The sequence below is a fragment of the Lathamus discolor genome, chromosome 5 (assembly GCF_037157495.1).
Source record: "Lathamus discolor isolate bLatDis1 chromosome 5, bLatDis1.hap1, whole genome shotgun sequence".
Classification (NCBI taxonomy): domain Eukaryota; kingdom Metazoa; phylum Chordata; class Aves; order Psittaciformes; family Psittacidae; genus Lathamus; species Lathamus discolor.
This window is the reverse complement of record NC_088888.1, coordinates 110,261,211-110,697,311: the sequence shown is the minus strand read 5'-3', so window position 1 is coordinate 110,697,311 and position 436,101 is coordinate 110,261,211. Positions and strand designations below refer to the sequence as shown.

At 45.5% G+C, this 436,101-nt stretch overlaps 7 protein-coding genes and 2 long non-coding RNA genes across 26 annotated transcripts; 5 read left to right on the top strand and 4 right to left on the bottom strand.

Annotated features, from left to right (window-relative positions):
• Nucleotides 1-529: 529 nt before the first annotated feature.
• ZNF395 (zinc finger protein 395) lies at nt 530-15,519 on the top strand. Of its 3 annotated transcripts, none has more exons than XM_065681923.1 (10): nt 530-619; nt 5,664-5,922; nt 7,818-8,047; nt 8,422-8,534; nt 9,252-9,487; nt 9,605-9,705; nt 10,746-11,010; nt 11,782-11,874; nt 12,065-12,168; nt 12,352-15,519. In XM_065681923.1, exons 2-10 carry the CDS (start codon nt 5,674-5,676, stop codon nt 12,461-12,463), a joined length of 1,503 nt encoding a protein of 500 aa, XP_065537995.1. In that variant the 5' UTR covers nt 530-619; nt 5,664-5,673; the 3' UTR covers nt 12,464-15,519. The 3 variants fall into 3 exon arrangements, with proteins under 3 accessions (XP_065537995.1, XP_065537992.1, XP_065537994.1); XM_065681920.1 differs by lacking the exon at nt 530-619 and adding an exon at nt 887-1,008; XM_065681922.1 differs by lacking the exon at nt 530-619 and adding an exon at nt 1,196-1,332.
• Nucleotides 15,520-17,273: 1,754 nt separating this feature from the next.
• PNOC (prepronociceptin) lies at nt 17,274-26,507 on the bottom strand. The gene is made up of 4 exons (XM_065679227.1): nt 26,481-26,507; nt 22,582-22,718; nt 18,731-19,157; nt 17,274-17,487 (listed from the first exon to the last, which is right to left on the bottom strand). The coding sequence occupies exons 2-4, from the start codon at nt 22,699-22,701 to the stop codon at nt 17,438-17,440; spliced, it is 597 nt and encodes a 198-aa protein (XP_065535299.1). The 5' UTR covers nt 22,702-22,718; nt 26,481-26,507; the 3' UTR covers nt 17,274-17,437.
• Nucleotides 26,508-34,365: 7,858 nt separating this feature from the next.
• LOC136015673 (serine/threonine-protein kinase PDIK1L-like) lies at nt 34,366-47,785 on the top strand. 3 transcript variants are annotated; one of them, XM_065681917.1, is made up of 5 exons: nt 34,366-34,428; nt 36,078-36,701; nt 38,675-38,891; nt 40,865-41,114; nt 47,057-47,785. In XM_065681917.1, exons 2-4 carry the CDS (start codon nt 36,156-36,158, stop codon nt 41,095-41,097), a joined length of 996 nt encoding a protein of 331 aa, XP_065537989.1. In that variant the 5' UTR covers nt 34,366-34,428; nt 36,078-36,155; the 3' UTR covers nt 41,098-41,114; nt 47,057-47,785. The 3 variants fall into 3 exon arrangements, with proteins under 3 accessions (XP_065537989.1, XP_065537990.1, XP_065537991.1); XM_065681918.1 differs by lacking the exon at nt 34,366-34,428 and adding an exon at nt 35,145-35,200; XM_065681919.1 differs by lacking the exon at nt 34,366-34,428 and adding an exon at nt 35,664-35,718.
• Nucleotides 47,786-59,312: 11,527 nt separating this feature from the next.
• On the bottom strand, nt 59,313-156,250 carry ELP3 (elongator acetyltransferase complex subunit 3). 2 transcript variants are annotated; one of them, XM_065681916.1, is made up of 15 exons: nt 156,144-156,250; nt 154,732-154,831; nt 153,728-153,866; nt 152,572-152,642; nt 150,287-150,350; nt 148,343-148,411; nt 146,371-146,525; nt 125,855-126,016; nt 122,268-122,394; nt 103,076-103,269; nt 96,636-96,726; nt 92,116-92,181; nt 85,750-85,977; nt 82,789-82,870; nt 59,313-61,809 (listed from the first exon to the last, which is right to left on the bottom strand). In XM_065681916.1, the coding sequence occupies exons 1-15, from the start codon at nt 156,160-156,162 to the stop codon at nt 61,733-61,735; spliced, it is 1,644 nt and encodes a 547-aa protein (XP_065537988.1). In that variant the 5' UTR covers nt 156,163-156,250; the 3' UTR covers nt 59,313-61,732. The 2 variants fall into 2 exon arrangements, with proteins under 2 accessions (XP_065537988.1, XP_065537987.1); XM_065681915.1 differs by lacking the exon at nt 156,144-156,250 and adding an exon at nt 155,752-156,079.
• A 4,699-nt stretch (nt 156,251-160,949) lies between these two features.
• Nucleotides 160,950-199,773, bottom strand: FBXO16 (F-box protein 16). 2 transcript variants are annotated; one of them, XM_065681913.1, is made up of 8 exons: nt 199,726-199,773; nt 194,400-194,512; nt 188,034-188,069; nt 180,276-180,482; nt 178,847-179,011; nt 177,722-177,927; nt 170,719-170,824; nt 160,950-165,594 (listed from the first exon to the last, which is right to left on the bottom strand). In XM_065681913.1, exons 2-8 carry the CDS (start codon nt 194,493-194,495, stop codon nt 165,331-165,333), a joined length of 1,080 nt encoding a protein of 359 aa, XP_065537985.1. In that variant the 5' UTR covers nt 194,496-194,512; nt 199,726-199,773; the 3' UTR covers nt 160,950-165,330. The 2 variants fall into 2 exon arrangements, with proteins under 2 accessions (XP_065537985.1, XP_065537986.1); XM_065681914.1 differs by having other exon boundaries at nt 177,728-177,927.
• Nucleotides 199,774-199,980: 207 nt separating this feature from the next.
• Nucleotides 199,981-265,297, top strand: FZD3 (frizzled class receptor 3). The gene is made up of 7 exons (XM_065681911.1): nt 199,981-200,073; nt 205,240-205,754; nt 233,718-233,914; nt 235,476-236,493; nt 261,479-261,627; nt 263,512-263,745; nt 264,873-265,297. Exons 2-7 carry the CDS (start codon nt 205,506-205,508, stop codon nt 265,084-265,086), a joined length of 2,061 nt encoding a protein of 686 aa, XP_065537983.1. The 5' UTR covers nt 199,981-200,073; nt 205,240-205,505; the 3' UTR covers nt 265,087-265,297.
• A 14,661-nt stretch (nt 265,298-279,958) lies between these two features.
• On the bottom strand, nt 279,959-298,897 carry LOC136015667 (uncharacterized). 12 transcript variants are annotated; one of them, XR_010613287.1, is made up of 9 exons: nt 298,601-298,897; nt 296,547-296,632; nt 289,824-289,978; nt 287,599-287,653; nt 287,298-287,523; nt 285,827-285,921; nt 284,704-284,954; nt 282,629-282,770; nt 279,959-280,300 (listed from the first exon to the last, which is right to left on the bottom strand). It is a non-coding gene; the product is annotated as an uncharacterized LOC136015667 (long non-coding RNA). The 12 variants fall into 12 exon arrangements; XR_010613292.1 differs by lacking the exon at nt 279,959-280,300 and adding an exon at nt 290,476-290,719 and having other exon boundaries at nt 281,851-282,770; XR_010613296.1 differs by lacking the exon at nt 279,959-280,300 and having other exon boundaries at nt 281,851-282,770; nt 296,510-296,632.
• On the top strand, nt 297,672-342,715 carry LOC136015669 (uncharacterized). Its single transcript, XR_010613298.1, has 3 exons — nt 297,672-298,166; nt 321,236-321,311; nt 342,536-342,715. It is a non-coding gene; the product is annotated as an uncharacterized LOC136015669 (long non-coding RNA).
• Nucleotides 342,716-394,262: 51,547 nt separating this feature from the next.
• On the top strand, nt 394,263-428,347 carry EXTL3 (exostosin like glycosyltransferase 3). The gene is made up of 5 exons (XM_065681910.1): nt 394,263-396,655; nt 421,544-421,671; nt 424,627-424,771; nt 425,731-425,859; nt 427,767-428,347. Exons 1-5 carry the CDS (start codon nt 394,508-394,510, stop codon nt 427,974-427,976), a joined length of 2,760 nt encoding a protein of 919 aa, XP_065537982.1. The 5' UTR covers nt 394,263-394,507; the 3' UTR covers nt 427,977-428,347.
• The last annotated feature ends 7,754 nt before the right edge of the window (nt 428,348-436,101 follow it).

Genomic DNA, 436,101 nt, shown 5'->3' with positions numbered 1-436,101 from the left:
CTTATACAGACAAGACAGATTTCAGTTTTGAAACGAGTGGATGATAACCCCATCCTGTCCCAACAATTTACCTTGGACAACTGTAGTAAAAACCCAGCTGCATTCTGAATATTAGTTGGTGGTAAAAATACACTTCTTTTTGAAGCTGGCAATAGGCCCAGCATTTGTCTCTGCTGGCTGACACACACTGAAACAAATTGCCTTGCCTGTACCGAGGTTTTAAAGGTGAACAGGCTGGTTGTGAGCAGCCCTTGGACACAGGAAAGTGCTTTTTATCCCAGGAGGTACAAGTTGGTATTTGGCGGGGGGACAGGGCTCCCAAGTAAAGCCCAAAAGTGTGTTGGCCGCTGCCTTTGTCCATTAATTTTATAATGCGCTATAAATGAACAAGCAGCAAAAGAATTTTTGTCATGGGGAACGCAGAAGTCGAGGCTTTAGAGGAGCGGAGGGGCATTCAGCACCCGAAACAAACCTCAAAAGGAGCACTGACGGTATTAATTTAATTCTCCCTTACTGCTAAACAGACTTGGTGAGATCGGTGAAGCTGTCCCGACAGAAGAAAACCCTTCGAGGTTTAGTCTGCGGTCACGCAGTGCCGGGGACTGGAGTCGGGGTCATGGTAACGTCCCTTCCTAATTAAGAGACATTAGCCGTAGGTCCCGTTAAATGCAAACCGCGAGCCCCCGCCGCAGAGCTGCTGTAAACGGCGGAGCCCGGGGGGCAGTGGGGCCTCCACCTGCCCGCCGAGAGCCGGCCCGGAGGGAAGCCGGGAGGGGACAGGGGATGCGCCCACCGGCGCCCGCCTTCCCCCTGCGGCGGGCGAGCAGGCAATGCCGGCATCCCCCGGGCCGGGCTGGGGCTGGGTGGCGGGGGCGTGCATTTAAAGGGAGCCGCGGAGCCAATGCGCAGGAAGGGGCTGAGCATGTGGGGAGGTTGTTTACAACAGCCCGGCCCCGGGAGCTTTAACCCGGCCGGCGGCGAGGCGCGGAGCGGGGCTCCCCGGACGCTGTGAGTAGCGGCGTGGCGGTACTGGGTATCCCCTGCTCGGCTGGACACCCTCCTTCCCTCCCCCTCCTTGGACCCCTCCCGATATTGCCGGGGGAAAAAAAAAGGCGAAAAAAGGCCAAATAATAATAATAACAAAAACCCGCGCGCGGGAGCGGGGGTTCCCGCCTGGCCGGGCCCGGCCGCGCCTCCCCCGGCCCCGGCTCCTCCCCGCCCCGCCCGGCGGGGCTCCAGGCCGGGGCCGCCGCGTACGTGAGCCGGCTGCGGCGGGGACAGGGATTTCAAAACAAGCTGCGGCGGGGGAGGAGGGCGGGAGCCGCGCCGGAGGTAAGCGCCGAGCCGCGCCGGGCCCACTCCCCCAGTTCCCCTTCGGGGGGGTGCAGCCGGCTCTGCCACCCCCTCTCCGTGCCGGGTCTCTGCTGTCCGCCGGTGCGGCCAGCCCGCCGAGCCTTGTCCCGTGCATGCCTTCCCCTGTCCGGGGGCGGCCCGGTGCATGCCCACCCTGCCCGGTGTTTGTACCCCTCCCCCCTAACCGGCCCGGTGCATGCCCCGCCCCCCTGCCTGCCCGGTATGCCCCCCCCCAGCTCTTCCCCCTGCGTGCCCCCCGCCCGCCGCAGCCCTCCCCGCGCACACGTGCCCTGCCCGGTGCCGCCCTCCGCGGCAGGCCCGGGCATACGCCTCCTCCTCCCCTGCCTCTGGCCTTGCCATCTTCCCCACGTGCCCTGCCAGCCCGCACGGCCGCGGGCCCTGTACACGCAGGCACGCACACATGCCATGCATGCCCTGTCTTCTGCACGCTCGTCTCGGTCCCCAAGCGATGGTTTCAAGTCACACTCCGCCGGCACAGCTCCCAGAAAGCTGCAAACTCCCGCCCTTTCCTTCCTGGCTGCCCTCGCTGCCGGCACACACCGTCCCGCCAGTGCCTGGGGAAGTCGCTCTGCGTGCACCGGCGTTCCTGCCTGCACCATAAAAACCATTTTTAGGCAGGAGGGCGTTCTCCGAAAGCGTTTTCCTCTGGAATCCCCCGGCGTGGGTTAGGGTCGGGCAGCCCTTCCTGGTGCTGCCGGCGGGGATACGGTGCAGCCCGCGGTGACACGTCCGCGGGCGTAACCCAAGCCGTGAGCACTGAGGCGGGATTAGGAGGAAACTCTGGGAAAGCGCCTGTTTTGTATTAGTGTCTGTGAGGGTTAGGTCGCGGGTGGGTTTGGCTCTGTCTCGGGGTCAGTAGATCCTGTTACTTATTATTTTTAATAAAGGCCCAAGCTTTACAGACTGCTCCATGTGGATATCTTGTCACAAGTGCCAACAGGCGTGGGGCCGGAGTGTGGTTTATAAAGGGCTTTGGGACGTTTTGGGATGAGAAGTGGCTTTTTGGAAACCACAGGCTGCAAGAGAAGATGAAAACCTGGGGTTTATTATTGGTTATTGCAGCTTTTGGGATCTCTTACAGGGTGGACTTTGTGGTACAGGTTGCTGATCTGTGGCGTTGTGGTCTGCGGCAGAAGTTAGGCTGGATTTGAGGGAACCTGCTAGCACTTGTTCCTAAAAAAAAAAAAAAAAAAATGGGGTGTGCTGTAACTGTACATTCTTTGGAGAGGGGATTTGTGCTGGTGGTCCTGGTTTGTGCAGCACTGTGGGTGCATGAATTGCATTTCTCCCAGCAAACTCTGGACAAACAGCAAGCGGGGTGAATGCCAGGGCATCCTCCCCACTTTGTCATGGCCCCCTGACCTTCCCGCTTGCTAAATGAAACATTCCTCATTTGCCAAATAAGGCACTCGCTTTCCCAAAACCTCCGCCAAGGCTTTGCTGTGCTGGTGGCAGCAACACCAGTAGGCACAAGGGCTGACGTTTTCCCCCGGCAAGAGCTGGAAAAATGCCGTCCAAAATATACTCCCGGCATTGAAGCAAGAAATAATCTGGGATCTGTGCCGGCTCTGACCCCTGTGGCGCGTGATTGCTAACAGCTGGGAGGGTTTGCGGTGGCCACAGCAGCGTGGCCTCCCGACTCCGCCTGCATCGCTGATGCCCTCCCAGTTCTTGCTCTTCTTTCTTTGTGTTTTGGGGCATGGGTAGAGAGGGAAGAGGATTTTTTGCGTTAGTGTGTCACTCTCAGCCATGGGCTGTGTGTCGAAATGGGGTCCGGCATTCAAAGGTCTGCTGGAAGCAGATGTGGCTCATAGGTGGCTTTTGGGAGGGTTTTCTTCCCCCCTCCTTGCAAGCGCGCCTCTCTCCTCCTTCCCGCTCTCCCCCTTGGACTGGGGGAGGAAGGAAAGGGAAGGCAAAATAAAACCACGAAGGAAATGAGAAGCAGCTTCCCACCTTTGGCGTTGCCCTCCCCATATCTGGCCATTGGCCAAGTGCTGCGTTCAAACTGGTGTGCACTGACTGTTGGGGAGGCAGCAGAGATTCGGTGCTGTCTTCCATGCAGTGGTGGCACCGATGTTGCTGCATTGATGCTCTGAGCCCTCAGAGGGGCAGTTCCCAGTGCCTAGGATATCTGAGAGCGAGGGTTTAAGGTGATGTGGGAGAAAATGTGTGCTGGTGGTTAATGACCATGGAGGGGCTTTGCTGCAGCTTCACTCTGGGATTTGAGACAAACTGTCATGTCACCCTGTCAGCCCTTTTCGTCTCCTTTTGGATTGGAAAGTCTTGTATGGGCATGTAGATCTGAGAGCAGAGCTGCTTGGCCAGGTCACCCATGTTCATCACAAGACATGTACTGTGGGAAAACAAAAAAGACCTTATCAGACAGAGTGGTCCCAGGAACATCCCCCAGTGATGCCCATGTGCTGCAAAATATGGTGTATTCTCAGGCAGGGAGAGATGAGAGGGAAGCCCAGGGAGCAGCCCTGCTTGGCTGGCTGCTGCAGCCTCAGATCCTGTTCTGGTGGGAATATGGCAGCGGTGAAGTCCCTCTGCGCTGTGGGCTGGCAGCCCTGGCACGAGGTTCTCTCCACGGCACACCTCCATCCTTTTCACACCCTATCCCTCTTTCCCTGCTCTGTTCTTTTGGCTCCTAAATAGCTGTTAATTTTCAACTTGGGGACAGTGGGATTTTGGGGGAGGACAAAGAGAGCTGAGCTGAATAACATACAGTTATTCATACAACTGCTTGTAAAATCCTGGGTGTCCCTTGAAGTGGGACATGGTTTGGAGTAAGTAACCCTTCCTGGGATGGCTGGAGATGAAGAGGAGCAATGAGCTCCCCTTCTGTTGTCAGGAAACTTTTCTCATCCGAGACAGCCTGCAAGACAGTGCTGCGTAAACCAGAAAACCCCACCGTGTAAACACAAAATAATGTGGCATCTGCCGTTAAAATGCTGTTGCTTCGTGACAGTGACCCTGTGCAAGGAGGAGAGGGTCTGGGCACAAGTGCCTGGCAGTTTAGGGTTAATCCTTCTTCTTGCACAAGTAGCAGCTCCTCAGGCTTGGACTCCCAGTGTCCCAGGTTACTCTCCAAACAAGACACGCAACAGACACCCTCAGCCCCTGGTGGGTTGGGTGACGCTCATTCACAAACCCAGGGAGGGTGACAGAAGTGGTGGATTTGTTGTGGTACAAAAGCATGTGGCTTTTATGGTTCACCCCAAGATGCAGGGCTGCACCAAGCCTCTTGCCTCCTCTCCCTCCTCCCAGTCCCCAGGCACCGTCCCCTTTAGCCTTGCTGCTGTGTGCACCCTCGCTTCCTGTGCTCCTTGGTGTTGCAATGGAGGAGACACTGGGAGGAGGATGGGACAGAGGAGGACAGTGTGTGCTGCTGGGGCCATTGGATTTGTCAGGGCGGGATGAAACTGTCCCCAGGCCTGGGTGTCCCTTGCTTTTGGGGAAACCCGTAAACCCTTTTTTCTTCTAAAACAGCAGTAAAATCTACAGACACAAAGAAATAAGACAGGCTCTGTATAGGGTTGCTTGCAGAGATACACTAAGAGGAGAAAAATCTATGTCAGGGGAAAAAGGGGAGGAAAAATAGTTTACAGACTTACAGAGAGACAGTTTAGGATGAAAATGCTCCAAATTGTTCCTTTTCTAACAAAGCAGGGCAGGAGGATGCTCCTGTTTTGTTGCCAGATTGACCCTGGGAGGGCTGGGCATGAGCTCCAAGTGTGGAGAAACCTTTTTCAAAAGCACAAGAGCTCCAGAAAAGGGGGAAATGGGGATGCCATCTGAGAAAGGGCACTGCCTTTTGCTGCTGGAGGGCTTTTGTCCCCTTCTGGGGCATGGGCAGGGGAGATGCAGGATTGCGCTGGGCACAGGCCCAAGTCTAGAGGTCAAGGTTGAAGGGCACCGACAGTGGGTTTTAGTGTGATGGAAGGGAATAGCTGCGGTGGCCTCTGGAGTGTGTGCCAGTGTTGGCTCAAGAGGCTGTCCTGACTGTGTCCATGGGGTTTCCTTGGAGCTGGTTCGTTCCTTTTTTTTTTTTTTTTTGTTCTCCAGAGATATTTAGGAATGACCATAAAGACAAGAGCTGAGGGTGTGGGGTGGGATGTTCAGGCATGCTGCTGTCCCTGTGTCCCCGAGGGGTCTTGGCACATGGAAATGCTGGAGCAGCAGAGAGCTGCTTTCTCGGCTCCTAGGGTGGTGGTGGTGGGAAGACACTGGTTGAGCTTCATGGTCCTGCACTATAGGTAACATCCCCATGTCTTTCTCTTCTGCAGGGTGTCCAACATGGCGAGTGTGCTGTCCAGGCGTCTGGGGAAGCGCTCCCTGCTAGGCACCCGTGTCTCCACCCCTGGTGCCTTGGCCGATGGGGTTCTGGTGGCCACCCAGATCCCTGGCTTGCAGACTGACCTTGGCCGGGCATCTGCCTATGCAGTACCTCAAGAGGATGGATCCTGTACACTGTTAGCGGAGGAGAGCAGCCAGACACCCAGGCTTCCCAGCCCCAGCTGCCAGCAGCTCTGTGCTGGACAGCAAGTACGTACAGAGGCTCTTGGTGTCCTTGGCTGGTGGGATGTGTGAATTCCTGGGGCTCTCCAGATGCAGAGTGCGTTGGGGATCTGCCATTACTGAGAGTCATTAATAGGTGTTGGTCTTAGTGCTCATGTCCCTGGACATGCCTGGTGGATCTCTGCTTGAGCTGGTATGGGCCAAACTCATCTCTTCCTGGAGATGTCTCCAATCCTAGGCAACAGTGGGTCTCCAGAGAAGAGTGAGAAGACCTGATGCTTCCCTCCAGCATTCTCCAAATGTCTGAGGCAAAGGGAGATTGTTTCTGTACATTCAGTGACTCCCAGGGGATTTATCTTCTATGAGCGTGTTCTATCTCCCCATAACCCATGTTTACATCTGAAGGGAAGCGACAAGGAGCCCTCTTCTGCTGCAGGGTTGAGGGCTGATGGTATGGGATGTGTGGTGAAGAAGCTTAGGTAAGACTGAGGTGCAATGGCTTACCCAGAAAGAACATGTAGTCCTCCTAGATCCCAACACTGGTTGTGCCATGGGCTCCTCCTGAGGGCTGTGCCTTGGCCAGGATGCTGCCTAGGACAGGAAGCAGCACTCATTTTTGATCCCTCCAGAGCAGTTCTTGCTAATCGCTGGCCAAGCAACAGTTTTCAAGGAGAGCTGTGAGCTGCTGACATAGAGCCTGTTTCTTGCAAACTGCAAGCTGCTACCTTGCAAAACTGTAAAACATTTTGTGGGCAGAGCTCATGAAGTGGATTGTAAATAAGGTCCCTGTTTGGTTTTCTGGCTCCTCCTGCCCCATGTTCATTAACCACAGGACAGTGAGAGTTGTTCTCTCCTATGTGCTCCACTGTGGAGGTTTTTGTTTGCTTGCTTTGCTGCTGTGAATGGCATAAAAATAGTAATGGGGTACCTGTGCTGGTGGTTGTAAAGCTGAAAGGGATGTTGGCTGCTTGTGCTGTGTGTGGTTCATGGAGAAGTCTTGCTCGTTTTCAGAAAGCAAGGTCAGGGTCTTCTGTGTCTTGATCCTTGCACTGATCACCGTAATCTTGCTCTCACCGCAGGCAGCTTTTTCCACCATGGTGCTTCTGCTGGAGGTCCCACCTGAGATGGTCTCACGTGCTCCTCCCCAGTCAGGGTATGGGGGTGTGTGTCCATCCCATGTTGGCTGCTTGGTACAACACCCATGGCACTTCCATAAAGAGATATTCCTATAAATAGCCAGAGACACATGTAGTGTCTTTCAACCAGATACATTTCCACTAACAGAAATAGGTTCATGGGTGGTAGTGGTGGAAAACTGCCCATCAGGAGGAGTTCGGGACTCTGAAGAAGGGCATGAGGTGAAGTTTGCGCATGTCCTTCCGCTGCCTGAGTAGTTGAGACTGGAGGAGCCAAGGCATGCATTCAGGATCACTTCAGCCAGGAAACCTCTGTTCCCCTGGCCCCCTATGCCTTTTAATCTACGTACGTTGCCAGGGTGTGTAGTAATTGTGGGACTCCTTGCAGTAGGATGGCGTGAGAACAAAGCCAAAGCAGACAAATTCATTGGAGAAAAGTCCACCCAGGGTCACGACACTCAGGGGTGGTTGATACTGGCTCAGGAAATCCCTCAATTTGGGATGGCCAGTCAGGGAGATTGTGTCTGGGAAGAGCACCTCTGGTGGTGGTGGGGTTGCAATGAACCCTGGCCAGGCTTCTGGTTTCCTGTGAGAGCAGTCTGAAGTCCAAGCTCTTCATGACAGTCTCTGGCTTCATCCTGAAGCCTTCCGTGGCCCCTTCTGCTGGAGGAGGAAGAGGGGGAATTCTGCAGCAGGCAAAGGCTTGCTTGTGCTGTGGCAGGACATCCTCCAGCAGCAGCAGGGCAACAGGTGGCACCAGCAAACCGCCTCTCATGTCATTTTCAGGTCCTCATCACCTACAGTGGGCAGGAGTGCGCTGGCCTTGTGGAGCAGCACAACCCTCTGAGTGACAAGATGAAGGTGCTGCTGCCAGAGCAGGGCTTGCAGGCGCGCTGGAGGGTACAGGACACGGGGCCAGCCATGCTCCAGCCCCCTGCCCTGCCTGCAGCTGGTGGTCCCACCCCTGCTGATGCACTGCAGAGATCTGTGTCCAGCAACATCGATGTGCCCAAGAGGTTCGTGCCTTTGGCTAGTGGGATTTCACTCAGGTGGGAGAGGGGCTCTGGGCAGCTCTGGCAGTGCTCACGCTTGGTTTTATGCCAACAGAGCGAGTGGTGATGCTGAGGATATATCTGCCTTCCTAGCATGGGATTATCCAGAGCATGGTTAAATTTAGGATTAAGGGGATTTTAATTTTTTTTTCCTCCAAATGGGAAGAAAACATCCTTCCCAGTGACTTTAAAATGAGTCAGTCTATGGAGGGAGGCGGTGGGAGTGACCCTGTGCTGCTGCTGCAGGTTGGTGCCCTTTGGGTGCCCAGTGGGTCATACCTGGGCTGTTTCTCTGCATTTTCCTTGGCACATGTCACATCTCTCCCCTTTTGGTGCAGGAAAGCTGATGCTGCTGTGGAAATGGATGAGATGGTGGCAGCCATGGTGCTGACAAGCCTCTCCTGCAGCCCCGTGGTGCAGAGCCCTCCCGCTGGCGAGAGCGGCATCCCCCGTGAGTATGCTTTTAAAAATATACATATATATAAAAGAAAAAACATCTGAAAGAAAAGGAGATGGGGAGAAACATGCTGAGCCATTTGGATCTCAATGCTGTGGTTCTTGCTGGCTGCATTCATTCTTTATTCCTGTTGAAGAGTTGCCAGCACTGTGGTGGTGCTGGGCTGGAGGTGGCTGGGGAGCAGCACCGGGGTCATGGCAGAACGCACAGGTGTCATCACCAGTTGGGGCCGAGTAAGCTGTAATGCCTCTGCAGCATGGTGTGGGTAACCCTGCTCTCCACAGCCGTCCCAGGGGACCTGGGTGCCCCGTGCAGGAGTCCCACGCCAGGGAGCACCGCCCGGGCACTCCTTTTTTTAGAGGCAGTTTCATTCCCGAGGGGTCAAAAGCAGCCGGCGGGATAAAAATAGCTTCTTGGAGCCGTGGGAAATGTGCATGCCCTGGTGCTGGCTGCTTGCTGTGTGCTGGCTGTGCCCGCAGGATTGCACTGATGCCAGGGAGCACGGGGAGGGGAAGCAAGGGATAAACGATTAATAACTGGAAGCTGGCACTGAGAAAAAGTGCAAAGGCTTCACCTTGCCAGCTTTTAACAAAATAAATCATTTTAGGCAAACTGCTGTTGTGCGTGATCCAGGTTCAGGGCTGGTCTCTGCCCTGGGGGGCTGTTGTTTGGCCCTGAGCTGATGGTGGCACGTGTGTCCTCTCCTTGCAGCCTCACGGGCAGTGTGTGATCCATGGAAGGAGAGTGGTGATGTCTCGGATAGCGGCAGCAGCACCACCAGTGGGCACTGGAGTGGGGGCAGCGACATCTCTACCCCTTCACCCCCCCACCCCGCTGGCAGCCCCAAGTACTCCAGCGAGGGCCTGAGCTCTCCCCAGGTGGATGATGGCTTTGAGACCGACTCTGACCCCTTTCTCCTTGATGAACCTGCTCCACGCAAGAGAAAGGTACTGCTGCTGTGGCGGGGGGTCCCAGCACCAGTGGGGCAGCTCTAGCTGAGCCAGCATCCCGTAGAGAGGATGCTGCTACTGGGTAGGGAGTGACATAGGCTATCTCTCCACCAGAACTCTGTGAAGGTGATGTACAAGTGCCTCTGGCCGAGCTGTGGCAAGGTCCTGCGCTCCATCGTCGGCATCAAGCGGCACGTCAAGACCCAGCATCTCGGGTAAGGTGAAGATCTTCTTAATCCCTCGCTGACCACAGGTCCTGCTGCTGTGTAATTTGTAATTCCTGCAGCAAATATCCCCCGTGTCAGAGGTAGTGGCCTCTGTGCGCTGAGTTTGGCAGTTCTCATCCATGTTACAAGAGCCACTGTTGTATGTGTCCCCACCTTTAGGTAGCCCAGGGCTCTCGGGGAGGTGTGGGAGCCCCATTTGGGCTTTGGGACTACCCAGCTTGGGTGTGCATTTTTTTAGTAGGAGAGTTCAGGTCACTTGTGAACCCTGGGCAGATGCAGACAGGCACCAGCACCACTGGGTTTTGCAGGGGATGCCAGCCAGAAAGCTGTGCCTCCTGTGGCCATTGTGTCTGGCATGGGCACCCATGTGCTAGCATGGTGGCGGCTGCCTCTTTGGCATTTTGCTTTGGTTTGTCCTGATCTCTGAATTCCCCCAAAATACGAGGTGGTGAGGGTGTGGGGATCACTTTGCTGTGCTCCCCTACTGTAGGCCTGTGACACTTTGCACCACAACCTCAGTTTTCTCATGCTTTTGTCTATATTCTCCAGTGTGGTTTTTTTTCTCTCTCACCTTGCAAATATGAACACTCTGGGAAAGGCCAGGATAGAAGGGCTGCAATGCAGTGGGCAGCACTGGACTGCCATCCAGTGCCGGCTGGATAAACATGCTGGGAAAATAATCAAAAGGACTTCAGGGCTGTTTCATGCTGGGTCAGCTGCAGGGCTTCATCTGCAGCTGTGCTAAGTGAGCTCGATCAGGAATGAACGGGGTTTTCAGTGGTGCCTGGTCAATATGCCAGTTTTTTTTAAGGCCCAGAAAAAGGTATTGATCTTCCTTGGAAGTGTGAGGTGCTGCTGCAGAGGCACTGGCTGTTGCTGATCACAGCTGATTTGTTGTTCTGGAGTCTGAAGGTGGAGCTGCTTTGGCTGGGAAGGCAAGATCACTCTCCCTCCAGGAAGTCAGGGGCTGCTCACCTTAATGGAAACAGGGCTGCCTTTTCACTGATGCTTCCCTTTCTTCCCGGTAGGGACAGTGCAGACTCTGACCAGCGGAAGCAAGAGGAGGATTTCTACTACACTGAAGTGCAGGTGAAGGAAGAGCCAGCACCAGATGTGGCTGCCACCACCAGCCCCATATCCACATCTGCCCCCATCATCATCCAGCAAGCCCTGGCGAAGCCAGAGGCGCTGCTGGTGGAGCAACCAGTGCTGGAGCCCACCCTGGCCAGCAGTGCCCTAAGCCAGTCTGCCCCCAGCTCCTTCTGGCACATCCAGGCGGATCACGCCTACCAGGTGAGCTGGTGGCATCTCCTAGGGATGGGTCATCTCCTGAAATCTTGGCAAAGGGCAGGTCATGATCCTGGTTTTGCTGCAAGTCCCCGCTGCAGCAGGGACGTTTCATTGCCACTCCCACATTGCCACTTCCACATTGGAGGGGCTTTGGTGCCAGTGTAACAGCATCTGGAGCCTGCCTGCCCTTCAGCCCTTGAGCAACCAGCTTCATTAATGCCTGGTTGAGTGGTTTATGTGCTTCTGCCACAGCTCCTAGGCCAGGGTGAAGCTGCTGGCCTCTGCTCCCCTGCAGTTACCCCGTTCTGGTATGCAACACGCCCTTCTGCCAGCAGATAACCAGGGCTGGAATGCAGCCGTGCCGGATCCTGCACATCTCTGCTGCACACTTGTTACAGAGGGCACAAGCTTGGAGGCATAGGAAATCTGGGCATCTGGAGTGGTGGCCTTGTGGGCACCCTGGGCCAGTGGTCCTCATTGCAGGGGCTTCTTGAGAGCAGAACGCTATTCTGGGGCTGCCAGCTAGTGCAGGGACAAGGTATATAGAGTCCATAAGCTGCTGGTGTGATACTGTCCCAGGGAAAGGATGCAATGTTGCCTGTGTTAGCAGGATCTAGCACTGGAGGAGGGCTTGCATGGGGATTTCCATCCTGCCCCAGGGCTTGCAGTTTGTGGGTGCTCTAGGCTGGTCTTTGCAGGAACATGAATGCCTGTGGGCCACACACAGGAAGGGGGTGCCCTGAGGCAAATGCTGATCCCTCTTTTCCCCCACAGGCATTGCCCTCGATCCAAATTCCAGTGTCCCCTCACATCTTCACCAGCATCAGCTGGGCCACTGCCACCTCAACCCTCCCGTCCCTGTCACCGGTGAGTCCTGCATGTGTTTCCCTTTCATCCTTTTGGGGGGCAAGGTTGGGCTAGGAGATGAAGGGAGACCTTGTCTTTACTTTATTGCTCCCCACTTAAAGCATCTCCCATTGTCCTGTTGCAGCACTCGGTCTGCACAGCAGGGGGACTGCATCATTCTGCATGCCCTCTAACACCCGATTTCCCGCAGGTGCGGAGCCGGTCGCTCAGCTTCAGTGAACCGCAGCCACCAACGCCGATGCTCAAGTCCCACCTGATTGTCGCCTCGCCGCCTAGGGTGTCTATCGGCACCAGGTGAGGGTCCCTCTGGCCAGAGGGGAGCAGAGGTGGAGCCCATCAGCAAAGGGGTACTCTGCAGCTCTGCTGAGGTGTACTGGAGTGATGCTCAGCTGCTGTTCCAGAGCCTTACCCCTTCAATACATGAAAGTATCTACAACAAGTTGATAAATGTTATTTCTTGTTTTCCCCCTTTTGCAGGAAAGTTCGCGGTGAAGCCAAAAAGTGCCGTAAGGTTTATGGCATCGAGCACCGGGACCAGTGGTGCACGGCCTGCCGGTGGAAAAAAGCCTGCCAGCGCTTCCTGGACTGAGTGCAGCACCATGGTGCCGCATCCCTCCCCTGCTCCTACCTGGGAGCACTGAAGTCCCTCACTGCTGCAACCAGGGACCTTGGAGGTATCTCTTGCAACCCCAGAAGACGCCTCCAGAGCTGCCTGTAAATTCCTCCTCGTGTATATTGTACATCTGCTGGTTTGCTCTGTTTTTAAAAAACATTTTCCAACATTTTTCTTTTTTTTTTTTTAAACCTGGAGAATATCTCCCTTTGTACAGTAAAAGCTGGGGCTGGGAGGGAAGGAAGCTGGTTCCTCAGGGTTCATGGGAGATTGTAGGTGATTTGGGGACCAAAGACCTTCCTGCATTTCCCAGATCAGCCCTAAAATTTCCCAAACTGCCACAGCATGGCTGGGGTGAGGTGTCGAGGCAGCTTCCTGTGTTCTTTTACTACCTATAAAAGTGCAAATTTTTTGTACCCTTTAAGGGAAGGGGTCTGTAATGATTCTAGCTTTAAGAAAGAAAATGCCATTGGATTGCTGCAAGCCAGGTGGGAGCTTTCTCGGGACAGGGGTTGGAGGGTTCTTTCCCCACATGCATGTGATCTTCGCTTGGGTCACATCACACCTGTGGTTTGAGCCTACACATGCTTCCAGTCAGTTCCACTGACTGTTGTTTTTGGAGATCTCTTGAGAGGGCGGAAACACCCAAAACACTTTAAGCAGGAAAGCTATGAGACTTTTTAAGGCAAAACCTACATTTTAGGCTTTGTAAGTCTCTTTAGCTCCGTGACAAATCCAGGTTGTGGTGCTTGCTGTGTGTTTCAAAATGAGGTTGAGCATTTTTACTCTCTTTTAAATTAATGATTCCACCAGTAAAGGCAGCTGGGAGGACTGGGAAGGCCAAACACTTCAATATTGGTTTTAAATCCCATTGAGCCTTGGGGGAGTCAGTTTTCTGACTTCCATCCTTTAAAATGTGTATTTACTCAATCGAAATTGCTGGTGCTTTCTTGTCACTGTTGCTGCTGTCTCTGCTCCACCAGTAGCACTGGCAGGGCATCATGCTTGGTGTCAGGCTGGGGTGAAGATTCCCCTTCACCGGTTTTCTCCCCTCGCTGGGACTGGCAGCTGTTTGGATTTGTATTACTTTTTTGCTGTATTTTTGATAATCACAGTCTCTAACCTGCAGCCATTGAGCTGAGAGCGGTCCCTGCACTCAGTTTGAGCCTGGGTTTGTTTTAAGGACAGTGCCACAACCCAACTTTCCTTATAGAAGTGAATCAGGTGACTGGGAGAGTCTGGTATTTTTCCCGCGTCACCATGAGCCCTGCTGCTGAAGGGATCAGATGGGCAGGTGAAGTGGGTTGAGATCCATTTATATGTGTTCCTAGTGCTTGTTGATGTGTTGGGGTATTTTTTGTTGTTCATTTCTACTCCTGTACATGTAAACAGTGTCTCATCCTGCAGCCTGATCTCTCTGGTATCCAGCTGGCCAATGCAAAATATGGCCACTGGAAAACCAGAGGGAAACTCCCCAGGCAGGGAGTGACCCTGCGGGGTTCCATCCCTGGGTGTGTCTGGACACTCTGGCTCAAATCCCAGGAAGAGAAGTGGTTTTGGCGCTGCTTGTTCAGGCTCCCATCCTTGCTGGACTGCAGTGTTAGGAGTGAAATGTCAGAAAAAGCAATTCCCACTTCCATCGGCATGGGTGCCGAGCCTTTCAGGAAGGGCATTGGGATGTCGGGGTGCAGGGTTTTGGTGATGCTGGTGGCTCTCAAGAAGCAAGCTCATGCTTTGGGAAGTCCACACAGCACCTCGCTGTGTTACCGTATTTCAGATATTTTTAAAAATCGGGCTTGAAGCAGCAGCAGAAAAAAAAAAAAAAGGTGGATTTGTGCATTCCTCAGCCCACCTTTGCCTCCGCAACACAGAGAGATCAGGCAGGACCAGAGATTCTGTTCCTTGCTCCTTATGCCCTTTCTGCCCCAAATGAGATGGGGCAGAGCTGGGTCTCTAGCTACATTGGCCAAGCATGGCTCAGGTCCCACTGGTCCCAGCTCAATCACTCTGGGAACTGGCAAACCAAGCCATCGGGGTGCAGCACCGCCTCCTCCCATCGCACACCGCACTTCCTGCCCAGCAGCGGTGCTGACCTGGCATCGGAGAGTTGAAGCTTGGTGCCATTTTATCAGGGGTACAGGTACAGCTGCTTTTCAAAGGGCTGCTGCGGTACAGACGGAGCTGAGCAGTGTTGTCCCCACTGCTCACAGCGCTTTCCTGTTGTGTGTTTATTTTTAATGGAGAAACTGGTGCAGGGTGAGTTGGTTTTCATTTTTTTCCCCTTCTGGTTTGGGAGTATTTTGGAATTTTTACACTTTAAAACAGGAAAAACCTTCTCGTATTTTTGCAGAAGTGACAGCAGGCTTCCACCGGGATGGTCGGCAGTGGATATATATTTTTATATTTCCCCCCCTTAGTATTTCCATTCCCTTTTTTCTTTTTAACTTGCTTCCAGCCACCTCCCAACCGTTGGACTTTCCCTCCCAACACTTGAGTCTTGCTGTTCTCAAGAGAACTCCTCTTCAGCCCCAACCGCAACACCTAAATCCCATATGGAGAGTTTTCCCTCATCCCCGTGGCTGTCTCCCAAAGCGCGTATATGTATGTACATAAGAACCTCTTAATTGGGCACTAATTAGAGGCTGCTCCCCCTTGTCTGCTGGGATACACGGCTGGAGGGGTGGAGCTGGACCCCAGTCGGCAAAGCGAGTGTATTCAGTGCAGGGTGACACCACGTTGTCTCTGCTGCCATCAGTGGGGACTGCAGGGTACTGTCACAGGGGACCCTTGGCCTTGTGGCCGTGCCACTGGCCAAGTGGGGACGGTGCTGGGTTGAGTGAATTTTCTGTCATGTTGAAGCTTTTTTAGCTGTCTTCCGAGTATTATTTTTATTGTAAAAAAAAAAAAAAAAAAAAAAGCCCACAAAAGAAAAAAGAGGGGAAAAAAAAAAGTTAAAAAATAAAAATGTGAAATGTAATTTTTACAGCAGCAATATGAAATATATTTTATAAGAAATAAAAAAAGTTGCCTGATGCCTCGTTGGCTCTGTCTTGTCCTTGCAGCCCCAGTGTCAGTGGGTGCTCCTGTGTCCCCCAATACAGCAGTGGCAGCTCTTTCTGCGGCTGCGCTCAGCCTCAGCCTGAGAATTGTCTTGGCACAACCCTTCCTGGCACCACTAGATAGCAGTGTCTGCCCGCTCTCTGCAGCAGCAGGTGCTGCTCATCCTTCTCTTGTGCTTTTTTTCCCCTAAATACCCTAAATCCAGCAACTTTTGAACCTGATACATGCTAGACTCATGTGGGTGATGTGCAGGATGGGCTCAGCAGAGTCTCAGGGCCTTCTGATGTCAAGTTGAGAAGTTGCTTTTTCATGCAAAACCCCCTTGATAACTTGATTTTATTGGGGTTTTTTTAACGCGTGTGGAGGTGAAAAACGAATGGGAAAAGGGGAAATAAAGTGGAGAGAGGAAGGGACTGGGAGCTGTGGTGATGTCACTCTTCTCCCCAAATCTGGGGGCTTTTGAGAGCAAACCCCCCCGATTTCCAATTGGGCTGGGGACGCTGGGGGCTGTGGGTGCAAGTGCCCTCATTATCCCTATGGAAAAGGGTTGTGGGTGGAATGGAGCCAGATAGGAATTCCTTTTCTCTCTCTAAAAGCCTAAAATCCCTTTTTTCACCCCCAGTAACTCCCCAGTCCACCCTATTTTCGGTTAAGGGGCGTGTGTGTGACACCACCACTTTCCTAAGTGCCAATTCCACCATCCTGCTTTGCAAATAACACAAATGTAGCAAAATCTCCCTTTTTCCCCCCTCCTAAAACCAAATTATTCCACAGTGGAGCAGGATGATCCAGCATTCCCCATGTCTGGGAGAAACGGGGGCACAGCAGGGACCTGCTCCACAGGCATTGACGGTCGCCAGTCGGAATAGTATCGTAGAAACAGTAAACTAATTTATTAATCCTTTTGCTATGTACAAGTTTAATGGAGAAATCTTTGTATGAAACAATTAAAAAGAACAAGATCTTGGGATATTTTTTTTTCCATTTTTTTTTCTTTTCCATAGGGATTATTATATTCTATTTGTTCCGTACAAACAGTGAAGGGCAGCGCTCTGGGTGAGACCTGAGCGAAGTCATTCCCAAGATATGCTTTTATTGTCTTATTTTGTTTTAGGGGGGAGCAAATTAGGCAGGAGAACCTATTGGCTCCAACGATTCTCCTAGGAGCGACACGGAAAAACCGCATCCTGGCACGGAGACTGGGACACGATGCATGCCAAGGGGGGGACGTGAGGAGGACACGCGCACGGTTGGTGGTGCTGAGCAAAGAAGTCAACCCCAGAGGCTTTAAAAAGCAAGGAAAACACTTTTAAAAATGGGGGGAAATAAAAAAAATAGGGAAAAATGAAAAAAGCCCCAGACATTTACAGGTGCTTTCTGAGTGCAGGGGTTGGAGCTGGTCACTGCTGTGGTAGCCATCAGGTTGGATGTGCAGGGATGGAGCCCAATGGGATGTGACCCCTGGGCATCCCCCATCCGAAAAGATGAAAGCCTGTGGAAAGCAGTAAGCCCCAACTAGGGAATGCCACTTCCCACTGCTGGGAAGGCACCAGGCGTGTGAGATGGGATGATTTTCACTGGATCCAGGGTGGCTTTTTGACAGTGGCCAACGCAAAAAGGAAACAACCCAAAATCCAATTTTTTTTTTCAAAATTCACCTTTTTTCCTTATTTTGCTCAAATTCCCACCCGCTCCCCCGTGCTCTTCTCCCGCCCTCCCCGTGGCATCTCACTCCCGTCACCGGTGGAGGCCGAAATTCGTCAGGTTCCGGCTTAAATCTGGCTTTAGTGAGTGAAGAGCAAAGTGATTTTTCTGCCCGCATGCGAGTCTGAAGCGCTTTGGGGTCCGTCAGAGGGAGGATGGAGGCTGCTGGGGTGGACAGGAGCAGGGTTAGTTTTGCCTGTGCCTGGCGGAAGGTGCTGGGATGCGGTGCCGGAACGCTATAAAAAATAAAAAAAAATAGAGAAAGGAAAGGGAAAAACAAGGGGGAAAAATAAAAAAAAAAAAAAGAAAAAGAGGAAAAATAATAAAAAAAGAAAAGAAAAAAGAAAAAAAAAGGAGCTGAGCCTCATGGAGGGAGCAGGGGCTCCCCAGGGGCTGTGGGGTCAGGGGTACATCCCCTAATTTAGGGAGATGCCACCCAGGGGAGGGGAAAAAAGGAAAAAGAAACAAAAAAAAAGGGGAAAAAACTAAAATTCTCCCAAATTTGCAATTTGGAGAGATAGGGAAGGGGATGGGTCTTGGCAGCTGGAGTGGCAGGGGGCTGCGAGCACCCCAAGAGGGGTGGAGGGAACATACTGCTCCCAGGGGCAGGGGGTCAACCCACTGCTCAGTTTGGGATCATGGAGCTGGAGTGTTTGGGGAGGATTATTTAATATCTAAATGGAAGAGGCTCCACTTTAACTTATATTAATTTATTATTTTAATTTATATTTATTTTAATTTCTTATTTATTTTATTCTCATTTAAACCATTTAAAAAATTTTAAAAAATAAAAAAATGTATTTTAATTTTTTTCAGATTTAGTTCAATTTTCCACGTTTTTAAAATTTAGTTTATTTTTTATTTTTAAATATTTATTTTATTTTTTATTTTTTAATTTAACTGTGTTAACTATTTTAATTTTTCTTTTTTTGACATTTATTATTTTTTTATTTTTACAGTTTATTTTTCCACTCTAAAAAAGCAATTTCACTTTCTTCTTTAAAAAATTATTTATTCACACTGTAAAAATTCGGATTAGTTTTGAATTTTTAAAAGTTCTTTTAATTTTTCGATTTTAAATTTTATTTTAATTTTTCAATTACAATAAATCTGAACTCATTTTAGGGGATTTGTACATGCTTTGGAGGGGGGGTGCGGAACCACCCTTCGATCTGCTTGGTGTGGAGGACAACACCTTTGTGCCCATTCTCCCCCGCAGAGGAAAGCTGACAGCAAAGGACTTTTCCCCGCACACCCTCCGGATGCCGAGATGCCGACGGCCGCCCTCAGCATCCCTGGTCTCTAATTTGCCATTTCCAAATTAATTTGTTTGACTCCCTTTTTAATTTGCACCCATGGACATGAGGAGGAGAGGGGTAGAGGGTTGACTTTTTTGGCCATGGCGGACCTAGCCGGGCAGCGCGGGTCTCCTTTAGATCTCGTTGTGCTCGCTGATGCCACCGGCAATGTCGTACTCACTGGAGCGGGGTGACATGCCCAGGTACTGCTTCAGGAACTCGCTAAACCTCTTCTGGTTGTTCCACTTCCTCGCCGACTTGCGGACCCCGATGAAGCCCCCGTACCGCTTCTGCACCCCCTTGGCCATCGGTGCCGGCCACGAGCCACGTGTCCCACGTGGGAAACTGCCGAGTCGTCGGGAAATGTCCTCGGGGGGCTGCAGGAAGGCTCCTGGCTCCTCTCCGACACCTTCATCTTCGGCCTCCCGTCGCCGCAGCAGCTCGCTTACCTGCAGCGGGCTCACCGGCGCCGCTGCCACCGCGTCATGCCAGGGATCGCCAGCGTCCTGCAGGTCGCGGGGCCGCGGGGCGGGTCGGCCAGCGGCAGCGGCACACAGCTCCCAAGTGGCCCGTGGCACAGCTTCGCCTTCACACTCCAGGATGCAGACCTGCATGGGAAACACAGGGATAGGCATCAGATGGGGTTTGGTACACGGTGTGGTGAACCCTAATGCCAGGTGTTCTGGAATCCCCCCACTTCCAGCCTGTCCAGTGATGCAATGCAGTGGAAGACTCCCATGGATAGGTGCCGGCAGCTCATCAGCCCTTGCTTGTCCTCATTCAGTGACGTGCCCCATCCTAAATCCTGTTTCTGGGCTCCCAGTGGCAGTGGAGACACTGGAGAGCCATGGCAACGGCTCACCATTCCTCTCCAGATGCTCCAGTCCTTGCTGGATATGCTCCATACTTCCCAGTTGACATCCATGATCCCATTCCATCACCGCATGCTCCACACTGCTGGAACTTTAGCTGGGCACAAGGCCAGAAAATCACCCAGCGATGGGATGGCAGAGGTGGGAAGGGACCTCTAGCATTGCCTATGGGTTGTTCTTCCCCAGGGGTAGGACTTTGCTCTTCTTGTTGAATTTCGTGAGATTCTTATTAGCCCATTTCTTCAGCCTGGCAAGGTGCCTCTGGATGGCAGCACGACCCTGTGGTCCACAGTCTGCACCTCCCAGCTCTACATCATCTGGTACTTGCTGAGGGTGCATCTGCCACATCATCCCAGTCATTAACGAAGATGTCAAGGTCCTCCAGGTTTCAGGCCGCCTCACTGCCTGTTTATCCTGTGCTTCAGCAGCTTTTCTATGAGGATGTCATGGGAGACAATGTCAAAGTCTGATGAAAGCCAAGACAAGCTTTGTCTCACTGCAGAAAGCTGTCAGTTTGGTCAAGCACTGCTTCCCCTTCATAAATCCTTGCTGGCTACAACTGACGACCTCCTTGTCTTGCGTGTGTTCAGAAATGCGTTGTGGGATGATGTGCTCCACCACCTCCCCAACAGCGGAGGTGGGGCTGACCAGCCCATAGCTTCCCAAGTCCTCCTTCACGCCTTCCTCAAAGACATGTGACATCTGCCTTCTCCCAGCCCTCAGAAACCCACTCAAATCACCACATCCCTTCAAAAGTCATCAAGCCGCATTAAAAAGGTGCCCTTTGGCTTCTTCCATGTTTGTGTCTTATCCCTTTCTAAGAGGCCTCATGCACTGAGGCAGGCCATAGACCCGCCACTGCTGTGGGGTGATAGCCCCAGGTGGGCTGGTACCACTAATCCCAGCACCCAGGGGAAACCATCCAGGAGAAGAATGTAGAAGAACCAAACCAAAAAATACCCGAAGAAACCAGGGCTGGAGTGCCCAGAAGGAAAGGGTTGTCTTTGCTTGTGTTGGAGTGTCTCCATCCCAGTATTAGCTTCATGGTGGGCTCAATACCAGCTGGAGGAGCCCATGCTGACACACATCAGTGTGTCTTACTGCTACAGGCCATATCCAAGACCAGAACCTTTGCAAACTCTCCTCACCATGGGTTCATTAGCTTCGGCAAGAGGGAGGTGCTACAAGTCCCAGTGTGGTGTCCCAGGGCTGCAGTTCAAGCATGCGGCTTTCAGCAATTGGCTATTTCCACCCCTGAGGGCAGCCAGGCTCTTCAGACAAGCAGTGAGGTGGTGATAAGGGTCCGTGTGGACACACCAAGTGTATCCTGTGCTGAGCCAAGATCCTGTCCTGGGATCTCCAAGGCAATGGCAGCATCTGCAGCTGATGAACAGTGTCCTGGCAGTGGCCCACGTTGGAGACAAAAGGTTGATGGATCACACTCAGGTAGCAGCTCTGATGAGCATCAGCGGATAGGCTTCAAGAAGAATTACCGCAGGTGTCCTATCATCCATCCAAAAAGCAGCACCGTAAACATCCCAGGGTCTCTGACCGTTGTGTTGTGGTCTTAATTCACATGGAAATGGCTTCTGCCACCAGGCCAGCCCACAGAGTTTTGGGAATCCTCAGCAAACACTAGCCAACACTCCTCCATGCCCAGGGTTCAAACTACCTTGGGATGCTCCTTCCAACCTTCAGCTGGCATCAGTGGTGCCACCATCAGTTTACACCATCCTAGATGACTCTGGGGTACCAGGACGTAGATGATTCATCCGTACATTGAAGACCAGCTCCACCAGCTGTCCCTGTCCTTCCCTGGCAGCTGCGATGCTGGCGCAGACATGCCTGTAACTTCAGGGGGATCTCTTATTTCTACCCCTGAAGTATGGATCATCCACACCACTGGTGGGACTTCTTTGGAAGTTGCTATGGAAATGGTGGACAATTGCATCAAATCCCACCACGGCGTTTCTTCCAGCTCACACTGAGCCCTGAAAAAACCCAGGTTCCTCTGCTCCTGGTACAAACTACTCCCTTTGAGATACAGCCTTGTACTGACCCATGAGCCAGCAACCATCCCATCTCTTCTCCATCTTGCTGGCCAGGGAAAACAGGGAAAAATGCAGCTCCAGAAGCAGGACCAGGCAGGAAGGCAGGGGCTGCAGAGACACTGGTACCTTCAGACTGCAAAACAACACGCTGGGGCAAAACCAGAGCAATCACCCTCCGGAACATGGTGGCAGTGACATGGGAATGCAGAAGGATTTGCCTGCAAGGGAATGGCATTGGAGTGGCTCCAGCATCTCCACAGAGCCCTGGAACTCTCCGGTCCCTCATGGTTTTGCAGGGATATTTCCCAAGCCCTGGGGGCTTCCTGAGCTGCTGGCTCCTTTCAGGTGGATGTCTCAACCTGCTATGGTTTATCATTGCTTATAAATTGGTGAGCAGGCAGGGGGGAAGCGATGGATGATCCCTCAGGAGTGGAGGGAAAGCAGGAGGGAAAGAAATGCTGCTGGCCAGGGCACAGCCACGGCTCAGCAGAGGGGAAAAGAAAGGATTAGAGGCTGAAATAAAAAACCGAACAAAAATGCTCTTTAATGGCTCTTTCCATCCAATGTTGGAGGCAAATCAAGACAGTGAGAGGGTCTGCAGGGTGCTTGATGCCCAGCCCCCACAAACACTGTGGTTCAGCAGCCGTCTGCAAAGCTGGTCCCATCCTGATGGGGCTCAGAGGGAGATTTGGGTGGCTTCTTGGAGGATGGGGTGGGCATTGGCAGCAGTCTGGGCTTGGTATAGGTAGGGACAGTGATGCTGCAAGCCACGGGGCAGGAAAGCTGGGAATGCTCAGGGTCTTGGGACCTTCTTAGGACTCTCCTTGGGCCATTGCAGCCTTGTCCCCATCACTTCCCGAAGCTGATTTGGAGTCTGCGTCTTTCTGGATGGTGTCCCTGGGGGGTGCCCAAGGAGGAGGGGCAGTGACGGCACGTGGCACCTTCCCCGTGAGGTTTGGCACTAACCAGCAGCCACAATCCTCCCCAGACCCCAAACCCCAGCGCAGCACAGAGAGGAAGGTGCCCAGCCAGTGTAGGGGGATACAGGAGGCGCTACACCCCCGGCGCTGCCCACGGCAGGGGACAAGCCAGCGGGCAGAGGCACTTACGAGGACGTCGAAGCTGTCCCGGTAGAGGTGGCGGTCGCAGTGCAGGCAGTCCCCGCGGCAGTCGCCCCGCGCCCGGGCGAAGAGGCAGAGCAGCAGCAGGTCCCAGAGCACAGCCCTCATGGCGGCACCGGCAGCGGCTGCGGCGCGGGAGAGGGAGAACCCGTGAAGCCAGGACAGCACCGGCACCCCCGAGCCCCGCACCTGCACCGAAAAGTGCCGTCCTCAGCCCGTCCTCCCCCTCCCCAACCCAGACACGCGTGTTCCCGGTCTCCCGGTCAAAATTATCCTTTCAGGAAAGGAGCCCGGGTGCCTCCTCGTTCTCAAAAACAGATCCGGTGTGTCCCAGCTTCATTTTTTCCAGCCTATCTCATGGCATGCGTCCCGGACGGGGCTTATTTTAGCAGGGGGACGTGTTGGGGCAGCACGTCCCTGGCTGTCCCCTGAGCAGGGCGCTCCTTGTCTGAGCATCACTGGAGCTGGGTGAGGATGTCCCGCTCCGGTTTCCCCTCTGGGTTGTTTCTGTGGTGGTGCCACACCTTTCTCTGGAGGGTTCAGCCATTGCCGCTGGTAGGGATTGTTTGGGTCTGAGCCCACCCAGTGTGGAGCAGCAAAGCCAGCTCCCAAAGAACCCGCGTGTGTCCTGTCCGCCTTTGCCAACATCGGTGACAGGCAGCGATTAAGAGACATGATCAAGGTTGTGTGCTTCCCTCCCAGTTCCTGGAGATTTAGCCTGATGCATTCCCGTGGCCATCTGCAAGCAGGAAGGTTGGTCCTCCTGCTCCGCTCCGCACCCTCACGCCTCCAGCAAAAGGGAGCCTACATCCCCACGGTCCTTGGGAGCAGGTCCTGGCGCTGGTTTATAAGGTCTATAAACCAGCAAGGCAGGAGATGGAGGTGATGGAGAGGAGCAGGATAGGGGTGTGAAGGTTGGTGCTACCCTTGGTGGCACTGAGGTCCCACCACTGGAGCAGCACCCAGAAACCCCCACACTGGGATGCTCAGAGGTGAGGAAGACCTCAGTAACAGTGGCTTCTCAACCCGTGTGCTGCTCCAGCACCATTTCAGGCTGCTTTTGGGGGGACTTTAGCACCTGGGGATCCCCACTTCTTTCCCACTCTACCAAGGTGGGGAGGGCAGCCCAACTCTTTGCAGTGGAGGCAGAACACCCGGTGGGGTCCCCAGCCAGCACTGCAGTCACCTTTGGTCCCTGCCATCCAGGCAGTGACACAGAGCCTGGCAGCTCCCAGTTGCCGTTTGCTGGACAGTACAAGGGGAAGCTGATAAGAGCAAGGATTGAGGCTTAATCTTCATTGAGTCTCATTAAAACTGGCTGGCGGTATGAGTCAGAGGTGTGGCAGAGAGCTCCCAGGAGAGGGCAAGCCCCCTCCCTCCCCCCCCCCCCCCCCCAAAAATCACTCAGTTCCAAAATGGGGCTTGGCAGAGCCAGGGAGGGGGCTGCAACCCACCCCCCAGCGCTGTTCCTATGTCCCCATGAGACATCAAGTCCAGTGTCCTGGGCTAAGCAGGTCACATCTGGCTGCGGAGGAGGCTCTGAGATTATGGCTCGGCTTTTCTTCCCTGTTAATTGAAAGATGCTATCGGGCGAGTGGGATGCGGTACCCTGCCAGCATCACCGGCCCGGCCAGCAGTGGGAAAGAGGGAAACAACCCCCCTTCTGTGCATTGGTGTGTACCCCCCCAGATTAAACCAGCCCATTAAAAGGGAAGGACCAAGTGTGGTGGTGGGGTTTTCTTGCTTCTGCCTGTGGGGGTTTGGGGCAAGGGGGGTTGCACGTTATGGGGTGGTGACGGCACGAAGCCCTTCCTGAGTTTCACATTCACAGACCCATGTGAAAAAGAGGGATGCCTCTTTTTTCCCCCATTCTTCCCCCTTTTTTATTTTTTTGATCCCCCCCCCTTTTTACCATTCCCCCCCATTTTTTACTCATTTTCCCCCATTTATTCCTCATTTTCTTGCATTTTTTTTCCATTTCTTTGTATTTTGCTCCATCTTTTTGGGGGGAGAAACCAAACCTGGGCCCTATTTCTTAAGGGATTCACCAACCAGTCCCACTGCTTTCACTTCTTGGGGTGCCATCAACCCTGGCAAAGGCTGTGACAGCCCCGCTGTCATACCACCGCCACCTCCATGGCTCCTCGGACACTGAGGCTGCTCCTGGACACGAACCTTCCTCTTCCTCCCTGAAAACTAAACCTATCCATCCTGGGAGGGTGCGCCAGGATATAACCACTTCATCTCACAAAACAGCTTTGGGACCCCCCCACTGCTACAGGCTGCTCCGAGGGTGCATCCTCCGGAGTTTTCAAACCAGTGGAATTACCCTCATTAATATTTTGGGGGGAAAGAAAGAGGGTTTATTCAGAAATCCAGGCTGCAGTTCAGATAATGGCAAGGTCTGGTTATCTGTAGGGACAGGAGGCTTTTATTTATTGCTCCGGGTGGGATGATGTGGGAGATGCAGCCGTATGAAAGGGCTAATCTGGGGGGCAGCGGGAAAGATGTGGGACATGAATAACCCGAGGAGAGGAGGTGGAAGGGGAAGCAGGTGCTTGCTGAGATGGGTTTTATTCGCTTGATTTGATGTGATTTGGGGTAGGAGCTTGAGGGCAGTGCTGGGGAGCTGCTCCCTTCCCCTCTCCTGGCATTCTGCAGCCCCTTTTCCTATGGGAGATACTAACAGAAGGGATTATCCCAGCAGTAGGATCAACATCCTTCCCCAAACACCTTTGCAAGGGTTTAAATGTAGCGAAGCTCTTGCTTTTCCAGGTCAGGATCAGTCCCGCCACGTGAGGAGCACATTCAGGAGCTCCCCGCTTCCCACACCTGGAGCAAACCAGCCCAAATTCATGTTTTGCTTGCTAAATCCCACACTGCCCAAAGCCAAGGCCTGATCCAGAGGGCAAGAAAGATGTGAAGGGGCAGGATCCAGCCCCATTGGGAGCCAGCATTGAAGGAGTCAAAGCTTTTTCCAGCCGAAAAAGCACAATACTGTCCGACAGTGTCCCCCACTGGCACTGGCTAAAATACTTCCCCAGCTCCCCCAAACCCTGGCGATGCCGCTCGGCTTTGTGCAAGCAGCTTTTGGGGGGATTTTAGGGAGAATCGGTGAGATCTGAGGCCGGGGGCAGGGTTGGCCGCAGATGCCCAGCGCTCGCCAGAAAAAGAAGCATTTTCTTTTTATGAACCCCCTCAATCAGGTAATTGGCCATAATTGGCCAAAATTAGATGCCGCGGCGTGACTGTAAACACAGATGTGGGCTCAAGAGGCTGAGAAAGGCTGTTTAGAGGTAAAAAAGCTCAGGAAGAACATTTCTCCCTGCGCCCCCATGTCTCAGCCGTTCATTCCTGCTTTTCTGAGGGAGATTAAAAAAAATCAAAGCAACAAATAAACCGTTTTCCTCCTTTTTGTGCTTTTTCAAGAGGAAAAAAGGGATTGCTCGCCAGCCAGGCATCTCCCGGCGCATCCCGCGGTGGCCCCAGTGAAGTCCTGGCTGGGAAAGAAAGGGGCAGAAATATTGAATGGGGAAAGTCGTGGCACGGCAGCTCCCCAAAAAATCCCCTAAAAATCCTACTCATCCCAGAGGAACCCACCATCACCCCGTGGGCTTCCTCCTGGCTTCGGGCAGGTGGCCCGTGCCGACTCTTGTTGCATCCCTCCGGCTCCACTCCGGGTGATTTTGGGGCTGGATGGTAAAGCTGAAACTTTTCCTCTTGTGGGATAGGGGAGATGGATTTCTCTCTCTGGGGAGACATTTCATTTAACCCTTAGCAAGGAGGGGAGTACCTCTGGGTGAATTGGAGCTGGACAAACCATCCTCAGACAAAAAAATCCCCAGCCAAGTCCTCCCCAGGATGTAAAATAAAAGCGGATTTCCTACCTGCGGGTGTGCTGTCGGCTGCCGGCTCCTCTGATCTGTGACTTCTCCGGTGCCTGTGCCACGGTGGTATATATAGACAGTGTACACACGCATCCCCACACCTCCCTCCCCGAACACGTGCGTCGCTGAGCCCACCCCCGGGGGCTGCCAGCGGAGGGATGCGCCAGCCGGCAGCTGGGGACCAGGGATGTGCATCCTTCCCCTCCTCCTGCAGCCTTCACCCCTTCCTCCTCCTCCTGCAGCCTTCACCCCTTCTTCCTCCTCCTGCAGCCTTCACCCCTTCCTCCTCCTCCTCCTCCTCCCCAGATCTGGGGGCAGCCTCGAAGGAGGTGATGAATGCTGGCCTTGTGCTTATCCGAAGGTGTGGTGTGTCTGAGCAGCCCAGGGATGGTGGGGTTGGGATGGAGGCTGGGGGGGTGTAAAGCTGATGCTGCTTGGTGGCCCCTGTGTGCCCTGATCCAGACCCGGAGGGTTACAAGGATCTGAAGGCACCAGCAGCTGGGTAACCCCAGAAGGACACCCAAAATCACTGCTCGGCCCTTCCTATGGGGGTCTTTTCTCTCCCTCAGGCCCCAGAAAGAGGCAAAGGAGGGGTCTCCAACCCCGTTACCAACCCACTCTGCCACAGCTGCGGCAACACCGTGCGGCTACAGACCACGTCGTGCATCGATGGCAAGCGTGCGGGTGGGAATAATTGATTTCAGGCTCGGTGGATGATGGAGGGGGGGAGCAGAAAATTCCAACTTCGCATTTCACAGATGATGGAAACGCCCGGCAAGCCAGACACAGCCGCATGCCGGCACCTCGCGAGGTGGAGAGCTGGATTTGGCCATTCCAGCATCAGGGATAAATGCTGCCTTTGGTTTGGAAAGGCCAAATCTGTCTCGACCTTCAGTGGTTTCTCCTGCAAACCAGCATCACCCCATTTTTCTCCCCATTTAGGTGACCTGCAGCAATAATGCCTGTCCCTGCTGGTGCCGGCACTGAGCCAGGACCACCCCCCCCCCCCCCAAGCATCTTTCCCTGCCCCACCTTAGTAATTAAATAATAAATTCTGTCTCCATGCTGTGATCCTATCTTGGTAATTTCTTGTAATGACTCCCTAGGAAGGGCTGGAGATCGGAGCAAAACGCCTTTTTTGTTCAGATACAGCTATTAAATGGCTCACCCCCGGGTGAGACCTCGGACGTGCTGGTGCTTGGGCAGGCATAAAAAAATCTAGAAATTGATGAAAACAGCCAAAAGTGGTGAAACGGCATCATAGGAGTGGTTGGAGGGGACCTGCCCAGTGCTGGGGGCAAGATGTAAGCCTGGATTTGGGGTGTTTCAGTGGAAAATTAAGGCTGGTGAGCTATGCCATGCCAGTCCCATGGGCAACCAGGGGTGAAGCGGTTCCCCATCATGCTCCCAGGTGAGCGCTGGAGGTAGAGTCTCTGCTTTATCAAAGATATATATATATAATTGATACTTTTAACTTGAAATACCTATTTGATATATATATATATAGATATTGCTTCATCCCTCCTTAATCACTTGCTTTTTCATTAAGGCCATATTCCCTGCCTCTTACGCAAAGCCGAGCAGCAGCTGAGCCAGAGTGAGAAAGGCTTCGCGCTTCTTTTGTCCTTTCCTGGGGTAATTTCACAAGCTCTTGGTGCTGCTGCTCCCTCCGCAGCCCCCCCCAAATAGTAATTTCTCAGCATTTATTGAAGTGCCAAAGCCTTTTCTCCCCTAACCCGGCCAAATGGGGTTGCCTCCACATCTCCTTGTTTGAGCCATTGATAATGATGCTGTTGAGCTGGCAGGAGCAGGAGGCAGCAAATGACATCGGGTGACGTTGTTTACAGTCTTGCTAATTAACAAAGGGGTGGAGGGGGGTGATTGACAGCGGAGGTGCCCAAACCCAGCCTGCTAAGCAGGAGAAACACCCAGTTTTGCAGCGTTTCCAGGTCTTTCCAGGTCCAGCTAAACTCCCATCAGCAGTACAGGGGAGGGAATGGGTTTGGGATCTGGAGACAATTGACTCCCTGTAAAATCAGGATAAAATTAGGATTAATTTTCGGATTTTGGTTAGGTTTTGGGGCATTTCTGTTTCAAAGTTAGGTCCAACTGAGCGCTTTCCTCCGTGCTTTGGGGCAGGGGAGGGGAAGAACAGCTCTGGTGAGGCGGAGCAGGAGGATTCGAAGTGACAGGCAATTAGCAGCGAAAAGCAACGATCCTTTTCAGAAAGCGGACATAAAGCAGATGGGATCTGGCACAAGGGAAACATGGAGAGGATTCAAAAGCTGCCTGGAGGATGCAGGAGCTGGAAAACTCGGGAGCTGGGAAGTTTTGTTGTTCCCCAGGTCTCATGGATCTCCCCGCGGCTGGAGGGGCCAAGGACATACCCAAGCCTCCCGTGTTCACTTTTGGATGCTGCCGGATTATTTTCCTGATTAACTCCTGGTGTTTATAGGACAGCCATCCCCTCCATCAAGAAAAACATTCCCCTGAGCATCACCTCATTTCCTGGCCCCTGCTTGGGTACTGGTGCCCAGGAGGTGATTTTCCAGTAGCTTTTCAAGAATCAGACAACTGATGCCAGGGCCACATCCTGCTCACGGGCAGCCTCAGTGCGATGCTTTCATAAGACGAAGGAACAGTTTAAAAGGCCTCACTGCCCCAGTTTGGGGTTGATAAATGCCACAAGTGGGGTACAGACCAATGCTGCTGATTTACTCCTGTTGGCAATGACTGGGGGCTTTGAGTTCTGCCCTGGCAGGGTGAGGATGAGCGTGAGGAAGGTTCAAGCCATTTCTGCTCCCCAGCAAGCAGCTCAGGGCTGGGCAGGAGAGCGGGGCTGGCACACTGTGTCTCCTCACCAAGCTGGGGCTTGCACAGCCATTGAGCACTGCAGCCAGCTGAGTCCTGCTGGCTGGCAGGCAAGGACTTGCCAGGCACAATGGGAACCTGTTTGCATCCTCCACTCCTGATAAACCTTAACAGAGGCACCTGGATCTGGGCCATGTGTGGGGACCACTGGCAGCCCTGCTGAGGATGCTGAGGGTTGCCTGGAGACCTGCCTGCACTGAGCAGGAGGCAGATGCTCTGAGCAGGGGTGGGGAAAGTGAACCTCAAAATTGAATGCAAAGAGGGGGGTAATGTAGCTCTTTTTCAACAGGGGTGGCTGCCATGGTGGGTACCCTCTGGCTCCATCACTATAGAGGCAAAGGGTGCTGTGGGTGCTGTTGCAGCTGGGTCGCAGCTGATTCAATCGACTGGGTGGGAAAATAAACTGATTCTCTCTCAGGTTGGTCTTCCACCAGTTCAGTGAGTTGGATGAGCTTGTAAGGGATTTGATGGGCAGCAGGAGGATCTGGTGGGATAGAAACCCATGCAGATGCAGCTCTTCATGGGCAAAGCAGCACATTATCCTCTGCCTGGTTGCAATGTGGGCAACGATGACTTCACTGCAAGGTCTCCACCACAGTGTGGCTTAAATAAGGCTGGGGCCAGCAATAGATGAGTTGAGGGACTGGGGAAACGTTAAGGAAAAAAAACCAAACATGAAAGGAAGGGGAGAGCAATCCCTTCCCGCACTTTACATCAAGCAGGAAAGAAGCAAAGACGATATTCCTGCAACAGAGAGACTAGAGTGATTCAGCTTGAGGTGACACCTAGGAAGATCGTAATTTCTGCTTGCTGCCCTTCATCCCTGCTCCTGGGAAGGACCGATTTGGACACAGACGCTCCACTTTGCATTGGGAAAGGGAGGTATTACCCCCAAGGACCAAGGGATGTGGCTGCTTCTCTTCTTGGCACTGCCTCAAGGTTTAATCTTTGGAGATGCTGGAACCATGTCTGGATTGGTGCTGAGCACCATGATCTGCATCGACGTTGGCCCTACTTTGAGCAGGGCTGGGACTAGAGCCCGCTGGAGGTCCCATTCTGCCTTTCTGGGACTTTCTGCCCCAAGTGTGATGAAACACAGGGACTAAAAAGGGACCAGGAGGGCCTTTGTTTAAAGTAATAAAGACAGGGATATTTCATCCTTCTGCCTCTAGTGGCCACAGGAGTCACAGGACATGGCCATCTCCACCCATCTCCATCTCTGAGCTGCTCCCAGCGCTGATGGGGCAGCTCTTGGAAAGCTGGGGCAGCTGGGGAGCAGCTTTGACCCACAATAAGGTGATGGACTGGTGATGATCTTGGTGGCTTTTGAATGAATTTCTGGGTCCAAACTGCCCTGACCAGACCAGAAGTCCTCCACAGCAGCTGCTTTGCTTGCGGGTGGTTCTGGAGCTCCTACCTTTCCCCTGGTGCTGGTTTTTGGAGTCCTGTCACATCAGCCCTATACAAAGAACAAAGATAGGTGATGTCTTTTTTTGAAGCATCTCCAAATTTGCCATTCAAGGCAATTTTTGTGCCAGCATCCCAGACCACCCTCCTGGTTACCCCATGCTGGGACACACCATCCCCAAACATCCCTATGGCTCTACCCTCCTCAGCTCTGCTCTCGCACGGGCCGCATGGATGTTAGCTGCCACCACCATCACCACATGCCCACCTTGGCGTGAACCCACGAAGCAGAGCACAGCTTGACAACAGTCTGCAGCCTTCTCCAAGCAGAACCATGAATAGGTTCATCAAGAAATAAAACCGACAGAGATACTGCCAGCAACACAAGAGCTCAGCCTCAGCGAGCGGTGGGGGCTCGGTGGGGCCCTGCCAAGTATTTGTGTCATCTCGTTAGAAATTGCAGTTTTATTGAAAACCCGATTGTGCTCATTTAGCTGTCGCTCAAACCCTTCTGCAGCCACTTATTAGCGGTGGAGCAGGGAGCAATAAGACTTTGCTGAAGATCACCCATCCTTTCACAAATTACCTCTTACTGATGAATTAAGGCCGTTGAGACGACGGCGCCTGAAGGCTGAGAGAATATCTGAGTTTCAGAAGAAATGCCCTGAGCCATTATCCCTCTTTATTCATCACCCGTGAAGCCACATCTGGAGCGTTGCATGGGATGCTCGGCTCCGAGGAGCAACGCAGTGACCGGGAGGCCATGGGGATGGGTGGTGGGTGGAAGATGGGATGTCAGGGGAGCTGTTAAAAAGGCTGTGGAGCAATATTTTGTTCAAATGGAGGGGGGAAATGGTAGATCTGACCCCAAATATGCTCCAACATATGGTGTATGATCCCTTGTATGTCTCCTCCATAGTGCAAGCGAGGGATCCTGCTGGAGATGAGCTTGATTCTGGTGTGGGAAACTCACCTTATTAGCACCACAGGCTGATTTTTCAGGGAAAAGCTCTTGATTTTAGGCAAATCCCAAAACCACATTTCAGGGCAGAGAAAGAGCTTTGTAGGGAAAGGATTTTAACCCACGGCATGGGAAGTGTGGGCATGTCCATATAGACGTGCATGGGTTTGGGGCTCCAAACACAGCCTTGGGGCCAGCTGCAAAACCACTGTCCGAGGCTCTCCGCCTCCCAGAGCATCCAGGAGCAACGATGCTGTTACCTCTTGATTGCTATATTTATGTTCAGCCCCCGGGGCCAGCACGTGGAAGATGGGCAGGATGATGCTCCAACCATCTACTCAGCTCTTCCTCTGGGAACACAGCACCCCCTATCTCCTCGTTTTCCCAGGAAAAAAAAGAATCTTCCCTGGGGGAAAAAGTCTGCTCGGCTCAGCCCCGTCTGATGGATGGTGGCAGGGACGGGCTGGCGAGAAACCAGATTGAAACTGGTGACTCATTTCCCACCGGCGGCTATTTCAGGGGGGAAGAGCGGCCGTCCCCGCTCCTCCAACATCCATCAGGTGGTCGGAAAGTCCCCGCAGCCACCCCCAACACCCACCCCTCCGCCGCAGGGCGGACAAATGAGTTTTCACCCTGACTGGATCTTTTTCTTTCTGTTCTTGCATGCCCACCCCATGCCATCCTCTGCTGGACACGGGATGAGGATGCAGCTTCATCCCTGCTGGTACCCGGACCCGCTGTGTCCCCCTTGCTGTTGATGGTTGACATTTGGCTGCAATGGAGCAGCTTTCGCTGGGTGGGAGGGAGATAATTAGCGATCAGCTTCCCTAGGACATTGCCATAACTTATAGATACCACAATGTTATAGATGCTGACATGAAGCCGAAACCAACCCAGCATTACCAGCACACATGCCCTGTGGTGGTTTGGGGCAGGATGTGGGTTTCAAGGTGCCAGTGATCCTATGCAAGAGCAGAGGATGGCTCTGACCGCAAAGCACCGGCACACATCCATTGTCATGCAGTCCCAAACGCTCACGCTGCCCCCAGCCAGGCTCACGCCAAGGAAAAAGAGCTTGAAGTTTAATGAAACAGGATCAGCAATCAATAAAAAAAAATAACAATAAGGGATTTCTGTGCTCAGCAGCAACTAAATCTCTCCTTTCGCCCACCAGTCCTGCCCATCTGACTAGGCTTGCACCCTCTGCCTTCCCTATTGATCCCAGTGCAGGTCCCAGCATCCTCCCAGCAAGGAGCCTGGGCTGGTATCCACTAAACCACGAAGCATCAAAAAATAACCCCCAAACCCTAGCATTTAGGGCTTTGTGAAAGAAAAACTGCTACATCACTGTCGTCTTCAGCACATAAAACCTCTGAGTCACCAGAGGAATGTGCAATGCTTTTTAATAGAGACCAAACTGTCCCAGCAGGCCCAATGTTTAACATTCAGGGATTTTGATTTATTTTATTTTTATTAATTTAGATTGCTCCATTAAAATATCCGCCCCCCCCCCCCAACCCCCCAGCACCCCAACATGGGTGTGGAAGGGGAGAGGGGAAGGATGAGCTGTGAGTTCCTTGCTGTGGGACATTGCCATGGCTGAAGGATACTGATGTGATAATAAAGGAGTAAGAATCCAGCAGAAACAATTAAAACCCTCCCTGCCAGCCGGATAGGAAGGCGATGGGAGGCTATGGGATGGTACCTGACATCCTACTGGGCACTGGGCTCATCCTCCCCGTAGCATCCCCATAGGGAGGCAGGATTTGGGGCTGATGCGCCCCTGGGGGTGTGATACAGCATCTCTGGGTCTGGAGCTTATTTTTTAAGATGCAAGGGAACATTTCAGACCAACGCAGTGATTTTATTTCATATTGGGAGCACTGGCTGTTATTAAAACCAATATTGAGGGTATGCAACCGACACACAGGTTGGCCACAGGGGAAACCTCCCCAGCCTTGCTGACTAATGCCAGAAGACCGGGATGCTCCAGTTGTCAGGCTGAATCCCAGCTGCAGCCCCTGAATCCCCATCACTGTCCTCCAGGATGACATGTGGGACCAAGGTAGGTCTTTATTTGGTTGCCGTTCGCAATGCAAGTGCAATCAGGGTGGATGTTCCATGTGTTTTCTTGCTCCTGTTTTCTGGGATGTAGATGGTCCCAGCTGCTTCTTGCTGGTCCTTCTTCCCATCCCCATCAATGTTGAGGGTGTATTTAGGACACAGATCTCTCCAGCAGTTTAAACACACACCCCAAAGACACCTCTTAATATTGCATTTTAGTTTGGAAACACGGCCAGGAGGACAGTTGCACAGTTGCCTGGCTAAGGGGACGGAGCGACAGACAGACGGACGGACGGACAGAAGGTCACTGCCCTTCGCACCTCGCCCCTCGCAAGCATCAGCTCCAGCACCGCGGCACCGTGCGGAGATTTGGTCTCACCCGGCACCCATCATCCGCCGCAGAGTCTGCTGGGATTTGTAGTTCTCACGTGCTGCCACCCTCACGCAGGCGCATAACTTCTTTTCCCGGGCAGCTTGCGCGGGGGAAGGAGAAGCGTTCGCTGATTGGTTCGCTGGAGGCCCCACCTCCCTCTCTCTGACTTGTGATTGGTTCGACCGCGCCTCCCTCCTTCTGGTTGGTAGGCTGCTGGCAGTGGGTGGAGCCGCTTGGCGGCGCGGGAATTGCGGCTGCGGCTGGAGCCGGTGGTGAGGAGGATGGTGGCAGTGCGGATGGCTGGGGAATGGGAATGGGAATGGGAATGGGAATGGGAATGGGAATGGGAATGGGACCGGGACCTGAGGTAAGGAAGGAGCTGGGGGTGGGTGGGGAAGTGACCTGAGGTAGAGCAGCGGCCTGGGCTGACCACGGGGTCCTACTTGAGATGCTGGGAAGTGCTGGACCTGAGGGGATGGTGGAGGTGGGGGTGGGGGTGGGGAGTTAGGCAGGAAGTGGGGAAGAGCTGGGCGGGGGGGGGATGGGGAAAGGGCCTAAGGGGTGAAGGAACTGGGACTTGAGGGTGGGGAAAGGAATCTGAGGGGAGGGGAAGAGAGTTTAGGTGGGATGCTGGGAAGAGCTGGGCATGTGAGGCTGGTGGAGGCAGGGTATGGGGAAGGGCCTGGGGCAGAGTGGGGTGGGGAAGCAGCTGAGGTGAGGCAGGGGTGAATTTAGGTGAGGCAGTGGAGCTGGGCACAGTGTTGTGTCTGATTTCAGGGGGCGCGGCTGGGATACGGTGGGAATAGGTTTAGCGAAAGGGTTTGGGCTCTTCCCAAACCTACTTTGGAGAGGAGTCGGGGGGCTGAGCTCTGGGTAAAAGGATGAGAGATTAGAGAAGGGGGCACAGCAGGGGGATGGAGCTAGAGGAGGGATGGGGGGGAGAAGGAAGCTGGGGTTTGCTGGGAAGAGGGGGGTTATGTTACGGGAGCTGGACTGAAGGTTTGAGAAGAGAGAACTTCAGGAGAACTGAAAGCTTTGAAGCAGGTGGGATAGGGAGAAGGGGGAAGTGTTAAGGGGATTGGGGAAGGAACATGTGGGGCATGAAAGCAGAGAATGATTGATGTGTTATTAGGGAGCCAAACAGAATGGTGCTGAAGAGCACTGGCACAGGCACAGGGGTGAAATGAGAGGTTGAAAAGGGAGAGGATTACGGGGGGATAGGGGAGGAATTGAACAAGGGACCATGGGAATTGCAGTGGGAACCTGTAGTAGACAGTGATGTGATGAATGACCTGGGATGGGGGTCCTGGGAGCGGGACAGGGAACCTGTGGCAGAGGGGGAAGTGCAGTGTAAGGCTTGCAAAGGGATTGGAAGAGGGTGAGCTGGAAAGAGTGAGCATCAGGGCATGGACTGGTAGAAAATTGGTAGTTGAAGTGCAAGGACATGAGGTAGCCATTGATAGATAAATAAATTTACTGGAGCAGGAGTGAGAGTGAAAGATTTAGTGCCAAACTGGCACTTCTGGCTAACTTTATTTCTTCAAAAGTCAATTCTGGTAAAAGTAAGTTCAGTTGTTACCCAGGAGGTCTTGTCTTTCTTTCCTTGCCCTGCTTAGGAAGCGTGTCTACATAGTTCCTTTTCTTTCTTACTAAACTTTGTCCACTGTGGACAAATCGATGTCACTTCGTAGGTGGTTCTATCCCACTGTGCAGCCACAATTGTACTCTCTAATGTCTCAGAGTTACCATGGATATAGACTTTCTCTTAGAGCCCTGTTTTAGCTGTTGGTCCTCATGAAGTTGCGTCATAAAACAACGCATATACTGCTAGAATTGATACCACTTGGAAGTACTTGCAGTAAATGATTGGTAAGCTGCTTTGCTGGGGGAGTTTTAAGCTTTTTATCCCCTTCTCTTTCAGGGTTTTACTGCAGGTGACTGATTGCCATGAGTTCAAATATTTTCCTCTGATTTGCCGTTCACTGAGCTGAAGTGAGGGATGGCTGAGGAAGCCAAGTACAGCATCATACAAGAAGTGGGCCGAGGGAACTATGGGGTGGTTTATGAGGCCATCCTTAACCAAACTAGAAGCAAAGTAGCTGTAAAAAGGATACACTGTGATGTGCCTGAAAATGTAGAACTGGCTCTGCAGGAGTTCTGGGCCCTGCAGAGCATCCAGAGGCAACATGAAAATGTGATCCAGTTGGAGGAGTGTATCCTGCAGAATGGCCAAGTCTTTCAGCCCATTAGTCATCGTTACCGGAAATCAGACAGCCACTTGCTACTCATTGAGACCTGCCTGAAAGGACGGAGGTGCATGGATCCCAAATCAGCCTGCTTTCTGTGGTTTGTGATGGAGTTCTGTGATGGTGGCAACATGAATGAATACCTGCTGTCCCGCAGCCCTGATGCTCAGCTGAACAACAGCTTCATGCAGCAGCTCAGCAGTGCTGTGGCTTTCCTGCACAGAAACCAGATAGTGCATAGAGACCTGAAATCTGACAATATTCTGATTTCTCATAGACGTGGAAGTCCCATAGTAAAGGTAAGGGAATAAAACTTTGTTGTAATGAGCATATGCTTTACACAGCAGACCAATACAGGCAGGGTTGAGAGTACCCCTGAGGGGAAGGACCTGGCGGTACTGGTGAATGAAAGATTGGACATGAGCTGGCAGTGTGCGCTTGCAGCCCAGAAGGCCAGTCATATCGTAGGCTGCATCCAAAGAATTGTGACCAGCAGGTCGAAGGAGGTGATTCAGCCCCTCTGCTCTGTGAGTCCTGTCCTGTATTCAGTTCTGGGGCTCTCAGTACGGGAAAGATGTGGACCTGTTGCAGATGGCCCAGAGAAGGGCCACAAAAATTATCAGAGGGATGGAGCACTTCTCCTTTAAGGAATGGCTGAGGGAGTTGGGGTTGTTCAGCCTGGAAAAGACTCTAGGGAGACTGTATTGTGACCTTTCAGTTCTTAAAAAGGGCCTATAAGAAAGATTGCGATAGGACGAGGGGTGATGGTTTTAAACTGAAAGAGGAAGATTCAGGCTGGTTGAGGAAGAAATTTTTTACAGTGAGGGTTGTAAAACACTGGCACATGTTGCCCAGAGAGGTGGTAGATGCGCCATCCCTGGTGACATTCAAGGCCAGGCTGGATATGATTCTGAGCAACCTGATCTAGATGAAGCTGTCCCTGCTCATTGCAGGTGGGTTGGACAAGATGACCTTTGATGGTCCTTTCCAACCCAAACTATTCTGTGTTTTCACATGCATACATGTCATGGGATTCTGGGGAGGGACTCTTCATCAGGGACTGTAGTGACAGGACAAGGGGTAATGGGTTAAAACTTAAACAGGGGAAGTTTAGATTTGATATAAGAAATTCTTTTCTGTAAGGGTGGTGAGGCACTGGAATAGGCTGCCCAGGGAGGTTGTGAGTGCTCCATCCCTGGTGGTGTTCAAGGCCAGGTTGGATGAAGCCTTGGGTGAGATTGTTTAGTGTGAGGTGTCCCTGCCCATGGCAGTGGGGTTGGAACTAGACGATCTTGAGGTTGTTTCCAGTGGGCTTTTGATAAGTCTTGTGATACTTGTAATAAGCACAGTCAGAACATCTGATATCAGTTGTGGCCTTTTTTTTTTTTTAAGGAGTCTTGGAAGGAATAAAGGTCACAATCGTGTTTTTCTGTAACATCCTTCACCCACTGCTTATCTGTTGACAGGAGCAGTTCAAGGCTCTCAAGCTTCTGCATGTTAGATCATCAGAGAGATCATGATCTGTCCAAAATGAAGCAATGTTTTCTGTGCCCTTAAACTTTAAGAACATACTGCCCTGTTACAACAGTTAGCGCTTCCAATATTGCTTCCTCAAGAACATATTGATGTTCAGGGAAGGCAGGGAATGTCTTTGTGCTTCATATTGGTGCCCTGATTGAGATAAGCACTTTCTAGCTGTGCTTCTTGTAACAGTAGGTGAGAGGCTTTTCCAGCTCTACAAAAAGCTGGGAGCCAGCTTGCTCCTGAACTTGCAATCCCAAGAGTTCAAGTAGTTAGGACATAAAAAAGTAGGTTGGTGCATTCAGATAATTCATGTCTTGACTATTCAGATCAATAATGATGTTTGTACTTCGACTCGTAGAGCTGTCAAGGGACACTCAAATCAATGTCATCTTAATCACTGTGGATAATAATGGTAATGCGAGAGATTTGGTGCGCTCGCTGTGGAACAGTACGAGCTGCTTCTACCACAGGTGGTTTTCAAGGTATGTTAATGCCCAATTAGATGTAAGCAGAGTGAACTTGACAGAAAGATAATGATCAGATGCCTGGTTTGCCCATCTTAGGAAGGGGAGCAACCAACAAGAAAGGAGCTGGGAAGGGACAGCTAACAGGAAATAACCAGCTCTTGTTCACCAGTGTTTGCACCCACTATGCTGCAGTGGATTTTGGAGTGGAATTCACTGAGCTGCTGTTTGAAAACTCGGTGTTTGTGAATAACTGGTTTTCGTTTTCTTTACATGCATTACAGGTGGCAGATTTTGGTCTCAGCAAGGTGTGTCAGGAGAAAGGGAATGTGAACCAGCATCGTTTCTCTTCTGCATGTGGATCCAACTTCTACATGGCTCCAGAAGTATGGGAAGGTCACTACACTGCGAAGGCTGACATCTTTGCTCTTGGGATCATTTTCTGGGCTATGGTCGAGAGGATCACTTTCCGAGATGGGGATTCTGAGAAGGAATTGCTAGGTGAGGATCAGATCAGTGCTGTCGTGTTGTCACCGGAGGTTCTGGATCTGTAGGGATACTCTGAGAGGTGTTCTCCCAGGCATATTTACAAATGCTGTGGCATATATGCTTTGGATTTGCCTTTTTCCAGGAGTTTGCAGCCAGAAAACCCACAAGTCTGATTATTTTTTTTTTTTTTGGGGGGGGGAGGAGGTGGGTTTTTTGTTTTGTTTTCAAGAGAACTGCAAAGAAATCTTTTTCTTCTGCATGCATTGTTTTAACTTGGTTGCTTCTCATGCTGGGTTTCCAGGTCTTGGAGACATGTCACTAAAGCAGAGGGAATGCTTTTTCTATTTAGAAATCATTATTTTATTTGGAAGATTAAAAGATTTACAAATACTCTGGGGGATTTAAAGGCTGAGGGAAAGATCGCTTCTGGTTTCTCTGCTCTCAGGCATTCCTTACCCCAAGGAATGCTCTTCAAAAACGGATTTGGCCCTTGTTAATGCTAAAAAATCATAAAGGGAAAAAATACTTAGAGCTGTTGGTGAGGCATCTGTCTCACAGCTATATTCTTTATAGAGGATTTAGTATCTATATGCTTCCATTTGCTCAGAAATGCTTTTAATGCTCTTAAAACAAAAACTTTTATGGAATTGGGCTTGTGAGTTTGCTTATAGCCTTGACTTGGCATACCAAGGTATGGGATCACTTGGAGCACTGAAAGATTGTTCCAAAGAGCCAAATAATCAACTTGGAAATGATGTTTTGAAGAGCTTCATTGCCATCTGGCTGAGTTTCTTCACAGTTTAGAGATGCATGATCTTGCAGGGATGACTCCTTTGATGGCCTCCTTGCTCATTCCCTCCCTTCCCACTGCCGCCTCCTTCCTCCAAATCCCCCACAGAAATGCACGCTTGAAATACTTTGTACTAAATGATTTCAGAAAAGTATATTGCAGTGGAAAATCCATCTCAAGAGGAGAGAATGCCAATAATGCACATTAGCATAATAATTGAAGACATCTACCCAGGCTCTGAGATCATAGTATACCTGTCTGTCTGTCTTTTAAATGTTTAAATTCTTAAAAGGAATTTCCATGAGGAACTTTGAGAAGCTATTGTGCTTCTCCTGTATTTTTTTTTTCTATCTTCCAAGTAGGCTCAGTTCTAATTCTATTATTTGTTTCTTTTTAAAATGCCAAACACTGATAAATGTTTTAGCTCCTGCCTACAGAAACAAGCAAATGGTTGCAGCTGAGACCAAAGCATGAACAGATTTCATTAAAATAGCTCCCCGCCAAGTTGTGATAAGGAGTGTGTAAGACCAACCTTTTCTATGCACAGACAGGTTACTGCCTCTGAAACATTTATTCTTTGCTTGGTGCAGGGGCAGCACAGCTTGAGTGAGCAAAGCTCTTTCTACTGTCTGGTTTGGAAGCCAGTTAATCATTTTCAACAGCCAGTGAAATTTAGATTACCAGGAGCAAATTTACATTTCCCTTCCTTAATCTTGCTGAGGAGAAGTTGGCTAACGGTAAATGGCCTGTGCTGTCATTTGAATTGAAATTTGTTTGACTAACTGAGCAAATAAGTTTTGTGTTTAACTCTTTTCAAGTCACCTCAGCCAAGCATAGTCTCCCTCCCTCTTCTAGAGCTTCTCAGTCTGGTTGTAGGGAGTAAAATGGAAGCAGTTCATTTCAGCAGCCCATTTTTTCTGGTCTATATAACTGCTTGCTGAGCACACTGTGCTTAAACTTGCTCCCTGTGTTCCACATGGCTGCTCACACAGCCTTGTGCAACATCGTGATTACTATTTAAAAGTAAAAGCCTCTCCTGATAACAGCCTCTCCTAGTATTTGACTTGGCAGTTGTCTCTTAATAAGTGATAAGCCCTTAAGATGTATTGTTTTCCAGATTGTCTGTCCATCCTGCACTTGACAGTGTTTTGTGCACTTTTACTGTATGACCTGACTCCTTCCAACCTGTGTTTAGGAACTTACATCTGCCAAGGGAAGGAGCTTGTTCCTCTTGGAGAAGCATTGCTGGAGAACCCCAACATGAAATTACAGATTCCCCTGAAGAAGAAGTCCATGCCAGGTGATCTCTGCAAGCTCCTGCATGACATGCTGGCTTTTAACCCAAAGGAAAGGTTGGATGCCTTCCAACTAGAAGTCCGAATCAGGCAGATCTCCTACGGCAAAAAGCGCCAACGTTCTGTCTCGTAGAGATGAAGGACGTTCAGGTTAGTGTCTCTGCCAGGCTACTCTCTGTTTACTCTGAGCTTAAAGGGGATTTTCTGTTAGTGACCAAAGCCCTCTAAATCAAATGTAACATATGGCAGTTGTGAAAATTCAGAGATGGGAGTATGCAGTCAAACTAGAAGAAGAAAAGGCTTCAATAAGCATTTAGGAATAGGAATTTGTTTGAAGTGCTTCTAAAAAAGAAACTTTTGCTCCCTTAATAGTGTTTGTTCAGGGAATTGGCTGTGCTGTCTGGAATTGCCATCCTGTCCTTTACGCTAAACCTCATCTACTTCCACAAACGTGGGCAGGTTTCTGCCATCACTTCAGCATTTACCTCTGCTTGTTTGTTGCTTTTACAATAGATTTGCTAACTAAATAAAAGCTGAATTAGGCAAAGTTACTGAATATTTTGTGTTAGTGCATTTTAAATATGGCATTCCGGTATGAGAGTAACTGTCATTAAAGACAGATTTATTTTTTTAATGAAAGCACTTTTAATGCTCAGAGGGCATCAGAGCTGGATGCCCCAAATGTTCAAGGAGCTTCCTATCATTTTTGGCAGGTAAAGGCCTTGATAAATCATAGAATCATAGAATAGTTTGGGTTGGAAAGGACCTCAAGATCATCTAGTTCCAACCCCACTGCCATGGGCAGGGACACCTCACACTAAACCATCCCACACAAGGCTTCATCCAACCTGACCTTGAACACCGCCAGGGATGGAGCACTCACAACTTCCCTGGGCAACCCATTCCAGTGCCTCACCACCCTAACAGGAAAGAATTTCCTCCTTATATCCAATCTAAACTTCCCCTGTTAAAGTTTTAACCCGTTACCCCTTGTCCTGTCACTACAGTCCCTGACGAAGAGTCCCTCCCCAGCATCCCTATAGGCCCCCTTCAGATACTGGAAGGCTGCTATTAGGTCTCCACGCAGCCTTCTCTTCTCCAGGCTGAACAGCCCCAACTTTCTCAGCCTATCTTCATACGGGAGGTGCTCCAGTCCCCTGATCATCCTCGTGGCCCTCCTCTGGACTTGTTCCAGCAGTTCCATGTCCTTTTTATGTTGAGGACCCCAGAACTGCACACAATACTCCAGGTGAGGTCTCACAAGAGCAGAGTAGAGGGGCAGGATCACCTCCTTCGACCTGCCGGTCCCGCTCCTTTTGATGCAGCCCAGGATACGGTTGGCTTTCTGGGCTGTGAGCGCACACTGAAGCCGGCTCATGTTCATTTTCTCATCGACCAGCACCCCCAAGTCCTTCTCCACAGGGCCGCTCTAAATCTCTTCTCTGCCCAGTCTGTAGCTGTGCCTGGGATTGCTCCGACCCAGGTGTAGGACCTTGCACTTGTTGTGGTTGAACTTCATAAGGTTGGTATCGGCCCACCTTACAAGCGTGTCAAGGTCCCTCTGGATTGCATCCCTTCCCTCCAGCGTATCAACCGAACCACACAGCTTGGTGTCATCAGCAAACTTGCTGAGGGTGCACTCAATCCCACTGTCCATGTCAGCGACGAAGATGTTAAACAAGACCGGTCCCAACACTGATCCCTGAGGGACACCACTCGTTACCGGTCTCCAGCTGGACATCGAGCCATTGACCACAACTCTTTGTGTGCGGCCATCCAGACAGTTCTTTACCCACCGAGTGGTCCATCCATCAAATTGATATCTCTCCAATTTAGAGAGAAGGATATCATGTGGGACGGTGTCAAACCCTTTGCACAAGTCCAGGTAGATGACATCAACTGCTTTACCCTTATCCATCAATTCTGTAGCCCCATCATAGAAGGCCACCAAATTGGTCAGGCAGGATTTCCCCTTAGTGAAGCCATGCTGGCTGTCACCAAGCACCTTGTTGTTTTTCATGTGCCTTAGCATGCCATCCAGGAGAATGAGCTCCAAGATTTTACCAGGCACAGAGGTGAGACTGACTGGTCTGTAATTCCCCGGGTCTTCCATTTTCCCCTTCTTGAAAATGGGGGTTATATTTCCCTTTTTCCAGTCGTCGGGAACTTCACCTGACTGCCATGATTTTTCAAATACGATGGCCAGTGGCTTAGCAACTTCATTCGCCAGCTCCTTCAGGACCCGCGGATGGATTCCATCAGGTCCCATGGACTTGTGCACGTTCAGATTTTTAAGATGGTCTCGAACCAGATCCTCTCCTACAGTGGGCCCAAGGTCTTCATTCTCACAGCCCCTGCATCTACCTTCTAAGAACTGGGTGGTGCAGTCAGAGCCTTTGCCAGTGAAGACCGAGGCAAAGAAGTCGTTCAGAACCTCAGCCTTCTCCAAATCCTGTGTAGCCAGTTCTCCCGAAAGCTTCCTCAGGGGGCCTATTTTGTCCCTAGTCTGTTTTTTGTTTGCTACGTACCTGTAGAATCCCTTCCTGTTATCCTTCACATCCCTGGCTAGGTTTAATTCTAACTGGGCCTTATCCTTCCTAACCTGGTCCCTAGCTTCCCGGACAACATCCCTGTACTCTACCCAGGCCGCCTGTCCTTGCTTCCATTTTTTATAAGCCTCTTTTTTCCTTTGAATTTTCCTCAGCAGCTCCTTATCCATCCAAGGAGGTCTCCTGGCCCTCCTGCCGCACTTCCTTCTAGTTGGGATGCAGCACTCCTGAGCTTGTAGCAGGTGATCCTTGAATATCAGCCAACAGTCTTGGGCCCCCCTGCCCTCCAGGGCTATATCCCATGGAACCTTACTAAGCAGGCTCCTGAAGAGGCCAAAGTCTGCTCTTTTGAAGTCCAGGGCAGTGAGCTTGCTACACGCTCTTCTCACTGTCCTGGGGATCTCAAATTCGACCATCTCATGATCGCTGCATCCAAGGCTGCCCTGGAGTACCACATTCTCAACAAGCCCTTCCCTGTTGGTGAGCACAAGGTCAAGCATGGCACCTCTCCTTGTCGGCTCCTCTATTACTTGCAGGAGGAAGTTGTCTTCCACACAATCGAGGAACCTCCTTGTGCCGTGCAGTGCCATCGTTCCAACAGATGTCAGGGTGGTTGAAATCCCCCATGAGAACAAGGGCCTGTGAGCGTGAGGCTTTTCCTATCTGTCTGTAGAGTGCTTCATCCACAGGTTCTCCTTGGATGTCTAAGAAAAGGCTGGACTGGAAGTCTGGTGGCCTCGCCAAGTCCCACAGTGAGGCTGTTGATTTTATGTGCCCACTGAACATCCAGCATAAGATACAAGGCAGTCTGACATATTCTCTGTCTTTCAGTAGAGAAACAAAAACACAGAAGGGAGTTTCCAGGATTTTCAAGTCCTGTCTTCTGCTATCATGGGCTTCATGTTCTAGAATTTGACAAACGCATCATCAAAATAAAGGTTTTGTCTGACACTGTCATTGAGAGTGAGCATCTGGCTGTCCTTGTAGCTAAGGACATTGTCCTTTGCAACACAAATGCCTTTCTGATCTGTTTAATACTCTTGATCTTGTGACAGACTTGTCCTTTAGCTTAAAATGTTCTTTGTCCCGGGTGTTTGCCCATTCTGAACTATTTATAGAGAACAATTGTAACCTTAGCAGCATTTCTTCCTGCTCAAGGTTGGTTGGTTGGTTCCATTGAGGTTGGCTTCTCCATCTCCTCCAGTTACAAATAATTTCTGCACTTTAGGTGAGTCTCTTCAGGTCCTTGTAAAGTGCTAGGATTTACTATCCAGTCTGGAAATACTTTTCCTGATGTATTCCACGATAGCATCTCTCCTTTCATATCTGTCACTTAATCCTCTCGTAATTACTTTGTATCCTGAAGCCTTTTTTGACTTGAGTTGCTTCAAATAAATAACATTCTGGGTTAGAGCAGTTACTTTTGCTTGCAAATGCATGACCTTATGTTTTCTATTCCAAGTTTCATCCTGTCAGTTAGAAGAAGCAGTGAATGACTATTTCCTCATCCTTTCTGATAACTGTAATACCTCCAGCTTTGTGATCAGCACACTTCTAACTGTGCCAAGGCTGTTAGTTAAAACAGTAATTAAAGAAGTCTGTTGCCAGTGCCAATCTTGATAAAACTCCACTCTAGCCTCTTCATTTCCAAATTACCAGTTTCAGTTTCCCCTTGGGACAGGTTAACTGCCTTGACATCTTCCTTTTTGACTAATCCCAGTCTTCTCCTGACTATCTAATACTTCCTTGTGTGGTACATCAAATGCTTCACTAAAATCTCAATGGACAAGATCAACACTTCTTTTTATCTAGAAAAATCAGTTTTATAGCTGAAAATGCAAATCCTACCAGAGTAACTGAGTCAGTTCTGGGGACTCCTACCTGAAATGGGAGGCCTGGCATACTGTAATAGCAACAGTACCACTAGTTGGCAGGCCAGCTCTGAAGTGGTTAGCCTGCTCCAGAGGAATTTGCAAGGATAAAGAGAAAAAAAGGCTCTAGCAGCACAATGTCAGGCATGCTACTGTTATCTTTCCTTTTCATGTAAAACCATAATGGTAAATAGGTTTGCAGACTAGGCTCGGATGAAAAAACACCAGGCAGGACATATCCCTGAAAACCCTGTCTGTCTCAATCCTCTTCATTTATTGTATCCACCTGGTCTGGAAGAAGCTGGCTGAATACAGATTACGCTTGATTTTGGCATGGAATCGGAGTTGATGCAGCAGTGACTTGTGGCACAGTGCTTTGTGCCATGAGGTGCTGATGAATATGCTGTCAGCAGCTGTGTTAGCATGGACTGGAACGGACCCCAACCTGCCTTTTGAAAATGGGGTTGTCTTAAACTCTGATACATGGATGCTTCAGTCTATAAAACAGTCTGATTTTTGTATCGGACTTCGCTAATCTAAAATCAAGAGTAGGATGGAAACTGAGATTCTCTGATTCTTGCAATGCTAAACCTAGGAGCTTCAGTAGAAACTCTCCAATAGCAAGTTTGACTGAAACAGGAGTAACTTACTTTTCTGTAATTTTTATCATAAAATTGCTTTGTTATCATAGGGCAGTGAACTCTACAGTGTAGGGCAGCCAAACACCAAATCTCAGAACAGTGTGAAAAACATCTGAATGAGTTTTCTTTCATGAATTTAAAAACAAGGATAGGGATATAACCTGTGATTCAGGAAGTCCTTCAGTTTCACATTGCTCAGAATGACACAAAGCTGTGTTGTGCAGTTGACATGCTGCAGGGAAGGGATCTGCCATCCAGAGGGACCTGGACAGGCTGGAGAGGTGGGACAGTGCAAACATTGTGGAGTTCAACAAGGCCGAGTGCAAGGTCCTGCACATAGGCTGGGGCAATCCCAAGCACAAACACAGGCTGAGCAGAGACTGGATTGAGATCAGCCCTGAGGAGAAGGACTTGGGAGTGTCGGTCAATGACAAGCTCAACATGACCCAGCAGTGTGCACTTGAGCCCAGAAACCAACCGTGTCCTGGGCAATGTGAGAGACAGGCTGAGAGAACTGGGTTTGCTCAGCCTGGAGAAGAGAAGACTCCGGGGAGACCTTAGAGCAGCTTCCAGTGCCTAAAGGGGCCCACAAGAAAGCTGGAGAGGGGCTTTGACAAGGGCCTTTAGGGACAGGACAAGGGGGAATGACTTTAACCTGATAGAGGGGAGACTGAGACGAAATATGAGGAAGAAGCTTTTCCCTGTGAGGGTGGTGAGGCCCTGGCACAGGGTGCCCAGAGAAGCTGTGGCTGCTCCATCAAGGCCAGGTTGGATGGGGCTTGGAGCAACCAGGTCTAGTGGAAGGTGTCCCTGCCTGTGGCAGGGGTGTTGGGATTAGATGAGCTTTAAGATCCCTTCCAATCCAAACCATTCCCTGATTTTTTACTGAGTAAATCTTGCTTGTGTACCCACCCTAGTGTATGCTATCAGTGTCCCCAAGGCAGAGCAGTGGGCCAGGGGACCTCATATTTGGGCCAGTGCTCTTGCCAAGCTCTGTTTTATTTGCCAACTTTGGTGTGTTTCCTCTGCAGATATAATTTCCTGCTGCGATGTGGAGGCCTCGGAGACGGTGAATAACTCTGCCTTCCTTTGGAATGAGTGGGTCCATCAGAAGACTGTTGCTGGTGTCCAGTTTTCCCAAACGGTTATATTTAAATGGAAAGCAATTTTATTTATTTGTACAGTAATTTTAAGAGGAGAACTACAAAGGATCTATTTTTATCCAAACCTTCAGTATTTAATTCTACGTTCTTTTATGCAGCGAGTAGCACAGGTGAGAGCCTGGCTGAGGTGGTCTTGTCTGTGTGGCCACACTCAGCACAGTCCTAGAGCAGTTTCTCAACTTGCTCATTTTAAAGCAATCCTTGTGCAGCCTTTCACTGCTGTCCTGTGGCTGTGCTTTCAAAGGATGGCAAAGAAACATGTGGAAACTGCCTTGAAATGGGCTTCTCTGCCCCATTGCATACTGACTGCCTCTCCAGCCCTGGCTTCTCTTTGACGAGGCTGTGTCGCATGTCCTTGGCACGCAAGTTTGTCTTTAGGAGGTTTAATTGGAGCTTCTTTTTGCGTGTAATTCTTCACTCTGTGTTGCTTGGCCATGTAAGCGAGTGATGTCTGCTGAATGAGCTGGCAAAGTGTTCAGTGTCTGTTCTGCAAACTATGAGCAGAAACAAAAATGTATTTTCTTCACAGTAGCTTTTGAATATTCTTGCTTAGATTAACTAAAACGCTTTCTTAAAATAAATACAAAGAATGTTAAAGATGCCAACTCTTGATTAGAACATATGCGTCACTAACACTTAAAGTAGTTTAAGGAATCATGCTTCCTGCTGTGTTAGCTGCTTGTGCCAGCTGTTCTTACAAGGGGAATGAAAAGGACTGAACTGGAATCTTGGCAGGTAAATGAGGAGTCTAATTTACACCCTGTTTGAAAAATATTTTAATGTATCTGTAAACTACCACTGATCTTTGCTTTTCTCAAGGAGCTGAGAGCTCCTGGAACAGGTTCCTCCTGTTCTCTGCTGTTGTGTGGAGGTGAAATAGTGTCCTTCAGGGGTGGCTTCCTTTGGTAGGAAAGGAATGGGCTGCCAGAAGGCACATAGCTTTTGGGCTGAGCCCTCCACCATTGGGCTGAGCCATGGTGAGCCCTCCACCACTGATGTCACACAGAAGTCAGAAATGCATGTATTTATGTTAGAAATAGATTATAAATGTTTCCCCCCCTGTCTTACTCTACGATTGTGACTTGGAAGTATAGAAGATTAGTATTGTGTGTTATAAATGGGATTCATGGGAGGATCTTTCTTCTTGCCATGACTTTATCCAGAGGCTCCACTGGCCTTGCATGGGGAAGTGTAATACTTTACTACCTGCTCCTCTGGGCTGTAAAATATGTTTATCATGCACAAACCAGCATTAACTGACCTCTGTCCCCAGAAGAGGTAACAAATGGACTACCCATAAGAGTGGTCCCCGAAAAGCTGTTGTGGAACCATATAAAAAGCTAATTCAAATGGTTAAATTAAACTTGACTTTGAATTTAGGAAATCCCTAGTCTGATAGCGCTCTGGCAGATGAAGCATGTGCAGCAACGACAGACATGATCGCTTTGAAGCTCATTCAGCTCTTGACACCTCTGCGCAGACAGGGCAATGGTAACTAGAAATGATCTCAAAATGGGGTCTGGACCCTTTGTGGGACACAGTCACCCTGTTCTGGAGAGCACTTTTGTCTTCTTGCAGGAGACAGGTCTGGCTTTGCAGCTCTATACCTGTAGTAGAGCTCAGCCTTACCTAATTGCAGTTGTTGCCTTGATTTAAATTCATCTTGGAGTCCTGGGGAATCATAACTCAGGACTGTAGGCTGGGATTACCTGTCTGCAGCTTTCAGTTGGCAATACTCTTCTGCTTTGCAGTGCTGCTGCTCTGAAGTAAGGTTTCTTCATCCTTCCCTTCCTCATCCTTCAGCTGCTGCTACTCTGCTTTTTGCCACTTCCAAGCACACTGATGTTCTTCCAGGGCTCTTTAGTTCACCCAGCTCTATTTTTCTGGCCTACAGATAGGTCTGTCACACCTGTGCAACACATGAGGAAAACTGCAGGGCACAGAAATGGCCCTTTACTCTTTTTCTGCCTTGTTTTGCTGTGCTGAGTCTCCTCACAGCTGCTGGGTATGTTTAGCTAGTTCACCTATGCTCTAATCACTTGAAACTCTGTGCTTTATAAATTAATAAAATGCTGTGGGGTTTTACTAATGTGTTTTAAAAGTATGGTAATAGCGAGCATCTCTTCAGAATAGTGTGAAACTCCTCCTTTTCTTTAAGGTACCACAAGTTAGTAAGTCTTACTCTAATACCTAGAGAACTGGTAAATGGATGTCTGCAATGACAGCCTCTAATTTAAGTGACTGCTTCTTAGGGAAAGGGGCGTGAGGGAGAATCCTGGAGCTGCTGTGTGTAACGCTCTGAAAACAAGCTCAGTATTCAGCAGTGATCTAAAGGGTAAATGTAACGTCTGTAACCAGGAGAGGAACAGAACAACACAGATCCATGGTATTCTCCCATTTCAAAAGCTGTATGGAGCTCATTAATAATTATATAGCTGAGAAAAAAGAAAAATACAGAGGTTTGTCGGAGTCCTACAGTTTGGGAATGGGGGATGGGAACTTTGTTAAATTCTGGATGTTGAGGAGAAAGTGAACTCCTTATGGAGTGGATGCTCCCCTCATGATGTGAGCATTGAGGGGTGCCCAAGGGATGCCCAGGTTTCATGCAGCACACCATAGGTGAATTGCTGAACAACCTGATGAGCCACTCCCTGGTGGTAGAAGGGTCAGAGGCTTTAAGTCTCTGGGTGGTTACTGAACAGTGGTTTAGAGCAGCCCTTGGTTCATGGAATTCCTGAACTGCTGTTCTGCTGCTCATGGAGCTACTCTCTCTAGTGCTCTGTTTGAACACAGGGTTTTTTTCTTCCATCTCCTGGGGAGACGGTGATGCTGCTATCCTCTGTCTCACCCTAATGTGCTGAACCCTGAATGTTGCTGCCCATCACTCACTCCTGTCCTGGTGAAGTACCTGGGTCTGGGTGACAACTGCTGCTTTGGTAACTGGAGGAAGGTGTCTGCCAGCAGTAACTGCTTATGTGGATTCCCATCTGAAGAAGAGAACAGCGATGTCAAGTGCATCCCAGGGCGACAGGGATGCATGTGGGTGTCTTGGCATCTGGCTCTTAGGACTCTGACACTTGATTTTTTGGTAGAATCACAGAATGGTTTGGGTTGGAAGGGACCTTAAAGCTCATCCAGTTCCAACCCCTGCCACAGGCAGGGACACCTTCCACTAGACCAGGTTGCTCCAAGCCCCGTTCAACCTGGCCTTGAACACTGCCAGGGATGGGGCAGCCACAGCTTCTCTGGGCAGCCTGTGCCAGGGCCTCACCACCCTCACAGGGAATTTCTTCTTTATATCTCATCTCAGTCTCCCCTCTGTCAGTCTAAAGCCATCTGCCCTTGTCCTGTCCCTGCAGGCCCTTGTCAAAAGCCCCTTCCATTTTTCTCATTGGCCCTTTTAGGTATTGGAAGCTGCTCTAAGGTCTCCCTGGAGCCTTCTCTTCTCCAGGCTGAACAAGCCCAGCTCTCTCAGCCTGTCTCCACAGCAGAGCTGCTCCAGCCCTCAGAGCATCTTCGTGGCATCCTCTGGTTTCACTCCTACAGTTCCACATCCTTACGTTGGGCCCCCGACCTGGATGCAGGACTATGGGAGGGGTCTCACCAGAGCAGAGTAGAGGGGGAGAGTCCCCCCCCTCGACCTGCTGGCCATGGTCCTGGTGCAGACTAGCATAAGGCTGGTTTTCCCTAGGTCAAAGCATAGGCAGTGGTGACTAAAGACATAGCACCCTTTCTTTAACCTGAGGTCATAATCTCTCTAGAAGGAAAAGAACAGAGAGAGACGTGGCTCTTGTGATTCAGTTTTTTATTTCAAGCAAGCAAACAGTGAAGAATCTTCGTCCTGCTTTGGTGGGGAAAAGTTCTCCATTTTCTTTCTCTCCTCTGCAATGAGCCTTATGTGCGGCAGCGTGGTTTGTTAAAACAGCCTCTCCGTGCTGGAGCTGTCCATCGAGACCGGCAGTTAAACTGATTGCTTTGGATTAAGGATGCTTCAGACTAGTTAATGTTTTTCAATGGGACAAATAACATCACTCACATTGATGCAGGATCGCTGGGGGCTGGATTTATCCAGGGAACAATTAAACACTGGCTACCGTTCCCGGTCAGCGTCAGTCAATACTGCTCTATTTTTCTCTAAAATCAAGCGTTGCCTCCGAATCATTCACTAGCAGAATCCTCCATTAATCATAAACCCCAGCACATCTCCCCAGACAGCAGAAGGGCTTTTTTTACCCTCTGCCTGTTAAACACTGCACTGGGGCTGGTGGTCTTATGGCTGCTGGGAAGCATTTTTTGGGACTAAATGCATGCACAAGGTCTGTTAATCACAAAGACTAATGAAGGTGCTGGGGCCGCCTGTCACCCAGCAGTTATATGCAGGCAACTGATGCGCAAATGGGTGGCTGGAAGTACAGAGCATCCCGAGGGGTACAAGGCAGCCTGTTGGATTAAGTGTCTCCTCTCAGCAGGGGCTCAGGTTGAGATAAGGAGAGCAGATTTGCCAACCTCTTCTCCAGGATGAGGAGGAGGAAGGACGGGTGGTGTGGACCTTGGTTCCAGTGAGAGCTGCAGGCCATGGCATCGGTGCTCCCTGAGTCATCAGCCAGAAATGTTCCCTTTGTGAAGGGTTTGGAGGAAGGATTTCATTTCTGCATGGCTGGGGAGGTAAGAATGAAGTTACCACGGAATCACAGAGTCACAGAATGGTTTGGGTCGGAAGGGACCTTAAAGCTCATCCAGTTCCAACCCCCTGCCACAGGCAGGGACACCTTCCACTAGACCAGGTTGCTCCGGCCTGGCCTTGAACACTGCCAGGGATGGGCCAGCCACAGCTTCTCTGGGCACCCTGTGCCAGGGCCTCACCACCCTCACAGGGAACAACTTCTGCCTAAGAGCTCATCTCAGTCTCCCCTCTGTCAGGTTAAAGCCATTTCCCTTTGCCCTGTCCCTACAGGCCCCCTTTAGGCACTGGAAGCTGCTCTAAGGTCTCCCTGAGCCTTCCCCAGGCTGAACAAGCCCAGCTCTCTCAGCCTGTCTCCATAGCTGAGCTGCTCCAGCCCTCGGAGCATCTTTGTGGCCTCCTCTGGACTCACTCCAACAGCTCCACATCCTTATGTTGGGGTCCCAGAGCTGGACTCAGGACTGCAGGGGGGGTCTCACCAGAGCAGAGGAGGAGAATCCCCTCCCTTGACCTGCTGGTCACGCTGCTGGTGATGCAGCCCAGGACACGGTTGGTTTTGGGCTCAGGCGCACACTGCTGGGTCATGGGGAGCTTCTCACTGACCAACTCCCCAAGTCCTTCTCCTCAGGGCTGCTCTCAATCCAGTCTCTGCCCAGCCTGTGTTTGTGCTTGGGACTGCCCTCACCCAGGTGTAGGACCTTGCCCTTGGCCTTGTTGAGCTCCATGAGGTTTGCACTGCCCGTCTCCAGCCTGTCCAGGTCCCTCTGGAAGTTACTGGCTTGTGCAGGTGCAGAAGGACGGGAACCACTCCCGGACTGACTGAATCTAGGGAAATACTTCTGGAAAAAATAAAGGAAAGTGGGAGAACCTGCAGCTTAACCACTGACGATGGACACAGGCTGTGCGCTAACCAAAACAGGTCGCACTGGAGCACCCAGTTCACATTAGCTGCTTCCCCTCTCATCCTAAGCTTTGAACGTGTTGCTGCTGGTCCATTACGTAGCCGCTGCCTTCCCCCAGCAAAGGAGGCTGTTTCCCCAGTGCATAAACCCCGAACGCTGTGTTTGAATTCAGTTTGTTAAGCATGTTCCAGGTACTCTCGCAGGCGAGGTGTAAAGGCACCAGTGAGCCACTGCTGACGTTGCACAGGAGCATCATTGAGAGGGTTTGAGAAGGTAATGAGTTTGTGCAGTTCAAGCTGTCACTCCCTGTTGTTCTTTCAAGCTTTTTCATACACCCTTAATTGATTTTGCTGAGGCTTTTTTGAAGTCAGAAGCAGTGATTTGATCCCTTTTAAACTTCCTTAATTCTCAAAGAGCTACAGGATCAGAGAAATCTATGTGAAATTGTTTTAAATGGAAATAATGGACAGTCTGCTGGTATTACTCACACCTCCTCAGTGCTCCTGCTCGGCACAGCCTTGCGCTCACCCCCTTTCCAAAGGGCTGTGTGCACAACAGCCTGGAGTGCAAAGGAGATGCTTTTCCTGGGAAGAGGGAAGTTGGAAGCCACCATCCTGTCGTGTGCTGATGGCCTCACAGGGGTGTAAAGCCCGAAAGACATCACCCCTTGTCCTCTTGCAGGTTCCCCCGAGAGTTTGGGGTTTAAGTTTGTGAGAAAGAGGTTCTGCCCCTCTGCTCTGGTGAGACCCCCCTGCAGTCCTGAGTCCAGCTCTGGGGCCCCACCAAAGGGTGTGGGGCTGTTGGAGTGAGTCTAAAGGAAGCCACAAAGATGCTCCGGGGGCTGGAGCAGCTCTGCTATGGAGCCAGGCTGAGAGAGCTGGGCTTGTTCAGCCTGAGGAAAAGGCTGCAGGGAGACCTTAGAGCAGCTTCCAGTGCCTAAAGGGGCTGACAAGAAAGCTGCAGAGGGGCTTTTGACAAGGGTGAATGGCTTGAAACTGCCAGAGGGGAGATTTAGATGATATTTTAGGCAGTGAAAGCAGGTATCTACAGAGCAATTTGTACACATGGACTTGACACTTTGTTGGGGCTTTTTAACCTTTTTCCCTTAAGCCAGCACCAACTTCTGCTGCAGCCGTGTGCTGGGTGAACTGAGCTGTCAGCTGGTGACTGAGCAGTCTCAGCCTTTTGCTTACACTGTAGACTGAGGCTGAACCCACCACGTTTGCCTTTCTGCCCACAATTATAAAGAAATTGGAAGAGGGAGATTAAAAAAACCCCATAAATCCAAGTGTGCTGCAGCAAGTTGAGAGCCACCAAAGCGGGTCTGTGGTGCGGTGCAGGGCCCGGCAGCCTTCGGTAGCGGTGCTGGGGATGAAATCCCGCACAGCCCCCACGCCAGCCAGCTGAGACGGGGAAGGGACAAAAGGGGAAGCAGGCAGCGGCGTCGATAAATCAATGCCAAACCACTTCTTTCCCATTCGGAAAAGGACTCGAGGCGAGCCCAAAGGTTTCGTGCCGCTGTTCAGCCGAGGTCTGCGTGGTGCTGCTTCACCTGCACTCTGTTTTTCCGACCCCCCGACTCTGTATTCTCATTAAGCAGCGCTGATGAGCACAGCCGGATCGTGACTGCTCTATTTTTTAACATCAGGCTCCTCTCCGCCTCCTGCTTCTCTCGATTTAATTCTCTCCCTTTCCTCCAGACCCGCCGCAGAGTCCCCGGCACGATGCTTATTGCACCGGAGGCAGGAGGCGGCCCCTGCTGCCGCCGCACCGAGGATGGGAGCGGGGAAGGCAAACAAGAGCTGAGTGGCAGGAGGAGATTGATCCTTGAGAGCAGGCCGGCTCCCAGCGCTGCTGGCCGCACGGAGAGGGGACCCGGAGTCCTGGGGTGCTGCTGGGTTACTCACCCGTTTTGCTTTCTCTGTTTCCCTTTGGGTTCCTTTTTCCCCGTTCCCTTTTCCAATAACGAACACAGCTGCTGGGGTCTCACGGAGCAATGGAGCGAAGCACAGGACGCCGGTGTAGCTGGGCGCAGGATGTGCCGAACTAGGATCTGAAAACAGATATTCTTGTGTTCTCCCCAAACTGAGCAGCAACTAATCCGCAAAATGCATCCCCTTCAAATGCAGAGTCACTGAACGGTTTGGGTTGGAAGGGACCTTTAAAGCTCATCTTGTTCCAACCTCCTGCCATGTGCAGGGACACCTTCCCCTAGACAGGGCTGCTCAAACAGGGGCCTGTCAATCAGATGTAAAAATTACCAGTAAGATTAATGACAGCGGAGCAGCTGAGCTGCTCATACTCTGCTTCACCATGGTTATCTCAGTGTTGGAGTCTTCTTGGTTTACGGTTCAGTTCCTGTGATGGTGATGCTTCACCTTGGGCATCTTAGGCTTGAACACCTCAAATTTTTGAGGTATATCCCAGCTCCTCCTGTATTTCAAGCTTCCTGCTGCTGCTGCTGTTAGACTGTGGTGCTCCACCTTCTCCTGGATCCTCTTCTCCTGGAGCCACCTCTTCCACCCTGTAGGAGTGTCTAGAGTCCTTCAGCACCATGCTCTGCCAAAAGCCACTGGCACATCAGGTCCTGCGGCTCCCTAAAGAGACTGTTGAATCAATGTGCTCCTTGCGCCTGACCTGGGTTGCACATTCACAGCTACCCACATAGCTCTGAGGGACAGGAACCACTCCTGCCTGAAAAGCTACAGGCAGTGAGAGCAGGTATCGCACCAGGGCGACCAACAGGTAGCCTTGGGCAGCAAGGAGACCTGCTGGAGGTGTCCACAAGTGGGCTTGTGCTGGGGAGAGGGAACGGGGTTGTGCAGGTGCTGTGGTGGATCTGGGTTTTATTTTGCTGCAGAGGGTGATGTCCACCAGGTCCTCCAAGGCTGGGCACCAAAGCAGAGGGGCTCAAACATGCCTCAGCAGTGTAGGCACTGAATCGTTATGGTTGGAAAAGACTCTTTAAGATTAACCCAGCACTGCAAAGTCACCACTAAACCATGTCCCCAGGTCTGGACATCTAAATACCACTAGGGATGGCGACTCTGCCACTGCCCTGGGCAGCCTGTTCCACTGCTTGACAGCCCTTTGGGTGAAACGATGTTTTCATGGGTCTGATGCTGCCCCTGACAGGGTCCGAGAAGTCCCAGGTAGCAGCAGTCCCACACCCTCATCAGGGTTCTTCTCCCAGCAGCTCTCCTGGGCAAAGATGGGCTTATGCCCATGGCCATGTGGAAGCGAACCCCATCTCTGCAGCCCTTGTGCTTACAGCGAGAGGCGCGCTGAGCAGGCACATTTCTAATCGCTCCAGCACTACCAAGGCAGGGGCAGAAGATAATTTAAAAGCAATGAGGAAAAGGCATATAAATAGAAGAGAAATATCAAAGCTGGCAGAGCTGCTTTTCACGTCAGAAAGCACAAGACTACAGCAAGGAGATCATGGTGTGAGCCCTGGTGCTCTGGCCTCAGGCAAGTTATTACTGCTCGAGCTGCACCTGAGCTCCATGGCACCCACGTGCCACGTCTTGGCTGTGTCGAATCGCAGGCAGGCAGAGAACACCGGTGTCCCAGAAAGGGAGAGCGGGAGAAAGGCAACAGGCTAAAACTAATGCAGAGAAGGGCACGACTCACCTCTTCCTCCTCCTTCAAAGAATTTTAGCCTGGTCACCACTGTTTGCCCATGAAAGGAGAGAGCAGCCTCCATTAACAGCTTGCTTTCTTTATGCCTGCTTGCTTATTTTCCTCATGGGCTGTGAAGGACCTAGGCACAGGCAGAGGAACACCACCCGCGTTCCTGCTCTTGCTTGAAAGCATCACCCTCAAAGCCCCATTGCCTGCCTGAGGCTGCGATGGGTCACTGAGCACAAGGGATGCAGCACCAGCACTCGCTCCACAGCAGTGACCTGAATCCTTCCTCGGCACCATCCTGATCCAGAGCAAGGGAATTTGGGGCATTCCCAGCCCAGGTTGTATTTGCACAGGTGTGAGATCAGCCACAGCCCTCAGGCTGTTGGGGCTGATGAGCAAATTGCATTCTCTTGACTTTTTTCATCTTTTGAACAGTTGTGTAAGGCTGTGTCTGCTTAATCGACCCTGTGTCCTGGGTTCAGCAGGAGCAGTCATTTTCCTCCTTCTTAGTAGCTGGTGCAGAGCTGTGTTCTGACTTCAGGCCTGGGAACAGAGCTGATAACACAAATGTTTTACTCTGACCAAGGACTTTCTGAGCCTCATGCTCTGCCAGGGAGGAGGGGAGGCTGGGAGGAAGCAGAGACAGGAACAGGACACCTGACCCAAACTAGCCAAAGAGGTATTCCATACCACAGCACGTCAGGCCCAGGAGGTAACGGGGAGTTACCCGGAAGGGCAGGGACTGCAGGGTTGGAGGAGGTATTGGTTGGTGCTTGGCTGGGGGGAGTGGGGCGAGTTATTGGTCGGCTGGTGTTGAGGTGTTGTATTCTTTCCTCTTGTTATTTCCCTTATCATTATCATCATTGGTGGTAGCAGCAGTGATTTGTGTTATACCTTAGTTACTGGGCTGTTCTTATCTCAGCCTGCGGGAGTTGCATTCTTTCAGATTCTCCTCTCTGTCCCTCCTGGGGGGGGGGAGTGAGTGGGTGAAGGAGCTTTGTGGTTGGGTTTAAACCACGACACCCTGTTCCCATCCTGAAGGGAGAAGGAGCTGCAGCTCGTCAATGTGAACCACCCTGGGGTGTGTGTGGATTTTGGTGAGGGTTTTTTGGTGTTTCTTTTTGTGTTTTCCATCCAGGAGGCTTCAGTAAACTCTTCACTGATCTTCCACCAAGTCCTGTGTAAAAGAACCTGGGCTTGGCCACTTAAGGCAACGCTGTCTGCACTTACTCTACCTCAAATTGGAGGATGATTCATGACCACACAAGACAGACTCATTTCAGGGGCTGAAGTGCAAAGGCTCCTGGATTTCAAAGCCACTCTCCCTTTCACAGTTAATTACAGGATGCTCTTAGCTGATTTCCTACACGATAGCTCTGTAAGAACCATGTACCTGTACTGGAATGGATGCTGCTCTCATGGAGGAAAAAACCCAACCCAAACCCCAACGTAATAACCTAAAGTACAGGTAAGAACTCAGCTGTGCATCTGGATCCCTCCGTGCTCCCCAGTTTGTTATTTGGACACCCGGCTCCTCACTGTCACCCCATGTTAATGAGGCCTAGCTCAAGAAGTGGCCACAAAGCTTCAAACATCACTATGGGAAGGATCAAGGTAAGAAGGACATGGAGCTGATGGAGGGAGTCCAGAGGAGGCCACGAAGATGCCCGGAGGGCTGGAGCACCTCTGCTATGGAGACAGGCTGAGAGAGCTGGGCTTGTTCAGCCTGCAAGAGGCTCCAGGGAGACCTTAAGAGCAGCTTCCAGTGCCTAAAGGAGCTACAGGAAACCTGGAGAGGGGCTTTTGACAAGGGCCTGTAGGGACAGGACAAGGGGGAATGGCTTTAACCTGACAGAGGAGACTGAGATGAGCTCTTAGGCAGAAGTTTTTCCCTGTGAGGGTGGTGAGGCCCTGGCACAGGGTGCCCAGAGAAGCTGTGGCTGCCCCATCCCCGGCAGTGTTCAAGGCCAGGTTGGACGGGGCTTGGAGCAACCTGGTCTAGTGGAAGGCGTCCCTGCCCGTGGCAGGGGGCTGGAACTGAATGAACTTTAAGGTCCCTTCTGACCCAAACCATTCTGTAATTCTATGACCTGCACAGCCCCTCTCCTCCCGTAGGGTATTTGTGCCTCCCAGTTTTTGGCAGCTAAAGATGTCTGAAATCTTACCAGACTTGTTGGCTTTTTAAATGTTCCTGCCCACTGTACTTGAAACACAAGAAAGCATGAAATCCTGCAGGACAGCTTTAGAGGGAAGCATGGTTTTTGCTCTTCCCTCCTGGCAGCCAAACCACAGGCAGCAGCAGAACGAGCTGCAGGAAATGATCCTGCCTGAACTTATGTTCAGGCAAGCTTCCCTGAACTTACGCTCAGGCAACCGCAGACCCCATAAACCACAGTAAAGCCTCTGGAAAATCCACACTCACCTGCTCAGATGTCCCTCTCCCTGCCCCCCATAGGTGAATAACACATCCATGGTATTTTTAAACTTGGGCAGCCACTCAAAGGGCGAGAAGCTGCAGCTCAGGCTCCCAACCCAGGACCTCTCCTTAAACCAGCGCAGCTCTGGGGCCATCCCTGGCTGCCACATGAGGTTTGCTTATGCCATGGCCAGGAAGAGCCATGGCCTGAGACCCCATCCTGAAGCGCAGTGGTGTGCAGAGCAGCACCAGCCAGGACACATGCCAGGAACATGCATTGGAGGAACTCCCTGTCCCTGGCAGAAGCACTGGGGCTTGGAGAGAAGTACAAACCAGCCATTCATTTGGCTGCATTTATATCAAACGGACAAATCAATACACCACACTTCAAAACAGAGCTGAGCCTGTGCAGACAAGCCCAGAGAGTTTCACAGCAGCTGAGCAAGTGCAGCACGAAATCACCCCAGAAAGAACACACTAATGGGAAGCTACAAATACATCACCCCCCAAAACTGCTTTATTTCTTGATAAAGCTGTTCTCACACCCAAAACACATTGGCCTTAAAAAACAAGAAATAAACGTATCCGCTACATCCCAGATTTGCTGGAGGGCCACGCTTTCAGACGCACGGAAATGGTAAGCGTTTCCGGCCAGTACCTGGAAAAAAACTGGGCTGTCAGAGCTGGGAGCGTCAGAGTGATTCATAATTATGTCAGTGGCACCAGTACAACAAATTCTGTGGAAAATCTCAAGGATTCTGCACAGAAATTGCATCTCCTCTCCCCATGTCCCTGTCCATCTCCTCTCTTTGTACCATGTCAGAAGCTTAATGTGCCCCATTTACCAGTGTCTTGGAGGATGGAAAAAACCCAGCTCAACAAATCAAGAAGCATGAGCTTCCATCTCCCTTCTTTAAATCAAACCTCCGCACAGGGCAGGAGCCTCAAACACACTCAGGGCTCGGTACCAGCACGCTGCTCTGTGGTTTGTCACTCCCCAGCCCTTAAACAGGACACTGGCATTCACCTTCAAGAATAACACATTTATTACCAGGTATTTGGACTCTCCTTTTCCATACGTGTGCCGCTTGTGCGTCAGCAGCCGTCAGCACGGTTCTGGCCGCTGACCCTGCAAGCTGCGGGGCAGGCGCAGCAATAGATCATGGCGGCAGAATCGCATTCCCTGCGTGGCACCGCTGCCATGACAGCTTTCCTCCCTGAGCCCCTCCTCCTCTGGGTTAATCACGTGTGTCTGAGCACTCCTGACTGCAGAAGCTTCCAGAAGGCTCCTGACAGAGTCATTTATTAGAGCAGCACCCTAAATGTCAACTTGCTCTGCAAGGCGCTATGCTGGTTTTGATTGAAATACAATAAAAGAAGTGGATGAGGTCAGGGCTTCCGTTGTTGTTGTTACATCGAGCAGGCAGCCCCAGGCCCGCTGCTTTGGGAAAGCCTGAATCACGGGTGTCAAAGGACACTGCATGTCCTGGAACGTCCCCACCCCACCAAAGGGCTGTGGAGAGGGATGCAAAGTGCTGAGCTCTTCATCCAGGGTCACAGCTCACTCTGACAACCCGCCTCACTCTGCAAAAATAAGCTTTAATTCTGTCATTCCTGACAGAATTCCTGATGTCTGGAAAAGGCAACCATCTTCAAGGAGGACCAGGATCTGAGGAGCTACAGGGCAGGGAACTTCACCTCTTCGCTGGGAGAGCTGGGGCCCAAATGCCCCCCAAGGCCCTTTCCTGGTGTGGGATGGAGAGGGGAAGAGAGAGCTGGGAACAGCCAGGAGGGATCCCCCATGGACTGATCATGGCTGAGCAACCCTGCTGCCTGCTGTGATGAGATGATGGATGTTGTGCACTGTGACATTTCCAGAGCTTCTGACACTGATGCCACATGGCAACCTCATGCGCAACCTCAGCTATGGGCTGGAGAAGGGGTGGATCTGGAGCTGGAAATATAGGCTAACAAAATGAAGTGGAGACCACCAAGATGGTTGTGGCATTGGAGTACATGATGTGCAGGGAGAAGCTTGGAGACCAGAATCAGACTTCCCAGAAGCTCACAGCAACAGGCTGAGAGGCAACAGACAAGCTGAAACACTGCAAACTCCAATTAGGAAAAACTTCTTCAACATATGGGTGGTGGTCAAATATTGGAACACGGACCTAGATGCTGTGGACTCTCCAACCATCTCCATCGCTGGAGATACTCAAGCATTGCCACCCTGATCTAACTGGACCTGCTCTAGGGTTGAACTAGAGACAGCAGATCCCTTCTAACCTCAGTTACTCCATGGCTGTGTGTCACCACAGAGAGTCAGTTTAAGTTTTAATCTCAGTTCCTACAGCCAGCAAAGTGGCTTCTGATCCTCACAGTCTCCTACTGTAAGATGATCAAATGGCATCCCTTGGGATGGACAGAAAGCAGCCAAGCCCAGCATAAATGAATACACACAGAGAAAGAATTAATTCATGTTGCAGAATAGCCCACATGGTTTCGGGGCTGAATCATTAAAAACCCACTGACAGCATCACAGAAGTAACAGAAGTTTTTCCTCACTAGGCTGTTCAATAGTGTCCCCACATTCAGAGCTCTCAGCTCACCCATGCTCAGTCAGTCCTCTGCTGAAAGGCCTCAGAGCTCTCCAGAGGTATGGCAGGCTTACACACGTAATGACACAAGTGGAACATCCCCAGCCTCTCCTGGGGCAATGGGCAGAGCTCAGAACTGATCACCCAAGAAGAGATGTCCCATTTGCTGCCGTGGGCTCTGGCATACTCAAGTCCTTTGCAGTTGGCAGGCTTTGATTTTTAGCTTACGTCTGTCTTCTTGAGCTGCCTCTGCATGATGAGTCTTGTCTCCTCACCTCTCCTCCCAGCAGCTGGTCAGGGTGAGGACCTCCTGGGGCGTCAGTCCAGCTTTTTCACCATGTAAGGCCCTTCCAGCTCATAGCCAATCTTCCTGTAGTAGTTCCTTGTGCCAACACCTGTGAGGAGAGCAACAAAGAGGTTTAACTCAGTGCAATGCAAACAAGCTGGGGAAGCCAAGGCCTAGCAGGAAAGTCACTTCCATGGAGGGATGGTGCCGAAAGGCACTTGGCCTCTCCGAAGAGTCGGCACCACGGCTCCCTGTGCTGGAGCAGGGGTGTTTACTTGTTAGCATTTGGACTAATTATGGTGTTTTTAAGGGATGAAACACAGGAACACAGCTGTTTTAGCTGCCCTGAATCATGCATCCCATCCTTTGTCCTGAGAAAGGTTTTGAGCTGTGAGGGAGAGAGGAATCAACATGGGAACAACTGTGAAATGTGAGTTCAGAGTACCCTGGGTATAACAAAACCCAAAGACAGGCTCTTGAGAGGAGGCAGCGCAGCTGCAGGCATCATTACCAGGAACTGAAGGGCTCTAAACCCCAACAAGCTCTGTCCAACAGCTCCTAGAAATGAGCTCAGCTCCACTTCAGATAGACAAGTGCGCTCTGCAGCCACAATCTAATTTCCTCATTGAAAAGGCTGGCTCCGAACACCTCAGTTCTCCAACAGCCTCTTCCCTCTCCTTCCTCTCTTAATGAGATCCCACAGCATCCATGCCCAGGGTGAGCTCAGCCACACTGACCTAGGCTGCCTTTCCTGCAGCAGCATCCTGCGGCAGGACAAGTCCAGGACAGCAGCCTTCGCCCTCACCTTATCTAATTACTCACAGATGCAGACATTAGTCATCAAGGGAGGGAGGAGGAATTCAGCATCATGGCATCATTGTCAGTGCATCTGGTGAGCAGGGACAGAAGGACAGATAGGACACGGTTCTCCATCAAGAAAAGCAGCCCCTCTTCCTTCTAATCTCATCCCTCCAGCCAGTTCCTGGAAACTGCCGTGCTTGCAAATGGCTCTCCAGGAACTGAATAGGCTGCATCTCTTGTGCAGGGAGTGACCGGGTGCAGCTGGTAACCCCTTCCTGACCACTCACTGCTGCAGCAATTTACCCATTGCTGCTTTGACAAGATTTGTTTAAAATAGCCCTAATTATTTCCTGAATGCAAGCTACAATTGCTTCTGAGTGGCTTAAGCACCACAGTTCCAGGCAAGTCCCCATCCAACTTCCTAGAGAAGAATTATGTTAATTTAAAGTACCAAAAAGACACCTGAAACCCAGACATGAGATGTCCTTAGCATGACCAAGGTCAAGGGAGGTGATTCTCCTCCTCTGCTCTACTCTGGTGAGACCCCACCTTGCAGTGCTGTGTCCAGCTCTGAGGCCTCCAATGTAAGGAGGACATGGACAAGAGGGAATGTCTTTAAACTGACAAGAGGGGAGATTTAGGTTAAATATTACAAAGAAGTTTTTCCCTGTGAGAGTGGTGAGGCCCTGGCACAGGTTGCTCAGAGAAGCTGTGGCTGCCCCATCCCTGGCAGTGGTCAAGGCCAGGTTGGATGGGGCTCGGAGCAACCTGGTCTCGTGGGAGGTGTTCCAGTCTGTGAGTTTTAAGGTCCCTTTCAGCCCAAACCATTCTGTGGTTCTATGATGTCCTCCTGCCCCTCACTCCAGCTGAAGCTGGGAAGAAATTGAAAACCCACAAAGAACGGCAAACTGGGGAACACTTGGGCAAATTTACTTCAAAGTAGTTGCAAAGCCCCTGTGACATCGCAGCAGAGCACCATTCTCAACTAAAACTGGTGCCGTGGTTTAGTGTGAGATGTCCCTGCCCATGGCACGGGGGTTGGAACTAGATGATCTTAAGGTCCTTTCCAACACTACCTCTTCTATAATTCTGTGATTCTATGAAAAACATCCCAAGGGGATTTCAAATTCACTTAGACGCAGCTTGAACCTGAAGCCAAGTAAAAACCCAAGCGCACTGTGCACATGTCCACTTCCTTCTTTGTGAGCTTTTCCCAGGAGGGTTTGGATTTCTGACCTGGAGTAAATAAATTATCATCTTTAGCAGTATCTGGCCTAAAAAACGTCTTCTGGGTTGACAAGAAGAGATGCTGGGGGATGACATACGAATTTTGTCAGTAAAACAGTAAAGCCACCCATCCATGGCCCAGAACAACTTGGTTCCAAGGATTAGCGAAATCTAAAGCTGAAGAAGACCCCTCTTGAAGTTAAAGGACCACTGAGTACTTCGGCTGATGTTTTTAAAAACACCTTGATCAGAGTTATTTAACACTCCCCCTTTTTTCCCTAAAGCACTTGGGAAACATATGGATTTTAATGAAGGCAGGTTAGGTTGCGTCAGAGCATCCGAGAGTGCTGCCTCCATTAATCTCTGAGCTGTTAAGTGGCACTAGTTAAGTGCCAAGTCTTCCTCGTTTGAGGGCAATGGGTTCAATCCATTAACAAGAATGATGATGCAGTTGGCCAGCCCTGTGCCCCAGGGGTCCCACACTGTGGCACTTCGCAAAGCATCTTGGTCATCATCTCAGCCCTGCTTACGAGTAACTTCTTGCATAAAATTACTGCAACAGGAAAGTCTTCCATGAAGAGGAAGTCTCAAGCTGAGGGCTGCATGTAAAGATACAGCATGGTTTCCCTGCTACCCAGCTCTAACTTGGGATGTCTCGTGAGCTCCAGCGCGGCAGGAATGTTTTCTAGGCAAGAAGCTTTTGAAGCCAAAAGCTCTCCTCAAGACACCTGTGTTTGGTTTGTGTGGTGAGGTTTTGACAGCACAGGGGCTATAGGGATGGCTTCTGTCAGAAGCTGCCAGAAGCTTCCCCCATGTCCAACAGAGCCAACGCCAGCCGGCTCCAAGATGGACCCACCTCTGACCAAGGCTGAGCCCATCAGTGACTGTGGCAATGCCTCTCGGATAATGTATTTTAAAAGGGTAAAAAGTTACTGAGGAGGAGCAACTTCAGCCACAGAGAGGAGTGGGAACATGCGACAGGAACAGCCCTGCAGACCCAAGGTCAGTGAAGAAGGAGAGGAAGAGACACTCCAGGTGCTGAAGCAAAGATTACCCTGCAGCTCGTGGTACCGCCCATGGTGAGGCAAGCTGTGCCCCTGCTCATGGTTTCTCTGCCCATGGCAAGGAGTTGGAACTAGATGAGCTTCGAGGTTTCTTCTAACCCAACCCATTCTGTGGAAATGCCACAACGTAAGCACTGCTAAATGGAATAAAAGATTCGTAGGACACTAATAACTGCCTGTAACTCATGCAGAGGGAATCCATCCTCACAAACCTTTCTGTTGTGAGATTATCACAACTTTGTATGGATGAAAAGTCCAAAAAACCCGAAGTCACAAAACTACGCTGCTGGCTTGTGATCCCAAGCAGAATATCACCATGCAGTCCTAAAAAATCAGAGCAGCAGCTATTAAAACAATATGCTGTTTCATCTGCTCACAAGCCATTCTGCGGGTAAATGCTGAAGAAGACACTTTCATGCCCAGCATGCTCTCAATACTTGTCCATTAAGCATACCTGAAAGGAAGGGCTCAATGGCACTGGTTCTCTTCCCAAGGTTTTGCTGCTCTAATTTACAGCAAACATACCATAGAGCTGGTGGGACCTGTTCAGGCAGCTCTTCCCACTGCTCCAAGTCACGCTGCTGCTTTCCATTGGAAAGACACATCATCCAAGAAATACCACAAAAGAGGTATCACACAGGAGTGGACAAGTAAGGTCAAAAGCTGGCTCAAGAAGCCTTTTGAGTTTTCAAGCCCAAATTTGCTGCATTCCTCATTTTGGGTCTTTAAAATGGGGTTTTAAATTAGAAACATCCCATCTCAAGCTGTGCAGGAGAGCTTAGTCTGAACTCCGCAAAGCAGATTTCAACCAGCCACTTCCAGATTCACCAATGGTGATTTGGTTGAAGGGCAAGGGCTCTAATCACACTAGCCTGGATGGAAACCTGTGGCCAGGGGCCAGCTGAGGCTTTTTGGACATGTCCCTCATCGCAATCTTCAAATGACACAACCTCTGGCAACAGCTGCTGGTTTATTTAATTACCTTTTGTTCTCTTCTTTTGGAAGCACCCCAATAATGGTGAGGCCTACTGATAAAACCCCAAACCTGGCTGTGGACTGTAACACTTAAACCTCAGAATTAATTAAATACATTTTAAAAGTCTGCCTGTAGCAGGGGATGGAGAAAAGTGACCACAGTTTCAGGGTGAAACACTCTTCTAGCCCAGCAGGATGGCAGAAATCAGATTTCACTGCCCATGTGCAGCAAACCCCTGCCTGTGACCTTTTCCATGCAGAGCCCATAAATCTACCCTTCTGACTCAGCCCTGCCACACAGAAATACTGCGATGCAGCATCCGAGGCTGAGTATCCTCAAAGATTTCTCCACCACGGCTCACTAGTCCCAGAACTAAGTGAAAACGAGACATTTTTCAGGATCATTAAAGAACTACTAATAGTTCATAAAATTTCCATAGCAGAGACTTACTGAGGCACACGAGAGACTTATCTCTATGCAGGCCTCCACAGCTTTCTGCAGTGACTAAAATCTTTTCTGAAGATGCACAGCCAAGGCATATCATGTCTTGCAGCTTCCTTCCCCCTCAAAATACTTTTCAGAAGCAGTTAGCAGGGCCCTGTGTGCCGGGCAGTCAGCCTGAGTCAGCTGAACTTCCCAAACTGCTTTTATCTATTAACTTGTTGGCTGCAATTCTGGTGATAACGAAGCCTTTCCAGTTGTTTTTTTTTGGGGGAGTAACTACCTGGCTTGGTGCTTTGCCTGAGGAAGGGAGAGCCCTGGACTCTGTGCAGACACCCAGATCATCTGTAGGACCTCTGGCAAATAGGACTGTCCTTCAAGGGTGCTGAGAAAAGGATTTGTGACTAGTGCAGGCAACAGGAGAGGAAAGGGTGATGCTACATTCACCAAAGTGATATGGACTTCACCTGGAATGAGCAGTGAGTCTCAAGTTGGCTGCAGTGGTTTGGGATGGCCACAGCTTCCTCCCTTGGCTGCTCTGTTGCTGTGTGCACAGCCATGCCCTATGAGGGGAATGCTCTGCCACAGTTGGAATATAGTTTTGTGGTTTTGAAAAGGCACAGAGAAGGAAGCAACAAATGCTTCTGCAGTCACCCATAGTACTTCCACGGACATCAATAAAACTCAGCGATGGCAAAGAGCCAGGCAGAAAGCTGGAAGCTGCCGCTGCCACGGGACACACCATAAACATCTGTGTTTTCAACACAGCTAGAAAAGCGAAAAAAGAAAACAAGAGCTCTGAGAGAATCTGCTTGGCCTCCAAGTGTGCCTCCCATGATCAGACCAAGGCTGCCAAAGCATTAAGAGGACTTAAAGGCCATCATTCAGAAATCACAAAGTCACATTTTAAAGTCCTTCAAGATAGGGGTCGGGTGACTCGGAGCCTGACGTCAGTGGTGAGTGAGCAAACAGAACCCTCTTTTTACCATGGGTCTTGTTGGAGACTCAGGCTACTAAAAGAGAAGTTTTAGGAGATTTTTAATACTGCCTGTGTTGACCCCCACCAAGTCCAAGAAGAAACCTCACCAGCTGTCCAACAAGTGCCTTCTGAAACCCACTGCTATCCAAAACCTCAACTTTGTGCAGGACTTCAAAGCAAAGCCAACACTGACTGGAGCTTGGCAGCCACTTGGGCAAGTGTTCAGATCTAGCGTGGGAGCAGGCCCTTGCTCTTCCAGTTGGCAGAACCTGTTTATATGAGGAAGGGTCAAAACTAGTGTTCCAAGTCCATAACAGCAGTAGGAAAATAATGTTTTCTTGTCTCTTGTGTACTGGTTACTGACTGAAAAACCACACACCACATTTCTGTGCTGATGCATGAGTTAAGAATGTAAAGCAGATCCATCCACAACCTCCAATGAGTTTGCTTTGGCATTTACACTTTTCATAGTGCTGAATTTTACCTCCAGGAAAAACATGAGGCTGTCTCATGTGAATCCCTACCAACCAACCGCCGAGAACAGTAACGATGGGGAAAAGGCAAAGGACTGGAGATAACCAAAAAGCCTTATCGGCACTGAGGAAACAGGAAACAACAATATTCTTAACACTGCTGAGAAAACCTGGGCACGTCAGAGCACTCAGCAAAAAGTGATTAATTTAAGAAACCAAGGAACAATCCTTACATCTATCCCTGAAGCACAGCTTCTTGTTTTTTTTTTTAAGGATTAGATAATTGGCACTCATTTCCTGACAGTTCCTAAAGATACTGGGAGATAAAAATCCTCTGAAAATTACAAGGAGAGGCTTTTGGAAATGTTACCCAGTATCTTACAAATTATGATGCTCCCAATTTTCAAATTCATCTAGACAGAAAGCTCAGACTTGTTCACTTGTCTTTTAAAACAACAGATTCTGTGCAGAATTACTGAGCACTACCAGAACTCTGGCAGCCATCAGAAAACATAATCCAGGCAATGTGAACAGAAAACAGAAATATGTTTTGGGTTTTTTATAAAGATAAATGAAAATATTTTGATTTCATAAATCTGCTGTAAAATCAGAGCACTGGAAACTCTTTCTGAGGTTGTTTTGCACCCATAGGCACGTCGCAGTGCCAGGGTCTGAAGCACCAGGGTCTGAGAGAGACCCCCAACGTGTTTCAACAGTCTCTGAAGGGACTAAATGGCAGGATGGGAGAGTTCAGTGTTTCACAACCTCCTCCTGCTGCATCAACCACAAAGGGCTAATTAGTGCTGCAGTTAAAGATAGGTCTAAATCCCAGCTCCATATACTTACATGATTGTTAATATCGCTGCATGTGAAGCATTCCGTAATCGTTTCACTAGTAAGGGCTAAAGGAGTAGCAGAATCGAACCTACAAACAGCAACTGTGCCTGACCTGTATTTAGTCTGTGTGTGGCTGTTTGCTGGACCAGGAAGAGAAATCCACATGCGAAAGCCTCTGTTTTTTTCTCTCAAATGTAAGTTGTGTTTCCTTCCTGCCCAGATTGCTCCCCAGAGATTTCACATTACTGTTTTCACAACACCTCTGTCTAGCAGAGAGGGGCTGTCATCGCCCTGGCCCAGGAGAAGAGCCAAGATCCCAGCAGCTGGGCAATTCATCTGAAATCATAGAATCATAGAACACAAAGCAAGTCTGCGATAAAAAAGAGTTTTGAAGCCTGGGTCTCTCTCCATCAGCTCAGCAACTCACTTTGCTACTGCAAAACACCAATAGCCTTTTGGATTTGGAATCGGATTAGTTTTGAAGCCATGACCCACAAGATGAAAGCCCTGAATATTCCCAGCCTCCCCTGAAAATCCGATCCTTGTTCTGTTCAAATTCACTCCAGATTTACTGCAAACACAAAGAGATGCAGCCTCTGACAGAGCTGAGCCTTTCTCCAACTCATGGCCAGCTCCTGGGTTTGATAAATAAAAATGAAGGAAGAAACCACACTACATAAATAGCACAGGAGACCTTTAATTCTCCCCTTTGCAGCTTACTCTTTATACGCTACAGATTAACTTAACTCAGTTTTTATCTAGGATGGCTTGACATGGTCTATGACCTGACCAATTTGATAAAGATTTTCTTTACCTTTTAAATCTCCCACATGAAAGGCAGCATCCCTCATTTCTCATAGGATAATGGAATCACATAATCATTTGGGCTGGGGGGGACCTTGAAGCTCATCCAGTTCCAACCCTCCTGCCACAGGCAGGGACACCTTCCACTAGACCAGGTTGCTCCAAGCCCCATCCAACCTGGCCTTGACCACTGCCAGGGATGGGGCAGCCACAGCTTCTCTGGGCACCCTGTGCCAGGGCCTCACCACCCTCAGAGAAGAACTTCTGCCTAAGAGCTCATCTCAATCTCCCCTCTGTCAGGTTAAAGCCATTCCCCCTTATTCTGTCCCTACAGGCCTTTGTCAAAAGCCCCTCTCCAGCTTTCTTTTTGGCCACTTTAGGCACTAGAAGCTGCTATAAGGTGTCCCTGGAGCCTTCTCCAGGCTGAACGAGCCCAGCTCTCTCAGCCTGTCTCCATAGCAGAGCTGCTCCAGCCCTCCGGGCATCTTCGTGGCCTCCTTTGGACTCAATCCAACAGCTCCATGTCCTTCTTATGTTGGGGCCCCAGAGCTGGACACAGGAGTGCGGTGGGGGTTCTCACCAGAGTGGAGCAGAGGGAGAGAATCCCCTCCCTCAACCTGCTGGTCACACTGCTGGGTCATGTTGAGCTTGTCACTGACCAACAGCTTCAGTCCTTTCAAATAACCATCTCTTATCTAGCAAATGAGGTCCCCACATGCACTCCTGGTTCAGCCTGACCTCCCCCCATTCCCAGCTGCAGAGGGAGCCTCAGCAATTACTTTAGAGGAACCACCTCAACTTTAAAGGTTAACGTGATCTCTGATGAATCCTTCTGTAACAGAGCAGTGACACTGACTCACCAGCAATCTCAAGGGACATTTGGGGACACTGGCTTTGCAGGCCAGTTCTAATTTGCTGGGGTAGATTTGCCAAACACCAAAACCACTTTAACAGGGCAAATTTCTGCAGCGACACTAGAGGATGGGGGCCTGGTGTGCCTGACTGCTCTGCGGGGTATAGCCAAAACAGTCCCAACTCAGGAAAGGTTGTAAGGATTATGGTATCTTCACAGAATGATTTACTAAACTGCTTATGAAAGAAAGCAGATATACCATGTTTACTCCTATCCTGTCACATGCAGAATTCATGCACTCATGAAGATGCAGAGCTAACAAGGAAAACCACAGCAAAAGCTGTATAATATTAACTAATGGATCACACGGAGATTTTCGGATTCATTCTTAAGGCCAAATCTCAAACCCAATTCTGTCATCAGTAACTTTTTGCTTCCCCCTTTTTTTTTTTAATAAAACCAATTAAATTAATGGTAGAATTAAATAACTGATTTTACAGTATTCAGCTTTTGAGGTGCCTCTCAGCACACAGGAGATGTCCTGGCTAGAACTGATTTTTAAATGGCAAGTCTGCAGGTAAGACCCATCCTAGAGCTTCCAGATGGTGAGATTACATCTCATTGATCTCTTTACTGTAGAAGCAATATTTCATTAATGACTACACAGACCTGCCCAAAGGCAGCTGCACTGAAAGCATCTGCTGTCAGGAGAGAGGAAGCCACCACACCAACGCTGCATTTAACTGCAACAGATGAAGCCAGAGCTGACAAATCTTCTGATTCTAGACTAAGCAAAATTAAACATTTAAAAGCTAATACCATGACTTCTCTTACACTTTAACAAAGAGCTGCCATTGGTGTGGCTGCTGGGCCTTGAGAGAGAGAGGGACAATGAAATGTGTCTGCTATACAACCCCAGATTTGTGAAGTTAAGTGTTTGTGAGATTTTAGATCTACAGGCTACGGAATGTCTTGAGGCTTCTTCCAGAGATGGTTGCTGAAATATCCAACCCAGCTGGTAAGGTATTACTGAGAGACTGGGGGTTTAGGATGACTCACAGAACATGTGAGGCACTCATGATCGATTTTCTTTCCTATGGGCTATGAGATTTTAAACGCCAACAAAGAAACACTCAGCAATCCCAAGAGTGAGCCTACCAGCCATTAAACCAGCAGTGTCCCCATGCATCTGCTTCATCAGAGAATCACACAATGGCTCGGGCTGGAAGGCACCTTAAAGCTCATCCAGTTCCAACCCCCTGCCACAGGCAGGGACACCTTCCACTAGACCAGGTTGCTCCAAGTCCCATCCAACCTGGCCTTGAACACTGCCAGGGATGGGGCAGATACAGCTTCCCTGAGCAACCGGTGTCAGTGCCTTACCACCCTCATCATAAAAATACAGCACATGGCCTCAGGAATTTGTGCAAGTGTCCAGTGCAAGAAGACAGGAGGCAGAAACCAGCCTTTTCTTCTGAACTTTCCCCTCTCACTCATCAGAAAGAGATCATTAAGTGTTATAAATCTGACATCTCTGTATCAAAGAAGAACAACTTTAAAGGTTCCTACAGATCTACAGTTTAATAGTGCAGATTGCTACATCAGATGTTAATGACTTCTGGTGAGAAAAAGTAATGTGAGCAAACTGCAGAAAGACCCCAAGATCCCTGCCATGTGTTCCTGTAAGCAATAGGCATGCTCAGGAGCCTGCAGGTGATTATCATATGTTATTAATAAAAAAGCATCAAACACTAAAATAAATAAGTAAATAACTGTGATGATTAAAAAGAAGTACAAATGACTGAGCAGAGGAAAATCCTTCACAATCTCTTCTCAGTTTTGCATGTGCTTGTGTCAGCAAATCGCTGACAGGGCTCCCATAAGTTCGTGTGTTCATCTGGACCCAGCAGCAATGCAAGTGGAGAGGGTCACTCGAACATCAATTCTGTCTGCATCTTTGCAGTGCAAGGAGGCCCTGAAGAGGCTCCAGTGTGGCAAACAATGAATCAATACAGTGATCGTAAGTTAATACTAGTTACCGTCTCGCTTCCAAATTTTGCAGACAACACCCCTCACCTGCTGTGCAGAAATACTGTTCAGCTTAGTTCTGAACAGAGCACACAGTTAATGAGGACTGTGCATACTATGGGCCATTTTTCTCTGGCTCTTCCCCAGCTACTCGACTTTCTGATGATCTGACTAATGAAGCGGGCCCACGACTCTTGACATCACCTGATCCTCCATGCCTACCATTCAGAAATCCATCCTGCCTTCCCATCGCCACCTTCAGCCTCAGCGCACTCAGACGTGAAACATCCCTGGCCTGTGTCCATGTTAATTTTCTACTTGACAGAACACAAATAGAAGCCTGGTCTGGGGGAAAACTGATCATCTTGCCGCATAGTAATTAGCTTATAGGAAGGCATGGCAGCGGTGCCAGACCTCCACAGTGCCGTGATAAGGCTGCTACGTCACCAGGATGGAGGGAGGCTACGGTGAGATTTCGCTGCAGGGAGACATTAAACTACTGCTTTAGAAGATGAGGCGTGCTGGTGCGGATTTGGCTGCGATTCCAGACACCTCTCCGGTCTTGGGAGTAAATTATCAATGAGGCTCATTTAAAGGCGCCAAAATGCCTGCACTTGGAAGGAGAAAGGAAAGGGTGCTTATTAACGGACCTCAGTGCGTTCAGTTTGAACAGGGCAAGCACCTGTGACAGGGGAATTCAATCTCTTCCCCTACCTCCCCAAACAAGCATCTTCTGTGCAGAGATAAGGAGACAATCCTGTCGGTACAAGCCAAGCTAGTCTGCTTTTCTGATGCCAGCACAAACAGATAACGCTGACAGACGTCACAGCAGATACTGCAGCCGAAAAAAACCTCTTCCGTGCAAGAGCACTGTATTTATAGAGCTAGCTTTTAGCGTTTGAAAAGTAATTTGTGGTCTTACAGCACATAAATATTTGGTCTGTGCATTCCTGATCCCTGCCCTTGGAGTAGCCGGCAGCTTTACCCACAGTATCTCAGCTTTCAGATGCACTAAACAAAGGAGGTGGCTACCTGCTGCAACCAGCATGCTCATCAAGGACAAGCAGTAAGATGCCAACCTTTTAGGGACAACATGACAGCAGATTTAGAAAAGACAGTAGGAAGTTCTTCCCTGGGGGGTGGTGAGGCCCTGGCACAAATTGCCCAGAGAAGCTGCGGCTGCTCCATCCCTGGCAGTGTTCAAGGCCAGGTTGGACAGGGCTTGGAGCAACCTGGTCTAGTGGAAGGTGTCCCTGCCTGTGGCAGGGGGTTGGAACTGGATGAGCTTTAAGGTGCCTTCCAGCCCGAGCCATTGTGTGATTCTATGGGAATGGCGCTGTCCATCTCCTTTGGCAGCCAATTTAGGCTAAGTAGTTAGGGACAGAGACAGCTATCCAGTGTATGTTCAATTCCTCTGGGGTGAATAAAGAGAATACTCAGTGGTAGCCTCACCTTAGCTTCAGACAAGAATCCAGGCTATGGAGGTAAGATAAACCACTTTCTGTCACTGCTAAATGCCACTGATACTGAGACCACCAACCTTTCTATGTCCATAAAAAGTGAAGTTCGAGGCAGCTGCATATGCCAGCAGTGTAAACTTTAGAGGAAACTGGTTTTCACACACTGAGGACATGTGGAGGGTACATGGAGGCAGTGGTGGATAGTAAAACTAGGGTTTGGAGATGGTAACATCAAAAAATCCACACGTAAAGCCAGTGGCTATCCCTGGGACAGGAGGAGACATATCCTTTACAAGAAAAACCCAAACAAACTACAAGAACAGCGATGTTAAACGTGGAGTCAAAGCAAGATATTTTGGTGCCAGGACAGGATGTCAGTTTGGCACAACCCCAACGCTTCTCACAAAGAGGAGCGAGAGATTCGGGACTTGGCAAGGAGCTAGAAAAGTGTAACAGCCCAGTGTGTACTCAGAGCCAGGAGGAGTGCAGCGTAAAGCCAGGCTGCCTGGGTGTAGCAAGCTCTGACAAGTGGATGCCTCACACTGTTACTGCTAAGCTGTGTGTCAGCACAGACTGGTCAGAACTACTCAGGGATCAGCCAGTTGTGCTCCAAGTCTTCAATTTAGAGGCATGAAGGCCACAAAGCACATCCAGGAATGACAGCAGCAGTTGAGCAGATCCCCTTGGTGGCTCGGTGCTGGGCTGTGATGCTTTCTTCCTCCCTGGATGAGCATGTGGGCTCTGGCCAGTGGTGCTGGGCACTTCCAGGGGCACAAAGTCCTCACAAGTGTGAGGACTGTGTATGTACTGCTATGCACTCATTCACACTGTTCTGTCTCTGCAGACGTGCTGATTACAGCCTCTCTCCTGATTTCCTAGATTGCTACAATAGATGATGCACACATTAGAGCAACATAAATATCTGGGATGGGAACTCACCCAAAACTGCCCCTGCATACACATTATTTAAGTTCACAAAGATTACTTTAAAAGGAGGTAGGGAAGCATTTCTGCCATGTGTTTTTCAGCATTGTGTGTAACTACTGCACTTTAAAAGAGAAGGTTATCAGTCTTGTCATTTTACTGCTCAGGTGCTTCAAGTAACTGTAAAGCACTGACTCAAATGTCTCCAATCATTGTTATTGCCAAAGGTAACCACCCAAATCAGAGTCTGACACTGGAACAATTGAGTTGCAGGTTAGAGGAAACACAAAGGATTCATAATGCATGAATTTCTTTAAGAACATCCAGTCAGGAGCTTTATGCTTCTGTCTTTTAGGAGGGGGAGGACCCAGGACTTCCAGTATTTCAGAATTCGTTATGTTACATTTCACATACTCATCACTGGTGCTATATTAAAAAAACAGTTTAAAGTACTTGTTACAGGTTTAGGGTCAGAAGGGATTAATTATGGAATGTCAAGCAACAAAGTCCAAACAATAGCAATAGGAACCCTCAAGGAAAAAACAGGAAAGGCTTTAACAGAGGAATGTCCTCTATCTGTGTTTACCTAGATCAAAGGATTACTCGTCCCAAGCTCAAGATACAATGGTGGGGCAGTGCAATCGATCCCTATAAAGCTCATGGAAAAGGGATGGGGAGAGAAGTTTATCAGCTGTTGCAGGCAGGCAGACTGGCAAGACAGAAAAATCCCTCAAGGGCTATCGGATACAAAGGCACCCTCTCTGACTCTAGAAGTCCTTAGGCAACAAACAGCTGGAGGCTGAGATGATGTCTGCATGCTTACTGGATATTTGCTCCCTCCTGCAGACACCCGGCATTGGCAGTGTCAGAAATGACACACTGATCCGACCTGCTGCAGCCTACTCACATTCTTTGGGCAGAGGCAGAGTCTGAAGCAAATATGCTGCAAGCTGGGCTAAATGACAACAGGCACAAGGGCTGCATTGTATTTACATAGCAGGAGTAACTCCTAAAGGGGATCCTGGCAAGTGCTGACACCTACGGACTGCAAAATGTGGGGGACAGCCTCAAAAGGGAGCTAAAAAAAGTACCATCCCAAATGGAAAGAAATACAGGTCTGTAGGCCGAATGGTAGAAGAGGAGTGGAAGGGAAAGCTTCTTTAGGGACTGGAGTACCATCATCCTACCAAAAGGAGAGAAAACCCTGAATACAGAATTCAGACGTCAGCTACTGACAAAAAGGAAGAAGCAATTATAAATTCAGCAAGCTTACGAGCCATCCACTAACCTCAAACACCAAGGTTTCTTACATTTTCAGTGTCTGATGACTTTTAGACAACAGAGGAGTAACATATTTAAAATTATTTCAGTGTAATTTAGGTTTGGGGGCTTTTTTTTAAAGGGAAAAAAAGATGCAAATTCAAAGCAGGTACAACTGAAAGAAAAAAAGAGAGAACAAAACACCCACCACAGCACAAAACCAACAAAAGGCAAAGAAAACACACATGCAATTACAAATGCTGGAAAATGGAAAAACAGACATTTCAAATCAGACCTCCCCAGAGCTCTGAATAATGGAGTGATGCCTCCAGGGTCTACCATTCAGCTACCCAAGCCTGCATACTAATATACTACTCACATCAGAAGGGTAGAAAGGCACCACTCATGCAGAAAATTACCTTAAATGAGCAATGACTTCATGATAAAAAAGCCACTCACTTTTTTACTTTGCTGTTCGATCTGGGGGGGGGACGACGACACCGCCTTCCTACTGCTAAGGAGCAGGCAGCACACTTCTGTCTCTGTGCTTAAACCAAGAGGCAGGCCACAAAACCACCTTGTTATTGTGAATATTTAGTTCTGGTTGGTTTAGTCAAATGTCCAAAGATGAGACTGCATCTCTGGGGGGAAGCATGTACCTTAGCAATCTTAGTATCCGGGGTCCAACGCATGCAGGATCACTAGCATCCAAGCTTTAAACAGAGCTGAGAATCCACACAGTGGCAATACAAGAGGTATAACTACAGCATCACGCACAATAAGAAACCAGAGTACCTACGGCGGATATAATTTCCCATCCCACTGGTACCCTAATCACTCCATGTGCTGCCAGAATCCAAAATGCCCTTCCAACCTGGCTTGCAAATGCTCATCTTCCCTTACTAGTGCATTTGTCATTGACTCCAGAATTGATTAAATGCAGTTCTCCCACTGGTCCTCTTCAAATGAAGTGATATTTAACTAGACACACCACGAGGCAGCTGTGGTACAGCCTAGCTTGCCTTGTGCATCATTGCCCGGTTCATTGCCTGTGATGACTCCTGGGTGCCTGATGCAGGGGACCTCAGATTTTCCTTTGTTTGGAAGTAACCTTGCATGGTTTTAGGTACCATGATTGTAAGCAATAGTGACCCTGTTGAATCCTGCTGCATCTTTTCCCTTTTCTGTCCATAAATTAAACAACCCCAACAGAAAAGAGCCTTACGATGTTCAGAGGTTTAGCTGAACCAGCTTATAACAAGAACAGCAGGGAGAGTAAAATGCTTTGGGGAGAGTCTGCTGGGAAACTCACTTTTTTTTCTCTGGGAGCACAAATTAACATGCTCTGAAGAAGCACAGGAACTGATGGCATTCATGTGTGCAGTCCTGGTTTGAATGTGCTTTTAAAGGAAAAACCTCATTGTCTCATGAATACCTCTGCTTGTGACATAGGGAGAGGTCCTTACCCCGTTCTGGGTAGGGTGACTGCAGGCAATGAGGTGCAGAATGCTACCCACACTGCAGAAAGAGACTGGTAGACTAGGGAGGAGTGTAAAGTCTTTTCTATAACAGCCTGCAGAGACGAACAAAGCACACTGGAGATAAGCCTGCCTTAAGCCAGAAGTAATTCTCAGCTAAAGCAGCAGTTGAAAAGCTGGACTGCAAGTGTGCATCAAATCTGGGTTATAAACACAACAAAGTTGAAACCCACAACTCAACAAACTCTACACTCAAAGACCTGAGCTTTAAGCCCTTAGCCCCTCGTGCAGCCTTGAAAAGGAGTATTACCACATGCTGGCAGTGTAAGAACAATGCCAGTCAGAGAAGAAGATTCCCATGAAAGTAAATGGTATTTATTTTTAAATCCCTGCAAACTGCTATTGCTCACAGTTCTGATTCAATGCTATTTAAACTGCTGAGTATTACGAGTCACTAGGATGGAAATCACCTTTTCATCACTATTCTAACTTCTAAATACTTCCTACCTGACTTGATTTAAGAATTGGTGAGGTTTTTTAGTTGTTTGGGTCTTACAAACTTGGGAATAGTTTGGCTTGAGATGGGGGAAAGGGTTGCTGAGGAGGGAGGAAGCACTAACGAGATTTCCCCACACATTCAATGCCCACTCACTAGATTTGTGTGGGGTTTGTCTTACTAGCTCTTCCCCTGCCCCCTGTAAGGAAAGCTCTGGTGGGTGGAGACACAAAAGCCTTAATGAATCAAGACAGGTTCTCATTTTCCAAAACATGCTCAGCAGGGACAGATGCAAGACAGGTGGAAGTCTTTAGTCTGTACTATGCAGAAGTTAGGCCACACTAAATCTTTGTAAGATATCTTACGGTATATATATATATATACCAAAGCTTCCAACCAGAAAACGCTTGCAGAATGAAGGCTGTTGCAGAAATGCCCTTGCTTAAGGACAACAATATTCCTGTTTCCACCTGTGTCAAAATTCCAGTTAATATAGTATCAAGCCTGTTTTCAAAGCTGTTACATTATTAAACCTTTAAAACTGAAGTTCATTAAGAACTAGAGGATTGTACACAGCAGCTATTCCATAGCACCAATCCCCTACTACAGATTTATCCTTGGCTTCCTCCAAATCCCCCTAATTAATTTTTTTTCAAAGGCCATCAATCTAAAGCAGACAAACATCAGAGAGTCAATTCATTAACATTCCCGTATTTCCACTTATCTTGGGCCACTTCTTTTCTTATTAATAGCTACTAAGATTGGCATTTCTAAAAATAACCAACCAGCGCTGGAAGCAAAACTCCAGGGAGTCTTCCCGAGCTCCATCAATCCTTCAGCAGCATTTTGGAGTCTCGTCCTAAGATCTCCTGAGTACACCCTGGCAGTTGGCAATCTCCAAGGCAGCCCATGAATCAACATCCTATGAACTATGAGACGCTGATTACTCAATTTATTACTTCTAGGGTGACCAAAGGGCTGTTTACACGACGAAATTAGAATACTTCAGAGTACTGCCAAATGTGCCCTGAAACCTTACTTCTGATTTATGTGTTAGTTCAGTTTCTCTCGCCTTAATGTTCCTCGTTGCAGGTGAATTTAACACTTGTATGATGCATCAGATTTACTTTTAGAAAGTTCCAAATCTCCGTTTTCTCCCTAACTGCAAGAGGCAAAGGCAGGAGTAACACGGTTTCCTTAATACATGAGACAGTGTGCTCAAGCAGCACCAACAGACTGGTGTCGATGAGTCACCGATTTTCTCTCTCATGGAGACTATAGAAAGCAGGTGGTATTAGTTTTAATTTCTATTCATAGCCATGCGATTGTGGATTCCTGGCTGCTGCAGTATGCTTAGGAGAAAGATGTTGGGATCAGTCACCCCAATCTGATTATTATGGTCCTACTGATCTTAATCAGGAGACAATCATGAATTACTCACTTGTTTCCCATTTACATGTTTGCATCAAGTGATTTTACAGTACTGCCTGATAGAGAATGTAAAAATATGAACACTTCATGCTGAAATATGCCACTGACTCACTGCTGAGGGGGATGGAGTTTCAGCCCTTTTTGAAGCAAGAAACAGGCAACTGCAACACAGACACCTGACCTAACCAAGGGAATATCTTCATTTGCAGGCAAGTGAAATGATGTTTAATTAAGAATATTGACAAGGTTATACGTGGGGAGAGAGCAAGCAGAGCCAGAGGTGAAAAGATTACGCCTCAAGTCCTTCGGGGAGTCTGGACAAAGGGAAAATTTGCTCTGGCAGATAACATGCTCTGCCATAGAGGAAAGATGTTTCTAATGAGTGAGGCTCTAATGGACATACCCTGAGATGACAGGAAATGTTGAATACTACCTTGATCAGGATGGGCAGCAAATCAGGTGGACAGGAGTGAGGCGTTTCCAATGTAACCTCACTAAAAGCAGATTAGTCATGAGGTGGCTTGCTTTCTTCCTCCCTTTCTCTCTCTTTCTTTCCCTTCCTTCCTCCCTCCCTCCCTCCCTTCCTCTCTTTCTCTCTCTTTCTTTCCTCTTTTTCATAACCACTAGTAAATGTATTGCCTATTTTAGATGTTGTACACACCTATTTTCATCCGAATCTGCCTTCATCTGGCTGGAGTTAAACACATTTCCAAACAAGCCATGCTTCAATCCAAGCCAGAGGCTTCTGGACCCCACCAGATTTATCCAGCTCCCCAGATTTATTCCCTAAAGGGTGAGAGGGACCCTGCCAGCTGCAGGAGATGGAGATGGGTGTCTGGCCTCACACATCTGGGAAGACAGGAAAAAAAAGTTCTTCCCTGTGAGGGTGGTGGGGCGCTGGCACAAGCTGCCCAGAGAAACTGTGGCTGCCCCATCCAAGGCAGTGCTGAAGGCCAGGAATCTAGGATTCTATGATCTTCAGTGATCAGTGATGCAGAACACTCTGCTCTGGCATGCTGCGGCAGACAAGGCTCTGACATGTAGCAGAATACTGGGGGGAAAAAAGTTGCTTGGGGTCCCCAGGAAATGTGCTGTTCTGCAACAACCAGTACAAGATGCCCCTGCTCAAAGCCCAGGTAGGTTACAGTCACGGATGATCAAAGGATCTTTAAACATACGGAACAGCTACAGATGATCACAAGATCATTCAATGGTTTGGACTGGAAGAGACCTTCAGAGATCATCAAGTCCAACCCCCCTGCCACAATGACTGTTGCTTATTTCTAACCAGAATTAGAATGAATTTGACTTGATCTTAGAGACTAGCCCTACTCTTTAGACAGTAACAAAAGCCCTCCATGCTGTCCTTTTGTAAAAATACATGTATTTCTTTTTGGATAACTCAATGAGAGAGTTTGCCACTTAGACATATCCTGCCTAAAAGCTGGTATAGTACAGAAATTCAACCATCCACTCTGCTACTTTGCTAGCAGGAGCCCTGAGGAGGACTAATGCTGCTTCATGCAATCCTCCATTAGAGCACATGCATCAGCATGGACCTTTCCCTGAAGATGCCATGTGCATGTTCTGGCACTATTTAGTTGACTAGTACTGAGGTAGCCATTAAGTGCAAGACTGGAAAATACTGCTGAGGAAAGTTTTTCTTCAACATAAAATATAAGGCAAAGGCTGCACAAAAAGCATAACACCCTTACGAGCTAGAAAGCAGTAAAAGTTTGCAATATATTGGAGATGTCATCTTCCAGTGGGTTCCCAGATTGAAAATCTATTTTGAAACCACAATTAGCAAAACCAAGTTCATCCTCCAATGGATGAAGAACTTTGGCTGCATTTTTATTTCAGATAAAACCTACAGGGGAAGTGCAATTCAAGTGGTAACATCTCCAAGGAAACAGCTGGAAATCTTGTGGTCTTCACAGATGCTGTAGTATTCTGTATTCGAAGACAAACTGCACTATGTTGTACTTTGCACTCCAGGAAATTAAAAAAAACACCAAAACCAGAAACCAAGAACACAGATGAGTTCTTAGTAGGATGCCACAAACTGTGCATGCAGTAAAACAAGACTTCTTGCACTGGATCTTCATGCAAAGGATATATTCTTCACATCAGTTTGCTAAAATACAGCTAAAATCAGTAATTAGCATGGAATGCTTTCATAAATAATTTTTTAGCAATTGCTGTATGTTATCTGTTCTCAAAAGAAGTGCTCTTTAGCACAGAGGAACTGTGACTTCCTCTCTCCACACATACCAAGCCAAGATTCTACCAGCAAAACCAAAAGAAACCATTTTCACCTTTGCCTTTCTACTCAATTCCAAGTTCAAACTGACACCCATGAAGCAGCAATCAAGAAACAGGACTGGCATGTGTCTTAAATAAGAAACAGGGGAATGAAAGAACACAGAATTATCTTTAAGCATCCTGGGCCGCAGTAGCAGCAACATGACAAGCAGGTCAAGGGAGGCCAGGTTGGACAGGGAAGTTGCATCTGGATGATCTTTAAGGTCCCTTCCAACCCAAACCGTTCTGTGATTCTCTGATCTGACTATTGCCTACACACTGCTCTCACTCATGTGCTGGCCCTTGTTACAAGTATTTGTTGATATGGCCCATGTTGGCTTTTCAACATCCAGGGACATTACAGAGCCAGAAACACATAGAACAGCTCTTTGCCTCAGCACTGAGCAGCACGGATCAAAGTTGTGGATTTCTGCTTTTCAGGGGTTTTCAGCAGCAGCAGGTTATTATTTGAAAGGTCTAAAATACAGCTATTCCATTTAAATTCCCCAGCATACATTAATCTTACACCAACAGAGTTTCTCTTCCAATGATATTTGCAGCTTCCCCACTCATAGATCTCTATGCCTGTAAAACCTTTCTATGGCTACTATAACTGCTAATATAAGACAAATTAAGACACAAAGGCAGTCCTGACCTTGACTTCACACACACGCAATGAACTGATGCCTCTCTTCTTAGCCACAATGCCTCGAAAATGAACTAGGAGAAAGGGCTGCAGCTCTTTCTTATATAGCTCCCTTCTTCATGATAATACTTAATGTATCCTAAAAGCACATCTGTCCCCTCTAATGACAGTACTTGCAGAAAGACGCTAAAACGGAGGCTGGCAATTTTCCATCCTTATAAACTCTGGAAAGCAGCCCTCGACAATAACAACCTGCGACGGGGTGAAATCAGCGGGGTTGGAAATAGCAGTGTTTGGAGGAGGAAGACACCCATGGTCACGCTGTCTGTCTCCTTTCGCACTAAGAACAGGATGGCTCCCCGCAGCACATCCTCTAGTATGCTGCTTATAATAACAGTACTGTCTGGACAAAGCTACAATGGAATTTAACTCCATTAAGAAGAAACATCTGCTGATGCTCATTTACTTCCTAATACGATGAATGTTCACAGCAGTGGCCTTGGCTGCAGTGGGTTTATTTTCATATTAAGATATATATATATATATGTATATATATATTATGTATATATATATATATATATAAAAAAAGGTATCAAGCAAAGGTACCTGAAATTACAGCAATTTTCCATGACCCATGTTCCTCCTTGGCTATTCTTTCTGCCTCCTCCATCAGTAACATACCAAATCCCTATAATGGGAGAAATAACAGGAAAAAAAGGTAAGTTCTCTAAAAAATAGAAAATACAAGCAAGCTCAGAATATAAGCATTAGTACAGTTCCAAAAGACTTATATTTTTGTCAAAGGAATGATCCTGTGATCAGGAATACTGCTGAATATTGGAGGAGAGGGCTTGAGAAGAAGTGCACCAACACTAAGCTTTACAGTGGAGCTTTCTCAGTGGTGGTGTTATTTTTTTCTATCAGGAAATTATTCATAAGCAGTTCTAGTGTCTGACTGCTTCTCAATGGAGGGAACAGAACGAAGTTAAATCCATTCAAGGTGGGTCGACTTGGTAGGCATCCTGTAACTCCTGGTGCTGAATGAGTCTATCTGGCAGACATAACCAATTCTAAACAACAATCACCCACCGTAACAGAGCTGGGTTTGTGCTAGTGAATCTAACAGAGTCTGTGTGTGAATACCAGATGCACATGCCTATGCTGTTATATCGCAGAAAGATTCCAGTGCCATTCTGATGAGGGACATAAGCTCAAATGGATCACAGAATGGTTAGGGTTGGAATGGACCTTAAAGCCCATCTTGTCCCAACCCCCTGTCAAAGGCAGGGACACCTTTCACTAGACCAGGATGTGGCCAGACACTACTGACCAGAGATGGGCCTTGCTGCTGTTCACTTTTTTGATACACATCAGTCTTATCGCCTCAGACTTTATGGCCACAAACTCTCCACGAGTCAAGAGCTGCTATCGTGCTTGTTTCAGGATGAAGAATTGAGGCAGGCAGCAACCATAGGGCTTGTCAGGGCTACCCACAAAGGCTACAGCAAACTGGTGCATGACCCCTGCAGGAGGTCATGCTAAGCTCAAGCTTTGTATTGCTCTCTAAGGCTCAGCTCATGACACAGGAGGTGCCAAATCAAAAAGAATCACAGATGAACATGTTAATATTCTGAACCAGATCCACACCTCTGTTTATATTTGGAAATCTGGCACAGCAGGAGTGCTACTGGAATCATGATAAATACTTCAAAAGAAGGGAACAGCCTTTCCACTCTATTTAACAGCTTCCTTGGTCCTATATATCTTGGAGTAACTGACTGGATTAATTAGCTCTTAACATTAGGATGGGAATTATACACAGCTCTTTGTTCATCTGTTTTTCTGACAAGATGTACAGAATAGGGCTGTGGCAACACTGAAGCAGATATGATTTAGTTCTAAATAACACTGAACACTTACAGGCATTTTTAAATAACACACAGAAATCTTCATTCAGAAACATCCTTCTAATCAGAAATTGCCCCCACAACTGTGAAGAACATTTTCTGATTAACCTCTTGAACACAGACTATTCCGAATGAACACGAGTGCGTCATATGCCATGAAATTTCAATTTGCAGCCTATTTTAATGTTTGTAGCTGGCTACTTTCAATTGATTTTCTCCCTCTTAAAAAAAAAAAAAAAAGTATCTTTTTTTCCCCCACATACTTAGGATGACTTCTTTTTTTTTCTTCCTACATTTGTAACTATTAACTATTTTACAGTGGAAATACTCAATTCTCTCCCCACCTCCCCAAACACTGCCTTATGGTCATACATCATCAGCATCTAGCAGAACTGCATCTTAATGCATATACTCAGGGAAAGATTAATAAATACAAGGATGTTAATTTAAAACATCAGCCCTGAGCACTTCTGGCAAAGAGGACAAACTGATTGCTTTTTAAAAAGCTCAGTCTAAAGGTTCAGAACCTACCAGGGCAAAATCTAATTCACATTTTTGCTCACTGCAAGCCACAGCATGTCACATGCAGCAGCAGGATAATGTGCTATCTTCATGAGTCACTGCAAGGAATTACAAACACAGCTTTCCACTCCATTCCTCACATGCTTTAGGATATATATGTGAAATGGTCTCACAAGCATGTCTGAAGCAAAAAATTGTCTGATCCAACTGAAGGAGTTTACTTGGGAGTATCACCACATCACCCAAACCGATAAACATCTCAGAACCAAAGCTAGATTTATATTTTTGGTAGGAAGAATATATTCAATACATGTATCTTTGAAAGAAAACTGGGTAGTACCAAACAAAACTTCACCTTCCCATTCGTAAATATGTCTCACCACTGTGAAGGTGGTGAGGTACTGGCACAGGATGCCCAGAGAAGCTGTGGCTGTCCCATCCCTGGCAGTGCTCAAGGCCAGGTTGGATGGGGCTTGGAGCAACCTGGTCTAGTGGAAGGTGTCCCTGCCTGTGGCAGGGGTGTTGGAACTGGATGAGCTTTAAGGTCCCTTCCAACCCAAGCCATTCTATGATTCTGTGATTATTTTAGATTTCAGAAGTAAAATTCATCTACTGAACATGATCAGTTTTAGAAGGAAATAAAAAGACACAATGGATCACAGAATCATAAAATCACAGAACACCAGGTTGGAAGGCACTTCAAGGTATCCCCTTTGGTTCGTTTTTACTCAGTTTGCAGTCAAGTCTGATGTACTGTACAGGTTATCAAAGGAAAGACACTTCCAAACTAACGATGCTCAATAATGGAAAGTGAAATTAGCAGCAGCATATACGAGCTTGTATTGTACAGGCATGAAGCAACACTAATAGCGTTCAGATGTGCTTTTTCGTTTTGTAATTTCAGAGCAGTTGCAATTGCCTAAACATGATCACACTAGTAAAAACTCAGAAGCAGCGTGATGTTGGCAGGCAAAATTCAAGAAGGGGCTCAAATCCAATTCTGTTTCTGTTGCAGTGACTATAATTCAAAGCAACCGAATGAATCTCAGATAATAAAATTCTTCTCCCATTATAGTAGGGAGAGTGAAGGAAGGTGCAAGAAAGAGGCACAGATGAAAAATAAAGATGCTTGGAGTACCTGGTGCTGAAATTTTGAAGGATCCCGACTGCTCACGGGGACAACGCTCCCATACACGTGCAATTCCCGGACAATGGAAACACCTCCTTTCAGCTCAGGTCTGAATGACTCCTCCGAACACTTCCGCAGTCGTAGAAGGCCAACAAGAATATCCTGCTCTGGATCTTCATAGGAGAGGAAGGTCTCCCATCCACCATTAGCTACGTAATCTCTTCTAACTAATTCAATCTGGTCAAAGAGAAGAAGCAACGACAAATACAAAGAGGAAAAGAGAAAGGGAAAATGTCCTTAAAAATATTTAAAGCAACAAACTGAACAGACCAAAACCAATTTCATGGGTCCATAAACTATTATGATACAGAGAAAACATGAAGTGCTTTCTTAAAGGCCAATTTAATTCTAGATGGATTTTAGCAGTACTGGGTAAGAACTACTGTTACTGCAGTCATATTAAAGATAAAACATGAGATTACTTTAATAGAAATGTATTTGCCAATGAGACAGAACTAGTCTTCTATCCTGCTCATAGGTTTTCAAGAAGGGCTAGTGAGCCATGTGGTTACATATTTGTAAGTCAGAAACCTAAACCGCATGTTTCTTGAGTTACTTGAGTTTCATAACCAGTGCAAAATCAATGGGAGCAGCAACTCTTACCTCTAACCAAGGGACTATCTGTAATTGAAATTCAGTTACAAACTTGCTAATTTAGAAGGAGTAGTTTTGCATCTGCCTTAACTAAACCTGCATTTATGACTTTGTCTCTACTGCTTTGCAAACGAAATGGCTTGAGATATCTACAGAACATGGGTCTTCTAAGCAGCAGTCAACTTCCTTACTAATTACCAATTAGTACTTTCTGGCACCTCACAGGTTCTACCGACATGAGCAAACTGTAGTGCAACAGGAGTGGATCTGAAAAAGTTGGTGTTGAGTGAATATTGCATTACATGTGCTTTACAGAATCAGCAGGAAGTTTTCTTACTTATTCAGACAGTTCTGAAGACAGCAAAATCATCCAGACAAGTACTCTGAGAACTGACCAGTAACAACTTGTAAGTTGCCTCAAATGCAATTTGTTATAACAATCCAGACAAAGTCATGTCTGAAGATCACAAGTGGAAGGGAAAGTGAAGTGAAGAGTGGGTTGACTACAGAGAATACAATAAAGACCATGCTTGGGTAGAAAAATTTACTTCTGCAGAGAACCTAGAAGCTATGAAGAGTAGCTAGGGGATGAGAGAGCAGAAAGAATAAAAACCTTTTGTTTCAGACAGTTATGACCTACCATCATCAAGAAGCAGTGCCAAGACCCAAGACATGCCTCCCTTATCTGATGTCATATAACGGGAGCTGTGTTTATATGTAGCTGAGCTAGCCCCTAGCTAATTTCATGCAACCTGTAGCTGATGATGACAACGTCACACATCTGGTGACACAGTGAGTCACTCTATTTGTGTTTTGAGTTGATATGGTAGAGCTGACATACCTGCCCATCCTTTCTGTAGGTATTCCCTTGCTCACCTCTAACAACCAGCTGCTAAGCAGGCTGAATTTATTTCCCAAATTGCCTGGCTCAACAGAAGAGAAGCAGCAAGAGTTTGCAATATTGAGAGCCTGATGACAACATAATATATGTTGGTGGAGCTTAAATACATCCCATGAACCAGGCATCCATCACCAGCTGGCGTACATTAGGTGCACTCTTGGAAGGCACTTTCTAAATTAATCTGAAAGGACTCAGGTTGCTGTGCTTCCAGATGCTTTCAAAATGGGAAGCAATCAGAGGATTTGCTTTAAAAGCACACCCCTAGTCTGAACTAAAGCCACCACATAGGTACAGCTGCCATTGTTCTGACAGATTCCTTTAACTTTAGGAATTCAAACATGTATGGCAAGTGCCAGGGGATGCCATGTGCACCAGCACTGTACTGGTGTTCCTAACATTTATCCTGATGGTACAGTATAGGATTGATCCCTCCGTATAGGTGTATTGATTCCTGTGTGCCCAGGTGGCCAAGAAGACCAACAGCACCCTGGCTTGTATCAGCAATAGTGAGGCCAGCAGGACAAGGAAAATGACCATCCCCCTGTACTCAGCCCTGGTGAGGCTGCACTTCGAATTCTGTGTTCAGTTCCGGGTCCCTCACTACAAGAGAGACATTGAGGTGCTGGAGTGGGGTCCAGAGAAGGGCAATGGAACTGGTGAAGGTCTTGAGCACAAGTCCTGTGAGAACTGGAGGGTTTTATCCCGGAGAAAATGAGGCTCAGGGGAGACCTTCTTGACCTCTAAAACTACCTGACAGGAGGTTGTAGTGAGGTGGGGCAGTCTCTTCTTACAAGTAACAAGAGACAGAACAAGAGGAAACGGCTTCAAGTTGCGCCAGGGAAGGTTTAGGTTGAATATTAGGAAAACTTTCTTCCCCGAAAGGGTTGTCAAGCACTGGAACAGGCTGCCCAGGGCAGTGGTGGAGTCACCATCCCTGGAGGTATTTAAAAGATGTGTAGACATGGTGCTTGGGGACATGGTTTAGTGGTGGATTTTGCAGTGCTGGGTTAACGGTTGGACTTGATGATCTTAAGGGTCTTTTCCAACCTAAAAAATTCTGTGACTCTGTATCTTGCCATGTTTTCCCAGTATTACTACAAACTAAAGCAAAGGACTTCAGTATTTTTTTGCAAACCTTCTCATACCCAGAAATCCATGAATTAAAGATTTGTTTATAGAAAAGCCATATGGGATTCTGTCGCCTGCCTGCTCTACTCCATGACACAGCCTGGGTGAACGCAGCTCACAATTACATCCCTTGCTGACTGCAGAAGCAAGGCTCATTTCAACACTGATGTACAGCTCACAGGGTAAGCACCCAAGCAGACATCTAGCGTAACTTTGCTCCAGCTTGTGTGTCAGGACAGCTGACACACACGCTGATCCAGATCTACAATTAAGTACATAACACCACAAGTAAAATAGAAATGTGCAGGAAAAGAAATGAGATTTTTAAAATACCCATATTTTCCAGCTAGGTTTGTATGTGAAAAAGCAGTTAGGGTAAAGCTTCCTGCTAATGTATAAAAAGCCCCTGAATATGTTATTAAGCACTGTTATACTAAGAGTTTGAAATGGCAAGGTTGGAGAACTCTTTATTTCTTCTGAGGACAAAACAAAACCAGTAGAAAGCCTGGTTCCACTGCTTGTCCTCCAGGAGGGACTAGATGCTGTGTTACGCCCACTGCCAGTCTGAAAGCCACTTACAGACAGAGACAAAGCAAGACTACAGGAACCTTTACCAGGAGGTTTTGTATTATGGGCATCTTCTTAGCACCGTAAGCACACACCAGATAAGCTCATACACTCAGAAAAGTCCCTCCTGGATTCAGTTTTTTGTTCTCCCCAATTCCCTGGGCACGGAGGGTCCCTACAATACATAAATCCCCCTCAAAGGGGTTTTGGGAACTCATGAGATCTACAAAGCCTTTTCCTTCTGGGATACTGATATGAATGTGGCAAAAGCCATCCAGAATCACCTCCTGGTCAGCCGGTGCACAGCCATGGGCAGCAGCATACCACAATCCCCAGCACCAGTTCATTGTCTGTAAGCATCCTATGCGCTGGGTAAGGACAACCCTCATCAACATGGATCACCATTTCAGTATGCAACCCTATCAAACCTCTGGCACAGCCTGTTTTAAACTTACTTTTACAAACAAAGGGGAAAATCCAGTTTCAGATTACACTCAGTCTAAATCAGCTTAAAAAACTGCCTTATTCCTACGAAGGCTTTATATTGAGATCATTACCTTGATACAACCCTGCTTTGCAGGAACAGAAGCTTCTGCATTTTACACTTTCTGCTTTAACACTAATGTAGGTTCATATCCGTAACCGAGCTGCCATTGCCCCTCGCCTTTCAAAAACTGTCATTCTGAATGTCTCTTTACAGCAACAATTCACTAGAGCATTTTTAAGGCTATTACACAGCACTAGGCAGCCTTAACCACTCTGAGAGCAAGCAAATACCTTCCACTGCAATAGAGAAAAGCCACTAATTGAAAAGGCATCTTGGAGACAGCTCTGTAAATAACCAGCTATAGGCAAATAATCTACTTCAAATTGATCTAAAAAAAAAATTGAAATACTTTTAAAAGCAGACATGTAATCACCATTATGAAAATACATACAGCCTACTGATCCTTAACAGAAAGAAGATGCATAAAGTATAAGTGATTACAGCAAGCAATTAATTTATTTTAGATCTAACATGATAGCCTCTCTTATCAAGAGGATGCGCTGTTTACTTACGAAGCCAAAAACAACATCATACCTTGTCATTAGTCTAAAGTGCATGAAAAATTATACCATCTTCAGAATATTTCTCTTGCTTGCTGTCATGATAAATTTTGCAAAGACTACATAATGACATCCTCCTGTCACTCAGATGGATGAGTTTAACAAAAGGAATTTTCAACATAACATTGCTTTGAAAACCCTGTGATAAGCTATTTGCTAACTACTCAAGAAATTTACAATTTAAATTAGATTAGCACCACTGACAACAGACATCTCTGGAAGATATTCTGTGAGATGACCGCAGATTAGATAACAAGAGCAGAGCATAAAGGCTGCATGGCCTACGTCCAAATGAGTCTGTACAGCCTCAATTCTTGCAAAAATCTGGTAAGAACAAGATTATTTATTAGAATCATAGAATCATAGAATAGTTACACATTTATATAAATTATCCTGGGCTGCATCACCAGCAGTGTTACCAGCAGGGTAAGAGAGGGAACTCTGTGCCTCCGCTCTGGTGAGACCCACCCCCCCACCCCTGCAGTCCTGTATCCAGCTCTTCAGCCCCATCATAAGGAGGATGTTGGAGCAAGTCCAGAGGAGGCCACAGAGATGCTCCGAGGGCTGAAGCAGCTCTACTATGGAGACAGGCTGAGAGAGCTGGGCTTGCTCAGCCTGGAGAAGAGAAGGCTCCAGGGAGACCTCAGAGCAGCTTCTCTAAAGGGACTGAGAAGAAATCTGGAGAGAGGCTTTTGACAAGGGCCTATAGGGACAGGACAAGGGGGAATGGCTTTAACCTGCCAGGGGAACATTGAGATTAGCTCTTAGGCAGAAGTTGTTCCCTGTGAGGGTGGTGAGGCCCTGGCACAGGTTGCCCAGAGAAGCTGTGGCTGCCCCATCCCTGGCAGTGTTCAAGACCAGGCTGGATGGGGCTTTGAGTAACCTGGTCTAGTGGAAGGTGTCCTTGCCCGCGGCAGAAGGGTGGAACTAGATGACAGTCTCCTAGACTAGATGATAAGGTCTCCCTCAACCCAAACCATTCTGTGATTCGATGTTCCTATGAATCGCTCCCTCTCTGCTGAAACAGAGAAAACCCAACCCCAGTTTAGTGGCTCACATTTTAGAAAGTGGGTATGTGCCCATTGCGCATGAGAAAAAAGACATAAGCGTCCTTCTGATTTGAGTTGCTGCCTGCGAGTAGCAGTATCTTCTGCCTGGCACAAAGAATTCTTATTTGAAAGTAAAGGCAACATATGACAGACAAACTTCAGAACTATTTCAGTCCCTCCCTAATACCAGCAAAGGAACAGCATACTTCGAGGGTATGACTTACTAGCCACAGAATACATGTATAGTAAGATGGATCAGACCCAGTGTGATATTTGCAAGCTCATCTCCTTGGATGCCATGGACCTCCTAACAACTCCCTAGAAGGACCAATCCCTCCTTGTGACTACAGTGAACGGAAGGATTAGCTTCCTAAACTGGATGCTTGAAGTTCAGAGACGAACATTTTGCTTTCTACAAAATAAGCATACCAATATTTTTGTGGACTATTTTAGGAAGAAGAAACACAACATAAGGGTCATATGCTACATGGATCCACTCACATATACACACATATATGTGTGGAAGTGTATTTACACATAAACCATTTGCCTATATAAACATTCACAAAGGATGTAAAGTTGTCTTGCTAAACAGTCACTCCTGTTCAGCATACACACATGGTGTTATTGGTATTTTCTAGATCCAAATATATAACAAAGAGGGAGAAGAGGGAAGGCAGTTACTTTGTTACAGCAGTGAAAATACCAAAGTAACTGCTGGCTGCAGTCAGTTTATTGAACATGGTGGTCCATAAATTTTAGCATGTGACTGCATGAGTACAGTCATCAACAAAAGACATCCAAAGCTGCTGAGAAAATAAATGGAAAATTGGATCCATCTACAAAGGCAAACCACAGGATTGGACGTGCAACAAATGGGTCCCAACGCCTCCACACCGAACATATATAACAAATTGTGTCTGATAGAAGCTCTTAGAAAAAAAAAAAAAAAACAAAGACAAATCTTACCTGATATGGTCTCACTTTATGGTGAATTTCTTGAATTCCAACTTCTCTTGTCCTTACATCACGACACTAAGAAAAGAAAGGAAGGAAGAAAAAAAAGTTACATAGGAGAAAAACATTAAGCTTTGCAACATACAGATTTCCAGACACCTATTGGGTTTAAAACTAAACTGAAAGAGCATGAAGTTGCACAGATTAATTTCAAATGGGCAGACTTCAAAACAAAAATGCTCACCGATCCATTCTTAATACACCTCAGAAAGAAGTCTTAGTGCTAAATGGAAAGACATGCTGGCAAAAATCAATTCACTAAGCAACCATTATGGCTCAAGAGGAAACGTACCCTTTCTCATAAGCAGCAGGGTCTGGAAGCAAAGTCAATGCATATAGAAAAGTAACAGAGAAAAAACAAAAAGATTTTGGCATAATCCATTTTTATCCTTCATTGGGAAGGTCTAACATTGGTAAAATCTACACCAAAGCACCCAAGAGTCCTTAAATTATGGACAGATTTTGAATCTCAGCAATCCCTTTTCTTGCTTTTAAATGAGAATTGTTGCAGAAGCCCTGTCCAAATATCATAAAGTAAAGCGAACACTGATCTGGCATCCACAGAGGCATCATTGAGGCTTGGGACCGATGATGCAGAAAACAAAGAGAGCCAAAGGCATCTTCCCTCCCTTAGAAGCCAGACAGAGGAGGAGATGAGGGTCCAAGCTCAATGCTTGAGAGATGGGTTATAGCTGGCATAAAATTTTGTGCTTCTCAACAAAGTCAATCAAAGTTGAGTGATTTGGCACCCATTCATGTAAGCAACGGGCTGTAATAGTATGAAGACTCCTACTGTGAAAGACTACATGCATCCACATCTTAGCGGGTTTATTTGAAGTCCAATACTAAACTTAACGCAACTTTTGTCAGCAAAGTATAGCCACAAGGGTTTTACTCAAAGCAGCTGAGTGGCAAATGCTTGTTTCACAGAATCATACATAGATTAGACCTATCTTAAAAAAAAAAAAATAGCACTCATTCACATGAATATAAAACACCTTTATAAAACCAAGGGGTCTGATCCAGAAGTCCCAGAGAACACTGACATAAACTTTAAAGGATAAGGCTTAGGTGTATCCTTCAGCTATAAGGCTAAAGGATGTTTGTCTTTACTGTAAAAAGCTACTGGACAGGCATCTGGTTTTCCTTTTCAGTTTTCTAAACAGCTGGAAACTTGGTAATTGGCTTCAGAACAAGTAGGTTAAAAGCATTAAAATTAACTACTCAACCTGGTCACGAAATTAACCCAGGAAAGGAGGTCTTGGGGGCTGCAGGTAGGTAACTGGTTACATCTGTTTGCATTTCAGAGGTTTTTCTGCAAACCAGAAGACTAAGAGATCATTATTCAGGAAAATAATACTGCTTTTATCATTAGCTTTCTTTCGAACTTTTTATATGTGAAACTATAAAGTCTGGGCATTGGTATACAATAGCTAGACTAAGACAGTCTAGATAGCTAGTTTCATTCCACTAACTCAGCTGTATTTGGAAGGAAGGAAGATAACCTCCACCAACAGGGTAAAATTGGTCTAACAGTAAGAGCACCTACCTGTCCATGGATTTTGAAAAGCCAGACTTGCAGATGGGGATGCAAAAACCCACTTCACACAGAAATTCTGAATACCCAGAATAAGCACAGCTCCATTTCAGGCCCTGTCCTCCTCTGAATGCTTTTTAATTCCATTATCAATATAAACCAACCATCTCCCAAATAGCAGGAAAAAAAGTGTGGGCTTGTGTTAGTTTTTTAGAGTGAGCTACGGTAAAAGCAGGATTCCAGGATTAAGTGTCCAAGGCAAAGCTGGACGGGCTTTGAGCAACCTGGTCTAGTAGAAGGTGTCTGTGCCCACGGCAGGGGGCTGGAACTAGATGAGCTTTAATGTCCTTTCCAACCCAAACCATTCTGTGATTCACTGTCGTACCAGGATTCTAGAGTAGACAAATTTATCTCTGCTTTACAATTTCTTAGCTACAGAAACAGCACTGTATAAGACAAGAGAAACATCCACTCTTCATTAAGAACTGAGGAAGGGCAACGTATTCTGGGATGCTGCTTAAAAATTCTCTCTCCCAACGGTGTATCTCCACTTGCACTCAGTGGCCGGCAATCATAAAGGCTAGCACCTTGTACCATAACAAGGCCCTTCAAGAATAATTTCTTTCCAGCAACCACAGACACAAGCTGCAGTGTTGGCATGACTGATACTGATCCTATCCCTCTAACATGCTCCTCACTAAGCCATTCCCCAGAGACGGATACCAGAACTGCCAGAGCTGGTGAGCTGGCAAAGATATGATTCCTGTAAGTCCCTTAAGGAAGGCCTCTGCCTTTTCCTCTCTTTAAGAGACAAGAGGACAAAGTATATACGTAATTTTCTCCTATGACACAACAAAACCACAACAGTACCTTACACTTCAAGCTATACTGGTTCCTCATTTCACCAGCTGCAGTATTTCTGCCTCACCTCATTAAAATCTATTATCACCTGCACAGTAGAGATATCCATAGATTTGATTCTAAAAGCAATGACTGCCAGCCTGACAAGCTCTTTAACGGCTCAGCTCTGCCCTGACTGCCATGGATCAGCTATCCCCGCTTCCCTTGCTGGGCTTGATCAGGTTCTGATCAAATGATGTGGTTTCAGTATCAAACCCAAGAAGTGTTCACTTAGCCCTAAAAAGCTCAACTGAAAAAGCTCAGCTGCATCAAGGAGATTGCCTCCCCTGCCTGGTTTTGAAGTGAAAAGTCAGCAGGAGGGATGGAAGCTTCTGTGGCTGGCAAAGCTGTCTGCCAAATCCTGGCTTGCTACTGGAGAGAGACTGGGATGAATGATTTAAGGAGAAAGTCCAGGGCACCAGCTCAGGAAAGATCAAGTGGTACGGAAAGCACAGCTGGAAGAAGACAGTCTGGAGTCTTTCTTTTCTGGACGTTTGCACAGCAACTACAGGATCCAAGCGAAATGGCAAAGGCAGTAAAGGAGCTAGATGTAGCCAAGAGATCTATGTTAAATACCAAAAATACAGGTCAGGAGCACAAGCTGGTGTGGGACTACAGGCACAAACCCAGTAGCTGAAGACTTTATACTGCTGCATGCAGTAATGCCTTAGAACATCTTTAAGAAAAGGTGAGCTAGAAAGAGAGAGCACTAAATCACAATACAGATTTGTGGGTGACGATGTGCCCCTGCCTGAACATCCGAGCAATTAAAGCCCTCTGTAATAGCCTCAAGGAGCATGTAGCTCATGGGATGTTTTCACAGAATCCTAGAATCACGGGTTGGAGGGAACCTCAAAGATCATCTATTCCAACCTTCCCTGGTAAAGCGTGACCTAGACCAGATGGCCCTGCACCCTGTCCAGCCAAATCGTAAGTGTCCTATGTTGGGGAGTCACCACTTCCCTGGGGAGATTATTCCAGTGGCTGGTTCTCAGTGTGAAAAAATTCCCCTTTTGTGTCCAGTCAGAATCTCCCCATTAGTAACTTGTGCCCATCACCCCCTGTCTTTTCCATGTGACTTCTTGTCAAAAAGGGAGCCTCCTTCATCTTTGTAGCTGCCCTCTAAATACTGGAACATGGGAATAAGGTCTTCCCTGAGCTTTCTTTTCTGCAAACTGAACAAGCCCAGCTCTCTCAGCCTTTCCTCACACGGCTGCCCAGTCCTTGGATCAACTTTGTGGTCCTTCTCTGGACCCTCTCCAGCCCGTCCACATATTTTTTGTACAGTGGGGACCAAAACTGAAGTCAGACATCCCAAGAAAGGAAGAACTTCGCATAATTTTATTGGAGGATTCTGCAAACTGTGGTTAATAACTGAGTTCCAGAGGAAGGTTCAAAGAATGATCAGGGTCACAGCAGACCATGAGATGCACTGTGAATGCCAACTGCTGCAGTGATCTGAGAAAAATCAAGACAGGGTACACGTACCTCCTTCTGACTTGAAATATGAACTCAATTCCTCCTTCCCCCTCGTTCTTTCCACCCCCACTCCTATTTTTATTTGACCATAGAAATATGGAGAATATCAAGTCTCATTTGTTTGTGCTGAAATCTCTCTTGCCCTCAGACTAAGAGCTTTTCTTTCAGTTGTTCAGTCAAGTAAGTGCATGCGTGGGAAAAAGAAAGAAAGGAGAATTTCTAATAGCATAAATTAAAAAGAAATCTTCCTGCCTTCTCTCTGATTTAAGGGTTTCATTCTGCTAAAAAATGGAATACCACAAACTAGCTACCAGGTGCATTCAGGAAAAGGGTGGAAGTGCTAAACTAAAAATCAGCCAAACCAACCCAGCTTTTCAGAAGGATCATCAAGGTGCTTTTCAATCATTAACTTTTTTTTTTAAGACCTTTACAGATCATTCTAGTTCAGCAGTAAACCTGGCTCCTATTGTGCCTTCCAGTCATTCCTTTGCTTTATGCTATTTTGTATAAAGTCATTGAGCAGCTCTCCCTCAATACCAACTGACAAATATTTTACCTGTGTCCCGAGATCTTTCATTCTGGCCAAGGCAAGCTCTCTCAGGTTCCCGTGCTCCACTCCAGAGCTGACTAGCGGCATTGGGATATCTCTGTGTAAAAGAGCAAAAGCAAAAAGCACAAACAACTGCATTAGCAGACAACAGACCACAAAGCACCATTACAATCATCTAAGCCAAGATCCCAAATAGCAGACCATAGAACTTATCTGAATTACCTTCAAGTCTCTGGTTGAACAGGAAATAACACAGACAAAACACAACGAAGAGCAGGGGAAAAATGAAGTGAAAAAGCTACAGATTTTACTTCAGTAAAAGAAAACAAAAGAAGGCTTTCAGAATCCTAAGAAACAGGTTATAATTTTGCTCTCAGTTCTTCTTTTGGAAATTTGGGAAAAAAAAGAACACCCAGCTGGTCCTGTGACTCCAGGTCAGATGTCCTCCATGGTGTCTGTTACTGAGACGAGCAATTAGGAACCAGAGTGCATCTTTCTGCAGTTTCTGAGTAGAACGAACATCAGGGAAAATTCATCAGAATTACATTTTAATACTGGGACAGTAGCTGCTTAAAAGTGAGAAAGTTCTGTTTAGAAAATGATTTGCAGCAAAGCCCATCCAAAAGGTCTGGGGCCTTCCTATGGGAATGTAAATCATGAGTCTGCAAATGGCAGAACTCCTTCCTCCAGTTCTCCAAGAAAGGCACTAAAATGAAATTTGAAAGCAAGATTGGGTGAGGCCTCTCCACTGCCTTCCCGGGCAGTTAGCCCCACTGGAGACTATGAAGCAGGGTATCATCCCTTAGGGAAAGGAGGATTTATGCATCCAGATAAAGCTGAAAAAGAAATGTGCAGATTATTGGCTCCACACCCACCTTCTATCTATTCGGTGTTCTATTTGCTGTTCTATTCGGTGATCTCAAATGCTTCTCCCTCCCCAGCTCAAACTCCACCCTGGCACCTCAGTAACACACCACCCAAGTGCATTATGGTGTAACCCAAACCTCCTTGGATCTTCTTCAGGGAAATAAGGGACACACAAGTATCAAAGATACTCAGTAAATTGTACTATATGTGGGTCTCAAACAGGGCTGAAGCATTCCTAGGTGAGTATTCTTAATTTTTCTCTATCTATGATAAAGATTCAATCAACAGAGTAAAAACCAGAACATCACAACAAAACCATACAGAGAATGTGATGGTTCAGGGAATTGATAACGTAATTAGCTGACCCTATGCTGGTTCAGTGGTGACTGAAAGTCATCACCACCTAGCAGCTGTCTGATGACCTCTGTAAAATGTATTAATTGATGCACTCAGTTCCTTGAGGACTTGCATTCACACCATGGCCCCCATTAACACTATTTTCAGCAGCAGCTGAAAAGATGGAAGGTCTTAAAGGGTCCTAAAGACCTGAACCTTGTACTGCTTCAGCCTTGCAGAAGTCTGAGACACTGGCAAGGGGTGGGGCAAGAAAAGTTTTCCTTTACCATTAAGAATGAAAACAAGAGCTTCAAGACTCCAGGATTCTCCTCCCATTTTAGCATCACACTCCCACTCTGATACAACTTTCTTCAGCATAATCATAAAATCACAGAATGGTTTGGGTTGGAAAGGATCTTAAAGCTCTTAGAGATCGTCCAGTTCCAATCCCCTGCCACAGGCAGGGACACCTTTCACTAGACCAGGTTCTCCAAGCCCGGTCCAGCCTGGCCTTGAGCACTGCCAGGGATGGGGCAGCCACAGCTTCTCTGGGCAACCTGTGCCAGGGCCTCACCATCCTCACAGGGAAGAACTTCTTAAGATGTCATCTCAATCTCCCCTCTCTCAGTTTAAAGCCATTCCCCTGTGTCCTGTCCCTACAGGCCCTTGTCAAAAGCCACTCTCCAGCTTTCTTGTTGGCCCCTTTAGGTACTGGAAGGCTCCTAGAAGGTCTCCCTGTTTAATGGAGACCCCATGTTTTACTTTTCTCCCTTATTGTCCCTGCCTTTTCTAATATAAAGCCAGAGAGTCTGTGAAAAATTCCTCACCTCTTACACTCACATGCCAAAAAGTTGAGGCAAAATATGATTAACTCCCCAGTTCATTTATTCGGTGGATTTCTTTGAGTAAATAAGACGCTGCACAGCCACCACAACATACTTCAAAGACCTTCAATTAGAGGAAATGAGCACTTCACATTGTGACTAAAGGACACGCTAGTGGAGAAAAGCATTTTCAGCAGGGTATGTTAGATCTGCAGCGATAATCTAACTAAATGCCTTTCTTCTAATTATGGAACAACTCCAAGAAGTCAGGCAGGATGTATTTTTCCCTACAGGGACACAGATAAAACATCCTAACATCTTCCAGTACCAAGTCTTCAGCTAAATCCAGAGTCAGCTACGAAAGAGTAAACGAAGTACTGCAAATAAAACGTGGATTGCAACAAATAGTAGCTTGAGCCTCTCTCATCTACTTACTATGAAGCAAACTAAATTAAAATACGAATGTGGAAAATAAGCATTTTAAGAAAGATAAAGCAAGAAACAAGCCTTCCATCCCCACTTCAGATTAAGGCAGGGTATTTAACTAAGTACCCGTGTGTGCAACATGAGTTGTACATACTAACTGCCTATTTTGAATAGCCACCAGACAGCATTTTACCAGTGCTTTTAGGACTTGTTAAAATGCTAAACAAATTCAGGGATACAGGGGATTAAATCCTGACCTTATTAAAGTTAATGTGCAATTTGCCAGAAGCTTCAACAAGGCCTGTTTAATCTTCTATTTTTCAAACATTTTGCATTACTTAGGACACCTGTGAAGCAGCTGATTGAAGCACACAGTGAAAGTCTAAAGACCTCAGAGTCTGCTCTCAGCTCTGACTTATTACATGATCTCTGTTGAGTCAGGTATTTTATTTCTTCATATCTACATCTCCCCATCAGTAGAGTGAAAAAAAGCATTAATGTAAAACACCAAGATCCATGAAAGAAAAAGTCTCAAGGTGTGGCACTAATCCTATCATTTCACACTTTCTCACACACCGAAGTGCTTCTGTGATGAGATTCACAGACACGCAGTATAAATACAGTAGTAAGCATCCATGACAGTCACAAAACACCCTGAGATGTGTTCTCCTCCAACCAGCCATTATCAACAGCACCTCAATTTTTAAGAAAAAAACCCCCAACAAAACCAAAACATATTTAACATGGTTTCCTGACGCAGAAAGACTTCTACAGTGTTTTGTCAGTGACACCTCTCCCATGATTCATTAAACTGATTCTTATGAGCATGTGACAGACTACAGAAATACTGAGACCCTCATGTTTCCTCAAAACCTTGTATAGAGAATAGACAGAATCACACAATGGTTTGGGATGGAAGGGACCTTAAACCTCATCCAGTTCCAACCCCTGCCACAGGCAGGGACACCTTCCACTAGACCAGGTTGCTCCAAGCCCTGTCCAACCCGGCCTTGAACACTGCCAGGGATGGGGCAGCCACAGCTTCTGTGGGCACCCTGTGCCAGGGCCTCACCACCCTCACAGGGAAGAACTTGCTGTCTGGGACACTAGCTGAATCCAAAAGAATTGTGGAAATAGGGCCTGAAATGTAAGATGTGAAGGATGGAGGACTGGAGGGAGATGAAAAGGTCCTGGGACAGCAATGGAGAACAGGGAAAAACTTGCTGTCTCCAGTGGAGCAGTGTTGGGAACAGTCCACAGAAGTTTTTAGAAATCTGGTTTTGTTTATTATTCTGCTACAGTCATAAAATGACCCTGAAAGCAATTCAGATCAATGTAATAACTTTTGGACTTTGCACTGGAGGTGAAAAAATCTGTAATCACCGTGAACAAGTTTCAGATAACGAGGCAGTCAGTAAGAAAACAGCTATTCCACTGGAACATAATAACTGACAACAGGATGACAGCTGGATGGAGGCTGCTGCTGTTGACAGAGGATATCAGTCAATCTCAGGCAAACCAGCACACCAGCAAAGACATTTCCAGGCCCGTGTTCCTTACAAGACCGGCTAGGCTGCAAACTCATGATGTCCTTTAAGAATAAATCTGGTTTAGTTAGATACGAAGATAGAGTGAACAAATAGGCCATTGTATATATAGTGGAATCGATGATGAAGGAGACGTTCAGGGATAAAAGGCAGGAGTTTTCCCTTTAATAATCACAAGATCATGGAATGGTTTGGATTGAAAGAAACCTTAAAGATTATCCAGTTCCAACCCCCTACCCCGGGCAGGGACACCTTCCACTAGACCAGGTTGCTCAAAGCCTGGCCTTGAACACTGCCAGGGATGGGGCAGCCACAGCTTCTCTGGGCAACCTGTCCCAGCACCTCACCACCCTCACAGGGAAGAACTTCTTCCTAAGATCTCATCTCAATCTCCCCTGTCAGTTTAAAACTCCTACAAGTGATGTGAAAAGCCCGGGGGAATACCAAGTAGATATTTAATGTGAGCCATGTTTGTATTCTTCAGTGTCATATCCTTCTCAGAGTTCAGCTACAGCCACCAGTTTCTCACAGTAATGAACATCTGAAGGAAGGATCTCCTGGTTGCTGAAACCATGTCTGTTACTTCATGCTTGTGTATCTCAATCACATTCATAAGCCTAATCAAGCTTCCTCATATTCATATTTCTCTTCTCTTCCTCTTTGGTAACTTTGGAAGGCTACTCCAGAATCTCAGTCCTGATTCAAAATTCCCAGCTTTCTGCCTCATTTTATTCAAGGCCACTTCTTATCTTCTTGTTCTTTCCCTGCATCTATGTTCCTATTTCTTAAAAGGTTATTTTCCTTCCCTGAAAAAATTTACAGAGGTCATTTATGTCCACATTTATCCTGCAAAAAGGAGACTGGTGCTCCTCAGCACATATTTCCACAGTTCATTTTCTTGAAGATGGGGATTACTCCAGACAAGGACTTATCAAAGCCTTGTCTGGCTGCTGCATTAATACTTTCATCTCTAAAAAGTGTTATCCTGAAAAAAAAATGCTTTTCACAGCTGTGTTCGCCAGTGGCTTATTCATATTACAGAGCAAGATATTAGAACTTTTGCTCCTCTGCTATTTTAACATGATGACCTCATGGTTTGCAGCAAAACCCACTCCTGCTTTCATAGAATCACAGAAAGGTTTGGGTTGGAAGTGATCTTAAAGATCATCTAGTTGCAACCCCCTGCCATGGGCAGGGACACCTTCCGCTAGACCAGGTTGCTCCAAGCCCCATCCAACCTGGCCTTCAACACTGCCAGGGATGGGGCAGCCACAGCTTCTATGGGCAACCTGTGCCAGGGCCTCACCACCCTCACAGGGAAGAACTTCTGCCTAATATCTAATCTAAGCCTCTCAGTTTGACCTCAGACTTCCCTGAACAGCATCTCATCCCATCTCCATCACTTCAGCTTCACCACCACCAGATCCTGCTTGTTCATCCTCTCTTTTTCAATGATGCTTTCCAGCCCTGCAAGGTTTCTTCAATGTCCTATTACCTTCTGTGTCACTGTAAATAAATAAAGTGTTGAGCAAGATTTGAGCAAGATTTTTAAATGGAAGTTTGAGAAACTCCACTAATAACCCTGAGTTCGTATTTTCTTTGTCAACGTTACCCAGCGTTACTTGCCTTCAGCCACCTTTCTTCTCTATCATGTTTTACTGTTTATCCCCACTCTGTTACACTTCTTTCTCACAGGACACAAAACCAAATGCCTTAGAGAAGTCCAGGAAGTTGATGCCTAATGCACAAGGCTTTCTCATTCCACATGCTCTTGGACAGCTCACCATTGGCACTGTTTCCAGCTCACATAGCTGGAAGCCAACTGGGTATTGTCTGCACATGTGAAAATAGTCAAGTATGTCATAGCCTCCCATCCTATTATCAAAAAGATTTAGGAGATAAGAGAAGAAAAATAATCCAAGGGAGACCCCACACTGAAAATATAGTGCTAAATGTAAGTATTATCTATTGTCCTGGGAGGTGAGCGCTGGAACTAATGGCATTATCGTAAGTGCATTTATAAAAACCCTGCAATACCCACGGGGAAAGAAAGGAAGTCTCTATAGCCAAAAAAAATGACACACCTTGTAGCTCTTGCAACAAATATAGGAAATTCACCCACAGCCAAGAGGCAATTATCCATCAATATCATTAGAAGATATGTGTGCTGCATCCTATACTCTTGTCTGAATGGTAGCAACAGTGGGGCCTCCAGAAATCTTCCAAGTTTCTGGGTGCATTACAGAAGCAGTTCAATTTAAATAGCTTCTAATTCTATTTGGCCTTTCCCATCCCAAATAGAAAGGAAGCAGTTTAAAAAATCTTTAGTGTAATAATGACTAAGGCTGAAAAATAATAAAAGGCTGAGTCAGATCTTGCTGCAATTAAAGTAAGAATCCCTCCAAATGCAACAAATCAATATACAAGGCCCACCACAGTAAATTACCTCTGAACACGGTACACACGTGTCCATGGTGGGACAAGGGCCAGGATTCTAGCCACCAGATCCACAAGAGTGCTGGGGGAGTAGCTCTTGTATCTTCCAGTCTTCCAGAGCTCGTACAGCCCAGTGCCACGGATCACTAGTGTTGGGTAGAGCTTCATGCCGTCTGGACGAAAAGCAGGATTCTCAAAAAATTCCTGTAGAAGTGGAAGAAAAAATGCAAGTTAGGGCAAAACAAACCACATTTCCTGGGGCTTCAGTGTTCCAACAAAATGAATTTCAAGACAGATTTTGTAAAGACAATTGTAAACATGTTTTAAGAATTACTGGCCTGCACTGAGTTGCCAGAATTTATCAGTTTACGACATTTTTTCTTGAGTTAAAGAGTACATTCTACATTTAGAGAAGACACTAAAGAAAAAATCCACATGACAATGCTACAAGTCAAATCTGTGCATTGCTTTTACCTTTCAGCATGAATTCAATAGATACTGCACCATTTATTGTAACAGACTCTGCTCAGAATTAGAACAATAGAAATGAGTGTACTTATCTTCAATCTCAGCAGACCCCATTTAGAGATTAATCAATGTGTCTGCGACACATCATTTGAATAGCAATGAAGAAAAACAAATTTATTCTACAGTGATGTTCCGAACAATCCTGGAGAACAGGAGGACAAACTGTACCTCCTGCTTATTCCTGTGACTAAATCCCAGCACTAAAATGCTAACCGGACAGCACCAGCTCATGCTACACAACAATTGCATTGGGGGTGGGGGGGGTGAGGGGGGTGTTGAAATTAAATTTCAGTGATGACAATTAAAATAAATTCACTTAAAAAAACCCCAGAAAACCAGGCAGGGCACCCTGGATCAAGCAACCACGGAACTGAATTAAGCAATGACATAGTCCTCATTAAATACCATCAATGGCCAGACCTCTTACTGGATTAGACTGTTGCACACTTGAAATCCACCACTTGATCCCTCTCCAGCATCATATTATGAGGAATAAAGATAATATAGAAAACCATGTAAGTTTGTTAAGCTGAGATAATGGCAGGCTATTGTGGCCCCACAGGTTGCCACACTAGCTTTGGTACTCACCAGCACTTTGCTGAAGTGCTTCAAACATTCATATGGCCCAGATCCACTCAAGACATTTTGCTGTTTCCTACTGCTGCTGTGTGTTAAACCAGCTCCTGCAGTGCTTCAGCAAGCCCTGATGCTGCAATAAAGTGCCATTAAGCAGCCTGCTGGGAGCAGGACCTCCCTACCCAAGCAGCTCTTGAGCAGCTCTGTTGGCTCACTGTGGTTCACAAAACCATACTTCAACACGATAAAAAACAGCAAATGGTTTGCTGCTAGCTTAAGCACATCAAAATGGATCTGCACAAACTCAGATGCATGCCAGATCCAGCGCAAAGACAGGAAGAGGTGAGCAAGGTCAGAGAAATGGCAGGACCAACAGCAGCCTTGGCAGTTCCAGCAGCTTCTGCCCAGCACATCCACACGCCTGCACCACCCTTACCTGCTGTGCAGCTACAGAGAACAACAGACCCCAGAACTAACCCAGCTAAAAAAAGAAACCATTTAAAAGCAGCTTTTCCAGACAGACCAACATGCTGAGCAGTTTATAGGCAACCTTACAGAGAAGGACGACTGAGTCAGCTTAAGAGACAGAACAAGATCCAAACCATGAATAAAGTCATAAAACTCACAGAATGGTTTGGGATGGAAGGCAGCCTAAAGCTCATCTAGTCCAAGACCCTGGCGTGGGCAGGGACACCTTCCACTCTATCAGGTTGCTCAAAGCCCTGTCCAGCCTGGCCTTGAACACGGCCAGGGACGAGGCAGCCACAGCTTCTCTGGGCACCCTGTGCCAGGGCCTCACCACCCTCACAGGGAAGAACTTCTGCCTCAGATCTCATCTAAATTATCCCCGTCAGGTTAAAGCCATTCCCCCTTGTCCTGTCCCTACAGGCCCTTGTCAAAAGCCCCTCTCCAGATTTCTTGTCAGCCCCTTTAGGCACTGGAAGCTGCTCTAAGGTCTCTCTGGAGCCCTCTCTTCTCCAGGCTGAATAGCTCCAAGTCCACACTGCTCCTGCAAAACTAACTGTCAAATCCTGCATTCATGGCCTGATGAAGCTTCAGCCATCACTGCCATCCCAGCAGCACTGCGGGCTTCAGGAGCAGAAAGTCCTGGATGGACCCATTAAAAAAAAAAAAATCAACAGGAGGTGGAGGTGCTGGTTTTACATTTTACAAGGTTGTTCTTATTGGGATCAACTCACCCGCTTGAGTTATCTGCAGCTCTGCAAAATGGTTGTGCCAAAAACCACTACTGCTGCTGAGAGAACCCCATCCAGGCAAAGCCTCATTGCACTCACCTTGTCACAGAATTGCTAAACAACTTGGTTTTCCACCCTCAGCCTCTATGAGGGATAACTAACTCATTTCTCCTCAAAGAAACCATCCCAGAGAGGTAACAGACCTTTTATCCCACTAAGCTGGGCTATCTGTAAAGGAACTTTGGTAGATGAGGATTGGGTTAGGGATCAGCTATGCAAACTGGACATCTGTAAATCGATGGGTCCGGATGGAATGCACCCACGGGTGCTGAGGGAGCTGGCGGAGGTCATTGCTAGGCCACTTTCCATCATCTTTGGTAAGTCGTGGGAAACGGGCGAGGTGCCTGAGGATTGGCGGATGGCAAAGGTCACACCAATCTATAAGAAGGGCAAGAAGGAGGACCCGGGTAATTATAGACCGGTCAGCCTTACCTCCATCCCTGGAAAGGTGATGGAACAACTTATTCTTGACTCCATCACTAGGCATATCAAGGATGAGGGGGTCATTAAGAACAGCCAACATGGTTTTATGAGGGGGAAGTCATGTATGACCAACCTTATAGCCTTCTATGAGGAAGTGACTAGGTGGAGGGATTATGGTAGAGCGGTAGATGTAGTTTTTCTTGATTTCAGTAAGGCATTTGATACTGTCTCCCACAGCATCCTCATAGATAAGCTAAAGAAGTGTGGGCTTGACGATCAAGTAGTGAGGTGGATCGAGAACTGGTTGAAAGGAAGAATGCAGAGAGTTGTGGTCAATGGCGCAGAATCTAGCTGGAGGTCTGTGACTAGTGGAGTTCCTCAGGGGTCGGTGCTGGGACCGGTGCTGTTTAATATTTTCATCAATGACCTGGATGAGGGAACTGAGTGCACCCTCAGCAAGTTTGCTGATGACACAAAACTGGGAGGAGTGGCTGACACACCAGAGGACTGTGCTGCCATTCAGCGAGACCTGGACAGGCTGGAGAGTTGGGCGGGGAGAAACTTGATGAAATTTAACAAGGGCAAGTGTAGAGTCTTGCATCTGGGGAAGAACAACCCCATGTACCAGTACAGGTTGGGGGTTGACCTGCTGGAAAGTAGTGAAGGGGAAAGGGACCTGGGGGTCCTGGTGGATAGGAGGATGACCATGAGCCAGCAATGTGCTCTTGTGGCCAAGAAGGCAAATGGCATCTTAGGGTGCATTAGAAAGGGAGTGGTTAGTAGGTCAAGAGAGGTTCTCCTCCCCCTCTACTCAGCCTTGGTGAGGCCGCATCTGGAATATTGCGTCCAGTTCTGGGCCCCACTGTTCAAGAAGGACAGGGAATTGCTTGAAGGAGTCCAGCGCAGAGCCACAAAGATGATTAAGGGAGTGGAACATCTCCCTTATGAGGAGAGGCTGAGGGAGCTGGGTCTCTTTAGCTTGGAGAAGAGGAGACTGAGGGGTGACCTCATCAATGTTTACAAATATGTAAAGGGTAGGTGTCAGGATGATGGAGCTAGGCTTTTTTCAGTGATATCCAGTGATAGGACAAGGGGCAATGGGTGTAAACTGGAGCATAGGAAGTTCCACGTTAACATCAGGAAGAACTTCTTTACTGTAAGAGTGACAGAGCACTGGAACAGGTTGCCCAGGGGGGTTGTGGAGTCTCCTACACTGGAGATATTCAAGGCCCGCCTGGACAAGTTCCTGTGTGATGTACTGTAGGTTACCCTGCTCTTGCAGGGGGGTTGGACTAGATGATCTTTTGAGGTCCCTTCCAACCCTAGGGATTCTGTGATTCTGTGAACTGGCTTACAAGGAATCTAGGCTGAGGCAGATAAAGAGAGATGACTCTGAACCCCAGCATCCAGATGCTCACTGTGGAGAACGTGCAAGCATAAGGCTGGTCTCCTCCTTTCCTCAGGACTGTTTATGCACTCCACAAACACTCCTGTTTGTCGCGAAATCTCACATGGCCACCGCAAGATCAGAAAAAATACTTATCTTGCCAGCTCCGTGAAATAATAAATTGTCATCACCACCTCTGAGGACAGGACATAAATGACTTATTTGGAAGCACTCTGGGCTGGTTTGTGATACAGCTCCCCAGGCAGCAGACGTGATGGCTCCCTGCCCTGTCCACACTTCCAGCCACGCCATCCTGCTCCCAACCTCATGCCAGCTCCAGCTCCTGATGGACCCCTGACCAGGATGACTCAGCCCAATAACGCAAGAGCCCAACATATGTTTGGGGAGAGCACTTTTCTTTTGCCTCAGAGCAGGGCTGGGTTACAGGGTGGTCTATTCAGCACTGCCAGTGAATAATAAAATACCTCAAGTTGAAAGGGACCCATAAAAATCATTGAGTCAAACTCTCAGCAAGGAAATAAGGTCAGAAACAGGATATGCCCCCATGTGACAGCATGCAACCATTATGTCGGGTTAACACATCTCTTAGAAGTGTGTGTACTCCCCTCTGCTGCACAGGTTCAGTTTGAGTTTACAGGTCAATACTGCTGCTGGCAGCTGTCAGAGCAGGCCGACATCTTCTGCCCTTAGCTGATCACTCTTACCACTTCTTCTGTGCTGGCCCTGGTGTGCATCTGATGCTCAATATGCAAAGAGAGGGGGAAAAATAATCATCGGACTTATTTTCAAACCAGCCAGCTGAAGCAGGTGTGAAATACAAAGTCATACAGCATATAACACAGGCTGAGAGATTTGGGTTTGTTCAACCTGGAGAAGAGAAGGCTTCAGGGAAACGTTAGAACAGCTTCCAGTGCCTAAAGGGGCTGACAAGAAAGCTGGAGAGGGGCTTTTGACAAGGGCCTGCAGGGATAGGACAAGAAAGAATGGCTTTAAACTGACAGAGGGGAGACTGAGATCTGAGGCAGAAGTTCTTCCCTGTGAGGGTGGTGTGGCCCTGGCACAGGATGCCCAGAGAACCTACGGCTGCCCCATCCCTGGCAGTGTTCAAGGCCAGGCTGGGGGCTTTGAGCAACCTGCTGTAGTGGAAGGTGTCCTTGCCCATGGCAGGGGCTTGGAACTGAATGAGCTTTAAGGTCCCTTCCATCCCAAACCATTCTGTGATTCTATGATAAGGTAACATAGGGTCAGAAAAAAAATTTAGAATCCTGTTGTCCTGGAACAACCCAAAAGGACAGACTTCCATCTTTTGTGGATGGTTAGAGGTGCTGTAATGTAAAACAAAGCAACTGTGAAAGAAGGAATAAGAAAATAATGCAAGAGGTGATTGTTCCGACAAGAGGAGCTCAGTGGCCAAGCGGCACTGAAGAAGAGATAGACATTAAGGTAAAGAAGCAATGATGCTTCCCTAGTGAGATATAGGAAGGTAAATAAACCACTCCAGCAAGGAAAAAAGGCTTCCAGTAAGGTTATATATTAATATTTGCAACAGCACTGAACAGAATGCAAAAGCATGTATGATTCACCACACAATATTTAAACTTTCAGCGATTTACATTGCAGATTAAAGGGAAAGGCACTAACACAGCAGTAAGGTTAAAACCATCCAGGAGTCAAAGGCAAGGTCAAATGTTAAGGTTTCTAATCACTGTGAATTTGCCTCTTTATACACACACACTCACATTTTACGTCAATATATTAAGCTAACTGATAATGCCACTTCATAGTTCAGTAATGCTGGCATAAAAAGAAAATCAACATGTTTTCATACTTTATCTCTCAAAATATTCCTCAAGTTAAATTATTTCACAAGTAATTAATTTCAAACCATATAACAGAGCAGTGTCTTTTTTTCTGAACCCCTTTTTCCAGCAGTAAACTTAAAATAGTTTCTGTAAATCCCAATATATAAAGGCTTAACCTTTTCCCACTTACAAACAATGCTGATTAAGTCTCTCATGAAACAAAGAAACTATAAAATGCTAACACATGCCAAGCTTTAGGAGGAATTGTAGCCTTTTCTTTTTATAATTAGACACCTTAAAAGGTGTCTTCGACTGATAAAAATGTTCAGAACAGTTTACTGCCAAAACAAATTCCATTCCTAAACCAACATTTGTTCCGAAGACCGGCATCCACAGCATCACTGGAGTCAACAGGAGGCTTTCCATCAGCTCCAGCAACCACTCAAGCAGGTCTTAAATCCACACCTGCTAACTAACGCACCATGAAGTTAGAGGTTAAAGATGACCTAGAGAAAAAGGATCCTGACGTATTTCTAGGGTTTTTGAATCACTTGAGGATGCAGTGCTCCTGCATGCATGAATATTCCAAATGAACACACATACAACTTCAAAGCTACTAAACCAATTTTCTTTGAAGTTTTCTCCCTTCTAGCTAAAGCCTGTAATCAAACTAGAATGTAACACATCTTGTGTAATAAAAATGAATGCTAGAGTAAAAATTTAAATTTGTGTGTGTAGATGATGGACAGGACATAAGAGATCATTGTAGTGGTTTAACTGTAATTAAAAGTAAATTGTCAATGCAGATCAGCTGAAACTTAGATGATCTGGAGGTTCATAAACATGGACCTTTTCATATCATAGAATCACAGAATGGTTTGGGATGAAAGGGACCTTAAAGCTCATCCAGTTCCAACCTCTTGCCATGGGCAAGCACACCTTCCACTACAGCAGGTTGCTCAAGGCCCCCAGCCTGGCCTTGAACACTGCCAGGGATGGGGAAGCCACAGCTTCTCTGGGCACCCTGTGCCAGGGCCTCACCACTCTCACAGGGGGCAGCTTCCTAATACCTAACCTAAATCTCCCCTCTGTCAGGTTAAAGCCATTCCCCCTTGTCCTGTCCCTGCAGGCCCTTGTCAAAAGCCCCTTTCCAGCTTTCTTGTCAGCTCCTTTAGGCACTGGAAGCTGCTCTAAGGTTTCCCTGGAGCCTCCTCTTCTCCAGGCTGAACAAGCCCAGCTCTCTCAGCCTGTCTCCACAGCAGAGGTGCTCCAGCCCTCAGACCATCTTTCTGGCCTCCTCAGGACTCACTCCAACAGCTCCATGCCCTTCTTATGTTGTTGCCCCAGAGCTTGAAGCAGGACTGCAGGGCAGGTCACATCAGAGCAGAGCAGAGGGGGAGAATCCTCTCCCTGGTCCTGCTGGTCACGCTGCTGGTGATGCAGCCCAGGACACCGTTGGTTTCTGGGCTGCAAGTGCACACCATTGGATCACGTTGAGCCTCTCACTGACAATCACCCCCAAGTCCTTCTACTCAAGACTTCTCTCAATCCTAAAATATCTCTGGATCCTAAAATCTATCTTTGTATCCTAACATAATGTTTCTCATAGCCTTGCTCCATTTATGAGGTATTAGAGAAAAGCTGAGTACTTTTTCACATAAAAAAACGAGTAACCATAGAATCCTGGAATTCACAAATTTTTTGCTTCACCTGAGCTCCATTAAACATACTTTACTTGTTGGAACAGCTGCTCTGTGAATTACAAACAATGAATCTTAATAAGATCCCGTCAACACAATTCAGTCTACAAGGTTATACGAGTTAGCCACTAACATGCTTTATGAGAACAGTAATTGATTTTAGTAGCATATGCCTTTGTTGTAGAAGTTCCCTGTTATTAAAGCTAATGGCATCTGTAGGATCCATTCATCCACCACCTCATAAACTCACTGCCAATATGAATAATCAGAGTCCAATGGGTGTAAAATTAGTACTTTTGATGCCAAGAAGTCACTGATTTTTCCATCAAGTTAGACGTATCCTAGGGCATGATGGAATTCTTTTGTCCAACTCTCATCAATTGCTTTCAGTCACAGAAATTGCACGACATTGCAATTACTGTCCAAGAAAACAGACATGAGTTGAAAACCAAGTCAATGTAACACTATGTGAACCAAAAAAGGTCAGAATATAAGAGGAGATGGAATCAGGAGATGAAGTCCTGAACTTGAGTATTTCACTGTCGTGTACATTTGCAATAAACTTTAAAAATAAAAACCCCATTAGTCACCCTTGTATCAGTTCAGAGTTGGAACAGAAAGGTCAAATGATTTGGGATCATGAGAGCATTCAGCAGTTTGGTCCCATTTTCAAGTCCAGTAATAGCACAACTCAGCTGATATTAAAGATCATACCTTGCAGTTTTAATCTGATTTTAGTGACTACTTTAACTGCAGAACAAATTAGAAACATGTTTTGAAGACACCAAAAAACCAGAGCTCTCCAAAAAGAGAAAAATGCTATTTTCTGGGATTCCACTTCAACATTTTACAGATCAAAGATTCAGTTGCATCTTTAATCTTCTTCTTCTCAAGATGTTGAACTGTTTGATCAGATATCAGTTATAAGATAAATGCAGCTATTTTTTAAAGCAATTTACTAAAATGTCAGGATTTGTTAAATGTCACTAAAATCCATTTCTTAGATGACTGTCCACTAGAAACCAGGTGCCACTCAACCTGATTCTTGAATTGGTTCCTTTACTGTAGTCCCTGCATTAAACAGATGAATAAATTCATGCCTGACTACATTAAGACGAACATTATCTTAACTCTCCATATTACAGCATTCCTTATCTCCATCAGCTGTATTATTTATAACTCTGAATACTGGTAGCACTTGAAAGCTACTGCCTTGAATGACACTTCCAACTCTACAGGGAATGAACAATCACTTAGCAGTTTAATTATATGCATTAACAGAAGCTCATGGCTCAAAAATGTGGCTCCATTTTAATTCTAAATTTGCATTTTCCCCCTCTTTCTTGTAAATGCTAGTCTAATTAAAATGTAAAGATAGGATCTGCATTCAATGATACAGGCAATGGCCTACTGACCGAGAAGTAGGGACTAAATTGGGCCTTTTTGCTGCCTTTGGAGCAGCCTGGGATCATGCACATAGTCAAGCAGCAGTTGTCACCTGGGAAGTAGGAAAATAAATCCTATCCAACAGCAGTCTGAGAAGTGGTCATTTTAAAAATCGCTTAACATCACTATCTTTCAATTATGTGACCTGAGATTTCCTCTCAGGTTACCAGAATATGACCCATCAAAGCTCAACATGACCCAACAATGGGTGCTCGCAGCCCAGAAACCAACCATACCCTGGGCTGCATCACCAGCAGCTTGACCAGCAGGTCGAGGGAGGGGATTCTCACCCTCTGCTCTGCTCTGGTGAGACCCCCTCCCCAGGCCTATGTCCAGCTGTGGGGCCCAATATAAAGATGTGGAGCTGTTGGAGGGAGTCCAGAGGAGGCCACAAACATGCCCTGAGGGCTGGAGCACCTCTACTATGGAGACAGGCTGAGAGAGCTGGGCTCAGTCAGCCTGGAGAAGGTTTCGGGGAGACCTTAGAGCAGCTTCCAGTGCCTAAAGGAGCTGACAAGAAAGCTGGAGAGGGGCTTTTGACAAGGGCCTGTAGGGACAGGACAAGGGGGAATGGCTTTAAACTGACGGAGGGGAAATTGAGACGAGATTTTAGGAAGAAGTTGTTCCCTGTGAGGGTGGTGAGTGTAAGATGCCCCCTGCACCTGGGGGGTGTTTGTTCCTGGAGCTTTCTCCGAATCATGAGGCCCTGGCACAGATTACCCAGAGAAGCTGTGGCTGTCCCATCCTTGGCAGTGTTCAAGGACAGGCTGGACAGGGCTTGGAGCAATCTGGACTAGTGGAAGGTGTCCCTGCCCGTGGCAGGGGGTTGGAAATGGATGAGCTTTAATATGCCTCCCATCCCAAACCATTCTGCGATTCTATGAATAAACAAAAATGTATGATTTCAGTTGCTACTTACCAGACTAATATATATGCTTACTTTAGGATGTATTATGCTTCATGCAGACTTTGAACATCAAATAAGATATGTAGATTTGTCTGCTAATACCTAGAGTGAACAGTTTGAAGGACCTTGTAATTCACCCTTCAAGATGCAGGAAGCTGTTAGACTTCCTCCCTTCCCCAACAGCCTCAAGACCCCAAATCCATATGCCAAAGGGAACATTTTCAGAAGTGTCTAACACAATCTTCAGCTTCAATAACAGCACATCACATTAAACCGAGGAAGAAACCGCTCTTGGGGTGCAAAGCGACCATTAAAATAGAGACAAACTAACAGGAGCATTTTGTCCACAGATGTGAAGCTGTCTGCAGAGAGTTATTTACCCGAGACTATGCACCTCCGTCGTAAATACCCTATTTCTCTACATAGTATAGGAAACTGCTGCTGCCAGACAAGGAGGGAACATGCCTGCCTCCCGCCTCAGGGTCTCTCTTTACTCCTGGATTGTCAGGATCCACAGACTGCCTCCTGTCCAACACTGTTGGAAAGTTGCTCTCTCCAAGTTTGCACAGAACTTATGGCAAGGAGATCCTAGTCTGCGACACTTCCCAGCACTGCTATAATACAACTTGATAATAAGAAGAGACATTTAACATTTGTAAGAGGCCTTGGGCATCAGCAGCATGACCTTGGAGTGTGGTTTTGACTCCTGAACTCAGTGTCTATCTGAACACCAAGACAAATCTCTCCAGATTGTGCTCACTGCACCAAGCAGTCCCATCTGCTTAGTCTTGCAGGTGCTCCAAGTGAGTCTCCATTTATTACGCAGTTTTGGAGAAACCCATGAGAATACCTCAATCAATCTGCTGTCAAGTTTCACCTTCACTTTTACTAAGCACAGAACTCTGGTCTCTCTCTGTCTGGAAGGGTCAGCTTTCCCCTAGGGCTAAGTATAGGAAATACAGCATTTTTCACTGTCTTGAGTACACAAATTTTGCTATACAGATCCCTGTAAAACATATCTTTACATTTCACATACCCCCAAAACAACAACTGTGTAATGTTTTTGATAATCTAATCCCCCTTCATCAGAACTCGCCATAAGGAGCACCCATACAACCACATGCCCTTTCCCACCCCACTCAACCCTGCAGAAGCTTCTCTCATCCTTATTCACAGCAAAAGCATTAGACTTTACCAGTAAGCTTTTTTTTTTTATTTAACATCAAAAACACCCCCTCCCCCCCAACCTAGCAACTTAGTCCTCAGAAATTTAATTTGGATATCATGGTTTGTGCACTCCGATGGCAAGCATTCAGTTGCTGCTGATGGTTGCTGCTAAAATACGTATTTTACTGAATGATGCTCTCTTTGCCTAAACACCCGTCAAATTCACACTCTCTAGCCAAGACACATCCCCCTCTTCCTGCACCCCTTTCCATTTGGCTCCATGTTCCCAGCCATATGCTCATTATTGACTGCAGCAGCAAGGGGCCCGGCAGCAGTGAAAAAGCCCCAGAAAACAACTTCTGAATGCTGGTGTGAAAAACCACGAATGACTGCAGGAGCCTGTGCAACCCGTGGTGGCCTTGGGACTGTCAAATGCAGAAATGATCTTTTAGTTCAGATAGAGAAAGGGTCTCAAACGTACCTTTGTATTTAGCGGAAGCTTTTTGTGAATGAGAAGCTATTTTAAAGGTAGTGATTATTATTATTGTAACTTTTACAGCTGGCATGCTGGAGGAAAATGTGTGTGTGAACAAAATACTAATTCAGAAAGACAAAGGAAGCAATCCAAGACCCATAATAAATGCAGGTTTTCCACACAGCCTTGCAATTTATCATGTCCATACTAATGGTACAGCAATACAGGATGCTGGGTTACATCAACAAGGGCATCACTGGCAGAGATAAAGATGTCATTGTCTCACTCTCCTCAGTGACTGTCAGGACACAACTGGAATACTGTGCTCAGGTTTGGTTCCTGCTGTACAAAAAAGATGGAGAGGGTCCAGAGAAGCACCACAAAGAGGATCCAAGGACTGGACAGCTGTGTGAGGAAAGACAGAGAAAACTGGGCTTGTTCAGGCTAGAGAAAAGAAGGCTCAAAGGGAGACCTTATCACCAGTTGGACACAAGAGGAAAATTTTTCACCATGAGAACAATCAGCCAAGGGAATAATCTCTGAGGAGAACTGGTGAACCTCCCAACTTTGGACATTGTCAACATTCAGCTGGAGAGGGTCCTGGGCCATGTAGTCTAGGTTATGCTTTGTGTAGAAAGGTTGGACCAGATGATCCTCAAGGTCCCTTCTGACCTGAGAGTCTAGGATTCTGTGATTCAGTATGTACTATTTCTACAGCGGAACACAGAAAACATCAGGCCACTACTGAAACCCTATCCTTCCCATTTTCCACATTGCCCAAGGGTCCCCAGGTGATGCAGAAGCTGAAGGACCAGTTTCACCTAAACTATTCAATGGATTCAGCTATTCTGCTCCTGCACATTGTCACACTGAGGGCTGCAGCTTTAACTGCTACTTCTTTCCTACACTCCACATATCTAGAGAGAAGTTTAACCTGCTTTATAGGAAACATACCCAGGGATGCAGCGAACATACCCAGCGACCACATAAAAGTAATTTACACACATACGCTGGAGCGGGAGAAGAGCTTTGTGCACACAACTCCACCATCTGCAGAAGTGGGCACACGCTGGGACTTTATCTAGATATTTAACCAGAGAAATCTGAATGTGAAAATTATCTATGAAAATACTTTCCAAAAATAGCTTGTCCCTTACCATGGCATTGGTCATAGTTCATGGAATTGTAATTGTTTCCAAAGTGAAGGGCTTTTTAGCACTAACATTTACTAGAACTCCAAGAAAAGCTCTAGTAACTGAAGGACTGATCATTAAATACTGTCTAATCTACTTCTGTAAATGTGCCATGAAAAGAAAAAAAAAAAAAAGACAAATTTACAGAGGTAATGCTGGCTACCTGCAAATAACAGTGTCTCAATGAGATGTTTAGTAGGAATTGAAAGAGTAATCATTTACCCCACGAAACCTTTCAGAGCTCTGTTTAAAAACACAGATAACGCTCTTCCCAAAGGAGTAAAAATCAGTGTAGATCAGCAGTTTAACCATCTTTTATTACAGTTATTAAAAGCCCCAGTTGAGGTGCAATATATTAGTTTAATTATGAATTTAATCTCCCTGATGAAAATGGGAGTCCTCAGGAAAACTATCTCCTCATTTACAGCTAAAGGTGATACAACAGTATCCAAAGTTTTACAACAACGTCAAATACGTTGCAAAGAAAAAGGACACTTGTATTACCCACAGCATTACTTCACCGTTGCTTTTCTCCCTCATGTTCAAGGATGAACCCCTCTGCACCACTTACACTCGAACCACAGGCGCATCAGGCATTTCACTAAAACTGGTCTATTTCTGGGAAATGCTTATTTTGCAATTCTTTCAAGAAAAAAATATCCAGTCTGACATATGACTGTAAGAAAAGGAATTTTCACCAGACTAAAACCATACAATGATTGCATTTTATTTAAATAAGAACAGCTCTGCTGAAACAAACCAAAAAGCTCCTCAGCCTGGTACTTGTATCCAATACTGCCCATTAAATAGTCCTGTCTATGCTTTTACCCTCATCATTTTATTTATGCGAGACTTTAGACAAAGTAAAGCCACAGGACATCCTCACAGATCTCCTCATGGAAAAAGAGCTCCTCAACGACTGGAGGCCTATCTGATGTTTCTGGGCTGCATCCACCAGCTCCCACATGCCTTCAGAGCTGACAGGTTCTGCCACAACTTGCTATGACACTTCCCCTGACACTGCCCACATTTGAAATTTCTGATCTTCTGGCTCTCCTCCCTGTTTCCTTCCATTTTTTTCTGCTCCCCAGGTTTAATTCATCTATGAAAGGTCTTTAAAGCTGTTTGAGATGGACTTTCAGCCACCCCTCCTGGAAGACTGGGAGGAACAGCGACAGTAAATCATGCTTAGGCAAAGACCGTAAATATAAACCAAAGGCAAACATTGCAATATCTTCCCCATTCATAAATCCATTACTAACTTAGTAGTATTTATTTTCGAGCAGATAAACTTTGTTGATTATACTATTGCCACTCAGTGGCTCTGCAGAAACAGAATGAAGAATTTAGTAACATCCTGGGAATTCTTTAGCCTCCTAAAGTTTTTGCTTAAATCCTAAGTTCTGCTTGGTAGCCCTGTTGGCAAGTGTGATTCATGAATCCTCCCAACCATTTACCCCTAGAGTCACCTCATCTCTCTCGTGGTTCAGCAGCAAAGCTGAGTGTTTATCGCGTTCCACAGAATGAGGTGTCTGCTCTGGTAACAATTCCATTATTCCCGCTGAGTCCTTGATTTATTCTAGCTATTATTCTAATTATTTTCTCCGACCACCTGCTACGTGAGGCACTGCGAATCGGTGTTATCTGTTATGCTTGCATTTGCCAACAGTAAATAGCAGCGTGTGTATGTAGATGCATACTACCTGATGCTCCTGGCACAGCCACATGGGTGGTGGGAAGAAGCAGAGCATACTCCCTCCCTGCAGCGCTTTCCCCATATGTGGAATGGGGTGGAAAGACCTGAAGTAGAAAGGAAATCCTCCAAGGCTATAAAAAGAATCAATAATAAGGGAAGAAAAGAGGCATGATGAGGAAGGGAGTGGAGAAGCACAACATAAAGGGGACACAGGACTGGCACATCCACTCTCTTTAAAAAAAGGTAACTAATACTTTTCCTGATGAAGCCAGGCACTTCCTATGTACTGTAAAAAATTAAATATGCATATAATGAAACACATTCAATATAATCCCATCAATGTACTAAAGTTTTGGGTAATTATTGATAAACTGTTCAGGAAAACCATTGCTATTACACACACACAACTTTGAAAATCTAGATATGTTTGCAAAGAAGTAACCGATGAGCATCCTTGCTACTGGATAGAAGGAGCAGGAAATGTTTCAAAATCGATAGGTCATACGGGACAGAAACAATGTTAGTCTTGAAACCATAATTACCTGTTCAATTTGAAGAAGCACCCAGTATTTTTAGTACGCAGTCAGCACAATCAGCAAGTTGTTATCTTCCCAAGAGAAGCCCCTGTATTTAATACATCAACTGGTAATGAAAGCAAGGTGCTTAGACCTCCTTTTAAAGTCAACTTAGCTCCTTTTTTTGTCCTACTTTTCCCTGGTCTGAAAAGCACATGGCTACAAAGGAGGTTAATATCACAACAAATAAAGTTATCTTTCCAAACTATTCTGAAGTACTGCAAAATCAAAGATCTATAAAGATCCTTGATAAGCCACAGGTGGTTTTGTCCCAAAAGTCAAAGATGATGATGCATTTTAGGAGAATACTGCATAAAAGAGCACTCCTGTTGCGCATGAACAGCTCAGTACTGTTGCAAGAACACAACAGATGCTCTTCATTTGGCTCCTCTCTTTGCTCTCACATTATTTCTATGTAGTAGAAATGTCTAAATATTTACGAGCATGGGCTAACATTTATACAGCACAACACATAAATAAGTTGTTAAACTCAAAATTACGATAGAAAATTTTAAGGTAGGAAATGGAGAATTACTATCTAGTTGAATCCCCAAGAAAGAAGGAATTACTGCCTGCCAAATACTTCTATTATGTTCACCAGTGGACTCTGGAGGGAAATAAAAAAAGAGAAAAAGAGTTGCTTTTACCCTTTATTCTCTCCTATTTAAGACAAAGGATCTTTAAAAAACAAGTTATAAAGCATTTAAAATAGGATAAGAAAGGCATAGGAAAGGTAAAAGGAAGAGGACAGTGGTCTCCTGTTTACCAGTCCACCTTGAAACATGTCACAGTGATCAAGGGCTTTAAACTGAGAGAGGGGAGGTTTAGGTTAGGTATTAGGAAAAACATTCTTTAATATGAGGGTGGTCAGGTGCTGGCACAGGTTGCCCAGAGAAGCTGTGGCTGCCACATCCCTGGCAGTGTTCAAGGCCAGGTTGGATGGGGCTCGGAGCAACCTGGTCTAGTGGAAGGTGTCTCTGCCTGTGCCAGGGGGTCAGAACTGGATGAGCTTTAACGTCCCTTCCAACCCAAACCAGTCTGTGATTCTATGACCCACAACCTCTCCACTCCCATTCCCTGCAGCTCCATTTTCCAAAAGGCATGGTGATCACTTAGCTAGGAGGCAACTTCATAGCCACCTCCTTCACACAGGTCTTTTTACATATGCTGTCCTGTCCCAGGTCAAGGTGGGGACTCTGCACACCTCTTTAACACAACCACTTCTGATTCCTTCTTCTCCCCTTTCCCATACTTACTTTGGTTTGAAATGACACAGGTATAGTTCTTATCTCCATGTTGATGTGTTCTATTACCTCTTCCCCACCAGCTTGCCTCCCAACTCCCACTTTTCCTCCACACTCTGCAGCATTCACATTGCTTCTTGAGGGCTTCATCCTCCACACTGATTACTCATCCTCCAACCCCTCATCTGTATGTTCACTGGCATCTAATCTTAATTTGATCTGCAAGTCCTGCTTCAAATTTCTGAACTCATTAACACGGCTATCACTTGGTCTTTACCCCCCTTGTAGTCCTGAATTCCCCTTTTTGAACTATCACCTGGTTTTCTTAATCCCCTGCTTAGCATTTCTCTTTCCTGGCCCTTCAACCTGCCTTTTTGCCAGTTGCAGCAAAAAATTCTGATCTTACCTTATCCCTTCCTTTTCTAAATTGAAAGATTTCCTAATTCTCTTTGGGCCTCATATTCCTCTACTTTCACCTTTCCATCCTATCATGTCCCAGAGTTGGCCTGCCATCAGCACTGGTTTTCCAAGCTCCAAAGCCAAGAGATCTCTCTGTTGGAAATAGCCTGAACTAGTTGACATTCTCTGCTTTTTCTCCTTCTCTTGCTTTAATATGTTCAACTATTTTCCTAGCTTTCTTTTAATCCCCCCTTTCACAATTCCAGCCTTATCACCAGTTCCTGTCTCCTCTTTCTGGAAACTTTGCCTTCTGCCTCTTCTATTTCTGCAAAAATTGTCATAAATACATGGACAAAATACAGAATGGCATCATCCTTCCCCTAAAAAGCAGGGGAGCCTGATGGCCTACAGAAACTGGAGGCAGTTCAGCATCACTTGAAGTTACACCTTCAAACAGACTCCCCACATCTCCTTCAATGAAAGAGGAGGAACTCCAGATCAGACAGTGGAAAAGCCTTAGCCATTTATCATGGGTAAGCAGCAAAGAATAATAATCACTAAATACTTCCTGTGTAAGCTTGTACTTCTGCCTTAAAGAATTCCTCTCTCTTCAGTTTTATATCTTCTAAATACCTTAGATTACTCTGTCTTCTCTGCTGGGTATTATCCAAGGTTAACTCTTCAAATCTTTTTGTCAGTATTACTATTCTTCTATCACAGATTCTCTTCAGCCTAATACTACTTCACTAAGTAGCATAATTATACATAAAAACCACTGAACTTCATGAGATATACAACAAAGAATCACAGAATGGCTAGGGTTGGAAAGGACCTTAAAGCTCATCCAGTTCCAACCATTTATCATAAGCAGGGACACCTTCCACCAGACCAGGTTGCTCCAAGCCCTGTCCAACTTGGCTTTGAACACTGTCAAGGATGGGGCAGCCATAGCTCCTCTGGGCAACCTGTGCCAGGGCCTCACCACTCTCACAGGGAACAACTTCTGCCTAAAATCTCATCTAAATCTGCCCTTTGTCAGTTTGAAGCCATTCCTTCCTGTTCTGTCCCTACAGGCCCTTGTCCAAAGCCCCTCTCCAGCTTACTTTTCAATCCCTTTAGGAACTCGAAACTGCTCTAAGGTCTCCCTGGAGCCTTCTCTTCTCCAGGCTGAACGAGCCCAGCTCTCTCAGCCTGTCTCCATAGCAGAGGTACTCCAGCCCTCAGAGCATCTTTGTGGCCTCCTCTGAACTCAGTCTAACAGGTCCATGTATATATATGCATGAGATATATATCTAAGATACAGTAAGGCACTTCAAGTTTTCCCATACCCTGCATCACAAGCAATTCTCTGGAAACACTGCTAATGTGATGTCCACCCTCTACCTCCTCCAGCACTATAAGAAATTAATTCAAGAGCAACAACATCTGGGGCAGGAATTTTGAGCTCTCTCACTGAATTCTCCTCTAGTTTTATGCATACCCCTTTGTCCCAGCTTCTCACTTTTCCACATGAACATAAGATTTGCTGAGTACTGTGATAACGCATTTATGAAGAGCTCAAGGAATTCGGCACAGAAGTCCTTAGAAAAAGTACCTCCTGAGGTTTCAGAATTGCCTTCATGTACTGTACAGCTGCATTTTCGATTAGCTCTTTCTAGACATGTGTGTTTGCAGCATGCCAAGATAAACCATTGTTTTCTGCCTGTCCTTCTGATCAATATATGCCATTGCACCAATAGGTTTTTAGTGCCTGGAAGCACCTAGTCTGACTTGCATGGAAATATACCTGCGATTCCTGAGTTGTGACTGGAGTTTTTGCACTATTAAGAAAAAACCCAACCAATTTGACTTAAAAACAAAAGTAATTACGTGAAAAAATCCACCAGGCTACCAGATAAAGTGGTAAATTCCCTGCACTATTTACATTTACTCTTTATTCCTCATTTCAGTTTCTCTGCAAATACTTTTATATTTTCTTCTACATCATTGATAGATATTGACTAGCAATGAGCCAAGAACAGAGAGGATATATAATACACCTATACACTCTATTATGCAATTAAGTACCTTTGAGATAGTATGCTTTTAACTTTGAATCATGCATTATTCTAAATCCAAGGGAAGAAAACCACCTTGGAAGAACTAAGAGCCCTAGTTAATATCGAAGAGCTATATTCCACAGAGACCCGAGTGACTCAGTCTTTCATGAGGCAAGGATATAATTTTCTGGATGAAGTAGTTCAACAAATCTTTCTCACCCTCCACCTTCAAAAATGAATTTTAAATTATTTGTCCTTAAGAAACAATTCTGGCCTGGATTATAACTAATAGCTAAGAAAGAGAAGCATCATTAGATGAAAAAGCTGGAACACACTAGAAACTCCCCATTATTTTAAGCTGTACTCACAACAAACTGGTCCATGTCCCTTTCAAGCCCCATGTTTGGTAGATCAGGCATCATGTGCGCCACCACTTTGAACCCGGCATCCTTGGCTAAGTGAAAAGACTCGCACACGGCCTTCACGGTGTGACCTCTGGGGAGAGAGAAAAGAGATTCAGGATCATACAGAAAAAGACACATTGTGTTATGCTCAGTTGAGATTATTCTCTAGGAATTGGGAAGGACTGAGTCTGCAACATGGGTGCTAACAAAGTAAACTACACTTTGGGCTAAAAGAGGTCTAGTTTGCTACTTCTGTAGCAGGTGAACCACACCAAGGCTACAGCTATTCAAATCACACCCTGAGAAACTTTGGTAAGCTGCTGAAATTCAGTCTGTAAAGCAATGACACAAGTTGATGTCGCAGCACTAGGACACACTGCACTGAAGACTGTGCATAATCAAAATCATAGAATGGGTTGGGTTGGAAAGGACCTTGAAGATCATCCAGTTCCAACCCCCCTGCCATGCACAGGGACACCTTCCACTACACCAGATTGCTCGAAGCCCCGTCCAACCTGGCCAAAATGAAGCATAACCAGAAACAGAAGCAACGGAAGAGGAAAAGGATAGGGACTAAGTAAAACCAGCTAGCTAGAGAATCATCTGGCCACATGCTTGCCAGAGTCTCAAATCCTACTTTTAGAGAAACACACACTCTTCTCAACTTCTTAAAAGTGCCAAATCTCTGAAACACAGACTGGATTAGGACTGAAGCATTTCACGTTGTTCTCCACTGACATCAAACTGAGCTAACTCAGGCTTAGAGCAAGAAGCAGGAGCTCGGAGAGTCTGGGAGCCCAAATGATGGCAGGAACAAAGGCTGAATCTCACAGAACTCGTTAGCCTCAAGCAAGCTCCTCTATCCTTCCACCCCCTGGCAATCACTTTCACTACAAATAGCTACTAGGAAGTCCTCACCACATGTGGCCAGTCTTCCTTCCATAAAGTCCTCAGTTTTGCTCTTCCGCAGCTGGAAGGGCTCATCCACTACTGGCTGACATTTCTGGACATTTCTATCCCCTCGGCATCTGCTACCTTCTCTCTCCTATCCCCAATTTCTTCCCCTCACACTTTCATACCAGTTCATCCCATCTTTTGGAATTCCTTGCCAACAGATCAGCTCAGCAGCTGACTCTTCTTCTCCTTCATTGCTCTTTGGATGAAAAACTAATGCCATCTGAGCATCTGCACAAAGGCACACCTGAGACCTGATGTGAACCCAACCAAACAGCCACTTCCCTTGTTTTAAGGACCTCTGCCTTCCTCTCTATTGGCAGATTCTGCCTCCATTAAATCCCTACATGCAGTTTTACGACTACAGTTTTGGGATTTTTCCTCATTTGTATTAAGGTGTTTTTCTGACACTGTTCAAGGACAGTATTACTCAAGACCTTGAGTAGCCTGAGGGGAGTAAATGGAGACTTGCTTCATAAATAAAAATTATTTTCTTATTAGAAGTGGAATTTGAGCTGCATCAATAACTTGATTATTTGATGCCTAGATCTGTTCTTGAATATTTTTCTGCCTCACAGCCACCAAAAGCACTCAGAAACCTCACTAATGACTTATGGAACATAATAGAAAGTAATTTCCAAACAGTTAGCCTAATTGGTTGTAATCTGACATTTTGCTACAAGCAAAATATTAAAAGTTTAAAGTCAAAACACATCCCCCACAAAACAGAAGCAAAATGAGGTCGTTTCAAGAGAAAGAGAAACCTGAATCACCCTTCCCTGAAAGTATATTCTCATTTTTTGTTCTAAAAAGTTGGAGGGAGGTGTTTAAGTGAGCAGCCTGCACTTTCCCTGCTCTGAGAGAGCCTGCAGCAAAGCCGTTTAGGAATTCTGCAAGCAGCTTTGAAAAGTGCCTTTAAAATTATAATTCTATACAGCATTACTTCTGAGTGAAGTCAAGCAAGTAATACATAGAATCAACCAGGAAGGAAAAAACCTTTATGATCATCAAATCAAATTACCCCAGGACTGCTAAGACCACCACTAACCCAAGTCACTAAGGACCTCATCTATACAGTTTGTGCACACTTCCAGGGACAGTGATTCCACCACTCCCCTGGGAAGCCTGTTCCAATGCCTGATCACCCTTACAGTGAAGAATTTTTCTCTAATATCCAGTCTTCATTCTTCTTCTTCATCAGCAGGAAAGCAAGGATTCAGTAGCAAATGTACAAGTCAAAACTGACATACGGCTGTGAATGATTTATGGTACCAGCTCTGATGTGACACACAACATTGAAGGAAAACTGAAGATGACTGAAGTGATAGCTAAGCGAAGTTTTAAAGTTCCACCGCAGGACAGAACAGCTTTAAAAGATTTAAGGTGGAAGGAATATTTTAAGAGCTGAAATTAATTGTTAAATTTACAATCTGTGTCAGAATTAACAGTAAATATACATCTAGCCTAAGAGTGAGATCTAGCTACATTCTTTTCCTTTGGAAAGCTCTGACATCTAGAGGAGGAAAGCACCACCTATAAATATTAGCTTTTAACTCTTGGACTATTCAACAAATGGCTCTTCCTGTCTACTAAGACCTAGAGCCTGACCATTTCATAGTAGTGACATCCTGCACTTCCAGTGCACAGGCATTAACAAAAACGTGCTTCACTTATTGAACCGTAATCTCTCTGTCATTATGTATGATTACGGTTATTAAACATCCATGGTATGTGACTGGAATATAGAGTAAGAATGAAGGCAAGTTGAATGAGTGTCAGGAGTGAAAAAAAACCGAGAAAAATCACTTCTTTCAAAAATCTCAACAGAACTATCAGACTTGCAATAGAGAAAAAAAAAAAAAAGAAAGAGATTGGCTTACTTGCCTGTAAGGGGTGGGATGAACAATATATTGCACACTCTCCTACACAGGACAACTGTTCTTTTGGCCACAGGTCCCTGATGACAAGGAATAAATCACAGGCCTCTTGCAAATATATTTTACAATCCCTAGAGATACTGTATGCCTAGAATGACTGTGGTTAATCTATCAACAGGAGTTGTTTCTGGCTACATCTCACCCTCTGTACTTGCCAGTGTTATCTCCCCTCTCCAATACTCAGCAGAAAATTGTATGTGGTGCAGAGGACATGCTACTTGCTGGTTCAGCACCTCCAATAGATTATACTGTGCTGTATCTTCTCAAGCCTATAGATTATGAATTATGTAGGACAAGAACTATGAGCTCTCTCTGAGCACACATTCTACTTCATAAAACTGCACTTACTTATGAAGCAATAAAAAAAAGGAGGTGTACAATATAGGAAAAGAATACAGGTTTAAAATAAAACATCACAAATAACTCCATTTCTCAAGCCATGGTCTACACAATATCACAAAGAAATACATGAAGCCATTGTGGTTTACTACTTTTTCTTAACAGACATGGCCATACAAACAAGGAAATGAGCCAAGTGTTTCAACATGCAGTGTTAAATGCGTGTTGAAGCAAACAGCTCAAGACACGCTACTTAAGAGTATTCCAGAAAGCATGCAGTGAGCAGCCACACTCAGCTTTGCTCTGAAGCCTTCTCCTCACCTGTTGGTGTCCCTGGCCACATCCTCATACACGCTCTGCACTCCAATCTCCAGCCGTGTGCAGCCATAGGATAACATGTCACTTAAATGCCGCTTCAGGCAGTAATCTGGTCTGGTCTCTATTGTTATCCCAATACATTTTGTCAGGCTTCGTTCTGAATACCTGCAAAAAACCACATCCTCTGTTGAAATTGTGAAGTTGGCAAAGGTAACCTCAGATGTGCTTCCAACACCTTCCAGGTGAGAGTTTCCATGTCACCATCAGAATTAAAATTCAGGTTAAAACCCTCAAATATCCCAGTAGCCAGGGTGCCCTTAACTTCACAGCAATGCACAGATGAAACAATACACCAATATGTGCTAGTAAAATCTGGGGTTTGCTTTGTATGAAAAACAACTGGGCTTGCAGGGCTTTTTAAAACAGTCTTTGTTAGAAAGACAATCCCAGACCAGACCGAGCCTTTAGTACTCACTGTCGGAAACAAAGCCTGGGTAGCAGGGAAAGTCAGAGCAGGCAATGAGAACCATGTTCAGTTTTGGGGACAAACCAAAGGCAGTCTGAGCACTTGCTTCCATTCAGACACCAATGATAATACATGACCTCATGTTAGGGAGAGGCTGGAACGCTCAGTAGATTTTCATTTCATTTCCATAATGTACAGATAAACTGCAAGGATTGGGATCCAGCTACATTCTCACAAGAAAATGTACAGATTGTCCATGAAAAAAATCCACATATCACTTTCCTTTGTGAGCAAGCAGCACGCTTACAACTTCATTGAAGTCTAATGCTGAAACAAAATTCATTGTTACTCTTTTTCCCCCTCCTCTCCCATTCATCACAGGATGTCAAACAAAGACTAATCGTTTCAGGTAGTAGAAAAATCCACTATTGATGACAAATGGTACATTACTGACCTACGAGAGAATAAAACAAAAGAAAAAAGAAATCCAAAGCAGCATCGAACCAAAGTTCAGGAAAGAAACCATCAATCAACATAATTTCCAACACCATCAGCAAGGACAATATTCCTTTCCATACAGGAATCATTTCATTTGACCATCTTTCCTGAAGAATATGGTGGTTGTATAACAGTGAACTGCAGCACAGAGAAATGATTTACAGCAGGAAGAAGGAAAGTTCTTCTTCTGAAACCTTTTGAAACTACAGAGATAATCTGGCTAATTCCCAAACTGGGATGCGGCTAGGATTAACAGCCACTGTTTGAGATTAATATTGATCTCTTTTAATAGTCCCAAATGATGAACTCTATACTAAATGTTGCTGAAAAGAGGACACCTTGAGGAAGAGAGAGATATTATGCTGATACCTGAAAGAATATCATACACCAAAATCACAAGGATGACTAACTTCAGCTCTTTATTAAGTGTTCTATAAGGATTCATCATCTGATTTCTGGCTCCAGATAGCTGGAAACTTCTGAATCAAAATAAAGCTCCAGAGCCTACCTTAGAGCACGATGAAGGTCCAATTTGACAAAAAAAAAAAAAAACCAACATCCCCCCTCACACCTGCTCCCAAAAAGCAAAAAAACCCCAGCAGGCTCATACTGAATAGCAAAAATATTAACTCCCTTCAAACTCTTAAAGCCTAAGATATATAAAGACCAAGATATCTGGGGGATAGATTGCAGTGGGTGTCCAAATAAGCATCTTCAAAACCACCCAAGCCAACAAACCCCACATACAACATTTCAGAGTTTGTGGCTCACTAATCAGGCAGCAAACAGAACAATCATTTATCACGTCAGGGAAAACACTGCCAATGTGTGATTCATTAACATCAGAGTGAAAAACGCCCACTTTTAAAGACGTGACCAGCAAGAACTGAAGGGAGAAAATTCAGCTAAAGGAGGAGTGGGGGAGGGAGGAAGTCACCAGATAACTTGCCCATCATGCTATAGGGTACATGCTCATTCTGAGCACCTGCAATCAGGCTAGAAATACTGAGGAGATAAAAATCATAGAATCACAGAATAGTTAGGGTTGGAAAGGACCTTAAGATCATCTAGTTCCAATAATTATATCCCCAAATTCATGGCCAAGATGTAAAAAGCTGAATATAATGAATACCAATGGACCCTAAACTGTAACATCTGCTACGGGAATCAACAGATTTCAGTACAGTGTAATGGCTGGTAAAACTGTCTTACCCAACTGTATGCCATAAAGAGAAGCGTGGTTAAAGCAACTGCAAAAGCAAGACCAAGATGAACTCCAACAGATAAAGTAAAACAAATAAGAAAGCTGGAGAGTGGTTTTTGACAAGGGCCTGTAAGGACACAATAAGGGGGAATGGCTTTAAACTGACAGAGGGGAGACTGAGATGAAATCTGAGGCAGAAGTTCTTCCCTGTGAGGGTGGTGAGACCCAGCCACAGGGTGCCCAGAGAAGCTGTGGCTGCCCCATCCCTGGCAGTGTTCAAGGCCAGGTTGGACAGGGCTTTGAGTAGCCTGGTCTAGGGGAAGGTGCCCCTGCCCATGGCAGCAGGTTGGAAGTAGATAAAGTTTAAGATCGCTTCCAACCCAAACCATGCTGTGATTCTATGATGCTATAAATTTAATCCAATACACTGAGTTAAAGCAGGGAGAACCAGCGGAGATATACAGGAGCAGCGAAATATTTTGCCTTTTTTTTTTTTTTTTTTGTAAAGAGGCATGAAGTATTTGAGACCTCTACACTGGCAGGGCAGTAGTACTGCTGTCTTCCGGTCCAACATAACCCTCTGCCATGGACACTACCCATCACCCCAAATCACTACCTAGAAAGAGCAGATCATCCAAATAAAGACCAAGGCAAAGAAACAGCCTTTCCTTGTGTGCTTCACCAGTTTTCTGCCTCATCCAGCAGGAGACCCACATTTTATCTCCATCTGCTGACAACGTATCTATGGAAGTTCTTGTTGCCCTATAATCCCTTGGAGTTTCAAATCCAGCTAAGCTAAACTTTCCTGATGTGCCCTCTGCTTGCCTGAATCCCTTCTGGGTATCCCAAACCTCCTTTCACCTTCTGCACGCAGTCTTTTTTTCATGCTTGAGGTCCATCAGGATGTTTTCATTACGCTGTTAAGCAAAGCTGGTGACCTGTTGCACTTGCTTGGTTTCCTGCACGTCAGGATGCACTGTCTCTGCAATTTGAGGAGGGTGTCCTGGAAGATCAGCTAAGCTCACCTGAGTTTATTCACCCTTCAAGGCATCCTCCCATGGGATCCTGGAAAGGTTCTGTTGTCCTGAATTCTGAGGTCTTTATTCTGCTACTTGCATCCCTTGGAGTCTTGAGCTCTGACATCTCAGAGTCACTGCAGCTAAGATCACACCTCTCCCCAGCTTGCTCTTTGAGAGCAGCAGACCCAGGAAAGCGCCTCTCCGAGGCACCGGATGAACCAACTATTTCCAAATACCACCATAATGCACTCCAGAAATCTCCTAAATTAGTTGTGTTCCATCATGTTGCCATTCGAGCAGGCATCAGGGTGTCAGACTAGGCTCAAGATGTTTTGCATATTGCTCACTATGTGCATATATTCTAATGCTTCATCACTTTCATACTTTTTCTTAGCACCATCTCCATTTTCAAGCATATTTTTGGTGCCTTTGATACCAAAAACAGCCAAAGAACTTTGCAGACACACCAGTACTATATCCAGATGGAATATGATTTGCCTATTCCTACCCAATTTTCCACTATTTATACAGTCAAGGGTAATTTGGCTGCTGAATCATACAGTTAGCTCATGATAATGCAACTTAACTCATAAATGTTTTCTAGATATTTCGCTGCTTCTCAGAATAGAATCCTGCACCATTCCTAGAAAAACAGCTTTATATTTTCCCATAATAAAATACACAGCCTGCTCATATAGAAATTACTACAGAATACAGGTTTATCCCCTATGCCCACCTCCAATATTGGTATCTCCTGCCAACCCTTAGAAATCACTACACAAGCATTAAACAGTAGGGCCAGAGGCAAAACCCAACAGAATCCTATTAGAAACCGTTCAGGTCAATGACAATAATTTTCTGCTATGTCTGGTTTGGAATCCAATGAAATGGGTGACACATTGTTCTAGTCTTTTTTTTTAATGTCAAAATACCTCACTGTACCAGGTAAATTTTCTTGCAGAAGTTTATACATATTTACACTTAATTTCTAAAAAAGAAAACAACGACCAACCCTGCAAGCTCACTAACAGGATACAATGATGTATCATGATAATGGACATGATGGATTTGCCTTCACTTAATCTTTAAAAACAACAGATATCTAGAAACATATCCTGCAGCAATGGCATGCTAGCCAAGGCAGATATGAAGAGGGAACAGTTTCCATCCAATTAGGCAGACAGCCTGAAAAGCAGATACCTAGGAGCTCTGCAGAAAGTGATTTCAGGATACTCAGACACAAGAGTGTCTGACACAAGATGACCTTGGTTATGACCAAGACAAGCAGAAATACTACCAGAAAAAACCAAAAGAGAGTAAGCTCTGAGAAATTAGATGAACCCAAGCTAGAAACTACACCCACGATGGCCTTGCATATACAAGTTCACCCCATTTCCAAGTTCATTTTTGCATTAATATTTATGAAGTGCATTTCTTCTGGAACCCGAAAGGGAAGATGAATTTTATCTTCTCAGGCAGCAACAAGTATTTTACAGTGTTTCTCCTCCTTCCCTGGAACAGTCTTACTTGTTATTTGCAATACAGCAGTGCTGAGGAACCCCATATAATCAAAAGAACAATCAGAAATCAAGCCAAGTGTACAGCACAAGATGGCAGCAGGGCAATTTTAATAACAGACTGACCGCAGAGAAGAATTACGCAAATAAAGTTGATGTTAAGTCATATAAATGAAAGAAATTAGGTACAGAGAAACCTTAAGATTTGCTCAGATATTACTATTCTAAGTCAGTTCTTTTCAGCCATGATTACAAACTGCCTGAAATTGGAAGTCAGAAAGGAGAGTCTATTAATTTTAATCATTACAGAATGTTTGAATGAATTTTCAGAGAAAGCTGGTACATGAAGTAGACCTTCTTAGAATCTGTCTCTTATTTAAGTTCTGGGGGTTTAGATCAAAAAAGCACCTACCTCTCCACCAGACACAGCAGTTTAACATAGAGTTTCAAATGCTTTTTCACTTAGAGAAAAAACAGCACAGTTCTGGCATAAAACAACGCATTCAACAAAGCCTCTACTTGCTCTTGATTAAACTTGGTCTACAGACAAAAAGTCTCATCCACTAAGAGACCTGAACATCAAAGACTCAATTACTTACAATCCATACCACATCAGTTTCTAAACTCCCTGGTTGGGATCAGAGTGGCACGATGCCAGACAACACCAAAAGACTTGCCTCATCCCAGCAAGCTTAGAAAAGATAAACTAAAAATAAAGCAGGGGAGTTAACACAGTGTGCATACAGCACATTAACCACATGCCTTTAAACCATTTATCTGTTTTACATGTTTCAGGCTAGGAGAGTACATAAAGAGGAAGTAAAGGGAGAAGAAAAAGAGCAGAAAAAGGCACAAGAAGCAGGAAAAGGTTAAATCACAAGAAGCTCAAAGGCAGCAACAAAGAGAACCACCTCTCACACGGAGACAAGCTGAGAGAGCTGTGCTTGCTCAGCCTGAGGAAGTCTCCAGAGACCTTAGAGCAGCTTCCAGTACCTAAAGGGACTGACAAGAAAGCTGGAGAGGGGCTTCTGACAAGGGCCTGTAGGGACAGGACAAGGGGGAATGGCTTTAACCTGACAGAGGGGAGACTGAGATGAGATCTTAGGAAGAAGTTGCTCCCTGTGAGGGTGGTGAGGCCCTGGCACAGGGTGCCCAGAGAAGCTGTGGCTGCCCCATCCCTAGCAGTGTTCAAGGCCAGGTTGGACAGGGCTTGGAGCAACCTGGTCTAGTGGAAGGTGTCCTTGCCTGTGTGAGGGGGTTGGAACTTAATGAGCTTTAAGGTACCTTCCAACCAAAGCCATTCTGTGATTCTATGAATCACCAAGAGCAAGAAGTGCTTAGCTGTACCTGTCTATATGGAAAGAAGGGAAGGATCTAGAACAACTCATCCAACCCAACAGTCCCCAAATATGTGCCTGCAGAACATTCCAGCACTACTTCAAAAGCCAAAGAAAACCTTCTGAGAAAACAAAGTTGGAATAAATTCTGAAGATGTTCACATTACTTGGTCACCACTGCTGTTAATGGGTTATGTGATAGCAGCAATTTCCACAAAATGCAGTGCTCAGTATTCATACACATTGCAATAAGTGGTCACAATTGAGCTGGGAAGGTGAAGGTACTGCTGCCCATCTACCCTCAGCCTATTCCCAAGGAAAAAAAGGAATAAAAAACCAGTTGCAAACCTGCCTTAGAAGCAGTGCATAGAGTCTTGTGGAAAGAGGGAAGTTGTAGAGGCCTGGATGGGAAAAAGAATTTTAATCAGCAACTAAAAGAACTCTCAGCAGAAGATTCCTGGCCTTAACTTTGTCATCAACCAAGATTGTGAACATCCAGCATCTCAAACAAGTCTAATGTCTTGAGGAAACAACCTTCCTGTGCCCTTGACTCCAAGAAGCATGGTCCTAGGTATGACACAACTACAGGTGTTCAAGACAGATAATGACATCTATACACATGGAATTAACACAAAACCTAACACTACTGCTTTCTGAAAAGAGGAAACTGCCAATATAACATACAAGGATCACCTACTACTTAAATGACCTTCTCCTTCTTGATCTCATAGCTCTGTTTTATCATATGCCAATCTCCAAAACACAATTAGTAATAATTAATTTAATATCTACAATTTCCTGCCAGTAAACCGAACAGGTGGCATCTTAACTCATTCAACAGATTTCAAAAGTTGCATGTTTGGTAACTGCCCAGAGCAGGTATTTCTGAATGCTCAAATACTGGTAATTTGGGTTTTTACTGCTCCCTTTTTATTACAACATTTCAGCGTTTTCTTTATCACTACTACCGGGAGTACAACGGACTGCTTAGGTTTCTTAGCAGCATCAGTTTCCCAAGGTTCAGTTTTCAAATACTGAACAACTTTGTTACCTAAAATAAGGTCATTTATTGACTAAAACATAATTTTCCATTTTGATAAAGTAACAGTATTTATACCTGCTAATAGACAGGTGAAAAAAAATGTAATATTTGTTCTCCTGAAATGCCACTAACAGATAAGTCATATGTAATTACACTCCCTCCTGCTGTGTCACTTGGTCTTCAAAATCCAAGGTTGGATCTGTGTTCAAAATCATATTCATTCAGAAGCAAAACCCCAACAATTTACCTGTTTTCTCTCTTTCTTAACTTGTTTACCAAATTGTAACCACAATGAATGGATCCAACATCTGAAAATCCTCTCAAGAAAAAGCACAGCATGAGCAGAAGCAGCACAGCTATGCTAACACACTTTAGGCCTAATCAGAGCAGGGCTCTTTGCATGGGCTAATTAAACGCCTGGCTGTAACAACAAGGAGATAATGATGTTGGCTATAGAGGGGAGAGGGTGGGAGGGTTGTTTGGTTTATTTTTATATCATTCACAGCTTTCACAGAGCAGTGCCATGTCGAGGACCTCTGGGCAAGGAGGCTGTAGCTTTGCCGGAGGGACCCTGCCATTCACGACAGCCAGGACAGAGCCATGCACAAGAGCTGCTCTGCTCTCACCATGCTGGGATCATAAATGTACAATCATTTCAGAAGCCAGAATCCAGAATCACTGCCTTAGGTCCTGTCTTAGCTCAAGAGGCAAAAACAGGACAACAGAAAACCCTGACAGGACTGTCTAACACCGCAGGCTTATTTTCTAAGCTCCCATCCCTCAAGTTCAAGGCAACAGCAACATAACATTTTTTCAGCAACAAATTATTGGCAAACTGAAAACACCAGGATGAATAAGCATATGCTAAAGATTTCAAACCAGAAAAATCGGATATGCACGGCTCTAGCAGGAGCCGAGTTGCTATTTTACCTACCTCTGTTAAAACTAAAGGGGGGGGAAGGAGGGGGAATAGTAAGACAAGACTAATATAGACAAGTGCTCATCTCCTCCTCCCTTATGTTAACTCTCTGCCTTTCTCAAATCTGTCCCACTGAGCAGAGCCAAATTACAGTCTTGGAGACTGAAGTCTTCACATTTCTCCCAGAACAGAAACAACACTACAAGTTACCATCTTCCTTGTGCTGAGGAACAGGGAGAGCAGAGTCCCTAAACTGCCTTCAGAGATAAAGATGTCATTGTCCCACTCAGCACTTGTCAGGCCACACTGGGAACACTGTGTGCAGTTTTGGTCCTTGCCGTACAAAAAAGATGTGGGTGGGCTGGAGGGGGTCCAGAGAAGGGCCACAAAGATGATCCAAGCACTGGGCAGCCATGTGAGGAAAGGCTGAGGAGAGCTGGGCTTGTTCAGCCTGGAGACAAGAAGGTTCAGGGGAGACCTTATCCCCATGTTATAGCATTTAAAGGATGGCTACAAATATGAGAGAGACTCCCTTTTTATCAAGGGTGATGGGCACAAGTTACTCCTGGGGAGATTCTGACTGGACACCAGCGGAAAATTTATGACAATGAGAACAATCAGCCATTGGAATCATCTCCCCAGGGAAGTGGTGGACTCCTAAACTTTGTTCACTGTTAAGATTTGGCTAGACAGAGTTCTGGGCCATTTAGTCTAGGTCATGCTTGGCCAGGAGAGGTTGGATGAGATGATCCTTGAGGTCCCTTCCAATCTGGGATTCTTTGATTCCATGACTGAACCAATGTTTATCCTTTGCCTTCTCCACGCCACTCAGGATTTCACAGATCTCTATAATACCACTTTGAGATACTTTTCCCCAGTTCCACAGTATCATTTCCCTTCTCCCTCTTCCCCTTCTTTTTAAAAAGAACCGAACATAGTGTGAAGGTACTGCTGAACTACATGGCAGAAAAACAGTATTTTTCAGTTTGCTCTCTATTCCCTTCATTATAGAACCCAGGGGGGTTGAAACTAGACGAGCTTTAAGGTCCCTTCAACCCAAACCATTTTACGATTCCATGATTCAGATGGCCAGAAGCTTGAAGATGCTATGAAGCTCTGGGCTTGCTACAGAAGAGGGTAAGACTTCCTGTGCCAAATAGCATCCCCTCTCCTATTTAAGGGGAAAAAAAAAGTTTACAAGTAATTACATGCCCTTCCAGGCTACCAAACCCACACAGGTCACTTCTGAAGTGGGGAAAAAGCCCCTGCATGAGGGTCCTCAACCCCAAACAGTATTCTTTTCAAACCCATTTGTCAGTTTATGGTGTAAAATAAAAGCTTGGAAAAAAATATGCTCAGCACAATGAGAGAAAATTGGAGACGCTTTAAGCTGTGAAGTTTTAGAAACCATTAAATGTATTTCTCAGTCACAATTTGGGGATTTCTGGCCAATATGCCAGGATAAACACTAAATACAGACTGCTACTCTTTGCTTTAAGCACTGATTCTGTGCAGCACAGTGGCCTTCACCCACACAGTCTTTCAAGGGGAGAAAAGCAAAAGGCTTTAGGCTGCCTTTGGTTAATATTTCATTTTGGTCAACTTTGCCTTTCCAGTATCTTTTTGCCAAGCAATATAAAATCTAAAACCAAGTAGCTCTTAGCCCCATTTCACTGTCCCTTATGTGGATTCCAGTACAATTATGTGACCTTTAGTTAAATTCTGCCTCTACCAGGCAATCGATATCAGCTATTCCCACAGGACAGGTTTTACTCTACATCCCGCTCTCATTTTAGCCAAGTGCAGGGAAGCAAAGTAACACATCCCATGAACAACAAACCGTGTCACCACAGTGACGCTGAAGCACAAGCAGCTTGTCAGCCTGCTACATACAGCAAAACAAAGACTGTTATAAAACTTGCTGGAGGAGATGCCCAAGATTTGCTCTTGATTTCTGGTATCTTTGTTGTGCAATTTACTTCAGGGAAACTTGAAAAAACAACAATTTAAATGTCTGTTGCCAAATCAATAATGATCAACGATTAGGTCCTAATTATACAGACAGTTTACCATGCAATAGTCAATATGTAGTTATAGATGCACATTGAAAAGGGAATTGAGAGAAAAAAATCCTTTTACCTACAATTATGAAAGAAATGACACAACAGTCTTTTGTATTAAATCTAAACTGAAGTTCAAGTTTTTCTTCCTACAGCTGATGAAACAAGACAGCACTAGGTGAGACTTTTATATATTTTTGTAAAAGTCTGGTTCTAATTTCAGTTCTGATATTGCCTGGCTGTGGCCTAGGGAGAGTTGCGCATTCTTCGCAACAACCACTTCTTGCTGTTATTGAGGAAAATAACCACTTCTGCCGCTGTGGTGCTGCATAGAGTTCCGACAACTCTATCTCCTAAAAGCTATTGCAGCATAAAGACAGTGTCCAGCAAAGACCTTGCTTTGCAGCTTCTGCATCTCCCTATTAAACAGAATTCATCTCGCCCCCATCCAACACTCCAATATAAACATTTAGCTTGAGGAAGGAAAAAACAACTTGATTGTTGCTTTGAGGAAACAAAGAAATTGTATCAATAAAATTATAAACAGAGCTAATAAAAAGCAGTCATCAGCCAAAACTGCCAATGAAAAGCTATGGTTTATGTAATCTTGTTCTCTTGCAAAGCAACTCCGTTGCTAAAAAGCTGGCAGTATGATCTCCTCAAATGGCTACAAACCCATACACTTGTTTTCTCCATGCTCATAAAACCAGAGGCAGAGGCTTGCTGCAGTAGACTGCAAGAAATGGTGGTGCCATTTCCCTGGCTCCATTCACTGTCCATCATAGCTCCAACTAAGGTGCCAACAGCTACTCAATTTTTAATGGTGATTGAGCTCATTGCTTTCGAAAACTACTTCAGATTTTAGCTGCTACACTAGCTTAAAGTTGTGTCTTTCCTAGGCACACACATCCCTCTCAACTCCAGCGAAGAGGTGCTGGTCCTGAGGAGCAAGATCCTTCTAAGGAGTAAAGTCAAACATTTCCTATCATGGCCACAACCCCCTGTGAATGGCACAACCTGGCTTACAACAAGACAAATACACCAGAGAGGAGACAAAGAGTGCAACCAAAGGTGAGCAACCATTTGTGTCTTCTTAGAGGTGGGAAAAAGCAAAGACCTGAAAAGCAGAATAGGACCAAGAACCAACACTGGAAGAAATAGGAGTACATTGCAAAAAGCTACGCTGCATCAAACATCAGCAGGAGCTCAAGGAGTCATAAGTCAGAGATGAAGAAGGAAACATGTCCTCTTGCCCAAGCCTGCAACGGAGCCAAGAATCTTGGCATGGGATCCAGCTGATGGACGCAAACACCCACACTGAGCTGGCAGTCAGCAGCGCCCAGGCAACAGAGCCCAGAGACGCAAACCAAGCACGGGTGCCTGCTTTGGCATAAGCTGGATCCTGCTCTAGGCTCTGCTGGCTACATCTTAGCTGGCTGTAAGGGGAGATCAGGCACCCAGTTCACATAGAAATATCAGAATTGAGCTGTCTTATCCCACATCTCACCTCAGAGCTGTTCGCATGTTCCAATACTTAAAGAGTGGCTATGAAGAAGATAGAGACCCACTTTTTAGAAGGAGTCAGACAGAAAAGACAAAGGGTAATGGGCACAAGTTATTCCTGGGGAGATTCCAGTTGCACACAGGAAAATTCTTCACAATGAGAACAATCAGCCGTTGGAATAATCTCCCCAGGGAAGTGGTGACTCCCCAGCATTGGACACTTTTAAGCTCTGGCTGGACAGGGTTATGCTTTGGGTCATGCTTTGCCTGGGTCATGCTTTGCCTGGGTCATGCTTTGCCCGGGTCATGCTTTGCCAGGAGAGGTTGGAGCAGATGATCCCTGAGGTCCCCTCCAACCTGGGATTCTAGGATTCTTAAGATCTCTGGAGGCAAACAAGGCAAAGGTTTTGCAAGAAAAAGAAAACCAGGTAATCGCATAATCCAAGCCCAGGCCAAATTCAGGCTGCAAAAACACTCCCAGCTCTGCCAGTTTTCAGCTTTTGAGTACTTGACTTCACAAACTGATGGGCCATGAGGAGGCACCGAGTCCCAGAGCACATCAGCTGCAACACATTGCAGAAAGACATATTTCAAAAGCAAAAAGCCTCTGCTCTGCCTACTACAGCATTCACAAAACAGTCCCAGGAAAACCACTTCTTGACATCCTTCCATAGGAGTATGAAAATTAAACCTGCTTTCTTTCTTCCATACTTAACTGCACTCACCATGTTACTAGAAAATGACTTTTCTTTCAAATTAATTTAGCACTGTTGAAAGGCAATGGATCTCAGTTTACAATATCAATGAGGCAAGCACAGCACAGCTGAGGGAACTATAAACCACATCTCACTCTTCTACCAGCCCATTTCAATTTGGGCTGGAAAGCAATCTCTGCTGGAAGAAGGAAAATACATAGTGCAGGTCCTGCATTAGCTCTCCAGGGCATGGGAGTATCAGTCGAAGATCCTTTGCATCCTAACAGAGCTCAAAGCAATTGCTAACGCATGATCTTCTGCCCACTTGGAAAATCAGAATACAAAAGCACTTAAGGCATGCTCCTGTAATACAGGCATCGGTGTAATACTTTCTGTGTCAGGAAGGAAATTAACCCAGAAAACTTATTTAGTACATGCCATGCCACCTCTACGAGACGTTAACTGTGGATCACTAGCACAATTTGAAAGAGAACCATATCGTTGTCAGGCCAGGTTCATATTCATACAGGTAACCAAGCCATGTATAAAATTCCATCTCCAGTTACCAATCTCAGCTGACCACTCAGATCCCATCCTCACATTAACATGTCAGCACAGGTCACTGGAGAACTTGTTATGCTTGCCAAATTACACACGCACAGCAGTGAAGCAGCAAAAATGAGAAAAGTATTCCCTTTGGCAGGTGTTCAGCAGTAATTTGCTGAAAACGTACAAAAAAAAAGGCACTAAAATTCATTATTTAGCTTTGACAATGTCATGACCGCAAGGGCCATCATCCCTTCCACTGGTGCAGGATAAAATATGGATCAATAGCATTTACAGATATTGCTAGATCTCCTGTAGCTCAGATTTCTGTTATGAATAAATACTACCACCCTGTAAACCTTTGACAAACATGTATGTGGTTCCAGCATCCACACAAATATGTGAGTACGGCTTCCTCAAATCTACCCTCCTTAGTCACTTCTGTTCAGTCACAAACCTGAATATTTCACATGCAGGAGAAAATGCTGTGGAAATATTGAACAGGACAGATAACTGGATAGGCAATCACTTTCCATAGCTGCAGGAGGAACAAAAGAAGATGAACAGCTACCCATAATAAGATTAGGATCTCACAAAATGATTTGCACTTACACATCCTCCAAATAACACACTCTTCAGCTTCTAGAAGTTGGGTCTTGCAGTAGAAAATACGCAATGAAAAGTAACAGAATTACAACAAAGGGCAGTCAGCTTTGGGTAAATTTAGAAATCAAAATGGTTTGGCTTGAAGTAACCTTAAAGCTCATCTAGTTCCAACCCCCAGATTTCTTGTAGGCCCCTTTAGGTTTCAGAAGGCTGTTCTAAGGTCTCTCCTCAAATTTCCTCAAATTCTGCAAGTTGGAAAGATGTTACCCATACTGAAGGCATTCAGAGGTAAACACTCAACAATAAACAGGTTTTAAATGGCAAACATGGCTCCTGAACCATGTCTGAGTCACATCCAAAGCTGGAAACAAAGAAAATCTGTCTGCTTCACCAGAAGTAGTTAGGAACAAGCCCCCAGATCTCTGGAACAAAAGGAAATTTAGGCAGAATCTCTGTTATAAACGACCTGGCACTAAAACAACAGCCAGTTATCTCCTGCCTGGCACAGAGGCGCAGAAAAATCACTGCCCAGTCAGATGTCCTGAGGGATTTGACAGACAAGGTCTAATGGATACAGCCACAGCAATTTGCAGTGTGGCTGCCTCCTGCTATTTGCTTCCTTCTCTGCCAGAAGCTGCTGCCGACTCGGGAGGGGATGCAGAACTGGATTAAGTACCCACACACCTCGGTTCCCCAGATTACTGATAGAATAGGAGCTTAAGCCAGCAATTACAGCAGTATGCGCTGGAGCTTCCAGAGCCTACCTGTCACACACCTGCTCATTACGGCAAGTCAAGAGGTGAGATCTGACTATCAAATTCTGGCAATTTATAGTGGGGCAATTTAACACCCTGAGCTCCCCACAGCCAAAGATTCTTCTTAAATCGCTGTACGTTCCAGATGACATTAATTTGCCACAGGGTGAACACTGGCAGCTGAAGGGTAGACAGTTATGTTTAGCTGCTTGTTTAGGAAGCAGTAACCTCAAGCAGAGGGTCAAGGTAGATAAAAGGAGAACACTAACCTCTTAAATCGCCCCAGCATGAATCACTGGAGCTTGTGAGTCAAAGCTCTCAGATGTTTTTGCTAGAGTCAGAATTAGTACTCAGAAAGCATAATAAAGATACATTAGTGTAACAAACAACTATATGTGAATAGAGCCACCCAAATTATAGGAGGGCATCTTCTCTGCCTCTGCTCATAGGGCAAAACAGGTTTGCTTAAACATCTTTTCTTGAGATTCACAGTGCACTAGAATTACCCACTAGTGAAATACAGATGCACAGCCAGCTGCAACAGCACAGCACAAATATGACCACTTGTTACCCCACCTAAGTTCATTGCAGCTCTGTGCCCTCAAAGTCAAGCAGATGGGCTAAACCTTCGTAAAATTACAGGACAGCTGCAGTAATACTGGACTTGCCTGCAGAAACCTCCATCTTATCAAAGTGATTTGGGTTAGAAGAGACCTTAAAGATCATCAGTTCCACTGCCCTTATCATGGGCAGTGACACCTTCCACTAGACCAGGTTGCCAAAATCTTCTAACAAAACTCCTGAAGTCTTATTTGGGGAATTTAAAACAGATGTCAACTTTGAAAATAAAGTGCAACCTTTTAAAAGTAGATTTATTCCTTACTATAGAAAAGCAAAATTAGGAGCTGCTTCGCTGTCACCCTTCCTGATCGCTATATTTCTTGTGGAGAAACTGCAGTTTCTATTAGAAAAATGACATACATGAAACCTAATGTGGGTATTTGAGAAAAAGAACAGAATGGTCTTTCCAGAAAACATATCATAGAATTACAGAATGGTCTGGATTTGAAGGCACCTTAAAGCTCATCCAGTTCCAATCCCCTGCCATAGGCAAGGCCGCCTTCACTCGACCTGGTTGTTCCAAGCCCCATCCAACCTGCCCTTGAACACTGCCAGGGATGGGGCAGCCACAGCTTCTCTGGGCACCCTGTGCCAGGGCCTCACCACCCTCACAGGTAACAACTTCTGCTTAAGATCTCATCTCAATCTCCCCTCTGTCAGGTTAAAGCCATTCCCCCTTGTCCTGTCCTTACAGGCCCTTGTCCAAAGCCCTTCTCCAGTTTCCTTGTCACCCTTTTAGGCACTGGAAGCTGCTCTAAGGTCTCCTTGAAGCTTTCTCTTCTCCAGGCTGAATAAGCCCAGCTCTCTCAGCCTGTTTCCATAGCAGAGGTGCTCCAGCCCTCGCAGCATCTTCATGGCCTTCCCTGGACTTGCTCCAACAGCTCCACATCCTTCTTATGTTATCATCAGTTAACCTCACCAAACACATTTTTATCAGGTTGCTCTGATCTGGTGTCTTTGAGAGGAGTGATTTCCAGTTGGGTTTCAAAAAGCATCAGAAGCTTCATATATCAAACCAACTGCTGGTGAAAGTGCCAGTGCTTGAGGTTTTTTGTCCTTCCTTGGATGGGCTAAGAGTTCTTAAACTGTACACACAATAACCTAAGGAATGGTTATTGAAAACCCATGTCTTCTCTTTCACAGCAAAGGCTCTGAAGTAGCTGGCTCTAACTCCTTACTGCTTGCCAAAAGATCAAAATGGCTTTTGGGATACCTAAGGGGGATTTCCTCATGCATAATGAAAGTATTTGTGGCAGTGGGAATACTCAGCAGAAGACACAGCTAATGGTGGGAACACAAAGGGACACCTGGCAAAAATGATCCATGACAAGCCTAAGAAAAAGAGTTTCATGGCAGAGTCTGGTATTAGAAGCTGCAATTTCTCCATGAGGAATCAAACACAGTCAATGGTATTTACTTCTGCAAGTGCTGAGCTTCAACATGTGATACAGGTGGAGAATGAACCTTTTAAGAGACTACTGACTGATGAATGGTACAAAGCTAAAACAGTCTTGGATTATGGACCTATTATGACATCAGTTATGATGTTAGCCACACACCTGAATACTGTCATATAAATATCACGTACACTAGAATTGCAGAACATATGGTTCCAGCAATCCTATCCCCTTCTTACTTTGCCATTAACAATGTGATTTACAACCAGATCGAACATCAGCCAACACATGATACTGTTAAAACAAATTATAAAACCCCACATATCTGTGCATTTTTAAATACCCTAAGAGAAGCAGGCTTGATGCTGCAGTCCAAGGTGCTGCTACGGTGTACAGCCCAGAGAGACTTTTCTGACACCTGCTTTTCTCTTAGAATCATAGTATGGTTTGGGTTGGAAGGCACCTTAAAGCTCATCCAGTTCCAAACTCCTCCCATGGGCAGGGACACCTTCCACTAGAGCTGGTTGCTCCAACCCCCGTCCAACCTGGCCTTGAACACTGCCAGGGATGGGACCGCCACAGCTTCTCTGGGCAACCTGTGCAGGGCCTCATCACCCTCACAGGGAAGAACTTCTTCCTAATTTCTAATCTAAATCTCCGCTCTTTCAATTTAAAGCCACTCCCCCTTGTCCTATCCCTACATGCCCTTGTAAAAAGTTCCTCTCCAGCTTTCCTGTGGGTCCCTTTACGTATTCTCAACATAGGCAAGTTCTCCTTCACTAATTAAAAGTCATATCCTGGCTCAGAGAAGAGCTGCTCAGCCCTGGGAGTTAAGTGGTGACTCATGGCTGCAGTTAAATATGCCCAGCACCTCTAATGACTCATGGGTCAGGTGAGAGGAGCAAAATGATGGGGAGCAGCAATCCTCATTTGCATGTGCATTTTACTCCTTCTTGGTTCATTGTCCTCACAAAAGAGCAAAGGCAGCCGCAATCTAGTCAACACTTTGCCGTGATGCGAACAACTCCCAGAGAGAGATGTATTTCTCTAGAGTACGAAAAGAAAAATCTGTTTTGTGATATGTCTTACTGTGATTCTTTCACACTAATTACAGATCTCCTCCTCACAAAGTCCAAAACCTTGCTTGACAGGCATCCAGAAGTGCACTGAAATCTCCTAAGTGGTGTTCTCTGCAGATAAAAATTAAAACTTCTCAGTCTTATTGTACACACTTTACAAAACAAAGGTTCCCTCTGGCTCTGCAATCCTTTACTCATTCCTTGGCCAAGTTATTTCTCAAGCATAACAAAGCACCTCAAGCAAAGACTTCTGTCTGAATAGTCTAAAAAGTGTTTATTACCGCAATAGGGAGCTGCTACAGAAATATTAAACACCAGCGACACTTTCTCAGAGAAGTCATTTCTTTCCTTCTGTCGCAATGGAGTTGCTATGAAAGCCGAGCTGTTTCTCTGTCTTTTTTTAAGCAATTGCACATTTGGTTGGTGTTGCTTTGGATTTTCCACAGCAATGTGCTCCAGATGACCCTGCTTGAGCAGGAAGGTCAGAGTATATCACCTCGGGTGGTCCCTTCCAACCTCCATCATTCTGTGAGTTCATGTATGGAAATACAGTCACTTCTACACTCATGTCCTGTCCACGCATCCATAAAAACTGTCATCTTAACTCTTGCAAAAAGATCTCCTCCTGCTTTATAAATAGAGGTATAGAGGGAGCTCTTTGCACTGCCAGGTCAGTTGCCCAGTTCACAACAATGTAGCTTAGATGCCCTGAGCCATCCCATGAGGATCCTGCTCTCTCCACTGACACAGTTTCAGTCTCATTTATTCAGCAGCAGCTGGCTAGAGCAGTGTCCCACTTCCCTGAGACAGATCACTCCCAGTCCACATCATTTCTCTCACAGAGGCACGGCTGCGTTTGCAGCTGTGTGATTTACCATGATGCTGGATTTAACATAAGACACTGTGTCTGCAAGAAAGCAAAAAGCCCACTCAGGATATCCACTGGAGTCCAACAGCCAACAGAGTTTGACGGTTTATGTCTTTTGTCAGCCTTGCAGTGCCAGTTCCTGGTGAGAAATAGCATACACCTCCCTGGTAGGCAGCGGTTGTACTGTACTGCTTGAAACTGCACAGAGTCACATCCTTTTTATCACATTAACTAGGACCAGAAGCTGCAGTGCACTGATAAAGACTAAGTATTATATGAAGACGATTAAAAATTACATCAGGAGGAGGATGCCAAATTAATGAGCCCTTCAGTGCTGCAGAAGTCATGCTGTACCAGTCAGCATGTTGCTGTCACTGGAAAGACAGTGTTTGGACACAGAAGCAGACCTGAGGTTTAGGACAAAGTAAAGAAATGACTGGACAAAAGGGGAAAAAACTGTGTTCACGGTTAGGTGGTCTGTTGTCTATGTAGATAGATGCTCCACTAGCCTAATCAAAGGTCATATTCAGGACTTTCAAAAAAGCAACCTGGCTGAAGGTCTTTTTTCCCATTAGGGAATCATTGTACAAAATCTAAAAATAAGTAATGATCTGCAAAAGGAAGAAAAATTTGAAGACCACCATAAACCCATTCAAAGTAAGGGATCATACAGACCATCTCCCAGGTTACTGCTGAATGCCATGCCCACAGTATAAAACAAGTAAAATACTGTCACCATTCCCCATGCAGCATAGCCTCTACTGATGGAAGAAGTGGGGGAGAAGAGCTGAATCGTCATGTACAAAGAGAAATAAACTTAATCTTGAATGTTTATTTCAAGTAGCATTGACCATCTTGAAACAGTACTGCAGTGACACAGTGCAACAGCCAAATGCAAGCAGCACAAAAAGTAAAAGGTCTGATTCATCTTGAACCCAATTTCCGCTCCTCTAGAATATTTAGGAAGTGCAACTTGAATAACTCCCACATACTTCCATTTACTAAGCATTTAACATGAAATTTATGTTAAAAATATAAACCTTTATTTATCTGCTGGAAAAACCCACACACTGTTAGTGCAGGTTTTCTCACATTCCTTGATCTGTGCACTTGCAAGGCAGTGCACTGACTTCAGCGTCACTTCTTTTTGGCATGCACTTAAAATCACTTGGTTGAATGGTCTGTGTCGTAAATAGCTTCCTCAATCAGTAATGGCCAGGCTACACAAAAAATAATTTTAGGTCCGATAAAACACCAGCAGCAGACAAGATATGGAATAAACACATTCTGAGCCACCTGATGTATGTATAAGCATAGCATTAATTTGAATACGCAACCTGCAAACACCACCCCTCTTCCATGATGAGCTGTGTCCTTCAGTGCTCACAGCCAGGGCACTAGAGCAACAGAAAAGCAATTTTCTTCCTAACTTGCTCACTATTTTATCTCAATAAAATCCACTTGGGAACAGCAGCACAGCACTTTTTGCCTAGTCTTTGAATGACAAGGAAAAAGAAAAAAAAAACTAAAACCCAAAGAAAACCAGCAGAAGTGTTTGCTGCCCTCCAGAGGAAAAGCAAATGAAATTACAACTTTCAAATACGAAAACAGACATGAAGCTACAAGGCACAGACTAGTCCAACTTACTTTTAAAACCATTTTCTTTAGTAGATGATAATGGTATCAAGGAAAATCCACCTGACTGAACAATGACAAGCAAACTAAAACTGCCAGTAAGGACGCTCACCTAGTTTTAACACCTCCAAAACGTCAAATCTCTCCTTTTTCTTCTCAGTGTTACACTGCAAATACACTGAAAAGTTAGGTATTTAATGACCCAAAGCATACGTAACATAAATCAGCCTCTGGTTTTCAGTTCTTCTGCTGTAAAATAAGAAGAGCATTTCCCTGTCACACTGAAATACTGCAAGGGTAACTGTGTTTGATGCTGCAAGGGGCTTGGAGCTCCTGAGCACTGACGCTCTCAGGGGTGAGTCATTCCTTGCGGGAGCTGACGTCTGGCCTCCCTCCAAGGCAGGATCAGTTCCCCCTGCCAGCTAAAGGCAATAAATCCCACGGCAATGTGATTTGTCACAACTCCACACCAAGGTGATGAGGCATAAAAGGTAGAAGTCTACATGGAATGCCAAGAAACCACAAGTGGCTTAGCACTTCCTACATGAGAAAACAGATAAACCATGGCCCAGCCTTCTCCTTGTGCTATGCAGTACACAGAGCAGGGCTCCAAGTTGAGCTATAAATATTCTATGCCTAAATATGTATTTGGATAAACATTAAAAAAAAGTTTTGCTGTCAGTATTTTTTGTTCTTACACTAGCTAAAGAGCACTTTTAAACCATTACATGAAGGAAACCCAAAAAGCTTACCTGACGGCCTCTGCGACATTATTGGAAGTGTGACCTGATAAAGCATCATGAAGGTTTCTGATAAAGTAATCGCGGTAGTCTTCAGGCAGGGCCATGAATGTGCCACCCATCACAATAAACTCCACTTTATCCACACTGTGGCCCAATTGCTTCAGCTGTAAAATTGAAAGTACTATGGAAAAATTATCCAGACTTTTTTAGAAGACTTCTCTGAAAACACTGACATTCTTACACCGTGTTTCCTTCTTTAGTTGTGGTATCTTTTAGCAATGACAAACCATTAATACTTTTGTAAAGACTTCTTAAAAACCCTCCCCAAAATATAACCCTCAAAGTTACCTTTCTATTGCAAGAGCACAGTATAGATACTGAGCCTAGCATAACAGGTTTTCTTGACAAAGCAGAATCATTTGAACCTAGCCTCTTGCTGACAGAGTTACACTGGTTCCAGTCTGAAGCTAGCTTAGATTTGACTGACAAAGTTTCCTTGCATCTGCTTCAACCCATGTAGAACTAACTTCCTTACAAACTTGAGAGAATGGAGGACTACACTGAATCCATGACAGATTTTCCAATGGATTTAGAGATAAACAGGAAACCAGTCAAAGCAGAGCAGGATTAAGAAATTCTTCAGATCTTCTAACTCTCCAGAAAAGACCCCAATAAACCATTTTGGTATGAAAGCTACTATTTGAGTACTAAATTCTCCAATTGTAAGTAATTACCAAGAACTAGCAATTGCCACAGAAGTTCAGTACAATTTATTGTAATACAATCTCCTATATAAGGTATATAAGGTATATAAGGTAAATATAAGGTATTCTTCACAACAGGTAAGATCTTACAAGAGGCTCAAAACTTCTAATTTATCTAACAGAAATGACAGATTAAAGGTGTAAAAATAATACTTCTGTGGGGATCAAGTCAGGCTAATGTAGAATTACAGAATGATGAAAAAGGTGAGGCTGGAAAGGACCTCTGGAGATCCCCCAGTCTTATCTCTCTTCTCAAAGCAGCATCAGCTACAGCAGTTTGTTCAGCACTGCACCCAAACAGGCTTCAACTGCCTCAAAGGCTGGAGACTGCACAGCCTCTGTGGCAATCTGGTCCAGTGCTTGGTCACCCTCACAGTTAAAAACTGTTTCTAGATGTTCAAATGGAGTTTCTTACGTTTCAGTTTGTGACCACTGCATCATGTCCTGTCACTAGCACCACTGAGAAGGTCCTGGCTTTGTTCTCTTTACAGCCTAACGCCAGGTATTTATACACAGTGGTAAGACTCCTCCAAGCCTTCTCTTCCCTAGCCTGAGCAGCCTTGGGGCTCTTGGCATCTCTTCAGATGCTCCAGTTCCTCCATCACCTTAGTGGCCTTTTGCTAGACCTCTCCCAGTATGTTCAAGTCTGCTGTCTTTTGGGGAGCCCAGAACTGGACACAACTCTCCAGGCAGAGCATGAGCAGTGCTGAGGCAAAAGGAAAGATCTCCTCCCTTGATTTGCTGGCAACACTCCTCCTAAGGCTGTTGGCTGTCTTTGCCTCAAGGGCACAATGCTGCTCACAGTCAACTTGATGTCTGCCAGTATCCTCCGGTCCTTTTCCATCAAGCTGCTTTCCAGCTGGTCAGCCCCCAGCACATACGGGTGCCTGTGGTTTGGCATTTCCCTTTGTTCAACTTCAAGAGGCTCCTGCCAACCCATTTCTCCAGCCTGTCCAGGTCTCCCTGAATGGCAGCACAATCCTCTGGTCTACCACCCACTTCTCCCAGTCCTGCATCATCAGCAAACTTGCTGACAGCATGCTCTGTCCCAGCATCCCCGCCATTGACACAGACATTACCACATTAAGCACTAGTGGTCACAATATTGACAGCTGAGTTATACCCAGCTTCCAGCCAACCAGTTTAGGTGATTAAAAGCATTCTCATTATTTTCCTTGCAACCACAATGCATTCCCCTTTCAATGGTAAAATTTCACCTGCTCCACTCTGTGTCTTGTCTGGAGATAGGGGTCATATCTGGCTCGAATCGCCCTCATGGATGTTGGCTAAAAAACAGAAGGAGATTCAGTTTGTAGGTGGTTTTTTTTTTTAAAAAAAAAAAAAGAAGAATGGTGAAAAAGACCAAAAGAAAACTTTCAGCACTGAAACGGATGCTGAAGTCTCTAAATCCTAACTGACCCTAAACTCTTCAAACTCGCATCCAAAGAGTCCATCCAATTGTGAATACAGATTTGGCTCCTTCCATGTTTTAAAAATGATGACGAAACACACTGTTTTGCTGAGATGGTGACATGACATAAAAACAACACAGCTTCTCAAATTTTTAGTGCATCACAACTGGATAAAGAATCTCCGTAGTGATTCACTGAAGATATTGCAAACATCACAAACAAGATGTTCTTCAAAATATCACTTCTTCCCTCCCATTCATTTTAGTTTCTCTTCACTTGCACAAGTTATCCAAACAGCCTCCCCTAGAGCACAGTCTAAATTTCAAATATTCTTTAAGCTAAACATACTCTTCCAACTCAAATCCCTAACAACTTAGTTTCTCTATTACTACTAATTTAAGCGTACTAATAATACTCTAAGATAAGGTTTTCAAGTACCTTGTGTATTCCGGATTTGTTCAGCATTTCGTTCATGTTATATTAAAAGCTCTAAATGATGAAGACTCTTAATCATGCACAACTCCCACATGCTGTTAGTACTAAACAAATGAATACAACATATCCAAACCAACAGGAATTACAAAGCATTTACATATACATAGATTTTCCTATTTACACTAATAGAACAAGTTTCAAGTCACTGAGAAGTGGATAACAGCAGACAAAATCTGTAACTAAAAGCATGCTGAATTGCTGTTTACCAAATCCAGCTTGTATTTTACCTTATTTTGCTACTTTACGTCTGTACTATAGCTATGAGTTATTTTGTTAAAACCAGTCACAATAATTTAGTCACAAGATCGGCTGCTGCTAAACTTTCTCCAGACAACACGAGCACACTATTTTGGGAATACGTATATTTAGTGAGATATCACTGCAGATACAGAGCATTAATGTAATTTCAGAGGCACTAACAGCTAAATAACAGTCTTTTTCTCTTTTTCCTTTGTTAATCTGCAATGTCCTGTAGGTTGGACAGGACTGGTAGCAGGTCCACTTAGAACAGGATGCTCAGGGCTCTGTCCAGTCAGTGCTTGATTATCTTTAAGAACAGATTTTCCAAAACCTCTAGATAAATCCCTACTCAAGTGATGACAATTGTCATGTTAAAACATTCTTACATTAGGGCATAATTTTCCACATTCTAACTCATGTTAGTTGTCTCTCCTCTTTCCCCTGGGCAGCTCTGAGGAGAAGTCTAGCTCTGTCTTCTCTGTACCTTTCCCTTAAACCCATAGGGAGCCATAAATAAATCTGTACAGTTCTGCTGGACTGTTCAGTCAGGAAAATTTTGACACAGATTGGTAACTTCTGTAGGAATCACAGCCAGCATTCATTTCAACAAACTGCACACAGCAGTGTCCCATGGGAGACCACAATGTCACCTCCAACCGCTTTCACTCACTGATCTCTTTCCACAGCTGGAGATTCACATTAACAGCAGTTTCCACATCAGCAGGTCATGGGGTACAGCCAAGATGCTGCACTTGCCCTGCTGGAACCACAGGCTGCTCACTCCTGCATGTGTAACAGTAGGAACAGAAGCAAGGTGAAGAGAAGGAAACAACTGCTACAATAATCAAGAGGAATTTCCAGTGCTGTGGTTGAGCTGCTTTAGATCTCAAACTTCATGAAGTCTGCTTTTGGTTTTTATTCTTGCAGCACAACTGAATCTGCAGAAATAAAGAGCAGCTGAACCCAAGTTTATAGCGAGCATAGGCAAGGTGCTACAGCAAACCAAATTAATACCTCATATCCAGTGTAAGACTGTGTTGAATATTCAAAGTCAGAATCAGGTCCACCCGGGCAGTATCTGCAAATATAAAAGAAAAAATATAACAGAAAACAGGCATCAAACTCGTACAGGTGCAATGACTTAATCTGTCTGAGGTACAGGTACACAAGAGGGTGAAGGCTGAGCAGACACTGCTCTAAATGCCCCAGCTCTCATCAGAAACACACAGAAATACAAATCATAGAACCACAGATCAGGGTTCAGAGCATGGGATAAACCACTAAATTCGTGTGTTTCTGCATCACTTGATGTAAATACAGGTACAGATTCAAACACAGATGCTGAAGGGGGTAACTGTGAGTTGAGAGGAACTGAGCCTACGTCTGTTTACAAATGCTAAGTATACAGTACAGAACAGTTGTTTTGTTTAATGAGAATGCAATGTCAAAAAACAGTTCAGACAAGGCAAACGACTACATCCACAGAAAACAACTTCATAAGACTTACAAGAAACAAAGTGTACTGTGAACCTATTTCTGGAACATGGCATCGTTTAATGAGCTGCCATAGAGTTAAATTAGTTTCTGCATGTAGAGGCTTGTTTGAAACTCTATTCTGTGACACAGCAAGACAGACTTGCAGCTACCACAGCATCACAGCTGGCCAGGAGAGGAATGGTACATGGCAGAGAGTAGTTAAAGGAATATAAACTTATTCTGAAGGGTCCTTAACTCTCTTTTGAGGACTGTGGTTATTAATGACTAATCTACAGCCATTCTGGGCTCCAAGACAACTCTAGGCATGACTGTCGACAGCCCTTTCTTTTTTAATTGCAGGCATCAAGCACCCCCAACAGAAAAGGTAACAGCAGTCAGCGTATTGGTACTCATGGTGCAGATCTCAGTGCACAGACACCAAGATAATGCCATCTCCGTCAAATCAGACACATTTGCCTCACAGTATAATGGATGAGTTTCCCCAGTGGCTGCCCTGCAAACTTAACCCAAGTCATCTGTCACCATTACAAAATTAATTACCAAATTACCGCGGCCAAATTAATTTGCCGGCAAAAGTTGTGCAATCCAATTGAAGGCATTTTATACATGTAATTACCTGGAACATCTCACACAGAATAGCGGCTCATGCAAGAGCAAGATCAGAGCCAGCTCACTCTGCATCAGGCAGCTTGTAGAGAGATAGAGATGTTTTGGGAGTGACAAGGCAGGAAACAAGAGGCAATGTTTTGAAACACATGAACTGTTATGGTTAGAAAAAAAACCCAGATGCGATGAGAGGTGTGCAGACTCTTAAGTCAAATGGAGGTAACATACTTCAAGGTAAAGCCAATTCGGGTTTCTCAATTCAAATAAAACTCCTGTGCTATTCCCTTAACACCACAAGCTCTTGGCAACTGGAGGCCTTCCCTTCCATCTGCGCTCTCATTTCACTCCAGAGCCAGGCAGAGCCGGACTCTCACACCAAGCAAGTTTTTGCAGACACCCACCTACATCTCCTCAGATGGGTCTCAGTTCAGCACTTTTCAAACTTGTCAGATTGAGCCGTGTTTCTTTTCTGTTATGGTCTTCTCCAACCTGCTTATGTACCCAGTCAGGTGCCTCTGCACACCCAGACACAGTCATACAACTTACATTTGACTGTTAATATACTCTCCTGGTTATTCTATTCACAAAACTGTATTCTACTAACATGGCCCATGAAAGAAAAAGGTCTCCACGATGAAAAACTGAAAACAAGTAGACTTTTTAGAGTAATATGCAGGTATCAGCAATCTGCAACTCTGCACTTGTGCAGGAAGGAAGCCTGCCTCCAATACAATGCCGCTGCAATCATAGATTTACGCAGAAATACTGGAAGACAGATCGAGAGAGTTATGGTTCTGCAGCCTGGAAAAGAGAAGGCTCTGGGGAGATGTCACAGCAGCTTCCAGTGCCTAAAGAGGCCAACAAGAGAGCTGGAGAGCGGCTTTGGACAATGACCTGTTGGGATAGGACAAGGGCGAATGGCTTTAAAGTGACAGAGGGGAGATTTAGATGGTATCTTAGAAAGAAGTTGTTCCCTGTGAGGGTGGTGAGGCCCTGGCACAGGTTGCCCAGAGAAACTGTGGCTGCCCCATCCCTGGCAGTGCTCGAGGTCAGGTTGGACAGGGCTTACAGCAACCTGGTCTAGTGGAGGTGGCAGGGATTTGGAACTAGATGAGCTTTAAGTTCCCTTCCAACCCAAAGCATTCTGTGATTCTATGAAAACAGTTCTCTTAGCTCATCTAAGCTGTCATACTTACACACATATGTTGCCTGTGAAATTAATGTGCGGACACCTGTGTGGTTTACACATCACAGCTACAACAGCAATCTGTAAGAAGCAAAATTAGAGAGGAGAGAAATTATGGTAATTGCTGCCGAATTGACTTGGAAGGCTATGTATACATGTCCATCTGGAAGAGACTATTTAAAGATGTTTTCTGCTTAGTCTGCCAGCTAGAATATCTGTATGTTAGCTCTTGAATGAGATAACAAATATGTAAAGGAGCAGGAATCCTATTCTTTAATATTTTCATGATTCAGAATAAACTTGACAGTTTATTGGAAAGAACCACGTGTCTTATAGCGAATCTGATTAACCACCTTGATGAAGAGATGCACACAGACATTCAGATATTCACTAGGCCCATTTAACATGTACCTCAAGGGGTGAGAGTGTGCCAGCAAACAGACACCAAACACCACTCAAAGATGAAAACAAGGGAGAGATGAAGAGAAACACAAAGACATAAACCAAAAGAGCTCCCTCCCTCCATCTGAGCCAAGCCCTTTTTCCCTGTTGGATCTCACAGCTGCTTTTTGTACACTAAATGCAAGCCTAATGCCAGATTCCATCTTCATTCGTTAAAAAAGAACCAGAGGGAAGAAGAGAGGGACACACTAAGATCCCCTTAATTTGGGGCACCCAAAGCAAAACACCTAATTTCATGGTTTCAGAAATCCTGGTTGAAGTAAGAATTTAACAAAATATTCTACAGAAAGAAGATATTAAAGCCTTTTCTAGGCTGAACAAGCCCAGCTCTCTCAGCCTGTCTCCATAGGAGATGTATTCCAGCCATTAGAGCATCTTCATGGCCTCCTCTGGACTTGCATTAATACATTTTGTATGTGTTCACTGAGAGGGCCTGCAGGTTAAGCTGCACTTTTTCTACACAACTAAAAAGTAAGGCATGGTGCTCTGAAAATAAGTCACCACACTTCCTTTTTACCTCCTCCCAAGTATTTTGAAAGCAATAGCCCTGTAGGCACAACATCACAGAGAAGTTGACCTGCAAGGCAGCAGTGCAGCCAGTGCATCCATATTAAAGCTTCTGGACATTCAATATCCACGTTATTAAAAAGAATTAAACACAATTTATTGATGACAGCAGGGGGGATGGTGAGAGCAATGCTTACCCCGCTAGCAGTTCTTATAGGCTTGGCCTTCAGCTTTGGTACCAGCACCTTGCGGTACTGTGGTGGAACAGCAGCAATGATGTCAACCAAGCGTGGCTGTGCTGAAAGGCCATACTTTGCCGCTGTCTTGGTTTTCAGCCTGAAAGCAGAAATACCTCAAATTAACAACTCCATTCTGACTTATTTACCCATGTTCCACAGCAATGCCATTGTGCTGCTGTTCAGTTACACAGAGATCTATGTAGGTTCTCCCAGTTTGTTCTTCCAGGTAAATTATTTAAAAAGCACACAGTTATTTCTTGCAACAGCTGCATTAAGATACCAAAAATCAACTCCAAATCAGGTTGATGCAAAACTGCCAATGTTTTTAGTTTCTGTATCGTTTTCTTCTAAATATGGTTTTATCAAAGCATTGTCAAAGCTGCCAACAGACTCTGGCTTGCCCACCTTCAGTGACTTAACTCTTTTCATGTCTTCCACATGATTAACCCCTCCACACAGACTTTAGCCGAATTCATTTCTAACACATTCATGTCAGTTACTTCCAGCATCAGCAAAAAGTTTGCAATTATATAAGGTAAATTAAATGGAAACAGCGGGACAAATTCAGGCTTATTATTCCATGTGTATCAAGAAGGAAGAACTTTCTCTAAGCAACAACGTCATTTATAACACATTGCCAAGAAAATCTGATTTTAACTTTATTCCAATATTATTCTCTCCTTTCTGACTTTGGGACTCCCGAAGGACGAATGCAGATAGAAACACGAAACGGTAATGACAAGTTTGTAAAGAGTTTTGCACCAATACCCTATTTTGTACTCTCAGCATGGACTGTGAATCACTGCAGAATTTACAAATCTTAGTGTCTTTATTATCAGGTAACTGTAAGAGAAACGACGGTAGCCTGTGAAAATAAAACATTTTAAAATAAAGCCTGCATATGATACAGGACACATTAATCACTGGTGGACCAGCTCTTCAGCATCATCCCAGGGACTTACTTGTTCAGATTCACATCATTTCCCTGCTCATGAGCCTCAATTAACTGCTTTATGATGTCAGCGATCGTCATCATCATCAGCTCTGCATGGCTGAGGTCTCCTGCAATGAGAACAAACCAAATCATGTGTATGGCCAGAGCGTTCTACCTGCTTGTGGCAACCAACACACACCTGCTCTGCAATTAATGTTTAATATTACCTACAATTACTGCTCTCAAAGGGAATTTTGCCACTGCGTATCACTGCAGCCTTCCCCAAATAAATGACCATCATCACCTCATATCACTGATTCTCTTTTACTTCTAGGACACGAGCCAGGCAAATTCCTGAGCACTCACGTGAGTGCAAAGGAATCACAGGATCATTAGGGCTGGAACGGATCTCTGGAGATCATGTAGTCCAATCCCCTCTTCCAAGGCAGGGCCTCCTAGAGCAGGTTACACAGCAACACATCTGGTGGGTTTTGAACGTCTCCAGAGAGGAAGGAGACACCACAACCCCCTTGGGCAGCCTGTTCAGGGCTCTGCCACCCTCAGTGTGAAGAAGTTATTCCTCACGTTGAGGTGAAACTTCTTGTGTTTTAGTTTACAGCCATTGCTTCTCATCCTGTCACTGGCCAGCACCGAAAATAGTCAGGCGCTATTCTCTTGGCACCCATCTTTGAGATATTTATATACACTAATTTGGTCCCCTCTCGGTTTTCTCTTCCCTAGACTAAATAAGCCCAGCCCTCAGTCACTCCTAAGAGAGATGCTCCAGACCCCTGATCATCCTTGTGGCCTCTGCTGGTCCCTCTCCAATAGCCCCTTGACTTTCTTGTACTGATGAGCCCAGGACCGGACACAGCACTCCAAGTGTGGACTCACCAGGGTCGAACAGAGGCGGAGGATCACCTCCCTCCACCTGCTGCCACCCTTCTCCCGATGCACCCCAGAATACTAATGTTCCTCCCGGCTGCAAGGGCACACTGCCAGATCATAGGCAACTTATCATCTACAAATACTGCCAGGTCTTCCTCACCTGACTCTGCCTCCCATTCACAGCGCCCGCTGCACAAGTGGGGGGAGAACAGGGGCGGCTCAGAGGGGGGTGCCAAGTCCCTCCACCCTCCTCCAAAAGAGCACGGAGGGGGCAGCGCAAAGCTGTGCCTCATTCTCTCGCTCCGCACACACGCACAGCGTTCACGGAGGTGGTAACCCCACAGCTCCACCGCCACAGAGCCAGAGGCAGCGCGGGGACCCCCCCGCCATGGCCAAACACACGGTGAAGTGCTGGCCCACAGCCTCTCCTTGCACACAAACGAGGCCGGGGGAGGCGGCAAAGCCCTACCCCAGCGCCCTCAGCTGCTGGGAGAGGGGCAGGAGCCTCCTCGCAGCACGAACCGGGCACTACGGTCCCGCACACCCCGGTACCTTTCCTCTTCTGCCTCATGCTGCCCGCTTCCCCTCAGCCGCTCCCCTCACAAGCCAGGCCACGGGCTCCTGCCATCAAGCAAGACCGCTCAGCTCTGTCGCGAAAAAGTCGCACCTCCAGCCGCGCTGCCGGAAAGCGACATGAGGACGGCGGGCGGTAAGGGGTGCCTCCGCAGGCCGCTGGGGGCGCTGGGGGGGGACCCGCGGACGCCGCCTGTCCCGTGCGGACCCCGTCAGTGCCGGCCGCTCCGTGCCGTGAGTGGTGCCCCGCGTCCCGCAGCAACGTGACCTGCGCTTGCCCGTATCGCGGCGGACGGGACGGAGTTCCCCCCGCTCCATGGCGGTCTTCGGTCCTGCGCCCCTTCAGCGCTAGGTGGTAGCAAAGCGTCGACGTGAGGGAGGGGAGAACGAGCTGGATTTTCCTGCGAAATGGATAAAAGTCCGTCCCTGGAGACCTGCGGGCTCCTGAGGAGCACAGAGGGGAGCAGGGGTGCTTGAGGGTGCCCATGGGAAAGAGGGGTGAGGGAAGGCGCTCCTTCAGGTGGGAAAGGAAGGGCTTTGGGGGGCTGACAGCAGCCCCACAACCCCTACAGCAGTGTGTGGTGGGAGGACAGGAGATAACAGGTATAAGTTTGGGGGAGAGAGGCTCAGACTGGGTCGGGGCAGTCCCAAGCACAAACACAGGCTGGGTGAGACTGGACTGGCACCAGCCCTGAGGAGAAGGGCTTGGGGTGTTGGTCAGTGAGAAGCTCCCCATGACCCAGCAGTGTGCGCTTGAGCCCAGAAACCAGCCGTGTCCTGGGCTGCATCACCAGCAGCGTGACCAGCAGGTCGAGGGAGGGGATTCTCCTCTGCTCTGCTCTGGTGAGACACCCCCCACTCCCCCGCCCCAGGCCTGTGTCCAGCTCTGGAATCTCCAACATAAAAAGGACATGGAGCTGGTGGAGCGAGTCCAGAGGAGGCCACAAAGATTCTCTGAGGGCTGGAGCACCTCTGCTATGGAGACAGGCTGAGAGAGCTGGGCTTGTTCAGCCTGGAGAAGAGAAGGCTCCAGGGAGACCTTAGAGCAGCTTCCAATGCCTAAAGGGGCTGACAAGAAAGCTGGAGAGGGGCTTTTGACAAGGGCCGGTAGGGACAGGACAAGGGGGAATGGCTTTAACCTGACAGAGGGGAGACTGAGATGAGCTCTTAGGCAGAAGTTGTTCCCTGTGAGGGTGGTGAGGCCCTGGCACAGGTTGCCCAGAGAAGCTGTGGCTGCCCCATCCCTGGCAGTGTTCAAGGCCAGGTTGGATGGGGCTTGGAGCAACCTGGTCTAGTGGAAGGTGTCCCTGCCTGTGGCAGGGGGTTGGAACTGGAGGGGCTTTGAGGTCCCTTCCAACCCAGACCATTCTGTGATTCCGTGGTCTCTAGAAAACAGGGCCCTGATCCTGAAGTCACGTTGCCTGAACAGAGCCTTAGGAAGATTGTATGCTGGACAAGGTCCAAGTCATGAAGAGTTAAGTGTAGGCTCTGGGCCTTGGTGGTGTTATTGGTTGTTCATTCAATCAAGGGAATTCCACTGGTCTGGCAGCAATGTCGTGGCCTCCCAGGAATGTGGCACTCAGCTCTGACTCCGACTGCTGCTGTCTGGGAGGCACTGGGAATGGGAAGAAGGTGTTTAAGTCTCTTAACTTCTGCGAACCAATCTGCAACTGCCATTGAGGCACAGTTTAGTGCTGTCAAAGAGGATGTGGAGGATGAAGTAAGGGAAACGGCACCCAGGGATTGTTAATGGTTCTATACAGGTGAGGGCTAATGGCACATGGAGGGACATGCAGGGTCGTGTTAGACCTACACTGCACTTGGTGCCTTCTGCATGATAAGAATATTAAAAACTGCATGAGGATAGGGTATGAGTTAAGTGGGGAAGCAAGCTGCCTACAGACACCAGAGGTGCGGTATACAGACTACCAAGATAAACTTTCCCCGAGGGATTGCATTTGGATTAGGGGCAATTTGCAAGGCAAAACTGTATTTTTTTTTTATTTATTTTTTTTTGCATCAGAGTGACAAATCCTACCTTAATTCCTTCAGTGACCTCTCCAGGACCTTTGTGATCTCTGCCAGGCTCTTCCCAAGGTAAACTTACCAACTTCAGCTAGTGTTCCAGATGGGCTTTATGAAGGCATGTTTGCAGACTGCCAGGAAGGTGGCCAGGAAAAGTAAGCATGTTTTGATTGACGATTATTTCCTCTACAATGAGATGATGAATGGAAACTGTCTTTCCATTCAATCCAGATTTGTAAAGTATTTGAGGTATTAAATGCCACCAAAATCCTGAGGATTGGCTGATACCTGAATATGTTTAAAATCTAATTTCTCTGACTGAATTAATCTGGTTCTTATATTATTTCTCTTTCATCTCACTGTTTGAGGCTCAGCCCTCCATCTAACCAAGGATCTGACACAGAGTAAGAGAGGACCTGTATCTTTCATCCCAGCAGAACAGGAACTTCTCTGCCTGGCACTGGGGAAACGAGCAATATCACCTAAGTCACAGGCTGTGCTGGGTGAAGAACAGTCCTTCATAAGGACCCAGCTTCGTTTTTGTTTTCAACTCTTGCTAGAAAATACTTTCTTCATTGACCTCACCACACCATGCAGAGAAGCTGGCATGGAGGTCCTGTGTCTGCTCTCACTTAGGCTGTTCAAAAGAAATCTGAACCACCTTGTAGGAGGCCTTTTGGATCACCAGGTGGGATCTCCCATTTCCAAACTGGAGTACAGTCTAAGTCTGTTTTGCTCTTGTGCTTCTTAGCCTGGTTTTCTGTTGCTGCTGCTCTCAAGCTGGTGCTGTATTCTCTTTTTCTTCCACACACATCATCGCTGCAGAGTTCACTGAGGCTTTTCCCCATGGAGACACTTGTGTAGATCCTTGCTAGAGCTGCTGGACCTCATGCGAGCTTGTGTGTCAGACATCTTGGGGCACATCCAATGGCATGAGCTATTCTGTGATGCTTTGCCAGTGAATTACACAAGTTGGCTGTCTCTGTGGGCACCAAGGGGATTGTGGTTCACACAAGAGGACTACCAACCATCTGAATGATGCAAACTGTGCCCTGCCTGCAAAGTGAGTGGTTTACCACTGATGTTAACATGATCCCTCAGCTGTAACCTACAGCCCCTGCCAAATCAGAGAAACTGAAGGAAGCACCACAGCATTTAAAGGAAAGGCCTTTAATATGTGGGAGAAAGGAGGATCACTAAAAATGCTTTAAGAAAACCTTCTGTACTGAAGACAGAATTTCTTTCCCATGTTAAACAAGGCAACTCCAGCTTTTCAGTCCTGTTAGAAGAAAATCAAATCCCACAGTGGATTACACCACTGCACATGGCTCTGTGTGGAGAGCTGGCACTAGTGTCTTATTTAAGAGAATGTAAATTATGTGCTCTTGTCTTTTCTGCAATTAAGGAAATACCCAGTAAATGAAATGAATAGCAGTTTTTAAGGATAAGGGTACTGAATGCACACACCTGTAACTCATTGCCTTATCATATCCCAGAGTGAGAAAGCTGGGATAAAACTGAACCTTCCCACATCTTAGAGCCACAGTACCCATGAATTCTCAACATTTATAGACTAGGAATCATGATTCAGAGAAAATCCCAAGTGCTGATGGACAAGGATTAGGAGGAGACTCTGCTATGTGAGCAGATTATTCTGCACTGTGTCACTTGAGGGTTTCAAGTTTTCTGGCGTGAGAGACATTGACCATTTCCAAGACCAGACATGGGACATGAGGCACCATAGATCTGATCTGAAGGGAGAGCATCCAGCAGGAGACTGCCCACTGGGGTACTTGGTAGAGTGCTGTGTGAACTCCAGCTTCAAAGCAATGATGAGGTAAATCGGTGTATCTCCTTCTCGTAGACTTTGTTCTTTCATTCCTTCTAGTTGACCTGGATGCTTCGAAGGAGAAGTTCATCTCAACTAACACGGTGGGCTAAAAGCTATCGAAGTCTGAGTTGGTCACCTCTCAAGCAATCAGCTGAAATAGGAACCTGCAGATGGCAATTGTCTCATGTATCTTAGGATCTGCTGATTATGCAAGAGACCAGACTGACTGTGATTAAGAAGGCTACCTTTTCAGCATTTAAAGTGAGGTGAGGCAAATCCCATCCAAAACACTAGAATCATAGAATAGTTAGGGTTGGAAAGGACCTTAAGATCATCTAGTTCCACCACCCCTGCCATGGGCAGGGACATCTCACACTAAACCATACCACCCAAGGCTTCATTCAACCTGGCCTTGAACACTGCCAGGGATGGAGCATTCACAACCTCCCTGGGCAACCCATTCCAGTGCCTCACCACCCTCACAGTAAAGAATTTCTTCCTTCCTGCTGATTCATCAGCATCATTCTCTGGTATTGCAAATCACTGCAGAATCACAGAATGGTTTGGGTTTAAGGGATCTTAAAGCTCATCTGGTTGCACAGGCAGGGACACCTTCCACTAGACCAGGTTGCTCTAAGCCCTGTCCAGCCTCGCCTTAAACACTGCAGGGATGGGGCAGCCACAGCTTCTCTGGGCAACCTGTGCCAGGGCCTCACCACCCTCACAGTAAATCTCCCAAGCTTTTTCTGCCAGGAAACCAAGTTAAACTGACTGTTTCACGGGTGTTTCTGTGGCTTCTTAAGTCCAAACTGTTGTTTCTGCCTTTTTTTTTAGTATCCATTAGGGAGTATGTAGCTTCTTATGGTGGCAGTTCAGCACTCAGTCTGTGTTAAAAAGAGCAAATGGCTACACAAGGAAATTATGGGACCCGGCAGTAATGGTTTTTATTTTCTCAGCAATGAGCATACTCACTGGAAACATAAAGTTCACAGGGATTTGTATTTATGATGCTGTAAAATAAGTAACAGTAATGTCCAGGAAAGTACCAAGCCAAGTAGTCTCTATCCTTGATGGAACAGCAGACCTAAATAACATCTTGATGTAACTCCTACCAATTATGTTATTAGAATAAAAATATATGTACTTCCAAAATGCTTCGTAATCATTCCTGAGGTCACAAAATGGGTTAGAATCTGAAATGGAGACAAGAAACTACAGTGGGACAGTCTCCATCACTTACCTCTGCAGCTGTGCTGCTGGCTGGCCACAGGCAAGCGCTCCCACTGCCCGTGCCCTGGCTGCTGATGTGCAGGGGCAGAGCATTGTTTACCTACTACTTACAGTGCACTTCCAGAGACAGTGATAAGAAATCCCTAAACAAGTACAGAGGAAGGCTGTTGTGCCTGTGCTTTTCCTCACAGATGCATTTCCCTGCACTGCTTGGCATTTCCAGAATCTGCCCTACTCTCATTAGCCACAGCCTTTGATTAAAGAACTGAAAGTGCCTTTTAAAGCCCAGAGGCCAGTGAATCAGCATTGCTGCATCTGAATTCCACCAGTACAAGCAAGATCAGAATGTGAGCCCTAGGCTACAGCCCTGCTCAGATGTGGGGAACAAACCCACACATGCCAGCTGCCCTCTTATCCAAGCTTTCCTATCCGCTTCTGCCCAGAACTCCACCTGCACTTACCTGGTGTTCCTTGCCGGGAGCAATGGCAGAGTTTGATGCTCTAGTTTGGCTTTGTAGCCAAAATGAAGTTTTCCTAATTACTGCTTTTCAGAGCTAAAGACACAGAAGCTTGGGGAAAAGGATTGATGTGTAACTGAATTTGATGGGAATTGCAGGTGGGAGCATGGCTGGATTAAACCTGAGGATTTTTGGAATCTTCCAACTTGTGTGGCAAGATGGAAAAAGAGTGAACGTGGGCTGTTGCCAGGGAAGTAAGTGCATTCAGGGAACGAAGTCTCAGCGGTGGCGTTGGGGTTGTAATAGGTGAAAGGATGGTTACCAAAGAGTGTGGAGACCTTGCGGCAAAGGGAAAGCAGTTAATGATAGTAGCTAAATGTAAGATAAAAAGTTGCTGTAATAGGTGGATGAAGCTGATAATGAATGGAGAGCACAGTTCAGCTCATATAATGAAGGGCTGAGGAGGTGGCAGTGTCTCAGTATGAAGGGTTGTGGTTGGGAGGGTGGATTAAGGAGAAGGAGCGGGGACAGGAATGGGTTTGAAATCAGTCACCTTGTCCCTGCTGAGGACATGCTCTTAGCCAGATCACTTTATCACATACCTAGCTCGGGCATCCATCCTGTCCTGTGCTCTATGCTGTCTCCAAAACCATGCAAAGACATCCTCCAGGTGGATGCTGTGGAGAACATGCACCACCAAACCATTCAGGGGAAGGAATTGCTTTCACACCCCAGCCAACCCAAAGCAGGGCAAAGCTAGACACACAGACAACCCCTGACTGCATCTGAAATGCTCCTTGCTGCACAGCAGCTGCTGCCACAGGCTTGAGAAAGATGATGGCAGAAGATGCATGTCTGGATAGATGTTTTGTAACTGCTTGTGCAGCCTGTATCCTGAGCACAACCCGTCTCCAAACCACAGAGAAATTGTAGGTTGGCACACAATGCTTGGGAGACCCCCAGGGAGGTAAAATCCCAGGTGGAGACAGGTCCAGACATTGCAGGGCACTCCCAGCACATCCTGTAGGAAGTGAAAACTGAATTCAGCTCTCCAAAAAGCCCTGAGGGCAGGAGAGAGGTAGCAACAGGAGCAGATGGTCTAAATGATATTTCAACCTGTTCCATCCTGGGATCTTGCTCTGGATTGGCAGGATGCTGCCAGACGCGCCCAGCAAGGTGGTGAGGGCAGGATGGCAGGCACAGCCTCATGTAGGCTGGTTGCCAGACTGTGTGTGCTGACCTCAGTAACTAGAGCAGCTCCAGTGGCTTTATAAACCAGTCCATGCAGTGAGAATAGCTGGCCTATGGCTCCTTCCATGTGCCCTTTTCCCCCCCTGCAAACCCTGCTGACCCCTTGGTCCCCAGGAGCACACCAGTCCTGGACATCATGCTAAAAGTCTTCAGTCAATCCCGAGATCAGGAGGTTTTCACAGAAAGGTTTTTAGCAGCCCGCAAATCACAAGAGCAGGTCGCTCAGGTATTGTCAGCACCTCACTTCATGGCTTTTTTTCTGTCATTTGGTAGGTTTTTTGCTGTTCTTGTTAGTTTTGTTTGGGGGGGTTTGTTGGGTTTTTTGTTCATTTGGGGGGGTTTGTTTTGGTTTTGTTTGTTTTTTTATTGTGTAGTTGTTTGGGGTTTTTTTCTTCTTTTTGGTGGTCTTTTTCTTTCTTCGTTGCCTGTTCTCTGCAGTCAGAAGTTACAGAATGGTTTGGTTTGGAAGGGATTTTAAAGCTCATCCAGTTCCAACCCCCTGCCACAGGCAGGGACACCTTCCACTAGCCCCCTCCAGCCTGGCCTTGAACACTGCCAGGGATGGGGCAGCCACAGCTTCTCTGGGCACCCTGTGCCAGGGCCTCACCACCCTGCCAGAGAAGCATTTCTGCCTCAGATCTCATCTCTGTCTCCCCTCTGTCAGATTAAAGCCATCCCCCCTTGTCCTGTCCCTACAGGCCTTTGCAAAAACCCCTCTCCAGCTTTCTTGTTGGCCACTTTAGGCATTGGAAGCTGCTCTAAGGTCTCGCTGGAGCCTTCTCTTCTCCAGACTGAAGAAGCCCAGCTCTCTCAGCCTGTCTCCATAGCACAGCTGCTCCAGCCTTCAGAGCATCTTCGTGGCTTCCTTTGGACTCGCTCCACCAGCTCCATGTCCTTCTTATGTTGCCCCAGAGCTGGACACCTGACTGCAGGGGAGGGTCTCACCAGAGCAGAGCAGAGAGGGAGCATCCCCTCCCTTGACCTGCTGGTCACGCTGCTGGTGATGCAGCCCAGGACACGGTTGGTTTCTGGGCTCAAGCTCACACTGCTGGGTCATGGGAAGCTTCTCATCAACACTCCCAAGTCCTTCTCAGGGCTGCTCTCAATCCAGTCTCCCCCAGCCCGTATTTGTGCTTGAAACTGCTCCAGCCCAGGTGCAGGAACTTGCACTTGGTCTTGTTGAACTTCATGTACCTTATATTGCTGGAAGTATGAGAGACTGTAAACTTCCTTGCTGCTTTCCTCTCTTGGTTTTTGTAGACAATGCATTTCTGTACTGCTTCTTACACAAAGAAGTCATCACGTGTTTTCCCTGGGCCTCACCTTACTCATTTCAGTGCTTTCCCCTATGTATCATCCTTTGGCTGTGTTTAGATCCTTTTTTTCACCCCCCACAGAAGGATTTGACATCACTCTTTTGCACTGTGGGTCCTCTTCATGGGAATTAGCCTATGGACCTGCTATAAACACTAGACACAAGGGAGATCAGAAGGGATGATGGAGGTCTCCATTATGTCCCTTCTGGATGGGGTCATCAGTAGTTACTGGGTAGTCACTGCCCTTTGGAAGCTCCCCTCAAGCTACCCCACTCTGAAAATCCTGACAGTTCACATCAGAAGCCTCTTTTCCTTTGTTCTCTCCAGGTTCTTTATCCACTCCCCTTCTTGTACTATAAAAAGTCTTCAGGGTCACAGACCACAATCCTTATGTTGACAACTCACTTGTGAACTACTGGGACTTTCACCAAAAACTACACCAATGTTGTGGGCTTCTGAAAGGTACCAAAAGACTTGCCCAGCAGGCTGCAGATGTTGAGGACTTTTAGGAGATGCTGGGTGTACAAGAGGTGTGCTCATCATGAATAACTACCCAAGCCAACCCTAGACTAAAATGGCCTAAAATCTTTTTTGATCGTGTCAGTCTGCCTCCTTATTTTTGGAAAGCATTCACAGATCAGCTGATTTCTCAGCTGTTGTCTCCCTGGAGTTGTTTGCTTTTCATTGCAATTTGCTAAATGCTCTGATTCCAACCCAACTACACCAGCTCCTCCTGGCATCTATCTAGGTCTTGGCAGAGTCCCTGGACTTTGGACTGAGCCCAGTGTCACTTCTGATCTAAGATCTCTTGCTCTGCCATTGAGTATTAGTGAGTTAAACCCATGCCAGTGTTCAATAAAAAGATGACAGTCCTGACAGACAGGTGGATCTAGCAAGTGCTAGATGTGACGTCTTTAGCCATATGTTGTCCTTTGATGCAGCAGATCATTGTCATCTGGATCCCCACCATCCAGAACGACTGCCTCTGCCTACAGAAACATACTGCCAGCACCATTTCCTTTCCTTTGTGCATTAAATTTAGATATTGGCAATCTCTATAATAGCTTCACTGCATGGGACAGGGCAGCATCCTGACATGGAGATGTGTTAATCTTTGTAAAGTCTGTCTTTCCTCCTTTACGTGGCTTTGGCACGGGAGCTTCCAGAGGTGCTGGGTGTACCCCAGCATTCCACTGGGAACTCTGGGCCAGGGTCTTTGCTGCTGCTTTGGAGGGCAGGTTCCCGGTTGTCTGGTGAGTGGCCCGGCAGTGATGAGCTGGTGGTCTTGGAACAGTCTCAAGATCTGCAGGAAGTGATAGCTAGAAAGAGAAGGCAACAAGTGTCATATCATCCCAACTGCTTCAGAGGGGCTGAAAACAATAGAGCCCACTAAGAACTTCTTTAAATTCTACAAATTATATATATATGTGTTATATTGATTCCGTATATGTTCTACACATTATATTCCTAAATTATTTTCCCAAATTATATTCCTAAATTAGATTCCCAAATGATACAAGCATAATCTGCATTATTTGCAGTGACCTGAGCTTTGATATAAGTTTCCCTTAAGGACAAAAGGACCCAATTAGAAATTGCTGATGGTAAAGCCAAATGCACAGTAATTGATTCTCCACATCAATTCATATGTTAATGCACAAATTCTCCCCCGTGCATATGGCTGTGACTGATCCCAGTCTCACTGTTTGAAGTCTTGCAGTGTAAAGGAGGAAGTTTATTATTACACACTATTCAATGAACACTTTACTAAACAGTATAAAAGTTAAGCAAAAAATATTATCAACACAGTGATTGTTTATTCCTTGCAAAAGATCCCAAATATTCAAAAAGCACAGGTTCTGCAGACCAACTGCTTTGGCTTTTTTTTGACTGATGCAAATTATTTAGTAAGAATAGCGAACAACCTTTAACAAACCCAAACATTTACATAGCAGCTCATTAAAAAGCAATGCGGGCAGATAGCCTTACGTGAGATTAGTGTCCATAGTAAAATGGTTATGCAGAAAAGCCAATGCTGTTCTGCAGTTTCTGACTGCCTGTTTCTCCTTCCCATTATTTGAGTTGGCAGCAATGGCACATAGATGGTGCTTGATGCCTAATTGATTAGTTATCCCAGAGACTGCTGAATATCAATCTAAAGAAAGGCCAGTGAATATCCAACTGCCCAAAGTGGTCCAGATTCTTGGCAATATTTGTCGTGTGACAGAGATGGTGTGATAAAAGCAGCTGCAGATTTTCTGTCCTAGTAAGAAAAGCACACCACATAGAAGCGGTAGGAGCTGCAGCACACATCTGACTGTTCTTTGCTTTTCGTAGAATCATAGAACCACGTAACTGCAGGGGGATGTCTCACCAGAGTGGAGCAGAGGGGGAAATTCCCCTCCCTCAACCTGCTGGTCACACTGCTGGTGATGCAGGCCAGGACATGGTTGGTTTCTGGGCTGCAAGCGCACACTGCCAGGCCATGTTGGGCTTTTCAGCTCATATGCTGTTGGTTCAGTTTTAGAGCTCACAGGGACAGAGGCATAAACTATTAAAGCCAGGCTACACTTTTAAAATTCGAGTGACACATATGAGTTTGAATATGCAAGCATCATATTGAGCTATTTTCAGTCTTAGGAATAGTCCCATGAAGTTCAGTGGGGTTTCTTGTGTGAATAAATACAATTCAAAATAAGGTGTGCAGAATAGAAATATACACTGGAGAGAACCATGTCTCAGTGCTGAGAGCACTGGATCTTCATGTGAGCTAGATCCACATAATGCATAAATGTGGTTCATACTCAAAACATCAATTCCCTGTCAATATGTCACAGGAAAAATTATTCCAGACTTCAAATGCTTCAATCTTATTACTTTAGGATATAGGCAGGAAGGCAAGAATGACTGATCCTGTCAAAAAGATGGTATTTATCAAGTACTAAAAATAAGTCAGTAATTCAGGAACAGCTGGGAGGGTGGAGCAGGCTTTCGAACAGAAATATGCAGACAGCCTGAAAGGCAAAACCAGCCCCTAATTGCTGACATGGCAGTCATTTGCAAAGCTGTCAAAAGCATCAGTCAAACTGTACCTTCCTAATAAAGTATCTGCGAATTTTGACATTTGGGCATGAAGCTGCCAATTTTTACGAGAAGCTGCAAAAGGCTCCTCAGTGGCAGTCCTCAGAGACTTGCACAAACAACACTGGTGTGGCCACAGTGAAGCCTGCAATGGGCCAGAGCTCAGAAATCAAAGCAGGGCAACACTGCTCCATGTCAGAGTGAACAGGAAGGGTGATGACTTCTGACAAGGGCCTGTAGAGATAGGACAAGGGGGAATGGCTTTAACTTGACAGAGGGGAGATTGAGATGAGATTTTAGACAGGAGCTCTTCCCTGTGAGGCTGGTGAGGTCCTGGCACAGGGTGCCCAGAGAAGCTGGGGCTGTCCCATCCTTGGCAGTGTTTAAGGACAGGTTGGATGGGGCTTGGAGCAACCTGGTCTAGTGGAAGGTGTCCCTGCCCATGGCAGGGGGTTGGAACCATATCACCTTTAAGGTCCCTTCTAACCCAAACCATTCTGCTATTCTATGATTCTGCATCCTTAAAATAAGGCATTTCCCTGGATAAAAGTAGAGCAAGTATTCCCTCCCCACTGTAGGGACACAGGGGTTGTACATACATTCATAAGAAAGAATATGGCCCTTCCTTCAGAGACATACTTAACTTATTGTAATGTACTATTTATTGTAATTTAGCTAACTTACTTTAATTTATTCTAAATGAAGTGTGAGCCTGGTCACACTGTATGCTACTGTTTCCATGATTACTAATAAACTCCAAAACCTCACAAGTTTCCTAGGAGGAGAACTGGTTCACCACATGCAAATGTGGAGCCAGTGCATGTAATTCCAGGACTCAGGTCATCACCTTAATTATGTGTTTATTTTGGTGTGGTGCTGTGCAGCCTCCTGAGCTTGGAGCTCCATATAATAGACCTTTTCACATGTTCATTGTTGGCTGTAATATACTTCATTCTCACCTACTTTCTGCACTTGGATCATTGATCTATTTAAGAGCTTCCTTTTAATCTGACTTGGTGTTTGCTTGCTGGGGGCACTTGTTTTTTCATCATAGTCTATTCTTCTTCTAAGGTTTTACTAAAAGATTTGAGCATTAAGCCTCTTTATTTGGACTTGATTAAATAAGAGTCTTTTTGTATGTCTGCATTTCAACAAGGCTTCCCAATGCTACCCTAATAATAAATGGAAATTAATTTTGGATTATTCCTAGTGAGTCGTATATATTCCTTCTCTATGCATCAGCCTACCATAACCTAACCTTTATTGTCATGTAGCGTTGTAGTCAGTAGTGGCCAGCGTAACAGCAGGCTTATACATCAGAAAATAAGAAACACAGCTCTGCTACTGACATTTGGACAACTCTAACCTCAGGCTAAGCCTGCTTTTAATGTAAAGGTCTAGGAGTGGCACACCAAGACAGGCTACACTGGATTTATAACACCAAGAGAAGCCAGTCCTACCAAGACTGCATAGCACGAAGGCATGGAGCTTTGTTCTGGGTTGTCAGTCACCAAGGTGTAACACCATGGGTTTCAGGATACTCACCCCTGGATTAGGCTGCTGTGACTGCCTAGGAGGGGCCCATGGACGATGGTGACCTGTCAGACCTTGGCAGCAGGTAGTGGCTCTTCACAGGGCATTTTGTGGGGCGAGAATTATGAAGACAGGCTGAGAGAACTGGGCTTGTCCAGTCTGGAGAAGAGAAGGCTCCAGGGAGACCTTAGAGCAGCTTCCAGTGCCTAAAGGGGCTGACAAGAAATCTGGAGAGGGGCTTTTGGCAAGGGCCTGTAGGGGTAGAACAAGGGGGAATGGCTTTAACCTGACAGAGGGGAGACTGAGATGAGATCTTAGGCAGAAGTTCTTCCCTGTGAGGGTGGTGAGGCCCTGGCACAGGGTGCCCAGAGAAGCTGTGGCTGCCCCATCGCTGGCAGTGTTCAAGGCCAGGTGGGACAGGGCTTGGAGCAACCTGGTCTGGTGGAAGGTGCCCCTGCCCGTGGCAAGGGTGTTGGAACTGGATGAGCTTTAAGATCCTTTCCAACCCAAACCATTCTATGATGATTCTGTGAATTTGGTACTCTGCGTGCTCTCCCAGACATCTGTCTGTGATCATTTTGTGTCAGCTGAATGCTTTCTGGTGACTATTTGCTACAGGAATAATAATGTCCCTTTTAAACTGTGAGCAGCCAACAGGAAGTGCTGCACACATAAACACTGTTCAAACCTCCAATGATGTTGTGCAGTACGATTTGGACTTCATGGTGGGAGTCGGAACAGGTGCTTGCACCTTCCTGATTGGGGGTTTCAGGTTAAGAAACTATGAAGAACACATAACCTTCCTAAAATCTGGGGAAAGAAAATCCAGTTCACTTCTTTTTTTGCCCTGAACTAAGATTCTTTCACTTCTGGACTGACAGTAAAACAGCTTTCAATTTGAAATGGGAAGCTGTAGTGGAATGAAGCCATGTAAGGGCACTCTGATCTAAGGGCTACAGAGGAAGCTATTGGAGAATGGAAATCGTAAGACACGGGCTGAATATTTTCTGTTCTTTAACACTGCCTGAATCTATTTCCTTGCAAACAGGCTGTATTTGGGTCAGGAGAATGGCTCCCAGTCTCAGGAGACAATGCCTCTCTTTTATGTAAACCTTCTTTAGCTCCGCTCATATGTGTTCCCTGGCTTTCATCACTTAGGAAACACGCTTCGAGGTCTGCAAAACCCCTGATACGCTTGTGAGCACGTCCTTCTTCTGCCAGTTATTTGTTGCTGTATCTACAAAAGCTCAGACCCATGATGCTTTCTGGAAGCCTGACTTCCCTAGACTCTTTCATGTGAGGATGCCCTATTTTACTAGCGATGAGCACAATGATTCCTCAGTATTAAGACCTTGGGGCTGCTTGCTCAGGCTCAGTGCAATGAACAGAGTATAAGTGAGCATCAAACTGCAATGATCAAAAGTTGACAGCAAAGAAGAGAAGCTTTGGGAAGAGATGCAAGTCTCATATGAGAATTGATCCAGTGCGTTGTAAAACATGGCAACAGGCTGTTAGGACACTGTGCAGTAAGCAAAGCGAGGGAGGAGCAGATAAGAAGGTCACTCTCTGCATGCAGTTGCTGTCCTTTTCCCACCGGAGTCAGACTATGTCTAGGCTGCAATGACAGATGGCACCTGGAGCAGCCAGGCATAGGGGAGCTATGTGTCCTGCTCCTGGCCAGTTACTTCACTTAAGGAGAGGCAGCTTAATGACAGCAGAAGCAAAGCTTCATGGTCACTTAAGTAAAGTAAAAGCTCTGAGCTAAACTGTCCCTGGGTGTGTCTGACACTGGGCCCCCCTTGGTGTAATTGCAAGCTGGCAATACTTACCAGTGATTTTGTCTTCTGGAGCTTATTAGATCCACGACCTGCCCTCATTTTTTTCTCAGCTGCCTGCCGGCTAAGGTCTGGGGTCTCTCCTCCTCCTTTCTTTCTCCTGCAGAGTAGAATAGAACAGTATTAATGAGTGCTATAGAGTTGGTTCCCTGGGGTTGAGAAGAAGAAAATCCCTTATGATACGATCACCTGAAAAGACATGGTTTAAGATAAATGCATTTTATCTTGCACCTGGGGCAGAGCAAGAGTGCAAACTCCGGTACCGTTGCTCAGAGGAGGGCAGTAACTTGCTATTTTTTAAGTTATAATTTTCTAGAATTCAGAAACCTGTCCTTAGCCTGAGACTTATTGATTTTAGCTAAATCCATGTCATATGTTACATCAGCTTAGGGAAATTCACAGAAAGGCAAGTTCAGCTAAATGAATTTGAGAGGTTTTGGTCCATGTAACATAAACAAGGCTGGGGGACTGCCCCTCCAACAAGTTACTTATTCATTGTTTTTATAGCCAAATACTTCTCGTATATGTGTATATGTATGTATTTATAAATTTATATGCAGCTAGTACTACAGTCAGTACAATAAACTGGCAGAACAGGAATATTCCGGAGTGAAAATTAAGTGAAGTACTGCAATATGCCCAGCTGCCATGTTTTTCCTGTATCAGGAGTAAAATCCATCCTGTGAAGAAGTTTGCTAAGAACTCAGGCAGGTTCATAGACACATGTGCTCTGAAAGAGTTCATTCCCCTTCCATATTCAAATTCTGCAACAGACAATTAGGGAATTTAAAGCATAAACTCTGTGCGATCTCTGGGGGCATCTCCCAGCTCCATCACCAGCATCTCTGGGCTCCTGGAAGACATGCTAAAAAGCACAGTATGAATAAAAAAATCATGAATATAAAGGGTGAAAACAGACTCTAAAAGCAACATTTATCCTATAAAGAAACAGAGTCACACCACATAATACATATGTTCTCATAAGCAGCCAACACCAGCACGTCTGGTACTTACTTGTCTGAGACCCAGATCAAGAGCCATAGAGACAAATCAGGTATTATTTCAAATAGGAAATTAAGGCTAACTGCAATCTGCTTATAAACATGTCACTAACAGTCAAGAGTGAAAATCCAGTCCAAAATATTATTATGGGGAATGAACTGGTCATCTTGGTGGAGTTGGCAGTATTAGGTTTGTGGTTGGACCCAATAATCTTAAAAGGTCTTTTCCAGCCTAAATGATTCTGTTACCTTTAGATACAATGCAGACCTGGTCTTTGGTTGTGAATTAAGATTTATGAGAAAATTAAGATTTTGGAGAAGAAAAGGCTCCGGGGAGACCTTAGAGCAACTCCCAGTGCCTAAAGGGGCCAATAGGAAAGCTGGAGAGGGGCTTTTGACAAGGGCCTGTAGGTATAGGATGAGGAGGAATGGCTTTAAACTGAAAGAGTGGGAGGTTGAAATAAGATCTTAGGAAGTTCTTCCCTGTGAGGGTGCTGAGGCACTGGCACAGGTTGTCCAGAGAAGTTGTGGCTGCCCCATCCCTGGTAGTGTTCAAGGCCAGGTTGGACAGGGCTTGGAGCAACCTGGTCTAGTGGAAGGTGTTCCTGTCCATGGCAGGGGGTTGGAACCAGATTATCTTTAAGGTCGCTTCCAACCCATACCATTCTATGGTTCTACGATTCCATGTTTCTATGACATTAACTTCTACTGCTGTATTCTAGTGTCCTTGCTTATGGTATCAGGGCACCCCCCTGCAGCATATCACCATCATAATCTCACTTCAAGGTCAAGAAGATGTAAGCAGTGTGGATAAGCTTCTCAAGGCTGCAAAGGAAAAGGGCATCAGAGCCAAGAGGAGAATAGCAGGTCTCTCGCTCCCAGTACCGAGCTCAGTGTTTCTCACCCCACTTTCTTCCCTTATGGAATGTTGTGAGTTCCCACAAGCCTAATAGGCAAAACATACTGGGCTGGCTATTCAGAAACACAAATAAGCAGGAGACAAGCATTAGGATTCGGAAGGACAGTGAAACACCGTGCGCTTCTCACGCAAGCAAGCCCCTTTTTGTTGGAAAGCAGGCCCAGGCTGCTGACAGAACAATTACTGAAAGTAATTATTTTCTCATTGGGTAAACACTCCAGTACAATATGCAACTGTTTTTAGAGCCAGCCTACGTCCATAAATTATCTAACTGAATTAAGTGTTGGCTTCCAGAAGCCCGAGCTGGCTGGGCACTGGGGGAGAAGGAGCCTGCATTTTGCCTGAGCTGTTGTCATGAGAAGTAGCAGGGCTCTTTCCTGAGGCACAAGGACACAATCTTGGCAAGGTTCCAGCACCAGGCTAGAATCGGAATTCATTATTCATGATAAAGTGGGAGGCAAATCTTTTGATTTATTGGCAACAAGCAGCACAAACACCAGATGCCTTCCAGCAGAACTGTACATGCTTGGACTGAAAGAATTGCTCCTCCTGGTCTTTTTAGGCAGATCAGAGTCCCAGGGAAAATTTGCTAGCTTGATTCCATGCTCTAGATAAAAACTTTCACTTCACCTTTTCAATATTGCTGTGTGCCCAAAGAGACAAATCCATCCTTGCAGCTCTCTGCTTTGTTTCTATATAAACAAAAAACTATCTGGACAATTCAGGCAGAAAACAAAGCAGTCCTACCAGAAATCATCCATGTGATAAATTGCACATGTACGTGCAGCAACACCAAAAGTCACAGCTATAATTCTACTGAAGGGTTTTGATAACCCCTTCCAGGCAATTTGTAATTCAGCCACTGTCTGTATCTCTTCTCTATCACCTCACCACTCCCTAGACTACACAGCTGATCATTGCTATTCTTAATTTCATTGCTCAGTGACTCTGAAGCTTTTCCCACAGGATCCCATCTAAACCAAATAACCTCTCAGAGAACATATTTGGGGATCTCTGTCCTATCTCTTTTGTGCCACAGTGATGTTTGTCACTGAAGCTTTTGTGTGCCATTCAGTTTTTATAATACAAGCTCATGCCTTTCTGAGCAAGAAGAAAAAAAAAATAAATCCATCAGAAAAGATCCAAACAAATCAAGTCTCAATTATAATCCATATTTCAAATTAACACCATTCTGCCATTTTGGGGCACTGCCTAGCTGTGGCACAGTGTTATAGTTCTTCTCCCCTGTGATGTCAAGCACCAGCTCTGTTCAAGCCAAACCCTTGCCCAATTGCTCTACAGAAATAGAATTATTTGTTTTTCAAAGGTAAATACCCTTGAAATTACATAATTATAGTCTTATAGCCTGAAGTATATGCTTTGTGTTAGCTCTCTTAGGACTCCTTTTGTCTCTGGGAATTGACTGTAGCTTTTTACACTCTCCATGTTTCACCTTATTTGGCTAAGCAAGGATAAGTTCTCTACTACGAATTGACAGCAGCATAGTTTTGGTACTGTGGAAGGGAGCATGTAGCTAACGACTCCTCTCAAAAGGGCAATAAAGAAACAGATGACAACTCTGCCATTTAAATGACAACATTTCAGCTATAGCATGTGCACCCTGTTAGGATGAACACAGAATCATGGAATGGTTTGGGTTGTAAGGGACTTTAAAGTGCATCTAGTTCCAATCCCCTGCCACAGGCAGGGACACCTTCCACTAGGTTCCTCAAAGCCCCATCCAGCCTGATCTGGTAAGAACGGGAGTGTTCTCACCTCTCCTTGGACCAAAAAGCAAATATAGAGCGAGGTCCATCTCAGAAGAGATTTTACCAGGCCCAAGAGATAGGAAAAACTTTTTTTTTTTTTTTCTTACCTCTTAAATTCTATGAAATTTAACTTGGCATTGGGCAGATTAACTTTGATTCAAAGAGTAGCCAGTGACTAGCCTCACACATTGCTTTGATGATGGCATCAGGTATTCCTTTGATGTAATCTTGTTTGTTCACAAAGAAATTTTTGACAAGCGTGGTTTTCCTCCGCAGAACTTTAATGGAAAGGATGGTTTGTTGGCTCACAGCATTCCAGTCAACCTGCAGGCCCACAAGTGCTCTTTCTAGTCCTTCTTTCTCAGCCACCACTTTGCCTTTCTGCTGCTTTCCTTCAAGTTCTGCTGCATCTTTTCACACACGCTCATCACCTCAAGAATAGACTCACTGTTCTCCATATACATTCAGACTGCACCAAAACCTGTTTCCTCTGCTGGAGTCCCTTTGCAAAACCCTGTATTTTGAGACATCACTCCTATTGTTTTAGGAATCTCATTTTACATAGATTTCATTACTTATGACATTCATATTACAAGAAGGGTGGTTGTTATGCCCTTGAGCTCCAAGAATTCATCTAAACTGAAGAATAACTATACCTAACACAGCCTGGGGGGGAAGAGATTTTTATCTTGGTTCTCTGTTCTACTTTACAGCCCTGTGCACTGGTCAGGCTAGGTCTGCCTGAGCCTGTAGGCTGCAGTGAGGTAGATCATCTTGCATAGCATTCATATGAGACTCCTAGCTCAACTAAGACACAATTGGCTGAGCATGGCCTTCATCAGCCACCCAAGTCAATGCTTGGCACCCCTGAGGGGCACTCTGACCACTTTGCCATTGTGCTGCCATTGATAGGCAACCTTCACCTGCCCAAGCCATGCATTAGCTGCCGCTTCCATCTCCACCAAAAGCCTGCACTGGAGGAATACTCAAGCATGAAAAGTGGTGTCTCACTGCTCCTGCTGTAGATAGGAGACATGTGAAGTGCTGAAGACCTAATCCCTTAGTAGCTCTCTAGAAGCAAAGGATGGAGGATACCATATAGAGCCTTAGTGGGAGGACTAAGTGTTCAAGGCCAGGTTGGATGGGGCTTTGGGCAACCTGCTGTAGTAGAGGGTGTCCCTGCCTGTGGCAGGGGGTTGGAGCTGCATAAGCTTTAAGGTCCCTTCCAACCCAAACCATCCAAACCATTCTGTGATTCTATGACTTCTAGGAAGGACCTGCAGAGGGGACTCTGTTAGCAATGTGTCCATAGAAAAGAAGCACCAGAATATCATTATGTGAGTGGGAAGGTGGGTCAGTACCTGAAACAGCACACCTGTGTTGCTGAATAACCATTACAGATGAGCTTACACACTAGTAATTACCTTCAGCTTAAGTGAGATTAAAGGGAGATCCTTGATAAACAAGCAAATCTCACAGAATTCATTTCTCTCCCTGCAATAATCCTCTGTAATTATGAATAAATGCTAGACTTGCTAGAACACTTGGCATTAAAATATTCTCCACTGCACAAATGGATAGAGGCTCAAATCTCACTTAGGAGAAGAAAACAGTCAGTGTGCTTACTGTATCATTAGCAAGTCAAAATCATTTGCATCTGGTTGACAGCTGTGTCTACAGCTCAATGCTGGAACAAACAGCTTTTTAACTCTTCAAACAAGGCTTGTCCCACTTTCGACACTGGGTCACAGCTAGCACAAGGGAACCCTAAACTTCAGAGAAACCTTTGGGAGCTGCTACCTAAAAACATTTAGCACAACTGAAAAACAGTATCAGGTTTATGATTCTATGACATCCATTTGCAGCAAGAGGCATTTTGTTAAACTATTTCTTTAAAAGCCTCAAAGAAGTCTACCTAAAGTGGTGCTTAGAGTTTGGAAACACCACAGAAAGAGGGTGAGGTGGAAACTGGAAAGCTCTTTGAAGTAGTGCAGTATCCTAGGACTAGGGGACGCGGATTAAAAAATGATTCATAAAAGGTTTTTGCTCAGACACTGGGAACTTTGTGGAACACCCCGGAGGAGTGGTGGGTCCAGCAAAGTTAATCACATTGAGAAAGAGACTACGTAAGTGCACAACTGCTTAGCCAAGTAATCACTCAGCTGGGATAATGCATGGGTTGATTGTTCCTGTGCACAAGGCTAATCTTAGCTCTATCAGTTATTTACTGAAAGTGCAATCTGGATACCTTCATTGTGGCTCAGTGGGTTCCCAAGGTTTTTGTTGGCACAGTGAAGGGGAATCTCCTCCTCTCTTCACATGCAGTTGGGTGAGAAGCTGTGCAATCCTTTTTACAGGGACCCACACAGGAACTAGGCACTTATCACACTAATCCACTACTTGTTCACTAGGCTCGAACTAATGACAGTCTGACCAGTTTCACAAGTTATGGCACATCAGCTGAATTGAGGTAACTACTGTGAGCCCATGAAAAATGAGAGGTGGTATTAACAGAGATTTAACCAAGAAATGGGCCAAACACTGCCCACAGATGACCACTGCTGCCTCCTTGCTATTGCTTCTACTGGTGATCATTAACGCACAGAAATTTGACCACAGATCAAAGATTCTGAAAACATCTGATGCCAGATATGTCGAAGGAAAACATGAGGCAGTCCTAACACAAGTCAATGTGTAAAACTATACTTTGTGGTGGAAATGCCTTTCTTTTGCCAGTTGCTGACCAGATAATCCTGAGAACCCAAAATCAGACAGATCTAGGCACTCTATCCCTGAAAGTGTAGATGCAAATACATTCATTACTTAAATGTTCTATAGGATATTCATACTTTTATACTTGCACCCCCATTCAGTCATCTAAATCTCTTTTCAGACCGAAGATCCTTGGAAGTGATAAAATTATATTTCATCACAATTAATTCTTCCTCTTCTGTGCAAAAGTGACAGATTCCTCTCAACCTTGCAGCTGTATTTAAAAGCTCTTGAACAAACTCTTGACCAGATTCTTCCCATTACAGCTGTGTAACATCCCCATGACTTACAGCCTATTTTACAGGCAGCCACTAATCTGCTCTGTGCTAAAAGGACACAAAGTAGTGCTGCTGTAACTATGACTGGACCAAGATGAATCCAAGAAAAGCCAGAAGAGCAGCAAAGTGTGTTTGCCACCATGTTGCTGAACTATAAGGCTTCAGGCAGCTTGAAGCACAGGCAAAGTGAGCTTGCAAAATACACAGACATACCCTATGTTGCAGAAAAAGCAAAAGGTAAGCAAAAGAAGAGCTTACGCTTGCCTGGCCTGCTCGATGGGATCGTAGTTGTTGAGGTAGTTGAATCGGATGGTGTCTGTAGGATGCCTGTCTGATGAACGCCATGGTGGGAGCTCTTTTTTGTCTTTTTTTGTCCTCTTTCCTGGCATAAAAGGTTTTGCTTTTGGGATGTTGCTTCTTATCGGCTGCACATCAGTAACTACAAACTCATCCTTTGAAGGAGTCTAATAAGAGAGGTTAAAAGAGAAAATAAATTTTAGCCTGTAAAGAAAATGAGATTTATTTTGCCTAACTTTAGGCTTCTGAGAATTGGGTATTAACTCAAAATTAGTCTCTCCAGGTTTCCATTATGGTCAATGGACAGAAACAGGCACCTTGACAGTGTGAGTCATCACCCACGTTCCATAATCTGTATTAAAATGACCTCAGCTGCTTTTGAGACGCATCGGCTTCTTTCTATTGACTACAGAGAAAGTCTGCAGGGGAGTTTGCTTAAAATTAGAGGGCTGAGTTTGGAATTCAGGGCAGAAAAATCTCCCCTCACAGCCCTGCAGAGTAGACATGGCATCAGTGAATCTCAGGAGAAAGCAATGGCTACTGAGTATTGTTCCACCCCCCCAGAATGTCCCTGCCACCTTTGAAAAGGAGAGAAAGAGACAACACCAAGGGCTGTAACAGGCATAAAGGGTGCTTTTTTAACTTCCCACCAGGTAAACTGACTCTGAAATGACAGCAGGGGTGCTGCTGGATACACCATCTCTGCTTAATCAAGTTGCGGCAAGGTATCATTTGCTCTATGAACTGGGGAAAAAGATAAGGGAATAGCCTTGAGTGCTGGAGAGAAAAATATACAGGATTACTCCAGAACATCCTGAAAGCACAGGAGGTTGACCTTGGTGACTGCTTCTCCTAACCAGGGAGATTTTCACTTCCCCCACCTACCAGGGATGGACGATGTGAAAGCAGAGCACATGGCAACACAAGAGTTTAGATTCTAATTTAAAATGATGAATCTTCTATTTTACAAGTGGGAAGTTACAGACAGATAAAGAAGCAAGGGAACCCAAAGAAGGAAGAACCCAACCAGCCCAAATTTCCCACTTGCCCCAAACATCTGTAGCAGTGTAGTAGTGTAGTATGTACCTTAGGTCTCGTGACATGCAGCTCTTTCACCATCTCAATGTAATGTTTCTTCCAGATTCCTTGCTCAAATGGGGTTGGGGAGAAGTTGATGTACCAGCCGAAACGCAGGCATTTCTTCATCCAGAGTTGATCCAGTTCAGACAGGTACTTCCAGTACCAGCTCACCTGTGAATGCCTGGTAAGTTGGAAACCTTGGGGTCTCAAGCATCCAAAATCACAGCTAGAGACTTCTGTGTTGTGGATGTAGTTCTCCTACACCCTTAAACTGGTACAGTTCTTCAGCATTGTTTATTTAAACCTTTCATTAAACTTTTCATTAAACTTTTGTTAAACCTTTCATTAAACTTTTTAAACCATTTGAGGCCTTCATGACACACTCAGTGCCTGTTAGCTGATCTCCAGCACAGTGTGGAATAGTCCAGAAATGATGGGCCAAGAGGAAAGATTTCAGTTTGTTTGGGGGAAATTCCTGCACTTCTGCTCAAAGAGAATACAGTAGATGGAATAAACCCTTTGTTTCCACTGATAAAGCTTGTTCCAGCTTAAGGACATGTCATCCATTGGCACTAATAGCAGCTGCCCAATGATATGACACAAGTAACAATGGCAAGACCTTTCTTTCTAAGTAGACAATTTCCTAACCTGTCATCTCCCTGCCTGTGAATGAATAGCGTGATTTGCAGCCACATAAAACATGAAATGCTGGAGAAGGATAATAGAGAAAGCTTTAAACAAGCTGAGATTTTGATATATTCATAGTTCTATAAGGAGTGCTATGTTAGGGCAGTAATGGTGTCACCAATATCTGAACTTATTCATTCAGAACTACTTTGGGCGTCACCTCATAGCACTTCGTCTCATGCAGATATATTTTTGGAGTCTTAGCCACTTTGCACAAAAGGCTGAATCCCTAGGCACTGTGCTCAAAAGCACATCTGTATCTTCTCTGCTTCTCCACATCCAACATTTTACCTTCAAGGATTTTAAAGGATCTGATTTTCTTAAAGCATTATGTGCAGTTCTTTGCAACTAGCAGAAAGCCAGTATTTTTCAAAACAATTAATGATTTTGCACACACAGTGCAAGGTACTTTAAAAGAACAGGATTTTCAGAAAGTACCAGGCCTCCTCTTTGGGAAGAATCAGTCTTGTAAAGTGCCACATTTTAAATGCCTTAGAGCTGAGCATCTAAAATTACTCTTCACTTCTGCAAATCTTGGCCAATCTAGCTTAGTTTAGGATCTGTGGAAGTGTTGCATTCGGTCTCACACAAGCATCACTAAGAATTTGGCACCAGGCTGCCGAGTCAGAAGACATTCTTGCGTCATGAACAGCACTGATATGTCTTTGCTGACAATTAGTGCTATTTCTTTTCTTTAATCTCGCTTGGCCTGACTTTCTGAACCTTAGGTACGTGCTTGGTTTTTTACCTGTGCACATCGACAAAGGCTCCGTGGGTCCAGGAAGGAAAAGATGTATAAAGACAGGACTCTAGGAAGCCTTGTGGTAAAATCTAGAGCCTCAGTGGGGACTCGATTCTGTAGCTGCTTGGCACAGAATTTCTGCTGTGATAGGGAGCAGCGTTCCAACAGGTCCACCAGGATCTTCCGCCTCTGACCATCTGTCCACTTGTCAAACTGAAAGAAGGAGTTTCAGGTTCTGAGAAACCAGAGATTCAGCTTCTTAAAATAAAGCACACATTTAAGGCAAGAGAAGCTGCATAAGCAGCAGCTCCTGGTGACTCATTCGAGAGCAAAGCACGTAGGTACTGGTAACAAATGCAGAGGCTACATTAGAAGAAACTCTAAAGCCACGTAACATATGATTTATAATCCTCAAAGGATCCAGGATGGCCTAGTCCAGGACACACTCATGCTCACAAGACTCTTTGCTTCTGGGACCAGCTCTGAGACTTGGCTTTAGTCATGGAAAGGAGGAGACTCAGATGTGTGTTTACAGGATTGGGTCCCAAATTGCAATGAGTTCAGTGCTGATTCCTCATCTATCCTGACACTTCTATGGCTCCCACTACAGCAATATTTGAGTGCCTCACTATTTAAAGTATTTATTCTCACAATCCCAATGCATAGGAGAGAAATTCCCACTGCAGAGGAGCAGAGAAAAGAGAAACAGAATCAGCTGCCTATGTCTCACAGGGAAAATCTGAAGCATAGATCCAGCAGCATAGTAACAAAGATTCTTCACAGCATTTCCATGCTTATGACAGGTATCTAAAGAGGAGGATTAAAACAGTTGTGGAAGAAATGAGCCTCAGGTAACCACACAAGCATGTATCACTTTGCTACAATGGCCACAACAATGCTTGCGTTGAGCAGAGCGGGCCAAGCTGTGTAAACTGGGTGGGAGCAATGGCGGCAGTAGCTGGTGTTTAGCTTGTGTCAATAGCAGAGGATGGAAAGCGCCCTGTCAGCAGGAATCTCCTGGGAAGAGACTGACCTCATCACCACAATCTGTGCAATCTGCCTCAAAAACCTGCAAGAGCAGTCCTGGCTGCGAGGGCAGCACAGAGTGCCGCGAGGGAGAAATTGTCAGAGGACCACGGCAGCTGCAGGCAGGATCAGCTGGAATCCCCAGTGGGAACTGCAGGCAGCAGAACCACAACATGGTTGAAGATGGCTTTCCAGAGGTGAAATATGGCAGACAAGTCCTGCTTCATCCTCCTTCCTAGCACAGCAAGAGCAGCCTCGACCCCAAGTCACCTCCTTTTCAAAGGGAAATTTGAACTGGTTGGGGAATTCCCCTGGTTGGGGAATTCTGATTTTCCCTGCTTGTTTCTTTGTCACGTGTTGACCATCCCCAAAACACACACCCTGCTTTCACAGGACTGTTTCCTGAAGCCAGCTATGGAAAGCTGGCAACTTGCTCTCCACAGGTTAAATCACACCGCATTAATTTCTGCATTTAACCCCGGCGGCATTTGAAATCCTTAGTTAAATGTGACCTCCAAAAATTAAAACTAGTAAGAAAAATCATGCAGTTCTTACATATACTTTTTATTATTACGGGTGAATGACTGGATGTCCAATGTCCCTGCCCTTCCGTTTCAGAACAAAACAGACTAGAAATTCAGCTTTTTTCTTTCTCTCTGCTCTCCTCCTTCCTCAAATCTACAGTCAAGTGCAGGACTGGCAGAATATAACTTAAAATATACTGTGCAGATGAAAATTAATTGAGAAGTAATTTCTTTCTAGATCACATTAAAGAACCCTTTATTTCTTTCTTTATTTCTACCTGGATGTATTTAATTCCAGTACTGGAGAATGAAGTCTAAGAAGCAAGTAGCTCTTCTCCTTCTCGCTAACACCTCTGCAAGACCTTTAACAAAGTCAGCATGAAGAAAGTGTGGAATTGGCATTCCAGTGATCCCAGAGAGGTGAAATGCCAAATAGAAGAAAGCTTTCAAATGTCCGTGCCTTTCCAGACACAGACAGACAGTAAATTAAGGAATACACCCTCTTCCTCCCATCCCTGTTTTGCATAAAAATTTCACCTCTAATGACATTTAGCAGAGTACTAAGGAAAAACTGAAGCTGGACCTTTGTATTTGAGGCTTAGAAATATGTCCCCTGAGAATAAAACCAGACAAAGGTGTACCAGAGGAGGACACAGGAGGTTCTGCCTGTCCCCTTCTGACCCTCAGATTGACATAAAAGGCTTTCTCTGTCACATGGTAAAGGGGAAAAGCGGCTGCTCTGTACACTCCCCATTCATGGTCACAGCTACATCCTCTTCTCATTAAAACAATCTGCAATCACCAATTTGCAAAGATAAATTTCTCCCATGTACGTTCCAGAGACAAGGGGTGACTGGCTTATTCTCTTTCACCCCAAGAAATTAAATGAACTAATCAAAGTAAATCTAGCTTGTCTTTTGAGACAGAATATTTAACTCTTCCCATTCTGCCATGGGTTTTGCAACAAAGCAGTTCCTTCCAGCATCCTTAGCCTGTGTTTACACTGCAAGGGAATCTCCATTTAAAGCAGCAGTGCACAGTCAGGAGCATGGGAACACATAGCTTCATATCCATTACATTCAGCAGCAGCCAAGTAGTTAAGTAGGCATAATTTGTCTCTTTTCCAGTATTAACAAGCATATCCCCATCCTACATTTGGCTGCCTTTCTCCACAGTTCCTCCCCTTGTGTGTGATTACAGCAACCCAACCAGTTGGACAGGATTCCTCTTTTCAAGGTGCTGCACCTTCTCTATGCACAGCTAGGAACACTTTTCCCGTTTTCTGTGCCTTTCCCGTTTTCTGTGCCTTTCCCAAAGCCCTGACGAACAATGTCTCCCCAGGGACTGTATGACATAAGGCTAAGCTGGCAATGCAGAGTGTTCAGTGCCTGCTTCTGCGATCAGTTTACAATTAATCCATGAGTGCACACACACAAATAACACAGCCTGACACTACAGGGAGAGCCCAGGACCTCAGTGCCAAAGTACAGAGGCTCCGCCGCTTAACCTAAAGAGGCCCCTCTCTGCTGTAGAAGACAGGTTGTTTTACTGACTTGAACTAGCCACTGAAATGGGACATAATCCTCATCTCCAACCCAGCACGTCAACCTGAGTCCACAGGGTTACAATCACATGCAGGCATCCCTGCACTATGCAAATGTAGGAATGAATTCTCTAGTCATCTAAGCTTTTATGCACAATGGCTTGCAAGTAGATGGAGATGATTTACCTAGGGAAAAGCAATTTCCCCCTCCCTTCCTCCCTATCTATCTTCTACCAGACAGATGAAGGGATTTTTTGGTGACCCAGGACCTGAGTGAGAAGGGATGAAGCAGACAGGCACCTGATATCCATAAGATACACTAACCTGCCCAACCAAATCCTAAACATCTCTGCTGCCAAGCAGCTCCATGTCAGCAATTAGCAACTAGCCCCTAGGATTGGTTTGGTTTTGCTTTCACCACTGTAGTTACACAACTAATCCTGAAATTTTGCAAGAGAAGAATCCTGGGAGGACTGTTGAGGAAGGCTTGGTGGGGGTCTGCAGTGACTAGGGGCGGGGGGGTTAAGCTGCCCAAAGACCGTTGCCCTATGTGGTGGGGTGTCCTGCAAAGCCAAAAGCTGTCACTCCAAGGATGAGAGTTGTCTGCACGTCCTGCATTGTATTTGCTGTGATATGAGAGATTGACAATGAGACTGAGAGCTAGATAACACATATGTCCCCACTATTGTACTCACGCCCTTCAAAACAAGGTGGCTGGATCTAAACTGTGAATTTGGCAAGGTTCCTGGCCAGGCTAATGTCCAAATTGTGTCTGAACAATGCCTGGAAACGTGCTACCAGCCCAGGCCAGAATCGTGCCAGGGAGGGTGCGAACAATTTCATAGTGTGAATGAGCAAGTTTCAGTACCTGGGAACACTCGGATGTGCTGTATAAATTACCAACAGAAGATGTAGCCCACAGGGTGAACTGAATCACTGTCTGTGCTCCCCTCACTTGTCTACATCTCATTTGGCTATAATGGAAGCTGAGACGCTCAGCTCACCTGGAGACAGTGAAGCTTAGGTGTCTTAATCTACAAGTTCCACCCCAGCTTCACTGTCAATTTATTAACCTGGGTGTCAGCATGATAGCACTGAACATTAAGGTAGAGCAAAATACTTTTATGTTTTTTAAATTAATGAGAGGAATTTTTGGCTTGCAGAACACAGCAGAAAAGGAGGCTGAGAGGCAGCATGTCAAGGCATCTGCCCTGGGTGCAATACAGACTAAAAGCAACTAGAATGAAAAAAAATTAGCAGAGATATGTTAACCCTTGCACAGTTTAACTGTAAAAAGCATTTCAACTGAAAGACGGCAGTACAATTTCTCTTCTACATGCATCTGGATACTTGGGTAAAAGAATTGGTATACTGGAGGTATAAACGCCTCCAGTAGGATCAAATCCTGCAAATACGCATGCATGGGAACAGCCACGTGAGACAGGCAGTCTGTTGCCGCTACATACCACCACTGCTTTCACTTCATGCAGCAATACCACTTTGTGGAGCTCAGCACAATCTGAAACAGCTAAAAAATTGTAGAGGGTCCCATTGAGCATCTTGGATGGTGCAAGTGATGGCACAGCCAGTCCCATGCCCTTTGGGACTGTCCAGCAGTGCAGAAACAGAGAAATGACATCCCTTCAGGTCAGCTAGTTCATTGTTTCTCAACCCATGTTTTATGGACCACAACAAGCCTGGGAGACATCAAAGATGTTCTGTGGCACAACTGGAAAAAAAATAACTAAATGAAAGTGCACATACATAGTCCCTGGATGCATGCAAATAAAATCACGAAGATAAAATAAAATGAACAATGAGCAGCCAAAGTTTAATCGTTATTTGGCTGTCAAGGAAAACTGCTGTGGCAATGCCACACAAGGCAACCTGTTCTGCTTTCCCAGAAGGTTGGATGGTCCTTCAGTGTAAAAAGGTTGAGAAACACTCAGCTGATTCATCTCCTGCCACAAGGCAGGATCCACTCTACCTAAACCATTCCTGACATGGGTTTGCCTGACCTGTTCTCAAAAGACTCCAGTAATGGAGATCACACCCCTGACCCCTAGGCAGACCATTCCAGCAGTGAATTATCTGTAGCACTGGATTTTGCTTGTGTCTAAATTGCCCCTCCATCAGTGCAATACAAGTCCATGATTCCTTGTCCTATCCAATGTGAACACTGAGATCAGATCATTCCCTTCCTCTTTTTGGACATCCTTTGTGTGTCATTGGAAATACATTATTACATCTTTCCTCCATCCTCCCTACAGTAAAGAGATTATTTTCATACTTTTCTGGACCTGAGACTCTTCTCACATCTGACTTGTTCTCAAAAGCATATCCAATTGGATCTCAGCTTTCTCAAAATGCAGGGAGCAGAATGAAGCATGGCTCTGCCTTTCAGACAACCCTTCGGGATATTTCCCTTTATTACAATTCTAAGACACTGTCAGCTTATGTTCAATTTGCAATCCACCATAGTTCCCAGCAATTTTTAATGGATTTTCTCAATTCTGCAGTTTTTGTAAATGTCTTTCTTAATACGCAGCACTTTTCACTTGCCCTTATTAAACTGCAGATCATTTAATTCTGATTTTTACTTTCCAAAATCCATGAAATTCCTCCAAGCCTGGTATCATCTGCAGATGAGTATGTACTTTCCATTCCATCATCCAGATGTTACTGAGAAAGCTTATCAATTCTGGACTTCAGGACAGACTTCAGCCTTCCAGTTTCATAATAAAGCATTTACAACATTGGCTGTGGGTTCCCAGCTATACACCCCTCCCCTTCAACAGTTCCATCTAGTCCATATTTCCTGAGGGCACTTTGAGAAGGTCATGTGAATCAGTGTTAAGACTCCTGCCCTGAGCACTATGATTTCTTGACACAGTTTCTCTCAAACACAAAGTGCTCTAGGCTTTGCATACCAGATACTATAATGCCACAGACTTTGAAGGGAGTTAAGAGCAGCTTTTGTGCTTTCTGCACCCTTTGCATCAGTATGACAGATGGCAGAACCACAAGAGAAATAGCTCTGCAGGAGCGTGATGAGAGCTACTGATCTTGTGTCATATGAAGGGTCAGAAATGTAACCTTTCAGAAGATGATTCAGCACTCTGATGTGTGTTTGGAAGAAAGGTATTTCCAGATTTTTGGTTCTTTCAGTGAGAGTTCTAATGAAAATATTTTTGCCCTTTTGCTGGTATATCCCATGGGCATTTTAAAACATCCAGCAGTGTTCAGGAGACAGGTTTTAGGTCTGTCAGTTACTGACAGTCATGCTAAAAGGTGTTTTTTGAACAACAATAATTCAATCATTTTGTTTTCTTGGTGCCTGTGAAATTCCTTGTTATCAAAATGCATGCATGTCAACAAGATATGAAGCATATTTTCTATCAAGATGAATAAAGTTTATGAGCTTCAAATCAAAATCCTTGTCTGTAAAGACCAGTTCACATGCAAAAAATTTCCACGAGTGACCTATTAGGCATAAAGACTAAGCATCATAGTTCAAATTAAGTTACTGTGCAAATACTTTTATCAAGCATCATTTCTGTATTTCTGTTTAGCTTTTATATCATCTATGACCATATAACTGGATCTTGGGTTCTATTTACAAAGACGTGCACAGGGCTCAACCATACAGTTACTACTGAGCCAATACCTTCAGCTGAATCATTTATTGCAATAACATCCCTGAGTCTATATTCCTTTTTCCATAAGAGACTGAGCAGACTATAGCTGCTTTCCCACAGTGGTTGGATAGTACATGGATTTTGCCATATAAAAAACACCATGTGATATTTAATGGGTGAGCTTAGGATTCAGGCAAATTTTGTGTCCTTGCATGCTCTGCTATTGGCTTTCAGCATAGGTCAATTAGAGTTGTACTGCTTTCAAGCAGCGTGGTATGACTCTCCCCTCATAGGCTGTGGGAAGAAACAGGCGCCCCTAGAGGGCTGATCTTTTGTCCTACAGTAAGTGAGACGAATTACCTTCTGGAAGCACTGTCTTCTCTCTGCTGACTCTACAAGGAGCTTGTGATGACCAGACTAGACAGGCTTGAATATTATGTTTCAGACATAGCCACCCGGCCAGAGAAACCCCAGCCTGACTGCCTAACTTGCAGTCATGTGTGGTTGGGGCAGACAAATCCCATCTCATGTCTTTCTATGCCTCATTTTTTCATCTACAAAACAGGGTGACAGCACTTTTCTGTCTTATGTTTGAGCTGTGAAGATAATGACAACAAAAAATTGTGAGGTCCTCAGTGGTTACAGTATGAGGAGCCATATGTGTGCATTTGGTAGATAACATGCCACTAGTTATGGGTTTCAAAGACCTGCTAGCAGGCAACGGCAATACCCAAACATCCAGTATGTTCTTTGAAGACTTCACAGACCTTTTTCCAGGGTTTCTTATCCCATTTCAGATGGGATATGATTTCCCATGTTCAGAGCTTACAGATGTGGGTACTAAGGAAATTTACACTTTTACCTTCCTTGCAAGTAGAGCAGTTACAGCTAGCTCACTTTCACATAAGGAAATTAACCTGTTTTTCAAAACAAAAATGTTTTACATTTCCATTATAGTAATCTCTTCCTCAGTTCAGAAATATTTAAGTATAATAAATATATTTAAATATAACATTTAAAGGGAAAAGTTTACCCATTTTCCAAGCAAGGCTCTTCTTTCTTCAAATACCTATAAAACACACAAACAAAATTGAATATTTAAAGGAGATTCAATGTGTCCTAAGAAAAATACATCTTGAAAACCAATCTACAAAATATAAACTGAATCACTGAATGGAAGAGTTTGGAAGAAACTTCCATATTTAGAGCAGCCCTGTGGAGAAGGACTTGTGGGCATTAGTCGATGAGAAACTGAACATGAGCCGACAGTATGTGCTCACAGCCCAGAAAGCCAACCGTATCCTGGGCTGCATCAAAAGGAGCATGACCAGCAGGTCGAAGGGGGTGATCCTGTATTGTGTGCAGTTCTGGTGTCCTCAACATAAAAAGGACATGGAACTGTTGGAACAAGTCCAGAGGAGGGCCACAAGGACCATCAAGGGACTGCAGCACCTCCTGCATGAAGATAGGCTGAGGAAGTTGGGGCTGTTCAGCCTGGAGGAGAGAAGGCTGCATGAGGACCTCATAGCCGCCTTCCAGTATCTGAAGGGGGGCTATAAGGATGCTGGGGAGGGACTCTTCATTAGGGACTGTAGTGATAGGACAAGGGGTAATGGGTTAAAACTTAAACAGGGGAAATTTAGATTGGATCTAAGGAAGAAGTTCTTTACTGTAAGGGTGGTGAGACACTGGAATCGGTTGCCCAGGGAGGTTGTGAATGCTCCATCCCTGGTGGCATTCGAGGCCGGGTTGGACAGTGCCTTGGATGAGATGGTTTAGTGTGAGGTGTCCCTGCCCATGGCAGGGGGGTTGGAACGAGATGGTCTTAAGGTCCTTTCCAACCCTAACTATTCTATGATTCTGTACCTGTGGAGATCCTTCAGTCCAGACTCCCTGCTAAGGTGTTTGGACTAAAGCAAGTTGCTCAAGGCCATGTCCAGATGGCTTTTGAATATCTTCTTTGATGGAGACCCCACAACTTCTGTGGCACCTTGTTACAGTGTGTGATCACCCTCACAGAATCACAGAATCCCAAGGGTTGGAAGGGACCTCAAAAGATCATCTAGTCCAACCCCCTTGCAAGAGCAGGGTAACCTACAGTACATCACACAGGAACTTGTCCAGGCAGGCCTTGAATATCTCCAGTGTAGGAGACTCCACAACCCCCCTGGGCAACCTGTTCCAGCAACCCTCACAGTAAGATTTTATAATATATATATATATTTCACTTAAATGCAACTTCCTGTATTTTAATTTGTGTCTGTCACCTTTTGTCTGTTCACTGAATGTCACCAAGAAGAGTCTGGCCCTGTCTTCTTTACACCTCCCATCAGATATCTATATACATTGATAAGGTCCTCAATCAACCTCACTTCTCCAGGCTGAACAGCCTCAGATCTCTCAACCTTAATCATTTTTGCAGCCTAACATTGGTTTTCTTCCATTAAGTCCATGTTTTCTACTGGGGAGCCCAGATCTTTCCTCACCAGTGCTGAGTAGAGGGGAAGGATCACCTCCCTTGACCTGCCACCTACACTCTTCCTAATGTAGCCCAGGAAAATGGTGGCCTTCTTTGCTGGCTCATGGTCAACTTGGTGTTCACCAGACCCCCCATGTCATTCTGTCTGCCTTCCAGACAGTCAGACCATTTCTCCAGCCTGTCAAGGTTCTTCTTAATCACCAGAACAACCTGCTCGGAGACACAGTAGAGTCTCCTTTGCTGGCATTTCAATACACAACTGGACAGGAGGCTAGAGAATCTCATTTAGGCTCCCTTTCCCATGAAATGTTGGACCAGATGATCTTTTCAGGTCCCTTCCAACCTTGGCTGTTTGATGATTCTATGAACTGAGACAAACATCTAGCCTATCAACTACTCTTCCCAATTCTGTATCATCTACAATTACTTGCTGAGGGTGCACTCTGCCCCATCATCCAAGTAGTTAATGAAGATTTTAAATGATCCTGGCCCCAGTGTAACCCCTGACATACTCAACTAGTGTCTGGCCTCCAGCTGGACTTATGCTGCTGATCACAATCCTTTGAGGCCAGTAAGTCAGTTTTCAGTCCACCCCACTCTTCATTTGCACTTCATCAGTTCGTCTATGAGGATGTTATGGTAGACAGTACTGAAAGCCTCACTAAAGTCTGAAAATGAACCCTTTTTCCTGGAGCTGTCTTCTCTCTAGGACCACATTCCATGTGATTCTTCCACATAGATCCTTGAAGAGGTCAAAGTCGGCTATCCTGAAGTGTGGGTTTGTGATCCTGATAATAGTCTTGCTTTTTCTGCTAGGTATTCTGAACTCTATCATCTCCTGGTCACTGCTGCCAAAATTGCCCCTGACCTTCACATCCCAAACCAGTCCTTTGGGTTAAAGTTCCCCAAAAGGACCAAGGCTTCATCCAGAAAGATCTCATCTACTTCTTCCTGACCTTCAACTCTACAGCCTGGATCCTGTGGAAGGTTCCTTTCACTGCAGAAAACTCTCTAAAGTTCAAGGCCTCTATGTGCAGGACTGTGAAGAACAGCTCTGCAGAGTGGCTGCAATGTGCTACCTCTCAGCTTCCTGCTTTGCAGCTGCTGCCCACATGATGTACCAACATAGCACCCTACTCTCGTGGGCATACAGTGATGCGTGATGTCTCATGTGCTTGCTGAGATCAGAAGCTTGGCTTCCTACTTCTTTATTTTGGAATTTTCAGTTTTCCTGAGTTGGAGACACTGAGTGCCTGAAATCTTCTAGAAAGGATACAACACTGGTACCACACACACAGCCCTAGTGACGGTTTCAATCTTAACACAGCAAGACCCTTAGGAGTAACACAACAAGACCAGTCGTTGTTCCCTGGCCATTCTACAGTGACAACATGGAGGATGATCAGTAGCAAAATACAGTGGAGGACTTACGATGTTGACCCTTATCCATAGGGAGCTAGACCTGAAAGCACTAGCACATGGCTTCCCACTACCACAAAACTGCCTTCTGTACTCAGGATTGTGACCTGGGAAGTGAAGAAATGCTGTACATGATTTTTCCAGAAGACAGATCAAAGAGCTTGTAACTGCATGTAAAATCAGCTATTAACCACAACTAGGAAAATATGTGTGATCATTATAAACTCCAAACATGTTATTGATATGACAGCCAGCAAAGAAGGTTCCTGCAGAGATATTATCAGTGTGGATGTCTGGTGCAACAGTTGACAGTATTAGTTCTGTCTCTCTCAGCAGGAGTGTCTCTTGAGAGGGGTGGAAAATGACATTTCTTTTATTTGTATGTTGACAGTTACTTTTTGCTTTATTTGCATGTGGGACACTTGGCAGTGTAAAAAAAACAAACTTAACAAGCAGAACTTGGAAAAGGATTTGCCACAAGCGAATGATGAATAGTCAAAGATCTAAGTTTGGGGTTGGATAATTCAAGTGAAGCAGGGAGCTATTTATATAACTGAAAGCAATGTTAATGGTCTTTGATCAAAGAGAGACATATTTGCTTTCAGCATTCTTGGAAATACATCTGAGCCAACCCAGCCAGAAAGTTCTGCCTACTCCAGGCACTGGGAAGCAATAATTAGCAACAGAATGGCCCAAAATTGGTGTAATCATCCTCTGCCTTGATCAAGCCCATGTTTACTGTCCTGTCCTCCAAGGCCTTGGAGTTATACCTACAGTGTACAGCTGGCTGGCCTTGGACACAGCCTGAAGCCTAGGTTACTCTTAAGATCTGCCATCTCATATCTATGTCTTCAGGTGGTCTTAAATAAGCTCAAATTCAAGGCTGCCTAGCAAATCCTTCCACCCCTTGCTGCAAATGCCACTGGTGGTTCTTCTACCCCACACCTGAATTACTGCCCAGCAGAAGGCAAATCATCTTCTGATTTCCATCCCTTCCTTAATGGCAGCACACCACTGCACTCAGCAGGGCTGATGATAAAGTCTATCTGGTTTTGCAGCAGGTGAGCAGGCTGCCCCCTCGTTATGTCATTCCTGACTGTAGCACAACTTTGGCATATCTAAGACTCTACCTCTGGTTTTCTGACTATGAATGCTACATAATTTGAGTTTTCCTAGTTCTGATTTCTTGCTTTTCATCTCTTCCTGACGGTGATCCTGACTTTAAAACAATCATGACTGCCTGTGTCTCAGTAGTAACACCCTGGATAGTCTTTTGTGTTCTGGGTAATGTCTTTAAACTGAAAGAGGGGAGATTAAGATTAGGTATTATGAGAAGATTCTTCCCTGTGAGGGTGGTGAGGCCCTGGCACAGGCTGCCCAGAGAAGCTGTGACTGCCCCATCCCTGGCAGCGTTCAAGGCCAGGTTGGACAGGGCTTGGGGCAACCTGGCCTAATAGAAGGTGTCTCTGCAGGTGACATGGGTGTTGGAACTGGATGAGCTTTAAGGTCCTTTCCCACCCAAACCATTCTAATTCTAACAGCTGCTGTAATGGTAGAAAACCATAGATGGAGGCAGCAGCTGAATGAATTCCCACCACTCCTGCCCCTCATTGTCTCTTCTAACAAGTACATTTCTCACACATCTCTTTTCTCTATGCTTTCATCTTCTCACTTGTTTTTCACATACCTCCTATCTATAAATTATTTTCTCTCTTTGTGTTTTCGTTAACTCAAGAACGCAGAAATAAACAGAGATCTGGTTGTATGAAAATGGCACCTTCTCACTCACTAGCTCCTTATATCTATATATCAATTGGATTATCTCCTCATTTCAGCTGTCAGCAGTGATTTTGTTGGAAGTACTTTTTTTTTCTGCTAACAGTGCAGAGCAGTACGCTGATATATAAAAAGAAGTTTCAGGCAGGTCAATGCTTTAAAACCTGGATCAGAAACAAGCAAACATTTGTTATCATGAATTTAATCACTGAACTTATGGTATGTTCTTTCCTATCTGGAACATCATTTAGCATTGGAGTATACAACAATCCAATATGAACTTCTAAAAGTTTTGCTGCAGCCCAATGCAACATCAGACTGCCTAAGGAGCAGATGATTAAGAGATGGTAAGGGGTGGTTTCACCCCTATATTTATTTCTAATTAGATCATACTTAATTTCTAGTTAGATTAATACTAGTTAGATCTAACATGCTATGTTAGATCATACAGTGATGTGCATCTGTAAAAATATGTTTTAAAGGGTGTAGGAGACAGACCTTAACATGATTCAAAGGCTGCAGAATATGCCAGATTGAAAAGACATCAAAGAGCTCAATCTGTTTAGTTTATCAAAAAAAGTTCAAGTGTTGGCTTGAAGCAGAGTAAAAGTCCTTCCACAAGGGAAAAATACTGGTTACAGGAGAATTTAATAAGCTATCAGGGGAAGATTTAAATAATGGATGCTCATGCTACAGGTATTCAGACAGGACCAAGGTTTCATCTTTACATGGTATAGGGGATTGATTAATCATGAGAAAATTGTTAGGGAAGTGATGAAATTTTTATTTTATAAGACTCTTAACCCCAAAGGAAGTCTGGATACCTTCGCGGAAGATATATTTTAGCCAAATTCTAGCTCCTGAACTCAAGACTGAGAGAACTGTGTGAAACAAGAGGGGCCAAGAAATCCAGGAAGCCAGGCTACCTGATGTAATGGCCCTCTCTGGATTAAATGCTATGAATCATCAAAAGACATTTAAACTGAATTCCAAGGGAGTAATATGCTCCTGGTGACACATGAACATATATAGTATAAAGAGTGGGAGGTTAGGAAATGCATCTTGTTATTTATAAATTGAATGCATCACTTCAGTTTCCAAAATATCAAGTGAGGCTTATCACTGCAAGGCTCAGCAGAGAAGCCAGGGCATGGATACGGAGGCCTCTCCTACGAGCTGAGATAGAGCACACTGGCCACTCAGAAACTTACTCTGACACTCAGTTTGCTCTGGTCTTAAACTAAAGCCTTGTGGTGCAGAAAAAGAATTATCTGGTAACTTTCACTACGAAACTAATACAAATTTTTAGTTTGAAAACAACTGATTTGGCAAAATAACAACACTTAAACTAAATACTTGTATACTTTAAACAATGTACATTAGAACTTCCAATTTTTACATAATAATAGTTTTTAATTATATGTATATATAATAAAGACTGTATGTGTGTTTGATATATACATACTTCTAATAGTAAAGTTCTTATTACAGTACTCATGACCTACACAGGCAGAACATAAGTTAATTTTTTCTAGGACTTGAGAATTTGTGAAGTGACCTTGAGAATTTGTCTTGGGATTTGAGCACATTCCAAACTGACTGGCCAAGATCCTGAGCTCTGTGTGATTTTGCCATGAGGGGTTGGACTAGATGATCTCCAGAAGTCCTTTCCAACCTCAGCAATTCTGGGATTCTATGAATTTCACCCATTTGCACAGAACTTGCCTTGTCATTCATAAGTTGAGAATTCAGTGGAGTCCATGTGCTCATCTTGGTCTGTAGCTTGGGGCCTTCCATGTTTCTAGGAGGTGCAAATGCCATAGACACAGGAACAGAGTCTGAACAGAACAAAGACCAAAATTATATCTGTGCTATTCCATTATAGTATGCGAATGAAAAGCAAATAATTTGTAGAAAGAATCCAATGATTTCATAGCATAGCAATGATACAAGTAGAATTATTTGAAAGACAATTAGGGTGAGGCCTTTTATTTCATGTACCCACAGTAACCGTGGCAGTAAAGGCCAGATTTCCCCATTGAACCTCTGTGTACTAATGTCATATAATTAAGTATGAAGCAGGTCTTCCCCATCACAACGGTTATTGAATAAGCCTTTGATTTTGGTGCATGAGTGATCACAAAAGACTATTTGCAGCAAGCTAGAAAGTACCTGAAATTTCTCTTTCCAGTTGTTGGCACTAAAAATTGAAGGTAACTTGTGCATCTACTTAAATGACACTAGCTACATTTTTCTGATTCTGATGGCATATAATGCCAACTCTCAAAGGGCCAGTTTGTTTCTGTTACACTTAACGAAAGAATGAAATCCAGAATGGTTGAGAGTGCACTAAAATTTCTCAGGGTCCTGCGTTCAGCAGATTGGTTTTGAAGCCTTGAACTGACTGCTGCTCTTTTAAACAAAAATGTCTATGTGGAGTAAATCAGACATTTAACTAAATTTTCCCTTCCCTTTTGTGACACCAAGTAAGTGGACTTTGTTCAGACATAGTAATTTCTTCATAAATTCTTGTCTAAACAAAGGAAAAGCTTTTTTTCCTTCGTCTTCTAGCCTGCAGCAATTCATTATACAATTCAGCAGATTATGTCATTGCACACCTTAGGTATCCCATTTCCAGACTGGAGGCTTAAACTGCAGCAGCCTGACAACCAAGTCATTCCTTTACCACATTAAAAACTATCTCAGTTCCCTGCATGCAATTATTAGGCATTCTTTAAGTAAACACTTCAGATCACTTTAAAGCTTCATGGTGGCAAGACGAATAATGGGACTTTTGGAAAAAAAAGGCAAATTCGCTAAGTAACTCCAATACTGTGTTGCCCCAAGTACCTCAAAACCCACCAAGCAAAACTATATTCTAGCTCTGAGGCTCACAAGACACATCTTCATGAAAGCCCAGTCCCCCATTCCTTTCCCAGAAAAAATTCCTGTCTGTATCAATGGAAGATTAATTTTCAAACCCCACTGCAGGATCTGTCTGGGGACATCAACTTTTTTATTAGGTTTTTCTGTCTTTCTTTCCTAAGTTATTATGGAATCAAAGAAATAGAAAGAAAAAAAATTGAAAAATCTGTTCAATCTTTCTCTCTGCCCCTGGTGCTGGAGTGTAGTCCATGGTTAGGAAATCAGTTCATTACAAGAGTCTGAGTTCTTTCTCTCTTCTTTTTTTTTTTATTTTTTAATAGAGATCCTTAAATAATTTATTGTCTGCACTCTACAATTTTAACTTCCCACAGAAGCCACTGAAAGCTAAAAAACTTACTAAGATTTTAAGGCCTTACATTGTGTAGTTGGCCAATGTTAGAGGCTTCTTGTGCAACTGAGTAGGTGGTTTTGGGATATGCATTATGATGGGATCACTTATTTGGTTTTGTTTTGTTTTTCTGAAGGGCCCCTGCCCTTTTCAATGCACAGAAATACAGTATTACAAGCTAGAGAAACAGCTCCACTGCCAAAAAAACAGGTTCAGGCAACCGTGTCCTGTTTTTCAGGGACAACCTTCTATATTAGTCACAAAACCATCAGTTGTCACTGCAGCACACTCCCAATGCTGGATTCATGTTCCAGTTTCCCTATGCAGACATGCTTTCTTGGTTGGAGCAGCTGCGTTCCCAAAGCACCTCCGTGAATTCCAAAGAGACAGTCATGTCCCTGGACCTTCTTATGTGCCTTCTGTGCAAAAAATGTGGCTCAGAACACACCTGGCAGAAGTCATATTCACAGCTGTACATGCCATAGAGCTGCCCAAATTGCACTTGATGTTCGAGCATGATGTGTAAACAGCACTTCAAAGGCAGGTACCATCAGGCAAAAAGGTGAGCATAGCCAAACATTTTAACTTCATACGTGATGAGCCAGCCGCGCATCCCCCCCTCGCTACCCCTTTGCCAGCACAGTCACACAAGTGTCCTCTCTGCTCCTCATCTCCCCAGCTACACTCAAAATCGTGACAAGGGGAGGGAGGCAACCCCAAGTCCAACCTCAGAGGCATGTGTTTACAGGATGAATTCTTTGGTGAAATTAGGACCAGGCTGGACGGGGCTTAGAGCAACCCGGGCTAGTGAAAGATGTCCCTGCCCATGGCAGAGGAGTTGGGACTAGATGAGCCTTAAGACTCCTTCCAACCCCAACCATTCTGTGATTCTAAGATGAAAAAACTCAACCAGCAAGAGATGTGAAATGAGGTTTGCAAGTAATAGAACTTTAAATATATATAAGGAAAATGTTGGTTCACTAACCAAAGATGAAAAGCTATTGGCACATGATGCTAAGAAAAATATCTATTATCCTTTTTCTAGGGAAAATAAAAAGGCAGTATAGAAACAGATTATAGGCATAGTAAATACCAGTGCAAGAGAGATTTTGGTGGAAAGATCTAGTTTGTTGAGTATATACAATATTTTCAAGCTGGTTGTGTTTGAGTAGGTCAAAGACCACCAGTCGCTTCAAAGCAGTTATCTTAAATGGTTTGCAGAGAGCAGGTGAGCCCAACAGAGCTTAACTGTTAAAAAAGAGCAAAACTGCCTGGGCTACTACAGCCAGAGAGTACCTAGGATTGTTCACAGTTTGAAGGAAAGAGTATACTGATTGAGGATCCAAGAGATTTGTGCTTTTTGAGATGTATGAAGAAGACATACATAACTTCACAGGGCAGGAAACGAATGGCGTTGCCTAACAGTGAGATGATTTCAAGATCAAAATCCTGCTGAAGCCAATGGAAATACTTTCACTGATTTTAGTACAAGTTGGGTCAAGCCCTTGGTTTAAAAAAATGTGATTGCATTTAAGAAATATTAACAATACACAATGGTCATATCATATTAACTAAAGGCATTGGAATAATTTCCTTTAGCTGGGTTAATCTCTGCTTAGCCCTCTGGAATGGCATTCCAGAGACTGGTGCAAACCATATTCAAAACAAGTCCTTCAGAAGCAAACCTGCTTTATTAATGTTTTTGACCACATCTCTATGGCATAAGTAAGCCTTTGTGGTTCAAAAGAGCCTGGTGAACTCAGAGGTTTAAGGATGTATTTTGCAGAGAAAAAGCCTAATCACATTAATCCATGTGACAACCATGGCACAGTCAAGGAGTTCAGTTGTGAATAAACAGAATTTAACTTAACCTCAAGATCAGACAGGAATGTAGTTTTCGCTGTAAATTATTATATCAGCAATAAAGGGTGTGACGATTGATGATGTGGAAGAAATGCTTTAAACAGCAGTAACACAAAAGCAAACTGAAGTGGAGGCCAAACTATAGGGCATTCAAAATGAAAAAACTCAAGTGGATAGCTCTGTGTGGAAAAGACAATGTGAAAGAGACCCTCATCTGTAGAGGGACATCTATAAAAATGGCACTGGGAGAAGGGCATGAGGGAAAGTGCGTATTTGCAGTGATTTACAAGGAGGCCAATACTGTGCACCTCCTTCCCCTGTACCTAGCCCGTAACTGACAAGCTGCAAAGCACTAGTATCACCCAGCCTTCCACATTTGTCACTGCACTTTGCATAGTAACAACCTGTCCTCCATTAACATGTCCTCTCCAGCTGTATGACATTGTCAGTATTCCACACTACCCCATCAATCATCTCATAGTTGTCCCCAGTCCCATGGAAGGCTCTGTGACCTTGACACAGATGTTTGTCCAGCTGGCTTCAAGGATCTCAGTATCGCACACTGCAGTGTTTATACCTTCTTCAGTGAGTGCATCAGAGCCCTCCTTCCTCACAATATGGGCCATGCTTGGTGCATACTGGGGACTTCCATCTTCATAGAATCACAGAATTACAGGATGATTTGGATTGACCCAAAGACAATTTAAGACAATCTAGTTCCAATCCCCTGCAACAGGCGGGGACGCTTTCCACTAGACCAGGCCACTCCAAGCCCCGTCCAACCTGGCCTTCAACACTGCCAGGGATTGGGCAGCCACAGCTTCTCTGGGCACCCTGTGCCAGGGCCTCACCAACTTCACAGGGAACAACTTCTGCCTGAGATCTCATGTCAATCTCCCCTCTGTCAGGTTAAGGCCATTCCCCCTTGTCCTGTCCCTACAGGCCCTTGTCAAAAGCCCCTCTCCAGATTTCTTGTCAGCCCCTTTAGGCACTGGAAGCTGCTCTAAGGTCTCCCTGAAGCCTTCTCTTCTCCAGGCTTAACAAGCCCAGCTCTCTCAGCCTGTCTCCATAGCAGAGGTGCTCCAGCCCTCAGAGCATGTGGTCTCCTCTCAACTCACTCCAACAGCTCCACATCCGCCTTATGTTAAGGCCCCAGAGCTGGATGCAGCACTGCAGGGGACTCGCTCCACCAGCTCCATGTCCTTTTTATGTTGGAGATTCCAGAGCTGGACACAGGCCTGGGGGTGGGTGGGGGAGTCTCACCAGAGCAGAGCAGAGGGGGAGAATCCCCTCCCTTGACCTGCTGGTCACGCTGCTGGTGATGCCACCCAGGACACGGTTGGTTTCTGGGCTCAAGCACACACTGCTGGGTCGTGGGGAGCTTCTCACTGACCAACACCCCAAGCCCTTCTCCTCAGGGCTGCTCTCAATCCAGTCTCACCCACCCAGTATTTGTGCTTGGGATTGCCACAGCCCAGGTGCAAGACCTTGCACTTGGTCTTGTTGAACTTCATGTACCTTATATTGCTGTAGAAGTATGAGGGACTGTCATGTTACATTTCTCATTGACCAGCATCTCTGGGTCCTTCTCCTTAGGACTGCTCTCAATCCAGTCTCTCAATCATCCCATCAGACTCCCTCCCTGCATTCTATGGAATCTGATATCCCCTCCACATACCCTGTGGAGTTTGTCCTGTCTCTGTTCCTCTGTATCTCGCTGTATTTGTGGGCTCCCCATGCCACTCAGCGTTTGTCCCCCCTAGTGTCCTTCAGCGCCTGTCCCCTCGGGCCCCACTTCAGTCGCAGCCCCTCCCCACACACCCCGTGTGCTCCACTCTCTCCCAGGGGATCCATCCACCGCGGTGTGCCCTCAGACCCCGGACCCCATTGCAGCGGGGCCGGACCTCCCCTCACCTGCGTCCTCCCGCCCGCGGGCGGTGCGGCCTACTCCTCCCGCCAGGCCGCTTCCCGTCGCTATAGAAACCGCTCCCCCACACACCCCGGGAGCGCGCTAGCCAATCAGATCCCACCAGCGAGAAAGCCGGCGAAGCGGAGGTTCTGTTCTACCTAGCAACCAGCTCTGGCCGTTCGGATTGGCTCGTTTGTGCGGACAGGGAGAGGGGCGGGGCGGCCCGGGGGGGCGGGGCGGCGGCGAGGGGCGGGGTGCGCGCTGCGGCGGGGTCGGGCGCGAGGAGGCGCGGTCGCTGCCGCCGCCACCTGAGGCGGAGGAGCGGGGCCGGAGCGGCGGGACCCCGCGCTGAGGTAACGGCGGGGATCTGGGCCCCGGGCTGCGCGGAGCGGGGTGTGATGTGAAGGTGGGAGGGGGGGTTCCGTCGGGGGTGTCGTTCTTTCACCCCTACAGCGGCCGCCTCTCTCGCCACAGGCAGACACCCGTTCTCAGAGACGGCGCTGTGGGGGGCGGCCATGAAGCGCCCTCAGGGCAGGGGAGCGAGCGGAGCGGAGGGTTGAGTCCCCCCCACTCGGCTGCTTCGGGCCGAGTCGAAAGGTGGTTGTCCTGTGCTCCGTCGCGCGACATGGGGATGCTGGATCCATTCCCTCTCCCTCGGCAGATGCTCGTCCCGGGCATTCCCGCTCCCCTGTCCCTACCAGGCGCCGGGAACCAGCAGAAGGGGATGCTCGTCCCGTGCATTTTCCTTCTCTTTTCCTTAGGGACTCAAGGGGAGGGAAAGAGGATCTTCCTTCCCCCCGCAGTGCACCGGGCCCCCGAGGAGCAGAGGTGCCGTTCCCCCTCCTCGCTCCCGCACCTCTTCTTCTGCGGAGCGGCGGGGACCCAAGGGGTTGCTAGATCCACGTTTCCCTCCTTTCATGTTGCAGTGCGGTAGCCGCAGGAAAGGGATGCTAGTTCTATGCATACCTCCCTCGTCCTTTCCGCTTTGCAGTGCCGGGAGAGTCCGGGGGGATGCTGTCTCTATACACACGCTCTCTTCCTTTTGCAGTTGCAACGGGGGACCCAAGGAAGGGGTGCTTATGTAGCTTTATGTACATATATACCCTTCCTTTTCCTTTGCAGTGTGACAGGAATCCAAGAGGATGATAGTCCCATGTGTGCACTTGTTCCTTTTACCTCTAAAACAGTGAGGATTCAAGCGGGAAGGGGATGCTAGTTGAGTCTGCACCCTACCTCATCTCCTAAACTAAGCTAGCTTCTCTACAGTTCCTTTAGCTTGCCATGCAATAGGAACTCAAGCGGAGAGAGGTGCTAGACCTGTACCTCCATATACATGAAGAATCTGACCATGAAGGAGCTCTGCCTTTCCGTCCTCCTTGCGGTAGAGCTGGGACAGTCATTTTGTCACTGTGAGGAAGGAGAGGGGAAGAGGAGATGTTGTGTGCCTCATCATTCTGCCCTGTTAGTACAGTGAGGATTGAAAGAGCGTAGCATGTGTCCTCTTTCCTCACGGTCTCTTAACTGAAATTGAGGATGGGAGGGATTATCATGTGGTTCTCCCTTAATACATAACAGAAGTGCAATAGGGGAATTCAGCATTGGAGTTTCTTTCCCACTGACTAATTAAAATGGAGTTGGGATAATAATGTATTCTCCTTTTGTGCCTTCGTGTGGGTGGGAATGGGCTGGGGAAGCACTGCTAGTGCTTGTGTGCAATGAATTAGTTCCTTTCCTTTCTCCATGATCAGAACTGGGTGGGGAATGACTAAGGTGACATTCTCCTCTTGTCTCCTCACTTGTACAGGAGGAGTCTGGTTCGCTGTTTTATCACCCCATTTCTCTGGGACAGATAACTCTGAATTAATCCACCTACATTCTTTCTGAAGTCTGATGACTTTTTTCTCATTCTCCCTTAGTAATTTGAAATTTATTTGGAAATAAAAAATCACTTGTGGGAGTCAACCCTTTTATTTCATGATTTTCATTCTTGATAATAGTTGTCTATTCATGTCTTAATTTATCCTTTACATCAGGAATTGTATAGGCTTCCTATGATTATAAATAATGTATAAATCCATAGCCACACTGGCAAACTAGTTGTTTCCTACCCCTTTTGGCTGCAGTATTTTTGCAGTGCCTTGGGGTAGATCAGTGGGAATCCACTCCTCCTCTTTTATCCCCAGTGTCGTTGAAGGTGTTGTGTTTTGTTTCTATGTACATATAAAAATAACCACAAAATTTCATACGTAGAGGCTTAACAAAGAGTATACAGAACTGGATCTGTGGTAAGAAACTATCTTGACACTAAAGATTGCTTATTACAGCATTTGTCTGTCTACACCAATTAATAGGTTATCATTTGCAAAGCCTTTGTCTTCTTTCGCAATGATACAGCTGTCTTTTCACTTAATTTTACCTAGAATTTATGTGGGTTTTTTTCTTCCATGAAAGGGCACTAGATGACTAGGCTATACAATTTGATGTTCTTTTCTGTCTCTAGTAAATATATTCTTCATTTACTTTCTGATACTATGTTGTAGTGAGATCTTGAGCATAAAATGAAAACGACTTGAAAAGACATGACTTTTTCATTTTCTGCTTTTTGCACAGTTAAAACTTTTTGTGGCTTACTGAGTCTGGGTTTTTGCATGTTTTTTCTCAGTTTGAGGTTGTGGGAGTCAGAGGATGGGTGATTTGTTTGGAGTCTCTGCTTTGAATGTCATGAATATGATGATTTGTGCAAAGTGTGCTTGGAGTTTTTCCCAAGACTCTAGATCCTGACCTGGATTTGCCCAATGTTTGGGCTTCAGAATAGAATGTATTAATTGGTATGAGTGCAGTTCATCTGCTACTGTTTCTGAACCTCTCGGGTGCCGTTCCTGCAGTGGTCAGTAGAATTACAGGGAGCGTGTGTGGAAGTAGACTGCTAATCCGCACTGCAAGTGAATTTCACTGAAGCTGTTGAATGAAGTCTTTTGGAGCTGGCAGCCAAAGTTTTGGGCAAAAAGGAAAAAAAAGAAGACTTGAAACCAGTGTTCTGGAGATGACAACAAACTGAAAAGGCTTCTTTTCCTGAGTTCGGGGAACTATTATTAAAATGTTGAAATCAAAAGGACTAGATTCAAAGGGGATTGAGCAGCTTGTACAAAACTAAGTAGAAATCGGTTTTGCTTGTCTAGAACTTGTAATCTCTGGTCAGGATGGGAGAATATGCAGAAGTCTTCAGGTTTGAGTAATGCTGCCTGGCAGATGGCATAGTTCAGAGCTTTGTTTTGTGGGCTTGAGGGTTGGGTTTTGTTGTTTTTTTTCTAAGAGAGACAACAAATTCTTAAAGTAAGTCCTAGGATCAGAAGGACATAGCTTTTCAAGGCTTGTTCAGCCTGGAGAAGAGAAGGCTATGGGGAGACCTCAAAGCAGCCCCCTAGTATTTAAAGGGGCTGACAGGAAAGCAGGAGAGAGGGTCTTCTGACAAGGGCCTGTAGTGACAGGACGAGGGAGAAAGGCTTTCAACTCACATGGGGGAGATTTAGATGAGCTGTTAGGAAGTTGTTCCCTGTGAGGGTGATGAGGCCCTGGCACAGGTTGCATAGAGAAGCTGTGGCTACCCCATCCCTGGCAGTGTTCAAGGCCAGTTTGAACAGGGCTTGGAACAACCTGCTCTAGTGGAAGGTGTCCCTGCCCGTGGCAGGGGGCTGGAACTGAATGATTAAGGTCTCCTCAAAGCCAAACTGTTCTGTGAGTCTATAATTTCATTCTATAAAATTGGACTAAAGTCAGGTGTGGTTAGATGTAGCATGTCTTAAACACTGTGGCTAATTTTGATCTTTTAAATTCAGCGTGTTGACAGGCCAGAAGATAAGTGAGATGCTGTGATTTGAGCTGTGTTGGTTCTGCCACCTGATTTAAGATGTGGATGGTTCTGGTCATGATCTTTCCTGGTCATGTTCTATTTTGCTTAGGTTTGGAACAGTCTTAATATTCTTTATGTACTTCAGGGCTGCCTCAAAGACGGATACCCCATCAATAGATGTGAGAGAGTAAGGAGCCTATGAAAGCAAGTTGTCAATTACCCTAATTTATTATGGTTATATTTAGCATCTTGGTCTTTTTCCTATTTGCATATTTGTTTTTCCTAGCCTGTCTTGTACAGCTACAGCAAAACCGTTGCCTCACATGATTTTAAAGAGAAGCACAGAAGTGTTTAGGTTAGAAGAAACCTATCAAGATTATCTAGTCCAACTTTCAAAGGGTATGAGAGTTTCAAGAGCTATATGCTATTTAATTTTTCTGACCATAAGATGGGCCTATGTAAACAAAGTGTGCATACATAACTTTTCTGATGTGCTGATACCAGCATGAGTCTGGTTATTAACTCTTTTGTAGCTCTCACAAAGTTTGCAGTAGGGAGAAAGAAAAAACTTTCTCCTCCGCTAATGTGTAGAATTTATTTCCTTTCCTGAATAAGGAAAAAATTTACTCTCTCAAGATAGGAAGTCTGCTCAAGTTTGTGATTGCCTACTCTTGGGAATACTGATAGAGTGCTTGAGGTTCTCCCATTCAAAAAGAATTTCTAAATTAGTGTTAACTTTTTTAACCATATTTTTTTAAAAAAGCAGTTGGTTGGAGACTGGATTTTGTAAATTTCATTGCTGTAAGACAAAATTATTCTAAGAAAAGGACCTCTTTATATTTTTACAGGTCTGTCTCAGTGCTATGTGCTGAAGTCCCCATTCTGCTTGTTCCACTCCAGCCCCTTAGCGCTGAGAAAATGCAGCTCCAGCCTTGGGGAACGATTGTTGTTTGAATTGGCTCTATAGGTAGAGTGGAACTGGCAGAGCAACACTCCAAAATACCTTTGCAATCTCCATCTTCAAGAGTCTGTGGAGAAAGGGTCGCTCAAAGAATGCTGTCTTCTGGCTTACCCATGGCTGTTATGGTGGCTTCTGGAGAGGAAGAGCTGAGATGTGTGCCATTAAAATGGGTTAGAGACAACAAATAAGTTGTTTACAACCAAACTAAAATTATCTATTTGAACACAGGGAGCCAAACCACGACTGTAGCTTGCTGGGCAGAGCTGTAGTCTCCAGTCCTGCAAGCTGGGACTTGTGTATTGGTGGTGGTGACTGTTTTGTTTTTCTTTTATAATTATTCAGCAGAAGCTACGAGGCCATGCAACTAATGAGATGCTATCTATGTGAATGTACCAGCGGAGATGCTGAGTCATAAATAGCCAGGTTTCAGTGTGGTCAATGATTGTAATGCTCACACAGTTAAATTTAGTCCTTCATAGTAAATACATTTCCCATTTTCTCCGTCCTTTTTGGGTGGAGTTTTATAGCATACCAGCTTCTTTTTTGTCAGAAATAGCCTGAAACCAGGATTAAAACTTGTCAAGGGACCCTCTAGTCTTGCACATGAGAACTTGAAGCAATTTGTCTGCCAGGCTATTTAGAACTGAAGTGTTTTATACAATTACAAGGCTTTTTATTATGTTCTCTTTGTTGTGTTCTTTATTCTAGGTTATCTAACAAAAGAAGAAAGTAACTTGACTGTTCTGTCACAATGGGGTCGATTGTTTGGGAATGTGGTTAAGCATTTTAATACTTTAACCTAGCACTTGCTATATAATACTTCAAAAAGAAAAGGCAAGATTTCTATCATGTTTGTCTCTAATACGTCATCTTCTGGACTGAGCTAAGGATGTTGAATGCAAAGAGGATTCCGGTTTTGAAGAACCTTAAACAAGGACTGAAAACATTGCTGTTGAAGTGAAATCTGGGGGTACATGAGGAGTTGGAGCTTTCTGACTGGGCTCAACAACCAGCCCCATTCCCAGTGTGGGAGGATGGCTATTAGCTGGATGTTCTGTTACCTTTGGCTTTGGGATGTTTTGATGGGGCACACGAGAGGGCACAGTTTATTTTCTTGTGAGCCCATCATCTTGCGGATGTGCCAGGACCTGCCTTACAATACCACCTTTATGCCTAATCTTCTGAACCATTATGATCAACAAACAGCAGCATTAGCAATGGAGGTAAGCCTGTTTCTTTTCAGCAGTATGTTTTTGTCTGTTAGTTGACAAATAATTGGTAACAGAATCCAGGAAGATATTTATATTAGAAATAATTGAAAAATAAAAAAAATCAAGATAATTAGTATTTTGAATGTAAAACCAAATACCATTTGCATAAGATGTATTATATATACTAAAATATTCTATGACTACAGCGTTTGCCTAATTTAATATGAGTGTGAAATACTCTGTGCATGTTTGTGTGTTAGTCTGTTACTTTAAATAGTTAGATCAAGAATGCATATTCTGAATGGTCTGTCGCTTAACTAAATGCCAGGAAAGCACTGAACAATGACTAGAAGATCTTCAGTTCTGAAGACTACATTCTTTGGTGGTTTTGTAATATTTGGTCTTTTCTTACTTGCCTGAAACTCAGTGTGAAGAAAATGAGAATAATAAGACAGAAATTGCTCATGTATTAGCACTGCTTTTCTCAGCTGCAAGAATGTCTGGTTTATGGAAAATTTAGTTAACTTCTTCCTATTCCATGTACAGGAAGACAAGCTTTGAGACTTGCACTTGATTTGTAATAATGGTACCTTATTACTGTTACCATTGTCCCTCAACCCTTCTTTGGACTGATGCATAATAATTTTCTCCTTTTCAAAAAGCCCAACACATTTACACTTCTATCTGTCTAATCTTTCTTTGGAAAACTTTCCTGATGGGGCTTTAGCCACACACTTAGTCTTTTTTTATCTGTACACTAGTTTATGCAAGACTTTTAAGTTCACTTCAAGTCTCTATCCTGCCACCCTACCTAAGGAGTTTCCTTACTTGGTATAGTGTGATATGACTGAAACTGATGGAAGTTCAGAATATAAGGCAGGTCTCACTGTCAGCCTCTTCAAATTTTCATGAGAGATTTGTGCAGATTAGGTTTGTTTGTATTTTTGAAGTGCTTGGGAATCCTCATGGGTACTGTGCTGTATGCTGAGGACAGAAGAAATAATCATGTTTTCATCTTTGAATGCTCTTCCTGATAATATAGAAACTTAATTGTTCTTGTTAAATAATAAAAAAAACCCCAAGGCTTTATGTAGAATCATAGAATAGTTAGGGTTGGAAAGGACCTCAAGATCATCTAGTTCCAACCCCCCTGCCATGGACAGGGACACCTCACACTAAACCATCCCACACAAGGCTTCATCCAACCTGGCCTTGAACACCACCAGGGATGGAGCACTCACAACCTCCCTGGGCAACCGATTCCAGTGTCTCGCCACCCTAACAGGAAAGAATTTCTTCCTTATATCCAATTTAAACTTCCCCTGTTTAAGTTTTAACCCATTACCCCTTGTCCTGTCACTACAGTCCCTGATGAAGAGTCCCTCCCCAGCATCCCTATACGCCCCCTTCAGGTACTGGAAGGCTGCTATTAGGTCCCCACGCAGCCTTCTCTTCTCCAGGCTGAACAGCCCCAACTTTCTCAGCCTGTCTTCATGCGGGAGGTGCTCCAGTCCCCTGATCATCCTCGTGGCCCTCCTCTGGACTTGTTCCAACAGTTCCATGTCCTTTTTATGTTGAGGACACCAGAACTGCACACAATACTCCAGGTGAGGTCTCACAAGAGCAGAGTAGAGGGGCAGGATCACCTCTTTCGACCTGTTGGTCACGTTCCTTTTGATGCAGCCCAGGATACGGTTGGCTTTCTGGGCTGCAAGCGCACGCTGAAGCCGGCTCATGTTCATTTTCTCATCGACCAGCACCCCCAAGTCCTTCTCTGCAGGGCTGCTCTGAATCTCTTCTCTGCCCAACCTGTAGCTGTGCCTGGGATTGCTCCGACCTAGGTGTAGGACCTTGCACTTGTCGTGGTTGAACTTCATAAGGTTGGCATCAGCCCACCTTACAAGCGTGTCAAGGTCCCTCTGGATGGCATCCCTTCCCTCCAGCATATCAACCGGACCACACAGCTTCATGTCATCGGCAAACTTGCTGAGGGCGCACTCAATCCCACTGTCCCTGTCAGTGACGAAGATGTTAAACAAGACCGGTCCCAACACCGATCCTTGAGGGACACCACTCGTTACCGGTCTCCAGCCGGACATCGAGCCATTGACCACAACTCTTTGTGTGGGGCCATCCAGCCAGCTCTTTATCCACCGAGTGGTCCATCCACCAAATTGATGTCTCTCCAATTTAGAGAGAAGGGTGTAGTCTTCCTATGGAAGAAATCTGGTTGTGAACCAGATTTGGCAGGCTTTTTAACGTAAGAAGAAAATAGAGATTTTTGTCATGGTTTAAGCCCTGCCAGTAACTCAGAATTTGCTTTGTTTTAAAGAACTATGGTCTTGCATTGCAGTGGCTCATTTGGATGTGACCAGGGATTTCAGTTATATTAAATACATAGCAACAGGAATGAATTTTGGTTTAGAATTAGTTCTGGTAAGTTCTGAAGACCTTCGAAGATCTAACCTACAAGGAGGATAAATGAAGCCAAAGCAAGTAAGCAAGTTTAGTATGATAACAGCATGAATAGCTGGGTGTGTACAGACTGTCTAATATGCTTTGAAAGATGAAATTTAGGATATTAAAACAATTGATGAAACCAACTGGACTGAAGAAATCTGGGACTTGGCTTGAAGAGGTGTGGAGATAGTGGGGTTTAGTTTTGTTGCATGGTGGGAGAATCCTAGAATCCCATTTCGGAAGGAGCCTCAAGGATCATCTGCTCCAACCTTTCTTGGCAAAGCATGAGCTAGACTGGATGGCCCAGCATCGTGTCCAGCCACATCTTAAGTGTTCAATGTTAGGGAGTCACCACTTCCCTGGGGAGGTTATTCCAATGTCTGATTGTTCTCAGGGTGAAAAATTTTCCTCTTGTGTCCAGTTGGAATCTTCCCAGGAGTAACTTGTGCATATCACCCCTCGTCTTTCCCATGTGACTGCTTGTAAAAAGGGAGTCACTGTCTTCTTTGTAGTCACCCTTTAAGAACTGGAACATGGGATAAGGTCTCCCCTGAGCCTTCTTTTTTCCAGGCTAAACAACTGTGAAGATCTTGAGATTACATTTGAGATACATTAAGTTGTAAGATTGTTGAGAAAACTGAAAGTGATAAATATGTATGTATTAGGAAAAATTATATTCCTCATATCAGCTGTAGTGGTCAGCTTATTTCACTGGACTTAACAATGGTTTGTTCTGTTGAAATGTCAGCTGAAAGCTTGACAGAGCAGTAGGAAAGCCAAAAGGAAAATCAGACATGTGGAATAATTAGGAAAGGAATAAAGACCAGACATTGAACCCTGTGGCTCACAGATAGCTGGAGTGTTGTGTGAAGTTCTGAGCTATTTCAGAAAATGAGTTTGAATTGAAATAGATCCAGAGAAGAACAGGAAGAATAACCACAGGCTTTTGGAACATGTGGAGCATGTCCCACATGAGGAGTGTTAGACTGTTGCAGGGCACTTTAGCCTACTTTTAAAATAGAACAAAACCCCCACAACAACAGCAATTTCCATCATAAGTGGCATGCAAAGGGTTACAGGAATTGACTCTATACTGTCTCTTCCAGCACAGGAGCTAGGTTGCTAGAAGCCAAGTCAGAATGAAGAGGAAGAGGTGGCTAATCAAATAAATGGCAGTATAGAGCTGTGGAACTCTTAGATAGTACTGTGGATGCAAAATGTTTGAGGAGACTGGAACTCAACTTGGAAGATAGTGCCAATGAGGGTGATAGGTAGAAAAAAACACTTCAGGCTCCTCAGCAGAATGGGTGAGTTGGAGCAAGTCCAGAGAAAGACACCAAGATGCTCTGAGGGTTGAAGCACCTCTTCTATAGAGACAGGCTGGAGAAGCGAAGGCTCCACAGAGACCTTAGAGCAGCTTCCAGTGGCTAAAGGGGCTGCTAAGAAACCTGGAGAGGGGCTTTTGACAAGATCCTGTAGGGACAGGACAAGGGAGAATGGCTTTAAACTGACAAGAGGGGAGAATTAGATGAGTTATAAGGAAGCAGTTTTTTTCCCCTGAGGGTGGTGTGGCCCTGGGACAGGTTGCTCAGAGAAGCTGTGGCTGCCTCATCCTTGGCAGTGTTCAAGGCCAGGTTGGACAAGACTTTGAGCAGCCTGGTTTAGTGCAAGGTGTCCCTGCCCATGACAGGGAGTTGGAACTAGATGAGCTTTAAAGTCTTCTCCAATCCAAACTAATCTGTGTTTCTATGAAGTGTCACAGGTTGGGAGAGCATTTAGGGAATGTAGGAAATATCCTTCTAATGGTCCATTTTGCCATGCATTCAAAATCTGCTCTTGGCAAGAGGAAGTGCTATTCAGGAAAGGGTTGCAACTCTCTTGCCTGTGGGCTGTTGCTCTGGTGCATCCCCAGTACCCACAGTCCCTGAATCCTGGATATTAGAAGGTCTCTGCCTGTTCCCTTTAGTATCATTTGATGGATCTTTTATCAATGGATTTCTCAGAATTATTTTATTGTCAAGCAGTTCACTACCCACCAGGTAGAAGTGCTTATTCTCTAACCTGTTTTAAATCACTCTCCTGCTAGTTCCATTAATACCCTTTTGTTCCAAGATTGTGCAATTTTGTGCTGCAGTTAAATCCTCTGTTACACTTGTGATTTTTTGGAAACCTCATTTTACCCTCCAGGCTTCTCTTCTCAAACTGAAGTGTTCCAGCTGTTCGGGCTTTCTTCTTGCAATTCAGCTGTTTAATTCCTGTAATAATTCTAGTTACCTTTCTCTGTCCCTTTGTGTAGCCTTGTCCTTGCTGAGGTGCAGAGATGGAAATGTCACACCACTCCAGGTGTGAGCACACAGGGGATTTATTCACAAATAAAATCATGCTTTTTGCTGCTAATAGCTTCCTAGAAATGGCCAGCATTATGTTCATTTTTTCTGGCTTTTGTTGCATGTTAAACCAATGGTTTCGGAGAGCTGTCAAAAATATCACTTTCACTAACAGTCTGTTTGTGGCCACTGTTGGAAGCAGAGCAGTAATCATATGGACCCGCAGCCTGAGCCAGAATAACCGCTGTAATTGGTCTTATCTCCATAAAACAGCTTTTTGCTACAGAAACAGTTGAGGAGCCAATGTTACTCCTCTGTGTTCTGTGGTATAAGTTCAGCTTAATAGCATGAATTAGCTGGAGTGGAACACTGTGGTGCTGGAATTCATATACTAGCTTGATGCCAAAGCCACTCTTAAATTTAGCATGGGTGTGTTGGTGTTTTGGGTGTATATATGAGTCCCTTCTGCCAATATATTTAGTATATAGGCCAGCGGTTTCAGTCTGAGGATAGACTATGGGCTACTTCTGAATGCTTTGTGAAAAGTGATGAAGGATGTGCAAGGAATCAAGACTGTTCTCATGCTTAAATTCACTGTGCAGGGGCCTGTGCTTCCATTGCAGCTTCTTAGGGGTTTGAGCAAGAAGAAAGGAATGAAAAGCCACAGGTTTTCCTGAATATATTTCCACTCTTTCTATTAGCCTAGATTGCATTTTAAACCTGTGCTTACCAGAAAGAAAGTGTTTATTATCTGGCTTTTGGGGCATGCTTTAATGCAGTTAAATGGAAGGAGAACTTCAATTTTGAACTGAATGCAGTCTATTAAAGCTTGTGTTGGGATATTTTTCTGGTAAACATCCCTCATCTCCAAGCCTTCCATTATTGCTGCAAGAGGAAAATCAGTCTGATTCATTTGGTGTACTGGGGGAGAAGGCATTGTACTTCTCACAGTTTTGTAGTACCACCTTTTCACCATGCTTCCTAATAAAACCCTTTAGAAAAATTAAGTGTGCTTGTAATGAAACACAACAATACAACAAAGAGTGAGTCTGAAGCAAAGAAGAGAAATACTACAGCTGTTGTCTTACCAGCAACAAATTCAGGGTGCATCTCATACCACTGATTGCTTCATTGAAGGAACTGTTTATAAAGTTATTTTTTTGTTACTTTTTGAAAACTAAGGAAAAAAATTTAGTCTGTGGTTTTGAGTCTCAATATGATTCCTTCATCATGATAATAAAGGCTAATGAGTCACGTCACCAGTTTGTCCTGTTATGTTGCAGCAATATTGGTATTAACTGTAATTAAGCAAGGAAAATAGAATATTACATGAGGAGCCTATCAGTGTATACTGGTCCATACTGTAATCGGTTCCTATCCGTTTATTTCCTCCTAGGAAAGATAATGCCTTCAGCATTCTGCTGTGCTGCATCAGCAATGAGTGCTTTAATCCAGGAGGATTGAAGTGAGGGCTTTGTGTGTTCAAGGACCTAGAGCATTATTTTGTCCCCTAATGTTTCTGAAAGGACTTTACTCCCTTTAAGAGATGACAAACACTGGTTGCACTAGTCCAGCCTCTGGTAACATCTGCTTGGCTATAGCAGAGACTAACACTGGAGTTGTTTTATGTCTGTCTCTTTCTAAAAGGAATGATGCCAGTTAATACAGACTAGTCAGGACAGAGTACATTGATCTGAGCTGGGAAGGGAGCATTGGGAGCCTCCCAGCCAGGCCCCGTGGCCTGGCTGAGCTGTCCAGGAACAGTTGGGAGCAGGGCCGGGAGCTGTCCTGGGCTGCAGTACTGCACAGCACAGACCCTGTGCGCACACACGGCTTCCCAACTCTTCAGGGTCATTCCTTTCATCTGCCTTGTGCCATAGTGTGAAACACATTACAAGGTGGTTTTCTACATTTTCTACAATTAGCTAATGGGTTATTTCATTACAAAAACCGTCTAGCATGGATTGTATGCCCAATGAAGCAGTGATAACAGGGAAGTTAAATTACCCTTTTTCGAGGGTCTGACCTTGTTTACCTACTTTTGGTTTATTATTGCTACAAAGAGTTATCTTCTGTCTCTTTTTCACTTAATATTCCTTTAGCTTGAAGGATTTGTTTACATGACAGCCTAGCAAGCAGGGTTTTTTCATCTGCCTTAGTGGAGTTCTTGTAGACAAGTATTTTTATTAGACAACATGTAACTTGGTAGCCTATTGGAGCCTTGGTAGCCTATTACAGCATACAACATTTTGTCACTGATGAAGAGAAGTAGTTTAATATGATGATTGCCACCCTTTTTGCAGTGAAATATACTGCCAGCACTTCATCCTTCATACCCTGATTTTTATGGGACCTCACAAACAACGCAAAGGATCAAAGAAGCTTTGAAGGATAGGAACCAGACATAGTCTGATTCAGGTTTTTGCAGTGTGAAGGGGGTAGCTGGAAGGGGAGAGAAGTAATGTTGACTGCTAGTCTGCTCTTACTCCATCAGTGTGGCAAGATTCACCAGCTGGGAATCACTGGATTAATATAAATAAACCATCCAGTCATGGAGTTTCGAGAGTTTAGAAGCACAGCTAGTGAATATTTAATGGACTTTGTCACATAATATGCAACTACAGATGTGGAGACACCTGTTTTTTCACACCCTATTTCAAATGTAGTGGTTTCTTGCGTGTACTGATTGCAGAGGATAATGGTATTGACCAGCCACAGAGCACAGTGTATGCTGCAATATTTGCATATCCTTCTAAGTATATTTCTGTGTGTATGGCACATTTGTTTTTTTGGTGCAATGTATTTTTTCCTCTCCTCCTAGTAGTGATCTTTGAAGTCTTAGTTCACTTTTTTTTTTTGTCTTTTTTTAAGTGGAAAAGAACCAAAGTGTGCTTAAAATATCATCAACAGACAACATAACTATATTTATTTCCAGCCTGGTCTTAGCATCTGGGTGAGAGTTTTTTTCCTGTAGAGATAAGTCAAGTATTCAGTGGCTCATTTTAGTGCTGTTTCTCATATAGCTTGTCTATCAGGCATATATTACTACTGATTTCTGATAACTGGGACCTAATGTGGAATATTGTCTCTCAATTCTTGGTTCCCTAAAGGCCAGGGAGAAGTATGCAACATTCACTGATCTTGGTTTATGTGACGGTGATTTCCCCCTTCCCTGGAGCTGAGAGGTAGTGCTGTTCCATTCTTCCTCCAGTTTCTAAGGGATTTTTTTTTTTCAGGGGGAGATACAAGTGGAAAGCTTCTTTCTTTCCTACTGATCAGCAAGGATGGAGAGAGTGTAGGGTGGAAAAGCTGAAACTTCTTTCACATTAATTCCATCCTTATTCCTTTCTGACCCCATCTGCTTTTGACTTGCCCATGCACTGTACCCTCCTAAATCTCAGCCCTTTGCCTTGCCTTTCTATGTTCTTCAGTTCTGCACCCGAAACTTTTAGAAGTATAAGAATATAAAGCCAATGAAAGAGTAGGTTTTAATCAGCTATATTTTGTAAGCACCCTAATCTTAGACACTGATTTGCAGTAAGGATTAATTTTCTTTAGTGTATAAGATTATGATGCCTACAGAACAATGGAACTGTGCGTGATCATAAGAATGCAAGCAGTGCAGCAGCTAATTAAAGCCTACTCTTTCATTAACTTATATTCTCTTATTCCCACTCTGAATTTTCCCCTTAGAAATAGCCATGTAAAGATTTTAGATTGTTTTATTGTTAAACCAGAATGTCTCAAAGTGGGAATTGCAAAGATGATTCTGCAGATTACAGCCTCAGCAGAGGAGTGCTTAATAAGGTATTGCTTAGAAATTATTGCTTTAGGAGCACCCGAGGGTTGTCTGTTTGAAACACATCAGCTTGTGGTTTCAGTCTTGATGTGTAAAGTGAGTGTTGTGCAAAGGTGAACTCCTGAGTGGGTAAGAACAATTAGGGAAGAACTAGAGCTGTTACATTCCCGAGTGGATCTGCACAAAAAATAGTATGATCTGACAGTTTTGTAAAACGAGGCTTCTGAGGAAGCTGTTTCTTTAGCATAACCTCAGATGGTCTCATAATAAGACCATCAGTTTGATCCTTTTCACATTAAGGACCAGTGAACTTCAAGATATTCTGAATGAGTATTGCAAATCCAATCAGTTCTGAAGTGTTTAGGCTCTTTGGACTGAAAGTGGAACCATGTGAGATAAGAGTTTGCAGATAAAGCAGAGCTACATATTTGCACCTGCTTTAAAGTTGGTAGAGGTTTAAATAAGGAAGAAAGGGAAAAAGCCATGTCTTTGCCTAGAAATCTCTTGAAGCTTCCTCCTGCCATCTAACATTTCTACCTATTATACCTCCAAATGATGTATTCAACTTTTCTCACTCTTCAAGGAACCTCTGGTTTCACTTAGGCATATTTGCATCTTTTATCCAACTTCAGAATCTCTGTCTCACAAAAAAATGCTAAGACTCTGGCATTATGTTTTTGACATCTTTATATTCCCCTTCTCTAAAACCAAAACCAAGATTTTTGAACCCAAACAGAGTAACGGCCAGAAATAGATGCACAGAAGATGCACCTTTAGGTTGCTGTTGCATGTGGTGGTTGGGAAAACATTGTAATTCTGATGATCAAGACTGTCAGATACTTACTTGGGAATGTATTTGCCAAGGTGAAGGTACCTACAATAACAAACTGAATGGATTTGCGGACCTAGATGCTCCGAGGTCTGGAGCACCTCTGCTATGGAGACAGGCCAAGCTTCCAGTGCCTGAAGGGGCTGACAAGAACGCTGGAGAGGGGCTTTTGACAAGGGTCTGTAGGGACAGGACAAGGGGAAATGGCTTTAAACTGAGAGAGGAGATTTAGATGAGATCTTAGGTAGAAGCTCTTCCCTGTGAAGGTGGTGAGGTGCTGGCACAGGTTGCCCAGAGAAGCTGTGGCTGCCCCATCCCTGGCAGTGTTCAAGGCCAGGTTGGATGGTGCTTGGAGCAACCTGGTCTAGTGGAACTTGTCCCTGCCTGTGTCAGGGGATTGGAACTGGAGGAGCTTTGAGGTCCCTTCCAACCCAGACCATCCTGTAATTCTATGATTCTGTGATCACACCTATGCATATGGTCATTCTAGTTCAACAATCAAAGGGAATATAAACTGTAACTGGCATTTGAGGTGGAATGCATGCTTACTTAATGTGAGCAATCACTATGGTCAGTCTTTTTTTATGTCTAGGGGCAATATCTGGCACTTCAAGAAGCCAGATGAAGGTATTACAGAGCTGTGCAGTACAGAGTAGCGTGAAAGAATAAAGTACAAAAAAGATGCTATTTTTGTGAAAGAGATGCAAAGAATACAAAGGCTAAAACTTCTGCATATAGATCCTCAGTGCTCAAACAGCAGAACTAGATAGCAAGTGTTAGAAACCCTTCCTTTCTTTTGTCTGGCTATCATATGTGCTCCAGAGAATAAATTCAGAGATACTCCTTTCTAGTCTTTCATCAAGAAGAACAAGATGCCACGTGAATATTTTCAAAATCAAGATCAGTAGTGAGAGAAAAGATGAAGAGTGGGAGTGTTTGGGGTTTTTTGTTAAATCCATAAATGACTGTGCATTGAAGGTGACCTCTACCACAGTGTTCATATTTTATTGAATAAAAGATTAATTCCAAATGATGGTTCAACCAGAAATATGGAAATGAAGTTTAGTCTAGTAGTTTAGTGAAAACATATGAAAAAAACATTAATTTTATGTAATGATTCATTTTAAAGGAAAAGACCTACGTCTTAATCAACATCTATTCACAGTGGGCTTGTTTCCAGGGTCATGAAAGCAAATAGCTTTGCAGTGTGTCTAATTCTGCCGCATCTGTTGGAGGCTTAAAGAGGAATTAACAGCAAAGGTGGAACACGCATGAATTTCTTTTGAAGAGTTAAATGACAATGTGCTGTATAGTGAGCTGTAGCTTTATAACTGCAAGCGTAAACCCAGAGGCAGAAGAATATTGTGCCAGAGCCTTAAGGGGATATTGGTCTTGCCATGTACCATTACCCTTACAAGCATACAGGCATTAATTCCTGTCTTTGTATGCTTTTTTCTACCTAAATCAAACTCAGCCAGTTGATTTTCTCAGATGATGCTGCTGCGGGACAAGAAACATGTTTATATTGTATGTGTATATAAATGCTGTACAGGTTAGTATTTGTACAGTGAGTAGACTTAGCTTTATATCTAGTAGCATATGTAACTTAGAGGATATAATTCTGCTGTATTGGTACAGAAATAGCTACCTTGTATTTTGCACTTATTTAATGAGATTCTGTCTCTTGTAAGGCAGAGACTGAGCATGTCTGTTATAGAATCAAGTCAACACTTCTGTTTTGTCCAAGTTAGACTTTTTCCCTTTTACACTCTTCTGATACAAAGATTCTTTAGGTATCTCAGTTATAACTTGTGAGCTGATGTAACAGGTTGGAAACTCTTTAATTTTCTGTTCTTTCAACTTGCCAGTCTTTTGCCAGTGTTTTTTTGTGCAAAGCCTGGGCAGGGACTGCCTGGGCAGTAGGCAGTAAATAACTGTCTACTACTTAAAAGTTGTGTGGCTTGGCTAGGATGTATTTTTTATTTTGCTGGTCATTTGAAGTGGTGGGGTTTTTCTTGCTTTCTCTCGTGTGTTATAGTGGTTCCAATTATAGGATAGTTGAATTCAAAAAGAAAGCCACAACAGACTGAGAATAAGTATGAAGTAATAAGCACCAAGGAGCAGTTACCATAAATTTTACCATTGTCTTGCTGCTATGGCTGCGGCTTTCTTCTTTGTTTCAGGAAACATTTGTGGTGATTTTAGAGAAAGTTAGTCTGGGTTTTATGGATTTGCATTATTTTTGTATCAGTGGGATGTTCTTGTGTGGCTGTGAAGCTCCTGTGTTCTGTGGTATGAGAAGAATAATTCAACAAAACATGTTTTTAACGTTCAAAGGACAAGTCTTAAATTCACATGTGCCTCATTTGTGCGCTCCCACCTTACTCCCCATTTTGTTTCCTGATCATTAAGAGATGTAAACGCAGGAGGGTTTTGTGACTTTCTGAAGGAAATGGAGCCAGTGTAGGTTGTCCTACATCTACCACCAAACTGGTACTGAAAGTAAGCAGCCTGTGGGCTGCAAAATGATTGAGGAACCCAGTACTCTTGAACTGAGCTCATTATTCAATCTTGCAATGCTTTGGATGTGCAAGGCAATAAAATACTCTCTAAAAGAATGTGTTTGATGTGACAAACAGACTAGTAGAAATGAAACTGGGGAGGAGATGCATCAATGTGAGAACCTAAGAACAGTGATATGAAGTCAGACCAGAGGTCTGTTTAGCCCAGTATTCTGTCAACCGGTGGTGGCCTGCAGCAGGTGCTGTATGAAGCGGGTCAGGTATGTCATGGAAATTTACCCAGTCTGCTCTTCCATCTTCAGCAATCTGTGGCTTGGAAATGACATCTGGCATTAGTAACCTTTGATGCATTGTTCTAAAATATTACAAGCTCAATAAGAGTGAACAGTGTGCAGCTGCAGCAAAGAAAGCCAGCAGGATTCTGGGGAACATCAGCAAGGGCATCATCAGCAGAGACAAAGATGTTACCAACCCCTGGCCAACAGGGTGTTGGGACATCTAGTCTGGGTCACATTTTGCCAAGACAGATTGGACCAGATGATCCTTGAGGTTTTTTCCAACCTGGAATTCTGTGATTCTCTGAAAATTCATCAGTTTTCTTCCTGTACTAATACATTATTTTAGCATTCAAACAAAACAGTGGCAAATAGTTACCTCAGTTAAAGGTGTCATATGAAGAATTTGCTGTTGTGTTGTTTTCCTCTTCGAATGCTCCACCTGCTGTTTTTATGTTCCGTACTTTTTGTGCTGAAGATACAGTGAACAACTGGACTGTATTTTTTCTTTATGTATCACTTGTGATTTTATAGAGCTGTTTAATGCTTCATCCTCCTGCCGTCTCTTTTACAAGCTGCAAGAATAAAATTATGCCATATTTATATCTTTATGAAGACATGAGTGCAGTGGCATGTTAATATTCTGTATGTAAATCTGCTCTGTCAGATTGCTCTTGCAGCAACAATAATGACAAGACTATCTGCAGAACTATTAGTGTAAACTGGCACTGCATGTTTGAAGCTATAGCTCAGTAGCAATCCTGAAGCTGTGTGGCTTCCAAGTTATTGTGAAGCATTCAGAAAACATCTTCAGAGGCCATCAAAGGCAAGAGGAGTATTAAGCATCTCTTCAGGAGCACATTAAATGTGTGAGACTTGCAAATCAGATCTGCCCAGTTTCTCTCTGCTTGCATATAAATTAATACGATGCAATTATGTGGTCTTAAAACCAGTGTGAAGTTGGATACTTGGTCCTTAAAAGTTATATATTTTTTTTATTTTTTTTTTCATTTGTAAGACTTTTTTCTTTTTCCCTACCCTAGGTCCAGGCATTGTGTTTTGTTTCTCATCTTGTGAATTTGGCCATGCTGCTCGCTCCTCCTCTCCACCCCTGCCCTGCGGAGTGAGTTCCTATGGTTACCCCCCCTCTTTGTGGGGTGACAAAGGTTGGCATCTTGATTCTCCCGAGCCAAATTCTGCCCTTTGACTCTCTCCCCTTTTCACACCCCTTGCTCGTCTTCGCCTCTTGCTCTGCTCCGAGGCTTGTCAGCCAGGGGGTTCCCATGGAGACGAGGAAGGAAATTTGAAAAGAGAAGAGAAGCACAAAGGGCTGCTTCATTTGAATTTGAACGAGGAAGGGAGGAAGGCTCCTTGGAGTTCATCTTTGTGTGTTGTAGAAACCTGAAATTTATCTTTTAAAAAGTTGCTTTCAATTTTTAAACTTGTTTATACTCCCGGTTTCTTGATTTACAGAACAAAAGTTGTCATGTTTGTGGCACTGAGCAAGCAGAAACGTTTTTCTAAGTTCAACGAGAGATTGCTGCTCACCCATTCATTTAGCTTTCTTCCCCTCATAGGTCAAACCTATCATTCATGTTTCAAATATTTTTCTCTGAAAACTTCCATACAATACATTTTTTCCCTTCATAACAATTCAATCATACTGTCAGTTATCGAACAGTTCTTTCTAGTTTCTTATTGTACCTTTGTAGTGTCAAAGTCTGATCTGGGCAGGTGCAATATGGAAATACAACTGCAGGGAAGAACTCAGTAACAAAGTTTGACCTTGGATTTCAGTTTTGATGCTTACTGTCGATAATAAAAAACATCAAGAAAACAAAATTGTGTCATGTGGTAGTAAATGCCTTTTGGGACATTTTATCTGCATGTTTTACAGATGTTTTAAATATTAAAGTTTGATACAAATTGGTTAAAGAGCAGTGAAGTCACTTTGTCTACAGATTTTCCTCTGTAGCTTCTTGAATGATAAATTGTCATGTTCTCATAGAAGAACAGTCTTTGCCTCATGTAGCCGAAACACCATTTAAATGGTTCAATTTGAAGATTTGCCCTCTTACACTTTACAAGATCTTGTGGCTAAAACACTGAAACATCTCAGACGCTGAAGACTACACTGACATTTTCTTAGTCCTTTTTTGCAGGCAAATTATTCCATTATTCAGAATAACCTTAATTAAGTGGTATCACAGAAAGGCGACGTAATTCTTCAGATCCATCAGTTACCTTTTTTCTGACACAATGGGAGGTGGATGCTTTTGTCTGGAAATTGTAAGTTTCCAGGCTTTTAAAATCTAGGCTTTGGTTCCCTTCTCACTTTGTACTAGTTGCTGCTAGTAGGCAGGGTCACGGAGGGGACTCAAGAAAGGGGTGTTGAATTGAAGCCGAACCTGTAAAAGATTTGTGGCTCATGGTTCTCCTGCACTGGTAGCTGATTCCTCTGACATAACCTGTTGTGCCCATCAGAGAGGAGCCAGTGGGACAGGTTAAATAATGTGGTTTTGATCTCTAGATGTTAGTCCTCATCCATTAGGTGGTAGCCAAGTATGAGTGAAATCAGCAAAGACCTATTGAGCAGAACTTACCATTATATATTAACAGATGCACGTACATACACTCCTGTCTGTTACCCCATCCTGCTGCTTTTCAGGTTTAAGAGACAAAGGGAGCTGGAAGACCAGCTCTGCTGTGTGACTTTCTGAGGGCTCTTCAGAGCAGAAATGCCCTGAGGCTGGTCTCCAGTGGCCTGACAGTTGAGCCCTTCTGTGGATAACCAAATGGGGCTTATTGCAGCAGGCTTCCAGCACTGTCTGCCTTCCCTACCTTATAGCTCCACACCTGGTCTTTGCTCAAATGCATTCTCCATGTCTCTTTTAAACACATACACACATATATATCCATAGAGATATATATATCCCTATATATATATAAAAGTGATTTTGCAGCATTGGGCAATTACTGAGAGGCAGTCAGTGGGAAAATGCACCCTTCTTGTCTCTTGCATCCCCTTCAAATGCTTACATCTCCAGGCAGTTTCATGCAGTTTTTCTATTTATCTGACCTGTTCTTTTATAGTTTGATCCCACTGATTTCGTTCTGCATCAGTCCCCCATTGCAAACCCTCTGGCAGTGTATTCCATACAGAACCTGATGCACAGGGTACATTTACAATGCTTGTATCATGTACTGTTTGAGATGTGTTTTGAAGAGGTACTTTTTCCACAGTACCTGCAGATATTTGCTGCTCTTCATTCTGTTTAACTAGAAAAGAATTTGTGTCTATCATCCTGTACAGGGGCCTAATAGAGTAGTTGCGTAATCTTTTTGTCTTCCCTTCTTTCCTTCCATCCATGTCCCCTCTCTCCTCCCACTGTCTTGTTAATCCTGTTATTGTGTGAGGTCTTGTCCTAGTTGTCTGGAGCGTTTCAAAGACATGCAGGATGCACTGCGGGAGCAATTTTTTCCCCAAACGATGTTAGTGATACGGAAGAGAGCTGGGCAAAAGCTTCTGTCCTCACTGGGAGAAAATTCTCAGCCTTTAAGGGCAAAATATTGTTTAATCTATTTTGAGAGAAGCAAGCATGCTTTCAGGGTGCCGCAGAAACAAAGAAGCAGAGGCACTGTGGGAATTCCCGTCAAATATTTATCTGGTAAATTATTAACTGTAGGGAAGAAAAATCAACTTTGGGAGCCTGGGTTTATTCTTAATTTGATTGTTTGATTGTTTGATTGTGAGACTTTCAGAATTGGTCATTCAGATGCTTGTGAGGCGGGTGGCAGCCTTCTGTTAGGTGGAAAAGTGCTGTACAATTGCAGTTACTTTTTATTCTTTTTCCCTATCCTCCCCTGCAGTGTTCATCTGTGACCTCATTAACTTGGCACTAAAGGGGAGGGACAGTATCCCCTGATGAATCTTCAATTTTAATTTATAGCTGCTGTGTTCAGACATGTTTTTCAAGAGTGGTTAAAGATTGAAGTCATCAGCTAATTACCTTAAACTTCTATTAAGAGCAGAAATGAATTTTCATTTAATATGTTAGAGTAAATGTAGATTTTCTCAGTCTTCACTTTTTTGCTCTGTTACTGTCTGATGAAGTAGTGAGGCCTGTTCAGTGAGTGGCCCTCTTGTAATTCTGTAATTGGGTAGAAGAAATAAATATTGGGATGAACAATCTCTTTTGAAAGTTAAAAAAGCCATCCCAGTAAATGGAGTCAGGTTTGTTCAGTACGTATAGACTCACTGTAGAATTAAAGTAATGGAAGAAAAATCTCCTAAAATTTCCAAAGACTGAAAACTTCTCCCAAAGCCTCATTTTCTCATTGTTTGTCTGGAGCACACAGGAATAATTTCATACACAATACCAAAACACAGAAAACTAATCTCAAGATTCAACTAGCCCCAGGTCACCTTTGATTTTGGTAATAGAATCATAGAATCATAGAATAGTTAGGGTTGGAAAGGACCTCAAGATCATCTAGTTCCAACCCCCCTGCCATGGGCAGGATCGCCTCACACTGTGCCATGCCACCCAAGGCTCTGTCCAACCTGGCCTTGAACACCTCCAGGGATAGAACATTCACAACTTCCCTGGGCAATCGATTCCAGTGCCTCACCACCCTCACAGTAAAGAACTTCTTCCTTGTATCCAATCTAAACTTTCCCTGTTTAAGTTTTAATCCATTGCCCCTTGTCCTGTCACTACAGTCCCTAATGAATAGTCCCTCCCCAGCATCCTTGTAGGCCCCCTTCAGATTCTGGAAAGCTGCTATGAGGTCTCCATGCAGCCTTCTCTTCTCCAGGCTGAACAGCCCCAACTTTCTCAGCCTAGCTTTATTATACTTTCTTGCAGTAAGAACAACAGTACAGGATGTTTCTGCATGGAGCCCCTGGTAACACTGAGATACAATCTGTGATTTTTTTCACTTAAGCTTTCAGGTAAATCTACACATTTTCCTAAATAACACCTGGATTGTAGCATCATCTGCCCACGTCTACCCAATTAATGCATATAAAGAGTACTAAGTACTTCAGTTTTACTTTTCTTGTGTTAGAAATTGCGTAAAATAATCACAAACCCAGATATAATCCCCTGAGAATCTTTACAATGAAAGTAGTCTGAAAACTGTAATTGGTAAATGAGAGAGAAGAAACATGGTAACAGCTGTAGCAGAGTAACTGTAAAGTGAGGCAGAAAATGCTGTTGAATTGAGATAGTGCAGCTTATTTTGAGATAGTTTCTGCTCTAGTGAATGTACGTAGGGGACAGCAGGGCCACAAAACTTGTACAGTGGAGGCCACACATCCAGGAAAACTGTCCTGTATTCTTTATGCATGTGAAACAACCTGTGAATTTCTAGAATTAACTATACCAAAAGACAACTCAGTATACTAGATGGATAGTGTGGCCTTCCTGGCAATTAAGCATGAGGGAAATAAATAGTTGTCAAGCCACTAGATAACATGTTTTAAATATTGCCCTGTGAGATATTGTAGAACCACAGAATGGTTTGGATTGGAAGGGACCTTAAAGCTCATCCAGTTCCAACCCCCTGCTATGGGCAGGGACACCTTCCCCCAGACCAGGTTGCCCCAAGCCCCATCCAGCCTGGCCTTGAGCACTGTCAGGCAACCACAGCTTCTCTGGGCACCCTGTGCCAGGGCCTCAGCACCCTCACAGGGAGCAACTTCTTCCTAAGGTCTCACCTATATCTTCCCTCTGCCAGTTTAAAGCCATTCCCCCTTGTCCTGTCCCTACAGGCCCTACTCCCTTGACCTACTGGCCACGCTGTTAGTGATGCAGCCCAGGACACAGTTGGCTTTCTAAGCTGAAAGTGCACACTGCCGGATCATATATGCATATGTATGTATGTGCTGGGTCATATGCTTAATTTGAGGTCTGAAGATGCAGATCTTCTATCCAACTGCTGATGTGTGTGTGTATGTCTCTGTGTATGGTTTGCTGGTATGTAGATGTAACAGATGGTTTGTAATGTTAGTTAAGACACAGCTGTTGAAATATTAGCATTCATTTTACAGATAGATTTTAGTTGCTCTTCAGCATAATTTTTATAGCGTTGATCCAACAGATTATGTTCTTACCTCAATTTGCATCATATTATTTATGTTCATAATTTTATTGGCTCAGTGTCATGCTCTGCTTCTTTCCAAGCCATATCTACCCAAACCCCCAGTTTTTCCATTGTTAGAGGTGCATTATTGTATTAGCTGAGTATTCCTTTGATTTTCAATTTGGACAATAAATATTGGGCAGATTCCAGAAAAGTTTCGAACGTGTCTATAAAGCCTTTTGGCACCACCAGTTTTGGGTTTTTTTTTTGTGTGTGTATAATAGTACATTACAACACAGTAGCCTTAGTGGATATTGCAAGATCATTCCCTGAAGTATTTAGGTTAGATTCATTATGGGCTTTCATAGAAGCAAAATTAAGTCATTTAGCCTATGCCCAAGGAGATTTTCGTCCTAATGTAGCAGGTAAGACATGAGAGTTCTCGCATGGTAATTCCTTCTTTGAGAACACTGATATTCATAGCTCAAGCAGAAAGCTTATTACAACATCTGACTCTGCCATTGTATTCTCATACATGAAACCAAGTGTTTGGCTAGTACGAGAATTTTGTGAGAGAATTTTGACAGCAGACTGGCTGCCAACAGAGTAGCAAATAGTTTCCTGAATTCATTTAGCGAGGTTTTTCTCTTGCAGCTTTCTGTCTGCAAAAGGTTATGCTCCTGGTTTTAACAGCATCCGCACCTCTTCTCTGCCATAGCAAGAGGTCTTTGTCTTCTGTGTTGTGGCTATAGACTCAAGAGTTTACCTTAAACATATCCTCATAATGTTTTTTGGGTCTGGCTGGGTCCAGGGCAGCTGAACTCTCTTTTAGATGGCTATGAACACACTGGATATCCTGAGGGTTCAATGGTAACTGTAAGGTCAGCTTAGTTGTGCCCCGTTCTTTGTCCTCCAATAAAATGTCCTTTTTGCACCTCTTGCCCTAGCACCAGACTTTGCCCAAACCTATTATAAAGTCATTAAGGAGATAAACCAGCAAAAAAAAAAAAGTTTAGAAAAAAGTTATTTGATCAACCCTTGTGTATTATAGAGGAAAGATTATTTAGATGCTCACACTTTAAATTCTCAGTATTCAGGACCTTACCCTGATTTTTTACACTACTAATAGTCCAAATACAGCACGTGTGGCTTTGGGGTTAGTTTCACAGACAGTTTAAATCGCTCTTAAACCCAAGTCAGTGCAAGGGAGGCTGGTGGCAGGGAGAGGGCAGGGGTCAATAAACTTATACCCTATATAACTTATACCCTGTGTAACTGCCTCCTGAAGTGCATGAGGTAACAACTGTGATTTGTCCTCAATTTCAAAGCCAAAGAGGAGGAGGGTGATAATGCCACAGCTCACATTTACTTTTAAGGGAGTCAGCATACTGTAGATTCTCTTGGTTAGTCTGTCAAGAAGCACTTTGGCTTGAATGGCAGAATCCAGCAAACAGAAACCTTCTTCCATCCTCATCCCAGTGGAAAACATGGAGCTTCACACAGTCTGCACTGGTGTGCAATATTAAGCTCTCTTAGATATTCTGCTAAGTCAGCTGTGTAAAAAACCACAGTCAGTGAAGTCACAAATGAAATAGCAGAAGTCATCAAGCCTTTGAAAAATTAAATTCTCTTCAGCAGGAATGTCCAGTGTTGCTTTCATTGTATTTTAGAAACCCAACTTGTGTAATTTTATTCTGCAGGGTATTAATGTTGGTTATTATGTGGCAGACACTGTCATTCTGTATGTTAATGACAGTAAAATAAGAAAAGGCGAAGCAAATCTGATTGAATCTTGGCTGTGATCTTATTTGTATTTTTCCTTATGTTTCTGATTTGCAGAAATTCCCTTTTTTATAAGCAATGAAGAGCTTGGTCTGGCTACTGGCTCCATTGTGTGCTTTCAAGTTAGAGTCAAGTCTTCCAACAAATCTTCATACCAAATGCTTTTCCTCCCTTGCTCAGCAAGATAAATTTTTGAGCACTGCTCCAACAGTGAATTGTTTATACTCTTCACTCGTGTTATTTTTCAAGGAGACAGACCTCCCTTGAGTTGGCAGAAATAGTCCCTGAGTCCCTGACATGCAGATCAGTCTGCAGTGGCAAAGGTGAGGGAAAGAAAAGGTTGTTATCACTGACGCTCCACTTCTCGTAATGGGTATCTTTCTCCTTCCCGCAGTGACAACTGGAGCATTTTTTTTGGCAGGCATCAAAGCAGTGATCATGCTCAGTTTGTGTTTGGAAGGTTTTCTCTGTAACTGCAGGAGATATAAATGTGTTGTTTGAATGAAAAATATTATTTTATCAAGACTTGGAGCTCCTGCCCCATAGTATTCTGCTTGCCCAGGCAAGTGTGCTTCATAGCATCTTGACTTCATAGTATCTAAAATACAGTCTGGAGGACTATGTATTTCTCTCTGATACTTTGGAATTCTCCCAAGCCCATCACAGCAGGCATATGGAGAGGAAGGAGGAAGTCCAAGCAGTATCAGCTGTCTTATAAAAACTAACATTTCTTGCAAATAAAAATTGTTACCAGGACCACCCATCTGCATTCATCGGTTCCTAAAAGAGAAAGATTACATCTAGGCAAAGTTCAAATTGACAGATGGATGCCATCTTTTCAGTGTCTTCCAAAAGAACTTCAGAATTTAAAATGAAGTAGGAGACCTCTTCAAAGAACAGGAGCAGATGGCTTTGCTTTTTAGTCGTATAGACAGCGATTAATGTCTTTTAACTACTTTCATCTTTATCTTACTTTTTTTTCCTGCAGTTGAGTAGTTAACCTTAGCTATCTGTTCACAGACCAGAAAGCTTAGGATGGTTTGCATGATTGCTGCCCTTTCACAAGAAAGACAGGGAAAATAATTGTTTTTAGGTTTTAAAGGGAATAACAGGGTTATTGTCTATAGCATGAGAAAATACTGTTTAAAACCATACTAATTACTTGACATTTTTATTGTTGGAATGACTTAATAGCTATTTAAATGCAGACACAGGCTTTCAGTACCAAGGTGAAACAATATGAAATTTTTTGCTTCCCAGTTCATAAAGTAGTATAGTCTCAATTTAATCCTCATTGCAACCATAATTTTTTCAGCTAACATCAAATGCTGAGACATGGGATGTCAGAAGCCAATGGGTTATGTGGTTCATAAGGGTCCATACAGATAATGTGAGAATAGCTTTTTTTCCATGCTGGTGAGAAAAGCTTAACAGGCAGCCAGAATTGTGACCCCGTTTGGCTTTTCGCACATTCCTCACTGTGCAAAGCTAGAAATAATTACCAAAAAAAGTATACCTCAGTTTCTCCAGACAAGGAAGTTAATGGTGAGGTAAGCTTTGAATGTACATTATGCGAAGTATTCCACGCTAAATTTGTCTTGGCACTGTACATTAAAAGTAGGCTTGGGCAAATTAGCCTATTGCCTTTTGAAAACAGAATCAAATGTCTGTGCAATAAAACTGCAGTTCCACAGTCACATTAAGTTGAGCAACCATGGATTGATTCCAGAAGAAACGGACTTCTTACACACCTGACTGCGTGTTTCTGGCCCTTTCTGCAACCATTCCTTATGTGCCACTGTCTAACTCATGGCCAGAGTGGGAAAAGAAGTAGCTTTCTGCTAGATCCAGCTCTGGGGCTTTTTGAAGAAGTTAGTGCTGCAGAACACTGCTCTTTGCAGATTACTTTGCTGTGCATGTGTGAGCACTCTCTCATCTTCTTTAGGAAACACCAGCTAGGCTGGACTCTCAAGTATGTCCTCAGCTGAAGTTAACCTCAGCAGTGTAAGTACTACAGCAGTTGTTCAGCTCGGGATGTGAACTTACAACAAATATTTTCAGGTTGACTTTATGTACTAGCATGACTGTTGGCTATGGGCTCCAGCAAACAGCGAGATTCAGAGGAGCGTGTGGGTCAGAGCCCTTAGAGAACGAATTTGCACTGTCTCAAGGAAACCAATTCTGCTTGTAATGGTCTCTAGAGAACATTCACATGAAATGTCAGAGCTGTGAGAGCCATCCAGTCAGAGTAGATGTGTCATCAAAAGCAGGAGGCAGCTGCATGTTCAGTTTCACTAGCAGTTGTCTGAAGAATTAAATCTAGCAACAGCTTCTACTTTTCTCCTCGGAGGAAGCCTGGAAAGCATTATTGCCTGTGCACTTTGAGATACAATTAAAGTTTTTTTCCTAATGAATAGCAAGCTAAATTCAAACATTTGAGCAGTACAGGGCAGGAAGAGCAGATCCTGTGGCTGGCCCGAGACAGGATGCGCCCAGAGGCAGTTGCTTCCACCAGAGAATTACAACAGTAACTGATAGTCATAGCATCACTCTTTTCCCATGAGCCTGAGGGAAGAAAACTTCACTCCTTCCGCCTATGAGCTGATGAGAATGCTTCCTCTTGAGTTCTCTGTTAAAAGGAAGGACTATATAAAAAAAGAGAATAGAGAAAGATCAAAATAATTCCATTTAAATCTTGCAATAATGTCACTTCCCAAATAACAGTCAGCTGAATGGCTATTGCTGTGTAAAATAAAAGGTAGAATTTGCTTTCTCATCTCTCAGTAATATGAGAAGTCTGAAGCGGTAATGCGGTTCCACAGTGTATTTATTGGCTTTGTGACCCAAAGAGAGAATTTGTTTAAAAAATTATTTGGGAAGAAAAATCTACATCTATCATTCCAGCTTTCCTTTGTCTTTCAACCCCTTCCTGAAAAAAAATATAACCCAAAAGAAAACCAAAGGCAAGAAGGAAGTTTCTACTCTCCATTAGACCGTAGCCATTAAGGTATTTTCAGCAGATAGGAATTTTAGGGAGGGAAGGAGCTAGAGCCACGCTGCTGGGAATCAGGAAATTTCTGAAAGCAACTTTGCTACCAGCAAAGAAAATCCTGGGGAAGAGGGAACAAAGAGATTGGTAACACTGCTGTTATCACTGGCTGTGAAGGAATTTACATTGTCATAAAGATTGTTCTTACAGGTGGAAGGACCCATGAGCATACAAGTGTAGATAAATTACACAGTTGTTATCTGGCATATTGTAAATACTCAAGTACCTTCAGGAGTGGAGAAGAGTTTATCTCTTATGCCCCATCCCTTCCCTGGAAGTGTCAAAGACCAGGCTGGATAGGGCTCTGAGCAACCTGGTCTAGTGGAAGGTGTCCCTGCCTGTGTCATGGGGTTGGAACTGAATAAGTTTTAAGGTTCCTTCCAACCCAAACAATTCTGTGATTCTTGTTAAACATCTCTTCCCTTTCTCGGATTAACCAGGGCTTGGCTGGAATCACTGAAATCAGTTTGGCTGTCATGTCTTCTCTTGTCCTTGTCCTCTTCCTTTCTCCTCCATACGTTGCGTTGTTCAATAGGCATTCTTTAAAAGCATGTTCCATTTTAACAGAGAGCCTTTTGTTAGGCACCAGTGGTGTAGGGCTTAATGTCATAACTTGTATTGCATCCTTGGGCAAGAGCATAAAAAAGTCTTTTAATCTCCCTGGCTTTATTTTTAATAGCAAACAACATCATCAGTAGGTGGAAGTGACTTTTCATCTTAGAGCTGCAGTGGGGTAAGATAGTTTTAGAGATAGGGTGCTTAGAGACTGAGCTGCTTACAGGCACAAATGCTGCTGTTACTGGTTGGAAGCAAGGAAATCTCTTTTTCTGCATTACAAAGGAGTGGCTGTAAGGGGTTTTAATTCTTCTGTTGTCTAGCTTAGCCTCTTCAGGATTTTAAAATACACTGAATTGATATAATTCATACGAGTTTTTGTCTGCCTGCAGTTGCTATTTTGAGAGACAAAACGTTGGGAAAGAAGCTTGGAGTTGCCAAGAAACAGAACAGCCAGCATTAGGAGAATAGTCTTATTAAATTACCCTTACTTAAGTGTATTTCTTCCATGTTGGTGGGGCTGAGTACATCTGTAATGTGTTTTGAGGAGTATCCTGAGCCCATGCTCAAAACCAGATTGTTTTCTGAAGCTCTCAAGAAACCTAAGTGCAGCTAATGTGCCCTCCAGGGGACTTTGTCAGTGAAGATTCAGTTACACTAGTGTTACTTCGGGTGTTTCAGCATCTTCAACCCAGGCTCCAGCTGCTACGACAGAAGGAAGTGGGGCTCTGCATAGACTCGGTGTCACATCTGTCAGGGCCAAGAGAGGACAGATCTTGTGCCTGATCGTCCAGGCCCATGTGGATGTCTTGGAAAACAGTTGGCATTTTAGCTAGTAGAAGCCGGTGCTTCCAGAGTGTTTGAGCACCCTGTAACTCAGCCCTCAGGCTGCTGAAGGGGGCAGCCCAGGAATGCGCTGCTCTTATTGAGAGTGCTCTTTCAGACCCTGAAGCTGTTGCCAAAGAGCACCATCTGCATCCCCATTTTTGGATGTGTCCTGTCTCTGTTCCAGTATTCCCTTGGACATGTTGCCCAGTGTCCTTTGGAGTTGGCTGAAAGCCATTACAACTGCCACCTGCCCATAGTAGGATCAACAGGACACAAGGAAATACTGGTGCCTCTCTGTTCCCTTGAACTTGCTTTGCTGCTTTTCAGCCATGATCTGGAGCTCTCTTTGCAGTTTTCTTATCTGCCCATCTCGAGATAATCTGGGATCTTTCTAAATGGTACAGCTTTCTGCTAACCAATCAAAACCAAATGGACCTTTTAATGAAGGTGCAGTAGCAGGAAAAGAGAAAATTTGGAAACATCTTTTCCTAATGGAAGGTGTATCACAAAAAAAGTATTAGAGGATTTGTCAGGACACCTTGAAATTTTGGTATGGGTACATGCAAAACTGCAGTGGCAGGAAGCAAGACTTTCGGAGGGAAAAGCATTAAGCTGGTAGCTCCTTTCATAAGAATGTAACTGCATTTTCTTCTTCTGATGGTTCTTTGAAAAGAAAGTTAAACACTTCCTGAGATAAAAGTGGAGTTTTCCTTTTATTTTCCCTCTCCGGCAAATAAAAGAAGACCATTCTTTTAAGCTTTTCCAGTCATGTCAGTGTCACAATGACCTAAAATCAGTTTCTTGGATTGTTGTCAAACAATAGCTTTAACTGTGTTAGAGGCAATAACTATTTAAAAACAATGACATGTATGTCTCTGAAATAAACTTGCAGACAAATAGGTGTTCCCTGAGTAACAACAAACTTGTAAATGTAAAAGCTTTCCATTTGTTGCTTAATTTTTTCTTGTCAGTAGCCCTGAAGGCTTCAACAAACTATTGCCAAATTTCATGGTTCTCTTGTCATGTGCCAACATTTTCAAAAATGCACAGCACTGAAGAGAATTTAATCAGGTTGGTAAATAATAATGATGTTTTAAAAAAATCAGTAAAATCACAGTATGGTTGTGTATTGTATTCAGAAAATTAACTTTTTGCAGAGCTAAGGAGCTATATAGGAAGAATTGGATGAGAAATGAGGTGAAGATGCTCCGAGGGCTGGAGCACCTCTGCTATGGAGACAGGCTGAGAGAGCTGGGCTTGTTCAGCCTGGAGAAAAAAAGGCTCCAGGGAGACCTTAGAGCAGCTTCCAAAGCCTGAAGGGGCCAAAAAGAAACCTGGAGAGGGGCTTTTGACAAGGGTCTGTAGGGACAGGACAAGGGGAAATGGCTTTAAACTGACAGCGGGGAGACTGAGATGAGCTCTTAGGCAGAAGTTCTTCCCTGTGAGGGTGGTGAGGCCCTGGCACAGGGTGCCCAGAGAAGCTGTGGCTGCCCCATCCCTGGCAGTGTTCAAGGCCAGGTTGGATGGGGCTTGGAGCAACCTGGTCTAGTGGAAGGTGTCCCTGCCTGTGGCAGGGGGCTGGGACTAGATGAGATTTAAGGTCCCTTCCAACTTGTGATTCTATAATAAGGAAGAACTGAAATGTGAAGCTTTTCCTCATCAGTTTCAGTAGTTGTCATTTATATTGCTACAGAAGATGACCTATTTTTTGTTATTCTGTCTGTCCTGTTCTATAGTTTGGAAAAAAAAAATGAATGGGTTTAAAATACATCTGAGAAAATTGCTTTTTGAAATGTAATCTTCCTGCAGCCTGTCCTTCAGCTTCAGTTATAATAAGATTTAGGTTTTATGTATATATATATATAGCAGATTCATTTGTGCTTCTGCTATTGCACCACAAATTCTGCAGTTTAGCTGTCTTGCTCTGTAATCCTGTCTGGCTGTGGAGAAGAGGAAACTCTGGTATCAAGAAAATGAACTTCTAACAAAAATCTCTCCAGAACAGATCTTATGTTAGCATTGCCATTGATCAAACAACTGACACCTTTTCCTTTCAAGCTGTGACTTGAAGTATAAGTTGAAGAAAACAAAAGGCTTTCTCAATTGTCACTGCTGTTTCTCCAGTATGGAGGTAACAGAGTAACTGAGCATTCTTACACTGTTCTGTTTTATTCTGTAGTTCCCCATATATTTAAATATCCCATAGTTTCACTCTTAATAGAATTTACTTTATAGTCGTATCCAAAGATATGGAGAGGCTTTATATAGTGGTAGGTGCCACAGAAACTTGGAATTAGACATTGATTGACTCCTGGAGAGCTTTAAAGACAAGCCATAAGAAGCATGAGCAAAATGAACCCACACAGGATAGTAAGAAGATCACATGGATTATCAGTATGCACCAGTTTTTATTAAGACATAAATCTGTGTCCTACTTTTCTCCCTTCTTTTTCATCTTCAGAAACACTAAAGAGCAGCTGTATGTTGGGCAATTGTCACTGTTTTTCTCTCAGGGCTTCCAAGGAGATACTACCACCATTACGCACATCTGCTATAAAGCAACCCAGTAGCATAAGACACCAGTTATTTTGTTCTGCCTAATTTTTGTCAGGCTTTGATTTCACAATGCTTTCTGATGGTTAGTGAAGAAATTACATCCTTAATGTGACTTCACTGTGATTACAGCCCTGTTCTGGAAGCTAGAAAGTTTTTTCTCTGTACAAGAATTTATACAACAATGATAGTATTTGTGTTGGGACTGTTTTGCTTCTACAGATATATTCTGATGATAGAACTGAGATTGTCACAGATGGGTTCTCTTCAGCTGGATGAGGTGCTGTGGGAAGAACACAGTGGAAAATGTCCTGTGTTTGCATTTTGTAGAAAGATATAAACAACAGTGCCCTGCTGAAGAAATTCAGGAGAGATTATTTACAGTTATTATGCTGTGATCTGAAAATAGTATTTGAAAGATCACAGTACGGTGTATTTCAAGGAATCTTGCATTATCTAACATTCCTCAAATTTTAATCTCATTGACCAATGCCAGTTTTTCATACTGTCCTACTCAATCAGCAGCTAGCAGTTAATGATGTGTGTCAGTTACAGAAACACTAAATGGAGTCAAGTTTATATGACTGTTATTGGAGAGTGTGAAGCTAAGCCTAAATCCTCAGAGGTGTTCAGCTGTCTAATTCCCATTGATTTTAATGCAAATGAAGTCCCTAAATGTCCCTTGTGAATCTTTGTCATTGTCCCCAAGCCTCTTGTTTGCCTGTCTTCCTAAAATATGTAAGTGCTGTGTTATGAGGATCACTTCTTCCAGCAGACAGTTCAGAAAAAGCTGGTCATTGTTATGGTCATGAAAGCCCCAACACTTCATGATACAACTCGTAGCTTTGTGCTGAAATGTTCTACAAAACTGCTGTTGGTAGCTGTTAAATTCTCCATTTTCTTTTCTAGCCATTTCATCCGATGGTGAACTTGGAATGCTCCAGAGATTTTCGACCATTTCTGTGTGCTCTCTATGCTCCTGTGTGCATGGAGTATGGCCGTGTCACTCTCCCATGTCGCAGACTTTGTCAAAGAGCATACAGTGAGTGCTCCAAGCTCATGGAGATGTTTGGGGTCTCTTGGCCTGAGGATATGGAGTGCACCAGGTGAGCAGATTTGGGGCTGGTTTTTTTTCAGAATCCCAGGCTAAACTTTTAGCATGATCCAGGATGTTTTATGATCTGAAGCAGACAGTTTTAAATATGTTCCATTACATGTGCTCTTATTTTCCCTTCCATGTGTGTAACAGCCTGTTTCCAGCGGTGGAAACTGAGTTCATATTTCTGTCATCTGCCCAAGAGATAAGTTGAAAATTTTGGTGGCCAGTTACAGCACACTGCACATGCATATTCTTAAATGAATAAATATACCCATCTAGTTTTCTTCTTTGTCATTTATGCTGACCTGTTTTATAGAGTTTAATAGGTGATACTGCAATAAATTTCTCTTGAGAGTTAGGCAAAATTCCATATGCTAGAGATGAATAGTGTCTTTTTCTGAAGAGGGAGCTGGCTGGTTTTGGTGAGCGTATAAAATTTTAAAGCTCTGTTTTCAGAGCATCAGCCTCTTGTTGACTTGTGTACAAAGAGAAGTTTTCAGCTTTACATTACACAAACAACTTTATAGAAAAGTATTCAATGATGTTCCGATCTATCTGAAACAGGATATACATGAAAGTGAAAACAATATCTTTAGGCTTTATTTTTTTATAAGTGACTCCAACAGCTCATAAAGTGCAGGAGTACAGACAGGAAGAAATAGTTTCTCTTATGGTTGGATTGAAGAGAATTAAAAACAAAACTTCTTTTAGCAAAAAAATGTGTTGGGATGCTTCTTGGCCTTCATAATCTGGATCGAAGATGGCTTTAACTCCATCCTCTCAACAGATGCCTGCGCCCTGTAGGTCCACCTCTCTCCTCAATAAGGCCCATACAGTGAAATTTCAAAACCAGAGCTGAAACTACTGAAACTTTGCTGGTGCTGCATCAGTGCCATTGTGCCAGAACATGAATGGTGGCAGAGGAACAGGTGTGCTTAGCTTGCACTGCTCTTGCTAAGGCTTAGATAGCATCCATCAGCGGAAAGAACTGGGCAGCTGTGTGTGGAATCCCTCCTTCAAGACTTCAGAGCACACCTCCAGCAGTCCTTAGCCTCCAGTCAGAGATTTACTTATTTACAGAAATATCTTCCTAATCATTTCTTTTTATGAACGCTAGTAGCAGCTCTAAGTTGGAACTTTGGTCTAACTAGCTCACTTCCTGTCTGATAGCAGCTAGTATAGCTGCTTAGGGAGTTTTTTAAATGATCTACAGAATTGTGCTTCCTTGGACACACAGTCTCAATTTCACAGTAAGCCTAATTTTATAGACTTCCTGAGATGGATTTTTGTACCCTTACCTTTATGCTTAAAGCCCCAGTTGGTCCATTTATTTCTCCATTTTATTTTTAAACCTATTTTATTGTTTCTACATGCACTGCATTCTGGGACAATGAGTTCTAGAGTTTGTTTACACGTAGTCACTACTTCATGGTTTACCTTCATGTTACTTAGAGTGTATTTGTTTTCACTTCAGTTAGTGTGTCTAAAGTCAGGTGTATAAATAAGGATACTAGTCTTTGCAAAGTGTGTGTATATTTCTTGTAAATAATTATCTTCTTACTTTTTAGATTCCCAGACTGTGATGAGCCATATCCTCGTCTTGTTGACCTCAATTTAGCTGGGGAGCCCACAGAAGACACTCCAATGGCAGTACAGAGGGATTACGGTTTTTGGTGTCCTCGGGAGTTGAAAATAGACCCTGATCTGGGTTACTCTTTCCTGAGGGTACGGGACTGTTCTCCTCCTTGCCCAAATATGTACTTCCGGCGTGAAGAGCTTTCCTTTGCTCGCTACTTCATCGGAGTGATCTCCATCGTCTGCCTTTCTGCTACCTTGTTTACTTTTTTAACTTTCCTAATTGATGTCACAAGATTTCGCTATCCAGAAAGACCGATAATATTTTATGCTGTCTGCTACATGATGGTGTCATTAATTTTCTTCATTGGCTTTCTGCTTGAAGACCGGGTAGCATGTAACGCATCTAGCCCTGCCCAGTACAAGGCTTCCACAGTGACACAGGGCTCTCACAACAAAGCCTGCACCATGCTTTTCATGGTGCTCTATTTCTTTACCATGGCTGGCAGCGTTTGGTGGGTCATCCTGACCATCACGTGGTTCTTGGCAGCTGTGCCAAAATGGGGCAGTGAAGCAATCGAGAAGAAAGCATTGCTCTTCCATGCCAGCGCCTGGGGCATTCCAGGAACTCTGACCATCATCCTCTTAGCAATGAATAAAATTGAAGGTGACAATATAAGCGGCGTATGTTTTGTTGGCCTCTATGATGTGGATGCATTAAGATACTTTGTACTTGCACCTCTCTGCCTGTATGTTGTTGTTGGAGTTTCCCTTCTGCTAGCTGGCATTATCTCCCTCAATCGGGTTCGCATTGAAATCCCGTTAGAAAAAGAGAACCAGGACAAACTAGTGAAGTTCATGATCCGGATTGGCGTGTTCAGTGTTCTGTACCTCGTGCCGCTGTTGGTTGTAATCGGCTGCTATTTCTATGAGCAGGCTTATCGAGGTGTGTGGGAGACGACGTGGATTCAAGAACGCTGCAGAGAATATCACATCCCGTGTCCCTATCAGGTGAGGAAACCAATAATGACATATTCAGGAGTGCAGAAAATGGGTCATGAGGGGATATGTTAAGACTTACTTGTCATCCTTAACTGAAAGTGTGGCTTTTCCTACAACAGAATGTTCTTACTATACTCAAAATATTTGGATCATGCATTAGGCCTTCTGGAAGAGTAGGTATTATTGCAAAATTGGAGGCTTGCATCAGCTAGCTTGGTGTTTTTTGCAGAGTTTCTGGGCTGTGTGGGACCCATACAGGATATAAAGATGTTATTTTAAACCGACTTCAAGAACAGGACTTAACAAGTTTATTTTTGGTCTTAAGAGGTGTGTTAGAAGTTTTGCTCTGAAGGAATTTTGGCATTTCAACTGAATTGTCGTCAGCCTGATTACTGCTTTTCTATTTTTTCTTGTTCATCTGTAACAGTTTTATTGCTTTGATTAGCCTAGAGGTTCTGTGCTCATTTTAAAGCAGTCTATGCATGTGTCAGAAACATCTATATAAAATCTTGCTTGAAGTGTCTTCTGAAGAAAACCAGAGTGTGCAGCTCATCAGCTTTGTTGTTTTCTGTTTTCAAGAAGATTACACTTATCTGCTCAATTTAATTGGGTTGTCACAGGAATAGAAGCCTCTAAGAGCACTAGATATCAAACTGTCCACTGTTTACTTCAGTATTATGCTGGTGCAGTTGCAAAGAAAATATTGTAAGTATTAATTACTTGAAGCCTACTTTTCTTTTCTGAGCCCAAGTGGCACATGGGTTTTGGTCTGATATTGCTCAGCTGATTTCTGCAATTTATTTGAAAGCAACTTTATTTCAAGAAGGTTGTACAGCAACCATATATTCTATAGCTGCACACAGGGGTATAAAAAAAGTTAATATTTTGGCTCTAAAGCAGTTAAAAGACCAGCTGGATCATTAGACCTCACATTTTAATGCAATGAAATATCACTTAAAGGTTTGGCTTAGCCTATATAGTGTGATAATAATCCTTTTATTACCTTTTAACCCTTTCTAATGTTTTGTCTCTTAGATTTTATTAGGGTGTGACCCTTCCCTCCCGTCCAATGTGTGAGCGTTTTTATGGCAGGAAATATCTGTCAGTGGGTGTGTTCAGTTTCATTTGCTTGATTAAGTCTTCACTGCTGCAGGTTTTAATATGTTAAACTGACTGATGCTTAGAAAGACAGACGAAGAAGCAGATGAGGTTTTCTCTCAGTTAATTTCAAATACCCACCATGTGGCAATCCAAAATTTGTATAAGAATCTATAAAATTAAAAAGATGTTGCATTCTGAGAATGTTGAACAAAATCTGTGTTAAACCTTGAAACATCTGATGCCTAAAATCTTGGCTAGTGGAATAACGCAACTATGTAGTAAATGCCACTCATATCTCTAGAAAACCGTTGCCGTAATGGCTCAGCAGGAGTCAAAAGAACAATAATGGTTTCTTTCATATCAAATTGGGTTGAAGGACCTGTAGACCCTAGCGGGTATTAGAAGGGGGTTTTGTCTAGCCCATCTCTTTTTTTCTTGAACTAAACATGCTTTCCTAATTAAACTGTCCAGACTTACAATTGAAACAGATTTCCAAAGCTGTGAGGAAAAATAATTTTATCCTTAGATCATACTAGTGAAATATAGGATCAAATTAGTTGGAAATGTAAAGCTTTGTGGAAAGTATCACTCACTTGCCAAATAAAACTATATTTTTTCTAAGCCTTGATGTTATTTAACTTCAAATATTTGAATATCAGTTTCTGAGATTAGACTGTCCTAAATGAGAGCTGTTGTTGATTCCACAGTGGACAAAGGTTTTTATGTGCCAGACTTACATGGTATTGTGGTAGCTGGTATTTGCTGCTTGCATAGGCACCCTTTTGCCAACACCAGCAAATCTGAGGTTAAGAATTCATTAGTCCATTCAACCGTTGCATCATCTTTGCCATCAGAGGAAGATGCCACAGTAACTCATTCTGGAAAGTGGCTAATGGGGGGTTTGGGTACACAGCTGCTAGAGGCATGTGTTCCTGCCTCCCTCCTGGGTGGCTGCTGCTCACAGGAGGTACCGCAGGGTTAAGCATTTGCTGCAGATTCTCCTGGCTGCTGCTAAACCAAAAACAGCCTCAGCAGCTGGTGATAAAATGAAAAATAGACATCATGTTTCTTTGACTACCTAAAGGGCTGAATACTCCCAAAATGGAGGAAGCAACAAGAACTTTTATGCTTCAGTATTGATTTCTGGCTACCCAGATATTTCCTGGATTGACCTGGCTGTGTATTATTATGGTTATTTGTCAGATCTGGGACAGCACGTTTTGTGGAACACTTCTGGAAAGCTTCTGTTGCTTTCCTTGTGAAATAAAATTTTTGCCACAAAGACAGGAAATCACTATCCCAGTTTTCGGTCTCTTTGAGGAATAAATACAGGGCAAAAAGGAGCTCCTGTTACCTTACCTTGCCCTCAGTGTCCTCAGTGCTCCAGGTTTCTGCGAGAGACTAAGGAGGGGAAGAGAGGCTGGAGAGAGTAAGAACTCTGGGAGCTGCATTTCATATCAGCCTGGATAAATCTCTTAGTTTAAAAAAATCAAGGTTGTTATATTAGAGCATCCTAATTTCAGTATGGATGGTGGCAAATTGACTAAGGTGTTGCCACAAATAATTATTTGTATTGTTTCTGATGCCAGGACTGTTTGCAGTAATTGCAGTGGTGTCATCTTTCCAGCCATTATTACTTCTCTCTGAAATATCTGCTCACAGTGGCCTAAAAATGTCTTAACCCATCCATCTCCATTCTCACTGAGGTTAGGGTTAGGGGGTTAGAGTGGGAACAGTGCCTTTGTGATCAATTTCCAGCACAGTAATATTCAAATGAAGAGCTGGGTTTTATGTTGGTATCCCACTTTTCACTCATTGCATTAAAAAATTAATTCATGCTTGGCCTCAAAAAATGGATTAATTTTTTTGTGCAAGATGAGTTCATGCAGTGGAAAATGAAATTAATTTAGAATCTGGTACCTCCATCAGAAATTTAGCATTTTAACTGGGGTGTGTGCATGACATGTTTCTCAGGTCAGACTTTTATCTCATATATAATCATTTTTATGAGAGTATAGCACAATTTTACATCAAGGTAAAATGCAGAAATGAAGGGAGAAAGCAAGGAAGCGTGACACAATCCAATCATAAAATAATCACATCTAGTCATCTCTTTTGCTATGGTTGAAAATACATGCTTTGCTGCTTCTCCTTCTGCTCCCCTTTGTAATGGTGATGGTTCTACCAATATCATGTTGTCATTCAGAGGGCAGAGCCTTAGAACAGAGAGTTGGATTCTTGTTCTATTGGGCTCAAGGAGGGACATCTGGGGAATAAGATTCTGCGTCCTCCTGTTGCTGTTCAGGATGGTTATCATCATTGCACTAATAATTCTACCATTCTTAACAAGTTCTTGGTAGTCATAGAATCACAGAATTCCAGGTTGGAAGGGACCTCAGGGATCATCTGGCCCAGTTTTTCTTGGCAAAGCATGACCTAGACTAGATGGCTCAGCACCCTGTCTAGCCAAACCTTAACAGTGTCCAGCACTAGGGAGTCCATCATTTTCCTGCGGGGATTATTCCAATGGCTGATTGTTCTCATTCTGAAAAATTTTCCTCTAATGTCCAACTGGAATCTCCCCAGCAGTAACTTGTGCCCATTACTCTTCATCTTTTCCATGGGACTTCTTGTAGACAGGAAGTCTCCATCTTCCTTGTAGCCACCCCTTAAATACTGGAAATATGGTAATAAGGTCTCCCCTTGAGCCTTCTTTTCTCCAGGCTGAACAAGCCCAGCAATCTCAGCCTTTCCTCACACGGCTGCCCAGTGCTTGGATCACCTTTGTAGCCCTTCTCTGGACCCTCTCCAGCCCGTCCACATCTTTTTTGTAGAACGGGGACCAAAACTGAGCACAGTATTCCCAGTGTGGCCTGGCTGCTTCATCTGCAGTCCTCACCCAATGCTTTCAAAGTTCATCCCTTTCCTCTTACTTTTCAATTTCTACCTTTTCTGTTGATGGAGGTTGTCATGCTGTGGCAACCAATTCAGATGCCATGATGGACAGGGATAAAAGTTTGGGCACTCACTTTACAGAAGCACAGAATCACTCAGGTTGCAGGGACCTCTGGAAGTCATCTAGTCCAATCGTTCTGCTCAAGTAGGGTCAGCCAAAGGCTGTGTCTAGTCAGGTTTTTGAATTCTTGGTGCCATAAAAGCTGTAAGTTGCTTTCTGTCAGCCATCTTGTGTCAGATATAGGTGATGTAAGGTAAAAAGTAGGGTAAAAGGGAAAAAAGCCCATATTCTTGTCCTCCAGGCACCACAATGTTTTACAAAGAGAGTGGCGTAGATTTGTTCCTCTTAGGAATTACAGAGGCAAACTGGGACACGGTGACCGGCCCCAGTCTGTGAAAATATGTCACAAAACTGGGATGAGTTTGGCTAAAAAGTGAAATAGATACTCAGCAGTCTGTCTCTGAAGCTGTTTCTCTTACAAAAAATAGGAGTTCAAATGGTCAATGCAGCTTTTCTCACACAGAGAAAAGGGAAGGGATGCAGCAAGCCAGAAACATTCAAAGGTGGAAGAAAGTGGTAACTGTCATCTTCCCAAGATAAGGAAATGTGTCTGCTTTCTTGGGATGACAGAGTGTGGTGTTAAAAGCTTTTACCTCTTTTTGTAGTCCCATAATTGTACTATGTAAGTAGCTTAGGCCTGGGAAGGTTTCTTGGGCTGAACCACAAAATCAGATTTCCTGTAAAGAAGATCCTGGGTTATGATTCATTCCTCTGAAATCCAAACATAAATAGATTCTGCAGTTTCCACAAATGCTTTAGGGCTAGGCTAGGTGCTGTGCTGATGGGAGGGACATCTAATTCAGTTATTAAAGAGAAAATAAAAAGGAAAAATAAACTATTTCAAAGACATCCGCTACGTTAGTGGGAGTCCATGAGAAATGAATCTAAGCGGTATGAACTACCTTTGCTTGTGATCTGATATTCCTGATTTCCCTACTAATGTAGCCTCACATGATTAGAAGACCTTGCTGCTCACTTGCTAAGAGTGAAGGTGGTGCTCCCTGCTTATCTTTTTGATATTATTTAAAGGAATGGAAGCAGATGTGGATAACACATTTGATTTACTGTTGATGGGGAAGACCTGATAGCAGTTGAGAGTTAGGGAGAGATAGGGAGTTGAGAACAAATTACGAACTCTGATTTTGCATTGAAAACTCTGTTTTATTTTTCATTAGGACCTCACTTTTGTGCTGGATGCTGAATATCCACCCAGGCTTGCTCAGGCATTGCTGCAGTATACTCCAGGTAGATTCCTAAGTCCAGAACCAGAAGTAAACATAGTGATGAGTGCATTTAGAAATTAACCAATGTGTGGCACTGTGCCTGTTCAGTGTTGGCTTCACTATCTCATCTATTTGCTGGCTTTGGGCTTGAACTCATATAAACCAGTAAACCTTCAGAGATAAAATAATGGACTTAAATTAGAATGAAAACAACATGAAAATCAAGAACAGCTACTGAGAGCAGCACTCATTTATCTAATTTCAGATGTTTCCATCTGAGCCAGGCATCCTAGCCTCCTTTTCCGGCAGAAGCAGAGAAACGGGCATTTCTGTAGCGATTAAATGGCCATTCAGATGAATTGTGTCCTAGCTGAATTCATTATCTGTTTGAAGAGGTCACATTTGTTCTCATTGGATATTTTTGTTAGGATTTCTACTACAAAATTCTGAGGAATTTTTTTGGGGGGAAGGGGTAGAAGCGGTTATGGGGCTTCTTCAGTCTCCCCCCTTCAAAAATCAAAATACGCCTCAACACCGTTGAAACACTCTTTCTAGATCCTGACACGTCTTGGCTTGAATAGCAGCTGTTCCAGACATAAAACTTTGTGACATGGTTTTTGCTCATTTTTGAAGAAATATGAGCAAGCACCTGAAGCACAGTACTGGGAAGGACATAGGCTTGAGTTCGGGAATTCACAGACAGATAATATTGCTTTGCTGCGTGTCACATAAACATGCTTCAGCTACTGATGGAGACAACTTTTTCTGCAAGAGCAATGAGCATAACACAACTAGTTCTGTAAACGTAATTTTAGCCAACTGAGTTCTTGAAGCCGTTGAGAGAAGCTTATCTCTAAATCTTTTCTATTTTCATTCTAATCTTTGCTTTAAAAAAGCCCAACTGCCTTGGTATTTTTAAGGACTTAATTCTGAAGAGCGATGCTGTAAGACGATGTAATACTGAACATCATTTCTGTCGGCAACAAAAACAGTCAATGCAGCCGATTTTTTATTCCTTTCTGCTCTATTTCATTCTAAGATGAGGCCCCGGTCGTGCTGTGTAATGATGTCAAATGGGTTTTTACTGCAGGTGGGAGTTCTCACCCACTCACTTCTCTGCGTTGAGGGTGTCGGATAAAGAAGAGAGGATTAATTGTGGTTGCCTAAGATACCAGAAGTGTAAATGAAGAGAATGTTTCTTTGGTGGTACCTCTTGTCTGTCAGGGACGGTTACATGTATTTAGCACAGGCACAAAGGAAAGCAAAGTACAAGCTTGCTGATGTATTTCTGTTGATATTGAAACTATATGGCGTTGCAGATTATTTTAATACATAATTTGACAACTAACATTGGAGACATGGATTTTAATATGAGGGTTAATATCTGTCACCTGCTGATAATTTTGGCTCAAGAATTTGCCAGTTTTCTTGTTTCCCATTTTCACAAATGTGCTTTTGATCTAGCCACATTTAATTTCTTTTTTTACTCTGTATTTTCAGGATCATCTTAGATGTCTCAAAACTAACAGTGTTGTGATACAAATCTCTTCATTTCAGGCTGGTTTGGATCACTAACAACTATAAATTGCTTTGTTTGTTTTGCCTCCTTTTCAAAAGTTGCCCACGCAACAGGGGTAGGGGCAATATTTCCAAATGTGTTTCACTCCCTCTTGGCCTGGCTTTGTCCCTCCTTTACTTTACACGCAGTGCCCTGAGCAAACACCACAGGAAGGTTACTGAAAGCAGAGGCTGTGTGTAGCCGTCTCGCAGAGCCTATTCAACACAGGGAAGCTTTCTTATGACCAGGTGCCAACTGAAAAGCGACTATGGTGGTAAAGTAATGGTGGGCTGAGAGCCAAGAGAATGGGGGTGTTTAGTCATCTGCTTTGCTGTTACTTCAGTCTTAAATAACATATTGCAGAGTGCCTCCTTTTAAATAAAATGGGCGGAAGCAAAAGAGACACAGAAGCAAGCTGCTGTAAGTTCCTGCTCAGGTTTTGCAGCTCCATCTCTTCATTTCTCCCCCATCCCCCCCCAAAAGAGCAGAAAAACGAAGAAAAAAGCCTTTATAAATTGTATGTGTGTTCAGTTTTCACAGTATATCTCCTAAACCCTCCAATTCTTAATAGACACTAATTTACTGCAGAGTTTTTAAATGCTGTAATGGGAAAGTTGACTCATGTGCTCTTCAGAAATGCTCTTGTAGCAGCCTGTCTTTCCCATGGCTGCATTGCTGGTGAAGTGTAGCCCCTGTTGACACCGGCTTTATTTTCATGCACAAGTGCTTTAGAACAATTGCACACACGGACCAAAGAGAAGGAAAGACAGGGCTTGCAAACGTCTTGCTGAAAACAGTTGCAAGAAGTAACTGTTGAGGTGGAGAGTACTTTTTTGGTGTGCTGATAAAGGTTGGGGTAGAGTTTCCCTGGTTTTATTGGCTGCAGTATATGGCATTTTCCAGTTTTTGCCATTTTCTCTATTAATCAGGGGTGTTGCCACTATCTTTTAAAATACAAAACATCTCAGCTGTTTTACCATCTGTGTTACAGGGGGTGTTCAGAAACGTGTGGGGGAGTGTGTGAAGCTGGATTCAGAAAAGAGGCTTTGTTAAGAAACATCTTATTACTGTTTGTGTGTGGCACAGGCATAAAGAGAATATATTTAGAGATGTCTATAAATCTAGATTTCTCCCCCCCCCCCCTTTTCCATTAGTTATTGTTGAGAATTCCTCTTAGAGGAGGTAATGGATTTGCTTAAATCTGCCCTAAGGAATTGCTTCTTGTTGAATGTAATTATTTTGTCCTAAAAGGAAAAAGGAGAGCTTGAGATAAAAACATACTTTCCATATTTCTGTTTACTCAGAAGAGACTGAGCAAATGTGAATTATGAGGTAGGCTTCTTTCAAAAACAAAAGTAATGTCAGCTCAGAACAGCGTTAATCACAGTATCACACTGCTTCTTAGCAGCGATTCAGTTTCTCCTGGTTTAGCTGCTTAAGAACATATTTAAGGAAAAGCGTATACTCCAGTTAGTTAATGTCTCAGAATTCTCCTTTTTGGCATTAATAATAGCGATCTTGTCTCCTCCTTGCATACCCAGGACTTCGATAAACCCTACCTAGGATGCAGCATATTATCTTATCTCTGCTTGGCATGTATGCAGTTTCCAGTCAATTAGCATATTGACTGAAAGCAATCATTTCGTTCACATGACTCATTTCTGGCTGTTTTTTTAATTGGATTGCCTGAGCCAGAGCCGAAGGGAAACGCTGATTTCTCAACCATTATCTTCAGACAGGTTGATTTGTACTCATACCCAAGGCTGACTCCTCAAGGTCGCCTTTTTCTTTTTCTTTTTTCCCCCTTTCTTTTTATTCAGTATTTTGCTGTGGGTAGCTTGCCAAAGGAGGTCAGATCTTGCTATTTTTGCCTTCTCAGTTTCATTCTATTCCCTTTTTAATATGCATACTTTATATCTAGAACAGCCTTTAATTCTGAGTATTAAGGGAGCTCTCTTTTCCTGCTGACTCTTTTAATTGCTATTAAAATGACAACAAAACCCTTAAGTCAGGAGGTCTGGTTTAGCTGATTTTGAACCACCAGTCACTCTTAACTGTTTGAATTGAGTGCTGCAGTACATGTGCTGGGAAATCATTTACCTAAAAAAGGTTAATTTTTCATTTTAATAAATTAAAGGAAATTGCCTATAATTTGCATTTGAAAATTCTGAAGAGAGATGCATTCATTAGCGCTTATGAGTCTTTCAGAGTTGCTTTGAGATGTTGGACAGTCGTGTTACAATAGCTGTAGAACAGCTTTTGAAGAGAAAAATCTTTAATGGGGTGTTAACTGTAGATCTCTGCCAAAATCTCCTCAAATGCTGATCTGGATAATCGTAAGTGTGCATATTCCACATCTGAGTGGATTTCAGTATGATGGCTTTTGTTGCTCTCTGTAGTGTTCTTGACCATGACTTGTCCTGTCAGCACAGAACACAAGGTACAATAAATTTTGGAGATACTGCACATCTGTGCATTTATTCCTAGGGATTCCAGAGGATGTTCATTATTGTCAACACATTTTTAAAACTCCAGTCCTGAAAGGTATTCCCATTTGAATGTCATTGGTCTTGGGACTAAGCAGTTCTGACAGTTACACTGCTGACAACAGATTTCCTTCTAAAGGAAGGAAATTTCTAAATCCTTTGGATTGTCAGGAAATTGTGATTGCAGTCACTGTACCTATAATGCCACTGGGCATAACATGAGCAACCAACTCCAGCTGTGAGTGTTTACTGGGGTTTGCTTCATGGTGTAACATAAAGCAGTTCAGAATACAGTCATAAAGACAGAAAGATGTTTATTGTCTTCTTTAGAACAATTTGTTTCTAGACCCAAAATCATTATTATTAAGTAAAGGCTATACTTAATAATAGTAATATGTCCTGGGTTCCGCAGTAGCAGTCATTTGTTCTCCTTCTTAGTAGCTGGTGCAGTGCTGTGTTTCAGTCTGGGAACAGCACTGATAACACCGATGTTTTCAGTTGCTGCTCAGTAATGTTTAGTCTGGCCAAGGACTTTCTGAGCCTCATGCTCTGCCAGGGAGGAGGGGAAGCAGAGACAGGACACCTGACCCAAACTAGCCAAAGAGGTATTCCATACCACAGCACGTCATGCCCACTATATAAACGGGGGGCAGTTACCCAGAAGGGTTAGATCACTGCTCGGTCGGGCTGGGTATCGGTGGGTGGTGAGCGGTTGTATTCTCTTCCCTTGTTATTTCCCTTATCATTATTATTATTGGTGGTAGCAGCAGTGATTTGTGTTATACCTTAGTTACTGGGCTGTTCTCATCTCAATCTGTGGGAGTTACATTCTTTTGATTCTCTTCCCCATCCCTCCAAGAGCTGGGGGGAGGAAGGGAGGGGAGTGAGAGAGCGGCTGCATGGCTGACTGAGTTTAAACCACGACATAATAGATCTATCCTAGTGATGGAACACATTGAGATATATGAACCAAGTTCACCTGTAAGACTGGTCCAGATCTCTCGGACATGCTCTTTGTGTTCCTTGGTCTTGGTAAACATCCACTGAGCTTAGGCATGGCTGGGCTATATAGCATGAAAATGTAACAAATACTTGCACATTTCAAGTTAGATTATTCTTTTACTTTATTTGTATGAATAAACAATGCTGCCATGCATCATCCTTCTGTTAGTTCTTCTTTTTAACAGAGAATTATTCCTTTTGCTAGAAAAGTAAAGGCAGGTGAAGAGTACAGTGTCTCTTCCCAACATGTATGAAGGTTTGTTTTGGACATGAGCTGAGCCCACCTGAGAATCAGGTGCAGCTTCAAAATTTAAAGGAGGAACATAAGGATACAATTAGGAACAATTAGGACAGCTAAGGCCTCCTTGGAACTCAATCTTGCTAGTCGGGTTAAAGACAATAGAAAGGGCTTCTTCAAATACATAGCAAATAAAACTAAAACAAGAGGCAATATAGGCCCACTGCTGAACGAAGTGGGTACCCTGGAGACAGAGGATATAAAGAAGGCAGAGGTGCTGAATGCCTTCTTTGCCTCTGTCTTTACTCCTGCAGACTCTCCCCGAGGGCCCCGGATTTCTATAGCCCCAGAAGGAGTCAGGACAAAGGAGGAGTTTGCTTTGGTAGATGAGGATTGGGTTAGGGATCAGCTATGCAAACTGGACATCTGTAAATCGATGGGTCCGGATGGAATGCACCCACGGGTGCTGAGGGAGCTGGCGGAGGTCATTGCTAGGCCACTTTCCATCATCTTTGGTAAGTCGTGGGAAATGGGCGAGGTGCCTGAGGATTGGCGGATGGCAAAGGTCACACCAATCTATAAGAAGGGCAAGAAGGAGGACCCGGGTAATTATAGACCGGTCAGCCTTACCTCCATCCCTGGAAAGATGATGGAACAACTTATTCTTGACTCCATCACTAGGCATATCAAGGATGAGGGGGTCATTAAGAACAGCCAACATGGTTTTATGAGGGGGAAGTCATGTATGACCAACCTTATAGCCTTCTATGAGGAAGTGACTAGGTGGAGGGATGATGGTAGAGCGGTAGATGTGGTTTTTCTTGATTTCAGTAAGGCATTTGATACTGTCTCCCACAGCATCCTCATAGATAAGCTGAGGAAGTGTGGGCTTGACGATCAAGTAGTGAGGTGGATCGAGAACTGGTTGAAAGGAAGAAGGCAGAGAGTTGTGGTCAATGGCGCAGAATCTAGCTGGAGGTCTGTGACTAGTGGAGTTCCTCAGGGGTCGGTGCTGGGACCGGTGCTGTTTAATATTTTCATCAATGACCTGGATGAGGGAACTGAGTGCACCCTCAGCAAGTTTGCTGATGACACAAAACTGGGAGGAGTGGCTGACACACCAGAGGACTGTGCTGCCATTCAGCGAGACCTGGACAGGCTGGAGAGTTGGGCGGGGAGAAACTTGATGAAATTTAACAAGGGCAAGTGTAGAGTCTTGCATCTGGGGAAGAACAACCCCATGTACCAGTACAGGTTGGGGGTTGACCTGCTGGAAAGTAGCGAAGGGGAAAGGGACCTGGGGGTCCTGGTGGACAGGAGGATGACCATGAGCCAGCAATGTGCTCTTGTGGCCATTCTTGGCAAATGGCATCTTAGGGTGCATTAGAAAGGGAGTGGTTAGTAGGTGAAGAGAGGTTCTCCTCCCCCTCTACTCAGCCTTGGTGAGGCCGCATCTGGAATATTGCGTCCAGTTCTGGGCCCCTCTGTTCAAGAAGGACAGGGAATTGCTTGAAGGAGTCCAGCGCAGAGCCACAAAGATGATTAAGGGAGTGGAACATCTCCCTTATGAGGAGAGGCTGAGGGAGCTGGGTCTCTTTAGCTTGGAGAAGAGGAGACTGAGGGGTGACCTCATCAATGTTTACAAATATGTAAAGGGTAGGTGTCAGGATGATGGAGCTAGGCTTTTTTCAGTGATATCCAGTGATAGGACAAGGGGCAATGGGTGTAAACTGGAACATAGGAGGTTCCACGTTAACATCAGGAAGAACTTCTTTACTGTAAGAGTGACAGAGCACTGGAACAGGTTGCCCAGGGGGGTTGTGGAGTCTCCTACACTGGAGATATTCAAGGCTCGCGTGGACAAGTTCCTGTGTGATGTACTGTAGGTTACCCTGCTCTTGCGGAGGGGGTTGGACTAGATGATCTTTTGAGGTCCCTTCCAACCCTTGTGATTCTGTGATTCTGTGATACTTTTTAAAGATTACTTTGAAAATAAACAAGACTCTTTTAATATAAAAAAATGCTGTCTTTAAGTATGTGTAAAAGTTGGGTTATTCTCATTTTCCATCAACAGTTTATGTTCTTAGTAATACAGATAGATTTTTGCTTGTGTTTTGTTTATGTATTTTTTCTTTCTAATAGTTTCTGAAGTCATTGTATATAATGTTCATGACCCATTTATGTTACAACATCTGTTATGCTCAAAACCCCTAAGACCGGTACTATTTCTCATTATTACCATGAAAGTGTCAAAGTATGAACACAAAACTGATAAGCGGTATCATAAACTGATGAACATCAAAACTGATAAGCAATATCAAGACTGTTGAGCTGTGCTGTCTTCCAGGATGTAGCACATTTGACCAGGCTGCGTTACTCCTTGTGTTTGATGTTTGGGTTTCATCTTTCTAAAAATGCATTATCGTGTAGGTTTAACAACTCAACTTTAATATATGAAGATACTTTTGTCTGTAGTCTGAGCCAGTTCTTTCAGAGAGAACTCAGAGGAATTTTAAGTAGAAATTGGGCATTAATAACCCTTGTTATTATATTCGAGTATATTTTACTCTTTTATTGTTTTGAGAGTAGCTGAGGGCAGAAAGGGCATATGGAGATTGTTAGTCAAGCCCTCGCTCAAAGTGGGGTCAAGTAGAGCAGGGGGCTCATAGCCATGTCCTGCCAAATTTTGAATATCCCTGTGGACAGACTCCACAAGCTCTTCTGCCAACCCGTTCCAGTCACCCTTGCAGCAGTACGGTATTTATCATAACACTGGAAAATTGTCTCAGTTGACGCAATAACCCTGACACCAGATTACTTTTCAAAGACTCGGTTGAACTGATTTTGTAAAAGCAAGTCATGTAAATGATGATTGATCTTATTCCATTCACACTCTAATTTGAAGAAGGCGGCCTTGAGACTAATGAACACGGTATTTCTGAGGAGTCTGGGGAGAGTAAGAAACATCTCCCATGTCTGCTAAAACAGCTTTTTGTTTCTTCTCTCCTAAGTTCTGTACTTTTGCTTTTGGCTGTTATTTGCATCTTCACGAAATTACACTAATCTGTTTCTTACGACTTCATCTCCAGCAATTTCATGGCGTAGTAATTACTCATTCACAACCGTTTAGGAACAAATATCAACTAATGTGCAACTAGTTTTTTTACTGTATGGCATGTGGCTGACTGCGTTGTGCTGGATCAAAAAAGACTGTAAGAAGAAAACAAAAATAGATGAAAAGTAGTGAAACGGTGCCAGGATTAACGTTCTGTTGGAACTTGTCTTTGGACAAGGAGGGTGTATAACTGTATGTAGCCCTGCAAAGGAAGAGTAACAAGGGATGCAGTTGTGGTTTTAGACATTTAGATTAGATGTTAGGGAAAAAATTCTTCCCTGTGAGGGTGCTGAGGCCCTGGCCCAGGTTGCCCAGAGAAGCTGTGGCTGCCCCATCCCTGGCAGTGTTCAAGGCCAGTTTTTGAACAACCTGGTTTAGTGGAAGGTGTCCCTGGCTCTGTGGCAGGGGGTTGGAACTGGATGAACTTTAAGGTCCCTTCCTCCAACCCAAACCCTTCTGTGATTCTATGATCCATAAAGGACATTTAAAAGAGTTGTTAAAGTCAAGTGGCAGCGCTGGCAGAATGATCACATGGTCATGAATAAACTTAATTGGAAATGAGAGAATTCTGTGAGGAATTGAGGGAGGAGCTCATGATTTCAGGATGAGGCTGGCTACTGAATGGGCCTGTGTGCCATGGCTGGCTGCAGCAATGAAAGACATTGGAAACAAAGATGTTTCTTCTGTGTTCTCAATGCCAAGTGTCTTCATTCAAGCAGTGGGAGTTTATTTATGGGAAAATTGGAATATGTTCCAAGCCTGAGTCATATCAGCTTGCTAAATTCTGTCTTGTAAGAATTTAATGAACTCAAGGAAGAATATCTACTGCCAAAATAGATATGAAAGCTGTAGAGGTTTTAGTCCAGGTATGTTTTCATCAGCAGCATTGACAGGAATCAGATTTTCTGATTCATTAAGGTTTTTTTCCTGACTTGTTTGATTCCCAATGAAGTGCTAATATCTGAAGAAGACAAAAAAGCTGGTTTTGCTGAATGGCAATACGGAGCTTTCAGCCTCTCTGGCCATGGGACAGATCTGCCAAATTCATCCCACTGCAGCCACCCCTCAGGATCCCTGATTTGACAGACTTGCCAGTAATTCGGGCAGGCATCTCTTTAATCATGTCTTACTCTCTGCGGAAGATAGGTAATATATCAAGCAATGTGCTGTGGGTGCCAGTAAAGAAGCATTTGCTGATAAAACATTTTTGCAGCTTTTCAGTTTCTTGACCTATTTTAGGCCATTCCAATCACAATCTCTTTGCACAGACAGAATACTACAGTAATGCCATCTGGTTCTGCAGCAGGGGTAAGGACAACTGCATGAATCATAGAATCAGAATCTTAGAATCCCAGGTTCCAGAGGGAACCTCAAGGATCATCTGGTCCAACATCTCCTGGCAAAGCATGACCTAGACTAGAATGCTGAGCTCCCTGTCCAGCCAAATCTTAATGGTGTCCAATGCTGGGGAGTCCAACACGTCCCTGGGGAGATTGTTCCAGTGGATGGTTGTTCTCATGGTGAAAAATTTTCCTCTTGTGTTCAACCAGACTCTCCTCAGGTGTAACTTGTGCCCATTCCTCCTCCTCCATTCCCTGTGACTCCTTTTAAAAAGCGAGTCTCCATTTTCTTTGTAGCTACCCCTTAAATACTGGAAATATGGTGAAAAGGTCTCTTCTCTTAAGGGCACTCGTAAACCCTGAATCTTCTTGTCTCCAGGCTGAACAAGCCCAGCTCCCAGCCTTTTCTCACACGGCTGCCCAGCTCTTGGATCATCTTTGTGGCCCTTCCTGGGACATCTCCAGCCCATCTCCATCTTTCTTGTACTGTGGCAACTGAAACTGAGTAGAGCAGGACACAGTGACATCTTTATCTCTGCTGGTGATGCCCTTGTTGATGTCCCCAGCATCCTGTTGGCTTTCTTTGCCCCAGCTGCACACTGTTCACTCACACTGAGCTTGTGTTCCCCAGGACCTGCAGGTCCCTTTCCACAGAGCTGCATGAGTTTTGGGTTTGGTTTTTTTGGTGAGCCTTGGGATTTAAGTAAGAGAAACTGTAGTAGATTGGGTCTGTTTCATCCTTTGTGTTAGACACCTTTGGGTGAGTCATGCCTTGACTTCAAGCGATACTTTGTCATTTTAATCACAGGCATTAGCCACAGGTCTGTAACAGAAAAAAGAGTTTATGGGTCCTTGGACCTGTTACATCAGACAGCTACAGCTCGTACCAAAGTGTGAGAGGAGCTGAAATGGTCCAAAATGAGGAATATTGTCAAGAATTGTGATGTGATTCTTCTATTCCAGTGACAAGAGGAAAGATAAGCTGTGCAGGGGAAAACAACTGCGTGGTGGTTGGGGACTGGTTTGCTTTTTTGTCTCTACAGAGGACACCTGCCTTCAGCTTGCACATGTCCACAGGAAAAGTAAAGAGAGGAACAAGTCTCTCATGGGTACTACACTCAAGTAGAGTTGCTTTTCGCATGGTTCGTGCCTGGCATTAGTGCTGAGAGACTCGTGGTACAAGTTGCTCATAATGGTAAAGCAGAAGGCAGGTGCTTGGGCAATCTCTGTAATGACGAATCATGGCTAGCACTTAAAAAATTAGTTGCAGTGATTGAATGCTGTCTTCTGTTTCAAGACAAAGCCACAAATTACCAGACATCCTGGTAGCTTCATTGCGATTCAGCTTTCTGTTGATAAGCAGGGCGTTCTCCCAGAACCAGTCTCCCGAAGCTGCGGAATCTCCCTGTCCCGAGATCGCTACAAGATACCTGCAAGGCGGTGGCTGAAGCTGTAGCCTGCTGCATTTTTGCATTCCCATTGCCTGAACGCAAGAGCAGTTAGCATCAAACTTTTGGGGGATTGCTGTTTCCTGACACGGTGACTAACTGCAGGGCCTGAAGGGCAAGAGCGTTGGAGGCGCATTATTAGAATCTAGTCATGAGTCAAGACCTTTTTAGATGTCCTTTGGGATCGCTTTTCAAGAAGGAGATAGATGAGGAAAACCCTGCAGCATCACCTTGTAGAGGCTGCTCTCTGCTGTGCTATTCTTTATTCAAGATGTTCTTCCAGGAGATGATACACTCCAGTGTGTTCTCCTGGCCCAACACAGACAGGGCACTTCTATGAACTGAATGATTTCTTTCCCATAACATACCAGAGAAACTCAAGAGAAATTCTTCTCAAATACAATTCATGGCAGTTTAAATGCTCTGTAGAGGCAGTTTTTGTAAGGATATATTTTTTTGGCACTTCCATAGATTTAATATTGAGAAAAAAATGTGTTGCAGATGTGTTCAGCATGGTGAAATGGATCTGTAGTGCCTGGGCACTAAACAAACTTCCGTGGTGACTAATTTTCCTCCAGAATAGCCTGCGTCCCATTAAGATGGTAATTTTATAAGCTTTTATTACAGTGTCTTATTTATTTATTTTCAGCTTGGGTTAGGTTTCCAAGCTATCTGTTACTGGCCCAAGTCTTGTGCAGGCTGATCTCTTTGCTTTAATTTCCACTCTGGGTTGATAGCAACTCAGTAGTTACTAAGTCTGGAGAATAGTTAGCAATGCTTTTTCATCATTGTTCTAACAATTTAATTGTTTTAATGCGAGCCAGTAGGCAGAGTTAATGCACAGTGCTAAGAGCAAGAAGCACAGAGCATCCATGTTCTCTCACGACAGCACAGAGCCGCGCTTTCAGAAGTCCCACAGTCTGAATTATTGTATTTATTCTGCTTGGAATATCTCCTGAGCCATGTGGCTTTTGGTAGTTAGAGCCAGAAAAGTTTCCTTGTGTTTCTTTTGGATGCAGGGAAGTCTCCTGAGCCTGTTGAGAGTGTTTCATAGAGATTTAAGCTATTCTGAGGCTCCTGAAGTGTATATTGGCTTTATCATTAGCTCTTAAATGAAGGCTAAATCAGGTGAGCCACTACCTTATTTTCAGCTGCTTTTAGTTTCTCAGTTCTTCAGCTTGTGCAGCCTAGTAGCCAGAATGGTGTCATGGGTTTGCTTGTTGAATAAAACAGGCAACTTGCAAGGTTTTAATAACCTGGGAAAATAATTGTATTATTTAGTGACAAAATAATTGTATTATTTAGTGACAAATGCTACTACATTTTGCTGGGAAACAAGCGGTGTGAGTATAATATTCTAAGTCTCAAAGCAGTGACACTGATGGAAATGGTTATGAGATTGTTAGATCAGATTCCCTTTGGTCTTTCAACCCCTTTGGTCTTCCTCCCATTTTCCACAAAAGGATGGGTTAATTTGAATTTCATTGCTTTTTATCCTTAGGGGAATATCAAATGATCAGCGTTATTGTGGAACGGTGCCCCAAAGGAGGGGGACAGGTGTTGTGTTTGTGCTTTCACTTCACATACGCAGCAAGCCCATTAATTTGTGATTTCGTTCATTTTAGGGGGAAGAGGCCACTGGTCTCTGTCACTAAAAAGCAGCCGTGATTGATCGTTCGGGGGCAGAAGGGGAAAATATTCAGAAATTGTTAGATGAGCATCTTAAATTAACAGTGTGCCTACAAAGAAGCATTATTTTTTCCCTGGAGGAATGCTGAAATTGATGTTTTTAACCTCCTTTCTGAGCACCTGCCACTGTTTTAGTGGGGAAACAATGCATTCAAACTGATGTCTTTTTGTATTCACGAAGGAAGGTTCATTTCTGTCTGACAATCTGTACCAACCCAGCTGCCACACCACCCAGCAGATGGGAGATGGGAGAAAACGGGTTACAGAAATCTCGCTATCGCATATGCAATCTTTGTGTCTGACAGAACTTGTTTGTTGGTCTTCACTAGGTGAAACGTAAGTACCCGCGCTGCTCGTGAGACGTGTCTGAACAGAATAGAGTGTAGAGCACACAACTGAAACCCCTGCATCTACGTCTCGTAGCCTACTTTTTCTTATTAACTGAATGCCCCTGAAGGCCTGGAGCTGCACAGCAAGACAAATTCAGTTCAGGGACTTAGATCCATGCACTCCAGTGTTCACACGGGTGTCTGCATGGAGCATGTCAAGTCTTTCCAATCACATCTTCATGCTGAGCTGCCTTTGCAGCAGGTCCAACCAAATGTGCAATGAACTAGCTCAAGAACAATGCTAACTGATTCGTGCCGGCTTCACTAAATTGCCAAGTTCTCATGTTGCTGGAGTGCACGAGCCCGTCTTGCATCTCTGGGAAAGCGATCGGGGACGAAGGAAAATGAAGAATCACCACCAGTATTATCTTTCCTCTAATGGAGGTTCTCATCTTGAAGAACTTTGCCACTGACTGCTGTCTGGTCTGGGTTTCTTTGACACTGCCCTCATGGAAAGGCTGCTCTTGATGTCCAGAGCAGACCAGTGTGCTTGCAAGACAGGCTTTTATCTAGAGAGAAAGGTATTATCCAAGCTTTTTAAGGCCCAGGGGAGATCTGCCATGTCTTTACGTTTGCGTCAGTGACTTGCCTGTATAAGAGCTGTTTTGAAAGGCTTTGATACCTGATAATGAAGGGAGCACTGACATTAACAGATGTGAAGAAGAGTCTGGCAACGCTGCCAAGTGTGAAACAGATGAAACGACTGCATTAAATAACTTAGTAGATGTTCATATTTATGGTTTCAGCTGATAATATGACCATTGCAGTCCTAAACGGTAGTATTAGTTTTGTTTTCTTCCTCATTGGCTGCATCTGCACTGGAACTCAATCTGTAATATTGAAGGAATCACTCTTCTAATGGGATTCCTGTTTCTCTCTGTGTGCCAAAGAAGTAATAGTATTTTAGAGCTGCTATTTTATAGCTGAAACAGGGTTCACAGTCTATTTTCAGATGCACATTGGCACTTTTTATTAGCATTTCACAACTTGGATTACTTGCAGGACAACGCTGAAAGTTGAAGTTAATGCTCATGCAGAACTAATTTCAAGGGAAATCACTGAAATGCATAACCTGCAGTTAACACTGATGTCCCAGAACAGACAACTAGGGCGAGCTGGATGGTGCTGCACTTGCAACAGGTATTTTGTGATCAAGTATCCCTTTAGGTCCCTGCTTTGAAAGTTGAATATCTAAAACTCCTTCAGTGTTTAAACCACTGGGGGACGGCATGAGGATGTCCCGCATCTCTGCAGGAAGTGTATGGGGATGTAGTGTGTTACTATGTGAAAAAAAATACTCTTAAATCTTTAATTGTAGCTTCAGAAGCTACATTCCATGCACTTACCAAAGCACAAACAGTAAGGGACTGTATTTCTTAACAACCTTTTTTCTTGTGCAACTAAGAGTATGAAATCTATCTCCTGAGTAAACTACAACATAATAGCTATTAGCAGTGCTTTGCTATCTTTGTAGCTCTGTAAAAGAAGAGGAAATTCTGCACAGAGAGTTAATGTCAGTCCTTGTTATTACAGTATCTGTTGTGTGTAGTTATGGGGAGCTCAGCATAAGTCAGCGGCTCTCAAAGGTCTTGTAGAAAAATAAGAGATTAAAATACATTTTAAATTCGTAGTAACTGTGCTTCACTTTCTTTTCCTGCTTTCAGTTATGTCGCTAATTCAGATTTGGGGATGTTTGTTTAAGAAACTTTGACATTTGTAGCAAACTGTATCAGTGGTGTAAGTTTACCCAAGAATTGTGTCTCCTATTTTAGTCATGGAATCATAGACTGGTTTGGGTTGGAAGGGACCTTAAAGCTCATCTAAAGTCCCATAAGGAGGAACACCTTCCACCAGACCAGGTTGCTCCAAGCCCCGTCCAGCCTGGCCTTGAACACTGCCAGGGATGGGGCAGCCACAGCTTCTCTGGGCACCCTGTGCCAGGGCCTCACCACCCTCACAGGGAACAACTTCTGCCTAAGAGCTCATCTCAGTCTCCCCTCTGTCAGGTTAAAGCCATTCCCCCTTGTCCTGTCCCTACAGGCCCTTGTCAGAAACCTCTCTCCAGCCTCCTTGTCAGCCCCTTTAGGCACTGGAAACTGCTCTATGATCTTCACGGAACCCTCTCTTCTCCAGGCTGGACGCGCCCAGCTCTCTCAGCCTCTCTCCATAGCAGAGCTGCTCCAGCCCTCAGAGCATCTTCGTGGCCTCCTCTGGACTCATTCCAACAGCTCCACATCCTTCTTAGGTTCACTCAAGAGCAATAGCTGGGCAGTATAGCAGAAGTGAAAATCCCCTGGATTTAAGTTTTGAGTGAGCATTTGTGTTGTTTTACTGCTTTTAAAACCCGTGCAACCTGTTCTCTGTCCTGATGACAGAAAATAGCACCGTTTCGGGCTTGGAGTTCCGTGAGTGCTGTGCTGCTTGGAAATGGGCTTGGGGCTTTAAACACCTGCTATCTTCAGTTCTATAAGCCTGGAATAGTCATTTCATGTTTTCATTTTGCTGTGTTAATTATTATAGAAGTCTCATAGTCCATGGATGTGTGTTGTTTAAAACAGGTGCAGTCACTTCAGTGTTAATGATCAGAGTCTAATGTGTGTTCCTACTGGAATTGCTTTGTGCAAAGAGGCTTATTTTCAAGAAATGTATGTAATGCTGTTTAATAACTTGCTTTGCCAAAGGTAGGGTGTTCTTCCTTTCCCATGAAAGTATTTGTTGTGTATATTTATTTTAATTTTTGCTTGGAATTTGTTGTAATTTCTGCTTGAAATTATTTATAGCACCCAGCATGAATCTGTTGAGCCAGAAGTTTCGATATCAAGTGATTTACTATAATATCTTTATGGAAGCAATATAATTTACTCAGAGCAATGGGGATTTGTAATATATTCAGTATGGGCAATAATACACATCACAGCACCTGATTTCTGTTGGCTCTAACATAAAGCAATATGCCTGAGTCAATAAAATAATGGTGGCCTATAGTACAGTGAGCAAATGAGAGCTTTCCTGCTAGCACTGTTGTTTTATTCTTCATGCAAGAATCAGTACCTTCAGGCTGGTAGTTAAGCCAGGGGAGACTTGGCCCAGCAGACAAGCACTATATGTAAATATAAAACTTTACCTGAATATTACCTTCATTAAGAAACAATAAATTTCACCATTTATTCCACTTAATGCCACATTTGCACATTGTGGAATGAGATAATAAGGTTAATTTTTGAGAGCTTAATTTCACTGGGTAATTTTTTATTGGATAATTGTGAGCAATTTTTCTTTTCTGGAGTGGAATCTCACTGGTTGGCTACAAAACCGCCCAGAAGGCCTTCAGACTCGTTGTGCACGATTAAACGGTTGCAAGCCTAGGACAGTGCGGAGTGTTGGCAAAGACCCTTCAACATCAGTAGTTTTCCTGGGACAAATGTTGATGGACAGCACATTAAACAAGTGCTGAGGAAAGAATTGCCTCATCATCATGGGGAAAGCCTTGATCCCACCCCATAGAAAACTGAACTGTAAGACACATAATAATGCTCGTTATGTTTCTACATTCCATTGAAAGATGGACATGTAGTTCATAGAATCATGGAATGGTTTATGTCGGAAGGGGTCTTAAAGCTCATGTTTAAGGCAGGGACACCTTCCACTAGACCAGGTTGCTCCAAACCCTCTCCAGCCTGGCTTGAACACTGCCAGGGATGGGGCAGCCACAGCTTCTCTGGGCAACCTGTGCCAGGGCCTCAGCACCCTCACAGGGAAGAACTTCTTCCTAAGAGCTCATCTCAGTCTCCCCTCTGTCAGGTTAAAGCCATTCCCCCTTGTCCTGTCCCTACAGGCCCTTGTCAAAAGCCCCTCTCCAGGTTTCTTGTCAGCCCCTTTAGGCACTGGAAGCTGCTCTGAGGTCTCCCTGGAGCCTTCTCCAGGCTGAACAAGCCCAGCTCTCTCAGCCTGTCTCCATAGCAGAGGCGCTCCAGCCCTCAGAGCATCTTCATGGCCTCTGGACTCATTCCAACAGCTCCACATCCCTGTTGTGCTGGGGCCAAGAAGTGGACGCAGGATTGCAGGGGGGGCTCTCACCAGAGCAGACGAGAGGGGAATTACTGAATTCCAATTTTCAGTTTGGGGGAAAAAAATGGTTCTTGATGTTGATGTAGGAGATGATATATATGTTTCTACATTAATATAAGCTCGTAGGATCAGAGGGAAGCTCTGTCTGTCACTGACAGCATCTTTCATAAACTGTTAACACGCAGCCTTAAAAGGTGCCCACCCCCACAACTCTTGTTTGAAAATCCGTCTGTAAGGATAGCATTTTTCACGGCTCATGCAGTCGTATTTCTTTCCTGTTGCTTAGCTTAAATACTCCTAAGAGGGTTTGGGTGTTGTGTTTTTTTGCCACATTTCAGTGTTTAGATATTTCTTGTTATATAGCAATTATTTTTTTCACACCTTTGAGTCTTTGTCAGCCAGACAAGCTTCTTGCAAGACAGGCAATCCCTGTCATCCTCTCAGCCCTTCTCTATATCCCTCTGCTTTCCAGGAAGATGAATTCAAACTGAATTCACAGAACTGTACAAAGTGTTTCAGTCTCGCGTAACTTACAGAGCAGTGTTTCCCTGGCTTGAAACAGCTTGTTTGATGTTTTCTTCTGTTTTAAACAGGCCACTGGATGTTCAGATCACTTTCTTAAGTATAATGGGTTTTATCAGCTGCCTCAGCAGCAGCCTCAAAGCTGTTGCTGCAGTTACTCCTTGTTGCAAAGAGTCTTCATTTCATGAGCATTTCCCCATAATTAAACAGCCCCAAACCCTCCTGCCGTAGTAATCCTTGAGCCATCTGTGGATCTTTTGTTATCCTATTACTTTATTTCTGTTGGGATCAGGAGAATTTAACAGAAGATCAATCAAACTTCCACTTGTTTAAACATTTTTTCCAGCCTTAGCTTTACACGTCCTCAAGCCATTCTAGTGAGAACCCTATACTGTCCACGTGTCACGCTATGAGACAATCACTGATGTCTTCCCCTTGCCTGACGGGTTCCTTTTCTGCCTCACATCTGCTGCTCTCAGCCATGCTCCTTTCGGGCAGAAGACCCATCTGCTCTGGATCCACTCTGGTTAAAGGCCTGTTAGTCCTTACCAGGGAGTCCCCAGCTCCAGGATCTCCTTCGCTCCCCTCTGGTCTGCCTTCTGCTTGTGCCATCATGCCTTCTGTCCTTTCACGTCATCTGCTTATCATTCACATTCTCTCTTTGTTTTCTTTCTCTGCTTACAAGACTGCCTGCTTGTCTCCTTTCTTGTGCCATCTCTGTTCAGCCCTCACCCCCTGTTATAACAGAATTCTTCAAGGGGTTTTGCAGGCCCATTCCTTCAGACTCAGCCTTCCTGTGGTCAGTTTTATTGCCTTCTCCAGTCGCTGAATGTGTTGAGCCTTTTGACTGATCCTTCATGTAGGCTTTCTGACCAGCTCTCCCTCAGCTGTGATGGAAAGCAGGGAACTTCTTATACCCCCAGTCTAGAGCTCTAGAGTGCCTTCCACAGTCACTGTATGACTGTCACAAAAACGCTTACCGAGGAGTTAATGCCTCCAGAGTAAGTTAGGTCCTGTACAGCTCCCTTATAAAAAGTTAGTGGTTTCTTTCAGCTTGCGCTTGAAGTTCTCTGTCCTTGAAGTTCACTTTTTGAGCTGGGTTATCAATTCAAGGAAGTGTCTGGATGCCTGTTTGTTTGAAAACTACCTTACAGACCTTCCTGGAAATAGTATCTTTGTATTATCTGTGCATCTTTTTCACACAAACCTTTTTTATATCAAAAGGGTTGTGAAAAAAGACCTCATGAGTGTTTTCAGATACAGTTGCTCTCTCTGAAGAAATGGAGAGATGTAAGGGCCATGCCGGCTCATTCAGAATCAGGCAGTCCTACCTTGTTGATGCCTCAAATTCATGAGGGAGGGAAGCTATGGGTATAACGCTCCACTGAAGAAATTCCACTAAGGAGTAAAGGATCAGCGTTGAACATCCCGTGAACCATTTCACTGGGGTGTTTCCAAGCAGCACACGTGGCACCTGTTTTTATATGGGTTCATTCCATCAGAGAAACAAGTCTTTCTAATTTACAGACTAGAAAATATTTCACGATTATTCAGGGCACAGACAAAAGGCCAGAAATACAAATAAAGGCCAAGACCTCACAGCAGTTGAACCTTTTGTTTTACTCAACAGTGGGCTGCACAACACACTTGGTCGCGCTCCCAAGAACCACGGAACAAAGGAACCCTGTTGATGTTTACTTTGGCTCAAGGCAGAGACAGTTGTTTTAAATGAGTTAATAAATAGAGTAGGGAGCTATGATGGCTTGTATAATCTTTTCCCTTTTCATTTTACTCTCTAGGTCACTCAGATGAGTCGTCCAGATTTGATTCTCTTTCTCATGAAGTATCTCATGGCTTTGGTCGTTGGGATACCCTCTGTCTTCTGGGTTGGAAGCAAAAAGACCTGTTTTGAGTGGGCTAGTTTCTTCCACGGACGCAGGAAAAAAGAGTGCGTATTGGTACAGAGCTGGTTGAGTACTGGCGAATAATCTCTTCCCTTGTAGCCCTGGAAGAGGATTTTGGTTAGTTTTTCACAGAGATGAAGACAGGAATAGATGGGGGCAGTTTTCTTAGCGTTCTCTCACTATCCAAAATGGAGGAAGAACAAGACAAGCAACAGCTCAAGAGAACACCCTGAAGAATTGTCCCTTATTTTTCCATAATTACTGTCTGTTCCCAGAACCAAGTCTGCATTGCTCCATCTGGTTTCAAACTATTTTTTAATAAGAATGAGGTTTCCATTGAATAGTACAACTTCTTGGCCGTGTACTGAGAGATGGAATTGAAAGGTTTTATTTGTAAGCATGTTTATCTAATGTAGTCAACTGAATCAGACCTTTAAATTGAAATTAAACCTAGGTTCTTTTCACTATGAGCACAGTTAAAAGCAATTGTCTCTGCTTTTAATCTTCCCTTATGCATTAGTGCCAAAGCACAGTTGGATAAAAATCATAATGAAAATATCTTACAGCTTCTCTAGGCTTGAAATTAATTTAGATTAAGGTCTAAAATAAATTTAGAGACTATCTAAAAATAAATCATAAATTCAGAGACTATCTATATGGTATTCTAATAGCTATGAATAGCTGTTTTCATCATTCTAAATATTGTATTTTACGTAGATGTTTCAAAATAGATCCACAAATACAATGAGCCTTTAAGTGACTACTCCATGACTTTGATGCATCCATCCTTAGCAGGACTGGCCCTCTGCTGAGGTTAAATTAAAGTAAAATTGCCTTCTGCAAAGTCAGAGTACAGTTTTTATTCAGAAGATCACCTTCTAAGTTATGCAGGGGGTTAACGACAACTTAATATGTTTTAGTGCATGTGCATATGTTTAGATAGGATTTACAGAGTGGTGACAAACTTGTTTGGTGGATAGAGGATAGGAGTGGAGTCAGTGAAGGCAGAGGAAGCTGTTTTACAGGCCTGGCTGTCATGGTGACTCCTAGCACGCCGTCCTCTCTCCTGATGCTCCCAGGCAGCCCAGGAGCTCCCATACACAGCAGTGTGTGGCTGAAGCCACATCCCCCTTTTTTTCCCTTTGAATAGTAAAAGGCAGAGCCGCTACAAACTTCCTCCTTAGGTAGCTTGTGATCCTCTGAGAGCAAGAAAATTAAGAGGAGGAGGTAGCCAGGTGGAGGAAATGGAACATGAAAGAATAATATAGAGAATGGGAGGGGAGGAAAAGGCCTCCCCATGAAAAGAGATTGAAAAAAAGTAAAGGAATGTCGAGGATGTGATAACACCTCCTTTCATCATGCCATAGAGGAGCAGCCAAGTGTGTGCCCTGCTGCCAGCCCTTCCCAGCATGGGGATTTGGCTAACAGAGACTGTAACCACTGATCTAAGGGCTACAGCCAGCCGGTTATGTATGATTATATATGTTGAATGTCACTTGGTGTTCTCCTCCTGCTGCTAGTTTTAATCCAGATTTTAAATGCTTATTTGAGCGAGGAAGTGGCTTCTTTCCATGTTCCCTGAGAGGCAGTTCCTGGGTAATCCAAGCAAGCTGAGCCGCAGCACTAGCCCAAGGATTTCTCTTGCAACAATATTCACAAACTAAGGCCATAAGCAAATACACCACAATTGCTCCACATGTCTAGGCTAGAGGATCAGATGCAGGGAGTAGGGAGGATTCAAGAATATGAACTTTACTTAAATATCCAAATGTTGACGTGCTTCAGAATTAGGCAAATAGGGACATTATAATGTAAATAATGGTCTTATTTGCCAGGCTGGAATATAAAATAGTTACAGCATTATTGCTGCAATCACTTTCCTATTGCAGTCATTAATGGTAACTGCTCAAATGGTGTGTCTTGTTCAGGGTTGTAAATGAGAGTCGTCAAGTGCTGCAGGAGCCAGACTTTGCTCAGTCTCTTCTGAGAGACCCCAACACCCCCATCATCCGGAAATCCAGAGGCACTTCTACCCAGGGCACCTCGACTCACGCCTCCTCAACCCAGCTGGCCATGATGGACGACCAGAGGAGCAAGGCAGGCAGCGTCCACAGCAAAGTCAGCAGCTACCACGGCAGCCTGCACCGCTCACGCGATGGCAGGTACGTTTCTTCCCTTTCAGATCATGTAGAGAATTGGACAACCCTCTGCAGCTGGATGTTTGGCCATCACGTTGCTAAAACTGGAAGTTCCGCTACTATTTACTTTCTCTGATTGCATTTCCTCTCCCTGCTATGTCTGGGTTGGAAAGAGAAAAAACATCTTGATATTTTCAGAGGCAACCCTAATCTTGATGAATTACCTGGTGGGAATGCATTCAATGCTGGTTTTTCTGCACAGGCAGTGATCTGTGGCACATCATCAGAGTGTGTGGGAAAACAGATCCGTCCTAAAGGGATGGTGCTGCAAGGGCTGGAGCAGCTCTGCCATGGAGACAGGCTGAGAGAGCTGGGCTTGTTCAGCCTGGAGAAGAGGAGGCTCCAGGGAGACCTTAGAGCAGCTTCCAGTGCCTAAAAGAGCCAACAAGAAAGCTGGAGAGGGGCTTTGGCCAAGGGCCTGTAGGGATAGGACAAGGGGGAATGGCTTTAACCTGACAGAGGGGAGACTGAGATGAGATCTGAGGCAGAAGTTCTTGGCTGTGAAGGTGGTGAGGCCCTGGCACAGGTTGCCCAGAGAAGCTGTGGCTGCCCCATCCCTGGCAGTGTTCAAGGCCAGGTTGGATGGGGCTCAGAGCAACCTGGTCTAGTGGAAGGTGTCCCTGCCTGTGGCAGGGAGGGCTACAACTGGATGAGCCTTAAGGTCCCATCCAACCCAGACCATTCTATAATTCTGTGATAAAGTCAGCTTATGGCAGCTTTTCTGTGTGGGTAAATGGATTTTGTTTCTGTAAATAGACTTGGCCCTACTGAAGAAAGCAGTAACAAAAGTTACCCACTGTAACCTGAGGTGTAGTTAAGGCTTAGAACATAATTTATCATCATGTGTTTTACACACCTAGTTATCAATACTATGCATAGTGCTGTAGGAAGAACCAAGCTGCATGAGGAGTTGAAATAATTTGCCCCAGGGCTGTATTAGTGAAATGGCTGAGCTACTCAGAGCACGACTTTCTTCACTAAAGCAGAGGGTTTGTGTGCGTGTGCGTGCACAGGCACTGAGATTTATTTACATTCTTTCATGACTATGGCAGTAACAATAGTAGTAATTGTTCTCTCTTGTTCTAAATCAGGTACACTCCCTGCAGCTACAGAGGTGTAGAAGAAAGACTACCTCATGGCAGCATGTCACGACTGACTGATCATTCCAGGCACAGCAGTTCGCATCGGCTTAACGAACAGTCACGTCACAGCAGCATCAGGGATCTCAGCGGCAACCCAATGACACACATCACGCACGGGACCAGCATGAACCGCGTTATCGAGGAGGACGGCACCAGCGCTTGAGCCGCTGGATGGGAACCGAGGTGCTGGGGTTGCGGTCCCCTACTCAGCGATGTCATGGCCCTCAGTATTATCATGCCTCTCATCAGGTGCTGATTTTGTCCGTCAGGAAGCCGAAGCTTCTTCGTGTAGAAGCCAGCATTCTTGTACTTGAGTCAGAGCTAGTGTTCAGCAATCTCGAATTATTGAGTAAAAGCCGGTTGCCTCGTTTGAACCTACCTGTAATTATTTATTCAATAACTGTTACTCATCAGACACCGTTGCTGAATTTCTTAGTCTTTGTTGGAAAAAGCCTCCCCCTGCTTCCGATGGCTCTGCCTGTCGGTAGGTGTTCCCTCGAAAACTGGCAGGGTCATGCTGAGATTTTTCCTTCCCAGGCGTATGGGAACTCTTGAATACGGAAGGCATTCCTCCCGCACCTCCCGGATTAGATAACACCCGTCCTTGTCTTCAGCGAGGGGGAGGGGGTGCATGCTAAATGCCCTGTCAAGGATGTCTGCGTGGACCAGCAGGTGTTTCTAATGGTCACACTGGAAATGCGACATGGGGATGAGTGTTTTGGAGAAGGAAAGGAAAGGAATCTCGGCTGAGGAGCGTACCAGAGCGGTTCAGGCTCGGTTGCTGGGATGGGGTGGGGAGGGTGGGAAGAGCGAGGCAGGGAAGGGTGATTTTTTTATGACTCGGATTGTCCTTGCTTTTTTACAAAAGACTATTTAAATTTTCTACTTGTTTACAGTTTCTGTAGGAAGAGATCTGTTTTAAACCCAGTTCTCTAGATCATAGTCAGCCACTTATATTTTAGAGTAATGTACGAACGCTGAGATTGCCTGTTCCTGATCTATTTAAAACGAATACTAGAAAAGCTGCATTTGTTGCCCAGACAGGAATGTACAAACAGAACAAAACCTGTTTACAGACCCCATAACCTGGGTGAGGAAGGCTGAGGCCAGCATGAACAGGAGGAGTTCAGTCAGGGGTGGCCCACTTTCCTTGCACCATCAGGGCTGTTTTGGGGGAGGATTCTCTTTGTGCTGAGCCAGAATATATGAAAGAATTTAGAAATGGTGGGAGACATCAAGGCAGGAGCTGCCTGCAGGTGGGAAAGAGTGGGATGCAATACTCAGAAGCGTACTTCAGGAGGAGATGGGTATCCACCATCAGTTGTTGGCTCCTTCCCAGCCAGGGACCTTGTTATAACAACTGACCTCAGCTGTAGGTTGTTTTCTTTTCATTCCCTACTACAGCTTTGCAGTAGAGAAGTCTGAGTTTGGGCTTTTTTGTGTGTAAATAATCTGTTGGGGTACAGCGAGTCTCTGCTGACACTGCAGGCAAAAGCCAAGGTGTGTCTCAGAGGGGGCAGTAGGTCTTCTGAAGCATCTACTGCTAAGATTCATTCAGCATGAGGAAACCCCGATTGCGTCTAAACCTACCTCAGTAATTACCACACATCATTGCTGGGAAATGAATCCCTATTTTTTCATTGTCCTTACATAATTCTCTTTCTGACCTGTTGGAGGCACATTAAAAGCCTTCGTACGCGCTTTGACGGCACAGGCTTGAGGGCAGGACTGGGGCAGCGACCTGTGTGCTCCTTGCAGAGGCTTTCCCCAGCGGCAGAAGTGGAGCCACGCTGCAATTACACATTTTAATTGTAGCTGATGACACAACAGCACAGCACGGAACCATGCACCCTGTGAGATCACAGGTTGCCGCGGGAGTCCCCATGTCTTAGAAATGCATTTCTCAATATCGTCTCTTTTGCTTCTACCAGGCTTTTGCTGCAAAGGAGAAGCACAAACCAAACCCAACAGGGGATAACAAAGCTTAACCACAGCTCCGTGTTCTCTTTATTGTGAATCCAGGGAGGGAGTGGCTGTACCAACCACCCCGGGGCAGAGCAGGCTCTGCTTTGAGCAAACACCCCGGGGGACATCTGCGGGATAACTGTCTGGATACGCTGGATCACCTCTTTGAAAGCAGATGGGTATGAAAAGTCTTTTGAGTGACTTAAACTACCCGGAAGCCCCAGAGGTGGAACCCTTCTTTATTTTCAGATTCAGCTTCTACTGAATAACCCACTGGTTCAAAGGGGTGAGAGCTGTAGGACCTCGATCTGCAAAAGGAGCCGGTAGCTGAGTGAGTACCAGCTGAGTTCATGGTATTGAGTTCAGTACCATGACTGAACTAAATAAGCTCAAGAGCTTAGGTTGATCATCTCAGCTCCATTTCCAGTACTTCTGGGGTTTAAAAACTGTGGCAATGCTTTGAATTGTTTAGAGTCAGGGAGGAGAATGTTGGAGATTTGAAATATATCCTGCTTGAAATGATGTAAATTTGTGAGGTTTGGTTCCCATGTTGTTTCCGGATCTCAGCTGTTCCTTGCTTGTGTATCCCGTAGCCTCCTGTCACCCTGGAGAGGTGGTTAAAACGTAGAACTCAAGTCCTGGCTGGGTTTTTTGCCCTCCCTACTCCTGTAATCCTGAGCCCTGCCTTTTATCTTCGACACGTGAGCTTGCATGCCACGCTCTCTCTGTGCAAAGCAATCCTTCCTGGGATTTCAAACCCATTCCCAATGCCTGTTTCAGGTTTCCTGGGTAAGATCACACCAGTCCTAATGCAGTTCCCCAGCTGGGGCACTCGCAGGGCTTCACCTTCCAAATCATTATGTCCCAGAGGCTCTGAAGCATGTCCACGTTTGAATGCAGCCCAGCTGGGGCACCTCTGTGTGAGTTTGGGGTGCTTTTCCACTTGGCACCCACTGCTAACTGGCCATAACTCCAGCAAGGCTGCCTGGTCTCTGAGACCGCCACAGATCTTTAATGTCCCCTGGAGCTTCAACCCCTGCCCAGGACAGCAGCACTGCAGTTACTGAAACACTCTAGATGCTTTGGACTTCAGCTGACCTGATGTACCTGTAGCTGAACAGATGCTCCTTGTGATCAACAGTACCGCTTTGTCCCGCTCCATCAGCCTCTGAAAGCCTGACCCTCTCCACTCCAAAGCCGTCTGAGAAGTTGTACATAGCCCAGATTCTCCAGCATGTCCCAACAGCAGGTTAATGTGTCTCCATCCTATGCACGTGACGACCGAAGCCCCAAAATGCTGCTTTGCAAGATTGCAATATCAAAGCTTCCCGTAAAATCCACAGCTTCTTATTCCCAGCATTCCCAGGGAACTGAATCTCCCGGTTTATCCCACTGCGAGCATGTTGCACCTTGTGCTTTGCTCCGAGAGTTTGGCTGTCCTCTCCAGGCAGTGTCACAGCCAGCTAGCGCTCGCCTGCTAGCCTGATCACACATCAGCCTGATCGCCGCTGACAGCAGATTCCCCCGAGTTGGTGCTGTTCCTTCTTCATCCCTTCGTGGTGCTCGTCATTCAGTGAAATATCTCGAATCAGACATGTGGCCGTGTTGCATGGAAGAAGCTCTCTCCAGCAGCCACCCTCACGCTGGATCAGTAGCGCTTGTGGTTTTGAAGTGTAAAAAATTCCAACAGCAGCAAAATGCCACATTTTGTTGTACACTGATTTGTGCTCCCGAGCACTCTGCCTCTTCTTAGAGCTTAGACCTGAGTGCTGGTATGGAAGGTCTAGGTACAAGCTGCCCCCAAAGTGGGTGGTGAGCATGGGGCTGCACTAAGTCGCTCCAGCCAAAATCCAGCAGCGCTGCCGAGTCATTCTGGCAAGGGGAGGGAAAACCCTTTGGAAAGGGGTAGGAAGAACCTAAGAAGAGCTGGGTGAGAAGGGGCAATGCCCACCCTTCCAGGGAGCCAACTCTGCAGCTCTGGAGGGCCTGAGGACCCCCAAAAAGACAGCATTGGGACGGGGCAGCGCTGGTGGCACTGAGAAACCGTAGTGCAGAGTGGGATTCACCCTGAGGTTCACCTTGAGCAGCAGAGTGTCAAATTGAATGTGAAACTTAACTCCTGTCCCAGTGTACCACTTCCATAACCGGGTCGGGAGTTGGTTTTGCCCAAGGCAGTTTTGCCTGTTGCAAAGGGCTGGCAGGTCCCTGTGCTGGGGGACTCGGTGCATGCACCAGCGCTACCACCACTTCCAGTGCTTTCCCTTGATGCGCTCGTGATCCTGTTGTGATGCCATCCTCTTCCAAGCAGGAGAGGAAGAAGCTTTCATGTCCATGAGACCCGCAGGTAGCGGGTGCGTGTGGCTGTTAGCGTGAGGTAGCACCTGGCCATAGCTGACAACTCGCCCACAGCTCTTGGTAGACTCGTCCATGGTAGTCAAGTGTCGGTTTTGTATTGTTTAATTTTTAGCACTTTAACTGTGAGTGTACAAACTGATTATACTGTAGTAGGTGCACATTTTCATTTGGGACCTTTGCAAGTTTTTAATAAAAAAATGGAAAAATCTGAGTCTCTTCCTCACCGAGTTTTCAAACCTTCTGAAGTGACTATACCCCCCTCCACAAACCCTGCTCAGGGGCAGCTGATTTAAGATTTAAATCACCACAGAATGGTTTGGGTTGGAAGGGACCTCAAACGTCATCCAGTTCAAACCCCCTGCCACAGGCAGGGACACCTTCCACTAGACCAGGTTGCTCCAAGCCCCGTCCAGCCTGGCCTTGAACACTGCCAGGGATGGGGCAGCCACAGCTTCTCTGGGCACCCTGTGCCAGGGCCTCACCACCCTCACAGGGAACAACTTCTGCCTAAGAGCTCATCTCAGTCTCCCCTCTGTCAGGTTAAAGCCATTCCCTTGTCCTGTCCCTACAGGCCCTTGTCAAAAGCCCCTCTCCAGCTTTCTTGTGGATATTAAGTTTTACTCTGGCTGGCAGTGCTCTGAGTTTGAAGAAGGCCTTTCTAGAATTAATCGCTCCTTCACATCTGCACTCGTGAACTCCAGACACCCTTCCAGCAAACACAAAGCTCTCCACAGACTGCGCGCTCTGGTTTGTTCTATCCTTTTCCGAGCAACACAGCACTTGAACCACCAGCGTTTCATGAGCAGAGACGAGGGAGCCAACAAGCGGCACCCGGGGTTGGCAGCAGCAGAATGAGGTGGGTTTGGGGCTTTGTACTGGAGCTTTTTTAATTGCTAAATCAAAGCAGAGATCAGGAGGAATCGCTGTTATTTTCAGTAGCTCTCAGGCACTCAGGTGGACCCGGGGTGCTTTCAGTTTGGGAAGCCGTACGCTCCGAGTCTCGCATGGCTGGTGCTAACATAACTAGTTTTACTAATCACAGACAAAGCTGGTTTAGGTGCTGGTTTGGGTCTCATTAAGATAAATAACTCAGTTCAGGGATGAAACAGGAGGAGCTGCTGGCTAAGACGCAGGTGCTGCCAGGCCACACAGAGATGTGAATCCAGCCCCTGCGCAGCGTCCTTGGCAGAGCTGCTCTACCCGGAAGCATCCGCTTCCCTGGGGATGCTCCAGCTGAAGCACCCAAAGAGCCTCTCAGAGCATTGGTGGTCAGTTGTGGAAAACTCCTAAGGAAAAGCGAAGGTAGGGCCGTGGCCGGCGAGTGCTGGGGACTTTACAGAGCTGCTTGGGGATGATAAAGGCAGATGCCCATCCTGCCAGAGGGACCTGTGGGACAATATCCCTTCTCCTCCATCTTCCCTGAGTTTAAATGGCCGCTGTGTGGGTTTATGAACGTGCTGGCTCCTAAGTCAAGCACCTGAAGAAATGATCCAACCTCTTGGGGCAGCTGGGAGGGTAATACTGAAGCTAAACCCCCCAGGGGTGAGGAATCTGGGTTGACAGCATCCATCACCCTGCTTTGAGCAGGCTCCAAAGGGGTTAATGCAGGGGCAAGAGTTTGGGGAGGTGGCTTGGAGTGCGCTTAGCCCTCAGGATGCACAGAAAGCACATTAAGCATGGTTTCAGTGACCTGCGGGTGTGGAAGACAGGGTATTTTAGTCACTGTCATGTTCCTGATGCACCTAACACCCTGTTTGCTGGTTTGGGTCCAGCTTTGTCTCTCAGCTCTGCCAACTGGCGCCCCTGGGATTTCTTTGTCAGTTTGAAAGGGGAAGAGCATCTGGCCATGCACAAATCCTAAGGAAATCAAAATCTACAAGAAATCCTTGAGAACAAAGGGCTGACACAAAATAGGTGGGAAGAGAAGGATCTTCCAGAAATGTCATTTCCTTCAGGCATTCCCACCAGCTCTGTGCTGCTCCCGCGCAGCCGGACAAAGCAGCCGACCCTTTACCAGGACCGTGTGCTGGGATCCACGTTTCAGACGTGCTTGGCTACCGGTCCGACTGGTTTTCATGATAATACTCCCAGCACGTTTGATTGATATTCTGGCTTCGGTTTCAGTGCCTGTTCCCAGCACTCACATCCCACCGTCCCACCAGCACCTCCTGCTCTGTCTCTCTCCCACAGGACAGCTCCGAGGGCTGCCAAGGGCTCAGCACAGGGAAAACTGTTTCTGACTCACCCATATCTTTGCTTTTGTGTTTTATTAAATCTCACCTTCCACCGAGCCCCCATGTACCACCTCCCCTCCGCAACTCCCCCACAAGTTCATTACAAAGCAACTGCCTCTGCCTCGTGGCTGGCTTTAGCAATTCCCTGGGTGGCCGGGCAGGGGATGGCTTAGCAGATGCTCAGCAAATTGAAGGTATTGTGATACCTGGAGTGGTGGGGAAGCTGAAGAAGGATGGATCTGCGGTGCCACATCATAGAATCACTGAATCACAGAATGGTTTGCGTCAGAAGGGACCTTAAAGCTCATCCAGTTCCAACCCCCTGCCACAGGCAGGGACACCTTCCACTAGACCAGGTTGCTCCAAGCCCCGTCCAACCTGGCCTTGAACACTGCCAGGGATGGGGCAGCCACAGCTTCTCTGGGCAACCTGGTCCAGGGCCTCACCACCCTCACAGGGAACAACTTCTGCCTAAGAGCTCATCTCAGTCTCCCCTCTGTCAGGTTAAAGCCATTTCCCCTTGTCCTGTCCCTACAGGCCCTTGTCAAAAGCCCCTCTCCAGTCCCTACAGGCCCTTGTCAAAAGCCCCTCTCCAGCTTTCTTATCAGCCCCTTTAGGCACTGGAAGCTTCTCTAAGCCCTGGAGCTTTCTCTTCTCCAGGCTGATGGCAAATGGTGACCAGCCTCTTCCCAAGCTCCTTTGTACAATACTTCTAATATCTTAATATAATATCACTATAATGGAACGTAATATATAATTATACAAAATAGAATTTTGAAATATAAAATGACATAAATACAGTGTAAAAATAACCATGGCACACAGACATAGCTGCCAACATATCCATGTACCCAACACACACCATAACCGCACAGAGACCAAAGCCAGCGCCCTGCAGGGACTTGTGTCCTCGGAGCTAATGCACCAAGTCCACCCTGTGCAAGGCACAGAGGCCAGATTTGGGTGCGTTGACTCTGCATTTCCAGCTCCCAGGTTTGGGCTGATGTCTTGGTTTTTTTCCCTGATCACCTTTCTCCCTGATTTCCAGGTTTTTAGGGTTTGGGGGTTGGTTTCTCTGTTGTCCTTCGGGGTATGTTGGTTTAATCAGAAAACAAGGATGGTTTCACCCTCCTCAGCTGCCAGCTTCTGCAGCAGGGGCTACGGGTGCTGATGGGAAGAGCAGCTGATGTGTTGTTTTATTTCACATCGATCTGCACAAGCCACATGAGGATGAGGGAAATGTGGGGGTCCCATCCAGTGCCAAAACCAAGGGGATCCAGATACATTTTTGGTTCTCAGAGCTTCAGATACAGACTCTATTTCTTACTGTTTGGTCTTGGGATCTACAAAACATCCCTTTCCTTTCTAATTCCATTTGGTGCAGACACATCCTCCACTGCTTCTCATGTCTGTTGGCCCAGCGCTGGTACAGAGGTTCCTGCCTTTGGGAAAACATGCTCAAAAAAATCCCTTAGGCCCTACATTGCAACATAATCCAGATACAAATCCCACCTGGAATCTGTAAGAAGGAACGAGCCTCGACATACCTCCACTGAGCTCTCACGATGCCTTCAAAGCCCTCTGAGCTCCTCCACGGAAATGCTGCTATCAGATAAGGCTTGGCCCCTGCCAGAAGACACGGAACATCTGCTTGGCTGTGGGAAGCAGGATCAGACAGAAGCAAACCTTGCTCCTTGTTTTTAATTTCTAAGGGGGAACTGGCTCCTTGTGCTGGTTCTCCCTTGCATGATGGAGTTGGGGTTCTCCCTTGCATGGCAGTCCCCGAGCCCCAAGGATGCCGAACGCTTCGGGAAGGTGGCACTGATGGACAATTTAAGAGCAATAAAACCTGGGATTAACCACTAGGGTTTGGACCCCATCAAAACCAAGAACCCATCTTTAAATTGCAAATCTTTTCTTGCACTTGGTAAGTTTCTCCCTAAACGCAATTCTGAAGCATCTGATTGTCCAGCAAAGCTCAACCTGAACTTGGGACCTCAACTTGGCTACAGCCCCATGAAACTTACACCCAGCGCTGCTTGGGCATGGCTTGGCAGACAAAGGGTTAATGGCCTTTGGGTGCCTTGAGCTGTGAGCAAAATCCCTGAACCCTGCCAAACATCATTATGCTGGGAGCAGGGTGAAGGGCCCCGATGCTAATTGGAGTGACAGCCTCGCCTCCAGAGCTGCGATAAATCACCGGCAGCACAACGAGGAGGTGCTGAGTGCTGCTGCCGTTAACAGGTGCAGGGTCACCCCAAAACCCTGACCTCCCCAGCACTGCATGTGAGTGACCCCTTGGCCTGCCTGTGGGGGCATTTCTGCCTCCAGCTTCAGGGAGGGATTTTGATCCCTCCAGAGCAGCTGCTGCTGGAAAAGCTGTGATTGGCAGGGCTGAAACTTCCCTGGTTTTGTGTAAAGCTCGGGGGAGCACAGCCCTGCTGCCGCGGCAGCACTGGGGCTGACACGGTGCCATCTTCATCCCCTCCTTGAGCAGCAGTAAATCAAACCCCCAACACTGCCCCTCTGGGGCTTTGCATTAATCACATTAGTTGGATCAGGGCTGCTACAGGAGCTGGGAAAGAGCTGCAGCATCCTCCAAGCCCGAGTGCTCAACCCTGTTCCTGCTCTCTTCTGCTCCCACTGTAAGCAGAACTTGCTGGGAAATATTTGTCCCCTCCTGTGCCCTGTTTCCCCAAATACAAACCATCCTTAAAGGCCATTCCTGCCTCCTGGGGTGGTAGGGAATTCGGAGCCTCATGAAGGAATTCTTGGAACAACCTGGGTGCAGGGAGAATGCTTTGCCATGTGGGGACGGAGAGATACTCACAGGGAGATGCGCAGGAGGAGTGAGAGATACTCATGGGGATGTAGGGATCCTCAAAGGTATGGAGGGATCCTCATGAGGAGGGAGTAATACTTCTTGGGAGGAATGGATGCTTGTGCGATGGAAAGATGCTCACAGGGAGGGAGGGATGGATGCTTTTGAGGAGGGATGTTTGTGGGGAGGAATTGGTGCTTGTAGGGATGGGGGGATGCTTGTTTGTATGGAGGGATGCTCATGAGGAAGGAGAGATGCTCTTCAGGATGGAGAGATGCCCACAGGGAGGGAGGGATGCTTGTGGGGATGGAAGACCTGATGTACGGAGGACCTGATGCTCATAACAGTGGAGAGATGCTCAAAGGGAAGGAGGCATGTTCCTAAGAGGGATGCTGATGGGAATGAATGGATGCACATGGGGATGGAGGGATGCTCACAAGGACAGAGTGATGCTCCTGCTCATGGCAAGGAGAGTGGGACTCTTAGAGAGCTTGAGCTCTTGCCTGCTTAGAGTGAAGACAATGAGCCTGGGATGGCAAAGCTGTGCAGTGCTGGAAATGGCTTTGTAGGACCCGACCAGGCAGGTCACGGAAGGACGTTACGGGGAGAAGCTGCAGCGTTCATCCTGCGCAATGTCCTGGGCCACATCAGCCAGAGCGGTTGCTGCTGCTTGGGGCAGCCTGGCAGGACCCACCGTGGCTTTTTTACTGCAACCCTAGGGCAGAAACCCTTCCATCGCCCTGGAAGAGGAAAACCACCGGGGAAATGTGAGGTCTCATTCCCGCAATGCTGAGCACCCACCGGGTTTGGGGAGCCCACGGGGAACCTTTGGGGCTGCGGGGAATCATCCCCCAAAACCGCATCCCCAGAGGCCAGCCGGGAATTTTTAATGCAATAGTGCCACCTCGTGCAAGCCTGGGATCCTGGCTGCGGTGACATGTGGCACCGGAGGCCCGAGCGGCCCTGGCTGGACGAGGGGCAGGACAGGGTCCGCCGCCACGGGAGGGTGGTGGCGCTTAGGACCGGAACACCCTGGGGTGGGAGACATGGCTATGGGCACGGCAGCAGAGGGTAAGGATGGCGGCCGTGTCCCCACGGGAAACACTTGGTCCCGCAGCATTCGGGATACTGCAGATGCCAAAAATATCTCTGGTTTGTAGGGCACCCCAAAGGCTGGAGGAACACGATCTATCCTGACCCATCCTAACACACCTCCCTCCATGCCCCTGTACCCGAGAGACTGTTTCAGTGTGTCACATGGGGACAAGAAGCTTTCGGGACAGGACCCCTCTGTCCCTGAGCATTTTTAGGGTCAGGTTTTGATATTTTAGCACCTTCTGAGTGCACACACACAGCAGGGCACAAACGAGCATGGCCATGCACCCCGTACAGTCCCATCAAGGCTGTTGGGAGGGCACCTCCTATCCTATAGGGTCCATATGGGATCACCATGTCTGCCTAAGGCTGGTGGAAGAACTGTTGGACACAAGGCTATTTGTGCTGTGCAAATAAATATAGAGCAGCATTTGCATGCTGCCAAATAACAGGAAGGAGATGGTTTCATGGATGATTGCTGGAATGATGCACACCCCAGTGAGGCTTGAGATGCAGCCACCTCCCTCCACTCAGATCAAAACAGCTAATCCTTTGGGAATAATAGATGTAAGCCTCTTAGCTGGCCGTGCTGTCAATGCCCATCACTGATGAGCCGATTAAAATCAAAGGGAAAAGATTAAACTCACCCTTTCTGGGTACCCCGGGAGCTGCCCCAGTGGTGAGTGATGGAGAGGAGCCGCTCCCCCGTGGGCTCAGTGCCTTCACTCTGCCCTGTCCATCTGTCCGTCATGGGTCTGTCCAGATGCGGGCGCTCTGAAGCCAGGAAGAACATTGCAGCAACTGGCCCCTGTGAAAACAGTGGATTATCCATGTCCAAGCTGCCACCTGAGGCTGGAGAAAACAGTGCCAGGAATATTGGTTACTCTCCTGCAAGGGAGTCCTTGGTCAGTCCCAGGGAACAGCCTCAATGTTTCACTTTAAGCAGCCGTATGAAACCCACCAAAGGCGCCCATCTGAGCAGCCCAGGCAGAGGGGAGAGGGGGAAAAGCAGGACAGGAAGAGTCGGAGCTTCGACCTAGAGACCTCAGAGCCACCCCGGCCCCACATCCCCCTGCAGCACCCATGGGTGCATGCAGCATAGCTGTTAGTTCGTTTCTAGAGCTATACCTTAATCTATACGTATGCCTAATGAGTGAGCTCTCACAACAGAGGAACCCTCCGAATCTCACACCCTCAGACATGAAAATCCATTGTGCCCCAACCTCTGCCCCTTCCTCCCCAAACCAGCGCATCTCACAGCACTTATTTCTCAGTGGTGGCTTAGGGTGCCTTTTGGGGGAGCTTTTGAGTGGCTGCCTGGGACTGGGCAGAAATCTGGTGGGTTGTGTGGGACTGGGCAGATTTGGGGGGTGCCTGGGAGCCGGCAGAGATTTAGGGTGCTGCATTGGCATGGCAGAGATCTGGGGGGCTACATGGGACTAGGCGGCGATTTGTGGGTTGCATTAGCACGGCAGAGAGAAGCAGCAGCTTCTCATAAGCCCCCGTTACTCCCGGCACCCCGCTTTTGGCTGCCTGTGCCCCACATTCCTCATCTAGGGGTCGGAGCCCGTGATGGGGCTGACCCAGAGGGGGAATTTTGGGGGGTGCGTATTTATTAAGGGACATACATATACATGAGCCCTTCGAGCCCCAGGTCCCCATGATCCGCCACCAGAGGGCACCGCGCCCCCAGTTTTGGGCGCCGCTTCCCACAATGCAGCGAGCCGGGCCGGGGGGCTCCGCTCCTCACGCCGGGCTGCGGCCGCAGGGCAGCGCGCAGCGCCGCGGAGCACCGCGCAACCCCGCCGGCAGGTAAGCGCTGTACCCCGCCCTCAGGGCGAGCGCGGGCACCTCGGGGGGGGGGGGGGGGGGGGGATTAATTCATTTAATGGGATTGCATTTTGTTTCGTTTATTTTTATTATTTTATTTATTTCAATTTAATGTTGGCTTGTTTTGGTTTTTTTTTAAATTCTGTTTTTCACGTTCATATTTCATATCCATTTATTTTATTTAATATTTTTTCTTTTTCATGTTTCATTTAATTTCACTTTAACTTTTATTTTCGTTATTTTATGTTTTTCTATTTATTTTACTATTTTCTTTCATTTCAATTGCTCAATTTGCTTTTATTGTACTTTATAATCCCTTCCCCCAGCCCAGCAGGGGGCCCCTGGCTGTGCCAGGGAGCAGCCTTATCCCATCCCAGGATGGTTCCCGGCTGGTGGGGACCTATCACCCTCCCTCTCGCCTTTCCCCTTCCCCATTCAGGCCTGGGGGATTTTGGGTGCTGGCAGGGAGGCAGCGTGGGCAGTGGGGTGAGCCCTGGCTGGGCTGGCGGATGCATTCTTGCGGGGGGGGGTGTGGTGTCACCCAGCCCCCTAAAGTTGGGTGAAACTCCTGGCCGTGGCTCTGTCTTGTCTCCCGGATGGTGCTGCATTAAATAGGCTTAATGTGGAAGCTGCTGTTTACATAGCAGGAGAGAGCTCCCTGCCCCTGGTGAAAGTTGCTTTCTAGTTTTGGAATTTGGGCTACGGGGGATGCAAGGAAAATCGGCTGGTTTGAAAGGACTTTTGTGCCACAAGGAGGAATCCCAGCCGGGAGGGAGAGCCTGGGATGGCCAGAGAGGAGGTGAATGGCCCTTGAAAGCAGAGGAATGGCTTTGGCTTTTCCTTAGAGAGGCATCTTGAGAGCCCCAGCATGTCCATTGCTGGGGCTGTGGCTGCTTTAACTCCTCATCCCAGGATGTGAACCAGGAGAGCACAAGGAGAGCAGAAGGGCTTGGAGAAGTCAGGATGCTCGTCTCACTGGTTCCCTCTTCATGTGGTGGATCTGGAGGTGCTTGGGACTCACCAGCACCCTTGACTTGTGGTTTGGGTCAGTTGGTTGGTGAAAAACCTCAGTTTTGCACAAAACCCCTCAGCCAGAGCAGCATTAAAGAAATTTGTCTGTGCCAGGGAGGGAAGTTGGACACGGGCTAAAGAAAATAAACTTGATTTCATCATGCTGGGGCTGGGTTTCTTTGTTTTCCGCTCTGCTCTGGGCAGTGTGGGCTCCCTATGGCCACAAATGTTTCTACATCCGACCTTCCCCTTCAAACGCATCTCAGTGGCCTAGTAAAAAAAACTTCTGCTCCTTTCTGCAAAGCTTGCTCCCTACGGAGGCTGCTCTGTCCTCTGCCTTGGTGTGCTTTTCCTTTGGGTGTTTCTCATCTCAGTTGCTGTGGGGAGGGGTTTTGCAGGGCTTCTCCTCCAGCCCCATCTACACAAAGCAGCTCAGGACCAAGGTGAGAGATGCTGCAGAGGGGGGAAATCTGAGCATGGCTGGCCTGACAGTGGCCGTGTGTCAGCTGGAGCTGTGTGTTCTGCCGAGGGATGTGTGCCAGCTTCTTGGCTCGTTGCTGCTCAGCTCGGGAGGTAGAGGATGCTGTACATGAGGGAAGCCAGTGGTATTTTTTTGTCCCTGGAAGGGGTGTTAAAATAACCCAAGGTGCTGAGATATTTCTCTACCCATGCCCACTGCTGCAGACCTGGCTGGGTCAGGGAGGTGGAGCCCACCTGCATCCCAGTGAGTGTGGGAACCGAGGGATGAAGTGGATTCAGAGCTGGAGGTGCTGGTACATAGCATTTATATGGGGCTGTAAATGTTAGCATAGAATCATAAAATGGTTTGTGTCAGAAGGGACCTTAAAGCTCATCCAGTTCCGCCCCCCTGCACAGGCAGGGACACCTTCTACTAGACCAGGTTGCTCCAAGCCCTGTTCAGCTTGGACTTGAAACACTGCCAGGGATGGGGCAGCCACAGCTTCTCTGGGCAACCTGTGCCAGGGCCTCACCACCCTCACAGGGAAGAACTTCTCCGTATTGTCTAAATCCTCTCTTGCCTCCCTTAAAATTCAGCAAAAAGCCAAATCAAAGCAACTGTCTACATTTGGCTTTATCTGCTACAAAATGTCAACCTTTTTGACAGGGTTGATTACATTGCCATCCTCCCTGACCCAAAAGCATGAAGACTGGTATAAGAAAGTCAAAAACATCAAGAGAAAAGAAAATATCACCTATTCCAGCCACAGATGCTGAGAAATCAAAATGTCTGAGAGAACAAAGGGTTCTGCTGAGGAAGAACCCACCTAGGTTTCTCAGTTCCCTCACGTCACCTCCAATTTTACTTCCCATGCACCGATTCATACAGAAATGTGAGTGCACACATGGTAAAAAACCCCCAGACACTCCAGAAATATTATGACTGTTGGATGGGAACCTGCATAGTGCATAAAAATCTTCCCTCTTCTCTCAGTGTAACAGCATTTTTCCTGTATTTTAGGCACTGGCACCTACCTTTCATCTGCTTTCTTATCAGATGATGGAATACATTAAAGGAATTGCAAGGCCAGGTTGGACAGGGCTTGGAGCAACCTGGTCTAGTGGAAGGTGTCCCTGCTCGTGGCAGGGGGTTGGAACTGGATGATCTTAAGGTCCTTTCCAATCCAACCCATTCTATGATTCTAAGGTTTAGGCTGGAGACAGAGAAAGGAAGTGGCACATATGCTCCTCATATCATGGTGACATCCAGCGCTGTTTATTTTAGCAGATATTAATTGCTGGGAACTTGCTTTTTCCAACTTTACTGCTGCCCAGAAACTTAAATCAATCATATCCAGCAAAAAATCCTCTGCTCCCATGTCACCAATATTGATGTTTGTGGCAGCTGAGATTTGATCACTGGGGATCCCAAAAACGATTTTGTGGTTGTTGGGTGATTTGGAATCGAGGGTTCATGGTTGCTTCCTTCATTTTTTCTCTTTCTCTGGTCTTCCTTGGGATGGAGAAAAGGATTTCCAGTCCTGTGTCACAGTTTTTGGTTTTATTATACCTATGGTCATTCTCTGGTGGGTCCTGGGAACAGCTGGCTGGAAATCATAAAATCATGGAATTGTTTAGGTTGGAAAGGACCCTTAACATCTGCAATGTCTTTTAAATACCTCCAGGGATGGTGACTCCACCACTTCCCTGGGGAGCCTCTTCCAATGCTTGACAACCCTTTCAGTGAAGAAATTTTTCCTAACATCTTATCTAAATCTCCCCTTGCACAACTAGAAGCTGTTTCCTCTTGTCCTGTCACTTGTCACACGGGACAAGAGACCAACCTCCACCTTGCTACAACCTCCTTTCAGGTAGCTGTAGAGAGTGATAAGGTCTCCCCTGAGGCTAAACGACCTCAGTTCCCTCAGCTGCTCCTCAAAGGACTTGTGCTCCAAACCTTTCAGCAGCTTCACTGCTCTTCACTAAGCTCAAAATCCATCCCCTCTATCTCGTATCAAACAGAAGGTTTTATGATGTATGATAACTTGTAGGAGGACCAGGACAGGGTCGCAGTGTCCTTTCAAATGGTAGAGGAGAGGCAGCCACTGGTGGCTCTTGCATGGGGTGAATGCAGCTGCTGACTGCTCCCACCCAGGGATGGCTCTTCCAGGGTGTGCCATTAAGAAATGGAAATCAAAGATGATTTCTTTCCCATCCTCTGGCTTTTCCCAGAGAGGAGGTTCTGGGACATCCAATTATGACTGGGGCAGAAGGAGATGGTGGCATCTTGCCCAGCTGTTCTCTCGGCTGCATGCCTCTGCCTTGCTCTTCCCATATTCCCTTGGAAAAAACACAGTTTGCCATGGAACATGGCCTGGGGATGCTTTTTACTCTAAATGGGTCTGAACCTGCCCAGTTCTGCTGCAAAGTCCTTGGCTGCTTGCATGGGCCATTCTTTTAAAATAAAGGCACTTAAAACCTGTTCTTTCCCTCCAAAAAATAGCATTGATGTGTGGGACTCTCACTTGGTTATGTTCTGATGGGTAGAGGATGGCTGGCTTTCTTCATAAAGCAATGTTTATGATAGGAAATTAATAGGAAGTCCTCAAGTTAATTAATTCAATCAATAGGAAATGCTAGTGAACATTTGCCCTTCCCTAGGGCTGTTGAGGGGTGATCTCCATGTGAACCTTGGCTGGAGGTTGGAGCCTTCAGAGTCTGGGGCAGCCCAGACATCGGAGCAGAAGGGCTCACTGGGGAAGTGGGAACCCCAGTTTGGAAATCTGAGTTTCACATGGTGATCATTTGCTCGCAGCCAAACTGCTGGTGCAGTGAGGTGCACATCCAGCTCTCAGCAGGAGCTGGCAGCAAAGCAGTGCTTGCTTTTGGTCTGATCTGGCTGGGAGGTGGATACATGTCCTGGTGCCAAATGGGGAGAAGCTCCTTATTTCTGCAAACACAGCAGGAGGAGGAATCACTTCCAGCGATGTAAAGGGGCTGAAATGTGGCAAAAGGGGTGATGAAAAAGCACAAGATGGGTGCAGATTGTTCAGGGCCCCTATGAATCTTGACCCTCCTCTAGCACAGCCTTAGGAACAACCTGATTCACCTTCAGAGTATGTTACAGATAGCTTTGGACTTACATTCCTGCCTCATGGTGGGAATTCCTTCAGTGGAACTCCCCTGGTTCAACTTGAGCCATCTGCCAGCACTGCCTCTGGTAAAGTGGCTGCAGAGGGTAAAGAAACCACCTGGGAATCTCTTTGTTTCTTGGACTGGCTTTGCTAGCTTGAAATCAAACCTGTCCCCACGAACTGGGGCAGGGGAGGTCATGCATTGAGTTTCAGGGCAGACATAAACACTGTTATTCAGCAACGTGGGAGGATAAAGTAATGAAATAATCAGAAAGCTATTAAAAAGCATTCCAAAGTAAAGGCGGCAGGTGCTGACTGCTGCTGCACCTTCATAGCGCTCTCTACCCAGCTGTGTGCTATGGGTTTGCATAAACTCCCTGCAGGGATCACGTTTTGCTACGGTCCTGTCAAACCTTTTGAAGATGTTGTATAAAAATGATTTAAAGAAAAAGAAAAGATGTTCCTGCAAGTCGTGAGTGCCACTGGCCTCATGCTCTGCGGTCCTGTCCTGGACTTTCACCAAGTCTTGGCTGTGGCATCAGTTTGCAAAGCAGAGTGCGTGGCTTCGTGGCACACAAACACTGTTCCCTCAGCCTGGGGATTTGCTGGAGAATTACTAACGCTGGTAAAAGGGTGAGGAAATGTCAGTGCGTCTGTATTTGAAAAGTGAGTCTGAGGAGGGATCCCATGGGGACACACATGCCAGCCTCAATCAGAGGGTTTGGCCATGTATGTCAGCAGTGGGACTGAGGCCAATACTTTGCATTTCCATCACTTTCAGCATATTTTCTTTTACTTAACTGGTATTGTAGAGATTCCTTATAGTTTAAATGAGAAAATGCTGAAAAAACAAAGCCCAAGCAATTCTTTCTCTCTCTCTCAGCTTTCATTTCACTCTTCACCTTTCCTCCTAGCTGTAATTTCTGCTGGGGCTTCTGGCTTCCTAGAGAAAGGGTAAAAACAGGAAAAAAGAAAAGAAAGCAGGCATTTTAATAATAGATCAAAAATGAGATTAAGCAGTAAGTCAGCCCTCCCCTACATTCTGCTTTCTGAAAAAGCAACCAAAGAAATTGCAAATCACCTTGTAAAAGGGGAGTGAAAACAGTGAAGATCAAACCTGATGTTAAGTATAGATGAGGTGTTTATATTTAATGACTGTATAGTGCCATATAGAAAAGCTGAATTTCTGTATTTGATTAATAAAACAGTAGAGATGAACTGGAATGGGGAAAATTCAGCGACTATTGAGCTGTGAAAGTGAATGCAATTGCACCATTAGCAGGCATGGGCAGGGTTTGCTGCTTGGTACACCTGAAGGTACGTGCACATTCAGAGATGTCAGTGGTGGCTGTAGTTTGAGGTGGTTCCCAAAACCCTGGAGGCTTAATGAGATGCTGTTTGTTGTCCATCTCTGATGATTCTTTGACTCAGTTTTGACAATGTTTGGTAGAGTGGTGGGGTCTCAGAGGGAAGAGAATCAAATGGGATTTGTGCAAGATGCGTGGGTGCTGGCACAATTGAGGTGATGGAGGGAAGAGGTGATTACAGGGATGTGTTATTAGTCACTAGCCAAGCTGCACCAGGAAGAAACTTTTGGCGTGCCTCAGCCTGGGTGAGCGTTCAGCCAAAGCTTGTGCTTGATGAGACACGACTTCCCTGGAAAGGAGGCCTAACCCTGGCACTGGGCATTGAGGCCATAAACCCCAGGTCTGTTCTTGTTTGCTGTAAATCCTCTGGCTCCTTCGGGTCTTGGTTTTGGTGGGGCTGTTGCTGCAGGCCAGGTGGATGAGCGGGAGCTGACGCCTGGCATGGCCTGGGCTGCCTCACCAGCCAGTGGGGTTGCTTCCTCCAGGCTCACCCCAAAGGTCTCCAGAGTGTGGACATCATGTATGTCAGCTACGTGTGCACAAGCAGGCCCAGTTGGGAGGATGTACAAGGCTCAAGCTCCTCTTCCTTTTTGCACAGTGTCTCCATCAGAGACAGGACAGCAATGAAGAGATTTAGTCTGACCCACCCTGTGGTCCTGTTTGCACCCTTGATGAATAAAATAGGGATATGAGGTATAGCCAGTCCTCTTCAGTATTGTCTTTGTCCAACATGAGATAACCCGAACTGGGTCATGCCATGGGTATGAAAACCCACACATGCAGCTGCAGATTAGTATTCTTGCTAAATGGCCCACTTCTGAGTGCAGAAAGTGTTACAGTCCCTCTGGCTCTGTGACCACAGAGGGGAAGAGGCTGAGGAGCTACATCCATTGCAGCTGTGGGTGGGTGGTAAAGGCATGACAGGAAGAGAACACGAGCAGCAAACCCATGCTGGGTCTGGCATGTGGGGCTGTGAATGTTTGCCAAGGGCTGCCAGAGCATGAGATGAGGAAAAAGCCTGCCCGCTGGAAAGCACCGCTCGCAATTATGATTAGCATCCTCTAAGGTATTAATTTATCTTCTGTGTCACCTCCATAGTCCCAGCTCTGTACTTTCAGAGTTGGAGGAGAACCTGTTTCATTACTTGCTGGGCTGCTGCGCTTCTTGTTTTTTCCCCTAAGGATAAAAATTAGATGTGCCAGAGCTCAAACTTAAAAAAACCCAATAAATAAATCTGGTCTGGAAACAACCACTTGGAGGTAGCATGAGCCTCAACAAGAAAATGTTTGTCTTCCACCTTTTTCTGAGGCTGGCTGGGTGTAAAGTACAGGGAGAAGACAGGGCAAGGTTTGCTTTCTTTTAATTTCAGATATATTTCAAAGGCAGAACAGTTGGGAATTCTTTTTTGTTGAATTTGCTTTGCCAGGTTTGGCTGGGGAAACCCAGCTGAAACCCTTGCCTTGGTGGATGTGGGATGGAGGCAGGAATGCATTTATTCTATTTATTTACCTATTTTTACTGGTGAGGCCTTGAGGCACAACAGCAAAGCTGTGGCTGCACTGCGGGCTGCGTGCAGGCAAGAAGAGCGCTTTCCACTCCAGATCCTTTTTCCCGGCACTCACAAGATCTGCACTGAAGATACATGACTGAGTCAGCAATGCAGATGCCATCAAATGTCTGCTTTATTCCAGTGTATGAATCAGAGGAGAGAAGTGTCAGAGCCTCATATCCTGTACCTCCTGATAAAAATGCAGTTACCTCTGAGGAAACAAAACACAGTGAAATCCCATTATCCCGCCTGTAGCGAGCACCTATAACTCACTGGCACCAGCAGTGCTTATTTTATTGCAACTTTTGCAATAGCACATGTAAATTATTCTTTTAAGATCCTACATCCCGGGGGCAAAGGATGGGATTTTCTTTTAGATTTGTAGAAAAAGTGATTCAGCATGTCTATATATGCACACATGGATATATGAATATATAAATATGACTGCGTTCAGGAGCACAAGCCGTTTGTGTTAACCCCTGTTGGACCAGTAAGAGCAGCGTGTGCCACTAGTCTGGGTACTGGCTGCTTACTGTACAGGTTTTTCCAATGTACTGTGCTCTTGGGGAGGAAGGGGAATTAGCTTCATTTGACTTTCCAACCATGTGTGTACCACCAAAATCAGCTTCATTTCCAGACTTAAAATTTTACCCTTTCAGTTTGCTGTGAAAATCATATGCAGAAGTAAAGCCCTTTATCCCCAGAAGTTTTCTGCTTCTCCTTTGCAAGACTTTTCCATCCCCAACTGCTGGTTTTGAAGGCACAGACAACAGTCAGCTCAGTGACAGCATTTCCTTCTATTGTTCAATGGGGGCAGCTTCTGGCTCCCTCCATAAGGGTTATGTGTGGCCACTGGCTTTTGCATCAGCTGCCTCTTTTCTCCTGATCCCAGGGGACCATCTGCGTCCTGTTCCTGCTGCAGTCGCGCTTCTGGACCCGGTTTGGGAGGCCTTGGTGGGAGGGAATGAGACTTGCAATCATGTGCTTTATATCCCCTAAAAACAGATACAGCAGTGCAATTTTGCAAAGCTTTGGCTGTATTGTCCCCAAGGGACATTGTGGAGTTGTTAAAAAGACACTTACGCTACTGTGGTAGTGGTGGAGGCAGAGGACAATTTTCACCTAGATTCCTCTTTTGAGGGGCTTGTTTCTTCTTTGGTTTTTTTCTGCACTGGAGTCTACAGAAGTTGAGGGGATAAAAAACATTTCTGTAGTTCCCCATCCTTAGATCTGAGGGAAAACTAGTTCAAATCCACCACCCTAAGCTACATCATAAATCTTGCTGCAGAAATGTGGAACCGAGACATTAATAATTAGGAGCTTGCACAATAAAGTGCTGGAATATTTCACGCATGACACAACGTCTTTCAATCCAGCTGATGCTGTACAGAGATCTGTGTGAAAGTTCTGTGCAGCCATGTTGGAGAAGCTTTTACTCCCATTTGTGCCTTTTGAGGGCAAAGAAAATGGGAAGGAAAAATCAGGTTGTGTCCCAGACTGTTCACTAAGGCTCAAGTGTGGGAGTTTTAAGGTCCTCCCTACTATAAAAGTGCGTGTGCTGACAGGAAATGATGCAAATTAATAGTTCTCCTTTCCCTGCTTCCCATGTCTTCAAAACACTCCCATTCAGCCAAGCTGCCTCCTATCAAACTTCTAACAGAGTAAAAGACAAAAATCTTCTGGACTGTGACTGAACATGAGAAATGTTAGTCCCCAGGGGTCCATGTCCCTGAGGTCTGAGGGATGGATGATAAGAGCTTGGGGCTGTGAGATGACAAATGTAACTTCATGGTTGCTCATTCATGCTCTAGCAAAGGTGTGTTCTGGGTATCTTCCAGCAACAAAGCTGAGATATGATCAGCTCTTATATGAATATTCTTCACCTTTATTTTTTTTATTATTTATGCAGTTAAAAGTAATTGGAAGGCTGGTGGTATTTCAAACAAATGTATCCACCTAGGAAATTATGACCTTGGATTTATTCAATCAAATAATATCAAGATTAAGAGTGAAAATAGCTGAGCTTGTCAGTCATAAGGAATTATGATGCAGCCTTGGCTAAAATCCATCACCTGAAATTAGGAGACTCTGGCAGAGTATTCTTCATTCATCAGCACGAGGCATCACAGCAAGATCATTTAACTGTAATTCATCAATTTACCAGGCTACTCAATTAAGTGGGGGCTGGAGAGAGGATGAAGGGAATGATTCTGCCTGTTATAATGAATCTTTGGCCACCTGAGGACTTTTTCTGATCATTGATCTGTTGTGTTTCATGTTGCCTTGAAGGTCCAACTGGAGAAGAGCCCAGACCAGCGATGCACTGCCACTAGTGGCCCTGGTTTTTCATGTTCTCTCTGCATACTTTGTGCATGGGAATGCATTGCAGCATGCATTGAGCCATGCTGACTGTGGGAGGGGAGGGCCGGGACGCTGGCCATTAGCTGTGTACAACCAGCTGTCACGTGCAAATACAAGTTCTCACCCTGTGACTGTTAATGAGGAAATACACATAGTAGTAATCCTAAATTCTGAGTGCAAAGTAGGTTGTTACCTGAGTATAGGCTGTGTTTGCTGTTAAATTTACATAAACCTCTCAACTCCTTGTGTCTTGGCACTAGCTTGGAGAAGGAGTGCTGGTTCCTGTGCTTTTTCCTTGCTGTTTCAGGACAACCTTGTGGCTGTGAAAACTGCACGGCACTCTCATGACTGCAGGGCTTCCTGAATCTTGATGCCAAAGCAAGACTTCAAGTGGTACATCTCTCATTACTCTTCCAAACCTTATTAAAAGGAAAACAATCACAATGGTGGTGAAAAGGGAGGGCTTAATGAACTAAATGTGGTTTGCCACTGACCTGAGCCTGACTGAACCATAGTCTGAAGAGGTCCTGGAAAACCTTGGATGGACTTCTGCAAAAAAAAATATTTAAGTTAAACTTTGTGCAGCCTGAAGCAAAGGGATGGGCCTTTTCTGGTTCATCTCAGCTCTCTTCTTCCTGTGTTTTTGGACCCCAGACTTATCGGTGAAACAGTCTGGGAGCCTGGTGCAACCTCTGATTCTACTATGGGTGGCCCTGTCTGGCATCAGCTGCCTTAAACCTTGGTTAGTGTTGCTCTAGTGCTGGCTGATGCAGCCCTTCATTAGTCTTAAAAGAAGCTGGGGTAGAGATTTCTTTATGAATGTGGTATTTTATACATTTGCCTATTACTGAGTACATCCAAATAACTGACTTTTCCAGGTGGCTACACCTAAATCTTTCAGTTTCTTCACTGTGGATAGCTCACTGCTTGGGATCTCTGCTTGGATCCATAGTGGCACTCTCTTGTTTTGCCCTTATGATCATCCATCTGTGTCATTTTCTTGCAAAATGAGACTCAGACTCACCCAGGTTTCTTATCACTCCACATATATACATGTTTGCTCAACCCAATAACTTCTGAACCTTTTGGCCTGTTTCAGTCAAGCCTGACAAAGAGATACAGGACTGCAAGTGTAATTGAGGTTGCATAAGTTAATGAAAAACAGACAGTCAGGCATGAGAGACAGCCCACATACTTCCTGAGGCTTGGGGACAGGTGCAGCTCCAGTTTGCATGAGTGGATATCAGACAGCCTCTATGAGGGAGAGATCTTCCAACTCAGTCATAAAATCAACCAGAGCCAATGGCCCCCTTGTTGCCTTGGTAGGCCCCAGTCCCATGGATAGAGGTCTCTATTTGCAGTCAAACGTGTTTACAGTTTAAGTGCAGTGGTGGTTTGGGCAAAACCATCCCTAGTTAAAACTGGCTGGTGATGGAGAAACTTCAGTGGCTTGGTGCAAGGTGTAGCTGCTTGCCCACTTTCTGTGGAAACACAGCAAGAAACTTCAGCAAGTCCAGGGACTCCAGGTCATGAACTTTTCCTCCTAGCTGGCTTTCTGTCCTATTTTTCTCTTTCAACAAAAGCAATAGAAAGGAGAACTCATTTGAATTTCATAATAAAATATCTCCAAGGAGAGGAAGCAAAAAGGAACTGTAAGAGGAATAGGTGGAGATTCAAAACACATTCTTTCTCTTTTTGTCCTTTGCACATGCACACATATTATACATACATGTAGCCATATCCCTTCATAGAATCCTACAATACCAGGTTGGAAGAAACCTCAAGGGTCACCTTGTCCAACCTTTCTAGGCAAAGCATGACCTGGACTAGATGGCCCGGCACCCTGTCCAGCCAAATCTTAACAGTCTCCGATGTTGGGAAATCCACCACTTCCTTGGGGAGATTATGCAAATGGCTCCTTGTTCTCACTGGGAAAAATTTTCCTCTAGTGTCCAGCTGGAATCTCCACAGAAGTAACTTCTGCCATCGCCCCTTATCTTTCCAGTTTTTGTAAAAAACGGCGTCTCTGTCTCCTTCTCCTTATATAACGTGGAAGAACTAAATTGAAAAGGAGACAATACAAATCAGGATGAAAGGGAAAAAAAGAGGATGAGTCAGCTCTACTCCTGCCTGTCTGAACCAAAGGGAGCCTGGTGCTCATGACAGATTTTTTCCAAAAAAGATAATGCATCAGGCTAATGACAGCCTATGAGATGTGAACGCTATGACTGGGAGCACTATGAAACTTGCGGGTAGGTACTTGAATGTCACTCACTGTGCAGAATGAAATGTAAGTTGAGTCGCAACAATTTCCCTAAAGCTGTGTGTATTAACATACAAATACCAAGGAAGTCAAATCTTTGAATTTTTATCTGCTTCAGCTTGAGAGTCAAATAGGCACATTACAGAAGTGTCATCTATTTGAATCAATTGTCAGTGCTGCATTTGTGGAAAGGATGCATCTGGGTTTATTGATAACATTATTGAGGTGCTTAGAAACACAAGTGTGTTGGGTTTATTCTCCCTTTAGTAACTTATTCCTGTTTCTGGCATTTTGTTAAAATATTCTTTTAGTTCTAGACTCCTCTGGAGATCTCTGCTGAGCAGAGCATTAGTAACTCTGTACTCATAGCTTTCTTGTAAATTTAAAGGTAATTTTGTTTCCTGGAAGAAAAAACCTGAAATGGAGAAAAGAATTTAGGAATTGTGATTTACTGACCTTCTAGTGAAGAGGCTTAGCTGTTTTTGTCCTTTGTTTCCCTTGGTTAAACCACATCAGCTGAAATGCAAGTTAGTGGTCAAAACTTCCTGTCGATCTCCGTCATAGTATCACTTCACTCATTTTACTTCCTCTGCTGCTTTGCTGATCCCTGCCTGTGCAAAGAAGATACAAAATCAGTCTTACATCCACTTGAGAAGTATCTGTATATGAAGTTTCAGGTTTGGGGGCAAATATTTTAGGGTGTGGATGTCTCCTGCTATCACAGAAACACAGGGAAATTCTGCCTGGTGAAGGGACTTTGTGACTGGGATCTCTGAATTTCTGCCTTGTGCTTGGCTGGTTTTAAAAATAACCTTTTAGGAACCATGACCAACGACTTTACCATTTTACCTTTGTTTCCATCTTTATAAACAGTTCCTGCACCTAAGGAGGTGGTGGTAAGGATTAGGTTTTAAAGCTCTTTGAAGATGGCAGGTGGTGTATAACAGCTCAATGTTTATTAATGGCATGGCTTAATATGATGAGAACTTTTTACAGCTGAATTCAGATTTACCAGGTTGGAGCTTCAGCAAGTTGAAATAGCCATTGCTTCGTTGATCTTATCCCAGCTGCACTAGTTGATGACACCTGATTATCTGGCCGATCATACCTCATCCATGGGCTGCAGCAAGGAGCTCTCTCTGTTGTTAGTCCTCTAGCAAGTTCTCCTTCTGCTGGCCTCCTGCCACAGCATATGCCAAGTTTAAATCTGGTTCTGTGCTTTTGGCTTTTTTCCTTCTAAATGTTTTCAATTTTGTTGACTTTAACTGATCCCAGTGGCATCTTTTTATGATGCACTTTATTCCACTTCTTCTACTGCTTCAAGTGGTGCAATAACACTCCTAAAGTTCAACCTATTTTTAATTACAAAAAAGAAAGGAAAAAAAGGCAAAGGGTTGTACTGTTCTGTCACTGGTGAGAGAAAGGGAAAGTTTTTATTATTTAAATTTGATTGAATTTACAACTTGATATACACAGTGGTTTTAGTAGAACATTGCTGTAATTGGAAGGGCATATCATTGTTTGCTCTTGCTCTCTTGGGAGCCAGTACTAGTACTGAATAAGCACAACTATTGTCATCTGTTGGATGATCTCAAAACATTTCAGGACTGACAAGGTGAATGAGGAAGACTTGGAGAATGTCATTAGTTCTCTGCCGATGAGGAAGCTGAAGCAACTTCCTAGGGCTCAGACTGAGGTAATGATTACTGGGGACAACAATTCCTGATTGATAGCAGTGTACGTACTATGGTAGATCAAATCCCTCCCCACTCCAGCTGGAGGTACTTCCATGTTCATTCTCTGGTTTGCCCCTCTCATTGACCTCTGATTTTCTGTACTTGCACCATAAAAAGCTTCATTGCTTGGTTCTGTTGCTGACGAGATTTCAAACTGATGTGCTGTGTCAGGCTGTGTGTTTCTGTGGAGTTTGTGCATGTAGACATGAATTTATAGGGAGGGGGAGAAGGGATAGGAGGAGAACAGTGTGTATGCAGGGTTGTGCCTGTACATGGGTTAGGGTTAGGGTTAGCTCGCATCCATCTCAGCTGAGAACCACAGCCTTACTGACTTAGTTGTTATGGATCTGCTCTTAAGGAGATCTATGAATGATGACTAAATTAAAGAAGCCAGTGTCTGCACACCTGTCACCCAGCACTGAATGCATGGGTTTGCATTTTGGAAAAAACAGAAATCACTTTCTTTGGCAGACTTAGTTCTTGATTAGTTCCTTAAACTGTCTTATTCTGTATGGAATCCAAATCCCTCAGGCTGGGATCTACTTGGCTGTGGAGCTTCTCTGCGGAAAGTGACCTGGGATTTCTGGGGGATGCAGGCTCAATAGAATTGAACAGAGTGTGCAGTTCTGTTCAAAGAAAGTCAACAGGATGCTGGTGAACATCAACAAGGGCATCACCAGCAGACATGAAGATGTCATTTTCCAACTCTATTCAGTGCTTGTCAGGCCACACCTGGAATACTGTGTCCAGTTTTGGTCCCCATTGGAGAGGATCCAGAGAAGAACCACAAAGATGATCCAAGGACTGGGCACCCATTTGAGGAAAGGGTGAGAGAGCCGGGCTTGTTCAGCCTGGAGAAAAAAGTCTCAGGGGAGACCTTATCCCCATGTTCCAGTATTTAAAAGGTGGCTATACAGAAGATGGAGACTCTTTTCACAAGGAGTCCCATGGAAAAGATATGGGGTGATGGCCACAAGTTACTCCTTGGGGAGATCCCAGTTCGACATAAGAGGAAAATTATTTATCATAAGAACAGCCAGAAGTGGTAGACTCCCCAGAATTGGACACTTTTAAGCTCTGGCTGAACAGGGTACTGGGCCATCTAGTCTAAGTCATGCTTTACCTAGAAAGGTTGGACCAGATGATCCTTGAGGTCCTTTCCAACCTGGGATTCTATGACTCATTCTTGCCATCACCAGTGCCAAGAAAAGACACTGCAAATGCAAATGCCCATGGAAGCTCACAGGACTGCAATGAGTACAGTCTACATCAGCTCAGTTTGCCCCAAAACTACATCTGTGAATATACTTTCACAGCATTTGAGGCAGGACTACAATTAGCAGGAGCAGTCCTGCTCCCCTTTGCCTGCCTTTCCTTGCTGATTTTGCGCTTTCTTCATCCTGCTAACACCACACGCCACAGGCATGGCTGCGTGGGCAACTGAACTGCAGAAGTGATCTGTGTTTAAATGTTTAATGAATTAGTTCTTGCCATATTCATTTGACTGGAACATCCGCTCTTCCTTTGCATGAGAATAGAAATTAATTTTGTTTCAAGTTCTGAGAACCTGACGACATGCTGAATAGATAGAAATTGGTTCTATTTATAGGCTGTAGAATTCCTCTGTACAATAAACCAGTTTGTTTTAATTTAAACTATGTATTCAGCACATTCAGCTTAACTGTTTAACTACAAGTTTTACATACCTTTTTCCTGCATTCTAATTGTTTTTTCAATTTGTGACATAACTCCTAAGTACAATTAAAAAGTTAGACTACTCATTAAGAAACTTAATTTACCATTTTTAATATGAAATGTGTTGACTTGCATAGTTTATTAATTTTTATGATTGCCCAACCATAAAAATAGGACAGCTTTCCAGTTTAGCCAGAGGCCTGATTTATGAAGAAATATGCCTTTATTGTGCTCCACCAGCAAAAGTCAGCCTTTTGTTATGAAAAAAAAGACAAAAATGCAAAGCAAGACAGTTTAAGTCAATCAGAATTGAAGTATTTTGCTCTCTGTTTTGCATCAATAAATCCTGTAGTCACAGGAGAAAAGGTAGGACAGTTGAAAAAGGATAGGTGGGCAAGTTAGCAATAGTGTTCCTCAAGGACTGATCTCAAGACCAGTGTTAATCAGTGTATTGACTAATGATACAGCAGAAATCAATGGGATTTGGAGGTGTCACCAAAAGAAGAATAATAGGACATCCCATCAGAAAAATGAATGACTTTAGGACTATTTGCCTGTAGGCAAATGCAAGTTCTTTTTTTAATGCAAGCTCTGAGAGAAAGTTGGGGCTTCTGTCTTGGAACTGGAATGTATTAATCAATCATAGGGTAATTCTCATGTCCTGGTGATAAAGGTACATAATAGAACCACATTAGTCAACCAAGTTATTTCCACTAGTGACAAGGAAATGTGAATGCTACCACAACAGGTTTTAGTGAGGCATTGTTTAAAATGTACTATGTATTCCTTGTCCATGTAGGAGAAAGATTGATTTCAACTGTAAAAGGTGCAGGGGAGGGTGTCTGCTGGAAATTATCTGGAGAACAGTAGAGCTGGTTCACAAAAAAGGAGCCCGGATGGGAAGCCAATGACAAAAAAAGGCAGAGAAAAATTATATTCCTTCTCTAGAAATACACTGGCATAAATACCACAGAGGGGGAAGAGTTATATAAGTTAAATGACAATTCTGGCACAAGAACAAATGGCTCTGAGTAAGTTTAGGCTGGAAATGAGCAGAATGGCTTCAAACTAAGGGAGGTTCTTGAATAGCCTCCTAATGGGAATTGTGCAACTGGGGCTAAAAACCCAATTACTGTGAAGATGGAGCCTGATAAATGTATTAATGAGATTACGCAATGTGGTCGACTTCAGTATTAAGGGATCAGACTCAGGGTTTCCGTTCCTGTGCTTTTGCAAATACACTTAAGAATCCTGCAGGTATGAGAAAAAACATACAAGGTTGTAATTCTGAGAAATCTTTTCATGATGATTCAGCTTGAAGTTAGTTTCTCTGTGTCTAATGCACTAATAACTGAATTGAGTGACCTACAGAAGGAAGGAAGTATCCTTTCTGCACTGGGAAAAAGCACCAGCTGGCAACTGTTTCCCTATTTTAGTGGTCGATTTTGGCAGCAGGCCTGTACTACTTAGATATGTATTTTTTAAAAGTCAAAGCATTTTGGGTACATTATAGTAAAGTTAGGCCTTGAAATAGATTGTGCTCAAAACTATGTCAACTATTAGTTATTATTTAACTTTGTAGTGCTGCTTTTCAAAAAAACCTGCAGCACTTAATGGACACCCATGATTATTATCGATCTCACCATTCTCTTTATTGATCCCCATTTCCCCCCTTTACTGAAAGTCCCAGCTTCCTTGTCGCTTTGCTAAAATCACAATAAAGAAGACCAACTGCCTTTTTGTCAAAAGAACCTAGTTATTTTATCAAAGATGAGTGCCAAGCTATTTTAGCACAATGAATCTTTGATCTCAGGGTGCACTTTATACTGAGTATTTCTGTGCCTTTTATGTTTTGATTCAGACTCTGTTCTCAGGTCTCATCTGGAGCTGATTGCAGTGGCTTCCCTGAACGCTGCTGTCTCTAGCCCTCCTTCCTTCAGCAGAGGTATTATGTTGTAGAGGTCTCCATGATTTGGGAGAGATGTCGGCTGAAGTAGGCTATAACAATGGGATGCCGTGTGGTTACAGAAGAATATCACACATGCACATAGGCACTTTCAAACAATGGCTGTGGGACGAGGAGGTTCATTCCAGCATTTCAAGGCTTTTATTGTGGAGATTTCTGTATTTTAGTTGAGGGATTGTGTAGACTTCTTAGAAGTACTTGCTAGCGGACTTGATGTTTCAGCAGCCTGAACAGAGGGCACTGAGCAGTGGGATTGATTTCTCCCTGGCTGGGCAATTGCAGGGAGACTTTCTTGTAGCCCACACTCTCCTTGTTACCAAGGCAGCGTCTGTATTCAGTCTGGGGTCTTGACTGTGCCTAGCTCCAATCTTCAGCTTGCTTATGTGTGCTGTTTTATTTGCCTCCTCGATTCATGATGCAAATGGCAGATGGTTTTTCCCCTTTGGTTTTAAGGTCTTCCTGTTGGAGCCTTTCAGCCATTCAACCCCATCAGCTTCTCAAACTCATTCCCTTAATTACCTCGATTTTTCTTTTTGAAACTGAAAACCTTAAAGAACTGCTTTTATTTTGCTTAAACTGAACCAATTTGTGAAAAATAGGCTTGAATTGAGTGATCACAAGCAGCTTTTATTACAACATCCTCACTATTTGCAGAAAGTCTACAGACAAATCACCTCTCGTTTGTTCAGTGCCTATTTTGTATAGAATTCTGTCGGCTATTACATCCCAGACTTACAGGGCCTGCTGTTAGTATTTGTTCTTCCTTCTGTATTTGGAATTTAAGACTCTTTTATCATTCAATTCCTAGTATTATTTTTTCTCTGTCTAGTAATTTTTCAAAGCTCTCTGTACACATCCAAACCCAGCGGTGGGGTCTCCAGCAGACCTCTAACACAATCCCAGCAGACAGCCTATTACAGTCTTTCACCAAAGTGACTTTAATCCAGAACGATGGTTTTATGCATGCTATCGCTTTGGATTTCTAGCAAACACAGATGATTCACTCAGTTCACAGAAGAAACCGCAGAGCAGTGTCCCAAAAGATTATTTAAATAGAGTTTTGGAAGTGGATTTGGGGTTATCGTGGGTGGTGTGCATGCTCAGGTCTGACTCTGGTTTGGGGCTTTGAGGATGGTTTTTTTTAACCACCTGTGTACGTGCTTACCAGCCTTCTTTACTGTATGAGGACTATAATTTCTAACAGATTGGTTTTCAGATTGTTTATAGTCATGTAGGAAGAATTATCCCCAGTTTACATTGTGGTAACCGAACCCGGGCACCAATGGAACAGCTGGCTTAAGCACATAGGTCTCTGCAAGTGGAGTCTGCATTGCCCAGGTCTTCTGTCTTTTCAAGCACTGTCAGCAACCTGGCGGGTTGTCAAGGCCCCTTAAAGCGCATGGACTCAAGGGTGAGCTGAAGTGCTGGGAACTCTCAGCCTTGAGTCCAGCAGTCTGATGCAACAAAGCACATGCTTAAAATGATGCTTTTGTACTTCACCGAACTGCTTGTTTTGCAGTCACTTTTAATTTACGTTTAGACAGTGCTGAATGCTTAATTAAATAAAAGTGCTTTTAATAGACAAGAGTGTAGTGCCCAAGCTATGCTGCAGTTACAGTATGTAGGTGTTTTGGGATTGTGCTATATACAAATGAAATGATTCTTTAACTCCTGTTTAAATACAGTTCAAACTACAGAATATTTAGTAGAACAAAATAAGCTGTTGCTTGCCAGCTTTTTCATACCAGTGGTTACCAGATGCTTCTCTGTTTATAAGCTCACCATCTGTTCCAAGGTGGAGTTTGGGGGTAGTCTAGGTATTTGCATGTGTATTCTTTCTTGGGTATCTCTGGAAAACTTCAAAGGATCTGTTTTGAGATGAAGGGGAAGCATGGTTAGCTGTAACACTCAAGGAATTCAAGGCAACTTTACAGAAATGCAGCTGATTCCTTAGTGTAGCGGGGCTTGGAAGGGGAAGGAGCCTTAAGCAAAGAGGCAGCGCTGGTATTTTGTGCCATTATTCAGTCATTGCCAAGATCCACTTGGAGTTTTGCTTGGCTGTCACCAGACTGGATTGCTGCTTCCTGCTTTGGATTGTGTCTTTTTCTTAATAGTCACAGAAATTTCCAGGAGAATTGCAGTATGAAAGTTTTAAAATTGATTCATGTGGATGAATGTTATTTAGATGGAGACAGGTTAACTTTTTGTTTGTTTGTTGTTGTAGAATGAGAGTTAAGTCATTTTACAAGGGCCTGTAAGGACAGCACATGGGAAATTATTTGACAGAGGGGAGATTTAGATGAGGTATTAGGAAAAGATTGTTCCCTGTGAGGGTGCTGAGGCCCTGGCACAGGTTGCCCAGAGAAGCTGTGGCTGCCCCATCCCTAGCAATGTTCAAGGCCAGGCTGGACAGGGGCTTGGAGCAACCTGGTCTAGTGGAAGGTGTCCCTGCCTGTGGCAGGGGGTTGGAACTGGATGAGCTTTAAGGTCCATTCCAACCCAAACCATTCTGTGACTCATTGGCACGCATCTAGTGGTTTCCTCATGACCCAGCCCAGGAAGCACCCATAGTTCACTCTCTCTTGCAGGAATTCACATCAGGTGGCTATGGGAATGTGCGCATACCACACCTTGTTAATCCCTTCGGCATGTATCTCGCGCCCTCAGGCCTCGTTCCTAGGGTGGTTGAAGGGTAGGCTGTGGCTGCCCGGGTGAGGCGGCTCTTCATGGCGGCGCCTCGGCGAGACGGGCGAGAGCACTAGCAACGAACGTGCCCGCCTTTAGGCGGGAAAAGCGCCTCCGCTCGGCGCGCTTGCGCAGTGGCAGGCGGGCGGGCTCTCGGAGGGGAGGGAGCAGCCGCTCCGCCTCCTCCGCTATTTAAAGGGACGGAGCTGCCCTTCGGTTTGTTACCCCTCCGCAGAGCCGGGACAGGGCGGGTGGTGGCGGTGTGAGCCCATGTCGGTTTGGGTCATTCTCCGTGCTAGAGACGGAGGAGAGCTGGGGAGCTTCGGCTTTCCCCGGCAGGTTCCCGAGCTACGAACCTCCCCCTCCGTGTTGCTGCTCCCCACCCCTCATCCCTTCGGCTCGCTCCGCCGCCTGTTCGGCTATCTCCGCCCTCCTTTCGGATAAGGCCGTTAAGTTCCGCCACCACTTCGGCAACTTCCGCCGGTTAGGTCGGAAATGGCCGAAGACGTGAGAGACCCAGCGGTTTAGGAGAGAAGACCGGCCGGCTTCTCGGAACAAACCAACTGTGCCCGGACCGGGGGGGGGAGTAGGGGAGGGCGGACGGAGTGGGAGGATAAGGCAGCGGCTATGGCTCCCCCCCCAGGCACTCGCGGAGGCCGGCACAGCGGACGCCTGGACCGCGGCTCCGCCAGGAGGGTGAAGTAAGGGCGCCAAGAGGTAGGGCGGACCGTACCACGTACGGTGAGGTATGGGGGCGGTGTGGGAAAGGTGGGGAGAGCGACTCGCGGCTGTAACACACATCGCACGCGCACCCCCGGGGGAGTCCGCGGGGCCGGGTGAGTGACGGGAGTGGTACAGTCCGGGGGAAGCCCTCCCGAGACGGGAGGGGTGCTCGGCTTGTGCGTCCCTGAGGGGCAGGCTTGGGGGTGGTGCGGGGTCCCTCAGGGCTAGGGACACAGCGCGATGGTCCCTCGCAGTGCTAGAGGCGTTTCGGGTGCCTCACAGGGCGAGGGACACCGCGGCGGGGTCCCCACAAGGCTGGGGACCCTCATGGCGGGAGGGTTGCGATGGCACCCGGCGCCCGGGACCTGCTGATGAGCTCCAGCCTCTCCGCCTGGCCCCTACCCTCCCTCCCGCCCCGCTGAACTCACTCTGCGAGGGGCTGGGGCGCGCCGGCCCGAGCCCCCTACTATCCCCCTGCGGCACCTCTTGCGCTTCAGCGGTTCGCTGCGTCCCCCGTGGCCGGCACGGTCCCGTCCCTCGCCCTGAGGCAGGTATCGGTGAGGGGGCTTGAGGCCTAGTGCCCGGTCCGGTTTCGGCAGCGTTGACCCCGGCGCGCTTTTGGCCGGCTCGCAGGGCTGTCCCGTGGCTTGGAAACTTGACAAAGCCTGCGGCAGCGCTCTCCCTTCGCACCGGAGCGGGGCGTGCTCCCTGTTGCGCTCGCTGGGGTTTCGCCTTACGAGATGGCGAGGGTAGAAACGACGCGGCTGTTGTCTACTCAGCGTTCCTGGTACGCCTGTATTGCGCTCCTGTGAATTGTTTGCTGAAGTTGAGTTTCGTGTTGTTTTATTTTTCCAGCTGTTTTCCCCATATGAGGTCTCTTATTGCTTAAAAGCATTGGGGTCTTTCCTCAGTCAAATGTTTTACCACTGCGGGACTAATACGTTGCTTCTGGCTGCCTAACACCCTGTTATAATGGTCCCAAACCAAACAATTTGGAGCCCTGAGGAGCTGGAAATGGTTAAAATGGTATTAAGGATTCACAAAGATACTGAGAAGCGCTCCAGATGTGCTGTGCTGTTGCTGTGTGTGTTAGAATCTGAACATTCAGTGTCTCAGCGAGTAGTTTCTGATCTCTTTTCATGTGTGTGCCTGATAAATTGTGTGCGTTGATATCTCAGTGTGATAGCTTGGCTTTAAAATGTCTGGGTTCCTGTGCTGCAAGTCTAACATCTGTATGAAGAAGATTAAATAAGTTTGTTTCCTGAAAGGAGTGTCACATGTAGGTGGTTATCTTAAAGATATTTATGTTTTCATGGAGAAATATATTATGTTTACGACAGCAGGGTTCTTGAAATGTCGGGTGTGTTTTATACATTGTTGGGCTTTATCAAGCAATGAGTAGTTAAGCTAGTTTCTGTGCAGAAGAAGCATCAGAAATGAACCACAGTCTGATTATGTGGTGATGGAGAGAGAGAAGTGCTCTCCTCTGAGTCCCTTAACTTCATGTACCATCTGAGAGTCCAGTTATTATATGCAGCTTTATCTTTGTTCACTCATGGCTTTGGGAGACCTCTTTTTAGTTTTTAAATCCAGAAACAGGAGTTTGCATTAGTTCAGCTCTGTGTTACGAGATTCTGGAGCAGGGGTAATTGACTGTCTTCATTTGAGCATGGTACAGCTGAATTCTTCTGGCAGCTCAGCTGTGGTACAGTCCTTCAGCTTCTTGATATTGTTTTGCAGAAAGGAAGTCCAAAATAGTTTTCTGAAATTCTCTTAATTCTTCAAGTGGAGACTGTTAGCTCTCATGTTTGTTTGCCTGTGAGGATGGCTTTTGGCAGTTGTCAAGTCAGAGCAAAAGCAGCAAATGTGTAGAACAAGAAAAACACGATTGTTGAATTGCCTTTGCTTAGACTGTTTCCAGGTGATATATGGCAAAATTGGAGGGTTGTTTTTGTGCTGTTCGGGTGGGATGGGAAAGATCATCTTCCCTTGAATATTTGTAGCATGGACCTCTGGGACTGTTCACTGGTGAGTTGAATGTTGTTTTGGCGCATTCCCAGAGCTTGCTTGTGTATGTGGAACCAGAGCCCAGCTTCAACTTTCTTTCTGTGACTATCATGCCTTGAAATGCCAGGACACTATCATCTTAGGTTTTTAGAGTTTGTCTTTCTCTTTCTGGCTATGTGTATTTGTTATCTTTTCTTTTTCCTTTCAGTCTTTGCTGCCAGACTTTTATTCTGTGTTACCTGACTCCTATCACCTCTCCCAGCTGCCTTGCCAATTTTCCCCTGGGTATTTACCCCCTGCCCACAATGATTTCACTGGGGTGGGACATGCAGCTCACCATACATAGTACCTGTTTGAAGCCAAGATCACAGCAGTTGAATGTGAATTAGTTCCTAGTCCAGAGGCAATTTTTCTGCTTTGCAAACCTCATAAAAACACAGAATGAGAAGGGACCTCCTGATCACTGGCTCCAGATGCCTCATCAGCACATAGGTTTTCCCAGTGCTACTGTCTATACCTGTGATCTGTGTTAAAACCTCTTTTTGGGGGGGCAGGAACAGACTGAATATTTTGAAGCAGTTCCTAACTCTGGGGTTTTAGCTTGAGGTGGACTTTTTGCTGCTACTGTAGTGAATGAATCTTAGCCCAGACTGGTATTCCTATGCCTTAACCACCCAACAAACAATATATGAGGTTTTTGTTTGCTTCCTTGTAGAAAAAAAAAAAAAGTCAAGGCGTATTTAGGTAAGTGCTATTTCAGTACAGGTAGGCATATCTCTGCTAGCATGTGGCTAGGCAGCAGAGGAAGCATTCCCATGGGATTTGGAGGACACAACTGGGACTGGCAGCTTTCTCCTGTAACCCATGCTACATCGGCTGTGCTGTTTGACTAAAGCTAGTGTTACATGCTTGCAGTTCTGTGGCTGCAATTTAGACACATCCTCTAAATGTGTCTAAAGCAAAGAGCCTATAGTTTTCTTCTTGGAGAATACTTGGAAGTGCTATTTACTGGGGTTTGTTGTGGTTAAGTTTGGCTCCTGCAGTGTAGAGGCTGTTTGTCAGATGCAGATGATGGTGGTGGATGTTGCCTGAGAAGAGGTGCAAAGCTGTTTTGGTTTTTTTGTTTTTTGTTTTTGGGTTTTTTTGGGTTTTTTTGTTTTTTTGTTTTTTTAAGGAGTATAGAAAAAGACCGAAGTGTGTACAGCTCCGTGGCTCACAGCTAATCAATCCCTGGATTGCCTGGGCGTAGAAAGCCTTGAGCACCAGCCCACCAGGTACATTGATCTTGTTATGCAGCAGCTGCAGGGCCAGTTTTGAAGTGCAAATTGAAATCCCATTTTTGTGAAATCATTGCTATTAGTTAATTGATGTCTGTTACCAGCAAGAGCAGTTTAGAGGACTGACTGATCTATCGCAAATGGATTTGAAAGGATATTTTGTAGCTTCTGCATTGACTTGCTGGACATTCCCATCAAGATTATAGTAATTTAATAGCAAGTTCCAGTAGCTTTATTTATTTTTTTTTTTTTTTTTAATTTAGTGTTTGCTGAAGAAGTTTTAAGATACCGAAGCCTTTCGTATCAGAAATGCTTAGGTTTGCTGTGCTCCCTCTGCTGGCATTTGTCCCTGCTAGCCTGGTGAGTGGACATTGGTTCATTGGTTTCTCAAGGCTATGTAGACATAACCAATAACACTACAAAGTGACCTGTCCCTCATTGATTAAAATTAACTGGAGTAGAGAAGATGGAGACTCATCCAGAACATCAATCCTCTGTTTGTCAAGTGGGAGGGAACCCTGAAACTCCAAACCATCTGTAGTCACTAATGGACGTAAAGAAGGGTTTTTTTGATAAGATGTGTGTTTTGATGTGCCTCTGAAGTTCTGCTCTTACAGTCAATTTCTTAAATTCTTGGGATCTTGTTGCGTGGATTTGGGGGTGTGTGTTTTCTCTGCTGATACCCTACCCATGAATTTTGGTGCATTAAAAAAATTTGTCACTTTCCTAGTGTACTGCGCAGGTAACATTTTTACTTAATGTACAGTTTCCAGCTGGTTAGCCTTTTATTTGTCTTGTTTCATAAAATGCTTTCTTTTATGATTCAAAATTATTTGCAGGTATCATCTTACCTGACTTTCTGCTTAGGGATAGTGGCAGTACAGATAGCCTGAGGTTTGTTTCTGTTCCTGTTGTGTTTTGGTATGAATGTTGCTGTGCTGAAGTGTATGTTCTGACATTTGACTCTGTGGTATGAGCTTTCTTAGTGTTTTGTGCTAGCCTGTCTGTGTAACATGAAAGGATTGTGGAGCTATGTGGTCATCTGAAATCTATGGCAGTATATTGGTCATTTATGAATTCATCTGGAAGTGAATTACATTTATTTGAAAGTCAAAATGCCATGGAGCAGGAAATTTGTTGTCCTGTGCATGTGTTGTCTTCCTTAAGGGACACTTCTCGACAGGCTAAGTACTTTCTAAGTCCAGCCAAATAGATGATGAATTCAAAATTGGCAGCTTACTGTGGGAATTGGGTCCTCTGCTTATATAAAGGCAGTACAATGAAAACCATCAACACCCTCTGTTATGTTGTCCTGTCAACACATCTCAATTATCAGTGTGAGGATAAGCTTCTCTTTTCCCTATCCTGTGTGTACTCCACCTTCTGGGCCAGATTTGAATGTGATGGAATTAAGCACATCACTGAATGTTGGAAAGACTTCTCTGTCTTTCATCCTTCCTTGATTAAATGCCTCCGCATCGTATGTAATGCAGGAGTGCATTGGGATGAAATTTATACACGTCTTAGTGTTTCTATTATGGGCAGGAGGAAGTAATTATATTGCAGGTCTGCTCCATGTGGGCACTTAGTGGGAAGTGATGTGTTCTGGATTGTGTTGGTGTTGGGTGGAGTATAGGCTATGGAGTACTGCTGACATGCAGATGATGCCTGGAAAAGGTTGGCATGGAAGCGTTTGAGCTTGTGACAAGAAGAGCTGCCAAACAAGTGGGGAGCCTCAGAGTTGAGAGCAGAGCCTAACTATATAGAGCAGGGGTGTGAGTCTCTTTCTAAGGGTCTAAAAAGTCTAAGCAAAGCAGTCCTGAATTCACTACTGGGAGCCTTTCTGTTTGCAGGGAAAGTTGTAAGGGTCTGCAAGTAAAATAGGGTGGAAACCCTTGGTATAAGCAGAGTAGTAACTTCAAAGCTGTGATGTGTAACCAGGAGAGGACAGGACAGTGTGATCTTGTCTTCTTCATTAGAAGTAATTTGCTGGCCACAGATAACATGTAATACAGGAGCCCATTGACTGCCAGAAATGCATCATACATCTAATAATGTATGTAAGGGAGCAGGTAACATCGCTCTCTGATAATTAATAAAGATAATCCTGTAGCAAATGGAAAGGCAAAAACCCAACCCATGCCTTGGTTACATAAGATTTTTTTTTTTTTTTTTCTTGGGCATCTCTCCTGGAAAAACCTTGGTACTTGTAAATGAATGTGCCGCCTACCTTAGAATCATAGAATCATAGAATACTTAGGGTTGGAAAGGACCTCAAGATCATCTCGTTCCAACCCCCTTGCCATAGGCAGGAACACCTCACACTAAACCATCCCACCCAAGGCTTCATCCAACCTGGCCTTGAACACTGCCAGGGATGGAGCACTCACAACCCCCCTGGGCAACCGATTCCAGTGCCTCACCACCCTAACAGGAAAGAATTTCCTCATATCCAATTTATACTTGTGTACCTTCATTTTAATGTGGGGATTGAGGAGGAGCCAGCTATTGGAAATCCAGCCAGAGATGGATGCATTGGAAAATTGCCACTAATTACTGTGGAGTCTGACAATTAGCTGTTGCTGAGCCTTTCCTTGTAAGTTCTCAACTGTATCAGGAAACAAAACCAAGGACCTGGAGGAAGGCAAGAGCTGTCCTTGTCATGATCTTTAACAGGAGTTTTGTGTGGTTGTTACTTCATTGATCACTAGAAGCAGAACATGGAGTAGATTCTAACACAGTTGCTTTCATGCAAAGCAGGTGGGATTTGATGAATCCAGAAGCTCTTTGGTGTTTTGCTGTTGGTCTCTGTTGTAGCCTGCAAATGTTTTACACCTTGTACCTATTAAGCAGGTTTGAGGCTACTTTTCTTCATGAGACAGCTGTGAATTGGTGCCATCTGCAAAGTGTTACTGTTGATGTTAATCTTAGAATTCTTAGCAAAAAGTAAGATATAATGAACATAATAAGAAAAACATTCAAACAGATCTTGCAGTTGGTTTCTCATGTTTGTCTCCAGGGTATTCTGACTTTGTTTTTATTTTTATTTTGTGTCGGTGATTAATAGTGCCAAGCCTCTTTTGCAAGTGTCCCAAGGGTGTAGGGGTAACGATTGAGATGGAGCTGGCAAGTATCTCAAGGCTTTTATACAGAAGGTAACTCTCCCACCCCTCAGGAGTCAGACCTACTGTCTCTCTGGAAACTACTTTTATGTTTCCAGGACAATGAAATTTTGATTAGAAAGACCAAGGAACAGAATTATTTCTTGCTTGTTGAAGGAGATGTCAGGAAAGATGGTTTTGCATGAGTTGAATGTCTGTCTTACTGAGGTTGCATTTCAGACAGCGTTTCTCAGGCAGCAAGGCTGAGAGCATCTTCTGGAGTAGTTTATACAAGCATGACCCAGGCTTTGCTGCAACTTGCATCTCTGTAGAATTCCACTGACTTGGAAGGAGCGACATGTAATCTCTAGACAGATCTAGAGTCTGTTTTAATATTCATCTCTGATCTATAATACATGCACAGGCATGGCGAGCCTTTTAGTTACCACTGAAAGCAGCTGTATCGGGGACAGAAAGTGGCAGCTGTTTGACAAATGTAATAGAGTAGGTATTATAAAAAGAACCAAAGTGTATTTCTTCTTCTTAAAACTGATTAAAGCAAAAGCAGTATTGCAAATGTTCCTTGTGAGCTTTGTGCTGCTTTGCAGGAGTGTCTCATTTGGATGCTTTGCCGTCCCTATACCTATTCTTAGCCTGTTTACCAAATCTGTTTGCGTATTGAGGGAGCTCTGTGTGAACTCATACTGTGTATGGACTATTTATATGTTTATGTGGAGCCTTTTGAGGAGAGAGGGGATTATACCCAAGCTCTTTTGTCACCTTCTCCTGCTTCTGTGGTTTATAAATCTTTAGGAAAAAGAGGTGTGCGTTTCCATAGTATCTGAGTGTATCACAGAGCTTCTAGATGTGGGGAAAGTACTGCCATACTGGTTGATACTGACCTTTGTATTTGAGGTTTGTGACATGATTAAACTGATTTCATAGCATGTTGCTGGGAGGCATGGCCTTGGTTCCCTTCCCTCTCTCACCTCTGCAGTCCCTGTCATTTGTATGGTGCCTCAGTGAAGTGATTCAGTTTGATAATCGAACAGCAAACTACATGTGGGTTTTGGGGGAAGTGGGGGATCCTCTTAGTAGGAAGGGGGGGAATTGCTAGGTATCCCTTCTCCCCTTTTCTTACTGTTAGTTTGCTGTCTTAGGGTAGATCTAGATTAGATAACGGGGAGAAGCTCTTCCCTGTGAAGGTGGTGAGGCATTGGCACAGGTTGCCCAGAGAAGCTGTGGCTGCCTCATCCCTGGCAGTGCTCAAAGCCAGGCTTTGAGCAACCTGGTCTAGTGGAAGGTGTCCCTGCCCATGGCAGGGGTGTTGGAACTGGATGAGCTTTAAGGTCACTTCCAACCCAAACCATTCTATGATTAATGTTACTGTATTAGGATATTCTTGTCTTGAGTCCAACCTGGCTCTCCAAGATATGAGATAGGAACACTGACAGTGCCTGAGGAGGAGACTTGCTCTGAATTCTGAGATTTTTACCCAGCTCTGATACTCTGAATTTTGCTGTCCTAAGGCTACAGGGGATAAATGCCTTGTAGGAGGTAACCTGTTTCTATTTCTAAGCTGCTGTAGGGGATGGTTTGGATGGGTACCTGCTACTTGGGGAAGGAATTGCATACATGTGTCTCATCCCCTGACAGGAACAGGAGTTTCTGAGCTTTGCAAGGTTTGGGCAGATGTGGAACAGGTCATGGGACAGTGCTACAGGTGCTGTGCTGTGTCAGAGGTCTGCCCTAGTGCTCTTCCTATCTTTACTGCAAATCTGGAGTCTGCTAGGACCAGTGAGGGTGACTTAATGAAGAGGGAGGACTTGTTATGAATGAACGTGCTGAAGGGAGAAGAATAGTTGTGTATAACTTTTGAAAGTCACTGAAGTAGCATGGTCATTTTTCAGCGCCTGCATGCTGCTGAGTGAAGCTGAGGATTGTGCTGACACATGCAGTTCTGCTAACGGGGGCTGGAGCTGCACTGAAAGAAGAAAATGCCCCATTTTTAAGGCTGTTTGGTTGGGAGACAACAGGAAAGACGTGGTGTCGGTACAGATCTTTTCAGACTTTGGCACTTCTTTTTATTGCCTGCCTCTACTCTGAGGCTTTTTTTGCTATGACTTTTGTTAGAAGTGAAATTATCTCCCTTATTTCCCATACATGGGAAGGAATGTCTTCATTCTGGCCCAAGTTTAACTGCAGATGAGATCTGTTTTGGGAGCTGTGTTACACAAAAATGCAGGGAGAGGAAGAGGAAACACGGTTGTGTATCCTGCTTGCTTTGAAATGTAATTTTAATGGTTCCTTGGTATTCATGTAATTATTTAACTGGTTATGCAATCCTTGGAATTATTGCTCTTTCCAAATAATAACTAGAATGGTAAAGATACTTTTTAAAATTGAAACAAATAATTGGCTTATGTTGCTTTCAGTATTGTATTTAGTAATTGTTTGCAGTGACCTTTTGGAATCTCCCAGAGAAAATCTGTTTGCTTGACTTTCTCCCAGATCAGCTCCTGGCTATCTTGATGCAGAGCAGAATTGAGTTGGTTTGGGTTTGTTTTAATTAGATTCTGACAGCAAAGCCTATTCTTCTGTGTGTGATACACTTCTGGCTTTTTTAAAGGTTAAGCTGTCTTGAGCAGGACTTCAACAAATGTAGTTTTCTGAAACTTCGGGGTGGGGAGTTTGGGATTTTTGTTTGGGTTCTTGGTTTATGCCTTCTTCTTTTTCTTTTTCTTTTTTTTTTTTTTAGCAAGAATTGCTTGTGCTTGCGGTTATTTCAAAATAATGCTGTGCTGGTTTTCAATCTAAGGAGAAAATTCTCACTGTGTTTTTGAATGTTTAGAGGCATAGTGGTGAAAGGGCTGTGGCTTATTGTTGGGTTTTGTTTAGATTTTGGTTTTGTTTTGGGTTTTTTGTTTTAGTGTTAGCTTCAGAGGTTGTAATGTGATTAGTTCTTGGAACCTTACTGTTAAAGAATAATAGGGTTTGATTTTAATTTTTTATTTAGTTTTGCAAAGTTTTAGCAAAAGTGGTGTGAAATCTTATGTCTTCATGTCCTTGGATTGTGGTCACAGCCCACTGTGGGTTCGGTATGTAGGAAAATGTCAAACATCTGAGAGGGCCTCATTCCACACAAACTGTGTGCCTGTGTGACAGCTGCTCAGTGATGAGACCAATGGTTCTTCCTTTTACCCTTTTGAAATTATCTTCTGTCTTTCTTCCTCTTTCCTCTCTAAAATCTTGAGATTGAAGGGTCAGAGAAACAGATTGTGTGAAATCTCTCAGATCAACTCTGTGTTCGAGTTTCCATGTGAGAGCCCAATGCACTGTGTGCTTTCAGAAGCTGTGCTTGAAAAGACTGGGGCAGCCTGGTCCTTCAGATGCACTACAGAAACCTGTGAAACAAGTGTCCAAGAGCAGGTGCTGCAACATCAGGGTTCTGCCAAGCTTTTAGAAACAAAATTGCATTGGGGAGGTCTGTGTGTATCAAGGGAAAGGAAGTCTCAAATGAGTGTCCAACCTGAATCAAGAGAACAGGCACCAAAAGTATCTCTGGTAGCTCAGTCTGCAGCTGATCCTTCCCTGCCTCTCAGTCTAGTCCGCTAAGGCAGCGTGTTATTGAGAAGGACTGAAATGCTGGAGTTACTTGCACAGATGATGGAAATGAGTGGAAGAATGGAATGGGACCCAGTCATATGTCGTCTTAAATCCATGGCGCACTGGAGGCGGGTGAGCAGAAGCATGTGTGATTTCAGCCACTAATCAGGCTGGGTTTTTCACATTATAATTTGATGAAAGCTGGCTTTTCATCCCTGAATCTGAATAGACAAACCTGAGGGGTGCTCTGTATTTCCTGCTACATTCCAGATAAGATCATCTACTGTTTGAACTTGCAAAGCAGTTTAGATGTTTGCTTCCCTGCTTGCAGGGCTCCTGCAAAAAGTTTGATCCGCCCGTTCATTTTGTTGAGTCTGTGGGGAATAAGCAACGTTCCTCAAGCTGTGAACACAGGAATGGTTTTTAACTTGAAAAAGCCCTGAAAACATCCCCTGCAAACAGATGATGTAATGCCCAAGCTCCATGTTTAAACAGTAGCTAATTTGCCAGGGGATAAACCAAAATTAAACCTGTCAGGCTTACTAATTCCCAGATTCAGCAGAGCTTTTTTCTTTGTGCTTTCAAATGCAGGGTATGTATGTGTTCACTGCTGGCGGTGTCATTTCCTTCAGCTTCTGCAGCTACAGTTTGTCGGGGGTGAGAAGAAATGTTGCTATAAACTTTTATGCATCTTTGGTTTTAAGTTTTACTCTATGACTGAGTTAAAAACCAAACCCATTCCTTTGGTGAGCCACAGCATTGCAAGCAGCGTTTTTTCTGAATTTGTATCCGGTGTATTTGCAGGCACCTTCCTTTTGCCAACAGGATTAGCTCCTTGGAAGGTCCCAGGGACACTGCTGGGTGGGAGGCTCCATACTCTGCAGCTGGTGTGGACTGTTTACTTGGTGTTTGGATACTCCTTTTCCCAATTACGTACAAAACAAGGAACATTTTCACGCATGTAGCTTTGTTTTTCATGAGCAGCTTTCTCTGCCAGTAGTAGCTCTGACCTGTGTATGTGTAATGCTTCATATCTATTGGCAGAAGAGGACTGTGTTTGGTTGTGTAACAGGGAGGTTGTATCAATAGTTCCCCTCCCACACCCCTAATGTTCTTTTTAATAGGATTTTTCACTGACATACTCCTTAATCGCCCATTTTGACACCATTTCCCAGATCTTGTGTAAACAAAGAACTTTGCCAACTAGCAGGATGAACCAGCACATGCAACAGGGTTAGAGAGATCCAGAAGCTTTAGTGTCTGCCTGCGATGATGGAGAGAAGAAGATGCTATAATGAAAAATTAAAGGGGCACTTAAAAGGAACTCATGGAATCATAGAACAGTTTGGGTTGAAAGAGAACTTAAAGCTCATCCAGTTCCAAGCCTCCTACCACAGGCAGGGACACCTTCTGCTAGACCAGGTTCCTCCAAGCCGCATCCAGCCTGGCTTTGAACACTGCCAGGGATGGGGCAGCCACAGCTTTTCTGGGCAACCTGTGCCAGGACCTCATCACCCTCACAAGGAAGAACTTCTGCCTAAGATCTAATTTAAATGTCTCCTCTGTCAGTTTAAAGCCATTCCCCTTGTCCTGTCCCTACAGGCCCTTATCAGAAGCCTCTGTCCAGCTTTCTTATCAGCCCCTGTAGGCGCTGGAAGCTGCTCTAAGGTCTCTCTGGAGCCTTCTCTTCTCCAGGCTGAACAAACCCAGCTCTCTCAGCCTGTCTTCATAGCAGGTGTCCTTTGGCCCTTGGAGCATCTTAGTGGCCTTCTCTGGACTTGCTCCAACAGCTCCACATCCTTCTTATGCTGGGGCCCCAGAGCTGGATGCAGGACTGCAGGGGGGTCTCACCAGTGTGGAACAGAAGGGGAGAATCCTCTCCCTTGACCTGCTGGTCATGCTGCTGGTGGTACAGCCCAGACATGGTTGCTTCTATCTTCTCTAGCTTTTTATATCAAAAAGGTAAAAGTTCAGTCTTTGAACTTGGAGCAGCTTCATATTAAAATTTGACAATCTGGGGTGAACCCATTTCTTTGCAGTGTCATTAACCAACTTGGCATGCTGGGTGGTTTCAGCAGCTTCTAAACAGTGCTGGCAGAAAACTCAGCGAGTTGTGCTGATGCCGTGCTTGGCCTGGAGATGTTGCTTGGGAAAACAGTCACTCTGGGGAGAGATCACATCTGTGAAGAGATGTTGCTGACTCACAGCATCGATATCTGCTGGGATGTGCTTGTTTTAAATAACTGCATTTCAGAAACTGTGAAAAATTGCAGAAAGGGGTGGGAGGCTGAGAGACTGTCCTGCAGTTGATGGTTTCTTCTTTTTTGTGGTTTCTGTTGAAAACTAAGAGTAACAGTAGTGGGCTGGTCGAAATTTATGGTGAAGCTGAGCCTCATTTGTTCTGTCTATTATTATTTCTCACACTCAGCTTTCTGCCTGTGACTTCCTCCTCTTTGGCATTATTTTCACATAAATCCTTTTCCTCAGAATTTCCCTGTTCTCTGCCAGCTGTGGAGCAGCTGTGAAGATACCGGCAAACATTAACTGCTCTTAAGAACTGCTGCAGGGATGCATGGTTTTGTGATGGAGAGTGTATTTAGCTTCCTGTATGGTCTGAGCTGCCCTATAGCTCATATAGTGATGGGGATGTGCTGAGAAACTGTGGAGTGGTGCAGACAAGGGGCCTTTTGTGTGATTGCCTTAGCAACCCTGCCTCTCTGAAAGATGAGATGTTCTCACTTGCACATAGTGCTGTTTGCAGGAAGGCTGGTTGTTTCTTGTGAAGCAGGCCTGGTTTGGAGGACTGATCTTGAGACAGTGCTCCTATTCCCCCAAACCCCTTTTTCTTGACAACAGGTCTCCAGCCAAAAGAAGTTTGTGGTTATCTAGTGTTTGTTCCCCAAATCCCAAGCTCTTTCATCCTTTGCTATAATCTGTTCCTGTGGGCACAATGCACTGAATTTACATAAATTGTAGTCCTTGCTAAATATCTGTCAAGTATTGACTTAGTCTGTAGTGTGTGAGCTGACTAAGCTGAAATTAATGGTGTAATTCCAGCTTGTTTGGCATGTGTGTATAGGCATTTTTATTGCAGATGGTAGAGAAAATTAAGATCTTACCTTGACTCCATCTCATGGGGAGGAAAGAGAAGCCTCAGGCTTATAATGGCAGTAAGGAAAGACTTGGCAGAGATGCGGGGTGGGGGGGGGAGTGTTTGTGAAGATGTTATTGGAGGGTGATAAAACTCTTCTTAGTGAGTGAGGTCATAAGGCAAAATTGAGGAGTTGTTGTTAATTGTGTGCTATTACAGATGTCTTGAAGTGATCTCCTGCGTTCTGGTCCATTGCCAAACCCCTGGGATAATTTTATTTAATCTGTTGAAAATGAGAGCCAAAAAAGTGAGACAGTTTGGCTGGCTGAAGTTTCTGCATAGATCAGCAGACACTGGTATCTGTTGGCTTCATGTGTTCTGTGGATGCCTTTAGCTACTGCAGAGGTAAGGGTGTCCAGAGAAAGACCACAGCATCTCCTTTCCTTGGTTTAAGGAGATACAGACAACTCCACATGTGGGGTTTCAGTTTTGGTGGGTTTTTTGGTTTTGTTTTTTTTTCAGACGAGACTGCAAAATGACAAAGTACTGATGCCTCCAAGCAGGTAAAGAAATGGAGATGCAAAGAGGTGTCTGAAATCATGTGAGTCACCCGTATGAGCTGATGGTGGAACTGGGCCTAAAGCACACAACTTTCCTTGTGATTCAGAGCTACTGTGCAGCCTGTCCTTCCAGCTCCTGCGATGCTTGTGACTTTTTTTAGTTTATCTTTGAGAGGTTTGTTGCTGGCATAAATGAATCTTGGGATTCAAATACTAAAGATGCAGGTTCAGGACCAGCCCAGCTTGAGTGACTGTAGGGATCTCGCTGCTGGTACTGTGAATATGTGGAAGCTGATGTAAATGGTGAGGTAATGAGTTGTTAGAGTGTTTTTTAAATACTTTTTTTATTCTTCACCCTCCCAGCTCTTTGCTGCAGTTCTGATGCAAGCAGCAAGATTTCCATCATAGTTTTGAGCTGCGAGGGAGTTTTATTCCTGCAATTGATCAGTTCCTAGCTGATCTTTGGTAGCCCAGACAGCAAATGTAATGCAGCAAATTCATTATATGCCAAAATATTTATCATATTACTGTAGAGTTCACTGATACAATGAAGACTCAGTATTTTACAGTCCTGAATCTTTCCAAAGATGGTATCTCTCACCACTTTGAGAGCAGTGTCTCATGAAGTGCCTGGAATAACTTATCCTTGGCACATACTTTTTGAGGTATGTGCTTGGATATTCTGTAGGTCGAAAAATAGCTGTTATGCAGGATCTGAAAGTTAACAACTATATTTGAGTTTTGTTGTGTGGACTCTCACAGGCAGGCAGGAAGGGTAGAACAGGAAAAAGGTGTCTTAATTTAACCTTGTACTTTTTTTCTTGATTTAAGTAATTTGCAGAGTTGTATAATAAAATCTCCATGATCTTATTTCTATTAAGATTATGGTAATTTAGAATTGTTATTAATGCTGAAGGGCATTTTTGCTCCTACATTTGTAGGAGTGAATTACGTGTTGCATAACATGATTTGTAAAGATAGGAATGAAAAGTCTTTTCAGCAGTGAGGTGGGCTGTGATCTACCTTCCCGTGAACCAAAAATGAGGTATCATTTGGCAAGTGGATTTGGGACTGCAGGGAACCTCTCAAACCGTTTTCACAGGTGCGTGAGTGACAGTGTGTGACTGTTCTCTGTAGCAGGACCCCGAATGGTGTAGGATATATGAACAACGTATTGACTGCTAATTTTAGCATCTGGCCAAGATTAGTTGTTCAGCCAGAGGATACCCAGTTCCTTATCATGGTATGGCTTTAAGCAACAGTTAGATGACTGGATGCTGTGGAGCATTTTTGGAGTCTGGCCTTGCAAACACAGCTTGTTAATTGAAGCTATGCTTGCTGTCAGGGCTGCCTTTTTATGTTATGATGTCTGTCTTCCTCATGCCATTCCAGTCTCTTTGGTTCTTGCTGACCGCAGATGAAGTCTGCTGACTGCAGTCTGTCTCTGATCCTCACTTGATTAGATGGAGACTATGGGTCACCTGCCAAGCAGCAGCTGCTGGCATGCATGTTTGTCACCTGTGGCCACTCCTCTTGCTGTGATGGGCTCTTTCCTCATCCCAGAGTGTTTTACTACTTGGAAGTGAGCACTGAATGGGCTATGTTTATTGTTTGGTGTCACAAATAAGCTCTTTGAGTGTGCGTTTCAGGCAGCTGCTTGAAGTTCAGCAGCTTTGCCTGTCATGATCAGACAGATCTTCAGTTAATCTGGCAAATCTATTGACTATTAGGGTGGGAAATAAAATGTTTTGATCTACAGGTGTTGCTGCACAAAAAGAGCTTCTGGGAAATCTCTAAATGGCAGTATCTGGCTGTGTTTTGGCATCCTCAGTTTCTGAGTACCTCCATTTTCTGAATATATCCTGAACTTCTACATTCTCTTGTGGACAGATTATGCAGTGGCTTGCATATATAACATGGACAGCATTTTACAGACAAGCTGATTATTAATCATTTTTCAGTAGCATTTTAAGCCGAGTCGAGGGATTGCATTGGGTCAAGAGGCCTTGAAGTTTACGGTAAAAACAACAAGGGATAAGAAGGCTATTGTCTTGTTTGATTTTACAGGCAGGGTTGAAAAAGGGAAGGGGATGAAGCATCTTTTGAATTAAAACCTCTAAACACCTTTTTCTCCTCTCCCTTAGGAAGTTGTAGGAAACTTGTACCATTTCCCAGTGTCTGAACATCTTTGGGTGGTGGAAGGGGGAAGAAGATGTAGCAGGCATGCGTGTTGCATCTGTGGCTTGTGGTGGCCGTTGGTGAGCATGCACCAGCAGCAGGAGTGTTGCAGCTATTTGTAAAGGGCGTTGAAGTATTTTTCTGCTTTGGGCATGAACTCTCTTGGTTATAGACTGACTGACAGATGGTACAGAAGATTAGGAAATGTTTTCACATCCCCCTGAAGTTGTGGTAAGCTGGGAAAAAGGTTCTGCGGTCTCCTGGCTGTGGTAGACCAGTCTGGGAAGCGATCAGATTGAATCTAAACTTGCTTCTTGTTTGCGAGGTTAGTTGTAACCTCAGGTTGCTGTGTAGCCATGCCATGCTTTTGCTGGGACAAGGAAGAAAGATGGTGGGAAGACAGAAATACTCTGTTGTCAGTTTGAATAACTAAGGAATGTATAATATTTGCCTCTTTATTGTTTAAGGTGAGGGCAGATTTTGAGTTGGAAACATTCAGGCTGGGGCTCTTCTGTACAGATCTGGCTGTCTACCAAGTTTCCTTGCTTTTTTTTCCTCTGAGATCTTCTTTATAGTTAGCACAGAAAAACGCTCATTTCTGTGGCACAGCTCATCTTGTCCTAAGTAGGCATCTTGAACCAGTCAAGTTTCACGTGCCCCAGAAGTGCATGATGCTTTTGTGAGGTGTAGGGAGAGTCAGACCAGGTAGTTTAGGTGTAATAGTTATCGGTTGTGGCCAACCATGATGCCGTCTTGAATGAGAAGTGGCTTACTCAAGGCCAAATTTTGGGTATTGGGTATTTTTGGAGGCAGCACAAGCTCCCCGTAGTTGCATTTTCCTCCTTCTCAGAGGAAGGAAGAGCTGTTGTGGTCACTGGATCTGATTATACCATGTAGTAGCAGGTCTGAGCTCTGAAGCATGTGTCTGGCCATTTTAGTGTGAATCATTGCGTGATGGTTCAGACATCAGGGAAGAAAGCTGAAGGGCTTTGTTTCATTCTCCTGACCCTGGAAAGACTGGGCAGTTTGTCAGTGTGATCCATCTGCAAGGGGAAGGTCCAGATAGGTAGGTTGATGTCCTGGTAGCAAGCTTGGTGGGGTCTTACTGCAGTATCAAAGGAGGGAATGAGGCAGTGCAAATATCTTTTTCCAGTGATTTTTGTATCTCTGATCAGATGTGTGTTGGTGGAGGAAATCGCACTGAAAACGACCATAGAGCTTTTTATTTTAACTCCCTAACTTGAGCCTGGGTCATACAAAGCAAGCCCTCTGAGCCAGTGAAGGGGGTTTTGTAGAGGAATAAAGCTTATTGTCAGCTGCAGTGTTCAGACCCTTGGGAAATTGTGACCATTGTCTAGGCTATTATTGCTTAATAAAAGCTTTGCATTTCCTCATTCACAGTCTTGGAAATCTAGTTCTGTGCTTTTAAAAATAACTCAGCATGAGCCACAGTCGGGAGCATTCATGAAGGAAATTCTTCAGCCCTTTAAAACAAAGTGAAGGGAGGGGAAAAAAGCCCTGCTTAAAGTGCTTTTACTTGTCTGTGGTGAAGAGTGTTCTGAGCCATGCTTCTGTGATCTGGGGGAAACATGGTGGGGTAAGAGCTTGGCTCTGCTCCTGCTGAAGATTTGTTTTCCTGCAGTCTTTAAGGATTTTGGGTCCAGCACTATCGCAGCTGTGGAACCTGGTGTGCTGAATGCTTCCCCTTGGAATGATAGGGATGCTGTGCCTCTCTCTTGTGGAGGACTATTTCCAAGCAGGTGGGTGGACCAGCATTCACTTTATGGGGCTTTGTGCTCAATTCAACCCAGAATGGGGGCACGGGCTAAAGGATGTGCAGTATTGAGAGCATCTGCTGCTGTAGGCCTTGCGTTGTATGCTGCATGTGTGCAGACGCTGCTGCAGGCAATGATGGGGGTCACTAGCCTGGGGCAGAAATGGAGCCAGTGCTTGAAATGGACCCAGTATATATCACACTCACTGCTGTTGGGATGCTGAGTAGGGGAGTTTTGGGTTGGTTTTGAAGCATCTAGTGATGGGCTGGGGTGGAGAAGGGGGCAGAGGGCAGGGTGCTATGGGCTCTGCAGTGTGCATCAGCCCTGCAGTTGTCTCAGCTACAGTTTTTGCTCTTCTTGACTTCTGTGAGGTTGATGCCTTGAACTTTTTTGCAAATCCACTTTTGGAGGCTTGTTTCTTTCTGTGTGTGTGTTCTTGGGCTTATTTAACTTCTTGTGTGGAAATAATTGTTTGTTTCTTGTGTTCTGGCTTTGACTATGAGGAGGAATGTATTCAGGATATTTGGTGTTGTGGTGGTGTTTGTTTGGGTTTTTGTTCCCTGTTTTTTTCCCTCCTACAGCAAGCAGCGCAGTTTCTGCTGTTAAAATACCCTGGACAGCAGTTGCTGCCCACGTACAGCACCAAAATGTGTGTTTAGTGGTTACCAGACATGCTTGCTCTGGGTGTGCCTCCTTGTTTTGTTCAGTAAAAGTGTCCATGTATATGACTGGCTGTAATTTATCATTGCCATGAGGCTCAGGAGATGAAATTAACATTAGTAACTTGTGCTTTGGGCATGCCAGAATTCTATACATTGACTTGTGATTTTGAATTAAGTTTTTCTTGGAGCTGCATGTCTTTTGCAGAATAGAGACCACAGCATGAAAAGGATGCTGCCTGGGATGACACTGGACTGCAGCAGTGCCCTAGGAGACACTTGATAATGAAGAGGCAAATGGCTGGGATATCACCTTAGTTAGTTCCTGCAATAGGAAATGAATTTAGGCAGAATATGCCTCTTTTGTGCCTCAGTTTCCCCACTGGCAAGCAAATACAGCATGACTCGCCTTTTCACTTCCTTGGACAGCTTGCAGACTCTTCCATCTGTGTAATGATGTCAGAAAACAAATACGAGCTTTGGAGAAATATCTTAACTGCAAGGTGTGGTGAGATGCTCACGCAGGAGTGGTGGAAAGCCAAGTGTTGGAGTGTTTCCAAGCCACGCTCAAGCAATCACTGAGATGCCATAGATACGGTGTGCTGTGAAGTTCAGTGTTTGTTGGACCTTCTGTCTACAGGCAGTGCTGAGACCAGCTTCTTTTCCTTAGAAAGAAGGCTAGAAAGGGTTTGTGAGTGTGTGTGTGTGTTCTTAGGAGCAAGCAGGAGTTACTCTTCCTCCCTCGTACTATTTCTGTAGCATGTGTGACACACACACGCGTATAAGATGCAAGGAGATGGGACAAGATGCAGCCTGGCAGTAGCTAATTTCTGTCAAACCTTTGTGTGGATCAGCATTACTTGACATATTCTAGGTCATGTGCACCATTAAAATGATTTCAGTGCCTGTGCTTGGAGAATCTGCTGTGTCTATTTTTGTTTGTATCTGTGTAACTGATCCAGGACCATATGTTAAGAATATAACTGCTTTTTCTCCCCACCCCCCTTTTTTGTTTAAACCATTGGTGTCTAAATGTATCTAATAAAAACTGCAGCCTGGAACTCTAAAGAGGTGATAAGTCATTCCTGCCTCTTGTCTTTTTAAGACAGAACCACCTCACACACTGGCTTCTTTTTGTACGGACTTCTGCTTTGCATTTCTACACATTTACCATAGCATGAAGCCTCTCACAAAAGGCAGTAAGAAAAGACTACTGAACAGACTGTTTTGGTGTGCATAAACCTGAACTCTTGTGAAGGGAAAACCTTGAGCTTTAGCGGGGGAAGCCACAGGCGGTGTATGTGTGTGATGATAGTGTTTTGGGGAAAAACGAAGTGATGAGTACACTTAGCATGGTCCTGAGTTGTACAGCTAAGAACAGGAGCTGTTACGAAGCTGTTTGCAAAGAGAAATATTTCCAGTGATGTTCCTTTCCTTTGCAAAATTGCAAAACTCAAGTGATTGGAAGTCTCTGCCACCCAAAGGAAAATCTTTGTATCACTGGCACCTCGCTTCTCAGTTAAGTCAGTGGTTGTGGTTGTGTGAGTGGCAGCTGGGAGTGTGTGTGGCTCAGCTGGGCACTGAGCTACGTATTTGCCATTTCTGCTTTTGAACCTTTGGCTCTGTGAGGAAATAGCTTTGCTGCAGGAACAGCTCTGTTTTGCAAGCGCACTGCTGCGCACGCTGCAGCAGCAAATGTACCGTGATTGTGATGTGACAGCTGAAGTTGGGCTAGACTGCTAAATCAGATTACACTTGCACATGGTGGCTGGGTGTGAAATCACGGGTGGCTGAGTGGCACTGTCACCAACACACCACTGTGTGGTTGCACAATGTGTTTTCTTGAGTGGCAGAGTTTTTGGGGTATGGCAACTTGGAAGGTGCTTGTTTGTGTCCTGGTGCTGCTGCTCGCCGCTTCTGCTTTGCGGGCTTGGGCTGTGAGCTACATTGCTGAAATGTTCGAACTGGGGGAAAGAAAATTATGCTTGTTTTGGAGAGGCTTCTTCCTTTTTTTCTTTCGTTGCTCACTGGTTGATCCCGTGTGTGGTCAGTATGGTGACAAGCTTGAAGCTGGGACTCGGTTTCCATTTGCTGGAGAAGACCCATCACTGGCAGTGTTCAAGGCCAGGCTGGAAGTAGCTTTGAGCAACCTGATCTACTGGAGGGTGTCCCTGCCCATGGTAGGAGATTGGAACTGGATGAGCTTTAAGTCTTTTCCAACCCAAACCATTCTGTAATTTTATAAGACCCACCAAGTGGCTGCACACCAAGATATGCCTCACCAGGTTTAGAGAGGAGGAGAAGGGAGCCTTAGCAATTCCAGGTTGTGATCAAGGATTGAAAATGAGATCTGTGAGTAATTGTTTAACCAGTAAGTTTGTCAGAACATCTGAAGAAGTTGTTGAGTTTTCTGAGCTGCTGGCCCACTGAAAAGTTCCTGAGAGAAGATAGTCAGGTTTGTGGTTTTTTAATTTAATGACCTCTTCTGATACACAGTCAAACTCTACTTACGGGCTTTAGCAGAGCCTTGCATAATAGGTGATGCTTTATTTACAGCTTCACATCTACTTGCAGACATTGAGGCACAATGATAAATTATTTAATTCTAGGTATCCAAAGCAGTGAGCCAGGTGCCTGCTGAGCTGCGTTGTCTCTGGCTTCCCAGCTTTGCATGTTCTCTTGCTGGCTAACTCACAAAATCCAGCCATTTTCAGAAGTGGTCTTGTTATTAATGTTAATTAAGGAGGTTCTGCTCTATGGATATTCCTGTAACATGCTCTTTGAAAACATACAGTGTGCTGAGTTCCTCACCCGTGTAACGAGCGTGTGTATATAGCTGTAGAGTTAATTAACTGCATTCCTCTGAGGCTGTGTGCCCCTCTTGGGAATGGCAGTTTTGGTGTTTAGCTGCTTGTGGTAGTGTAGAGCAAATCCCCTCCGAGACTCACTCATGGACTTGTGCCGTAGTTGGGTTGTCAGACTTTTGGCCTTTGTTTTAATCATTAGTTTCCCCTCTGTGCATTCTTCTTACTAAAGAGCTCAGTTTCTAATGTTATTTATGTTCAGGTTTGCCATTAGTACCTTGTTTTAATCAGAGCTGACAAAGTACTTGATTTGATATATGTTCCAAGTAGTGATTGGGATTTAAGTCTTCTTCAAAAAAAAAACTTTTATGCTATAAGTATGGTGCGCCTTGTGTTGACAACAGTTTTATCTCTGCCTCCTAATAACCACCCTGTGATAACACCTTCTTCCTCCAACTTACAAACAAAGCACTTCCAGGGAGAAAATTCCCCCCAAAAATGTGGAAGTGTTGTTTGTTCTGTCAAATCCAATAGGGGATTTTTAGTGCTCTGGATTAATATCTTTGCTGATGGGATGCTCCTATTGTGGGTGAAACATCTCCGAGAGATACCTTCTCTCCGTAACTTGGTAGAAGAATGTTCCCCTGCTTGTTTTAACATTGAGGGACAGAATGGGAGACAACGGTACTCTTTTGCTCTGTAGCTACATAATATGACTATAAATGAGAACTGAGTTGTACTTTAATTTTTATGTATGTTCAGGATGAAAAAGCAATGTGAGATCAGCAGGTCTTTCCAGAAGAGGAGGGCTGCTCTCAAATAGGTGTGCTTTGTCCCTAGTTTTCTGTTTTCAGTATCACCAGAGAACTCTTGGTTTTGCCGTTTGATTATAATTTGCATTTAGATTGGGTGCCTGAAGGGGAGTCGTTGCAAGGGGAGATGGGGCTGTATGGCTTGAGTCTCTTGCAGATCTGGCTGAAAGTAATGGCATTTACATAAAAACCATTAGCTCTGTTATTGATAAACGTGAAAGGCGTCCGTTTCGTTTAATTTTCTGATGAGAAGTCTGTAATATAAGCATACAATAACACTGCAGAAGTAACAGTCCTGCCCCCCATCTCTCTTTACTGACCTCTTATTGTTTTAAGGGCAAGTTTTGATGGGGATTTTGTTGGTAGGGAGATGTGGCGTTATTGCTATTCCAATTTACTGGAGTAGCCAGTTGTCTTGCTGCATCGTAGGGAATTATTTAATGCTCATCTTAAGAGGTGTCTCTATTAATTGAATGGGGATTTAATGTCTCCCTGAAGCATAATTGGTCTGTGTGATGTATACCAAGATGTATGCCTAGCAACGCGTCATCCTATTGTCTGTGTCCCAGTGCAATTCTATGGGTAATCTTTCGCTTAATCAAAATGGGTTTAAGCAGAAGTTCAGTGGCTCCTTATTAAGGGGATAAGGGGTGTTGAAACAACAAAATCTGTTAAAGGAGCTTGTTTGGTGCATGCTAGATCACAGCCTATCTAACCCTTCAGGCCTGTGTCTGATAAAGTAGTTCTTGCAGGCAGTGAGGGAAAAATTTGTTTCCCCACGTGATGCTCTTGGCCACGTGTGTAATTGTGCATTGGTGACCAGCATGTTACACAAAGACAGTGATTCACTGTCCCTTTAGTAGCTGGGTTTGTGTAGCTCTTGCTGCTGCTGTCTTTTTATATGTTGCTTTACTCTTAGGTTGGATCAGGTCTGACCTTCCTGAGAGCCTGCAGAGGCAGCTGGTGCCATGATTGCTTTCAAACATCATAGCATTTGCTTGAGAGACTTTGCTGTGAGCTTTGCATGCGCTTTCTGTTCTTGACCTCTGCGCTGGGGGGTGTGTGTGTTTGTGTTGCCATTACTTAGCTGGTCTACTTGTTTGTTTCGGGATTTTTGTTTGTTTTAAATAAAAAAACCCACCCAAACCTGCATCACTTTGTCTATATTTACAATTGTTTTTCCTCTCTAATAGGCTCCAGCCAGATGAGTAGAGAATTTGGTACAAAAAAAGGGGCAGATTCCAGTTGTCCAGCAGATCATCTCATACAGTGAGTACCTTAATATTTCAAGAACACTGTTTTCTATAGTACCTAATGTTGACTTAAAGTTGATCTCACTGGGGTGCAGCATTAAGCCTGCATGCTTGGACAGTGTTGTCCTAGAAATACAAGCTTCTTTGGCTCAATTCTTATTTTGGGAGAAGTGATCCAAGTCCTTTTATCTGAAGTGGTAAAATTTATTCATATCCCACTTCCAGTAGTGTGCATGTTTCAGCAGAGCGGAGAATTGCTGTGGTTATGTCTTGTAACCTGCTCAAGGCTGTTGGGAATCAACACTAAAGGTGTCGTGTGGCTTCCTGTGCTGCAGAACACAGTGCTCTACAGTTAGGAGAGCAAAGGTTCACCTCCTCCATTCCAGCCTTGTTAGAGGTGTTAAACTCTGAGGAGGATGGATGAGGGAACTGCCATTGCACATGTGCGGGTTAGTTGTAAAACTGTGCTGTGAAATCAGGCAGATGAGGCTTGGCTTGACTTGTGGGCTGGAAAGGGTAAGAAAAAAGAACCGGAAAGTGTTTCCTTATTCATGGTAAGGATGGCAGGTTTTCTCTGAAAGTGGAAGAGAAAATCCGTATTTCATGGGGATTTTTTACGCATTAAGATATCTTGCATGCATGTTAATCGGCTGTAATAATGAGCTCATGCTTTATGAGGTGTCTACAAATATGTTAAATTTGCTCCTGTGAGGGACTTTAGCAAGTACTGGCTAATGGGAACATCTTGGTCCATCTGGTGCAGTGGCATAGCCTGACTGCAACAGTTAACTGCCTCCTCTAGGCATCTGCAAGCAGGGAGGATGCTTTGCTGCTGGCTGTAAAATACAGGTGAGTGTGGGAGTTGCACTGACCGAGTGGGACCACTGCACACTTTGTGTAATAGTCCCAGGAAGTGACTCTCCTAAGGGTAACATTGGACAACGAATTTTAAAACTCTGGGTGTTGGTAACGGAAGATGAGGATGAAATAAGATGCTTTGAAACTGGATTGTGTCATCAGGCTGGTTTAAATACATTGTAGGAGCAGGCAGAGAACTTCTGTGCTTCTGTGAAAGAAGGGGAAAAAGAGGTGCACTTACTTGTGGCTTCTTCATTCTCCTGTATCTGATCAGTATAGTGTGACATACAGGATGTTCTTGGTTCAGGTGTTTTATTCCTACTCATGATGGCATGAGTTTACCTGGTTATGATTCTGAATTCAGGGCAGTATTTCTACCCTACTTTTACAGCGTGCTGAGCATAGTGGGGACTCTCTTCTCTGCCGGTCTGCAGCACAAACATGATGGTGAATAATAAAACTAGAGGTAGCAGGGAGGTCATGTGAAGAACAAATGATGCTGTTATTGACCAATGATGCCATCATGCCATGGTCTTAATCGACAGATCTAATCCCAGTGTGTGTTTAGAGTCAGATCTGCTGACTTCAGTAGCTAAAATAAGTCAATACCATTGAATTCTCTTTCTCCTTGCATATCTTAAGTAGAACATAGTAAGTTGCAGCCTGACAGCTGTCCAGTCCGCAGAAGGCCACAGGGCTGCATAGTCTTCCCCGAGGGCATAATTTGGCCTGCAGAACATTTGTTATGGCTGGTGTCATGTGCAGCAGGCTCAGCATTGACCTTCAGAAGCTGTTACTCATTTGTGGGCCTGATGGTGGCTGGAGGAATAATGTAGGAGACAAAGACTTTGGGGTTTGGCGTTTTGGAGACTGCGATTAAAAAGAAGACTGCAGGTATGAGTTTCGGTCAATAGCTATGCAAAGGCTGTTTTTGGCAGAGAGCTGGAACAGAGGAGATGCTGGAAACACAGTCTGTCTGTGATTGTCATGGAATAGAATGAGAGAAAAACATGTTTCATTCTTGTGCAAGTCATTCTTATGCAAGACTCTCTCTGTGGCCCTAAATACCTAAGTAACTGGGCTGCAGCTGGAATATGAAAATACTTTCAGGAGATTAATTTTTAGGCATCACCTGAGGCTTCCTGGCTTGGCAGCAAAGTTAAGTTATTGCGGGAGGTTGTATTGCAGGTCTCTTCCTAGGAGTATGTGGCATCATCTGTATGAATGTGAGCATAGGTCTGATGCTTCCTGTGCAAGCACCAGGCTTATCTGTGTACGTGCTAGAGTGGTCTTTGCTCACAACTGCAAGTCAGAGGGCTAAGCAAGAGCAGTTAGTTTAGTGTAGCAGAGAGGATTTGTGCTGCCTGTGCCTCCTGCCTACAATTCTCTCGAAGAGCAGTGGAGAAGAGACAAATTCCTGCTTTTTGCTGCTGTTCTTAGAAGTTGCTATAGACTCTTGCTTTATTAAAAACTCAGAACATGGCAAACAAACACATGAGCTGTGGAAAGCCAGAGGTCTGTCCTGTCTCCAGCAGTAGCTGAGAGAAATGGCCTTAATCTCACATTGATGTATTTAGCTCTTGTTTGATCCCACGTGTGTGGCAACAGGACAGAGGCTAGAAGCATGTTTCAAAATTCAGCTACAGCTTTGTGTGATGGACCATCCTCTCTTGGTCACTGAACCTGCTGCCAACTGATTTCCTGTAATAAACTCCCGTTTACGGAGTTGTTTGCATGTTTGCCAGTTCCATGCTCTTTGGGTTCTGTAAATCCCTGCTGTGTCCCCTGTCAGAGGTCTTTTTTTCCAGACTTTGAGCAGCCTGGTCTAGTGGAAGGTGTCCCTGCCTGTGGCAGTGGGGTTGGAACAGGATGAGCTTTAGGATCTCTTCCAACCCAAACTGTTTTATGATTCTATTACTAAAATATCCTAATTAATTCAACCATCTTCACAGAAGATGCTTAATGTCTGTGGCAGTCTTCACTGTTCTTCTGTCCTCTTTCCTTTTGGTAGTAACTTTTGGTCATAGTTCATGTCTGTTTTCTTTTTTTCTCCTCTCAAATGTTCTTCCAGTCCTACTTACTAAAAGCTTGAAAGAACCATTAGGTTTCTAAGGGCCTGTCCTTCTGTTTCCGTTCTCTGCTTTTAAAACCCTGGAAAAGAAACTAGAAATTTTGTATGCTCCACATGATAATAAGCTATAGACTTTTTTTTCTAAAAAGCAGAAGTTTGTGTCTAATCTAAAGACTCTATCAGAAAAGCTATGAATAAACCTGATACATTCCAGTGCACTGAGTCACTAGAACAATATAGTATTTAACAAGGAGCCTTGGCAGACATTGTGTGGCTTTGTGCTAAAGCTGTCAGCCAGGATATGAGATGTACCTTTGAATCCTGCAGCAGTTTTGTGAAACTAAATGGCAGCTGATTATATACTGCATCTTGTAAATGGGGGCAAGAAACGCCCTAATGTTAAACCTTGTCTCCCCCCTCCACTGGTTAAGAGGGGAAACAATATCAAGAGAGAGAATTAGTCCTATTTAGATACATGTAAATCAGTGTAATCAAACAGGTACTGGTTCTGCAAGGGAAAGTCAGGACGTCCCTTGTGCATAAGTGATACTTACTAGTGCTGTGGCTTCCAAAAAGTAGACGTGGAATGGAGTGTGATTAAAATCTTAGCACCTCGGGTTGTACTCTCAGGTCTGCAGTGATGGTCTGACATGCCTGGGGCTATGACGAATCTTACGTGGTTTTGTATATCTGCCCTGACATGTATCTGTGGCTTCTGTGCTGCCCTAAGGTGAATCATGGCTCCCACAAGGGTGGTTAAAGTCCTGCCCTGTGGGCAGCCTGGGAAACTTGGGCTTCCTCCATTCAGCTAAGGAGCACTCGGGTGTTTTCCTCAGCACTGAGTCAGAGCTCCATGGATCATCTAGAGCAGTTTTCCTTTGTGTTGAGGCGTATGTTACAAGTTCTGGGCGTCCTCCCCGCTGCTTCCCAGCTGCATGGCAATTCCTGCCGCTGGGCTTTTCTTCCTCTTTCCTTTCTGCCATCTTCCCTGATACTTACTGCCTTTAAAACCTAAGAACCCCCCACAGTCATTTGGGCCCATCTGTGATTTGCTGGTGGATTTTCTTCTGTTCAAAGAAGCCAGAGGATCTGGCTTCTGTCTGGCTCAGCCAGTCCCTTGTTTCAAGGGTACTGTGTTGATCACGGTTACATTATGGTGACCATCTCTGCCATACCAATACCATGTCAAAAGCCCTGCGACTCTTCTGTGCTGGTCTGTGCTATCATGGTAGTGCAGAGTAGACCTACATGTGTCTGCAGACCAAGTCCTCATAGCATTTTTCTCCTGAAGCAGCTGGTGTTGCTGTTGTCCAGGAAAGTATGTCAACAAATGTACAGTCACTTTATTGCAGAGATTTGTGTAGACATTGGTAATAAAATGCCAGCTCCCTAAAGTCTTACCTGGCCTGCCAAGATGTGTCACCCTTGGCACCCTGAGCTGCCTCACACAGTCCTGAATCCAAACTGTGGAGTCCCCTTGGACAGGCATGTATGTCCTGAAGAGGAAGTAAGAGGGAGAGAAACAGGTCTAGAAACCACAGGTTCATCTGGGTTCTATCACTACCTGGGGTGTCCCAGCTCCTGCTTGTTTGAAGTGAAGAACTGTTGGTGGGAGGATTTTTCATTCTTTCCTTGTCTTCTTTGTATATATAATGTATAAATTTTATGGTTCTTTCTCATTCTTCTTTTTATTCATGCTTATGTGAAGTTGCACACAGCTACCTTGCCAGCCCACAGCCAGCCTGCTATAACAATTCTGGATGTAGTTTAGTAAGAAAGTAAATTGAGAGTAATTTTTAATCTGGTTGGTGTAAGAACAGCCAAATCGGCTGTTTCTCCTATTAGTTTCAGGGTTATTTTTGGCTGGGCAGTCCTTAGAGGGTGTGAATGCAGCAGACATCGATCCCTCTGTGAAAGCAGCTCTTCCTGGACAGCACTGGAACACTGCATCTATTTATTTCTATTTTAATTTTTTTTTAGTACGCTGACTGAATAATACAGCCAGTGTGGAAAGGGCTTGTAAAATGCTGAGTTATGCGTTGGACTTTTGCTCTGCCCAGGAAAATCTCTTGTGATGGGGAGACTGTGGAGGGGAAACCTCATGTGTTAGCTTAGAGCAAGGGCAAGTTTGGAGACCCAGCAGTGATGCTAGGCAAGTGGTATGCTATAAATGGCCACCTCAAGAAGCCAAGTAGCACCATCACCCAGGGGACATTTTCATTTAATGCAGCCATTGAAACTGGGACTTGAGGCTGCATGGGACAATGCTGTAATGGTAGAGCTGTAACAGGCTGCCTTTGTGGTAGAACTACAAAGCCAGCAGTATATGCTAAAGTGCCCCTGCTTGCTAAGCCTGTAGTATCAGTTTGGGTTCTGTTTTCCTCCCTTCCCCTCCAGGAACTGGTTGATATTTAGGTAGAATAAGTCACTGTTTGTGTATTTATTTCTTTTCTGCTTTCAGTTCTTGAATTACGTGGTGGGTTAGAGAAGAGAGCTCAACTAAGGCTAAAACTGTAAAGCTGCATACAAGATCCTCTATAATGTGTTCATGCAGGTCTGCAGCTCTCCATCCCTCTTGTTCTCTTGGTGTTGCTATTTTTTTAGGGTATTAAAAAGCTCAGCTATCCGCTATTGGGCTGTGGCTCCAGCTCCCTTGCTGCTCTTCTCTAGGCCCTTCCTTGGGTTCATTCCTGAACTGCTCCTGTGAGGGTACCTTAGCACACTCCCTAGTTATGTTTTTCATGCTGTATCTGCTACAGGGACGAGGCTCTAGACTGGTTTCTTTCTGCTTCTCTTGTCTTGTGCTCCCATCTAAGATGAAGCAGGGAGAATCTGACCATTCCTGTTTAGAAACATCATGCAGCTCTTCCTTTTGAAGCAGGGATGAACATTTACTGACACTTCTGGAACAGCAGAGACAAACAGGCAGAGAGTTACTGAACTCAAAGCTGCAATTTTTGTATTAAGGTAGAGGATCATCAGACTTCACACGTATTTGCTACAAGGGACCATTTCCTGCCACACTTCCCTTCATACTTATCTATAGGCATGGCTTGTGGGGACTTCTCACCGAACGTGTGCTCTCTGCTCTAGAGATAACAGCAGCTGATCAGAAACCATGTTCCCTGGGGGACAGGCATCCTGCTGGGATGGTTTCCTGGAGCTGTTTGCAGAATGAGTTGGAAGTAGAGCTGGATTATACCAGCCTAGAGAACTGTGGGACGACATCGGATCATCTGTGCAAAATAAAAGATCTTGGCTCTAACTTGTGCCTTGGCCAGGCAAATAAGTCTGAATTCAAATTACATCCAGATAGGCTGAAAGGATGTTGCATGTGAATTGTAGATAGTCTTGGAAGCTGGACTGAAGGGAGGGAATTGAGCCTGCAGTGGATGCCTCCTTTAAGGCGGGCAAGTGTTGCTGAATGTGGCCTGATGGTTCTTTTGCTTTGCTTCACTCAATTTTCTTCCACTGAGCACTCTAGGTAATTTAGCACTGTACATGTGACAGCTCAGGAGCTGCTTCCACTCTTGAGGAGTGTGTGTGTGTGTGTGTGTGTGTGAGCCAGGGGTAAGAGGGCTCCATGTTGCAGGAAGTGTCAGCGTCTGGATAATTTGTAAAATGCCCTTGGCTGTGCTTACTCAAAGATTCTGCATAAGAATGGGGTAAATAACTGTGGGCACTGGCCAGATTTTGGGTTGATTTAAGAATTTCTGGCTTCCCTTGATTTATTGGGAGTGCAATATCATTCATTTATGCAAAAGTGGGTACCAGGAGAGCCTGCTCTGGAAATAATTTAAGTGTATCTGGACTTTGGCACCTAGGAAAGGAATGGTGTTGGAGATGAGAATACTGTAAGGTACAAAGCCTGAGAACAGATTAAAACTTGCTTGTGGTACAAAAATGTTGCGCTAATTATTTACTATAATGAAGCTGTTTTGAAGCGATTTAAAAAGCATTAAAGGGACTCTCCAGGAGGTTTGCATTACTATAGTAATGATTGGGAAGTCGGGAACAATGTTTACCAGGAGCACTAATGTGCTTCTGTGAGTAAAATCTATAGACAGCTGGACACAGACACTTTCTAGATAGCCTTGGGCTTGATAAAAGATTGACAGGTGAAGTTTAAGTTTGAGTAAAAGCGCATTAGCTGTTGTTGTCAGATGAAGTTTCCTCTACAATGCAGGTTCACATTATAGTTTGGAGGGAGACCCTTGGGAACAATTGTGGGAAGGACAAGTGAACTCATCCTTGCTTTTGTTTGAGTAAGGAAATTTCCAATGCAACCTGATCACAGAAGGCCCAGATACAAAAAGGATTTACTTTGTGGAATTGTTCTGTCATCACTCAGCAGGATAATTGACTTATGATTAAGAAGAAGATACAGCTGAAGGTTTGTGTTTGAGGTTATAAAGTACTCTTCAAAAGGCAGAGCTCTTACTTAAACAGCAACTACTCTGATAAGAACAGGATGCTTATGCCTCCATTATGCTGGTATTAATGTAACAGCTGTTGTTGAAACAACCTGTTTCTCACTCCTTCCTTCCTTCTGTTGCAGATCAAAGGAAGAGTAGGAATCAGTGTTATTTTTCCAAAAATAATAACAAGCTTATTAAATTTTTCCCTTCTGGAAATGTTTTTGTCCTGTGCTTGCTGTACCCCAAGAGTCTCAGACATGCTGCTCTTTCGGTGTTTAGCTGGTGCTACTTATGACTGGAGGATACTTACTTCTTCAGACCTTTCTCCTATAACCACTTCCAAAGTGGCACACAAGCTCTTCTTCCAGAGGAGAAGGACTTGGGGATGCTAGTCTATGAGAAGCTCAGCATGGCCTAGCAGTGTGTGCTTGAAAGCCAGCTGTCCTGGGCTGACCATCAGTGTGACTGGCAAGTCAAGGGAGGGGATTCTCCCTCTCTGCTCATCTCTGGTGAGACCTCCCCCTGCAGTCCTGCATCCAGCTCTGGGGAGCTGTTGGAGAAAGTCCAGAGGAGGCCTTGAAGGTGCTCTGAGGGCTGAAGCAGCTCTGCTATGGAGACAGGCTGAGAGAGCTGGGCTTGTTCAGCCTGGAGAAGAGAGGCTTCTGTGAAGGCCATAGAGCGGCTTCCAGTGCCTACAGGGGCTGATAAGAAAGCTGGAGAGAGGCTTCTGACAAGGGCCTGTAGGGACAGGATAAGGGGGAATGGCTTTAAACTGACAGAGGGGAGATTGAGATGAGATCTTAGGAAGAAGTTCTTGGCTGTGGGGGTGGTGAGGCCCTGGCACAGGTTGCCCAGAGAAGCTGTGGCTGCCCCATCCCTGGCAGTGTTCAAGGCCAGGTTGGATGGGGCTTGGAGCAACCTGGTCTAGTGGAAGGTGTCCTTGCCTGTGGGACAGGAGCTAGGTGAGCTTCAAGATCTCTTGCAACCCAAACCATTCTGTGATTTTATGATACAAGCAAGCCAAGGTTTATACCTCCCACAGGCAGCAGAAGCGCTGGTGTGGAAGTCATGGGCATGTCACTGTGAGTATGATGCTTAAAATTTTAGAAGGGGTGATCTTGTGGTGAGCAAGGAGCACGGCTTACCTCGCTGGGAAGATTCCTGGGAAGAACAGGTTTCACTTCTGCCTCTGAACAGGCTTCAGGTTGGGTGTGCATTATGTAGAACTGCAGAAAAAGTTACCTGGTTCGTAATTGTGACAAGTGAGATGATTGTTTTGTGTAGTAGTATTTACCCTGTTGAAAAGAAAGGGGGAAGATTTTGCAAGCTGACACAAAAATGGTCTTGATCTGTCAGGAGTTCAGAGGCATTTCAGTGCCTCAGCTCTCTGCACAGGTGTCCAGTGGTGGGTGCTGCTCTGGACAGTGTAGATCTTATGGGCTGTAGTTCATGTCTTACAAGGCAGTTCCTATGAAAGCTTTCTCAGATGAGAGTTTTAAGTTGGGAGGGGTGGAAGTGAATGCATTGCTGCACTGAAACCACCCCTAATGAAGGGAGACTGCACTTCTTTTCTCTTCCTATCTTCAGTGTGGGGCCGCCTGGATCCTCTGCTTCATCCTGGTGATCCAGCTGCTGCCTTTCCCTGGGGACAGATATAGTGTCCTTTTAATTCTGTCTGAAGTTCTCACCATGAGGCATCACAGAGCTGAGACCTTTCAGGAGGAAAGGAAGCTTTCATTAGGTCTCTAGGGAGCCAATTTATACTGATACTCCTGGGTTTGCTAGTCAAGTGTGTCTTTGTTTCTCTATGCTTTTGCCTCTGAGATCTTACTGTAAGAGTGAGATGAGGTGTCAGTCTGCTGCTGTCTGTGGGACTGCAACCACAAGGGTCATAGTTTTGGATCTGTAGCAGGAAGGGGAGGGGGAATTGACAAAATCTTGGGTTGAAAGTGGATGTTTTAGCCGTTCTGGTTGAAGTTGTGTTTTATCATTCTCTCCCAGCAAGTTGTGGATTCTTTCGTCCTTTCATCTTGAGACTAAAGCACTTTTTAATAATTATTATTAGTTTATTTTATCAGTGCTGCTAGCAGAAGATTAGAAGGTGTGTGGGAAAAGTGATCTTGCCCTTGCTGTCACTGGTATATTACTGTCTGATGTTGGATTTTTTTTTTCCATATGGTAAAAAAAAAAAGGTTAAATGTTTAAAGAAGTGTAGGTTATAGCTTTTTCTTTTTTTCCCAACTCATGTTTAGAAAAAAAAAAACAACAACAAACCCCAACAGGGATAGGTTTGCTATTGAGCACTGAGCTTTGCCTAATAGCCAAAATTAAAAGTTTTATGTGTCTGCCTTGAACACAGTTTAGTCTCTCCAGAAACTCCTTAAAATGGAGAGCAGCCATAATGGAAAAGCTCTTACAAAGTCTGTTGGAAACCCCAAATCAGCAGGGGATAGATTGAAATATCAACAGGAGAAAGCAACCATGTCTTCTGCCTGTGCAGACCAGAGCTCTTCAGAGAGGTTTTCCCTTTGTTTGGAGAAGGTGGAAGTGCACAGTGACCTAAAGAAGTCAGTGGTGAAACCTGGTGCCATTGCTGGGTCCCCTGATGAGTTTTGCACAAATGAAGGACCCCAGTTTTTCTTTCCTTCTGTTAATTTTATTCAGAGTAAGTGTTCCCATTAGGTTGTGTGTGTGAAAGGGTACTGGATTCTGAGGTGGATAATGAGGGAATAAGCCAAGAGCAGCATAATTTATGACATGTGAAGTGATTCTCTTCAGAGCATTAATGAGCAGTAACCCAAGCACAGGTAAATTGTAGGTCTTTTTTCCCTTTCCTCCTAAACCTGTGATCTTTTCCCTCCCCAGGCAGCCTTTCACCACCATTAGCATTGTTTCAGTTTCTTTGTCTACATTCAAAAGTTGAACCACTTTACCTGCAGTTGATGTGTGCTCCTGTAGGGTGGAGAGCATGGTAGTGGTATAAAAGCATTTATAATGGAATGGCTGATTCTTGCGTTGGGAGAGGAATAGCGAATGTGAGATATAACTTTAAAGTTATAAAGCTATCTAAATTTACAGTGTGGTTGTGTGTTGTACGTGAGCTGATACAATGTCAAACTGGTGATGCAAGGCAAAGTGACATGAAAGCACTGCTGTTAGGATGGCTGCCCCACATCGCTCACCACAGGGGAGAGAGGAGAACAACTGCACATCACAGAATGGTTTGGGTTGGAAGGGATTGTGGAGGCAAGTTCAACAGTCAGTTGGGCTCTTTCTAGGAGAGTTTGATGCTTTTCAGATAGGGCTTTGAGTTGGTCTGTAGCAGTTTATACTTGATATATGAGGTCCTGAGCTGTCCCAAGCTTGTTTATACTCGATATTGTGGTTCAAGGCTACTGTGTAATGCTTGCTCTATGGGTGTGTGGTGTTCACCTCCCATGAGGGCAGGAGAGGGTGAGCAGGGGTTGGTTATTGATCTGTGCACAGTCATGATGACAGCCTGCAAGGTGGCCTCTGCAGAATGATTCACCTACAAAGGTATGTGGGGCAAACTTTTCCTCTTTTGCTCAGTTGGGGCTTTCTTCTTAAAAGCATGCGTTTGCAAGAAGGATTTTGATGCAATTTCCAAATGTTAGTATGATAGGATTCTTAATGCTGTATTTTGAGGGAGGAGTCTTTGCTGAACATGACCTTGGGCAAAGTTTTAAACAAAAAAAAAACAAACAAAAGTGAAATGGGAGGTGAAAAAGTGTTGGCAGCCATACAGCTATGGATTTGTGTGGGAAGGCCAAAAATGTGCTATGTCTCTTATTATAAAGAGCAAAATAACAAGGCCTGACCCCTGCCCCTCGCCTACACAGGCAGAAGGGTACCCCTGCTAGCTCTGGTCCTCTTGCAGCCTCTACTGAGCCTCATACCTCTCTGTGAAGGTCAGGTGAGGAGGGAGGCTGAGATAGCAAAGCACCCTGTGCATTGACATGCTGGAGTGTGGATTTGAATTCAGGGCCTCTCTGTTCTGTGGGCTTTCAGCCTCTGCCATCCCTGCTGGCAGAGCTGCCCCAGCCCTCCCTTTCTCTGTGCTGGGTGCAGGCATCAGGTCATCAGTTATGCCACCTCTCAGCTGGTACCGTGATGGAGCGCTCTGCTCCTGAAAGGGCAGTAGAAGTCCAAAACCTGTCTAAAAACTGCAAATGTTTGTTGTAAGGATGACAGAATGGCAGCCAGGAAAGGTCAATGCAGCTCCCTTGCATCACAGTGTGAGTTAAAACACAGCAACATTTCTTATCTGGAATTGCCTTGATTCAGAGTTGTCATCAAGATGAAGTGTACTGCAAATACGTACATTTCTGCAAGAATTGCTCTGAATGCAGTGGACACCTTTTATGATGTCTCAATATCTACCTCATTGTGTGCAATCTTAATTTAAGTAGAAGACAAGGGCATAGATGAAATTTTGAGCCAAACCACTTTGACTCTACCATTAAAGCTAATACTTGCAGTTGAGATGCATTATTTTAACCTCTGTATTACCACCATTCTACGAGAGCAGCTTGGAGAAGCAGCTCTGAGCTGGATGGCAAAAGAAGCAAGCAGATGCATGGGGAGAGCCTTGACTGAATCTGGTATGTGGGGCTGAGTGGAGAGAGCAGTTTGAGCTCCCTGCAGAGGGTTGGAGAAGGGGTAACTAAATACAGCAGCAAACATATGCTGGCTGTATCCCACATTTTTCTGATGTCTCCTGGCTGTGCCACATTGCAACAGCACATGTAATACTGGAATTACGCAACCAGCTACCTGGTTCCCTGGCTATATGTCAGGTATTCCTGGGTCATTGGGACTGCCTCTGCCTTGGATTAGGAAAGAGGAGATGGCGGCCACCTGTGTGGGGCAGTGACAAAGCTGACTTTCCAGTGGTGATCCCAGTATGCTGTGGTGTATAATAGCCTGGTTTTGCAAGCCATACCTTGCAGTTCCTACAGAAAGCTGCTTTGACTGTGCAGGCTCCCAAGAAAGCCAGTTGAGGCACTGAATTAACCTATAGAAAGCTATCCATCTACTGTGTTTGGTCTGAATGCTGCTTGCAGCTCTGGACAGTCTCCTGACTTGCTGAGCACAGTGATCAGATGGTGGTGAAACCTGTGCTGTACCCTGTGGGGCATGGTATTACACTATAAGCATAAATTGAATATAAATTCTATATATAGAAAAACCATAGTTAAACCATGTTTGTGTAACTAGTGTCTGCTGTTGGCTGTCTGGGCTCTCCAGGAGACAGCATTTCTGGTGGCTGGCAATATCTGGCTAAGATGACTACATGAGGAGGTGGGTTTTTAAGCCAGGCGCACTGGCCCAGATGGCCACTGAAGTGGTGTCAAAGAGCAGATGGTGATGTGATGGACAACTTGAATATGTCCCTGCCTGTGGTCTGAGGCATGGCTGAGGGATCTGGCGGTGTTTACTCTGGAGAAGAGAAGGCTCAGGGGGACCTTATTGCTCTCTACAGCTACCTGAAGGGAGGTTGTAGGGAGGTGGGGTCGGTCTTTTCTCCCAAGTAACAAGCGATAGGACAAGAGGTAATGGCCTCAAGCTGTGCCAGGGCAAGTTTAGATTAGATATTAGGAAAAATCTTATTCACAGAAAGGGTGCTCAGGCACTGGAACAGGCTGCCCAGGGAAGTGGTGGAATCACTGTCCCTGGAAGTGTTCAGAAAATATGTAGATGAGGCCCTCAGTGATACGGTTTAGTGATGGACTTGGCAGTCCTTGAGTAATGAACTGGAACTGAGGATCTTAAAGGTCTTTTCTAACTTAACTGATTCTGATTCTCTGCGGTTGTAGGAAAACATATCCTGAATATCATTGAATTTGAGTAAAATAGAGACCATGAGGCTTGAATGTTTTTTTTTCACTGAGGGTGGTGAGGCACTGGCACGTGTCCGTCTCATCTCAGAGAAGCTGTGCCTGCCCCATCACTGGCAGTGTTCAAGGCCAGGTTGAATGGGGCTTTGAGCAACCTGGTCTAGTGGAAGGTGTCCCTGCCCATGGCAGGGGGTTTGAACTAGATGAGCTTTAAGGTCCCTTCCAACGCAGAACATCCTATGATGGTTGAATGGCAGTTTGTATCCCAGACTTCTATTTCCTTGGTAGTTCCTTTAGGTTTAAGACTGTTTTAACTCCATGCACTGTATGCAAAACTGGTAGACCTACAGTTACTGCTGAACTGGCATGTCCAAGGGACTTGGAGGCATCTGGCTTTGCTGTCACACTGAAGGGACTTGTGTTTATCCAGCTTCAGGGCAGTAGACATTACTCAGCACCTCATGGAGACTGTTGTCACTTCCCATTCCCATGTTTGCAGAAAACCTCCTTATGTGTTCAGCAGCATAAGGCAGAAAGGGTCTTTGCTGAAAAGAAATTAGAATAAGATTAAGGTTTTAAACTGCATATTTTATACAGTTATGTTCCCATCCAACCTTCTTCTAGGCTATACATATGTTGGGGTGAGATTTTTTGAAAACTAGTGGATTTAATGCCGTTTAGGGACTTAAGTCTTTGAACGTGCTCCTTATTCTTAAGTTTTCTTTCCAAATGCATCATTAAATGTATTTCAAACTGCAATACTTAGCTGCCTCGAAGTTTCTAACAGGGAAGAGCTTCAAATGCACTTATTTTTATATTAAGATCACAAGCGTTGGCCAGCACTGTCTATTTTGTCTTTTTAGTTCACGTGTGTATGTAAATTCTTCCTGTCCCTGCAGATATTCTCAGATACTCTCTGTACATCCCACAAACTGACCCTTCTCCTTTTAAATATGTTTTTCCATGTCAATTTAGCAAATAATTGATTGGGGGTTATTTTGAGGATGTTCTTTTTTATAGAAGACAGCAGCAGGGCTGCTGCCCTACAAGTGTAAATGTATTGAATACTTTATGCTGTTTAAAAAAAAAAAAAAAAAAGACAAAATAATTCACTGCTCCTTTCTATCTCCACTACTTCTCTCTGCTTTAACTCAGTGTATTGGCTTAAATTTATAGAATCATAGAATCACAAAATGGTTTTGGTTGAAAGGGACCCTAAAGTTCATCCAGTTCCAACCCCCTGCCACAGGCAGGGACACCTTCCGCTAGACCAGGTTGCTCCAAGCCCCATCCAGCCTGGCCTTCAACACTGCCAGGGATGGGGCAGCCACAGCTTCTCTGGGCACCCTGTGCCAGGGCCTCGCCACCCTCACAGGGAAGAACTTCTGCCTAAGAGCTCATCTCAATCTCCCCTCTGTTAGGTTAAAGCCATTCCCCCTTGTCCTGTCCTGTCCCTTCCCTGCCCTTGTCAAAAGCCCCTCTCCAGCTTTCTTGTCAGCCCCTTTAGCCACTGGAAACTGCTCTATGGTCTCCTCAGAGCCTTCTCATCTCCAGGCTGAACAAGCCCAGCTCTCTCAGCCTGTCTCCATAGAAAAGGTGATCATATCTCGGGGCATCTTTGTGGCTTCCTCTGGACTTGCTCCAACAGCTCCACATCCTTACATTTGAGCCACTACAGCTGGACTCAACATTTTCATGTTGGAGAGTGGTGTATGTATATCAATATATCAATATATGGAATATAAAACTTGTTTGGAACAGTAGCAGTAGCTGTTCATGGTAAGGTATAAAGTTACTTTGAAATACTCGTGTACTGATATGAAGTCTAATTAGAGGCAAGATGGATGAAACCTGATTGTTATTGCATTTACAGGCACTTGCTTTTGGCTTAGCAAGGAGAAACTCAGCCAAAGCTGAGGACTCAAGTCCCAGTTGGAACATCATGTGAGGGAGATGTTCAAAGTGTTTCTCCTCTTGTGCAGGAGAGCTGGTGTTACAGCATGCAGATTGCTGAGGGTGAGGTGGGCACGCTCTTCCCTGCCTGTGGTGGGGCTCTTGCACCCACTGCAGTGTGTGGTCTGAATGTAGGGAAGTGGCTCAAGAGCCTGAGGGATTTCCTTGGATAGTGGCTTTGTGAAGGTGGGTGTGTGTAAAGCAGCAGTCCTGCAGGGAACGGCTCTCAAACTGGGAGAGATATTTCCCAGCATGAAGCTCAGTCAGTACAGAAATGCTGAGCCACCTTTGAAGAGGAAAACCAAAGGAGGAGCAGCTGAGGGGTTTTTTTACAACTTGTAAAGGGGTGTTGTTTCTTTAAAGCTTGTTTGTGGTGCTCATACTCACCTCTGTTCACCTGCATGGCCAGAGCTTGCTTGCTTTATCTGCAGAATCAAGATTTCTATTGGGGCAGTACTCAGAGGAAAGTAAAAGGTATCGGCTCTATCCTGGGGAAGGCTGCAGGTCTAGAAAGGTTAATTTGTGTTTTTAATGGTGTATATATCTCTATGGGGCACTTCCTAACTTTAAAAGAGTAGATACCTCATGTTAAAAGTGTCTGAGATACTCATTCCTCTCTCTGCAAAATAAAGATAAATACTTCTTGATCTGCCAAAAGGGACTATGTGGGTTTAATTAACGTTTGCAAAGTGCTCGTGGATAGCATCTTTCATCTGAGAGTCTAAAGGCAAAATATATTCTGGGCATTCTTGCTCAGCTTTGCAATTATTCCTCCAGCTGTCGTGAGCTGTGCCAACAAAAACTACTCTCCTGTCATCAAGGGACTGTTGATGCCTTGTGACTTGTTTAGATTCTGATATTCTCTTCCCCTAAATCCTTCTCCCCCCATGCTTGCTACACAAAATATAGCATGCTCCCCAAACCTGGGGGAAAGCATAAAACCTGTTGTTTTCCACTACATAATATTTGTGTCTCAGGTTGTGTTGTCTTTCCCCCTCTGTCTGTGCCCTTGGTGTAGGGCACACCGTCTTCTTTGGTTTTATTCTTTTTTTTAATATTGCCATAATTGATTAAATCCCAGTCACTCCAGAGAGGCATCCTGGCCTGTGAGCTGTCATCTTTTATTTTAAGGTGGATGTGAACTACTAGATGAATTCCTCCATTCCCTGGGCTCAGGTTCCCCATGGTTCATACTTGAAGCATTTGTGGAGTTAAGACCTAGAGCTTTGTTCTCCCAAATGCTAATTTTATTGCTAACAGTACTTTATGAAGCCTCTTTGTAAAAATCTGTATTACTGAAATCTAGTTTTAAAGGAAGGCTTGTAGGTATATGGCCTTCAACAGAATAATATTAACCTTAACAATTTTGAGATTAAATACTTATGGGTTCAACCCAGGTTGAGGTACAGCCTGACTACAAGACCATAGGCATATCTGTGTAAAAAGGGAAAAGTACCTCAGTTTTACAAATACATCTGCTGTTGTTGATACTTTTTGTGGGACCAGGTCCTTGCACTCTGTGTCATGCTGTCTCCATCTATCCCAACACATACTTGTAGCACCATCATGTAGCTGGTGCTTTGCGGCAGTGGTTGCCCACTGCAAACTTGGGTGGGTTTGTAGGTCGGCTGAGGCTAGACTGCCTACAAGAGAAATACAGACATGGGGAACTGGGGCTTGGGAAAAGTGGGTACCCCTGACCACTCCCACAAGTCTGTTGCTGAGGTAACTGCGGCTATTACTGTTATACTTGTGTATAGTACGCATATGGTGTAATGATATAGGACAAGGGGGAATGGCTTTAACCTGACAGAGGGGAGATTGAGCTGAGCTCTTAGGCAGAAGTGAGGGTGGTGAGGCCCTGGCACAGGGTGCCCAGAGAAGCTGTGGCTGCCCCATCCCTGGCAGTGTTTAAGGCCAGGCTGGATGGGGCTTGAAGCAACCAGGTCTAGTGGAAGGTTCCCTGCCCGTGGCAGGGGTTAGAACTGGATGAGTTTTAGGGTCCCTTCCAACCCAACTATTCTATGATTCTATGATTCATTAGTCCTTACTCAAAAAGCATAGGAGATAAAAAGTTTGTCCTTTTTTTTTTTTTTTTTCTAACTTGAAGGTGCAAAATATCATTTGAAGTCCTGGAATGTTTAAGCTCATCATTATCTGTGGGAATAAAGGCTACAAAGAAATGACTTCAAGAGTAGCTATATACAGTCGCTTTCATCATCCATGTTTGGTAAAGCTACATCTGTTTGCTTTAGCACTTAAACCCTTGCTCCTGTTTGCCCTTTAGATGAAATAGTGCTGTGGGAGAATGAGCTGGAGTCTGTCCCACCACATGCACTTCTATCAGAAAGTGAGCTACTTCATAGTGACAAATTCTTTTTTTTTTTTTTTTTTTTTTTTTTATTGGCAAGGTTTTAAGAGCCAGAAAAATAAAATGCAGTGCTATAACTTGTTTTCTTCTTTAAATTCCGAGTCATACATCACAGAGTACAAGATGTGGTTATTTTCTGCCTGGTGCTTGTGGCTTGAAGGATTCGATGCTCCAAATTGAAATGAATATCCCTGGTTCCCGCTAAGGGTGGGAGGAGTTGTGTGACTTCATGAAGATTTGTGTCCGTTTGTTGGTGTGAACTTCACTGTGGAGATGTCTGACTCCCACATAAAGCATAGCAAGCTGCTTCTCCCCAGAAGAGAATTCTGAATTCTGCCATGTGTGTTGTTGATGTTGTTTTTAAATAATAAATCTTAGACCAGTGCACACACTTTACCCCTTCCAGGAGTCTGTGGTGTTTGTTGGGTGAAGATGCCGGTAGCTGAGATGCAGTCCAGCACTGCCTCCCTGCACTTCGGTCTCTTAAAGGGGATGGAAGATCTTGAAGTGAATGATGACTTAACCAGCAGGTTTGGTTAAAACAAGAAATAAACCCATCTGGGCATACTAATAATCATTTGCTCTTTTAGGGAACTGCTGAGATTTGGACTTATGGCAGCACCTTCCTTGCTGCCCTGGACTGTGTGTCTGTCATGGAGGTGGTGTACTGAGAGGGGTATTCCTGGCGCTGCTCTCAGCCAGGAGAGGCTTTCTAGTTACCTGGTATTTGGAAATTGTTTTGCTTGGCTGTCTGTTTCGTAAGGGTTGGCTTTTCCCTCCTCCAGACTCCTTTTCCCATCGTGATGACTGTCTGTCTTGTTCTTGGTAATGCGTGTATTGGTTGGTTGTGACCAGCAAACCTGGGTGGGGGAATAAAAGGCACTTGGCTTTGAGGAGAGACTTGGAAGAGGGAAATGAAGCCAAATACAGAAACTGCACATGCAGAGTTTGTTTCTGCAACCCTGAGGTCTTATTGCATGCAGTTCTGTGGCATAAAGATCTTCACAGCTGTGGACGAGTTGAGTGAGATGAGCAACTGGGGAAGCTGTCAAGCCATACCGCTGGATCAGGAACCAAACTGCCTCTCCACTGTGCATTATCTTGTGGTTTTATTGCTGAAAAATGGGGCTCCTACTCTGCTCTTAAGGGACTTTTTGATGTTCCAGTAGAGCTTCATCATCTGAAGAAAGCACAGAATTACATCTCTGAAATGGTAATTCTGTTATTTCAAGCACAGCCTTGTGTATCATTGACAGATAATTCCCCTTTCTTAAAATATGGGGAGCCATCATCACATGTTCCTCTCATCTGCTTTTTAGTTGCTCTTAGCTCTGGGGCTTTTCTGTTCCCGGAGCAGAAGAGATTAACAGACAAGTTTAGCATCATTTGTTTCCTTACATATGCCTTAATTACAGCACTTCAGAGGAGAGATTTTTCCCGTCTCTCTATCTTGTTTCATTCATTTCATTGTAGGCCTTTCCATTTGGGCTGGATTTAATTGGTGAGCCGTGTCTCAGGAACCTCAGCTGGTATTTTAGTCAGCCCTCACTTCAAAAGTTGAGCGGAAATCCATTCCTCCTGTTTGACCTTTCTGCTGTCTGCCTGCCCCGGTGACCTTTTTCTTTTTCCTAGCAGACTTGCATTTCCAAAGCTTGGCGAGTTATTCCCCCCCACTGCTGTGTCGTGTTTTCCCTAAAGTGGAGTGACTCATTCAATTCATCCGCTCTAAGCAGTCTCTTTCACTTAACAGAGTTGACGCAGTAAAGTGAACTTGGAAAACAAATTTGTTATTCCTTAATATTTTCAAACTCCCATATCTCCTGGTTTTGTGTACTTTTTTTTTTTTTTTTAAACATAAACCTCCTTATTGAGCTGTTTTGTAAGAGTTTTGTGTCTTGACTTTTGATGGCTGGCTTTTGGGCTGCAGCACTCAAAACTCATGTATAATAGCCTTAAGCATCATGTAATGCTTTCTGTTTCCAGGTTCTGTAAGCCCTAGACAGCTAGACATTCACAGCTCCGTGGAAATAGAGCCATCTGGGAGGTGGAAAGACGATTATCGACTAGAAGAGCAGTATCACACCTCAGTCTGGGAGTTGGGCTGAGATTGCAATGGGCTCTTAGGAAGAGTTGCAGGGAGGTTCATCTGCATATGGATATGCAGGCAAACTAATCTGAATTCAGCTTCTTGGGTTCAATTGTTTGAAGTTTATGAAATTTAGTTCTTACTTGGAATGAAATTTGCCCGAAGGTTTGTCTTAATTTACTTCCAGAATAAATTGAAAGAAGGTCACCTCTGCAAATAGAGGTTTTGTGTTCTTGAACTAATTGGCTTGGATTAATACCCTTTTAGTTAAAATAGAGTAATTTTCCCTGAGCGGCCCTATAGTGAAGTCAGAGCTGGGTTGGGACCTGGGAATTGTTGCTGTTGTCAAAGGGTTTTTGGCTCATTTTTATTAGCGCACCATTTCTATGCCTTTGATGTGGGCGCGCAGGCTGGGTACCACGTGTCTGTATCGCTTACCATGTGTTTGCATGCGGTGAGCTTTCACTGTGCACAGCAAGTCCACCATGTAAGAAAGCTTCCTCGGTACTTTTAGGACATTACAATTTTGGTTTATACTTTTCTTGAAATCTACAATGAGAACATTAATGTTGCTGTGAAATCCAAGGGTTTTAAAGATGCTCCACAAATTGAAAATGGTCTACACTGAAAGCTTGAGCAGCTCATGGCTCTGTTTTCCCATGGAAAATGCTTTTCCCTTGTGGACATAGTAAAGACTGACTAATCTTGCTTAGAACTTGATTCTCAGATTTGAGAGTAAGTCTACTTTAAACCTCTTGAACCTACACGCATAATTCATCCTTCCTGGCAAATGCTCTGTTGTTGGTTTTCCTTGTAAAATCAATAAACGGAGATAAAGAAGAAAAACAAGTGCTAAGATCATTGAGTGAAGGGGAGAGATGGTGCTTTTGCAGGTACTTGGAAGAAATGAAATTTAAGCCATTTTCCTCATCTCAAGCTGCTGTTCTTTTTGTACGTATTGACTTTTAAAATCTTGTTCATTCTCAAGTTCCTGCTAAGAGGGGAACACTTGCACTCGGCTGAACTCTAGCGAATGGCTGTTAGGTAAGTGTGTGAGCAGGAGAGACCTACAATTTCTCTCAAGCACCACAGATCAAATAAAATTTCTCTCTATAAAAGCACCTATACATGCTCTTAATGTTAGACCTCATGTATTTTTATCTTGAGTAGTCATCCTTACTACCTGAATTATGTTACTGCATTTTAATTGTAACCAACCTAGTTTGATTGTGATGACTGTTTAATAAGATGGTATCTTGCATGCCTAATATTTGTATGCACAGCTTTGACTGACATCAGGAATTAGTGTCTCAGCATGGAGACACTAATTCAGCCTATGAGTAAATACATGAAGCTTTGTAGGAGTTGTATGCAGCTATCAGTTGTCACTGACACTACGATAATGCTCTTTTGTCATGAGGATTAAAATTATTAATTTGGGAAGGGAGCAGTATGAAATAATTATTTCACTATCGGATAAAGAATAAATGGGCTTAGTAGACAAGGTTTAATTAGCCTGATAATTTAGTCTGGTGCTGACCTGCTTTTAAACTGTAAATGTTAATATTCTTTCAGTTCTTTTTGTTTAGTTAATAAAGTAAATATAGCTGGAAACTTCTGTACAGGTTTCCTTTTTGCTGAGAACAGACAGAAAGCAAGAGCCACGCCAGCCTACATCCAAGCGAGTCCTGTGAGCCTCTGGAGGAAAGACCTCACTTCTCTGTCCAAGTGCCAGTCGATCTGTGCAACCCAGGCTGCAGGAGCTGCAGAAACACATGGTTCTTCCCTCCTCCCATCTCATGCTCATCTGTAAGCACTTAAAAATACATGGCAAGGATTTGATCTCATGGGTCTGTTGTTTTTCAGTGCTTACAAAAGCTTCTCCAGGGCAGGACAGTGTGGTGTTGGCAGAACTTCCTGCAGGGTGTTCTTCTGTGTCGGTGGCTTAAGGGAGACCCAGTGCTGCAGCACAAAACATTTTGGAAGATGAAGGCTGAGCACAGCAGGTAAGGGGATGGACAATGTGGCAATTCCTAGCACTCCTTCAGTGTTGTGTGCTGGTTTCAGAGCTGTTTGGATATTCAGTTTGCCTTTTAGAACAAAATTTTACCTCCTTAGGAATTCACATCTGTAAGACGCGCTGCATTCAGCCTTCATGTTCCCCTTATTTGGATGGAATTTCTCCTTTAAAGAATATGGGGCTCTCTAGACTGATACAGTGAAAGCAAGTTACTTTGGTTTTTATTCCTCTTTACTGCTACTTCACAGTTTCTGCAGTCTGGAACCACCTCCTTCTTAGAGGATAAATAAAATCAAAAATAGATTTGAGACTTTTCAGTCTTGTGGTGTTCTTCGCAACATCAGGTGCTTATCAGAGATGTGCAGAGTGGAACAGGTATCTCTGATGGTAAAGTTAAGGCCACCAGCTTTTGTCTGCATGGCCCGTGTGTGTTGATTGCTTGAGGCGTTGCAAATTCCAAAGTTAAGTGAAATTACCAGGAAATAACAATTAGTTAGGTCAGCTAAATGTCTGAGCTGCCTTTTGTGTATATTCATTTCTTGTTACACCCCTGCTTCAGAAAGAGTAAACTGCTGTATGTGTGATGTGGGCAGCACTTCTTGTACATAAATACCTTTGGAATTGACATATAAATATGTGTGGGAGGGAACTGTTGTGAATAGCTTTGTATGGGGTAAAGTACCTGTGCATAATTTTCGTGGGGTGTTATATGCAGATGTTCAGCCTTTTCTGTTTAATTGACCCTGGTGATGACCTGTGGAGACATTAAGATTTCATAGAATCACAGAATGGTTTGGGCTGGAAGGGACCTTAAAGCTCATCCAGTTCCAGCCCCCTGCCATGGGCAGCAACACCTTCCGCTAGACCAGATTGCACAAAGCCCCATCCAACCTGACCTTGAACTGCCAGGGATGGGGCAGCCACAGCTTCTCTGGGCAACCTGTGCCAGGGTCTCACCACCCTCACAGGGAAGAACTTCTGCCTAAAAACATTCCCCTTTGTTATGTCCCTACAGGCCCTTGTCAAAAGCCCCTCTTCCAGCTTTCTTGTCAGCCCCTTCAGGCACTGGAAACTGCTCTAAGGTCTCCCTGGAGCCTTCTTTTCTGCAAGCTGAACAAGCCCATTCCTCTCAGCCTGTCTCCATAGCAGGGGTGCTCCAGCTCTTGGAGCATCTTCATGGCCTCCTCTGGACTCCTTCCAACAGCTCCACGTCCTTTGTATGTTGGGGGCCCCAGAGCTGGATGCAGGACTGCAGGGGAGGGTCTCACCAGAGCGGAGCAGAGGGGGAGAATCCCCTCCCTCAGCCTGCTGGTCACGCTGCTGGTGATGCAGCCCAGGACACGGTTGGTTTCTGGGCTCAAGCGCACACTGCTGGGTCATGGTGAGCTTCTCATTGACGAACAACCCCAAGTCCTTCTCCTCAGGGCTGCTCTCAATCCATTCTCCATCCAGCCTGTATTTGTGCTTGTTGTGTTTGTAGCAAAAGATGTGGTTGTGTGGAAGTCAAAGCACGAAGGTTAAACTTACTTATTGGGAATTGCAGTTGCTTTGCCTGGCTAAATTTTGGATCCAGGTTTGCTGTCTCAGTTTGAGCAAAGATGAAGCTTACATTTCAGGCCATGCTAGTTCCTGCCTTACTTAACCCAATTGCTTCTGCTGAAATGTTTCCATCATGTCACATTTCCCAAGCTGTGGTTCTCTTCCATGAAAGGGAAATTTCTTTGGAAAAGTTTGCCTTGTACAAAGTGTGTGGTGCAAACTGAGAGAAGACACGGAGCTCCCCGTGTTGTATGAAATGGAGGGACTTTAATTGAAGACAGCAATGCTTTGCGTTAATGGCATGCAGCTGCTTGTCATTGCACATCGTTGTGGCACATTGAAGCAGTTGGATGCCAAACATCATAAAAGACGCAGGTCTTCAAGAGAATGAGGGGAATGGAGGCTGTCAACAACTCTGAGTGTTTATTCAGATGTGCGCACTGTCTGTAGTGCTCTTGCTCCCTAATGATGGCCCTGTCTGTGATTCTGGGATGAATCAGAACAGCTCACTGTGGGACAGGATTTGGAAGAACCCAGGTCTGAGTGACTGAAACTCTCAGGGGCTCCAGCTATCTGCCTTGGAGTGATCCCCACGAGCCACCTAGGCCACGTCTTGCTGGCGCTCCGAACAGCAAATCTGCCGAAGAATGGGCTACTGTGCATGAAGCCTGAACAAATGGTTCATTTGCATGGTTAGTTCATGTGTTTGCAAAGTCTGTTTCATGCTATAAAGTGCTAAGCTTCATCTCTGATGAGCAGGTGTTTGGCAAGGAAAGAGACATCACACCATCAGCTGGGATGAGGAGGAATCTGCTACAGGAGATTTGATTCAGAAGCTGTGGCTGGTGTTCAGGAAACTTACTTGAATACTTTTCTGAAGTTCTTTGCTCACAAATGAAACAAGAGAACCTGCTGAGCTGGGAGTCTTGTGCTTATAAATGGTGCTGGGCAGCAGGATCTGCTTCTAGGAAGAGGTTGGTGATATGGTTAATTGGGCAAGTCTGAGGAAGGGTTGAGTCCTGGGTCCTCTCAGCTTTGTGTCATTGCTGCCTTGCAAATTAATCAGTGTTTCCTTGGCTCCTCATTATTACAGAGTTATCGTTAGCCTTTTGCTCTTCGCAAAGTCTACTTTAGTACTGAACTCTTGAGCATGACTCAAAATAAAGCCGCAAGTAAAAATTTGCCTCAAAGGAAAGCCGTAACTTCAGACCTCATATGCTGCTGTGAAGGGGCTGTTGGGCTTTGCAGTGATTTAGGCTTGTCCTGGAAAACCTGCTTGTGTACAACATGCTTCTGAGTTAGCAGATGGCCTAGGCTCTTTTGCTCTCAATCAAAACTGTCCTGTTTTTCCCAGCTTTATTCTGCCTCCACATCTGTATTGCTTGAGTGGTGGCTCTGGCTCCAGGTCTGCTGAGGCTGTAGGTCCATGTAATGTCGCTTGCTGTGCAGGCTGTTTAGCATTCCCATGTACTTGCATGTGGGTTTTTGTTTGGATTGGCGAGCATGAATGATCATTTTTTAAGCCCTCCTGCAGATTTGAAAACTTTCATCTTGAAAAAAATGAAGTCTGTCTGCCCTTTCATCCTGGAAAGAATGCAGGGAGGTTTTAACATTAGGGAGATACTGGACAAAAGATGCTATTGGAAGGCAAAGGTGCAAAGTGGGATTTCTTGAATGCAACCCCTTGCTCTGACTCTGCCTTCACAGAACACAGTGGCAAAACCAGCAATTATTTATGTGGAAGCTGGAATGGTCTCAGAAGGTCTCACTCATGCTGTATTCTTTATCGTGCATTTTCCAGCAAGATTCTGGAGCTGCGGGAGCTGTGTACAGCAGCAGCTCAGGAGATGGGGTTGCTGGCTGGTTGTGCGGCCCTTTTGTAGGGATAAGTAGGTCAGTGTTACCAAGTGGTACTCGTGACACTTCACCCTGAAAGCAAAGCAGAGCTGCTGGACTCTTTTCTGGCCACTTGCTTTATTCGGTGTTACGTGTTTTGCCTTCAAACTGGCACATGATGATTTAAATCTGTGCAACACGTTGCTGTGGCACTGCCTTTCTTCCAGGGGTCTGAGCTGTTAATCCTGTACATGCCGATTAACTAATTAGATCGTGGTGCTGTTGGTGAGTATAGATATGCAGAAAGAGGTGGGAGAGGATGCAAAAGAGGGGTTCCTATTTCTGCCGCAACATTTCTTTGCGGATTGTATCCCTACCCATGGCAGGGGGTTGGAACTACATGATATTTAAGCTCCTTCCAACTCAAAACATCTTGTGATTCTGTTACTACCCCACGATGCTTTTCTGGTGTTGGAGCTATTCTGAGCAGTTAAAATATCTTCTCTCAACAAATTGCAGTTGATGTAGTGCAAGAATTTTGACCTGGAGGGTATACCATTAATAAGTGTTAGCCCTCTTTTTGAGTACCTCAGAGCATTTTACAAAGAACCACCCCTGCTTTGCCCCCTGCAAAGGGGCAAAAGATCTCGGGTACTAGAATACATTTGCTTCCAAACCAACCTCAAACTTCAGAGCTACGTGAATGAAGGGTCAGAAATAAGCACCTTTTTTCTCCTTCCTTTTATTGTTTTATTGTGTTTAACTGTAGGGGTTCTGCCCCCATATTTATTTACTTCTTTATTTTTAAAAGCTTGATGTTTGAGTCAGATTGAAGTCATGGGGCCAGAAGGGCTTCACTAAGAGTTCTTGCACGTTCCTGCCACGTCTCGCTCCCACGCTTAGGTTTTATTTCGAAGCCAGAGCTATGAAATAATTTAAGCTAGACCAGCAGAAGGTGCAGAATTTTTCCTGTCTTCCAAGATCATTTTTTGAGACTATCAAGACGTGTATCCTCAAAGAAGCTCCCTGGTGCTGTGGGTCTAAAGGCACGGCTTGGCATGGTTTCCTCTTTCATCTGTATGAAAGTGGGGTGGTTGGAGGGTGCAGATCAATCAATTTTATGTAGTTAAATCTTTTGGTCATGTTACAGACAAATTTGTAAGATGCTTTACATCCTGCTGAACAGGAAGTTGCTCTTGATTATATTTCTAGTCTCAGTTGCTATTTGTAACCTATGTGATCCCTTGGGAATTGCTGAGGAATGCTGCAAGCAAGGGAACCAGAGCAGATGAAGAATAAATTCCCTGAGGTTGTGTGGAAGGTCTGAAACACAGCTGGGGAATAAAACCCCAGTCACCCGACACCCCATCCCTTGCTTTAACTACTGTACAAGAATTTCCTCCTACTGTGCCTCTAATAGAAACTGCAGGGCCAAATTAAGTGGGCAGATTGTAATCACTGCTGCCAAGCTATCCCAGCTGTAGAATTATTGCAGCCCTCTGCTCTCTGCTACTAATTTGGAAAGTTTGCTGCCTCTTCCCCTCCAGTGCTCCACCTTGCCACATTCCAGGTTCCGCAGTATGGGAAAATAGCTTGAATGACCATAAAGAGCCCAGATGTGTCCAGGGGCAGGAAGTGCGAGTCAGCTACCCCTGATTTGTGAAGCTAAAAATAGTGAGAGCATTAATAGGGATCTCTCCCTTCAGCTCAGTGGGCAGACATAGTCATAGGGGGCATACAGCGCAGGGCGCAGGCAGCTTGTTAGCTTCATTTCTTGACATTTTGATTTAATTTTTTATTTGTATTACTGGAGTGCCTCCAGGCTTGAGTGGAGCTTAGACCCTGCTAAGACATCAGCTAGGCATGACATGAGTGCATTGCAAGAGGCTGTCCGAGCCTAAACATCTTCTAGATGAATTTAAGATTGAGTGGATAGGAAGGAAACAGAAGGCTGAAGCCATGTGACATAAACCAGTGATAAACCTAGAGTGAACTGTTTTATCTGTTAGTGGTGCAATTAGTGCCTTTGGCTCATCCTCAGCCAAGTGATTGCCTCACTGGGAGCACTGTGGAATTGCCAGTGCTTGGTAGGCAGTTGGAAAGCCCGGCATCACCCCTTCCTGAACCACACAGTAGCACTGTTCTGTCAAGAGTGGTTGCTTTGTGGGGAGTCTGTCTGGATGGCAGATGCACTGGATAACCTTCCAGAAAGTCCCTTTAAGTCCCCTGTTCAGTGATTTCATCTCAGGGTAATGAGTGGGAGAGCACACTTTGGCATTTGGGGGACTGGAGAGTGTCTGGACACTGTTGTCTAGCATCGTGGGGAGGGTGGAGAGGGTAGGGAATGACATGATCAAAATAGCTTTGTTTCCTTCAGCATACATTATAGTAATGTTGCTATGGCCACGAATCTCCCTCAGATTGCTGCAGCCGATTCATAAATTTCCGGTTTTTATTACATCCTAACGTTGAAAATCAGCTAGGCTGCCAGAAGTCTCTCCCAAGGAAATCTCTACTGCCGGAGATACCAAGAGCTGCAGCAGAAGTTGGAGTATAGGTAGTAACTATTTCTGTACTGGAGAGATGCTGTAAAGAGAAATCCTTGTGGCTGTAATTCTGGGATGCTTTTAAGGCTGAAGTAATTAATCCTAATACTTAGCTGCTCACTTATATCCTGTGACTCTCTATTAATTAGTTACTCCTGTCTCCAGGGAAATTGGAGTATGGGGATACCTGAGTTGTAGGCAGTCTAGTCCTGAAAGCTTTATCCCACTCTGCTCCGCTCCCTGCAGTGCTATCTCAAGGAAGCCGTGTGCTGAAGCGAGCTTTAACGTCCCCTGCACAGCAGTGGGCTTCCCGAAGCCGGGCTGCGAGATCCCTGGCAATGCTTCCTGCTGCTGCAACGCATGAGAAGCTTTTATTTTTCCCTTCTGTTGGTAGCTTTGTTTGCTCACGAAGGGGCATGTACTGTACTGTACAGCGTGTCTTGGGCAGCCCAACTAAGCAGGCGTCCCTCCAGCAGCCTTCAGCTATTTAAGCCCCGAACACTGAGGGGTGAGGGACTTTTGTTTGTTTTTCTGTCTTCAGTCGAGTTCTGCATCTTGCCGGATCACTCAGCCAGCAAAACTCTTGTCTTTGTGGGCAGAGAGGAAGGGAGCGAGGGGGAAAGTTGTGTTTGGCTGCAGTGCTTCTTTCTCACCCTGTGGCAGGTTTTGAGAAGCCAAAGCTTTGTCCCATCAGCTCCCACATGGGTTGGTCTTGTGGGGGTTCTGTCAGGGCCTTGGGAATAGGGCTGTAAACAAGACTTGTAAATGCCACCCATTTCTCCACCACTGCCTGCCTACCTGCCCTGGCCCTAGGCACATGCTTAACTCTTCCTGGTCTTAATTCACCCAATTATTGCCTTCCAATGTCTCAAAATCTTGGTAATTGGTACTGCTGATTGTACATTGAGGCAATGTACAACCTTGGTTTGCAGAGAAGACAGTTTCAGTGTGGTTCTTGTTAGTCTGTAGCCAAATAAACATGAAAACTCCTGTTCACTAAGTTTAATATGACAACTTGGAGTGACAACTGAGTTTTTAACACAAGGCTTAGCTGTTGGTGCAGGATTGCTTGCCCATTCCAGCATGGGTGCTAACAGGTGGTACTGGTGTGACCTTACCGTGAAACTAAACTATCTGTTATTTTGATCAGTTTGTTAGTTTGATATTCATTGAAATGCATCCTTGCTACTTGTCCTCCGCTGAATCATGGGGTGGATTTTGCCATGCCTCGAAGTGGTGGAGTGAAAGTTGTAGTTCATGAACCAACTTTGTTCATTTCATGAGCTCAGACTAGAAATATTTTGCATATCCACAGTGCATTTTCCTTGAGGAACTATAAGACTTACGGTTATTGAACGTGATCGAACCCTCCTGCCAGAGAGGAGAAAGGGTTGCGCTCTCCAAGTGTCTGGGTTAAGCACAGTTAGAGTAGCTTGCATCTTTTATATCCATTTGCTTGTTCTTCTTGGACTGCCTCGCTGTGGGCATTGTGGGTCTCCTGTGTAGTACCTTGAGTTTCCATGCGCACATCAAAGGCTTGGTGTCAGTGCCAGCATTGGGAACAGCAAGCTTGCAGCTTCAGGTGCTGGGTTAATTTCTAAGAAAAGAAAAAAAAAACCCCAATATTAAGCTGTTTCTGTAGTTTTAAAAGCAGGAAATCCTCATTAGCTGTGGTGCAGCATTATCAGCCCGTTCCCATGCTGGTGCCAGCCTGAAGTCCCCTTCACATGGCACAGCAGGCTTGGACAGGGCCATTGTGGCCCTTGTGAGCTGTATGCCTGGCTAGAAAAATCAAGGCTGTGCTGAACAGACTTGGGCTGCTCTGGCAGCCACTGACCTGGTCAGTGCAGTGGTCTTTGATCCCACATCCATGGTGAGTTTTCATGTTCGTCCCTAGAGCGTTAATGTCCTTGTAACTGATTTGGCTGAGAAATTTATGCCTAGGGAAGTCATAAATAACCTCTTTCCCCACCACTTAATGCCCTAAACATTAGTGTAACTTTTTCTATCTCCCAGAACATCAATTTCAAGTGTCACAAATGTGGATTTAAGTGTGGATCCTTCATAGCCTCTTTGGCTACACCTTTTGCAGAGGGCATACAGGACACGTGCCCGTATTTTGCACGAGACAGATCTGTGCCTCTAGTGCAGATGATTATCACGGAACTGAAAACAGAAGGAATGTGTTTCTTCTCATCAGGGTCTTGCTGCTTATTTCTTTCCTTATTTGCTGCAAGACCACATTACTACACTTCTGCCTCCAAATCATCTGCTGCAGGGCTTGGTTTGGCTCAGTATCTTTTTCATGAAAAGCTTCCAACACTATTCCCTATCAACATACAGATAATAAATACCACGTATCCTTGTCTCATGTGAGTGTGGAGGCAGAGGGAGGCTGGGGGATGTTGTTTTGAGGAAGGACCATGTAAAAATCTTTCCCAGCTCCATTCATGTAATCAGTGTTTAGCATTTTTATTATGTGCTTCAGCACAATCGCCTTAAACTCGATTGTTCTGAGATGACTTATCTGAAAGAGAAGGAGGTTCGTTAAGTCAATTGGCTCTGGAATTACTGCGTTTAATATCTGTAATTGGTATTATTATTCTGGTCTGGTTGTGTCCTCGGGTTTTCAGCAAGCAGAAATTAATATGGAAACCTGTACTTTCTGTTGTGGTTGCTGGCAGAGCCTCTCGTGGGGTTGCTCTTTAATGAGCCTGCTCAGCGCTGCTTTTAGCGAAGAGTGGGGTTGATGACATGGAGGGGTGTGAGAACCCTGCTTGAAGATGTCTGTTTAATCCTAGCTCCAGTTGGAGCTCCCTGCTCCAACTGAGGGGGGAGCTTCTCCAGCAGGGCTGCTCTGGCTTAGGTCCCAAAGTGCTTTCTGGAGGAAGGAAAGAGCTGTTTGCCCCCGGAACCAGGGCATAAGTGACTTGAATGCAGTGCAGGGAGGGAAGCACCCACAGGGGTCTGCACAACGCTTGTGGCCATTGAGAGCTTTCTGACTGCCCACTTGGACCGATGGCCCTGGGATTAGTATTGCACACTTTTGCTTGAAAGAAGCTTTTAACAGTCTTTTTAAGAACTGTAAATACACTGAAGATGCGACCACTTGGAAAATAAACTGTAGATGTGCAGCTGGAAAATTAATTTTAGAAGGGAACAAGCGTGGAATAAACTGGTGTTTCCACTCCTGACTGTGCTGCCTCAAACTGTTTGGAGAAGGGATAACTTCTGCCAGTGTGGTGTGTTTTGCTCCTGTTGACAGCACGATTTCTGACCAGTTATCAGATCTTCTTGCAACCAAAGCTGTTCTCTTCCCTCTCAGCTCTCCAGTCTGGCCAAAACTGTTTTTTCCTTCGTCAGGCAGAGTGAAAGCTTTCATAGTGGTTACTGTCAGCATTGTGAACTTGGATGAGTTGTGGCATGACTCGATCTTCTAAACTGCAAAGCACAGTCAACATTTCAGTAGCTATAATGGGATCTCTGTGGCCAGCAGAAAGCGTACTGTAGGTTAGAACTTGGTGTTGGTAGGAGGATGCTGAAAAGGAAGGGGGGGCTGCTGAATGATATGTGAAGAAAGTAAAGGGGTTGAGGTAGGAGCTAGAACTTGGAAGAAGAACAGTACTAACAGGTAGCAGATGAGGTGCATGGGGAGAAAATGAGGAGAGGTGTCTGTGTAAAGGGGAGGAAGTGAGGATCTACTTTCAGTTCCTCCCAAGCATTTCTTTTGAAGCACATGTATTTGTTTCTGCTCCGTTCCCAGGTAATCCCTAGGGAACTTGCTCTGGCAAAGGGCTGGAAGGTAACAAGCTGCAGAGTGCTGGGCTGCTGTTGAGTTTGATGTGTGGATGTGGCTTCTTGTCCAGGAGTCAGGCAAGACACCCGGGAGGTGTTCAAAAGAGGTGCGCGGCCACCCTCACTGGCCTAGAGTAAGACCAAACCCTGCCCTGTGCGTAGGGCATGAGAGTTGTTTCCCCCACTCTACCTAGCAAGGCAATGAGTTTGCCCCTCAAAGCCTGATTTATTTGGAGAGTAGGTGCAGGGCTGCCTGATGAGAGCTTCATGTCAAAGAAAAGACAGTACTGCTCGTCTGAGCCATGCGTCTGTTCAGAGCAGTGTCCTGTGTGGAGACACTAGTGAATGCTCATTGAAGACCAGGTGTTTATAGTGATTCCCCTTCTATTTCCTCCTACCCTGTAACAGGCAGGAACCTCTAGAGCTGGAAGCTGCCAAGTTTGCATTCCTGTGGTCCTGTAGATCAAACTGCTCCTCAGTTTGTCCATACCAAATTATGTGTGGTCTTTGCAGTACCTGCGAGATGTGAGTAAAGCCAGGTGCTTGTTGCGCCTCTGCCCTCATGTGCTAGCAGAAGGACAACTTCAAGGAACCTGCTTTCATCTCCTAGATCTTTTGTTCTCTGCTTTAGTTTGCTTGGCAAAAACACACAGTTCTGCAGTGCCTCTCCAGCACCAGAATAGGAGCTGAGCTGGACTGTCACCTGCATGTGCAATCCTGATGCAAATTAAAAGCTAAATTCAAGTTTTAGAGGTTGCTTCTTGTTGAGGTGCTGTGAGTTGGAAAGAGTATTAGAGCCATGTTGCAGTTATATGAGACACTTAAAAAGAAACGGGTAATATTGATTTGCAGAAGGAAAGCGCCTTAGAGACAGTGGGTAAACACACTGGGTAAGGGAATCCTTTTCCCACTCCAGCTGCCTGTGTGGATGCCTGGAGCTTTTGTAAAGAAATTTTCCACAGTCTGATGCACACATTGTAGAATTAAGGACAAACTTTCTGCCACCGTTCTGAAACTATTTCCTTATTATTTGAATCTTTGCTAGGAAAAATCTCAAGGTTTTTTTTTCACCATGTCTCCAAGTCCTCTCTGAGCAACAAAAGACGCTGTCAGCCTTTCAGAGGAGTCAAATTTTCTGAGTTTTTGCCTGATTTGTGTTAGTTTCATTTGGTTCGGGTTTTTTGAAAGTCTTAGTTTGAAGTTGGGGTGGTACGATGGTGCAGCTCCCATCTGGGAACTATTTTAGTTTTAATTTGAAAAAACAGACTATAAAGCACACTCATAAAAACAGTTTGTCCTTTCCAATGTACTAGAAAATGGTTCTCATCAGCCTCTTAGGGCACTCTACTGTCCTGTATTTAAGCTCCATGACATGTTCAGAGAGATTGTTATTGTGGGTTTTAATACAGGGTCATGCATAAATTTCCAGTATGGATCATTTGGGAAACATTAATATTGAGAATGTGTTAATAATAAAGAATTTGAAGTTGCTGCAGATTTTGCAGCACTTTTTATGCACAGGTAGCTTAGTGACTGTAAAGCTGCTGTCCGGTTTTGCTTGAAAATGAGATAGTCTCAAAGGATGTACTTAAAGTCAAGTGTGCCTGTATGTGTGCATGCGTACTCCAGCCTTGCTGTGAACGAGTAGTTGACATGTTCTGCAATGGAGACAGGCTGATAGAGCTGGGCTTGTTCAGCCTGGAGAAGAGAAGGCTCCGGGACACCTTAGAGCAGCTTCCAGTGCCTAAAGGGGCTGATAAGAAAGCTGGAGAGAGGCTTCTGATAAGGGCTCGTAGGGACAGGACAAGGGGAATAGCTTTAAATTGATAGAGGGGAGATTGAGATGAGATCTTAGGAAGAAGTTCCTGGCTGTGAGGGTGGTGAGGCCCTGGCACAGGGTGCCCAGAGAAGCTGTGGCTGCCCCATCCCTGGCAGTGTTGAAGGCCAGGTTGGACGGGGCTTGGAGCAACCTGGTCTAGTGGAAGGTGTCCCTGCCCATGGCAGGGGCTTGGAACTAGGTGGTCTTCAAGGTCCATTCCAACACAAGTCATTCTGTGATTTTATGATACAAGCAAGCCAAAGTTTACACCTCCCACAGGCAGCAGAAGCACTGGTGTGGAAGTCATGGGCATGTCACTGTGAGTATGATGCTTGAAATTTTAGAAGAAGTGATCTTGTGGCGAGCAAGGAGCACGGCTTACCTCGCTGGGAAGATTCTTGGGAAGAACAGGTTTCACTTCTGCCTCTGAACAGGCTTCAGGTTGGATGTGCATTATGTAGAACTGCAGAAAAAGTTACCTGGTTCGTAATCTGTGACAAGTGAGATGATTGTTTTGTGTAGTAGTATTTACGCTGTTGAAAAGAGAGGGGGAAGATTTTGCAAGCTGGTGTGAAGATAGCCTGGATCTGTCATGAGTTCAGAGGCATTGCAGTGCCTCAACCCTCCGCAAAAGTGTGGGCATTCTATTGTTTTATGTATTGGGTGTTGCCTGTGGGCTAGCAGTGCTTCAATTTCATCATCTACTCCCTTCTGTATGCATCCTGTCTACTCTGTGTACTCCTGCCACTTAGTTGTCATGTCATTGGGATCTGCAAGGCTCAACAGCAGCAGGGTACACAGGGAGTTCAACTGTCATGGCAGTAACCTGGCACTGTCCAGATGTGCTCAGCAGTTTTCCATAGACTTCTGAAAACCAGCTTCTGCTCCCTGATTTTGGCTTTTTAGCACTCATTGTGTCTTCAGCTCTGCTCAGAGTAATTGAGTTTGTGGTACAAGGTTGGGAGTAAGGCACCACTTAATAGCTTAAGAAGTTACCAGCTGATACTATTAATTTTCCATAGGGTGACACAGATTTCCCAGCTTTGATTTGATGCTCTTATTCATGCGCCTGACAGAGCTTGTGCATCTCCCTCACCCCCAGGGAGGTCCCTTGATTAAGTCATTTGTGCTTTATGGGACCTCATGGGGAGTCTGTGCTGCCAAAAGTAATGAGCTGAAAAGACCAGCAGTGTCAGATTATACTGGCATCCTGCAAAGATCTCATTCACTCCTGATTCCTTGCTGTTGTTCTTGGTGGGCTTGGTTATGATGCCATCTGATCTTTGTGCTGCAGAATTTTTTGCAGCTTGGCTATGGAGAAGCAGAGTTGGGCAAGGGATCCTGCATAGCAACAAGGTGTCTGCCAGTGTTTAACCTGCAAGGGTTCTAACTGCCCGGCTTCTCCTTCATCCCAAGCAGTACTTGCTTCAGGGCTTGTTGGAAACTTTAAAAAAATAAAAAGCAAAGCAGTCAGTAAAGTGCCTTTGAGTAACGTGAAATCCTGATTATGGAAATGTTAATCGTGTATCACAACACGCATTCATCTTCTGCCTGCTCAGAAGTCCTGGTGGGGCCTGTGCATGAACAGAAGGATGTTTAAAGAGCATTTTGCTTTAAATGCATTTGTTAGGGTGCCTATGTAGAACTGGTACCTTCACAGCTAAAATCCATGTTTCTGTTTGTGGAGCAGCGTTGGTGTGCTGAGTAACTTTTATGGTGAATAAAATGTCCAGGCGTTTTTCCAAAGGAACATGCGGCCTAAATTGTATAATGCAGCAAAACCAAAGTGGAGAAAGGTGAGTAAAGGGCCCTGAGAGGGGACCGATTCAGGTTTTTGTCTGGGAGAAGTGAGTAGTGGCATTCCCAAGCTTCTCCTTGCTAGCATTTCCCTGCAACCAGTCTCATAAAAATAGCTGGAGTACATGTAACTTAACTTCTGATTATTTTGAGCAGAGCTAAGTTATGGTGATCGAGGGGTTGTGCTTTTATTATACCTTCTTTTCCCACAAGTGATGTTTGAAGCTGGAGGTTGATTTTTAAGGCTCTGAAGGGAGGTGAGGGCTTCTGGCTTGCAGACCCCACACACATTCCCGATCCAGATGAGCAGCCAAGAGAGGGGAAGAATTCCTGAGTGAGCATCTGGCAAAAAGGTATCCTGAGCTGCCCTTGGGAGGAATGTACCTGCTTCTCTCTTTTCCTTCCACTTCTGAGAGATCCTAGACCCACCACCTAGTGTTTAATGTTTGGTGGTATAAAAGCTTTATCTGCAGTTCAACCGGATTTTCTCTTCTCAGTATATCTGGGCCTGATGCTAACACCCATTATTAAAAGTTTGCCAGACTTTGTGTTTGAAAATCGCTGGTTTTGGTGGCTTTTATTTTGTCAAACCTTATTTCACTTAGAACTTTCCAGCTGATTATCTCCTGGGACATGTGCTTTTTGGGAAGAGTCTAGCAAAAACTGTTCAGCTGTTCTGAAGAACGAGAATGAGAAAATACATTAAAAGATAAAACATAAGGGCACAGTGACCATTTCAAGTCACTGTGCCCCCCCTGCATTGGGGAGCAATGATTTGATGTTTGGCAGATGTCTTTTTTGCAGTTCTCATAAAAATCCACCAAAGTTGAGCCAATTTGGAAATGTGTGGGGGGAACAGCAGGGGGAGGAGGGAACTGTTGGAGGAAGGAGAAAAGCTGTATTGCTCAAGCATTGCTGAATACCACCCTTGAGCTGGATCCTCTCCTTGCTGTTGCTATAGTGTGTCATTTGGGGGAAGCTGCTGGAAACAGTCTCTTCAGAAATACCATTCTCAGAGCAGTGTGTGGTTTTGAAGGCCCTAGATCTAGGTTTGCAGGGTTAGTGGGGTTCAGTGGAACCTGTCTTCTCTGTGTGGGCCTGTATGTGAAAATGTATATATAGCTGTATGTTGGTGAAGACAGTAAAATATATCTATATAGCGATATACTAAGGTCTGACGCATCCCCACGTTAGCAGAAGCTGCTGGTCCTGGTCCATCCCTGCCTCTGAGGCTCATGTCTTTATGGAAGGACAACCTTAATGTCTTAAGAGCTTCATTGGGTTGAAACTGCTTCAGATTTTAGAAGAAGTATAAGAAAAGTGTGAGGTATCCCTGCCCATGGCAGGGGGGTTGGAACTAGATGATCTTCAGGTCCTTTCCAACCCTAACTATTCTATGATTCTATGATTCTAAAACACAATTGTACAAATCTTACTTCTGTAAGAAACTAAGCTGCAAGTGGCCTCAGGGTGATGTTTCACACCCCAAAGTGTTGGGCAGAGCATCAGTGAGATGTAGAGTGTGGGACATATGTGTTCTGGTACCCACCTCTACCCTGCTGCCAGTCAGTGCCTGCAAGAAGCAGACAGGAAAGTTGCTGTGACCCTGTAGAAATGGAGGCCCAATGGAGCAGAAGTCCCCCCACAAGGGACATCTGGATCAGGCTCTGCAAGTTTCACTTAATACATCGTGCCTTTTTCTTTAAGTACGCAGAAGTTTGTAGAACAGGGACCTGAAGCCTTGTGTTTTCTCTGTGCTTGTGCTGCTTGGGCTGGTGCATTGGCCAGTTTGTATTGTGCATGATGGTGAAGATAATGACCTTTCTTTTTCTTGGAGGTAGTAGTGACCTGCAGGAAAAAGAAATGCAGTGAGGCAATGCAGAGGATTTTGTGTCAGTCTTCCTTTATAAAGGGAAGTTTTAATTGCAGGGTGGCCGAGTTGAGCAGACATCTCATGTCTTCTCAATTTGCCCAGCAGGAATTAGTAAGTGCATAGATAAGATTCTTCTGTAACAAAACAAACAAGCAAATGACCTACTTGACTTAAAGCTGAAGCCTATGTCAAAATGCACCGCTTGGGGTAGGTGGAATCACAGTAGCTCTAAGAGCCTCTGGACTTTAATGATCTTCTAATACAGCTTTTGCATATGTTAAAATTATGGAATCAAGCATTGCTGGTAGCACAAAGCACGTTTCCCATGGTGATGAAGGCCCTTGGAAGTACGGGATGGGAAGAAGAAAGTGTGAGAGTCATTGAAGAATGTATTTGTCTTAAATCTCAGGCAAACACTTTTTCCAGTTTTTCAAGTGATTTTGATTTGATAGATAGTAGATAAGCAGATTAATTTTTTTAAGGATGACTTCACCTGCTTAATCATTTTTCTCTTGAAAAGTGGAAAGAAATTGAGTGTAGTATCTTGTGCTTATGGGTAGGAGTGGGTTCTTTGTGAGCTCATGGTAAAATGCTGCTCTGAACAAATTCAGTTTTGTGTGACTAGGCAGTGTCAAAGCTGTCACAGAGACAGTGTAAGCTCACGTCTCTGCTCTTTTTTTGTCAGTGTAGGAAATAAAAGTCATGTAAAGGCTGTGATAAAGCTGTAGCGCTCTAAATGTGATCATGGGAGTTCTTAGGAATAGCTGCATCCTTGCTGTTCTTGTGATTTTCATCGAGTACACAGTCATTGCTGAAAAAAATCTGTGGACTTCACAAAACTGATGGAGTAATAAATCGTTACAAGAATATGATAAACGACTTGGCGTAATCCAGATGACTTGGGAACTGCAGTCCCACAAATCATGTGTGAAATGACCCGCAATGAAGTTGCACATGGAGGAGCAAGCAGCATGGGCCATGCCTGAGGGAGAGGGCTCTGCCCTGCAGAAGCAGTCACTATGAAAAGGTACTTGTGGTTGTACTGAGCAGCCAAGTCCACTTGGATTCCCAGAGCGGTGGTGCAGTAAGAAGTGTTCAATTCCGTCTATGGACATGGGAACTGGGAAATAGGAACAAAGCATATTTTTACTTCCAAAACTTCCTGTGTGAAAATACTGGTGGAATAGCTTATTTAGCTCTGCTGTCCGTATTTTAAAATAGACATGGGAGAAGCTAGAGAATATGCAGGAGGAGCAGCAGGGCAGCATTTGGAATGGGGAGAAAATAGCTAGACTTGAACTTTTTAAATCTCCTGCTGTGTTTGTTGGGTCAAGAAAGAGACTGAAACACAACTCCCTTTTGTGGTGAGAGGTGCTGGATGCTGCTGAGGATGTCGGAGAGGACCAGCCTTTTGGAAGGTGACATTGGAAGGTAGACATGGGCTGCAATCAATCGTTAAACAAATTACCAGGAATGGATGGATTCGCTACCTCTTTGCATTGAGCTTTGATGCATCTTTGGAAGTTGTATTTTAACTAAAATCTGGTAACTGGGTTTACTGGGAGTTACTTTTGCTTTACATATGGGAATGTTGAGGTACAGAGAGGGTGAGGCTGTTCTGCTTGTGCAGAAGGAGTCCATGGCATGGTCACAAACTTAAGTGATGATGTGTATCAGTCCAGTGTCTGTCACAAAATTAAGACCATGTCAGGAAGTGGGTTCTGAACACCTCATGGCAGCACAGTTCTGTGCTGTGACATCAGCTTGGTAATGTTGAGTGAAGGGAGTTCTCGTTCCCTTTCTTGAAGGCGAAATCCCATAGCATCATTTTTGCTGTGAAGGCAAAATACCTTTGTGAAACAGGGTGATTTCTCATAGTAAAATGCTGGAATTTCTTGCTTGGATTGTTGCCTTTTGAATGAATTTTTGCAGTGGACTGGAAGCTTAGAGTTTTCTGGAAGGGAATTGTTGCTGCTTCTATGTGTTTTATCTGCCTGTGGAAGAGGGAAGGACTTCTGTGCTGAGACAGACTCTAACGTGCCTCTTGCTCTTCTTTGAAGCAGCTAATTTGCCCCTCCACTGGCATGCCAATTCTTTGTCCCACACAACTGGTTTAATGTGAAAAAGATTTTTGCTGTCCCCAGCAGTGGGCTATGACTTTGGGTAAGGAGGGTAAGCCAGCCACAGAGGACCTTAATTTGAAGGTCCAGTTTTTACCCCTGAACATCTTGAGTGCAAGAAGTGTGTGCAAAGTGGCTTCTTTTATGAGTTAGCTGAGGGGGGGGGGGGGGAGATATCTATCTTCCCCCCCCCACCTTCCCCAAAGTAAGTTCTAATGCTGTCTCATCTCTTTACTCTGTGTTGATAAACAGTAGGGGTAACAGTGCCAGAGGAAGTGTCCTGTTTCCCTTATCCACCCTTGTTTCTGCATTGAACATCCTTTTGCATTCTTTCTTGTCTTATGCTAAGCCCTACTTCTTCTGTACAAACTTCCTAATGTGCATCAACATGTCAGCTCCGTTGGCAGATGTGAGCTTGCTGAGGAAAGGAGTCTTTGGTTGGGATTTAGATAGTCACTAGGTCACCTGAAGGCACATTGTTAAGAATGTGTTTCCTGCAAGAGGACATGAATGGGACATTTTGGCTTCAGGAGGAGGTGGTTAGGGACACACAGTGTGAGCTTTACCCTTCCTTGTCTGATGGCAAGCTCCTAGTCATCTGTACAGTAAATTAGTTTAAATCTCTTTCCCTTCCAGTGACTCAGCAGGCAGGCAGTAGCTTTTGGGGCATCTCTAACCTGTTCAATTTTCAATTATAAGTCTGAAGCCAGACTGGCATAGTCATTGAAGGTAAAGGGTAAGGAGAAGTCAGTAGAAACTAGTCCTCTACTAGCAGGGTTGGACTTGACTCTTGGGGAGGGGAGAGGAGGGAAATAATGTTCCAGTTTGTTTCTGGGAAATGAATTGGTTTTGTTCAGGTTTGCAGAAGAAACTAGCTGTTTATCCCTAGTCTTCACAAGCCTTTTAAAATGCCTCTCTAGCAGTGGGATCATAAAAGCTTTGACCTTCTCTCTGTTCAGCAACAACAGGTTTTAATTTCACTGTTTGTTTGATTTTGTTTATTAAAGTGGAAGCTATCGAAGAGCTCTCTGGGGTTTTCTGCTGTGCTTTCCCCTGCCCTCCCCCGGGCCCCTTCTGCCTTGTCCCATTGCAATCTGCACTGTAACCCTGGCATAACAACAGGCACCTCAAACAGTCTTTCACTTCTAGCTCTCTTCTACATGTTGGGTTTTTTCCAGAGTATTAATATGCTGAGTAGCCTCTGTGCTAAAACAAGGCATAAACAATTCAGACAGCAAATGCTATTGAGCAAGTGCAGTTAATGGACCCAGATGGTTATGTTGCCAGTTTATGTGACATGTTGCCTGCATTAGCCTGGGAAACTTTCTGCTCTTTGATATTTAAGAGCTGTTTGATGTTTTGCATTATCCAACCTGCTGCTGGACTTCGGCGTCTCCTTAATGGCGCTTGGTACTGCAGGTATGAGATGCCAGAACTGCCTCCTGCCCAATCTTGTGTCATGTCTCCATCCCGAACGTGGTCAGCTCAGCAGCTTTGGCAGAAAGACCCCTGGGGAGAAGCCAGCACGTGTGCACACAGTGGAGCTGGTTGTAGCTTCCTGCTGCTCCATAGGCATATTTCTGTATTAGGTTGCAGTATTTGTGTACCCTAGTGCAGGAGAATGGGCTTAAATAACCGTACTGGAAACAAATTTTAGATACGCAACAGCATGCCTGACAATGTGAAAAATAATGATGGTACAGGCAGATGAAGAAAATAACCAGACTGGATGAGAGCCTTGAAAGAAGAAAAAGTAGGGAAGCAAGTGGACATAATTGTTGGGAAAGGGTGAGATGAAAGCAAATTGTGATGTTTTTGTGACCGAGAGGTAACGGAAAAAGCATTACAGTAGTCACTGTGGGAATGAGCAAAACAAAATGGACAAATTTATCTGGCTGGCAAAGAGCTGAGAAAACTGATGTAGTTAAATATTCCAAGATGCTATTTAGTGCCGTGTGTTTCATTTTTGGCCCTCCCCAACCAACATGGATTGCTCCAGGCCACCTGGGGCTGCAAATTGTCCATCCCCGCTTCCTGCAGGGCAGGATCCATGTGCATATCTGAACTGCTGGTTTTAATTTCCAGGAGGATGTAGTTCGTATTTGTTTATGTTGGAGCAGTGAGCTGGAGACGCCAGGAGGAGACCATGTGTTTAAGAGCAGGCTGGACTCCCGGGGAGCAGAGGAACCTTCCTGGGCACCTCCGCATCAGCCATGTCGCGCTCTCCCTTGTGCCTGTGTTCCTGCTGCTTCTTCCAGCCCTTCATCACAGCGATGCAAGGCACTGACCCTGCCTGTGGTACATGGTACAGAGTTAATGTTTCCTTGTTGTAATTGTACCCATCTTTGCTGAGACATAAGGACAGGTTTAATCCCTACTTTATGTATTCCAGCAGTCTACATGCTGGACTTCTTCCATCTTCCAGCACGTGATGGTGAGCTTGATGACTTAGTGTGGTTGTTCAGAGCTTCCTTTTTACTTTTCCAAAGTGACTTTTCCTTTTTCAAGTGATTCTTCCATACATACAGGCTCGTTGAGGCTCTCTGCGGCAAACATGTCACTTGCTTTTCTCCAATGGACAGCAGTGTCGAGGCACGCAGTTAAAGTGTGATGGTGGGGTGGTGGCAGATGTTGGTAAATGTTGTCTCTGCAGCCGTTCTGCTCCATCTGTGCCAAATGCAACCCCATTTGCTTAGCAAAATAACAGAGGATGAAAGACAGGAGTGACATGAAAAAGAAAAGAGCAACTTAAATAATCTTTAAAAGGAGAGCAACAACAAACTTCTGTTTTGAAGGTTGGAGAGGTCCTTATACATGAAATACATCACACCACACAGATTCCTATGATCTCGAGAGATCTTTGGGAGCTCCAGCTCCTCAAATGGTAACGCATCAGAGAAGTGTCTGTGGGGCTTGAAGTACAAACATACAATATGCAGATGGTGTAGGGAGTTCACAAGGCTCTGAGCCCATGCCCAGGGAACAGATACTCCCTTGCTGAGAGACCATCTGACAGGCGCCTCTTTTTAGATGACTCTTTGCATCAAAGGTGACCTGAAAAAATATTTTTTAATATGTAAAGAAAAAAAAGCAAGCTTCCAAATGTAAAAATCCCAAAGTGCATCTACAAGAGCCATTGCTCTGCTTAGAAGTCCATTCTTTTCAAAGTAAGTTTTGCTTATCTTCACAGACTTTAAGGCATGTTTGCCTGACACAGGGGCATCTTTACCTCTTGCTCTGGCAAATGTTTAGCTCTCCTGGCACAGGGTCCACACACACTGAGGGGCACACGGAGGGGCCCACAGCAAATGGGCAGTTGAGAATCACCCATTCGCCATTACTCTATGGTGTAGCATCATCTGCCATCTGATAAAATAGAGGGAAAAGATGCCAGGCTTGATGAGTGGGCCTATGTGAATGTCATGAAGTTAAAAAAGGTCAAGTACCAATGTCTGTACCTGGGTCAGGGCAATTGCCAGTATCAGTACAGTCTGGGGGAAGGACTTGTGCATATCAGTGGATGAAAATTGGACATGTGTGCTTGTGATCCAGAAGGCCAGTCATATCGTGGGCTGAGCGACCAGCAGGTCAGGGGAAGGGATTCTCCCCATCTGCTCCACTCTGGTGAGACACGCACACCCTCCAGTCCTCTGGGGCCCCAATATAAGAAGGACATGGAGCTGTTGGAGCAAAGGCTGTAGCACCTCTGCTGTGGGGACAGGCTGAGAGAGCTGGGCTTGTTCAGCCTGGAGAAGAGAAGGCTCTGGGGAAACATTCTTGCAGCCTTTCAAAATAATGAAAAGGGCTTATAAGAAAGAAAAGGACTTCTTAACAAGGCCTGTAGGGATGGAGCCAAGGGGCAGTGGTTTTAAACTGAAAATGGGTAGGTTTAAATTGGACATGAGACATTTTTTTTACAATGGCAATGGTGAGGTCCTGGCACAGGTTGCCCAGAGAAGCTGTGGCTGCCATATCCCTGGCAGTGTTTAAGGCCAGGTTGGATGGGGCTTGGAGCAACCTGGTCTAGGGAAGGGTTGTCCTGCCTGTGGCAGGGAGGCTGCATTAGATAATCTTCAAATGTTCCTTCCAACCCAGCTGCTTGGTGGTTCTGTCATCTCGACTGGGTTTAGGATCATGGTATTTAGCAGTTTTTATCTCCGAGGTGACAGTGGTGACTTGCTGAGGGCTTGCAGGAGTAATTTGTGGTTGCTAATGCTGTTCTAAAGCTTCTATCTCTGCAGGTAAACCAAATTATCTTTAAAACATCAGTTCCTCATCTTTGTTGCAGAGGCAGTAGTAGAGGTACTTTTGAGGCATCAAATAATGCTGCCTTATTCCTCAGGCAAGGTAGGTTAGGCTCTTGCTGCAACTCAGTAGTGCATCAAGATCTACAGGCAGCAAGGCTGCCTCTGCCCCTGCCCAAGCACAAAGTGACCCTGGTTCAGCTGCATTTTAACTCTCCTGAATCAGGATCCACAGTGCAGATGAAAGCACAGCCCTGCATGTTCTTGCAGTGGAGCTTTGTCAGCATTGGAGCCCTTGCTGCAAGCACCTGGGGTAAGGTATCCCATATGTTTCATGACTTGCTGGTGTGTGGGTAGCACTTACGGACTTCAGGAAAGCTCGGCACCCTGCAGAGTAATGGGGAAGCAGGACTTGATTTGTCTGGTGCCCAGAGTAATGCACTGCTTTGACCAAGAATGGTCCCATTCATTCTGCCCTTCCTCAAAGTAATGCCCCCTGCCTTTTTTCCGGGTTAGTTTTCATAGTCTGATCTGGAAGCAAGTCCTCTGCCAGGCAAGCAGCTAGCAGGCATCTCAGCAATGGGATGTTCTCTGCCCTTTAGCCCCATGGCATTTGGGGCTAGCTGGATGAGGCTGAAGACCAGCATCTCTTACCAGCTTGGTCTTTTGGGGAGGAGCAGTTGGGTTGGTGTGTGTGTGCAAGTTCAAGTAAGAGCTGATGCAAATTAAATTGCTTTTTGATCATCTGTGGAGAAGAGTCCAGCAGAACCGTGGGGTGGTGCTTGGATAGAAAGCAGATGCCTCCTGTCTCGGGAATCTTCAAAGCAGTTCTCCTTTTGCCACTACTGTTTGAGGCTTTCCTGGTTTGGATGTGTGCCAGCCACCTTGTGCTCCTGTCCTCTGCTTATCCCCCTCAGCAGCTGGGACAACAGGGAAGCGGCATTACCTGCCCTTGATTGATGGGGCAGCACTGGGCATGGTGAAACAGACACCCCAGGGATACCTGGTGTCTCCTCTCTGTCTCCTGGGATTGGGTCTGGAAGAGATGACCACCCCAACCTGCTTCTGGTGGGTACCAGCAGCACCTTGGAGAGCCATGTTTCAACCACAGCAGACATTAGAGGAGCTAATATTTTGCACAGGGATAAGGATAAAGGAGAAGCTTGTTTAGAAGTAAATTGCAATAAGATCTCCTTTAATGCCTGCAGTGTATATTGTCCATCCTGATTCCATCCCTTGGAGAGCCCATCTCACACTTGATTTCTACCTGTGGGATGTGGAGTAGCATGTTGTGTCATAGCAGATGTGTGCCAGAGTGCTGCTGGCTCCCGCTGATGGTGGGGGGAGTCACGATGCCTGTATGTATAAGTGCATGTGTTTTGGCAGAGCTACCAAGATCAGCGTTTACCGCGTATTACAGAGCCACCTCCCATTCTGTCAAGTAAGAATAACATTGCAGAAAGAACACATCCCCATGAGGGAACAATTGGGTAGCAATCAGCGGTTATTGACTCTAGAGCAGCTTCTGCTAGTCCAGCCACTTCCTTAAAGGCTGTGGGGTTTTGGTCTCTCTTTTTAAATGGCAGCTTGCTAAGGGCCCAATATTGTTGTGACAGTACCTCTGCAATCCTTAAGCTGCTTGAATCACTACATGGAGCCTAGCAATAAAAGAGCGAGAATAAAATGTATCCCACAATGTCCTTCACTTCTGCTGACAACTGCAGTTTAAATTACTGGTGCAACCTTTTAGTGTAGCTAGCTTGTAAAAACTAATAAAAAAAAATGAAATGAAGTCATAACAGCTACTTGTCACGACTTCTCTGATGGGGAGTAGGGAGAAACCTCCTTTCTTTTCGGGTGAGCCTGTGCTGGTGCGCTATTATTGCTGTTAGTATTATATTCTGATCACTATCATTAATATATGCTGTAATTTTTACATTAAGTTGCACTGTGTTTATTAAAGAAGGGGCTTTGCTTTTAGCATAAGGAAGCATTTATTTCATGAGCACCCTGATGTTTTTCAGAGCTTATATTAGAATTATGCCTTTTTTAAAACCCCTGAGCTCTCAGGAGATTGGTTCCTTTGGCTGATGCAAATGGGCATCTTCTTTTCAGGCGCTCCGACTCCTTGGATCCTTTGCCCCACATGTCCAGAGTTTCAGGGGCCCAGGATAATCTGACTTTGAACAAAAATATAGCCATAACCAGTGTGTGTTTTTATTCTGTAAACCATACGCATTCAGAGCTTGGGATAAAGCATTTCCAGATCTCAAAGTGACAGCGAGGGATGTGTGCAGATGTGGATTGCAAAGTATGGATGAGCACTGAAGCGTGTGTTTTGCAGGGCATGTTGAAATGAAATCCTCATCTGGGGCTGTTGAGTAACATCTTCACTCGTGATTTCTAAAGAACTCAAGAAAGCTTTGCAGTCCGGGAAGGAGCAAGGGGTAGGGGGGTCGTGGCTCTTAGTTCTCCTTTCTGCTAACATCTTGTAGCCTTGTGCAGATGGAAACATGCCACATTCTGGAGCCTGCCAAGGGAGAAGAGAACTGCGTTCGCAATACGCTTCCTTCTTTGTAGCCCAGAGATGTAGGCACTTGGGAAGCATTTTGCCAATAAAAGTGGAAAGGCTGGAAGCAGCCTTCGTAAGCAGCTGCCAGTCTTGTCACTAGAGCCCAGAATCAGCCCCTTAGGACCGGCAGCAGCTCAGTGCTGGGAGCAGCAGCAGAGCTGGGACTGTGCGAAAGCCTGTGAGTATGGAACACATTAGTAAGAGTAGGGGTGGGAAGAGGGAGGCTTGAGACACTTTCCTTGTACTGGCTGCCAAAACTGTCCAAAAGGCTGTGTAGGAGGATGAAGGCAGGATGTGGATGGCCCAGATGCATGGCACTTTTTTTCTGAAACAAAAGAAAATGCTACCTACAGCAGCGGCATCGCCCGCTGAATGATAGTCCCAAAGCCTTGGACTTCAGTTAAAAAGTATTTTAGTTTGTTTCACTTTTCTGTATGTTTTTGCTGCTGAGATCAGACAGTTGTTTGCAGCAGAAGCGTGTCTGAAAGAGGATTTGAGCAAGGGAAAAAGCTGGATGAAAAATCATGGTGAGTTACTGGGCTTGAGGCTGGAGCTGGTGTGTGGAGTGTCATGCAACAGGTCAGACCGAATGGCTGAATGGTCCTCTTCGATCTTGGCACTTGTGGAACAATGTAGTGGATTATTTTATTTTCCTTTTTTGTGGGAAGTGGTCAGATGCATGTGACTGGAGAGCTGTCACTGGCCAGGTGTTGTAGTGGGAATGTTGTCTGTGAAGGGAGCTGAGAACGCCTGCAAGCTGGCTTTGAGCTGTGAAGCCGGCGACCCGTATCTCATCCCATTTAGCTACAAAGGATTTGAAACATCCCTTCTCCAGGCTGCTCATTTAGAGGGGTGTCTGCAGCAGCAGTGTCTGTAAAGCATGCCGATCATTTCCCACTGCAGTTCTGCTGCTGTAGATCGTACTGGCTCATACAAAGCAACATATTCTCCTTGCTGGTTTCAGGTTAATGGGCCAGGAGTTTAGTGGAGTGAAGGTAGCTCAGCAAGTCAGCAGCAGGACTGACAACCAAGAGCATCTTTCGTGTCCTTCTGGACCTGGCCGTCCCTGTAAGTGTGCAGACTGCTCTTATAAAGTGGTGAATTCAAGTGGGGAAGGTTGAGAGTTCGTTATCCTGATGTTCTTGCAGTGGAAGGGGCTCAGGACCAGGACCCGCAGTCATCAAAACTTTGGAGGATTTTGACTAGTTTGCTTTTTATTATGGATGCCCTGCACTCCTCTGCCATGCTGAGGATGTGCCTTACTGCTCTAGGCATCATAGTAGCCAAGGAGGTATCCTTTGTCCTGGACCTATGTCTGTCTGCTCATCTTGTGTTCTTCAGCTCCAGTACTCCCCAGCAGCTCAGATTGTCAAGCCTTTGGGAGATTAAGGCCAATTATGTTGGCCTTATATGATTGATCAGCGGTCTGGAGCATGATGCTTAGAGAGCTGGAGCTTCTCTGCAATGGAGAAAGGCTGAGAGAGCTGGGCTTTTTCAGCCTGGAGAAGGCTCTGGGGAGACCTTAGAGCAGCTTCCAGTGCCTAAAGGGGCTGACAAGAAAGCTGGAGAGGGGCTTTTGACAAGGGCAGGGAAGGGACAGGACAGGACAAGGGGGAATGGCTTTAACCTGACAGAGGGGAGATTGAGATGAGCTCTTAGGCAGAAGTTGTTCCCTGTGAGGGTGGTGAGGCCCTGGCACAGGTTGCCCATAGAAGCTGTGGCTGCCCCATCCCTGGCAGTGTTGAAGGCCAGGTTGGACGGGGCTTGGAGCAACCTGGTCTAGTGGAAGGTGTCCCTGCCTGTGGCAGGGGGTTGGAACTGGATGAGCTTTAAGGTTCCTTACAACCCAAACTGTTCTATGCTGTGAATCTCTCATCTGTTTGGAGTTGGTCTGGAAGGAGTGTTTTTATCCAGTGTGCTAATAGGGGGCCTCTCTTGCATGATGCCTCTAGGCGATGGGTAGTATGTTTAAGTACGTGTGGTTTTGTTTGTGTTTTTATATTAAACAGGAGAAGAACCCTTGAGATCAACATTGAGAAAGAAAAGTGGTGAAGGAGTCCACGTGTGAGCAGATCTGAGCCAAGGAGCAGAAGGTAAAGCACAAACAAGCCCTGCTGTATCCCTCTGCCCCATGCCTGGCATTAGATTGCGTCTTCCCTTGTATTTTAACAGTCTACCAAAACATCACTCTACCCTTCTAGCAACTCTCTTCCTCCTCTCTATAGTCAAGTTTAAGTAACTGTGAGATGGGGAAAGCTTATAAAAATTGGGCAGTACCAGTACAGTGTCCCCCATGGAGTCTTAGTCAAGATCTTTACATATTTCTTTAACTATCAACTCTTCTATTGAATCATCTAGTATTTGCTGAAAGTTTTAGCCAAATTCAGTTGGCAGAACTGCAGGCAAAGAAGCGGCATTTCATAATATTCTAATTTCAGCAGTTTAAGCTCTGATTTTAAAAGCAGTGGTAAATGTCACTAATGGTCTGAGCTCATCAGCTGTGTCTGGGTGCCTCATGATCCAAGCCCTGTACACAGGTCAGAGGGGGAATTGGGCTCTGAAATGGTAGTCATGAGCTTGAAATTTTCATTCTTTAGTGTCCTTAATTGGGCAGACTCTCATTCTGAAACGCTTTGTAACCAAGGTAGATTCACCGTGTAAGGATTAGTCCATGGGTGCTGATGCGCAGCTATTGTGGGGGTGTGTGGCAGATTGGGAACCACAGGCAATCTCACTGCAGAGGCTGAGATTGCTGCCAGCAGCACATTGCTCCTCCAGTTTCCCTCTCGCTCCTGTAATGAAGCCAGAGGATGTGATTTTATGTTCTGTGCTGAGCTCCATCGGGCAAACTCCAGAGTATTGTCAAAACTCCTGATGAATTCAGGCTTGAGCAAAGGTGTCAAGTGTGAAGTGACTGAATCATGAAGTCATTTTTGCCTCTGCCAGGGAGCAGCATTTTCTTGCAGAGGGAACCATGGGCTCAAGAGGCAGTCGCATCCTACGCGGAGCTACTCTAGCAGCCTAGGTTTTTGAGTAGAAGTAGCGTGTAGATTGTTACTGTGAGCCACAGTGATTGTTCAGGTTGGGATTTGGCTGCCAGATCCAACTCCTGCTCATAGAAAAACTTGGATGAAATGTAATGGCCTGTGATGGAGCAAGAAGCAGACTAGGTGCTCTCAAGGTCCCTTTTGGCCTCAAACTCTACTAATCTGAGAAAATCGCAGCTGTCTCTCTAATGACACATGACCAGTTCAAGTCTCTGTTTTGACTTGGTGTCCAAAGATTTCTCCAGGAGTACTGTGTCCTTGTGTGTCATGTTTGGAGCATCTGCTCCGTATATACTTGGGTAGAACTGCTTCCAGCAGACTTAGCAACCGTACTGGTGATTTCCTGCAGGAAATCCAACCCCAACCATGCAGGCTGGTGTTTAGTTTATGGAATCATGGCAATAAAGCCATAATGGCCCTCTTTAAGTTATCCTTATTTTTATTTACCAGTTACCTTTCTCCCACCCCCAGCCACATATCTGTACATATTTAGGTTGGGTTTTTCCCTCCTTAGTTCAAGTGAAAGAGTAAATCCTTTTTGATTTATTCCAGAGCAGCCCTTGAGCTCAGCTCCTGTGAGAGCTTGCTGACTTTGAGTTCAAAAGATCTCATGTCTTTGAGGCCAGGCTGTGGTCTTCCGTCTTGCCTCAAAGTTAAACTGAAAGAGAAAATTCCTTTTTTTCTTAAAAAGAGAGAAAAAGAGAAAATGAGCATGCTGTGGGTGTGAATCTGTTTTACCTGTAACAGAAGAGAACGCCAACGTGCAGAATTTCAGGTTAAAAACTGGTTGTCTAGCTGAGGCTTTGTTTTCAAGCACCTAGCATGTTGTTTAGTAAGTGTTTTGTAGAGGTAAATACTTCCTTTTAAAGCAGTGCTGTTGCCTGGCTGAGATCCAGCCTGTGATCCTACATTAAAGCATTTTTTGGGGTGTTTAAACCACTACATTACCGCAGTGGCTAGAAATGGTAGTTCTGATCCCCAATTTCCTGCAGATCTGCTGGTAACAAGGTCTCACTCAGGCTGAGTTTTACGTGTGCTAACTCCAGAGTTTGCTCTTTATGTCTGCTGCATTTCACCACAGGCGGGAGTGTTGATCACTGCCATAATTGCCTTGTTGCCAAGCTGATGTTTTCATAGAATCACAGAATGGTTTGGGCTGGAAGGGACTTTAAAGCTCATCCAGTTCTAGCCCCCTGCCACAGGCAGGGACACCTTCCACTGGACCAGGTTGCTCCAAGCCCTGTCCGACCTGGCCTTGAAGACTGCCAGGGATGGGGCAGCCACAGCTTCTCTGGGCAACCTGTGCCAGGGCCTCACCACCCTCACGGGGAAGAGCTTCTTCCTAAGATCTCATCCAAATTAGCTTCTCTGAGTTTAAAGCCGTTTCCCCTTGTCTTATACCTGTCAAAAGTCCCTCTCCAGCTTTTTGTTGTCCCTTAAGGCAATGGAAGCTGCTCTAAGGTCTCAGTGGAGCCTTCTCTTCTCCAGGCTGAACAAGCCTAGTTCTCAGCCTTTCATTTCAGGAATGAGTGCTAAGATAGCCCAAGGGCGTTGCAGTTCAACATTTAGGCTTCACATCTGCCTCAGTATCTGCATTTTGTTTTCCTTGCTGCCCAGCTCGAGGTGTTTGAAGGTAGAAGCGAAGCTGCTACAGCTGCATACAGGCTCTAGCATACACTCCACAAACAAAAAAGGATTTCTAATGCTTAACTTCTCATGTCACCCTGTGGAGCGATGTTGCTCTTGTGCATATCAAGTGACCATCTTGACATACCAGAGGGCTGGGTGTGGTTGATTCCTTAAAATGCCTGTTATGTTGGGTGCTAGAGTGATGAATATGAAATTGAGCTCTGTATGGAAGATGAGCTGAGGACCTTGAGGCAATGTGCAGACAGCTGTCTGGTGCATATATATATGTATATTTATATACATGTATGTATGTATATGTTTTCTATGCATGTATAGAGGAAAATTAGTATGTAAGCACTACTGTATGTTTAACTCTCTTCCATAGGGCCCTGCTTGGTTTGAATGAATACAGTTGCTGCTACAACTATGTGTTTGGAAGGGCAGAGATAATAGATGAAGGACTTAATAAATGAGGACTCTTAAATAACGGCTCTTTTGAGCAAGGTGACCTCAGCTCTGCTTCTGACTTGGGAAACCAGCAATGCAGTGGGAAGGAGATGCTGAAGGTGGTGAAGGCTTTGTCAGACACCAGCAGAAAATAAAACAGGTTAAGTTGGTGGAGTTTTAACTACCAGTGAATTTGTCAGGCCTCAGGTCTAAAACTGTAGGTGCCCTCCCAAACTTACATGTATTGAATATATACCTGGGAGGTGTGTATCTATATATACTTTCTTTTGAGCTCCAGTGTTAGCATAGCATACCAAGGAGATAACCAGCTTTCTTACCTGGCTCCAAGCCACACAGTGATTTGCTGGCAGAGTAAGCAACAGCTCAGGCAGCCTTTACAGGCATGGTGGAAGTCTCATGTGCTGTTCTGCAAGCCATTCTCATCAAACTTCGTTTTTAAGAAACCCTTTATTTCAAAGTTTTATGGTCTGTGGAATGTGTGCATGAAACACCTTGGGGTTTATGCCCTTCTTTTGGGGAAAAAAAAACCCACCTCTAGAAAGCCAGCTGAAGCTACAGCTGTTTTCTGGCATGTCAGTGTACAGTAAATCCATGTAGGTCCGGTTGCAATACAAGGTAGTAGAGTGGCTCTTCTTCTGTCACCACTTTGCCTGCTCTTTTTCCAGCAGAGAAAAAATACATATTGACCTTCTCCCACAAACCTGTGTTCTGAGCCAGCAATAAAGTAGGAAAATGTTTTTCCCCCAAATCTAATTTGAAACATGATGACTGGACCATTCTTAAACAGCTTCCAACTTAACAATAAAGAAACTTCACAGAGTGTTTGGCAGGAGCCTCTGTACATAATTTAGATCATAATCAGATGCATTAACACATTTTATATGGATCTCATGGGGGCCGAGAAGACGAGGTGTGCTGGGTAATTTCTTTCCAGATTTCTTTACCTGATTGTTTATTACTCTAGGGGACTTCATTTGTGGTCCAAATGTCACCAGCAGAATCCTGCTGCTTCATGTGCCTGCATTTAGAGTAGCTACTAGCAAGGCTTCGAATAACCTAATTGGCGTGTTATTGTCAGTCTTTCCATCTGTTTGTGTCAAAGGGAGGATGGAGAGTATGTGGGGAGGGAGAGAGGCAAGAGGAACAAAAGCAAGGACCCAATTCTGCAAATTACTGAGCTTCCCCTGTGCCTGCGGCTCAGCAGGAGGGGAGGTGCTGAGAGTGCTCGATGAGTAGCATGTTTCCCGCTGAGTACAATCATGAGCTCTGCTACTAGAGAAGTGCACAGGGGAAGAACTCCCTCCCCACCTTTTCATTTTAGCTGTTAAACATAAGCAGCTCTAATTTTATAAAGCTTCTGAAAGCTTTTCAGCACTTTGCACAAAGAAACTATCATGTATCCTTTGCATCGCATCGTTTTGCCATGGATCCACCTATGCCAAAAGCATCCTTGTTGTGAAATCTCCTTTAGAGAAAATTCTGTTGCTGGTTTGATAAATGATGTTTTGGATTTCTTTCTGCTCTGCTGATTTGTATTATCCTCTCAAAAGGTGGGAAGTGAAGTTCCCTGTTACTTCAATGTCTCCTTTTAGACATTCTGAAGCAATAACCCTCCCCATGTGTTTCGTGGGTAGTTATTTCATATTGAATGCTGTGATCTAGCATAACATCAGGATTCCCAATTGTTTCCCAGCCATGGGCTGTCAAGGCTCCGAGGTGCTCAGCTGAGGGTTGGGAGCCTGGTCACTGACATGTGAGGGTATGTTCCTGGCCACTGGGATTCACTTGCCCAGGGTGTAACCCACCCGACAGTGACATCAGCCTGCTACCATTGACCCACATGATCCCTGACTGTGGGACAGATGTCTGCACAACCAGGAACCAAACCCACAATGCAAGTCACTGTGGCCATGGTGTTCAGGAAGGTGAGAAAGTTAAGAGCCCCTCTTTACCCTGTTTCCAGTGATAGTGATACTGAAAACCAGCCCTGGCTGGAAAGCCACAGTGATTTGGAGGCACCCAGTGAGGGAGTGCTGTGAGACAGTGTTTTGAGTGCTGTGAACAACATACAGGCCAATGTGTGATGCAGAGCTGTTGGTGTGACTCCAGAGGAGGCCACAAAGATGCTCTGAGGGCTGGAGCAGCTCTGCTACGGAGACAGGCTGAGAGAGCTGGGCTGGGTCAGCCTGGAGAAGAGAAGGCTCCAGGGAGACCTTAGAGCAGCTTCCAGTGCCTACAGGGGCCGACAAGAAAGCTGGAGAGGGGCTTCTGACAAGGGTCTGTAGGGACAGGACAAGGGGGAATGGCTTTAACCTGACAGAGGGGAGATTGAGATGAGCTCTTAGGCAGAAGTTCTTGGCTGTGAGGGTGGTGAGGCCCTGGCACAGGGTGCCCAGAGAAGCTGTGGCTGCCCCATCCCTGGCAGTGTTGAAGGCCAGGTTGGATGGGGCTTGGAGCAACCTGGTCTAGTGGAAAGTGGTCCCTGCCCCGTGGCAGGGGGATTGGAGCTAGATGAGCTTTAAATTCTCTTCCAACCCAAACCATTCTATAACATTATGAAACCCTGCCAATGAAAACCCTTGTGGCCAAAACATGTTTGAGTGCAGAAAGATCCTTTGGAGGCCAGAGGAGAAACACTATTTTCTGTTTGCCTATTTTTTCTTTTTTTTCCTTAATAATTGTTTATCAGCAACATTTTCACAGGCGATGTTGCAACAGCGTCCCGGGTTAGCTGAGATCTTCAAGTGACTTTCACAACAGAACATAATGATGATGAAGAAATTAGAGTTGATTGGGTTGTTGACTTTCCATTTCATGTACCCACTGAGTCCCTGTGTCTCACTCCTGTAATAACAATGCATTTTGCTGTTGAAATGTAGATTGGGAGAAAGGAGGTGAAGAGTTAAGTCACCTGCTGCTTCTCCCACTAACATGTGCCTTTCATTGGGTTTTCCAGCTAAGTACTGAGGAATGGCATTGCTTGCAGGATATCCTGCCCAAAGTATTATAGTTGGGCTCTCCTGAACAAACCCTTTCACCTCCATCTCCTGCTTATTTTGAATCATGAGAGCATCAGAGCAGATTGGTGCAGGGCTCTGAAGGGTTTGTGTGAGCAGGGCAGGCAGTCAGTACATGAGAGGGAGAAAATATCCCCAGTCCCTTTGCTATTTATAGCCAGTTCGCAAGCAGTTTCCTTGCTTCCAGTGCCCAAATTACCAGCTGTGACTGATGTATTCTCCTCAGGTTAGCGGCATGTAGAGCAACCGACTTGTCTTGACAAGCTCAGGGGGTTATCGGTTCAGCTGATGAAGTTAGGGCAGTGGCATGTAGAGCAACACTGCTCTGCTCACTCTGGGTGGGCAGCAGCGCAGACACGCTTGGTTGGGCTGTGGAAGGCGCTTGCTTGAGTGGTGAAGGAAAAGGAGTGGGTTTGTTTCCTATTTATTTAAGATCTACTTGGGTTGGACTTGAGGATTATCGATGTTCAACCTGTGTTTGTACCAAAACAATTGCTCAGCTGAAACTATTGGATTACCTGTTCCAAAAGCATCATTTGATGTGACTTGCTGTTTGATCAAGCCTCTGAAGACAGTAGCTTGCCTTTCGTCTCCAGATAGCATGAAAGAAGGTGCCATCCAAAGGGGTTGCATCACTCCTGCCTTCTGTGAATTAGAAGTATCATGACTTGTCTGCGTGGTGTAGGACCCATACAGCCTTCATCTGCCTTCTCCTCTATATACTGCACATACTGCCTAGCTGGGTAAGAATTTTGTTTGTTGAAGACCTGCCAGGTGCAGATCTGTTCCTGCTGGATTGCAGATGCTGTTTTGTCTTAGTGCATAATTCAAGTAGCCCCTTATCGCTCAAGCCTTGCATCTGAAAAAAAAGGTGGTGAAACTCTTCCTGTGATCTTGTCCATGTGGCTATATGCTGTAATGCAAGGGGGAAGGTGTTGCTTTTCTGCTGTGTGGTTTGCTTGTGGTGGCCTGGCAGGTTGCTCTTACTGACAGACTGAAGAGCAGAACTGCTGCTGAGTAGGGGAACTGAAGATTTTAGGTTTTCTTTTGCCTAGTTTCAGGTTAATATATTCTGCTATTGGGAATGCTGTTTAAATGTCACAGGGAGGGGCACAGACATAAATAAGAATAGGAAAGGTAGAAAACAAATTCTTCTGATGGTTGAAAGCTGGAAGAAAGTGCTTTTTTTGCTCCTCTATCAGGCAGTAGAATGCTGACTGATGTGTGTGTGTGTGTGTGTGGTTGCCCTCCGCTGGTTGATCTTAGAATGACCTCCTTGTATCAGAGACTTCATTTTGGCCAAGATCAGTGTTTTTGTTCAGATTTACTTTCAGACAGGAGAATTTAGATGCAAATACGGGGTGGGCAGACACTGGGTTGAGAGCAGCCCTGGGGAGAACTTGGGGGTGTTGGTTGACAAGAAGCTCAACATGACCTATATAGTATGTGCTTGCAGCCCAGAAGGCTAGCCATGTCCTGGGCTGCATCACCAACAGTGTGACCAGCTTCCCCTCTGCTCCACTCTGGCAACACCCCCTCTGCAGTCCTGCTTCCAGCTCTGGGGTCCCAATGTAAGAAGGATGTGGAGCTGTTGGAGCAAGTCCAGAGGAGGCCACGAGGATGGTCTCTGGGCTGGAGCACATCTCCTGTGACCAGTGCAACTGCTCACTTCTTCATCTGCAAAGCCACCCTTAGCAAGAGGCAACTTCTCAGCAGGTTAACTAAACACGGCCAGTGTTTGCAGAGGGAATGCAGGTGCTTACAACAGAGTAGCTAGAGCTTGGAGAAGCTGCAAAGCACATCTTGCTGCAAGATGTGGCTCTGAAAAATCTGTCACCAAGGCCTGCTGACCTCACGGGGCACATCACACGTCAAATAGGCAGCACACCCCTTTATGTCCCAGTCTGTTCAGTTGGGTAGGCATGAGTTTATATCAGGCTGAGAATTATGTGACAGTCTTAATTACCGAATCTTTTGCTGACCTTCAGTTTTATGAAAATAATCTAAAAGTGAGTTTATCAGCACTTAAATGGCTTTTACAGCAGAGAAGCAGAGGCTTAGAGGATTTAAGGGAACTGCATCCAGCACTTGTGATTTCCACTCAGGTGTGTTTTACTGTGTACTTGAAGGCTGCTGATACTCACTAAGTCAGGTAATCCTGGTCAGCAAAAACAGTAACTTACGGTTTATGGGGTTCTTTTCTTTTTTGGTTTGTGAGCCTTACAAGACCATATTAAAGGTGAAGACTTTGCTCCACGCTTGAAACTGTTTCAAGATGTGTTTACGAGGAATTATAGATTTTTGTTCTCTATGGATTTTGGCAAGACAGCTGTTAGCAAGCTGAAAGGAAAGCAAACCTGAGAGGAGTTTTTGACTCCGGTAAACTCAATAGTTACACTTTCCAGTAACAACAGAAGACATTTCTAAAAAAAAAAATCACAGACCTGGTGACACCTTGAATTAGAAGACAGCATCTAATCTTTTTTTTCCTCCCACTAAAGCAACCAGATGGGTACCTTGTGTATCTCTCTGCGTGTTGGATACATGAAAGGATTTGCAGAAATGATTATGTAGTGGTTGAGCAGAGAGGTGGGAGCAGAGGAATTCTTAAAAGAATGCCTCTTAAAATGCCTTTTAATGTCAGCCCAACCCATTTAATCCCACAGTGTTGTTCTCATGGATGTTTTATCACCTCCTACAGGTATTAAGTCTAATGACACCACTGAAACACCTCAAATTTTAATGTGAAAGTAGTACATGTGTCTTAATTGTATGTATTCCTCTGTCAAGATGTAAATGTTAGAGGGAAAGAAGCATGGTGTGCTGGGAGAAATCTTCCTGTTGCCAGGTCACCTGTTCAAGGAGAAGCTTACAAAGAGCTATTTTTATGACACATTACAGCTTTATCTAGTTCAGATATCTCCAGGAAAGACATCCACCTTCTCTTTGTCATGTCTTTGGATCATAGAACAAATCAGGTTGGAAGAAACCTCTAGAGGTCTCTAATCCAGTATCTTGCTCTGAGTAAAGCTACCCAAAAGGGTAGATGAGGTTGCTGAAGCCTTTTACCAGTTGAGTTTGAGGTCGATGTGGTGGAGAGCCTATCACCTCCCTGGCCTCCTGTTCCAGTCATTTCTTTCCCCCTGGATATCCAGTCATAAGAGACTACATGAAAACACTTGCTCATGTCGAGGTCATCCAACATCAACTGCTCTACACTCATCTACCAAGCCAGTCAGTCCCTTGGTTACAGAAGACAATCAGATTGGTGAGGTATAATTTGCCCACGATATATCTGGGCTGTTCCCAGTCACCTTCCTGCCCTTCATGACCACGGGAATGGCTTCCAGGAGGATTTGCTCCATCCAACTCTGCCCGCAGAACTTCTGCCAGCAGCAGGATGGCAGCTGGGCAAGTGAAGCCTTTCCAGTTGTGTTGCTGTCCTCCTTATTCCTGCCTCTCAGATACAAATACTCTCAAGAGCAAGTTTGTGTTGTCAAAGTTAATGCTTGGAAACTGACTGCAGATAACTTTGGCTTCATCTTGACTTGGCTGCTCGCAGGCTTTCGTTGCCTTAGCTAATAAAGGCTTTACGATTGCTTAGAGACACTTCAAGTTGTTAGTGTTTAAATAAAGGGATTAATTTCCAGCATCCTGCTGCTAAACTTGTATGTTGGAATTTTGAAAAAGTGCCTTTTCCCCGTGAGGTGTGAACAGGCTCTGAAAACCAGTTAACTTTTATCAGCTAAATGGACTGTAACTCCTCGTAAGGAGCCACTGAACTCTTTGGCATCGATTTACGTTTGCCAGGCAATGGAAACAATTATGTTGGCTCCATGAAGAATAAATAGAGAAGGGTCTTACAGCGTGAATATAGGAAGGTGTGTCAGGAACACCTGCCCTTTAAACCTGCTACTGCTGCTGATTCTGTTGAGGCTTGGGTTGGTATTTTAACATTTCTGTGCCTTGGTTCCCCTTCCTATAAATCACTTGCCTCTCCCTTTTGGGTTATTAAGGACTACTTGGCTATCATATAAAAACAGTGTCAAGGTAGGCTGCCAAGTGAATGCAAACTGTTTTATTTTTAGTGCTTTTTGAAATCTTGGACTTTTTGTTCTCCCTTTTATCTATCTCTTCCTTTTTTAATCACACAAAATGGAAATGAACTCAATCACAGCTGTTGCTGGAGAAGAATCATTAGTTCCATCCAGCTGGCTGTGTTGGGGGCCAGTGTGGGATTGTTCCTTATGCTGCATTTTAAAAGTGTTTTATCTTCTTTAGTTTTGTGAGTGTGGAGTGATGAGCGTCTTTCACTTCTGTCAGCTCTCTTCCTTGATCCAAAGAGAAGGGCTATTTTTAGGTGGATGTAAGTAAATGGACATCAGGCATTGCGGAAAGGGAACTGGTTTATTTTTGGAAACCTGTCAGCAGCCATTCTGGCAGGTCTTGTTGCAAGTATTGTCCTCAGTTGGGCTGTGTCATGTTGTGGTATCAGTTCCCAGGGTTGTGAACCTGTTTTCCTGGGTGTGATTAGCAGTCCAAATCTGGAATCAGCAGCTGCTGGAGATTGTCTTGATAGCATCAGTTTATGGGATTTAATTCCTCCTAAACCAGTGTGGCTTGGAGGGATGCGGGGTGCTGACTGAGCTAGAGATTCTGGGGCAGAAGACAGGGTCAGCTATGTGAAATATGTCTCAAGTGGAGACAAGCCCAAGGAGATGACCTCACAGTTTGAGCCCAGGGTGAATTGCACTCACTTCCTGAAAGGAGGATGGAGAGAGGATGTGGCTGGTCTCTTTTTCTCAGGTAAAAAGTGATAGGACAAGACGTAATGACCTCAAGCTGCGCCAGGGGAGGTTGGGACTGGATATTAGGAACAATTTCTTCACAGAAAGGGTGCTCAGGCATTGGAACAGGCTGCCAGGGAAGCGGTGGAGTCACTGTCGCTGGAAGTGTTCAAAAAAACCATGTAGATGCCCTTAGTGGCACGGTTTAATGGTGGACTTGGTAGTCCTGGGGTGAAGGTCAGGCATGATGATTTTAAAGGTTTTTTCCAGCCTAGTTTATTCTATGATTCTATGTACAGAAAACTTGGTACGTGTTAGTGGCTGTACAGCAGGTTTCGGTTGTGCTCTTGGGCAATTTGCCTGCGTTGATTCTGCTTCAGTGGACTGCAGAACAATGACATTTCCTAGGTTCTGCTTAGGTCTTTTCATTAGCATTGTGAGGCAGCTTCTGCCTCTCACTGAATTTGTGTGTGGAGCTTGCTGGTGCTGCATGGAGCCATTAGGCACTCCAGTCACTCAGCTGTTAATGTGCAAGTTTGAGTCCATGGGGGCAGTGACTAAACTTACACTATTGCTGGTTGGAGAGCTTGAAAAATCCAAGCAGAAAATACTGGGTATGTGATGTAGTTGCACATTATCTTCCCTCTCTCAGCAAAGACCCAAGTCTAATTTCAAAGGTCAGAACATGACCTCACCTGGGTGTTCCAGGCCTTTTATAGGGCAATGGAAGGCCATTACCTAAAATTAGCTTGCTGCTTGGGGACAGCCCATATTAGCTCTATCTTAGGATCCTTTACAAAGCTCTTGATGATCATTTACTTGATGGGCTGCTATTGAAGCTCATGAGTACAAGGTGGAAAATGGAAGACAAGTAATACCTGATACCACTTCCTAATGGAGAAGAAAAATTGGGTAGGCTTTTTGGTAGAATTCCTGTTTTTCCCAGATTGTTTTTGGTGGTGGGTTGTTATTTTTAAGTGAAGCTTTCCTAGGCAGGCCAGTGGACTGCCTCTAGAGTTGGACTTACTTTGATTGTCCTTAAACTTCCTGATGATCCAGACATGCTGGGGAGCACTGGGAAGGCAAACACGTGATTTCTGAAGCAGGCTGAAATTGTAAAGCACAGTCAGATCTGCTAAGCAACAGCATTGACACGTTTAAATAAATCTGCAGTTGAGTAATATAGAGTGACATATTGAGAGCAATTAAAACAAAAAAAACTCAGCACAAATTTGGGAAATGACTGGAATGGAAACAGAACAGAGATGTTAGAGAGGGTGTTGCATAGAAGAGAGGGAGGGCTACTCCATGAAAAGAGTATACTGGAGATGTCCATCAGGAAAGATGAGACAATAGCAGAAGTGCAAATTTATGCTGAAATTATCCCTTGGCAGTAGGATCCATGTATTTCTACTTCTCTGCCATCACTGATGAGTGCAAAGATTGGAAAGATTAATACTGCCTAGTTCAGAGAGGAACATGTGGTGGATGTCAGCAGCTTAGAGAAGGGAAGGCGGCACTTCTTGATCCGGTGGCTTTAGTACTGTTGTTGCTCTGGGTCTGTGGTGAGTTGGATGAGAGCCCTGTTGTATGCAGCACTGTAGAGGTGCATAACGCTGTAGAAGAGATTCAGAGCAGCCGTGCAGAGGACTTGGGGGTGCTGGTCAATGAGAAAATGAACATGAGCCAGCTTCAGTGTGCGCTCGCAGCCCAGAAAGCCAACGGTATCCTGGGCTGCATCAAAAGCAGCGTGACCAGCAGGTCGAAAGAGGTGATCCTGCCCCTCTACTCTGCTCTTGTGAGACCTCACCTGGAGTATTGTGTGCAGTTCTGGTGTCCTCAACATAAAAAGGACATGGAACTGTTGGAACAAGTCCAGAGGAGGCCACGAGGATGATCAGGGGACTGGAGCACCTCCTATATGAAGACAGGCTGAGGAAGTTGGGGCTGTTCAGCCTGGAGAAGAGAAGGCTGCGTGGAGACCTCATAGCAGCCTTCCAGTACCTGAAGGGGGGCTATAGGGATGCTGGGGAGGGACTCTTCATTAGGGACTGTAGTGACAGGACAAGGGGTAATGGGTTAAAACTTAAACAGAGGAAGTTCAGGTTGGGTATAAGGAAGAAATTCTTTCCTGTAAAGGTGGTAAGGCACTGGAATGGGTTGCCCAGGGAAGCTGTGAATGCCTGGCGGTGTTCAAGGCCAGGTTGGATGAAGCCTTGTGTGGGATGGTTTAGTGTGAGATGTCCCTGCCCATGGCAGGCGGGTTGGAGCTAGATGATCTTAAGGTCCTTTCCAACCCTAACTATCCTATGATTCTATAAGAATGAAAGGAAATCACTTGAAGAGCTCCTCTGTGGAACTCACTGCTGCAGGAAGCTATGAACCAAATGTTCATGTTTGATGAGGATTTCCCTTTTCCTTCCATTAAGAAAAAACCGTAACGGTTCAGACTTTGTATGGTTGAGAATGCACGTGATTGATGGCTTAAAAAAATCTTTTTGTGGACAGCTTCTTTTCTTCATGGGCTCCTGTTTGCTAGTGGTGAGGGGAAAAGTGTTCTGAATAAGCTGTTCTCTGACTGTGATTTACAAGTATTTTCCACCAAAGCAGCTGGAAATGAGCACTCAGGAGTGAGGGATTGAAGTGGATGGATCGTTGGTTTGATCTAATATAGTAATCCTAGTGCTTTTTTATTATTTTTATTGGTTTCTATACACTGGTCAAATTGAGTTATGAATTTTGTGGCTATCTTAATGACTTTGTTCCAAGCCAGTGCCTTCGTGTCTGTCTGCATAGCACATTCGCACTGGATTTGGTGGCTGTGTCACTGAGCTCTTCAAAGAATGTGTTCACCAGCAGCTTTCCCAGGCTCTGCAAATATCTCCCCTTTCCTTGGCTGGGCATCATGTATTTACTCTGGACACAAGCAGCTTTTGTCTAGTGGACAGCAATAGTTAACTCACGCACTAGCCAGCCTATTATACTGTTAAGCCTAAAAGGGAGATAGTTGTGATGTCCCTTGAATAGTTTTGGGCAGTCTGAGCTTTAAATGGCTTAAGCCACTTAGATGAGAGTGAGATGGCGCAGAATAAGAGACGCTAGGCCTGACTCTTCTGTCCATAATAACTGATACAAACAGCCAGAAGACACATTTGTGGCTTCCTTGGCCATTAGGACACCTCAGCATCTATTCTGCAAATGGTACCTGAAGCTGACATGAGTTGGAAATGGTCTGATTATTGGGTTAATGGCTGGGAGACAGCAGCTTGTGTTGGAAGTGATTGCTTCATCTGCAAGAGCATTGTGCCGGCAGCATGTCCCACTGCCTGTTTTTGAGCTGCTCTGAGGACATTTGGCCCCACTTACCCAGCAAAAATAGCTATTGTGCATTGGAGACTTCTGCCTGGAGTGTTTTTAAGCCTGGTGTGTCCTCGCCAAAGTATCTTCATCCTTCCCAAATGTACCCCTTCTGCTAACATTCGGATTCTCGTCACCTTCTGTTGTGAACTAGCAGGTGGGACTCGCACGGTGACAATTACTTGGGCAGTCTCCAAAGAGCAGAGCATATCCACGGTATCCGTGGCACATGGTTTCTCTGGGAATACTTCCTCCAGTGCATTAGGGATGTTAACTGTTCAAAGCCCTGTCAGCTATGAGTAATACCTGCTCTGCACATCCTGCTGCTAATCCGGAGAAGCTGTTAAGCCATTAACTTGCAAAAACTTGGCTGGTTTAAGCTGCTAGCACCAGTCTCACCACTTATTGCAGTGGATGAATAGGTAAAGCATTTGGACATTGTTTGATTACATCAGACAGATTGTCTCAAAGCCACAAGGTATCTATATAGCTGGCCTGCATGTTCAATATCAGTTAATAAGGATTTCTTTAAAAAGATGCTGTTGCTGCTCATTAGATGCTCTTTAATGTTGCCAGAATGTTCTAATCAAGTGGGACTTTGGCATCTGGTCTTATCTGTTAGTCTTCCAATAACTGTTGAATCCATCAGTTGTTTTCGCTCAAATTAGAGGGATAGAGCTCACCAAAGTATTAAATCCCTATAAATGTCATGAAAATAGGAAAGCAAGGCTTTTTGTGAGGTACTGGAGAACCCCACAGAAGATTGAGGGCATCAAACAGTCAGAATTCAGGCTTCATATGTGCTGATGTTCCCAGAAGTACTTGGTGGGGCTATATGGAGAAAACATATTATATTTTTCTCGAAGTGCAATGATGAGCATCACAGGGGCCGTTACAAGTGACTGACTAAATTAATAATCATCCTGGCTGTTTCTCTAGCTAGCTAACAGGACACCGTGAGGTTTGGGAGAGCAGTTGGGAAGTGCCTTTGGACCAGGCTGTATGCTTGACAGGTTTTTGGTTTCCAAGGCAGAGGATTTAAAAACAAAAATAAATTGACTCCCACAAGGAGTTATGCTTTGGTGCCTTGGCCTGGAAGGCAGTGCTGAAGCTAAAAGATCTATTAGTGTGTTTCAATTTACTCGGGCTGAATCCTTCCCTGAGGATTGCTCATGTTCTGTGGAATTACAGGGTTTGGCATGATAGTTTTTCTCCTTTATTTCTCCCTTTTGCACTTTCTCAGTGCTAGTAGCCAAAGCAGCAGCAAAGCCCTCACAGAGACTGGAGAGGCATGAGACCGCTCAAGGGCTCGCATGGAAGTGCAGTTCTCTTAGACCAAGAAATCTGTGGACACAAGATGTAGTCTAAGGAGATGAGCGATGCTTGCAGGCTTTGGAGCTAATAGGAGCACCTCTTCTATGGGGACAGGCTGAGAGAGCTGAACTTGTTCAGCTGGGAGAAGAGAAGGCTTCCGAGAGACCTTGTTGCAGCCCTTCAGTACTTAAGGGTCCAACAAGGAAGCTGGAGGGACTTTTCACAAGGACATGTAGTGACAGGATAGGGGTAATGGCTTCAAGCTGAAAAGGGGGAGATTTAGATATTAGGCAGAAGTTCTTCCCTGTGAGGGTGGTGAGGCCCTGGCACAGGTTGCCCAGAAAAGCTGTGGCTGCCCCATCCCTGGCAGTGTTCAAGGCCAGGTTGGACAGGGCTTGGAGCAACTTCGTCAACCCCCTGTGGCAAGGGGTTGGAACTGGATGAGCTTTAAGGTGCCTTCCAATGCAAACCATTTTATGAATAGATGTCTGTAGAGGAAACCAGTGCTGGGCATCTGCCCTCAAACTGCTGGTCCTTAGCTGACTTGCTGCAAAAGGAGAAGGATGGAGGTAGGTCACAGGGAAGCATAAAGAAGGTTGTGGGTGAAATAAGCTGATGGGCTGAGAGTGCTCATCTGTGGAGAGTGCAGAAGACACAGGGAGGCAGTGGAGTTAGGAAGGACCGATATGGGGGGAAAATGTGATTTGGGCAGCAGAGGAAAGGTGGTAAGAGGGGCATGAAGAGAAAGATCTCAGCAGCTGTGTTTTGTGTGGCTGCTCCTGTATCCTGCAGCTGTTCATTAGAAATTCTGTTTATGCCACAGGGAGTTTTGGAGTCTCTGAAGCTGACACAGTTTTAATAGACAAAGACATTTTGAGTGCAGCACATCTGCTCTGGGATGCTAAGGAACAGGCTCCATGTGGCAGTGCCATTGGTTGAAGCATTTCATCATGCTTTTTTTATCTTAAGACCTCCTCTCTTTTATCCTAAAAAGTAATTTTTGAGGTCAAAAGAAGTGCTGTGTTTGCTCATTAAGTTTGCAGCCCTGAAACAGTTCTGTCATACCCTTCCTGGTATCCCCAAGTTCCCAGCATTGAGAGTTGGCAGAATCACCTTTTGCTTTGAAGGATCCTAAAGCATTCCACAGAAGCAGCCATCAGAGAGGTTGAAGCAGCGGTTTGTTTAGGAACGAGCTGTGTAACATAAGGGAGTGCAAAAAAAAAAACCTCAGTGGAAGTGAGGGGTCCCACTCATGTTTCCCAGAGTATGGAGGGTGCTGATGCCTCCTGAGCCCCAGGTGTGAGCTGGGAACTAGAGGAGTCCAAATAAAATGACAAGAATTTTATGGCACTAGGGAGTCTTGCTATTTTCATGGGGTTCTCTCCTGTTAATATTTCAGATATGAAGGAACACTAAAAGGGAGCCCATCAGTTTGGGCTGCATCTTGCCCAAGCTGCAGCAGGGAAGCTGAGAGGGAGGGAGCAGCCCTGTTGGGGCCCTCAGCACAGGCACAAGCTTTGGGCAGGGGAGAGGCTTTCTTTGAGTAATTGATGGCTAATATAACACTGTGTTAATAAAAATTTGGTGAGTGGGTATATGTAATTGATCAATTTCTTTCTAGGCAGACTCAATCTAACCCTTAGCTTAACTTTCATAACCTGTGACTTTCCAAAACCCATCTAATCTTGTTCAGTGATTGAATCTATCTCATGGAGATAAAAAGTTAATGCTGTCCTTCAGTTTTGGCCAAGTTCCTTTGAGCTGTCTTTCCCTGACCTCTCTCTTAGGCCTTTATTAAATAGAACAGTGTAACTTTGCCCTTCCTAACTGCTCTGTTATTACTACATCTGTCTCCCACTGTTTCCTGTATGTTTTTATACCTACAATTATGATAGGACCAGTCTCTATACTGGACACTCATGCTGAGTGGAATTTGCTGTCTCTCATCCTGCCTCTTCCAGGGACTGGGTGGTGTTAAGTCTTCTCCAGCCACACAGCTTGAGACTGGGTTTGTTGTTTGTGTTTCCTTATGATATCTTGCAAGGGAAGCACTGGGCACCAGTACCAAAACAGCATGCAGTGTGTGTCAAATTATCCAGCATTTCAAATCCAAGTGGCAACTTTGCTTTCTAGAGTTTAATTACTATGCATTCTGCTAGTGCTTGTCTTTTATCATGCACTCTTCTGATGGTTAATAACTTTGTTAAGCACAACCACAGACTTCAGGAACCATGTTTTGTTCTCTCTGTGTATTTTGAAATGTCTTGTTTGGCTGCTTCCACATCTGCACATCTTAAACTGTACAGTGCAAGTGTCCTACACAGACTTTCATTAGCCAGGCATCTGGTTTGTTAGGCCAGCTGTTTTGGTTTAACCCCAGCCAGCAACTAAATACCATGCAGCTGCTCGCTCACTCCAAACAATGGTTTGGAAGGGACCTTAAAGCTCAGCCAGTTCCAACCTGCTGCCGTGAGCAGGGACACCTTCCTCTAGACCAGGTTGCTGCAAGCCCTGTCCAGCCTGGCCTTGAACACTGCCAGGGATGGGGCAGCCACAGCTTCTCTGGGCACCCTGTGCCAGGGCCTCACAGGGAAGAACTTCTGCCCTAGAATCTAATCTAAATCCACCCTAGTTCATAGAGACAGGTTATTTGCCATAGTGACTCATCCTGCTAGGTGAGATGTTGTTAAACATTGTGCATGTTTCTGTGCCATTTGGGCAATGTTTCCTTTTCTTATAATTTATCCAGGACAAAGGAAAATTTATATATGTGCTTAATTATGGCCAGAAGCATCTGTCAGAAAGCAGGAGGCTGAATTCTGCCACATGGTTATTCGCTGCTGAGGAAGTGGTAATGATGGTGTTTTAGGGAGGTGAGAGAGGTTTGTATTTTTGCCTTGGGGAAAATAATGTGCCTGAACTATCTAGGGCTGAAAACCACAAAGAATGCTAAGGACTTCTTCAGCTGTCTTACAAAGCCAGTGTTTAGAAAGCCAGCCCTCTCCTCCTGTCTGGAGCTGACCTCTGCGTGCTTCTCTCTTTTGATATGAAGCACCTGGCTCTTTGCCATGGTTTAACCTCAAGACAGTTCTTGTTCATTAATTTCTTCAAGGTAAAAGCAGAAAGAGCCTTCCTCTCCTCCCACTCCTAATTCATCCCTTTTAGTGGTGAATGAAAGATTAGCCAATTAGCTACTCCTTGAGTAGCTTGTGCCACTACACACAATGGAGTGAAGTACCTGCTTCCTCGGTTTGCTTCCCACATCCCAAAAAATCCTTAGCACTTTCTAAATGGGAACGCAGTGAGCAGTATGACACCAGCCACTGTGTGTGGTACCAGCCTTCTTGTAAAGCTCTGCCCTGCCATCTCTTGCTCTGAGATTTGGAGAAGAGTGACCTTTACATTCAGGGTGCTCTGCTATTCAGTACCACAGAACATGAAAGGATTTGCTTGTAAGCTGGGTATTTCTTTGTGCAGAGAAGTGCTTGTGTGCAGCCTAGAAAAGAAATGAAACAATATGGCTGCTTTATTACCAGAAGACAACACTAAATAATACATTTAAGAACTAAAAGCTGTATATGTAAAGTAGATTTTACAATGCGTCAGAGAAGTAAACAGCTGGAAAAAGGCAGGCTGGGAAGATGGATGATCTTGTAGACAGGACAATTAGATGTGGAGTGAATCCCAAGCTGGCGCAGCATCTAGGCTGAGCTTGGGCAAGTTGTTTCTCTACACCCCCATTACCCACTCTCTGAAAGTTGGCTGTGGTCTTCAGGATATCATCAGAATAATTGAATGTTCATGAATTACTTGGTTAACCTCAGTTGAGGAGCATTATAGACCTTCAGCAGCTCCTTTAGCAGAGGGCAAAGCAGGCAGGCATCTGGAAGCACATGGGGGAGAGATCTCTGTAGCTTCTGCTTGCCACAGTACTGAGCATCTCCTGGAGCATGCACTTGTCCCCATGCCCCAGGTGAGGAAGAAAAAGCTGTAAGCCAGATTGTCAGTTCTTCACTTGTCTGCCTTTGGAGCAGTTTGAGTTCATCTTTGTTTTGTGAAGAGGGAGAATGAGCATGGAGTGTGATTTCCTCCGAGTACTAGAGAAAAGCAGTGTTAGAGCTGAGGGGAGACCTGGAACATCTTGGATTTCATAGAATCATAGAATCACAGAATGGTTTGGGTTGGAAGGGACCTTAAAGCTCATCCAGTTCCAACCCCCTTGCTACAGGCAGGGACACCTTTCACTAGACCAGGTTGCTCCAAGCCCTGTCCAACCTGACCTTGAACACTGCCAGGGATGGGGCAGCCACAGCTTCTCTGGGCACCCTGTGCCAGGGCCTCACCACCCTCACAGGGAAGAGCTTCTGCCTAAGATCTCATCTCAATCTCCCCTCTGTCAGGTTAAAGCCATTCCCCCTTGTCCTGTCCCTACAGGCTCATGTAAAAAGCCCCTCTCCAGATTTCTTCTAGACCCTTTTAAGGCACTGGATGGCTCATGTTTCTGAATTATTGTCACCTAAGAGCCTAGATGCAGAATCATACAATCCTTTGGGTTGGAAGGGACCTCTGTAGGTCCCTGAACCTGAGCATTGTCTTGTCCAGCTGAGTTTTGAGTATCTTTTGGCCTCTTCTCACAAGGTCCAGCTTTGACTAAGCAAGTGGTGGCCGGAGCTGCAGTTTGATGGCACCCCCCACCTCCGTGTGCTTTTTTATTCTGCCAGTGTCCTTTACTCTGTGCTTTGCCAGCTGCAGATGGAGAGCATGGGTAGGAGCAGGTTTGGCTTCACATGGAGCTGTAAATGCGGTGAAGGTGCCTTGGTTTAGATAAAAGCTTCCTAAATCCAGGGATGCGGTTTATCCCCTGAATTTACAGATTACAAGACCTTTTACTGATTGCATGTGTGGCAGCATTGATCTTAGCCTAGGAGAATTTCTCTGTACCTGTGAGCTCTCAAGATGGTACAAATCCCTCATGATGATCCCTACAGCTGTAGGACATGGAGCATTTCGGAGTGAATTTTCCATCTGCACCTTTTAAAGATGTGCTCTGAAACATACTTTAAAGCACAAACCTAATAGATTTATTCTCCTTGTTCAATTGCTCCTGTTCCCAAAGTGATTGGAGATTTGGGGTGTAATCCTTTCCTTTGAGAGCATTAGGAAGTAGAAAGTTATCATTGCTGAAGGGCTGTTTTGTGTTTGTTTCTTTTCTCACCAGAAACCCTGGTCTGAAGGGGGGGAGTTCTTTGTTTAGCAGAATTTTCTGCTTCTCCTCTAGAAAAAAAAGTTATTTCACCCCTCCCCCCCACTTTGATTTCATTTTTAGTGCTGGTGAAAAAGAGACCTGCAGTAGAAATTGTCTATTCAAGACCAGACAGATAAAGGACAGGAGTCACTAACATGTACTCCCTGACATCCTTTGCTGTTTGTCGGGAGGGAGCCTGCATGACAGAGGTGGGTACAGTGCTTCCTTCTCCACTGAGAGGGCCAGCACAGCAGAAAGCTTGGGGAGGTAACATAGCAAACCTGTCATTTGATGAGGAAAAGAAACTAAGGATGAGTATGAGTGCCTAGGGACAGAGTTTGGAAGCTCTAATTTAGCGGATGCGGGATCCCTGTGGCTTTTCCTTCTGGGAAGTTCTGTGCATTCTGTGTTGCCATAGTCTGCCTAATGGTTATTTGTTCCTGTGTTAAGCATTGGAGGACTGCAAGGTTTAAATTTCTGGGCTCTGCTCACAAATATTCTGAGACAGGAACAGTGTTTTCTTCATTTTATAGAGAGATGGAGAAAAGGAGGCATAAGCAGGGAGGAATAGGTGTGCTCAGGTGTTTGCATGAGGACCTTTGTGACTGAACAGTTGCATAGTAATGACTCTATGAGCATCCATAGATCAAGCCACCTTGGCTCTTTCTACTAGAAAAGCAAAATTAGGGAGAACCTCAGGTATTCCCATGACTTCTCTGGCACAGGGAGTGCCTACTGTAGAGTTAAGGAAAGCTGGGAATGCAGCCTGAGGTTTGAACTGAGATCTGACAGCATGCTCCAACAGCAGTTTAGTCTCACACCCCAGTGCCATGGGAGAAGGAACTGAAGACTGCAAGTCATTCAGATTGGCATTTGGAAAGAGTCTCTGATAATTACTGAGCATCTGATTTTCTGAGAGCTCTTCATACCACATCTTTTGTGTGTGTGTAATTAGGTCTGTCAGGCAGCAACATTGTGTTATGATGTCAGCAAGAGTTTCTTGGTGTGGGACTCAGTTTAAAGGACTGAATAGTACTTGGGAGGGAGAGGAATGAATTGGCTGGAAAGTCGAACAACTAACCTGTTTCTTCTCCTCCCAAACTTGTTTTGAAGAACTATGGAAATCAGCAGCCTTTTTTCCCCAGGTCTGCTTATTGTTCTTAAATACAACACTGAAGTCTCTGCTGGAAAAACCACAGATTGGGTTTTTACTTTGCCTCTTTTCTTGAAGTCCTAATAACAATGTGATACAACCTCAGGCTCTATCAAGTTGATGAGGAATAAAGTCTTAGTAATGAAGAAGATTCTGAGAGTGTGTCTAAAGTGCTTGCTTTATTGCCAGCACATATTTCATACTGACAGTCAATACTTTTAACTGATCCCAAGCCATGTGTGTTGCATTTTAAATCCCTCTCCAGTCTGCTCTGGTCTTTTCCATGTGGTCTTTCCCAAGCTGGTGGCAGAGTCAGTTTGTCAGCCTCAGGTTTCTGAGCATACGCATTTTTTTTAATTCACAGCCCACATATTTTGGTCAGGAGGATAAAGTTTGTTCCGTGTCAACTCAACGGAAGGACCAGAGGAACCACGGGAAGGATTAGGTGGCAGAACAGCTGCAGAGGATCATGTGTGGCGTGATGGATTTAGCTTTTCAAGGACCCCAGTTGCCATTTTAGGGAGTCCAGTTTGCCATTTCATTACTGTTTAGGGCTCGTAAACAGACAAAGCAGCTACAAAGGAACAAGATTTAGATGTAGTCTCAGCTGGTTACCCTTGGGACTGACTTTTTTGATTCTGGGGTTTCGGTTTTCTCTGGCCAGTCTGAAGTAACATGTCCACATGCCACCTTATTCTGTCTTAACCACATTTATGATCCCTTGATTCTGTGTTGTTTCAACACCTTGCAAGGTTAGACCACACTTACCCCGTGGCATCCCCAAATGGAAAAACAACAGAGCTTGTTTTCCCACATGTGCCTTGAAATTAAGCTGGTTTTTATATTCACTGATGTTCATGTGAGTGTGTGCATTGCCATTTCCCTCAAGAAAAGGATTAGTAGGGCAGCTCTCATCTGGCCAGCTGTTTGCAGAAAGCTGGTAGCAATTCTAGGATCTTTGCAGCCCCTATGAGACCAGGTTGAAATAGCAGGGGCTGACCAATTGGTACACACACACAACAGTGATAGCATGAGCTTTATTTCCTGGGGAGAGCTTAGAAAGGAAGGGGGAAGAGCGGGAGAAAGAAAAATGGACTCTAAAAGCTTTTTTAATTATGATTATTTTTGCCTTCAGTCGCCTGGTTTGTACACTGATGTGTACTAAAACCCTTCTGTTGGGTAGCAGCAGTCCCAGAGGCATGACACAAGTGTGCTGTTATTGCCAGGGCTCCCTGAGCCTGACTGACAGCCCTGTGCAGAAGCGCTAGGGATTTGCATTCATCACCAGGCTCCCTCCCAGCCCGGGCAAATGCAAGTTGGTGTACAGAGAATAGTATTAAAATGTCCTGCCAGCAGAGCCGAAGCCTCCCCCATCTGCCTGCAGCGACTGCGCTGCCAAGATCCAAGAAAGCTGACTTAGCCTTTTGCTGACTTTTAGTCCTTTTATCCTCCCGGCTTTCTGAGATTTACACCAGTGCTGTTTGCCAGACAATATTATGAATTTAAAATCTGCCTTAATTTAAGTGTCCATACTGCTGTACAACTCAGTTGTGGGTCAGGCTGGGGGGTTCCCCAGTTAGTCATGGGGCTGTGTAGCAAACCAGGCCTAGGAACTGTGTTTTATTACTGCAGTTGTTTCCCTTTCCGTTATGATTTTTCCTGGTTAAAATCAAATCTTCCCTCTATGTTTTCTGACCCGCACTTGTGTACTATGCTGAAAATTATTCCTGACTTCTTTCTGCTCCTTTAAGATGAACTTCTCTTTTTCTTTGGACTGTTTCTAGATCTCTGTTTCAGCTGAAGTTTGCTTCCTCACCTTCTTTCTCCTAACTCTTGATGAGTAGAGGAGAGGAACATTAAATAGATTTAGTGAAGAATGACCGTCACTAGTGTAGATGACTTTTCTCTAATTAAAAAGTGAAGCGGAAATTAATAAGCTTCTCTTGAGGCTCTGCAAGAGTCAGTGCGAAGCCCTGCACTATATTCACCAGTGATGTGGGAAGTCCAGTATATGAAAGAATATCCCAGCAACTTGGGTATCTCGGAGGATGCTAATAAAAGGGGAGGCAGAGATTCTAGTGGCAGCATTTTCATTTGGCCTAGATTTAAATCTAGGTGCAGACTAAAGACTCAGAGCTGAATTTACCACATTCTTGCTTTTTCACGCCCGTGTTAGGTAGGCATTTAGTGTCATCACAGAGTTTTCCAGGCAAAAACACAAATCTAAGCAAGCTTATACTGTGGTGGTGTTGTACCCAATGGACCCTAACTTTGGATTTTGATGTACAGTGTAGACTTTTCTAGTTCGAACCAGAAATTCTCTCCCATGTGCAGCCAGCCGCTGGAGGTAATCGTAAGCAACATGAGTACGTTCCCTTTAAACTTTCTTTTGCAATGAATCAAAATTTTCCAGCATGAAATGAAGGCAAAACGTTTCATCTAAAAATTCCTCATCAGCTCTAGTCACTAGACCAGAACAATAGTCATTACACTCAGTTATGCAGTACAAATTCACAGCACTGCTGTATCCCAGGATCACAACATGCCATTTAAAAGGTGGGAAGAGAGAGCAAGTCTACATTAATATCTCTGTTTTGTACATGAGGCGACAGGGACTTGCAGATACTAAGCAGCTTTGGTAAAGTTACACTGCGAGACCGTGGCAGGGGCAGAAACAGGAAACCAGATCCAAGGGCTGTGATTTTTTTCTTGTCTGGCCACTGAAGCATGCAACCCTTATGAAAAGCAGAGTGCCCAGAGAAAACCATGTGTCCTCATCTAATGAATCCCATCACTTTGTCAGGTTTACTGGTATTAACCTCAGAGGTGTTAGACATATGCAAAGGTAGCTTTTCTGCAGAGAGCTTTTAAAAACTAGCAGTGCCTTAAGTCACTAAGGGGTTGTTTTGTTTGCATTATCTGAATATGTGATTGTTCTCTTGTAGGAATGGCAGAGCATCAGCTGTGCGGCAGCGATGAGAGAGACTGACATTCGTACGAGTCTCTTCTGGCTCCTTCTCCACAATGGCTGGTGCCTCTACATATTCATTGGATGGTAATGCAGGATGTCAAGAGCAGCGGTGGAGTTTGGCTTGATCCCATTGTGTTTTTCTTCTGCCAGTTGAGACTTTGAATCACCATGACAACGCTGTGACACTTCCAGCAAAGGTTACCCACAGACCAAGGGTGGGCTGGGGGTGGGTGAGAAGGTCAATGATCAAGTCTAACGAGGTCAGAAGTTGTGCCTGCAGCAAAACAACTGTAGAAAAGCTGCCAGCATGCCAAGGTGGAATTCCCCTTCTATTGGCTTCTCATTAAGCAGGCACAATAACATCTTTTTCTGAGAGACCCGTTATAAAAACTGCTTTGGTTATGGCTACTGATCCAACGTGATTGGGCGCGCAGCGACTTTTGAACTCATGAGTGGATATACGATGTTGCGGAATGGGGGAGTGGGGAACGGAGGCCAGCCGTGGGTGTTGAGATGGTCCAGTAGGATCCGGCTCACGTGGCTTAGTTTCACCCTCTTCATTATCCTCGTCTTCTTTCCCCTCATTGCCCACTACTACCTAACCACCATTGATGACGCGGACGATGCCGGCAAGCGCATCTTTGGCCCTCGGACTGGCAACGAGCTGTGTGAGGTAAAGCATGTGCAAGATCTGTGCCGCATCCGCGAGTCGGTCAGCGAGGAGCTGCTCCAGCTGGAGGCCAAGCGGCAGGAGCTCAACAGCGAGATTGCTAAACTCAACTTGAAGATCGAGGCCTGCAAAAAGAGCATTGAAAATGCCAAGCAGGACCTGCTGCAGTTGAAGAACGTTATCAGCCAGACTGAGCATTCCTACAAAGAGCTGATGGCTCAGAATCAGCCCAAGCTCTCGTTGCCCATCCGGCTGCTGCCAGACAAAGACGATGTGACCTTCCCCCTGCCAAAATCCAACCGGAACTGCAGGCTGCACAACTGCTTTGACTACTCACGCTGCCCGTTGACATCGGGCTTTCCAGTCTATGTCTACAACAGTGACGATTACCCTTTTGGTAGTTCCTTAGACCCTTTAATTAAACAAGCCTTTGAGGCGACTGTCAGAACTAATGTTTATGTTACTGAAAATGCAAATATTGCTTGTGTGTATATAATTTTAGTGGGGGAAATGCAAGAGCCCATAATGCCAAAACCTACTGAACTAGAGCAACAGTTGCACTCTTTGCCATATTGGAGGACTGATGGACATAACCATCTCATCATCAGTTTATCAAGGAAATCGGAAACTCAGAACTTCATTTACAACATCAGCACAGGGCGTGCCATGATTGCCCAGTCCACCTTTTACGATGTCCAGTATCGACCAGGGTTTGATATTGTGGTATCACCTCTGGTCCACGCTATGTCTGAACCCAATTTCCTAGAAATCCCACCCCAGGTGCCGGTCAAGCGTAAATACCTGTTTAGTTTCCAGGGAGAGAAGATTGAGTCTCTCAGATCTAGCTTGCAAGAGGTTCGCTCTTTCGAAGAGGAAATAGAAGGCAATGCCCCAGCTGACTATGACGATCGGATCATTACTACCCTGAAGGCTGTTCAGGACAGCAAGTTGGACTTTGTTTTGGTGGAATTCACATGTAAGAACCAGCCTAAGGCGAGTCTGCCCACTGAGTGGGCTCTGTGTGGAGAAAGGGATGACAGACTAGAGCTACTGAAGCTATCTACTTTTGCACTGATAATCACCCCAGGGGACACTCATTTAGTGATCTCTGCCGGGTGTGCCATGAGACTGTTTGAGGCTCTGGAAGTTGGAGCCATCCCGGTGGTTCTCGGAGAGCAAGTTCAGCTACCCTATAATGATGTGATCCGGTGGAACGAGGCAGCCTTAATTATACCAAAGCCACGTATCACAGAAGTGCACTTTCTTCTGAGAAGCATTTCTGACAATGATCTCCTTGCCATGAGGAGGCAGGGCCGCTTCTTGTGGGAGACGTACTTCTCCACCTCTGACAACGTGTTCAGCACAGTCTTAGCTATCATAAGGACTCGAATCCAAATCCCGGCTGCTCCTATCCGAGAAGAAACCGCTGTGGAGATTCCCCACCGGTCTGGCAAAGCTGCTGGTACAGACCCCAATATGGCAGACAATGGTGACCTGGACTTGGGGCCTGTGGAAACAGAACCACCATACGCATCTCCTAAATATCTCCGCAATTTCACCCTCACTGCAATGGACATCTACAGGAATTGGAATTCTGCTCCTGGGCCTTTCCACCTTTTCCCCTATACTCCCTTTGACCCTGTTTTACCATCAGAAGCAAAATTTTTGGGGTCTGGGACTGGATTTCGACCAATTGGTGGAGGAGCAGGTGGCTCTGGGAAGGAGTTCCAGGCTGCCTTGGGTGGTAACGTCCCCCGGGAGCAATTCACAGTAGTGATGTTGACTTACGAGCGGGAGGAAGTGTTGATGAACTCCTTAGAAAGGCTCAATGGTCTCCCGTACTTAAATAAAGTTGTGGTAGTGTGGAACTCTCCCAAGCTTCCCTCTGAGGATCTCTTGTGGCCAGACATTGGTGTCCCAATCATGGTAAGAAAGATGTAGCTACTATGGTCTTGCTTCCTTGTGGGGTTTGTGCATTAAGGTTGATTGTAGCTGTTCTGTAGTGTGTCAGCTCAGCTTAAATCATCTAGGACAGCATTCATCATCCATGTCTGTAAATATCTGTACCTGATCTTGATGATGTATCACTGGAGAAAAACAGGGAGATTACAGGTATGACTCATCTGACCCATTTTAGGTGTTTGTGTGAGAATACCATGGCTTCTGCTCTAGGAAGGACACCAGCTTTGAAGGGAGGTGGATGTTCAGAGGTGGATGGCTGTGCTCTGTGGATGCGTTAACTTGGGCAAGATGTATTCATGTCCTGAGAGAATTCATTTGGTGGCTTTGGGTTACAAAATACAGGAGCTGTTGCCCAGAAAAGCCTAAATTGTAAAAATATGTGATCTTTAGAGTTGCTAGGTGTTAATGAAACAGTAATTATTTGTGTGGAGCCTAATATGAATCTCAAGGCTTAAAGCTTGAGCAAAAATCTTTGCTTCGGCCCTTTCAGTGTCACAGTGTGGGGACAGCCGGCACCCTGTAAATACCTAAACAGTGACTGTTTCTGCACTGTGCCAGATAAATCTTTCATAAAAACAAAAAAGAGACCCACCTAGTGCAAAAGCCTTGAAAGACATTTATCACTTTATATTACAAGGGATGGCAAAGAGGAAAATACAAGCCACAGTCACTGCTCCAGTGCTTCCATGCTCCAAAGGTTGTAATTGATTTTTGCTTAGGTTAGGATTGATTTTTCCCCAGCCAAACCTTGAAAGACCAGCGCTCATTCTCATGCCAAGCTACTCGCTTGCATATTGACAGTGTTGCTTGTAAGGAATTAATTCTCCTTAAATTATTACTTATATATGTATGTATTTATTTTAGGACTTCTTTGTCATCCCAGCATAATTTTCTGCACTGGCCATTGTTAAAAATCAATATTAAATATAAATCTTCACATGCCCTCGTAAAGAGAGCACAGGCTTAGAGCCACTAACAAGAAGCAACACTGTGTTGTCTGAATCTGGTCGTGTTTAGAGGACAAATGAAAGGATAATGCCTTACAAATTGCGGAAGGGAAAAATAAAAGGGGAGATGGTACTTAAGTACACAAACTGTGTGTGGTTTATGTGACAGGACGCTACTAAGCTTAATAGCAATGTGAGCATTATGCTTCATGCAAAGAGATTCATTGATTTAATATTTCATTTTATTATTATTGTGATGAATAAATCCTTCTGCTCACATTTAAAAAGGCGTATGGTCCAGGGACAATGAGGAGAGAAAATTGCTTGGATAATTGCAAAATAATCTTTCACATTAGTCCTGTTGAATGCCTGAATTCTGCAAAATCTTTGTATTGTGTCTCCTGGAAAACAGTGTACTCTTTCAGAGCTGAAGAGTGGGGATTGTTCTCCTTGGAGCCGCTAATGGATGTTATTTGTGAAAGAAAAATATGTTTCTGTTGATGGAAGTTAATGGCTTTTTTTACTCTGATCTGCATGTCTATTGTCTTGGAGGCCCATTGGCTTTTTGGGGGACTTCATCACACATAGAATCATAGAGTTATAGGATCACAGAATGATTTGGGTTGGAAGGGGCCTTAAAGCTCACCTAGTTCCAGCTCCCTGTCAGGGGCAGGGACACCTTCCACTAGACCGAAGAGGGTTGAGTTTACATCTGAGTTGTGTGTCTCCTTCGAGCCATGAGCTGGGGTTTGTGTGCTATGGGGAATGTTCGGTACTGCTTGGTTCAAGAGGGAGAAGTTGTCCTTTGGAGTGTTGGATGGTAACATGCCAAGTCCCAGGGAATGGCTGGAGCCCAGTGAGCTTCTGCCATCGAGGTGATAATAGGTATGCTTCCTTCCCATTTTTCGAAATCCCATTTTTTAAAAGAACCCAGGTCTCCTGGGATCTCTCATAGCAGTCTCCAGGCATCCATCCCACCAAAATGCTTGTTGCTAAGTCCCTCTCTGGACTGGGTGTTTAAGACGTTGGGTGTCTGTAGTATTCATCTATATGGACCGTTTAGTGTGCTAGTGACAGAAAAACTTACCTGGGGTTTATCCGTCAGTGACGGATCCTAAGACCCACTGTGGAAAAGGGCAGGAAGAACTTGGGAAGTGGAGGTGAGGTTCTGTTTGAGCCTTGGTGGCTGAGATGTGGGATGTGCTAGCCAGGGGAAGAGGCAGGTGGGTATTTGGGGTTGGCAAGAAACACAGGTCCATATGACTGCTGATGTCAAAAGAAACTGCAGAGCTGTGAATCTGATTTTCCTTGCAGGATTAAAAGTGTCTTTTGATGGGAAATACGCAATTCTTTCAGATCTTGAAGCAGTGCCGTATCTCTGTGTAACAAATACGTTCCCGGTAACACTGGGGTGCAAGGAATTGCCCTGCATTCAAGTCCCCAGAGCACAAGAGCTATGGAGAGGAAATCTGGGGGGGAAGAGAATGGGTGGGAATGAATTGGGTGCTCCTCCTTGAAACTGAAGCTGGTCTAGGCACCATCTGACTGCAAGGAGCAGCAGAACAGCAGCACATGTGTGCCAGCGTGATCTACAATCAAAGCACCTGAAGCCAGGTTATTGAAGAAAATTGCAGCCTAATGAGACACAGCAATGTATGTAGCATTTCTATGCTGAAAGAGCCCTTGGAAGCATAATATAGTCCAGAGACCCACCAACGTGCTCCAGCAGTGCAGAGGGACTTAGGACACTTAATCTGTGTGGCTTTGTGCTAGCAGAATGCCCCAAAGGAGAGCTGAGCTTCCTCATTTAGCCTTACTGCATAACCTTATCTCATTGATCAGTTCCTTGAAACTTCGTTTGCAGACTGTGCTGCTCAGTTGTGATTTGGTTCTCCGAAGCAGGTTATGTGGTTTCTTTTCCCTGGTGGGTTGGGATTTAAGAGCAAAGCTTAAAGCAGTGTTGGATCTTTGAATTATTTCATGGATAATGAGATAAACAGGGCTACAGGATGTATTTGATTTCTTAAAAACTCTTACTTAGATTTCTTGTGACGGCATAATTTACTGAAAAATCGGTAAGATTCCTTAGCTGTACAGGGATCTCTGATAAAGTATTCTGGCCTTGTACAGAGCCTGAAGTGACTAGGTGCAAATATAATTTAATGTGAAGTTGTGTGTGTAGTCGTTCAAGGCTACCCCTGGAACAGATGTAGGTAGATTTACCCTCTAATTTAAAGTGCCTTTGTGCTGGAGCTGAGCTATAAAAATTGTTCCCATCTCACGTTAAATAGCACTGCAGCAAAAAACTAAGTTTGTGAGTGAGAAGTCTTGTTTGTGCTCTCTTAAAAAACTTGCATTCTGCAAGTGTATGTATCTCTAGCAGTGCATTAGAACTTCCCCAGACAAAAATCCTGGAGAGCATGACTACGAGTGACAGTTAAGCAGTTAACCACTGCTTAACTTCTGAGCACCTCGCTGCAGGATTTACACAGCATTGATGCATCCTTCAGGATAAGTACTTCAAGATGTCTGCAGCATCTGGCAATTTAAAGAATTAAAAACTGCCTGGACAGCCGGTCGCTGCCAGCAGTTGAGCTCTGCTTTTTTGTAGCAAGGGTAAGAGTCCTGTACACTGCATTGCTGTGGCTGCTGCAGTCCCCACCATGGTGCTGCTTCTTGCCATGCTTATGGGGAAGAAAAAGGGAAATTGGATTAAATCCTGCTCTGAACAGGTGGAAAGACTACACTAGGGTTTGAGTGAAGTGATACCTGGCTGTTGCTCCTGCACTGTCCTTGTGTGAACTTTAATCTTGGAAGGATTTCCGGTGTCAGAATAAAGGAGGAGTGATTAAGGAGAAAATCTGGATTAATCCTGGAATAGAATTCCAGCCTCCTCTTTCAGCATCTTCATGCTCATGATTTCTAAATAGCGCACAGGCAATGACAAGAGAAGCTTCACTCTTTGCTTCACAATTCCTTGACAGCATTTTCATCCACATGAATAAAAGCAAAGGGAAACAAACGAAGCAAAACACTCAGACAACCACATACCCAACCCACACAAATTCTAATAAGACACACCCAAAGAAACTAAGATCTTGTTGCGCTTTGCAGTGTGCTCAGCACCAGTGTGCTGCTACTTTCCGGTTGCTGTAGGGCACTTGCTTGCAATTCCTCGGCAGACTTGCAGCATAGGTGCTTAATAAACCCAGTACATGGTTTTAGCAGCTCTTCAGATTCTCTAGAATTGATTCACCATCCATCTTCCATACAGCTCTGAGCAGGACATGGAGTAGATCAGGGAGACAGGATTAATTTTCCCCATTTCAGCTTTGGTTTTAATCCTAAAAACCTAAAAGAATGAATTGAGCTTGAACAGCCGGAGTTAACCTGAAGAGATCTTTTGTTAGTATATTGAATATATATTTCAGGAGGCTGCCAGCGCTGCGTGTACCCTCTGTTCAGTGGGGAGAGCACAAAGCCCTGAGCAGTGAGGTGATTAAGCTGTGCAGCAGCTTGCACTCAAAAACAGCCACAGATTCTCTAATGCAGCGATTAAATTATCCATTTCCCTTTCAGAAACTTCCTTAAAGCCCCCCAGGAGTTGCAGTCCAAACCAGGAAAGCAAACTGCACTCAGCAGCCTCCCCTTACCACCCGTCCTGTCCACACTTCTCAGCCTGTGGTTTGTGCCCTGGAGGTGGCAGGAGACCAGATAAAGGAAGACTGAGATCAAGAGGACTATAAAATTGGTTATAATCTTCATTACAAAAAGTACTTGGCCCTTTGTAGGCCCCCTCTGCCATCCATTTCCAGCATATTTGGTTTGGTCTGTCTCTTCAAGTGGACGAAAATGCCTTTTTAACACCTCTTTTCCTGTCTAGTGGAGTAAGGAGAAAGCATCTCTAAGTAAAGGTTTTGCCAGCCAAAGAGAGAGGAACTGTTGCTTTCAAACTACAAGGGCTTAGTACTGTGCTGCCAGTGCAGCCATCTCTGTGTGATAAAGGCTGCAGAGGTCCAAGCAACATGAGAAAAAGGTTTGTGGAAGACAGCTTCATGGCGACAAATGCTTCACCTCTGTGCAGGGGTGTTTGAACCTCGAACAGTGATTTCCAAACAATGTTGTTCTTATTTATTCAATCTAAATCTATTTATTAAATCTAAACTGAAAGAGGGTAGAATTAAATACTAGGAAAAAGTTCTTTACTGTGAGGCCCTGGCACAGGTTGCCCAGAGAAGCTGTGGCTGCCCTATCACTGGCAGTGTTCAAGGCCAGGTTGGACGGGGCTTGCAGCAACCTGGTTTCGTGGAAGGTGTCCCTGCCCATGGCAGGGGGTTGGAACTAAATGAGCTTTGAGGTCCCTTCCAACCCAAACCATTCTGTGACTCTATTTCTCAAGGCATGTCTTGGTTTTTAACTCTCCTGTGCCCTTTACACACAGCTTGGGGTGGCTGCTGACCTTATTGGTCTCAAATCCATCACTCTGGATGTGTGGGCTGGGGGCTGGTGGCACCATCTGAATGTTTGCTGGCTTCTCAGCAGCCTGCCTGCAAACTTCTCAAACAACAGCATTTCACCTGAGATTGGAGCTGGTTGGGCTCTGTTTGTTATATCAGGACTATCCAGTGGTGTCATGGTTTCACTTTATTTTGAGCTTGTGTAACATCTCTCCCACTTCCCCAGTAATGACTGGCTTTTGGCTGGGTTATTTTATAAGCCCAAGGGCTTTGTGTAGGCTACCAGTGTCACACATGAAGCATCGCCTGTGAACCCAGCTGAGCTGTGAAGGGGCTTCCCACATTTGGAGATAAACCTTATTCAGCCCAAAGCAGTATTGTAACAGCCTGTGCTCTTGCCGTAAGAAATTACAGCCCAAATTTGTCTTTCTTTTCTGCGTGCATGCAGGTCCTTCAGTGACAGAGCTGTGGCTGGAAAAGCCCAGCAGCAGTTTGCTTTCTCTTCTTCCTCCGGGGTTAGGTGGTGTGTGCTTGTAGGCATTTCTGAGCAATTTAGCTGGGTTCACTGCCAATGCCAGCTCCTGTGGCTTTCAGCAGTGACTAATCCTTTCCTTTAGCTTTGTTATAGAATGAGTAGCTGGCTTTGATCTCTGCAGCCAGTTCCAGTGGCGTAACGTCCTTTTCTGCTGGCTTGGTGGCCGGCTGAGAAAGCTCATTCAATTTAGCTACTTGTTTAAAAAGGAATAATCTTTGGAAAATGTCTGCAGATGCAGCAAGGCTTCCGGATTAGACCTCTTTGACTGGCCACGGTGTCCCTTGAAATGCCACTTGTTAATTAGGAGCAGACTGAGGGGAAATGCCGTCATGCCTTTCCCTTCTGTTTGGGCAGCGTCTGTATAACTGTACTGTGCTGAGCTCTGTGCTGAAGGACAGATACCTCAGTTTTGCACATCCTTTCTAGCAGGAATACTTTAAGGTGCTTTGCTATCTCCAGTTTAAGGAGCATGTTTGGGTCCCTAGATGATGCTTCTAGCTAGGAAGAGGAGGTTCAGCACCTGGTCAGACTGTAACGTGTGTAGCGTGCCAGTGTGACAGCATGAGTTTCTCTGCTTGTCCTTCAACATCAAGTTTGGCTTTCTGGTAAGAGCAGAGCCAACCTTGCAAGCTAACAGCTCCCTCAGGTCACCAGTAACTTGAGCTGAACTGGAGCAGTGTGCATGATCCAAGGTGAGGTCCTCACTGAGACCACGAGTTAAAAAAAGAGTAAAACTCCATACTGATCACACCACAATTTCAGTCCATCCTTTTCCTTCCTAGGAGCTTTGCATAAATATCAGCTCAGGTATCCAAGCACATACCTAATCCTTCCTTGGATGGATGACTTGTGGTTTTCTGGATCAACTCACCTGCTGAAGCTCTTTGATAAATCAGAGCTTTACAGTGGGCACTTAATGCTTTTCCCTACCTTACCGAAGCTCTTGTGTGTAAAATCAGGAAGAATCCAACTTTATTTTTGGATCGTGGGTTGCATACAGGATTGGAGAGCTACAGGTTTGCTCCCAGAAAGGACAATTCAGGTTATGCTTTCCATGACAAAACAGCTGAAAAAATCACCTTGTTTCTTAGCACCGACTCACTTTACGCAAGAGATATGCGTCATCCGTGGGTTAAATGGATCCTATCCAGTTACCAGCTCTACCAGCAGTGTATCTATCACAGGTTTACAAGTTGAATTACTCTGTGAGAGCAGCTTCATACAGCAGGGCAATGTTGCAGGGAAACGTCTGTGGGCTGCTGCCGGGTACGTAGCACCACCTGCTGCCTGCAAAGCAGGGTGCTGCTAGAGAGGCAGGTCACTTCTGCAATCCCTGTGAGTTTTCCTGTTTCTCTATGTATTTGTACTACTATATAGCAGAAAAGGAAGGAGCAAATTTGCTGCTTAGTTTACCCGCGATGCTAAAATCCAGATGCTTGTCACTGCAGGGCCGGTGCAAAGGCGCAGCGATGCGTGAATGTACACTGATAATGTAACAAGCAGTGCTGGTTTCTTAGGGATTTGCACTCTGAATATTAACTCAGACACCCTTGCAATACTCTACTGCTACTGCCTAAAACCACTGCTTAAGTCTCTTGTGTGCCATATGCTGGTTTGTAACAGTTTTTCCATAGACAAAATGTTACTGTTGCCTCAGATCTCTGGGTTCCCTTGGCTTAGGACGCAGCTAATGGGGTAGGTGAGCAGACGGAAGGCATTACTTTGGAGCACTGGATAGGAAAAACAAGGGAGGGAAGCATCCCTCACACTCCTGTATACATAATTGGATGTTTTTTCTTGCATAGGAAAGCTTGAAGGTGTCACAGGGGCCAGTCCCCCTGTGTTGAAGCCTTTGACCATCAACACAAAAGCTGTGCATCATTAAAACACTCTCTACTCTGGAGCGGACTCTGTCACAGCAGCTCAGGGACAAAAGCAGCACAACAGAACTTGGCAGCAGAGTCAGTGCAGCAGCAAAATACCACGTTATTTTTCCAAGGCTGGATTCCTGTTATTTCTAGGGTTTGCATGGTGGCCTGCATGTGCCTGTTCAAATAACAACAGACTATTTAATGTCCCCAGGTTAACCCAAATTATTCCATACAGTAGAACAAGCTGGGCTGGGGAGAGGGGGTGGGAGGAGGCTGAATGTGTGGATGCATTTTCTCTATTTTTTTCTTTGTTTTCACCTTGTTTTCATTCTCTGTGGCTGTTATCCCAACTCGTAGTTGGTTCATGTGGTGTGTTGATATCCACTTCACTGCGAGCTTCTCCCTTCTTCCAGCAATGTCCCAGATCCTGGGTATCTGCATTTCCTTTCTTCCCATGCTTTTTAACTGTCTCGGTGGAGTGGTTTTGATGTGCAAAATCATTTGCTTGTGCATTCTGTACAGGCTGCCTTGTTTGTGAAGCAAAGACAGCCTTGTCTCCCAGAGCGGCTATAACTTCATGCTGTACCACAAGAAATGGCACAGGAGAGGAGTGTGCTGTAGTCACCAAGGTCATGAATTTTGGCTTTGGCTTGTGGGTATTAAATAAATAGGACAAAAGAAAATCTGTGTTGTTAAAGTTTGCTGGAACAGGAGGGACCTTGTGGGACATTGGGACATCAAGGAGGCAACTGTAAGGGACATGAGAAGGTTATAAAGAGGAAGGTAACTCTTGGATACAAGGTTAAGGAAAGAAATGAAAAGCCAGAGAGATTTTAATTGCTGCTTGTTCTTATGTGTCTGGTGTAGCTCACAGATGCCTCCATAAGCTCTATGGAATTGATCAGCAAAGATACTGCAGCTCTCAGATGAAAGATGGTGACTTATTTCCAAGTTTACCAGTGGGCTGGCACAGCAGCCACAGTATTATTCACCTCCTGGACAGTCTCTTATCCCTTTTCCACATGATACCTGCCTGTATCTGGTGAGGAAGCAGATTCTGCTCTTCCTTATCTAATTGATGGATGCTTTTTCTTCAGTTTTCTTGAAATCAAACACTGTGGTAAGTGATACAGCATGATGGATCTCCCTACCATGCTGTGCATACAGAGTGCTCTGCTATCCAAAAAGCAGTGCCTGTCTCCATCCTGTGCTTCTGGAGGAGGAGGTTCACCTTGTGTGAAAAGTGGTCAATGAATAGAAAGGTGATGGAGTAGCTGGGTTCAGAACCGAGGGCTGCAGCTTGTTCTCCCATTGTCCTGACTGCTGGATCCCTGGAATCAGTACTGTTGAACTGCAAGTACCTGGAAGGGGTGGAGGGGTTTTTTCCTGATGACAGTAAGGGAATGCCATTTTAGAGAGCATAAGAAAGTCAGGGGGAAAAGCAGTAGTTGTAAGTCGCTTCCATTCATTTAAACCCTTCAGTTAATTAATGAAAATCTGTGTTAGCCCTGTGAAGAAAGGTGAGGAATATTTCACTTCTGCAATTGGCAAAATCACAATAACAAGGAGCTAAGGGCACCTTGCTAATAAGCCAGAGAGAAACTGAGGCACAGAAAACAGCCATGCTTGTACACATACTTGTACATCTCCTTACAAGCTCACAGAAATGCTGTTTTCACTATTCGCAGATTTACTGGCAGCAGAAGGATGGTAAGTGTGCTGAAGCTGTTCTTAAGACTTCCCAGATAACACTTTCAGATCAAAATAGTTTTAACAAAGTCTTCAGGTTTCTGAATGCTTATCTGAATTGAACTCTGAGGGGTTTCTGAGGCTTGTTTAGGGAAGGGAAATGTTTTTTGTTCTCAACACTGAAAGTTTAAAGCATTTTGGGCGGGGAGGTTTGGTTTCCAACTTCTATGTGGAAGGGCTGGCTAATCAAAGCTTTGATCTCCTGAGCTGACCAGAGTCCCGGCTGGTGGAACCTGCCTTATCTCGGCAGTCAGAGACAGCCCCATCTTTTACTGTGACAGAAGAGAGCTAACGGGGAATAAGAAAAGGACTTTTCTGGGGAATGTAACAGCTGTAAGCTAGATAATTCTTTGCAATAAGGCTCATTTTCCTCTTGCTCTGAATGCAGGTGACTAAGCAAATTAATTTCAAAGCACTGGTAATAATTAGGTTGATTTTCTCAGAAATTTATAAAAGGAATTGTTTTTAATTATGCCTCTCTTATGTAAACTCTGTAATTTTTAACACATGCTGCTCCTTAATTTCCAACCCATACTGTGGGTTGTGGGAGGTGGTTAGGGTGGTCTGTATTCATCTCAACCACGTGTTTGGCAGCAATGTGTTAACTGTGTCTTGATGGAAGCATTTGTTCCCTCTTGATTTTGTTTGACTTTTTAGTTAACTAGCAGGAGAATTTCAAATAGATCATTAAGTAGTGAAAGTCTTGGGGCAAGCCAGGCATTGAAGAACATGACATTGCCCACCTCAAAACTAATGGCTTGGAGACTGTGGGGATGGTCCTTCTCTTGTGGTTGCCTTCTCCTCTCCTGGATGGAATATGGGGGACCGATGCAAGACACAGACCAGATGAAGTAGGATTCAGCCAAGGGTTCCAACAATCAGGATCCAAAAACTGAAGCCTGTGAGCAAAGGAAGGATCCTCAGAAACCCATCTGGGGCTTGTATCCTGGTTTAACATCAACTGACTCTGCCATGTCGAATGAGAAGGTGTTTATTGCTTGCTGAGGCAAGATTGTGTGTTTGGTGAAAATGCCTTTCCCCTTTATTTGTCAACATTCAGGGTAATATCTTGACCATATTCCCTGATATTTGAGGTGATGTGCTGTACTTGTGGAACAATAAGAACAATGAGAGATAAAATGCTGATTAGGGAATCGTGGGATGGGTTTGCTGTTTTTTTTTCTTCTGATATTACACAAAAGAACTCTCATCTCTAGATAATGGATTTGAGGGTAGACACGCATGGCACAAAGCTGTCATTTCATCCAGACCCATCAGAACTTTCCCAGTGAGAACTCAGCCCTCTCATCTCAGAGGTCCCCAGAAAGCTTCCAGTCTGGAATAAATCCAGAAGCCAAAAGTGGGTTTGCGTGCCTGAGTGCTCTTTATGGTTGCTGCTTCCAGCCATGTAAGCATTAATAAATCCTCTGTCCTCTTCACATCAAAAAAATAACCTACCTCCAAACTTGATGGCTCTTTGCTCTGCTTAAATACCAAGTTTATATGCTGTTTTTTTCAATAGCTGCTCAGTAAGTTAATAGTCTTACCCCAATTCCTTCCTCTGTTAGTTGAGATGTAATGTTCGTTTTGATGCCTTCAGCCCCCTGATAGGGATGCCTGCGCCTACGTTCTTCTAGGATGGGATGCAGCAACTTTAAATGCTGAACAGCATCACCGAGTGTTGTTGGGTGTAATGTATTCCAAACAGTGAGATGTACCAGTTTGAACAAATTTAAAAATAATTGCACCTGCTCTGCCAGGCGTTTTGTTTTACTGCTGTAGTGGAAATCCTGTTTGACAGATACTGAGTAGAAAGAGAAGGAACCTGCTGAAGAAGTAATTGCGCAACAATACTGAGGATTTGCACTAACGAAAGCCTCAGTTAATTAAAGTGGCTGGGCTATCAGCCAAAGAGCAAAGTGTGGAAAGATAAGCTCTGCCTCACTTAGTGAACAGAAAGAAGATATTTCCAATAATCCCCCAGGACCGCATCCCTTGGGTTTCCAGCACTTTCTTCTTCCACTGGAGGTGCTCCGACTCTCCGTTGTGCATTTCTGTATCTCTTAAGATGGATGTTGCTGTGTTTCCTTCCCATTGATGCTGATGACCTCGTGTTGCACTGCAGCTGATGGCTTGGCAAGAAGAGGATACTTCAAGAGTGCTTCTAAACCACCTGCTGACTTTTTAATGCTCTCTGTCTTGCAGATGAGATGTGACAGCCTTTCTCAGATGCGTCCCTGAGCTCTCAGTCCATTTTCTGCCAAACTTCTCAGCACAGACCAGGGGACTAGAAACACGTCCTTTCCAATGAAATTAGAAGCGCCTGAATTAGTTAGTGGAGTCTGAAGAGTGAAGGGTGGAGAGAGATCTGGGCTTCAGTTCTTGAGAAGTTTTGGGGGTTTGCTTGTTTTTTGTTTTGTTTTGTATTTTCTGTAAGGTCAGGGAGTTACAGTTTGTGCATCTTTCTTAGGGTCTTGCGTGGCTGTTCAGGTTCTTGTATGTCTCTTCCAAGGAGGACAACATAAGAGATTGTACCTGGCCTGACACATCTCTGATGAGCACTCCACCTACATAGTGCAGCTGGAAAGCGAGGCAGGGACACGCAATACTCCTGCCAGAATAAGGTGAGGGTTCCCCAGCTGGTTCCTCTGTGAGCTCGTCAGGTTTTTCTTTTTCATCTGTACCAGCTGGATTATGCAGAGACTCTGTGATTAGTTCCAGTACAGGACCAGGATAGTGCTGGCCATGGGCTCTTTCCTGGCCTGTTTTCACTCTGCTGCTCTGAATTTTACAAGCGGCTCTGAAAACAAATTAGCCCAAGCAAGCAGCATGCGTAGCCTTGGCTGCAGTTATCACTCCAACCTTGTGCAACTCTGCCCTCCTTGGTGCACTGCTGGCTTCCCTATGGTACCCAAAATGGATCCACGAGATGAAAGCTAGTTCAGAGGAGTGGTCACTCCAGCCTGATGTCTGATGTGCCTACCCATGGGGACCGGCCAGGATGCTGTGAGGATCTGCAGCTCCTGTGCTGGCAGGACCAAACTCCTGCTGGGTCCCAGGGACTAGAGTTGGCTTAAACCTGAAGCAGAAAGGGGATATCAGTTCCCAGACTCACTGTCAGTATGCACATCTGTTTCTGAGCTGTTGGTATTTACAGTCTAACTCTGGAAAGCTTTTGGTACCCACAAGCAGTTTGAATCCACCACTCCTGAGCTCCAGGCAATAATACTCCACCTTGTGAAGAGTTCAAAGACACTGTCTGCCCTCTTTCTGTCTCCTTGCATGTTCTCTTTTGCAGCAGCGAGGGCTGGTTAGAAATGGCATCTCTGTGTTTTACCTAATATTAGCAAAATGGCTTTAGTGCAGAAAATGCAAGGCAGGTGTTCCCATTTCATCAGCTCTTGGCTCTCCCCAGGCATCTTGTCTAGGAGGAGTTCAGTGTTGGATGGAGGCACAGAGCTGTAGCAACTATGCTGTAGAGATGGGGAGGAGGTCATAGCAGGGAAAAACATTCCCCTCAGTCTGAATTTATAGTGCAAATAAGATTTATTGGGGATAGACATGGGGCGGTGGGGATGGTTGACAGAGGCCTGCTAATTTTTTTTTCTGGTATTAAGTGATCCAGAGCTGTGCTTCTCCAGCCCCAGGCTCCTGGGTCTCAGTCTCACACATACAACACTGTTGTTGCACCACTTCACTTAACTGATGCTGCACTCAGGTGCTGGGTGAAATTCCTCATTTTTCATGATTTTAAGAGCAATATTCCTATTGTGTGGGACTGACCTTTGAGAATCCTCTTAACAATTTATTTCCATCCAAAGATCTTTGAGTTGTTGGCAAACATTTGTCAACCTAACAGCTTCCCTGCTAGATTAAGAAAGGATACACAGCCCTGGTTCATTAAAATACAGCCACATTGGCTTGGAGCATACCAGTAGTTTCAAAAGTGCTTTGTATTATTACCGCAAGCTTTAGAAGAGTAAGCTGTTTTATCCAACAACCTTTTTGCCGATAAAATTACCACCCTAACAGCTGAGGGGTATTTGGAGAGGAAGAAGAGGCACAGAGAATGAAGTTTAGAGTAGACATAGGCTGCCAGAAAGAAGAGCTTGACCATGTAAAGGGTAAAATGAAGGATAACAATAAAATGTTTTTTCTGAGAATATACTTTTGTTGTTAGGGTGAGTGTTTTGGTGCTGTCACCAGAGAAGTCTCAGTAGCAGGACCAGAAAATCACAGGGTGGTTTGGATTAGAAGGAATGTTAAAGCTCATCCAGTTCTAGCCCCCTGCCACAGGCAGGGACACCTTCCACTGGACCAGGTTGCTCCAAGCCCTGTCCGACCTGGCCTTGAACACTGCCAGGGATGGGGCAGCCACAGCTTCTCTGGGCACCTTGTGCCAGGGCCTCACCACCCTCACAGGGAACAACTTCTGCCTAAGAGCTCATCTCAGTCTTCCCAGTTTTTAAAGCCATTCCCTCTTGTCTTATTCCTACAGGCCCTTGTCAAAAGCCCCTCTCCAGCTTTCTTGTTGTCCCCTTTAGGCACTGGAAGCTGCTCTAAGGTCTCAGTGGAGCCTTCTCTTCTCCAGGCTGACCCAGCCCAGCTCTCTCAGCCTGTCTCCATAGCAGAGGTGCTGCAGCCTTTGGAGCATCTTTGTGGTCTCCTCTGGACTCGGTCCAGCAGCTCCACGTTCTTCTTATGTTGTTGCCCCAGAGCTGGATGCAGGACTGCAGGGGGAGGTCTCATCAGAGCAGAGTGGAAGGTGAGAATCCTCTCGTTCAACCTGCTAGTCATGCTGCTGGGTCATGTTGAGCTTCTTGTCAACGAAGTCCTCTGCAGGGCTGCTCTCAATCCATTCTCTGCCCAGCCTGTATTTGTGCTTGATTGTTCTCTCTGCAGAAAGTGGGATATGACACCCCACCCAGCCTCTTGCAAAGGCTCCTTACGGGAGCCACGGACAGCAAGACCAAGTCCTAAACCTCACTGCAGAATCAGCATCTGGTAGTGCCTTCCTGCAGGCTGGTTCAACACCACCACTTCTGAATTGCAGCAAAAACCCTGCAGAGAGGATCTTTCTAATTTATTTGTCTTAAAGAAGACCAGTCGTTGTGTACGTACATCCCTGCTTGCATTCAATCTGTGTGTGCTCTTGCTACAAACACTCCTGCTGTTGTCCATCATCTCCCCAGTGTGCTCGAGCTCTGAGCTCTGGGACCGCTTTTAGGCTGGGCAGAGTTTAATCTGAATTTTCAGGCCTTGAATACCAAGACAGGATTTGCCAGGTCAAAGCAGGCTTGTAATATTCATCTACCTGCAACTTGAAAGAGCATCAATAAAGAACTGTAACATCTGTCAGAACATCGTGCCTTTGGATATTGCCTATTTCATTGCAAGAAAACAACCACCAAACCCCAGCAAACCCAGAATTGGGGTTATTAATATCAGAATCCTGAGTGTACAATCTTCCCTCCTCAAATTGCCTTCTCTGGTTTCTCAACAAACAGCAACTTGTAAATCTGATTTGTGATCCTAAACGTGCTAATGGAAGTTTGGTCATGAGCTTTTCTGTCCCACACTTACACTCGGCAGCTTTTTGATGACAGCTGCCATATAAAAGCACAGGGCAGAATTTCAGGAAGTCGAGAAAGGAGATGGAAGTGATGGGAGACGAGGTATTTGAAAGCCTCAGCTGCAAGAGGCAGCATGTTATCCATGGGATGTTCTTTAGAGCAAATAATTGTAAAAGGAATAAATCCAATCGCACAAGCAGCTCAACAGGCATCTTTGATTGCACAGCCACTAACAGCAACATGCAGAGAGAATAAAAATGAGTGTCCAGATCCCTTCAATGTTAAAATAAGCATTCTTTTTCTTTTGTTTCTCTAGAAGGATGCAGCAGCTGCACCATATGAAAATGAATAAATAATCAGTTTTGTTTGTATCACAAGCTGTTATTTCAGAGATGAGCAAGCCACTGGTAGCTGTAGAGTAGTTTAAAGACAGACCAAGTCTTTGCACATATTACATGTATGGACACAGTATCAGTTTAGAAAAAGGATTTCCAGCAGTATCTTCCTGTGTGGTTTAGTTCTCAGTGGGGGATAATTTATGCTTGGTTTTATGTTGCATTATTTAATTACATGTATTTTAAAAATGCATCTGCTTTGCCAATTTACATGCAGTATACACTGCCTTTGGAAGGCTTTGTAGCTAAATACCCTTCCAGTGAAACTCTTTTCATACCCCTGGAGATGAGTCTTAAAATAGTCTATAAATCCTTTTCATTGAAGTTTTGAAAATGCCTTACGTTGGAGGCACCAAAGCTCAGAAGTCTGGAGGTTTCAGGGCATAAAGTGGGGCTGTAACTGTTTCAAGGTGAAGAGGAAGCTCAGGAGGAGCAGCAGAATAATTAATACGCGAGAAAAGGGATAACAGTAATTTTCCAATCCATCTTTACAAGCAAAGATTAAAGGGAAAACAAGAAGGTGAACAATTGTCAGGGGAAGCCACTGTAAAAACCAAGGACATCTCATCAGGCCACGGATGAGTGGAGAAACATCTCGCTAAGTGTTTCTAAAGAGCTGATTTTGGGTGGCTGTTCAAATAAATGACTGGTATTTTTGGTGCAAGTGCCACCAAATTAAGCAAGAAAGCAGACTCCATAGGATACCTGAGTACAGGGTAGGTGAAAACTGGTGTAGAAGAGGTCTGGGTCTCTTGCCTGCTCTCCCCCTTGCCCAGCCGCAGCAGATGCTGGTGTGGCACCATCCAGACCCAAGCACGCATGGCCTGGGCATCATCCAGATTACTTGGAGCAGAGCTGGGAGCCAGCTGGGGATGACAAAGCTATTTCATGGGGGGAGACCAGTCACAAGAGGAGCACATCCCCTTGCGGCTGCACCTCTCAATGCAGGTGGATCTGAGCAGCCTGGATCTCCCTCCAGGATGGCTTTGTCTAGGGTAATAGGACTTGTTTAGGAGCTGTGATTACATCTGTGCCTGTTCGTCAGTATCTTGTGCATTTGAGTGTGTTAACCCTGGGATAATGGCCGAGGATCATTGTCTTAGCAAACATCTTAAAGAGCTGCTTTCCACATCTGTGATTTTGCTTTTGCAAAAAACATCAATTATCATAAACGCTCACAATCAAAAGAGCTTCCATTTCTTTACAAAATGCCAACTTGCAAAGAACTGCCAGTGCTGGTGGCGTTTCTGGAAGGAGATTTAACACTGTGTTTATGTGTGTGTCAAAGTTCAGGGCTGCAATTTCCCCTGGATTTGCAGCTCATCAGGAACTGTCAGAAGCACCCTGTAGTCCCATGTCATGCTGGACTCATTTTCTTTGAGCTTTTGGGTCCCAGCTGGGAGTGGGAGTGTGGTTGCAGGGAGGAAAGGCATCATCCCAGGGGCTTGGTTACGGTGGAAAGGCCACGCTAGCATGCCATCTTCTGCCTGCTGCAGGAGCCTGGCATCATTGTGTTGTATCAGGGGAGGCCAGATTTTTTTCATTCTCATGAAATGAAGAATTGCTGGCTGAGCTCAAGGTTTGGATCTTTTTGCTGTGGTTTTGGCTTTGGAAAGCAGGATGCTGGCCAGTACGAATTAGACGAATTTCTGTCCTTTGCAAATGGGGAGGATTTTCTCATGGTGAGAGTTGAGATTTGCAGAAGGAAACAGTGCTGTGTGGGCAGGGCAGGACACCAGGGCTGCTCAGTTTGATGCTGCGTTTTCGGGAGGCAATTGAGTCTTCAGAAAGTACTGCTCCAGTTGTCCTTGGCAGTTGGACGTAGTTGTCCTTGGGCAGTCAGATAGATTGGAGGTCTGGGCTGAGAGCCATGGTGATTTTGCCAGCTTTGTGGAGTGTCTCAGCTTGCCCAGGAGCAGGTACAGATAAAATGTGGAGAAAATGGATGAAAAAAGACTGAGGTCTTGGTCAGAGACTCACGATTCACATGAAGATCGCCTAACTGGGGGTGGGTAGAGGGCTGCAGAGATCTTTGGTGGCATCTGTAGTGACTGGCAACAGTTTCTTTGGCTTCTCCTTGTCAGCAGCCTTAGCAGAAAGCTTGGCTTCTCATCATGCAGCCAGCACGCACGTGTGGTTTTTGCCTTGGGACCGGCCTCTTCTGTCATCCCAGCTCCCTGACATGTTAAAAAGGAGGAAGCTAACACAGAGTACAGGAGAAATCAGGATCAAAGTCATCTTTGAAAAAGTGGACCTCAGGTGTGTGGTTTCCATATGGAGCCTTTCCTGATGCCAGAATCCCTGCTGTAGCTGGCATGTTTACAGTGTGCAGTATCCCTTTCTGACATCCCAAACTTGTCACTTGATTTCCAGCTGGTCAGTGCAAACCTGTTGTGACAGCCACATTCCTGATGAAATACACGGCTACAACAGTGATGCTCTTCTGTGGGACCAGGCAGACTTGTCTTCCTCATCTGCATCTCTGGTTGCATTTGCGGAGAAGCAAGTGCCAGTCTGATCTAACACCTCAGTTGAAGAGGGAGCAAGGAATGGAGTCAGCCATGATAGAAAGAGACGTGATTTATTCTCCTTATGCATACCTGAATCTGTACACACAGAACTCGTTCTAGGGTGTTTAGTAAATAATCTCAGCACCTGAATGCTGATGCATAGAGGGAAGGAACCCTGCTTGTCATGGTTTAAGCCCAGCTGGCAACCCAGAGCCATGCAGCCACTCTCTCACCCCCCCCCCCTTCCTCCCCCCACTCCCAGAGGGATGGGGATTAGAATCAAAAGAATGCAACTCCCACGGGTTGAGATAAGAACAGTCCAGTAACTAAGGTATAACACAAACCACTGCTGCTACCACCAATAATAATAATGATAAGGGAAATAACAAGGGAAGAGAATACAACCACTCACCACCTGCCGACCGATACCCAGCCCGACCGAGCAGTGATCTAGCCCTTCCAGGTAACTGCCCCCAGTTCTACATCCTGGGCATGACGTGCTGTGGTATGGGATACCTCTTTGGCTAGTTTGGGTCAGGTGTCCTGTCTCTGCTTCCTCCCGGCTTCCCCTCCTCCCTGGCAGAACATGAGGCTCAGAAAGTCCTTGGTCAGAGCGAACATTACTGAACAACAACTAAAAACATCGGTGTTATCAGCATTGTTCTCAGGCTGAAAGTCAAAACCACAGCACTGCACCAGCTACTGAGGAGAAAAATGACTGCTACTGCTGAACCCAGGACACTGCTGTATCTGGTAGTCTGCAGATCTGAAGGTCTGATCTGGGCAGCTTTCTGAATCGGAGGATGTCCAAATTTGTCCAAACTAAGAGTTGAAAATAAGTGTCTGATTTCAGAATGGTTTCAGGGATGCTTTGGTACCTGCGTGTTTGTCCCGTCTGCTGGAGTTTGCCATCTCCCAAAGTCTTATAACAAAGCTCTTCATAACCTCTGGTAAGCCAGTTTGGCTGAGTTTTCATTGTTTTCCTTTCCACATTGGCAGACACCCATGCTGCAAGCCTGGAGGTCTGCAGAAGAGCTAGAGAAGTCTTGGCTTCCCATGTGCTTTCTGCAGACAGGAAAAGCCATCATCAAGGTGGACAAGAAGCAGCCTGCTCAGCTTGCAACAAGGATATGGGATATGGGTGGCTTGAAGAGCACCAGTTCCAAGGTGTGCCAGTCTTGGCTTCCTTGATGGGTGGTGGGGATGATGATGGTGGTACCTCTGGAGCCAAGTCCAAGTGGTCAGACTGGTCACTCATGATACAGATGTGATACCAATTTTCATCATGGAGAGAGTCTGAACTCCTACTGCTTCTCAATGCAGAGTAGAACATCAGGTTCCTCGTTGGGAGCGTTGCCCAGATGAAGTGCTGGGCAGATCCCACTCCTGAGGTCAGTGCTGTTCCCATCACGCTGAGTTTTGTGAGGGCTTTGCTCCTTGGGACAGTGTCAAGCAGAAGGACATAGCCCCGGAGCCTCTGGCTTGAGCACTCCACTGCAAAACAGGAGATGTGCTGCACTGAATCGTACTGATAAAATGTCCAGAATTGGTGCCAGAAAAAGGCATTGACAGTGTTGTAAATCTGCATCCTCACCGGAGGCTTGCGCTGGTAGGAGCAATCAAGCTTTTTGCTTCAAACTATAGATTAAGGTCAACTCTTCAGGTGGAAGAAGCACATGCATTTGGCTCCTGCATCTTCAGCACTGTATTTCTCAGCTGCGTGGTTTAAGGGAGCTCATGGTATCCCCATCCCCACTTACTCTATGGTGCTATTTTTCCCCAGCCCAATTGGGTTGAATTTGCATGTATTTGGGAATGATGGAAATGGATTCTTTTCTTGAGACCTTGTCCTTTGTCTCCCCAGATTATCTAGCTCTCCTAAGGGCATCCTTCTGGCTTTCTATCTCAAAAAGACCTGATGTGAGCAATGAGGTTCCCAGTTTCTTGCAGAGTTTGCTCTTTGTCCGGAAATAAATCCAGTTTACCAAGTTGAGCTGTCAGAACTTCTCCAAGGGCATAGACATTCTTCATGTTTTCACTGCCAAATTATATGTGACACTTAATTTAAAGCTTAAGTGTAAAGCCTCACTTATAAGGAGATTGCTGGAAGATATTGATTTTACTGCATTTCTTTATTTATGTATAAAAATGTACTATAAAGTATTGGTTAATGGCATTATTGCTGGGCAGGCTCTGGATTTATGCTCTGGTTTGGTTCTTTCTAATGTTTTCAAGATCTATTTGGCCAGTGTGGCTATGAACAACAGCAGGAGCAAATGGGTTTTCATAGAGTTGTGGGGGTTTGTGCTCCTTGAGTCAAAAAAACCCCCTCCACATTGTGGAACTGAATCACCTTGAATTGATTTGCTGAAAGGAGCAGAAACTTCTCATGTGATGTGTCCAGTGCTTGGGAGAGATTTTAGGTCTTGAAGTTCGTCTCAGAAGTTTGCGGACTGCTAAGGAGGGCCGTGATTTTGAGCTGGGGCCGTTTAGCTGATGGCAAAGTGTTTTAAAAGAATTATTCTAAGGAATAGCCCCAAATAACCAAAATAATACAACCAGAAGTAAACAAACCGGTATAGTTTTGAGTCTGGAGGGGCTGGAGTTTGCGTGCAGGTCCTGCCACTGATGTTCTTCTCAGTATTAACATCTGCTGCCAGGGAAGGTGGCTTTTTGGTAAATGCATTTGTGTCTCTCTTGTAGCTCACTTGGCTGATTTTGTGTCCTCCTTGCTATTTTAATTTCCTTGGGTACGGGTAACTGCTGACTCTGTTCTGCTGGAGCGCAGCATTTCAGCTTTGCTGAGGGAACATCTTTTGCTGGATTTTGACAGAGTGTTTGGCTCAAGACCACTGAGAAAAAGGATTGTGGCAAAATCAGTCATTCAGGATGATGAAAGAGCAGAAGTAGCCCTGAGAGAGTGAGACCTCATCTGTTTGGAAAAGAACAGAGAGAGGGTTTGTTTATCACCTCTGTGCTATTCTGGGGCGAATGAGGCCCACTAAGTGTTCCTTGGTGCGACTGGGAGCTGGAGGCACACTCACAGGGAACAACTTGTTAACATTTGAAAGTGAACAGCTCAGAGGATGTCTTCCCTTACCCTTGATACCTGCAAATCCAGCAGAATTGCTTGTACCGGTGACAGCTCAGGTCTGAGGCACATCCCTGTGACCTGGATGATGCAGAATTTAATGCTGGTGACTTGAAAGTCCCTTTTGGCTTAATTTACTGCTGTCAACCCCGCCAGCCATCTGCCAGTAGTTCTTCAGAAAGAGTTTAGAGTTCAACCGGTGCCATGAAATTTTAACTCGTGGCTTTGTAATTTGGTCTGAGTTGTCATTTCACAGCTGTGTTACGGTGCTGTGTGATGAAAGACTTCCATAGGAGGGGTGGCTCCATCAAGTCTCCTGGTCCACCATATAAGGAGGTCACACAAAATTATCAAGATGACCTCTGGCTTGTAAATCCCTGAATTTGGCAGCATAACATGCCTCTTGTCTGTAGCTTTGATCTGGATTTTAAGTGTGTGATGAAGTCATGAAAAATCGCTAAATTTCATTTCATGCCATGTGAAGGTGAGGCTTGGACTTCTTTTGTATTTTGCTGCTTTAATAACCCTTCTTTTTTCACCTGGCCTAACAAGCTTCTGAGTACATTTGTACCTATAATGCCCATTTCATGCCTGAGAAATGTGGTGGTTTTAGAGGCCCATTGAAATGTAAAAACTTTAGAAGAGATAGAAATCATGTTTCAAGTCCCTGAATCAAATACTCTTCCCATTCTCCCTTACCTGTTTTAGAAGATGAGCTGCTTGTGTTAAAGCAGAAGTTTCCCAAAAATTTACTTTTATCTTTCTGAAGAGTTTTATTTTCTTTCTAATAATGCGATGCCCTTGTTTCCACAGCTTGGGATGCAGTGTGTGCAGTCAAGATCAAAACCTGGCCTTGCCTGGGGAAGCACCGTGCTTGATCTCAGGGGGATAGAGAGATGGGAGGAAGGTTCTGAATCTGGGCCCCATTGCTTCCATCTCAGCTCGCTGCCTGCAGGTCCCCACGTGCTTCCTTGCTGTAGTTACCCAGGGGAAAGCACAGGGATTAAAAAAGCTGCTGAATCGTTGTCTGGTGACAGCTGCATCCTAACAGAGCTGTAAATCAGGATAGTTTCTTTGAAAACAACAGCTTTAAGTTGCTTCTAACTTTTGCTGGAGCTAATGCGATGAATTGAGTGTGCATATCAAGGCTTGGAGATACCCGTCTCCTTTGTTGCATCCTCCTCTTTTGAAAGAGTTTAATGCCAGTGCACTGATCTCTCTGTCCTCTAGAGTCCCCAGTTTCAGATGTTTTAAGCAGGATTCTCTTCACTTTCTCAATTGACAGTAGTTGTGTTATGTTATTGTTCAGCATGTTACAGGAAAACAAGTAAATCAATAAAGCTTGCTGGGTTTTTTTCTTGGGATCTATAAATTTACAGGCTGCTTAAATCTTAAATACACCCAGATGAAAGGCAGGAGGATACCTATTTTCTGTGAAATGCAAAAGCTGAACACTGGCACTTCCAGACCTGCAAAGCTTCAGACTTGATGGCGTAACCAGAAATGTGACCATTGCAGAATTTGTGCTGAGGTTTGCTGACTGTCCAAATCTTTACGACACAAGAAGGTGGGTCTGACACAAAGCTCAGGTGAAAAACTGCCCTGACTTTGTTGGGTTGTTGGACGTGTGAGCTGGTACCCACTTCCCAGCACATCAGTTTCTGCTGCTCAGCCTGCTGGTGCTAGCGCTTCTTTTGTCCTTTAGCCATCCACACATCTTCAATTGGCAAAGCAGGACCTTCCCTGGAAAGCATATCAGTTTACTATGGACTCAATCCAGCTTCTGCTAATCCTAATGACTTAGACACCCACAGGCTTCAATGAGATCAGGCTTTCTGAGGAGATACCATCGTAACAGCAGAGACACAGTGTGGCACGTGCTCTTTAGCAGAAGGCTAAATTATGTATTGGTGCTGGTTTTAATAAGTTTGTAAACATCCTAGAATGTGGGATCTGCAATGGGAGGAGAGAGATGGTGGTTACAAGACTTCAACAGGGGAAACATAAGAAGGACATGGACCTGTTAGAGCAAGTCTAGAGGAGGCCATGAAGATGCTCCAAGGGCTGGAGCACCTCTCCTATGGAGACGAGCTGAGAGAGCTGGGCTTGTTCAGCCTGGAGAAGAGAGGGGTCTGGGGAGACCTTAGGGCAGCTTCCAGTGCAGGCTGACAATGAAGAATAAGACTTAAATTCTTCTGTCAACAATTTGGGGACCACTCTGGCTCCTTTCCTTTCCAGAGGATGCCCACAGCATGCTGGGTTCGGTGACACTTCCACAGAGGTGGTTTTCTCAATGCCCATGTTGACTTCCTTGGTCTTCTTTGGCCTCTTAGGCCAGTGCCATAGGGCCATAATGTTGCCAAACCTCCTGGGCCTTTATTTTCTGTCTTATCAGCTGCCTCCCCTGAATCAGTGTGTGGAGTTGCCCCCTCTCCCGCTTCCTTCCTCATTGCCCATTCCCACTGTGATTCCTGCAACCTCTCTTATCCAGCAGTTCCCAGATCAAGATATCCCTGGGAGCATCTGCTGGCTCACACTAACTCCGAAAGCAAATACAAACGCCACACTGATTTTTGTCATGCTTCTCCACCTTGAAAGGAAGAAATTCCTGGGCCAGCACTGTGTCTGCCTTTGCCTTCTCCTGCGGGCACTAATTGCCTTGCAGCACTCCTGGGGTGGGAGTGCTGCTGGCTCTGCTCTGGACCTGCTCCACCATGGCTTAGAGCTGCATAATTTGTTCACCTCCCTGCAGTCAATTGTTCTTGCTTTTGATGGATCTTCAGTGAAATATTTTAATGTGTTCTTGTCGAATGTTCCATCCCCCCCTCAGCAGCTATTGACAGATGAAAGCACTAGCGCTGGCTTTACATGGGAATTTAATTGTAGCAGCTGTCATGCAGATCCCCAGTACAAATATTTTCCACTGTTAATGGTTTCACTGTGGGCTTTTTTTGTGTGATCAAATGTAATCTTATTTAATGGAGTTTTATTGCCGTGACGCCTTATTCTTTTCACCAGGCTGGACTTTATTTTTAAATCAGGAGAAATTGTTCAGAGATGAGACAGAAATATGACTGAAGGGATTGAATGGGATGGGAAGCCCGGGATGAACTGAGCGACTATAGATCAGCCAGGGCAGGTGAAGTGTAAGAGCAAGAGCGGGAAGGGGGCCAGTGTGGAAGGGGCAGTCAAGAAGAGGGAGAAATTCAGTATGAGTTTACACGTGTATGGCTGGGGATAAGGGAAACTGCACTGGGAGGAGCTGGAAGAGTTTTGAGAGAGGGAGGCCTTGCAAATGAGTTGTATCCAAGGCAGAAATCATGTGTAGTTGCAGAAACAATTCAGTTGAAAGCAGCACTGGAGACATACGGCAAGGGCCACTTCTTCAGTGGCCACAGGTGAGTCTGGCCGTGGCTGTGTGTTTCCCTCCCATCATTAATGCAGTGCGTGTGAGGGCAGGTGACCACAGGCACAGCTGTTATAGCTGGGTCCTGGCATCATGGAGTGGGCTTGGCTTTTGGCAGCCCTGCAGTATGGGCAGGAGGCTGCAGATAGGAACTGGCTGGAAGCTGGAACTGGCACTAGAGTGAGCTGGTCCTTTTTGCTTAGAAACAGGTTATGAAGCAGTGCCAAAATGCTGCACACACACAGCTGGGGTGTGCAGCCCCTGCATCTCTTCTCTTGGTACATACAGCACTGTAATGATCGTGTGTTCATTTCCTAGGTTGTCCGCACAGAGAAGAACAGCCTGAACAACAGGTTCCTGCCATGGGATGAGATTGAGACAGAGGCCATCCTGTCCATTGATGATGATGCTCACCTTCGCCACGATGAGATCATGTTTGGGTTCCGGTGAGTGGCCTTTGCGCATGTAGTCTTTGGACTGATGTTTCCTGTTGTTTTCCACATCTAGGGTCTGTTCAAATGCAGCATGGCCTCGTGACTAAAGCCAGGGCCAGAATTAGGGCTAGCACATCTCTTCCTGTGGCTTTCCAACTCAAGTTCTTGGAGGGGTATTATGCTCTAATGAACTGTTTAACAAGTGCAGGCAGGTGGGCTGATTTCAGCCTGTCCAGACAACCCTGAATCTCACACTTCTTAACCTCAGCTCTTCGGCTTTTGCTGTGCTGATAATGTTCCTTAAATTGCTTTGGGGTGCCTGGCTTCCTAGAGTGGAAGGAAACAGGAAAACAAATCCAAGAGGCTGTTGCACTCCATCCTTCACATGCCATTGGCAAGCAGGGCATTCACAGCCACTGAAAGACATGGTGCTTGTGTGCTCACAGTTGGCTGCCATCCTCTTTGCTCCGTGTGACATTGGGATGTGACAGTGATTTTGCGTGTGTTTTGCAGAGCATGGAAAAGAGAGATGTTACACAGAAAAGGCTGGTGCTGATTGCTGTTATTCCCACCCCTTTTCTGCTTCAGCATCTACATTTTCCTTTGACTTTGCCCTGGCAAAATACTTGTCTAATTACGGGGCTAAGGGAGAAAGCAGTTACGTGGGCTCTGCTGTGGGAGGTCTCTGCAGGCTGCTCCTGCAGCTCATACAGGTCAACCTCACCGACTGCCAGAGAAGCACTAGGCAGTGAGGATGGCACAAGGAGAGCACTGGAGCTAATACGGCTGCAGCTCGTCAGCCCACCGAGCCAGGAGCAGGGGCTGTGACTGCTGCTCAGGGCTGGCTGGGGCGCTGGTGACGGGGCCCAGCTCACTGCTCTCACCAAAACGTGTTGGCTCATGTCTGGGGGGAAGATTAAAAGGCACAAAACAGGCTCTCTCTGAGAGATGAGAAATGAGGTGTTAAAGTGATTAAAGCAGGGGAGTAGGCGTCAGGACTCCTGGCTTCCCTTCCATGCCCTGTTTCAGGATCTCTATCTGGACTTGGCTGTTTTCTCATCTTCTGGTCTCCGTTTTCCTTTGCTCACCCACAGTGCCTGGCTGAGGCTTTACAGATTAGCCCTGGAGAGCATCAAATGAAAATTATAAGCGTCATGTATTATTCTCACTCATACCCCTGCTTATGAATGCCTGGGTCTTACAAAGCCTCCCTCTGTTAGCACATTCAGCCAGGGAAGAGATGGTGTCCCAGCGACTGAGTGAACCTCTGCCTATAACAACTGTGTTCTGTTGAAACTTTGCTTTGGGCTGTAGTTCTCAGGGACAAAAGCCTCTTCTTGCTCTCTTCACTGCTCAGGAGCAAGGTGGAGGCAAGCACCCTGAGCAAACCTCTCTGAGGAGCACACCCAAAATGATTCTCCAAAGAAATCCTTATTTTTGTGGCTGAGCTGGGAAGAAGAAAGTGTTGCATTCATAGGAAAGCGAGATGTGGGAGAAGTGAAAGGGAATGAGTAGTTTCAACTCTGGCTTTTCAAAATGATCACACTGGATTAACAGAAACCCCAGCAAACAAGTGCTTGTGGGGAGGATGGCTCCGGGAAGCTGCTGGCAGTGTTAGTTACTCAGGTTTTGTTACCAGGTTATACTGGAGTTTCATTATTTGAGTGGAGGATATAATAATGAACGTGTCTTTGCTCCTGGCTGTGTGTAATGAACGCTCAGGGCTGTTGGAACCGTGGTCTCTTTGGCAGGCTGCGGCTGCCCTGCAGCCATCACTTCTGTAGCTTGCCATATGAATGGGAGATGTGGGAGGAACTTGAGTGGGATGTGAGTGGGGGCTGTGGGAGGAACATCACTGTCCAATATGGTATCCTTGCCTCCAGACTGGAGAGGCATGGATTTGATAGATTGACCACTCAATACATAAGAAATTGGCTGGATGGTTGCGATGAGAGAGTTGTCGTCAATGGCTCAATGTCTAAGTGACAAGTGGTGCCCCTCAGGGGTCGGTGTTGTCACCGATGCTGTTCAACATCTTCGTGGGCAACGTGGACAGTGGGATCAAGCACACCCTCAGTGAGTTTGCTGGCAACACCAAGCTGTGTGGTGCAGTGGACATGCTGGAGGGAAGGGATGTCATTCAGAGGGACCTGGACAGGCTGGAGAGGTGGGGCAGTGCAAACCTCAAACCTCATTTTGGGCCATGGGTTTTTTTTGTTAGTTTTCTTATAAAGCTACAGAACAGTACTTACGGATTAGAAAATCCCTAATTTATGAGTTAAAAGCACTTTCCCTGTGAATGGGTAACTTGAATGTGCCTCTTGTAGAGGACCAAGGTGAGAAGCTCAGCTTTGTACTAAGCAACACTGGTCTGTGTTTGGGAGAGCTGACTGAGGGATGCTTCAGTTCACATCTTGCAGTTCTTAACCTTTAACAGGAGAAGGTTAACAAATTCTGCCTGTCTATTAAAGTTGAGATTTCTGTGTTCAGCTCTTTCCTGCCCTAGAATAGGACAAGGAGTTATCTTAGAGTGAGCCCTTCCTCACGTGTCACTCAGGCAGCTAGGATGGCCAGTCGGCCCCTCCTGCCCACAGTGGAGCTTTGGTCTGTGGAGGTGGGTGAGCATGCATTGAGCAGCCTGTGTAAAAAGATGTCTTTTGCATGTTGGAATTTTCTGTGGTTTTGTTTTTAATAATTAAATGGATGTTAAGAAGTCCATTTAAACATCAGGTTTAAATGATGTTTATCCTTTTCGCTCAAACTACAATGTCTATAGGCCATGCTTTGGACAAGCAGTTGCCAAACCTTTGATGTATAGGCATCTCCATCACTTGCAACCCCCTTTGAGAGCGAGTCTGTTGGTGTCGAGGGCATAGTCCTGAGTGCAGTGGCTCTCCTTCAAAGCCGTGCTCATCTCCAGACGGGCTCCCCGTGTTTGTGTCTCACTGAAAGGCTTTGTGTTTGCAGTGTCTGGAGAGAGGCAAGGGACCGCATCGTTGGCTTCCCAGGGCGCTACCACGCGTGGGACATCCCCCATCAGTCCTGGCTCTACAACTCCAACTACTCTTGTGAGCTGTCTATGGTGCTTACTGGTGCTGCCTTCTTCCATAAGGTGAGATACACAAACTGCTGAGCTTCCCCTTCCTTCTCAGAGTAACCAGACTCTGTGTTTGTGGGAATGCTGGGTTTTTTAAAGAACACATTTTGGAGCTCACAGCTCCTTTTTCCTCGCTTGCTCCAAACTGAAACACAGCCAGCAGCTGGTGTGCGGCCCAGCAAACGCTCTCCTCGAGGAGCAGCGTATGTTCGAGCCACATGAGAAGCACCACAGCGCTGAAGCAGGCAGATGGAGTGCAGGGTCGAGCATATTCCAGTGATGCTGTTGGTCATGATGAGGGTGAGGCGAGCCATAGGGTTTGTGTGCCCTGTGCCCTTACTGTAGCACCTTGAATCTTACAGACTCCAAGTGTTGCAAGGGGTAATTTGCAGGGTAGCTGTGGGTTCTTGTGGCTGTGTGCTGGCACAGGCTGGCTGGCAGATGTGGTTGGTGGCTGGTTTATGTTGGAAGGGAGCAGTGCAGGACGTGGCTCCATGACATGTGCCTCTCTTGGAGCGGCGACAACAGGCAAACAGACCTCGAGAAAAGGATGAAGTGTTTTCCAAGGGGACTGTCCTGAGCTGTCATATCACACTGCAAAGGTTATTTACCAGCTCCTGCTGCTGTGCTGACTGCAGCAGCAAAGGCAACAAGATCTGAGGGGGCTGAAACCACCATTCCTCAATTTCTGAGGTTACAGGAGCCTCAGGAGTCAGCGAAGGTGATGGCTCTGGGATAGACTTGCTGCAGCTATGGCTACAGCAGATCTCCTTGGTGCAGGATGAGCTCCATTATGGGGAGTCTCTCTGCTGGCACCCTTGAGCTCCAAGTCTGGTACATCCCAGCATGTGGTCTGCATACTCACCTGTGGTGCCACGATTGCACCAGGTCTGGTGCAGATGGCACCAGCAATGGGTGGGCGCTTGCTGCATGGGATCACCTTGAGCAACGTTGTGCCTTTGTGTCCTCTCCAGTATTACGCCTACCTGTACTCCTATGTGATGCCGCAGGCCATCCGCGACATGGTGGACGAATACATCAACTGTGAGGACATCGCCATGAACTTCCTGGTCTCTCACCTGACAAGAAAACCTCCCATAAAGGTAAAGCACCAGGCAGGAATTTGTGCTATTTAGTGATTGGATTGATGGCTTTCAAAGGCAAGCACAGCGTGTTAGCTGCTCTGCTCGGGGGTGCAACCCGGGTCCCATCCTCTCCTTTCGGCACAGCCTGATGCAGAAGCTGTATCATGCAGCATGTGCTGCCCTTACAGAAGCTGGCTGTGTCATGTCTCTGAAGCACTGTGCTGCAAGAGTGATGTGCCCAAAGCTGTCAGCGTGTCCCCTCTCCTCGCCTTGGGGAGATGTAGTGTGTGCGTGTGTTCAAAAAGGTGTGAAAACTCAGTACAACCCTTAGAAGCAGCCAAATCCCCACCACGGTGAGCAGATGAATTGGGGTTTGACTTACACTGCAGCTCAGACCAGACGCTTTCCTGGCTCAGCAAAGGCCCTTCTGTGCAGCTGATCCAAAAAAGACAAATTGCCTTCTTTCCGTAACGCGCAGCACAAGGAGGAATGATTTCCTTGCTGATTTTGTGCAGCTTGCCAGGGACGTTTAAGCTCACCCGCATGTGGAGCGCTGTTGGTCCAAGCGCTGCAGCCCAGCTGAAATCGCTTTGCCCTGTGTTAACAAATGTCACAGTTCTGAGCTTGAATTTCAAATGCAGAACATTCTGCTCTTTGCCAAAATGGGTTTTGACAAACTGCTCATTACAGCCCTGCATATGTCTCACCATGGCAAGCCACCTGCCTTGGAGATGGGCCTTGGCTGTAAACATGATGGGTAGGGTTTTTTGTGTGGTGTTTCTCATATCCGGGGCTATAGTGAAGTGGAGGTTGTAGAGTTCAGTGCAGCTGAGAGGAGAATCAGGCTGAACCCAAAGGCAATTGTAATGGGATGTCTGATTCAAGACAGACAAGAAGGCCCTTTAATCAGCAGGTGGTCCCTCAGCACCTCCTGAAAACTGGATCCCCTCCATAGATCTTACTTAGGTGCCTAAAAATTGCTACATCTTATGTAGCCAGGTCGAGGGAGGGGATTCTCCCTCTCTTCTCCACCTGGTGAGAACCACCCCTGCAGTCCTACATCCAGATCTAGGGCCCCAACACAAGAGGGATGCGGGGCTGTTGAAGTGAGTCCAGAGGAGGCCACAAAGATGCTCCGAGGGCTGGAGCAGCTCTGCTGTGGAGACAGGCTGAGAGAGCTGGGCTTGTTCAGCCTGGGGAAGAGAGGGCTCCAGGGAGACCTTAGAGCAGCTTCCAGTGCCTAAAGGGGTTACAGGAAAGCTGGAGACGGGCTTTGGACAAGGGCCTGTAGGGACAGGACAAGGGGGAATGGCTTTAACCTGACAGAGGGGAGACTGAGATGAGCTCTTAGGCAGAAGTTGTTCCCTATGAGGGTGGTGAGGCCCTGGCACAGGGTGCCCAGAGAAGCTGTGGCTGCCCCATCCCTGGCAGTGTTCAAGGCCAGGTTGGACGGGGCTTGGAGCAACCTGGTCTAGTGGAAGGTGTCCCTGCCTGTGGCGGGGGGCTGGAACTGGATGAGCTTTAAGGTCTCACCCAAACCATTCTGTGATTCTGCCTGAAGGGAAGGAGTTCCTTTCTGAGTCCTTTTTTCCTGAAACAGCTTCTCAAATGTTAAACCAGAAGAAGGTAGGTAATCATTAGTAGGTAATTGCGCCCCGCTTTGTGTCTCTGCTCTGACAGACCATGTCCATCCTCACCTGGACACCCTCCAAAGCAATCCCAGCAGCCAGAAAAGCGCAGCCAAATCTGTGCCCTATCACAGTGACAGTGTGTGGCCTGTCACACAGGACATCTACAGTGTGTGGCCTGTCACACAGGACATCTAGCCAGGCCCCACTGTGCAATGCACTGGGCACAAGCAAGGTGCCCCCTGAGCCGGGCTGCTGCAGGCAGCTCAGTGACCATCTTTGTCCCTCTCATTGCAGGTGACCTCCCGCTGGACTTTCCGCTGCCCCGGGTGCCCTCAGGCACTTTCACACGACGACTCTCACTTCCACGAGCGACACAAGTGCATCAACTTCTTCGTCAAGGTGTATGGGTACATGCCCCTGCTGTACACCCAGTTCCGCGTGGACTCGGTCCTCTTCAAGACCCGCCTGCCCCATGACAAGACAAAATGCTTCAAGTTCATCTAGCAGCGGGAGGCAGCCGGGCGCTCCCTGCTCGCCGAGCTCCGGCCGAGGCGGGTGAGGGCACAGGGGGGCTTTTCTGACGGGGCTGCGAGGGCAAAACGCCTTTTGCTATTGGCTCTGGCCTCCCTCCCGCGGCGCAAAAGGGACGTCCTGGATTCGGATGGGCACGTTTCCCCCTCCTTTCCCGCTCTGCCCACAGCGACTTGACCGAGTAACAGGGAACAGGATCTCACGGCTTCTGTAAAGACACTCCCTAGGATCGTACACTGAGGAGCGGCCCGTTGGCTGGTGGCTCTGCCCCTTCGCTAGCCAAGGGCAACCATTCTTTTTAATTATAATTATTGTTATTTAAAATGAAAGTGGTTTAGATTTCCCGCGTGAGGGTTTTCTGTTTTTTAAAATCCTTTTCTTTGTCCCGTCCCCCCCCCAACCCACTCTCTTCTCCCCTCTGGACCTGTCTGTCTGCTCAAGGGGGACTGTAGCAAGGCCAGGTTGGAGGTGTTTTACTGCAGAGAGGTTATTCCAACAGCAAGGCAGCTCTGGTCATCACCGTTGTCCCCATCCTTTCTCCTGTGGGGAGCCCTTCTCCCCTCTTGCACACGGCATCCTGGCTCGTCTTGCCCTACTACTGAGGACTTTCAGGTGTCATCTGCTGGTGACGAGCTCTGTGCTGTGCTCTGCTCACCACCCTCGGCCCTGCCCTCAGAGAGGGGTGAGCAGGGAAGAGGTTTGGCCCTGGAGGATCCTTCCCTGGCTCCCAGCACCACATTGGGCCTCAGGCTGCAGCCACAGGGCAGTTCGGTTGCTGCAGTCTCCGTTCTCGGTGTCCTTTCAACTCCATGCAGCGCACAGGCAGGCACTGCTAAACCTCTGGAGACAGGGAGCGTGCCTGGGGCTTAGGGGTGATCCATCTGCAGCACAGCGGGGGCTGGCAGTGCCCCAGGCTCATGCATGTAGGTGGGCTGCCTTGGCCGGTGGTTTTCTGCAGGTTCTGCAGCACTGAAGGCAGCGGTGGAGTCTTGGGATTTGGCCTGGGCTTTCCACAAGAGCTTTGGGACTTTTCCTCCTGCCCTTCAGGGCCTCAGTCACTGGCCCTGGAGAGCTGCTCCAGTAGCGCCCCGAGATCCGCTCCACGAGCCTTCGCTGGTAAAATAAACTTCTTTCCCAAAAGCATCCAAGAGTGGACACGGGTGCTGAGCGCTGGCTCTTCAGGTGCCTGATCCCTGCTAGGGCAGTGGGCACAATGCAGCTCTTGGTGCCAGTGTGATGGGTGCTGGGGTCTCGGGGCCTTCTCTTGGGATTGATTTGCATTTTGGAGGGTGGAGGAAGGAGAATTCACCAACCCCAATCTGCGCAGCCAAGAGGAGCTGAAGTGAAGCGCCTCGGTGTACCAGGGCCTGGGCTGCACCGTGGGCTGGGCTCTCTGCTCTGCCTCATCTCTCATATCGCATCCCGGAGCAAAACTTGCCCATGTTGGGTTTGCCTATGGGCCTCAGCATAACTGCCTTAAACCCCATCCTGTCCTCCCCCAAGGTTAACCCGCCCCGGAGCTTTCCTTCATCATGGGAGCTGGGAGATGCCGCTGGGATCGTGCTCACGGGCTCTTTAAAGCTTGTCCCTTCTTGTGCGATGCTCTCCCTCAGTGCATCCCTGATGCTTAAGAGCAGCCTGGAGAAGCTCTGGCTGGTTTGATGGGAAGGTGAGACGTGATTCACATCAGTGTCCCTGGTTTTCCAAGCCCCATGCAGCTCAGCATCCCGCGCCCTGCAGCAGCAGGCCGTTACCCTGGTTGTGTCTCTGGTGTGTCCTGGAACAGGAGCAGGGAGGGTCCATCTGCCTCTCCTGCAGCCTGCCCCACGGTTTGGGGTGTGAAGTGGCCTCTCCAGCCATCTTTCAGCCACTTTTTCATGTCAGCCCCACAGGAGCACCAGCACTTGCTCCTTGGTAAGAGGAAGAGAAGGGGCAACAGTACCCAGCAGAGCCACCGCCTGCTGCCTTCACCAGCACTACAGACTGCAGCGAAATACGGATCACGGCGTCTTTTCCTTTCCGGGTGGGTTTTTTTCCTTTCCATTCTCCTTGTTTTAACATCAGGTGCTCAAAACAGAGCACAGGAAGGCTCAGTCTCCTTAACAGCATGACTGGAGGCTCCTGCAAGGCCCCAGAACACCTGGAAGGATGTTTGCTACCCAGAGTGGAAACACGGCACTCGGCACCAGCCCCAGCACCGCTGAGGGGCCTGACCCTGCTCTGCTGCTGGCTTTAATTCTCCCCTCATTAATGGGGGGTTCAGAAGCAGCAATGCAGTCGCTCACACAGAGCACAGGTCCCCGTGTCAGCCAAGGGTGGAGGCAGCTCTGCCTTTCCCAGCCCCGTGCCTGCACAGCTGGAGCCACACAGGAGCGACGCCGGCACGGATTGCACTTTATAGGAATAGAGGCACTTCTCAGCAGCTGATTGCTAAAAGCCTTGAGGGAAATCTTACTACTCTGGTGTGAGACTGTAGCTCAGGGAGCTTGGAAAAGGGGGGAGTCACGACAAGTATTTGCGTTGCCATCTGCATCTGCTTGGGGGCCACTGAGCCGCATTGCTTTGGCTGCAGCTGGAAGAGCAGCAAGTCCGAGGCTGGGGGTTTCTTCTTCCCGTTGGGGTGTTTCAGCTCAAGATGTAGAGCTCAGCAGTGGAAATCCAGATTGTTCTTCCCGCACTCACCTCTCGCCCAGAGTGCTTGGTTTTTGGAGGCTCCCTGGTGCTGCAGTAGCCAGGGTCAGGTTTGGAGCACTGCAGTTGGCTGGGATGAGGCTGCGTGTCGGGATCACGGTGCATATCATGGGATGGTTGCTTCCTGGGAATGGAGGAATCCTGGGATGGAGGCCCCCTGAAGGGAAAGGATTTGGGGGTGAAGGGCTGCTCTGTGTCACTGGTGGCAGCTGCACAGGACGGGACATGCTGGGCAGTAGCAGTGTTGCAGGAGATGGAGTCCCATGAAGCCAGCAAGGGCATCTCCTTCGCCATGTGCAGGGCTGCTGCTGCCCCTCTTCCTGCTGCTGCGGCTCTTTCCCAAATGGCCTCTAAAATCGCTCCAGAGTAAGAGACTCGTGATTCACAGCCCAGCGCTCTGCTCCTGAGACACCCCAGGACCTGAGCTCTCCTGGGGCTTTTTCCACCGTCAGGGAGGAGAAGGGCATTCCTGGAGTGCCGCCGTCCTGAACCTCCTCTGCAACCCATTCCCAGGGGGCCCCAGGGTAACTCTGAAGCTCAGGTCAGGCTGCACGGCTCATCCCAGCTCCGGAACACGCGGTCTCCGCCAGCCCAGCCCCAAGGAGCCAGGAAGGCCCCTTGGCAGCTGCACCTTTCCCAAGGGGAAGGCCTGTTCCCTTTCCCGCATTCCTGCTGCCTCTCCCAGGGGCCGGGAGCTGTGGGTGCCGGGTGCGGAGTGAGGTTTTTTGTCACATTCACTGTAAATAGCATCGTCTGCGGTGACTCGGCCCCGCGGGGCCCCGCTGGTGTCGCACAGCCCCTGTCCCCCCCCGCGCCGTGGTCGTGAACCTGCTCTGTGAGCACCGGGTTTGAAATGAAACCGGCAAAAACTGCGAGGAAAGAAACTCCATCAACACGAGCACAATGTCGAGGTTTTGTAAAAGGATCCAATAAATGGAGAGTTTAACTTGAGAGTGCCTGCGTGTCTGCTCCACGGGGGCGGGGGGAGAGCGGAGGGGGCCAGGATGGGGCTTGCAGCAGGAGCAGAGCTCCTGGGGCACCCCGAAAATACAGTCGATTATAGAATCAGTCACGGGTTGGAGGGGACCTCAAGGATCATCTGGTCCAACCTTTCTTGGCAAAGCAGGACCTAGACTGGATGTCCCAGCACCCGGTCCAGCTGAACCTTAACAGTGTCCAGCACTGGGGACTCACCACTTCCCTGGGGGGATTATTCCAGTGGCTGGTTGGGGAAAAGTTTTCTTCTTGTGCCCAGTCGGAATCTCCCCAGCAGTAACTTGTGCCCATCACCCCTCGTCTTTTCCACGGGACTCCTTGTAAAAAGGCAGTCTCTGTCTTCTTTGTAGCCACCCTTCAAATACTGGAACATGGGGATGGGGTCTCCCCTGAGCCTTCTCTTCTCCAGGCTGAACAAGCTCAGCTCTCTCAGCCTTTCCTCACATGGCTGCCCGGTGCTTGGATCATCTTTGTGGCCCTTCTCTGGACCCTCTCCAGCCCGTCCACATCTTTTTTGTACCACAGGGATCAAAAATGGACACAGTGTTCCCAGTGTGGCCTGACAAGCACTGAGCAGAGTGGGACAATGACATCTTTATCTCTGCTGGTGATGCCCTTGTTGGTGTTCACCAGCATCCTGTTGGCTTGCTTTGCCACAGCTGCACACTGTTCACTCACACTGAGCTTGTGTCCATAGGACCCCCAGGTCCCTTTCCACAGAGCTGCTCCCCAGCCACGCAGATCCCAGCCTGTGCTGCACTCCTGGGTTTTGCTTGCCCAAGGACACTTGTCCATGTTGAACTCCATAAGGTTTGTGACAGCCCCCTCTTCCAGCCTATCCAGTTCATCCTGAAGACTGGTTCTCCTTCCCAAGCATCCACTTCCCCACTCACTTCCACATTGCCTTTTTTTTGACATTTCCCTATAGGAGGGTTTGTACCTTGGGATGGGGGAACACGGGAGAGGAGAAAGGGAAAAATGCCCTTAAGAATTCATTCCCTTCTACCATGACGGAGGGCAGGAGAAGTGCTTTACACTTTACCCTCCACTCCTCCACACTCAGTGCCCTCAACGTTCCCTTGCAGATGACACATTCCTCAAGAAAAATCAGTTTCACTGACGTTGTTCCCTGTGTTTCTGCCTGTCAGTGCCATGAAAGCAACCAGCTCCCAAGAGATGGGGAGCATCGCACCTTCCCACAGCCCTGCCTTGTGCCTGGCCACCCTGAGACAGGCAGGAAGAGGGAACTTCATGGGTTTGCTTTGGTCTTTCTTCCCTTGGCTGGAAATGCAGAAAGCGTCCTGCAGGGCTGGACACCAGCCGCAACACAAAGCCAAGGTCACGTTGGGTCCATCACTCCCAGCTTCATCAACTGACTGCTTCTCCAGGGCAGCCTGCACCACTTGTCTGCTTAAAAACAAAGAGGAAAACAGGCTTAAATCCGGGAACATGAGGCGTTTTGGGAGTGGGACTGGTGGGGAACAGGGAACACCCCAAATCCCTACCTGACCACTTCGGGGCTGACCAAGTGTTAAAGCCGGTTGTTAACGGCATTAGGAGCCCTTGTTTTGGCTTAAAACCCCTGGGCAGAGCAGAGTTTTGCCCATGACGCGACCAAATGGCTGCAGGATATAAGGAAGAAAACCAGGCATCATCAGCACCTGCAGGCACCCTGTGGCCCACAGCCCCATGCTGTAATTGAGAGGCTCAAAACAGTAAATATTAAGAGGAGCCAGAGGGAAATGAGCAGTTATTTACCAGGCAATTAATAAAAGACCTCAACTGCGCTCAGTGTTGTGCCTGCGAGGGAAGGGTGATTGCCACTGTGCGCTTCAACCCAGCCATTTAATGTAGGAATAAAAAGAGAACGAACGTAACCCTGGGTCGAGCACCACCCCTTCTTGTGAGCACCAGCCTGGGGCCCGGCTCTGCCCTGGGGAGGCAGCAAGCCCTGGAGCAGCGCTGTGGCAGAAACCCAGCGCAGCTTGGTTTTACTTTGCCCTGCAAGAGTGAAAAGGAGAAGGGAGATAACGCCCGTTCTTCCACCTTGGTTTTCATGGAGCCACAGCTTTGCTCTGTCCCTCGCCATTGTTACCACATCAAGGAAATCATCGTAATGCGGTTGTAGCAGGAGGGGGGCAGTGTTTGTACCTTTGGTTATTGCTGCAGGAGGAGCTAGCTGGTTGGTAGAGGTCTTCTCAGCAGGGAGCTCATGCTAACCCCACAGCTTGGCCTAATTGTACTGAATTATGTTCTGCCTCAGGACACTCACTCACATAGCTTTAATTACCAGCAGCAGCCCAGGCTTGCTATGCTTGAGCTGGAGACATCATCCTTCTGTGAGCTCAGGGACAAGGAGAGGAGCGTGTCCTGGGGACACCGAGGGCCAGCCAGTGAGACATGGAGGAATACTTTAATCTTTGGCTGTAGCCAAGGCAGAGAGCCTTTAATTGTTCAACCTGCCAGTAAAAATGCAGCAAACTGATGCTGCGACTTCTGACAGAGGAGTTTGGGAAGATCACTGCATCTTTGGGCTGCATAAATCCCTCTTGATTTAGGAGCCTGCTGTGGTGCTGCTCCCTTGCATCAGTCCACAGGACAGATGCAGGATGAGGCCAATGATCTCTGGCCCTAACAAAGCTGCGCCCAGGGTACATTACCTGCTACTGGGTCCCAGTCAGGGCTGACCTGAGCTCCTGGGCAGCATCCTGTGGCCCCAAGTGTCCTCATGGGAGAAGTACTGCGTCCCCAGGAGTGAGAATGCCCCCTAGACCTCAGAGCTGCCTCCTCGGAACACAGGTCCCCATGGCATGCCCTGGGGAGCAGGACTGGGAGGCTTGGCTGTCACCCCAAGGCCATAGGGAGAGACTTGGCTGGGTACCTGTGGGCCACAAGACTTTGTGATGGATCCTTAAAATGATGGGGCCCAGGTGGTGATGAGTCCTTAGCAGAGTCAGAGGTGACTGGTCCCAGGTGATGGGTCCTCAAGGGATGGGTTCTCACAGATCATGGTCCTAGGTGACGGCTCTTCAGAGAATGGGTTCACAGTCCAGGTGTCCCAGTGGATGGGTCCCATAGGATGGGCTCACAGTTCTTAAGTCCCGGGTGGTGGGTCACATGTGATGTGTAAATGGGGGCCCATTTGATCTAACTTACCTTATCCATCACGAGCCTACCCAGGCCATGATGTGCAGCTGGAACCCCAACATTCTGCACTCAGCTGCCCCATTCCTCCCTAAGGCTGAGCTGTTGGTGGGGCCGGCATCTTGCTTCAGGTTCCCCTGTTTATCACGTCCAAGTCCCCAGGGAGGTGGCACTGGTGTGGTTCAGGGCACTCATCAGGTGGTCAGGTGATCCCAACTGCCGCTGACTGCATCTGGGCATGTGGGATAGCATAAGCCTGGAATTAAATGACTTGGTCCAGTTACTTTTATTAAGGCTCACATTAATAGAAAGAAAACACAGCATGCTTCACTCCATCCAGGAATATCTGTTCCATAAAAGCCATCCAAGTGAAGAAAGCCAATTTTAACCTTTTCTCTGCATCATCCCCAGCCCTGGCTGCGCTGCGGGAGCGCACAGGTTGGGAAGTGCTCTGAGAATTAATCACTTGCCAAGGGCCAAGGAGCAGCCCTGCAAAGCGGCTGCTTGGGAAGCAGCTCAGCTGCACCCATAGCTGTTGTGTTTGATTAGGAGAGCTGCAGAGGGACAGCAGTGAAACACAGCACAGGATGGGGAGCTCCCACGTCACATAAGGTTACAGGGACTGGGGATGGCCACAGCCCAGTGACCATCACACAGCAGCCAAAGGGATTTTATATTTTTCCTTTATGGAATAAAGAGTGTGAAACCAAGTACCTTTGCGGTTGTTTGTCCATTAAAGTGTGCAAGTCTGGTTGGAATGTGTTTGCCATCCATCCCCCTCGGCTCGCAGCTCTCCTGGGCTGCCATGGTTACCTCGGCAGGACTGACCCAGCCTGAAGAAATGCTGTTTATTTTTGTTTCTCTGTGCAGAATGAACCGCACTTGGTTTTGCTCGTTTTAATTAAGATCTTCTCATTAAAGACTTTCCCTCTTCCTTCGCCCCCTCCCCCCCATGTTTATTTTTCAAGCAGGCACAAGTTTGGTGTTTATAAGGAATGACTCAGTTTTCAGCCACTGGACTGGAGCATAAAGGAGTTTTCCTGCCCAAAATTACAAGAAGAAAAATATAAAAAGCCTTTGGAAAGCCATTAGCTACCAGATGACCTGATGAAATATCGGCAGGGCTGTTACTGGTAGAAGTCAAAGCTTTGCACCTCAAATAAGGATTTTTCTGTAACGGCCCAATCAAATCAGTTGCCTTTCAACAGTGAACCAGGCTAAAAACTGTTGAGACCGAGTACAGGGCTAACCCTCTTAATGATCACAG

Bases quoted from the DNA above. Each gene is read 5' to 3' on its own strand.
- ZNF395 (XM_065681920.1), top strand. From the start codon at position 902: ATGCGCAGGAAGGGGCTGAGCATGTGGGGAGGTTGTTTACAACAGCCC. The intron at 8,048-8,421 runs GTTCGTGCCTTT...CTTTTGGTGCAG, and splicing joins AACATCGATGTGCCCAAGAG to GAAAGCTGATGCTGCTGTGG. The intron at 11,875-12,064 runs GTGAGTCCTGCA...GATTTCCCGCAG, and splicing joins CCCTCCCGTCCCTGTCACCG to GTGCGGAGCCGGTCGCTCAG.
- PNOC (XM_065679227.1), bottom strand. From the start codon at position 22,701: ATGAGGGCTGTGCTCTGGGACCTGCTGCTGCTCTGCCTCTTCGCCCGG. The intron at 19,158-22,581 runs GTAAGTGCCTCT...TTTCCCATGCAG, and splicing joins GGGACAGCTTCGACGTCCTC to GTCTGCATCCTGGAGTGTGA. The intron at 17,488-18,730 runs GTGAGTACGACA...TATTTTTTATAG, and splicing joins GGGCATGTCACCCCGCTCCA to CGTTCCGGCACCGCATCCCA.
- LOC136015673 (XM_065681917.1), top strand. From the start codon at position 36,156: ATGGCTGAGGAAGCCAAGTACAGCATCATACAAGAAGTGGGCCGAGGG. The intron at 36,702-38,674 runs GTAAGGGAATAA...CATGCATTACAG, and splicing joins GTGGAAGTCCCATAGTAAAG to GTGGCAGATTTTGGTCTCAG. The intron at 38,892-40,864 runs GTGAGGATCAGA...ACCTGTGTTTAG, and splicing joins TTCTGAGAAGGAATTGCTAG to GAACTTACATCTGCCAAGGG.
- ELP3 (XM_065681915.1), bottom strand. From the start codon at position 155,884: ATGAGGCACAGCTTTGCGCTGCCCCCTCCGTGCTCTTTTGGAGGAGGG. The intron at 92,182-96,635 runs GTAAAATATTTG...TTCTTTTCTTAG, and splicing joins TGAAAGATCTCGGGACACAG to TGTCGTGATGTAAGGACAAG. The intron at 85,978-92,115 runs GTAAGATTTGTC...CTCTTTGACCAG, and splicing joins ATAAAGTGAGACCATATCAG to ATTGAATTAGTTAGAAGAGA.
- FBXO16 (XM_065681913.1), bottom strand. From the start codon at position 194,495: ATGGCATTTGCACCTCCTAGAAACATGGAAGGCCCCAAGCTACAGACC. The intron at 179,012-180,275 runs GTAAAAAACCAA...AGGCATTCACAG, and splicing joins GCCTTTGTCGATGTGCACAG to GTGAGCTGGTACTGGAAGTA. The intron at 170,825-177,721 runs GTAAGCTCTTCT...TCTACTCTGCAG, and splicing joins ATCGAGCAGGCCAGGCAAGC to GAGAAAGAAAGGAGGAGGAG.
- FZD3 (XM_065681911.1), top strand. From the start codon at position 205,506: ATGAGGAGTTGGAGCTTTCTGACTGGGCTCAACAACCAGCCCCATTCC. The intron at 233,915-235,475 runs GTGAGCAGATTT...CTTACTTTTTAG, and splicing joins GAGGATATGGAGTGCACCAG to ATTCCCAGACTGTGATGAGC. The intron at 236,494-261,478 runs GTGAGGAAACCA...TTTACTCTCTAG, and splicing joins ACATCCCGTGTCCCTATCAG to GTCACTCAGATGAGTCGTCC.
- EXTL3 (XM_065681910.1), top strand. From the start codon at position 394,508: ATGAGTGGATATACGATGTTGCGGAATGGGGGAGTGGGGAACGGAGGC. The intron at 421,672-424,626 runs GTGAGTGGCCTT...TTGTGTTTGCAG, and splicing joins GAGATCATGTTTGGGTTCCG to TGTCTGGAGAGAGGCAAGGG. The intron at 425,860-427,766 runs GTAAAGCACCAG...CTCTCATTGCAG, and splicing joins CAAGAAAACCTCCCATAAAG to GTGACCTCCCGCTGGACTTT.